The sequence below is a fragment of the Oreochromis aureus genome, linkage group 12, assembly GCF_013358895.1.
Source record: "Oreochromis aureus strain Israel breed Guangdong linkage group 12, ZZ_aureus, whole genome shotgun sequence".
Taxonomy (NCBI): domain Eukaryota; kingdom Metazoa; phylum Chordata; class Actinopteri; order Cichliformes; family Cichlidae; genus Oreochromis; species Oreochromis aureus.
The window spans coordinates 7885570-8449761 of record NC_052953.1 but is presented as its reverse complement, the minus strand read 5'-3'; the positions used below and the strand labels follow the sequence as shown (position 1 = coordinate 8449761).

Below are 564192 nucleotides of genomic sequence, written 5' to 3'. Positions count from 1 at the left end.
GAAGGCATAGCACTTATTATGCACTAGAACCTTTGTAACGACGCAAAGCTGCATACACAATACTGCCAATTTAGCTGCTCAGACTGCGGTCAGTGTGTAAATTGACTCCTGAGAACACAAGAGTAGGAAGTGATTTATAGTTTTTAAAAGAGAAAGGGAGTTTAAAGTCAGTGCAGCTTTTTGTGTCATCTTCTCCAGTTGGATACTCAGCTGCATAACAGTGCAGAGTGACCCTCTGAAATGAACAGCTTTAACTTAGCAGTTCTGTGGTGGTTAAGATGTAGCACAATGCTGATTGCTATTTCATTAATTACAGACTTTTTTTTCTATCGGTAGAATACCTCAGGTAGGTTTCAAATGCGTCTTTCATTCTTTCTTGCACTTCACATTTTTTCAGTGCACTGGAAAATGTTCTTACTTTATCAATATATGTTATTGTATGGTATAGCTTATAATATATAGCATTTATTATTACTTTTATCATTATTATTATTATCAAAGAAAAATTTGCATACAAAGTTCACAGTAGCTGTTTTAACATTAGTTTCCTTTGTCATTTTCTTAACCAGACCCTATAATAATAATCCCTATTATCACTGCAGGGGTGGTTAAGAAAAAAAATTCCCATTTTGACAAAATGCAAAAAATGGTTGAAATAATAGTAGCTGACTACAAACTGATTGCTTTGTATGCTTTAGCAAATAAAAAGATACTTTTTTAGAACGTCGTTTAGGCTTATGTAGCACTTCCACTGTCCAATAAAATGACGCAACACTCTAAATAGACGTGTCTGGCATTCGGCAGGGCAGTGCTGCCTTTAAGGTGCTGTCAACACCAGCAGCAAGCAAAGAGCAAATAAGCACGTACAGTAGTTAACCTAGAGAGGTGGTCTTAGACATTGTAATACTTCCAAGTTACCAATATTTCCAAGTGGCAACTGACAAAGAGACTGAACTCCACTTTATTATGTTGGTTTCTTTGTGTATCTGCTATGTTCATACTTGGACTCAACCTCACTCATCTTATCTTTTTGTGTTAAAGTTATAAATACTGTATGCACCCTAACAGACAATTTAAAAAAATTAAAATGGCGGTAAATGCATGTTGTAGCAGTTGAAGAAGCACCTATTTTGAAGTTGGTGAACAAAGTCGAAAGAGACCTGTTGTTTTTATAGCACCTTCATAAAAGTTGGAACTCCTCCAAACTCAGTCACTCCAAGTGCGCATATAAAAATATCCAAAGCGCTGGCTGGCATTTTCAAATGTTTAACAGGCCATTGGTCAGTCTGACAGAGTCAGCAGTGTCCAGGAACCGCTGGCTGCACACAAAAGGGCACCGCCAACTTTGTATCCTCGGGTGACATGTGGCACCTTTTATTTCTGCAAAAACAGTCCACCTAAAGCTCTCTTGACAGGAGGAAACTTTGAAGGTCAGACTACTTTCAGATCCAATAGCCACAATTTTCTAACTCCAATGCATCACAGGGCTCTTTTGTCAGTGAAAATGTTTAATGATTACCCCCTATAAGCTAAGGTCATTCATACTCTTGTAATACACTTTCTGGCACAAGATGTCAGCTGATCCTACAAATCCAGCACCCTCTCACTTTGGTTCTTAAGTACTGCTGTGGATGCAAATGAAAATACATGTAAGAAAACATAAATATAACAAAACTAAAATGGGTGCTGTGGAAAAGTTTTTTGAACTTTGCTTCTTATCACCCATGCATTACCATAAGTGAGGTTGTTATGGCTCTAGCTGAGCAGGTCTTCAGTGTGCTGTGTGGGTGTGCCCTGTTTCTCCCAGACTCAACTGCCGCCCATTTCTCTTGAGGAGCCAGTGCACAGCTGGCTCCACTCAGTAATTAGCCTCCCTGCAGTATAAAAGCTGGTGAAGAGCCATTCAGTCTCAGTGTGGGCCATCCTTAAGAGTAGTGACTTTTAGTAGTGTGGTTTCAGCTACTAGTGAGTAGCTAGTGCCTTTTTCCAGCAGTCTTTTTCTTTGGTTTGCTCAAACATCTATTTTCTTTTCAGTATATTTTGGTCTGTTGGCATCCTTTGCTTTATTATCTGTGATGGCACAGCTGTCTCTTTCAGTTAACTCCTTTTTAATAAAACCTGCTTATTTCTTTTAATCTGCTGTTTAGCTTTTTTTTTCACCCAGTCTTGTAACTACCTTCACCCTAGCCCTTCTTTGGGGACAGAAGTGTTTGAATATCATAAAATTGAATTCTGTAGCATGACAATGACTCTAAACTCTGTCGGTCAGTGTTCTACATAATAAACTGAAAGAAACTCTAAAGAGTCCTGTTTTTTCATAGGACTGCACAGAGTCCTGCGAATTCAGTAGCTTTCAGAACCACCTTTAGCAGCAATAACTTGAAGTAATCATTTTCTGGCTTTATCAGTCTCTCACATCTTGGTAGATAAATTCTTGCACATTCTTCTTTAAGACATTATTGCAGGCATTAGCTTATGCACAGGTCTCTTAAAGTCTTGGTAGAGCATTTCAGTGAGGTTGGGGACTAGACTTTGACATTGTGATTCTTTTTCTTTCCAGCTATTCTATTCTAGATTTGCTAGCATGCTTGATAATTTTCCTATTGCATGACACAATTTGGGCAAAGCTCTGTCTTTCAGACAGATGGCCCCACATTTGGCTTCTGCAATACTTTAGTAGAAGAGCTCATACTCAACTTTAAACAAGCCCCTAAATCATCACCCCTCTATTACCACAGTTGGCAACTGAAATAGGGTGTTTGGCTTTTGCCAAACATAGTATTGTGAGTTATTACCAAACATCTCTATTTTGGTTTCATTTGTCCAAATGACATTCCAGGTTCTTGATGGGAACCCTTCCATACATGTTCAATCTTTTTGTAATTGTACTGCCATGAACTTTAACATTTAACATGCTGAGTCCTGTAGAGTCTGTGATGTAGCTCTCAGTATGGCATAGTGTCCTGTGAAAAAAATGTTGTATTTTTTTCACAACTGTGTATCATGTTTGTCAACTAGAACTTCTTGTTCAGGTACTAGACCTGTAACAGATGGTATGGTTTCCTCTGAATCCCAATCTCAACACTAATGTCTCAGTCTATGATAACAAGATCAAATCCGAAGAGATCTATGCTTGTTCCATGCTTTGAAAATTTCTTGGACCACAATACTTTCTAATTACCTTGAGAAACAAAAGCAGAGGAGAGCTGGTGCTGCGCTGAGAGCTAGTCTTGAAAGCAAATATCAGTCACCCCACGTAATGATTTTTGTGGTGGTGTTTTTGGCACATTTATACTCTTAACAACCAAAGTCCCAGTTTGAATCAGCTGAACATGTTCTTTCTGAGTTCCAAAAGTGTATAAAATGGCAAACAAATGAACCTAAACAGTTTGGCATAATTATCCAAGTCTTCCGAAGCCAAATGATTGCACTGTGGATTCAAGAGTCCAATATTTTCTTCATTAAACCCCTGAATTCTCTCATTCACCATGCTTTACCCTACAGCAGTCTGCCCCTGCTGCCTTCATCTGCTGATAAGCAAGACTGAGAGTTGCAAAACACAAGCCTAAACCTTAATGTGCATTTAAGCTCATTTGGTTTCTGTAAAAAGATTTTCAGTGTCATTCATTATTGAATGTAAAGTTTATAACTTGCGCTTGAGTTAATCATTTGAAGCAATAAAATTCTGCATCCCATTGCTTAAGTAACGCTATAGGACCAAGAGTGCCCGACAAGAGGATTTCTCATCTTTGATAAAGAGGAAAATGAACAAAAAGAGGAACACAATTAGTCATTGTTTTCACAAATTAACCATATAGAGTAGATTAAAGGTCTTTATCAAAATGGCCTGAAAATGCAGTCAGTAGAATTAACCCTCTCGAGGCAGGCGTTGCCGATTTGCAACAGTTAAAAACCAACAACCTGATTACCCCACATACATATTTTATGAGGTTTTTTTACTCCGAAGTACCACTGCAGGACTTGGTTGTGCATTAGCAACAAAAACTTAATTTGAACCTGAGAGGGTTAAACAGGATTTAATTTTCAGATTAGTAGTAACTGATTCGGTATGGATGTTGGTGACACAGTAAGAAATAGGCTACTAAGATTGCAACTGCCTAAAGTCAGCAAGAATCTGGCGCCTTTACTACATTTATCCATCTGGTCAGAGACACAAAGAGAAATATTTGTTTATTTATTTATTTTTAAAAGAAGAAGAAATAAGTCATTAAAAACAAAACTAGTTAAACCACAAGACAAGAAAATATCTGATTTTAGATGCAAATTACATTTGTCCATGTCCCCTGGTAGCTGTTGGTCATGCTTTTGAAATATACAGTATTAATATGGGATTTCAGTTTTTGCATGCTGCTCTGCCCTATGTTTTTTTCTATAACTACATAATCATCCAGCAGACTTTGGAGCAAATAGATGGGACAGTAGTCATAACAGTACAGAAGGCTAATACAGATTATAGTCATTTGCCTTAATCATGCAAAATCAGAGGTATAAAATCTATTTAAAGCTTTGCTTGATGCACTTCGTCATAAGCCATACCACAAATGTGGCATGGCTTACATTTTACTGTCTGCTACACAAATGGTGTAATGTTACCCTGAGGAAAATCAGGTATATCTTACCTTTACTGTACACCTCTCTGATTTCATTATTCTCATTATTCTCAGCTCACCTGACTGCAATGGGGCCAAATTGAAATCCTCACACTCCTTTTCCACACATCTCGTCCTTAAATGAACAAAAAGAAAGGCATATAACAAGCATAAAGCACAAGGAAGAACCCGGGTGCACACACAAGCTGCCTGATTGAATTGTCACAGATTAAAAGTAAATGAAGAGAAAGACTGCAATTTCATGTCAGGCTACCTGCCACAAGTTATTACGTCCGAGGATTTACGTTATTTAGTAATAAATATCAAATAAATAAATGCCTTAAATCACCTGAGTGACAGGGAAAAAGGACAAATAAACAAACCAAGATGCATGTGTAAAATGTGGGCACCCTCGGGCACCATTTTACTAGAAAAACTCTGGAGTACATAAGTTGAGGGCTTGTTGTGATGCTGCCCCTGTGGTCAGATCCATCTGCTCTCGTGAAAGAAATAAACTTTTCAATTCCGACTACGTCCTTGGCTATTGACCAGCACAGAGAAAATGTATTGGAGTGAATAATGGCCCATATTGCAAGCCATTGAGCTGGTCTAGGATTATATCCATGGAGCCAGAGACGGCTAGAGACTAAAGGGAATAGATGGAGAGAAAAGCTTTTCCTGTCTGTTTGGGAGAAACAGGAAAGACGAATGTGGTCGTTTCTGAAACCCTCTTAACAGGCTTATGTCAATAAAGCTCTGCATTAGAGCCAGTTTATGTAATTAGGTGAGGCATTTTCAAGATGTATGAATGACAAAAAAGTTCTTTTGGTTGCCTTAAATGCTGACAAAAGTCTGACATTAGTGACTAAGCCCTATCATGGATTTCTCCTCCACACTATTCATTTGCACTGCACCACACTGAGATGTGGCATCAGCCTTCTTTGGAGATTATGTGTCTCCCCACGACCAAACGTGGTTGGCCTGGTGTTGCCATTCTTAAAAGTTTCTGTGGGAAGAGGAGTTCCAGTCTGCGAGGGAATTACGGCTCTCTCAGTAGGCGCCTGCACTGAATCCGCCTCTGAATGAAGCTACAGGATCAACATAAGCTGCACTGCAGGCCCAAACATGTATTCCCAAGGTGTTTTGGCTTGTATTTATCGTTACGTCACGCCCTCTTCTCTTTCCTTCCTCCTTCCCTAACTGGACAGCCCCAAGCTGGACCCTGTCAACGGTTTTTTGGATGTTGGTGTCTGTTTGAAGTGCTGCTTTGCTATTTGGGGAGCTTCCGCCGGGAGGAGGTGTAGGAGGGGAAAAAAGATTGGATTTAGAAGAAAAGAAAACCTCTTTATTTGTGGAAGAAAGAAATAGCAACCCCTGGTGGCAAACAGATGCAGGCTGGTTCTTCCCTGAAGTAACAGGCTCTTGATGATCCAACTAAAAATCATGCATTTGAGGTGCTGTCATAAAGGACAGAAAAAAAGTCATTTGAACATGCAGAATGGCAAAATATTTCAAAATATTTTACGTCTTGTACTATGCCTTAAAATTTATGTTTACCTGTCCTGTATTATCTTGTTATTCATAAAGCCTGTGTATGCAAGGAGAAGAGATTTACTGATGAATTGGTTTTATAAACATAACTTTATAAATAAAGGCAAATAAAAGTCAGAGAAGTCAGAGAACATTTGCAAACCTGAAAAGACTGGCAGTAAAAATTTGCAACCTTAAAGTTATTATTATTGTAATCAGATTACATGTTTTTTCTGTAAAGAATTACTGCAAAATAAAATAACTAAACATAGCTCACCCTCCATTCTTGCTCAAAAACTGCCAACTTCAGGCAATCATGTTGTGAAATAGAGATTTCACATGTCACATGTTACAAAGTAATACAGAAGACATCCTCAATACTGTTTTTGTACTGGATGCTTCTATAAGTTTGTTAGGTTAACATCTCGATTTTGTGTTCTCTCATTAGCCTTCAGCTGAAGTTTAGTTCATAATGTGTATAAAACACTCAGTTTTTACGTTTAGTTTAGTTGCCTGCAGTGTCTTGGTCTAAAAGCACAAATTTTGTGTAATATTAGTCAAAGCGTAACCATATTTCTTCTAAACTTGTCATTATCATTCCAGAACCGTAACTACAAAATAGTGTTCATGCACAGATATGTTTTTTTAAATGAACGTACTTGCTTTAGGGTTTGAAGAGTCGATCACTACTCTGTCTAATTTTGTGGAAAAGTAATTTCACCATTCACTTTCTGTTGAATCATTTTTGACTGTAGTCACGTTCCAGTATTTGATCAGTCTTTTTAATCACTGGTTTCTGAACTATGATACCTCAGGGCTTGCAGTATTGACACCAACTGACTCCAAGCTAAGCGCAAGAGCCCAGAGTGACCAGTTTTAAATGCATAACTAATACTCTGCATGCATTTTATTACCCAGGCCACTATTTGTAAAATTCAGGAAACCTGTGCTGGCAGTCATGGAAGGGTTATCCCCCAGGCGTTTTATGAAATTTAATGTTCCATTAAGAGTACATCAATCATATTTTAATGGTTTGGATGCCCATTAGTCCTTATAAAGCCCCAGAACTGAGAGTAATGCAGGTGTTATGATATCGGAGAGATATCATCTTTTAAAAGGGCAGCACATATTTGCCCTCCAGTTTCTCAAAAATGATGTCTCATGTCAGATTGACTGTTACCAGCAGCCAGAGGCAACTAAACAGCAAGAGAATAATCAGAAAAGGACTCAGGACTAAGAGCACAAAAATATGTGATGGACTGCTTTAAGCTCTTAGGTTAAGGAAAATCAGATAAACACGGCACGACGCTCACCCTCCCTCCAGAATGTTAATGCCATCTCCCAAACATCAAAGTTGTGGAAACTAGGGTAATAAAGCCTCGTCATGTTTACCTCCTGAGTGAGCTGCTGAGTGTTTACACACCTTTTCTACAGGAAACGTTTCGACACATCAAAAACGCCCCAGTCTGTTTTCCCTCTCATGACCCAGAAATGAAAGACAACACTGAAGGCGGTGGAAAGAGAAACCACAGGGGAATGTAGCCTTTTGAAAAAAGTTAAGCAAACTCCAAGTTCAGTAAGAGTGAGGTGAAATCTGATTAGATAACCGTGACACCAGTGAAAATGTTCTTTGTTGTCTTTTTTGGGGGTTTATGTTTTTGTTTATTTATTTCTTTTTGCACCAGTTATCCTGAGGGCATAAAATGTTCCAGCAAAAGTCCTTAAACATGACAATATTCTGATTTCTTAAAAATTTCTGGTGCATATCATCTACTTAGTATATTGCAAGCCTTGCTGTAGTACCGTGTTACTTTAAATGTTGACATCTAAGTGAACGCGATAAAATTCCATTCAGATTTCTCACGGAAACTTGATATTATTTCGCAAATTCCTCGGGGGAAAAATCCTAGGCCTACAAAGTGTACTTTCTCAAACTTTGGTGAAGTGTTGCAAGTATCAGTCAACTATTGAATCACCTCCTCGAAACTCTCCTCTATATGGAAATGGGGGTGGGGTGCAAACGTCTCCCTGGTTAAAATCAATTATTCACAGTCATCTCAAGGGATGTGGAGGCCCCGGCAGTCTCCTAAGATGATTCAAAGTGTGTAAGTGTTTGAGTACGTGAAAGGTTCGAACTCGGCTTTATTATAATGTGAGTAACATTTGAGATGAAGAGTGTATTTGGGAAAACCCTCTCTGCCACTACCATCTCCTCCATGACTGAACCCCACTGAGAAAATGGGCCTCTCAGACAGGTCTGCAAGAGCAGATAGGAAAAGGTTACAGTGTCTCTTTAGTGTAGAGTCCTCCCACTGCTGACAAGTTCTGAATCTTTCATAGAGAATGGCGGTGCACTGTTTTTTCTGTGCGCTTTATGACTGGAAGTGTTTCCTCTAAAGCTTCCTCTTTCTCTGTTATACCATATGCCTCCATCTGGAATTATTAGCACACATCTAATGTTATGTCAGCTGACAAGAACAAAATTTTACTATAGTTATTGCTAAATGGTGACAAATTTAAGAGAGAATCTAAACCCTGAGCCTCTACAATAATGGGATCCATTGGCTCTGTTATTTTGTGTGTGTGGGGGGGGCATCGTCCAGAGAAAAAGATACACTTAAATTGTTCTGGTCTCAAATGTTGCCCTTAAAAAAAGACACGTATACTACTAAAATCCTAAATGTGAACTGTTTGCACTGAATATATCTTCAACTCTGTGTGACTAATCCTAAAGTAAATCACAATGCTGTTTATAGTGTACCTGTACCAGCAGAATAAGTAGGATGCAAAGAAGACAAAAAATAGAAGGAAAACACATTAAATAGTGTCGGTTTACAGATACAGGGAAAACTGACCTTGAAAATGCTTCATATCTTCCTCTTTATCCTAAAGAAAAAATTTAGTTTAATTAGCTTCCACATACATTAGGGCTTAAACATGTACTAATATTGATAAAGTGAACAAATCATCAATCAAACATGATTTTACAGAGAATTTTACAGTGTACTTAATAGACACTGATTTACCCAGTGTCTCCAATTCAGCTTTTTGTTAGTAGTATAGTAGTATTTTACATCCATTTATAGGCATCACTTTAAGACATAGAGACAAAAATTGTTTTTATTCGAAGCTGCTCTGTCACTTCTCAGTATGAGTCAGCCAAATACCCTTCTTCCTATATCTTGTTTGTTTTTCTTATCCAAATTTGTTAACCACTTCGATGAGCAGTCTGTCCCAACACAGCCTCTAACCAAAGTCTGAGGTAACTGCCTATTATATAAAGACATCCCACAAATGAGACAAGATGAACTAAGCCAAAAGAATAAACAGAAATTAAATTGTTGGATGACATAGAGATGTAGTAGCAGTGCTGTCTCAGAGCAAGAAGATTCTATATTCAGCCAAGGCCTCTCTGTGAAGAGTTTTAATGCTTTTACTGCATTTCCAGGTTCTCCCTGTGCCTGCACGGGTTTGCTCTGCATGCACTGGCTTCCTCTGCAAGAACGTTGGGTTAATTGGTTAGTCTAAATTTACCACAGGTATAATGTGAGCATGAATGGCTGTCTGTCTTCGTTAGCTGTTGACTGGGTCTCCCGCCTCTCACACAATGTCAGCCATGTTGTTTTGTGCATATCCCACAGAAAAAACTCTGAAGGTGAAGGTCAATAAATGACCATACACATATGGTAAATTGTTGTAAAGTGCCACATAATATGTCTGAGGGTACTTCTGCACTTGCTACTCCATACACAAGTACATTTAACCCTTAAGTCCAGGATATTTAATAAGCATGAAAACCTGGTGGAATCTCGGGCTACTTCAAAATGAAATGGAAGGCATTTGGTGTTTAAATGAAAGCAGATGAGATATTTTCTTTGAGCTGAAATTATTTGACTTTTGTCATTTTCTAATAATTCTTCAATTAAGCTCCCAGGAAACAGTCTTTCATTCATCTCAGTCTGATAACAGTTTAAGATCTTGAAATGCTTTTTGATTTTCATATTAGCTCACCAATCTTTATTTGTCTGAACTAATCAGTGATATTCAAAGTAAAACTTTATTGGCTTATAAATGAGACTCCTCAATATCTAATATTTTTTGCTTAGTGATCAAATTCATGGCTTAATACTTTATCTCCTGTTTTTCCTGTCTTTCACTTGTTATTCTCAAACTGTACAGTATAATTTGTTTTAAATTGATTTATTCATTGCTCACTATTTCTCCTAAGGGAAATTATGGAAAAAACAGGTCAGGAAATCCCCAAAAAAGAGATGATTTATTACCGACTATGAGTGAACAAAAAGACTGTTGTGTGCAGCAATATTTTTCCTCTAGGTGCAGACATCAAATGAGGTTGAGTTTCTCCATAGACTCTAAATAAGATTTATGTTAATTTCTATGCAGCAAACCAACAAATATTAGCTCCTTAGAGTAAGATAAGTTGTGAGTTTCAGTTCCATTCCATATTATGTAAGAGCTTAAAGTTTTTATGGTTTCTACGCATTATGCTAACAAGTATGGGTTTACTAGGTTTAGTCATTTACAAATGCAAATTTCAAAAAAGCTGGAACGCTGTGTGAGATGTAAGTAAAGACACAATGTAACCATTTTAAATCTCATAAGCCTACTGTTTATTTTCTTCACAGTAAAACATAGAAAACTTATCAAAACTTGTTTAAAAGTTGGTACCGGGCATGTTTACCACTGTGTAATCTGCTCACCTCTTTTAACAACAGTTCGTAAACATCTGGAAGATCAATGTTGTCAAGTTCTTGTCCGATACAGGATTCTATCTGCTCAACAGTCCTTGATCATCTTTGTTGTAGTTTTCTTTTCATGACCAGAGGTGGGCAGTAACTGATGAGTAATGAGTAAACTAAGGGAACTATTTTTTTTAAGTAATTAGATTACTGTTACTTTCCTTTAAGCACACTGCGTTACTGAATTTCGTTTGTGAGAGTGTCTCATGACAACGACGTATGAGCATGCTACGTCCGTGATAGCACCAGACGTGTGTAGATCAACAATGGATGGAGTGCAGGAGATAGTGCGACCGTGCAGCTTTTAAAGCTTGGAAGTACTGACATTACTTTGAGTTTTATTCCGGAAGAAAGTGACATAAACATTAGCGTCCTCTGCGTGGGAAGAAAATGTCTTTCTACAGTGAAAAATTAAACTTCAGATCTGAGCAAGCACCTATCACGCCGCCACGGGAATGTGAAATTCACAGAGAAACCCCCGGATCCTCCCACTGACATGACCGCTGCAGCACCGGGCAAACCTCCAGCGGCCTCACTCAAGCTAAACAGGTGAAAACAGATTTAAGAGCAACAGGACTCAGTGCCACTGAATATTTAATTTTATTTATTTATTGCTGTGTTTTACTTGCATCTATTTGAAAGAGTGAGTGTAAACACACAAAAAAAACCTATTTTATTTTGTATGCTGGAAAATGCAGAAAATAGGTTTAAATGTTCAACAGATTTCAAGTCAAAGACTGTTGCATATAATTTAATTTTTGCTTGATGCAATATGCATAAAGTTAAAAGATTAAAACTAATAAAACAAGTTTTACAAAGAGACTTTTTCATTTGATTCCATTTTTTCTGATGGATTATTGCTTTATATTCAGGTTGTGTATCATTTTTTTTAAAAAGTAACAAAGTAATAAAGTAACTAATTACTTTTGAATATAAGTAATCCGTAAAGTAATGGGATTACTTTCTTGGAGAAGTAATCAGTAATTAGTAACTAATTACTATTTTCAAGTAACTTGACCAATACTGTTCATGACACACTAAAAAAATTTAATTAGCGACAGATCTGCACTTTAGGTAACTCTGCTCAGGAAGCCTGCCTTGTGTTTAAGATGTTTACCTTAGTTCTGGGTTCAGTATGCGAGGCCTTCCCTGAAAAAAGACGTCACCTGAATGGGACCATAAAATGTGTATTTACCTTTCAGCATGGATGGTGCCTTTCTAAATGCGCAAGCCACCAATTCCATAGACTCAAACAAACCCCCATGCCATCAGAGATGCTTTTAAAATTTGTGCTGATAAAAAGTGTTGATGGTCTCACTGCTTTTTAGCCCCGAGATGTAGTGTCCATGTCTTCCAGAATTTCTCTCCTTTGCATAAAAAAGCTTTGACCTGCATTTGTGGACGGCACCGTAAACTGTCTTCACAGAGAACGATTAGAGGAACATGCAGTGGCCCATTGCAGAATTCACATCTGCTCATTGTGACGATGCCATCGAATTAAAAATAACCTAATATTTTTTGTGAAAAAGAAAAAATGTTTGAGTTTAAACACTTGCTATGTTTTCTATGTTCCACTGTGAATAAACTATTCTAAGATTTAAAAATCATTGCATTTGTTTACATTTTACAGTGTTTGACTGCTTTTGGAATTGGGGTTGTAAAAGCCATACAAAAAAACTACATAAGCCCCGGGTAACATTAGTAATTGGCTTGCAGCATAACTTTCTCATTAAAACACTGTAGCTATATTCAGAAAAAACTGAAGAAAATCTTGCCATATTAATTTATAGGTCAGGACAATTACCTATAAAAGTCATTTATGGATGTAGTATAATATTCAGTTTTATTTTTGTTGTAGACACTGAAAAATGGAAGGAACTGCTTATTGCTTTTGCTATTGTGGTTATGTAGGAACGCTTTTAACAGAGAAATCGGTCAGTTTCTTGTACTTTGCTCTTAATCGGCTTAGCCTCTCTGTTTTACTCTTATTTAGAAGTAAAGCATGTTTTATTTACAGTGTAACCCTGAGGTTGATCACGGCAGTCAATAAAGCCTGACAGACACATACTTTCACTTGTTTGCTTGCTGTCAGTCCTCTTCACTTCACCGCACAGAATACCAAACCTCCTGAATACCAAACCAGTGATGCTCTTCTGCTTCTTGCGTCAGTATCTTAATGGTACATTATTGCATTGCTGCATGACCAATAAAGCTAAAGAAAAGTGGATCTGAATGCTAACCTGCCATGGAATCTTTTTTTTACGGCCTTTCATAACATTTCCCGACCCCCCTTCCTGCTCTGTGAGGTAGAACCAATAGACCATGACAAAAGAAATGGAAGAGAGAAATGGTAGCTGATGGTTCTGGTTCGTGCCAAACGTAATGGTATGCAGTTCACCTGTCAGTTTCTTTTAATGGACGTGCAGGAAGATAATGGTGTGACTTAATTGCAACATTTATTTTTGAATTCCGTATTTTTTCTTCTTATTAAATATCATTTTCTACTCATTTGTTGGTGAATGATAGTCATCATTAAAATAATAAATTCATATTGTAAGTAATAAGGCTGTCACATTGATCTTGCTCTTATGAATTAATTGTTTTACCTGTGGTTGTAAGGTGATAGTTGGAATAAATTAAGCCCAATGAGGATATTTTTTTATAACTCTCTTTATTTGTCTTATTTTCTGTTAGAGATACAGCCATAATATCTATTTTGCAATTCTGCTACACATAGTGAAATCTCCGGTTAGATTACTCCAGAGTCCTGCATTACTGCATGCATACATTATGAAAATTTAGCTGTAAAATGTAAATGAGCCGCATAACTCATTTAACTCATTTCTTTAATGTCTTTCACATCCAAAAAGGTATGAGTAACATTCCTTGCCTCCGACTGCCATGAGAAGACTTTCACTGCAGTGATTCTATTTTTACCTCCTTGAATTAGCTTTGTTGAATCATACTTGGTGATTTCATGACAGAGAGGTACATAGGTGAAATCACTCCGCACTTTTCCCCATACTGATGAAGGGCATCCTGGTGTCCTTGGCGTGGCTGAATGTGCTGCCAGTAGCCAAACTGGAGGCAATGAAGGCAGGTATGACAGACAGCTGGGAGTGCCACCCTTAATTCCTGCTTGATTTTTCAGATGCCATGGCACTCCATATGCAAGAACACCTCTGATGCAAACACTTCTAAAAGAGCAGTAGTTCAAAGGAGCCATTCAATAGGTCCTGTCTATCAATCTGCCCATCCTTCCGCCCCAAGTCTCCCCTCACAAAGGGCATTTCTTCCAAGTAACAGCTTGTGGTCGATACTTCCCTGCTGTGAAACACTCTATTTGCCTGTGACACTACGAATATATGCCCACACTCGAGTATCGACACAGATGGACCCAGCGTTATCTTTTTTTTCCACTACTTGTAGTTTGTTCAATCTGTGCTGGATAGTAACATGTTGTGTAACTGCGACACATTTGGCCCTGCAATCATTCATTACATCACTGTCATGACTTCATGCTGCCTGTAGTCTCCAAAGAGTGGTGGTGAATTTGTTAATCACATTAGAAGTGAAATGTACAAGTTAAGTACACATTAGAAAAAATGCTTTGTTCTCTCTCTTTTCAAAATGGTTTTAGAATCGTGCCAATCATAAAACAAACCCAAACTGCAGAAACAGTGAAAAGAATCCAAAGTGTTTCTACGGAGTGAAAAGAATACCCGTTAATTTCCCCTGAGAAACTTCCAAAGGATCAAAGGCTGCATTCACACAAAGACAGCAGGGTGTGTCAGAGTCTTGCCCCATTTATAAAATTCCAGGTCAGCGTCGTTGCTTTGTTTTCTAACTTCTTTTTATTCCACCCTAGAGGTCACGGGTACCATTTGTTTCTTGCACTGCTATAGCAGCAGTCAGTTTCTTTACTGACCATAGTTTTTGAAGAGGAGATAAATCTTGACAAATGCTTGCACAAACATGAACACCTGTAAAAAGGCAAATACCTGTTGCGTAGATCCTTTTTCTTGTACGAATGAATTTGTCACAAGGGAGCCAGCAAACTTCAGATAAGAGCTCAAGAGCCTTTCGTTTGTCTTCTATACAGATGAATGACAAAGGAAAAACCTTTTACAAGATGTCTTTACAAGGTGATGGTGAACCACAGATTCTGTGGGCTGCAAATAGAAATTAGCTGGTTGCTAAATCTGGCACAAGGCAGCTTTTGAGTTTTTCTGTGTGGTGCCTGCCAAATAAAAAAGAATAAAACTAAACCTACAGTGTAAGCACTGTAAACTTATTGGATGGATGAATGCAATCTGCAGATCCTGAATGTTGAATGTAAACATATTCTAGTGACACGATGCCCAAATTCTGATGGATGACATAGAGAAAACACCATTTTCTGTGTCTGCTATATCTTTAAGAACAAAACATATCTTTACTCCTGTCACTGTCAGTGATGGCGAAGACAAGTCCAAAGCAAAAACTACAACACACTTAAATACACTGAGCTTCAATTTAATCCTTTGATTGAGCTATTTGTTGTGGACACATCCATACACTTCTACTAAAGACTTTTGACACTAGACAGCTCGGATGTTTCTTGTTTATAAATAACAACAGCAGCAGAAATATAGTATGATATATTACTCTTTGTGACTTCTGTTGGAAAGGTGAGAATATGTTTGCATGTATTGTGAATATACACTACATCATAAGCTTGTCATTTCAAGAGATGGATTAAGGGACTGTAGAGGGATTGAAGGGTCCACATGACCTGAGAACCTTATCTAGAGTGGCTTTACAGCAGTCATGATGAGCGAGGAAGATAAGAGAGCAGGAACAGTGCCAGAGTCACCAAGGTCAACAGCAGACTAACGGTCACATCTTCAAAAGACAAGCTGAACATCAGACAAACATAAACCTGCCTTTGGGAGACATGATAAGCTTGTCCTATGTGTTGGCTGTAGTAGATTTTTTTTTAATTTAGCATTATTGCGCTGAAATAATAATACCGAAACGGAATAATTAACTGGGAAAGAAAAGATTACACATAAATACATACCAGCTCGAATGCACACAGTAAAACAAATTTACAGTGAATGCTTGATGTAATACCCTATTTCTCTTATTACTCTCTCTCTCTCTCTGTCAGGTCCTGTTTGTGGTGCTGCCCTGCTATTATAACCCAGCGTTGATTGTAACCAGTGAACCGCAAACATTACTCAGGCCGCATACAAATATGTTATGCTAGCTGTTGAAAGGTGGCCAGAAAATGAATCATAAATCTTCCCTTATCTACTGCTGTTCAAATAAATCACTGTGTTAGGAGACAAAAAAAGGGTCATTTTTTTCATATTATGCCCCCTTATGGATTTTTAATGCCTGGTGTTTATTACCATGTGATGTACTATTTGCATTACTGAAAGGGGCAACTTCAGATGTCAATGAGAGTTTCACAATAAAGGAAAAGTGTGGGTTTCTCATTCAATCCTGATCCCACTATGCTCCCTCCACGACTCCATGTCTGGCTGTGTTATGCTGTCAAATGGGAAATGGACAGACAGAGGCTAATGTAGTACTGCCCACTGAGAAATATCAAACTGTGTCCACTGCGGGAGGGTAAAGAGCCTTCATTAGACTATTTAAAAAAAACTATCCCTCATCTTTCCCAGCAACACCATCTGAAATCGGCAGTCCTCTCCATGCTTGAGTAGAGATTAGGGATTCCACGGCTGGAGGATTCAGGTATCTGATAATCCTTAATATTTTAGGCAGGCACCTCTAAAGTTAGATATACAGGTTTGTATCAGCAAAAGTTCCTGTTAAAGACGAGCAAGGGATGTGTTTGCATATAAATCCATTAGGGAACTGCCCCAAATATATCATATCTTTGCCTAAGTAGTATATCAAAAAGAAGAGATCAGCAAGAAATATAAAAATGTTTATTAAGTTAGCTACCGATAAAGACTTTGGCAATTAGACCTCATCAGTGTGAGGCATCCTCATAAAGCACATAGACTCATAATGATAAGAGAGAAGACTTGATCCCTCGGAGTCTAGAAATCTGTTGGTGGTCAAGTTAGTAAAGAGGAAGGATAAATTCTTGAAGGTATCCGTCATTAAATACATATTGATGGTTTCACCGACCACAAGTTTTCCATAATTAATGTCAACTTTATCATTCATCATTCATTACCAATGAATGTTAAATTACTGTAGTGCGCTATTATTGTAGTGCCTTTACCTTACTAAACATAAAGCACCTTGGAATAACTGTTGTTGTGATTTGGCACTATATAAATACCTTTTAAAAGTCCTAATAAAGTGCTATATCTTCATCTAAAAATATCATGTGTTTTGGAATTGCTTTTCGACAAACGTAAGACCTCCCTTGCTATTCAAGGCTTCAATAGTCATCTCTGGCCACTGTAACACCTCAACAATAAATCCTGTATTCAACAATTCATACCAAAGAATGGAATAGAAGCAGAATGTTCTTCAGACACTTAAATTGCGTTCTTCAGAAAAATAGTTGTAACACCTGAAAAGTTAAGTTCTTTTGTCAAAATGCTTTGGGTGATGGGTCCTTAAAAAGGGCTGCAAGATAAACCTGCCTCCTGGTTTTGAATCTACTACTTAGCTCTCTTAGATTTTGGGGGGTAGGATTTTGTGAAAAATCTGAGCAATTTTATTGGTTAGTTAACTAAAATAATGAGAGAAACAAATGTCTCTTTTGGGTAAAGGATGAAATGCATTAAAGGGGTTAAGAAAAGACAGTATTTTTCAAAAGCCAAAATGCTACAATCATGCATTAAATTTATGAATCAAATCATGGTGTGAAAATAACCAGCAAAAGTGTAGAAAAGTAGGATAAAGCACAATGTGTCTCTCCCGAATGTAGAGAAGCTTAGGTTAAAATATATATATACACACACATATATTAATAAAACTGGTTGCCTACTTCCCACCATTGGTTTTACCAGCCCCAAGCATCAATTAGCTTGCAGACAGGGCTGAACTGGTAATCTGGTAAACCAGGTATTTACCCGGTGGGCTGATGTACTTTTGGGCAGATGGGCAGACCTTTGCTGTGCGCTCATGCACCATGTAGAGCAGTGTAGTGTGGAAGAAGTGGTGAAAAGATGGAGCTGAAAAGCTAAAAGATTTGAAGAAAAATAAGCTAAAAAGGCTTAAAACTTTTGTGATAAACCTTTTTTGATAAAGCAGATCGTTAGGGTTGGATCAGGTGACCCTGAGTCCTGCCTTAGTGAGTGAAAAAGCTGATTAAAAAAGAAACACTCAAAGCATCACAGAATCCCCCAGTAGCCTGGACTTAAGTATGTGTTTATACACCTCCACATTTAATTATTAGTTGTTATTAATCTCTGCAAACTTTTGGCAAACTCTTGTTATTATAACAAATGTCCTCCCAAGACAATATTAATGCATGCAATCCCTTTCCTTTGTGTCTCTACCGTATATCTTTGCCACAGTACACTGATATTACTGCGGTGGAAACATTCTACAAACCTATCACTGTTTCACAAATAATTGCAGTGTTGCACCCAGATGAACATAGCTAGTTTCTAATCTTCTTATCTCAAACAACACACACTGATCAATTTTAAAAGCAGTACAACTATATATCATGCTACTGGTGTTGTTCATGGTTCCTTCATGTGTGGGAAACGTAGTTCGATTAGAAGTTCTGGTAAATTCTCTAGCTAGTAAGATATTAGCTGCTTTTAATATTATTAGAATGAAGTCATGTCAATAACTTAGCTCTAGTGGGGAAAATGCATTGGATCCCAACAATGTTTACACAGGCCTTTCATCCCGCAGTCAAGTCAATTCTCCATCTGACAAGTCACCTGACAGCCATGGTTATGGAACGATGGCCTGAGCTGGTCATGCCTAAGTGATCTTGATTGATTTGGTTCTACCTACAGTCAATGTTTCAGTTCCGGCGTCAGAGCCCGCATGCGGCAGCACTGTCAATCACAGCTTGAGACAAGGCCTTTGCTAAGTTTGCTGCTGCAAATCAATATAACATCACAGACTGGTATCATGGGATAAATGAAACCCTTGTGAGGAAGTAAGGAAGACAGAGAGGGATGTATTTGACGTAGTAGCTTTAGTCTAGCCATGGGAGTGATTATGTTGACATATGGGAAGATTTAGATCCACTTTCTGATACCAGAGGAAGCTTCTTTTGGTGTTGAAAATGTGGAAAACAAGTCAAGATTTGATTCCAAGAAAGAATAATTTAAAGGAAAGAAGCTGAAATATTGCTAAAGTTTTGACATCCATCTTTTAAGCAGAAGAGGCAAATGCTGTCGTCCTTTCTTCAGAAAGAAAACAATGACTGTGACTTAGTTTCAGAAACAGACATTTCTTTGTATTTCCACTACTAAAGTCTGAAATGTAATGTTCGACATACTGCAGAAGGAGCTTTGTCTATTCAGATATTAACAGATAATCAGATAATCAATGCACAAGTCCAGTTAATTTTTAACTGTTGCCTGTGAAGTTTTTAGTTGAAAGCTAAGTAATTGATGTGTTTTTGATTATGCATATGCTGAAATTCTTGGCTTCAAAACTTAATTATTATATACTTATATTATTATTTTAAAACTTATAACTTATTGTCCAAGATGTCGTCCAAGATAAGGACAATACTGGACAATACCTGCCACCCATCCACAATGTGCTGGCCAGTCACAGTTCAGTGAGAGACTGAGGTTACCCGAATGCACCACTGAACAACATAGGAAATCACTCCCTGTACAACTCCTCCATCTAATGCACCGTGCACGGTGTGATAGTTACACCCTTTTACACATTCTCTACAGTGAAAATAACAAAATAACAAAGTTTTACAGTTTACTTTTTAGAGTAAAATGTCAACCATATATATCTCTGTAATATTCTGGATATTTATATATTTATTTATATCCTATTTGTATATATTAGAGCTTTTTCGTATATTTTGTAACTTTGTAAAATGTTGCATTATTTAATGTAGTTCAGTCTGTTACTGTTCTTATTGTCTTAGAGCAACTTGAACCACATCATTTCCTTAGAATTCTGATTCTGATTTCTTAGTAGATAAATTTCATTCTAACAATGATCACAGTCATCCATTCATGAATTCCGAGCATCTTAAATCTTTTTTCCACAAAGACAAAAGCTTTTGAAAAGCTTGCAGAGTAGAAATTAAACAATACTTTTAAGACAAAACGTAACCATTAGGAGGCCAAACTACACAAAGAAACATTTATGGTTAATTAATTTAATGTAATACATCTTAAAGCACATTATATTATCCTATTATATTTTCATGTATAATATGCTATTATATATCATGTAATGATCCTATATTTGCAGATAAAAAACACAATTTGTGCAAATCACACATTTAATTTCACACAGTGTGTAGCTGATATTACCCTTAGTGTCATAACTGTCATGCTGTGAGGACTGATAGCTAAAGGTTATTTTAGACAGAGTTGAAGATTGAACAGGAGAATGTCGGTGTTCAGCTGTCAGTTGTTCTCGTTCTGGTTTAAATTTGCAAAAGATTACTGGAAATCTCTCCTTTACAACGACTGTTTCTTATGCTATTTAGCCAACTGGAATAAATCGCTACTATATCAGATGACTGAATAGCATAAATCATTATTAGTAAAACCTGCAGTAGCTTTAGCCTTTTAATACCATCTTTAAACCCCAAGAAATTCTGAACTTGAAATTGTATGCTCTTTATTTTCTATTAATTGTGAGTCTAACTGCTTCTGAAGTCGATGTAGCAGTGAAGCTGATTTTTATCTGCTTGAAGAGTACTGGGAAAACCAGAAGTCTAAACAAGATAAGAAAAGAGACACTGATGTGCATCTTTGACTGCGAGGATGTTATCACATCTGATGGTTAGTGTTAGGGTTCAATGTTGAGAGATCCAGGCGTGTAATTTAGAAAATGAACAGTGTGAGTTCAACAAATCAGTGTTGAGAACTTACAATCATGAGACAAGGTTTTATATGGGTACAATAACACCCCCTGATGTGCAATCTTTTACGAATCCAAACCACAAAATGTTCCCTGACCTTTAACATTGCTCTAAAAACATTGTCTTCGGGTCGGTGCTTCCCCTTCGCTGTCGCTCGTCTGGTGCATTCCTCTAAGTACGTCGGCACACTTCTGCATTTCTGATGTGTCTGCAGTGTACCACGTACGTGTCATGACCTCTCACATTTGTCAGCGCATCTGCTTTCTGAACCTTAGTTGACCTCAACTTACTTGACTTATATGTGAAATATATAAACAACTGTTTCAATCTACCACAACTGCTTAAGGCTTAATCCGCAATAAATGCATACTAAACACCCTTGCACTTAAACTTCTGGCTTCAGTTTCACTTCTGCAAAACATGCTCTGCAGACGCGTTTTGTTTCCTGTCTCATTTTGGCACAGAGAGTATTCTCCTGTCTCTGCCCTCTACACAGAGATCATAAAAGCATTAATAACATTTAAATTATAGATTCAACAGAACCATTTAAAATGGTTCTTCTTTGAACCTGTTAAAGGCTATAACCATTTTTGAACATCTGAATGCATCTAACTGCAACCTCACTATTAATACTGAAATGTTAATGATGATTATAAAAATAGCAGCAGACATTAGACATATAACACTTTAGGGGAGCAGTCACAAATTATCTCTGGCATGAGAGTGATACATATTATGTGCTTTCCCAATATTGTCGGATCAAGTTAAAATGTTTTTTCCTGGTGTGTACAGCACCAACCAGCATTCGCCAGCTGGATCACAACAACTTCAGCTAGGCAAATGAAAAAGACACCTCTTCCAAACTCATTATAATGGAACAGCTGTTCCAGTGGGGACTTTCCAAAATCAACAGTCACTTCCTGGACAGCTTGTGACAGCCACTGCTCGGTCTTGTAAGAGAGCTGAAGACACTCTGGCACTGCCTTTTCACATTCTTAACACATCTCAATTTGGCATGCTGCTGTGGTATCCTACTCTCAGACCAGCATGTGTAGAAAGTTGGCAGTTCTTACTAATGTTTTATGGCAGTGACGACGGGAGGAAAAACTCCTTACAGCAAATTTGAACTGATGAGGTTCTCGTTTTGTGGTGCTGGAAACTAGAGCGCAGTCAGTTCCTTTCTCCCTGGGGCCACCTGTGCTGCAATTAATGCACATGACCACCTATCCAGCAAATGGGACATGTATTCTACTGAGAGTCCGCAGCCTCATGTTTATTCAGTCGCCTTGCTGTTGCATGTCATGAATCAAACCATTACTTGACAACTAAATCTCATTAGGGGGATATTTGTTTGTTTGTGTGTATGTGTGTTTGTGTGCATGAGAGAATGACTGACTGAGAAAAAGATAAAAGGATAGAGTAAGGACAGTCTGGCAGCCTGGAGAGGGATAAGTAACAGTGGGATGGAGGAAGTTGCTTCCTGACAGATGTTCACCATCGCAGTTGTCCAGGTCAGCTAGCACAGCTTAATGGGTGATGTCCAGGTGTTGTGATCGGTTCTCAGTGGACACACATGTGGGAAAGTAGGCGCACAGATGTCCAGCTCCAGTTTGTGTTGATTTACACCCCAATTGAATATAAGAAAAGAGGACAGTGTATTATGACAGAGTCATGCTTGTGTGTGCAAATGAGCTCTAGTTTGTTACATACAGTATGTATTTGTCCAGGTTCTGTATACATCTGTAACATGTGTGGCTGGGTAGGAGAAACTATTTAATGATCCAACACTTCAAACAGGTTACTAGAAATCCGTCAATATTCAATAGAGCTTTACAACCAGGGAACCAGTTTTAATTTGTGGCAGCAAGATTGTCATGTATGAATGTAGTCATCAGTCCAGCAGAGATTTACCCACACAATGCATTTAATTAAATGAAGTACTGCTCAGTTTGCTCCAGGTGTGGACAACTTTAATTTCTGAGAGAACAGAACACATACGGAAAAACCACGCTGCAAAAATAATACACAGAGACATTAGCATGCACTGCTTAGGTAGATAGTAAGCTCAGAAACAATTGATTCTTTTTTTTGTATTCATTTTCAATTGCTACCTAATCAGTGCTTGCTGGGTAGTTGCATTAATTCACTAAAACAATGCATTATAAAAGGAATAGAAAATGGAATATTTTTCTGTCCAAACTTTATAACATTTCAGTCACACACTCATTGCACCTGCAGTATGAATAAACTTGCAGCTTATTATTCAGCAAAGATTAAACTTTTTAATTATTTCTATCCTCGGAAAACAGCAGTGCATGTATAAGTGGTATGTATCAGTCATATGATTGGAATTTTCTTTTGCTCAAGAATGAACTCATTCATTCAATTTAAAAAAGGGGGGGAAAAGTGTATCTTTATATTCATATTTCTTCTTTCTCGTTTACTTTAGTTCCCCTTTTGCGTCCAGTCAGTTCCTGTGTTGTCTCTCTGTCCTGTCATCAGCATCCCCTGTTGAAGTATCTTTGGTCACCCCAGTTGTGTCCCCGTCCCTGTTCTCTCTGTGCTCTGTCTCCATGGCTGTCTACGTTCTATGTCTTGTTATGTTCCTTCATCCTTTGTCCAGTCCCAATGTCAAGTCCACGTGTCTTAGTCTGAGTCTCAAGGTGCGCACGCGTGCGTGAGGGTGTGATGGTTAGTTTTAATTCCCATCTCTTGTCAGTCATATTCTATTCAACTGTGATCCCCAGGTGTGTCCACTCTGCCCTAATTCCCTTCTGTGTATATATTGTCCACGTGTCACTCTGTTCTTTGTTATGTCCTCCCTCACTGTGGGTGTAACTTCTGTCCATCAGTCTTCCTGTCAGTCAGTTAGTTAGTTCTTATTGTGCCCTGTTATAGCTTTGCTTGTGTTTTCATCCCCTTTAACTAGCAATAAAGCTGTGATTTTGAGTTTAGTTCCCTCATTCCTCATTTCTCATGACAGTATGCTGATCAGATAATTTTTATTTTAAAAGACATACATTGTATACGGCAGTCCTTCACTAATAAAATAGGAAACAATGTTTTTTGCTTATATTTTTGTTCTACCTAATTAGGAAGTAGAAGCACTTCTAATAAGAAGGACCTCTTCTAGTCTAACTTATATACAGTACTCAAGCGAGCTGGCTAATTACCTTTAATATCATCTCAACAGGTGTCCCTTCATCCCCCCCACACACACACACTCTGTGGTCTTGTCACTAATTGTTGCTTCCTTTTCAATGTAAACAGCCTAATATGTCATTATGCAAATATGGACTTATGAATGTGTTTGCTCTGCAACAGTGTCAGGAGTTTCTGAATTCCAGCAGTCAAGAAGGAAATGCCAGCAAATTTATCAATGTGCAGAAATAGAATTCAGTTTCGGAGAGAGGAAAGCGGTGCTTTCAGTGCTGTCACACTTCTGCCTTATTTACAGGAAACGAAATCTCTCTCTGACTGCAGCTTAATGAGGGGATGGAAATATTTTTTTCAAATACTGAATGAATTTTTGTATTTCTGAATGGATATACTGATAGGTCTGTGCTTCATACTTAATTTCACTTTTTTAGGTTGTATAATTAAGTAAGGCAATCTGTTGTCTGTGATGAAAAAATTGTCATAAAATGAGCTAATTACTTATGAAACATTTTAAATTGATTTTTTTTATTATTATTTGTATATTTTTAGATAAATATACATAACCTCTATTAAAAGTGATTGAGTTCCACTGGCAATATTAATTTAAATACCTTGCAAACTTTAATTACTTTTATAATTAAAGTTTTAAGGGCCTTGATAGTATAAAATTCTTTACCTGAGAACAAAAATGTTATTTTGTATCTGAGGCAGGTATATGTCAGGACAGCTCTTTGAATTATGTATGTAGCCTCCCACAGTTTATTCAGCAACTCCACCTCAGCCATCTAGACAGCTTCACTCCCTGAGTTGTTTTTGCTTGTTATTCAAAGCTGTGTCTGATTGTGGGCACAGTTAAAATTGTCATATAGGGCCCTATTTTAAGTTTGCAATTGCTTAGGTATGTGGTGCACCAAATAGTGCTGTTCATACACTAAAGGTGCAACTTCCCCAGAGTGCTTCTCAAAAACACTCAGGGGACATGTATTCAAAAAATGTTTCTCAAACTTTAAACTAGCCAAGTCACTGTTGTTAGTGAACATATCTTGATATGCAATCTATAAGATTGCTACTGTGAAAATATATTAAGTGCTGATGCTTGTATAGAAATCATAAACCTCCAAGCCTCAACATTTCATCTGCTAAGACCCTTAGCTACCTGCTGCAATGTCTTCTTGTGACAAGTAACTAAAAGTAGCTTTAAAGTAGTTGAACAAATTAATGCAATATTAAATATAAGGATTATCTTTAATTATTGTGTGAAAATCCTTTACAATCAATAACTGCCTGGAGCTATAGACATCACTAAATGTTGTTTCTTCCATCGCTGCTTTTTTGTGGGTCTTTCTATTTTCAATTGGCTTTTACTAACCAAAAAGCATGCTGAGAAACTCCTGGGTTTCTTTTCAGTTTGCTTTAAAGGGTAATTATCCATTTTCATTGTGTGAAGCACCATTCTTTCACTTCTGGAGCATTTGGCTGAACAAGAGTTGAGAGTGTAGCCGTATACAATTCAGAATACGTCCTGTGATTTTCGCCTAGGGTCATATGGGGGGCATGCCATCAAAACAAGCAAATCTAAAAATAAACATAAAATGTACCAAAGTAAAGCAATCTGTCTCCTTTCATCTCAGGCAGCACTGTCAAAAAGTGCCATCTTGTGGCCACAACTGGCTATTGTCACTAAAGGTTTGGCTTGTTTCGTATTCTTAGGAAACTATAGCTCTCTCCATTTTACATCCATTCATCTCCCATTAACAATAGCTTGAGCTGGGCAGGCTGGAAGGCCACCAGCTTCTTTTCTGGTGGTTCGTGCATACACATAAACTTCTAGTCTTTCACAGTAAACTGACAGGAGACCAGCATGTGAGGCAAGCTGCTGCATGCTCTGCTTTCACTGATTTGAGATCAGTTACAATCTGCACTTTGTATGGAAACATAGCTAGCCTTAGCAAGTAACTAAGCTTCATTGATTTATCATCTAGTTTCCTTATGCTAACCACTTTGGCCAACATGTGTGATATACAGAAGACAGTATGTAAAAGCAGTTAATAACTCCTCCAGTACATCAGAAAAGCTCTGATGATGATAGAGAAGAAGAGACAGCAGCTCTATGTCTAATAAAACAGGCAAGTTGACCAGATGCAGACTCATCCGGTACTTTGAGATTAGGATCTATGATAAATTATTTGGTTGACTGAATGTAATAAATGTAACCAGATGTTTTGCTAACATCCCACCTTAATCTGTCATTAATAATTTTTAATATTAATAATTAACATGCTGCTCAAGCCTTTTAATTCAACTAAAGTTTTCTTTGTTATTAATCTTTTTGAACATACTTTTTTATTTTTACTTTTTACTCAAGTAATGCAGTTTTGTGTGTAGTAAATGGTTTCATACTGTTTTATTGTTTCCTTTCCTAAAAGAATAGTTTGAACATCTTGCTGTAAAAGTCACCATACACCCCTAATTCAGATCATCAATAAGCCTTAGTGACCCAGTTCCACGTTGTGGTATGCTTTGGATCACAAACTGTTTCAATTCTTCTCTGTGCTTTTCTTTTTTCATCATTCTAATACAAAACTCGGCTTTGACTGTCCAAAGAACTTTTTTCAGAATTGTGCAGGCCTGTCAGTGTAATGGCTGCCCTCCCTCTTACTTTTCCCTCTTTTTGGGGGTTCTTTTCCCCACAGTGCATTGCAGTAGTTAAGAAATAGGGAAAAACGCCTGTAAATAATTCATACGGAAAATTGCTTCACATGTAAACAGCACATTGTACTGTATTTTTATGGAGTTTTTTGTACAGTATAATTTGTCACGCTTGCATGTTTTTAAACATCGAAGAACCAAAAATAACCAAAATACAAAATGCAGTTTTTAAATAATAATTTCATTTATTAAGGGGGAATAAAAGCTTTCCAAGGTTACCTGGTCCTATGTGGAAATGTAATCAGTATTGTTTAATCAGGAATTAACTGTGATTCAGTTTGACTGGCCAAATTACTGCTAGACATGTTGAATTAATAGTATAGAAAAAAAAATGTTTTATTGTCCCAAATCCCATAGAACAGTTTGAATATAGAATCACCACTTTAAACTTTTAAAAGCACCAAAGTTTTTACATTTCACTGTAAAATGATACGCATGAAGTTCTTTTCTACTGCTTTTTTTAAAAAAAAACATAATTGTAACTGTATGAAAGAAATTACAATATCTATATGTTAGTTAATTTATGTAGCCCACTTAACAGTGCTTATGCTCATTATTTTAGATATAGTTGTATACCTGCTCAACATAAGCTGCTTACAAGTGAATCAGACTACACAGCAGACACTTCAAATGACAACATTTACATAATAAAGTGTAACACAAAAGCAAAGAAGTCTAATTTGCAAAAAATCTCCCCTACTAGCAGTTTAGTTTTTCTCTGGATTATTTCTCTTTAATAGAGTCTGTCAGAAATTGTTAAAAAAAATCTTTATTTGGCTAAACTAAAATTATTTTAGTGAGAAAACACCAAACCCAACTATGACATTTAGAATACAGACTGGGTATACTGTATTTTCTATACTGTTCCAACCTTTGGCTGCTGCAAATATTGGAAAATTGTCTTCGAAAGCAAGTGTTTGAGTTGATGTTGAGATTGTGTTTGCTTACAATTCCCATACTGAGTGACTCCCAACAGTGCATGCTAGTGCATGTTTCACTGTCGACTGATGAGATAAAACCCTATCTCTGCTGGCCAAACAGCAAAAGTAATGCACTATCGGTAGTAGATAATAGGATATTGATTGATTAAATTGCTGTCATCATAATTTCTCTCTCTCCCACTGTCTTGCAAATATAAATACACAATTTGAGAAGCATGTTATCTGCTTCATCTGCTTCAGGGTGCTTTCCCTCCCTGAGTAGCTTAGGAATGTGTAAGTGTTTATGTATGTGTGTATGTGTGTGTAAGTGTCCTTTATGTCTGAGGATTTGGATGGAAAATCCCCATATCTGACAGCAGAGTCCATTAAGATTCTGCACAACACGCCTGTTGAGGTTTCACTCGAGGGTGGAGGGGGTATTCTCTAGCTTTACTCGGCCTCTCTCTCATTCTCTCTATTCTCCACCTTGCTGCTCTCTCTTCTCCCTGCTCCCTTATATTAGGTACACATCCACACACACACACACACACACACACACACACACACTGCTACAGTCTGCTACACCTTCCCTACCCAAATGCCTTCTCTCTCTTTCTCTCTCTCTTTTTTATTCTCTCTCTGCAACACACTTGTTTCCAACCTGTCATTTGAGCTGCAATGGTACTGCAGCACAGTCAACTAAGAAAATGTCTTCACATGTATACCCCCACCCAGCAAAAAGAAGAAAGAGAAAAACCTCTGGCATGGCAGCACTGGCAACAGAGAATAGAAGAGATGACAGCAACATGGAAAAAAGAGGAATGCATTGGAGAGAATGGACACAGAATGGATGCTGGGAATTTATATTTTACCCACATGTGTTGTTATTTATTGTCAAAAATACAAAATCACGTTCCACTTGCATGATTCCCATTGCAGTTCTAGCATGCCTCGATTCTATACCTTGCCACTTTGGCCTAAAAGCTCTGTCATTTTTCACTTTGACCTTGGCTGACAGAGATCTTTGAATGTACAACTAAAAAGATAACAGCTGGCATCAGGATTACTAAGAAGTGACTTGCAATTGACAAAAAACTTTAACCCTGTGTGTCAGAGTTCAAAGAACTGTGAAGCAACATCATTCATAATAATTAACTTGAAAAGGAGATACAGTAGGACATAAAGTTATGTGACTTCCAAAAAAAACTTGTGCACTTGACCTGTTTAGTAACATCAAGGTATTATTTATAGCTCACTTGTATTACCTATATTTGATATTTTAACTTGCACTCTGCATGCTGTCTTTTAAGTGGATTAGGGCTAGGGCACTACAATTGGTGTGCCTGAAAATGTCTTTGTTACTTCATGAGTGCTGTCATCACATAATCACAGAACAACAAAGGCAGCAAAAAGATCAAAAAGACCTCTTTTTATTTGGTTCCTCAGTCACCTTCAGCAACAGATTCTCCTCATCCTTGTGTGCAACGTATGCCTAATGAACAAATCTACATTTCACATAGACTTGCCTATCACAGAGTTGTGCTGGTACAGCATTACACAAAAATGTATTGATGTCCACTATCTCTTGGTATGTCTCTCTGTGTTAGCCCTGCAATGGATTGGTAAGGTTTTATGTCTCGTATGACAGCTGGTATATCCTCCAGCTAAGCTGGACAGGCAGTTAACGGAACTGATGAATGATATCATTTAACTCAATTGAAATTGAATGCCATTCTGATATGGAACAATTATTTATATAATTGTACTGATTTTAACATATCTCTGAGATGTTCAATGTGACCTGGATTCTTGCCTCTATGTTCATAGCACTAGATGTCATGAAAAAGTCCAGTCTAAGCTCTGCTTTTTTTTTGACAACTTCTCACACACATCTCACACATATTTGTGAGAAAAGCAAATTCATGATCGCAAGATGTTACCTCCCAGGGTTCTGGCACGTCACCATTCTCAGAGACACATTCCTTTTATATATTTTCATCTGAGGCCTATCCCCTTGTTGCCTGACGTTTTAGGAAGGAAAATATTTATTGCATTAAAAAGGCAGATAAAACACTCCAGGGTGCCCCTAATTGCTAGTGGATAATTGTTTAAGATAATTTTGTCACCGTATGCTCAGCCTTTGTTGGGCCCAGGAGTCCAAGATTTCCACAGGGATATAAATAAGGTCTGGCAGTTTGGATTAATAAACAGGAAGCAGCTAATGTAGTGCCAGAGAAAAAATACATTTGGGATGAAAAACTAACTATAAAAATGTATGAATTCTTCTTCTGTGGACACTTTGCTAACCAACCTAACCATAAATATAATTGCCTCCAAAATCATTCAAGTACATTTTCTATTTTAATAAGGCCATTATCAAGGCAATATTATAGACAGTGCATTTGAAAACACGACTCATAAGATGTCACAGTCACAGTAGAGGAAACAGTGGTTTGAGACCATGGCATGACCAGAAATTATTGCGACTGTGTGCTATGAATTTGTGATCTTGCTGCTTCCAAAAATAAGAAACAGGTCTGTGACCACTCGCAGTCAGCTGTCATCAAAGTCTTGGTGCAATAAGACGGAGTCAGCCTGCTTATGGAGCCAAGTTGGCAATTACATGCAATCTGTTTGCAACACTACAGTGATTGTCTTTGATAAATCAGTGACAACTGTATATCTTTTGCCATCTAAATACATGTAAAACCACGTTAAACATAAATTCACATTCATTGCTTACATTCAATTAAAGCCACAACCGCATCGATTTTAAATAGAAATTCCTTCACAAATAGTGACAGAATATAACCAGAACACAACCAGTTGTCAACCAGCTAAATCAGCTCCCGTATTGGTAAGAGATCCGAAATACTTTATTAATCTCAAAGGAAATTATAGGTTACAGCAGGCAGCACGCTAATGGCGCATGCGCACTTACAAAGGAACCCTCTGACCAAAACTTTACATGTAGTAAAGGTCGCCCAACCTTTGTGGTCAAACTGCAGTCGGTCAGTGAATACAAAAAAACCAAGGTGGCTGCAGTCATATTTTGTTCTCTAGTGGGACTGAACATTAGGTGCCATTAACCATTAGATATATTTTATTGACTTCACCTGTGTTTTGAATGTTGAGGCTCATTATCTTTAATTGAAAAATTATGCTTTTTTGTTAGAACAACTGTTGAGAGCTAACATTTCCTAGTAAGATCAGCCTGTTTTTACAACATATAAACGAATGCAGCAGTTTAGAACCATTTCCCACGACTGATCCCTCTGTCAGTGGTGCATTAAAGGGCTAATCAGGAGGTAACATTTTAGACAGATGTCATCCCTTTACGTCACCTTGAACACAAAACAAATTACAAAAGAACAAGTTACATTTTTAAATCAGGGACAAGGCTGTAAACAAACATTTTGTTCTAACCGGACACATACAGTACATCATCACACAAATCAAGAAGAGCGCTTGTGCACTCATTCTGGCTCCTGTTAGCAGGCAGTGGAAAGATAAAGATGCCTCAAGGCCATATCTATCTCTCTGATATCTGCACTTCAGGATCTTCTAATGGCATCACTATGCTTTCCGCGCATAACTGTAAGTGCAAAAATATCCTCAATATGTTTGCTTTTTAAGGATCTGAATGTTTTTGGCAGTCTGCACTACAGTGAGTTGAAAGCTTCAAGACACGTTGTGAAACATATTATGCCAGCAGATGGTAACAGAAACAATTCCTGGGACTATTTTGCCATCATAAAGAGTATACCAAAACTGACATGAATCTCAGAGACTACTAAGCTGTTCTGAAAAACTCCTATCAGCTAATTAGGTTTTAAAAATCATAGAAATCAACCATAAATGTCCACATTCACCCAAATATGTTTCACATCACAATGATGATATTTCACAGCAGTCGTCAAGTGAGTGATAGTGTTGCATGAAAACTACGACAACATAACTTCATTATGATTGTGATGAATTAATTAGCTTTACTCCTCAACATGAGCCAACAGCTGGAGTGTGAAATAGACACAAACACATCTTAATCCTTATTTAATTTAAGCAGCGTTTTCTTTTTCTTTTTCTTTCTTTCTTTCTTTCTTTCTTTCTTTCTTTCTTTCTTTCTTTCTTTCTTTCTTTCTTTCTTTCTTTCCTTTTTTTCTCCTGAGTGCTGTGTTTCCACATCTTTCCCCCCAAAACACACACATGGTATCTATTGTTTTTGAAATTAGACACATGGCATTTCACGTGCAATGATTGCTTGGTGTGAAGGGAAGGAAAAAAAGTGTAGAAGGACACAAAAGGACACTTTGGGCCTGGAGTGCTCTCTGGAAAAGTCTTTGAAGTCAGATATCTTTGTTAGAGAGAAGTGAAAGCTGCAAAAAAAAAAAAAAAAAAAAAAAAAAAAAAGGTGGGACTTACAGAACTTATGTAAGTCTCCCAGATGGTACTGACTGCATTTGATCGATGACAGTGAGGCTATTCTGGAAAGAAATTTGTGATAGGAGTTTCATCACAAATATTGCTTTGTTGTCACACTAAAAAGAATATTTATTACTAGCACAAGATTGTGTGTATGTTTTAATATTTTGATATCTGGAAATCTCGTCACAAGGACATCTGCATATGTATTTTCACAAATCCACAAATACATGCAGATGCATACACAGTGTCAACCTGAGGATTTCTGATGCAAGGCCTAACTTAAAAACAAAAAAAGAGAGCGAAAGAAAATAAAAAGAACAGCTTCACACATTTTCTGTTAAAACAATGTTCACCCAACCATAGAGCCGGACAGCAGGAGCTCCTTGTAACACCCCTTCGGCTTTGTCTTTTTCACCCCGCATTCTCATTCATCTCACCTTGTTTATTTTTCCACTAGTTCTGAGGGTAATGGAAACAGGCAGGAGAGCCAATTGTAGACGATCCCAATGAAATTACCCCTGGAGAACAAGGCACGCATCAGTTCCCAAGCCGACTAGGTCTCGGTATTGATAGCCCCAAGATGAAACTGCTTCCCAATTAAACTCACTCATGTGTTAAAAAAAACAAAAAAAAACAAAACGTGAACTAACACCGTCCCTTTTTTGACAGACCTGCACAGGCCAGAGGGAGGTAAATGGCAATGTCACCCAGTGCACTTTTTTTCTTTCTCTTTTCTTTTCTAGTTTTACTCCGAGGCTTGCGGTGAATAATTGACTTTTTGGCATCGGTTAACAAACAGTAAGCCTGACTGCGAGAAGCGAGTTTCACAGGACAGAAACAAAGATGCCCTGAACAAAATGTGTAATGTGTATTAATGATGTAATTAAAGCCGCAATGACTGACGAAAAAATTGCCTCTTTGTAAAAGCAGTTTTCACTGCATTAAATATGTGTAACTCTTCCTCTGCTAAAACGTATTCCAACTTTCTCACACACATTTTTCAACATGTCTCAAAGTGAGTAAAAATGAAAACACATATTTCTTTTTGTTGGAATAATTTGATAGTGACACAGCTTCCAAACATAAGTTATTACAATCAGCTGTCATCTCAGACCCAACCCTCTGTGAGAAATTACTCAAATTAGTTTAACTTTGTTTATACAGCAGTGATGAATTCACAGAGTTCAACGAAATATGAAATAAATACTGTGTCATCCACAAATATTCATGTAAGGAATGATTACATTGATTTTTTTTTTCTGAAGACATTGAAGGACTTGTTACTGAAATCTATGACTATAATGTCATAGAGAGGCCATCCAATACATAACAAAAACACATTTTTTAAATCAATGTAAAGAAGCCTCTGGTAGTAGAAGTTTAAAATAACTTGTATAATAACAGACTGTCAGTACAGTTTTCTTTCTTTTAAATTAAATATACTGTAAACATAATTAACCCATATAACATCTGCAGAAAATGTGTCACTCAGAAATCTGTCCATGTACATAGTCATGTCAAAAAGAAAATCTTCACAGAACTCTATGTAGTCCTGCTAAAAACTATATACACCCATAAGAATTAATAGGGTAGGCAGCATGTGTGACCATCTCTATTAAAGCAGACATTTTAGCACTATGTTAACACAGTATTACAATCTTCTGAGGAATGGAGGTCCCAGCAAATTTATCCAAGTGTCTGACCAAGCAATGTTCAGAGAAACTGCAAAACTCTACAAAACTCTACAGGTCGCAGTTAGCATGTTAACTGTTCACATCATGATGGCATATTAAAAAAAGACTGAGCAATTGCTTGTCTGGAAGGGATGCTAAGAGAATGCCTTTTTTCTCTAACAGCATGACTTAGGTTTGCAAAGTGGCATCTGAAACCATAAAACTTCTGGAACAATGTACTTGGACAGATGAGCGAAACGTGCATATGTCTGCCCATAATGCACAGATCCATGTTTGGCAAAAACTAAACACAGCATATCAGAAATCATACCTCATAACAACGGCCCAGGATGGAAGTGAAGGAGTTATGATTTTGGTGTTATATTGCAGCCAATAATGAGCCAACCATGAACTTCTCTGTAGTCAAAGAGTCAAATATGAAGCCATGTGTCTGACAGCTAAAGCTGAAATTTGGTCATGCAACAGGACGATGATCCCCAGCAATAAATCTACAACAGAATGGCTGAAAGAAAAAAAATCAAGGCAATCAATGGCCAGACCTCAACCTGATTAAAATGCTTTGACAATAACTTAAGAGAATTGTTCATTAAAAAAATTACAAAAATGGCATTAAACCTCAAAGAATGTAAAGGAAAAACTACACAATAATGTGGGAGACTGATAAAGTCATACAGAAAACAACTGTTTCATCTTATTGCTGATAAAAGTGGTTCTGAAAGCCACTTAATCACGGGGTGTATTTAGTTCTCCAACAGGGTTCCAAGACACTCATGACAAACCAATAGGTAAGCAGAAACCTGAAAAGGTGCCCCTGGCATCAAGTGGCTGGACTATTGAGAGCACCTGCTTCAGTGCTCAGTGGGCATGAAATTGAATAGAACAGTAGTGACACAGGGTATCATCATGCATCCGTTTATTTTGCCAGAGTGTTTTCTGCGTGCTTCCATGATTTTGCAACTGTGAACAATGTTCCCCTGTGACAATGTGCCAGGGCACTGGTGTTTTGTTTTTTGTTTCAGTTTGTAACCAAATTCATATGTGAAGGGAAAAATGAAAGAATTGCTTCACAACACTCATTATCTGTGAATTTTCTGCTTTTGAAAATTCACAGTTCTGTGAGTTGTATTGTGAGTAATATTGGGTTGTACTGAGTGACCCACTGCCAGGTTCACAAAGCTCTAGGAGGTTTGATGCAATTAAAAGTTTCACTGTTTTGAGACATAATTCATTTCCCAATAATAGTCTTTCATCATTCTAATGCAAAAATTAGAGAAAATCTATAGTATAGTTAAAAAATATATGAGCTACTGGGTGATACAATTTCAGCAAATCCTTAACTTCATGCTTCGTTTTGCATTTCAAATATCAGTGGCTTATCCAATTTCTGTGGTCTTTTATGTCTATCTAGAATTAATAGCCCAGAGGACCCCTCTATAAATGAGCGACCTCCTTATTAATAAAACAACAGTGCTGCTCCAGTGCTCAGGAACTGAGATGGCACTCAAATCTCACTCTCAAGAAACCTTGGAAGACTGTAAATATGAGCCAAGGGGGGGGGGTTAATCATTTTCCTAACATGCTTTCATCACCTTTATTAAAGCTGCATTTGGCTTTTTTCCCTTTTTTGGAACCTGCACTGGAATATTGCCATGTCAATAATTACAGTATTCCACTGAAATTATAACCCATTTTCTAAAACCCTAATCCCTCAAAGGAATTGTCCAAACCTAGCTCAGTAACTAGCCACTGTAGCAAAGTACAGCAGGTTTCTGGGGTTTTCTTTAATGAATTTGGGGAATTTTTCACTTTCAGAACTCTTCTATTTTACCCAAACTGTAGAAATTTTGACCCTTACTCAAAAAAGCCTTTTTCTTTATTACACTAAAAGCAAAAATATAGTTTTGAATTGAATATATATATAATGACAGCCTTGATGAATAGCCATATTAGTCTTTTTTATTAATCATGTTCTTTAATTTTATATCATTAATTGCACTCCTTTATAACATTATTTAAATTATGTTATGTTATGCTAAAAAAAAAAAAAAATAGGGTGTATGGTTAATAGCTCTGCAATACCTTCATACTGGCAGATCTAGCTGCCAGTACCTAATGTACATTAATTGGCCAATTTATTAGGTCAGCCTAATGACCTTCTTGTTAACACAGATATCTCATCAGCCAGTAACATGACAGGAACTCAATGCAGCCATGTAGAAATGACAAGATGGCCTGCTGAAGTTCAAACTGAGCATCAGAATGGGTGGAAATTGGGATTTAAGTGACTTTGAACATGGTTGCTGGTGCCAGACAAGCTGATCTGACTATTTCAGGGATTCCTGATCTACTGGGATTTTCCCAAACAACCACCTGTACTGTTTATAGAGAATTGTCTAAGAAACAGACGATATACAGTGAGCAGCAGTTCTCTGAATGAAAATGCTTTATTGAAGTCAGAAATAAAAGGAGAATAGGCTGGTTCCTTCAAGCTGACAGTAAGGCAACAGTAACTCAAATTACCACTTGTTTTAACCAAGATATACAGAAGAACATCTCTGAATGCAGAAGTACACATCATATCAGCTAAGAACAGGAAACTGAGGCGACACTTTGCATAGGTTCACACAGAAGACTAGGAAAATGTTGTCTGTTCTGTTGAGTCTGTGTTTTTGTTTTAATATACAGATGGTAGGGTCAGAATATAGTGTAAGTAACATGAAAGCTTGGCTCTATCATGCCTTCTACCAATGGTTCATTCCAGTGGTGGTGGTGTAATGGTGTGAGGGATATCTTCTTGGCATATTTTGGACCCTATACTACCAGTTGAGCATTGTTTTAATGTTACAGCCTATTTATATATCATATCAATTGCTGCTGACCATGGGGGTCTCTTTATGACCAGATCATCTCAGACCCTTGAGTGTGACAGTGGGCTCTCATTGTGCTCAAGTGGTTTATATAACCAGTAGATCTCAGTCCAATAGAAAACCTTTGGGATGTGGTGGAACAAGAGATTTGCATCATGGATGTGCAGCTGACAGATCTCCAACAACTGTGTGATGCTGTCATATCAATATGGAACAAAATCTCTGAGGAATATTTCCAGCACCTTGTTGAAGCGATACCATGAAGAATTACAGGCATTCTGACGGCAAAAAGGTGTCCAACCCAGGACTGGCGAGGTGTATATTCTCTATAACACTTTAGCAGTCTCAACTGCAAAAGTGTTTACCGGTCAGTTCTGGCTATGGTTTTATATAGAAACCACACAGACTGAGTAATGAGGTGTCTTTTATACTAATCCTGTGGCAGCAAATAGACATCTATGCAAATCAGTGACGTCTGTAGAAAGCAAAGAGGTGACAAGCCTGAAAATGTTACACTCTCCGACAAGTAGGTCACGAAACCACAACCTACAACGTGGTGGAGGGGGGGGCATGATTCACATCACAGACAAAGGGAAGAAAAAAGCTGAAAAAAGGGACATACTGACAGTAGCTGCTGAGTCAAGTAATGGCTACGAGGGGACAGTCTAATTATAACACTGTAGACAGGCTCATGCTACTTCACAATGCATGTTTTTGTTGTGGCGAAGTGAGTCATATGACAATTTTTAGTGGCATTTTTTCTTTGAGGTCTTTGTCTAATTTGCTGTTTTGGTGGCCGCAGAGAATTGGGCAGCAATGGGGAAAAAAAGAACAGCAGAAACTAAGAAAACTCACAGAAATATGGAGATGACAAGTCTGAAGGAAGAGAAAGATTCCATGCACAAGTATAGATTTTAGACAGAAAGGAAATGCATAAAGCAGAATTGAAATGTGACATTTGACTGCCAACCTAAAAACAAGGGCTCAGTAGGAGCACTTCCAGAGCTGACAGTGTTTTGAGTTATGTTTCTTTAGTTGTTAAGAAACAGAGAAATATGAACATCAAGAGAGAAGAACCCTGTGCCAAGTGTGTGAATGTCTTACACTCAACGAGGGATATTGGGATGTCTGCCACAAGGGTGTTAGAAGGCTAGCAGCTTGGAGAGACAGAGTGAGGAACATGAATGAGCAATGCAACTGACATAACTCCAGTGCAACACAGCCTTCTGTGCTGCATTCTGCCCCAATCTCTGCTCGTTACATAACACTATATTACATCCAAATTCCTCAGAGTACAAATGAACCAAAATTGGCATACTTGGATTCAGTAACACTTTCTTATTTTTCCATTTTGATTTCATACCAAAATAGAACTCAGTCCTGAAAGGATGGGGCTGGCATTTTTATTTATTTATTTTATTTCAAAGACTCCATCGTAAAAGACAAAATGTTAGCGTGTTTCTCCTCTATGCTGCTTGTACCCCAAAGGCCATGAAATCCATCTAAAGCATATCATTTAAATATGTCAAATAAAAATTAAATAAATACAGTTTACTTTAGACTTTTATAATACCCTCTCTTTGTAAGGCATTGTATATAAATATAACAGGATTCCCATCCATGTTGTCAACCTATTATTAGATGCCCAAATGAACACAGCAGCCCTGACTGTAGGTTTAATCAAATGCAGCTTTTTAATGTGTGACTTCTAAAGTAGAACTTGCCCTACATTCTAACAAACACCCACTACAGCATGTCTGAATGCAACATTTATATTGCTGTCCTTTAAAGACTGGTGGGAAAAATCAAGGTATAGCAACATAACAGCTGGTACAGTTACTTATGCAGAAACTCAGTTCGAAATAAAATGTTAGGACTAAATGTTAGGACTAAATGAACTAAATTATTGCAAATCTCATAAATCAATACTTTATTCAAAGCAAGACATAGAAAACAGAAACTGAGAAAATGTGGTATTTTATGAAAAAATGAGCTTATTTGGAATTTGATGGCAGCAACATGTCTAAAACAAGTTGGGACATGGCCATGTCAGGCATCCTCTCTTCTGTTAAAAAGAGTCCATAAAAATCTGGGAACTGAGTTTCTGGACTTTTGGGAGAGAATAATTGTCCATTGTTCTTGTCTGGTGTAGGATTGTAGCTATTCAGCAATTCAGGGTCATCTTTATTTTATTTTTCATGTCATCATGTGCCAAATGTTTTCAGCTAGTGAAAGATCTGGGCTGCAGGCAGGCCAGTTCAGCTCCTGAACTCCTTACCCTGACAAGTCAAGTTGCTGTAATAGATTCAGTATGCTGTTTATCATTTTCTTCTCCTGAAAAAGAAAAATGTAAACGAGCATATGCTGCTCTAAATCTGTATAGTATGTATCTATTAGCACTGATGGAGTCTTTCCAGATGTGCCAGCTTTCAATTCCATAGAAACTAACAAACCGACATACCATCAGAGGTGAAGACTTTTGAGGTAAATAGTGATAATAAGCCAGATGTTTGCTCCCCTCTTTGTCTGGAGGTTGTACTGTCTATGTTATCCAAATAATTATTTAAATGTTTAAGATTGACTGCAGAACAGTTTTATACATTGCTTCAGTCTATTTTAAATGAGCCTTGGTCCAGAGAAGGCAGCAGTGTTTTTATATCATGTTCAATATGGCTTCTTCTTTGCATGATTGTGGTTTAATGTGCATTCATAGATGGCAAGGTGAACTGTCTTCACAGACAGCGATTTCTGGTGTGTTCCCGAGCCCATGCAGTGATTTCCATCACTGAATCATGCCTGTTTTAATGCAGTTCCGCTTGAGGGCCCAAAATTAATGATCCTGTATTGATTTTAGGTCATATCCCTCCCACACAGAGATTTCTCCAGATTCCCAGTCTTTTGATGGTTTTATGTACTGTGAGTGATGATATATCAAAGTCTTCACAATTTTGCATTTAGGAAAACTATTCTGAAACTGTTACACAATTAGCTGTTTACTATGAACGCTTTAAACTGAGGTATACATCCACAATTTACAGTCTTTTAAGCATATTTAGGTTGTGTTGGAAAAAAAGGAAATTTGTCAAGTCCTCTATTTAGCTGCTGTGCAACCTTTTCAAATGCAGAGCACAACATCAGTTGCCTGTCAGCCAAACAACAAAACACAACAATAGAGCATCCCTCCTGGTCAAATCTAGCACCAACAAAAGAGGCGACAATAAGGTGACTGTGAGTCTGCCTAACCGTAAAAGGTGCCTCGCTGCAACTTAATCATGACACTTTTTTTGGCACAAAAAGTAGCTGCATTCACGCAGGCGTGTGTATGTGCATTGACCTTTTCATTTCAAATATCCTAAACTGCACTTTCATCTGTAAAGTGAGTACAGTGGATACCTGCAAACAAATGCATCTGAAAATCTACCATTTCAGACTCCTAAAATCCACTTGCTGTTACTCCAAGAATTTAGATTTAGGTATTTATTATTATAATTTTGAACAATTCTTAACAGATGTAGGTTATTTTTTATGTGAATAGCCATGCTTCCAGTAACGAACTAATATTATTTTACTAATTCTTAGCTAATTTTATGAAATACCACGTGATTTTTAACATTTTGAAAAACAAGGGGGGGAAAAGTTATGAGAAAGAAATTGAACTAAAAATGTTGTTACTGTAGGAAAGCTCCTGAAATAGCTTACGTCTGAGGGCCAGACTGTTACTGATGAGATACAAGGTGGGGTGGCACGCTTTGAAAAACCAAGCACACAGTGAGGCCAAAAAGAAAGGCCTTAAGCAGGAAAACAAAAAAACCCTCATGCAAATCTGTTCTCCCAGAGCACAACTAATGCATGCTCTACAACACAACAGCAGACAGGTAGAAGTGGGTCAGACAAACAGGTCAAGATAGATGAACAAGTGAAATGTGGGTTCTCTTTTACAACCTAATTAATACCTCCAAGACTTGTCTGGACCCCCACCCCACCTCTTTTGGCTAGTTTGTGGGTTTAAAATCAGACTGACAAACCAAACAAGCCACTAGTGGCTAATCTGAGCAGTAGACGAAAGGCGAAAGAAGAAACAAACTGCGAGATAAAGATGCACTGAACAGCTTCTTGGGGTATGTACACAAATAATTAGTTTTTGGAACTGGTGAAAGAAATAATACAATTTGTGTTCAATTTAGCCTTTAATATTTACAAATTCTTTATTTCTTATAAATAATATGCATCCATAGTTGGTCGACCCTCCCTGAGTCTGGTTCTGCTGGAGGTTTCTTCCAGTTAAAATGGAGTTCTTCCTTCCCACTGTCATCATAGGGGTGTCATCTGATTGTTGGAGTTTTCTCTGTATTATTGTAGGGTCTTGGCCTTACAATATAAAGTGCCTTGAGACTGGTGTTGTTGTGATTTGGTGCAAAAAAATGAACTGAATTGACTTAACTTGTTATAGACTCGATAATAGTCTTGCTGCTTAGATATTCTTTACAGGCAGACACTGTTTTCCTTTATGCTCGAGTGCAGAGGGAAGTGTGAGCATGGACTGATTATGATGTCCATTGACACCCACAGAAGCACTAGTTCTGGACAAGCAGACATAGCAAGAATAAAAACAGATTTATTTTTAAAAAATGAAAACTGATAATGCGAGAAAAGAGAGTGGATACGACTCACTTTGATTTATCTATATCATGATAAGAGAGACAAGCAGATATTCATAGTATAGATTAGAATGGGCAGAGACAATTAAAACAGAGTTTATCATTATCTATCTGTCAGAAGGAAATTTATTCATAGCTTTTCATCAAGTAGTCTAGAAATGTAAAAACAGGTAGACAGCAGCACTTCATGAGTCTAACAAGTTGATATTTTGAAAAGGATATTTGAATTTATTTATTTATTTCTTCAGCCTAAAATACCAAACTCATTTCCATTCCTGCTAACTGCAGGCAACATAATGAACCCAATCATGGCGATTTTCCACAGGTATTTCACTGACATCTGCATCCTGGAATGAAAGAAGATACTAATTTGGCTGGAAGGACCGAGAAGAATTTTTTGATTCTATGGGTGTGTGTGAGTAAGTGTGTGTTTGTCAGAGTGTGGGTGCATGGCTGCGAGAAATACACAAACCCCAGCAAGTGATGAAGCAAGGCGAAGCTTCCAAGTCTTTTATATCCTATACAACCCTCGCTGCTACCATACAGAGCGCCCAGGGACTGGAAAAATTTAATCACGCTAAACATATGTGTAAGGTGAGGTGATGCACTATCAACTGAATACATGCATGAAGAAAATCAGAAAAGAATAATGTCAAGAAGATTCATACTCAACATCTAGTAAATAAAACACGTTCCCACAGGACCAGCCAGGCTGCTGCACCTCACCCCCACATGCTGAGGCACACTGAGGAAGCATTTCATACAGAAAAAATCAATGGAACGTCCTCAATTCGGCAAAAGATGCTGAAAAATATGTTTTACTCAACTATGTCATGCAGATGTACAGTACATGTGTGGATATTTAAATGATGTTTCAAAGTGTGCTTATTCCGTTCATAAATCAAAACTCTAATGCACTGACATGACTTCTAAAACCCACTTAGAAAAAAAAGCCTTATTGAGATTCCTGTGTAGGCAAAGTTTACACCCACATCAGACCGAGATTATTCCATGAAGATTTTTTTTTAAATCTCTACACTATTCACAAAATATTTATTTGTTTCCATTGTAATATAAAGAGTATTTTCTTAACTGTAATGGAGTCACTTACAATTCGTTTATTGACACACCAGAGCCGAAACCAGTACTATCAGGCATTTTCATATGCTTGGAGCACACAAGCATAACATGGCACCAAATTCAGTCATCCAAGCTAAATAACTGAAATCCCCATATGATATTTTTAGACCTACAAAACCCTTCCTTTGGCTTATTACCACACAACCAACTGGTAGGGTTTTGATTTGCAGAGCTTGAACATTAAAATATAGTCATGGAATTCCGCATTTTCTAAATAGTTAGAGATGACTCACCAAAACAAAGTTTCTCAGACATATCTGAGACAGGCATGATAACAGTCAATTTCAGATCTAACTTATATTAAGACAGTTTAGACAAACAGCCAAAGTGGCCCTTTTGCATGGGTCTTGCATGGTCTGCTTGTGTGCGCTCTCTCCAGGAACTTTGGCTTCCTCCCAAAGACATGCATGGGTTAGATTAACTGGCAATTCTAAATTAGCCATACGTATAAATGTGAGCAAGATTGGTTGTTTATTTCTCTGTATTAGCTCTGAGACAGACTGGGCACCAACACCAAGAATGCTTGTTGCTTGTCTTAACATCATAACATTTCTCAGTTTAAACGCCTTCTGTCCTGTTTTCGGTCACTTCTGTGGTGAGAATATGCAGCTAAAAGTATTCGATTAGGTCTGGATCATCTACACAATTAAAACTGGCAGAAACCGGCTCTGATGCCAACTTATGAAGTTGATAAATGAGTGTTTTTATGGCGAGGACTGCCTGAATATAAAATGTATAGGAGACACATGAAGGTCAGGCAAATGAAGCGACCTTAGATGATATTGACACCTGGTTCAATATGAGACTGAAAACCAAAGGGTATGTAGTAGAGTATCCTGCACACTGCCTATATTTCGACTGTATAAGTGTAGGTAGGGCTTATTTAAATCCATGAATGGATTAACAGGTTGTTAGGAGTAAGGTAGGCAGGGATACTGAACAGATATGTAGGGATACTAAACATTGTGGTAAACCAAGTGAGAAGTTAAGAACTAGGGTTCACACAAAGGGGAGTATTTATGGAGTAAACTCCCCAAGAGATAAACTGGCTAGTAATGGAAGAAATACATCAACAGCACAAGGAAGCAAGCTGGGTTGGACTTCCTGAGGCATAACGGTCATTGGATAAAATGAGAATGTGGAGTGAAAATACAACTTGCGGTGTGAGATTTATAATATGGAGAAACTGTTTAATTCATGTCTTTAGCATAGTAAAACTCCTTAAAAACCTACCCTAACCACCAAATCAGTTTATAGATAGGTGAGATATTTTTCTGTCATTTCTGTTTAGTTATATAAGTTGTCTAAGCATGCCAAAACAGCTAACATAAAAGCTCAAGTAAAAAAAAACGCTCAGGGAGAAATAGATTTGTCACCTGATTTGAATATACTGCTGGATTTGTCCATAACAATATAAAGGGAAAAGACTAAAGGATTTCATAGCTGGCATATTTTAGGACAGGTATGGGTGGGAAGAGATTAGCAAATGGGAGTAGATTTGAGGAAGCAGCCGATAAGCCCACAGGATGTAGCAAGCCCCACCATAGCTGGTGCAGATAAAACACACAATGGATGGTTTAGTTTGTGGAGCTCAAAATGTCACGGGAGGACACGGCAGATGACACATGTGAAAGAAAATGCTTGAGGGTGGGATAAGCTGGTCACTGAAAGTTTGCTAAAATGTTGATGGTGGTAATAACCTAACACTGCTGAACTGTTAAATATGAGGAGATTTTTATAAGTATCTTTGGCAATAACATAAACTGAAACTAAAACTGAGGAATCCATAAACACATTTTCTGGACAATGAGCCTCTCCCAAAAAAGAAAATAAAAATCGTTGTTGTTCTCTTGCTTGTTTCCATGATAAAGAGCCACTGATCAGCAGGCTTATTTCACACATCAATATTCTAGAGGTGTTTTCTGCTTTTGTGCACTTCTTATTTTAGTACGGATCCTATGCACAGTTTTATAAATGAGACCATAGTCTCTATTTTTCTGATGCCTATGCATTCGAATTAGGAAGCTACATAACAACAGTACCTATTTGGTTTTCACATAAGCTACATGCAACATCATTTGGTGAAATAAAATAAATGAAAGGCATTTTCGAATACTTCATTTGTACATGCTTGAAAAAAGCGTTGAGCTATATGTATTAAACATCTTAAGAGTTCTTATGAGTTTTCTGCTAAATCATTTGCGTTTGGTACATAAAAATAATCAGTGCATGTACCCGCAAAGAAGTAATTTAACGGTTCAATTCAAAATTTAATTAGGCACTGGCAGTTAAAGATTATTACATGACTATATCCTTACATCTACATAGTAAAGTGTAAAAGTTTAATAAAGATATTTTAATGGTTACAGTAGCAGTCAGTAAAACTGTTACTACATCATTCATTTGATACATGAATTGGTTTCCTAAATGCAGGCTATCCCTGGATTATGTGAGAAGGGTTTTTCCCTTTCTATTGTTTGTGCTTGTGCTAAATTCAAGCACTTGGCACATTCAGTGCAGTGCTCGTCAGCTTCCCCAGCCCTGTGGTAAACTGCAAACCTTTTCCAATATGCTGCAAGTTGTGTATTTGTGTGCTCACATTGCTGTGTGCAGGTGTGACGTTAACTGTGATCCTCTGAGAATGGATAAATGACAAAAGATGTGATTCTCCCCATCCCCTCCCCTTTTCACTCTCCCTCAGAGACATGTTGAGGGGGAGGCGGCAATGAAGAAGAATCTGTGTATCTGTCAGTTTGTCTGATAGCCCTGCACACTCTCCACCCTTGTCCCTCTGCAGGGACTAAGCTCCTGAAGACATTGCTTAAAGTGTCACAACACTTACAAACCAAGGGTAGCCATGCTTCAGTTGCAGACCAGAGGAGGCATGGTTATGGAGAAGCCCCTTGAACTCAGTGCCAGTCATTCTGTCAGAGAGTAGTCAGACTGAGAGACACAAAGCCACAAGCAGAAACATACATTTAAGGGTTAATGCGGTGACACACAACACACGGAGGCATGAAAATGACTGCAGGGGCCATGCATCACACGGCGCTCTCCCACACATCCATAGGCATACAAGTACACATACGCAGGCACCTTGTCACTCAAGGAAGCAGAGTATGTGATCTGACACAGGATGGAGGGCGCTTACATAACACTTGATTTTTTTAAAGGTGTAATTGGATGTCTTTTTGGGTTAAGTGAAAATCATCTGGGTGCACCAGTTATATCAAAGCTGACATTCATCAAAGTCTGCCATAATAAGAAAAAGTCGTTTGATGTGAAAAGAAACTCAAAACACACAAAAATCATACCTGATAGACTTTTATTTCATATACAAAACATACAAATCTTTTATGTTTTTATGAAAATGTATAGATACATAAAATAGATACTGTAACTTCACCCACAGTTTCATCAAATACTGCTTATTATCCTTGCTAAATGCAGTCAGAAGGAAAATATATATATATATATATATATATATATATATATATATATATATATATATATATATATATATATATATATATACATATTTGTCACATTATAATTCTCCAGAATAAATTGCTTTCAGTGGGAAAGATCACATTAATTCAAAAGACACATTAATTCAAAATAGATGCTAATTTATGTTTTAAAAAAAGTGGTTGTGGTCACAAAAAAGTAAAAAAAAAAAACAGAAAATAAAATAAAAAAGCTGAGATGGATCTCAGATCTGACAAAAGCTCACATCTAAGGTATTACACTTCCTTGGTCCAGTTTAAATTCCAAGAACCACCTAGTAAAAATGACCATTTCCTCATTTTCAAGAGTATAACACAGTGCACCCGGCGCATTACGTAAGGAGACAATAACTATATGCTCAAGTGCTGTAGGCAGCTAGACATATGTAGCGTGACATCTCTATGTATACAATACATGTATGTAGGTATTGAGGCCTCATGATTAACACATGGACATGCTTTCTGAGACAAAAACTGCTCACACAACACAGCTAAGGCAAATTCCTAGTTATAAAGATACATTTTAGTGTTGAGAAAAAGAAACCACCAGAGATGGGCAGTAACGCTTTACTTTTTTCAAGTAACGAGTAATGTAAGGGATTACCATTGCAAAAATGGTAATTAGATTACCGTTACTTTCCCGTAGGAACGCTGCGTTACTGCGTTACTAAAACCGTGAGTTTTTGCGAGAATGTCTCATGATAGTGACGTGGCGAGTGCAACGTTCGTGACAACAGCTGTCTGCAGATCAACAATGGATAATATATCAAGTACGGGAGAGAGTATGAGCGTGCAGCGTTTAAAGCGTGGAAGTACTGACCTTACTTTGAGTTTGATTCCATAAAAAGTGACAAAAACATTAGCGTCCGTTGTGCGTGGAAGAAAACTTCTTTTACAGCGAAAAAAACCCCTTAACTTCCAAGCAAGCGCCGAAAAGCGCTCGACTGTAATGGGAAATTCACAGAGAAACTCATGGAGTCTTCAACTGACCGCTGCGGCACACCTGCACCAGGGTAAACCTCCGCCTACCCCAGTCCTGCTTTACAGGTGAAAATAGAGCAACTAGCCTTTGACTTTATTTATTTTCTGCTGTGTTTTACTTGCATCTATTTGAAAGCGTGAGTGTAAACACAAAAAAATATTTTATTTTATGTGCTGGAATGTGCAGAAAATAGGTTTAAATGTTAAACAAATTTCTTCCAGTCAGAGAATGTTGCACATAATTAAATTTTTGCTTGATGCATAAAGTTAAAAGATGAAAACTAATAAAACAAGTTTTAAAAAGAGACTTTTCCATTTGATTACATTTTGTATGATGAATTATGCAGAAAAAGTAGAATTGGGCTGAAAGATCTATCGCTTTATCACCTATTCAGGTTGTAAATCGTGTTTTTAAAAAGTAACTAAGTAACTAAGTAATTAATTACTTTTGAAAATAAGTAATCAATAAAGTAACGGGATTACTTTTGGGGGGAAGTAATCAGTAATTAGTTACTGATTACTTTTATCAAGTAACTTGACCAACACTGGAAACCACAGATCACAAAATAAATGGCTCCTTAAATGACCAGTATTTAATGGTCAAACATTCAATTCCAAAGGTGGAATCCATCAGGATTATCAGTAAAGTTGACTATAACAAATGGTTGAAGCAGCGGGAAGTTTAAGATCAGTTGTTGTTTACAACACTAAATATTAAACATTTGCTTCAAAGTGGGATTGATATATAATGATCACCTCTCTTGCTCAGATCTGTTCACGTTAATTTCTTCTTGAATTATGAAACAGCTCTGCAATCAGATAATACAGAGCTGGACAAGATATAATAACCAATTTAAGCACCACAGTACTGTTTCCCTCCCTTTTTCACTGTCAATGCTTATTCTCTGACAATAACAAATCCCACACACAAGTTCACTTCAAAACATTCCTGGAGCTTGTGCTGTATGAAACACACTCTCACTGTAAACAAGCACTCATTTTAAGAATGAATTTAAGATTTAGTGCAGGAACAGGCATGCATTCTTATTTGTGCACACGCAAGGCACCAAGATTTGGTGCAGATTAAGGCAGTGGGCATGTTTTTGTTTTGTTTTGTTTTTTGTCCACAGTGTTTTTTCAGGAGGAAGAAAACCATAAAGCCTTGCAGGGTGATCTGTCTTTTCAACTGACCAGGAGTGCATATAGAAGAGGTTCTTGGCAGTTGTTCATCCTCATCTCTGCAGCTCTGTTGTTTAAAGTTCCTCAAAGAAGGCAACCCTGGACTTGGTGCTCTGTAGTGTAAGCTGTGTAAGAATCAATAACAAAGGTGTGGTGAGGTTTTATATGAGGGGTAAAAATAAACACAAGAAGAGGAGTATTCTGGCAAGCAATCAAAATAAGTAAAAAGACAGAAATCCTTATTGAAGATTATGATGATGAAAGTCATCACCTGGCCTTTCTCTTAGCCTTTTTGCCTGATCTAATCCTTCCGTCTATTCCCTGTACACACAGTCTGTGCAAGACCCTGACTTTCAACCGAGAGACCATAAAAAGAGTGCAGTGTGCAGATGGTCAGCATGCTTATACATACTGACACAATAAGAAATGTGATTTGACAAAAAATTGGTTAGCAGGTAGCTGTAATTCTGAATGTACACACATGCATGTTTAATCCAATTATTTCTCTGATGAAGCACTTTTAATTAGACACAAAGCCAAACACGTAATCTGACTTGTTTCCCTTGACTAATCAAAAGACTAAATGATCACAAGAAGAGGATAATTGGAGATTCTTTGGTGTGTTTACTGCAAATATACCCCCAAGGTTATTCTGATTGTAATGAATCTCTGATGGTGTAAAGGCATGCAATGTTGTTGATACAACTTACATAGATTATAATATCCAGAAACTGAAAGAAAATCTGCCTCTATTAAGGTTTACAACTCAATCAGGGTACAAAACAACTTTGCAGGTTTTCCAGCTCTATTCTACAGACAATCAAACAGATGAGGAGAGAAGTGGAAGATCAATGCCAGTCAGAGAAAGAACTGTTAATTGTCTTTCTCTCCAGGTTTAAATGAGCTGGTGATGGATTAATTTGGGTCACTGGCTGTGCTTTAACCCTTCAGGCGAATCTAACCGTTGACTTATCTAATACTGCATAAGAGCACACCAAGGCAAATTGGCTGGGCAAACTAGTTTCTCTCTTTAACATCTGTAGGGTAAAGGGAATTAAACCGACTGCCAAAGTCAATATTACACGGGGGATGAAGGAGGACAGTTCGGGAAATCCAGTTTTTTTTCTGGGGAATGTGCTGATTGAGGGACTTAAGCAAATCCAAACAGATAATGTGTGGGAAGGGGATGGATTTGCAGTGTTATGTTTACTGATCACCTTCTAGTGTCCCTGCTGACAGAATGCCTGAACTATATTTGTGAGTGTTAAAGTCTGACCGCATGCTTATCTGTATCTAACTCGCAAGCATTTTTCTCCACACTGGCCACAGACTCCACTTTAGAAAGAGCAAAAACTCTTTACTCAATGTTCCAGGTATTAGTGCTATGAATGACACGGCAGCAAGATACTTCCAGAAAATAAATGCTTTTGTGTGATGTTTTGGTACAATAGCTAACCTCCTTTGTCTGCCACTTCATACGGTCTGAATGGACTGCCACATATAGCATAAAAAAGCACTGCCTCTCTTAAACTTCACACAGAATCTCTAAAGCTCTTGTATTGAGACTTATTTACAGAGAATGAGCTCTCTGTAAGCTCTGGTGCTAACAAAACAGAACCTGTGGCCTGGATGAAGTGCAAAGGCACTGTGCCGTGTTAAAGGAACGTTCATTAATCATCCAAAGGGGGAGAGCGAGTCTGGGAGGAGAAAACTTTGCCCGGGGTTGCAGCTGGTCCTGATGCTTTGGGCTCAGTGATCTGTGCTTCGTTCCACATTCCCTCTGCTCTTCTTTTCCCACTGTCTCCTCCTCACTCCAACCACCCCCTGGTCAATAACTTCACAGTGCATTCTTGGAACTTATCCGTGACTCAGCCTCCCTCAAACTCCTCTTCCTTTGAACATTTTTAGTGCGCCCCCCGCCTTTCCTAAACTTCTCACCTCTTTTAGCAAAGCTGACTTAGCTTCCTCACTCTTGATTTCTTTTCCCTTCTCCCTGCAATGCCACGAGGCCTGGCCCCTTCCCTCACTAACAAGATAAATGCCAACGCCTCTGGTTCAATTAAAGCAACACTTTTAACTCAGCTCCTTTTCCACTTGCATGCCAGAGGTGCCCCCATCAATCCAAATGACTAATCACCAAGCAAAAATCAATTAGTGCTCCCCCTAACAAGCGTATTTTACACTGAGACAAAAAACGAAGGAGGGTGGGCTCTTTTGTTACACAATGTGCTGTGAACAACCCAAATTTTTATTTGATACTTTTATTTAAATTAGAGAGATACTGGAGTGGTAAGATAAAGGAGAACAAGTCTAATCTACCAGTTCATCAGAGGACAGCGGAAATATAATCTTTTTATAACAATGCCGCTGACTTTGACCAATCAATTATGAAATATCCCACAGGCCAAGAGCCTGTCACATCTACTGTTTTTATATCATTACTAAACCAGAGACTGGGCGAGATGAAATCGCTAATACTAATGGAGTTGCTAGAAGATGAATGCAAACACACAGATTTTCACAAAGACTGTACATAAAGGATGGACACAAGTAGCTACTGCGATGTCACCTGTTGTTCCAATGCGAAGCCTTGAGCTGACCTCTTTCTCTGGTGCCATTTTTGTCTTTGGAACCAGATGTGTCACAGCAACAGGTAAATATAATTTGGAAATACATCACACTGCATGCTCATATGGCTGCCTGTCAATCACATACATAACCCCTGTAGCTTACCCTGCTTTAACCTACTTTTTGACTCACATGAGCACCATAATTTACAAAATGGCTCAATAAGACTTGAGTGACTGAGACCATAAATTCATGAATACTTGTTTTTGCACATATAGTCGTTGCCCGCTGCCAGAAACAACGGCTTTGTTTTTTTAGACCTGTTTGCTAAGTCCATCTTTTATATACAGTTGTCGTCGCTACAATAGGAGGGGGCCATCCAAGAAGAAATTTGAAATTGAAAAATTAACCTGTGGCTAAGTGAAGACTATTGCTATTAACTGATGCTGTGTCAATAAACACCCTGCATTTTGGATAATGTGATGGTTTGGTATTATATGAAAGATTACTTTAAATTTGGAATATGACATACGATCAGTATTGAGAGTTTATACTGTAAATGTGGCTCATGTAAGCTCATTGGATAGCAGTTGAATGGCTTAAGTAACTGTAAACGTAGTGATGTGTTTCTCACTTCATTAGATGTTTTAGTGCTCATTTATATTCATTAACCATGAGAAAAATATCAGATGCATTTGCTTCACTTCCAGAACCACTTTATGCTTCAAGAGTTGCTTTTTTTTAATTAAAGTAATGATCACATGTACCTGGCATCAGTAACAGTTTGTCTCCCCCTAAAACTAAAGTCAGAGTAGCTTGAAATAGTAGTAGCTGCTGAGACAGCTTTACATAGCTTTATTGTCTCTTCTTCTCTGAACTGCACTGCTAGTGCCCATGCACCCGCTGACATCTTGAAATTTTATTTTCAAAATTCAGAAAGATGTTTTTTTGTTAGATGTGTGGGTGTTTATTGATGTAGTGTAATATCTGATTATCCGTTTTTCCAATATATAACCTTGAGGTAAACAGCAGAGGTAATCAGATTTCTGTTTTGGAACTGAAGGCCTATTGAAAACTATTTCTGTGTGAACACATATATGGACAGACAAGGCAAGGTTATTGGGAAACATCTTATTTTTTAAGGACTGTGTATGTTTATGTGGCACTGGCATGCATGCAGCTGAGCTGGGAGTTACCTTTTTAAAGTTGCTGTGCTTGCTGGTCCCCTGTTCTGTGTTCTGATTGTGAATGATGTCTAGAGGAGTCTCCCTCTCTTTCAGCTTCAGACTTTCAATCTCCGTCTTCAGCTCATTCAGCTGTTCCTGCAGGTGCTTGCTCTTCTCCATGTACTCAACCCTATGCATGAACAAATTGCCAGTTGAGAAACAGCCATTATTTCCATGCTCATTAAGAATAAACACAGTGACATAAGGTCAAAGATAATAAATGTACATATTTAAGAGATATACATAATCCTTAGTGGGAGTCCTTCATCATACTGTACTATAATCAAGTTAATCAAAAATATTTAAAAGCAATTAAGTCCAGAATTACACCATATGATTTCATATCAAATAGGCCAAAGGATACATTTTGGCTTAAATGTATAAGTTTTGGCTTTAAAAGTGGTATAACACGATAATGTGACACCGCACAAAAAGATAGAATATGTGGATTCAAGTCCACTAAAGATAAAGACAGAATGTCCTTTTCTGTTTGAAAATGTACTGCCAGCAGTCTGTAGGAAGTAGCTAAAGCCTGCCACAGTGACATCTCGCGGTAATTAGCACATCCATCCATATCATTGTGTCAACTGTCCTTCTGTCCCTGCATATAACACCCAAGAAGGCTGTTTTCATCACATAATTTTCAGTTTCTGGCATCAGACAATAGAATGAGCATGAAACAGTGACTGATATGAGGCAAGTTAAGACTAGACTGTTAAGACACTTCCAAGCCATTTCCAAGCTGATGTTTTGATAAAATCCTTATTTTCCCACTGTGATGTAATCTGACAATATCACTACGTAGATAAGCTAAAGGCAATAGCTAACCTTTGATTTCAGCTATATTCGCATTTAAAAATTATTATATCTTCAGAGATCTAGTACATTTGCATTGGCAGCTCATTCTGCTGCCAAGTGATGAGCGAAAAAAAGAGTGTAACTCTTTTTTTTTTAAATTGTTGTTTAGGGCGTTAAAAATTGCTAATGGCACTTTGAAAAAAATCACTAAAAGAAGCTTATGCGCAAGTTCAATAAGGAAGATCTGTATTCCCACATTTGCCTGCATTTTTGGGTGTCTGTGCTGCTAGTCTATCCTGTCCATGACTTCCTCTTTCCCACACTTTCAAACTGAATTTTGTCATCATCGCTCATTTCCATCACCCATTTTCATTCTTCTTTCTTCCTGTCAGCCAATCAGCCTCTGTTGTGTGTGCTTTAAACCTCACTGCTCCTCTGTCATTCTAACTCTCCGACTCTCTTTCCTGCAACCCACGTCCTTCCCATCTCAGCTTCCACCTGCTTCATCTCTGCCACCATAAACATGTAGACTCCGGGGGGTCCTGTCCTACTTCCTACCATTGCCACACTCCGCTCTGCTATGTAGCTTCATTGGAGTCTAATAGTCAAACTCAAACTCTGTTCTTCAATAAATCATGTTCAGTCATTTTAAATGATCTCTTCTTATTGTAATAAAGTTGGCAACAATGTGAAGAAATTTTAATCAAGTGGAGCTGGGTATGCGTGTGAATGCAGAGGGGAAAAATGAGCTGGAAAAATGTAATAAATAATTTTTATCACTTGCTACTTTAGCACACTATAGTAATGGTGAAACTGCTGAAAACACACACATAAGGCACCACAAACCAGACTTACTAACAGTGTGTACCATTGTTAAAAAGCTACTGTCTCTACTTACTAAAGAAGTGTAGTGTCAGTTTTGTGACTGAGATGTGTGGAAAGGAGAATTTTTGTGCATATGTATTTACAAGAGTTTACTTCTCAGAATGCAACATTTGGAGAGCAACTTATTTAAATGAATAATGCATTACATGAATAAGATTTGCAACACATTGTTTCCTAGAAATTGTATATTTCTGTATTTCTGTTCCAATCAATAACACTGGTATTATAATCAAACAGAGCAGAACTGAACTGAACTTAACATGTAGTGTCAGAGGGAGGGGGGAGGATCCCCCGATACAAAAAGTATACATGCATGTGTGTTTACGGGTCGATACATTACCTTCTTCAGTGTTCAGTGTGTTTTAGACACATTTCTACACAGACACTGGTACACACACACAAAAAATCTCTGCATGGGTTTTGAAAAGTAGTTCACACACATCCTGACTTCATGTACGTTCTTATTTGTTCTCTTGTTCCTTCATTTTCTTTCTTTCTTTTTTTTTTTTACTTCTATCTGAGCAATTTAATACCATATTAAAATGTCTATCAAAACTCAGATATTAATGGGACCTGAGTTAGTGTGTAAGATTAAATTACTACGTACCCAGAGACTCACTATTCCTGCAGAAAAAATAAGAGCAGCACATGCATTTCTGCACGAGGGACACTAAAAGTATCTCCATTAATAAATCAATGACCTGTGATTTGACTGTAGCTAATTTTTTGTGCTCTACACATCGTACAGGTCAGCTATTACACATAGATTTCAGGTTTATACAGTGGACGAGTTCATACTAATGCAGTTCTCCTCTGGATAAATCAGCTGCCTCTCACTGACCTGAATTGCTATTTTAGAGAGAAACACATACATAAAAGCCTGAATTTACACTGTAATATTTTTTTTAGTACATTACTCTCACCCTCTCACTCCCTCATCGGATCTGCTCATTTTTGACCCACTAATTTGAGCTGCTCTTGGCAGGATGCTGGTCATTATTGAAATGAACCGATGCCCTTGTTTATAAATTACCGCACTGTTAATAGATCACCCGCAGCACTCTCAGCTCCCATCGGCACATTTCTGCGATTGCAGCATCACGCTAATTTGGTAAAACTGCTCCTTAGGCTGAATCTCCCCCAGAAGCAAAACACATTGACAAATACTTAATGTGTATATTGTTAGATGGGAAAAGGGCTGTGACCAATGGAGAGAGATGTCACAATGATGACGATCTAAAAAAGGGGTTACTTTTAAACTTACAGGTGGACTTAAACAGGAAAACTATGAGAGCTGTTTTTGTCAATATCAAGAACAAGATCAAATCACAATCCTTCTTTTTTTTTTTAGGTAGCTCTAATTTTCTTATTGCATTCTCTTTGTTGTTCAAATATTTCACTTTTACATGTATACAAGTGTTTTTTTAATTATTATTTTGTTGCTGTATTACTTTCCTACATTGATGGGGGTTTTTTAGCTACCAGAAATACTAAAATGAAAAACAACAAAAATCAATCAGCTATTTTACAGCATGTGTCTCTCAACTCCGCTGCAGTTTTCAGGTTTTGTGAAAAATTACCAGCTAGCTGCTGCCCTGCAGTCCTACTCCTTGAATTAAAAACAAAAAACCTAATTACCTAATTAGATGACAACTAAGACCCAGGTAATTTACCCAACTGTACAGTCAGGGTCACACTTGTCAAAATGTACCTTTTCCTGTCTGCAAACAGTGACCTACAAGAACTACTGAAATAAAATGGCCAAATGCGGGCAGCGGAACAACTGCAGTTAATGCTGAGGGTCAAATATTCGCCAGAGCCCTGAATTAAAATGTGCATATTTAAAATTATGGTGCTCCTGGACCAATTTAAATCTTTCTCAAGCATATTCTGAGGTTATTCAAAAGCACTTAAAATATGTATTTCTTTTCAACTGATTAATTCCTTCCAATGACAACTGCAAATAGGTGGAACCACACATTCAGAAAGTGAGAAGGTGCAGTTTAAAGTCAAAATAATAAGTAGGATCAGCACAGGAGAACTGGCTACTCACTTCTCCTTCTCGATCTCCATGGATAGACGTTTCATGTCAGTATCTTTAAAGTCAAAACTGAGGTTCTCTCTACTGAAACTGACATCTTGAGGCATGCTGTCAGGTGCCAGTCCTGGAGACTACGATGGAAAAAAAACCAATGAGGTAGAGGCTTATGAAGTGACAGTAATAAGACTGTAATCTTAAATAACAACTAGGGGGAAAAGGCATTACTTAGGGACATAAAAATGGTAGAAAGAGAAACAAAAGGGAGCAAGACAGAATAAAAATATGTGGTTATTGCAGAGTGTATGAGCAACGATGTGTGAAAATATGACACAGTGATAACAGACAAAGTGAAAAGGGGCACATGAGCTGATAGAAATATGCTTTTAGAGCTTGACCAAATTTTTTGAAATGCATTGGTCACAACCTAATACACTGAAATGTAAATATTATAATGTGTAAGTGCACCAGTATGTCTTTACATATTTCTTTAGCATCCTCATTCATATTATATCAATCACCAGTATCTCAATGTCTGTCTGTGTGTGTGTGTGTGTGTGTGTGTGTGTGTGTGTGTGTGTGTGTGTGTGTGTGTGTGTGTGTGTGTGTGCACAGGCTAATGAATGTGGAATGTGTGGGTTTTTAACATGTTGAAAGCCCTTGTGTAGGCTGCCTGATGTGGTGCCTGGTCTTATGCAAGTATCTCCTGTTCTGTTTGGCTTTGTATGAAAACAATTGCATGTGTCAGTGTGTGAACACGTGTGTTTTAAGGAGACCAGCAACACACAATTTTCCTGATGGGGATACATTATCATTCTGTGAAACTACACTGCATGTGCACCTGTGTGTGTTTCATTATACGGCTGTATGCATGTGTATTTTTTGATGGTGTTCCACAGAACACATTTTCTGTCTGTGTCACTTGTTATTTTGCTATTTTTTATGTATAATTGTTTTGGAAATTATACATAAAGTATATCCAAGAATAAAGTATATTCAGAAATATAAATAACAAAAAAGTATATCACATTTAGAGTGATGTTTATAAACACAGAGATGCAATGAATGGTGTATTAGTTATTTTTCAAGCAAACATTCCTTTTAATTGTCAATAATGTACGATTATGCTGCTTTTTTTGGTTTTGCATGCATGTAGGAAAAGTGTGTTGGAGTTGGTGACATCATTTTGTGCTTTAGGATGTTATGAAGGGCATTTCTTTTATGTTTTCTGATCCTCTGTACACAGATCAAAAGGTAAAATGGTATAACTGAGTCAGTAATATGAGAAAATATATGGTCATTTTACTTGATTATTGGCTTCCTGATGTATTTCTGAAAACAGATTGTGAATAGTTTCAGCCTCCCTGTTTGATCGTGAACACTCATATCTGACCTTTTCAGATGCTATGTACTGCACGAATTACGTTATCTACCTATGCGTTTGAAGAATATGTGAAGATCGAGCCTGTGTGTGTGCCTCGGGTCAGTTACCATATAGACAGCCTTGCTGGTAATCTCCAGCAGCTTGTTTTTTGCTCTGCGCTCAGATTCCCTGGCTTCCAGCAGGTCCTGTTTCAGCTGCTCAGCCTCCTTGGCCCTGAGGTATAAACAGACAGAGAGATTGATACTTTATTCTTTCGTTCACCTCCCAGTCCTTCCAAGGAAACAGAATTATCTAAACCAAATCCAAAAATTATCTTACATAATTGGTACATTGGTACTCAGTGAACCAGGAATGTCACTTTGTTATTACGTAGGTGATTGATGTATGACCCCAGAAGACAATCTTTCCCGACTCCATTATTTCACCATCGAGTATCCGCACAAAGATATAAAAGTGTTACATGCGAGAGATTACATTTCTTTTGATTGTGTTCCTGAACATTCAGCAGTTGTGGGGGAGCTATGTGCCTCGAGGGTTTGAGTGGACAGAGTCATTTACATGTTGAGTACCACAGGTTTAAATTTTCTCTGTTGCAGAAAAGTGCTCATCCAAAAATTCCAGTTACTGAGAAGTGGTTAATGGTATCCATTTGAAATGATTGCCTAATAAACTGTGAAGTAGAGGCTGTAAAGTGATATTCTTAGAATGTATATTGTTTTTGTATGGAAATGAATTGATTGGCATCTATTAAGCTTTACAAAACCACTCACTCAAGTCCCACTCTCTTTATATCCATCTGACTGCTACCGAAATAAGAAAAGTCAAGAGCGCACGGTGTACTTGACTGATTTTATCTACTTCAGGAAGTTTAAAAAAGAAAATGTCAAAATTGCTTTGCAAGGAACAGATAAACCCAGATCAAAAATACACATTTAGTACTGTAGAACTTACAAGTACTACAGTGTTATAAAAGAGACTCTTTGACAGGGACCACCACCATCACTTGGTATTGCTACTATCCGTTAACTAACACAAATACTAGTGCTTCTAGTTCAAATGACGTGCCTCAGACCAAAGGAGTGAAAGGAGTGCATAGTGACTCAAGCTGCAGTACAGAAACAAAGGTTTGAAATTAAAATTTTAAACAAGTTTTAAGTTCTTATTTTTTGACGTGCTCCTGGGCCACTCAGGACTTCACTGCCATTCCAACTAGAAATTAAAAATGACTGTGAATGCAAATTTGTGTACACACACACACAACCACAGATACAAGATTGCAAAGTGACAACTATACAATCCTTGCTGTTTCAGCTGGCAATAAGGAAAAACAACTCTTGGGAAGTTAGTGAGACGTGGGAATAAGTTATTTATATCTGAAAATTATGCATTGTGTGCATGTGAGTGCAAATGTCTGATGTGGATACAAAGAGAGAGGATTTGGGTGAAATGCTGCTTATTGAAATATTGCTTATTGCTCCCCACCTCCTTTCTGACTCCTCGGCCATCTTGAGGGCTACCATCTTTGCCTCCAGCATCTTCTGTTCCATGAGTCGCCGCTCTTCCTGGCCACGGATGGCAGTCACTTTGATACGCTGCATCTCTGTCTCAGCCTCGGCGGCTTTCTGGGCCAGCAGCTTGGCCTCCTCCTCTGCGATCTGGGCCTTTTCAGCCAGCAGGTCCGCCGTCTGCTCCGAACGCAGCTGGAGAGATGAAGGAAGCGCAGGAAGAAAGGGCAAACACATGCAGAAGACGAGGACAACACAAGTTAAAAACAGAGAGAAGATATGTCCAAGAAAAAGCTGTAATGGGAGGTACATGCATGCACACTCAGAGGGAATTTCCTGAAGATATTGTAGATGTTAAAAGAAAATGATTTTGTTTTAAATCTGGCATATACTGCATGTCTCACAGCCATCAACACAATTGGTTAATTCCAGAAGGATCCAATCAGCTCAATCTTACCAGTGCCTCATTGGCCATGTCAGCTTCATCCTGCAGCTGAATTAGTCTCCTCTCCAATTCATCCCTGGCTCTCTCCGCTTCCTCCCGCAGCTGTTTCTCCCTTTGCAGACGTTGTCTTTCTACCTGAATTGTATATACATTACAGTGTGGTAACAGGAAACATGTAAGAAGACAGATTAAAAACAAAGATCTGTTAACATAAAGGTGGAAAGGTAACTGAAGTGGAAAAGATGATGTACTGTTAAAAAGAAAAAGTGACAAAGTTTGACTGAAATACATCAAAGCAGCACAAACTATGTGATGACATCCATAAGCAAGAGAATCAATTCTCTTTAGTGAAATGTTCATGCATTGAAAATAAAGTAACATTTGTAGAAAATAAAAAGATCAGATCTGTGTCAGTTCAACAGGGGACCACACCATTTTTATTAGAGAGAAATCAGGTTCAAATTTGTGTTTGTATTTGAATAAAAATTTGGAAACAAGTTCAAGCCATTCTTCTGTTTCTGTGCTTTTCTATTACCAGTACCTGTTTTCTCGCCCTCTCTTCTCTGGCCTGAGCCTTCATCTGCTGTACTTCAAGTGAGTCCACCCGCCGCCGGCGCATAAACAGGTCGTGGTTCCCAATGCATAGCTGGAGGATCTACATAAGAGAAATGGTTTACAAAACTCTAGTTTCCCACTAACTACTAGTATTTGTCTTTATGTTCACAATGATAAACAAAATCAGTAATGTTTTTCAGACTGCTCAAGTGTATAATGAAAAGCAGTACTTACTAATCATGCTCAAAACAACTTGTATCTCAGCTCAACTCACCAGCTTGTTGACTCTTAGCCGTGAAGAGTTGAACTTGAAAACATTGGCTTTCTTGTCCAGAGGTTTGATTGTAAACTAAACATTGAAGAAACAAGAAGATGTATTATCAAACATCTAATAATAATTATGTATTATCAAATGACAAGATAAAAAGACACACCTGTTCTGTAAGACAGTTTCTTTGGAATCCATAGAAACACAACAGGGAATTTTATTTTTTTCCCATTTTAACTGATGTTTTTTATTGTAATTTAGCTGTAATTTAACTTAGATAACTCAAACTTAACATAATTAATAAAAACATTGAAAACTGACAATGAACAGTGGTAGCTCACACTCCTAAAAGTATCATACTAAATTACCGCATATACTCCTGTGACTTCAATTACCTTCTCCTTTGTCCAAACAATCTATATCAAGATGTTAAACTGCAGATTTTCCCACCTCTTTGTCGCTGTATGAGATATTGCGAATCTCATTCCAAGGAAAGGAGCACTTGGGTGTCAGCTTGTTGTCTGGCTCGTATATGTGCAGCCCCAGGGCATCTACTCCCAGAAGAAGATCTGTTCCCTTTTTATTCTGAAGCATATCAGCAGAATAAACAAAGCTTTTTTATTACCCAGCTGTTCAGGGACACTGGCAAGCAGCTGTGAAACCACCCTTCCGGCCACCATTCATTTGTACCTGCATTAAACAGAAGTGGCTTTGTGATGCTACTGCTTGCCAAAACTATTTGCTAGATTTGTGATAAACATCGCCAGTTGCAAGGTGTATATATGCAGTCTGTGTTTGTTAACCTGAAAAGGAATGCTTGAAAAGTATTTACTTAAGTCGGGTTTGACTTTTTGTTGATACTTCAAAATGTCTTGGCTTTTAGTGAACACACTGATAAAGGCCATAGGCGCCACCAGTGGATTACTTTTTGTTACAGGGTTGTTTTTGTGATGACTCACCTAGAAAATACAGAGCTAAATAGCACTGTATACCTATTTCTTAAAATATAACTAATAGAATCAAAAGGCAATCAGTTAAGTCAGGCTATTCCCACCACTTTAATTAATAGCAACATGGTGAAACTGACACACCTCCAAATCCCTTATATCACCTGCTTTTGCGATGATAGAGCGAAGCAGCATTGACTCACCCTGATTAAAAAGTAATTCACGCCATACATGTCCAGGTCCTGAGCTATTTTTAAATACTCCATCTCAGCTTCATCCCTAGTTCAAAGACAGAAAGAGAGAAAACGATTGAGAGGGATCCAGAGGAAAGAGAAGAGAAAGACAGAGGGTGGGAGGAGAGGAGGTGCAGAAGTAGAGCGAAACAGGAGATCAGACCTTGTTTCTTCTCCTTTTGTGTGTAGCATCTGTCGTGTTTGTGTGATCTATAAAAACTCTGCCACACAGCTCTTGCGAGGGTGAGAACATAAGCACAGTGCTGACACAAAACACAACTATAATTCCCTAACAGGCTTAAGAGGTCATGCTTGATGGCAAACAAGAGTTATTCTGATGCCTCCAAGACTCTAAATACTGCAGGAGAGAAAACAAATGCACAAAACTCTTCTCTTCGCCCTTTCTTTCTACGGTGCTGTTAGCAAGTCAGGGTCAACTCAGCAAAAAAGAAAAAGAAAAAAAGAACATTAGCATACTTTGATGGCTGAGCAAAAATTAGGACAGACGTGGCCCTAAACTTTTAATGGCGGGCTGCATGATATGGGTGGTTGGGAAATTGATGGTTTAAGCTTCATCAAAGTTTTAACAGGAGAGAGAGAATTATGCCAAGTAAACAAATTTTAACTAGGTTGGACACTGAGGATCTGAAAAAATAATATGGGAGAGCTTGATTTATGAAAAAACATGTAGAAGCACATAACATGTCAATTGCTTTGATGTGTTTATGCGCTAACTTCACGGCTGTGCTGCCACTGAGTTGGCAGAGAAACAGAAAGACATGCCAGATCAACCAAAGCAACTGCCTTTGTGGGAGTTCCTGCTATAGCAAGGGTCTCCAGGACGACATCGTGCTGGGTGAGGACCACCAGCTTCCCTCCCACTGATTGGGTTGAGAGGGTTATTGATCAGTACCAGTGACTCAGTTATTACTTTTCCAAGTGCTGAGGTTTATGGCTTTTAGAAATCACTGTCCAGCATTGAACTCACCACCCACAGAGTTGTAAGACACTCCACATCCCTCACACTTGCTCCCTAATCATTTTCAGCTTAGCTCAGTTTAGCAGTGGAGCAAAGTGCAATGGCACAAAAATAGATTTTCATTCTCCTGTCATTTTAGGTTCACTACAGCAATTAGGGCAATACAATATCTACAGTGCAGTATTTACTCTAAAATAGCTACATTAATTTTGGTTCTTATGAATGTAGAGGGTATTTAGTTACACTTAAATGATGTAAATTGATAAGTTAATGGACTTTGTTTTGGGGTCAGCAATACATTTTTTAACAGTTCATCTAGTAATGCTGCTTTTAAAAAAACCTCAGTTCAGAGACAACTGCTATGAAATCCTTTTTGCATTTCAATGTAAGCCGAGTCCAGTTTTACATAAAACATTTCTTGCAGTATCAAGTTTTAGGCACATCCTGTGTGAACTCAAAACTTAAATAGTGCTGATGACTGTGGAACTTCACAGCAGTCCAGTTCAGTGCGGCAGCTTTTACCTAGTCCTACCCCTGTGCTCTGCATAACATGCTGTGATCCTTTCCTCCCACATTTCTGGAGTCATCTGGTACAAGTTAATCACCTGAAATGGAGAGGAACAGCTTTAAATACAGAGGATATAATACATATTGAAATGGCCATGTGACCTGACCTCGGATAACCAGAAAAAGATGGATGGATGGATGGATGGATGGATGGAAAATGCTAATAATGCAATAATATAGCAAATATGTCAATCGAGAGTAAACTATCACACCAGATACTTCAGTTCACTTATCTCTAAATTGGCCTTCATTTTGAGATCAACTACTCACCTGTAAAGCTTTAAATTACTGTAATTCTTGTAATCCTACTGAGTTAACAACATCTATTTATAGAAACATACATTGCTACATCAAGTGTCTCCAGGACCACATTTTGCCATGATCACACACGCACACTGCCTCACGAGGTGAAAACAATATCAGCTATGCTTTTGTGAATGGTTACAATTAGAAATGGACCGATCCGATATTACGTATCGGTATCGGTCCGATACTGACGTAAATTACTGGATCAGATATCGGAGGGAAATAAAAAATGTAATCTGATCCATTAAATATCAAAAAAGCACTTCACAAAACTTGCGACATGGCGTAACTCGGCTCATAACCGTAGCACGTTGCAGCAGTATGCGTCACGTGATAGAGCGGCTGTGTGTATTTGTAGCCTCGCTACCAAACCAGCATTTCATCTCCGAGGAAGTTATCCCAGAGAGAAGTAAAGCAAGTGTGTAAGTTCATCTCTGAATGTTTGTAACGCATTCCCACGTTAAACTTAACAACCGATATATGGAGCGACTGCCTCTCTCTCTCTCCCTCTCCTGCTGCTACTTCAATCATGAAACTGATCAATGATCAGCTGATCGGCTTTTCTGTCGCGAGTCCTTCTCTCTTGTTTGTTTTTGGCCCACTTTGCACCAGAAAGATGAAACCAGCGGCTGAACAACAGCAGCACGTTTAAGGTTGATAAGCTGTTGTTAGAATTTAGTTAATATGACTTTCTACACCAGGATCCTTTTCTACGTAGATGACGGCTGGTAACTGTGCAGGGGCGGGTCTAGCAAAGTTTAGCCAGGGGGCCGATAGGGCATGAACAGGGAAAAGGGGGCACAAAGACATACTTTTCTTTCTTATTCTCATTTAAAATGTCTAGCATTTAATAAATAATTATCCGAATCTTACACCCAAAGTTTTAATCTGATGTAAAATGTATAGAAGTCCATTACTGTATATAGTAACTGTTAAGTCTAATATACCCTAGTAAGCTATAGTACTTTTTCCTTTGGGAAGGTACCATCTGTGCAGTCTGCAATTCTGTTGAAGAAAGATGTTGAATCTATTTAATTATTCTTGAAAAATAATTGATTTCTATCCATTTTTTTTCACACTGCATCAAATTAAAGTTGATTACGTCGATTAAGCATCATGAGGTGGAGGGTGGGGGGTGGTTCCCTATTTTTTTTTTTTTTTTTTTGCTGGGAGTTTTCAACCCTATTAGTTACGTTGCTTACTCTTTAAAATACCAGAATAGGGAGGATGGAGTAGGTTTAAGTTTATTAGATTGATCAGTATTGCTGAACTATGAAATATTTTGGGTGCAGTGTATTTTTGGCATACAAGTATAACAGAATAGCTTTAGTGTTTTGTGTTTTTTTTAACTTGAGTATGAACTTATACAAAAAGCAGCAAGATATTAAAAAACAGTTTTATTGATTAAAAAACACACTATATCGGATTCATATCGGTATCGGCAGATATCCAAATTTGATATCGGTATCGGACATAAAAAAGTGGTATCGTGCCATCTCTAGTTACAATATCAGCCTCTCTGTCACAGCCGGTAAATGGCCATCACTCACCCTCTTTGGCAGCAGTTCCTCCTCAGCCAAGAAGCCAGGCTTGTGAACAGCAGGGTCATAATCTCCGTACTGTAAAATAGAGCAAAAGTGCCCCAATTGTTAAAATCACTATCCACCTTTCATCCAATAACAGCGAAGACAATATCTCTCCTGGGAGCTGTTCATAAGTTAGAACTAGAGCACCTTTAAGAAAATGGTTTCCTGGACAATGAATGTCATTCATATGCACTGCACATATCAGAGCCCAGCTGTTGGAAGACGGTTTAAATGATGTTATTAGAAATATCTCTGGGACAACTGAGATCACTTATCAGCATAGATCTAGGGTGCAAATTATGTTATGCATGTTTAAATAGAGATATAGATGGATTAGGCATCACCAACTGAGGAGTTGTGGGAATTTGCTCTGGGCTACAGTAAAACAGGTAGAAGGATATGAATTATACATGCGGCTATAGTCTGAAAAGTGGAGATTTTTTAGAGTTAATATGAACACAGACTTTCTTTATGCACAGCAGTACATTGCTATATGCACCATGCACTTTGTGGTTGATGTAAGATGAGTTTGGTAATGAGTACAACAATTTTTAATCCTATAGTTTATATTTTTGGGAATTACACCAAGCAACAAACAGTTCTTTACTGTCCCAAAAAGTTGATTCTGTTCATCTGGACGTAGCGTTTTCAATGGGAGAAACATTTCATCACTCCTCCAAGTGACTTCACAAATCAACTTTCTGAGATTTCCTTACCTGGATGATTGAGCATGCATCGAGACAGTTCTTTATTGTGTGACTACCAACTCAATTTTTAATATGAAAATCTAACTCTATTTAAAAGTTGCCCTTCAACAGTTTTCTGAATCTGTAATCCATCATGCTAACTCACTGATGAGCTGCATCTGTTGTGGTAAACCGTTTTGGAAAATTACTTTTAAGGGCATCTTAAAGTGCATAAACTGAAGAGGGAAACCATCAAAGTCACCTATGCAGTTCCTGAACCTTGGTGAACACTACACTGAAGACGTTCTGGGAAACAGAAAACAAAAAAACCCTTAGTTGTAACTCACTGCTCTGCAGAAATCAAAAATTGAATTTGTCCCATTTCTTCTAATTTTCCATAATTGATGTATGTTTACATTTCGACTGTTATCATTGTAAATATAAGTCAGAAAGGTCTGTGTTTTTTATTTATGACACTGTATTGGGGTTTTCCACTTGAGACTGACTGTGAAACTCCAAGCCTTTGAAACCCTGTTTAACCAAATACCCAGTGACAAGTGCACACCCGGTCTAGCTTGATTATAATTGTTTGCTGCATGGCTTTGTCTACTTTGATGCTGATGAAGGCAAAGTGTAAAAACATTTCCATCACACAATTAAAGGTTTTAAATTAATCAGTGTGTTCCAGTCCCCTGTTTTCTTCTCTGGAAGTTTTCCGTTTCTTGAGTTGAATAGTGTCTGATCCAACTGAAAGATGACTGGACAACTCTGTTTTAAGTATTGTGTCTGTATATCTCTTCACATAGATTTCAACCATTACGACTAGTGAACCTTTTGGTTACACCTTGGTGAAAAACAGGTGCTGTACAAAACTAATTTATTTCCTTACTCTGATTCTGAAATCTTATTCTATCTAAAGTTTCAGGCTGCTAAAAACCGTTTACTGCTATTACTGGTACTGTACTGAAAATGTAATTGAGTCACCTTTAGTTGAAAAGTAAAGAAGAAAAATACACACAACAAAGAAAGTGAGAAATGCGGAACCACAAACATGTACTTTGATGTTGCATTCAATAGAAAATACATCCATAAACAATGACATGAGCTTTGAAATGCAATTGGCAACGCAATGATCTTTTGCACTATAAGTGTCTATCTTTAGACCATGTGTCTGCCTATAACAAAGTAAAATTAACAAATACTTTGTTTGGTTGTGATTAAAGCTTTAATATTGGTATTTTTTATATTATTTTTGTGCACAACAGCGTGAAAACCGTATTTAACAGACCTGAATGTAATATGCCTGCAAAGCCTGAACACCACTGCAGTGACTAACAGACTGGTGAAGCCAATGGCCATTTAATTAGATCCCTTTATTTCAGTTTCCCATCCTTCCCACTTCTGCTCCCGAGGTTCAACACCTGCTTGTTTGTAATTGCTTCATAATTGATGATATATAGACTTATTAAGGTTTTGTGGCTCCACTGGGCCTCAGCTCAGTGACAGACACGGTGATATTTTGCCAGTGACAATGCTCTCAGATACGTTTTGATTACTTACCTTCCAGTTATTTCAAAACAACCCCAAACTACCTGTGGTAATCGACTGTCCAAGATAGCTTTTTGTCAATATCTTTAACTGATGACCGGCAACAGCAGCTCCGCAGTCTGCAACGGCTAATTAATGGACATTATATTCAATAAACCCCAAATACAACAGAAGAAGGGAATTTATCACACTATTCCATGTAAAGAAAACCAATAAAAATGAAAAATACAGATCTTCTCACACCAGCACAGCAAATGTTCTGTGGATTCAACAATTCTCAGATGCTTGCACAAAGAGATGGAGAAAATCTTAAACATTGCGTTTACTTTAATTACCATGTCATCAAATTGGAACAGTAAGTAGGCCTCAGTATTTAGCTCAAATTACTCATTTACCTAAGTCCAGGCAGTCATTATGATCATATCTTTTTGTCACCCAGCAATTATCTTGGCAACAAAATAAGATTACATATCGACCACGCAAGTGCAATATTTCATGACATCAACACGCTTGTGTCAGAGAGCTTCAAACTCCTCTTACATTAGTAAATTAGCTTGATGTTTCCTGGTATAACTGTTTACACTCACTGTGTAAAACCCTAACAAACACATGGAGCACAGCCGAGTAGAGAAGAAGAGTGTTACCCAAATTAGAGACAACTTGTTACATTACTACAAGTGCAATAAAAGCTTTACAAAATGGGTTTATCTGGCTAAAACAACAAGGGTTGAATCTCACTCTGTCTGGCAAAAGCAAGAAGCCAACAGGGAAAGGCTTTGTTCATTTAAGTTATCATATTTAAACATGCTTCAGCTTAACCCATGTGCACTACAGTTGGAATAACATAAGTAACAACAATGACAAATAAATAAAAAATACTTTCTGGATTCATAGCTAAGCTTTTCCAGTTACTTGTTGCTACAGTGAACGACTGCGAAAGGGGATTAACCTGATGTGTTTCACCAGCTTGTTGTCTATATCATTTTTTCCACAGTTCCCTGCCTCAGTGTCACAAATGTTAATGCTAGATGACCTAACTGTGGTAGGATTACCCATTATGACACTTTGGACAGGTAGAATTTTAATACTCTCAAGGCAAAGCTGACAACTTCCAATGAATACTGAATAACATGATTGAAACAAAAAAAAGTGACATATTTGAAATCATTCTATCTGTCCCATATAATATGAGGTGAAAAGTACAAAAAAAACAGACTGGGATACAACTACAAAGTAAGTAGATTATGGCTCAGGATTTTCAGAAAATATATATTAGTACATCTTTTGTGAAAGCCACCTGTAAAACAGAGCTATTCCCACCTGTGTCTTTCATGCCTTTTAGCTTGTCACATCCCTCCCCACTCAGCACGACATGTATTACAAATGGCTGAGTGATTCAGCCTCATTCCCTACATACCCTCTGTGCCAAAATGACTGCCTGCACAATTTTCCAGGGTGGCTTCTTGTTGAAATTCCATGTCAACACTTCCTTCTAGCACTGCGCTTGCTTAGAATATAAAAAAGGACACAGTGAAACTTCTACAGACCTACAAAGGCTGGAAAAGTAAGACTATCCTATGGACACTGCTGGCTTTACTGAAAGTTTTGGAAAGGCATCGCATCAGATACAGAACCAAAATATAGAGGCTATTTACATGAACGCAACCACATAGAAAATGAAATTTTCCAGGAATCTCCCAATAAAAGGTTAGGTTACTTTATTTGTACCCATAGGTAGGTCTGGTTTGCAGTTGTAAATCATCGATCCTCACATGCACACTCTCAATACAGACACAACAGACAGCAGATAAGCTTAGTACAAAATACTAAAAACTGAAAACTAATAATAATTTTGAGCATCATGTAATCCACAAAGTAACAAAGCTATAATTTATTAATCTGTGTGATGGCTGCTGAACAAAGCTGTTCTTAAACCTTGTTGTTCAACATTTTGGGACCAAAACCTTCATCCAGAAGGAAGAAACTGAAACTGACTGTGCAAAGGGTGCAAGTCACCATGAAAACTCAAACCAGGCAACCGCTGTTAAATATGAATACTTTTAATATCTGTGGAGAGATTTAATACATAAGCTAGGATTGTTCCCTTCAGCAGGAATCATTTTTAAAGTCGTTTTTGAATAATTGCCCACTGTTTCTGACAACAGCTTTGGATATGTGGTCTCACGTTATCTTTAAGTATGTTCTGATTTGATGCAAAATTCACAGCTGAATCAATGACTGCAAGCTGCCCAGTTCCTGAGGCAGTGACTCAACCCCAAACCACTTTCATCACAAAAGGCTTTTTTCCTGGCATGCCTCCCATGCAGGTCAAATTTCTGCAATCTCTTTCTGGCTGTATACACATGCACTTTCAAACCAGCCAGCAGCTGTGAGAATTACCTGCAGATATTGAGGAAATTTTGGTGATCTTACAGACATTAAACAGTGTACTTTTGGGCTGAATACACTGGGGCAACGAATCCAAGACAAGTCTTTTAGATGACTTTCATTCCAGACTCACAAGATTCCACAATCATAGAGTTCTTTAGATGCTGGCATGAAAACATACCACACTTCAATGGCAAAAAGTTGTCACTGGCATCTAGTCTGAAATCTCTGAGTTTATTTTAATGGATCCAAAAACTGTAGAGGTGTACTTACTTTTTCGTGCAACTTATCTGTTTTCTTTTCCCAAATGAAATTCTGAAAATGACCACAAAATCTCCAGGGCTATTTTTATTTTATCAGTTATTATCTAAAAGATAATTATCATGGTCTTGGTCCATGGTCCATTATCAGATGGTCAAAAAATGCCCACCAAGGTCATGTCTTCAATAGTTAAAGACTTCTGATATTTCCCACAATCGTAGACTTGCATCTTTAACTTAGATGTAAAATATGTGGAATATATTTTTTTTTTAGAATTTTTCCCTTTCAGCTCATCATGCCATTACTCAGGCCTGTGTTCCCTTATAAGAAGTTTAGAAAATGGATACAAGAAAGAACATATAGAACAGACAAAGTCCAATGTGTACAACTGTGTACAGTTGGAACCAACAGTAGATATCCCCAAAGTTCAAAGAGGAATGTTGTCTTTATCATTAAAAAAAAGTTTATTAGAGACTAATTTATGCTTATTTTCTTATGGAATTTCAAGAACATAGTTTTGTTAGCTAAAGCTAAAGGTTTATATATTTATAAGATTTAACATTTACTCTCAGTTAACAAAGTGAGCTTTCCTTTGATATCAAGTTCACCGTTTAATGACGATACTCCACCAACAAATTATATTATGAATCAACCTCTTGAATGCATATTGCATTTCTCTATTTCTCTACTTCTGTGATATTTCAGAACTAATTTTTTGAAATGTTATATTATTTCTTTTGAAATATCATTCACTGAGTTGAAAACATCAGACAATGACATAAAAGACTGAAAACCTTGACAGGTTAATATGTGCAACTTAAGAGATGATCAAAGTTTAACTTCTATAAAAAAGAACAATTTCCATGGAGTGTACTGAATCACACTGTAAAACCCACACACACATAAGCACAGGGCAGCAGGTATAGATCTCAAATCCAGTAACTAATAATTATTTTATACATGTTCACATTTTTCTGATCTGTATGCGAGTGTAAGGTGGAAACTTCTAGAAACCATTATATGTATTCTACATCTAAGTGCAAGTCATGACTGTGAAACAATCTGAAGTCTCTGACATAAGACTTCACCTTGGCCTTGAGAAAATTGCAGTGGGCATTTTATTGACCATCGGCAAGACCATGATGAATGTTACTGTCAGATTAATCACTGATGAAAATAGTACTGGTTATGCCTTTGAGTATTTTATTATTTTATATTCTTTGAATTCACTGTATGAATATTACTCTGTGACAATGCACAGGTGAAACAGTTGCAAAAGAATCAGGAGTCTCTGTCTACACACAAATTTCTCCACCCTCTATTTTCTGCTCTATTTGCGCATTCTTTACAACTCATGCATGGTAATGTTAGCTTTTCTAGCTTCCCACTGCGTTCACTGTGAGTTATACAGCACTTTCTACTAACCTTTAAAACTGATTACACAGACGAATTCTGTGTGACCTGAACAGAGCTATGATCCACATTATAAAGAAATTCTCTTTTAAACATTAAAGCGGTCTTGAATAAGCCTTTACTCTCCTCCTATTGCTGTCTTCAGAGTGGCATAATCATGATTAAAGATGAGCCAGAGCACCAAAGTAGATCCCACTGTGTGATATACTCTACTCCACTGTCTGCACAGTGGTTATGGACAAAAACAGCTCATGATGAGAGAAGGAGAAGGGAAACGTCTGCCAAAACCCTCTCAGCAGCTGCACTACTAAACAAGTACCTGCCTCCCTTCTACAATGCCATTTTATTCAAACTGACACTAATCAAAGTGGACTGCTGATTAAATAAAAAACAGATTGTGGACCAGTATGTTGTGTTGTTGCTGATACCGGAGAGCACAGGGATTGTGCTGATTTGCTGACTTTTCTTGATCCACACAGTCTCTTTTAACCTAGCCATGTTAAATTGGCATGGAAAGGCAAGTCTCTGAGGCCTCTTGGGCAAATGTTTGAGGTAGCAAGCAAAAGCTGCACCTCAGTTTCCCCCATCAGAGACGGGATCCTTCAACCAAAACGACTAAGATCGCTTGACATTTATTAAGTGCGCTCTTTTCTATGGAATGATTTCCATAGACTACAGGTAACATGTGTGATTCTTGACCAATAGATCAAAGACATATAAAAACAGAGCACATTTCATACAGGGCAATGCACTTTATAGTGATAATATGCCTAATTTCATGTAAAGTACTGAAAAAATAAACAGTGAAAAGATATTGACTAGCATACACATATCACCAGCTAACAGAAATCAAAGTAATTTTAATAATATTAAGTTAAAAAAAACAAAATTAAACCCTAAACCCAACCCTTGGCAAAAGCCACTCTGAAAAGGTCAGTTTGAGCTGGAATGAACAATCCACCAGTTCAATTAGTTGCATTTTCTTCCATTTTGGGAATCTTCAATGATTCACATTGATTACATTCTAATTTCTCAGGCTTTAATTTGTTCAAATCAACATTTATGCAAGCCTAACAATCTGAATGACTTTTCAGCCAATTCCATAACCGGCTCCTAGACAAATGGCTCTACTACAAGCTTCTTCCATATTAGTTAACAACATTTGTATTTTTATGTATATTATTAGTATATTGGTCTAAATATGTATATTTAGACCAAAAAGGCTAGGCAGCGCCTGTATTACCTCTGAGGAAGTTCAGGGTCTCACCAGAGATCCTCAGCACTTTCTATGCAGGTGCTGTCAAGAGCATCCTCACACAGAACATCACATCCTGGTTTGGGAACAGCCGTGTTAAGGACCAAAAAGCTCTTCAGAGAGTGATCCGTACAGAAGAACGCTGCTGCAGGATTGCTCTCCCCCCGCTTCAGGACACCTACACCAGGAGATGCCGGACTAGAGCAGCGCAGATACTGAAGGACCTGTCCCATCCTGGCAACAAACTGTTCTAACTTCTGAAATCTGGCAGAAGGTTCCGCATCATCCGGGCAAGGACAGAGAGACTCAAGAGGAGCTTCTATCCCCAAGCCAGCCAGGCCCTAAACCACCCACACACGCCCTCTCACAGCATCCATAAGAGACTGAGACAGGAATCTCTTCTAGACACTCTAAACTCACCGGCACAATGTACATTTCAATTTCTTTTTTTTTTAAATTTTAAATATGTTCATATTTTCTATTTTGTAAAAATGTTCATATTATCTATTCTTATTTAATTCACTTAATGTACAGAATTCACCTGCTTGCTGCAATGCTACTACTGCACATTTACCTAATGTATATAATATATAATGTTCTTCTTCTCTCCCCCTTTTGCACAAGTCAAGGACTGTGTCAGGTTACATTTCACTGTGTGTTATACTTGTATAACTATGCATGTGACGAATAAAGAATCTTGAATCTTGAATCATGAATCTAGTTAGAACTAGAGTGTATAATAATTATTATCTATTCTATTCTATTCTATTCTATTCTAATTATAGGATCGGAAACTTATCTGGCCTATAAATTTGCTATTTGCCAATATATATCAATTTCTGCATTTATAATGACCAATAAATAAACAATTGAATTTGAGTAAGAGACAGAAGAAACACCCTTCAACCATGTTATGTATATGGTGTTACATAGTTTGTCCACCAGAGGTCAGTCTGCAAATTCCTTGTTGGCAAGTTGTTTGGAATGTCATAAACACAACTACCAACCAATACAAGCAGAATCAGTCAGAGAATAACCGCGTAATCCATCAATCACCCTATCGATCTCATGCATCATCATACTCTTGCCTTTGAAGAAGACATCAATATACCCAACCTCCTTCACTTTTGTAACTTAGACAGCAGCAAAATGGATCAATTAAGGGTGATTTATGACTTCTCTGTCGGGAAACCATTTGCTGCCAACTGCAGGATTTTTCCACAACAGTATTGCATTCTTCAAGGTGATAACCCCTATTACTACAAAGTTCCTTGTTCTTGTTACAGCTTGTACACCTTACTTAAAAGAGCAAAATGCTAAAGCCATGAAACTGAACACTGGACTATTCTTTCACACCTGTTTAGTAACGAATGTCATGCTACTGTTTAATGAAAATGGATTGCGCCATTTTATTTAGCTGAGATTTCCTGCTGCCTCCACACCTGCTGGGTGGCTGCGACACCCAGCTGGTGCTTTAGGAGTGTGGCTAATTCTATATTTTAGAACACTTATTTAAAAAAAATAAGCTTGTAGCTAGGTTCTTGGTTTGTATATTTCATCTGAGGTTGTGTAGCACCTCATGAAAAAGGCAGAGTTCTAATATCCTACCACTATCCTAAAGATAGTGATCTCTCAAGGAGACTTTTTTTTTACCAATTTTCTTCCTATTCATAAAATTTCACCTCTTAGTTTTGTAAAAACAGCCAAAAAACACTGGAACTATCAAGGGAAAATGAAATATGCTCTTCTGGTCCTTATCAAGAACTGAACAGCAGCAATCTGGATCCACATTGGATGATTTATGGCTTCTCTAGGCGAAGCCAAATATGAAAAGATTATAGAAGTCAAACCCACAGTTCATAAGAGTAAACGGTACATGCAGTACTAAATTCAGGTACTGAACAGAGAAAATGTCATTTCTTCTGAAAACCCATAAAATAAATCCATGCTGTTTACAAGTTCATTCAGATCTTTAGAAAGTTTTTATTAAGCTGCATCCACATAAACTTAATTCTGTAAGGTAGAGTCCCTTTATTGATTCAAAAATATATAATGTGTTAAATATAAAACTTCTTTCAGTGTAACCCTGACCCAAGCATCCAGAACTGTAGTGTTTACACTGAGAACATGCATCGCCTGATGAGTCTAATTGTTTTAATTTAATTCAGTGTTGTTTATATAGTGCCAAATCACAACAACAGTTGTCTCAAGGCACATTATATAGTATAGTTAACCACTACCATAATGCAGAGAAAACTTCAACAATCACACAACCTACTATGAGACAGCACTTGCAACAGTGAGAAGTAAAAACTCCCTTTTAACAGGAAGAAACGTCCAGCAGAACCAGACACAGGGAGGGGCACGACCGGATGGGCATGAGGGGAGGAAGACAAGTTGGATGAACAAACATCAAAGCATAGACAAGATTATTAGATGCAATGTGTTTGAGAATTACAAAATAAAATTTAGAGTCCCAAAATGAGTACCTACCTCAGCGTGGACAGCATAGGAGGCCAACAGCACAGACGCCTCAGGGGGACAATGAATCTCTTCCTCAAGGATCTTCTTTTTCACCTGAGGAGTACCGAAATATAACCAGCTTTACTTTTTCCTCTGAAGGCCAAAGAAAGCTCTTGAGATCTTGGTACATACAAAAGAGGGCCTGACCCTGGCTATGTCAGGGTTTTTAATCAGACAGTTTCCATTTTTAACTTCAGAAAAAAATTTCCATTCATTGGTACTAAACCTGGAACCACAGATTCTAACTTTATAAATATGAAGCTGTCATAAATGAAGGTGTGAGCTTGTAAGACATTTTCTGTTTAGAGCAGATTTTTCCATTTGATAAGGTCTCAGTGACCCAGCAGCTCAAAGCCTCAGAGAACAGTCTCTATTCATCTCTTCCTGAGAGCCATCTTTCTTACCTAATTTTGTGGAGAGAGGCATGGACCTTGCTTAAATAACACTTGAAATGTGTAGAACAAATGAGTATAAATATACCCTGACAGAAATAGCTTTCACAATTGGGTAGCAGTACATCATGCCAACACATGCGACCATCTTTGCTCTCCTTGTTCTTCTGAGTCTCTTCCTGCATGATTCAACCTGATTTCACGAGATTCCCACAATCATACTTAGCAAATTCTTGTGACTCATCTGTTTTATTTCAATTATGACAAAATGTCAATTTTATGTGTCTTTGAGCATATTACCATTATAAAGGCAGTGCTTCAAAGCAGATTAAGTGTTTGCTTGATCAAAGATGGTTAAAAACAACAGTGCCAAGGGATGTGTTTATTTCCTTACATAAATGTGTAGTCTTCAAACCAGGTAACTTAACTTTAAACTTTCACTGCTACAGAGTTTGGTATTTGATCACTTTCGAGAGATGTCTGGAAGCAGGATGAAGTGTGCCAAATAAATATCGTAAGACTTAAACATCATAGTCACATAGGGACCTATTAGACAGAGCCAGGAACTATGTACATAAAACAACACCATTTCATAACATCATTAAGATGCCCTAGGAATACCAGCTTTCTAGTCAGAAGAGCCTAATGACAAGTCCTAAAAAAGCACCAAATGATAACTAAAGGAGAACCACCCGTTTTTACAATATGTGTTATTTCTGCATCTCCAGGATTCTGTCTATGAATTCACTCTTGTCAGTGTCAAGAGTGGTAAAGAGTTTGTAGCTTACAGGAAGACCGGTGCATGTTTAGTGTTGACTTAACTGTCAAGGATCACAATATTAATATGATTTTTTTTAATGGGCATGAATCCCCTATAACAAGGTCCCTCCTGATATAAGTTCTGCTTCTCACTAGGTGTCACTACCTGAATAGCATCACCGATCAAACTAACTGAGTTTCATGCTTGCATAACTGCATACTGAGTACAAAGTCTAATGGTAAGGTTAGATGGTGCAAACATACTTCAGCTGTACTTATATAAGACAATTTTATGCTTTTAACCTTATCAATTTGCAAAGCCAGTCATGCTGTCTTCTCTTGTTTTTGAACTAACAAAGGTGTGGAGCCAGAGGTGACAGCCCCTAATCATGGCATGCACTCAGAGGTTGACGCTGGAATCTGGTTTACAAATGAGACTAAGTTGTTGCTAAGATTACAGGCTGAGGTGACAAAGATGTGCGTGTGTCTGTTTGTGCGAGTGGTCTAAGGTATGCGTGTGTGTGTGTGTGTGTGTGTGTGTGTGTTTCTATACGGGTGGGTGACCATTTCTGATAAGGACTAATCCACCTGACATGCCTGTGACACTAAACAGAGAGCACCTCTTGACATTATAGGAATTAATGAGAGTAAAGTAATAGGAAGACAAGCGACGCAATTCACTACACATTTGTATTTATTTCCCCTTGTAGCTCTGCACTTCTTGTGCACTGCTGTTTTTTCTTTGCTCTATCGTTTTTTTAAGCAAGGTCTTCCCTTTGGAATAAATAAATTACTCCAACTACCTTTATACGGATTAAGGACACAGAGAGACACTTTATATGCCTTAAGTAGATAAGTGCTCTACCCAAACGCTGGAATGCACTGCATTTTAAAGTCACGTTAAACTAGCACATTTGGCTAGATATGATGGGAGTGTTAAGGGAGATAAACATTGCATAGAGGATATGTTATTAATTGGGCCAATAACTGAGCCTTTAAAATCTAACTATTAATTGATAAATGTGGCCGGTGGCACTGGACGATAAGAGCACAGTTACAAATCCTATCTCGTGCGAGGGGAATGGTGTGTCAGGCTCTGCGGGAAATCCTAGAAGAGTATTAAAGGGATAGAAAGGATAGCGGTAATATGTTGTGCATTGATTCCAAGTGGCTGCATACAATCAGACCTAGAGAACAGAAAAAGTATATTACAGAGCCTTCTGCTCAAGAACCTAGGGGAAAAAGTATAGATTCAGAGCCCCTGTTGGCACTGGATTAAAAGAGTAAGAAAGTCACAGATAAAGCACATTAGCCAAATGCATGGTGTGCAAGGGTGCAATGGATAATCTCTGTGTTGCAAAGTATTTCCAAAGCTTTAGGTGCTTCCATTAAATTGTTGTGCTATCACACACTTAAATGTTGAGGCATCCACACACCTGCACTGAAAAAATGTAGAAAAAAAACCCACTCATCCCTATTACCCAAGTAATAATCCAAAATCTAAGGTTCTTTCAAGACAAGCATGTTGTGTAGCTAATATCCTGCAGTAATTTTGACTTATAAAGCAGCTGGGATAACATAATGTCAGAGACAAGCAAAGTCTCCATGGTAAACCCAGAGGCCAAAGAAAAATCTGTTCAAATCAAATATTTCAGTGTGCACTACATATGTCCTGACTTACACTGAAAATGAGAGAACAAATGTCTAAATGTACAAAATGATGTATTTTACATAAACAGCGTATAGTTACTTGTAGAAAGAAGAGATGTTGTGTGATATCCTGCACTAGCTCCTCCTCTGCATTTTCAGGGTAAAACTTGGCCAGGAAGTGAAAGGTGATGGGTTCTTCTTTTGGCACTTCCTGATCTAGAACCTGCAACAACAAATAAACAACTTTTTTTTATTGTCATGACTCCTATATCTATATTAACAGCATTTACATAGCACATCGTTTTTTTTAACAATTTAAGTGCAGCAGTCACCTTTTTGTCCATTTTAAGCCACGCAACTGTGTCCTTGATGTTATACCGGAGGCCAAAGAACCATGTCTCTCTCAGTCCAAGAGTTCGGCACACCAAGTCAAAAAGGTCTTTTCCTTTCCACTTGACCTGTAACACAGAAAAAAGATAGGAGGAAATTTTGCATTCATAATATCCTGCATCTTCGTTATCTAGTCATACTGGCATTTCTATTACAACACTGGGTTCCAAGCAGAGAATCATACATGTTCTCCTCATCCTGCTGAGAGCTAAGAGGGAGGCATATCAGGCACACATATCCAATTTAGATTGGCTTTCATCTCTAGCCTCTGAGTTAACTTGGGTTGCAAGCTACTGTCAAGTGCTTCCAAGGCTGGCATGAAAAAAATGCTCTAAGACCCGCAAAAGAACAGGATAAAAAACTCTCCATGCACAAGGAATGGCAACCTTGACCATGCAATACTTCTGTTCAATGCTGAAAGAACACTGTCTATTTGACCAATACTTATTATGTGCTCTCTCTTCAACCCATAATTGATACAATCATCATCCTAGCACAGAAAATAGAAACCTGCAACTCGGATGACGCTGTTATGTGTAATTACTATCTCTAAACTTTAGTGGGGTTCCTCCCTTGTAAAAAAAAAAAAACGCATGGTGTTTGCAAGTTATTTTGATGCCTTTCAATTCTCACATATCCCCAGTCATTTGATAAACCCAAAACACCACATAAAGGCCAAAATTACATTTTAAAAAGCAGCATAAATCTCTGTTGTATACTCCAAACTGCTAGCAGATAAACTTCAGCAAACCTTATAATGCACTGACTTTTGCCACCAACTATTTCCCTGATCACATTGGTGCAGACGTACATATAACATATAACAGATGATTATCTTCTGTAGAACATCACCATAATATCAGCTACAGCTGTTCAGTTCATGGGTCACAGTTGACTGCTGCCATCTAGTGTCGAAAAGTGCTAATTGTTTATCTTAAAAAGGAATGGACACCTGTACCCATTCAGTTGCTGTATCCATTAGATTGTTATCAAGCATTAAGTGCAGTTGCAGAAGCATTACAATGCATAGTAATTGCTAACTAGTCGTTATTAGCTGTACCTGGTGTTGTGGCCACAGTCACTACAATTGTCGAAAAGTCTTGGCTCAAGCTGAATGGATTTAAGATTAGTCTCACCTCGCAGCTGAACTCCAGGTCTGACTCCATTGTTGAGATCCTGACGTTGAAGGTCTTCGCTTGTTTTCTCATCAGCGAGTTAAATCCCATTTTTGCTGCTAAGGCACTTGCCATGGCGAACAGTTCAAAAAACTAACAATTCTATTGTTCAGAGTCGCTCCTACACTTACCTACAAACTGAGTGCACGGTCAAGCCATTTTGTTTAACTTCTTTAACTCTCTGGTGGAAATAGAAGACGAGTCATCCGGCATAGTTGAAAGATAAGCACAGCTGTGCATGTGACTTTCCAGACTTAGTATTAATTGTTCATCTATCGCTGGATGCTCAAACGAGAGTTACATGAGTTTTTAAGACTTTAACTGGCATGTTATTGCTCTATTGTTGTCCCGCAATTACGTATTTATGTTATTTTTTCCCTTTAACTCCTAAAAAGAAAATCATCAATACATTCATCCCAAGCAGATAAATACAGCGTAGTGTCTTAGGCTTGCTACTAGTTAGCTAACTAAGGTTACATATAATATGAACCCTTAAGTGGCAACAACTTTACATAGATCCGTAAGAAATACGATAATATTCAGATTTATGCTTCTCATCCAAATCATTCCGCCTGGAGACGTCAAAACACTTAACTTGTTACACATGAACTACGCTAAAAAGGAAGCGAAACACCAGCTAACCGCTGCTAACCACTTGTTAGCCATCTCATCCAATGATGCATTCGGGTACCGCCCAAAATGTTGTAATGACAACGTAGTACATAATAATGGCATTGACATAAAATGCCATTTTATTTAATGGTAGCATCCTATTTATGGCTTAGCCATTATAAAATAATGCTTGAATGCACTTCGCTTTCTTACTCTAAGACAAGCTCAAGGGGTTCACTTTGTGGTGATTAAATCCACAACTATTTTGGCGATCAATAAAAAGTTTGTTGTATCTTTTTCATACAAAAATGGCAGACCTAATTGTGTAGTGTCTCAGTTATAAGAAGTAGCTGCTTTGGTCTGTGAAATGGAATCATAATCTGAATATATTTAATTTTAAAGTGCTGGGCAGTAAAATTAATTTACATTTAAATTAAAGAAAAGTAATATGAGCTAATCTTGGGCATTTGAGCAGTGGATTGTTGAAGAACAAATGCAGCTGTTCTAAATACTGGGCAGGGTCTCTGTCCTGTGTGCCCTCTGAAATCAAAACCAGTGACCTTTGGCCTTATGTATCCTAAATAAGATGGGACTTTTACACTTTCTGACACAAACAAAAGTAAGAAAAAATAAACAAACAATTTTTTTTTTTTAAAAATCAGTACAATTTCTGTCATTTTTTACTAGACAGGAATAGTCAACTTTCTCCAACAGATGGATTTAGCTCTACTGACATGTGGACAGACACAGGAAATCCTTTATACCTCATTCGATAACTATCTACCATTTAACTCATTGAATATTATTAGTAGTAGTAGTTGTAGTAGTAGTAGTAGTAGTAGTAGAAGTAGTAGTGGAAGAGAGCATGGAGATGTGGGGAGATGGTACTACAAGATGACCTGTTATGATGGATGGGTTGGAGACAGTGGACCAACAAATAGCCAGGAGGCTGAGTTAGAGGTGACAGAGTTCACAATAGTAAGATTTGCAATAGGAATGACCAAAATGGCCTGCATTAGAAATGACTACACCAAATGGCTACGCTAAAGGTGAACAGTTTCGAGAATTTAGAGATGCTTGGTTTGGAGTGGTTTGGACTTGTGCTGAGGAGGGACAATGGATGTTATTATTATTATTATTATTATTGTTATTATTTACATTTGTAACAAAATAATTTCTCAAAGGGTAAAATGCTGTAGAATAAATAAGTGAGGCCTGTTAATTACATCTGAGATTACTTGCCTATTAAACAAGAGTTGTACTTTCAAAAAAAGAAAGAAAGTTTCCTTTTCGTATTTTTGACTTGCCTGTAGTTTGTTTTGCAAAAAATAAAAATAAAACATAAATAAATAATATAAAATATGTGCAGAATTTCCGATGGTCATGAAGGCAGCACCGGTTTTTGTTTCCTCTTGAGTGAACGTGGCTCCGCCCTCGGCCCGGCCCCCTGCGCCATAAAGGGGCGGCGAAAAGGCAATGAGGTAATCGGGGTAAACAGTAAAGATGGCGACGCCTGTGGATGGAGAGGGACAGCCAAGTCTAAATGGGACTATTCCCGACCCCCAAACAAAAAAACTGACAGACCTGCCGACCGAGTTGCTCGAACACATCCTGTGCTTCCCTGTCCTCAAACATGTCGACATTTGTAACGTCTCCTGTTGCTGCAAGCGGCTACACGACGTTTGTCATGGAAGGGGGAAGGTCTGGGGACACCAGTATAAACTCAGGTGCTGTTTTTTGTGGTATTCTATACTGGCTTTTGGTGGCTTTTATGCTGTCTATAGAAAGGAATCTGACTCTTTTGTTATTTATGCGTAGTTTAGAGCCATTAATCTCTAAATGTCTGCTTTAAGGTGGGTTCGTTTACTGCGAACTCACAGGCAGCTGTCAGCCGTTGACATTCTGCTGATGCACCAAATTCATCATCACGCCATGCCGGTGGCTTCCCCCCTGCAACAACAATGAGGCTTATAAATGTTTACAGCTTTTGCAAGTAGCAATTTATTCTCCATTACACCAAATGAATTCATCCACAATGAATTTGTATGACCTTGAATGTTTGCCTCTGATCTGTAGAAGAGTGAAGCTCTTGGCAAAAGCTAGTTACTGTAAGCCCTCCTCCTGAGTGCCTTGGCTGACAGCTTTGCTCTTCTTTTTTTTAAGCAGAGCAAAAGACACCTCTTCAGCAAGATGATAAACAGTTCTAGAGACTAACATCTAACGCTTGAGGCTGTTAAATCATTCAGAATTTTTATTTGTTTTCCTGTAATAAAAAAATTACACTGCCTTCATTAACAGATGGCCAAGACTGCAGAGGTTTTATCGTCAGAATGAGTCCTGTGACTGGCTCAGAGAATACAAAACACGCCATAGAGTTGGGATACAAATACGAAGGACCGTGGAATCGATCTCAAAGAGATTCTTCACAGAAGTTGTGAGTAATCAGTTTCATCAGTGTTGTTTTTTTTCGTTATCTGTTTTACAGTGTTACATTTGACTTTAATAACTTGTGATAGACTGGTAACACGTGGATCGGTAGCAGTTATACATATTTCACTTAAGATACAACAATTAGGGTGATCAACTTAAGTGCATGTTTGTGAGAGATTACGTGGGACATGTCTGAAATTTTTTATATTTCTAAACACATGCAAACTTTACAGGTTACAAGTCTATTATTTAGCATGGAAAACACAGATATAATGGTGTTTGTTTGGTTTTTCATGCGCACATATTTATGCAAGAAAATCTGGGCTTTCAATGTTCCAAACTAATCTTGAGGTCTGTAACGCAGCCTTGCGTTGGTCAGGTGCTGGGAGACAGCTTTGCAGAAATTGAGTCACTTGGAATGCCTGAGCACTTCTGTGAAGACGAGCTGCTCTTCATACTCAACTCTGACAAGAGGTGAGAGCAGCACTGTGTTTATACTAAAATCTCAGTACTTGAAATTCTTGCTCTGTAGCTCTACACCCACTGACCTCTGTATTAGGTACACATGTTTAGTTGCGCATTAATGCAAGTGTCTAACAAGCCAGTTACAGAAAATCGATGTATTTAGGCATGTAGACATGGTAATGATGACCTAATGAAGTTCATTAGCATCACAACGGGGAAGAACAGTAATTTAAGTGATTTTGAATGGTGCTGGTGTTAGTTAGCAGTTCAGAAAATGCTGAACACCCAGCATCTCAACATGAAACTGGGATCCATCCTGCCTTGTATCAGCAGGTAAGGCTGATGGTTGTCGTGTATTAGTGTGGCTGATATTTTCTTGCACACTTTTAGCCCTTTGAACATGACTGTGAGTTCACAGCACTCAAACGGCTTTCACAGTCACCAGATTTCAGTCTGATAGAGCACCTTTGGGATGTAGTGGAACAGGAGATTCGCATCATGGACGTTCAGCCAATAAATCTGTGTGACGTTACCCTTTCCGAATGGTCCAAAATCAGAGGAATATGTTCAGCACCTTCTTGAATCTATGCCAGGAATCATAAAGGGAGGTCTGAAGGCAATCGGGCGTCCAACCTGTACTAGCAAGGTGTACCTAACAAAGTGGCTGGTGAGTGTACAGTTTGCAGTCACAAATGGGTTTGGGTGTTGATCATGTTAATCCTCTCTAAGACCTCTGTGATTATGATAGCTTTTGTTTTGTTGCATGTGCTCTCCTTTGATCTACCATCTCTCCATTCTTGACTCATTAGGAAAAGCCTGACCCTGAAGTACTATGCAAAGAAAATCCTTTACTTCCTGAGACAGCAAAACATCCTGAAGAGTCTGAAGAATTTCCTGGAGAAGCCCACAGAGCAGCAGTCAGCTCTAGGAGGTGAGGCATCTGTCCCGATAATACAAAGTTATTATACATTTACGTAGACTTATAAATCTCTATTATTACAATGTGTTAATACTTTATAGCTGCTAATTTTGCTACTAATTATTACAGTATACTGTGCTTAACAAATTATTAGTCATAAAAACAACAACAACAACAAAAAACAGAAATATTTTAGAAATCTTTCAAAAACCTTTTTTAAAACGAAAAATTTCTACCCAAATTTCAGCCGGCAAACTTCTGAGTTCTGAGAAGTCAGACATTGATCAAGGATAACATTCAACTAGTGCTGGGCGATATGACGATATATATCGTGTGGACGATAGAAAAGTGTCTATCGTGCCATTTGTCTTCTATCGTTTCTATCATTTCTAACCCTAATTTTATAAATTATTACATAAAATATATCATTAACCCTTTACAACCGGTCGGAGCAGGCACACTCCGTTTTGCCTAACTATTTTTAAATCCCTGTAGAACTGGAACCACGTAAGGTAGCGCAATAATTTTGTTTGCATATGAAACCGTAGGAGTTGTACTTACATCTTATTCCATTAGCTTGCCCTAGGTCATGGTTTCCTTCCACATATAGCTTTGCAAAAATTGCATAAAAAGCACTTCCAGCAACAAAAACATAATATTCCAGAAACACGCTTTGCCGATCCGATCAGCTGTTCATAACACTTCCTACGTTGGAATATAAGACTTCCTACGTTGGAATATAAGTCAGCGTGATCTATCGCATGTCCACCATTACCTGTCTGAAACCGGAAGTTACGTCATTTTTGCGGAAAATGTAGGGGGGGGTTTTTTACCTTCAAAGCCTATGTTGGTGTTTTTAAAAGTCATGTTTGACTTTATGCTTTTCTGTATCGTTTCTGGGATGCTTAGAAGTCAAATTACACTGTTGGAAATAGTTTATTTTGATGCGCATGCTGTTTTTTGGCAAATTTGCATTATAATATTTATTTTCATTTTTCCTGTAGTATATAAAAATTTGTGTATCTCAAATATAAAACTATGAAGACACTCAAAATAAATTTCTCGTGGTTGGAAACTATTTTGTGCAACTTTTTTCTATTTACAGTTTTGAGGGATAAGCCTCTTAAATTTCTCTAACTAGAAATATATGTAAAAAACAAAACAAAAACGATTTTCAATTTTTTTTCTAGTTTATTGCACTTTTTTGCAATTTATGTAGTTACTATGGACTTAATGCATACATATTATTCAAATTTGGGCTATAACGGTTATATTGATGTATAGCAACTTGTAATGCTCCCACAAATGGCACTACAGCATGTAAAATGTAAAGATAAACTCTGGCTGACTTGGTTCTATGGTAGGTTTTAAAGGGTTAAATAGCCTGTGGCAAATATATTAGTGTTGTCTTCTGACTATACATACTGTATTTTCTCTTGCATAAAGTTAAAAGTATAAAAAAATGATATTTTTTGCAAAGAAACTCCGTCTTGTGGTTTTGCGACATGGTGCTGCTTTACGTGCACCCGGATTTGCAACATGCTTTACGGTAACTCAAAACAAAGACTGCACCCTCTCCACTCGCTGTTTACAGACTGCATACTTTCCAGATGACCACAAGTCAGGTGGTATATCGTGATATATATCGTTATCGTGATATAAAATAATTCATATCGTGATAAATATTTATATCGCCCAGCACTACATTCAACCATTAAAATGTATTTTTCTGTTCAGAAATGCAAGTAAATGCCTGTAATTTGGCATCTTGATTAAAAAAATAATGTGAGTTACTCTTTTTCTCCCACCTTTTTTTTTTTTTTTTTTTTTTTTTTTTTTTTTTTTTTAATAATAGTAACTTTAAAAATTCATAGATAGCAATCATTTTATTTGGCATAAAAAGATACAATTTCGATTGACGAGCTTGTGCAAACTGGTGAATTACCCATTACAGAAACCTAGAAAAAACGAGTTTAGGCCACTGTGGCCTAAACCTTACATTGGGTGGTGGTCTAATAAATTTGTTATGCACAATATGTTGAAACAAAAACAGTGCATTTAAACTTTCCGCCTTTTCCTTATATAATTCCTGCGGTTCCTTTTTTTTCCTCCTTAGGTGCTGTACTTGTTGATCAGTATTGTAACCCACTGGCGGATGTTACACTGGACAGCATATCAGCCCAGCTGGATGAAATCACAGAGAAAGTCAAGAAGATGCTGAGAATCAAGAACCCATCTCACCCCAGCCTGCGTATTGCCCAAGGTCAGCTTTCCCCTTTATTATGTTTCTCCAAAGATTTATCATTAGTTGATGCCTAAAGCCTGAAGGCTTGGGCTTCCATTTCTAGTGCATTCTGAAAAAGTCAATATGAGTAAATCTGTTTGGCAAAGGTGGCACAGCTGCACAAAATCCATAACCTTCACTTAAATGCAAAGTTTGGTTGATGTTTTATTTCTTGTGTGTATTGCAGGTAACTGTTCTGTTGTAGAGGACTTTGAGCTCCAGAGACAGGTCATTTGTGCCCTTAACTCTGTCCTGTATGAGCAGCTTCAATACAAAGGCAATGAGTGTGACTACTACAACCCCCTCAACTCTTATATCCACCAGGTAGACTTTCCAGAAAATCCTGTGTCTTCACGGTCTCAAGCTTTTGAATATTTTCAAATTATTCTTCTTTGTGGAATAGTTTCACTTATCTTCTTGGTAATTGTGCAGGTGCTACTACGCCGTACAGGCATTCCCATAAGCCTCTCCGTTCTCTACATGACATTGGCCCAGAGGCTGGGTATTCAGCTGGAACCCGTCAACTTTCCCAATCACTTCCTGCTGCGCTGGTGCCAGAAACCGAGAGGGTACAGCTTTCATTTAAAATAATTCTGATCCAATTACTGATTGCAATTTAAGCTGTCATTCATGTAGTTTATGGAAGGGAAAGCATGGAGGAGAGGAATAAGTAATCAAGATCAAAGCTTTTTACTTTGTTTCCCTTGAGTCGCATCCATTTTCAGGATTTATGCACACATAAATCAGTAAATCAACCATCATCAGCGTTCATCAGCATCCACTTTAGGAAGTGGGAGTTTACAGTTTTGTTTTTGTTTTGTTTTTTGGGGGTTGTGTGTGTGTGTGTGTGTGTGTGTGTGTGTGTGTGTGTGTGGTGTGGTGGGGGGGCGGGGGTCTTATTAATGCGTAAAAATTCCAGTCCTTCTCAGATTACTGCAATTTGTTCTGTTCATTTCTGCAAGATAAGGACAAAGATAAGGACAAGCCAAATTTTATTTTGTATTTTAACTTTTTTAAAAGTCCTAAACTAATTATCATTTATGTTTTCTAAAGTATACAAAGCTAAACCTGGTGGCAAAGTGTGTTTAATGTGTATTTCTATGAGATTAATGGAACTTCTTTTTCCTGCAGGAGCGAGGATATCTATGACTTTGTCTACATTGATGCCTTTGGAAAAGGCAAGCAGCTGACAGCAAAGGAGTGTGAGTACCTCATCGGCCACCAGGTTACAGCAGATTACTACAGTGCCATAAGCACCACAGAGGTGCTGCTTAGGATGGTGGGAAACCTGCTTAACATCGGCAAGAGAGGGTAAGGGAAATTGAACACCTGACTCTACAATCACCACAATCAGTTTCTCTTGGCGACGTAGGATCAGTGGATGGTAAACAATGGTAAACAAAGGGGCTAATCAAGAATGCTGCTCTAAATTCCTGCTTAATTTTATCTTTTTGTCTTATGATCTGACAAAATAATTATGGCATTAAACAGTCTCAAAGCAAAATAAAAGATTAAAATGGATTTGATGGCTGTCAGAAATAATGAATAAATTAATAGCATCTTCTCTTTACTATTTTATTTCTGTTTTTTTTCTTCTTTTTTTCCCCCATTGTCAGTGAGGGCAATGAAAAGTCCTACCAGCTCCTCCGAGACTCTCTGGACCTCTACCTCACAATCAACCCAGATAATGTGCAGTATTTGCTGCTGCAGGCACGCCTCTACTTCCACCTGGGAATCTGGCCAGAAAAGGTCAGAATAGCCAACTGTCTGTTTTTAAAAAAAGTCTGATTTGTAGCCTACTGGACGTAGTTTTTGTAGTGTTACTATACTGGTACTGTTTTCCTCATTCTCTACCTGAATGAAGTGTTAAATATTATAAAATATAAAACAATTAATATTGTACTGCTCTTGCACAATAGTTTAATATGTAACATAATGTGCAGCTGCATAGGACAGCTATTCTCAGAGGTCATATAACTGACATAAACACATTGTACAGTGACGTTCATCCTTGTTCTTAGGTGCTTGACATCCTACAGCACATTCAGGCACTGGATCCCTCCCAGCACGGAGCGGTGGGTTACTTGGTGCAACATACGCTGGAGCACATCCAGCACAAGAAACACCCTGTGACACCTGAGGTGAAGAGGCGTAGTGCTCCAGAACACCTGGAAGTCCAGTATTCAGTCGGCCTTATTATGAAACACAAGCGGTAGGTCACACTGTAATGTGATTCGCCGTGCATCATACATGACAAAACCTAAAATCCTTTCTGATCTTTCTCTCTGATCATACCCTGTATATTTGATCACCTGAGCATTTTGGCTCTTTTCCACCTGTTTTATCAGGTCTGGGTATAACTGTGTGATCTATGGGTGGGACCCTAAATGTACAATGAGTCCAGAGTGGATCTCCACCATGAGGGTCCATCAGCTGTCCAATGGGGCTAATCAGCCTTTCTACAATGTACTCGTGCAGGATGGGACTTGCCGCTATGCTGCACAAGGTATGAATCCTATACAATAGTGTGGTGATGGTAACCATTAACATCCCCTTTGTACAGGTTGTGTGATTGAAAACAAAAATGTGTAAATAATGTATATAGTTGGTAAATTCCTTTACCTTCAAGGGGGCATATAGCTGTTTGTTTGGTTTTGTTGGCACTTATAATACACATTAATGGACAGAGTCTGATCAGTGCTCCGCGTATGGCTTATTTACTGAGTGAAAAACACACAACAGTGGCAGTACAGATTGAAAGTTTGTAGTTTTACTAACTTAGGGTATGTGGGTCTGCTCTGACTTTGAGTGGGAATTCCAAGTTAAAGGGGCATTCCACAAAAACAATTAGACTGGGAACTCTGAATTTCCAACTTTAGACTTGTTTAGGAAAGCAGCATTAGCCAGTCTCTGTGTACTGCTCTGGTGCTTATTCCACTTTCCAGAAATGAACAGGACTTTAAGCTGTGATGTGAAAATAAATTAAATTTGAAATTATTTTGATGAACTTAATTTTTCATTACACAATTTTGACATATTATTTTGTAATTGTCCTCTGTGCAGCGCCACAGTGGATTTTAAAATCAATCAATCAGATGTGATTCATGTCACCCTTTCAGCTTCAATCTAAGAGGTTTAATAAAAGTATTGCATTATGAAATACCCATTTTTTTTTTTGTACATAGCTGCCCATTTTCAGAGGCTCAAAAGTTATTACTCCGTTTACTAAGATTCGGTTTCATGGCCAGATAAGGTCAGTTCCCCCATGATTGCATAAGAAATTCAGCAGATAAAGGATTTGGAGCTAATTTTAAGTGTTAACCTTGCATTTGTTAGCTGTTCACTGGCACTCTTAAGAGGCCAGTAAGGATGTAGAGGCCATCATTGGGCTAAAAGAACAGATTACACCGTAACAGAGAACCTCTAAAGCAGCCTGCAAAGTTCGGGGAAAAAATGGATACAATGTTGATGACATTCTTTGGACAGATGAAACCAAGATGAATTTATACCAGAATGATGGGAAGGGAAAAGCATGGAGAGGGGAAAGGAACAGCTCATGATCCAAAGCATACCACATCAGTTGTCAAACATGTATGGCTGCCAGTAAAAATGGGTCACTAGTATTTATTGAATACTGACAGCTGTGGTTTAGAGGTAAAATTACAAAAACATAAGTCCTTGTGCAAATACTTATGGACATGTCACATATACTCAGTCCCACCTGAAGTATGTTTTTCCTTTGTTTCCCAGAGAACCTGGAGCCTCACTCAGCCCCCCTGGAGATTGGCCACCCAGAGGTGGGTCGCTACTTCTCCGAGTTTGCTGACACCTACTATGTTGCCAATGAAGAACTGCAGACACGATACCCAGAGGACATGGATGAAACCCTGTGTACAGTCCGGGAGTTCTATCACAGACTGACACCCAGTGCTGGGAACCAAGAAGAAGCTCCTACCACAGACCAAAACAACCAACAAGCCATGTCTATGTAGCAAGTAGCGCTGTCTAGCACTCTGCCAACCCAGGCTAACCGCTTACAGGTCACAATTAACTTAGCTGGTGCTTTGTTGTCAAAACCAGAGGGGTATACTACGAAGGAAATTCAAGAAAGCCAGACTTTTGTTGCCTTAGCTGGCATAACAGACCCTAAAATCCCAGTTAGAGATGATCGATACCATGACGGTAGTTGTCAGCGTTCTCTGTTAAGCTTTCTGCTTCAACCTCTGTGTGTGCTCGCATAAAAGAGGGGAGTTTCACATGACATGCAACTCTTCTTTCATATAAAATGATCCATATGAGTGCTACCCTATGAGTGATGATTATAAAAGGTGATTAAAATCTATAAGGAAATTTGAAAAATGCAACAGTAAAATGCAATACTGTTTACTCACCAGATCAAAGTGAAATCAATTTGACTGAATAGGTATTCTTGGTGTGTCGTCTTGTATCTGCCCTTGCAGCAGTAAAAGAAACTTTGCAACAGAAACTTTGCAAAGTATAAAAGAAATTATACATTTTCAGTATCACCAAATTAATACATTCACCTTCCTGTGACAATGCAAAAAACCTTTATTCAGTCACTTTAGCAATGTGTGAAAACCTGGCACTTCCAGTTGATTTTCAAACTAAAAACCAGAATATAACCAGCTCCTGACCAGGTTACGAGAACACTACAAGTGGTGATTTAGCCAGTTAAGACGACCACATTCATGACACAGAATACTTTATACTGGAAGTAGCTTGCTAAGCCATTGAAATTACTTCGTAGTAGACCCCTCTAGCCATGTGGAACAGAGAGTTTTTGCTTTGATACATCTGTCCTAATACCCGTGTATTTGTTGTAAAATCAAGGTTCAAATTGTCAGACGATGATGTATGATACTCATTTAGCAGGGATGTATTTTTCACAACCCAAATACCTTCAGAGCCAAGTTGGAAAATTAATCAAAATCAGAATAATTTAACTTTAGAAACCACTAGATTCTAAGTAAACAGTTAAGCGGACAAGTAAATATCAGAATGAGTGTCCACGTGCTGCAAATCCCCATTGTCTAAAACCAAGGAATGCTCTTTTACCCACACCTCCATGCATCCAGCACCAGTCTTCAAACCATTTACCCTAAATCCCCAGTACATTGACACGCAGAAGACTAACTTTGTAAATTGACTTTTGCTTTTATTTCTCCGTATTTTAATGGTGACACTCACTTATAAAAGTCTAACTTTCACATTTCTAGTATTTTTTTCTGTATATTTACAAGTGAAATAAGTAGGATGCCATGGCTCATCAGTCTTTAATGAAAAAAACAAAAACAAGTGGAACCAATAAGGACACCAACTACTTGAAGCAGAAATGACTGAGTTATGAGGAGACAAAAAGAATAAAGCGTTCCAGGTTGTAATACTTCCTTTCTGACTTATTTCTCTCGCTAAGTGTATTCATTGTTTTCTTGTTCACAACACATCACTAACTACATCTGCGCTAATGAGAAACATGAAGCAGCAGGTGGTTTATCCGCACACTGTGTGGATTTAGGACCTTGAGGACGCCAAACGTTCCCAGGACGCCAGAAGCAAACTACACTTCGCGTCTTGCAGAGGGAAGCGGGTTAATATTGCAACACCACAGAAAAGTTCAAACAAAGTATGCGCTCTGACGGAGCGGTGAAGCGGCAAGGATGGGAGCTTCGCAGACGCGCCTCGAGCACAACTACGACGATCTGACTGAAAAAAGTGGATGTAAGTAGGAAGATTCTCGTTTGATGCCGTGCACCGTGTTGTTTGAGTTAAGTGGTTCACTTGCATCGTGGAATAACTGGTAGCTGTGATACGCGTCGTCGAGGAAACGAAGGGAGACTAGTGATTAACATTTAGTTGATAGCCGTACCGACCTGTTTTTCTAGTGTGTTGGCTGACATTAAGACCGCTTAATGGTGATGAGGTCAATAAAAAGGAAATGCAACTGTGTGAAAACTACTGGAATTAAATGGAACCATGTTGCGCTGCTTATTACGCACGTAATCGGGGCTACAAGTTGCCCAAAGTAATTTCCCCTACTGATTAATTCTGAGTTAATATCTTAAAGAGGTCTAAATGGTACATGGCAAAAGTAGGTCAAATTCGGTTTAAGGGGGAAAGAGGAATAACCGCGTTTTGTTCCAATTTTTTTCAAAAGGCTGTTTTTAGATTAAAAACCTAATTTCAACAGGAAGACAAGAGTGGTTGATTGCTTACACCGAGTAGCTGTCAAAGAAATGAGACTGTCCCATAACTTTGTGTAAATGGGCTCGACATGTGACACATGTGTGACAGGAATAATATTTACGTACTTAATATGCATAAGAGGATCTTTTAAAACGATCTAATAGCGATAGTTATGACTAACAGACGCAAGTTTAAAATCAGGTCTACTGTTCAGTGCGATTGTATACACTGTTGATACATTGAGGCACTCAACACTATACCGTCTGTATGTGGAAGAGTGAAATAAACAAGTTAAAAGAAGACACTACGGAAGTAAGTAGAGTGTTTTGTTTTTTCGTCTTCTTTTTAAAGGGCGAGTCTACATGTAGCGGCAGGCCAGTCTGATAAATGGGGATTAGATTTGAATCACCTTTATGGATCTTGTATGTTTGAGACTTTGAACTATTTTATTGCCTTCATTTCTTCAACGTGCGTCTCTCTCTGGGCTAAGCTGGAGAGCTTTGTGGACTTGAGTTCTGCGCGGTTTAATGAATTGATATGTTTCGTTGCACCCACAAGTGTGTGCTTGTTGTTGAGCACAATACCATAGATTCTTCTGTTGTTGTTGTTGCCCCCCCGCCCCCTTTGGCTTTGGCTAATTGGTCCATGAAGTTGAGTGTTGGTTGCACCACCTATAATGACTAACAAACTGATTTCTGTAAGAGGCTTCTTGTTGTTTCTAAAAGCATTAATTTACATGCTCTTGGGAAACCGGGGAAAGGTCACAATGAACAGGGGTGTTGTCCACAATGATTAGAAATTCCAAACCAGTATGATAAGGTACCAGGTAGAACCAGATAATCATGCTTAAGGCTTCTGGTATGTGTTTGTAGACCTAGAAAATGAGTACTGATTTAAGTAACCATGTGAAATTGCATAAAGGTGTTCAGTTTGTTTGCACTGCCATTAGACTGATAGCAGAGTTGCACCTGTACAATTTGATTTAAAAAAAAAAAAAAAAAAAGTTAAGTGAACGTATAATTATAGGTGAGTATTACTGTAAAAATCTTCAAAAATACATTCACATTGTTGATGTGTGCTTCTTTACAGTTTCACATGAGCAGATCAAAAACCTTTACCAGAGATTCCAGCAGCTGAGTGGAAATAATGAAAAAATAAGGTAACATGTCTTGTTACATGGGGGTCAGCTCGCATGTGGTTTTAATGGAAACACCTGGGCTTTCTTTGCCTGATATAGTAGTATGGCAGTTGCAGACTGGCAGTTCAGACTCACAATGGAGACTCTGCAGTTGCTGCTAAAAGATGAAATGCTGTATGGTCAGGCTGATGAACTGTGAGGATTTCTGGCTTTTCCAGCACAGACAAAAACAAGTAATGTAATGGTGACACAGACTCGCACCAAAAGAGAGACATTAGGCAAATATAACATGCAGATAATGATGCATTAGTAATACAGAGCAAACACTTACTGTGCAAACACACCACTTCATATATAGAAATGCAACATGATCACAGTGGCAGGGTTTTGGTTCCTTATTTTGAAAAAGAAAGGGGGAACAAATGTTTGTCCTGGTAGGTTGGACAGATAACACTATTCACACTCATTACCACCCTCTAATGTTATTTAAATTTGTCCAAAAAAAATAAAATAATAATCTGACAGTGTAGTAGAATGGAGTATAGTGAACAACAGGTGCCTTGAGGCGAAAGGTTGCAATTTGGCACTACATGAATAAAACTGAATTAAACCATATCCTGTCCCACTGCAGCCGAGATGACCTGGAGCGCATACCGGCCCTGAACAACAACCCAATCAGAAAGCAAATTATTACTGCATTCTTCGATAAAAGGTGAGTACAATCAAATTACATCATATTCTCTCTGTTACCCGTATGGTTAATGTCAAGGTCACTGAAGGCTTTAATCAGAATCTGTTGTTTACTGTCGACTTCTGTGTGTTTTGGGTGATGAAAACAATAGGCTGAAGAGAACCTAATGTGTGGAAGTAACTGTTATTGTTGGGTTCAGCCTTCAGCTAAAAGGACATCCATATACTTTGTGAACACACATTATCCACCTGTTCACATGAAGCAGCAGCTTAATAATTGAGGGTTTTGTTGCTATTACAAGACAGTTGTTGGCATTTTTAATCACTGTGTCATGCTTTGGAGGGTGGAAAGCAGCAGAACAAACCACAATGAACTGCATAATAAACAAGCTGTCTGTGAATGCATGTGGCTTCTGCTCACAAGCAGACAACTCTTGTGACAAACTAAATTAAAAATGCTGTATTTTCCTACAATATGGAGATATTTTGATACAATGGCTGAAAATAAATATTTTAGGATTATTATTATTTTATTTTTAACCAGCAAAGGCAAGAAAATGCAGAAATTGCATTGGTTAAAACAGGCATAAGCACAATTGTATGTTCCAGACTTTTAAAAAGTAACATTGGCTAAGGTTAACTTGATGATACCTATACATTGGTTTGTTTTGATTGTGATACAGGAACCAGCATCAGAATGATGTTGGCTCCCTTGACGAGATTGGCTTTGAGCAGTTCCTCATGGTCATGTCCCACTTCCGCCCTGTGAATTCAAAAGCGACAGAGGAAGAGAAGGCGACTGTAAGAAAACAAAAGCTTCGCTGTAAGTATCAGGTTTTTTTCTACTGCTGTCTTCACTCCTCTTTGTGTGTATCTCAAGTTTAAATTTAAAAAAAAAAAAAAAGTGTGCCATGCTTCTGGATAAGACTGTGTGGTGATGCTTAGCTACATAAATGACAACTGAATTCTTCACTGCTTGTCCAGTACTATATTGAGAGCCACAAAGGTATTTATGACCAGACTGGGAATGTGGCCCAGGAAAGCCATACAATGTCAAATGTCACATGTCACAAATAGAAAGGTATGATTTGTCCTATTATAGAAGAGTGAGACACATGACATTCAAATAAATGTTGAACTGAAATCTGCGGGAGAGCCTTGGACCCAAAACATGGTTGAAGTACAGTTTAAAGGGAAAGAAGGCTTTTTAAAATCTGTTTGTTTTTTTGGTTTTTGAATCTTTTTAAGCAGTTGTTGTCAGATTTGACTAATGAGTCTACACATGTAGTCATGCCCCTGTAACTGCTCAAATTAATTGTAAAATATATATATATATGTAAAGAATTTCAAATAAGTATTGAAATAAATGTGACTTCTGGAAGGAATTTGTAGCTGCAAAGTTGAGACTCATAAATTTTTACAACCTTTGGGATAAATATAGCATCTTATCTCTATAGGTATAGATAATAATTAGTCAGAGTGTTCCAGTAGGCACTACAGTACTATAGTCTACATTTGTGATTTGTCTTTATTGTGGACTCACTTTCTTTTAAGCTACTTGTTGTATAGTGGGACAAATGCATATAACACAATGTTAGATGGTAAGGAATATTTAACATTTGCAGGTGACAGCAAATTGTGGGTTAGCTGAGTAATTTGTGAGCACAAGTGTGTCTGTAAGTAAATTGAGTCATTCCTCAACCTGCAAAACTATCTTTAGCAGTACCGGATTCTAGTGCTTGGTTCTTGGTTTTGCATGGGGGCAAGGAAGCATGACACAGTATGATACCAGAAGAGCTCAGAATGACAGATGCATGATAGGATCCAGTTAGTTAGCCTTCTTGTTTGTTTCCATGGGTCAAAACCTGAAGCTACAGTAGCAGATGTGACTCATAGTTCATACAGGCAATTATTAATTTCTTTTAACTGCCCTAATTTGGTGTGGTCCTGGCATATTCTTCCTGTGTTTACTCAACTGACGAATGAATGTTTACAGTGTATATTGTGTAAGACTTCTTTGAAGTCTTACAAAAATATGCCCATAAAACTTGACCTTAAAGCTAATTTGTCTCTTTGCTAAATGTCTAATTTAATAAAACATGAACAAATGTAATTTGAAAGGTTTTTTCCTATACTTGGCAGTTTGAGTCCTCTTTAAATTCTAAAGCGAAAAAATGGCATACCACAAACATTTTTAATGTTAACACAACCATGACGAGCAGGAAGGGAGGGATGAATAGAAAGGTAATAGAAGTTTCAGACTCTTAACCTTAAACCTTAAACTATGGAGGCGTGCAAGTGAGCAAGTGACTAATGTGACCTCTTGTGTACTCTTGGAACTCCTTTTAAGAATAAATGACATTTAGAATAACAAGAAGAAGGAAAAACAGTTTGCTCTCCAAGGTATTCAACAGTCAGTTACTTAACGTAAAAAGAAAGGAACGCTTTCTGTGTTGTCACCTGTTGTATCAGAATATTTACTTCCCATGTTTTATTTATTTAAACTTTGGGCAACTGTAAGTTAGCATAGCCTTCCTACTGTCACAGTGATACATTTGTAAAACGGAGACAATGCGACATTAAATCTCAGATCAGCAAAATAGTCAAAATGTCTGGTTATTAGCAGAGAATAGTTTATGGCTGTTACTAGTAAATTTGTTATGGGGCTACAGTAAATAGTTATAGTACTGTTATTTCAGTATCTTCTTAAGCATACGTCTAATTGCTTCTTCCTCAACTTTATCTGTGAAATCCTGTGACTTGATGATAATCTGATAAACCTTTTTGCTTTGTTTGTTTGTTTTATAGTCCTGTTCAACATGCACGACACAGACAATGATGGCATTATTACTCTGGATGAGTACAGGACGGTAAGAGAAATTAACCATGCCCACAATAGCATACACAATAGAAATGCTGATAAGAAGCCTTAAGTAAAAATCCCAACACAGGAACATTTAAACTGAGGACATAACATAACAAACTGAATTATTGTAAACCTTAAAGTCACTTTAATTACTTTATAAATAATTTGAGCTATATTAGAGCATTTTAAAAAATGACATTAATCACAGGAGAAAACAATGTTACACAGACCTTTTTTTTTTTTTTTTACAGTGGTGTAATGTTCAAAGTTCACCTGTGGGTTCAAAATATGGCAGGTTAAGAATAATACTCTATTTAATCAACAATTACATTATCTGTCCTGTCAGTTATGTTGACTGATTTTGTGAACAGTCGACTATTGTGTCACTTTGAATTGTGGGACGGTGTTATCTATTTTCCTATTATAAAGGACGGAGTAATCAAGGGAGATCGTAAATGAAGCACTGAAGCAGCTTTCTTAATAGTTAATTAATTTAACTAGTGCTTACTATGTAAGAAAATCTGAAGGTCTGGCTTTCACCAGAACTTACAAATGCATTTTTCCTCAGCAGTCCTGATATAGTACGTAAGTACACTTGAGCCAGGAACTTTTGTTAATTACTTGTGTTGACTTTTTTTTTTCAGGGATTAAGATAACCAGACCTAGGTCATATACTTTACTGAAACCCAGCTGGCCCTTGTTTTAAACACTAGGCAGGATTATAAAACAATGTCACATGCACATAACATTTATGTACTTTAAGTATTTTGTATTAAAAGGCTGGACTGTGGAAATGTGATGACTAAATGTACATCTCAGGTTTAAAAGCAGAAATCTCCTTGAAATTATATTTAAGACGACTCATCAGCTAATGTTGCGAAATATTTAAAATGCCTTGCACTGAAAGACTGACTGAACCAGTCTGTACACACCCACACGGTCCTCAAGCAGCATTATCAGCCAAAACACATGAACACATATAACATACAGTACTCTTCAGCGTTAATTTTTGTGTGAAAATAACATGGTAGGCACATGCTGTGACACATATGCGATTAACTGTAAACCAACTGCAGAACAAGTTAGTTTAATAGCTCAAAAGCCTGTTCATAATTGCAAAGAATTAACCCAGATGTTAAGTTGGGTTAAAACAAGATTTACAGATAACGTTTTATCACAAAGACTGTTAATATAAATCCATGTGCATTTTTGGGGTCTTCATCGAAATGAGCTGATTGCCTGAGTTTCTTACCTCTCACTGTATTTGGAAGTCATCGTGTGGAGTCAACTTTTAATGTTCTGTTCGCATCCAAGGTGGTAGAGGAGCTGCTGTCTCAAAGCGGAGCCATTGAGACCGAGGTTGCCAGGGCGATAGCAGATGCTGCCATGCTGGAGGTGGCAAGCACAAATGTGCCCCACATGGTAAGAGAACTCACTAAAGCTGAACTGTTACAAGAAATTTGCACATGTGCAGCAAAGTAACACAGTCACTGGTCTCATTCCAGGCCCCGGATGATTTCTATGAAGGAATCACATTTGAGCATTTTGAACAGGTTTGCACTTACCTTATATATGCATATATGTAGATATGCATGATCTGATATCGTCGTGTTGGTGTTGTTCCCAGATCATCATGAAAATGTTGTTCCAGGATCAACATTGCAAGTGACCAATCAGAATGCTGTGACGTCATAGTTTTGCGACTTCGGGAAAAACCGCCGTAAAACAAAAAACTGTACTTAAGCTGCGAGAAACCGCCTCTGTCCGCCGATCAACGGACCCTGACCCTAATCCTAACCCTAACCCTTTAATAAATGGTAAGCAGAATTGATATTGTCCTTGCAACATTTGAATTTCATAAATGCACGAATGGCTTGGCGCGCAAAAGAGTAACGTCACAACATTCTGATTGGTCACTTGCAATGTTGATCCTGGAACAACATTTTCATGATGATCCAACACGACGATATCAGATCATCCATGTAGATATATCTATATATTAGATATAGATGGATAAATATATTTTCAATGTTTTCTGCCCACAGATTTTAAAAGGCATTGAAATGGAGTCCAGGATGCACATTCGCTTTTTGGACAAGAACGCCGCAACAATGCGTTGTGGGAAATTAAGCTCTTGATTGGGTTGTTGTTGTAAGGAAATGTTTATGTTGCTGCTGTTTTAGCACAGTGTCACCAGTCCTAAAACGCAATGAAGCCAGCCACTTCTGATATAAATAAATATATAAAGACAAACAAATATATTTTTGAACAGGACAAAATGCTAAATAAATGTAACACTGCTGTAAGTTCATTTTCATGCCAGTTTTAAAGATTGCATGTCACTTGTGCCTTTCTAGAGTTCTTTAATTAAGCTTTAAGAATTCAGTTTTTATGTTTTATTATCTGAAAAATAGCTAGTATGAGCGAATGCAGTGAGGTTTATATTTAGTCTTTGGTCGCAAGACACAGCAGTCTCTTAGCACTACCAACTATTCTACAAGCTCCACTGCAGTCAGCAGGTAATGTGAGGGCTTCTTTATACTAGAGAGAATCTTCACATTAGCTTAAGTCAGTCAACTGTTATGGCATCCAAAGTGAGACGCTGCAGGCACACACCATTTCCTCTGTAGCTCCAGAATAGCTCTTTTTGCTGTGTTCCTCTGAGGCTCTGTGTAACCAACCACTACTGATGTACTGTAGAAAAATGCACTATTTTTGATTACTGGTCTAAGGTGAAATCTCACCGCCCTCTCAATTAATTCTATTAATAAACAAAATAAATGTGAAGGAAAAATGCTTGTGTCTAATTTTTTTAATAGGAAAAAGTATTAAAATGATTTGCATATAGTAAATGAGGTAAAAACGACTTTATTCCTGTGATGTTGCACAGTTGGACTACATCAACCCCAGTGTTTCATCGGGGAGCTAGATTCAACAATAACATAGAAATACCTATGCAACAGTTATATACAATACACGACACTGAACTACTACATTTTAATAGCCTTGATTTGATCAGGATGATGAAAGAGGACCTGTTAAATAAAAGGACAGAGTTTAAAGGTTCAAACTGATAAATGTTACTGTCTTTTCAATTACAGTCAATTAAGTCCATTTGCAGTCTGGAAAACTGCGTGTCATTGGGACGGATGGGAACCAGACAGCCTGTCGTAAGGCACTGCTAGGTTGATGTTGTAGTTGTAGCCATAAGACTCTATGTAGTCAGACCTGCAGATGGGCAGGATGTGATCCTGTGACAGGGCGTCCTCAGAGAAGTCATAGTGGCAGATGACTCCTCTGTGTCTGAAGTTTAAAAAACAAAACAAAACACTGACATCAGTAACAGAAACTGTGTCTTCTAGACTTTGCTTTAGAAGACTGCGAGAAAACTGCAGTCATGCAGTTTAGCTCATTTATCCCCTAAATGCATCAACTCCAGGAAATCATAAATTACTGTTTTTAAATGAGGATATGGAATAACAATCACTTAATGATTGTTTGTGTGTGTTCAGGGCAGACTGTAGCTTTCTGAAGAAATGCTTATCCAAGCAAAATGAATGAGTGACTGAAGGAAGCCAAAGACGTTACAAAAACATGTCTAGCATCTCTTTGATTGTGATTAAACATTATAAAACTGATTGTCCAGTTGTCATTTTTTTCCATACCCATTCAAAAGGCCCGTACAAATTAGATTTATGTTAGAGTTTGGGACTACATTAACGCAAATCTCCTCACAAAAATAGCCCAATAAATGTGCTTGTCTGAGCGACGCAGCCACACAGCAGTCACCTTTGGGGAGATGTTGGTAACGCGTTTTAGCTCAGATGTGAAAAATGCTCATCCAAACAAAGATACAGGGTGTTTTTGTGTGTGTGTGTGTGTGTTCCTGTCTAGCTATCTTTGTGAGGACCGAAATCTGCATTCTACTATACTTGGTGAGAACCAACAGTCACTTGTGAGGACACACTCACCGGTCCTCACAAGTTTGAAGGCCTTTTTGAGACTCAAAATGTGGTTTTAGTGTCAGGGTTACAATTAGGTTATGGTTAGGTTTAGGGTAAGGGTTAGGCATTCATTTTTAATGGTTAGGGTAAGGGGCTAGGGAAACCATTATGTCAATGAAGGTCCTCACTAAGATAGTTGAACAGGTGTGTGTGTGTGTGTGTGTGTGTGTGTGTCCACCAATAGACCTACCAAGAACAGACAGAAGGATGGGCAGACAGATTTCTCAAATTACTGGTAAGGTGATGAGTAAGGTCTTACTACAAGAAGGTACTGTTCTGTACAAAAACATGATCTCACCTGAGGATTTTTGCTACCTGTGGTTAGAGTGAGACTACCTTCTTGCTAATGTTTTTCAACAGAGTTGCTGAGGACTCAGAAATGACAGCTGCATCGCTTTTCTCACAAGAAATCAACCATCACTCCATCCATTCTTTTCTGCTTGTCCTTATCAGGGTTGTCCCCACCCCCCCCCCCGGACAGGTCGCCAAGTTGATGCAGGTTTCAAATCAAGCTCAGGGAGGACAGACAGAAACCTCCCATAGAGCAAAGTGTCAATAGCTTTTTAACAAACAAAAAAAAGAACAAGTATTTCAGTGTTTCTTTTGTACAAGACAAAAGAAACACTGAAGAAGAATAGAAGAGGTAGAAGAATAGAAGAGATCCAGGCAAAAAAAAAAAAAGTGTAGGAGGGAGATCACGACCTGCGATGAGCTGTTAGGTCATCATCTGTGATGCAGGCCCCCCGCGGCGACTTGTCATCAGGGATGTTGGCTGTTACCAGAGTGCTGGTGTTGAAGCGTACATGCCTTACAGGATGCCTGCAGCAAAGATGGATAACACCTTGAATATTAAATATATAAATCGGATTCTTGCCAGCATGTGTTTCGCTGATGGACGTATCCACTACTGTAGCATCTACAAAAGATGCCAGTTAAGATGCTGAATGTTTTCTACGCAGTGAACGCTCCACAAAAATGAAAGTTACTGTTTGGAGATGTGAGTGTGGTACTAAACTGACTCCACAACATAGTCTTAAGCAATTTAATTTACATGAAATAAAAACATTTATGTGAGACGATTATGTTAACTGTGGCACAAGAAACTGAAATGAGAAGACACAGAGTAATCACAATCACTGGTTAAATGTGTTCGACTGAGTAACTACATTTACTACAATGTTAAAGGGAAATACCACACTGATAATGTGATACAGCAGAAATAACATGTTTAAAAAACAATTATATCTTCTTGACGACTGACAGTTTGTACTGAAAATTCTCTTGCTTGCTAGGAGAGAAAAAGTCCTACCTGTTGTGCATCTCCCATAGCTTCGCTCCCATCCTCATCTCCCAGACACACACCAATCCCTCGCCTCCACCGCTCACAATCTTCCAGTCATCCGCTTGCACAGAGGTGACGCCCAAGTGGTGGGCGTACAGAGATGCGACAGAAGAGCCGGCTCTTAGGTCGAACACCCTCACCCTGAGACACAGTAAGGAAAAAAAACAAACAAAACTAATATTAAGTTATTGAGAGAGAGGTGCTTACTTCTGTCATAAAACTACAGTTAGTTAAGTCAGACATCCTTCACAGGCCACTTTATTGTTGGTACCTTTGATAAAACTCCACTGACGATCCAGCGTAAGAGCCATAGAAAAATAAGTGAGTACAATAGCACTCTAGTAAAGCTAATTTTGGATTTCTTTTAACAGAAGTGGACGTCTAATACCAAGGGAGAGCCACAGTTTATCAAAGAGTGCATTCATTTGCAGACAAAAGGACTCTATTCTCACTTCTTGAAGGAAACCTTTCAACACAGATGGCCCACTCCAAACTTTAGTCCCAGCTTTATTTGTTCTCGCATCTGGACAACTATTTCATAATTTGATTCAACAAACCAAGATTATAGTAGTAAACATGACTACCAACTAATACATAACTGGAATACTGACAGAAATCCAAAACCAACTAAACAAAGATCTAAACAATATTCAAGAACAAAGCAGAAAAGAAAAAAACAAAGGGTGAGCAAAACACCCACATACACAAATCTGGAATGAAAAGATTGCTGTTGTGCAGATACTGTAGAAATAAGAAGGAATTCAAAGTGTAAAAATATATTTGATTGCACATATAGGGAGTGTATATTGCACACTGTAAATAAACAGTTCATATGTCGAACGTGACAGAATGAACATGACAAAGGATACTTTCTCTGATCCATTTTCAAACACTTATCTTTGCCACTATGACCTCATCTTTTTAATAAAGTGTAGCAAGTTTTACTTCATTTGTTGTATTTTTGTTCACTTTTGTATTTAACGTTACCATCTTCCTCTTTTCCTTTTAAAGTTTGACAAGGATTTTCTTTTAATCTTTTCTATGTTTCTCTGATCATTTCTGTGTTAAAATAAGCTTTTATGATGATATGATAATTATTATTAATTTACTGGTATATCTGAGGGATATAAAAGCAATAAGAGCAGGCTTTTTACTTTCCAGGTTTTATCAGCAACATGAGCCCAGGGGACCCTCAGCTCCATCTGTTGTCATTGTGGGTTTATTGCAGCTGAAAGCATCCAGGACATGACTCTATCCAGGCCCAACCTTCTTCCAAAACCTCATTACCATAATCAAATTCACTTTGGGGACTCAGACAGATTTCATTTTCCCTTCCAAACTTTTTAAAAGAATCAGCCTTAAATAGCTAAATGGGCACTGAGGACTTGTTGTCTGCAGTTAGTTCTGCCTGTTTAGTGGCATTACGTGATGGAAGCACACGTTTAAACAATGAGGACTGACCATTACTGCCAGACCTCGGGGAACCATAAATCTAAAGCAGAAGGCGGCTCTGTCTTCAGTTAACTGTCACTGGCTAGGCTCTTCTTCATTAATCAAGAGGAGCTCTCCCTAATACGAGATGTGTGGGAGAAGTGCAGTTAACCCCTGAAAAGCTATTTACCTAACGCTGGAAGAAGACATCAATCATTGTGTCCTGAGAGAGACAACCAATTCAATGGTGTGATTGGATAATTGCACCGGTCTTGTAGTTTTAGCTAAGCTTGATATTCCATAAAAATGGATGTCTCAAAAACTGGGAATAACTAATTTTGGCTCCTAAAGTTGAGTAACAGTGTTTAAATAATTTGTTAAGTGTATTTGGTTTTTTTTTCATTCAAAATTATGGGTTAAGTATTAAATGATCAACAATAAGACAGAGATTTAAGTGGAATAAACCAAATTCCACCACAGGTGAAAAAGAAATTGATCGATTTTGGAGTAATGCAATGTGCACAACTGTGGATGCTCCCCTTAACGTAGAATAAACTGCTAGTTTGTGTTAGTGTGTGCCAGATATAACCGTGCCATGCATAGCCTTTGCACCGAAAATGTTGTAGCAAAAATATTCATTTGCATATGCAGTGGGCAACATGGTCTCCAACTAAACCCATAGTTTTCTTGTGCGCTTCTCGAGCAATTTTTTATCCAACTGAAAGGCTGCTATTTTTGGATTGAAATATGCATCTGTGGATTGTGAAAAAAGCATGCCAGAAAGCAAAAATCACTTAGGTTTTCATATCTGATGTAAAGTGCTGTTGTTGATGTCCATTAGTCTTTGATTATGGAAAACACAGGGACATTCATTTTTTCAGAAAGATTGATGGAAAAAAGGCAAAATAAGTGATTGCATTCTGTTACAGAGGCGAGCCCAGACATGACGTAAGGACATCAAATTTCTTTCTTTTGTTTCGAGACTAAGCATGCTAGCATTTTCTAATTAGCACAAAGTATAGCTGAGAGTGATGGTAATCCTATTAGGATTTATTTATTTATTTATTCTTGTGGAAAACAAATGGCTGTTTGAAATTTAATGCCAAATGAAAAATATTTAATTGAAAACCACAAATATCAACCGCATTATTTCTCTAGAAGAAAAGTTCAAGTTTACAAGCACTCATCATGGTCATGAATATTGTGGTAATTTGGAGCTTTTAGTGTATTGTGCATAGTGTTGGATGCACAAGTTTAAATTTATTTTAGATTTTCTGTAATCCACATAGTGTCTAAAGTATACTTGCTCAAGTAAATGTCCTGTAGCAAGTTGCATCTTGACCAGGTGATTTTGGTAGCGATCAACAAGCTCCTTCATTCATAATTCAGGCTGGATCTTTCACCACTCTTGGTAGAATTGGAAGAAGTTATTTAAATTGGTTGGTTTCCTAGCATATACTCGGCTTTTAAGCACAGTCCAGAAATATCAGTAGGGTTGAGGTCAGAGCTTTGGGAGGGTCATTCCATTAGCCTGTTTAGTCTATTCCAAAACCTTCCTAACTTGTATATCTACAGTTCTCCTTCTTAGACATTCCTTGGACTTTACCTTTGTCCTCAGTATTTATCAATCCAGTGACTGCAAATAATTTTTAGGTTAGGAAGGAGAAACTATTAGTTGTAGTCAAGGGTCAAGACTCTTTTATTTGTATTATACAATATACAACGTATTTTCTTTCAATATTACTTTAAAAAAAATGCTTCTCCCCAGAAATAAAAAATATACAGATGTTAGTGGTCAATCATGATCACTAAGACGAGGTTAAAAGGACTTGGCCATGTCAAGTTAAAAGACACTGTGGAACCTTCAGAGTCATTTAAAAGATTTAAGTGAATATATGTATTTAAGTTCATGGATAATTTTGACCCTGTGTGGAAAAGAGAAAATCCAAAATATTCAAAATTCAAGCTTATACACCCAATTCTTAATTTTTTTTAAAGATTAGTAAATCATTCTACCCTGGAAAATCAACAGTTTAATGAAATCATTACAAGCGAATGTAAACTTCTGGTCACAACAGTGTCTGTGAAATATTTTGGTCCAAACCATTCAATAAAACTTTAACTGTTTCACTGTATGTCAGAGATGTTCCTGGTTAGAATGGACCTCTGTAGGTAAGCATGATAAGCCCATGTAGAAATCTATCAAACTTCAAACTGGCATAGCTGTTCATGAAGTCGTGCCACAAAACATTTGATTGAAGGATAGGTTTGCCATTAAAACAGTCTCAAAGCTGAACACAATATGTGCAGTCCTTCTTAATGGTAACAGTACTCATTATTTCTTCAATTTCTAAATATATGTAATATTTCCCTTTGTTACATTGTTCCTGTTTACACAAATATGGCAAGGTTTTTCCAGACAGCCATCATTTGGACTCCTCGTTTGCTCCTTGGATCTCGCAAAAAACAAAGGGACAAAACTCATTTGGACAAAAAGAAGGGATGCATTAGGCTCTGGCCTTAAGCCACCCTGTTGAAGGGCCAACATTTCAGACTGTCCCTCAGTTTCCCCAATTTCCATTTGTCCTCGGCTGTGCGCTGCATCAGCTGGGGCCAAAGTGGAAGAGCCAACCTGGTGTGTGTACCTCTCTGGACAAAATCTGATCAGAAAGTCCAAGAGTAAATCACTGAATTATTCATTCAAAGGGTGCTGTTGAATATTACTATGACAATCATAATTCTGTGACACTTGACAAAACATCTTTAGTGGAGCATTTCCTGCTTTTGTATGGATGTCAGGAGTCATAACTAGTAAGACGAGGGGAAAAAAATAGAACCTAAAGAATACGATGTGGTCTGTCTTTCGCTGTCAGCCAACTACTTAACAGCCAGATGGATTTGGTGCTGAATAGAAACAGCGGGGGCAGCTTTGGACAAAGACACGCCAGGGATTTTTTTCTTTCCTGCCAGCTCATGCACCGCAGCACCACTAACAAGTAGAGAATGGCTCTTTTATGTGTCTTTTTCTCAACTGGAGAGCCAGGTTAGCAATGTGGCAAGTGTGTCTACATGAATGAAGAGAATCAAGATGGCCAAATTTTTCTCTTCTATAGCATCCCAGGTACTGGAGGAGAAAGACAATGAAAAGCGAGATATTTGTCTATTTAAGACAAAGAACAGAACATCACTCTTCTAAAAAATTTTAATGAATTAATTTTCAGCTCAAAAAGCTTTTCAAAACCTTGTTTTTGAGCATAAAAGGTTGTACTCTAAAAATTCACAAATTTAATCAAGCCTCGTCTTTTCACACATTTTCAAAACATCTGTTCTCTACTTCAAATAACCTTAGCTTTCCAGGCTTCATCATCAGGTGTCGCTTTGAGAAAACAATTTCACAGGCACACTCCTTTGAGCTTGCATTCTTGGCTCAGGTTTCTGATATTATGCACGATTTTTGTATATTTACACCTGTATGTGTGTTTTTGTCTCCTACCTCCTGTCTTTGTTCCCACACACCAGCAGATGAGGAGAGCTGTCTCTCAGGTTGATGCAAGTGAAATCTCCCGGTGAGTTGCCGACAGAAACTGTCGGTTTGCGCGTCTCCAGGGTGTAGATGTGGATCTGAAATTTGAGAACGCACATTATTCTTTTCATATATGACAGTTAGTCAACTTCCACGACTGTAACCACATGAATAAACCGTGCAGCTCTCAATATAAGACACTACAGTGGAAATGTGAAACCAAATCAACCGAAATAACAGCATCCTACTGAAAAAATAGAAATACAACAAAAATCTCCTAAAACCAGCAAGCATGCCCAGCTGAGTGTCACCAGGGAATATATAAAAACTGCATAAGGGTGCATTGTCAGTGGGTTGTACCCTTACAGAGACAGTTAAAAAGAATCTATTGTATATAACAACTTTAACTGTTTTTATCAGTGTTAATCATCATCATCTAGTTACATATGCTAATAAAATTTTGTGTGAAATTCATAGATAAAATACAATTCATAGATTATCTGATGTGCACACGCACAGTCAAAGCTAAAAACATTTTCCTGTTACCTAACAATGGCTGCTTCATTTTGCATCTAATTTGAGTGCAGCAATGAAAGCACAGGTGAATAATTATTGTAATAGTTTAAGTCCTGGGATTTTCAAGAAATATTCAAACACACATTACTATGTTTATCTCCATTAAAATATTGTTTTTAAACTTTAATCACAAATCTCCTACAAGGTGAAATGTACCAGGAGATTGACCAAAAATCAGCAAGTTCAAATAGCTAAAGCCTAAATCACAATGAATGATGCTTAGATCATTCTGATCCACTTTGTTTTCCTCAAATAAATTATACACACACACATACATATGTAACCACACCTCAAAGTAAAACTTATGATACTGGATAGACCGTAATGCTGCACTAACTTACTGTACAATTGACAATTACAGGTAACTGCAAACACCCTTGGCCAATTATGTGAATGCATGAAGATGAACTGAGGGGGGAAAAAAAGACCTGAAGGAAAACTTCAATTACAGCCTTTCCTGCTTTTGGCTTGATGACGGCAATAAACTTTCCTCATACAAGTTACAATGATGTCATCTGGAGCTGGCCTAATTGGTCAATTAGCGGCTGGTGTTTTCTCATCCAAACGAGACAGAACAAACAGGATAACCGCCAGGCAAAATTGTCTTTGAATAATTAAAACGACAAAGAAAGCAAGAAGGGAGGGAGAGAACGAAAGAGGGCCAAGAGGAAAGGAGGGATAGAAAAGGACAGACAGAGAGGAGAGAGAGAGAAGGAGAGAGGGGAGGTGGAGAGACAGCAGGAAACATAAAAGAAGTTTCAAAAAAGGAAAAAGATGATGTAAGCCTTGAGGAGGTGCCAGCAGTTTTTGTGTGTCCCTTATTTGGGCCAAGCAGAGCTTTAATTGTGCACCACCCCGGGGCAAAACCCAAATCACACCGGACTTTGAAATGACAGCTTGATAGGATTTGGACAGCAGAAAAGAGGGGGTACCATGAATTGAGAAAGGAGGGGGGGGCACAAAGCATGCTGTTCACAATGAATCACTGCAGATTCTGGAAGATACTTCTATTAAATATCTGCCTACCTCGCCCACTAAAATAATCGCTGAGGGAGGCAAAGGAGCTGTTTAGTGATAATATTACAGGCAGTTAAAAGAAAGCAGCAGAGAAAGGATAATCGCATGGCGACAGAGAAGCTGTTAGGTTAATGCATTAGATGAATCTCCAGTGAGGCTTCCACACAAAAGCAGCTCTAATAGTTGCTTGTATTGGGATGTTTATGTAATTACTCTGTATGCTTTTAAAAAGATGAAAAGCTTAGTAATTACTACTACACCTCAAAGAAAATCTTTTATGCTTTGATAATCTGTACAAAAGTACAGAAACTGGCTTGGTGTGTCATATCATAGACCAGCAATGGGAAATCAACCTGTGACATGGAAGCTCAACCTTCTGTTGGTTTTCGTTCCAACAAAAGAATCCATCAAAAAAAACCTACAGACTGCTGCCTTTTTTACTGGACCACACCCTTTTGTTTGGATTCAGCTCTATATTTGCTTTAAACACCATGCGGACAGACACATGTGAGCGCATTGGATCAAACACATATTGTTAGGTTTGTTCCAACCAACACTTTCTAAGACTTGTACTTCACATTTCACTTTGTGAACACTTACAGTGTCGTACAGAGGGTTGGGATTGAGGCTGAATTTTCTATGGACAAACAAAAACCAGCAAAGCAACAAGAAAAATGAACCTCAAATCACAAAAAAAGCAGTTTAGTTATTCTTCTTGGCTCATTAGTGGTTTATGGTTAAGAGACTGCTGGCCAACTTAAAAAGGCACGTTTCATCTACTGAGATAATGCAGATATTTTCCCATTGTTTAAGACTGCAATGGGGTACAGAGCAGGAAGAGTCACACAGTAACAGAAGAGTTGCACAGTGTTTGGTTCCCAACTCTAGTCTCAAGTCTCAGTTGAGGATGGGCAGTTGAGTTTTTATTGTCATTCCTCAATCTCCGCTGTGTAGGGCTTTGTGTATGCATGTAGTGTGTGACCATGTCAGAGCCTGGACACTACAATAAACTTCTGTAGACACTCACATTACAGACTTTGCTCAGAGCTGAAATGCTTTTTTTTCTCTCTAATAAAAGCTGTGAAATCTACTTTGCAGGAAATGCCGGCATTTTCCTTGTCCAGACATTGCAGTCCAAAAACAGTTTACTGTAAATCACTGTAATTAAAACCCAGCAAATCTTCAATGATCTGACTGATCTTCCACTCAACATCCCCTAGGCTTGGAATTTACATTTATACGTCAGATGTCACGCCATGCTGCTCTTTTTAGATTTGCATACTTACAGAATATTTACTTAATCGTGCACAGGTGGCTGAAAATTGCTATTGGGCTCTTTTAAAGACTTTATCATCATCATTATTATTATTATTATTATTATTATTTTTTACCTGGGAAGGAACCCATTTCAGGTTTTATTGAGCAAATGATCCTTAATGATCCAATTTCTGTCCTGACCGATTAGTAGTTCTCTATATAAATATAGAAAACCCACATTTGTACATGCTGTACAAACACAGCCCATCTAACCAGCCCTCTGAACTTTGGGCAACAAGCAGATGACAGGTTTTCAGACAGCACTTGAGCTCAGCGGTAGATCCACTGCAGAGGATTGATAGTTTGCCAGTGAAGAAGCCAGCCTGTGCTGAATGCAGTGCCACAAGCCGGGCAGATGCCAGGGTGCCCCTAGTCCAATGGCAAGGGGAAGACGAGTAGTAATGAGGACCTGGAGAGTAGCTTCAACCACACACGCAGAGACACACACACACAAACGGGGGAGGGGAGATTTACAAAAAAAGAGAGAAAGAAAAAGGTGCAAGCTAAAAGCTGTTGCAAGCCAACGTGTGAGAGATAATCTCTGATGTGATCAACACAAAACAAACTTTGATTTTCCAACAAAACTTCAATAAAGTCACACAACGTGTTTTAGTCAGCTCAACAGAAACGTGTCAGCACGGTTAGTTTTATATGGGTAAATGCTGTAAATTGAAATACTTCACTCTTCTGTCTAGAAAAAAAAGGTGTTACATGACTTCCTCGGTTGCCACCTCCATGTATCTTAACAGATTTTAATGAACCATATGTTTTCTTACTAAAGGCATAACTAATGGTTGCAGCCAAATTGTGCTTTGTCTTTTTCACAGTATGAAAATTGCTGATAGAAGCGTGACAGGAGTGACAGACAAGTTAATTACATTTGTAAGATATTTTAATTAGTCAACGAGGTATGCCAATCATGAAATGACATAATTGAGATCGGATACCAAAGACCACATGTATCTGATCTGCGAGTGAAATTAATCAGATCTAAAAGGAAGTGCATACTGGGAGAGGAACCTTTGATTTTCATTTTTAACCAGCTTTAAAATTTTTAACCAATTTTAAAGCTGAAGATAAAAAATATGATCTCAGTTGGACTGTCTGAGACTAGCTGTGTTTACTGAATAATGTTAAAGCTGGTTAAAACTGATAGTAATCAATTAAAAATGAAGCAAAAAGAGACAAAAACAGATAATTTTCACTCTGGAAAAGCAAGAAGCAAAGAGTGCTTTCAGTTATAAAACCAATTTCCTCTTTTATCAAGCTACAAATATTTTTTCTACAAATCATTTCAGCTTAAAATTAAATACAGAAACATCAAAACCAGCACGTTTGAGACTGCATCCATGGATCCATCCGTATTAGCTTGTGATATTTTCTTGAGAACATCAAGAGCATGTTTCCCAGTTTTTCTTGTTTCAGTTAAAGAGTTTTGTGAAGATACGAAAGGAAATTTCTAATTTTGCCTCAGCTTCAATGCTTCCAAAATTCCAATTAAAAAAAAAAAAAAAAGTTAACCACTTTCCAGTTGGATTGAGCTCTACCCCAGGAAAGATTTTTCACCCAACTCTGGCTATAATTTTTGAAAGATTCTGTTAACAATCAGACAAACAAACAGAAATATATTAATTGAATCAATCAGATAACCTTCTTGGTTGGTGGATTTAATTAAGTGATACAAAAGTGACACCCTTAAAATAACAAATGCTTAACTAAATGTCAGTCTCTATACTATTTGAGAGCATCATCATATACTAAGGTTTCGCTGCTAGTCTCTCTTTGGTCCACTATGTGGTGCTTTAGTGCTGTCGCTGAAAAAGTGCTACAGCATTCCAGCTGTGACTTCTAACAGGAATGATGTCAGTGTAGCATCTTTGCCAAAAAGCAATAAGTCACCAACAAACTGGTGTGTGCACTCACACACACAGTGGGTATTTACAGCTCTACAGCTACCGCTCCACCACCACATTTAATTGAGACTGGCTTCTTTGGATAGTACTGTGTTGATAAGCAGTTTACTTGAATCTTTATCATGATTTAGATGAAGTGAAACTAAACACATAATAACTGCTCACTAGTTGTCCCCAGATCCCAAAAGATGAGTTTGTCTCATGGCTATTTGTAGTCTCTAAGTAATGGCTTAAGAGTCAATTAGGTACACGGAGTCCTTAGAAACACAGTATTATTAGAAGCAAACAGATACAGATCAAAGAACAACACTCCACAAAAGGTGCTCCTAAAGCTCTAGTAATTAAGAGCAGAGGTCCAGAGAGGGTTTGCATTATTTAGGCTAGCTATTTATGCTATAAACTAATCCCCTACAGGCACATGACATTATTTCTAAAGGGACCCAGGGGGTCTAAAGGGACATCAAGTAATAGTGATCACACGCACAAGAAAGTTTACACACAGAGCAGAGCACCTAAAAACCAGAAGCAGTTCCAAGTATAGACCAGATTTAAAAAGGGAAAATGAATCTATTCCCCAAAATGTTGTTCTTTTTTTTTTCTAAGAGAAGATTGGTATTCCAGCTACAAGCCAGTGATTAAAACTGACACTGGCTTAAAGCCAAAACTTTTGTCCTCACTGCTTTTCACTCAGTAAATTATATTTGTGCAACAAAACATGCATCATTCCATTTAAACAAACCAAATTATTTACCCCGTACAACTTCCCATTTTTTCATTATGCACCTGCTGTGAGCACAGCTGACCTTGTTAACTCTGATGGAAACCTTCCATTTCAATTAGCGAGGTCAAGGTAGCTTTTTATACATTTAAAATCCAGCTGCAGAGTCCAGAGGCCTTCCATCTAGTTGGTCGACATTCAAGGTTTTGTTTAGGTTTATTTGTGTTTCGCAGTATTTTCAATTCCACCCACCACAAAACCTTGATACAGCTCCATCAATTCCATTAACATACAAACACTAGATTACAATACCACATACATACATACATACTAGAGTGCCCTTCATAATGGCTTAAATAATCATCAACACAGCATGTAAATTAATGGCCAAAAAAAAAAAAAAAAACTGTGGATAATCACTTTATTCTCTCCAAAAAAAAAAAAATTGCATATGTCAAGTGAAGAGTTGCAGATGTATCATTATAACAATGTGCTTTATGTTGACTTTTATAGCTTTTACTGAGAGCTGAAATAAAATCACTACATGATTATTTATTTATGATCAATAGAATATAAAATTTGAATAGCAATAAAAGTAATTATTCCATAAAAATTTGGTTTTTGGGCACATGAAATAAAACTTATAACAAAAGTGTGTGTGTGTGTGTTTTTACTGTCTTGGTGGGGACCAAAATCTGAAATTTACTATAATGACTATAAAGGTGGGGACCACCAGCCCTCGTGGGGACCAAAATCCAGGTGTCTATGGGGTTGAAGGCATTTTTCACACTCAAAATGTGGTTTTAGTGTCAGGGTTACAATTGGGTTATGGTTAGGTTTAGGGTTAGGCATTCATTTTTGATGGTTAGGGTTAGGATAAGCAGCTAGGGAAAGCATTATGTCTATGAGATGTCCCCACTAACTAGCAACACCTGATATGTGTGCATGTGTGTGAGCATGCATAAAGCTTTACAAAACCAAAATGTTACATGTGTTTTTATTTTTAAATGTCATAATCATTGTTAATGCTGGTATATCGCAAAACCCCTAGTTTTAATAAAATAATTCACTCTCCCAGTAAAAAAATCTATTTATTATTGAGTAAATGGATTTTACACTGGACTAGAAAATGGTTCATTTGCCACTATTAGCAGAATAATAATTCCCTGTTCACACTACATCAGCATAGTCAGAAACTGGACAATCATGGGCAGCTGTACTGTTTACTGTACTGTTTATTACTGACTTCATCCAAGAGCAGACTGGCAGCATACGACCTTCTGAAGCTTTGCAATGCTTTATAAACATTAAGGCCTACTCAACTTTGATTTTTCATGTGCCACATACATCACATAGCAAAAAAGCACCAGGGTTCAGTTTGTGGTTTTCTGAAGAAACGGTGTAATTAGACTGATTAAAATTAAGGTACATTTAAAAGATATGTGTTAATTTTCTATGGGAACTGTACAGAGAAGTTGAACCCACCTTGTTCCCTCCGTCATGCATGGCCCAGCCTGTGCGCTTCACCCCAAATGCAACATGGGATTCTGAGGCATCCAAGCAGGTAACAGGATGACCATAGACTGAGTGGAGCATCAATGGCTCCTCCTCCCGTGGGTCCAACAGGTACATGGACTCCCCTGCTGCCAGAGCTGCCAACGGGCTTTGCTGGTCCCTACCTGGGACTAAAGTCATGCTCTCTACCTGTGAGATTAGACAGGATGGATGCACAATTTGTTTTACATATACATCAGTATAGAGAGCGACTTTATTAAGTATATAACTGCATTTTAGTACATTACTTGTACACTTACGTACAAGAAGTCATTTAACCACTGCACTTTTTAATTCTTTGATCATGTCACCTTGGTCTTTTTTGTCCTTCCCTACCTGCCACATAAATGCCACAGCCCTACTACTATGCCTGTGAACTCAAACTACCAGGATACTAAATAAATAACCAGTACTTTAAGTGATTTCCTCCACAGTCCAAACCCCAACGAAAGCCAATTTCCAACTTGATATTCAGAGAAAAGCTAAAAGCAACAGTCTATTAATTAACATAATTACACATTAAAATGTGTCATCTGATAAAAATGAAGAACCCTGACTCACAGTCTTGGGTAGCTGAGTCTGGCATACTGTCCTCCAGTAGCCACAGTCTTTTGCGCAGTCAAGCCGAACATCTGATCCAGTGGCGGAGATCAGGACAGGACTGTCAGGGCTTAAGGCCAGAACCTGGATCCTCCCTGGAGTCTGGTAGTGGTAGATGGGTTCCCCACCTGTCTCTGTGCTCCACAGGTCTACACAGCCTATCCCAAAAACAGTCCCCAAGTCTTTTACTAACTGTATTCATTTATCACATAAGGAAAAATGATAAACAAAGGGCATCATGTACAGAAATTACAAGTGCATCTATCCGTAGGTTTCTAGGCTTGATAAAGAAAAGTTTATTGAAAAGACTAATGATTGCCTAGCTTTTGATTTGAAGTTATACATAGTGTGTATTTTGCAATGCTTTGCCCAAGAGGTACCACTGCACTACACACACAAACACTGACCATCTTCATACGCAGCAGCAGCCAGCGTGCCGTTGACCTGGACGTGACTAACATGTGGTCTCGGCTCAGTGTTAGCAGACAGACTATTGGCCTTCAGGTACGAAGCTGTTGAGTCCCAGTGGAGGGTATCCCACAGCCTCACATCACCAGACGTGTACCTTAAATCCAAACACGCAGAAAGTTCGTCAGTGTAAGGAAAGTTTTGTTGACCATTTCTTTCACAGCATGTTGAAAAGTTTCCACCTTCGAGAACACCTGACGTCACCCTCTCGCGCCTGAATCATTTCCCCTTTCACACCCTCCTCCTTTGCTCACTCTGACTTATTTTGTTTTCATCCTTTGTTACATGATCTTTCAAGAATTACGATGGTGTTGTTTGGGCGACACAATAACAAACGTTCCGCCCCATTTTTCCAGGACAGCTTGCGCACCACCAGTTTTCAGTTCCTTTTTTAGTGTTTTATACATCATAGCTCTAAAACTTCTGTCTTACTACAAATGAAGTAATATTTGATCATTTATTTAAAAGTATACTTTCACTGAGACTGGGATCGCTCTATCTAAACAGACCTGCATACAAAAAAACAATACGGTTCAAGGAAATGCACACATACACAGTGATACACACACTGGACCTTGTTTTTACTTTGGGTTTAAATATTGATTTTATTTGTTCTGGTGACATTTTTATTTCTAATCATCACTGTATTCGCCAGACGATTATTTCTCGAATCATAAATTCCTTGACAGCGGGGACTTTCTCAGATGCTTTTAATTTAAATCTATCCCCTCAAAACGATTTCTTAACAGATCTATTAAATAAGCATTGTCTTTCCATTCAGTATGAAATCTGTCCGGTTAAAATGAGACCAGCTTCTGTTTCTAAGTCCTCACCTTGGCTAAATGACAATATTCGCTGCTTAAAACGTGATGGTCGCAAAGCTGAGCGCTTGTGGAAGAAAACTCATTTAAATGTTCATGTCCTTTACTTAAAGGATCTGTTAGTTTCTTTTAACAATGCAATTAGAGATGCGAGGGCTGCAAATTTCTCTTATCTGGTTGCAAAGGGCAGAGGTAATCCTAAGGTGTTATTTGACACGATTACTGACATTATTACTCCTGCTCCACCTGCTGCCCCCATTTATTCAAATGAAGACTGTGAAATTTTCCTTTCTTTCTTTCTAGAAACAATTAGTAATATAAGAAATCATTTTTCCCCATCAGCTTATGCACTGTCAGCTCCTACTCGCCAGCTCGGCCTGTTATTTTAGAACATTTTCTACCCATTTCACAACCTGAGCTGGTAAAAATAGTTAACTCACTGAAAGCATCATCCTGTTCACTCGACTGTTTCCCTGCATCGTTATTCAAAAGTGTTTTCCATTCTATTGGTTCCTGTGTGCTCACCATAATTAACACCTCTCTGACATCTGGTAAAGTCCCTGTTTATTTTAGAAATGCTGGTATACACCCCCCTTTAAAAAAAACCTAAGTTAAACCCTTCTCTTACCAGCAGTTACAGGCCAATTTCAAAACTACTGCTAACTGCTAAGATTTTAAAAAAAGGTTGTGGCTAAGCAGCTTACAGCAGTTTTAGACAAACATAATATTCTTAACAAATTTCAGTCTGGCTTTCGTAGAACCCATTCTACTGAAACAGCCCCTCTTAGGGTCTCCAGCGACATTTTGATCCAAAACGATGCAGGAAAATGTTCTGTTCTGGTGATGTTGGATCTCACGTGGGCGTTTGACACTGTTGACCATCACATCCTACTTGAAAGGCTGAAATACTGGGTCGGTGTATCTGGATCTGCCTGGATCTGTATGAACGTTACTTTTTGTGGCAGTTTCTAAATACAGGTCATCTTCCACGTCCCTGTCCTATGGTGTGCCACAAGGCTCTGTGCTGGGGCCTTTATTGTTCTTAATATATCCACTTCCCCTCCAGCATGTTTTGAGCCCCTCTGAGGACATCTGCTACCACTGCTACGCAGACGATATCCAGTTATACACTTCTTTTAAGCCCTAAGATGTTTCTAAGCTACAGATTTTGAATGAGTGCAAACAGTGCTTGATAATTGATTGGTATGCAATTTACAAATTTACAAAAATTAGAGAAATTCTCACATTTAAAAACTTTTAATTTGGTAAATTGTCTGACAAATTACTTTACCAGTTTTTCTTCAAAAGTTTTAATGAAATACATTTTTATCTATCAACAAACTAATTAATAACCCAAGACCAGATGCTAAAATTAAGCTTAAATTAGATTTCGGTGATTTTTTTTTTCCACTTTTAGTCTTTCAAGGAAAAAATAAAGCAAATGAAGTTTTTCTTTCATTTTCTTTTATACATTTGATGCTGTCTGCCTAACTCAGGGCCAAACCAATCTAACTTATTGGGAATCCAATCAATGGGTCACACCAATGTAGACCTCAGGGATTAAGTTAACATTAGTTACACAAAAGTAAATTTATTTGTAAGAATGATTAATTGATCATAAAATACCTCATGCAGCTCACTCAAAAATAACATTTCTAGTAGCACAATTTCTTCAACAGACTGGAACATGACCTTTTGTTCATGTCATTTCACCAAACTCCAAGTTAGTGGAAAAGCCCTGACTATATCCCATCACACCTAAAACTCTCAAACCCTCCTCTTTCCTGTTTTTTTTTCTTTTTTCGCCAAAGCCAATGAGCTCTCTCTACAGCAGACAGCACACTGCCAAAGTTACCACCTCTGCGGATACAATCATGTCTGAACAAGTGTGCAGTCGCAGTGTGTCACGCAGTCACAGCAAGTTTGACACAGGGTGTTCATGCGAGCACCCGTGATGTGCATGGATGACTGTCTTAGCGGGATTTGGCAGGAAGTAAGCAACTGGGACACACACTTTGACTTAATTGGTACATCAGCACAATGCCAGCTATCAACAGGAGGAAGATGATGTTGAATCACATCCAAGGAACTCATCAAAAACTTTGTACAGGAAAAGTTGTGCACTGATTACTGCAATCTTCACGCAAGCCTCAGGAGATCCGGCCTCTATGTTACTGTGTGACTTTAAGAGCTGTTGGGTTAACGAGACAGCGTCTTATGTTGCTTTTTAAGTGCCAAATCTCATTTCACTGGTTTTCTAATAAGATTTAGTGGAGACAATTGAATCACTTTTGATTACTCTTAACGGCCATTGATTCCTTTCTAGATAAACAAATTCAAGTAGTTGAATTACCTTAGTTGAATTAACTTTTAATATAATGGGAAAAGTATTGATGTTGTTAATTTGTTAATAGCACTAGTAAAGAAAGAATGATTTAAAAGCATGTTAACATTGTGCAAGGTGCCTTATTTCATAAATGCAATTTTTTTTGTCTTATGTGTCTTACATGTGCTTTTTTTCCCCAGTGGGACACAGCAGGACTGAGGGGACTCTAATCGCATCACTCTAAAGAGATGCTCCAAATTTCTGAGGCCTTATCGGGTCCCTTTGGCCACTCACAATCAATCACTGTCTCAGCCAACTAGTTCAAGGCAGTTTTAGTTTATTTAAACTGCAATTTATTTAACCCTTCCCTCACCATAAAGACACTCGTTTTGATTGAATCACACCAGTGACTAAATTCCCCGAGTCCTCAGTACATTATCATGGCTCTTTTAACTTGGCCTTTATTTTTATCTTAACCACATTCATGTGTAGTTTGGTGACTGTATCTTGATGTGATGGTTTCCTAACAGCAAAATCTGTTAACAGACAAAGTACATAAAACCACCTGCACCTGTGGGTTTCTCTAGAAAGACATTCAACAGTGTCAAAATGTGACAACAGACATGAGTCACTTTGCAAGTTTTCAAAGGAAAAGCGTGTTTCTTTTCTTTAACTATAACATTCAATTGTTTCATTAATGAAATCAATAAATTATTTTACAATAATTAATGTAATATTCACATAGGTTAACAGACTAAAAACCTGTTAACCTATGCTTAACTGGAATTGGGAGATGGCACATAGAACGTCCACTAACAGTTTAGCCCCCCTGGCAACTAAACCTATGGGAGGCTTTAAGGCTTTTTTGTAAATGTCAGTGCTGTGAGCTATACGAATGGTAATCGTGGACATCACACTCATGTGGGCCAATGGCATGCGACTGAATGTGGCAATACATATGGATACTTAAGGCATCCGTCTGTGCACATTCTTTAGTCTCAAAATCTTTTGCACCACTTCAACTCCACCCTCTTCCTCTGAAGCTTCTCAAAATTTGGGGTGGTGGTGGTGGTGAAAATAATAATAATAATACTAATAAATAATAAGTGAAAAACTGATCTCAACTGTAAAAATGAAACAATAAACATCAGATAAGTACTGACTTACGTGTTAATTTTTGGTAACAATGTTAGAAAATAATTTATTTACACTGTTAACTATCACATGTTCCAAATCTTTGACCAGAAAATTATTACCAGCTTATAGTCTTAAAATCATCGCCTGTCTCATCCCATGAAATTGACGTCACTTAAGTGTTAATGCAAGCACATTTCTACCTGCTTCACTTGATTCTTCAGTTGACTTTAAATGAATTATCCCTCTAAGAAGGGAAAACCAAATGTGTTGGACTGTCAGTAACTACTGCAATAAGACATATAGTCATACATGTTTAATTAAACACCTAGTAAAGAATCAGAAAGGTTATGATCAAGATTAATTTACACCAAGACATGTGACAAGATAAAGAGACAGAAGCACAAGGCAGAAGAATTGAGTATATGAGGAGTCAACGTTACAGTTAACATCGTTATTAATCGGCTGTCAGAAGCGTCCTACATGCATCCTTGATACTTACCCAGCTAAGACGAAGTTGTCATAGGAGCTGACGTCACACAGCACCTTCCCCAACTCGAACTGCAGCTGGCTGATGGATCCCACTCGATTCTAGGTGAAAATTATAGGCTGGCTGAAAACTGATATATTTTATTAGATGAGAGACGCGCAGCTCGTCTACTGTCAGTTCTGCACTATTATCAGTCTGAGAAATACAGTAACAATTAGTATTTCCCAATGAAGTGAAGCAGTGATGCTTTACAAAAGAAAGCTTGTAAAGGCCTTGCTGTATAGTGTCCATGTTCTTCTGCTTGTGCAGGTTTTTCTCTGGCTACCTCACACAGTCCAAAGACAGGCATGGTGATCATATTTTGAATGTAGGTGCAAGTGTGAGTGCATGTCTGTCTGTTAGTTTTAACGATACAAGTAGGGTAAGTCGATGTCCCAGTTTATGTATGACAGCAAAGGATTTTCATCCTCTGTCCCAGTATCACATATTGACATAATGTCCCACATTTTAATGGGCCCCAGTTTTCAACAGTAAGTGCTTCAGGAGACACTTTCCCAAAGTCTGCCTTTTTTCTGAGAAAGCAGGAAAGGCAGTTATCTAGGTCACCTTGTCACCGGCTTTTCCAGTTGTGCAAAGTCCGCTGATGAAATGCAGTAAAAATGAAATCTTTGTGAATCTGTAGGTCATTCAAAGACTGTCTTTTGACTTATTCTTCAATTTTGCACAGTGAAGAATATGTCCTTAAGAAATACAGTGCTTTATAAGTAATCTGTGACCCAAAAAGAGATGTTAACGATAAATGAAAAAAAAGTTAATAAAAGGTTTTAAGGAAAAAAAAGAAAAGGAAAACTCAAACCTTGATAGCTACCTCAACTTCCTTTCATGCTTTTTGCACATAGTGAAGGAGTTGGAGGTTTGTGAACATCCTCTTTCACAAACTGAGAACCTGTCCAGAGTCTATGCCAGCTACAGTTGGCGCTCTCCCTCCCATAAGTGGGACCCTCTACTTCTACGAGATAAAGTGGATGTAGCTGCTGGATGGAAGCATCTGTTTCGCCACAGTAAAGTAGTTCAAGCTCACCTTCCAGTTGAAGCGCACCGTTTTAGAAGAGTTCCTGCAGTCTCGCAGCATACTCTTCCAGCAGGGCGAGTCAGACATGCTGGCATTCTGATGGTAACCCTCCCTCACGCACAACTTGAACCACAGAACAGAGTCCTCTGCAAGGACTCTCCATGCCCTGCTCACCTGAGAGAAGATTAAACTGTGTTACTGTGGATTGAGTCAGCATACATTAAGAGCTTGCATCACTTATTTCTATTTAACAAGCTCGGCTGACTGCCAAATGGACTCGTCACATGCTGCGGGTCTGGCACACAAAATGTAATTTATTAATCTGTACCAAATTAAGTCGTGAAAGGCAAATAAAGCTGCCCTAAGCAATTCAGTATCTGTTGCTACAAATGAAGAACTTAACTTTTTAAATCACAACACATCACTATTGTATAGCTAGGGTGCGGTTTTGGCCATTTGAAGATTTCTGGTCCCTGTGCAACAAAATAATTTGTTTTAGCCTCAGAGTTGTTTTAATCTGAATCCCTGCCAGATTGTAACGCTTGTCAGTGTGCAACTGTTCATCTGAAGTAGAGGTTCAAAAACCCTTTTTAGAATGTGAAACATAGATACTTGCAATAACCCCTTGATATCATCCACTCGTTTTATTTATTTATTTCACACTTATTTGAACTTGTTTGAACTGTTGTACCAAGTGTGAAATAAATAAATAAATGAAATAAATAAATGAAATGAAATGAAATGAAATATCATCCACTCGTTCACTTAAGCAAGACTTAAGTCAGCGAGCAGTTCAATAAAATAATGATTTATTTCTCTGTGGCTCATTTAAACACATTTTAGAGCTCTATTTTCACAGGAAAATAGCAAAGAACACTCAAAAGTAACCAGATAAGCATATGTCCATTCCTGTCCCATTAATTGGACAATTTACTTTATTTTGAAGTGTGTGAATGTCCTATTTATGCAAACACTTTTTTAATCAAATGAATCCCTTCTGTTGGCTGAAAACTACAGTACCAGGGTTTTCCAGTGAATACAAGGCCTTACAACGTCGTCTTGTGAAAAACCTGATTAACCTCTAAGATTCATTCTGGAGCTGGTGAATGAAAACACTGACCTGCACCCCTGAGGTGACTTTTGTCCAGTCTCTTACTTAGACTGCTTACCTGGGCACATCGGCCTAGTTCTGCACAGTTGAGATATTGGAATATCTTCAAAGCTATCTCATACGGCAACTCAATATCAAAGAAGGGAATGTCATTGACTTCATTCTGCAAAACAGATCATTAAACACACATTATATACCCAGCTGACTGTGGTCAAGTACCATCTGACGATGTGCATTATCGCTCTCATACCAGATCCTGAATGAGTTGGTCTACCAGCTCTTCTTCTTTCTTGACCTTTCCCTGAGGCTGCTGCTGCAAGGATGCGCTGCAGACATTAGTCATGTTATGATATTGCCTCTTTCTCCTGCTCCTCTCCTCCTGAATTCTGTCCAACAGAGGGCTGGTCCTTCCATCCAGCAAACTTCTTGCAATGGACACATACTGAGGCTGATCCTCTGTCTCTGCGGCAGCAGCAACACCAGCAGGTTTACCCCCTACACGAACACCTCTTTCATGCTCAGCGCAACCACCTTCTTCTGGCTTTGAATGACTATCGGCTTTGTTAAGATTTTTTAAGTCTCTCTGGCCTAACTGATCATCAATATCCCGGGAAGAGGAAGGCGCACAAACCAGTCGTTGCTCCCCCTTTTTACTCGATAACTCTCGTTTCCAACGCTCCCTGAACGCAGCAAGATCGTTCTCTGCCATATTCTTCTGTCATCGCTGAAAATCTAACTTTTTTTCAACATTATAAAGTAATATTTTGTAGTTTTACAGACGAGTTAGGAAAAAAAACAGAACGACACCGACACAAAACAAGCACGTCCTTCTGTATAAACAGTCCGAAGAGGGAAAGCGAGCAAATGTGCAATAGTTCCGCCAACTTTTAATTCCGCATTTTTATTATAGACGCGTCGATTGCAGGGGGAGATATATTGTATTTGTGGGCAACGTTTTGGCAATTTGTTTTTATACAAAATTTATTATTTCGTATTACATAGTTATATGTACAGGATGATCACATTTTAGAAAAATTTTGCAATTTTTATTAGAACTTTAAAAGAATTTAATTGTGCTAATGCAGAAAACTCCCCAAGATAAAACCAAACAGGAGAGATCCAAGAGTTAATCATTGCATCGCTCTTTTGGGAAAAGATGATGTAAACCCCACACCATGTGACACTGTAATGAATAATACAGTAGTGAGAGAGGTGGGGGAGACGGGGGGACGCAAACACTGTAAAGGTTTGCTGAGAAAAAGAGAAGGAGGGTCCTGTATCCTCAAGACTTAAACTGAGTAGACCGTGCGTTTTGCCGCGAAGACGAGATGTGCTGGCTGCCGATAGACCATCCTCTGCTGCTTCCAGGTGACTCAACCTGCAGCTCCCGTCGACCCTCGCCGTGCTCCGTGGCTCAATTGCTCGCGTCGCGCCTGCGGAGGATCGGGGACCAGCTGGAGAAAAGCTGGGCGGCCGAGCGGGCGGACGTCGGCTACAGCTGCGGGGACAGAGGGACTGTGGTGGTAAGCGGACGGGGTCACCTGAAGGAGGGCTTCCTGTGCGTTGCGCTGCACTTCACCGTGCTCGTGCTGTTCGTCGCGAGGCGACACCTGTAGGGCGCGAGGCTGCCTCACCAGCAACAGGTGAGTAAACAGAGTCACGTCACCTGTTCGAGCGCGAAACCGCTAAGCCCATCTCAGATTTGGATGCAAATTAATTTAGGCATATCTGTCAAATCGAAACACACACACCCACACACAACCACTAAATAAATACATAAATGATAATAATTGTGTAGCTGAAAATAACCCTATTGAATTAAGAGTACCCCAAAAATGCTCTTTTTGGCGCAGATTAGAAGAGCATTTTCTCTACTGCTTCCATCAACTTTTCTTGGCCTTTCCGAAATTAAATAATTAATTTTAAGACATAAAAATACATTTAGCCTCTCCATATTTGCACAACAACTTTCATTGTTCGCGATAAATATATTTAGCGATAAAAGTGTTTTTTAAGTATTAGGTAATTATTAAGACACGCACTTCTACAGAAAATGAGATGCACTAAATATTTGGATAGAACTGATGCCTTTCTTTACATTTCATTTTCAGACGGTGCTAAATAGAAATGATAGATCTGCTGTAGGCTTCACGTTTCTTATAATGCGTCTCAATAAAGTGCGTGTATCTCTATCTCATCATAGACGGTGCCTTTAGGATTATGCATGAGGGAAAGCAACGGGCTCTCATCATTTGCACTTAAAGCAAAGGATGGAGGAGAGTCGGAGGATGCGGTGCAGGAAGAAGTGTGCACAGCGGGTGGAAAAGCGACAAACGAGGAAGCGGGTTAAATTTGTGTTTCAGGAACGGAACTGCGTTTCTGACTATTCTGCATGTGGCATGAAGACTAACTCAGGTCGGATATGGATGCACTATACCAAGCTGAGACGACACCAGCAGCCCTGCAGTCAGTCAGCGGCTATATCTACCCCTACGTAACTCTCCGATTCTGTCATCCCATCTACAAGCCGGTGATGTAATCCTCCCCTGGTAGAGTGGAGGGAAAAGCTTACTAATAGTACGCCTTTAAAATTTTCACCTCCCACAATGCGAGTGCATCAGTGAAAACTGGGGTTAAACTCATTAGACCTTCTGTATCTAGGCTACAATTAGTGCAGCAATCCTTAATAATGCACTGAAATGTTTCCAAGCTTCATAATGCACTGTACTTTTTCTTTTTTAAACATAAGCTAAGCTATAAGTGTAAGCATGTAAATAATGAGAGTGGTTTTTACAGGTGTTTTCTACAGTGTTTAGATGACGTTTACACATCACTCTGTTTTTTGTTTTTTTAATCTGTTGGGGGGAGTGTTACGTGGCTTTTTATTATAAAGAAAATGCATAGGAAGCTATGCTGTTATGCTGTCTGTGATTTCTGCAAAAAAGAAAAAAAGCTTTTTTTCCCCCTAGTATATTTAATGTAATGTGGGTAAAATTCCTGAAACTGTCTTTTATAAAGTGTATGGTCTTTATACTTTTAAAACATTTCATATGAATTTTTAGCAATCCTGATAATAAAAACATGTTTACTGAGATATATTCTTTGTGTCATTGCATTCAGACAAGAAATACACCTGATATTTGAGCTAAAGTGCTTTATTTCAAAACCAATGATCTCAGTGCTGCACTGCACATTTTCCATAAAGTCCTAGAGTCTATTAAGCAACCCGAGGGAAATTATTCTAAATAAAATACACAGTAACAACATAAATGAGGAATACAAATGGAAGACAATTTACAGTGTGGACGATTATCAGATATGTGCCTCTGATGTCCATGACAATGTATGATTATGGTGCCTGCCTGTACTACATATCAACACTTTTACAATGTACCGTTTATGGTCAGGCTACTTAAACGGCACACACCACCTTGTTCCTTATTCAGTATCTAAACATGCTTATGTTTTACCGACCACAACGTCTTCTACCTAAAGAGTACAAACTGATTTTCCATTAAGAATCATTCTGAGACATTTCATTTTCAAATAAAGTCCATTTGTAGAACTAAATCAATACATGTGATGAAATTGTAAAGACAACTCGGAGTGTATATTCTGTCACGTTTTACATTATAACCGCACTTAAAACAAACTCTTATATTAAAAAAAGTCAAATAAAAAGTTACCCATAGATTACAACAGTAGCAAACCATTGAAATTGAGCTCAAGTTTATGTTCCTTTACCACACTGATAATTTCTTTAAACATGTGGCCTCAATCACAGGCTGTATAGGAAATGATTGTTTTTAAATATATTCGATTATGGCCTTCTCAAATGCCTATAAATTTAACGTCCCCAATATATCATGTATTACCCCAATTATTCCTGGTCTGATTAGACATTTACAGAAACATCACTGTTTACCTTGCTTCAAAGTACAATTACATATCTCTGGATGCTCATGATATATTGTTAGAACTTAGTAAATTTGGAAGTGAGCTGAGGTGGTGCCATCCTTCCAGCATCTCAGGGTCTCAATGACAGTAGACCGACACAGTGGACACGTTCTCTCACGATCGAACCACAAACACAGGCATTCCTCGCAGAACACGTGCTGCAGAAAAACAAAATCTTCATTTATGTGATGGCACAAGTGTGACACATACACAGCTATGATATCTTGCTAAAAATACCAGTAAATAAGTAAATTTGTCACTTAAGCTACTCTTGTGAAAACTGCATCTAAAAAAAATGGACATAGTCACCATGAAGTCATCACGGGCCTTGTTGAGAAACATTGAGCATATTTGACAATCTATATAAGCACTTCCGAAACCAGATGTCACAACTGCAGGGAACATCTGACTGTGAAACCATGTGACATAACCACGGAAACAACAACAGCAATAATCACATGGTAGGCTTGTCCTGCATTATTGTTCTTTTGGATAAAGGGGACTGTAATTTCAAAAATTAACATCAGTCACTGAACCTAGTGACTGAGCCCTTAAGTATTTATTAGAGGATCAAGGAATCTAAAAGCTGTTTGTGACCACAGAGTCACCCTCTGCTGGCCAATAGAAAGAATGCAGGTTTGGTTTCAGACCCAGAAACTATGTCCATCTTTTATAAAAATCTATGACATAATTGTTATTTACAGATGATAACAGAGCAATAAAAGTAGGTCATATTAACTTTTAACCACACCCAAATAACAGTCACTGTATAGTGACATTCAATGACAACAATTTTGACTTTAAATGAGCCAAATAATTTGCAAAATTTACCAAATTTTTACCATTTTGTTACCAGTTAATGAACCCTTACCTGACAGAGAAGTGCAATGGGGTCTCTAAAATCAGCCTGACAAATAGCACAGACATCACCTGCCTCGCTGCACTGTTGACTGCCAGCTCTCACTCCATAACTCTGGATGACATATGCACAATCACACAAAGGAGTGAAATCTTCTGGATACTCATTTAAAATTTTTAGAAATTCTTTAAAGAAAAAAAAAAGACTGACCTGGGAGCTGCAGAGCATGACCAAGGCCTTGCGTATTGCAGATATACGTCCGCAGATGTCAAAGGACTGCAAATCAATCAAGATCAAGACAAAGCACGATTGTTTAAAAAATAAAATAAAAATGGAATTACAGCATCCCACAAGATTCCCCATTTCATCCAAAATGAAAAGGACTTAGTTTACAGACATGCGAACAGATTTACAAGTCCATATTTGGGCACACTGCTGCTTTGAAATGACAACAAAGAAACAAAAATCTATTTTATATAACTGTTCATTTCAACTCTAAAACAACAAAAATGGATTTCTTTTAGGGGCGCACCTTACTAACGTATTTCTTATCTCATTGTCTTTATATGAAATAAAGCCATTACAAATTGATCAAAAGTCCATGCTGCAAATTGTTTCAGTTACACACAAACTAGACCTTTGATAACTTCCTCCACCTACAGCCTTCTGGTTTAAGCTTGTTTCTTTGAAGTTCATTCAACTGTTGCCCAGTCATTCAACACCGTTATGACGACAATGACTCAAAGAAGCATTCATATCAGCATGCTGTTATACTAAAGTTTTGCCTGATTCTGGAAAACACCAGTGTGCTGCAACTTGTACATGGAGTACGCACATCCAGGAGATTACCTACTCAGTTGTACACCCCCATATTTAAGAAGTACAACATTTGAATCACTGTTATATTTAAAGAAAGCAAGTCAATAATTGTACCCACACATTGTAGAATGTAATGGTCTCAGAGTGTAAATCTTTGCATCATCCATAGACTCGCTCATTCAAGTTCCATATTTTCACTATTTCTGTTCTGTCACAGAATGTCGTGTCCAACTTTAAGTGAGTCACTGCTCAAGAAGTCTATTTTCAGTCTTTTTAAAGGCTGACCTTCCTGTGACCATTGACTGAGTTTTCTGCCTTCTTTCTTCCCCTGTCATGGGTCCATGAGCTGAGGTGCATTCTTACTCTGAAACTAGTGTTGCTTAAAAACACGTCAAAAGTGACAATGCTGGGGTTTTTTTGTCTTCCACCAGTTTTACACAAATTTGCAGAGGCATTACCTTTCCATACTGAGAACAGCAGACTAAATGGGCAACTACTTGTACTAATGACTTACAATTATTGGGGAGAAAAGAATGGTTGAGGAAAAGTCTGATAATTTTTAATGACCCCTCATCTGGATTCCCCCTCAAGCCAAAATTTCCATAATACCAATACATGACTGAAAATAATGACTGCATTTTGATGATTCTTTGCATAGGAGCACCACTAAAATTCTACAAGAAGTCTAAAAGTAAGTCTTTAGTGGAAACTTTCCATGCAAAACTTAAAAATAAAGGACAAAAACAATTTTGCCCTCAGGTGCTGAAACCTTGCAGAGGCTGTAGATGATGATGAGTGTGGCTCCCAGGAAGTAACTGTTTGAGGGGTCTTCTCCCATGATGTACTTGTACCACAACTGGATGGGAACAAGAGCTCGAAACAGCTGGCTCAGCTCCTCGATCAGCAGGTAGAACTTACCCTGCACAAACACACATGATATTAAAAACTACAGCAACAGCTGAGACTTCAATTATTCAGTGTCAGTGACTAAATGTGGCCATGTAAACTGAATGGCAGCACATCTGAAAAAGACACAAAAAAGACACATAACCCAAGTTTCAAATATAAGGAAAAAATATATATACCCAGTGGAGACAATATGTATTCTTTGTCTGATCCACTCACTAACTGTCCAAAAAAGCAAAGAGGACTCAGTAGCTCCAGGGCACTCTTCTATCTAGTCGAGAGCAGTGTGGTATTAAAAGCTTAAAACAGCATGCCTCCAGCCCAAACGTGGCCGCTGTCCAGATCTCAGCAGTTTCACAGCAGTACAAGCAATTTCCTCACACTGCAAGGGAAACTGGCAGCGGCTCTTTCCACCTGCTACCCAGTGCCCACATTAAGCTCAGCCCTATGGGGGCTCGCTAGCTATCTTTAAAGGGCCTCCCTTCCGTAATCACAGAGTAGAAATGTACTTCTGTCCCCACTGCCACAAAGTGTGTTAAGTGAATTGGGGACGGTTAAAAGCGGAGGCGAACAAAACGAAGGCAAACTTGATTCCCCGATTGCCCCGGCTTGCATAATGACTTCCTGGATGATAGCTGACAAAGATTGATGACGGTGGGTAAAGAGGCACAAGCAGCTGGGTAGGTAGGGGAAGAAGACCTCTACTAGCTACTAATTCATCTTCCTTATTGTCCCCTCAGTCTGGCATCCCACAGTGCCCATCACGCCCACGCAAAAACTGTCAAATTTAAAGTTTGGAGATGAGCCAGCCAGTGTGAGTAGCAGACACTGCTTGAGTAGTCCTTAGCTTAGCCATTACTGTACATTTTTATCTACAAGAGTGGAATTTACATTACTCAGAAAGGATTCGGCAAACAAAACGTGTAGTTGGTACTGTCATAGCTTATTCTTACTTCCTCTGACTGGCACACTGTGGGTCATTCTTTTAGGGCTGTCGCAATATCCAATGTTATTTTGGACCTCAAAACAAAAAAGGATGCACTAATATTATCACAATATGAATAAAATAACAGCAATAATAGCGTCACTCAAATTTAGCTATATATAAAATACGAGTGTATGGAGTCGGTAAGAAAGTTACACAAGAAGAACAATTACAGTGACAGTTACACAGAAACTGCAAGCTGGACAAATCTTATCACTAAAATGTAAAAATTGTGTGCTTCATCTTTTAGCCACACAGTTATTCAATTCACCCAAAACATGAATTTACTTTGTTTTACACTGCTTTACATGTAATACAATTTGACTTTGTATGACTCTTCAAACTAAAGAAGAACTTTAACAATGAGATTTAGTTACTGGAACTTGCTGGACGCTCCTGTTTGAGTCATTTTTTCCACAGCTACCGAAAGTCTAAAACGGAAATCTTTCTGGCGTAGGCAGAACAAACATTTAAAATAATTTTTGTGCATTCTTTACCTTCTTTAGTTTAATATTTTTATCTTATTTGTCCTGCCATATAGTATTTTATTTTACAGAGCTGCATTTCTGTGCAAAGGTCTTGCGCAAATGCTCACTTCTTTATATTGTTCTTCCAAGGAACCAGCCTTTCTTGTCATTTTTAAAAAAAAAAAGTGGTCTTCAGCAAAAGTTTTCCAGGTTTTCTGAAGGTCTTTTAAAGGTTTTCTTTGGGCATTGGCAGCTTTGTCATGCAGTCCAGTCTTTGTACTCGACCATTTTCAGTTGAACGCTTGTCTTGTTTTTTTTAAACACTAAACACTGACCTATCGATCCTCCACGCATTTAAAAAAGAGACACCTAATTCAATGGATGAACCAGTGTTGGGATCAAGGAATCAATTGTAAATTGTATCTTCAGGCACTTTGTCACTAGCAGAGTATTAAAAAAAATCTAGAGTTGAATAAATGGGAAATTCACCAACAAGGTGATTCCCAAAGACCTTAGCCAAATAGCTATTGCCATATCTCAGCATGGTCTGCAGTGTGTGTCCTTAAAAGAAAAAAAATGAGGAAACTAGACAAGAGAAGGACTAAAGAAGAAGTCAAGGCCCTAAAAATGATCTACAGTAGATTACAGTACCTGAAAGTCATGTTCTTAAGAAATAGAGGAAAAAAAAAAAAATCCAAAGACTCTGTGTCAGGTCTTTGATATGCATACCTGCGATATGCATTTATTTTATAGTAATTTCTCTACTTTTGGGATATATTAGGTATATCTTATGTATTTAAAATATATGCATTTAAAACTCCATATTAGCACGACTGAAATTAGGGACAACTTGATAACACTGAAAATACATGTTTAGTAATTACCCATTAAATAAGATTCAAGCAAAAGCAGTTTTATGAGTATATGCCTTTAAAACATAACCGTCATGGAACTTGTGATTGCATGCCCGCTATTGCTTGTGCAAACTCGTGCTGACTGCAGTGATTATGTGGAATCATTAGTGTATCCACAGCTGGACACAGTAATGAATCCAAAAGGCAGATTATATGACTTCATGGGGTTCAGAACAGACAGCACTGTCTGGCTTCAATGAGAAAAAAAGCTGAGAATTGATGATACAATTGGGGATTACCAAAAACTTAACGCGTCCCATCAGAACTGTGAAGCTTCAATCCGTGTGTGTATATTTGTGCGTTTGTGAGCGGAGGATACAGGTAATGGTCCAGCTCCAGGGAGGGATGACCTCACCTCTGCAATCCCCTCGAGGGCAAATGAGCTCAGTTGCTGGCTGGTGTGGTTCTGATAGGCCTCTAGGTTTGTTTATCAGTGGAAAATTTAATCCTAACACTCTGTAACTCCCCCCTCCTCTACCTCCCATTTAACGCACAAGCACACAACGGGAATACGAGCTGCACCTGTATGGAAATCAAAGAGTGTGTGTGTGTGTGTGTGTGTGTGTGTGTGTGTGTGTGTGTGTGTGTGTGTGTGTGTGTGTGTGTGTGTGTGTGTGTGTGTGTGTGTGTGTGTGTGTGTGTGTGTGTGTGTGTGTGTGCGCGCATTTGCAGTCATACTTTGTCGCCTCAGGCCAGAAAAAAAACCACACAAGCAGACACCCGAACTCACAAGGCTCACCTAAGGAGTACCGTTTAAAACCTAATGAATACAAAACAGTTTCACACTGTGACCCTTTAGCACTTTGTTCACTCAGTGGAGTATTTCATCATAGTTTAGCAAATTTTCTTTTTTCACCTCATGAACCGAGCTTAACAACTTTACGAGTGAGCACTCTGTAACCTGACATGTTGTGAACAAGCATGAATACTGCCTTTTGACAGAAACTTGGCTTAGATGTCTTTCAAGTTTGCTATACAATCTTACAACATATACAACCTGGTCTTTCATTAATGAGTTAAAGAGAAAGAAAGGTTTTTGATCAAGTTGTTCTAAATTTTATAATTTGCAGTGTGATAATCAAAGAAGAAAAGAATGACATGATCTGGAAAGTAAAGATGCTCAGTTTTGGCAAAAGCCTAATCACAATTAATCAGTTGTATGGCCAATAATTCTAATCTCAATTATTTGATATTTTATGATTTTTCATGAACTTAAACATTTGCATTTGATTCACTTCTTTTTCAAATAAAGGATTTGCTTGGTTTTAATTAGAAATCGCATGAAAAGCAAACGTGAACGTGGCCAAAGACATAGGTCATCTGGTTGTGAGTATATGACCCTTCCTGCAAAGTCACCTGGCAGTCGCTCCTTGCCTGCAGCCTCCACTGCAGGAGGCCTACAGATGAAGGCAACAAGATGACCGGGCTGAATGTGCTTGCAAGACCAGCATGGTAGCCATGGGGAGAGAGACTGAGAACATAAAGCCAACAAACAACTGATCGCCAAAAGGGCACACTGTGAGAAATCCCCCGAGACCTTGCAACCATTAAATTGCCTTCCACAAGTTTACCTACCGAAATCTTTTATGTCTATTACTGCTTGTTAACGAAAGACTCTTTTTCCATCATCTTGGTCTTAAATGAGCTAAATAATGAGTAAAATTGAACTTTTAGGGAGGAGCAAAAGAGGACTGCTGTCAAGGAAAGGAGTGCGCTTGATTTTCAACACAGACAAAATGATTGCTTTATGGTGAAAGTCAGTGCAAAGAAGAATTCATTTTATCCCAACTACCTTGTTTTGATAAGCACTGAAAACCAGTTAGTTACAATTCACATCTGATTCACTACACAGTACTAATAATAGAAGAAAACTGCAAGAGTTTCAGCAAATTCAACTACAGATTCACCATAAGCAGCAGACAGACCGTAAGAAACACCACAACTTGATATTCATTCTTGTTGTGTTCTATGAAATTCACATAGCAACCACAAAAATACAGCTGGCATGCAGATATCGGTTCACTGCATCACTATCTGATGAAGAAATCTATATGACTCTTACATCACTCTGACCAGACCTGATGACAGAGTAATGACCACAGTGTTTCAGATTAAAACCGCTGCCCAGTCACAGCGGAAGGACCTGGTTGAGATGATTCAGCTATCTGACTATTATACCTTCTGGACACATTCTAAATGAAGTTTTTCCAAACATGTGCAAAATCTGAACATTTCTACTGGACATCGGTCTAAGTGGAAGAAAATTACTGCAGTGGTCCCCAAACCCCGGCCCACAGACCGGTACCGGTCCATGAGTCGTTTGGTACCGGGCCGTGAGAGTGGAGGCTCGGGTGTGAAATTTATGGTTTTCAGGGCTTTAATCGTTAACTCGGTTTCCCTGGGTCTTTTCCCGTGTTGTAATTGTGTGTCTTATTTTGAAAGAAATGTTTACACGTTACCATAGCGGCCAAAGAGCATTAAGGGGCAGAGAGGAGGATGTTACTCTCAATGTCGTTGGCGCATTTCAGGAGGACGCTGCTAATAAAGTTACACAATTACACAGTGAATTTGCATTTATTATTATTTTTACAAAATACCACAGTTTTCGTCTTGGTCGTATCATTTTATTTTGTTGTATTTATCCACGACACCTTAAAGGCTGGTCCGAGAAAATATTGTCTAACATTAAACCAGTCTGTGGCACAAAAAAGGTTGGGGGCCGCTGAATTAATGGATACTTATTTCTTAATTTACACTTTCACTGAAATCAAAATGTTGTCTTGGTCTCTGTATCTTTTTTAACATGAAAAAAACCCTGCATTTTCAGTAAAAAGCTCTAGAAAATGAATGAATCTGGATTTCTTACCCTGGATTTGAATGCCAGGAGAATCTTAGGCAGAAAGAGGACAAAGCATTTCAGGATGATGGTGACGTACTTAAGTACAAAATCTGTGATGCCCACTGCCCAGATCAGATCAAAGAAATCAAAGCTGTTGAGGATGGGCTTGGCAAATATGAGGCTAGAAGAGAAAAGAAAATTACTCAGTGACTCACTGTCAAGAATGGTGTTGCTTACACTTAGGATCGTCTAATGACAAACAACAGCAAGAAAAGATGTCAGAACATAATGTCAGAAACTGTGGAAACAAAACAACAAAATAAACAAAAATACTCACAGGACAAGATCAGACAAGAACGGGAACACTGCCTGAAGGAAATGGAAGTAAAAATAAAATGCACAACACAAAAATGAATGGGGAAAAACATAAATGTATATGTAGAAAAAATAAAAATAAAATGGCAGGCAAAGAAACACAGAACTACTATAAAAATATGTGCTTGTACACTACCTGTTGTGCAGCTCTTCATGACTAAATGTGTAGTAGATATACACGATGTTCCCTCCAAGGAACATGATGATCCATAGAGCAACAAATACAGAACGTTCCTCCTGGTAACAGAGACATAGAGGGATTTCAAGCAACATGCACCATACATTTCTTCTAAATGTGCTGTAATGTGCTAGTATTTCAAATAATGCTGCAAACTAACAGAATGCTTGGTGTGTTATGAGTTTGTTTGAATGTGAAAGACCATGTACACATAGACCTTTCTCACATAAAAAGTCTATTTTTAAAGGTATTTCAATGATTATACACCAAATTGATTTATGATGTTTAGAATAAGGCTTATTCAGTGCATATATTTCTCTATGCTCATCAAGACCAACAACGATGATGAATTAATCCACCTACAAAATCTTCTGTTTACCAAAAAATGATTACACTTAATATTTTTTTTACAATACAGCTCTGTTGTAGTCCAATTGTTATTGAAACTGCACTACATTACATTTAACACACAATATCATCAAAAAATGCATCAGTGCATTCTGTTTTAACATCACTAAAAATATTATTTAATACTAATTTCTAATTTAATATCATTTAATATTTTTATTAAGTATAATAATGAGAAATAAGGAACATAATTACATCTTTCAGTAATAATTACTGTGCTAAAATACTGTGCTAAAAACCTTAGCGTGAATCTCATCTAAGAATAAAATAGCTATACTTCTTGGATTTTGTTCCCCCCTTTACCCGTAATGATACTTGGTGCCTTAAAGTGGAATTGGCATAGGCAAACGTGCTGGCCATCCCCACACAGACAGCAATTCCTGCGAGAGAGGTGCAACATCATCAGTGCATGAGAGGTACCGTTAAACAATCTTAGCCACATTAGTCCTCCACAAGCTGAAATACCTAGTTTATGCTGAAAGCAGACTTTAGCCAACAAAATAAGGATGAAGGGGAAGCCTCTCTGTAGCCAGGTGACCACTGCTTTCAACTCAGACAAAGCTGGGGCCGGGGTGGACTGGTCTTCCTGGGCCTCCTCCCTGGAGCTGTGCCTTTCTGAGCCAGCTGCTGTGGTAGCCTGCTGGAGCAGGGACGAGGTCCTGTGCTGCAGGGGCTGGTGGTGGAAGTGGTGATGGTGATGATGGTGCTGAGGAGGCCGAGGGAGAAAAGGTCCACCCTCTGTCCGATGGGGACCCCCTTCTTCTCTGGATGATGCTGTCATCTGGATAAAAACTTCAGGGGGAGAGCCCAAGACTAAGCCGGCTGCCTGGAATTGGGCAGAGGAGACAGAGCTGGAGGGGACACCGACAAGGCCTGAGAAGATCTGCTGGGGAGAAGCGGGCGAGTCAGGCTTCAGGCAGTCAAACACACCACCCTCATCCAGGCTGCTTTCTGATCCCAGAGTTTGGCTTCGGCTCCTAAATGGAGAAAAATTGCACGTGGTATAGTATGCAGTCTTTAAATAATCATGAGGATCTTAGTCTGTGTAGTGTGTTCTCCAATTATCAGAAAACAGACAAAACTTCTAGGGACAAAAATGCTTTTTTCTTTTACTCCAAGTCACAGATATTACATTGAGACTGATGATAAAACTTGACTAGTTTGGCTTTTGGTTGGAGTTTTTCTTAAAAAGGGGTTAAATGTGTTTTGGGTTTGTTTGTTTTTTCCCTCCATACATTCATTTTCTGTCACTTAGGCCAGTTTGGGTTGCAGAGAAGCCTAAAGCTCCCTCTTCAGAGCCACGTCCTCTAGCTCTTTTGCTGGGGACACTGAGACATTCCCAAGCCACCTCAGAGACATAATCTCTTGAGCGTACCTTGGGTCTTCCCCAAGGCCTCCTCACGGTAGGGCATGCCCCAAACACCTCACCCAGGAGGCATTCAGGTGGTCCAGATGTCAGATGCCCAAACAACTTCAACTGGTTCATTCATTGCAGAGGAGTAAAAGCTTTATTCTGAGTTCCTCCTGTATGACCGAGGTCCTCAGCGTGTCTCTAAGGGCCAGCCTGAGCGCCATTCATTTCCGCTGCCAGTCTATGTGATGTTGTTCACTGAATTCATTTAACTAAATGCATTTTTAGCTCCAATTTTTTATTCTGGCAAAATGAATTGATGCCGGTCTAAAACACCTTGCAGTCAAAAAGGGGTTAACTCCTTTTGTTTTGTGCTGAGAGTACTTAAGAGGGATAAGGCAACAAATGGAGCGAGGCCAAACTCAAAGTGTTGCAACAATGTTGGAAAGCACATATGACCTACAATTGCAAATATGTGGCCTTGCCAAAACTACCAAGGAAGCATACAGGCCGTGCAGGCAGAAGGGGTGACAAAAGCATCTGTGCATTTGTGCAGCAGCTCCTTTCCCCACCTTTCAGAGGGCATGCCATCCGTGTTGCTGCTGTGTCTCCTCTGCATGGCATAGCGATCATCACCACATGGTCCAGTCCTGTAAACGCACAAATCCACAGTATCATCACCAGTATGTGACTCACAGAAGCTGCTCTTTTTGCATGCATCCGACAATAAAGTGACCAAACATATAAACCACTTTACCTGAATTAATGCGGTGTACTGGGCTACAGCTCTTGTCATGGTTATTGTAAATGGTTAGCTACACAGTTACTGCTGTCCAGACGATCCGCTCGGGAAACTTCCGGTGTGGCGTCACTAAGACCGCCATCTACCAATCAGCATCTTCTTTCCGACCACACCACATCCGTGCTGGGGATTTGTTTTGCTGATGCTGGATGTCAGATTTTGCTGACAAAAAAATCCCACCGTTTCTTCTTACTAGACGTAATTTTGGACATTATCGAATTATTATCTACAGAGGAGACGAAGAAGCGTTATTAAATAGCGTCATAGCTTGTTGGTTATCGCGCCTCATTATTTATCTAGCAACACCGAAAGCAGACGGCAGCTAGCTAGCAGGCTAACAAAGCTGGCATTTACAGTGAAACACTATTAGCTTGCATGTCCAGCGCGTAATTCAGTAGTTTCAAAGCAGACATTACATTTAAAGGTTGCTATTGTGAGTTTAAGAATTAAAGCATGGGTTAGCTACAGTTAGCTATTTTCCGTCTATGTCCTATATTTGCATTCTTATAACACCAGCTGAGCTAGCTTTACATTATTTGCAGTTAGCCCTTTCATATTCCTGAAAATTGAAGACAGCCAGAGAACTGCTATCCGTGGAGGTTTGATGTGTTGGGCTGTCACTTGCATTTCCCCAAAGCAAGCCATGCTATGATGGTGCTACGGCGGCTACTGAGAAAACGCTGGGTGCTGGGAGTCGTCTTTGGACTCTCCCTCATCTACTTTCTGACCAGCACACTCAAACAGGTACAGAAACTCACACTGAGATAAGTCGGTTACAGAAAAAACATGCAAAGGGAAAAAAAGATCTAGTCACTTTCTTTTTTTCTTTTCTTTGTAAAAGCAAAAAACACACTACATACCAATTCTAAATAGGAAACTAAACACTCACGCATTAGTAGGAAGCTGTATCAATAACTTATATCCAAGCTACTACCTTGTCCAAATAATTATTCTTCTGAATAATCACAATTTGTGGCATTATTTTTTGAAAGTTTAGATGGGTCTAATATTACAGACTTTTACCAGCATCTAAACAATAATTTCCGCCCACTTTTTTGACAGATTTCTAAATTAAAATGTTTGTGCTTTCTGTTTTGTGTGTGTATGTGTTCCTCAAGCTTGGGTCCTCTACCAGCAGCCTGAGAATGTGAGGGCTCTGATCTTAGCTGTTCCTATGACTGCACTCTTCTGGACAGGCCTCTGATGGTCAGCCTGCAGTCTGCTGGAGCCACTCTTCAATTTTGGGGCTTACAGCTCGTATCACTGGGGCCACTTGACTTTTCCTTCCACATCTGCGTCAGTTGTTCCTTCAGCTTCTCAGTTTTCTCATGCTTTCTTTCTGAAGTTGTTGTCCTATGCGATAGAGACACTTGCAGTCTCCTGCTTTTTGTCAGCCACCACTTTGTCTGTGTGGCTGGCCATCAGCTTCTTCTCTGTCTTGAAAATCCCACAGGGTCTTAGCCCTGCAGTTCTCAGCCAGCAGGAATTAGTAGACTTCTAAAACACATACGCATAGATATTCCTGTACACTATCCCAGCCACTTGATTGGTCCTCTCAATGTATGTTGTCCCTTCTTGCATCTTACATTCTGCCGCTGTGTGCTGGATAGTTCTAGGACGCCTTTGCACAGTCTGCAGCTTGGCTTCTGTCAGCTGTGGTAGACTCCTGCCTCTATGGATCTGGTGCTTACGGCCTATTCTTGTGATGCCATGAGCAGCCTCTGTGCTGTCCTTTAAGTCTCTAGCCACTGGTAGGATTTCTTGATGTCAGCCACTTCCTCCATCTGTTGATGGTACACCCCATGTAGGGGCTTGGTCTTGTATGATAGCTCCTCCTGTTCCTCATCACCAGCTGCCTTCAGTCAGCTGAGGACCTCATAGAGCAGCTTAACTTGGAGGCTCTCTGTCCGATGCATTAATGGAGGCTCCATGTTTCCTCCTGGATTGTGGCTCTGACACTCATTAATCCTCTTTATTCCTCTCGCTGTTGCTCACAAAGCCTCAGGGTGATGGCCTTTGGGTGAATAACTCTGTGCATTGTGAGGTATTTTGACATCAGTGGCACCTGTGGCCCTCTCAGTTTTATTATTATTATTATCATTATTATTATTGTTATTGTTATTATTATTATCTTATCTGATGAATACCATTGAGCTGACCACTCTGCCTTCTGGCAGCTCCACCTCTTCAGTCCAGATCATCTTTGCTCTCTTTCTAACCATTCAGCCACACACTCACTCAGTCTGAATGACACCTCAATGCTCATGTGCGGACTCATGTGCCTATTCAGTTTGGTTACGGTGATGCTGTGCAGGACTTTGCTTTTCCTTGAACTGTACTTTTCTGGACAAAGATGTCGGTTTTCATTCCTGGAATCTGCTTTTTCACTGCCCAGAGTGTTCCGATCATCACAGTGGCCACTGTTCCCCTCTCCTTGCACATCTTCTCTGGCTCTTCTCTCAGCCCTTGGTATTTCTCAAGCTTCATGTGTTTCTTCATCCTGGTGTTGCTACTGCTTGGTATTGCTACATTGATCACTGTGGCCTTCTTCCTCTACTTGTCTTCTTCATTGTTGAAACAGTGGCTATAGTTTCTCGAAACATTACTGTTATTGACGGATATTATTATCTGTCAGAATAATAATATAGTGAATTTAGAATAGGGTTATATGCTCAACCATATTCTGAAATTTATGTTGCTCTTCATTAGCTTTCTATGACCCGTTTCTTGTATGTGTGCATTTTTCAGGAGGAGCGGACCATACGAGACCGCACACTCTTAGAAGTTAGAGATTCAGATCATCGCATCCCCTGGAAAGTCCGCTTTAACCTGGGGAACAGCAGCCGACAGATCACTCAGTGTAGAAATTCCATCCAGGGCAAGACACTGCTTACAGACGAACTTGGTGAGTAATAAATCTATTACTCACCACCATACAGTGATAACACATCTGATGTTGCCTGTAACCAGTGCCTATCCTAATCTGCATTAATGTTTTACAGGATATGTCTGCGAGAGAAAAGACTTGCTCGTTAATGGCTGCTGTAACGTCAATGCTCCCAGCACCAGACAATACATTTGTAAAAGTTGCCTGGCCAATGGATGCTGTAGCATCTATGAGTATTGCGTGTCATGCTGTCTCCAGCCCGATAAGGTAATCTGTCACATCAAGGGCCTTCAGGATCATCGCGTTTAACTTTCATCAGAAAAGGCTTATCTGCCCACATGCTGCATTTCACAAAACCTTTGCATGCACACATTTGAAACCAAAGATATCATTTAAAATTGCATATTGCGTTTGCATTTTATGCAAAGCAGTGCATGCAATGGGAAGAGATAATAAATCTAAGTGATTATAAATCTATACATGTTTTTTGTACATGTTCAATTTCTTATCTTTCTATTTTTGTTCAGCAACTTCTTCTTGAGCGCTTCCTGAATCGTGCAGCTGAAGGTTTCCAGAATCTTTTCACTGCTGTCGAGGATCATTTTGAGTTGTGTCTGGCCAAGTGTAGGACATCTTCACAAGTAAGTTCAACAGAAGAAACAAACATGAATTGTTAGATTTTCCAAACCAGTTTTAAAGTGCTGACCCATACAGATCATAATAACAATAACTGTAATCATTTGGAAACAAAGGAATAGTGAAAGTAGTAGTCTGGCGGATATGCAACAACACTTATCCTTATCTCTTGACATTCAAAGTCGATATTTCGCTCATACGTTTATCTGTATTTTATAGACAGTTGTTGACAAAAGATAAGCTTTTTATTTGAACTTGATGTATCACTATGACACATACTGATAGAATTTTCTCGTGAATTTCCTGAGACAGTTGGTTCATTTAGAAATTTTAAAAACTCCCAAAAATTAAAAAAAAAAAAACGGAAACTGAATCTTGGCTAATCTCAGTGTAAATCACTGAATCTGCACAGGCTTTGAATATTTTCAATACTGTGAAAGTATTGAGAAGAGCAATATATGCTTTGTGAAAAAACTTTTTTCTTTTCTCATTTCTGTTTTTCCCCTTCTCCAGAGCGTTCAACATGAAAACACATACCGAAACCCTCAAGCAAAGTACTGCTATGGTGAGAGTCCTCCAGAACTTCTGCCTGTATGAGCCTATTTGACTTGTTTCTGATGTTTAGTAATCGAAGAGCAATGGAATAGCAACTGACAAGTAAGGGTATTTGTTGAAGAGATGGTGCATATGAAATGCTTGGACAATTTTGCAGTATTGTGGCAAAGAGATGAAGGAATCCAAGACCAACCTCAAAAAGGACAAAACGCTGTATGCTTTTTTTTTTTCTTCTTTTTTTTAATTATTTACACTTCATAAGTGCATAATACGCTTTATCCGTTCATCCGTGATGATCATCAGGTCTACTTAACAGGCAGCTCATCCATCAACATTTGCTTCAAACAAGTCATAAAGTCATGTCATAAAATCCAATGAACCTTTCTGTTTTGTTCTGAACATTTTAAAATGGCAAAGAATGTGTCCTAACCTCTGTGTATAGTGCATGCAGATGAAATGCTTATTTAATAAAAGGGACTGTGAAACTGAATGAGTTTCTATTTCTGCGTTTTTTTTCTCTAAATGGTGACATGTAGATTTTGTAGTAGTGTGGCTTAAATGGCAGTTTAACTCTCTAGCACAGCGGTCCCCAACCTTTTTTTTGTGCTCAACAATATTTTCAACCGGCCTTTAAGGTGATAAATACAACAAAATAAAACTAGATGTAGAAAAAAAGAAGATTTATTCATAACACACGTTAACGATAAAAAGCGATAACAAAATAACGCTGAAAACCGATAAAAACCTGAAAACCATACATTTCACACCTGAGTCAACTCTAACTCTCCGGTCAGAGGCCGAGGGGTGGGGACCGCTGCTCTAGCAGGTTTTATTTAACTAAAATAACAGTGGTAGATAATGTCATGCATTCAAATTTTGTTAAGCTTGTGGCTCTAAAGCACCGGGAAGAAAATCAAACAAGACAGATCATTTGAAATAACAGCTGTTTTGTTTTTATTTTAAAAAAATCAATAGTTATGGTGAATAAATATATGGTCCACAGAAAAGAAAGATAATGCAAGGAATTTCAGTATAAATTACAGTATAAAAATCAAAATTTGATTAAGATTTGAAAATATACAAACATTTAATACAACCTCATTGTTTCTTTATGTTATTTGGAGTCCAAACTAATGGCTCTCTGTAAGTTATTGCTATCTGTTTCTTTCTACCTCAGGCAATGTAGCCCCCACACAAGGGATAGTTGGTCAGAGCAAAACAATTAATCACTGTGAAGGCTGAGGAAAACAAACTGTCATAATTAGGAAATGTATTAGAGGCATTTCTCATTTTCCTGGTTGGCAAGTTGATTAATTACTGCCACAGGGGAACATGTTGATTGCTTTGAGCTATCAGGTTTGGAACAAAGACATTTCTGATAACACTTTTATGGTAGCAACATGACGTTTTGGTAAACGGAGATATTTTCTTTATTAGAATTTGTTGAGATGGTTGTTATCATTCACACCTGTGATATCAAATGTGAAGCGTCAAATAGCAGCCAGTTAGAAAAAGATAAAGATTGGTAAAGCAATAAAAGATCCAGCTGTTAGCGCAGCAGTACTCCGGTTTACATTTGTGAAGAGGTGCCGATTGGTGGATTTGGGTGATAGCAGACAAAAGCAGCGATTTCCACATTTTCACATATTTTTTTTTTTCTGTCAGGTTTAAGCTTGGATAATTGCCTCCCCAGTTGTGGCTTACTTAATATATGTTCTGTAGATTAGACATTTGCATGTACTTTCTCATTTAACATAATAAAAACAGCTCAATTTCCCAAAATGTCAAAGTACACCCTTCAGAGATTTTATTTAAAAAAAACCCTCTTTGGCTATTTTAACCATGTCGATTGTTATGTTTGTACTGAAATATCAGATATATTAAAGAGAGACACTGTAAAGATCCTTAATGCTTAACAGCATACTGAATGCATGAAAAAATAGTATTTAAAAGTCTAGGATGGGGGTCTAAAGAAAAGCTGCCACAAACTATAACCACATTTTCACCACAAACTCAGCTAAACTTGTTAATAATCAGAGCAGGTATCCACTCCCCTCCAGGTACTTATGAGGCTGGGTCTTTGTTACTTTACTTTTCCCATTTTTTCTTCCTCTAACATATGAAACAAACTTTTTCTCCAGCCATACCAGGTAATCCCTGGCTGCCTTTAGCAGGGTATGACTCCACTGTTTCCTCTCAAATACATGTTTAGGCATTTTAGGTGGTGATGGCTTTGAGGAACATGTACTATTAAAGATGTTGTTTATACAATTTGCAAGCATTTTAATCCTTTCAATGGTTTCCTGGAGCTTCTTGTGAAGTGAAATATTTTGGGGATTCACGTTGTTTTTCTGGTCCTCCAAGATGTCATTGAGGCCTTCATACATGAAGAGGAAGCTGCAATGAACTTTTGTCCAATTAGGAGGAGAGCTCTTCTGGACGTGGAGCTCAGGGAAGCCAGGGGACCAAATACCAAGGTGTTTTCCATTGGCTTCATCCTAAAAGAAGACAGAAGAGTGAGGTGAGGAGATGAAGACGTGTGTTGCTCATCACATGAATATGCAGCTAATCTCTTAAACTGTCTTTGAAAGGTCATGCAAGGCATCTCAGCATGAATCTATACCACAGCAAAAGAAGAAACTTAACACTAGATTTTATCCTCATAAAAATGTTCCTCCAATCCCCTACAAGGACATGTCTTGTTTATTTTGTAAAAACCAGAAAAAATACCCAGTTAGTTTAGTTAGTTAGTTTTCTGGCTGATGCGCTTTCATAGATAAAACTTGTTCAATCTAAACCCGAGATGTAATTCTCTTTAAAAAAGCAGACATCTTAATAGCAACAAAGTCCAATTTAACTGAAACTGCTTCAAAGAATGACTACCGAATTGCTATGGTACTGGCACTAAAAGTGTTTTAATCTGGAGTAACACACTCTAGGAATGAAGGCTGTGACACACCACTACTCAGCAGAGCTTTGGGAGCTGCACTGTTTTTGCGAAGTGTAAGTGATAGAAAACTTCAGACAACCTCCCCACAGCTATTGCGTCATCCAACCACACTGGCAGATTGCAAATAGCTTCACAAAGCCACTTCTCTGGGTTGCACTGGTGAGAAAATGAATAGTTTTAACGTTACTTACAAAGCATCTCAAGCTTTCATTGACCAGGCTTTCGGTCAGGGCTGTCAGGTGTTTGGGACTGCACGATGCACCTCCAGCATGTTTCTTTGTTGCATCCAAGCCGTACATCAGAATTGCCATCCAGATACAAGCCAGTTTCAGAAAACCTGTAAACCAAGTGTACAATCACAACATTTTAAATTTGGTGTGCTTTCTCATACAAACTACTTCACGTTGTTGCATGGTATACTGTACCTGCTCTATATTCTGCCATTCTAATTCTCCTCATAGTTTACTATGACAAGGGCAGTAGGCGTGTGAAATATAATTTTGCCCTATCGCTTACTTAACCATATCCTCTGATGAAGAAAGTCAACCACTGAACCAATCAATTCAGTTTCTTCTGGCAGGTCACCACCCTGCGGTATTTTTTTTTCACCTCTTGCACTAAAGGAAATTACTGATAATGATGATTAGTATTCTGTAGACTCTAGAACAGTTAGATTATAGATTTGAAAACTGAAAAAAAAAAAGAAAAACTGATATTGAGACATAAATGGGTTAGTTTCTCTGCAAAAATTTTAAAAAAGGACACTGACGAACTAGGTTGCAGATAGCAAGGGTATATGATTTTTTTAAAAACTGGCTGCTATTTATCTTATATGAGCTACATAACATAAGTGAAATTGTAGTTTGTGTAAGTGTGAAATGCATGATTATTTTTAGTTTTTAAATGAGCTTTCTTTAGTTTACGTTAGTAGTTTAGCAAGAATTCTGTGATGACATATGTACTCTATGAAATACTCTATAAATGAGTCATGCAGTACTGCGTAGATGCAACTAACCACAGCCCAACAGTTTTGACTAGTTTCATGTCCTGACTAAAATTTTAACTCAACCCTGTTGTTTGATCTCACAAGCAAATCAGAGGGAGAAGAAGTTGGATTAAAGTTTAAATTTTGTACTTACAAAATACAAACAACTCTTTTTCAGCGTAAGTTAAAACAAAACAAAACAACAAGCTGATAATACTGAATTTAATGTAGGTTGTAGTTAAAGACTTTACAGAGATGAGGTCATGGTTGCACTTCACATAAACCGTAGATACCTGCCTCTTGTATACAAAGAAGCTGCCATTTTCAAGAGATAAATATATAATAAAAACAATAAATAAGTTAAAAAGAACTGGCTGGAAAATAAATAAATAGGTTACAGAAAATTAAGCTTCAAACAGAAAAACAAAACAAAAACTGAAACTTGCAAGTTATGTAATACTCTCCACATATAGTATGTGTTTCAGAAACATATAGACTGTTCTTGTCATCATATTTCAGTTTAAGGCATCAATTCACATAACAAACAATTTTCTGTTGGTATTACATAATCTCTGGGTACACATACACAACCCAAAATTGCAGTAGAAGGCTAATTATTGCAGAAAAACTTTACACAATTTGACAAGTTCCTCAGTTTCAAGAGCACAAAGGTTTTACTCATCACTGATCAGAAGATTACCTTAAACAGGATGTGATAATAAATACACACACACCAGCACAACACATATCCACACTCGAGTAATATTAAGTCATAAATAAATGACAAATTAATGAATGAAACTTTCTGAAACACTGGAACAATTAAATAATAAAACCTATTAAGATATTGTTAACACTGGGAACAGTGGCTGGTATAATAATAATAATAATAACAATGATAGTTTTCATTAACCTTAACAAAATAAATAAATATTCTCAAATATAAATAATTTTGCAAATTTAACATACATCAGACTCACATTCAAAGAAATAGATACATATAAACAAGGTACCAGTAAATAATTCATATATAGTCAAAGGGACCATTCTGAAACATACAACTTTGAATTCCCTGTCAAAACATCATCAAGGGTTAAAAAGGAAACCTTAACCATGACAGGAATAGGAAAGAGGTGGTGGATCCAAGATAACAGAGATAGTTTCTCAATCTTATCTGTTTTTAGTGACAGTGTGTCTGATTAACTACCGTCAGCACTTGTTCGGACCATTCCGTCAGTCTGACCGCAACACTCCATACATAAATTTTTTGGTTGTGGTGATCCTGTAACTCTCGGGGTGGGGTTGGGGGAGTGAAATTGAATGGTTTGAGCATAGTCTTTATCATAATGTTTAAATTTTCTAGTGTTTGTTTAACACGCTCTGTTTTACTAACAATGTCACCTGGGTGCCTCAAAAGTATTCGGTGATATTTTTTGGCTTGTAAAATGTGTAACTTAAAAAGCTCATTCTTGATATAGATGTTCTGCAGCTTCTCACAAGTGCTTTTACCAGATATCTGGGTGTCAGGAACTTCAGGTCGTATTGTCTCATTCCTTTTTCCATAATTTTTTATCTGTAGGTAAAAAAAAACAGGTAGAATTCACCATAAAACTGTAAAACTTGTAAAATTCTTATTCTCTATTCAAATAAGAACAGAGCCACTTGATGCTTCGGCCTTGCTCCGAGTTTTTTGACACGTTCATACAGGTAATAAGAACAGTCATGAGTGAATAAATGTAACTAAATACACTTTGGAAAAAATATTGTGCCTTGTACGTCGTCAATTTGTCTATTTTTGTGCTCACAAACAGTAGATTCACAGAGACATGATGGATTCATGTCATTCAGCATTACTAATTTAAGATTTATATTTATATACTTCCATAAGTTGCAACCCCAGCAGGTTCTTGCACTAGTAGTTTAGATTAAAAGCACACAACTAAGACACTAGGCATTTACACTGAGGGGCCTTTGAGAGTAGCGTTATGTATTGGTTACTTAAGCTCTTACTGACTACATCTGTTCATGCAAACATCCACTATACATCAGTGAGCATTTTAAACATTTTCGACAGATGCGTTTTAAATATTACATGAAGTAAACTTTGGAGTTTAAAACCATTTTAAACAGGCTTTCTCTGAGGATAGACATGAGGTGAAATGTCATAAAATCAAGACTAAACTCTGGAAGATGATTGAAATTAAATATGACATATAAGATTTGGATCAATTTTGCAGCAGTTAGGTAAAGTCTACAGAATGTCCTGTGTATAGTTACAGCAACCATGCAAGGAGTATATGACAGCAGATTGACTAGATGGTACTTACAGATAAATTCAGTAGCTCAGTTGCTTCCAATTCGAATACCTTGGCAAGGTCACTGGTTCTCTTCAAATGATCACAGGAGATATTAGATAGACAAATCGGAGCAGAAAACACAGGACTCAACTGAGCTTCCAGGAGGATCAAGAGGATTGCTGAAGGAAAAAACAAACAAATGGAATTTGACAATGTTCTCTTAAACAAGAAACTGTAAAACTATCAAAATAATGCAACAAGATTAAATGAGTAGTATATGAGGCTTCCTGATGTAATAATGAACCTATGTAGCATCAGTTGTATTCGTTGATCAAATGGCCTAACCATGTCAAATTTGTGTTTGTTAAATAATAATAAATAAATATATTTACCATAGTGCAGTAGAGACCTATTGAGTTTACAACCCATAGTTGCAGTAGTAACTGGCATCTCTTATCCTCAGTGGTCCGTGATAAACCATACAAAAGAAAAACAGCAACATGCAACTTTGCTTTGGTAGGCCGGCTTAAATTTGTATTTTAGGTACACCCACATAACGCCCACATTCACCTCATACAAAGGAATTCCATGACAAACGTTTTTTAACATCACTCACATTATGACATATTATTGGATCATATGATTTCATAAGAGGTGTGACCATGGTCAAATAGACCACAGATAACTAAAATCCTCAAAATATATCAGAGCATAAAAAACATTCCATCTGCATGCGAAGTGGCTTGCATTATATAGGCAGAAGTTGGATAACATGGATAATGCTCAACATTAAATTATTTGAAAGTTAACACAGGAAAAAGAAAATCCCATGTAATTAAAACGATATGTTATGTTATGTTTCCTTTGACAAAGACTCATTAGTGGACACTTTTGTTTGAAGGGGACACAAGTCAGAAAGGTAGGGAAATATTGTGGTGCAGTAAATAGGTTTGATAAAAAAAAAAAAAAGTTTGAATTTATGTCTTATTAAGGACATTAACTGCATCCAGTTTGTGTCAAGAAAAAAGAAAATCTTATTTCTGTCTGTTATGTTTTTCCGATATTACCTGCCCTTTATGGTTTTACTTAACTTCCAACCACAAATTTCCCTTTATGACTGAAGCTTTAAGACGTCACGCAGACGCCAACTTGTCACACAAGAGTAGGCTTAACCTGCTTTAGCAGAAAAAGCATGGTGCTGTGTTTGCGGCAATGTTGCTGCTGGTGCGGTTTCTTAATCAAATCTCTTACGTAGAAAAAGAAAAAAAAAATCACCTTAAAGAAAGAGGTGGATAAACAGCTCAAAAGTTGTCTTATACATAATGCGATAAAAGAAACATAACAATTTTCTTCAACTTTTCTTATAAAAAAGTAAAGCAGGTGTATAGTTCAGTCAGTGATTAATAAAAATGATCAGAGCAAACCTGCAACAGACTCTTTTTTTACATTTTGCTAGGAGATCTACAGATCAGCCTTCTTTCATTTCTTAACGATCCATTCTGGGACCTCCACTTTTTGCCTTTTAAATCTCACCTTTGGACAACAATCAGTTTAATAAATCTTATTGTTTATTCAAATACACACAAGCCATGCTTCGGTTTCATCTTTGGAATTTAAACTCAGTGATGACCATTTAAATTTCCACTTTTTTAATAGCTGAAATTCCTTCAGTGTTTGAAGTATATACACCAAATTCCTGCAGGTAAACAAAGTCGGGATTTTTGCCCAATAGCCTGTTCAGTGTTGATTTGGGTCTAACTTAAGGAAATCTTCAACAAATGTGCTTAATAAGTAAGTGTCCCTGTTACAGCCACACCAGGAATATCACTGATCTGAGCCCTACTGCACCTCCAGCTGGGAAGAACTTTTTAGTGTGGTGGTTTTTTAATCCTCCCAAAATTGAAACCAAAAGAACACCACATTTCGCCTCTCAGCTGTCTCAACTGGTTCTTTTTAAAAAACCCAAAAATAACTATTATCAAAACTACTCAATACAGGCCCAGTTGCATCATGTAGGACAAATGACAGCAACATTTGTTGTCAGTAGTTGTAAGAATGTGTGGATGTATGACTTACACCAAAGCCAACATGGAACTTATTTTGAAGAACTTTTATTAACTGAAGCAGCACAAAAAGAATTTTACTTCAAATTGTATAAAATGTATTTGTACCACCAAAAAAACGACCTAAGTGATATTAGCTAGATACAAAGTTTATTGTGCAAATAACAACAACAAAAAAAAAAAGACATAGTGTTATTGACCTCAGGTTAAGAAATGCTGACCTATTATTTTTTTAAAAAAGGAAAAATGGCCACCCCCTACAGAAATTGTGGTAGTTTTGACACAAGAATCTACATATTTCTTCTCAAACCAGAACAAGTGAGCTCTGTAGTCAAAACCAAAACTTCTCAGTTGTATTTTTGCGTGACAATTACGAACGATTGTTTGTCATCGCGTTGCGGTTCAAGCTACACACTTCCAGTTGAACACAAATGAAAACAGCAATACTTGCAAATGGTCTTTAAATGAAAAAAGAAGAAAAAAAAAATCCCTCACAAACAAAACAACCTTTGCTTTGACATGATATTATAATATAACACACTGGAAGACTAAGTTGTGTGTATTCTGGTTTATGCTGCAATTTTTTTTTTTTTAATAACAATTCATCTTCAGACCATACATGTCTATTATACACGCTCAAGTGTGGTTGTGTCCGTTTAGAAGGGTTTGTGCACTGTGATGTGCATTTGTCGGCTTGAGGACCCCCTAGGACTCATCCTGTGTATCCTGCCTCGACAGGTATAACAGGAGGCCTCGCATACAAACTGTGTGCACGCACCACAGAAAAGCGCTTGTGGTGTTCATGGCAAATTTGTAGTAGTTAATACTGCTGGCAATGCAGTCCTAATCTAGGCACAGAGTTAGTCTCCTTCTCTGCTGGCCTGCCACCTCTAGCTCTTAGAACTGGAGCAAGAGGACATAAAGAGCCAGGATCATCAAGTACTATCAGTCCTTCAGAAATCAGCTGGTGGCTGGTTCGTTCCTCTGGTGCTGAAGCATGTCTGTCACACTGACTATGTCCTCTTCAGGGACCTAGAAAAAAAAAAAAAGTTGAAATAAGTATTATTACATTTTATCGCTTGGCAACTTAAAGAACAGCTTTATTGTGTTATAATCTTATAAACCTGACATGATGGAAATACTGTGGTTGCTTCTGTTAACTCATTTTAAAAAAATCTGGACTCACTTTGTACAGTGTTTTCTGCTGGGCAGGTAGTGTAACAACTGTTTTATCACAGTTAAATCAGCCTAATACGGATGCAGACAAGGTTGATCACAGTGCTAGGAGTCAACCAAAACAGTAAAGTTACAGTTCCTAATACCAAAACATTGAGCTTACACAATGATTAACTTCCATGAAATCAATTGACGTTTACTGGAATTCCCCATCCACTTTAGTTAAAGATAAAATTATTGCGATAAATACACTGAAAGGTGCTGACCTACCACCATCTCATATGCACATGTTCTTTCACACGGTCTACTGACGTACGGTGTTTTGAAAACGCCCCTTTCTGATTTATTTTTTTTGGATATTTGTCACACTTGTTTCAGATTCAGTCACATTTCAACATTATGCAAAAATAACCCAAGTTAATACAAAGTGCAGTTTTAACTCATTAACGCATTTATTAGGGGACAATGTTAATAATACATAATGATAATTATGCAGGAGGACAACGATCTGAAAGGAACCAGACCTCTGAATGGCTCGAAAATAAATATAAAAAAATCAAGGCTTTGGAGTGGCCTAGTAAAGTCTTAAATATGACCAGATGCTTTGGCTTGACGTTAAACGGGTCACTCGTTCGAAAACCCTCCAGTGTGGTTGAATTAAAATGAGTTTGCTCTACAGCAATGTGAAAGAGTCATTGCAGCTCTTGCTGCCAAGGGCTGCACAAGAAGTCCTTTAGATTGTGGCATTACTTTTTCCACACAGGGAAATAAATAAATATTAAATAAATATAATATAAAATAAATAATTAAAGTACGCATGCACGCCCACACGCACAAACAAAACCAAAAAAAAAAAACAGGAACCAGGCAAATAGTTTCCTCTCCTGCTCTCCTGTTTCCTTCTAAGAAAACTCCAACACCCTTTGTGTTACTGGGACCACTGTGTTGTTCAAAATGACTTTCAATCCTTTTCATCAGTGTAAAAAAAAAAAAAAATAAATAAATAAATAAATAAATGTAACGATGGCATTCACCCACTCCCCATCAAAACACCCTTTGTTTGCTTCAAATAAAGGGTACCCATTGGCAAGAAATACATCTCAACTACTCCAACTGAATGACACAGCAGAAAAATATTCCAGGATTGCGATTATCTACTAATGCAAAGAATTTCTCAGAAGTGCACACGTCATTGTGATGTCACAGCTAGTGTTTTTTGTTGCTTTTTAAAACCTTTTTTTCTCTTAAAGTTGCACGACTTTGCTATTAACAGAACAGTGTGGTTATGGTTCACGAGTAAAGATAGAACTTGATTACAGTGACAGAACGGAAAGCAATAGTGTTCCATGAGTAAGACTTTGGTTATTCCTCCCGTCATCCATACACCCTTCCATGTTATATTGAAACATTGTACAAATATTTAAAATTTATAATGCTGTTTCATAAAGAGGTGGGACACTGTATAAATCATACGATAAATAAGAACAGAATAAAGGGATTATAAAGTGATTCAAAGCCCATATCCTTTGTGTCTTCTTCAAAACCCAAGAAGTTGAATCCTTCACTGCTCATATCAACGCTGTGGATAAAAACATAAAGTTCACAGGGAAGACAAAGGATAACCGTTTGCCATTCCTGGACTGTGCGGTGGGCATTGAAGGGAATGGAAACATCAGCACTGAAGTTTACCGGAAGCCCCCCACACACAGACCACACACTAGGTTTCACAATGAGTTCACCCGAAACCTTGGCTGATTGTGACCTACACCCGCTTTCACACCTTGGCTCGTGTGACTAGGTAGAGGATCATTAGGACGTCCATTGTGCCTCTTGGGGGTGGGGGTGGGGGGGACACTCCCATAGGGCTTAAATCTGGGATTCTCCACCATTTCACCTTAGAACTGAAGAAGCTTCTCGGATGAGAGGTGAAACTTCAAGCAACTTAAAGAAGTCCAGACACTTTTCTTTCCAAGCTCCTTAGACAACGTGTCTAAATTAAAATTAGCTCAACGTCACTGCATTTTCTTTGCCATTCTTTAAATTTGATCCTGTGTTTGTGGGAGCTATGAGATTTTCCAGTTTTTTTAATCCATGTATTGCAGGGGTGGGCAACTCCAGGTCCCAAAGTCCGGCAGGTTTTAGATCTCACCCTGGGTCATCACACCTGAATCAAATGATTAGTTCATTAACAGGCCTCTGGAGAACTTCAAGACATGTTGAGGAGGTAATTTAGCCATTTAAAATCAGCTGTGTTGGATCAAGGACACATCTAAACCTGCAGGACACCCTGCAGCCCCTCGAGGCCTGGAGTTGCCCATCCCTGATGTCCTGGTTTCCAGAATCAGATCTTGTCTGTTTTAATTGCTGTGCTGTCTAAGCGCCCGAAGATTGCACCTCTTCAATACCTTTATTTTTAAGGATTTTAACTAAAATAAATAGTTATTTCATTGGTGAATTATTCACCCATGCAGTCTTCTACAGAGTGGGGAACCTCTCCACATCTTTAGTCTGGAAAGACTGAATCCGTTTCTGTATTTATTTTTTAAATACCCAGTCATGTTACTAACCAATTTAACTAGTAGTTTGATATTTGGCCTTTCACCATATTTCATTAAATTAAAAACAACACTTTGTACTGTTCTCAAATAAAGATTCTTAAGGTTTTCAAATCATTTCATTTACATTTTATACAAGACAGCTATTTTTTCATTTGGATTATAGCTGCAGATAAGAAGAACAGAGACATACAGTCTAATATTGCAGTAGAGAAATGCAATATCATACGTGGTTTACCTCAGATCTCTCTACTCACTTTACTTGTCTTTACAGACACCATGAGAAAAAGCATTTCTTGCCTAAATGTAGAGGGGAAACTTGGTTTTGTTGATTCACAGGCAGGTTTCTAGGAAATGGCAACAAATGAGCCAGATAAACCTTTCTTAGTAATTTTCAAGATAATGCAGATAATTTGCTTACCAAGCTGGCACATACACAATTTCAATGCAACCAATTTTTGACAGGTACGACAATGTGCATATCAAAATGAACCTTTGAAGACACGTCAAATTTTGATGTGCTATCAAGCCACATGGAAAGTACAGAGTTTCAGCATCATATTTGGAGTTCATTTAGCTACCATCACCTTCACCTTGGTAAGGTTCAGGGGTATGGAGGCTAACACGGCAGACTCTGAGTGAGGGACAGGTAACCTTACATGTACATCGAATTTAAAATAAACTGTGGAGGAAAGATAAACAAACTTGCTTGGAGAGTGTAACATAGGACTTACCTCTATAAATTTCCCTTAAATGTTAAATTTCCAAAAATATACTGCACAAAATATCCTTTAAGTGAGTCAGCCATTTTAAGCATGATGAGTAATGCTTGCAGGAATGACATTTAATGTGAGCAACACTTGGTTTTTATCTGTGCATAAAGACACAGATCCAAACCTGAAGTCTTTAGACAATAAAAATGATACAGAGATATAAAACTGAGTTAAGTTTCACTTTTTTTTAAGCCTCCAAAGCAAAAAGTGTAGCAGCCTAGCCTATAGGGTTTGGGATCTGACCCTCCAATAGTCTTTTAGGGTGGAATCGTGGTCCATAGCCTGAATAATAATTCACACTATAGACTTAGTTGAATCCACATGATCGCATTATTAGTAGCATATATCACTGACTGAACACAACGTTTGTGACTTCAACTCGAAATGCAAACATCTGCATCCTGTTTTTATGCTTAATCTTAACTCTGACAAGAAGTAATTTGCATCTCCACTGATTTGCTGATTTGATTTCTCTTCAGGATGTTACCAAATCACATTAATCTTTTGACCACCATGCGGTCTTCTAATAACAGAATAAGTTAAACCTCCAGTATACACATTACATTTGCCTAGTTGCGTCATAACACGTCAAATGTGATCTGTATGATTCATTTGCATAACCCATGACATGTCAGATTGAGACTGTTCATAATTTAAGTTGATCAAAATGCTGGACTCACCAGAGCATGGTCAAAGCTGAAGGTGCTTATATAATAGGCAGAGATGTCACTGTCGGCGAGAGGCTGCGATATCTGGGCAACTATACCACATTCATCTATAAAACATAACGAGAGAAGAAGAATAAGTAGCACAATCATAATCAAGCGAAATAAAAAAAATAATAATGAGGGTTCAGTTGTTTGTAAATTTAATGAGCATTTTAATTTAACAGTTTCCTGTTTCCACATCAACTGGCAAGATTGGATATTATTTAGTATGAAACAGAAAAAACACAGTGTTGCCTGCCCATTTCATTCTCCTGTTGACAAAACAAGTTTTTGGTGACAAAGATGATGGTAAATTAAATCAATCATAAGTCTGTTAAGCATTTAAACACCTGATAATTAAAGTGGCTACAACCATCAGCTATGCTAATTTGGTCAGCACAGTAAAACATCTGTTTGGGGAGAATGTAAGGCAGAGTTTTTTTTTCCCATAGGTATAATTTATATTTGTCCAACTGCCTGACAGGCAGACTACAAGTTGCTGTGAAAGTGTGATAGCATAGTAGTCATTACTTCCACCAATCACCAAGTTCCTAATTACTTACCTGCCAAATCGGAAGTGGACTAGATCTGCGGTTGTCGAGATAAGTGAAGACGGATACAGCCAAATGCATAGAGTTACCTCTTGATAACCCATATGGCTGATTTTGAAACATTTGAGGAATAAAATATCTTACCGAAACCCAGCGGTTGTCCTCCTATGCGAACCATTCTCCACAGCTCCCCGGAAGAGCTGGTAAAGAGAAGATCGGCCGGAAACCTGGAGCACACAAATCAAATGCTGATTTGTTACGTCAGAAATGTAGCGGGGAAAAACATCTTGTAGCAATCCAAGATAAAATACTGCAAAAGCAGCAATGCAGTGAGCTGAGAAAACATCAAAACAACTGCTGTTCAGTTTGATATTCATTATTTTTCGGACTCAATGCGGTTAAACTGTGCACACTTGGCTTAAAAACGCCTGGATTAAAATGATCAAATAGAGCAGTGTCAAACAACATGAGCTGTGTTGTGCCTGAGACACTAAGAAGACAGAAAACCTGCTATGAACTCAAAGCAGCCTTCAGTGCACTCAGTCAAGCAAGCAAACTTTTTATGTGGCACCTATTCATGTGCAGCTCAAAGCACTTCACACATGAAGCAACTTGAGCAACTTATAAGCCAGAATAAGACTCAGTTCGAAATGTTTGGATTACTTATTTAATCAAATTCATGAATTCAGGTGGGGGAATTGAACCATGAACTAAGCTTTTTCTCTTGCCAGAGAACACTCTGGCTGCCACCCGAAGATTAAACAACAAAAATATACTAAAATAAGGATTTTTTTTTTTTTTTTTTTTAAAAGGGCTCTAAAATATATTTTGCCTTCATGATCTGTAATGAAATTATCTAGACAATTTGTAAAATGAAACCTAAAACCTCTGAACTTAATCCTAAAGACTTTGGAAAATCATAATAGATTTAACAGTTCAAACTTTATACTTTATAAAGGCAGGTGACTTAAGAGTCATGAAGACATCAGCAAATACTAATAAATGTTCACAAAGGCTCCTCAGGCAGGCCATGTTGGCAGATTTATCCAGACTGACAGTAACTAAAACTAAGGTCAATTCCTGTCTATTTTTATTTTATTCTGTCTTGCAAGTTAATAAAAGCATTTTAGTTAGTTGTAACATTTTCTTAAGTGTATTTTTATTTTAGCTAGCTAAAATGGTTTTGATTTTACTTTAGTTTTAGTCAACTTTAATAACCTCGGCTCTCGAGTCCTCTGACTGTTCAGTGGCAAAAACACATGACTTAAGGATTTAATCCAGAACTTTGGAATAATCAACAGGACTCCTGCCAGAGGACCTGTTCATACATCGTAAGGAAGAAAGTCATAGATGCCAGCGCAGAACCATCAAGTAAATTAAAATCAAGTGTGGGAAATTTAGATTGCTTACCGTCTCTGAGCCTCAGTGTCCATCACCAGTGAGATGTATCCATCGATGAGGGAGAAGGAGAAGAATTTAACACAATCCTGACTTGGACTTGACTGGGGGTCCTCTTTAGGACTAAAAAGGAGGAAACACATTAAACGTGACACTAGAGACAGAAAGACAGTAGCATTTTTTTAATTTTTAATAAGGACACCATAATAACAAACAGCGTCAGTCACACATTTATTACAGTTGTCAAGCACTGAGCAAAAAAGCAAGTCATAGATAAAAATGTTGGTCTTACTTTAAGAGAATTAGACATGAAAACATGTTAAATAAAAATATGCATGCAGAATAAAAGCAGTCTTTATCAGCTTAGATTTAGTATAAAATATGCTATAAGTGTTTTTTCTTTTCAAGCGTGTCCTAAAATTAATAAGAATACTTTATAAATTTTCACTTTAATGGTAATCTAAACACAATCAAAGCAATGCTGCAAAGAAAAAAATGAAATAAATTCATGCTACCATCAATAAAGGGACGATTTAAGAAAAAAACAAAAAAAAGCCTGAACTGATTGAACTGAACTCTACTTTGAGTCTTGTGCTGCCATCTTGTGCTTTAAAACAGGTATTGCAGTGAAGTGATTAAAAACAAAACAAAACGTCACCTGCTGGAATAAAAGAGAACATCGATGAGTGTAGTGGCAATGGACGGCAGTGTATCGGGATCCAGGGACATGACACAAAACTGGTTCTTTGGGATCAGAACCGGGTGAACTGTAGGCTGAATGGCTGCAAGAACAAGCACAGTGTTAGCTGGTTTATAAGGACTGTAAGGACTGAAATGGAAGTACTACAAATGGGCATTGCACAGAAGTTTTTCTAACTTTTCTAAACAATAAATTGTCTTTTAAGACAAAAATCCTTTCATCAGTGGATCTCTGTTGATCTATGGATCAACTCTGTTACGGTTTTCTATTATTAAAAAGAAAAGTTAAAAAAAACTGTGGTAGCTTTTCAGCTTCTATGTGTATATTGACTTTCAAGCTCATTCGTATTGTACAATCTCTGTTTTTGCATAAAATACTGTGCATGTTTTAATAAATCACTGCACATACATTTTCCTAGCAAAATATAAGGAAATGAGGGTTAGTCAAGGCTTTTGCACAGCGCTGTACGTCCCAGTTGGTTGCTGTCTTGTGGAGCATGACATCGCTTCTCTCTGTAGCATTTTCTCTTTCTTCAGTACTGCAACGTGGCAGCACTGCTGAGTTGTAAAATATCAGCGCTGACACAGATGCATCAATAATGACTTTGCATGGGCTCACATGGCTGCCTTACATTCAAATTGAGTTGTGTAAGGTTGCACAAATGTTAGTCTGACCTTAGTCGAGAGAATGCAAGACCGCTTACAGCAGAAGCTGCTACAATATTTGCAGTGTACTCACTACTGCATGTGTTAAATTTTTCTAAAATAAGATGCTTTTGGAATTTACAAAAAAATGCTTCTAATTCTTCTGTTGTCATTTAATGATTTGTGACCTGGAGTGTAAAACAGTCACCTGATGACACCGGCCTTAGTGAAGCTGGTGGTCTGGCATTTTAATGTCCGTACTTCCTCTGAGACACACTGGATCAATGAATAAATCCATACTAAACAGCCCTGTGACCTGTACCTTCTCTGCCGTTCTTGTGGAGGCCGTTGGAAACATCCTGACAATGCACAGGGACAGACTCTCCTCCCTCCTCCTTATAGATATTGAACTCCTCCTCTAGTGTGCTGACGACCACAGACAGGTCTTTCTCTTTCACCTACACAAGAAAGACGTTTAAAATAAATATCACTAGTAAGACAGCTTATCGAGTAAATATATGCAACACCTCCTCCATAAGCATTTCATACATGTCTATAATCTCATGCTGTTTCAGGATACTACACTCGCTCACTTTAAGGAAATACCTGAGCTCAAGCAGCATGTGAGACATTAATATACTTGCTGACACAAACGTCTGTCAAGGTGTTATGCATTTGTGCCCACTTCACACTTTTCACATGTAATATGTAACTTTTTAGTGTCCTAAGCACTGTTGAGGATTAATTCCTTAACTGCCGAATTGGTGAATGGACAAAATGCAAATATAGGCTTCTTTTATCTGGCAAAACTCAGTAGTAAAAGGTTTCAGTGCATAATTAAAGGATGAAGTGTTTTTTTTGTTGTTGTTGTTTTAAATGCATTTAAAATTGCACTTAGAATTTAAAAAATTGATCCAAATTATACAACCATGAATAGTTTAGAGTGGCTAATTTAACAAGATGTGGAAGCTAATAAGACTGGAGTGTAATCAAGCAGAATAAAAATGGATAAAAAAATGTTTGTAGATTGAAATAGATGGTGCTTACCAGGATAAAGTCAGTCTGATAAGTGGAGAGCATGAAAACAGAGACATGCTGCTGGGCAAGGGGTGCAATGACCGACTTGGCAATCTTAGTCACGCCAACAGCCTGAGAGCTGCTGGAGGCATTGCCATTAGAGACCACGTTGAGTGGCAGCCAGATGGAGCTCTCTACCTGGAGGTGCTCAGAGGGCCGCAGCTCTGAGGGGTACAAATAAGAGAAAAGATGATTGGTAAGCAAAAAACAAAAAACAAAAAGATGCATAGATTAAAAAAAAGAATACAAAAAAGGCTAATATTAATTGAATACCCTTGGCTAGTGTTTATTTCAATGTCCAGCAGGACCCAACTACATATTAATATTGTTAAAATGCTGTTGATGTGCTACTCAGGCTGTGAAAATGTTGCATGTTTCAGTATTCCCTTTATGGCGAGTCTAGAGGGGGTTTCTGTAGATTGAGAAATTTGGGGTTGGGAATGAACTGATAGGATGCAGTGTTGGAACTTTTAAGCAGAGACTTCAAAACTCAGGACAGCCTTGGTGCCATAGATTTTAATAATTCACTTTTTAAGAAAATCTGTCCTACTTTTGTGGAAGTCCTTTGACTTAAGAGGCCTAGATGCTGTTTAGCCTTAAAAATTGCCAACATGGTGGCTTCCATTTACATTTGTTGCCATGTTTTTGTATTACCAAAAAAAAAAAAAAAAAAAAAAAAAAAGAACTTATCTATAAGAAAATAATGATGATGCCACTGTCACACTAATAGGAAACCAAGCAAATTTTCTCATAAAGCTCAATTTGCAAAAAAGTGCAAAACTGTCAGAAGTTGTGGCTGGCAGCATAACCATTGAAAACACACTGAGCGTACATGTTGTGTAAATATTTTACATTTGATAAATATTCAAAATTCAAAGCAACTGCACAGCTTCTCAGAGGATTAGTCACGAGTTCCACAAACAGTAGCAGTTTAATCTACTTTAGGATCAAGTGCAGCAAAGGGTTATTAAAATGTTGCTACTGTTGATGTATCTGTATCTTTGTGAGGCTGCAAACGAGGCGGTGTTAAAAAATTACTTCCTGTTGCTTTTGCTGCTCTGTATACCGAACCCACACTTTCTCTCTCCCACCTGCTCTCTCTTCCTTTGCCACAGAGACCAGAGACCTAACATGTCCCCGCTATTTACACCGCAAACGGCCAGCAGTGAAATAAGATGTGAGCAGTGCTACAGCAAGTGCTTGATCATAGGGTGGGACTTGCTACCAGTGCTTTTATGGGGCAAAGCTAAAATAGATGATCCCTCGCAACGCATATCTGTAACTTAACTCTCTGGATCAAAATGGAAAGGTGGTATATATTGTCCTGAAATAAGACCCAAGTGGACGCTGACTGATAGTGGCAACCTCTGGGGCTAATGTGGAAGTGCCGAAAACTGTAGTAGCCACTTGAGGCAGGGCCCACACAACTTTTACAGCACAAAAAAGTTTTAGTCTCTAAAGCTACTTTTGCAATTATATCACAATTAATATGGCTTGCCGTATAATCAGCTGTCTAACAGACAGTCTAAGAAGTGTTTGCTCCAGTGGAAAACTGTATTTCCTTTCATTTGTATGTTACTTAACGCTAAAAAGCAGGCATCTGTTTGCGCAATGCACCCATCCAGGCTATGGACCTCACCAACCAGGCTTACTAGAGATAGCTCATAAGCACTTCATCCTGTTGTTCAAATATGATTACAACCCCCCGCAAAAAACAAAAAGAAGGTGGAGGCGATTATGCATAGGGCTTCAAAAGTGGGAATAAAAACAAACAAACAAAAAAAAAAACACCCCACCTTCATGGTGGCTACAACCATCTTTTATTTACAGTCTAGGTTTTTCACAAATTCACGCTACCCCTGAAATTTTCTCAATATTATCACGTTGCAAGATCACATATATCCAACGCAGTTAGATCATATGCTAAGTAGTCTTTACTTTCAGTCCATGCAACGTTCTGCCCACGTAATAGCAACATTAAATGTCAGAAGAATTCACAGCAACTCTGTGGGCACGCCTTACCCAGGCAGCACTCTTACATAAACCTGCTTTGTGACAAAAAGCAACTGAATACAATGTCTTGACTGCCTAGAGTTCATGTGCAAAAACAGCTTAGGCAGAAATACTCAGGTTACAAGTTTGGGAATTGCATGTTGTAACTTTTCATCTTTTATGCCAAACCCTTCATAAACTATTTATAAACATTTAAAAAACAAAAACACATCCATGAATACTTTTTGAAATGCATGTTGATTTGAACTTCAGGAAACCTTCACAACGTAAAACCTTACTAAATGTTGTCAACCTCCTGCAGTGAATATTCCCCTTTCTGTTTCTTTATACCCTTCAAAAGAAGCAATGTTCTGGTCGCCATAATTTGTCACAGGAAGCCCCTTGCGGCTTCACTACACCAGCTTTAACCTCTTAAAATAGGTTTTCCGTCAGAAGGAGAGCAAGAGAGGAGAGTAATGGAGAACCCCGAGGCGGTACATGTCTTTAACATCCACATTTGTGTTAAAGGACGAGACAAAAATGGCAGCAAAAGCACTGGATGGGATCAGAAAGTTGTTTTCCCAAATGAACTTCAACAATGTTGCGGTAATCGGGTCCAGGCATTGTCTAAAGTTGGATTTTCTCACAAGTAGAACACAATGGGAGATTTTGTTTTCACTGCTTGAAACACTTCACATGGTTTAGCTGAGAGGTGGTGCCTAGGTAGAGCATGTAAGAGGCAGGACACATGACGTCCATTCGCTTGCACTGAACTCTCTGGACAACTGGTCTATTCACAGATTCACACGGGCTCTTTCTGACATTACAAAGACTTTGTATTAGGGAGATGGCAGGGGAAAGACCAGACTGATTGAGTTGGGCAGGTGCTGTCACGCACACCTTCTCTGCGTGGTGTCTGGAAAAGTTCAGTGCTGTGCATGTGTGACAGCTCAACATGTAACCGGAGGCGTCAAATATGGAAGGGAAAATAAATATTTTAAGAATTGGTGAATACACCCATTTCCTTTTTTAATTGCTCTAATAATTTCTTTTACTTTTTACACAAGGTTCTACTTCCTACAGCAAAATAAACTGAACTTTGTTTGTTTTTCTTCAGAAAGTCGCATTAGGCCACTGTAGGTTATGTGGTGCTGTGTATTTCATCATCAGATGGTATGTGTGAGGCTCTGTGCAGGCATCTAGGTAAACCAAACAACGACTCGTCCATGGACTAGCTGTCCGTGTATGCAACAGATTATACTCCTCGATAAGATGAACTGCACAAAGACAACAGCCTTATGTGGTGGGGTGGTTAGCACTGTCGCCTCACATCAAGAAAGTTTCTGGTTTGAACTCTGGCTGGGTTCCTTTGTGGGTTTTCCCTCTGGGTACTCCTGCTTCCTTCCACATCCCAAAGACATGCATGTAAGGTTCACTGGTAAATCTAAATTGGCCGTGGCTGTCGGGTCGATAAAGTGCTTAAAGTGAGTAGAATAAAATGCTATATGAATGTATTGTTAAGATGTGGCTGGCAGTTTAAAGCACTTTAGTGATGCTTTATACTGTCAGTCCTTCTTTCATTCACTGATATCAGAGATAAATTAGATTATCTCCCATGAAACTGGAAGTAGGGCAAAGTTGCATAAGCTCTGTGGGAGGGCACGAAAAACACTTTTTCTGCTCGATTGACATCATTTAAGTTTCCAAGACTTGTTTTCTTGTCATTGTATCTCCACAGTCTTAAGTCTACACCCATTCTACCACGTGATATCTGTGAGGCTGAACAAGAAAGGAAGGAAGCAACCGTGTCTGTGCGTTTTGCCTCTTTTTCTGCTAAATTGTTACATTATTGGCAGATTATTTTTCTTCTGATAAGGCTGGCTGACAAACAGATATGCTACAAAGATTAGACATAGCATTTATTGATATCTGCACACAGTGTTCAGGTGGTACTAAAATGTGGAAACATAACCCCCTGCCGAATAGAAATGCAAATGAACAAGGGTATTATACCTTTGAATCCTTCCTCGTCAAGGACAACTGTGTAGTTCTCTGGAGTCTCAGTCAGACTAAAGAACTTGCATCTGAAACAAGACAGGCACAAAATGAGAAAAAATGAAAAGTAGGAGATGAGAAGAGGGGAAAAAAGGCCATGTCATTCATTTGCAACCAACAATAGGAGGTTCAATATATTCCTTTTAACAAGTAAATGTAGTTTTTCACAATATGTACATAGGGTTTCAGGACTGGATGTCCTTTAATTAGCACAAGCCTAAAGCTCTATATTATGCTTCCATCACTCCATTGTCTATAGCAAATGGAGGGGAAACATACCAAACTGGGGCACTGCTTTGGCGACCAGTCGCTCCTTTCAAATAATGTCTGGGCAGCACAGTTTAAAAGGAGATATGCGAGCTTATAAAAGTCACTAGATTGTTTATACACATCTACAATTAAATCCTTTTTTCAAAACTGGATGAACCATAGACAACAGTTTACATCTTTTATGGTCTTCTTGAAGCTTGTTTTAATAAAAGTGTCAGTTTCATTAAATGTTTGAAAACAGTGTAGTTTTGCCTGCTGATACAGCCCAACAGGGTTAACAGTTTTTGAAGAAAAAGAGCAGCTGGTATGAAACAAGACAGAACATTGATTACAATTCATTGTAATCTCTTCACCAAGCTTTGGGCTATTTGTTGTAAAAAGGCAGACTCAGTGGCTCATGTTCAGTCCTACTGAATGGTGTCTCTGTGAAAAAACAAAAACAAAAAACTGGGCCAATAGGATTTTGTGTGGTTTGACAGAGGAAAAAAAACAACTCAACAATCTGGTACGTTCTCAAAGAACATACCATAACAAGTAAAGAATTCAAAGGGAAGCTGATAGAACTGATCTGTGTATAACCCTAAGTCTAATGTCTACTTAAACATTAATATGAACTTTGACAAAACAAAGCAGGGTTTAGTTTTTCCACTGACCAGGCTAGACTTAAGATTTGCACTTCTTTAAAAAACAGCCACAGTTCACACTTCTGATGCGTTGAGTTTAAACTGTTGTCATTTAGTTTCATATCTGGTGCTATTCTGGACTGGAGTGAAACATTTCTGAACTCAAGCTTGACTTGGGGGTGGAAACACAGGTACAGCCAGTAAATCTGCTGCAACTGTATGATGTTATCATGTCAAAATATGGAGTCAATATTTGATCCTTGTTTAATGTCCTGTGTTGAAAAAAAACAAAAAACCAACAAATCCCAAGACCAAAAGCAAAAGGCAGACCAAAGCAATTGATCAATGACCTAAAAAAATAAATAAAAACAAATTCAGGTGTGCAAAACTCCCACTGCCACTGGTCAGATGTCATTATTTTGTGCTCCTCTGCATGTGTCAGAAAAGCATGACAGCACTGATGAAAGGATTTGATAAGCTTGAAAGCATATGATTTAGATGGACTGGCAATTATGGAACCGGATTTTAGCTAGAACTAGTTAATAGTTATACCCTTGAGAGGAGATATCCGCTAATAACTGGTGGATTAACAATGGGGGATAATAAATGTTTTGCCGGAAAGAAGTCAGGCTATAGCAGAGGCCTCATTAGCGAGTGTTTTTATTTTTAGTGATGGAGAACCTAAAAGCAGTTTCTAAATCGAAGATCTCTTTGTTTCATTTGAAACCCTCACAAGGAAGTGCGATATTCCTGTATTCTTACAATGACGCTGAAGTTACATTCCTCTGCCTCTGCTTATCAGTCAGCTTAGACTACTACAGCCAAAACCTGAGAGAGAGTCTAACTCCTGAGTCAGCAAAAAGTAATCCCTGCCATGAAATGGGACAATCACGCCACACAGACAAAGAGAGAGGCAGAGAGAATGCTGTTAACAGTAACTACCAGCTGTGCTAGCAAGCTCAGCCAGCCCATTGTGTTATAATACATCTCTCATTTCCTGTTGACCCCTCACCTTCCCTAGCAAGCAGTTTCCTGCAGGTAGTGTATGTCAAGCAGCTTTCCTGCAAGTAAAAATGGCAACGTTTAGAGCACAAATGAATGTGCTGTGTCGTTTGGAGCAGAGGGTGAAGACTGACTTTGTACATGCAAGTAAGCCACAGCTCAGCAACATTCTGACAGTTTGAGGGAACTATCTGTGAAACAAGTGTGCATATTTGGTTTCCTGTTTGCAAAGTACATGCAAGACAGATGTTTCACCTATACATCTATGCATTATAATGCACTAAGAAGAAAGCTGGAAAACCATTTGCACTGCATTGTTTTTGCAGTCACATGAAGACTGCAGACCTGCAGTCAGTACAGGCATGGACTTCTTATGAAGTCAAAAGGAAGATCCAATTTGACGTCTACTGTTGCAGAAAAAGTAAAAAGTATATTTTCTTTCAGCTTCCTTCAAAGAATGAATCTGCCCAACAAAAACAAGCTATTGCTGGACATAACTTGGTTTTGCATTTACAGGCTTGCCACTGTAGGTTCAGGCACCAACCAAATATATCTCAGTAGCATATCTAAGGCCAGATTATGCTTGAGCACATTTGGTTTTTAATATGCTGTCTGTTGTGGGAGATCCAGTATATGTGGGTAGACTTAAAGCACTAGCCACACTGAGATTGCATACCTGATATTCGACTAGAAAACTTAGTTGCTATTTGGTTAGGCACAAAAGCTGCTTGAATTACATTAATAAACACACATCAGAAAGCTCGATTTTCTAAGTTACCAAGGTGCTGTGTTCTGCCCCAGTGACAACACCAGCATACCTTTCACATAGATTCTCAAGAGGCTGCTTAACTTTAAAATTTCTAGAGGTTGTAAAAAAAATAGCTGGAGAAAACAACCTATACTCAGTTCTGGTGTGAGAACACTGAATAAGATTAAAATATTATAATAGCTGGACATATTTTTAAAAAATAATTAGCAAAGTCAGTGCCCCAAACATGTTTTGTCCAGCATCCAGTAACATGGGTCGGAAAAATAAGCTTCTGTTGAAGTAGAAGGAACACTGAGAGAAGGAGATGAAAATAACTACAAGAGATGAGGAAGCAACAGGTAGCGAGGGAGCGGCCAAGTGGGGAAGATGAAAACCAAGCACACAAGAGGTTGGACTTTGATCCAGCTGCACAAAACAACGGGGGGTAGCAGCACCTAGGGAGTGAGGGCTGGTGATGGCACTGGGCCTGCAACTGATGCTCCAGCTGAGAAAACATGATAAGCACACAGAAAACTGACGCTGAAGGGCGAGGAATGAGCCTCAAGCGACTCAAGTCCTATGATCAGAGCACGACAAGTTGTCTACTACGTTAGCAACTTATGAAAACAACACTCTTAGTTTTCTATCAGGCTTCCTTCTTTCCCCCCCCCATTTTCAAAAAGGCGGGTGGGTACGGGGTGTGGGAAGTCCTCTGTAAACAGGAGGAGTGGGAGCCCCAACCTTGACGGATCACTGAAGCAGACAAGTGGAAAACTCCCAACCGGGTTTCTGGCTCGGCTGAAGCATTGTTCCAACCCATGCTCTTGTTAGCTAGCCGCCAAAGAGAAGAAAGGAGGACTGTGTGGAGCCTGCGGGGCTACATCCACAATTCAGGAAGAACAATATATTGAGCTGATGCTGAGCTTCGTTTATTACTCTACCTAAAAAGTGTAAACAACTACTAAAGACAAAGCCAGAATACTAGTAAGACTAGAATGGCTTGGAAGCCCAAGGTGCACATTTTTTCAGCCATTCTGGGAGGATTCACTGACATCCTCAGATATTTTATATTCTGCAAAACAGGGTATTTGACATTTATGTTTAAGTTGGTAATGACACTGACATTTACAGAGCAATATTGTAGCTAATAGTGCACACTTTATTCCATCATATGAATATTTCTTTGTAGACAAGTCAAAAGTGTTCCTTTCACTACTTTTAGCCTCTGCACTATAGACGTAGTAAGCTCCAGTGCTAAAGGACACTGAAGAAAAATCCACTATGTCACATGTGAATATCTCCTTAAAATTCTGCTCAGAGCTGCGTTCAAATCACTTTCCACAGGGAGTTGTTCACAAATGAATAGCAGAGGCCTGAAAAAGGGAGATGGCTAAAAAGTGTCCCGGAGCTTGTTTTTGCTCCCTGACTGAAATCAAGCAACTAAAAACAAATGTCTCCACCACTCCCCATTCCGCATCACCTAGCATTTGATCAAAAGGTGGAAAAAAAAAAATATCCCTCTTGCTTAAGGAAAAAGAAACTGGAAAAACAATGGTGACATAACTCCAAAGCATGAACAAAATGCCCTTTTCTGGTTTATTCAGTGCTTCGCCTACTTTTTATCCATATACTGAATGCTTCACTAAACCGGTTCAAAAAAATGCTTATGCCTTTCAAGTGAGTTTTTAAAAATAACTATATACTTATATGGGTTTTCTTGTTAACCGGTTGCCCAATGCCTTCCTCACACAAATCCCACACATCTATGATTATTCGCAGAGACATGTTATTTACTTTCTACAGTACTGTAGTGTAAGTCATCATGACACAGTGTGTCTAGTGTGAACATGTCAAAACTTATTCCATTATCCAATACACAACAGAGTACTGATGAAAACAATCGAGCACGTACAGGGATGCATTTGAAAAGGAAACACAGACACAACGGGATTCATGGTCTTGTAAGAATGCACTTTTACTGCCCATCAGCCCCGAATAATGAAAAAGTTGCTCTCTTTTTAAGAGGAAGCCAAAATAAGGTACATCATAAGAAACTTTCAGAGTATGGTGTGATATACAGACTTCAGAATCCAGAAAGGCGATGACATAAGGAAGCGCTTTCTAGACAGTTGTTTACAGGTTCTTTGTTACTCAACACGAGAGCTGCAGCTGAACCCCGCACGGCCTATATCATGGTGGTCTGAAGACAGATGTCGAGCTCTTCTTTTGGCCATGTATATGTGGGCCAGCCGCAAGAATAAACAATTGCATAACAATGGAGGGATATCCAGGGATTAGCTGAAAACTGGTACTAATGCCCGGGTGAGATCAGAAAAATTTGCAGACTGAATGTTGGTTTCGAGCGCAGGATGTCATGTATTAAGTTTGTTTCGGAGAGACGGGGTCCAACCGAAATACACAACGGTACTGCACGCTTCTGAAGTAGTTTGATTAAAGTTGATTTTGTGCCCACTGGAAGAATCGCGTATTAAAGGTATGCAGGGCACAAAAATTCAGTTTGTTTGTTTAAATGCTGCAGATTTTGTGCAAATGCAACAATAAAACAGAATGTCTAAAAACAAAAGCTATTGCAATTCTTTACATCTACATGCACTGTTGTGAATCATTCATGGAGGCAAAGCATGTGCAGACAAATCGCCCAGTAGCTCGGCCACCCAGTGAATGAAGAGGCGCTGTAGGTTATCTCATATATCCGTACTGGATTACCAAAGCTGATTCGTAAAGCGAAGCGACATGACCATCTGGCCCGATCAATGAATCTCCTTACCGTGTCCTGTTCCGGAGAAATATCAGCTTTATCAGTGGGTGCGTGAAATTCACCAGGCCATTCTTGGATATACTGGTGACCCTCAGCCTGTGGTCCAATATGTGCAAGTCCATATTCCTGGTTGCGAACAGTTCCTCTCCACTGCTCTGTTCCTGCATGCGGCGGAGAAAACGCCTTCCTAGCTGGATGATATCATTCAAATGTTAAAGAGACATAAGTCATGAGTATTTCCGCCGACTAAAAAGCCCACGTCACGGTGGTGCTTCTCTCAGAATAGAGAAAAACATGCGACGCAACCAGACGCCAGCCCCGCTTAACTACTGTATATTCAAATAAAGGGACAGCCCTAGAAAAGACACGCCCCCTCCTCTTAAAGCTACAGGTTTATGCCGCTGTTTGGCACATGCACGCAGGGGGTGTGTGAAACGAGCTGTGACAACTTCCGGTTTTGTTTTAAAAAATAAAAGCCATCAAATATCCTCATAACAGTTTCTGTTCATTTAGCGGATTTGACTGCACAACTAAAACAAAAGATTACAATAATTATAACTATTACTATTATTACAATTATTTACATTTTTTTCATAAGAGAGTGTAAACAAAACAATATCAGTATCATTTTAAATATGATTACTTGCTGCTTTCCCCCTCCATCAACTACCCATGCTGAAATCTACCAAAGTTGTCTAATGACTATGCCATAGCAGGCCTCATCAAAGTTGAGGATGACCCAGAGTACAGATAGTGGCCTGGTGCCAGCAGAATCATCTCCTGATCAATGCAGGGAAAACCAAGGAGCTGGTGATGGATTTCAGATCCACCACACCAACACTAGTGAACATCCAGGGAACTAGCATTGAGATAATCTGGACTGGCGTCACAACGCTGATACTCTTTACTAGAAAAATCAGAGCAGACTACCTGCTGAGAAAACAGATCTTTTGGAGTGCAGGGTGTGCTCCTGAAGAGCTTTTTCGACTCTATGGTGGCGTCAGCCATCTTCTGCGGTGTTGTCTGCTGGAACAGCAGCTTATCTACAGCTAAGAGGAAGTGGTTGGATAAGCTCATCAGGAAGGCCAGCTCTGTTCTAGGATGCCCCCTCGACCCAGTGCAGGTGGTAGGAGGCAGAAGAACTCTGGTCAAAATAAATCAATCTTGGACAACGTCTCCCACCCCATGTATGAATCTGTTGCAGACCTGGAGAGCTCCTTCAGTGACAGACTGCTGCATCCTAGCTGCACAAAGGAGCGCTATCACAGATCCTTCCTCCCAGCAGCTGTTAGACTTTGTATCTATCACTGATCCCAATGAACACAATAAGTTGTTTGCGCCACTGCTGTTATTTGCACAGTTTTTCAATGTTCTGTAAATACTCTCTTGTTGTTTTTAAGCACTTTTCACAGCACTTTTTGTACTTCTGTAAAAAAAAAACCAAAAAACCAAAAACATCCTACTCAGCTGCACATTTCTTTGAGTCTGAGTATATTTTTAATAACTATACAGTATTGTTTTTGTTACGTTGTAAATTTGCCATGTGCTGTCCATTTCTTGTTTTATTTTATATTCTTTACTTTTGTGAGAATCTGTATCTGCCTGTCACTTTGGTGCTGGAACATGTGAATTCCCCAATTAGGGACAATAAAGGATATTTCTATTTCAGTAATGTTGCCCAAAGGTCAATAAAGAAATGCTTGTTGAACTTGACCTCTGAGTAAAATTCTTGCGACCTTAATGGCCATAGACTACAGGTGAACTCACTGACTAGTTGCTTGATAGTTACTTCATATTTTATTGATCTGATCTTATATGATAATGTTTTCATTTATCAGATGATCGCAGGTGTTACTTTCATAAACAGAAAAGTGTCAGTCATAAACTCGCATTTCAGGATTAATCCAGTAGAGAAGAATTACTCAAGATAAAGAGATGCAACTCTAATTAATGATGTTGCTCAGGGTGACATGGTTTTTATGACACTTACATAGCTAGTCTATGAAAAAAAGACTACAGTATGGTTTTCCATACTTTTGTTTTCCATCAGTCTAATGTTGATTCTAAATATTACAATAATCATATTTTGTGTAGGTCACCTATTATTTAAAAAAACATCCCAGATTAATGTATTAATTTATGTAACATCTTTACACATTGACTTTAAATTATAATTGAATCTGCAAAATTGAAATGTACTTAATTTTTTAAGTACAATCAGTGAGGTGGGCTTTTGTTTTTATTTTTTTTATCAAACAGTTGTTTTACATTCACCGTTGCAAAATTTAGCATGATCTCATTCATTAAGTCATCCATGTACATTTAATAGTACTATCATAAAAATCTTTATTGTGGAAAAGAAAACAAACAAACAAAAACCCCAATATGTGTTCCGTTACATCAATTAATGATCAAAATAGAGCAAACACACTTCACTCCACTAAATCAGAACGTAAAAATTCCTCAATAACACCGTAACGCACAAACACTTTTTCTCTTGTGTTTCCCCCCCCTTCACGTGTTTTATCTAAACCCTTGTAAATCTTGTTTTTTCAGGTTCTTTATACTGAATGTGCTTGGAAATTGTACAACTACTTTTGACTTTGGCAATATCACAAACATGGAATCAGAAGTTTTACTTCAATGCTTTTAGTAACAACACAGATCATACAGAAGAAATGGAAACTACAATTCGTAAGACCAAAAAGTTAAGTAAAATTTGGTCATTGAATTATTTGCAGTCTCAGTCGCTTTCTCATTGTAAAGGTGAACTCTTAGTTGGAATCATTATTCTTGACTCCATACTTCGCAACAAAGGCACTGAGGACAGACAGAAAGACACATGTTAGAAAATGATGTACTGAAAATTACAATTGTAATAATAAACAAACAGGAAAGCAAACAACAAACATACAGCTCTTAAAATTCTTCAAGCTGGGCAGTATCATTTTATAATTTGATGCTCACACTGCTTAAGTCTCATATTACCATGGATGGCCAATAAATTAAGATTTTTTTAAAATTATTATTATTACCGCAACCCTTTCATCTCCATCACTAACAACAATGGGGGAGGGGAGGCAGCATTATATAATTTTCTGATTTTGTGGCAAACATTTAAAGAAAACATTGAAGGTCTACTTTAGCCCTACTTCAAAGAAATACAGATTTCAGATCCAGTACACCGACCACATTAAACATTTCAGCAGAAAATTGTTGGTAGGCAACTATGATTAAAAGAGTTTTGTGATCTACGAGTCTCAACTTTGCTCAATATAATTGCAGGTAAAAATAATCAATGAGGTATAAAGTAGCCCTGACAAAATCATTTTTCTTTTTTAAGGCATCTGGGCGAAGCATTTCTTTCTTACCTGTATAATACACGTTTACATCCCATCCTTCTTTCCGCCAGGCAGAGTTTCTTGTCTCCTCTCGGGACTGGAGGCTCTCATAAGCTATGAAAAGATGGCAAAGAAAAAAGAAATTCCAACGAAAAAAGCAAAGCAAAAAAAACCCACCACACATATTATATTGCATTATGTGTGGATAAAATTTACAGTCACTGGCACCTTCATTAGTTAAACCTTGCTAACATCAGGCCAAATCTCTTTTGCCATCAGAACTCAATTCTTAACCACACAGATTCAACCAAGTGCTGGAAACATTCCTTCGAGATTTTGATCCATTTTCACATAATAGGATCGCACTGTTACTGCAAATTCATCGGCTGCACATGTGGTACATGATGTGAATCTCCTGTTCTACCACATTTCAGGTAAGAACATGTAGTTCGTGGGTCACATATGGGTCAATTTGATCATAAATGTCAGACCACAATTAAATAATAACGTAAAAAAGCCATCCAAACATTTCTTCCCATATGTTTTGAGTTTCAAGTATTAGTACATTCTGTCTATCAGTGAATAAAATAGCCCAACATGTCTTATGGAAAATATTTGCAATTACAACAATATGTCTCAGTATTTCCTCATGCTCTTGTCATTTTAAAGAAGCACACTGACATAGCTCTTTGGCTGAATGCCCTTACTTCACTGAGATAATACAGGCTTCAAAAATGTGTGAAATTTATGATTCAAGCCCAGAGGCTTGATATTTTTAATATCATCTGAACCAGAGTTCAGATGATATCAAAAATATGGACAACCACTCATAAAACACTTTTAATACTTTGATTGACTCGCAATATAATGCTTCCTGTTCCAAGATGCAATCAAAAGTCCAAATGTTATGTCGAGTGTAAAATCATCCTTTGTTGATGTTTGACACACCTGGCTTATGTTGGAACCGTAACACTGAGCTTTAGTAATTCATTAGAATACAGAATGTATACAGGAGCATTCAGCTATCTGAAATTCAGCCAGACCAAACTTGTCAGACATTTTAACATACAGCAGTCAATCACCTCATCTTACTGGCATGTTTTAAGTGTAGAGTGCTTAATTACTCACCCCACAAGTGATGAACAACATAGAGTTGGCCAATCTGTGTGAAGAAACCGCCTACTGCCTCATTGTTTTCTTGTCTATGTTTGATTGCCCTCGCCCTGTTACAAAACATTATCTTATTTAGTATAAAGATCACTGAAACACTTCTGATATTTTCACTTCCACTGGAAGAGATTCAGACAAATGACATATGTTTAAATAAATTCAACGTGTCTCACCAGCGATTGCCCCATTCAATCATGGTTCCTGGCTGAAGCACAAGTAAAATATTAATTAGAATCATACCACCATCATATTTCCATAGAACTGAAAGACTGAAAGCACTATTTATCTATTATTCATAGCTACGTGTTTTTTTTTAACTGATCAGAGAACTCTGGGTGTCACAAGCCTGCATGCAAGAAGAACCGGAGCATTGAGTAAACAGATTTTTATCATAGCTGTTTTTGAACTTCTCTCCACTTGTGACACTCTTCAATTCAGTGAGTCAGGTCTGAATAAGTGAGCTGAAATTACGCAGGAAACCTTGGAACGGGGAAAATTGTAGAATAGGCCAGAGGTGAAAAAAATATGACTACTTCAAACAGATGAGAATTGCATTACTTGTTCAAGACAACAAGCAGCTGAAAATGCTAGTTATGTAATGATTTTATAAAAACTGTACAGACAGTTATACAGGATTACCAAAGTTATATTATTACTGTTTACTGAATGAACAGTACATACACTAATACATCTAGATTTTGTTAAATGTAGATCCAGAACTAGCAGGATGAATTCTGAAGCGCATAGAGCTGTACTCTGTTCAGATTCAAATAAATGCAACAGAACAGGCCTGACAGCACTTCACTGTGCAAATGGATTATGATCAACCAAATAATTTCTCAAGTTAATGTGATGGGATATTGTTAAAGGGCTGAGTCAGCCACCTAATCTCTAAACAATATTGCAAGCTTTTTAGTTACTGAAGATAAAAGTGAAGCTAGGGAAAAGAAACAGACGGCTGTGTCAGTTTTTCTACAAATCAAATAGAATTTATGGTGTATCGCTCACATACATTCAAGTTATGCATTTTTAGAATGTTTAGCATAAATAGATACCTTAAGGTAATAGGTGCGCATTTCATAGAGGTTTGGTCCTTGTCTGGGAAGGGGTTCATTCCAGAAACTGAACTCCAGAAGAAGTTCATTTCGTCTTGAAAGCAGCATTTTGGCCCTCTCCTTCCGAAACTCTAAGTACTCCTAAAAAGGGATGAAATGTTTGTTTTTAACCCTAAGTGAATATTAATATTATTTTTGATTAATTTTGTATCTTAAAAACCAAACAAACAAAAAACCCAGCACCTCTGAAATGCCTTTCCTCCACAGAAACGGCACATTAACATTTAAAGAAAATCCTTACAGAAAAAAACAAATCAAAACAAAAACAAAATAAGCAATTTTCCCCTGGAGAATCTAAGGCCTTGTATGTATTATATGCAATGTAGACTGAATAAGAGATGATTAAAAAGGTCACAGCTTGCCTTGTTGGTTCTCAACTTCTGCAGACAATCAGTCAAAGCTGGGTAGCCTCCTCTGTATCGCCACAGATGCACTGCAGAAAAACAACAGCAGATGTCACTGTAGCACTGCATAAGGTCTGACGCCACCCACACAACTAAGAGATATAGAACCTCCATCACCATGCAATCACTTTTTTTTAGTTACAGACTGCCTTTATGTATACGATACCCTTAAATGATCACGTTAATATATTATATATGCAGAAGGTGAAGTGCTGGTTGTGAGTCATCAGGTAGCATTTGTGTGTCTGCAAAGCTCTGCAAAAAGTCAGCCACTGAAATAATGTGTTTTATGGGAACTTGACACAGAAAAAAAAAATATGTCCAACCAACTTGTGGGGATAGGTTAATTGGATAATGCAAATTGCCACTAGGTGTAAATGTGCGAGTGAATGTGAGTGTGAATGGTTGTCTGTCCCTGTATGTTAGCCCTGCGACAGACTGGCGACCTGTCCAGGGCGTACCCCGCCTCTCGCCCTATGACAGCTGGGATAGGCTCCAGCGCCCCCCGCGACCCTGAAAAAGGATAAGCGGAAGCGAATGGATGGATGGATGGATGTCCAACCATCTACACGCAGCAGCAGTGATCAGTCAAAGGTTTTTGCATTTACTGCTTACCAGCCTGATCCTGTTCTCCATACCAGGTATTCCAGCTTCCAACTACCTCGCACGGGTAGTCCTGGTCCTCGTGAAGCCTTTTCTGCACTTCAGCCCTAAAGCCAGCAAAAAATGAATAAAATAAAATACAAGTTAATGAAGGTGTATGCTGTTTGGACATGCTCTCACTTTATCTTAAAAACCAACTAGAGGGCAGTCGGGAAGAATAAAAATCCATACAAGATATAAACTCAGCTGTATTTTCACTTCATTTTTTCACAATTAAATACATTTATATCATTAGTTAATACTTTGTTCAAACCATATCTTGATTTATTGACCCAGCACACTTTCTATTGCACTACTGAAAGAAACCCAAAGAAAGTAAAGCACTGAAAAACGTAACTTGACTGAAAAACGTAACTTGACTGAAAAACGTAACTTGACTGACAGAGATGCAGGAAATGTTTCAAATGTATCAGTAAAAAACACTTACTCCAGACTGTTGTATGCTTCTAGGCATTCTGGTTTGACGTTATGAACTGAAAAAGAAAAAAGGCAGAGAGAAACCCATCAGAAATGGATGCATTTAAAAAAAATAAAAAAATAAAAGCAACATTCAAATTCTTCAACAAAGTAATTTCACACTCCGATTCAGCAAAGACTTGATATACAAAACTGATTCACTTGCAATAGGTTATAGGCAACGGCTGATAGAGTGTTCAAATTGAAATCCCTGTGCGGTGTGATGTACGCAACACAAAAGATCAAAGCCCCGAGAGAATGATAGATTTCTGTTCGAGAGACAGAAATGGTTACCTCGGCAGACTAAAAGAAAACCAGACAAATTGTTCAGATGTCACTAAAGTTTACAGGCATGAGACATCATCTTATCTTAGAATTACTTGTTGCTGTCAGTGTTTTGTGTATGCATAAGCTGTTGCAGTGGAGCCCCATTTTAATCTCTCATGTTGTTTTCAGTTTTCTCTGAGGTCATAAGGCCTTTCATTTAAATGATTTATTTCACTTTTGAGACACATATACAGGTTCCATGTCACAATAATGTGATGTAAGTGTATCGCAGGCACTTGTCTTTGGCCTTCTGTAACCCAACACTTACAGAAACTAAACCCTTGCTTTTATGTAAGTAAAAAGGTGTAGGCCTACATTGAATCTTATACAAGTTGCTGGTCTCCTTCTTTGAAAGCAGGTTGGAGTGAGCATCTTTCCTGGCATCGACTTTGTGCACAAATAAGGATCGGAACCAGCCTTTGTCGCTGCTCTCTGAAAACCTCCTACACAGAAACAAGATGAAAGAAAGTTTCACAAAAGCTCGGAGCAAAAACATAAAAACCCAGAAGTTGTCAATATAAAAAAGAAAAACTTAAAAAGGAACATGGAGATGTGCATGACATATGGGCTAAAAGATAGTCATGCTAATATTCTTTGATATGAAAAATATGCATACTATATGAGTGAGTGGGCTGAATGCCACAGCTTGTGTCTTCAACCATAAAACTTTTTTATTTCACCCACTCTGGAGTGGATAAAGGGGTAATATTTTTCACTTCAGAACTATTGTAACTATCCAAGAGGCTCCAAATGGTATTTGAATATTAACTTAGCCGTTTCTTGCCCCACATAGCAGAGAAGTAAAACTTCAATCTGTCATGTGTTAAAGCTGTACTTTTAGAAGGTGTTCCAATGAAAAGAAGAGAATAAGTACAGGTGATATGAATTATTCCAAACAGTAAAACAGCAATTCTATTAAGAAAAGTGACCGTAAAATTGACAAACATACTTAAACTCAGCTGTATTTGAAATTCATTCTTCATAATTCTTTATAAAACTTACAATTTTAATACAATGTCACATTAACCTCAAATCCTGGATTTGTCTCATACTGTATGGCTGGTGTATCCCCACTAATGGATTAGGGAGCCATATTATGTTTCAAGTTAGTACTTGCAAAGTCATCTGCTGAGTCTTTTGCTTTGTTTCGTCATTCTAAAGTCCTAAAACTTTCAAGGTCAGTGGGACGTTTCTTTTAATAACCCCATGGGCCAATGGCTTTAATTGGGAGCTATAATTAAAAATGCATTTCCCATGGCACCCTATCAACAATAACAAAGCATATAATAAGCCAAAGACTTGTTTTCTGAATAACATTTCAGTCAGTGACAGAACAAATGCGTACTGGATGGAGGCACAAAAAATATGGTAACCTGTTGACCCACTTTGTGTGGAACTGCACAACATTTTCATCCCTTGTTCCCCATCCCATATAGTGAGACAACATTTTCATTGGCTCTAAAATTCTAAAATCAATACCGCAGGACAGATAATTTCTAAAATCTGGCTGTTATTGAATGGTTCTGATAAAGGCTGTCATCGTGGGTCTTGTGGAGTTGTGTGACCAAAGGTAGAAACTTGCAAGTAGCCACAAAGTTTGGGTGGATAAGGCTAAAATGACCAAGAATAAAAGGAAATGCAATTATAATGTTACAGAAATTTCTGAATTTCCCCCCTAGACAATACAGAAACATATCTAATATTTAAAAACTGTTTTAAAGGCTATACACAAAAGTACAAAGATAACGTAAGGTTAAACTTTAGTTGCACTGACATGAAATATTTAAATCATATGCTAAATAAAAGTTGACCAGATCCCACAGAACTAAATGTGGTAAAACATTGTGTTTGTGTGGGACAATGTGGGACATGTCAGCAATGTTGGGAAAATAGTTGGAATTTTCCATATCCAACTTAAGCATGCAATCAACTGTGTAGGTATCCCGCTTTGCTTTTAGCATGTAAAAGCTGAACAAATTATATTTAAATGCGAACTTTCCTACTTCTTTCTAAGTAAATACAATAGGGGATTAAAGCTGAAGTTTGTTCTTATGCCTCATGCTTTATACTCTTGTGTTCTCTTTGAATTTAATAGCTATTTCCGCGGCTGCTCTATCTGGTAATGATCATTGGATTTCAGTAAGTTTTTGAGCAATATCTGATAATTTTAGCCAATTATGACACACACATGCTCTGTCACAACACGCCATATTTTCTCTTGTTTAAGACAAACAAACAAACAAAAAAATCGCATCCAGACAAACACTGTATTTGCCAGAATAAACTGTCACTTCATTTTCTTTGTGGTACTTTCCACCATATTTACCAAAATCAGCAAAGCTTAGGATTTCTCAGTGGGGCACTGGCTCAATATGTGGGACAATGGATTAAAAAGAAAAAAAGAAAAGGGGAGAGCTGTGCTGTCCAACATAAACAGAGACATCTGATCATCCTACTCTCAGACGAGTACGTGTCATACACAACATGCTATCGGCCCCATGTTCAGTTTGTTGGGACCCAGTTATCCTAGTGGTGGTTACGTAACCCTATAGAGGCAAAAAAGTTCAGACAGGGCAAAGTTCAGAGGTCCTCAAGTGATCAAAACATGTTTGAAAAACAGTGTGTTTTCTTATATAAAAGTATCATAGGAACATAATGTAGAGATACAATATATCCATATGCAATATGCCTGAAAACATTTACACATGAGCAAAACATAAAAAAGATATCGAATAGCGAAAAAAATGTTTAAACCGTATGCCATTTGCTGCTTTAACAATTCATTTATTTAAATGGGTCTACATGTTTTCCTTTATCTGCAAAAACTGGTTTACCTACTGGTTCCGTGCAGATTGACAGAAATAGCTTACCTGTATAGCAAATATCCTTTAGCCTGAACAGACCTAGTTGTCGCCATGTTCTTCTTTCCAGCAAAAAGTTTCTTTGACACGCAAACAACTTGTGCTGGTTAATGTTTACCTCTGTGTGTGTGTGATGTGACCGCTAGTCACGTTAACCTAGTCAGCTAGCCACAGATTGAAAAACGCACGTGAAAGAGCGAGCCAGCGCACATGCACAATCGATCAGACCCAATTAGTTGATCCTACGTCACACGTTACGTTTTTAATCCAAAAGTTCAGTGTTTTATCTAATATCCAGTAGATCAGCGTATGTTGTGCTTTAAATATATGCGTTTAAATGAAGAACTAAACGCGTACAATAAAACTATAGTCACAAGACAGCCTGAAGTTTATAATTATTGAGGTACGTATCTTCCCTGTATTTCAGGATTATTAAAAATGAAATATAAATTACACCAGTCACTTTGTTTGGTACACCCTGATGGTAGAAATGGTCCTTAATGTCATGACGGTATCACACAATTGCTGCAGATTTATCGGCTGCACATGGGTAATGTGGACCTGCTGATTCCCCAAGTCTCAAAGATGCTCTGGATTGAGATGTGGTGATTGGAGAAGCCTTTTGAGTACAGTGAAGTCACTGTCATGTTCAAGAAACCAGTTTGAGATATAAAGTTTGTAATATTTTGCATTATTCTGCTGGAAGCAGCCATCAGAAGATGGCTACACTGTGGTCATAAATTAGAGTGACCAACCGTCCTCTTGTTTTTGCACTTGTTGACTTGTAAAAGCCTATATTACATTTTTTATTTCACCATTCATTAACCACACACAGAAGGCATCGTTTAAACATGTTAAAGTTTTCTTTAAGCAAACAGTATTCTTAAAGTTCTTCATGACTGGGCCAATTGTCCTCGTTTTTGGAAATCAAAATATGGTCACCCTACATAAATTCAATTCAATTCAATTCAATTCAATTTTATTTATATAGCGCCAAATCACAACAAAAGTCGCCTCAAGGCGCTTTATATTGTACAGTAGATAGCACAATAATAAATACAGAGAAAAACCCAACAATCATATGACCCCCTATGAGCAAGCACTTTGGCGACAGTGGGAAGGAAAAACTCCCTTTTAACAGGAAGAAACCTCCGGCAGAACCAGGCTCAGGGAGGGGCGGCCATCTGCTGCGACCGGTTGGGGTGAAAGAAGGAAAACAGGATGAAAGACATGCTGTGGAAGAGAGATAGAGATTAATAACAGATATGATTCGATGCAGAGAGGTCTATTAGCACATAGTGAGTGAGAAAGGTGACTGGAAGGAAAAACTCAATGCATCATGGGAATCCCCGCAGCCTACATCTATTGCAGCATAACTAAGGGAGGATTCAGGGTCACCTGGTCCAGCCCTAACTATATGCTTTAGCAAAAAGGAAAGTTTTAAGCCTAATCTTGAAAGTAGAGATAGTGTCTGTCTCCCGAATCCAAACTGGAAGTTGGTTCCACAGAAGAGGGGCCTGAAAACTGAAGGCTCTGCCTCCCATTCTACTTTTAAATACTCTAGGAACAACAAGTAGGCCTGCAGTGCGAGAGCGAAGTGCTCTAATAGGGTGATATGGTACTACAAGGTCATTAAGATAAGATGGGGCCTGATTATTTAAGACCTTGTATGTGAGGAGCAGGATTTTGAAATCAATTCTGGATTTAACAGGAAGCCAATGAAGGAAGCCAAAACAGGAGAAATATGCTCTCTTTTCTAGTCCCTGTCAGTACTCTTGCTGCAGCATTTTGGATTAGCTGAAGGCTTCTCAGCGAGTTTTAGGACTTCCTGATAATAGTGAATTACAGTAGTCCAGCCTGGAAGTAATAAATGCATGAACTAGTTTTCAGCATCACTCTGAGACAGGATATTTCTAATTTTAGAGATGTTGCGCAAATGGAAGAAAGCAGTCTTACATATTTGTTTAATATGTGCATTGAAGGACATGTCCTGGTCAAAAATGACTCAAGGTTTCTCACAGTGTTACTGGAGGCCAAGGTAATGCCATCCAGAGTAAGAATCTGCTTAGATACCATATTTCTAAGATTTTCAGGGCCGAGTACAATAACCTCAGTTTTATCTGAATTAAGAAGCAGAAAGTTAGCGGCCATCCAGGTCTTTATGTCTTTAAGACATTCCTGCAGTTTAACTAATTGGTGTGTGTTACCTGGCTTCATGGATAGATAGAGCTGCGTGTCATCTGCATAGCAGTGAAAATTTATGCTATGTCTTCTAATGATGTTGCCTAGGGAAGCATGTATAATGTAAATAGAATTGGTCCTAGCACTGAACCCTGTGGAACACCATAATTGACCTTAGTGTCTGAAGAGGACTCTCCATTTACATGTACAAACTGGAGTCTATTAGATAGATATGATACAAACCACTGCAGTGCAGTACCTGTAATACCTACAGCATGTTCTAATCGCTCTAATAGGATATTATGGTCAACAGTATCGAACGCAGCACTGAGGTCTAGCAGGACAAGCACAGAGATGAGTCCACTGTCAGAGGCCATAAGAAGATCATTTGTAACCTTCACTAAAGCTGTTTCTGTGCTGTGATGAGCTCTGAAACCTGACTGAAACTCTTCAAATAAGCCATTCCTCTGCAGATGATCTGTTAGCTGTTTGACAACTACTCTTTCAAGGATTTTTGATATGAAAGGAAGGTTGGAGATTGGCCTATAATTAGCTAAGACAGCTGGGTCTAGAGATGGCTTTTTAAGTAAAGGTTTAACTACAGCCAGCTTGAAGGCCTGTGGTACATAGCCGATTATTAGAGAGATAGGTTGATCATATTTAAGATCGAAGAATTAATTAATGGCAGGACTTCTTTGAGCAGTTTTGTAGGAATGGGGTCTAAAAGACACGTTGATGGTTTGGAGGAATTAATTATTGAAGTTAACTCAGAAAGATCAATTGGAGAAAAAGAGTCTAACTTAACATCGATGGTACTAAGAGTAGCTGTAGATAATATTACATCTGTGGGATGATTATTGGTAATTTTTTCTCTAATGATAAAAATTTTATTTGTGAAGAAGTTCATGAAGTCATTACTAGTTAACGTTAAAGGGATGGTTGGCTCAGTAGAGCTCTGACTTTTTGTCAGCCTGGCTACAGTGCTGAAGAGAAACCTGGGGTTGTTCTTATTTTCTTCAATCAGTGACGAATAGTAAGATGTTCTGGCTTTGCGGAGGGCTTTCTTATAAAGCAGCAAACTATTTCTCCAGGCTAAATGATGATCCTCTAAATTTGTGACACGCCATTTCCTCTCCAGCTTACGAGTTATCTGCTTTAGGCTACGTGTTTGAGAATTATACCACGGAGTCAGGGACTTTGGATTTGAGGCCTTAGTTTTCACAGGAGCTACAGTATCCAGAGTCGTGCGTAGTGAGGAGGTAAAATTATTAACAAGATAATCGACCTCTGTTGGAGTAGCGTTCAGATAGCTGCTCTGCTCTATGTTGGTACAGGGCATTGAAGATGATAACAGTGGGTGGATTATATTCTTAAACTTAGTTACAGCACTTTCAGAAAGACATCTACTTTGATAAAGTCTACTCTCCACTGCTGTGTAATCAATTATTGTAAATGTAAATGTTATCAGGAAATGATCAGACAGCAGAGGGTTTTCAGGAAACACTGTTAAATATTCAGTTTCTATGCCATACGTTAAAACAAGATCTAGAGTGTGATTAAAGTGGTGGGTGGGTTCTTTTACATTTTGAGAGAAGCCAATTGAGTCTAGTAACAGATTAAATGCGATGTTGAGGCTGTCATTTTAGCATCTACATGGATGTTAAAATCACCCACAATAATTATTTTATCTGAGCTGAGCACTAAATCAGATAAAAAGTCTGAGAAATCAGAGAGAAACTCTGTGTAAGGCCCAGGTGGACGATAGATGATAACAAGTAAGACTGGTTTCTGAGTTTTACAGCTGGGGTGGACGAGGCTAAGCATCAGGCTTTCAAATGAATTAAAAGTCTGTCTTGGTCTTTCGTTAATTAATAGGCTGGTGTGAAAATTGCTGCCACACCGCCCCCTCGGCCTGTGCTTGGGATTTCTGGTAGTTAGAATGACTCGGGGTGTTGATTCATTTAAACTAACATACTCATCCTGCTGCAACCAGGTTTCTGTAAGGCAGAGTAAATCGATTTGTTGATCAGTTATTAAGTCATGTACTAACAGAGACTTGGAGGAGAGAGACCTAATATTTAATAATCCACATTTCACTGTTTTACTCTTTGGTTCAGATGTGGATACTGTATTGTTCTTTCTTTGTGATTTTTTATGTTTAAGTTGTTTATTGCCGGTTTTTAGTTTGTTTTTTGTCTTTTTGGGAGCTGACACAGTCTCAATGGAGATGGGTTTTTGGGGGGGTAGCAGGAGGAGAGAAGCTGCAGAGAGGCGTGTAAGACTGCAACTCTGCTTCCTGGTCCCAACTCTGGATAGTCATATTTTGGGGGGTTTAATGAATTTGTCCATATTTCTAGAAATGAGAGCTGCTCCATCCAAAGTGGGATGGATGCCGTCTCTCCTAACAAGACCAGGTTTCCTCCAGAAGGTTTGCCAATTATCTATGAAGCCCACATACATGAACATGGTCAGCAACAATAGCATGTGTGGTGTTTGGGAGCCCTTACCACCAGCTGGTGGTCATTTGGCGATAAGGGGTCCAAATATATCTCCCACACCACTGCCACCAGCCTGAACCATTGATATAAGGCAGGATTGCTTTCATGTTGCATATGTCACACTCCCAGACCAGACAATGATTTTCTGATCTTTAGTTCAATTTTGGTGTTTAGTTTTGTGTTTTCAGGAGTGGCACCTGGTGAGGTCATCTGCTGCTGTAGTCCATCTGCTCTAAGGTTTAACTTGTTATGTAATTCTTAGATGCTCTTCTGCATAGCTCAGTTTTATGTTTTTTTTTTTCCAAGAGAACTGATGCTCATGAGATGTTTTCTCTTTTTCCTGACCATTCTCTCTGAAATCCCTAGATTATACAGGAAAATTCCAGTGCAGTTTCTAAAGAAAAAATCAGACCAGTCTGTCTGGCACCAACAACCATACCACGTTCAAAATCACTTAAATCCCCACTCTTTTTCATTCTGTAGGTTGACCCTCACCAGGTCATCTTGACCATGTCTACATAGCTAAATGTACTCGAAGCGCTGCCATGTAGTTGGTGTATGCATTAAGAGCAACTGAACAGGTGCACCTAACAAACTGTAAAGAGGTTGAAACTCCTGTGACAATACTGGTTGTATGAAGAACAACTTTATTGTTTATGGGTTTCTGTCTGTGACCCCCAACGAAAGCTTCAATCTCTAGACTATTACTCCTCTCCATGTACTTTGGAAGGAGGTGAAGTTTTGCCAGTAAGTGTATATCACATATGCAATAGTTTGACTGATTTCAAAATCATTTTATGTTGTATGGAGGAGAATTTAATGGTTCTATGATACAGTACATATGTAACTGAAGTAGTAATAGTTATAAGTATTGATTATTTGTTAAGGAAAATATATGCAAATCTAGTCATAAGATGACCCAAATCCCTGCAAGCTATTAAAAAGCCCCAAAATAAACCAATTAGTTGTCAAATGTATTCAAATGCATATACATTACATATTACATACAGTGTTCTGGAATAAAATAACTTGGCTTAAGATCATTTAGTGGTGTGTGGGAGAGATACATGCATCCAGATGACAGCTCACTGTATGTATCTAACACAGCTTGAGTTGTCCTGCCTCAGTAAACAGGTCTCTTATCTAATAGTGGACTGTTCTTTCAAAGCTGGTTTTTCTATTAGACTAGTCATGCAGTACTTAAATCCTTTTTGTGCAACCCACTTTCACTTCTTTTCATACACAATACAGTGCTCTCTGATCCTCTCCATCATTCTACCCACTGACATTATATAACATCAAATCAGATCATATCTAAAAAGAATCATACTCAATACCTGTATTTTATGCCTATTTTCTGTGACTTCATCAAAAAATGAGTTTTAAACACTACACACATGGTGTTTCTACTGGAAAATGAGCATCTGAATTGCCTTTATTTTCAATTGATTGGGTATTTAAGAAGTTTTATTTATTCACAGTGCATTTTATTCAGAAGGATATGCTCTCATGGCTCTTTAACAAAAAAAAAAAGACATCTCTTTAAAAGTTATATTTTTGCAGGCATGCATCCTTTGGTTTATCTGTTGATGAAAACGTCCATAGGGCTTTGACAAGATTTCTTCCATCTTTGCTGGCATAAAAGTACAGCAATTACAGTAACACTTTTCAAGCTTTTGCTTTGCTGAATGTGCCAAAGCGGCCCCCATGATTTACTCTAAGCGCTGGGAATATTTCTTTCACTGCTGTATACAAGTCTTCAAAATCCCGGCTTACTGTGATGTCCTAGAGAAAGTGATACACAGAGGAACTAGTGAATAAGATAACACTTGCAAAAAATGTCAAGGACCTAAGACGTGTGACTTACTGAAAAGTCTAAAGTCTCCAAGGCTGAATCTGGGTTGTCCTGTGCAGATTTAAGGATCCCATAGCATCCAGCATTCAGGATGGGGTTCCTACCAATCTAGTCACACACAGTACACAAGAAAAAACAGCAAAAATTGTTATGTTCTGGTTAGGCAAGTGATGAAGAACTGTCCTATTATTGACTTAAAAAAAAAATATTTCTACCCTTCATATCATCATATCTCCTCAGTGAAGCTATGTACAAAAAATGGTTTATCATGTTGGGAGGCAAATTTACTCGTTCTGGTGGAGATTTAAAGGACAAAATCAATACACTTCTCACATCTGTTCAGCCCCCGTGAAGTTAGTCAATTAACTTAGCGTGGTTCTGCTCAGTAGCATCAAAGTCCAGCGAAGAGCACTTATGAAATTCAATAATTAACTAGTTGAATGCATTTTTTTTTTTTGTAAAAATGATAATTAGCTGTTTATGTGGGTTCTGGGAAGGAACCAATAACTTCCTGGAGTCTTTGCTGCTATACCGCTTAATGCCAAGAAAGCTGTACTTGTAAGTCCCAAAAAACTGGAAACTGTTTTTCTTACGCTTTAGTTTTTCCACAGATTAGACAAACTACAACATGTCAGACAGTCGTAGGCAGACTGTGTAATCACAGAGCCACTATTTTTCAGTGTTTATGCTCCACTAAACTAACCAGCTGGTAAAGGTAGACATTCATTTATATCTATGGTATGTCCCCAAATGCCAGCTTATTCCTTTATTCCTGGGATGGTTTTGGTCTATTATTATTTTAATTCAAAATTTGCATTATGTAATTCTCCAGAGTCCATCTAAACAATATACAAGGAAAAATACAGCTGAAATAATAGAAGCAGATGCAAATTCACCTTCTTAACACCACCACCACCATCACACACACACACACACACACACACACACACACACACACACACAGTGTTGGGGAGTAACGGAATACATGTACCGCCGTTACGTATTCAGAATACAAAATATGAGTAACTGTATTCCGTTACAGTTACCGTTTAAAAAGGTGGTATTCAGAATACAGTTACTTTGTTGAAATAAATGGAATACACAGCGGTACTTCCCTGTTTCATATTGTCGCGGGTCAGGATTGTTTGGGTTTGTTTGACAGCTACGTTCTGTTGTTCCAGGCGGCAGCGTTACGGTTGCCATGGTTACAGGGTGACGCGCTCTCTCTCTGCGTGTTTCCTGGGTGAGAGAGCGCTTTTTGTTGTTGTTGTGCTGTGCTAAAAGGCAGAATGCTACAGGCATAGCTCTAAAGCATGTAGCCTGATGGGCAGTGTAGTCCGTGCTGCAGGAGAATGGACTACCATACCCGTTATGTGTCTGTGAGCGAGGGAGGGAGAGAAAGGAAAAGTCCGAGCTGTCACGGAGCAAAAACGAGAGCTGGAAGCATGTAAATATAATAATAACCACAGCAGCCAAGAAGAGTGCCTGAGGAGCCCATTTGTAAGTAAGCTATTAAGACTCAACTGTACACTGTGTTCGTGTTTTCCTCCGGAAAAAATAAGTTCCGTTGTAGCAGCCTTTCAACGCCTCTCTCTGTCTCCCGCAAGCAAAGTTGACCCAGACAACAAAGTAAAGCTAGTTTTCGGCTACCAGCCCAACACGAACCCGACGTATTAGCCAGAGGTCCCTTTACTACGTTTCGGAGCCGCGGACCTTCAGTAACAGTAATAAATCACAGCAATAGGACATTCATGTAGTTGTAAACAGCATGATAATATATTAAGTATTCCAAAGTATTCAGAATACGTTACTCTCATTGAGTAACGTAACGGAATACGTTACAGAATACATTTTGGGGCATGTATTCAGTATTCTGTAGTGGAATACATTTTAAAAGTAACCTTCCCAACACTGCACACACACACACACACACACACACACACACACACACACCTCTTTTTAAATGATGACTAAAAGTTTGGAGGCAGTTTGCTCATGAGAAAGCAGCATTTCAAATAATGAAGTCAGTATACGTGCAACCACAGTTCCAAAATAAAAATATTAACGGAAACAAAATAAAACAGAAAGCAAAAAATGTAATGATTTCCAAATGTCATAAACTCATATTTTATTCGCAGTAGAAGATAGAAAACAATTCAAATGCTTAAACCAAGACATTCTACTATTTCATGAAGAATATTATGTCATTTTTAATTTAGCAACATGTCCCCAAAAAGGAGTAACAAAAGGCTATATAAAGCTAACTAAAAAGAAACATCCGGAAAAACTGAGTACAGGTCAGGAATATGATTGATATGAAAAGAGTATCTCAGAGCAGCACTGCATTTAAAAACAGGCAGGGTGTCTATCATGGAAATCAATGCATGAACTAAGGAACACCTCCAGAATTCTGTGACCTCAGTTCGCTGTGTCATCCACAAATGCAGGTTAAAGCTCTGTGATGCAAAGATATGTGAACATTATCCAGAAATGCCACCATCCTCTGTCAGCCAAAGCTAATTTAAAATGAACTGAGGCAAAGTGGAAAACTGTTCTGTGGTTAGACAAATCAAAATTTGAAACTCTTTGTGGAAACCATGGGCCCCGCATCCTCCAGATTAAAGAAGAGAGGGACTGTCTGACTTATTATCAAAACTCAGTTTAAAATCCTGCATCTCTGATGGCATGGGGGTGTATCAATGCCTATGGAAATGGCAGCTTGTGCCTCTGGAAGGAATCATCAAGACTGAAAGGTAGATACAGATTTTACATCATATTATGATTAAGGAACTGACCTCCCAGCCCATTGTTCCTTCAGTGGGCTGGTTTCAGTCATTATGCAAATGTACTGTTTATAAGATTGGGGAAACCTGCAGTCAGCTGAGACTGAAGAAGTCACTTGGATGAGTGACGAAACGTTTCTCCCACAAAATGCTACGTCCAGATGAACAGAATCAACTTTTGGATAAAACAATATACTGCAGCTATCAAAACAATTGCTTCTTAGAAAGAGAGTACAAGTGCTTAAATGTCCTGCCTGCAGCACAGACTTTTCACCACCTGAAAGCATTATAAGCTGAAAAAAACAAAAAATAAAAAACAATGACAAAGACCACCCAGGACTACTGAGCAGCTAGAATCCTATACCAGACAAGAATGGGATAACATTCCTCTGTCCAACAGCTGGACTGTTTACGGACTATTGTTAGAAGAAGAAGGGCCACACAGTGACAAGTACGGCTCTGTTGCTGCCATCAAATTCAATGTGAGCTAATATTTTTCTTAAAACGGTATATTTTTCAGCTTTATGAGATTTGGAAATCATTGCATTCTATTTCATTTACATGTTAAAATAATATTTCAGCTATATTCAGAATTGGGTTAGTGTGCTATCGTAAAAGAAGCAACTGCTGCTATTGTTGCTTAGTCTGAGTTTCTCAAAACGATTTGATTTTTTTATTGTGAAGCTTTATGCTTTCAAACAAAGTATAATTTGTTTCAGGAATATTTGGATGCTTCTCATATCAGAGAATTTTCAATTGATTAATATTCAAGGATTGTTCATTAGTTTGTGACTGTTTTAAAACTTGCATATGCTATGAAAAATTTCCAACACAGGAGTGCACAAGCAATCCAACTGGGAGAATTTAACTCAATTTAGCATGTTCTCTATAACTTTTTCAGTCACCTGAGCTGAGCACCTGACAATTCAGCTTGAGCATTTACATTAAAATGAAGTACACTGATCCATTTATTTATCCTATTTTATCCACTGATGCCCCCCATTGCTCGTGAAGCTAGAACCAATCTCTTTTCAGCAGCTTACATTCAGGGATTTGATTGTCTTGTTTACTTTGAGGCCCATGGCGAGGTGGATCGCTCCTTCAGGGGGTATTCGGTTGTTACTGTGGCGAGAAACAAAAGCAGAAAACAAGAGTGTGTGTTGGAGTGTGAGGGAAGCAATCATAAAGTGTTACTTTTTTAAATGGCATTATTCATCCAAGTGAATTTGTAAAGCAAGCTTTGTTTTACTAAAAAAGTTAAGCAGAAGGCAGAGGAAACTGGATTATTTGATTTCTTTCTTTAAGAAAAAGGGTAATCACCATTTAAGATCTATTAGAAACAGTCTGGAAGAGTAGTTTGAACTCGCCAGGAAGTTTATAAACAATGTGAAAGATAAGATTGTGAATTCTAATTTGTGAAAATGATCTAGGCTTGAGCCCTCAATTTCTACTCACTAATCTGATCATTCAATAGTAACACAACAAAGACACATACCTGATATTTAACTCTTCTAAAACATTGTTCTCTTTAAGAGCCTGTCCTAAAGCACTGGCTCCTTCTTTCCCAAAGCCATTAAATGACAGATCAAGTATTCTAAGAAAAACATTTTCCTGAAACACAGAAAAGAATGTATCAATACTAAAAGGGGACAACTTGAACAAGTTCTCTAACAAGATTAAATCTCAACAAAAGAAATATCTTACTTTAAAATGACAGTGAAGTATAGATTCTGAATTAATAACCCTCCCAGGGTGTGAATCAATCACACCTGCCAGTGATCAGGGTCCACTTGGCCATGGTGGTCAATAAGATAGGGAAAGGAAAACTACTGTATAGCTTCTCTTGCAGTGAGATGCTTGATGAATACCTGCCTGGGGGGCTGCTTCACAAAGCAGGATAAGGGAGTCAGCCAAGATATGAGATGTCGTCTGCAATTAGCAATTACCATATTATTAATCTTAACAGGTTTTGATGTCAGTGTAGCATCATTATGATGTTGTTATAATTGTTTTACCAGCTAACTATCCCTGGTTTGGGAGTTTCCACTCAGCTTAGCCAAAATTTCAATCATTATAAATTCAGATATAAATAGATTGCTTTATGTATAATATATTGTCAAAGGAGCGTGGCCAAAGGTACGGTTCACAAATGTGTTTTTGTACTTTCCTTTTATTGGATTCCCTATTTTTTAGTCCAAGGCCATTTTTAAGAGGGACTTACATTTCAGGATTTTTTTTACTGGTTTTATTGGTTACAAATGCAAATATGAGGAAGTTATATAAAGCCTTTTATAGCTTTAGGGAAGGTTGTGCAAAATCTGAAAAAAAATTGTAAATTGATGTAATGGGGATGTGGAGTTACTTTAGTCTTATTTTTCACTGTACCATTAGATCTTATTTGTCTTGCATAAGTTCAGAAAGCTAATCTAGGGTTCACACATTCATGTCCAAGTGTATTACCCCAAGACCATTGGCCAGCATTACTGCTCCTTTTTGTCGAATGCCGTTCCATGCCAGGTTTAGCGATCTCAGCCCGGTGTTCTCAGACAGAGCATCTCCCAGGTGTTCTCCTTGTGAAAATAGAAAATGAACGCAAGAATAATTCAGGGCAATCTGATAAAATAAATAGTTGCATTATTGCTTTTTTAAAACAATGAAATGTACTCATCCTAATATAAAAGCTTGTTTAGAAATAGTGACTCTGTTTATTAATTATTCATAAGTAATTATTTAATCATGTGTTAAAAAAAAGGTAACAAGATAGTTTAGACATGTTTATGAATTATTATACATCAGGCATCAAGTCAGAAAAAACTTTTTAAAAAACAACTCTGTTCTTCAAAACACTGTATCATCTCCAGTATATTCCCTTAACGCTTTACTGAGTGACGACTATAGAGGTAACTATCCTGGACAAAAATATATACCCCTCATCATGTCACTGACATTTTCCATAAATGTAAAAAACTGCATGACACTCGGTGGTTCATAATCACTCAAGATAATGTGCTCAGCTGGAAAAGCCATAATGCCATAGCATGAATGTCAGTGTGTTTGACTGGTACACTTTTGGTACATGCTAGAGTGCGCTCAAAACACATGAAAATGTACTTTGACATATCAGCAGCAGCATTGAGGAATACAGAATAGAGCATGCGGGGATGAATCATAGCGATAAGATATGGTGGTGTCCCCTTTCCCTCGTGTAGATTTATTTTCAATTACCTATATCAGATGCTCAGTGCTCTGGTCTGCCATTCTTCCACAAGGTGCCTGTCACAAAGCTCATCCGCATGATAATTGAAAGAGGTTTTAATGAAGGCGAAATGTGCTTGACCTTTGAATGCCACAATCTGCTGCTGCATGCTGTCTTATGACTGCTTGGAGATAAGGCTGCACCATTATGGCAAAATCTTTTATGACAGCAGAACCCCTCTCCCACCCCCCTCCTGCTTACATGCTTACATACAATACAGTCCTATTGTTAAATAAATCTGCACTCTTAACAGTAATAGTCAGTTCACAGGCCTTTTTTTGTACATTTAATTATAAATGGAAAAGAGAGCAAAAATAGCATATACGATGACTTCAAGAGCTATTGACATATTGAAAATATTCATTCATAGTATCCAACCAATTTATGGGTGGGCTGATACAAAGGCCGATATCACTACTTGCTGATCTACAGATATCAGTATTTATAACGTGTGATTAAAAAAGAGGTAAGTAAGTAGTGGGAGAAACATTCTTTAGCCATGTTACGAGTTTTGGCATTACATAGTTTGTCCAACAGAGGGCACTCTAGACAAATGACTATAGATAACAAATGCTAGGAAATCTGTTTATGTTTTGTGTAACTGAAAGAAAAACGAATACTGGCTGATATGTATATACAATTTTCTGTATTGTTATCTCTTGGCCTTAAAAATCCTACATCAATTTTGTTCTACTCATTTATGTACAGATAAAAAAGAAAAGTAAACACAGAATAACGTTGATTTTAAGCAATAAAATCCTTAAATTAATTATTTTGCTAGTCTTTAAACAAATATCTTAGAAAGATGGAAAGGGAAACTATGCACTAATGAATGTATTTAAATAGTTTTGTGCCTTATATTTTCAATGGTTTTATCTATACTGTAAGTGAAATTGAAGGACAATTATATAGGAAATTATAGTAGTATACACTAATATTATGGACACTGTGCCCTCCAGTTTGCCCAGTCAACCCTTTAATCCTATCTGGCTAACCAGAATTAAAACTAGCAGCTACACCTTAGGCCAACATTAGTAATGGATCTTGTCTGTGCCTCTTAATCTCTGCTGCTGGTTCCTCGTGGAAATCAGGAAACCAGAAGCAGGAACTTAATTACAAAAGTTTTGCAATCTGATGTTTAACAGCCACATGGTTGAATGTCCACAAACTTGTTGCTATGTTGTGCAGAAATCAGAGGGCAGATGTTTTTTAAAGGCCCACATTAAGATGAAAAGCAAAGAAAAGGAATTTACATCCTATTCCCCACACTGCCTTAATGTCTTTTGCGATTTATTGATGCAACATATAATTTCTGGGTCCTGAAGTTCAGTTATCTGGTGCTGTTAATGGAAAATATGTGAAAAACTGTATCTCTGGCACAAATCTTTAATATCATCTTAATAAAAACTGGAGTCATGGGTACTGTTTCACTCTTTGAAAGGCTACAGGCTTATAGAAACTATGAGACCTTTACAAAACTAATTACTTTGCTACCTGCACGCTCCCCCAGAGCATTGTAGCTGAGGTCGAGGTGCTGTAGTTTGGTGTTGGTGATCAGCGCTGGGCAGAGGTGTTCAGTGGACCGGTCTGTGAAATGGTTTCCTGACAGAATGAGGCTCACCAGGGTGCTGTTCTCTTTAAGCATACCAGCTATGGCTTTGGCTCCATAAACCTCTAGATTGTTATTGGACAGGTCCACCTCTGGGATTGACACACAAATTGAAACATCATGCAAGGTGAAAAGAGACCAATAAAAAGTGGCAAGTAAACTAAACACAAGAAAGTTCCAAAAAGACCAAATAGCATTCTCAAAATGTTTTTGAGCATTTGGTAATTGTCATTATTGCAGTACAGTATTTCACAAAAAAGATGAATCATTTCTTCTGCTTTATTTTTTCTGAATTTCACATATTTCTCACATACTGTCTCTATTTTTGGAGTAAATTTCCTTTGGGAGGAGGTAGAGGAAAATTCAGTTTAAATGTGAGAGGTTTAGCTGGGGAGTACATTTGATGAGGTTTTTGAATCTGAAAAATAAATCACTGCTTTTAGATACTGTCTTGTCACTACTACAGCAATGTGTCTGAAATGACCTTTCTAGCTATTGCATGCTATTTAAGTTAATCAACTATTTTTTAAATTAAAAATTAATTAAACAAAGTTTGATAGGTTTGTAGCATAAACCTATTCGCTGGAACGTTCAAGACAATTCTGCTACACAGCAAAGCAAGACACAAGCAGGCAAAGTTCTTTATGTTTCTCGTAAATGAGGAAGACCAACTGGACGCTTGACCCCAGTTGCTCGTGTCCGCTCCCTCGTAACACTGCTCTTTTATTGAGGTTACATGAATATGCATAGGTTCATTAACATATGACGTATTACATAGGTATACATACAAACAAAAAGTACCTTGTCTGTGCGTTGTGTAAGTATGTGTGTGTGTATGTGTGTGTGTGTGTCAAGATGTGAGCCTGTGAAGACTCCCCAAAGCTGGTGCCAGGAGTCTATCTAAACAAAAGGCTCTTATACTTAACCAGATACAGAGTTAGTGTCCTCCTATGCCATAAATCAGTAAGAGAAGATATAACCTCTCTCATGACCTTAAGGTGCGTGTGTGCATGCCAGAACACTCTGGAAAGCACACAAAGTCTTTACAGACTACTAAGGATCAAACCTCTATCAATATGACATTGATTATAAACTCTAAGCATATATGAGTAAATATTTCTAAGCATAAATGACAATCAACAATATAAACCTGACAAAGTTGGAATTTTATGGTGGCTTATCACCATCTGAAAATGCATTTGGAAAGACAAATACTACTTAATGTTATTTACACAAAAGTAACTGGGAAATAGTGCGTTCAGTATATAGTCACAATGTGTATTTCAACTGCAGCAAATCAACTGGACCAGCAATTTGGTTCAAGAATACAGGCATTCCTATCCCCCCCGAGACTGAATGATAACTACTTCTCTTGATCCCTAAAATTTCATCTAGCACCAGCAGCAGCTGCAACATGTTTTGGCTTTTACTGAAACAGACTGGATAGACTGCTCTAATGATGAATCCCAATAAGCTCGAGTTTTCTTCAAGCACCACCCTTAGGTCAACATTTGTGTCTCTCAGTAAAACATTTTGTAAGTGTGCACATTTACAGACATTCACACTGACCTCCACCGTTATGTTGTATTCAGTGATCCCTTCACTTTCTATAAGTCATCAGGCCAAATGTTCTGTTTAAACCAGTTTTACACTTACAACAATTCTGTCAGCCTCAACAGAAAAAGATTATCTTTATCATTCACATAAACATAATAGAGTGGTCAATGGAGCTTGATAGCCTGCTGATGATAGCAGCTAAAGATAAATTGGGCTGTAAAATTAGGTTTATGACAAAAGTTTAGCTTCTTAGGGTCATACAATGACATTCTTACTGCTAGACACAGGATTATTATCCATATCCACATCTCATAGTGAAAACTGTGAGTCATACAGTCTTGTATGAGCAGAAATGATTTTAATCAATTCAGATCAATTTAATTCAATTTGACTTGTATTGCGCCAAATCACAACAACAGTTGCCTCAAGGCACTTTGTAGTGTAAGGTAAAAAAAACCCTACAATAATACATAGAAAACAGAGAAAACCCAAACAATCATATGAGATGATAAGTGCTTTGGTGACAGTGGGAAGGAAAAACTCCCTTTTAACAGGAAGAAACCTCCAGCAGAACCAGGCTCAGGGAGGTGAGGCCATCTGCTGTTAGGGTTTGTTTTAAGCCTAATCTTAAAAGCAGAGAGGGTGTCTGTCTCCCGAATCCAAAGTGGTAGCTGGTTCCAAAGTGAGGGGCCTGGAAGCTGAAGGCTCTGCCTCCAATTCTGCATCTAAATACCCTAGGAATTACAAGCAATGTTGTAGACCAACTGAAGGATTTTCAGAGAGTTACAAATTACAGTAGTCCAGCCTAGGAGTAATAAATGCTTGAACTAGTATTTCAGCATCACTCTGAGACAAGCAGTCCTACATGTTTTTTCAATATGTGCACTGAAGGACATACCCTGGACAAGAACGACTCCAAGATTCCTCCCAGTGTTACTGGAGGCCAGGGTAATGCCATCCGGAGTAAGCATCTGGTTTGATACAATATTTCTAAGATTTTTAGGGCCAATAACTTCAGTTTTATCTGAATTTAGAAGCAGAAAATTAGAGGTCATCTAGTAGTTTACTTAACTACTGCACGTTATCTGGCTTCATGGATACGTAAAGTTGGGTATCATCTGCATAGTAGTGAAAATGTATTGTACTGGCTAAGGGAAGCATGTATAATGTAAACAGAATTGGTCCTAACAAAGAACTAGCTCCATAACTAGTGTGTGACGAGGACTCTCCATTTACATGATCAAATTGGAGTATATTAGATAGATATGATTCAAACCACTCCAGCACAGTACCTGTAATACAATATATAATAAAAATAAAATATTATGGCCAACAGTAGTGAATGCTGCACTAAGCACAGAGATGAGTCCACTGTCAGAGGCCATAAGAAGATTATTTGTAACTTTCACTAAAGCTGTTTCTATAATGTGATGAGCTCTGAAACCTGACTAAAACTCTTCAAATTAACCATTCCTCTATCAATGATCAGTTAGCTTTTTTACAACTACTCTTTCAAGAATTTCTGAGATAATATGAAGGTTGGAGATTGGCCTATAATTAGCTAAGACAGCTGGGCCAAGTGATGTCTTTTTAAATAGCGGTTTAACTACTGCCATCTTAAAGGCCTGTGGTATGTAGCTGATTAATAGATTCAGGCAGATCATATTTAAGATTGAAGCATTAATGGTTAATTGTAGGACTTCTTTGAGCACTCTTGTAGGAATGGGATCTAAAAAACGCATCGATGGTTTGGAGGAAGTACTGAAGCCAAGTCAGATGTTCTTATTTTTTCAGTCAATGATGAAGTAAGATGTTCTAGCTTTGTGGATTAAAAAAAAATAAAAATTTCATAGAGCAACAAAGTATTTGCTAAATGATGATCTATTTCCACTCCAGCTTACATGCTCCTTGTAAGCTGGTATGTTTGAGAGTTATACCAGGGAATCAAGTACTTCTGATTTGATGCTTTCTTTTTCGCTTTCTACTGTATCTGGAATCATATACAGTAAAGATGTAAATGTATTAACAAGATAATCAACCTTTGTGGGGGTAAAGTTCAGGTATCTGGTCTGCAGTATGTTGACACATAGCATTGAAGAAGATAACAGTGGAGGAATTATATTCTCAAACTAGTTACAGCACTTTCAGAAAGACATCTACTGTGGTGAAATGTATTCCCCACTGATGTGTGATCCATTATTGTAAATTTAAATGTTGTTAGGAACTGATCAGACAAAATTAGGAAATTATCAGACAAATATATAATGTAAATAATAAATATAATTTTATTACATTCCTAAATTAAAACTTGATTAACTTAGTTGTCTCTAATATGTGACTGTGTGCATCTGAAGTTGTTTGCATAAGTTCTTATCATAAATTGCAACAAAGTAACATGTTCCCACAGGAAATTTACATTTCTTGCACAGGATAACAATTTGTTCTTACAGTTATCTTGTGTACAGGATAAATTTCACCTTATGGGACTTTAAGGAGAAGGACACCTATATAGTTCGTCTACATATCATTATACCGAAGCCTTAGAGTGTTCTCATGTTCCAAATTGCACATACAACTAGTGCAATATGAGAAAGAACAGATATAAAAGGGGGACTTGAGATGGTAAGTGTTTTATATTTATTGGAGGAAAATGTTGAATATGTTGATGTTGGGGTCCCACCTTTGCTATTAAGAACTATAAAGAAAAAAAGAACACAAAGTGTTGAGTCCACAGTAAATCACAGTAAAACCACCTGTAATGTAGCAATTTTCTTTTAACATCTCAGCTATAGCAGCTCCACCCATGCCTTCCATCCAATTATCTCGCAGGTTCAGCCGCAGTATTGAAGTGTTGGTTACCAGGGGAACCGCCAGCGCTTTGGTGCCCTGAAAATACACAACCATACCCCCCCAACCCATCCTCAAAGTGAATTTCTTCTGTTTGTTCACAGCAGTATATATTCTTATCTGCATTCCTGTTAAAAGATGTACTCACACAGGTGGGCAGAGAGAGAGAGAGGGGAATATTAAACCTGTACAAGACAAATGAAGCAGAAGGGAGCGATGTGGAGGCGTGGGTCAGAAATGAAACTCACAGCACATGAAAATTATTGTTTCTAGCATCGCTAATGAGAAAGTTGAGTGCATGAAGCCTTAACTGTGTTGACTTGATGATAAATAGGAGGACAGAATGTGCCTCATCGGGGTATAGCATGTTTAAATGCAAGCAAAGTACATTTCTGTAAGATTTAAAAAGCATATCAATTTCCAAGACATGAAACAGATAACCTTTGGAAGTCACACTTTGTGATTTTACCATTTGTGATTGACAGATAAAGACATATTTAAAATCCAATATAATCTGTCTGAATGATGTTCCTGGTGCTGGAACCTACAGAATGAGCTGGTTAAGGAATGAATTTATCTTTTATAACTTTCATTTGCACCATTATAGAGCAGTGCAAGCCTGTAAAAATGTCAAACTGTGCAGCAGCTGAAAGCCGCTGCCTGACCATTTTCAGTTTTGGAAAGAATGCACTGGCCCCTCAGTCGGATATGTAAAACCAAAGAGGTATTTTACACTGATTACTATAAAAAACAGAAGACATGTACTTATTATTGATTACTAGGGATAGATAGAGATCAGGATTGACAAAAATACAATTTTAAATTTTGTTTTCTTTTATGTTTTGTGCTTTTTTAAAAAAAAACAAAAAAACCCGAGTATATTGTAAGAATAATAAAGAAACCCTAATGATGTGTATATGTATGGAAATGTTAATGTTTAATACTAAATGTAGTGCAAATCTGTTTATTTCAGGTTGTGACACTATAATAATCTTGTCTCTAACATTTAGCAGGACCGTGTAATTAGATTAGATTAGATAGGTTTTCTCTATTAGCACAGCTCAATAGAAGGAAAATAGAAGAACAGAAGCTTGTTTTCCTAAGAGGTGAAATACTGGAGTAAGTATTGGTGAGGCCTATATAACAGACTAGAGCATCAAAGCTATGTATAATCTGATAATCCACAAAATGAAAACAACTGACAGGTAAGTCATAACATTGATTATCTTGTTACAAAAGGACCTGTCAAATGTTGTCAACAACAAGTACTGTAGACGGGATGCAGGAAAAGCGTAGTGGGGCTTTAGGATAAAATGTGATAGTTAACAATACCACTTGCTGCATAAATCAAATGTATGGAGATCTTGTAGAAAAGCAATATTAGTGTTAATGTGTTTTGAGTAGATTTGGTACATGTTTTAAGGTAAAAATCCCGATAGCATATTTTATTATCTCATCTAAAAATCCATTACTGCAACTTTAATGGTCATTACCACTAGCTAAGACAAGAAAAACATCACAGTGAAATGCAAATCGTGCTTGTTTGATAAGTATCTGTTAGCTGCAAAGAGCTTTACCACAAATTTGACCAAGGACGCTTGCAAACTTTGCACATTAGGTTCACAAAATAGTGGAGAGAAGAAAAAACAACAATACCTAGCTTTAAGGCTGGCTAAAGCTCTTGCTCTTCAAATTAGTAAGCTCATCGCTTGCATTTGTTAGATGAGATGCCACCAACATCTACATCATCTACAGCTACATCATCCTGTTCAAAAAAATCAAAGCTGCAGTCAGTGCATCTAAATGAAAATGATCTAAACAATGCAATGGTGTTTATTTGTTTATTTGTGTTTTTCTCACCAATAAACAATAGCTTTCTTTATTAATAAAACTTACAAAGTAGCACCACTACTACTGCTACCACAGTGAACTTTTGAAGTCTTGATTGCCTCGACTGGTTCAAATATGTGCACTTTTGTTGGGAGGAGGATCAGCACAATATGAGACAGATGATTAAGTGTCGGGGATGATCCATTTATGTTCCGTGTCCTTGGAAAAGAACTGAAATCTTTGAATCTCGGATGCGTTGGACTTGGACACAGAACTGACTACTAGTGATCTCATGATCACCTATCCTGAAGGAGCCATGTGAATTAGCATATCATTCACTAAGTAAAAGCCTGGATTAATCTAAAGTACTGTTACAATCTAATCGTTTTGAACATGCCTAGCTGTTACTCAGTTTCACACGCATGTGAGGACCTTTGCACAGTTGGTTCAGTTCAAATATCCTCCATCAGGTGAAACTGATCTGATGAGTGAGCCAGGAAGAGAAAAGGGAGATATTCTTCCATTCTGCACAAAAAGAGAAGGGTAGTGGGGGTTGCCCTGAACCTTCTGTGTCAGTTTTTAATACAGCATGACCGCGGTGTTATAATTGTGTCATCATTTTCTTTGGTACCTAACACTCAATAGCTTGAAAACCATCTCTTTAAAGTCTGTTTAAAGCCAGAAAGAAATATGTTGAATGATGTGTTGACTTTTAAACACCAGAGAAAAATGTTTTCAGTGACCCTGATAAGGTTAAAAACTGCGAAAAAAATTAGCTGTATTGTCTGCTTTGAAATGTTCCAGGCATATCTGCTGAGGGTGTAGATTGACAGGTCTAATAGATGAAATGCACTAAGGGAGAAATCATAAAGTGCTGCACAGACTATTTTAAACACAGTGTGACTTTTTCTCTGGTGCGGTCAGTTTGGAACAAAACTAAAACTACTTGAATTTATTAAATTAAATTTGAAATTTCTAACTTCTAACTACTTAGATTACTCAATTATTGAAATAAAACCCTTCTTTTTTAATAAGGTTTGGCTTCAGTCTCCAGTTTAATTTGTGGTTTCTTAGCTGGGGTAATAACACTCCACAGCTATTGTGAGAACCACTGATATTAATATAGTTTGATTACTATAAATCCCAAATTGCACAGAATATCATGAATACAAAACTGATGGAAAGCAGTTAAAATTTTTACCTTCAATATCCTATTTCTTTTATGCAGACTTAAATACCTTAAAATTGCAATATCTGATTTTACTGTTTGGGTAGAACTAAATTGCGGCACGAAGTAGGGCAGAATGTTGGTAGGTCAGAGTACATCTTTGTATTCCTGGCCACTTGGCAAATGTAAATTCAACTTTTTCCTCTCTTGGTACTGCTTTTGGGTTTGAGGGAAATACTGGGCCCCAGATGTGTCTAGTGGCTAGTTGACTACTTTCTATCACTGAAAATAACAGCCAGCTGCAGCCAAACTACCAGTTAGTTGTATACTAACACTTTTTTTGACTCCTACCTGATTTATTTTCTCTCTCTCTGTTTTTTTGGCATATTCGTCACACTTATCTCCGTAGATACAAAATGCAGTTTTTATATGATGGTTATCCAAAACTACCTGGCTCCATGTGAAAAAGCAATTGCCCCCATTTATAACTCATGAATAAACTGCGATTAACCACATTTTTTTGAAAAGCGAAGTCTAATTTCTTTAGCCATACAAAGTCACTGACATTTATTTGTCCAAAAAGAGTTACAAAGCCTTAGAGTGAGAGTCAACATCAACAAATGGAGAAAACTCATTCCATTACCATTTAAGTTCATGTGTCTGTCTTGCTCTCAGTGTTTGTGTAACTTCCTGTCTTATTTTGATAGTCTCCTGTGCCGTGTATGCGGTGCTCTGTTTTCCTTCCCTTGTCTCGTTAGCCAGATTCCATTCAGCTGTGTTCCCTGGTGTTTCCAGTAATCCTAATTACCTGACATGTATGATAGATAGATAGATAGATAGATAGATAGATAGATAGATAGATAGATAGATAGATAGATAGATAGATAGATAGATAGATAGATAAAATTTAAAATGGGTTCATTGATTCATTGGGTTTTGCCCTTTTTGTGCCTGAGTGATTCATAGCTCAGTGCTAAGTGGCTTCACAAACACAGAAAAAACATTCTTCTGAAAATGGTCAGGTGAAAGGACTGGACTGAAAATGAAAAAGCAGCCAATGTCCAAAGAAAGCCTTTGAAAGACGTTCAGAAAACCTGGAGAAGTGCTGTTCAAGACCACTTTAAAAATGCTCCATATCATCATGGCATTTTAAAGGTGTGAGAAGTGGCCCTCTCATTTTTTCAGAATACTGTAGATGCTCTTATTACTAATATGTATTATGTTTTTGTTGGTAACATTATTATTATCATTATTGCATTATTATTACTTATAATACTAACAATAAACATATTATGTCTTAAAACAATAATAAAATATGTACATTTAGGGACAAAAAGAGCTACACAAATAAAGAAATTAATCATCTTCCCCTGCACTATTGAAAATCTTTTCTTTTGTCACCAGAAACTCAAACTCCCAAGCCTTCCATCAAAGCATCACCCCTTTTGTCTTTCTAATAATTTTAATAATTTTGCCTTATTTTTTACTATACCTGAGGCCCCAGACCGCGATGCACCATAACCAGCGAGCTATTTTGCATATGCTGCAGGAAATAAGAGGCAGGGACCACCTGGAACTTTTTACACGCTGTCATGTAGCATGTCTGCCCCGTCAGATCGTATGCCGCCTCCTTACCTGCAACATAAAGACAGCACTCTGTCTCAGTCGTTCATGCTCTGTACCTTTTGTGTAAAAAAGAGTGATATTGCACGTTTCCCCATTGAAGGACCTTTTGAGTGGGACATTGAAATATCCCTTGTTGCTGATTTTGCCCTGTCAGGAAAGCTCATTCATACCAGATGGTTTTCATTTCTGGTGAAAAGGAAGCCTGACACAAAGACTGAGATGAAATCATTAACATGCAGAATAGGACTCCACATATGTGGGTGGGTGCATGTAGGAGTGTCTTTTTTTTTAAAGTCATTTGGTGTTTGAAAAAATGGAAAGGCAGATAGGAAAAAAACAGATGGGTGACAAGAGGGCTTTGCCTTATCTTACATGGTGTGAACAAGAGCAAATTAAGACTGGCTATCAAAACATGATAAAATATTGTAACATTCCCACCCAATTGATCTCCTTTTGGTTGCCAAAGTTAAATTATACCTTCGAGCTCCAAATCTGTATCATAGTCATCATCAGAGCTCAGGCACTCCTGTACTTCAGGCTCCTTTTCTTCGTCTTCCTCGTGTCTTGTGCCGCCGTCTAGCACGTTCCTGTCAGGGCTTGAGTGTTGGTCTTTTGGCCCACGCATATCAACCTCTGTCTGGCTCATTCTTGGCTAGATGGAAAATGAGAAAGTAAGACATCGTGACTCGTCAAACCTGTCTGTTGTTAGCAGCCCGTGTGAGCAGAGTTGATTGATTTTACTGCCAGGAGAATAAAACCAATACCTACAGTGTTTAGTTCATCAGTGTGGGCTTGTGTCTTTAAGATTGTATCCTTCTGTCTTTATAATCTTTGAAAGTACTTCCCTATCCTCCCACTCCATTCTTCCCACCTCTCTTTAACCTCTTGAACCAGAAGCTATTTTTGCTGTCTTTCACTCCTTTTATTTCTAAGCTTATGGTACATTTACATGTGTCTCAGTCAGTGATGTTTTATATTGTTATTTCCAGAATACAGAAGTAGAATTAGTTAGCATAGCAGAACAGGTCCTGCACATGTTCGGGGACAGCTCTGATAATGAATTTCTCATACAGTGGGACCCAAAAGTGTAATTAAAACACACTTTAAGGAAATGACTTTGAGGCCCTCCTTTTAAATACATTCATGTGAGTACACAGGTCAAAAGAGCAGTCTATAAAAGGAAGCAGCAGGTCTTTAGTCTGTACGTTTGAGGCTGTGTTTCCTTGCCCAGGGCAAGGAAAGTGCTTAGACGTGCCTAGAGATTTGGTTAAGATCTCAATTTCTAAAACCTATTATGCTCTTTTATGCTCTTACAGGTCTATAACATGCTTTCAGTTCTCACCCTGAGTCCCTCTCCTATATCTTATTTAATCTCGAGCTTTTTGAAATTCTGCCTTTGAACAGTCTTAAGAATCTAATCTTACCTACCTGGTCATTCACACTTCCCTTGCTCAAGAGTTTGCAAACTTGGCTGCATAGTCGGTTTCCTACCTCCCCCAGCTGCAGCTTCCCACTTTCTGTTCCTGCGTCATCGTCTTCCAGCACAGAAGGCAGCAGCACCTGCTTGGCCAACTTCTTCCCATGAAGCATGACACTGATAATAGCTGTAATATTGATACTAAGACAACTATTTTGCTACCTTTATGCAGAAATTCCTTAGTAATTTCTTTCTTTTTTCCTTCTGTCCTTTTTTGTGCTTTTAGATCCAGACGGCAAGTAAAATATTTGCGTTGTAAGCTCAATCACTGCACTGAATTTCAGCAGGATTTGGTGCACTATGTCTTCATGCAAGCGAGCTTACTTAAAGGTCTTGCCAAACTCTGCTGTGGTAATTAAAAAGGCTAGGGCTTCACTACCTGACTGTAAGTCACCAATCAGAGTTCTTTTGTCATGTTTGGATGGCTTGATTTGTTGACAGGTTGTCATGGCACTCTCAGTACTCTGAGTGCCAACTCTTTGAACCATGACAACCAGCACTTACAGGAGGAGGAAAAGGAGGAGGGGGAAGTAAATGGATTGTTTGCTTCAGCCCTTTTTTCTTCATAAACTGTGCACCTCACCCCCGAACTAAAATGCCTCAACCTTAAACACGTTCTACTGGCTGAATAAACCTTTCCACTCTGGTTTCTTTCTTATATAAACAAGAAAAACAAACCAAGCAAATGTGTTTACAGATTCTGTAAATGTTTCTCTTTATTTGTAAGTAAATGCAAAGTCCTTGCAGCTGATGCATTAAATGGAATACCCTCAATTAAGTACACAACAAAGGTCATTATAGCAGAGGCTGATTGGATCAGAGTTGTTCATAGCAGCAGCGATACGCAAACACCGAAAAATAAGAACCTCTCAACAAAGTTGTTACAGTCCAGGGCCCCGTGAGACAGGCCAGACGAGCTCAAAACAGTCTCACTAACTGACACAGTGCTGGTAAAGAGACAGAGCTTTTTAAATATGAACAGGAGACAAAGTATCATGCATTTGTTTAATGCTGCTGTTTTACCCTCATACCTAAAGGATATGAGAGACACGACAAAGAATAGGCCTTTTTTTGTTCCTTTTAAATCAAGCAGAATCAAAGTGCTCATTTACATAATCAAAATACATTCTTAGAAAAGATTGTAGTGGTAGTTTTTATAGTTTATACTTTGTCTTTTGATATTTATATATATATGTATAGAAGCTATATATAGAAGCTATATATTATATTCTTTTCTGTTTGCACATTTTACATAACAGACATTTTCTTGACAGCTTTCATTCCAGTTCAACTAAATGTGTTTAAATAAATCAGAGCAGACATTCATCCAAAGTGAACAACAGCAGGGAAAATAGGAACCACCCATTATCTCCCAACTATAACACAGCAAAATCAAAAAACAAAAAATTACTCTCAGCAACTGGAAGGGACATTTAAAAATCACAATGAAATCAATTAGTCATGCTGACAGCTATCTTTAATTTGAATTAAAGACAAAGAAAGGGAATAAACAAGACACATAAGCTGACAAGAAAAAGCCACAGGTTAATGCAAAGTGGGTGATCAAAAAAACAATGTGGCCCCTGCACATACATTTTCAAATTACAACCCTGACTCGTTGGAAAGCAGCAAATGACCACAGTGGCAGTGTGATTGCCTCTTGTCTCTGGATGAAACTTCGCTGGAACTTAAAACAATAGAACCGAACTGCTGCGATCAAAACTAAAAGCCATGTGGGCAGCTTTCTGTTACCAAAACACCATCTGTAACATTAAATCTGCAGGCTTGTGTGACTCAGAGCAGGGTACTCATGCTTATTTTAAAAATCGGAGCAGTTTGACAAGGTAACAGACAAGTAGAATAATCATGTAAAAACACACACCTGAGATCATGCATGTTTTACACCCACTCGTATATAGAGATGCGCACACTTATGATAATTTCAAGGGCACACATATGCATGCATACACACATGCGTGCTGATGCCATTGAGCAGGTGTCAGGTCACAGTGAAGGGGTGGCGCGTGAGCCACAAGGTAGCACAAACATGCAGAGAAAAAAACTGAAAGGATGAATGCATAAATGTAGGCAAAGTGTTAATGTAAGGCAAGAGGCAGAGGAGATATGATGCTGTTAAATAGATATGTTAAAGGCTCAATAGGTGATAAGTGGAGCAAGTTGACAGCTGTCGGATACGAACTGGGCAGCATCTTTTTCCCTTCAGTAACAACGTTTTGTTACGGATTACTTGAGTTTTAAGGAAAAGACTCTTTCTATTTTACTGAGAATAAAATGAACAGATCAATACCAATATTGTGTTTTTACAGCAAATACAAAGCTACAGCCAAGAACCATTTAGTGTAGCTTAGCATACAGACTGGAAACAGGCTCTCTACAAAGGTCGCAAATACGGCACGATTAAAGCTCACTGAGTAACATGTTATATTTAATTAGTTTATTCTGTACAAAAACCAAAGTGTAAAAATAGTAAACTTGATTTATGGGCGATTAGGGGTAAGAAGACCTGGAAATGGGGAAAACAGCCTTGATAGACCAATCTGTTGATATCAGCAGCGTTTTAATTCTGGACATCAGGTAACCATAAATACGTTTCTTCTTCAGACTTCAAGGTGTTTTAGTCGGACAACCTTTGCTGCAATGCAACACAACAAAATCTAGGACACATCTTGACAAAGTTTTAAACAGCTGCCACTGAGATAGCCTATTGGAGTTGTGTGAATAAATGTATTTTCCATGATATCGAACAATTCCTCTAAGTTGTTACTTATCGTGGCTCAAGAGTTGGGGAGTTCGCCTTGTAATCGGAAGATTGCCGGTTCGAGCCCCGGCTTGGACAGTCTCGGTCATTGTGTCCTTGGGCAAGACACTTCACCCGTTGCCTACTGGTGGTGGTCAGAGGGCCCGGTGGCGCCAGTGTCCGGCAGCCTCGCCTCTGTCAGTGCGCCCCAGGGTGGCTGTGGCTACAACGTAGCTTGCCATCACCAGTGTGTGAATGTGTGCGTGAATGGGTGAATGACTGGATGTGTAAAGCGCTTTGGGGTCCTTAGGGACTAGTAAGGCGCTATGCAAATACAGGCCATTTACCATTTATTCATTTACTCACCGATTAATCATTTACTCTATAGCTTATTCCAAACAGCTGATAAAATAAAAAAATCCTCCACGACATTTATAATTTAACACATTATAACACGTTATACCAGACTGAACATAGTATGATTTAGATATTAAATTAAAAAGCCCTCAAGACCTATATTTTTGTTAATAGTTTATCATAGTTTATTTTTCAGATATATAGACTCACGTTTGGTCTTTAGCGGCTGCACTGCACATTACTGCTGCAGTTTCAGCAAACACCACCTGGGACCCAAAAGATTATGATGTTATGGCAGAATGAGCACACTAAGAAAAATGGCACTCACACAGAGGCCGATGCATTTTGAAGAATTGCCAATGAAGAGCAAGGTAATCTGTTTATGGAGGCAGTGGCAGAATTTATGTTTTCATTATTCAGGGATACCTGTCAATACGTTAAATTTGTCCGCAGCACGTGTCCTTCAGTTTCTCTGTCTGCATGCCTATACATCTTTTCTTTTTCTTAGTCAAGGAGATTGATATTGATAATGAAAAACAGTCCAAATATATCTGAGCAGTCCTTATACTTTCCCAACAAGTAAAGTTGACTTAATCCACACAGAAATGAAAGTTTACTATCTATGCCACACATTTCCTTGCAAATATAAAACCTCAATAAAAGCCTTTTAACAGTAACAATAACACAGAGTATATTATATTTCTTGAATATATTCTTGTCTTGGTCATGCATTCACAATGAGGCAGGTCATTACACTAGATCGTTTTTGGAAGTATCATCAACAAGCAAAACAGATTCTCAAAGAACAGAACATTTCCAACTTGCTACAGACAAGATCGCAGAGCCCAACAGAAACATTAAAATGGTATATAAAAAAAAAAGAACAGAAACAAACCCATTTTTTACAGTACAAAAATTGGCACAGTATTAGTAAACCAGCGGTGCTGTGTCTTGTTGTTTTCAGAAAGCCTGTCGATTCATCGACCTACGAGCAGAAAACCCTGAAGAGAAAAAAAGTCAGACGGACAGACAGACAGGCAGGCAGACAGACAGACAGACAGACAGAAAGAGCAACAGGGAAATGGAAATAGAGATGTTACAGTCATTACTCATCCAGCAAGCAGGGGCTTTGATGGCCGAATGTGAAATTCAAGTGACAATCCACACAGGAACTATCATCTGTGATGCATTTTGTTGGTGGTTAATGAGCCATAGTGGCTATGTAGGGCCCTTGTTTTGCTCTTATGGCAAGGGTATATGAAGTGTCTAATCTTGAATATGCACAAATAACGCTGGAAACAAAAACAGAAATGGAGCAGAGCCACTCGCTTTCACTCTAATCCTGTTAGTTTAAATGCTCTTCTTCACAGGTTTCTATGGTTACCTGCTCTGTTTTCATCTGAAGCTAGTGATGACAACACAATGTTGTTGCCAGCAACTACAGGTTGCAGATTGAAGTTGACTTACAAATGTTTCTGAGATAAAGCTGCTCTTGTAGTTGCAATATTGAAATAAATATGAATGGGCTTTTCCACAGTGGTAATTGGTCCTGATTTTACTGTACGGATGTGAATGAGTGAATGATCAATAAAGAAATAACTGATATGAATCCTTTTCTGTTTTTTTATTTGTTTGTTTTTTTGATGATGGAATACATTTTTCTATATTTTATTAATATTAAATAAAGAACTGATTTTCACAAAGCCTTTCCTCATGATTAATTAGAAGTTACCATGAATTCACAGTGAATCATCAGTCATTTATTTTACCCATGAAAAATATTTTACCAAAGAAAAGATTCTTCTGACTTTTACTGACATTTCAGAACAGTTTTGTAACATACTAAATATGAAAAGAAAAACAAAATACTGGAAATGTAGAACACTTACTCATCTGAGTCCTTTTTGCTCTCCTCAATGTAGGCTATGGACTCTGAACGAATTCGGTTGGTGACCTCGTAGGTGCGCAGGGTGACACCAAAGATGTCTTCATGATAGCGATTCTCATCCTAACGACAACAGATTGGTAGCGAGACAAAGCTGAGTAACTGTTTACCAGGTGTGTGTGTGTTTGGTAGCATAACAATACTTTTTCTTTAGCAGGCTGTAGATATACCTTTTAAAATGGGATTCTATGGGAAAGGACCATGACAAGCAAGCTAGCCAAAGATGCTGGCTACCATGATGTCATCCATCGATTTCTGAAGTCATGTTTTGAAACGTAAAGACGAGTAATTTGAAGCCAGGTGTGACGAGAGATGGGCGGGTCTGAATGTGAAACTGCATACGCACTGGCTAATCACTTGTCAATCACAGGTCATTAGCCAATGAGCAAACATCAGATAACCCTTCTTTCTGGTCATAGTATGACCAATATTGACAAAATGGACCTGCAGTGGCAAAAACACCAATGTGAGCCAATACAACATGGTAACATATGGCTACACTTTAAAGCCAAAATGCTAAAAAAACAAGAGGTAAGGTTTCAAAACAGGACCTCACATACCAGTGGGTAATTGGGCTTATGTCCATCTCCATATACAGTCCTTAAACAACATTACCTTTGCAATGATGGATAGCATCTTACATTTAGTATTTTCACAGCTGATCGGGTATTTTAACTAACTCTAGAATCTCCCTTACATTAAGTTTACTACACGGTTCAGTAGGGTATAATGGAGCATGAACATGAACATAACAGGGATGATATTCCAGAGAGAACTTCGCCACTCTTACCCGAAGCTTACTGATGAAGAAGCCAGCATCCTCCAGGCTCATGTTGCCCTGCTGCTTGATGATTTGCTGGACAGTCTTGAGAACATCTCCTGCCATTGTCACATCCCCACACACATAGATGTGTCCGCCCTCCTGCCTCAGGCACTGGTACACCATCTCTGACAGATGCTCGCGCAGTACATCCTGTACATATTTCTGACAGAGGCAGTGAAGAAATGATGAGTGTGCATGGAGAAGTGAAGCGTGAAAAAAGCAGAAAAGGAAACAATGTGAAAAACTGAGTCAGGACACTACACACAGAATAAAGTAAAATTTGCAAACTGCCACCTAAAGACTGAAATCTGCAGGAACAAAGCAACCTCAGAGTAAGAAAAATTATGCTCTGTGGATTTTGTTCTTCTTTTCAAATCCATGTATTGACTGTCACTGGTGAAAGTAACAGAACTGTAAACAAAACAAGAATCAATCACAACAACAAAGGAAGCATAGAGCATAAAGAGAACAAAGACAAATATATATATGAAAATGCGTCAACACAATGGCAGTGGTAAGTGAAAATACACTATATCTACAGAAGTATTTATCCAGCCATCTCAAATTCGTGAATTTATTTCTAACTAAACAAGCCAGAGACAGATGTTACAAGCGACTTCCTTCCTGTTTAGTGCTTGTACCTTTGGTTTGCCAGGCTCTCTGGAATAGGCTGTGTAGAGCTCCTTAAACACCCCTTTATTCTTGGCCTGTATGGTCTCCTCCTTGTAGATGTGGTCCATCTCAGACTGCCGACAACCAAACACCAGTATCATTGGGCAGGATTTCATCCCTTGAAGATAAGAGGTAAGACTTACTTTGTTGCTCTGGATGGAAATGCAGAAATGATATCCAGAGTACAAGTGTCAAAATTACATTATCACTTTAATTTGAAGAATAAAGCTATAAGCATGCAGCACTGAAAATGCATTACAAAGTCTTTTTATAAGTTGGTGAAAAGTAACTCTCTAAGGATTGAGGGAGAAGAAAATTCCAACCGTTTTGTTCAAGGTCATATAGTCTTTGTTGCCAGAAGCTTCTGAATGGGGCAATCCCTGTTCCTGGACCCACAAGGATGCAAGGTGCTTGGTTGTCCTTGGGAAGCTGGAATGATGGTGCACTAAAATGCCACACACACAAACAACATCCAACAAATTACCACGGAGCCTATAAAATGTAATAAAGGAATAACAGAGTTTTTTTGGGAAGCATAGTTTGATGTCAAGATTCCCCTGATCCTTTCATTGCCTCTAAAACTCCCTAATTGGCACATTTATTTTGTTTATTCACTGTAAACTTATAAATTACACAAAGAGCACTCCTGGTAAGATAAAAATGAGTCGTTTTACACAAAAAGATAAAAGGTACTAATTAGAGAACTTTAACAGCAAATATTTCTGTTATGTCTTTTCAGTTTTAGTCTTAGGGAATGAATAGATGGTCATATTAGCTCTATATCATGCCTGCAGACAAGAGAGTGGGACCAATCTTGGCAAATTAGCTTTTTTTTTTTCAAACTTTGTCAAACATCACCTTTCACATGTTATGAAATGATATGTCTGGAGTCCCCACATTTCCTTACATTTTGTTTCCAAGGAGCCAGACTTTCTTGTATTTTTTTAATCTGGTCTTGAACAATAGTTCTCCAGGATTTCTAAAGGTCTTTCAAAGCTTTTCTTTGAACATTGGCTGCATAAAATAGTATCTTTGTACCAACAAGATGATTCTCAAAGGGCTATTAGACAAAAAATTGACATATCTCTGCACGAAATAGTGTGTGTCCATAAACATTTAGAGGAAGTAGAGGACAAAAGAAGATCAAAATCTCATCAACAGTATTTATAAGAAATAAGAAATGTAATAAGAAATGCATTTCAGCCAGTGTTGTTGGGGATCTTGTCAAAATGAATGGAATTATACATGTAGAAATGTACTGTGAGGTTTACCATCTGGAAAGTTTCTGGGTCTATTGTCATGCTGAAAAATGAAGCTGTTACAAATCAAGCGAACTGTCAATGCAGTAAAAACACACCTGGATGCAAAACACACTCAAAAAACACCACCAGTCATGGACTGGCCTCCCCAGAGAACGGACCTCAAAATTCTTGACGCAGTGTGGGATCATCTTGACAGACATCATCACAAAAAGTGGGTAACATCCAAAGAAGAGCTTTGAATGTCCTATAAGAAGCCCGTGGAACTATTCCAGAAGAATATTCAACGAAATGACAAAAGGCTTATTTAAAAAAGATTCCTACCAAATACTGACTTTTAAGCTTTTTAGACTTCTACCTGATATACCAACTTATATACCGTTTAGTTTGTATGTTTGCATGCTTCAGTAAATTGTTGCGCCTACTTTCCATTCTCTTAGCAAAATATAACAAAATAAAGGGTTGGCTCAAGACTTTTACAAATTACTATAGATTAGATTGCATTGCCTTAAAATTTCTTGTAAAAACACTTTGATATTTACCCCCGGACAAAGCACGGCACCATCTCCCCCTTCTCTATCCTGTTGAGCCACGATGAACACACTCCATGATGGATTGGTCCCTCTCCATCTGAAAGAGATGATTACCGAGCAAGCACTTTACCTTTTTCTCTCCCCTCTGCCTCCCACTCTTTTTAAGCGTACAAACTAACAGGAACAGAGTGGTCCTAACATGTGTTCAAGGCTATAGCCATCTTCCCCTCTCCCTCATGCTCTTTCTCTAAAGGGAAATTACAGTAATTCAGCTGTTGCTTATACAATCATAGTAATATGTTCACATAAGTGCACATTACAGGTGGGAGAAGATAGCAGTAATGTTTACTGACTACTTTACAGGCTGAGATTATATACTGCCACAGTGGTGCTAAAAACAACACTTAAATCGTGCCCTAAATAATGCCTCGTGCCTAAATAATGCAGTGAAGTAGACTGAAGTATACTGTTTGTGCTTGTGGCCATATTTATAAACAGAATATGTAAAATCTTTCTCCCAATGCGTGTTTCTGGTTTTTACAGCTTTGTTTTGGCTGCCTTGTAAAGCAGACTTACATTCTAAGATAACTTCCAATCAATTTTCTTGTAGCTTCGGAGGGTTTTCAGAGAGTCTGAGTCATTTTTCTTTTTTAATCCTTGCAGTAGCGTTGAAGGAGCTATGGCACAGTGCCTTTTATCCATGGCACAGACTTAACTTAACCAAAATATATACTGGGCCTGCACTGGTTTGAGAAATGTCTAGTATGTCTAGTATTTTAAAATACATGATCACTGAAAAAGATGTTTAAATATTAACTATACTTTCTAGTTAAATGAAGAAAAAATCAACCAATGACTGCAATATATTTATTACCCTGATATCTGTATAATTTACATTTTTGACATGTTGATAAAACCCACATGCATAATAGTTACCTCAGACTATCAAAAGTCTTCTGAGTAGACTAAAATTAACCTCTCCAGGCAGCTGAGAAGACCTAAGCATCTGAAGCTACGCCTACACAGCTTTTAAATCCTTGGACAGGAATTAGAGCAGTTCTTCAACTGGAAAAAACTCCAAATTAGTACAAGGGCCTTACCTCTGGTGCGATAGGAGACCACAGCCACTGTGAGATGGATCTCCCCTGGGTGCAGGTCTGGAGAGGAGCTGATAGAATAGTAGCGAGGCTGCAGAAGAGGCAGCTGGGTCAGCAGCAAAGTGGAGGGCATCTGGATAGAAGGAAACTCTTCTAGCACCTCCACCAGTGTGGGATTGTTGTACCACTTCCACTCCTCATACTCCTGCAAGCCCTGGAGTGTCACAGAGAAAGGCAATGTGGTACAAAGGTATCGGCTGACATTTCTTTTATATAGTTTTAGTCATGGTAAGTTATTGAATTATTGTCGTTCAGACTAAGAAATCAATCCAACTCCCACAGCAACTGAAAAAAAGAGGATAGTTTCCTCTTTTGGATCTGTAAACATTTCTGACTCAGGAGCAGGAGGCAGCCACAAGCAGAGCTATTCGCCATTCACTGCCCAACTGTTTCTGTGTGTCATCGCTGACATTTGGATGTGAGGAAAGTAGAGCACTGCCATCAGGCTAAAAAACCTTTGATATGTTACCAACTTTTGCTTTGTTCTCAAGCTGCTAATGAGCGACAAAATGCCCATTGAGAACCCACTGGTGTGGTCCACAATATGAGCTTAAAAGACAGTTTGAAGCACCTAATGCATAATTAGCAAAACTCTAACACCATAAGCACTTCGGGGCCTGGGCTTTTCAACCTTGATAAACAGAAGGGGGCGTGGGACTGTACAGATATGAGAAGCTGATAGATTTGTCTAATTAACTTAAGAGAATAAGCCAGACGTGGCAACATGTCTGCTTTGTATTGCTTGGACATGACAAACAAGAAGAGAAATGCTTAAAAAAAATCCAAAAACCAAAATTATTCCTGTAAGGAATGAACTTGAGATTTAACTCATTAAAACATGTTCTGCAGTGCTGTTTCTACTGTACAATTTCTTCTTTCTGAATTCAGAAGCCTACCATCTTTCCCTCTTGCTTTGGTGACAATAATTCTGTGTATGAGCATATGAGTCACTGCTTGGCCTCATCCAGCCTTTTCCACACATTGACAAAAATGGAGAGTGAATAGTGGGAGGCACTGCAAGGGGGAATGGCTCTGGGTTAGAACTATCAACGGCTTTAATTTGGCGCCAGCTAACTCCTACTGTACGTACTCTTGGTGCAAAGAGCACCAAATCAGCTATGAGACACATAAAACTATCTGCCATATTCTCATATTTTGAAATACAGGGAATGTGTTGGTTACTGTTGAAGCTTAAGCACATGGTGACTTTTTATAGAACAGTTCTTGGAAAAGTGATCTAAAAATATGCATACATTTTCATCTCAGATTGGAAATGGGTACAGCCTACATGCACACATCGGAAATCCCTTATGTGTTTGGTCACAAAACAAGTTCAAGCACTCAGCACTGCTGCAGCTCAGCCATTTGAAAGGTCAGTGTAAATGGTAACATTGAAAACTAAGTGAATTTACCTTACTGAGGATCTCTAGTTTCTTTTTTTGTTTGTCATTGGTTGCTAGAGCAGCAAACTGCTGGAGCAGCACAGGGCTCGGTGGAGTGGTGATATCCAGGAAGTACTGGAAAGCCTGGTAGATGGTGCAGGGAGGGATACGGGTCTCATTTGTCCAGTTACTGATTACACCTGCAGAAAATTATGTGGTTAAAGTTGAGTTAATTCATATGATGTACTAGTTTTTTGTATGTGTAACATGAAAGAAAAAACTGAGGTAACAAACTATAAGAGCACTGTGTGTGTGTGTGTGTGTGTGTGTGTGTGTGTGTGTGTGTGTGTGTGTGTGTGTGTGTGTGTGTGTGTGTGTGTGTGTGTGCAGTTTTTTTGCTGGCTTGTATTTTGGGAGGTTTTTGCTGCAAAAGTTCTTAGCAATGCTGTTTTCCTGCTACTTGATCTAATGCTAGACAATTTTGTGGAATTTGTTGACTGGGAATGAACTAGCTTGAGAATCAGTATCAAACCAGTCAGAAGATCAGAAGCATTTCTCTGTGTGATAAGCATTTGCTAACACATACACAACTCCCTTGGATATGTTGTCTAGTTGGCTGTAATTAGCAAAGTACAACCAAAATGCAAGCAGCAGTATGGAACATGTGATCCTCGTATTGAAAGAAAATTAGATACAGTGAGAGTTGTTAACAACAAGGGCTTGAATTGTGGAGATGAATTCTGAATAAGCACTAATCTTGTGTTTAACAAATGTCTTGCATCACAGTCACAGAGAAAATCACAGTTAAGTCACCCGGTGTCACCACAACTGTTTGCCAATATGCAGTTCACTGAAAAATTTCTGGGCATGGATATCCATGAAGTGTGACTTCATGATGTCTGCTGTGGCTTCTTATTTACATTTGGATTTTGACAACCTGCCCAGATTTTAAAATGCCATTCTCGTGATTGCATGCCTACTGTATTCGCAAAGTAGCATGACTTTGCTAATACCCACCTAGGGCAGTGTTTCTCTCCTCCAAGAACTCCACTTTGACAATTTGATTGACAGGTGGAGCATCCTCCAGTTTTTCTATGAGAGCTGTTACCAGGTCCTCATGGTTGCCAGGGAAGATGCCCAGATGGTCGCCAGGCTTGTAGCGCAGGCTGTCGTGGTTGTTTGTGTGTAACCGCACAAATATGGTGGAGCGACTATGAAAGGGATCAGAGATTTAGGAAATAACATTGCACCATTTTCAGTCTGTTCCATTTAGTTAAAATGTCACTGTAAACAATGAATGAGTTGGACACCAGAAGAATCCATTAGACGTTAGTTTACGATTTTGATAAAATGTACAAATATGCGACAAAGTGTTTTAGTCTGAAAAGTGTTTCACGTGTAAATGCATACTTACTTTGATTTTGGACTTTGTAAATTTTGAGATTCAAGCATCTTTGCTCCATAAACTTTCTTCTTGTGAATGCTGTATAATGCTGTTGGCAGACATAAATAATACATTATTTATGGATTGATCAACAGACCTGTTCTTCTTGGAAAAAAATATTTCTTTGATTTCTTTCTGGGAGAGATCGATAAGAAGCTTTATGTACAGACACTCCCATGTCTGTACATAAAGGGTAAAGGTAAGGGTACATAAAGGGTTTTAGCCCAGCCCTATATAGTTCAGAGAGTCAGGATCTAAACTTAACATAATGGCATAATGTAAACAACTCTCTACTTTGGCAAAGACAATGCAGTGAATTTCTAGCAAAGTTGCTGCACAGACATGTTGAATACTATGTATTCATGGATAAATACATGGATTCTTTTTCAAATACTATTATATTCCACAGCACTAATAAACCAAATCAAACTCAATAAAAAATTCTCATTGAAGAACTTCAAAAGAATCACATCATTAACAAACATTAACATCATTAATAACATCAAAGACACAGCTTGCCAAATTGCGTAAAATTGTTGCAATATCAAAAAAAGAATCAGAACAAATTTATGGATATTTCTCACTTTATACTGAAATATTTGCCATTTTCCTTCAGATCCCAACCTTTTAATCTCTCTCAACAAGGAAGGGAATATCCTCTGATATCCTCTGACCAAGTCATAAGTCCTGGAATTCTACCCTTTGGTCCCAGGGCTAAATGAGCAGACTTGTCAATGGGTCCCAGTCTGCCCACCCCCAAGCTTACGTCACAATCTGTGTCAGTTTGAAGGTGCCGAAGTACCAAATGAATTTATGGAAATTAAGTAACAGAACCACTTCAAATCCGGTCCAGTGCTTTGAACTTGAGACCTCTAGGGAAAAGTTCTCAAAATCCCATTATAATCTCATTATGATTTTCTCACACCAGGGCCACAAATCTCAGCTTCAGGTCACGTAAAGGCTGAGTGACTCATCTTTATCAATAACCACACTACCACACTGCTGATCAATTACAGGTATTTTGTACAGATGAACTTGCCCCTTTAATAATAGGTTGCCACAAGCATTTTATAACTAAGTACCAAGAGGAACTTTCACCTTCTGTGAGGGCTGGGGCCTCGGCCGTGTATGTCAAGCGGAACTTGCTCTTCTTCCAGCTGCGATCATTGCTGATTAAGGAGTCATTGGCTTTCTCAATGTTCACGTCGTCACCAACACAGAATACATCGCAGGCAGCCTTCACGAGCAGCCACAGAGAAGATAAACAAAAGAGTTGGGAACCCTCCAAGACTATAAGTATCATCGCAATGTCAAGGTTATATATAAGCACAATATTTTAAATGCTAGCTTGACTGTTGCAGTGGTTTTAAAGGAGTGGGAAGACATTTCGATCTGATCTGTTGCACTGTTTGCAGAAATAAAAAAAATTAAAAAAACAGAAAGAGGATTGTACTGGGATGAACAGCTACTTGACAAGTAACTAACATACCGGTCTTGAGATACAGCTTAACAATAGGTCCATAATGTACACTTTCCAAGTACACCACCTTTAACCACGCCCAAAGGGTCTCAGCCCAGGAAACCAACCTTAAAAACTTTCTTGGCCCATGTTCTGAATGACTCCTCCTGGCCACACAGCTCATCTCCCTCTCCCATGCGTAGGATGCGCTCACCCCCCAGCTCTTCAAACAGTGTGTCCACAGCGTGGGCAAAGGCGCAGAAGTGTGGGTAGGCCCTGGAGCCAAGGCCAAACACTGAGAACCTAAACAGAGACACACATATATGAAGAAAACACAGCGACTGAGAGACAGGTAGTGTAAAAAAAACAAGAACTAAAACACAAACATACACAACTGCAAACCACCACCACTGTGTCCATGTTAGAAACTTGCCCTTTCCTTCCTCTCAGAATATGTCAAACAGTTGAAAACAGCTGATGTATTTATAAATACGTGTCCTGTCTGAGTTTAGATGGACATAAACATGAAACAGATCACTTTGTTTTTTGAAGGCAGACAACATCTCTTTCCACTTCTTTGCTGTGAGGAAGTCAGCTCACATCTGATCCAAGTTTGAGCAAAATCTCTGTTGTCTTTTCTTCCTTAGCTGATCAGCAAACTGTCAGCTGCAATAAGATTTTTATCCCAAAGGAGTTTTATAGCCATCCTCATGTGGAGTATGCACTGAGGAAACGCTACAAGGAAAACCCTCCATTTAGACATACTGGAACTCAATTTAATTCAGTTCAATTTTGTTTTATTTATATAGTGTCAAATCAAAACAACAGTTGCCTCAAGGCGCTTTATATTGTAAGACAATAATACAAAGAAAACAGACCCCAACAGTCATATGACCCCCTATGAGCAAGCACTTTGCTGACAGTGGGAAGGAAAAGCTCCCTTTTAACAGGAAGAAATCTCCTGCAGAACCTGGCTCAACCGGTTGGGGGGTGAGGGGAGGAAGACGGGACAAAGACACGCAGTGAAACTGAGCAAGAGATTAATAATAACTAATAATTTACAGCAGAGAGGCAGTGAAATGTTTTTCAATGCCAAAATTTAGTGGTGACTTTCAGAGAAGGACAAGCACAGATGATGACCACCATTTACCACCACCACCATTACCACCACCAATCCCTCCAGGAAAAAAAGCAAAGAAAAAAAAACGTCCTTCACCGTCTAAAACACCAACTACTTAAACTGGACCAGACCTGATTTTTCGCTGCCTGTCTTTTATTTTTTGATATAAGCTCACAGGGTCGTACTTCTTGCTGCACCCTTCCAGGGCATCTTCATCTTTCTGTACTCCTTCTGGGCTGAAGAATTTTAAGATATTATTACTTTTATATTTATAAAATATTTACCATCAGATGACCATGATGAGTGGTGGATGAATTTTTTAGAACCATTCTTAATGGAAAAGTAGAAACGCCACACTATGAAAACACTTCACAACACTTATTGGCAGATTTTACTTTAAGTCTCAAAAGTAAAAGTGCAGAGAAATGTTCCCCATTAGTGTTATATGGATCAATATTACTGCTGCACATGTTTACATCTGAGCTCATTCTAAATAATTTATATTATACTTACCTAAAGTTAGACATCATATTCCATAAAATGAGGTGTTGTGTAGGTGTCTTGAGAGGACAACGTAGCTCTAAAACACAGCTTTTCATAAGCTCCATATAACAGACCTGCACCTTTATTTTTTTAATAAAAAGTATTTTACAGTGTATTACACAGTTAACTGTGAATATCTACTTATCAAAACAGCTCACTAAACTTTGTGCATTCAGACATCCAAATGATTTCTTATACATGATAATCTGATATTGCTGGTGGAGCCTCCACCCATTCAGCTTGCTTATTTTATTAAACCAGGCGTGGTGACGGTTGACATCATTTATCTCCATTAAAGGGTTCCCTTGCTAACTTGCTAAAGGAGCTATTCATTTCTTCACACTGCAGTCTAATTCCCTACCACCAGTGCTGGGTGGACCAAGTTCAAAAGTAATACATTACTGTAATCATTTTATTTAATGTGTTACATTACATTGTTTTAGTAGCGCAATAATGTTACACATTACTTTTCTAAATTCAGTAATCACATTACAGTTACAATTATGCTGCTACCTGCATTACAAAGGCTCTACTGTTATCTGCACAAGAGGTGAACAGAAAGAACTAAAAGTAATCAAACATTCAAAGATTTTTTATTGATTAGATGATAATTCCATATTTATGTATTATGTATCCTATTTGATGTTTCAACGTGAATGTGCCTGGATATTAAGCCAACATTTAACCATTCTTTTTGCAGCATTTCATTGACTATGAGTACAGATGACGCATAGTATGTGCCTATCCTATTTAGCATAAGCATTTTTTTTGTAGTTTTCCTTCCAGATTTCCTTGCTTTCCTGCTTGATAATTTAGGATAGATTCGCATATAAAAATCTATTTTGTTTGTTTAGTTTGCTTTGTTTACCTGACATTAGCAAGCGGTCCGGTGCTCTCAAAGTTAATTTTGGTTTCTGGTTCATCGCTGGATGACTTCCGAGTGTCAGAGTAAGAGGAAACACTGTTAAAACGGACCTTGTAGCTCCTAGAAAATAAGAAAAAAGCAGAGGCACGCACAGACTTTTAACTCAAGGGACAAAAAATAATTACTTAAGTAAACATTAAAAACTGGATTGAGAGGTCAAACTCACTTCCTATCTTCTGTGTTTGTTGTTGGGTGGCACATTTCCATTAAGGCAGCTCCAAATTTCTACAGCAAAAAAAAAGCAAACACATAAAATTAGAGGTCTCTGCTGAGCTCTTAATAACTGAAAAGTATTAAGTATTCATAAATACCTCTCCATTCTCAGGTGGGTCACCATTCCCAAATGTGCTGGTCACCACTAAAACCAGTGTTTCATGCTCCAGGTCCACAACATCATAATCATCCATAGACATAACCTGCAGGGAAAAAAAGCGTTGTACTGATAGAAGCTTAGCGACTTACATGGTGTACTGTTTATCTCACTCTCGTTTCCTAGACACACACTCCAAATGACAGATGACTTGAGCGTGTAAATTAAGGCTGAACACATAGCCGCTGGCAGAGGAGGAGGTTGTAATGACCACTCTGTCCTCGCCTCTAACGAGATGATAATATGCTGCTGCCACACATTGAGCATCCATGATGCATACCACTCAGCATGATGGTGTTTGTCTGCCACGGGCCGCACTTGCATTTCACATGCATATACGCTCAAAGACACACAACCAAAGGCGTGAAGAGAAAGAAGCCTTTAGCCCCACAACAACCAAGATTCCCCCTAAGCGTTTGCATCTGCCCTGCGATCCATCAGCACACGCCCACTCACAGTGACACACACATGCACAAATCTTCATGCATGAATCTCCTTGTGTGATTGATCACACTGGGAAAACAGGAAGAGCAAATAAAGATAGGACCGGGAGGAAAAATCCCATAGTGTGTGTTTGAGAGAAGCTTCTTTCTCTTGTTTCTGTTTGGTTTTTGTATACAGATTTGCACACCCAGCGGCACTGAAGGATTTTGTCTTAAAACTACTACCCTGTTCTATGCTTTAGTGGATAAATCTTGCCTCCAACCTGCGGCACTTTACTGCATGAGACAAGAGGAAAATGTAACAAAAGATTGGCTTTTCTTTCTTCAAACATTTTGTCATCTATACTCAGCTGGCATCTGCTCAGCTTCATCAACCAGGGAGTGGGGTTCGGGGGAGGGGTGTCTTTCAGTTCCTCCTTTTTCAATTAGATATTAGAGCAGCGATACATAAGCTAGTTCTCAACCTCTGGAAATGATGATGCAAGGTGGGAGCAAGGGGTACCTTTGCGTCAAAGGCGTGCTTGAAGATTTCACAGAGCGTTTTGGCATAATCTTGCGACTTGCCCGTCTCTGTAGCAAACAGTATAGTGGCTTTAACCCTCTTGGCCATAGCTTGGCCCATGAGTTTCGCTGAAAACTTCACAGCCCTGCAGAGGTGAAGAGAAAGACAATGCAAATGAGATGCAGCAAAGATAAAGACCAACTGAATTATAGAAAGAAAAAAAAAGTTTCTTATTGAGCCTCTGAAATTAGTAATAGGCTGGTTCACTGTAGCAGGCAGCTACGGATGGGTGACAGTTGTGATTACCTAGCTTGTCATCTCCTCAAGGCAATTATAATAATAGCAGAACACGCGCACAAGTGCATGTATACACAAACAAAACACTGACAAAATTCTGATTACTCCTTAAGGGGTTGATTGGATGAATTTCACTGCTGAGTACTCCAGCGTCTTTGTCATGTGTCTAACTTTTGTTTGCAAAGTAAATACCTGCTTAGCCTTAAATTAACAAATACAAATCATTTGTGATCTTTCACATTTAGAGTTGCAATTTAGCTTTGACTCTCACAGTGCAAAGACAATAAAAGGGAAAACAAATGAATGATTAAGTAAAACCAAGCACACTTACTTGGCAAGCTTCTTAAATCCAATGGCTCTTTTCTTTGTGGGTGTCCCATTGACCCCTTTCCACACGTGGGTATTCCATGGATCGGGCTTTTGCATAGGAGGAAAAAAATCAGGTAATCTTAAATTAAAGATATCTCATGCACTGAGGTGTTTGGTATGTGGAATTATTTACTCACCTGGTACTCAAAAGAAGGGCTGAGGCGGTAGTTAAGCATTTCTTGATGGAAAACTGGCGTGATGCTTCCTGACATTGGAGGCACAATCCACACCCAGTCCCCAGGACAGCCGCCTCGCACCCGAAACTCATTCTCCATGTGCTTCATGAAGGACTCTGTGGCTGAATGATGGTCTACTATGGTCACTTTGCATGTCTAAGAATAGGTAGCATAGATGGATGGATATGAATTATGTCACAATCAAATAAGTGTTTTATTATTATTCATGAGTGCATTAAAATGGCTACACTGAATGCTTACAATGGTCAAGTGCTATTAACAAACAAACAGCTGCACATCTTGTAATAAACCAGTGTGTGGAGTGTCAAGCTATAATTTGATCACAAATAACTAGTAATTTTGATGCCAACAAATTGTTATAAACATGGCTTAACACACTTCACCATAGAATTTGCTCAGCAGTAGCCACTTTGAGTTAAACATCTACTTACTTCAAATCACAGATTTCAATACCTGGTAGCTGTGAAGGACAGCAATATTGATCTCCACGAGTGCCTGATCTTTCCAAAGGGAGGATGTCTTTCTGGTGTCTAAGGCCATTTTGTTTGCCACCTCCTATATAATACAGAAAAAAAAAATGCCTGACATACCTGAGACTGAAATTTTTGGTGACATAAACTTTAGTATTTCATTTCTTTGTAGAGTTGCTGTGTTGTGGTCATGCTGTACTGAAGCAAATGGCCCTCGTCATCACTGCAAGCACAGACAAATCCAAAGCTGGCACCCATGTGCCCTGAAGTGCTCTTCATAATTGGACGACTCTGACTGAAATTTTCTTCACTTGTCAGAAAATTGTGATACATGCAAAAATAGCAAACATTCTGGTCTCCCTAATTATATGCTATGTCACATATATATTTATACTGCATGCCCTAAAATAATTTCAAGATCTGATTGTTAAATATTACAAAGTAGGTTACAATTCAAATTGCTCATCTATAGGCAAATATATTGGTAAACATATTTTGCACAATATCAAAATTACCAATGTTTTTTTTTTTTTATATTAAAGGATTTGCAACAAAACATGGAGGAAGAAGAACTGCATTCTGACTGGCTCATTTAGTGACACAATACATGCTTTCTTCTCTGCACATGGCTTCAGTCAATCTGTGCCTGAAATTCTTTTCTCTTTTTCCAATGGAACATGACTGTATTTTGGCACAACACTGTACCTCCAGAATGTTGTAGCGTGAGCTGTCACAGAAGTCTCTCACACCAATCTCTGTGCCCATGTACCAGCCACTGAAGGGGCAGCCAGTGAACTCCAGACCGCCAATTTCCAGCAGCATGTTGGAAACCGCCGGGAGGCCGTACCACTTCAGACCCAGATCTTTAAACCACTCATACCTGAGCAAACAGGGACATGATAGCTAAGGGCTGCTATTTCACATAATTCTATTCATTATAATCTCTACTGAGGTCAGGATATTGTCCATTGCTTCATTAGTGATGTGAATGGTCTCTAAAATCCTCAAGAGCGTGAGTAATTACTCCTGAGACACATAATTTAAAAAGGGACGACAGCCAAAACAAGCATTAACAGAAAGAAATCTACTTCTGTCAGTGCTGGACAGAGCAAGCTGGACCTCAATCTACCTCCCACCACTCACTCCCTGCAATCTCTAAGGGGATTGATAACACTGCTCTCAGTGCATTATTTCCAGAGCTGGGTCTAATCTTGTGTAATGATGAGACACCGTTGGTGGTCCTGGCCTGTGCCAAGCTGCTGCCAGGCTCAAGGCCAGCTGATGCAGGGTATGGAGCAAGAGATGCCAATTTTAGGGGAGTCTAACAGTGAGAATTGTGCATCAAGGGATTCTGAAATACTCTCGGTAGCATGCAGCGATGCACTGATAACCTGTTGTATAGCTTTTTGAAGGTGTGAAAACTTCTGTAGCTGTAATATCTAATTCTTCACTGTGATTGCACGTATTATAGCACTGCAGCAGCTTAACACTTTAAATATCAATGGCTTTTATGGCATGTGTACAGTGGCTATTGTTGAAAAAGTTTTCTTAAAAGTAATAGAACACATAAGAATAAAAAACAGGAGGAAAGTTAAAATTTCACTAACAAGCCCCATGGTTACCACAAAAGCTGGCATAGCAACAGATAAAGCACAGGCAGCAGTGTTTTCTTAGAATAATCAGCACAGTTGGAAACTGACGATAACCCAATCATAGTTCTTGGCTTAAAAGCCCCCTATTGTTTTAGAAGTATTGTTAAAAGATGTTGAGTGGGTGGATCTTTTAATGCAGCCCCCTCTCTTCTTATTTTTGCTAGATTCTGTATGTTTTTTCTTTCTTTTTCTTTGCATTTTCAAGAAGAAAGACATAACTCACTTTGGATGTGTGATTGGCACCTCAAGAATGAGGTCTTCAGGGATCTCAAACAGCTCAGGGTCATTTCCATTGGCTTGCAGCAGAAGGGGCAGAACATCAAAACGACCCTTTGGAGCTTTCCATCCAAGCTGCATGCAAATCTAATGACCAAACACTACATGTAAGTTTAGAACAAATAGGATAATAAAAGAAAAAAAACATTATAGAACTGCTTTACTCATTTAATAGCACAACTCCTCATGTGTACCTCTGTGAATTCAACATTAGCAGGATCTCCCAGGATCCGTCCATCAGGCTGTTTGTAGCCAGCATAGCGAATCAGCTGACTGTTCCACACTCGAAAATCATGTTTGCCATCTGTCCTCTGAGGAAATATGGTGATAGCTGACCTGCAAAAAACAAACAGAAAAGGATAATAAAAAACATGTTATTAATATGCAATATAGGCACAACATTTTTGTATTCTATGCTTCTGTCCATACTGAAGTCAAGGGGAAAAAAGTGGTAGATGGAAATTTGGAAATTTCTCAACATTCCTAACAGATGGTTAGAACTGTGTCAGTTATCTACTTGAAGGAAATGTATTTCAATATGTCAAAAGACTCAGAGAAGTGCCAAAGCTTAGCTACCATTGGTCTGCTCCACATGATACTGTTACCGTTTAATACTGTGACTGGGTGAAAGTGTTAATACTACTAAGCTGGTTGTAAGTCGTGTGGGGGGAGAATACTAAGCAGCTGGTGTCAATCTGTGGCAGTTGTGTTAATAATCATCATCTGTAGAACATTAAGCCTTGTACAGCCTTGTAAGGTGTCAGCTGTATTGTTAAAGTAACATATGGAGACAAAATATTATTATCTCCTGCTGACCCCCAATTTTTAACTTGTTCATTTTTCAAGTTTAGCTGCCCACCTGACTTCTTTTAACAGGAGTTGCTTTATTGTTGGAAAAGAGGTGATATAAATTTAATAATCAGGAGTAAATTCTGCATTCTTGAGAACTTGCTTCCATTGCTTTTTGTCAGACAATTGGGGGCTTGTCCAGGACAGAAACCTGATTTATTTTTTGATTTTAGCATCTGTACATCTTTGTTCCCGTCTTGGTCTCATTAAAGGATGCAGTGGTTGAATAATAAATAACAATAATAAAAAGTCTGCATTTTAAATTTCTAATTACTTTAATTCTATAAAGTGTAGAACTAAATAAAGCCAAGGGTGGTATATGAAAAGTTAACATCTTTAAGCTACATTTTACTGTACATGGCAATGGTTTTTTCTGTTACCTAATTTTGGCACAGATCCATTTGACACTTGCACCTCATAAGTAATGATACATTTTAAAATGGTCTCTTTCTTTATAAAGTTACCAATATTATGTAAAGGAGTTATTACAGTTATTTATTATTTCTAAATAAAATACAATACAACTTTATTTGTATAGCACATTTAACACCAGCGGGACACCAAAGTGCTTTACAGTAATGCAAATAGCTGATAAAGTCCTTACTAATGGATAATCTGCAGTTTATAGGCCAGTAATTAAAATGTGTGAGCTCTCTTCCTCTTCTAATATTAAAAGGATTAATAAATAGTTTATGACTATATAGAGTTTATAGAAAAATGGTAGTGCGATATTCAGAAACATGGCATGTTTCAATTATTTGCAACCCTTTTTAATGGGCTATTTTTGCATCTTGTACAGTGCTACTTTTTATATAATATTATCAGTATTTTGACAAAGGGACAAGAGCACAGTATTTTTTACAAAAATATGATACTATTATATGATAGTTTATTTAGAATTATTTCGAATCAATTTTTTTGTTCATATCATCATGTGCATCCCTCCAGCTGATTTTATGTGTCTCCTGTCTTTATTATCTTCATATTTCTGAGTATGTGGTCATTTATATTAAAGCCAGGCATCCAGAGAGCTGTGAACTGGATATTATATTGGCTCTTTTCAGCATGTATATCTGAATTGACTTCCTTTGGCCAGGCTAAGTGTAGTAATGAGTCAGAAGCTATCCATCATCCAAGAAGTAAATATGAGGTGTCACATGTGATTAGGACTTGGCAGAAAGTGAGGGAGGCTTTGCAGGTCTGACAAATGACTGCTTGTTAGTAAGGTCTGGCACTTTACCAACAGGGCAATGATTGGTGCTGAGATGCTGACAAATAGATAGACAGGCTGCAGATAGTGTCAGATACAGCGTTAAGAGAGAATGCTGACAGATGGGACAGTGGGTCAAGTCAGGCTAGTCAGAGAAAGAGTGGCGTGATGGGGGCAACACATGGAGAGAGGAACAAGTGCAGTAGAAAGAATACATGGCGAGCTGAACCAAATCAAAGAAAAGCCAATAAAGGAAAACAAGACTTGAGAAAAGAGCACTTTGCACTATATGTATGTGTTTACCTCAGATTCCCTTTGTTGGTGGCGTACTTAATGTGGTTACAAATGTAGTTGTACATTCCATGGGCTGTTGTGCAGTCTCTGGCATCAAAAACCTGAAAAGCAAATATAAAAACAAGAAGTCTGAAGTATTATGAGTGCGTGAAAACATAAAAACATCTAAATGTTGGCAGAGATGTATCCATCTATATAACTGTCTACATTAATTGACAAGCTGTCAGAAAAAAAAACCATTAACAGCACAAATCTTAGACAACAGCATTCATGGATTTCAGGCATTCTGAAATTACCTGTAGTTTGGACCACTGAATCCTTCCCACACATCTGGCAGCATTTCTCCAGGCATGCTTGGCTCCATAAATCAGTTCAGTATCTTTCAGTTGATAAGTTCCTGAAGCTTCTATCTCCTTTGTCACCTCTTCCAGCCTGTCCACATGGGCTTTAGATCCATACCTGTTGACAGGGCAGGGCATAATAAAATAAAAGATCAGGTACATACCTTCTTTTGGCCTCACCCCTTGGGGGTCACCACAACAGATGATGAGTCTCTGTCTAGGTTTCAGTCAGTCCTGTATGGAATTACTCTGTTCTGCATATTGTTTTGACTAGAATAAAGAATACACTGTATAGCACAATAAGAATAAAAAGACACAAATAACCTAAACAGCACAACATCATAAGAAATTGCTATTATTTGTCCTGTTTCACAGAATTTTGTTTGTGTTGGTACATGCTCTGAGACTTAATCTCTCTCTAGGTACCACACAGTTTGCTTGCCTTTTGATAGAGGTATAGTACTGGTCTATGAAGTCGGTGGCCAGTGGAAGAAGCTCTTCTTTAGTTCTGACTTCATCTGGTTTGCGGATGTGCTGGTTGGGCACCACCACAGAGCCCATGCACACATTTTCGGAACAGATTGGCATCTGAAAAGAAAAATAACATGCACAGATTAGAGAGGGATTTGGATGAATGTATTATTTACTTTTATTTTAACCTCCTTTAATTTGCTAACATACAAAGCATGTGTGTGGAGAGAATAACAACTGGCTTCATTTTCTAGTTTTGTATCAATAAAACTTACTTTCCAAAAACTGATAAACAAGAACCTAGCAAGAGCTAGTCTTGTTTTTATTGTCTTAAATCATCTTGATTGTGTCTGTAACAAAGTGATTATTTTCTTTTACTATGAAAAATATTTCACTCGAAAAATTCCGCTCGCTCACAAAACATGTTCAGCATCGATCTTTGTTTTGTGTTTGTATGCAAAATAAGAACATCATTAAAAGGCAGAACTCGGTGTTGCTTGATATGAAACAGAACTAAAGAACTGTAATTTTGCATGCACATTTAAAATTCTTTTCTTGGTCTTTTAACTTTGGTTTTGTGTAAAACAGTCGTGATTTCAGTCATAATTACTCAAGACAGTAACACTGTAAAACATGCTAATTCTGTTAACAGGCACGTTTATCTCAAAACTTTCTTACCAAAAATCTCCATTAGATTATAGTTATTATTGTTATTATTATTAAGACCTACTCCTAACCTTTTAATTTACAAAGCAACATGGCTTTGGTAAATTACATCCACTCACCGGGTATTTGTTATATCATGATTATGATCATATTCTACTTGATTCAAATAAAGATCATTTCTTCACAATTCCTGGACTCTTAATGCATAGAAAGATTGTAACTGTTACATTTCTTTCACAATATCACTCACACATGGCTGGCACGCATGTTAATGAATGAGTAAGTCGGTGAGTCATAGATTGGTATCGTTCCACTAAGCTGAGACAGGAAGACAGAATAAGGAGGAAAGATTTTAAAAAAAAAAGAACGAAAGACAGCGAAACAGGCAGATGCAAGGAGAAAATTGCTCATAGCAACCTTGTTTGGTAACTTTAATGTGATTAAAGTTGAAGTCAGCTGTCACTTTGGTTTGCCGTCACCAGCTCAGAGAGAAAACGAATGAGTGAGCAAAAGCTCACGACAGAAATGATAGCACAGGCGTGCAGTTGAAGAGGAAATTTGACAGTGACCCTTGCAGTGCTAAAATTGGCTTGTTACACTGAGCCACCCACTTACACTGTCCAAACACTCAGACATGCACTGACAGTGTGCCCCCAAAAAACTTTGACCCTTCCAACTAACCTAAGACGTCACTCAGCAAGAGCAGAAAAAAGGAAGAAAAAAAAATCTGTTGAACTGAACAAACAACATCACAGTAAATCAAGAAAAGGGAAAATGTGAAAAGGAGTTGAGAGAGAAACTCAGAAAGAGATATAAAAAAAACAAAGTATGTATAATTATAAGGAGGTTGAAGAAAAGATAATTAACAAAACAAAAGACAACAGAAATAATACTAAAAAACAAAAAAGGCGGTGGTTAAAGTACGGTGATGGATGTAGAAGGTAAGAGGAGAATGAGAAAATTGATGATTAAAGCACAGAATGTTAAAAATAAAACAAAGGAATCACTTGTGCTCCAGCACGTCCGCTCCTCATACTGCTTTGGGCATTCATGCCAGCCAGCTGTCCTTTTCGAAAAAGACGGATCATCCACGAATACAGCAGAGTCTGTGATATACAATAAATCTGAAAACACTATTACAGACCATTCATTGGGATGCATGTGACAGCCTGTTCGATAAGTCACCAAAGTAATTAGGCTGCCGGTTGCTGTTTACAAATGGCTGCAGTGTTTTGAAGGGTGAATGCTTAAACAGCACAGCTCACCTTGTGTTTGGTAGACTGGCTTACTAACTAGAGGAGGAAACTTTGGCTGCATGACAAAATAGAAAACAAAATAGGTGGACCAAGCAGTTTAGGAAAATGCATAGCATTTTTGCATCTTTGCATAGCTGAGGCTTTCTGAGGTGTTATCCTCAAACTATTTAGAGGTTATCTTATTTACCAATTAGAGCCACCCTACCACCTCAATGTTTTAGGCCCTTAAGTCCAAGAACACCAGTAAAGATAATGTGTTGCATTAGGTTTGGAGCACAGTTTGCCATTAATAACAATATCAGCTTGGTGACACATTGAATCACTGAAAGATACACATGAATCTCAAGTTTTATGGCATTAAGTATGTCTATTGTTTACATCCCCCTTTTACCTCTATATTTATTGTCTTGGACTATAGCACGGTGGCTTTGCATGATTCAGAATTCAAGATACTCTTTATTTAACATATACAGGACCTTGTTATACTATTCCCTAGTATTGTTTGATTATGACAAGAACCAAAGTAAATATTACTTCAATAAATGTTGAAATTTCAATTTTAACCAAAAAAACCCAAGAAAAGTTTGGGGTTTTTTGGGTTTTTTTTTTGTTATTTAAAGAAATTCTTGGCTTCACTGAGGGATGTCTGTAGTGGCAGATGGACAACAAAAGGCCCAGGAAGGAGTGAACTTGAGAATTTGAAAGAACTGGTATGGATGGTATTCATAGAGACAGAGCTGGAGAGTCAACAACAAACCAACACATCAGTTGAGCACTATCTAAAGCTGCAATTAATGAGCTTTCTGGAGATTCACCTAAAATGTTTACTTCTTCAAGACAGATTTTGGTGATCAAATTTTTATGTCTCATGGCTAGATCTAAGGTTTGCGATTAGTCTGAGTTTTTTTTTTTAAGACAGACAAAATCACACAGTTGAAAAGGAAATATTATGGTTCATTTACATTGCATAAAACCTGAGAACTTTGTTGGAAAAATGAAAAAAGTAATACCTTTATCCATGCTGTTTTGTTTTTTGGAAACCAAAACTTCAAAAATTATAATTCAATTGATATCCTGTCCTGACCCATAGTTTATTCCCATGAAGCAACATTTTTCCAAGTGCCTGCTGTTTGCAATTAGATAGTTTGACCAACAGCATGACATTTGAATGAAATCATGGAGATGTCATACAGAGGGGATAAGAAAGTGATTTTTTGCAAATACACTGACATTGTTATTTGAAACTGTATAAAGCTATACTTAGCAGTAAGTACACTGGCAGAAAACAAGGGAAACCATCATAGGACCTCAGTAAAGACATGATACACTGAATCTGGTACTGGCTTTCTCTCAGTCTTTAAAAACCTCTATAAATGATAAAGTACATGATAGTCAGCACTTCCAGGTCTTCATTGTCCTACACATACAAATAGTTCTAACAAAGCACTCTAACAAAGCTTTTTATGTGTGTTTGGGCTTATTATCCTGCTGCTGTATGAATCATTCTCCACAAAGATGCAAAATGGGGGGAGCATGTCTCTCAAGAATGGAGTGCTTCTTCTTCGTCAGGGTGCATTTATTTTGGTGGTGCTATCCAACTGTGTTTGATACACCGTGAGCGTTTCAAATTCTGCATCTGGAATGAAGCATGTATTGAAATGCTGATACTGTGGTCAGTTTGGTCTGCATGCTTTATATACATCTGGTGCAGCTTCCACTGTGTTTTTGAGTTCACGGCTCCCTAGAAACATGACAGTCACAGTTAGGAAATCATTAGGCATTAGGAAAGCCCAACATGAATTTGAGCTCTTGTGCTTAGATGTTTTATTGTGATGCAATATTCAGCATGATTCGCTACTTAGTAAACAATGTTCTGATGGAAATGTAAGGCAAAGCAATAGTTATAAAAGATGCACAATGGCTTCAGACTGACTTGAATAAACCTCCGTGGAGGCTCAAATCCATTATATTGACAAATGAAAACATGATTCACTGGAAGCAAACACACCAGTAAAATAGCAGCCAGTTTAATCATGTTGTTCCTGTTTTAATTAAAAGCATTTTTGTTTCAGTTTTACAATTATGATTTGAATTTCATTTTTTACTTTTGCAGAATCATCCTAAATAGTATTTCCGACTGACTGTAATATTGTCTTACCAGCTGTACTTGTCCAGCTGGTAAGAGAATATTTCATCTGACAGAAAAACCATAACACTGGTGTACACCTTTGAACCCTTCGTACTTAAATCACTCCTAATATGTTTAAAACGGACTCCATTCACATTTTTGAAAACTTGTGCTTTAAATCTAAGCAATGAATCTGTTATAATACCTAGTTTTAAAATATTGTTCTCCCTCCTACAGTTAGATTGAATCTGTCTGATAAACTGATAAACTGAAACTGATAAACTGTCTCCGAGAAAATAACCACACATTTTTACTTACTTCCTGTAGTCACAAAATTCTACCTATGTGCATTATTTTAGAAAGTGTTTGCCTGGTTTCTGATTTCAGGATTTTGTGACACCGAAAAATGAAGAAATCATTTGAAAACTGTACTTTGCAATGTAAAAACAACAACAACAACAAAAAAAAAAAACCCCTACAAAACTGAAAACAAAAGGAAGATAAAATGTCGAAAGGGGCACATTTTAATGACATCAGCACACGTGTCAGAAGTAGATGGACAAATTTCAGTTCATCATCATTAACATAAAAACTAAACAACAGAGAACCCTAACTTGAACCTTGAGGAACTCCAAATTTATCATTAACTATTTGTGAAGTTTTGTTATTATTTTCTTTCTATTTGTAAGAAAATATTTTAGCCATTCATTTACATGAGATAGAAAGTTAATCTTTGAAAACTTGATGATTAATTGTATTTAAAGCTTTCATTAAATCAACATGCCTCACTTGCCCAATTCGACGTTAATATTTTCGAATGCAAACCAAAGCCACCCAAATTGCAACTAGTGAGAAGTAAGAAAGGATGGTCTGTTCAAAGATCAATTGCAGTTGATCTGCAGGTCTGCCTAAGTCTTTGTTAGACTTGAGGGGGATAAGCAGCAAAACAAAATAAAGAAGAATAAAACAACAACAAAAAAAAAGAAAACTGGATTTCCATCCAAAGTCGGCAGTTTATTGATAAAATCTGCTACAGGAAAGATAATTACTGATCTGAAATTACTAGTAGTCATGTGATCACTAAAATTAAACACGGGTGTGATTGCTGCAGCTTTCCAAACACTCCATTATTGATGGACCCAATTAACATTTTTATAATGGGAGAATTAGTGTCTCATTATGAGTTTTGATAAATATTATATTGAATATGTGCACAGCTTTTGTCCTTGAACAATTAAGAGAATTTCTGAATTAATTACTTCTCAAAAATGATTAATTATTTCTTATTTGGGAGATGAAAAGAAGAGTATAATATTATCCCAGAGCCCCAGAGTCTACGTAGAGAGGGAATCAGAGCAGATTGATGGAGCAACAAAAGATTAACCATTAATAGTGCAGCCTTCTTTTCTTGATAACAAATTCTCAAAAATGATTTACAGTTTTGAAACCACAGTATAGCATTATTATAGCATTCACTGAGTAGCTTTTTAAATATAATACACTATTATTTGTAGTGTTAGCAAATTAATATAACTATCCATACTGAGAAAGCTAAAGAAATATGGGTTGTAGATCTTGTTTATGTATATAAACTGAAGATGTGTAACTTCTAAGTAGGAAAAGTTTTGTCAGTTGTTGTGGTTCCCCTGTGATGCTCAAGCTCTGTTCTACCATATAAATGTTATGAAGTCCAGTGGTGGGTTTTTGCTGGGCAAAGCGATGATGTCATAATATATCATGTTTAATTCAAGTTTTGTGGCTCTGAATGTGATGCTATTGTTGTGAAATAGAAAAAAATGTTTTTCTGAGATGTTACAGGTGAATAGAAATGGTTAATCTTAGCCCATCGCTACAGGGTTTCTAGGCAACATTACAACATCAGAATATATGATATAGATAAGAACCTTATCTAAGAGGCCTAAGATCTACCTGTTTGCCAAGTTTCTTTTCTTTTTTATTTTATTTCTTGCATTTGTTAAACTTGCTATGGCTGAGGGTGAACTTTCTGTTGCACTACTGGGTTTGCTGCATTTTTACCTTCAAGTTGGCTTACTGATCACATCACACCTGTGAAAATATTATGTGAAATGACCTTTTGTAGTATCACACCTGGAAAACTACTGACACACTTAGCTGTACTTTGTGATCATGCCATTTAATCAGTGCTGTATGATACATTGCATTAAACTCGTTTCAACAATGGCTTTCCGAGTCAGTTATCATGCTGAGGTTAGGCATTAGCTCAAAGCAGAAATCATAATTTTCTGTTCAATATTGACATCTCATGACGAGTATTAAAGGTACATCTTCTGGGATACATCTTCTGATTTTATGAATCCTAATGTATCACTTAATGCCATTCATTAGTAATGTTTATTAAAGCAGCTGCAGATGGTTGCTAAAGGGATGAATGAAATGGTTTTCTTGAGCCACTCATGTTACTGATTCATGAATGTATCAGCATTTTGGACAAAAATATCCACTAAACATTACGTATTTAATTTCCCAGCACTCTCTTCTGAAAATGCTGAGTCATCGAGTCATGACTACGTGAGTCACTATCTGACCATGTGAGCTGTCCCAATACGGTAGGCTGTGCCACTGATATGTTGTTTTTCAGTCTGAAGAATTAATTGTTTCATAAGCTTCACCTAGATTTACCTACCCCCCCTGATTTCTGTCTTAATTCTAATAAGTTGAATCATCAACAGTTCACACAGGATTCTACTAATGTATGAATAGTTAGCAAGAAGCAGTGAAAAGGCACACGCCATGCTGTGCTATTATTTTCCAATCTACTTGACTTGCAGATTATGTGTTGGTAAGTCTGCAGGCTAAATGCATGTTCAGTCAACCAAGACACCATATTTTATGTTCATCAGTGCCTTCAAGATAACCATTTAAGTCACAGACATCTGTCAACTTTGCTAGACAGCTTACAGTATAAAAGCTGTGCTCATACCTTAATGCAAAAACTGACACAAAGGGTTTCAGCATGTAAAACCAATCTGTTTCCCCCCTTTGTGATATGTCAACAAATACAAAATCACATATTTCTTGTTATAGCTGATAAAATTATTAAATCTTGTATTAACCTTTGTGTTTACAGAATCTTGACACACACTCTCTTTTTAAACTTGTTATCAGTATTCACCATATTTTGTGACAATGAGAACAGCCAGTACATTGTGATTCAATTCAATAATGAATACACTCTTTATTAAACTCTGTGGTTGTTTCGGGAGAATTAAGCAGTTTGTTCTGTGAGACAGAACTCCATTTGATTGCATAGAACAGGGGTGGGCAATCTCAGTCCACGAGGGCCGGTGTCCCTGCAGGTTTTAGATGTGTCCTCGAACCAACACAGCTGATTTAAATGGCTAAATTAGCTCCTCAACATGTGCTGAAGTTCTCCAGAGGCCTGGTAACGAACTAATCATGTGATTCAGGTGTGTTGACCCAAGGTGAGATCTAAAACCTGCAGGGACACCGGCCTTCGTGGACTGAGATTGCCCACCCCTGGCATAGAGTCTCAAAACATTTTTCAAGCATAAAAGCCAAACACTTTTTCATGTTTCAGCTTTTAGGAGTTTGCTTTTGTTCTTTTGCTTAAGAGATGTCAGGCGTAAAGCGAATATAGTTTATTTGTCTAAAAGTACAACAGGCTGAAGATTATGGGAAGGTGTGATTTAGAAAAATTGTACTATATGCATCATTACTTGCAGGTTTCAACACTAAAAAAAAAGAAGAAAAAAAAAGAATGTTGTTAGAGTGAATTGTTAAATCTTTGTCATTTTTATGCTTGTCATCCATTTCTACATTGTTTAACTGTGGGATGAAAGCAATTCCACAGTCCCCCTCCCCAGATTCTTGAGTTTCTGGGTAGGGGGCTGTAATGTTTTATTGCAGATACATCCTATCTGGAGGATCCACTTCTTTTGATGTAAGCTTCCTGCGGTTACGACCCTTTGGTCAGCAGGAGGTCTTTACACACACACACACACACACACACACACAGTGCCTCGTCTTTGTAACCAAGGGGGGTTAAGAGGGGAGGTACGTTTTGTAAACTATTGTTTGAAGTTTGTCAATAAAAGCCAGCGAGAGGAGGCCCTCATCGGGGTCACTTCCATGCTGGACATAGACGAGGCCTCCCTTGCGCAAGTAATCGATCGATCGCTGACTGTCTTGTTTTCATTCATGATGAATAAGTCTCTAGAATTAGCGGGGTTTGTGGGAACAGACCCAACAAATGTAAACACAATGTTGCATTGCATTAAGATTGCATCATACAGGTGTTTCTTTTTGCCAGTAGTTCTAATCTTTCTTATTCAGTAAAGGGATTTAAAACGTAAAGAAACAGTAGCACCCCACAGCATATTATATCATTGAATCATCCAAATCTTTCTCACCCTTGCTAGGATGGTTTTCTGTGACAAACACAGATGCTATAGCAGGCTCCTTGATCTCCGTGATCCCAAGGATCTTTTCTTCAGGTGAGTTTTAATTGTCTTACCTTGCTGGAGCTGTGGTGGAGTGTGTCACTGTAGATGGTGCCAGTCTCCCAGTTCTTAATCTTTATAAAGCGGGGGCATTTGGAAGGGCTGCCATTCTGCAGTGACTTAATGGGTGAGGTCCTGCCCTCAGCTGGAGGCTGTAAAAAACACAGAGACATTCACACATGACTCATTTCTTCAGACCCTTGTACTTTAACTGTCTAATATGTTCTGACCTTGGTAATACTTTTGGTGGAAACTGGACAGATTGTTTATAACTGGGAGTCATACCGAAGTAAGTTGAAAAGTGACGCAGACCTCCCACTGCCAGGAAATGGATTTGAGTGCATAAATTTGGACATGAGAGTTTGACGTAAGAATACTATGTGAAATATCTGAAAGCATTTCAACTGGCTGCCTCGCTGAACCTCAGCCCTTTGTTCTCAAGGAAAATTGATTTGTGATTGTGCTTATGTCTCTCTCACTCAGGCCTATGCACAGAAACCATCTGCATTCTTTCCTTTCTCCATTTCTCTCCAGGATAAAGGCAATCAGCATTTAACAGCAGGTTGATGGCAAGCTAACTCTAGGCTCACACGGTTTTCCAGTACTGTAGCTATTGACTGATGAATGGCTGCAATTTAACCCCAAAGCCAACTGTAAGAGCTCCTAGAGAAGGCAGCAAATGATTGCCAAAGATCAGAGTAATCAATTGCACACCTTGGAAGCTCTTTCATCATCTTCCACAGCATTGTTAGTCAAACAGTGGTGCAGCTTTTGAAATATCTGCTTCCATGCTTGCTAGAGCAATGAATACCGACAGTGTCACACTTGTGGGGTCTTACTGTCATTTGATGTCCTCTCAAACTGTAGGAAGGAGAGGGCAATTTGAATTGAATCTGATTTTACACGCACAAGTAGTGTGTTTAATGCTCGAACAACAATAACCCCCGCCGAGCACCTCAGATATGACGTGCTTATCACAGAGGTTGTGGATAAGATGAAAGATCATTGTACCATAAGGAGAATGCACATCAAACAGGCAAAGTATATCAGATGTGGAAAAATTAAGGCTTTCTGACTTAAAAAAGAAATAAAAGTTGTGTATCATTTGAATGTAAGGCTTGTTGCTCACTGGCTGGAAGATAGCTTTGGCATTTACATTTATTTCATTTTATTTTTATTTTTTATCGCCATCTGCAAGTTTCAGAGAACCGCATTTCTGTGAACAATCGCTAAATGTCACTTTTTTGTTTTTTTAATTCATTTATATATCTGTGCTGTTGCAGATTTTAAACATTTAACTGACAAAAAAATGAATTTCTTTCATTATCTGAAAAATTAAACTTTGTGGTGGATCAGTTGTTGCCTCACAGCAGACAGGTCCTGCTAGAGTCCTCCCAATATGGGTTTTTTCTGCCATCAAGAACCTTTTAGATTAATTCTCCCCACATGTTTAACTTCCAGGTAAAATGAATTATTTTATGCGTTTGTTTATTTGATTGTATCAGCTCAAGATAGGTAAGGGGGGAAAGTGAGTGCCTAAGACTAGCCCGTTGTCACCCTTGTTATGACCCAATGTACTGTACAAAGATGGTCACTGTTTACAAATGCAAAGATAATACAACCTATAACATAATCACACCATAGCCAGTGGTCTTAAGACACTTAAGGAATGGTGTTTCCTTCTGCTCTTCCCATAATCTGGTTGCAAGTTTTGCTATCTGTTAATTTAAACATAGTTTGGAGCGAGAATCTCAAACCACATCATGAAAGTGCATTTTTACCCAGTTTGGTCTGGGGACATGTGAAACGGGCCACTTTCATGAATAAATCATCACTCTAAGTCTGAAAAGACATAAACATTTCTCATTGGAGGGAAGGTTTAATCTTTTTGTTTGTTTGTTTTAATCCAGTGAAGGTCTGCCTAAGTCTTTGTTAGACTTGAGGGGGATAAGCAGCAAAACAAAATAAAGAAGAATGAAACAACAACAACAAAAAAGAAAACTGGATTTCCATCCAAAGTCGGCAGTTTATTGATAAAATCTGCCAGCAACAGCTGATATTACAGTCTTCAACTGATAATATTGTTGGCACCACAAGTATTTTGAATGGCAAAACTACATAAATAATATGTTCCAGTGCCTAATGTCAAAAGAGCATTTGCTGGTGCATGTATCATGCTTTATCTGTTTAAATGACCCAGTCCTCCCCATCAATAATATGTTATGCATATTGTTGAAAAGATATTACACACAGACTTATCTGTTATTTTAAATTCCATTATCCATTATGAGACCTCAATATCTAGAATAAGGTGTGGTTATGTCAGAAGGGAGGATCCATGGTGCTAGGAATTAAGATAATTGAAGCTAATTAGATGAAAATGATTTCATAATGGGGCATAATAATTTTCTGGTAAACGTGGTTATGCAGTAAAGTTCCCCACCCACCCAAACATTATTTAAAACCCTCTGATGGGAAATCAAGATGAAGCGCACAGGACAGATGTAGATATGAATAGAGAAATGAAAGAAATTGAGAGCTTGAGAGATGAGATATTTTCTACAGTTTGGATTTTGAAGACAAATACATTTCTGATTTGACAATTGATGCCTTCTTAAGTGATGATTAAGCCATAATGTGCAAAAAGGGAAAAAAAGGAAGCACAGAGGCATATTTTCTGTTTTCAGTGGAGTATCAAAGTTGGTGACTCCATAAATCACTAGATGGTTGAATATGAGAGAACGTCCCACCACCTTGCCTTTGCAGTCAGCTTATTACACATTAAATTATGCAGAAGCTTAAGTGAGAGACACATGGAAAATCCTTCACCAAAGTGAGAAAACTAATTTGCAGGGCATCAATGTGTCACTTAAAATCTTTGTAGTCAAAAAAGGAAAAAAATCATTCCCATTTTCTGAAACTATTTAACTTTTGTGTTTTTAATGAACTTAGTGTTGGACTTGAGTCTGTCACATTAAGTACTTAGCAGGGAGCCATCAAAGTTAGTATCAGTGTCTAGCAAAACGCCTGCAGGGGAGGTTCCTGCTGCATGAGTCAGTACACAGATACTGGACACACATTGATTCCAGTTCCCAAACACACATTCTCACAGGCAGATAGGCTTCCTCAACTTTAGCAACTACACACTACAATGAAAGACATATGGCTTCTTACTCCATTATACATTTCCACTCTGTTATCAAGCACCATCCATATCTCCCCTCCCTCCCACTTTCTAACCCTCTCGTACATATATTCTCTCAAGCATCCACATTAACACTCTCTCCTGTGGAGGTCTGAGAGGATGGATCAATTTAAGAGGGGTCACATTTGATGGTGCGAGACAGATCAGCAGCTGCACGCATTCATTAGGCCATCCTGTCTCATTGATGGGGCCTTGAAGTGGGATAACCATGTGCAGATTACTATCCATATCGCTGACATTTAGACCTGTGGCCAGATCCTTCTGTGTAGAAGGCATAAGCTGGATTTAATGCTGCACAATCTTGCTGATGGTTGGATCTAATGTCTAGGTGATAGGATCTTAAGCAAAGGCTTTGCACAATATACGAAGAACACGAATGTGCGTGCTCAGTTTGTGAATGCATGGGACCATAGAACACTGTGGATGATCGTTTTAAGGGCATAGAACCATAAAGGCAGTCACAGATTCACATGCATCACACAGCTGAACTAACCAAGCCTGCACAGGAAGACTCACACACACGTACACACAGAACAAAAAAGGTTTATTTTCCAAATTCTTGATCTATCAAAGTATAGATGAAAAACTTATGCTTACACCTGCTTTCTTTCACTCTAAATCATTTCAAGGGCTGGGAATTTGTTTCACTTTACCTTGTCAGTGTCAGCATTGTTAAGCACCACCGGCATGTTTTCCAGCATTCTGTCATTATCTGGCACCAGCTGTGGGGATGTGCCATTTCCCACGCCAAGGTCCCTAGAAGTCAGATACAATTTTCTGTCAGGTGTATAAACTCGCATCTGGTGCAAACTAATCTTTCATTTTAATTTAAAACCTCATCCAAGACATGCATACACATACACAGTAAACAAGCATTCCTTTTTGCAAAGAACAAACAAAAAAAAGATCTGTAGACACTCTAAAATGCTGTTAAATAAGGAAACCCTGTACAATTTTTAAAAGCTCTGCACACCCACGAAGGAATTTCTCTGTTCAGAACATAGTGGGTGCACAAAGACAGGCATACCTCAACGTTTCAGTCAGACACATTTATGCGACTACACTTTTACACAGATTTTAAGTTCATTTCAAAAGTGTTTCTGCTACTTTTAATTTGTTAATTTGATCTGAAAATACTTTGGAAGTTTATGCAAATAAGTGGTAGTGAAAAAACATCAGTTTAGGATCTCTTGCCTATGTGATCTTTGTTTAGAAATTCAGGTGTTTATTACTAGTTCCATTTTACAGCCTAAACTGTTTATGTGTGTAATAGGAAGAAAATACAGATTTAAGTGTTTTCCTGAATCGAAAATCAGACACAGAGATACATAAACAGATGGTGAATCAAGGTGACTGACCGCGGATCTGTTTTTCTTTCAGTAAATAGCCCTACAGTATGAACGGCTGTTATTCATCAGAGATAAAAGAAAAACATATGAACAGTGAGAGCTCTCTCTGAGCTGTAACTATCTAATCCTAAGAGATTGAATGAGAAAGGGGGGAAGGGATATCCCTGAGCTGCTGCTCTCGCAAACCATATGAGACCAAAGTCGTCTTTGTGTGATTTCAAGTTTGCGTTCCTCCAATCGAAAGCGCCCACGCACATTGTGCCTCCTACTTTCTTGCACACTCCCCCTCCCCACCCCCATAAGCATGCGTGCATGCTAATTGTAAATTCTCACAGGCATCCTTTCTCCCTTTCACACCCCCTGTCACACTGTATCTCTTTATTGCCGCAATTTGCGAGATCATATTCATCCCCACAAATCGGAGGTGGAGTTCAAACATGCAGAAACAATGAGTGAAGTTGCATGTGTCATTTGTCATTAAGTCTGACTCAACCTCATGCTTAATTGTGAAACTGTAATTGCTTCTCCTCTGAAAACAAGCAACACGGGCGATAATGTGAGTTTATTCTCTGTGCAAATAGGTATCATTTGCAAAGAAAAAAAAGGACCAGACATTAAAAAATATATTAATATTATTCATCACTCTAACCTTTCTCTCCTCAGCATCTCTTTAGAAATAATTTTCCAACAGCAAAATAGAATTAAGTTAACTGACTCTTACCAGTGCTGAACAAATCTCAGCATGCACAATCAAATGTATTTAAATCCCTATTTGTGGGAGCACAGGTGGCAGCATTAGGTACGGCTGTTTAACCATACACTTTGCTGTTCTTGCGTTGAGGTTTTTCCTTTTGTTGTGTTTTGTTTTTTCAGAGCACATGTTTCTTAAGAAGGCAATGGATCAGTCAAAGGGTATTTATGAAAGAGAGGAGGATGCGCATGGATTGGTCAAGAATGAGATATTGATTCAAGGAGACTGCAGCCTCAATTTGATTTCAATTGGTCGTGGGAGTACAATGGTAGATAACTGAGACACCGATAACAGTACACTGTGCAGAGCATTTAGTCAGAATCGAGGATGTTATATTACCCCTGACTTAGAAGCCTTGCGAAAAACTCATCTAGAGGGAAAACTTAAACAAACTACAAGAAATCCAAGTCTTCCTCAATAAATCACAAAATAAAAGTGAAATGTGTAAAATAAACAGAATTGCTACCAGTTTTGCACTTTTTCAAAACTACTGTTATGCATAAATACAGCAGGACCTGAAGTCTATATCCAAGAGGGGCTGTTCATAAAAAGCTCAGCTCTCTTACAAACTGATAGACAACGACAATTTTTTTTTCTGTAAAGCTTTATGTTACAGAAAACTAATTAATTATCCATGATTAATGTAGGAAGTTGTATCCATTACTGATAAAGCACTTGTCTACTGGGAAATGCTCACATGCTGTGTATTTTAATCCTGGTTAAACAGCCTCAATGCATACAGAGTGCAATAAGCAAAAAGAAAAAAAGTAAAAATAAAAGTAGCTTTACATCTTTAAAACTACTTTTAAAAAGCAAAAGTTAACTGTTTAAAAGATGTATTTGTAAGCCTACATAAAGCAGCTGGTTCAGCAGTCGAAGAATATCGACTGAATTGGTCCTGAGAAATGTTGTGAGCAATTTTATTTTAAGTGAGGCTTGCTAGAGACCAGCAGGCAGACGATAATTACTTGGCACTGTAAGCTGAGTCATATTAGTTGAATGAGAGACTGTCTATTACAGCTAATTAACACAGATGCGTCAGGTAGTTCAGAATCTGCGGGGTGGCAGAGTGAACAGGGATACTTTCAATCACAAGACCAGGTGCAAGTTCTTGTGTCAGCCAATAGCCACCATCTTTAAGAGTCCTTGAACTGCATCCTGAGTCTAATTCTATCTGGGCTCTGACTGCAACCCTCACTGTGAAGAGGATGGTGGACAAAGACACTTTAGCTAAGGGATCAATAAGGTTGTATCACATCACAAATTACCAGGCCACTTGAATCTCGGCATCTCTTCTCCCAGCATTCCTCTGGCCTTCTCCATTGATCTCCTTTTTGCTGTTTTTGATGAGGCGCAGCACTGGTTCAATCTCCTTCAGCAGTTCATTGTTTTCCTCCAGCCCATTGCACAGGAGAGCTCCACGGCCCCCATCCCTCATCAGCAGGGGGTCCTGGCCTTGCATGCCTCCCCTCTGTAGGAGGGACTGGGTGATGGATGGAGAGGAGAGGTTCTCAATGGCTCTTAGCTGGTTATCCTTGTTGACCTGTTGCTGTTGCCCAGGGCTCAATGCGTTGAGAGGGGACCACTGCTCGTAGGACTTTGATGATGGTAACACAGGGCGTGTGACCCTCACTGTACGCTGGCGCCCATCTCCAGACAGCGTGGTCTCCAGGTGTGTGGTGAATCCCTCAGGCCCACGGAGAATCAGCACGGCATGGCTCTCAGGCATCACATTCTTCAGTGTCTCCAGGGCCCGTTCGTATGACAGATCCACCAGGGGCTTGTTGTTGACTGCCAGCACAATGTCGCCCACTTGCACCAGGCCACACTCCTCAGCTGCTCCACCACGGATGAGGTCTGACACAATGACAGGTGGCTTGGAAACTCTTTGCTTCACCAGGAAGCCCAGACCGCCAACCTTCCTCTTAAAAAGGCGCACTGAGATGATGTTGGGCTGGAGCTGGCACACTGTAGGCTCCGACTCCTGCATGGTGCCTGTGTATTATTGTGTGTAATTGTGTGTGCTTGTCTGTGTGTGTGTAAGTGTGTCCTCAGGAAGATTTCTGGAAAGCAACAGAAGGAGAAAGAGGAGGAGGGAAATAAAAGTTCTATTAGTTTTGGATGAAATTACATTGACAGCATGATTTGTTTACAGTGTGTTAATTTAACATCAGTCAGAAGGGGTATATGAGTCATTAAAGCAGAGTGCTTTCACAAGGTAATGTTACACAGATCATTAAGTCCTGCTGAGCTACAAATGTAAAATACTGTCATAAACATGAAAAGCATATTATCCAACTTATCACACGACCATGTTCTGTAATGTTTAAAAAGCAAATATTGAGTATATAAAAACTGAAAGATTAATTGCACTTTGGAAAGTCAATATTTGATTTCTCTAGTGGAAAAATGTCCTGCTGCATTTGAACAAGAACCTGGTACAATTCGGTCTTATTTCTTTTTCTTAATACATCATGCTCTGGAATCGAGTTGATGCACCAGTGACAGTGATCTAATAATATTTTCTCTGATCTCTATGATTTCCTGGGGGTACTCGATATAATGAATAATTTACATATACTTTGCATGCACAGGATTGGTGTACTTATATATGGTAGAATTGCTGCTTTTACCATTAGAAACACAGGTAAGGTAATAGCTAAGGTTTTACTTCTGTTTGAGGTTTCAGCAATCAAAACACACACACACACACACACACACACACACACACACACACACACACACACACACACACACACACACACACACACACACCAGCCCTGTTTTTCGCGTCTGTAGTGCATTGTCTCATACATGCTTAATTGCCTCTGTACTTCCAATGAACTTTACAGACGATTAAAAAAAACCGTGCCAGTCTTCACGACGCTACAATAATGCGTTTACCTCTTTGATGCAACGCCACTACACTTGTTCTTTGAAATCGTTACATCTGGTCGCGTGGGTGATCGCGCCTGCAAATGTACAGTAGGAACTCAAGTAAAGCTGCTCAGTGCGCCCGCTACGCGGACAGTAAAGAAAGGCAGGCATGCTGCTGCATAGCAGAAATAATTCAGCACCAAGGTCAGCGCCCCATCTGAAAGCTGACGGTCTTCACATTCCAGTTTTGGTTTAAAAAAAAATCTAGAGAGGGTTTGGTTTTGAACTCTTGCCTACTTGTCAGAAATGCACTTGACTGAAAATCAACTTCTCCAAAGCTCTCATGACAATATGCACGTTTCCTAATATTTGCTAAAGGCATGTAAACCTTTTAGTTGAATCAGTTCATCAAACAACCACTGCCGTATAAGTGAAATCACACATTCCGGGGGGCGGGGTCATGGCTTCAGTTCATAGCTTTGGGAAAAACTGCCGCTAATCCATAAATATTAGCTTAGCGCTCCTGAGGTGCTGGTGTAACTTTTATAGGCTGGGCGGCCCTTTAATCCACCTTTGTAGCTGCACCCCACTAAGATAGGAAATTGCCAATAACAGACGTGGAAAGTGATGGAAATGTGCTCTGAATATGAGGATTAAAATCTTTTTTGAGATTGCCGCTCTGTCTGGTTTGGGCAGTATGATTATCTGTTAGGCAACATAGTGGTCATAGTCGTCTAAATGTTAACTAGGTTACAATGCTATTATCTAGAGTGGCAACTGTTTACTAAGCTGTATGCAATGTGGCATATAGCTTGCCCGTATTGGTTGACACATGTGTACGTACATATATCTGACTCAAATCACGATCTACTGTAATAATCCAGAGTTATTTAAGTAATTGTTAGGTATTCTTTAATTCTTAATGTTCTTGGTAACTCCTGGTTGAGTTTGTTTCTGTAAAGTTTACATGTATGTTTTCATTTTTAATAACTTATTTCTAATAATTTACAGTTTGAAGGGATAAACTGCCCACTTATAACTGATTTTTACACCAAAGTTTTCAATATGGCGTGAACCTTTTCCACTGAGAGAAAAGGGGGATCGGAGGTCGTCTCCTCTCAAGGAGCCAGTGACAGTATTAAAAACTTTACTAATGCTGTTTATGTTGTGCTCACATGTTGTTCATAAAAGTTGCCACGAAGAAAATGAATGAACTGGGTACCAGGCAGTATTATTTTAACAGGTCGACCCCTTATACCTCAGTGCCATGTTGTTAAAGGGAACATCGAGGCTGCACATAATAAATAATGTTAGGGTGATAATTTGGACAGAACAGCATTGTTTTAGCGGATTAAGAGATTATCCGTCAAAGCATCAACCAAACACACAGGTGAGATTTATTTCGGGAACTGTCCCCGCTCTGCTTGCAGAAGCAACAAAACGAACAAATGAGAAGTTTATATAAAAAAAATACCTATACTAAGGTAAAAGATTAATAAATAAATAAAATTAACAAATACAATCAAAAAACCGAGAACAAAATTACACATTTTTTCAATACCCCCTAGCTGTGAAAGCAAAAATGTCTGATTTCTGTTGTCAAGTCCAAAAGCGAAACTGCGTGTTGCTAAGAAAAACACTTGCCAATGCTCGGGAAACACAGATTAACTGAGAAAGAAGACCAAATGACATCGATTAAATGTCGAGCAACATCTAGCTTAAAAATGCCCTTTATTACTTTTTGAAAAATCTAAGGGCAAATGCATTCAAAACTGTAGAATAATTTTATTTTCCACTGCTCCTTTCACTGAATGCATTCGACAGAAATGCGTAAGATGTTTACCTAGACCGCGGATATAGTGTTTATTTTTCTCAGCAACAAGTTCTGGTGACACTTTTGCTACCAGAAATAAAAATAAAATAAAATAAAAAACAGCAGCAAAGGGCTGCCAAATCTACTGCTGTGCATGACAAATAATTTTGAAATAAAACTGATTTTCACATTAGTTTAAGAGCGCTCCATTTATTCTTAAGCTCTTCGTCACCGTCCACCAGCGGAATGCACAGCCCCATTTTCCACGGAGACAGAAGAAAAAATAAAGGGAGCACAGTGAAGTAAAACAAGAACTCACCCCTGAGTTAAGGTCGCCGGCACAACGACCTGCTGCGGTGAACTTGGGATAAAACTCCTGTGCTCCTGCTTCTCGGCTTCAGCAGCGGCTACACAGCTCTTTCATCCAAAGACGTCTCCAAGTCGCTGAAACGCGCTCTGCCTCTCTAGAGACGAGGCACGCTTGTGCCTTTCTGCTCACCGGGGCTCTTTATAAATACAGAGCAACGGGAGACACTGTGACGAGCTCGGAGAGAACCGTGCGCGGGCATTTAAATGAACTGTAGGTGGGTTTAGTTATCTCGGATATCGTCATCACTCAGCATGCAAGTGGTCATGTGCCAAAAAGTGATTCCCAGGGTTTCGTGCTTTTTTTCTTTCCTTTTTTCAGTATCTAATATCCTCTTTTTTGATAAATACACAGTGGTTAACAGGGATTTATATATATAAAATAAAGAAATGATCTGTTTTGCAAATATACTTATAACTCTGCATTATTGTACATGTGTGTCCTACTTGAAATGCCTTTATAGAGCTGTCCTGTTACATTTGTTGCAATTTCTGCTGCCATCTTGGTCAGGTCTCTCTTGAAAAAGATTTAATCTCGATGAGACACATACATATAAAAATCAGTTTGCCATAAAATGATTGCAGCTTCTACCTTGTGATGGAAATTTTCTTACTGGCTTTAAATGGCTTTATATTATTCACAAGAGATATGTTTGGAAGATAGATCAACAAACTATTGTCAACAGTTTAAAGCAATCCACTCCTCAAAAAGCCGAGAAGAACAGTGGGCACTAAAAGAGAACAACAAGGTAAAACATGCAAATGTCCATACACTCAAAAGCCTGATTGATGCTTTGGGTTACAATATGGGTTGAGTATCTTGCCCAAAGATACTTTGGCATGTGGACTGTGGGAGTCAGAGATCAGTCTTCCAAAGTTCCAGTTGGTAGACCACTCACTTTACCACCTGAGCCACAGTCACCCTAAACTTAAAATGACATTAAAAACTCATGGCATATATTTGGCATTGCCTCAAGTATCATGACTCATCATGATCCTGCAGAAACTCCTCACAGTCCATACTTCTCCAGGAACTACAGTGGACACTAAAACAGAAAAACAAAACATAGTTATCACTGAGCTCTTGAACACAGCAATTTCAAAAGTGTTAAATGTTTTGGTGTTAGACTTCTTTCAAAAGTAGAGTTAATTTTACTCTAAGTAGAGTCACATTCTTTTAATGTAACTCTGAGGTGTAAAATGATAGTTGTTAAAATCGAGTGTTAAAAATGAGTGTTTCTATGTCAAATCTGGAGGTGTTACAATGGAAACTTTAACTCTTGACCTCTTAACTCCAAACTCCTAGAGGGGCTATGACACAAATAGAGTAAATTCACAGACTCCGCCCCCAGCACCACAGGTTCCAATCGAAGTTGAAGTGAAGCCGTTTCAGAACATTTTGCTCTACATATTTCTGAGTTGTTTGCCATGCTTGGTAAGTCATTTTTTTCTGAGATTGTTTCAATTATTATTATTAGGTTTTACTTCTGTGGCTTTTTGGAGTTGAGACAAAGCTGTGTGAAAGGCATTAGCCATGTTGTCTGTGAAGGTTCTCAGTCATCCAGGTCATCGTAGTCAAAGGAGTTTGCGAAGAAAAGCGTCTGGACTTCTTTAAGTTGCTTGAAGACGTTTCACCTCTCATCCGAGAAGCTTCTTCAGTTCTAAGGTCAAATGGCCGAGAGTCCCAGATTTAAACCCAGTGGGAGTATCCCCCCAAAGAGGGACAAAGGACCCCCTGGTGATCCTCTAATCACATGAGCCAAGGTGTGAAAGCGGGTGTGGGACCTAATCAGCCAGGGTTTTGGGTGAGCTCATTGTGAAACCTGGCCCCACCTTGTCATGTGAATTCCTGAGGTCAGACGGCCCAGGGTGTGAGTGGGCGTTAAGGCGTCTGGGGAGGGAACTCAAAACTGGATTATAGATGGCAGACAGTTGGTGTCGTAAACCACCGCCTCTGTTCAAAGATGGTCGCTCACAGTGGACATAGATGGCTTCTTTCACTCCTCTTTCAAACCATCTGTCCTCTCTGTCCCTCCCCAGACGCCTTAACGCCCACTCACATCCTGGGCCATCTGACCTCAGGAATTCACATAACAAGGTGGGGCCAGGTTTCACAATGAGCTCACCCGAAACCCTGGCTGATTAGGTCCCACACCCGCTTTCACACCTTGGCTCATGTGATTAGAGGATCACCAGGGGGTCCTTTGTCCCTCTTTGGGGGGATACTCCCACTGGGTTTAAATCTGGGACTCTCGGCCATTTGACCTTAGAACTGAAGAAGCTTCTCGGATGAGAGGTGAAACGTCTTCAAGCAACTTAAAGAAGTCCAGACGCTTTTCTTCGCAAACTCCTTTGATTAGCCATGTTGCTTGATGATAGCATAATAATCTGTTTTAGCTAGCTGAAATGTGTTGTTTGTACTACAGCCTTGAAAAAAAGCTTGCATATGAATTTTCAGTCAATTTTTAGGTTAACTTAAATACACTTAAAACAATGTCTAGATTGTGAAATGTTGGTATAATGGTGCCTGAAAAGTGAGTGAAAAGATTAAAATCTAATGACAGATAACTGACATTAGGTGTAAACTTCCGGGTGAACATATGCTGGTGTGTTTATCTGCCACTGCCTCCCTTATGTTGGGGGGGGGGCGTCAGTTCAGTTTTATTTTAATTAATTAATTGTTGTCTGCGTTCTTCAGTTGTTTGAGAGAGCACCATTTTAACAAACATGTTCGGGTAGAATATTGCCTTTAAATATGGGCATTGGATTCTTATCTGGAATTTTCTTTTGGGAAAATACTTTACACAAGTTATGGCTCAAAAATGATTCTTCTTTTTTGCTGTGCTGCAATTGATTACCAGATTATTTGTGTAATTAATTAGTGCACAACTAATTTTTATTAAATCTCCACACAGGATATGCTTGTGAAGGTGGAATATGGGGGAGAGTAGAAGTGCGTTGAAGTTCCATAAAGTGATGAATGGAGGACATGCATATTGAATTGAAGAAAAGAGTAATGAGCATGCTTATATTTGTGTTTACCAGCTCATCATGTCAGACTTTTTGATAAACAATATTCTAATGAAAGTAAGAACATGTACATTGTTCCATATTGTTACATGTTTCAGAGAATGTTGCGAAATTGTGGTGCACAGTTCAAAATAAATGTTTTTCAAAAACCATTGCCTCTTTTTAATGAATGTTTATTTCCAAAGGAATTTCTAGAAGTTCAGAACAGTAAAATTCACACTTTTTAGAATTAATTAGAAGATAATCTCTTATGTAGTTAAACTAAAATACTCTGTGAGAGTTAATATATAAACTCTTAACACCTAGTTACCATTAATAATTGTTAAATTATCAACTCCAGACAGATTTGGTATTTAACACTAAATCAGAGTTATCGTACCACACTCCAAAAAGAGTTAAATCAACTCTCTCTGGTGTGGACCCATATAGACACTTTAATCAAATCTGACAGTGGTAATTTGGACATGCTGGATTTGCTGTGAGGTTTTAGCATCATGCAAATAAATGTGTCATACATTGTCTTTATGAGAAAAATCTAACTGGTTATAATTTACAAAAATGGTTTTATACCAAAATGAGCAATGATGGGGACTGAAACTGAAAAAAGCAAATTGCAACACCAACACATGGCAGGCTTATCATTGAGACCTTTTTGAGGCACTAATTTAAGCAGAGATTCCCAGATGTCACTCTTCCCAGCCACGTCTTCCAGCACTTTCAGGTAGATGCGTTATGAAGCCAGATGAGAGACTTAAACTCTTCACCTCACCTGAAGTTTCGTACCAAAAGAACTTGCCTGCACATTATCATGTTATCTTGTACTTTATTTCTGCACTTAAATCCATGTTTAAAGCAACAAACTGGAAATATAATATATATAACATTATCTGCTTCCAGTTTATTTCATTGCTTTGAATTCTCATTCATAATTGTATGTAAAAATTCATTTTGTTATATTGTTATAAACTCCTAAATTCCCTGCCAAATTCTAAAATAAATTCTCCAATCGGAGAATTCAGCTAATTTTGGTCGGTGACTTTAACTTACACATTGGCAATACATTTGTATTAATTGTAGTAATTCTATTACCACGGTTTTCCTTAATATTGCAAAATCAGTTAATTTAATACATTTTAATGCTCCCACTGTCAAACTTTCTAATTATTTAAATTTTTTTGTGGATTCAAGGAAATGAATTGGATTCAAAGGAAAGAATTAGATGTTTTTGTGACAACCTGCAAGTAACAAAGTGTCCATAGATGCATTTTAAAACTTGCTATGGTGTTTGTTTTGTGAAGACACAAAACTGGTTCATCCCTTGGATGGCTTAATAGACAAACAAACTTAAATGGCTCAACAAATGCAGAAATCAAAAGAAAATTCCTGTGAAAATGGTCAGGAACCAATGCTTGAAAGAAAAATAGAGCTGAGGAATTAATCAAATACTAATCAAAAGTGACATTCACAACTTGTAAATGGTATAAACCTGCTCATCTTGGTTATTTCTTGAATTTTTTTTATCTCTTTAAATTCTGTCAATATTTTCCCCAGTTTACAGTACAGGCCTTGTCAATCACGTATAATCAGAATCAGAATCAGAATCAGCTTTATTTGTCACAAGCAGGTTGCCCTGCAGTGAGATGGCCGATCCAGGTGGCCTTGGGATGGGAAGAATAGTCATCACAGTCGTTATCAGGGATTAAGTGTTCGGCTCCAGCCTTGGGCCTGCAGCTGGCGCCGTGGTGATGTCCGCATTTCGATATTGGTTTTGTTGATTTTTCATGCGAGCAGGCCGGGAGAATGTCAAGCTGCTCTTTAACACTCCGACGCTGGTCCCTCAATCTCCCGTTGGAGAGCCGCGAGCCTCCCCATGATGGTATCAAACTTCTTTTCCGTGTTGTTGTCATTCTTTTGATTCTGAGACCTCACAGCTGCAGTGATCCGTTCCGCGATGTGATCCAACTGTCGCTCAAGGGTCTCATTTTGAGCAGGCCTCTCTCTGATGTATCCCCCCATACGCTCAATGGTGTTGTTTTGAGCCTTCACAGCAGCTGTAAGCGTCTCCAAGGTGTTAACCATGCTCCGTTCGTTGTGAGAGGTCGCGCCTCGTCCCATCGCTTCGATTCCAGCGGGCAGCCTTGGGGCGGTTTGAACAGCTGGTTCCGCTTTCTTATTTCTCCGAAAAACCAGGGCCAGGCCAGCTCCGATCAGCAAGAACCCTGTTATCATGGTTCCGAATAGGTAGATATTTCAGCGTCCTCGATCGACAGTCCCGCCAGGCACACGACCCTCCAGGTCTGCCACCCGTCCATCGTGTATCCGGCAGGGAAAGTCCCTCCAGGGCACTCAGGCTCTCCCGAGCCCAGACTTCTCGTTGAGAAAAGGGTGTCAATAGCATTCAGGGCAAGAGCCAAATGATGATAACAATAATAATAATAATTGTTCATTAATTGTAATCATGTTAAATTTTAAGTTAATCATGATTTTGATTTGAGGGCATACTGTCCAACCCTAACTGAAAATGAGTGAAAAAGCAGTCAATGTCCACGGAAAAAATGACTTTCAGAAGGTCTGAAAAAGAATTGCTCAAGACTGCTTAAGTCTAGCTCTCTGGAAACAAAATCTAAAAGAAGTGAGGAAGGAGACTCTTGCACAGCAGTGTGGGGCGACCGTGGTTCAAGGGGTTGGGAAGCTCATCTTGTAACCGGAAGGACAGCCCTGTCTGTCTTGGTTGTTGTGTCCTTGGGCAAGACACTTCACCTACGGGCTACCGCCAGAGGGGCCGATGGCGTTATATGGCAGCCTCGCTTCTATCAGTCTCCCCCAGGGCAGCTGTGGCTACAACTGTAGCCTCCACCAGTGTATGAATGTGTGAGTGAATTAATAGTGGAATTGTAAAGCGCTTTGAGGGTCTCGAAAAGTGCTATATAAATGCAATCCATTATTATTATAGTGGGATTCATTATATTTAAAGGAAAGAGGAACTCTTGTGAAATTCCCTTTACAATCGGCCTGCTGAAAGAGCTCATTCAAGGACTGAAGATGTTTGTATTGTAACAGGAACTAAACTGAGCGAAAAGATTAAAATCTAATGACAGATAACTGGCATTAGCTGGGTCATCACTGTCTCTCATCATGTGTAGGTAGGCGTTCCCATCTTGTAGAGTCCTCAAAAAATGCAAGAATAACAGTGGATGTTAAAACAGAAAGACAAAGTAATAAAGGTTTGTCGTTGAGATGCTTTGTTCTTGGAATCAACAACTATAACTGCACCCTATAAGGAAACTGTTTGGATGCAATGCCATAAATCATGTAACTGACAGGAATTAGTTACAAGTACTAAACTGCTCCATCAGCAGACCACATCTACGTAGACTGCATTCCATGCAGATAGCCTCAGTTTTTGTCTTGCAATTCAATCTGTTGTCAATGTGGATACCCAGGAGCCTCCACCACATGCTGTCCCATGATAGACACAGGTCGTGTCACTGTTGTCTTCCTTTAAAACCCAATCACTTTGGTCTTATTCACATTCAGAAGCATTTGATTTCTCCTAGACCACTTCACAAAACCATCCACTTGTGTCCTTCTCCCTCTGTCCATCATTAATGCATGCAACCAGGATGCCAACAACAGCAGAGTACAGCAGCAGCAAACCTAGCCACCAGGCCAGGCCCAGCCTGAACCAGCAGCCACCAGTCCAGGCCCAGGCTCCATCACCAGCCAGCAGGCCAGGACCAGGCTCCACCATCAGCCACCAGGCACCAACCAACAGACTTAGCCACCAGACCAGGACCAGGCTCCAATAACCCAGGACCAGGCTTCCTCATTACCCACATAGCAAGCAGGTCTGGCCCGAAATATGTGGGCCATGTGTGAGCCACATCTGGCAAACCAGATCTGGGCCACCAAAGCGCTGTCATTCTTTGCGGTATCTGGGCCATGTGTAAGCACACTGTGTGGGCCAGATCTGGGCCATACCTGTTTTCCTATGTGAGTTAGTCTCCAGGCGGAACAACACACTGAAACGTCAGTAGTATATATTATACTGCGCACACCATCTTGGCCCATACCATGATGTGAGGTGTAAACTTCAGGGTGGGCATACGCTGGCGTGTTTATCTGCCACTGCCCTCCGTATGTGTTTTTTTTTTTCAGTTTTATTTTATTTTCACTCTTGAGCACTGTAAGCAAGCAAGCAATTTATATAGTCCTTTCAGAACAACTCCCAGCTGAACACAAAGTGCTGTACACTTGACATGCCAAAACTGATACATAGAATAAGTTAAAAAATAAAGATGAAAAAAAAAGGTGATATTTAAAATGACAGTTAAAATAATAAAATTAGCACAAATAGCAAAAAGTAAAATAGTATAAAATGATCATTAGAATTAAATTTAAAACAATAAAATGAGCACAATAGATTAAAACAATAAAATTAGGGTCATAATGTACCATATGCCAAGGAGTAAAAATGGGTTTTAAGACGTGTTTTAAAAGTGGACAATGAAGGGGCCTCTCCAATATGCTGGGGCAGAACATTAGAACTTTAAAATGAAATCTAAGATATACAGGCAGCCAATGGAGTGAAGCGAGGTTGGGAGTTATGTGTTCTCTTTTACGAGTTCTGGTTAAAAGTCCTGCAGCAGCATTTTGGACCAGCTGCAGACGAGAGAGAAGACACTGACTAACTCCAAAATACAGTGCATTACAGTAATCCAAGTGAGATGAAATAAAAGCATGGATTACTGTTTCAAAATGCAGCCTGGATAAAATAGGTCTTACTTTTGCCAAGTGCCTTAAATGATAAAAAGTAGACTTGACAGTAGCCCTAATTTGAGTGTCCAATTTAAAATCACTGTCCATCTTAAAACCCAGGTTAGTAATAACAGGTTTAAAATACTGTGCCGGGGTCCCAAATCAAAAGCGGAGGGGTCGCAAGGTCACCTCTGTTTTGCTTAAATTACATCTTAAAAAGTTTAGGGACATCCAAGATTGAATGTCTTCTAGCCATGCTAGGAATGGGTTAATAGAGAAGGCATCTTTCTGCTTCAGAGGCAGATAAATCTGACAGTCATCAGCATAACAGTGGAAGTAAGTGCCTTCTGAGGATGGTTCCCAGGGGCTGTTACTATAATGAAAAAAGCAGAGGCCCTAAAATTGAGCCCTGCGGGACTCCAAACTGAAAAGCGGCAGAAAAGGACTCATACCCTAAAAAGTTCACACTAAAAGTTCTGTCAGAAAGATAAGACCTAAACCAATTGAAAGCAGTACAAAGAATGCCTGCAAGATGGTGTAAGTGAGACAGTAAAATGTTGTGGTCTACATGTCTGTGAAGGTTCTCAGTCATCCAGGTCATCGTAGTCTAAGGAACTTGAAAGAAAAGCGTCTGGACTTCTTTAAGTTGCTTGAAGACGTTTCACCTCTCATCCGAGAAGCTTCTTCAGTTCTAGGGTCAAATGGTGGAGAGTCCCAGATTTAAACCCAGTGGGAGTATCCCCCCACTGTGGTCTACAGTGTCAAAAGCAGCTGTTAGGTCAAGAAGGACAAGAACAACATGATTACCAGAATCTCAGGTAAGGAAGAAATCATTAAAAACCTTTAAGAGTGCTGACTGCTATGAAGGTTTTTAAAACCTGATTGGAAGACCTCTAAGATACCATTCTCATTTTAAAAATCTATCAATTGGCAATATACAATTTTCTCTAAGATTTTAGACATAAAAGACAGCTTGGAGATAGGCCTGTAGTTAGCCAATAGAGTGTGGTCCAGGGCAGGTTTCTTAAGCAGGGGTTGTACTATTGCATGCTTAAAATTAGCAGGGACTACACCAGATATTAAACTGCTGTTTATAACAATAAGAACGGCCTGTGCTATGCTAGGAAACATCTCTTTAAAAAATTGTGGTGGGACAGGATTAGTTGGAAAACCAGAGGGCCTCAGGTGGCTAAGCACATCCTCTAAATAAGAAAGAGTCACAGGCTCAAACTGGTCAAAAACAGCAGAGCAAGGGATCGAGACAGAGGGGTCAGGCTCAGGGGAAGAAATGAGAGCCTGAGTAGTTGCAACCTTGTCAATGAAAAAACACATAAAATCATTAGACAGTTTATGAGAGGCCTCCAAACAGCCACTTTGTGGAGTATTTAAGACTAAGTCAATAGAGTTAAATAACACACGTGGATTGTGACTGTTGGAGGAAATTATCTTAGAGAAGTATTTTCTTTTAGGCTCCTTGACCGTATCCTGATAGAGGCGCAAACAGTCCTTTAAGATTTGAAGAGACACCTGCGGGTTGTCCCTCTTCCATCTGCGTTCAGCTCTACGACACTCCCTCGTCACAGCCTGAGTGGTGTCATTAAACCAAGGCTCGGTTTTAGCCTTGGGCTGCCTGGTTTTTAATGGTACCACAGAATCCAGAATAGTTAGGCAAGAAGATTGAAACCAGGAGCTGTCTTTGATTTGACTATGGAAAACCTGGGCTTAATTTTTTTTCCTCTGATCGACTCCTCCGGGAATCTAACTCACCATCCTAACATGAGCCCTTACTGCCCTTCTCCACGTATTACTGTTTGGCTAGTTAACTTACTAAAACAAAAGGCAGATGTTCAAGGTGTATCTGCCTTTTCAAGTTGCTGGCAGTATACACAGTGCCAGGCAGGTAACCACTGGTGCTTTTCTGGCACTGGGTTGTGCATAGTCACCCTGTGGCTTGCTGGCTAATGTGGTTTAACCTGCATGTGTGAACAAATGGAGAAAACTACAAATACCAATAACAAGGACTGCAACAGGACTGGTTAAATCATTCCTATTAATAAAACTTCTGTGTTCAATAATTCGTTCTTTTAGGGCAATGTATCATGTAGACGAGTTTTTAGTTTTGCAGGTGATAAAGCCTTTTATGTCAGTGATGTTACCACTAGTAGGGTCTTTATATGATTTTACATTTTTAGTGTATTGGTAACTGATGCAAAACCCACATGAATATCATTATTTAATTTCAATAATTTATCTTCTAAAGGTAAAAGTAAACTCTGCCGCTTTAACATCGCTGTAGTGCAGGTGCACGTCATTTCTCGCCAGTTTGCTGCATAGTCGTATTCTAAAGCGGAAGATGTTGTACTCGGCTGAAGCGAGTGGCTGTTTTATGAAATGAACATATTCCCGTCTCTTCACTTTTCTGAAACAAGCAGACAAGAATATTACAGTAATATGTAAGCTATGTCCTGGGGAGAAAAAACTATCGGCTGCTGTTAATAGCACGAGTAATCTACTGAAGCACCTGACACGAGAGCATAGACGAACACTTCTGAGTGATTCTTGTTCATCATCCATGGATAACACTGCGGCAACTCCTGCTAAGCAGGCAAAACTTGATTTTACTTCAGCAGCACAGAAAGTGTCTGACGGTGAGCTTTAAAAAATGATTGCAGGCTACATTGTGGAAGAGATGCTACCGCTGCGTACTGTAGAGTCTTCGTCTTTAAAAAAAAAAAAAATTATTTAAAGAGTTTAATTTCTATTGTTTGTCCATTCAAGGTTTATAGGGATTTTACGAAGTATTTAGTTAAATTACTTATTGAGTAATTAAGTTACTTTTCAGACACAGTAATTAGATAAGTATTTTAAATACAATATTGATTAAGTAATTAGTAATTAATTACTTTTTTAAAGTAACTTATCCAAAACTGAATATCGTCATTAATCTTCTCTTACTTTTGCTGTTTTGCTCCCACCACGATACAATCACACTTCATGCACAGCTCTCTCTCCCTCTCTCAGCGTACTTCAAGAACAGTTTCCCATCTCAAACCTACATTTTTGCATTATTCATTCGCTTATTACCCACCAGTCTACCGTTGTTTACAGCGCTGTCTTTTTTTCTTTCTTTTTTTTACTTAAATGACCTTGGACAAGAATATACTGAAGAAATTTAAACTTTTTTAAAATTATGAAATATTGTAGAATATTTTTAAGGTTATCTGCTATAAAAAGCCAGGTCAGGAAAATCTCCTTCATGTTTTTCTCTGTTTTATTCACAGTTACCTTGACACAAAGGCATCTGCTGTGATGCTTACACCTCTGTCTCACATGTATCAGTACTGATAAAGGATCAGAATTATAATATTTCTGACTGTGTTTGGCAAAATTGAATCGAATCGGAATCAAATGGATTATAGAAATCAGTGATGATACCCACCCCTAGTGAGCAGCCTAGCCCGACAGAAGTGGATGTAGCTGTGGGCAATAAGAAAAAATGAAAAGAACTATTGATAAATTTTTGTTAAGTCCTTATCCATCTGAAATTCATAGCCAGTGCTCTGACAAAGCACAGTGTATCCAGAAAACACATTATATGCTGTGATAAATGCACTGCCCAAGTGTCCCCTCTCCCCACTGCCTTTCAGCGGCAGGCAGCAGCAAACAGGTCGTCAGAGGAGGCCGAGATGATGATTAAGTTTAACATTGCCTACAATATTGCCAAAGAGGGCCGACGCACTTTAAGCACAAGCAGTTTTTCAGTAACTTATCTTTCTGGTAGAAATGTGCTCCAAATATAGAACTTTGTGTTGACAAGATTGTTAGTTAATTACTTACAAATCAATGTTGTCTTCATGGACAGCAATTTTGCCCCCCAAAAAGTGCACATATAAAACTGCGGTGTTAAGCGATGCTGTGAAAAATTTGGGTGCGCCTAACTTTTGTGCTGGTGCGCCTAAGAAAAACAGTTAGGCCCACCAGTGCAACCGTGGCAAAAAGTTAGTCTAGAGCCCTGCAACCCTAACTGAAAATGAGTGAAAAAGCAGTCAATGTCCAGAGAAAAAATGACTTTCAAAAAGCCTGAAGAAGAATTGCTCAAGACTGCTTAAGACTAGCTCTTTGGAAACAAAATCTAAAAGAAGTGAGGGAGGAGACTTTTGCACAGCACTGTATAGTGGGATTCATTATATTTAAAGATAAGAGGTGCTCTTGTGAAATTCCCTTTACAATCGACCTGCTCAAAGAACTCATTCAAGGACTGAAGATGTTTGTATTGTATCATCCACCTAACAGGAACTAAAATGAGTGAAAAGATTAAAATCTAATGACAGATAACTGACATTAGGTGTAAACTTCCGGGTGAGCATATGCTGGTGTGTTTATCTGGCACTGCCTTCCTTATGTTGGCTAATGTGGTTTAACCTGAATGTGTGAACAAATGGTGAAAACTACGATTACCAATAACAAGGACTGCAACAGGACTGGTTAAATCATTCCTATTAATAAAACCTGTGTTCAATAATTCGTTCTTTTAGAGGATGGGATGTTTCTTCTATGTATATTTTACTGCATGGGCAATGTATCATGTAGACGAGTTTTTAGTTTTGCAGGTGATAAAGCCTTTTATGTCAGTGATGTTACCACTAGTAGGGTCTTTATATGATTTTACATTTTTAGTGTATTGGTAACTGATGCAAAACCCACATGAAAAATTACCTTGTAGTTTAAGAGTTATCAAGGTTTTTTCTGGAGTTTTAGGGTCCCGGACAGCTCTAACAAGCCTATCTCTAATGTTTTTATTTCTCTTATAAGTTATCACTGGGGGTTAGAAATTCCCTTGTAAATTTGGATCTCTTTGAAGGATATGCCAATGTTTTACAAGTATTTGTAAAACAACTTCGTGATGGATTGGTTCCCTTGCCAGCTCCCTCTCTGACACTGTTAGCAATTTCGGCGTGTTGCTGGATAGCTCTTTTAAATTTGATAAACAAGTGTCTGCTGTAGTTAGATCTAGTTTCTACCAACTGCGTCTCATTTCTAAGGCTAGGCATTATGTTCCGCATAAGGACCTGGAAAAGCTTGTTCACGCCTTTGTGACCTCTACGCTGGACTACTGCAACTCCCTTTATTTCGGTCTTCATTCTGCCCTTCTTCATAGACTGCAAACTGTTCAAAATGTGGTGGCTCGCCTTTTGACTGGAACTGGGAGGTTTACCATACCATACCATACCATACCATACCATACCATACCATACCATACCATACCATACCATCTTTATTTATAAAGCACTTTAACATAAAACCAGAGTTCACAAAGTGCTGTACATATGCAAATAGCATAAGCAAAGTGAAAATAAAATAAAAATAAGATAAAATAACTAAATAACTAAAATAAAATAAAACATGTTAAAACAAATTGAGTCAACCCCCTTAAACAAAGGCTTCAGTGAATAAATATGTTTTAAGAAAAGTTTTAAACTCAGAACAAGAAGAGGCCTGTCTAACGTGCAAGGGCGGATCACTCCACAACTTTGGAGCAGCTCCAGCAAAGTCATGATCACCTCTAAGTGTATACTTAGTTTTCAGTACCTTAAGGAGCTGCTGATTGGCAGACCTAAGGGAACGGGCAAGTGTATATGGTTGTAGTAGCTCTGAGAGGTTGGGAGGGCAGGCCATTAAGAGATTTAAAAACAAATGAGAAAATTTTAAAAACAATCCTAAAATGTACAGGTAGCCATCGGAGTGAAATTAAAATGGGGGTAATGTGCTCAGAATTTTTTGTTCCAGTTAAAAGACGTGCTGCAGCATTTTGCACAACCTGCAGACGCCTAATGGATGCATCACTAACCCCACAATAAAGTGCGTTACAATATGTAACAAAGGCATGGATTACTGTCTCAAAAAGCTGTTTTGATAAGATGGGCTTTATTTTGGCTAATTGCCTCAAATGAACAAAGCTAGATCTTACAACAGCTCCGACCTGACTTTCAAGTTTAAGATCTGCCTCCATTTTAACTCCCAGATTAGTGATGACTTTTTTAACATACTGTGCCAGCGAACCAAGATCTATAGTAGTGGTCTCAGAAGCGCCACCAAAAACCATCACTTCTGTTTTCTGCTCATTAAAATGTACAAAGTTCAAAGCCATCCAGGTCCTTATTTCATCAAGGCATCTGAGCAGAGGGTCTACTGAGAAGCCATTTATCTTTTTAAGTGGGAAATAAATCTGGGAGTCATCAGCATAACAGTTTGCCTCTGTTACCCCTGGTCTAGCTGACCTGCACTGGCTACCCATTAAATACCGTATCCAATTTAAAATACTGCTGCTTACTTTTAAAATTATCAACAACACAGCCCCAAGCTACCTTATCCAACTTCTTAGATCGTACTTTCCAAGCCAAGATCTCGGCTGAAGTCTAGAGGTGACCGTGCGTTTGCCTTGGCTACACCAGATTTATGGAATAACCTTCCTATTGCTATCCACGCGACTGATTCTATCCAATCATTTAAATCACAGTTAAAAACCTATTTATTTAACCTTGCCTTTCTTGCTGTTAATGCCTGTATCTGATCCCTAGACTTACTCTATTTTATCTTTTATACATATCTTTTATGGTTTTGTGCTTTTAACATATTTTACTTGATGTGCATTTTATGCTATTCCTGTGTATTAGTGACACTGACCTGTTAGCATACTTGGTACTTTGTTATGGTCCTACAATATTTATAATATGTCTTATTTTCTGTCTTTTATGTGAAGCACTTTGGTATACCGTTGGTTTTTAAATGTGTTCTATAAATAAAGTTGTATTGTAATATTTTATACCGAAATGAGCAAAAGTGGGTGCTGAAACAGCAAGAAAAAGCAAGTTGTGACACATATAAATGCCGGCAATCAAACTTTACTTATAGAAAGGGCAGTAAATATTATTGAGTGTGCAACAGAAGTAGGTTAAAAAAAATGGCTTGGTTTTAGTAATGAATTCTTGTTGCATTTTAAACACAAATGAAAAACAAAAAATGCAGAAAAACTGTTTGAGCAACCAAAGGAAAGACCACCAATCTATTTCAGCATTTGGAAGTCATATTAGTCGAAGAATATCCCAGCCTTAATTGCTGAGCATATTTACAGTATAACCATTATCAGTGAATTATGAGTGAAAATCCAAATAATAATAATAGCAACAAGAAGTACTCCAAGAGTGCAACTTTCTGCCAAGGCAGCTCACTGTCTGGGCAGTATTTACTTTTAAACAAATAGTATTGTGTTTTGGATATTTTAATTTAGTTTTCTTTGTTCTTTTTAAACATACGTTAAGAAGTCTGTAGTGCAGCAAAAATTATAAAAGGGTAGCATAACAGACATGTACTTTAATTATGCAAACAACATGCATGTGTAGGTATTGATTGTACTGAACATGTTCATATTGCATCAGTTACCTGATATACATTTCACTGAAAAAGAAAAGGATGCAAAATGATAGAAAGGAAAACTAAAAACTTATGACATATAGCTAACATTACTTGGGTTATCATCATCAGTCATCATGCACTGACAGACATTCCCCACCATGTTGAGTCCTCCAAACTCCAAAGTGTCAAGAAGAACACTGAGCGCTGAAAGAGAAAGACGAGGTAACCAGTCCAAATACGCACACACAAATGCCGATGGATGGCAGACATTCCCCATCTACGCCATTATTGACAAGCTGTGACAGGCTAATGAGGCTGAGTAGCTTTCTGACATTGTGGTTATAATGCCAGCCTTTGATGCATCCTGTTGTGATTATGAACGATTGCGGGGAGTACTGTTTCCTATCTAGATGCAAGTGCCTAACCAATAACTTTAATGTCAGTATTAATTAATGGTGGAGGCAAGTAGCTCTGTTATTAATGGAAGAGTAGGATCTTAATCTGGTTTTAGAAATAATTTTATTGCATCCGTGCTCATATAGGAAGGAACTAGACCATTGTTTTTGATCTCTGTCACAGTTCTGAAGAATAGCGGTACCAACATGGAGAGAAGTGTTTAGGAAATTCAACAAGGAATCCATCACCGCCTGTTGCCTTGCCATTAAGCTTTTGGTTTAAGGCATAGTGTAACTCGTTAGTAGATAAAGATGAGACTATCTTCTATAGACGAATGAGATAAATGAAGTTTAAGTTATTTAAGTTGAATATCATCTGTATTGCATTTTTCAGTACTAGCTATAAATGGTATGATTAATTTGTATCATTGTGATTGTGTGTGTGTTGCCCAGCCAAATCTCTTATTATTATGAGTCATGTATGTATGTGGTAATTTGTGTTATGATCACTGCACAATCATTATGCAAGCCTTTGCTTTGCATCACCTGTTAGTAGATAAGACACGCATACGACATGCAAAACAAAAAGTGCCTGGATGTTGCATGCATCTGCACAAGCACACACAAGAACAGCAGGGTTTGATGAAAGAAAAAGAGAATTCATTTTAAGGGTGTATCTTTAGAAACACACAGGCACGCATACACTTATTTAGTGCACACATACACCCACATTCCATGGTCGGCCATGTCATTATGTCAATCACTTCCTGCTTGAGTGGTACCATCTGCCGTCTTATAAAGCCACACACCATGTGGATCACTGTACAAAGCCCCTGCTTAGCCCAGTTACATAGCACATTGCCCAGAGTTAAGACTCCCTGGTTAAAATTACATTTGTTGCTTTTTATATATCCCCCTCTGCTTATCCTTAGATGCTTAGCCTTTTACTTCACAAAGAAAGAATTCTATTCTTTGCATGTGTGTGTAAGATTTTGTAGCTTTTTCAACATTTTTATGCTCAGATAAACATGTGTAACAATGTCCTTAGCATGCATAGTCCTAAAGAACTGTAATTCACATCTCTTAGATTTTAATTCTGTGTTTTCCATGGGATGTTCTCCTTTCTTTAGGACTGTTGAAACAACAACCAGCCTTTTACTCGATTGAGAAATTATACAGCGGTGGATTCATCCCCTGAGCTGAGGATTTGAATCTATTTACTATCTATTTAGAGGAAGTTGGAGTATTATCATGGAAGAGTGCAGCCACATTTGTCAATGCATAGTGAGCATACAGTATGATGACTCAGTTAGAAACACATGCACACAAAAAGCCTGCGGCAGTTTATGAAATAGTCACATAATTGAATCCGTTGGTTTATGAACACAAATATTCCATAAGTTTAACCCCATTAATTAAGGAAGTTGGAATCATTTAATTTTAACACTTTTGTTTTAAATATGTGCTTTAATTAGGCTTTAAACAATCAAAATACTCAATTGGCCTTAGGCATCAAAACTACTTGGTGACATTTCTGAAATATGGTGTATCATGGGTTGCATCTAAAGCACATTGAATGGCCAATAAGTCAAGAAAAACACTAGATGAATGCCAGCCATTAAACTACTTAGATAGGGTTAGAAAAAGATCATGGATAGTGGTTCAAATAAAATCTTACACAGCGTTTGTCACACAGAAAGCTATTAGAATGCCCGAGCGACATTTCCAACCTAGTTGTTCTGAGTTTTGTGAAAAGAAAGAAATTGCCATGAGACTGGGCACAATTATGTGGGAATCTTGTAGGTTTTCCATAGTTCCTCCCAATCCTTTCAACATTTTGAATCTAGTTTAAAACAAGAACTCTGTCTTTTGCTTATATAGCAATTTTTAAATATTTTAGTAGTGTCTACTTCTTGCCAAGAAACACATTTTTAGAAGCTGCTTGGTCAATAAATCCTACATTAATTAAAATATTTGTGTTTTCCGTCAAGATATTCACAGTTCAATAGCAAAGAATCACTATGTATAGTTCGTTATATTGATCAGTGGCCTGTATATACTGATCAGCCAGAGCAAAACTGGTCATGTGAATAATATGGATCATCTTATAACAAGCAGTGTTCAGCCTGGGATTAATGTGTAAGGTATTTTGACATATCATGCCCCTCCTACTGTTAGCTGTAGAGGCCTATGTCAAAACACATGGAAACATCGCAGAGTTCAGTTCAATTCAATTTTATTTATACAGCACCAAATCACAACAACAGTAGCTTCAATGCACTTTATATTGTAAGGTAGATCCTACAATAATACATACAGAGAAAAACCCAACAATCATATGACCCCCTATGAGCAAGCACTTTGGCGACAGTGGGAAGAAAAACTCCTTTTCAACAGGAAGAAACATCCAGCAAAACCAGGCTCAGGGAGGGGCAGGCATCTGCCGTGACCAGTTGGCGTAAGAGATGGAAGACAGGACAAAAGACATGCTGTGGAAGAGAGCCAGAGATTAATAACAAGTATGATTTAATGCAGAGAGGCCTATCAACACATAGTGAGTGAGAAAGGTGACTGAAGAAGAAATACTCAATGCATCAGCAGCAGCCTACGCAGCATAACTAAGGGGGATTCAGGGTCACCTGATCCAGCCCTAACTATATGCTTCAGCAAAAAGGAACGTTTTAAGCCTCATCTTAAAAGTAGAGATAGTGTCCATCTCCTGAATCAAAACTGGAAGAGGAACTAAGTAATTTAGTTTAGTTTAAGTATTAAGTAAGTATTTTGTACTTTTTGTTATCTTGTTACTACAGTAAATCTGTTTTTGCGATGTATTCATGGAATCTCCACACGAACCAGTTGTCATTATGTTCCTTCTTGATACACCTCGTGCTTTCTTGTAGCTTCTCATCTTGTTTCTTTCCATTTTTCCTTTTTTTCAATTTTCATGTTTAGATTTACACATAACTTTTTTGTGAAACACTACTAAAAGAACTGACAGAATATTTAATAATAACAGTTTCCAGGCTTCAGATTTAAAGAGGAGACTTCTAAAGACAGTACGCATTTTGAAATATACATCTCTGCTTGTTAATGTAATGAAAATCATGACTTTATTATACCCCCCTCCCCCCGAATTACAATTTTTTGCTTGAGGCACATGTACTCCACTCTTTCTACATTTTGGCTCTGACTGCTTGTCAGTGTTAAATTTCATTACAAACTGAAGAGACTGACAGGACAGATGGCATATTTAATGTATATGTCTTTTCCAACCAGTTCACGATTTAGCCTCAAGCAGCTTCCTCAGGAAGCACACTGGAGGTGTCTAGGTGTGGTCAAGGAAAAAGTGGACATGACTCTTAATGCTGTCCACCAATCTGGCATAAAAGAATGCTGCTTCACAAAATGAGAATCAATAAGAGGATATTTGACCATTCTAAATGCAGTTTTATGAAATTACAGGGGAAATTAATAAAATGATGATCTTGTGTTATAAGAAGTGACAGACCTTAGAGCTGGTTTAAAAGCACTACACTGCAAAATCTGATATTTAAATGAATTTTAACCCTAAATTACAACAAAAATTACTAAACTAAACCTAAACCATGTAATGTAAAGTGATGCCCACTGAGAAGTCAAAATATCATTTATTTCTTTTACAAGATTCATTAAAAAAAGACAAAAAACATTGTGGAAGCATATCACACTTCCTATCATAACAGACTTAATGGTTTATCTCTGAAAGCTAATTAATCAAAGCTGACACCTTGTTCCTTGAAGCTTAGCTTGCACTGTAATACAAGCATGAAAAAAACTCTTTCTTGCATGATTTGCTTGACGGCATTTTGTGTTGTTCTCTGAGGGTTATTGGAAACATAACCTCTTCAGCAAATATCAACTAGACTATATGAATAATGACAGGCGACAGGTGAAAAAAATGATCATTATAATTAGACAGACAATCTGAGATAGTAATCTATAACTTTTGCTTGCTCAAAGCTTGAGATGTTATTACTTCAAATGTGCAAAATCCACGGTTCAAAAGAAAGAGAATATAGTCAAAAGGGGTGGGAAATTATTTTTTGGCACTACATAATGGAAAACAATAAAATAAAGGGTCAGCAACATCAGGATCTAAGAGCTGATTAGGTTAAACCATGATATATTTCATATGTGACCATAAAAAGGTCTTCAATACTGTGTCTCATTTTTGTTTGATCAGTTTTTTGTTTATTAGTGTGCTTTGTTTTTCCTGTTTTTTATAGGTTACTGAAAGGAAGGGGGTCAAATAAAACTGAGGGGGCAAAACAAGATCTGACTTAAGTTGAATATTAGTAGTTCAGACGGTACCACTTTTGTGGCTTGTGCAGTGATGATGGAGAATTTAAAATGAAGTGGGCAGGGCAGACAAAATGGTGATCAAAATAAGAAGGCCTGAATATATGTAAGGTAAGTCCAGGGTTTTCCTACTGCTATGATGTGGAGAGTGCCTTCTTTTTGATGTGATCTCCAACATAAAATTAAGGTTGATTCCTCATAGCTCCTGGGTGAAAGTGAAAATTTGTAAAGAGCAGTAGGCCAGTGTGAGGCAAAACCTCAGCTGGGACATTTCATGCAAAATGTCTCACTTGAAAAGAAAACACCCACTCTTTTTTGGCATCGAGATCGCCTTGTAACCAACAAATTGAGCACAGCTAAAAGGGTCAACACTATAGAGCCAAAGACAGAGGATTGAAAAGAGCCCAGGGCAACGTTGCACATGGAAATGGGCTGTTTGCAGTTTGTCAAGGTCATTGGGCAAAATCATTATCAACACAGATGAGCTCCACTTTGTTTCTTCTTTTTCAGCTTCATATCAGAGTGTTGAGGATGTTAACAGTAGCCTCACTTCTGAAAATGCTTGTAGGTGTTATGCAAAAGCTTACAGTGTTTTATATGTGGGAAGTCTTTTATCCGAACCATATCATATTTTGCTGCTTTCCTCTTGACATTTAGAAATATTTTATTATATGAAGCATGGGTTTAATTCTGAAGCACTATTTCATGACTTTGATTTTTTTTCTGTATTTTACTCCCATTTCAGATGAATGTCGATCCTGAAGCACTACATTCCAAAAACTTTGTTGGAAATGTATTCCTTATAACTTTTTCATGTATTTTTTAATCTCTTCTTTAGCCAAAAGTAGAGAATAAAGATATTAAATATGATACCACGTGATAAATTTACAATTTTTTACCATGAAAACAGAAGCATTCTACATGACCTTTCAAAGAAATGTGTTAAAAGAGTAAAGGAGCATTCATTAATCACACTGGCCTCTTGAACCCTTTAGAGTGCTTCTTTACAAATTCAAATGTAACACTTTGAGCAAAGACTGTGAAATGTTCTTATCTTTGAAATGGCTGGACATGGCGAAAATATAGAAAGGAACCTTTTAGCTGTGGAAACTGTTGAGGTCAAGGTATTGCTCCGGTTTTAAACATTTGGTTTTTTTAGACTGCCACAGTGAAAACAATATGGCCAGATACATTGTTGTCCACGTGAGGGTGCTTTCACCCATTACAAATTTGGAACTTCATTCAATTATGGGTTGAAATTTTTTTCCAAAATTCCACTAAGGCATAATAATGGGCTCTATAGGGGTGGCAATAATTTTAAATTCATAATCTATAAGTCAGACCATGAGCCCACTGGCGCTACTGATCTTTGAAACTTTTAATTCCAGAAACATGTTCCAAATGAGCATGAGTGTGAATTCTGTTCTGTAGTGCAAAGATGTTAAACAATTGATGTAGTTGTGGCAAACAAACATAACGGGTTCTGAATTTCTGTAGGAAAACGACAATACACGTTAAATTAGATCCAGCTAATGCCATTGCTTAGTTAATTTTTAACAATATCGTCATGTTTTAAAACCTCTGAAAACCACTTCCATTTTTATTTTTACAAAACTGTTATGAGGAAGATAGATAAATATTATTAGATAAAAGTTTATTTTAAAGTGGCTGATAAAATTTAAAAGTTGGTTTTATGTATGGTTTGTGTATTTTAGTGTGTTGCATCTGCTGCAAAACCCTGCACCTGAGGCTCTTTGTTGCTTTACCATTACTATTTATACACTGTCTGCAAAATAATTGCTGCAGTTATTAAACCCAGGCTAATCAGTAGTGAGCTACTGTCAATCAGAAAGTTTAGAAAACTTAACTTTGAAAATGCCGGTTTTTTGTTGCTGTATTTTGTTTTGGTTGTTTGCTAGTTTTTACATTAGACATCACCACATTTAAAAGAGAAACTAACACACAACAGTTATCACCTAAGGTTAGCAGTGGATTGCTAGTTTGTTTGCAAGGTGTATCAATAATTCAGTATGATTTTAGTTGGGATGTTAAGCGAAAAAAATATCTCCCTCTCACTCCTGTTCCTCAGGCTTGGGTCCTCTACCAGAGGTCTGGGAGTTTAAGGGCTTATAGGAGTATCTTAGCTGTTCCTAGGACTGTGGTCATCTGAATGAAGACTTCTGTTATGTCTGGAATTTACTGGAGCCACTTCAGGGTTACAGCGCCTAATCCTACTATACCACTGGGGCCACTTTACCCTTCACATCTGCTCCAGTTATTCCTTCAGCTCTTAGTACTTTTGCATTTTCTCTGTCCTTCTTCCTGATGTCACTCTCTACTGCCACATATATCAAAACTGTGGTCTTCTGCTCCTTGGCTCAGCCACCACTATGTCTGGTTGAAACCAGACATAAAGGACCTTAGCCTTGTTTTTCTCAACTACTTTTGGTGGTGTCTCTTATCAGTTTTGGGAGACTTCTAGTCCATATGCAGCACAGATGTTCCTGTTCACTATCCCAGCCACTTGGTTGGGCTTGTCAGTGTAGACAGTTCCAGTTTTCATCTTACATCTACAGAGACCAAAAGACTATAGACGCATAGACGTGTTTCTGCTGTAAAGTCTTCATTTTGTACCGAGATCTCGCAAAAGTTTTAAGTTTTGGGAGATCTCACAAAAGTAACTCGGGATCTTGCAAAAGTTGTGTGAGATCTCGCAAAAGTTCATCCTTTTTTTTCCTCCAATGTCCCTTGTGGGGGACATTTTGACATGGGTGACTGTGGGGACTAACCTCTTGGAGAAAACTCAATGGGGTCACTGTTCACTGTCCACTAACACATGACCCTACACTGTGTTCACTACATCATTCCATTTTTGCACTGATCACCACCTGCATTCATGTATATATCTATTTACTTAGCACTTTTCATTTTTATTTTTATGTTTATTTAAGCATTGTCTGTCAGTATGTTTTGCACTAAGTACCGCAGCAATTTCCTAATGTTGTAAACCTGCTCAACATTTGGCAATAAAACTCTTTCTGATTCTGATTCTGATTCTGAGAAACTCTTTGACTTAGATAGCTCAAAGCCAGGTCAGTATTCTCTTTCCAGTTCATCATTTGTCATCAAATATTATTCATTAATTGAACGGATAAATAACATACCTACTTTAAATCCCCATCATTATATGGCTCAACAATGTTTTTCATGTTTGAAATCATCAGATTCTGCTGCACACTGTATATTTCATCTTTTTTCCATCTTTTTTTCAGTATCAGATTTCAACTCTGTGGTTGCTGAGTTGCTTGTACAACTTTAGAGACTTGCTACTTTCCCATCCTGCAATCAAGCCATCAGGGACTAATGTACAAAAGGTGAATGCAAGGTGAACTCCAATAACTGCATTTAAATGTAATTAACCATGCTTATGTGGCATTAATCAGCGATCAGATTAGAAGCATGTTGTTCAACTCACAAACCCTAACAAAACATTTTGCACCGCAAAGGTAAACAGAACAGGTATTGACTCTTTGTAGCACCAGCTTCTTCTCTGTAACATTAGAGAAAAAAAGCACAAGACAGAGAGTTAAACTCTGTAGAACCTGATTCAAAAGAGCTCTTTTCAGAGTGAAAAGAGATGGGCAAAGAAGAAAAACGCTCACTAAATCATGAGAAGCTGCCACAACAGCATAAGCCTTTTGCAGCATAACAAAGGGATGGTTAAATGTTACCTGATGCAGAGAGCTTTATCAAGAAGGAAAGCTTTAAGCCAAATCTTAAAATGAGAGAGAGTGTTTGTCTCCAAAATCCAAACTTGGAGCTGGTTTCATAGTAAAGGGGCCTGAAAGCTCTGCTTCCCATTCAGACAACTGCAAAGAGGCATGTCGGACCAGATTCCCTATATTGTTTCCCAATAGTGTACAGTCCATTACTTACCCAGCCAAACGCAGTATAGACACTTCAGCTCTAGTTCTCACAGAAGGTAAACTTTGGGATAAATAATGTCAACTTGTTTTATCTATGAATTCCACATCCCTGTCCCACAATGTTATGATAGATCAACCATTAGCATTACAAACAGAAAGGTAAGCAGGAAACGTCTACGATGACCTGGATGACTGAGAACCTTCACAGGTTCTCAGTCATCCAGGTCATCGTAGTTTAAGGAGCTTGGAAAGAAAAGCGTCTGGACTTCTTTAAGTTGCTTGAAGACGTTTCACCTCTCATCCGAGAAGCTTCTTCAGTTCTAAGGGTCAAAGGTGGAGAGTCCCAGATTTAAACCCAGTGGGAGTTTCCCCCCAAAGAGGGACAAAGGACCCCCTGATGATCCTCTACCTAATCACATGAGCCAAGGTGTGAAAGTGGGTGTGGGTCCCAATCAGCCAGGGTTTCGGGTGAGCTCATTGTGAAACCTGGCCCCACCCTATCATGTGATTTCCTGAGGTCAGATGGCCCAGGATGTGAGTGGGCATTAAGGCGTCTGGGAAGGGATCTCAAAACTGGATTATAGATGGCAGACAGTTGGTGTCGTAAACCACCGCCTCTGTTCAAAGATGGTCGCTCACAGTGGACGTAAATGGCTTCTTTCACTCTTCTTTCAAACCATCTGTCCTCTCTGTCCAAAATGTGAACGTTGGCATCCTCAAAAGAGTGACCTTTGTCCTTTAGATGCAGATGAAGCAGGAAACAGGAAACATTTATTAATAATAAAGGTAATTCTGATAAATAGCTGATGCATGTTCTCATGCTTCTACAACACAGCAAAAACATACTGATGAGCATCTTATCTCATGCCTTCATGTTGCTTCATGCTGTCATATTTAAATTAAACTAAGACATACAGAAAATCCAGAACACAATTTTATTTTATTTTTTTTATACAGCGCCAAATCACAACAACAGTCGCCTTGAGGCGCTTTACGTTGTAAGGTAGACCCTACAATAATACATACAGAAAAAAATCACATGATCCCCCATGAGCAAGCACTCTGGTGACAGTGGGAAGGAAAAACTCCCTTTTAACAGGAAGAAACCTCCAGCAGAACCAGGCTCAGGGAGGGGCGGGGCCATCTGCCACAACTGGTTGGGGTGAAAGAAGAACACACTGCACGCAGCCAATCTCCATTTTCAAAGTTTAGTGCCATTTGAACTAGGCTTCAGTTTTGGCTGCCATGACTGCCCTTCACCATCAGGTCTATTTACTCTGATGTCGGCAACATGTGCACTGGAACCAGGTATGCTGTTTGTACCAGAGTAACCAAGACAACCACTTTGGCTTACTTGCAACAAATACTGGTTAAAGAATGAAATGCCCTCCCACAGCAATGTGTGACCAAGTTGGAGACTAGCATGAAGAGGAGGTGCCAGGCTGTTTTGGCTGTGTATGATTCTTCCACATGCTACTGAGGCCCCTATTTGTTATGAATACATTTTTAAGTTGCCAATATGTCTTCTTTCGTCAGATTTCATTCATTCAGCAGGATTAGTTCATTAGTTTATTTACTGTCAGAGAACATTCGGCAAGTTTTTCATGGGTGCAACCCAGATAGCCTACTGTGCTGCTTATACTACAAATGCATTTTATATGTAAATGAGAGAGAATTTAAGACTTATTGCCATGAAGCATTGTTACAACAAAGAAATAAACCACCAAACACACATTTCTTTACTTTCTGTGTTTAGTTTAGTTTTTTGGAGTTTTGTTGTTTGCTGTATTTTCATGCTTTCTGTGTGCAGCATCTTTTGTTTAACTGAGTCAGGAGTAAAGTCTATTTTTACCATCTGGCCATCAGTTTTGTGTCAGCCGTTGGGTCAGGACTAAGAACTTTGCCCTTAATGTGACATAATTAGGTCATTCAGATGACAATTCGAATTTTAAGGGAGGTGAACAGCAGTGTAATATTCATGCAGCTCTTCTCAACAAGGGACTTCAATTTTCTGTTACTCTGTGTTTAAACATCCACTTTCTTACAGCAATCACTGACATGTGAAAGTGCACCTTAGACTATTATGCACAACTCTTTGTCCCTTTATTTCTATTTTGCAATAAAGAACAGATGAAAGGTTACAATGATAAAAGCATCATAATGTATAATTTTTTATATCAAATCAACTAAACCATCAGTTTTTGGTGGTCTGAGAGAGAACGGATGTTGACCTATGGTAATATTAGGCTAGACATGCATAAAGGCATGGAGGTAGTTTCAGCTTTTTCTTTTATGTCCAATGACTTTCTTTTCCTCTTTGAAGTCTGAAATTACTGATCATATCCAATGTAGAGGCTCCTGAGTAAAAGCTCACCTCAAGCTGACAAACAATTTGTGGCATTCCCTTAAGTGTGATCACTGCATTCAATTCAGGGTCCAGTTTTTTAAACTGAGGGGAAACATGACCCATATACCAGAGCTGTGATCCAACAGAAATCTGTAAAAAACTAAAACTGAAAAACAAACAAACTGGAACAGAACAAAAGCTGTGCCTGTTCTGGATTCATTTATGCAGTACATATATTTTCATGGCCATTTTGCATATTTCTTCTTTTTTTGTTCATATTTCGCACACTTTCTGTCATTAACTCTGTGAGTGGTAGTGGCTGTGTGTATACCAGTTTGCTCACATTATCATAATGAATATTAAGCAGATGCAGTGTTTACCATATTCACCATTGCAAAATCAAGAAGTACCTTTTATTCAAAAGAAAAGCTAGCATTTCTATCTTTAAATAGCTTATTTAAAGCACATTTCATAGATTAGAAAAAAACATGAACTTAATAATGTATACTTTATTGATCCCTGTGGGGAAATTACTCTCTCTGCATTTGACCCATTCACTCAGTGAAGGAGTGGGCAGCCACACCGGGGAGCAGTGTGTAGGGACGGTACCTTGCTCTGGGTTAACTCAGGGTAGCCATTCAGTGTATTTGAACCCCCGACCTTCCAATCATGTGACAACCACTCTACCTACTGAGCTATCCCTGCCCCAACAGTTCATCCATTCGTCAATCTCCAAAATAATACAGTTAATGAAAAGGTTTATTGGGAACCTTAATAAATCTGTTAACCCAAAATAACCTACATGATGATGATTTCTGTTCACATCCATCTATATTCTCATTTCCTATCCATGTACACTCAGACTTCTAATCCACTATTTAGTCATAAACAAACATATGTACAGTTGCTATCCATTTAAAAAAAAATGGGCTTTAATTTTTTTCTTTTAGCTCTTTGAACACTAACCAACACAAGTAAAATTACCCAACTTGCCCCCAAAGACTGAAACCTAGTGCAAATGGCACTAAAGTAATTAGTATGGCTGTATTGAGTTCTGAGGTTTTAACAAGCTAACGGATTTTATCATTACTGTTGCCTCACAGCAACAAAGTTATAAAGTAAATACTTTGTAGATAAACCCTTTGCATCCCTACGATAAATGAAAGGGTATCCTGTAGGTGATGGAAGAACAAATAGACTGTCAGGAGTTCTGAACGTGGACAACAGCTTTTTAAAAGGCAGCCTCGTAGCTGTAAAAATCCAACAGATGATTAACGAATTCAACAAGACCTAATATTAATAACTCAGCTTGTAAATCGCCCTGTGTGTGTGTGTGTGTGTGTGTGTGCGTGCGTGTGTGTGTGAGTGTAATCCTTCAAATTACTGCCACGAGCTATAATAAAATAACATCAAATAAGTTCAGTTGGCCTTCCTTGGTCGATATCAAGAGAATAATAAATGAGCTTTCTAACTCTAATGTCAGTGCAACATAAGCTGCATTAATAGCAACATTAATGATGTCTTGGGGCCTAATGCGAGTCATACTGTTTGCTTTTTTCCTCTTTTCCATCAATCTATTCTTGCAGAGCAAACAAGACAAAAACTTGAATAAATAAAGTCAGTGGACTTCAGTGGTTTTCTTAAGGGCAGGTGCTCTGTTACATTTCACACTTTTAGATGTCAGATGCAAACTTCACACAAACAGCATAACCTTATCACTTAAATTTTTTATTGACTTTTTTTTTTCCTCTTATGAACAGTAGAACAAACCCAAATGCTGCACAAAAAACACAAACTTTATATCAAGGCCTGCAAATGTTTTTTTTTTCTTTGACATTCAGTTGAACAGCAGAAACTAAATCATTTTTGAAAGGGTAGAAAACTTTTATAAACTTTACTGTACAAATTATACAAATGAAGTTCCATTACAAGCTTGAATGAGAGATAGGCTCTTTTGAATGAGGACAACATTATGTGTTTTTGCTGATGTTGTTATGAGGATGATAACGCTGAGGACCACAAATGACGGTGACTTTGATGATGAAGAAATATATGATTTCCTGTTTTTTTCATAATCAAAATCAGAAATCTGGAGGCAGGGGGCATCAAAGTGTTGCATTATGACAGTTGCAGCAAAGCATTTTAAGGTAATAATGGCAACAAAAGAGGCAAAAAAGGATATGCTTTACAGTGAGATGAGGCCTGGACCAAAATAATACTCATATACAACAAACAGTATCCACTTAAATGCTAAAAACAGATTCAGAGTACATTTGAATCAGCAGTATGAGCAGTTGTCATCAGAAAGGAGGTTGCTGTGTAAATTTAGGATAATATGTTCTCTCCTTTTGGAAAAGCTGCTTGTATTTGACATCATCCTGTACATTCTCAAGTTTGACTCATTTGATGACAGAGATAGTTGAATTTAAATCTTTCCAAACAAAACTCTGGGAAAAAAGTGACAGAAGTTTTGTAAGAAGCCCTTTCAATGCACTCCCTGTTATAACAGTCAGATTGAAACACTTTCATGGTGTGTCTCAGCATTCCTCATCACACTACAAGGCTGCATCATCCTCACATGTTTAGCCTACGCATCAGCCTTATATGCATCCAGAGTTCCACTTCTCTGAGCCTGCCTTGTTTGTCTGTCCTCGATGCTCTCGACAGTGAACCATGAACAGTTCTCAGCAGGAAAATAATCACCTTCGCATTCTCTCAATTGCATGTACTCATCTGTATTTGTCATGGAAAGTTGGTTTACATGGATCACTGTGTTTTGGGTCACCTGAAAATATTTCATTGATCAATTAGGCATGCAGAGGAGCTGAGAACACCTCATTTTGCAGTCTGGTGCTGCCTTTCTTCTTCTGTGAATCATTTTTTGAAGCCCTGCCACAGTGTTTGATCTCCACGGGGCCCTATTAGCCAAGTGCATGTAGGAAGATTAAGAGGAACTGCTGAGAAATAGGTCTAATGGTGGTTGTCCTCTGACCACATTGTGTACACTCACACAGGATGCAGAATACTTCATTGTCTGAAAAGCACTGTGCTAAATCAGCTTCCCCCAGCTAGGACTTTCAGACTTCTCCCTAGTGTGGCTGATGTTCGCTTCACGATTTAAATTAATACCAAAGACATGGTGGAGATTTTTACATGAAAAATGTAAAGTATATAAATTGGTCTTTTTTAAAATCTTGGATTATTAAATAAAACTATTACCACAAGATAGGGAAGTGAGACTTGAACTAACAAGTTTTTTATTTCTTGGAATTTGTTGATCGTTAGAAAAATAGACTCACCATATACATCCTTTAATGCCAGAACACACGTGGAACAGAAAAGTTGTCATTTCTTTAAGAGATCCTATTCCAGGTGTAAAACTAAGGCAGTACAGCTCCAGGCAGGATGCACATAACATAAGATCTTGTCTATGTCTCTTGGTTGCCACTGCCTCAAGCTTTTTAGTGGAGCATACTGAAAAGAAAAAAAAACAAACCAACAAAAAAAACTTTCCCCTTTTATATTCAGCCATCATTTCACTTTGACACAAATGCACACACACCACACACAAACATAATACATCAATCACAAAAAAGATTTCATTAATTGGGGAGGAGTGGGGGTGCTGTCACAGTATGAAACCACGTCAAAGGCTTAATCAGGCTCATGCTTTGCTCACATTATTGGTAATAATGGCATTATTGTGTGCATATAAAAGTAGCCATTCAAACAAACAACTGCAAAGCAATTCAGGCAGAACAATTCTAATTCATTTTGTCCAAGGACGGACATGTTTACATTTGAATTCTTTGCAAAGGGAACATAGAGTACTATGCCATATTTAGCTATGTTGTGGCCATGAATTGAGCAGTACAGCGCCAATCCTTAAAAGTATTCTGCAGGCAGCCTCTGTAGACACTTATATGTTTCTAGTAGTGAAGCTTATGGTGGATGTGGCTTTAAGTGTTCTCACTAAAGAGTGCACGGGGAGGTCACTGAAAGCTCCATCTTAATTAGCAAAACATCATCCTTTGAAGATATGTCTCCAATTTTCTGCACTATGAAAAAAGAGACACTATCCATCAGTTCTATGTAAATGTTACAGGTGTACTCAAAGACAAAAGATGACTCTGACTGCTGAATAAATACAAAACACAAAACTGTCACCGATGATTATTTATGTCCATTGCTTTCATTGCATAGCTGTGAGGTCATTAGACACCTGCATGTGTGGGGAAAGAGTTTCAAATATTGTCTTGTCTTTCATAAACACAAATATAAATATTCTGTCCAAATAGCACATTTTTTGTCTCTGTAATTTGCTCACATAGCATGTACACAGCTTCAAAAAAACATTTCTCATCACTCACAGATTCTAATATTGTAGAACAAAAACTCACATTCATTTCACTGGATGTGAATATCAGCAGAGGTATTTTAACATTCGTCTCGTGGGTATGGAATTTTTGGAATTCATTCCATTCTTCTTCACTCACTTGGAAGAGATTAATTTGTCACTCCAGACAAATGGGTGTGTCGATTTCTAAGTTAGTAGACCATGTAATGGAATCAATTAAACTGAGATGCTCTCATTGGAAGGTTTGATTCCCTCCACCAGCACTGCACCTCTCCATTTTTTTTTTTTTCAAAAGCAGTGACTTGTTCAAACTTGCCTGGTAAAGTTGAAAATCTTGGATTAGATTTTGAAATGCAAAGGTTTCTTTCAATCTGTAATTTCTCTGTGCAAGAAGAGAAACTGTCTGATGTGATGATTTCTGGTTTGTACAGCCAGTAAAGTTCTCACATTTGGATTCAGATAAAAATGCTGAAAATCAACTGGGACAATATGAGTGACAAAACAGAGTCACCTTTTTGCTTTCCTGACCCCTGCTGCTGAGATGTCCTTGAAAAAGGCACTTGACCTCCGAACTGCACAGATACAGCTGCTTAGTGGCCACGAGTTGTAGTTTGTGGGTAAATGCAGTTGTGTGCAGAATGTTCAGATGTTTGATGTTAAGAATCACATCAACCCAGCCTCTGAGAAATTTTATATATGGGAACTTATGAAACTTGATCGCTGCCTTTCTTGAAGCCTGTGTACAGGCAATGTCAAGTGTATAAGACACTACATTTTGTAGTAGTGCTACATGTATGTACTGGCATAATCTGCAAGTGCTGTAGGTGGCTGGGGTTGATGGTGGGTTTTGTTCTATAATTTATATTGCAATTGTGATGCCAAAGGCAGGCATTTACGTCTGTATTTTAGCAGCGACAGCATGTTTGGTTAAATAAGATCAGACCTTACGTTGGTGTTTTAAGACATTTTGCCCTTAAATTAAAACAAAACGGCGATCTTTTTCTTTAAACACTGACTGAAGCTTTGTGTCATACTACATCTGAGCTATTCATTCGCTGCACTATATTTAAGACGTTCTATTTCATCGTTCTCAGTATGTTTTATAGAAATACATTTTTTGTGGCAAATTTGAAACATGTTATTGGTATTTCTAGAGGCCAAGTTTGTTAGTTTAAGTGTGCGACTGGTTACAAGCACAGAAATTCAGAAAAAAATGAAGTGGTGCAGTGGAAATTATAGATAAGTTGGGTAGGGTTAGGTTATTAAATAGATACTTTTAAGCACAGTTTTTTAAAGCCCCACTGATGGAGACGAACTATAAAAACAATGGGGGATTTAAGGTTTATGATTCTTTTGGAGTTGAACAAAACACTCATACAGCTTTTTCCAGTTAAACCCCTAAGAAGCATTAGATTTTGGATTTTTTAAATATTCCAAATACATAGTGACAAATTTTCATTAGCAAGTACCATTAGTAAATATTATGGAGATGTAGGGTCTTCAAAAATGATTTACAAATCAGTTTAAAGTGTCAGAAATATCAAAACAAAACAAACAACAACAACAAAAAACAACTTGCAAAATGAAATGTTGCAGTTAACAATTTTGTAGCGAGCTGCTGTGAAAATGTCCCCCAAGAGCAAAGCTTAAAAAGCTAAGAAAGATATGTTGCACAGTCATGATACTGGAGAACATACTTGCAGCTGAAAATGAGTTGCAACGTAGCATGAATGGTGGTGCATGGATTGTTGAAAGTGTTCAACAGAAAGACACAGGGTGTTTTAGGGAAGGGCTTCAGGCATAGAGCGGAGAAAGGCCTCTCTGTTTGAAAGTCTGCGGTGTGTTTTGTCACCCACTCTGGCAAAGTGGGCCAATACTGACCGCTAAAGGGTCCATTCAGGCATGAGGGGGAACGTGTAAGAGCTGGAGCAAGAAGAAGGAGCAGGAAAGGTGGGGGTTGTGGAAGCAAGGTGGGACAAGAGAGGGTGGGAAGGTGGGTGGCAGGGCAGGCAGGCGGTGGAGCAGATGTGAGCAGAGCTGAGGACGAGCTTCACACAAAGACACTGTCCCATCGATGCCTCCATTACAGCCTGGAGCAGGAAGGGGAAGGAAAACAAAAACAAGATTAAATTCTCCGTCTTAACACACAGCACCGCAGGAATCCACACTGTTAGATGTCTAACTGCTGTCATCTAACAATGCAGAACACATGGAAATCAAATTAAACACATCCTAGAACTGTATTCCAAACAGTCTCTTTCAAATTGTCACATACTGACACTTTTCAGAATTGGTTTAAGACTTCAGATCTTGATGCACTGTCAAGATGCGAAGGTTTGTGCCTTCAGATTTATAGCAGATTTATAGCAGTTATTTCTATATGTTGTGCAGATAAGACATCCAAACTTTGCGTCCATGAAAGTGACAATGGATCTTAGTGAGAGTGAGTGGCACTGTTGTTCCACATTATCAGCCAGATGGGCCAGCATAGGGCCTGCTGGAGGGGAAGACAGGGTCACATCCTCCATCCTCTTGGATTATGTAAGATTTATTTTTGGGATCTACAGTTCAACTAGTGTGGGTTTGCCAAGTGGATGTCAGGCAGTGAACCACTCTCAGGCTCTTGAGCATGATGTGAAATTACCACAGTTTGACCACCAAAAACTTCTTCCCCAAACATGTCACACAGACTACCCTGCTGGTTGTAATTATTTAGACATTTTCACCTCATTTGACGGGAATATTTATGATAGAAGTTTTAAGTGTATTTAGCTACTGAATGAGTCCTACTTTTGAATGGGATTTAGTGCTTACACACAGGTGTTGCCAGCACGTTTTGTTTTGTTTTTTTAGCTTCAAGGCTTAATGAGTATTTTCTAACTGGCACGACGTTTGGCTCAGGCAAGCTAAACCTTTAGGACATCCCCATTATATGGCACACTTTGTAGCTCTTCTGCTCTCTTTCTCTCTCACTCTTGCTCTCTCTTTCTGTTTGACTTCCAAACCCCTGATCTAATGAAATACATCTCCAGCATAATAAACCATGTGGGTGTCTTTAAATGAATAAAGAGAGCCCCGCAGTCCTTGGAGGCTATGTGACAGAGCTAATCTAAATTTGCTATTTTCAAAATATTTATGCTGTGTGTTTTTGTAGACCTATATTATATTTGCAAAGGTGAGCACAGAGTTGGCATAATTAGCATCATTAAGCCGATGAAGTGCCAAGAAGAACATTACATGACAAATAAGCTTTGACGCAGCTATGTTTGCACGTTTAGGTGCAACAGAACTGGTGGCTGGATCAATTTCAGTGGCAACACCCCCCCCCCCCCCCACCCACCCATTTTTAATGACTGAATAGGAAGAGTTTGGGGTGGATACCATATGTGACTATAGAATGGCATGTTGGTTGAGGTTATGGAGAAATTGTTCTTGGGGCTAAATATAAATAAACACATTTTGCAAATAACTTTGTGGTATGGGTTAATACAGAAGAAATCCAGTTTTCTGTATCCTTCTATGATAGCCAATCATTTGGGGAGAAAAATTGTTTTAGCTTGTACACCAAAAGAGCAACTACCTTTGCAATGATTTTTGTGTCATTTTGAAACACATTCAATTCTCATAATACATCTTTGGTTACACCCTCTAAATCACTCTGCAATTAAACTTCATTGAAATTCTGCTGAGAATATAGTGTATAATTTTCCATTCCCTTTATTATAGTGCACGGTTCCTGTTTTGTGCTGCCATGAATCAATCAATATTCAGTTATTTTATTATAAGAACAGTATACGGAAAGTTTATTTTAGTTTTATTACCTGCAGCCGTGTTGCTCTTACAGTATATTTTCCTCATGATTAGCTCTGAAATTACAACGATCTCAAAATGGAATAAATAAAAAATGAAGATGATGGACAAAATATTACAAAGACATGAACAAAGGTATCAACCCAATGCAAACGCCAGAAAAACATTTTTTGTAAATGAAATAACTTTACATTTATAACAGGAATGTGATTTTTTCATTAATAATGAATAATTTCCTAATTTAATTAAATTCTTGCATCAATTATTTTAATATAAAAACGTCCACTTGCTTTTATACAGTCTTGACAATAACTTTTTTAAACCAAATTTTTTTAATCTTAGTTATGAAATGTTGAGCGCAGAAAGAATTACAACCTAGTATTTACAAGAACTTGGGTATCACTTTAGAAAGCTGTTAAACCTGCAAATCCATTGTTCCTTTGGGTTTTGTTAAGGAGCTATATTATTATTTATTTATTTGTTTGTTTGTTTTAATTAGGATTTTATCATGATAGCATCAAGTGGATTATCCACAATAATAACAGCAAAGTAATATATGTAATTTAATGACCTTGTGAATCCCTGATGTTTTTATTTTTGCTTCTTACGTCAGTATATACTATAACAAGAAATGCACTGAACCTTATCAGGTTTTAACACATTTAAGAATGTCGACAGAAACCAAACATTCACGCTCTGGTGGGCTTCAGGCCTTCCCGAGATTGGGTGATGTGGATTTTTTACACTTCGGTGACTGAGGCTGGACTTTAATGTTGGAGGTAGAAGAGGAGGGCTGGTTGTCCACCTATCTATCATTTCATTTTTCTGCTCCATGCCCTCACTAACTCATTCTGTCTATTCAACCAGTGAGTCACAGGTCTGACACTGTATGACACAGATACTTGCACACACATGCACACACTATCATCAGTATGCCAGTTTGTGCACGAAAGACTGGAAATAAATGAAAGAATTTTTGTACTATTGGAACAGCTTCACTGACGTGAATGCCACGATACATGTTCAAAGTAATTCTGACGTATTTAAAGTTGATATATTCAATATCCTTGGTTTCCTTATGTTTGTCTAAAATGTGCTATGAATAAGGTTCCAGCTAAGGTACACAAAAAAGTATCACAGATACTTATGTATATAAGTATAGAGTTGTGAAAAGTTAAGATAAATGTTCATTGATATCAATGACCCCATTTTTGCACCTTGCGCATTGTTATATGATTATTATCTTGATATCTTCATCAAGAATTGTTGAAGTCAGATGTTAGTGCCCATGGGGTCTTTCATCATTGCCTTCCTACAGCCTTTGAAATAAAACGTTTCTTTTCATTTTAGGAGACAAAAGACTTAAAGACAAGGACAAACTGATACAGTCTACAGTCCTTTCCCAAAAAACCCTAATATTTCATTCACAGTAGATTATGAGAAAACATCAAATATTTCAGCTGAGAAAATGCACCATTTTAAGAAAAATATTAGCTAATTTTAAATTTCATGTCAACCCCACATCTCAAAAAAGTCAGGATAGGAGAACAAAGCACTGGAAAGGTAAGTGGTACTAAAAAAGAAACAGCTGTAGCAAAATTTTACAACTAATAAGGTTAATTGGCAACAGCGATGGATGTGCCATCTTCGAGAGGAAAAGTTTCTCAGATGTAAAAACAGGCAGAAGTTCAACAATCTGCAACAAATGCAAAACAAAACTGCATCCACAAATTCTGGAACAATTTCAGAAAACTGTTCCTCAACACAAACTTGCAAAGACTGTGAATCATCATCTACATTACATAATGTCATTGAAAGATTCTGAGAATCGGGATAAATCTATGTGTGCATTGGACAATGGACAAATTAATACCGGATGCTCTTTCGTTTTGGTTCCTCACTGCATTAAAAACAGGCATGAGCCTGTCATGAAAATCATTGCATGGGCTCAGGAACACTTCTAGAACACATTGTTTGTGAACACAGTTCGACATGGCACCCATAAATGTTAAGCTTCATCATGCACAGAAGAATCCATATGTGCACATCATCCAGCAACACTGGTATCTTGTCTGGGCCATTTAAGCTTGTTTAAAATGGATTGCAGCTAAGAGAAAAATTGTTCTGTGGCCAGACAAATCAAAATTTGAAATTAATTTTGGTAAACATAGACACTGCATCGTCTGGACTGCAGAGAAGAGGGGTCATCTGACTTATTATCAGCACTCATTTCAAAAGTCTGCATCTCTGATGGTATTGGTGTGTGTTAGTGCCTGCCTGCTGTACACACCTTTCACTAACTGAAAACATTTGGTGCATTATGAAACACAAATACAAAAAAAGACCTCGGACTGCTGAATAACTTGAATCCTATGTCAGACAAGAATAGGACAGCGTTCCTCACCCAAAATTCCAATAATTAGTCTCCTCAGTTCCCAGATGTTTATGGCTGTTAGGCGATCGTAAACATGGCCAAATCCCAGCTTTTTTGAGATGTGCTGCTGCAATTACATTTAAAATGAGCCCATGTTTTCCTTTAAAACATACACGTCCCCAATTCAAACATTTGATATAAATTTCTATGTTCTATCGTGAAAAAATAGGAGTTTATGAAATTTGCAAATCACTGCAGTTTCTTTTTATTTATATTTTACTCAGCATATGAGCTCATTTAGAGTTGGGGTTGTACATTATTTAAAGGGTCTTTTAATGAATTACCCATTTATTTTTGATTTTCTGAATAAGGCAAAGGATTGTGTTGTTATCTTACTGCATGCAGGCTGAGGCGTTTCACATGATAGACCCAGCTAAGCTTAGTTTATGGGTGTCATGGAAACAGTTCACTGGTAGAAAAAGTAGAAATAAATCTGTAGATTTCAACTGATGTCTTTAACCTCTTAAAATAATGGTTCATTTAACAAATCTTGTTGTGGATGTGAAGTTGGTTTTAGCCTATTCTTACAAGATTTTCTTGAAAGAATATCACTTTAAATTGGTTTTCACTCCAATTGTGTGCTGCTGATTGATTCAGTTAATTTTTTTTTCAAAGGATGGACAGCTGGGAATATTCAACAAACAGAGAATACATTTAGCTTGTGAGCACCTGCAGAGTTGCTGCGTGCTTTGGCATTATCTCACTGCACAGCATCTTATAATAAAAAACAGGATGTTAAGAGTTGCGATGGTTCATTGTTATTCTATCTTCATCTCTTTATTATTTTTCCTACCACAGAAACAGCACATTGACTAAAGATACTGTTCTATGTGCCTAACAGCCATCTTATAAGCCTGCAAATTATATAAAATAGATATTTCAATTTTATTATGACAGCTTATTAGAAATTGAGAGCAGATCATTGAAATCTACATTTTACTTTTACTATATATGACTGATTTTTAGGAAGTACATTTGTTTGTGAAGATGTGTTAAAAAATTGAACCAACGTAAAATATGGATAAGGGTCGACTAAGATAAAAGATGTCATAAAAGAAAGAGAAAACGTCCAAAATGAAAACATCTTTTTATTGTCATACACTTTTTAAAGGATGAGTGCAAATAAAAGAGCTTGTGATCAAAATCTACTCATCACTAAGCCATGGACCATAAGGCATCATTAAATACAAGCTTTTTGGAGCTATCATCTACAATACAAGGACGGAATCAAGGAAAAGAAACAACACAGCATCAATGCTTATGCAATTAGAAGGAAAATGAAGGAAATAAATTAAAATGAACAGATAACAAAGGCAACAAAAAAACACAACACAATTTATACATTCAAAAGAAAAAGTTCAAAAAATTCACAAGGAATATTATTATTACGGCAAGTGACGATAAAACATTGTCTACAATCTGTTATGTACACTTGGCACTAATGTTATATCTTTGATTGTTGTCCAGTTGGTTTGTTGTCAACTTTAGCATGTGCACAGGTTGTAACTTTTTAAATTTTAATTCTAGTATAATCATTTATATAATCTATAAATATACTGCAACAATCATTCTCTCGAACAAAGCTGTTGAAAAGTTTTGCAAAGCCTGATGTAAAATTTGAGATCAAACTGCTCAATGGACAACAGGTCATCAGAAAAATGCTCACATATTTTTTATATATAGTATTGAAGGATTTTTTTTTTTCTTAACAAGAATCAATCTTTGATAGTCCATCTCATGCACTTTAAAGTTGTAAACAGTACAAATATAAATGATCCACTTACAATATTTGAATCCCAGCAATTCCAAAATAGACAGACAGACTCCCAAAAACAGCAGCAGATTGTTTGTATGCATTTTCCAACACTGGCAGATGTGTATATAATGAGGTGAAAATGGCTATTTAACATGACTGGATTGTCTCCATCTATTCAACGTGGCTAGACAGAATCAAGCAGTGTACAGCTCAAATTATGCCACAGCTTCCAATTTCATGGTGATATGACTTAGCTAGTTCTCTATAACATACATTTAAAATATATTTTGATATACAGCATGAAGTAGAAAAATGGCCAGGGGTGGTCTTCAGCATCCTGATATGTTTTATTTATTTTTTTCCTGATATGTTAAAGGGAAAGTTCAGCCAGATTTAAGTTACTCACATGATTGCAAGTTTCAGATTATTTTTAAATGTGCTCCACAGTCAGCTTTATAGCAGTGTTGTTGTCAAAAATAACCCATTCAAATCCATCATTGTAGACGCAGATGGAAAAGCTGTTATGTCTAATTAAACAATAAACCTGACAAAGAAGTCAACACTATCAAATCTTGCCAATTATCACAGCAAATAAAGACATATATTCATGTTCTGCTGCTCCAGTTTTTCTTATCCTTTAGAACTTTTATAGCATCTGGTGGCAGGTATATTTTTTTTAAGTCACCATCAGAGAGGAAGTTGTACGCCACCTGCTGCATAAATTATGTAGCATTACATTTTATCTGCTTGCATTCACAAGGAATGCCACATTCAGTTATATTCATAAGGAGCAGGTAGCTAAAAAAAATCACACTGACTCTGTATACCAGCTGAGAATTAGCTAAAATCTTACAAATTAGAAATTTTTTTGCGATGCAAAGAGTGGTGCAACCATAACTTACGGTGGCTGACATTAGCAAAAAGCACATTTACCAATTTATGCAATACTGGAAGAAGTAGCTTTAGCATTATCTCATAACTCCTCAACAACAGTTGCAAAGTCCGGCTTTAATTACCTACACCTTACAAGAATGTATCATTTGTATGCATCTCTACTCAGATATGAAAGCAGTCAAGCTGCCTGTAAAATTCATTTTGAACACACAGCTGATTACAAGATTATTTATTCAGCTTGGAAGAGCAGATCTTAAAACCTGCCATCCAAGAACAGTGCAGAGTGAGTGGTATCGATAAATATTCAAGATTAGGAAGAATTTCTTTGAAGCGTTCAGTGTCAAACTGACTGCAACACTGCTTTTAAGAAACTTTCTAACCTTTTTTTAACTTTATTTTGCTATTCCGAAGCCACATCTTCTCAATCCATGTCCAACAGTCACTTCAGTGCAGAGATGGGGATTTTAAGCTTTTTAAACCTTTTCCATTGGATACACATATTGTGAAAACTAATGTGTAACTTGTAAAACTTTGTGATTAGGGTCTACAACGTTTAAAATAACTTAAAATTACTGTATCGACTACACTGTAACAAGCTTTAGATCTATATTATACTGTTATCTGCCATTATCTATTTAAAGAAAAATAATATACAATGATTTATGGGAACTGGGGAATGGTTTGGGGGGGGCTCAGTGATAGCACTACCGAAAGGTAATTAGTTCAGCTGACGAACACTACATTTCAAGTGTCAGCAATTTCACAGAACATCGTCAAGTAGGGGATTCCTGGTCTGACCGGTGGCTTTTTTTTTTTTCTTTTTCTTTTTTTACCCAAAGGCTGTTATTGTTCAAACATCTAGCTTATGTTCACAGGCAATATTCAAAGCACAGGCTGATCAGAGAACAGTCTCCCATCAAAGAACAGGGCCAATACATCCCCACACAAACAGGGATGCTGGCTTCTTCACATTCAAATGGTACGGTGTAAATAAAAGGGCATTTTCAGTTAGACAAAACATTTGAGACAAAGATGAATCCTGGACATCCACACATGAGACAATGAGGTAACACTGACAAAATGGTCTACACACTTGACAGACATAAGGAATGGCAAGACAATGTCATGAATATATACAATATGTGATGTACAACATATACACTGATTCAAAACAAACGCGAATAAAACATGGAAAAAAAACACAAAAAACTACATTTGTTCAAAACTTTTTTTTTAAAGTCCAGGATGACGTGATCTGTTTGAAATTACAAGCAAGATACAGCCAAGAAATAAATATAATGACGGGAACAAGTCAATAGTAAAAGACAAAAAATATAAAGGAAATATATCCAGTATGGTGTGAATCAAACCAAAGAAAATATGAGTCCCGACTGCTTTGAGAAACTGGACAGTCAACGTATCTGTACACACACATGCCAACATTCCATGAAAATACACACAGCACGGGCAGTTTTCATCACTGGGCTGGCTTTTGGATTCAGTGCATTCTTTAAGGAGGTGGGTTATTTATGTGGAGTTATGGCGGCTGCTTTTTTATACTTGCTGATTGTTTGCTGTTTTATGTCCCTAACTTATTTGACATACTCAGCTGACTTCCAGAAGTGCCCTGGGTGGGAAAGGCGGCGGTTCCTTTTTGGCAACTTTTCCAGTAAATCTACCAGCTTGGAGAAGCTGGGTCGCTCCTCTGGCTTGTACGCCCAGCAGAGGAGCAGAATATCCTGAAAAGCAAAGACACAGAAAAAAAAAGAATTATTTGATCTTTTTCAGATGCTTATGTGATAAAAGAAACAGGTGTGTCCAGGTTGTCTAAAAACTTTAGGAAGCCAGTTAGTGTAATTTGGCCTGATTATCTGATAGTGAACTGTAACACAAGCAGACCGAGCAATGGTTGTGACTTACATCTGATACATGCAAGCAAGGCTGGCTGGCATATGAGCTAAACCAAGAAGATTGAAATTTGTTCCTTAAGCTCGGCTACACAACCTCAGTGTGCAATCTGTAAAGAAATCTTATCATTCAAATGGCATTTGACAAACTTTACAACCACATAAAGGACTAGCAAGACGAATGCAAAGGCAAAGCCAAATAAAATCTTCAAACAAAGACTGACAGTGTTTCCAACCTGACTGTGAAATCTGACTTGACACCCTTAAAATATTAGCACACTGTCATCTTTACAGAGATTTTTCAATATCAATTAAAAGCATTCTTCAAATACCTTTTGTTGGTGTCATGTGAAAATCTACTTCTGGTGAATCCAACCTGCGATTGCTTGAGCAGTTTCTACACATAAACTCATTACAATGTGAGGAGAATCAGGACACTGTCTCCTTTCGCCTTTCTCAAATTACTGTAAACCCAAATAAGATGACTGAACTCAGACAAATTAAAGCAAATGATTGCCTTTAATTTTTCAAGTTGATGAACTTGAAAGTCAAGTGTTTATGCTACATGCATTACCGTTTAATTTAAGTATTTACAAAGTGATAAGCTCTTTTCGAGCCCAACATATAACGTCCTCACACTTGGTCAGGACACAGAGTGACTGAGTAATTTTTGCAGATGGAAGAAATGTGGCTTTTAACATATGCTTTATATATGCTGGGAAAGACTGCATTTTAACCCAAGTCATAATATATTGACTAAAACCTAACAAAATAGCAGCAGAAAAAGCAAAAGTAAAATAAAATGCAAAGAAAGAGGGGAAAAAAAGAATAAGTCATCCCAGTTGGGACTCAAACTCTGATTTAAAGTCCATGTGATTAAACTATCTGCCACGTCACCTCACCTGCCTCCTGAGGCAATGTTATGACAAATTTAGATTTCCCTCACATCGGAATGCTAAATGGATATCCCTATTCATGGAAAGGGGCTAGCAGCTGCATTAACATTTCTAACAAAGTGTCCATACATGCTAAGCTGGGAGTTAGAATGGGATGGAAGTCAACATTAATATACTCAAGTCAATAAAAATGTATCAATTTAATCTTATGGCGGAAATAATTTAAAACTTACATAAAGAAATACAGCAACGCATACACACATGTGTGTGTCTTTATTTTCTTTCTTTTTCTTTTTTATCTATTTAGTTTTTTACACTAAAACAACGTAATATTGCAATTTCACTGCTTTAGGTAGACAAAAGTAATGTTAACTAATTAACTTCCTAATTTAATATTTAAAAAGATGTATTAGTCATTTGACTGGCATGAAACTTTAATGTTAAGTGATGACTCATGCTTGACAAGCATCAGCACAGGAGCTTAAGGTTCACTTCACAGGTCGTCATTTTAGCACTGAGCAGAGTATCACTCTGTACATTACTGACTGTGCTAACATGGGGACCGTAATTAACCCAACAGCCCACTTCATTCACGCTATCACAGCATCGCTATTCTATTAAGAGGAAGAACTAAATAACACAACTTACGCAAGTGAACTGTAAACATACTTTACTCCATTATAACAGAACATCTACTCAGGAAAATCTATTATTAAGAGACAAGTGTGGACTAGCAGACAGATAACAGAAATGGTACAGTAAAATGAGGTTATACTTGGAGTTTACTTAATCTGCAAAATCACAAGTTCATTTACTTAACAACAAGAAAAAAAAGTGACAAAACCGTAATATTTAAATTCAAAGAATGTTTTGAAAAATTTCACACTACTTAATCTTTTTACTACTTTAAACATTTTGGTTTACAATAGCACACAGCAGGAGAAATTTCACATCAAATGCATTCTCTGAAAATAGTCAATTTGGTTAAGGCAGGGGTGCTTCATGGGGAGACAATTACACTGACTAGACAACTACTTGCTCTCATGGGATCAATCACGCATTACATAAAATTTGCAACTGGGAGCCAGAGGAGTAAAGACATTTGGACGTCTACACTTTTACATAAAGCTCTGACAGACCGCATGTGTGAAAATGACTTTCCTGTCTTTATCAGGCAAGGTAATCTTTCAATGAGTGCTTAAACACGAAAATTATAAAGCAGCTGATTTTGAAGGAAAGGGTGATTCATAAATAGTGAAAAGTTAAAAAGAAAAAAAAGAAGCTCTTACTAATATCTCCTTCCCCATGCCAGTTTGTGCAAGATTGGGTTTCATCCCACTGCCGATCTGCCATATGATCACCTCTGCTGGTTGACTCTTGTAAGGCCATTCACGTGCGTGTAACTCGTACCAGATGGTGCTGAGAAGACAAAGAAGCAAAGTGGATCAGTGTTTTAAACTATGTGGTCATAAGAATAACAGCTTTGTCTTCAAAAAACACCTATGGAGGATTCTCATCCAGGCAAGAGCAAGCACAACTATAAACTGACAAACTTTATTTTTACAGTTGAATAAGCAGCTGTAGATGATGCATAATTGGATCGTGATACGTGCAAAAGCATGATTTTGTGGATGACTTTTTGTCAATTTAAATTTTTGAAAAACAATTAAGCTAAAAAACAGCACATTTTTAATTACTACTCACGAAAAATTAGCATTCACTACCTTCCCTGTGCAAATAAGGTGTTTTCATTCTGCTCCTGCGTGTCGAGTTTGAGTAGAATAAAAATAGCTCTTTGCCAGGAGTAAGGGGAAAAAGATGATGGCTGATTGGTGATGAATATGCAAAAAAGCCATGAGGGTCACCTCTAGGTAACACAAATGCTAACAGAGCAGCTGGACATGGTGCACCAGTGTTGCACTCTTCTTCCCTTTAGAATAATATAGTGATGAGACCTCCATATGGGGAACCATCTGAAAAAGCAATTGTGTTAGGAGTCAACAGAGCAGGGTCCACCCCCTCAAATGAAGCAGTAATGTCACTGGAGAAAGAACAGGAGCCAGGGGGGCTTTTTTAATCAAGTTAGGATGAATTTAAAATTGGGCTTCAGAGGAGGAGCTGGAGGACACCTTGGTTTGAGAAACCTGAGTGACACTCAGACAGGCAGGTATGTAATAACGGAAAGAATGAGTGAGATGTTTTCGACCAAAAGGAGCGCATGGAAAAATGCATCATGCGTCTGAGCACACCTTCAGTCACAAAACTTGTTTCGTTTCTCTTCTATTCAGTCCTGCTGCTTAGTTGACTGCTTTAGTTTCTCACCATCACTATTGCAATTATTCAACCTGCAATTATTCAATCACTTTTGCACATTTGCAAAGGCAACCCCCTCTTGGTTCGCATTATTTGCTCAAATAAGATTTTAACACACACGGGTACACCAGTCGCTAATCAGTGTGCATTTTTATACTCCAATTAGGTTTCCCAGTGTTCTGCTGTCTTTCAGCTGCTATTGCTTATTTGTGCATTACCCTATCCCATCTCTATCATAAATATAGGTCCAATCACTCAGTATTTCAGTCAAATAACATAGATTAAGTGTTTATTAGTCAGGTGAACAATGCCAAGTGGAGTCTATGCCAAAATCATAATTTTACATAATTACGTTTTAACACTGTTAATCCCATTTTCAGTAAATGCTTATGAAATGGATGTATAAAGGCTGGAAATAACATAAAAAACTTAATTTATTATATCAGATCACTATATTATACATGTCTTTGTACACTTGTCTTTGTACAGCAGTGAAAATCTTTATCTATAATGAGATCTTAAAAGTGTTAATGAGTGTTGCCTCATGTGGTGCAGAGTATTTATTAAGTTCACACACATATTTGGAGTTTGTAAACCCTCTTTGTCAACAGTCTGCTATAATCCTCCAGGCTCGGATACCGTCTGGACAAACAAACTAGGGGGCATCTGGTAAGAGGACTCACCCAAAAGCAAAGACATCTGACTGTTTGGAGAAAGGAAGCTTGTCCTCTTCTGTTTCTGGAGAGAGCTGCTGGATGATTTCAGGGGCTAGGTGGCACAACCAGCCGTTGGGGATCCTCAGTTTATCTTCTCTGCGGCTGTAGAGAGAGAAAATGTGCAGATGGAGACTTGTCAGGGCTTATTGATCTACTGTATCATGTTGCCAAGCTATTACACTGATTCATTTTCATTATAGTACACTGTAGATACAAAAACCACCAATAAGATGAATCTGTAATGCTTTTCGATTACTGTTTCATATAGCTATGAGCGTTATTGTTGCTGTTGCATTACTGGTAAGTTGGTGTAATTGCCATTCTATTTTATAAACATCATCTTTTACTTTTCTGTTTAACTGTTACAGTGGGTTTTATCTTTAAAATAAATTGGTGATGTGTAAACGACAGTTTTCAAAGTTTTTGCAAGTCACACTGCAGGAAATTAAGTCTTGATCACAATCTGTGTTAAACTTGGAAACAAAAGTTTTGAAGCGCATCAGATTGTGGATTTTAAATCCACTGAATTGTAATGCTACAGTATAAAGACAAGAAAAGGAGATAAACAAAGACTTGTCATTGTCTTACTCTCAATGTACAGTTCTTATGTTTTAACAACACAACCAAAATATGCACAGCTCTTACCTTACTGGTGTCACTTGAATTCGTGAAACTTGTTATGACTAGTGTGTGCGTTACCCAAATTCCAACCCATGCTAAGATGGCACACTTATGTTATGCTGATAATGGCAACATATCCAAATGTCAGCAGATGTTGTTAGAATGCTAGTGGGTGAAATTTGATCATTATTCATAGTCACAGTGGTCACAACTACATAAAGTGCTCTGGCTAGTACTCATCATAATTGTCCAAACAGATCAGTCAGCTGTGAGGGTGACAATTTAATAAAATCAATACTTCAAAACAAATGACAGGGAAATAATCTTACTTCTTTTCACCAGTGTGCATTGTAGATATGAAGAATTTCAGCATATCCAAAGCTGAGAAATTAACTGAATCTGGTCTCCTTAGTCTGCACACAAACAGTGTAAAATTACTTTGCATTTAGATGGGATGTTATGTATTGTAGCTAGTGACTGGCTGCAGTGTCCATGAAGATCTTTCATCACAAAAAAGCTCTAATTACCTTCTATAAAACAAGATTAGAGGTATTTGGGGTTTTTTGTTAACTTTGGGAATGAGCAGCTTTCTCCAGTTTATGCCAAACTAAGCAGCTACAGATCGTAGCTTCATATTTATAATGTCGATGTCATAATGACATCATTTTGCTTTAAATGAGATGCCAAATAAGCTTATTTTTCAAACTGAAAATGTTGATGTTGTTGCTGTTAATGTATTGGCATTTGGTCTGCTTTTAAAAACACTAAATGTAACCACAGATTAAAAATGACTTATCCCTTTCAACTAATGCAATTACTACAAGCGCAAGTACAGCGTCGTAGTTTTGAACACCATATCTTTTTTAATGATAATCATCTCACAGTAGGCTTCCAGTGTTTATGCTATACAAAACTCATTAACACTTCGTTCTAGTGTCATAATGAATTGCAGATTTGAGAGAGATGAACATGCAAAAATCAATATGGATAAAATGCTTTCGTACACTCAGGTGTACGAGGTGGACTGTGAAGTTTTGCATAAACTTTGTACCTCTGCTGTGATCAAATATACTCTACACAGAAGTTGTGTTAGAACAGAATAATTTTTCACGAATTTAAAACTACCCTTGAAACTTGGGTTCTCTTTCAGAGGCCTGGGAACGTGAGGGTCCTTTGCAGCATTGCTGTTCCTAGGACTGTGCTCTTCTGGACAGACATCTCAGATGTCATTCCTGATATCTGTGTGAGCCACTTGCCCAGTTTGGGCAAGACCACTGAGACCACTGTTGATTTTACCCTTCTCATTTTCTCTAGCTCCTCTCTAGTATTTCTCAAGCTTCTTGTGGATTTTATGTTCCTTCTTCCTGGTATTGTAATCATTTGGTATAGATATATCTATCACTACGGCCTTCTTTCTCTGCTTGTCCACTACTACTATGTCCGGTTGGTTAGCATCACCAGTTTGTCCGTCTGTATCTGGAAGTCCCACAAGATTTTAGCTCAGACATTCTTAACTACCCTAGGGGGCATATCCCATTTTGACCTAGGGACTTTACTCATAGATCTTTGTTGTTTCATCATGGGTAGTGGCTCTAGGACTTTCTCTAGTCCTTGGCCTTCTTCTTTCTGCTTAGCCTTAGTTTCAGAGTTGAGTGGTGACAACTTCCTCTGAGTTTTCTTGTCTTGATGTCAGCCGCTTCTATCTCCTGCTTTGGCTAGCAGGGTATCTGATCACTAGCAGGGAGTAAGTGTAGATTGCCCAAATCTTGTTCTTCCCATTCAGCTAACTCCTCAGGACTTGCCTTACTCACGGGAGATATTTGGTAATTGTGGCTTTCCTAGCAGGCTCTTCATGACTTCCATTTGTTTGTGGGATTCCCGGGTACTTGTAGCTGTCTTCAGTGTCTGCAATGTTGACTTCTGGTAGTGCAATCGCCTCCATTCTGATTGCCTTTCCTCTTTTTGTTACCATCCAACTAAAACTTCTCCAGTTCAATTGGAGATTAAGTATCGGAATTTCAATAGCGGGACCACGCCTCCAAACATGCTCCTACCAGTTCTCATCTATATAGGTTCCCCCAGTTCTACAAGCTGTTCATTCTCATTTACATGAGAGCTAACAGATCAACTGAAGATGCCATTGCTACAACGCTCCACACCACCATCTCTCACCTGGAAGTGCAGGGCCGTTACGCCAGGCTGCTCTTTGTTGACTTTAGCTCTGCTTTCAATACGATACTCCCGGACAGACTAATAGTTAAACTGCTGGAAATCGGACTTCCTTCTACCACCTGCCGCTGGATCAGAGACTTCCTGTCAGACCGTGTACAGAGAGTTAGAGTGGGGCCTCATCTTTCCTCAGCCCTCAGCCTCAACACCGGCTCTCCACAAGGCTGTGTACTGAGTCCCCTACTGTACACTCTGTACACACATGACTGTGTTAGTACCCACCCAGACAACGCAGTCATCAAGTTTGCAGATGATACCACCGTGGTGGGGCTCATCTCAGGGGGGAGATGAGACGGCGTACAGAGCTGAAGTTCAGAGGCTGTCAGATTGGTGTGTAGATAACAACCTGGACCTCAATACCACCAAGACAAAAGAACTGGTAGTTGACTTCAGAAGGAGGAAGTCTGAGCTGCAGCCTGTCAGCATCAACGGGAGTGCGTGGAAAGGGTCTCCAGTTTCAAGTTTCTGGGTGTGCACATAGACACAGACCTCCAATGGAGCTCTAACACCTCTGCGGTCTTAAAGAAGGCCCAACAGCGTCTCCACTTTCTGAGAATCCTCAGAAAAATGGACCTGAAGAAGGAGCTGCTGACCGTCTTCTACCGCTGCTCCATTGAAAGTGTGCTGACATATTGCATCGGTGTATGGTTCTCCAGCTGCACCACAGCACACAGAAAGGCACTCAGAGGGTCATCAATATGGCCCAAAAATCATTGGACATCCTCTTCCCTCCCTGAAGGACCTGTACAGCACTCGCTGTCTCAAGAGGGCACGCAGCATCCTACGAGACTGTACACACCCAGGACATCGGGTGTTTAAGCTGCTGCCGTCTGGCAGGAGGTTCAGGCTGCTGAGGTCCCGAACAAACAGACTCAAGGACAGCTTTTACAACAGGGCAATAGCCCTAATCAATGCAAATAGCTGACCTGATTGGCTACCTGCCTGGACTTTTTTAGGGGAGGTAACAATGTTTAAAACAATAACAATAATAATATTTATATTTATAACAAGGTGCAATAATAATTAATGTGCAATAATAACAGTGTGCAATACACATAACACTTATTCTTCTTTTTTATTTCTAAGTTAATATACTGTGTTGTGTTGTTTGTGTTGCGTTGTGATGTGTCATATCGTGTCATGTTGTGTTATATGTAGTGCCGACGTAGGACAGTTTTTCCAATTTCATTGTACTACTGTACTATGTATGACTGTGCAATGACAATAAAGAATTATCTTATCTTATGTCCCAGCCTCCCTCCCCTTTTCAATTCAAACCTAAAATGAGGACATGGGCCCAGCTAGTGAAATGGCAGCCTGAATTCTGTAGATCCTAGTGGTGTGAATCGGTGGTATAGAGCTTGATGTCATCAATATAGAGGAGAAGGCTGACATTTGCTCTATGCTGTAGTCAGTATCCTAGTTAATGATTTATCTGAGGTTATTTAAACCTATGCAGAACAACAATGGGGACAAAACATATACACACTTGTGCAACTAGCTTAAGGTTTACCTCCAGTGTTTTTCGCCACATCCCCCATTGAATTCCTGTTGAAGGGTCTTAGGGTCCTGTTGATCAGTTCTAGGCATTCCAGGATCCATGTGTGAGACACTGAGTCATAGGCTTTCTTGTAGTCAATCCAGGCAGTGCACAGGTTGGTCAGTCTGGTCTTACAGTCTCAAATGACTGCACTGCCTACCAGTAGTTGGTGCTATGCTGATTCCTTTCCAGGCCAAACTGATGAACTGAGCCATGTGCTTGTTTATCTCAGCCACTATGATGCCTGACAAGGCACTGATGCAGATTATCGGCTAGTAGTTGGATGGGACTATGCCCTTCTGGAGATCCTTGACTATCAGGACTGTATAGTTTTCAGTTAGCCATTCCAGGTGGGTCTCATCCATTAGCAGCGGCCAGATGTTCATGGACCACAGTTAGTTTCTTTAGTCAGTAGGTGTGAATCATATCAGGTCCCGGTGCTATCCAACTTCACACTTGAAATTGTTTCTTTTATATCTGCCACTCTCATGGTTACTGGATCCTGTTCAAGGAAGTTGCTGTGGCCTTCTCTTAGATTTGCAAGCCACTGAGCATTGTTGTAACGTGTTGCAATATTCTCCCATATGCTCTTCCAGTATTGCTCTGTGTTCAGCTTTGGTGGGGTTGCTCTCCTATTGTCCTCTACCACTGAGAGTACACCTTGGATGGTTCAATGGAGAACAGCTAGTTTATTCTTCTGGCTTCTATCACTCTGGTATAACTGAAGAGGTGCAGAGGTCAGTCTTTGGTTGGGAGTTTCTAAGGCCTCAGGTATGAGCAGGTTGTTGCACTTCTTAGGTAACACTTTCTTCATCACACTTTTGCTTTGATAATTGTGCTAACTTCCCCTTACTACCTTGACCTTATAGCAAAGCATCTAAAGGACCACTGTTGCTGTGGGATATATCAACTAGTTGGGTTTAGTGATGGTCGCAGTAGGGATTGTCTATAATGCTGCATGCACATCTCTTAGTAGACTTTCAGAGGGTACTTCATGTAGTCATGTAGTTAGACTCTAGGTTTCCAGCTTAGCCATGATCTGCTCTTTTAGGTCAGCTCCATTAACACCTCCAACCCACCAGTTCTTCTTGGGACTTTGTACCTAATTTTGGAGGATGGTAATGATAATATCCCCCCCCCCCCGGATCTGATGTCCTGGCTCACCATTGCTGCAATTTTTTCTTACAGATGTTGAAACACTGAGCTACTAGCTGTTTCGATGTTAGTCTAGATGTTGGGTGTCATATATATATACTTTTTCATTGGCATGGGAAATAATTTTGAGCATTTTAACCATTGCTGATGACTCACAGAACAAATAGTTCTGCTGTACTGTTTGTATGGGCAAATTTATCCAACCATTATTGAATTTATCTGCTCCTCCTTGACCTGGTTACTCATGTTTTTTTTATATCTTGGACATTTCTGTTTAACACTGTTTGAGTTCTTGAGGGGACAAGTGTGAAGCTTTTATGGGAACTGTAATTACTTACAGAAAAAAGAAAACGTTTTCAATTATTTGCGCATGAATGTAATCTTAATGACAACCGTTATGTAAATTAGACATGTTGCAACAGAGGTTTTCAAAAACAGAAAAGGAAGCAAGGCCATTCATTATAATTGAACAGTGTTAAAAAATTAATGCAGTAATAATAAAAAAGTAGGGTTTAAATACATAACAAGATGACATTTTCATCACACAAATGTGCAGTGTATCCACTACATGGACCGAAGGTTTTGTTGTCTCTGCACTATACGTGTCAGAACTTTCAGTTTCTCTCCAAGACTAATTCATGTATTGCAAATGCTGACGAAAGCGTTCCCGTCTCTGATGTGTATTGAACATAATTACCTGCCAGCCTGCAGAACCCCAGATATGGTGAAGAGCCCAAAGTCAGTGATGACGACTTTGCCATTGTCATAAAACACATTCTTGGACTTCATGTCTTTGTGTAAGATCCCCTTTGCGTGGAGGTAGCCCATCCCCTGAGGACAGAGAGAGGGAGGGAGGGTGTGACGCCTTGTAATACGTGGCGTTCTGCTGAAGTGTTTTGGGGAAATCAGTGCAGAGTTATTTTACCTTGACCATCTCTTGCGCAATCTGTCGTGTCTTGTTAACATCCAGGACAACTTTGGCGTCTCGCACTACAGAATAAAGTGTCCTGCCTTTACAAAAGCTGGAAAAGACAGTAAAATTCAGGGTTTACTACTCAACAGTGCCAATAGGTAATACAAATGTGATAAAATCTCTACATTATTTAGATGTTACAAGTCAATCTAAATGAATTGCTTTCGAAACTTTTAAATGAGTATTTTCAGCCTTAGTTTGTTCACTGGTTTCCTGTCATTTCAATATGTTTCAGTCATGCTTTGCACATCAAAGTTGCAAAGAGAAGTTGTGATTCATGAAGCTTGCAGAAAGCAATTGATAAGTGCAGGGCCAAAACCTCTTATAAAAAGAAGATTAAAATAAAGGACTCCTGTACTGCTCTCCTAAGAATAAAAGAAAAAAAGGAAAGAAAAGAAATAAAAAGAAATGGGGCATCAAGTCCACTTTAACCAAAATGCAAGAAAAAGCATAATTGTTGTCACTTTGAGATGTGGTAGCATAACCCCTGTTCGAAGCACCAAATTCATACAAGATAAGTGAATATGGTAAATGAACTGATACTTATATATTGCTTCTAACAGAGAACTCAAAATTGTTTTAAAACTATATTTTCGATGAAATGGAGCAAAGAAGCAGAAGAAGCAGGAAACTCAAGCTGCACTGTTTTACACACATATCGTGCCTTTCTGTCCTCATTTCATATACCAAACCTTCCCCCCCATTTGGTGGTCTAGTTAAGCTACAAAAATCTCCAATGTGTCCCTCTTACATGTCAATGTCCACTACACAGCATTGCAGCCTACTATTTAAACCCCTCCACTGCCCCAGTATCCACCTGTAAACCCTGGGGAATATTTACTTATGACCCCCCAATTTTACTTATATATTGATGAGTGGTGAGCTTGGTGCCTAGACTGTGAACACACACTATACTGTGCTGCTGTAATTAATCATCAAAGTATCAACAAGCGCCTGACATGTTTATAGTCTGTACAATGTGATGTCAACTTAACTGCATGCTTGTATGAGTCTCTTTGTCATCCCTAATAAAAACAAATATATAAGAAATGAGACCAATACTGACACAGTCCACAAAATGGTTAACTGTTAGAGTGCTCAATTTTCACCTCTCTCCACTTCATCTAACCCTCATCTTTTAAATGTTCAGTGTTACATAAAAAGAAAAAATACTTGTCCAGAAGTTCATGAGTGTGAATGCATTACTGCAGTTTGAGACGCTGTTAGAGGATAAAATGCCATCCTATGAACTGAAAGGGAAGTTCACTGTAAGCCAGAATGGAGCTAGACTGTATTTCAGCTAGACAGTGTGATATTTCTGGAGGGGTGCCATCAAAATGGCATTTTAATAGGCAGCTCAACAAACACCCCCTGCCTCACACTTGAAGCCCTCAACCCCGACTGCGCCATGCAGGTGACCAACAAAGGACCCGAAGCTAACAGCTCATACATATTCATTCCTGAAACAATCTCATGACAGCCTCATTTTTTATATTTAAAACCTCTCTTTACATGTCTTTTATTAAACACAGAAATCTAACTAACAAACGCTGGCTGGTTAAATCTGATGCCAGTCGAAATTTTTATGCAGACATTATGTCTTATGACAGTTACTTTTATACCTATGGCAAATATGATATGGATAATCTAGTCTAAGAAGAAAGGGTGTATTTAATGGAAGACAAGACGATGGAAAACTAATGAGTCCACCTTAACATTCTGAAAATCACCTTTGTGCTTCAAAATGAATTATGCAATTTACATGAATAAAATCCAGCAGTAATATCACTGTATCCTCTATGCCCAACAAAATAAGTAATATAAGTAAAATGAAGACTATTTTGTAGTAACTTTTTTTATCCTTGTGCTGTGAGAAAGCAGAGTATTAGTGGATAACAAAGCCACCTGTTGCACTGACATTCGCTATTATTTTCAGCAATCACCAGCAAGGATTTCTGAGAAGCAGCCAGCTCACCTGTCGGCGCCCCCTGTGCATACAGCAATTTCAGCTGGCATCAGATGCAATATCTCAGAAATCATACAACTGGTCATTTAAAACAGTAAATATGATGGAAGGGATTTGTGCATTTGTGCATGTAGCTTTGCTTCCTAAAGCATATTTAAAGTTGTAAATTTAGTAAGAGATGAACAGTCCCTTCAAAACAAATATATAAAAAAGAAACAATATATAAAAATTGCGAGACTTCCTTTTTGTTCACAGCCTATGTAGATAACAGTAGGACGGGCAATAATTTCCTTCTGAACATCATTAGCTCTGCTAATTAATTAAATGAGAGTACTCCTTGTGATGTTCTTTAACAAGAAAACAACCTTTCTCTTAATTGTTATAAGTGGCAAAATACTTACAGTACTTAAATCTGCCTAAATGTAAACACTAATACATGAAATAATTAGAGAGAGAGAAATCTTCAAGTCCACTCTAACCTCATATTATCTGCTGCTGCACTGTAGTGAAGACAAATGCACTATTGCTATGGTGAGAGGTTGGTTCATCTATTCAGCAACAGCAGCAGCCCGCTCTAATCATAACCTCTCCACATCCCATTGTCAGACACTCTAAACTCATATTTCTAAAGGAGGGAAGGTCTGCGGCTGATCTAGAATGAATGCTAGGTGACTAGGACTAACTGTCAAAGCCATGAAATGGTCATTCTCTCAAGTTCAGAAGCAGACCAAACTACAGATTTTAGAGCTGTGGAAATGACGAACTCATGACCAATATAACCATACAATGCATAATGATTTTTTTTACTGGAAAGTAGTAACTCAACAAGCTATTTTCAACAGTTTTGACACTGTTTCAGGCCCAATCTACATTTGTTATTATACCACAGTAAAGTCCTCAGTCTTCCTACATTGTTTTTTAATTTTAATTTTACTGTTTTTATTTGTGTTTCAGTATCTTATTATATATATAATTAAACAAGTTTTACTTGTGACGCTCTGAACTAAACACATATCAGATAGATAGGATGGATGGATGGATGGATGGACGGACAGACAGACAGTTACCGTGTTAGAGTTATATTTTTTTTTTCCCTACAGATAACCCATATGAATATATTCTGCATTCTATCTGCGATGATCCATTTATGGAGTCTCATTATATTGCTTTTTATAATTGCACTGTACTTTCATTTGTTTTATGGTCAACATTCTTTTCATTGCCATCTGTATATTATTTTTGCAGCCTGCTCAAACATGAAAGCTCAAATGACCCATTATGTACTATAATATATTCTAATATAGGGCTATTGATGGACACCATTATGACTGCAATTATAAAGAACAATAGAGGTAGTTTTAAAAAGTTCTTCAAATTCAACTTGTATTATTTTGAAGTGGCACTTTAACTGACCTTTTAGGGCATGCAAATATGGTAGTTTCCTTATGTATTATTGTTTAATGGTTTGATTATTTCCTTGCCAGAGGAGTACAATGGAGTAAGGAGTAAGAGGAGTAATATCCAGGAGTTTCTGGAAATTAAACTATAAGACATGACGGGTTTACAAGTTAATTCTTTAAGGTACTCAGATTACTTTCTCCTTAGTTCTGAAATTCAAGTCATTTTTTATTTAGTTTCTTAAATAAGTAACCTGTTGCAGGTAAAATGTTTGCTTGTATCCCTTTTTCTTTGCTGCCACGTAACAAAACAAAATATATAATCCTCAGTGCATTTGTTCATGTTTCTCTCCTAGTCCTTGACAGGTAGCTACATTCAAGTGTTCATTAGTTGCTTTTTGTGGTGTAGCTCAGCTTGTGAGCCGGTAGAGAGGACAATCACACAATATAGCAAACAGTACTTAAGTGTGGTCAATATCTGTCAGAGGTGTAGAGCTTTATCAAGGACACCTTAATTCAAACTTAGATCTTTATCCTTACCTGGTAATGATGGCCAGGTGTGGTGGGCTCATGCAGGCCCCCATAAAGAGCACCACATTTTCATGGCGAGTGTTTCGGTAGGCCATCACCTCACGTTTGAAGGCCTTCAGCTGGTCTTCGTTATCACGCTCAATGTCAATTAAGCGAATGGCGACCTCGCCATGCCATCGTCCATGGAAAACCTTTCCAAAGCGACCCTTACCAATCATCTCCCCAATCTCTAGTTGCTCAAAGGGGATGTCCCATTCCTGCAGGAAGATACTGGTCTGACTGGCCTTACGTGGGAAGTTTCGAGCCGACAGGAGCGACAAGTTCATCTCCTCAAACTCATCACCAGAGTCCTCATCATTGCCTTCCTCATTCTGTGATAAAGCAAAATTGAACTGTGGGTAGCTTGAATTTCTTACACATGTATGGAATTAAAATGCCATTATACACAAAAAAGATAGTGTTAAATCATTCCAGCAAGATAGCAGATGGATGTTTTATTATTTTTTTTTATACAAATGCCACTTAAGAGAAGCATAATTATCGGCAAAAAGCTTCTCCAACCCACCAAGCTTTAGATGTAGCAAAAGCTCTTAATGTATTCCCAGGACGAACAGTTTTTATCAGATGGTAATGTCAATTACCATCGAAAAGTTTCCATTTTATACATACATAAATACATAAATAAATCATCATTCCTTGTAACAATATATATTTTACAAAAATATAGCATATGATGTGATATATTTTAGGTTATAAGTAAATGTATTCAGTACTATTTTACTTATAAACAGGATTGTATATGAAAAAAACAAACGCATACTGTATGTCTGTGTTGCCTCTATATATAATGATTTTTCTCTGGCTGTTTGCACTTGAAACACTGACTGTTTAGACTGTTACCAATAAAAAATAGACTGATAAAAAAAAGGGAAAACAACCACAGGGAAAAGTGGTTGATTTACTCTGATTTGATTTTAAATATAATGCACCGCAAGAGAGAAAATGACCTACTCCAAGGCGCCTGCTGGAATATCATTCAACGCAATCTGCATCACATTTTCTCAAATGATATCATTGTTATAGAAATAGCAATGACGAGCAGCGAAGATGTCTTTTCCTTCTTGTTGCTTTTGACGCATAACTTACCTAAAGGCTCCTCACAGAGCTGAGACAAATTATGCTAAATGAGAGAACAACGCAAATGACTGTGACAAGTGTTGGTGAGAGTGGTATTTAGTCTTCATTCGCATTCACCAGCAATTACACACTGATATTACTGACATAATTGTCAATACTATCAGCAATGCAAGGACTGAACAAAACTAGATCTGCATATGCTGAAAGCACAACAAAGGTCATACTCACGTCTGATGTAGGTTCAACTTCGATTTGAAGCAAAGGGTTGCCCTCATTGCTAAAATCAAAAGGAGGAAGAGAAGAAATAAATTCATGAGGAAAAAAATCTTTGCAGGTTTTAAATTCTTTATTGAGTGTATACGTTGATTGTGTAGTATTAGTATTAGTATAAGCATGTTCTAAAGCCATCTATATGTATGTGCATCTGAAACCAAAGTATTTCCATCTAAAGCACTTTGAGATTTGGTGCTATATAAATAAAACTGAACTGAACTGATTTAGTATTGCTGTAATATTTGTATGTTTCAAATAGTGATTATATTAAATAGTTTTCATGCCTGCTGGGAGCAGAGATTGTTTTACGGTAGATATGGGTAATGTAGCCTCTACACAGAGATGTGGTACTCACACGTATGATCAGATAGGCTGATTTTTATCTGGACGACTATTGTGTGTGCATAAACTGATGTGTGTCATTCCATATGACGTGTCACCAGTATAACCTCTAAATCATTTCACAAACAGATAATGAATATGTCTGAATACCAGCTGTGGATGGCAATATACTAACGCCTGTGTCATATTAAGTCAAGACAAATGTTTAGGTTCTCACAATAGTTTCCAACTATTGAGGAAGCAGAAAAGTAAACGCATAAAAAGACTCAAAGATTACTATAACAACTACAACAAGAACTGCTGTTGCAGTTTTTTGTCTCTATACCCAGTTGAACTGATTGCACCTGCACCTGATATATTCTAATTGGCAATAGATAACTTCTCTTGACACCCTTTCCCCTGTGTGTCTGTCACAAAGACTGAATTGCGCTCTGTTTTACAACACCTGGTTGTGTCTGACTAAAGAGTAGGCAGGTTTTTTTGTTTTGTTTTTTGCTTTTTGTTTTTAAAGTTGCTATTAAAGTAGAAATGACTGAATGTCATTTGTGATGCCTTTCGGGTGCTTGAGCCCTCTCCATCGATTAAAATGCCTGTCCAGGGTTCACTGCTGTTTTGTTTTTGGTTTGTACCGCTCTACTTCTTTGTACGACTTTCACAACTTTTTTTTTTCTTTTACAAAATTTGTTACTTTGTGTCAGTCGATTCAACTACCTACAAAATAACAGCAATAGATCAGTCTCGTGTTCCTGAGAGATTTTGTACAGGCAAATGTGCATATCAGAACCAGTGATTTTGGCCAGTGTTCAACCGATCTCAGTACTTAGTATGAGAATGGCACTTGAATATTTTTAAAAAGGTCTGAACCCAGAATCATTAAGCACAAATGAAGCTCTGAAGGTCTGAAATATTTGGTTTTACTGATACTTTTTGTGCACTTTTAAACAATGCAATAAATATCTGCAGGCAGCTGTGAGACCTGCAATTTAAAAGCTGCATGCGACTTTATTTTCTGAGCCGCTAACCTTTCTATTGTGCTTTTACCTAGACACCAAAGAAGAGACATGCTGTTGATTCAGAATCCCATTATAACACATAAGGTCTTTTACAGGGGCCATTTCAATGACTATGAGATGAGCTGGTCTTTGTGAATAGCTATTTTGTTATTAGTTTTGTCTTATTTTAAACATTAAAAACCAATATTTCTTTTCTGCTATTTCCAAATGATGACTGACATTACAAAATTGGAGATACAGATTTTTTTTTATACTTCTCGCAGCTAGTCTATCTCCAGTGTTTACTTAATTATTAATCATGTTTCCTTTTGTCAGTGTGTTTTTCAGGAGTCGCATTTTATTATTTTTTTTTCATTCTTTAGCACAATTTTTCTTGGCAATGTGTCTTTTTTCACCGGAAAAAGCTATTATTTTTGCACGCATTACAATAAAAAGAATTACTGAACCACAGGCTTTTATGCTGTGAATCATCTGCAATGTCTCAGGTGGCAAAAACACAATGATACTGAGACCATTTAATAGATAAATAACTACAATGTGAACAGGAGGAAATGTAAGAGAGAGGTCTTCTCATTAGTGGCAGCCTTTTCTGACCCTAATTTTTATTTTCACATTCATTTTATGAGTTTTTAAGTGCATTTGCACCCTGTGCCCTTATTAATTTCTGACCCAGGCGTGTACATTGTCACCTATAGCCACTCACATGACATAAATGAACCTGCTTCCCTTATTCCACTCAACCCCCACTGTCCACATAATCGTCTGTGTAACATCAGTGGATAACTCCCCACATTCTGTGGTATATTAACACTTGTTCGCAGAGCAACCCTTGACTGAAAAGACCATAGGTGAGGCAGCATATAAAATAATGTGATTCCTGTGGCGCCAAGGGCTGCTACCACCGGTTCGATCTCTGCTCTAATGAGGGAATCCTGCAGGGCGTTCGGGTCTAAAACAGGCCCTCATTAACCCTGAGATGAAGCTATTAAGGCTAGAGAAATCTGCCAGCTGCCACTGTAAGAGCATACAAAGATGTGGACAAGGAGGGGCGATAGCATTAATTAAATCAGAAGAATGTGGGTTTTATAACCACGCTTATGCATTCCCATTTGTCAAAAAGGCAGGGAACGACGAACGGGAGTGAGAAAGTGGAAAATAGAGAAAAGGTGCCAAAGATATGGGTTTTTTTTAATGAGTTTTCTCTTGCTCTTTTCTCAAGAGATTGTGTCATGATTCCTAAATATTTAGCTGTATGTGAATGCCCAAATCAAGAATAAATACAGATATACTATATGTTCATATATCCAAGGTAAATTATGATGCATTTATTGACTGAAACTAATGGAGAAATTCTGTTTTGGCATTCAGGTCAGAGGGTGCAGCCTTGTGAGTCAGCTAGCATTTCTCAGTAGTAGTTGTACATTTTGTTTACTTAATTTACTGTAGTTCATGCCTTTTCATAACTTGCTACAAGCTGGCTCTGGTAGAATTTGTTCCCAAGTTATGAACATATTTCTATGAAAAGCAAAAATAAAATACAATGTTTCAAAACTTGAATGGTTAATATTGGGGGAACAGGTAATGACTCTTATCTACTTCCCCAAGAGAGAGTACAAGGGGCTTTTCTTTGTCATTTAATTAGTGTTTTATATACAGTCTCCTGCTGCTCTGATTTCAATAAATGTTAAAACCCCATTTTTCTTATTGACAAACAAACTAATATCCAAAGTGTTTTAGGTCTTAGCTGTCACAGTCACATGGGTGTTGTTAATTGTTAAAAGCCTAATAACAAAATAGTTGGCTTTTCATTGTGGGCTGCACACATTTTCCTTCCCTGCATACCCTTTTGGCTGTGAATAAATTCAGTCTATTAGTCTCAATAAAAACGAATATTTTGTCCTCAGTGAGATGACAAAATTTGCCAGCTGCAACTCATTCACAATCAGACCCGGAGTGTACACAGAGACCAGTATAACAACAAAACAAAACAAAACTCATATGCATGCATTTGGAGCACCTTGTAAAAAACGGCTGAATGTGGTTTCAAGATACAGAAAACAATATTTCGCGTCACATTATAATGATTATGGTAATGAATGTAATGCTAAACGCTAAACTATCCCACACATGGAGACTTTTGTTATGTATGCATGTCATTATTTTTGTATGATTCCTATTATTTCCAGACTTTGCCTTCCTTTTTTTAATCTCAAAGCTGGCAGCTGCTATATAAATGAGGCATGAAGACATCAAAGACAGCGTGTACATGTACAGCCCCGTACCTCAGTGTACCTTAGATTTTTTCCCTGTCTTACTACCATGTTGAGTTTTCAAAAATAAAATCATTTGCTCTTGATTAATCTATTCCAGTCTTTCAGCATGACCTGTATTTCATCACAACTGATCATCTTCCTATAGATTCTTGCCCTGTTTCATGCGATATATTGAGATCTGATTTAATTAACATCTGGGTCGAGAGGCATCTCATCACTAAGCCTTCTCTTCCGGTTGTCTTCCTATGACCACTGGCTTCCTCAAAGAGCTAGTGAAAATCCACTTGGCATCCCAAGTGTAGCGTGAACTAAAGGCCATGCTAACATTAGTCTCTGAGTAATCATCATGTCGTCCTTCGCATTGAAATTGCCACCCAAATATCTGTGCTCCAATAAGTTTGACTTGGCCTCTGACCAACTGCCACAGAGAGAAAGGGGGAGGAGGAGGAGGAGGAGAGAAAGCATGCAGATGAGGAAAAGGCAGACTGATAGAGAGAAAAGATGATTGGTAGTACTTTCTTTCTTTAAATGTATTCATGTGGTTTTACTGAACTATTTCTGTCACTGATTTTACTTACCCTGGTTCAGAAAGAACGGGATGCAGAATGACCTGCGGAGCTCGGCTGGGAGGAGCCTCGGGAGCAACATCTGGAAGCATTCGAGTTACAACATATCAAATTAATGAATTGAAACAAAACTGCATTCATTAAAAGTCATTTTTAACATTGGTGGTGCTGCTTATCATGTAATAGAAAAGCTAGGGAACACCAGCAACAACAGAGCCACAGTGGTGACCGAAATACCAGCTGTGTCAAAACTGTGGTACTATTACACAAGGCAAAAGAGATTTTCTTTCCCAGTAAAATGCATGTAGTAGCAATGCTATCGTCATTGTAAGCCCTCTGTTTTCAGCTATCATTGCCTACTATCATAATGGAAGAAGGGATTTTATTATAGTGTAATATCCTATTTAATAACTCTTCCTCCTGTACTTTGGAAAAAATAATTAAAGCATGATGTCATGCACCATAGGCCTGGCTAATCCTGTGGCATTGCTATGAATAGGTGAAATCTGATGCCGAATTATAAATTAAACTCCCATTAACCCCTCCCATTAAACAGGATTTGAAGACTTTCAGGGTGCCTGTGAGTACATGGAAATTTTGAAACACACTTGGTGTCTACAATACTTATTTACACAATGAAATTATGACCTTCATTATGTCAACAAAGAGACTGACTGCCATTCAGTTTAAAGAGCACCTTAAAAAACTGATTATGACTTTATAGATTCTAAACATCTACACAGAATTTTGTGTGTGTGTGTAAAAGCTGTCTTGACAGAAGCAAAATATATTATAGAACTTTTTTTTGTCACTTGTTAAATCAAGTATATAATCATATACAGTGAATTGTGACACAAATTGTGAAGAGCAACACACATTCTGAAACATAAATGCATTCTCCTTTCACATACTTGTACTGTCATTTTTATATCGATTTCTTTTAATTCTCACATTCACCCCTTTTACTTATATATTTCAATGCACATATTCATACATTTTTTTCTGACATTTTTATATTTTTTCTCATATTTAGTTCTCATGCACATTAATGTAATATGTATTTAATTCTATAAAGGATATGTGGACATAAGAAGAAAATGTGTCATTTATATGTGTGTAACAAAAGAATACAGTAGATGCTTAAAAGCACTGGACCACCTATTTATTGCACCTACAGGAATTGCCTAGCCATGCAAACGCTATTTAGTTCGCAGAGCTTTGGGAGCTTGGGGTGTAACCTTATGTGATCTATCACTTCTTGGCTAGGTTCCTATAGATCCTAAATGCTTTGCAATAATACCACTTATAGTTCCAAAGGGAAGAAATTTCACGAACTGACTTCTTGCTCAAATTCAACACAATCTTTAGAATCTTTATTAGACCCATTCTTCTGTTTGTAAAGGCAGACTGTATGACTAGGTGCTCGATTTTATACACCTGTGGTAACTGGGGACTCCAAACACAAGAAACAAGTAATACAGGGGAAATGGAAGGTCATCCAATTAGAATTTACATATTAAAAGATGAGCTGAGTGTAGATCAGTGATCACGCTGAGTTATTTTTTTACTCTAGGTAATCGTTGCTACATTGGCTTAAGCAAAGCTGACTTATTTTGTTTTAGGTCCTTCATATATAAGATCTATATTTTACAGGCATTTGTTTGTCATCCTACAATAAGGAAAAAACTATGTGATCAGCTAATGAAAATTGCATGTTGTCTAACTATAGCTAAATAAACAATACTGTGACACTACAGCTCCGTGTGGGATGTTACTTTAACCACTGACAGTAAAAAACAGCAGTAAAGAAATTAATTTTTTTTAACATTTATACTTACATTTTATTATATCGAGGCTATAGCAGTGAGCACGACTATAAGGACAACACAGTTTCAGTGGGGCAGGGGTAGAAGATCGACACTCATATCCATCTTCAGACAGTTTCACCAGTTCAACAGCTGCCTTCCTACCAGACTGTACTCCAGATTGTGGTTACTCCTCATCACTTGACTGTGAGACTTATTCACTCAAACTCCTGCCTTGAACCATCAAAGCTGTATCTCACCCAAATGCAGCAGCGCTTACAAAGCAGGTTCCTTTAGCCAGCAGCTAGTATGCTCATTGGAAATCTGCCCTTCTAGTTTCCAGCCTTCGATGTCATCATTTGGATGTACAACTTCAGTTTTAACTCTGGCACTCACATCTCAAACTAGCTCAAGTTCACACTGCCAGACTCCATTAAATAAAATTGCTTTGACAGTTTGATTTTTAAAATCACGGATAATTTTTTAAGATGCATTATTAAACTTCTTTGCAGTATTTTTCATCATAAAAATGCTTCCTACCATAAATTTGTAGGAGATTTGCATGCATTTATTGTTAACATGGGCCCGTCAGTCGTCATTTAGGACTACAGGAATAAAATTATTTTTTCCCCACATTAATGGTGTTGATTTAATTGCAATTTTTGATTTGTCATCATTATGCTGTAATGTTTAGCAGTCAAATATGACTTTTTTACTGCTGCAAAAGCCTTTAGGCAGATACTTCATGATACTGAAAACCATAATCAAAGGCATTAGAATATTTTTGGAGGAAGCAGTATACTTATGATAAACACAAATAGAGCAACAAAAAAAAAAAAAAATACATTTGTGTATAAAATATAATGAAGTCATAAATGGCTCCACTTCATCAGTTTTAGTTGCAATAACAGCTTGGTTGTTTGAGGGTTAAAGTGCTTCACCGTAATTGCATCTGCAAATTTTTTTCTAGATATGTACATTTTTCTTGCTTCTTTTCTCTCGTGTGCTGCTTTTACGTTGCTTCTTATGCACCCCGTGAAATCTACCAGATCACAGATTCCCCTTTATTCAATTTGATTTTAGTTTTAGTCATCCTGTTCCAAAACTATCACCTGTTGAAATAACTGGTAGTTTAGTCAGTTTACTAAATTCATAATAACCAAAAAAAAACAAACTAAAGTGTTACATGAATTTCAATGTTTTTTGGTTGCAAATTCCATTCCATCCATCCATTCTCTTCCACTTATCCTTTCGATGGTCATTAGGGGGCTAGGACCTATCCCAGCAACCACAGAGCAAGAGACAGGATACACCCTGAACAGATCGCCAGTCTGTCGCAGGGCTAACACAGAGATACAGACAACCACTCACACTCTTGTTCCTATAGGCAATTTAGAATAGCTAAACCTAACTAACTGCTTATCTTTGCACTGTGGGAGGAAGTCAGAGTACCTGGAGAGAACCCACATAAAAATGAGGAGAACATGCAAGCCTCTCCCCAGAACATGGCTGTAAAACAAGGTTCGGGCTTACAGAATTAAAAAGATAAATCCCCAAACATATATTCCTATGACAACTTTAAAGTACCATAAAACTGATGACAATCTTTGGATAATGAAAAATCAAGCTGCATCTAAGATCTGGATCTTTGTCTGGTTTTCAGAAGTCACTAGAAAATGAATTCATCTAAGCATAGGACCCTAATGTATTGATAGTGTCTGTATTTCTCGAACCATGAGATTCTCTGGGAATATGTACCACCTATCTGCTCAATACATTTTAAAACATGATTTTAAAAAATGTCATTTCAGTTGCAACTTAATTCCTGTCAGAAACCTGTATGTGTTAAATTGTATGTATGTGAGAAGAAAGAATGTATAAGCATGGGAGTCCAAATACACATACGTAAGATGTATGTATTGAAAAGGTAATATGCAGAATCTACACATACAATATGTAAAAGGAGAATGTGTGTATGTAAGTGTGACAATTTATAAATATGAAATGGAAATGGAAATATGTGTGAGTGAAGATTTATGCATGTGAAAAGAGAATATCTTGATGTGAGAGCGTCAGAATGGCTTTTATGGGCTCTTGTATCAAATGCTGTATATAAAGTTATATCCAGCATTTATTTTTCAACTCATCTGCTGTCTTCATTTAAATGCTTCGAAGATAGCTCTACAATCAAAATTCCTGACATTCTAATAGTGGTGATAACACCATATTCTGCTGTATGAAGCACATAGAAAATAGTTTGCATAGTGTGTTTTATTGGTGGAGATGCGAGCAGGTTGGATTCTCCCAACTATTTTTTGCAAGCATTGATCTTCAACATGCAAGACAGAGTAAGGTCAGCTGTGCTGTTGTATCCACCTCTGAAAGACATCAGAGGATTCACTGCTAGACTTGTTGTCTGTATTGGCACACTTTGACAATTTTTTTGATACAAAAACACAAAGAGTGAGCCACAGAAAGCGTTCTCTTTGTAGCATGGTGCATTATAAGCTGGCACCATCTCCTCACAGCGAGGGACATGTTTTTATTTTCTGTGTGGAGTCTGCACTGATGTTGTTATGGATTTGCTCCAAAGACCTGCAAGCCAACAGGGCTGAAAGCTCTAAACTGTCCAGTGTTGGGAATCGGAGGCCCTCATATAATGATGTCGGTGATTCATTTGATAGAATGTCAAATTTTGTGTATCCCATGCCAGCAGAATCTCTGCAGATATATACTCAACCCCACCAAAGTGAACACTTGTATGAAGACCACATATTCCTACATTCTTGTAGTCTTTTCAGAATAAGAGAGAGCAGTAAATATGATAAATGGGATGACTAAGACATTACATCCATGTATAGATTTTTTGATTGATGGTGAACAGTAAGAAGTTGATGTGTTGTTACGTAGTTTATAAAGGTAGCTGAAGTAAAGAGTATGTGTGGCAACAATAATCAGAACATGCTGCAGCTTGCTGAGCACTATAATTATGCATTTCCAAAAATCTGTCTCTTCAGATTTCAGTTACACCTCACTCTTTACCTAACACCACTCCAGCTTGTCTCAGCTATAATAACCTGCCAAATGAGCAAAGACTGTTTGGTACCAGTGTGGGCAAGAGCAAAGAGTCTGGATATTGACAAATCATTAGGAAGCCCAAATGAGACAAGCATGAGTGGGTGTAGAGATTTTTCAAGCAGGCCAAGGTGCGGGGATGAAAACCACCAACAACATCAAAAGGGCCCTCCTTACTCATCCTTGGCTGGATGCGATGCATTAAAGGAAGGGGGAAATAATCAATTTTGAGGTACTTACCGGGGAATATGAACTGTTGCTTGTATTTGAAATAACTGGAGGCTGTGGAAGGCAACAAGAAGAGCTGGAGTTTGATAAAAGTTGGGTAGACTGTCCAAGTTCACATGGCAATTTGTTAGTTGAGTATTCAAAGTCAAATTAGTTTGAACAAATCTATATCGCAATATTATTTGAATTCATAATTTCAACTCAAGGTTTGGTTCTCAATCCCTTCTTTGGCATTTTATTTACTTTTAGCAAAGAAAAATGCTTATTTGAGAAAAAGAAATTAGCTCACAGTTGCAATTACTTAGTTTTGCTTCAGCTCTGACATTCATTTCAGTCATTAGCATAATTCTTGCATTGCAAAATGCTAAGCTAAAAGAGCTAACATACCTTCTTTTAGCATTGTTATTGTCGGCATGTTCCTATGCACCAAACTTTTATAGGGGAATAGGAATTATATGTGTATTAAATAAAATACCTGTCAAGTTGAACTGTTTCTGTTGCCTTGCTGACTGTGGGGAGGGGTGCAGAGGGGAGGGTGGCGTGGCACTGCTGGGCAAAGGAGGAGCCGGGGAGGAAGGGGTGGAGGAGGTGGTGGATGAGGGGTTACTGCTGGAGTCTGGTTGGTATGGGACTGGGATGTGATCCTGAGAAGAGACAGAACAGATAAAGATAAGCATAGGCTTTATTCAGACTTAAGTATTTGTGATTTTAAGGTGAATTTATAGAGTCAACTTTACTAAGTGGGGGCAAATTAGCGTGAGGCTGCAATCGCTAAAAATTCCCCCATGAGAGAGGATAGCTCTGTGGTTGCTCTACGAACAATGAGCTCATTTAAACCACAGTTGAGGTAATGACCAATGTAATCTACCAAGAGCAGCAAATTAATGGAACAAAAATGAGCAGAGCCGATGAGGGAAAGAGTAATGTACTAACCAAAATAATATAGTGTGAGTGCAGGTTGCACACACGTGTTTCTCTCTGGAAACAGCATGGCAATTAAGATAAACAAGAGGCAGCTGAAGGAGAATCAATATGTTTTTGGCAAACTCTGTGGTTAGAAATTCCCGGGGACAGTATGAGTGTATATATGTGTGTCATCGCTGGGTAAATCTGACAACTCAGGTGAAGCACACGATTTATCAAGTGCATCGCTGCCTTACCGCAAACTCTTCTACTTAAAAAATTTGTAATGTGTGTGTTTGTGTGTGCGTGGCTTGGGTGCATATTAAAGAAGTTGCTGTTTCATGCATCGTTTTTTTTTCTCTACACAGCCAGTTTTACATTTTGTAAGATTAGACATTCACGTAACACACTTAAGACCTTTTCAGCCCCATTAATTGTTGTTTGGCATTAATTGTAGATCTAATACAACACGTGGCTATAAGTGTGTGCAATGCAGAGAAATACAACACACAGAAACTGTTTTTATTGTGAATTTCTCTCCAGAAGTGTGACTTAAACCCCAAACACTATAATGTGCAATCTGCAATGAGGCCAGAAATAACTGTCCACACCTTTCAGTTGCACAATTGACACTGCACATATTTAATAAACACCAACTGTAGCTTTTTTTTAATCACTAAAAGAGTTGTATACTGACACAGCTACTAAATCTGGCCCTCAGTTTGTTAATTGTAAAAGGCTCTCGCTCTGCTTTATTGTTCAGCTCTCTCTCCATCTAACTTGGAGTCTCTAGACTGATTTTCTACCTTCAAGGCAGAACTTTTTATTCATTTCAGTACAAAGTGAACATCAGAGACTTGGAACTTGCCTGACAGATGTAATCCATCACAATGAGCAATGTAGTCAACTTTACTTTTCTGTAAAATGTTTCTCATCTTCTCATCTCATCTCATCTCATTTTCATCACATCAGATCAGTTCTTCAGCCGAAGATTTTGCAAAAATCATTTCAGACCTAGATGACAGCCCCTGAGTAGACTCCATCTAGTTTAAATTCAAATAGTTACTTAATATAATCATTTCATACTGAAGTCTAGTCATCCAAAGACTTGGGTGCAGCATTTTATCACAAATAATTCAACTCATTTCATTTTCAGTGAAGTTCCTCCTGACTTTACAGACATAAAATCAATTTATAAATTAAACAATTTGGAAATTTAATCCAGAAAACAAGCAAAAAAAAAAGAAGTACCTGATATTGATGAAAAATAGACAATATTTTTTTGCTCAGCAGCCAAATGTTAAATCTTAGGTGCCCTTGAAATGCAACAACACGTAGAGATTTCAAACTGTTATCCAAAAAGAATACACCAGAGAAAAATTAGACTTTTCAATATGATGGATTATCTTCCTCAAGCAAATTTATATAGTTTCTGCTACTTGATTTTGAAAGCGCACTAGATAGAGGGAAATCAATGGCTGCCTGGAAGGTGATAAAGCAACCTGAAGAGTTAGGGAATACTTTGTAAAAACAAAAATGAAAAAGAAATCAGAGCATCTGTAGTTTGTAATAAACTATCAAAGTCTTTTGTACAAGCAATATAACATTCAATCAAATGTAGGTTAGACTTTAGCAAGACATCATCATCTGCCACAAAAAAGATCAACTCTGACAAATTATATTAAAAAGTAAAGATTGTATCAGTGTGGTATGTGCAGCTCGACTGGTGCACAGCAGATTGTGCTGTGCATATATTTTGATACCCAACGTCAGTAATTTAAACTATGATATAACCACAGTTTGAATTTGCAATTTGAAAAAAACATACAAACAAAAGAAAACTAAATTAATTTAGTTTCTAATTCTTTAAGTAATTATGATATGAATATGAAATCAAATCCAGGGGTTAAATGGTTATTTTTTAATTATAATCACTCCACAAGATAATTGTGCCTAATTATACCTTTAAACTTTAACTTACATTAATCACATCTGAGGAAATAAATTCCAACAGAATTTAGTGATACTACCATTTTACTTTACTGAATAATATTTCAAAGTTTATAACCAAGATTTGAGTTTTGGAAAAGTGAATCTATGAGCAACACAAAACATATGTGCGTTGACAAACCAGTTTCTGAAACTTCTAGACAAAGGTATACATAAAAGCTGTGGCGTTTTGAAGCTCTTACTCACATGTTCACACCTGCCCATTATTTCCTAACAAGCGCGTTTGTTTCACAGTATTTCCAGCATGGTGTTACCACCATGGGAATTTAGTGATAAACTTTTTTCTCTGGAACTGAGCTGAATTTGATAGATGTGCTGGCTGTAAAATATCCAGTGTAGGAAAACAAATCCATCTGTGTAAACATCAATATTGCTGAAGATATTTTCGTACGGTTTCCTGATTCCAAATACACAATGACTCACAAAGCTCCCAAAAATAAATGAAAGCGATATGTAGGACAAGAAATACGCAGATTGTAATACACGGTTTATTTTTTACCCTTACCTTGTTGATTTTGTTGGTTTTGGGGAGCGTCTGACTGATGTGCAGGTCTGTGTACCTGAGCGGGTTGTTGATGTCACATGGCACTGATTCAGTCCGTACCAGACGAGCTACTGCAGAAAAAAAAAAGCATAAAGGAACAATGAAGCACTACGGGAGATTGACATTAAACAGTAATTGCCTGACAGCTTTAGGAAAATTAGACAAATTCTTTATCAGACACTGCTTTTAATATGAAAAAAATGAACAAACTGCCTCTCCTTTAACACCATCCATCTTTTATCACACACACACACACACACACACACACACACACACACACACACACACACACACACACACACACACACTGTTAAAACAAATTTCCTTAAGCAAACTATGTCATTAAAAAACTGTCATTTTCTCTTACGAAGGCAGAGAAGACATCTAATTAGTGCTCTTTACCTTGAGTTATTCCTTGATGATCTTATTTTGAGAAGAAGGAAAGGGGGAAGGCAGAGAGAGGACAAAAGAAAAAAAGAATCTTAATTCTCATAGCAGATAATAGGAATTTCTTCAGTGCTGTCTGTGTCAGTATAAACAGCTCGTGATGCACATTTGTCAAACCTATATGGCTTAATTAATCAGGAGATAGCCTATACCTGCAGAAGCAGTTTCACTTTTACAAATGAAGGCTGAAAAAAATATAACTTCATTTGCTCAGTGGAATCAGATATGTTCAAATATAGTTAATCACGAGAGCTGTAGAGCCATGTCTTTGGGTTGCCTAAAACAAGCGAGAGCTGGATAGCTTCACAAGGCTTGACAAAGGCATTAATCCTGGCTGAGCTGGCTAATAGTCAGGCCTCCCGTACTCTCACACAAGGACTTTAGAAATCTTGTTAACCATTTATTTATTACTTAATTATCTGTTAAACATAACAAAATAAAAACTACTAGTCAACAAGTGTAAAATAACATCTTGATGCATGCTCAATCATCCAGGTAAGTAAATCCCAAAAGGTTGATTCTGTTCATCTGGACGTAGCGTTTACAGAGGGACAAACGTTTCGTCACTCATCCAAGTGACTCATCCAACCTGCTGACTGCAGGTTTCCCCAACCTTATAATAGTACATTGCACAATGACTGAAACCAGCCCACTGAATGAACAATGGGCTGTAAAGTCAGTTCCTTGATCATTAAAATGCAAATTCTCATGGCCATTGATCAACAACTACCGATCAAAGCCCATTGATCATTGAAGTCAATCACAGCATTGTAAGATGGCAAAAGATGTACCCCTAGGCCCCCTCCTTGATTCAGAGATGGTCTTTCCCTTTTCACGTAAATGGCCTCCTTGACTCTGCGCTCAAAACAGCGTTCCTCCCTGGAACGCTTTCGCCATCTTACAATGCTGTGATTGCAGCCATTCCCCAACTCTCTTTGAATGGAATCAGTGGTTTTTGATCAATGATCAACAAAATGTGAAAGTTAGTCAATTTTGTATACACATAATATCAACATTGGAAATGACATCAAAAAATACCTTTGAGGGATTCCCGTCCGCCTCGCTGAATGATCAGTAAATGGCAAGGTGGGGCTTCTTTGGTGCATTTGTTGTGGCACTTCAGCCTGAGTATGCACGAAACAGAGAAACTTGATTAGTGTGTGTCTCATTGTTATGTGGTGTTTATTACACAGCAATAACACCTATGCAAAGTGGGTGGAAAAAGAGACAGTAAATTGGAAATTTATTCAAGTGAGCTGAAAACAAAAGGGGTCACTGACGTGTGTCATGTCGAAAAACAATCAAAAGAGACAAAGGGATATAATTGAAAAACAAGCGGGATGGCACACTAATTAAAGTAATGACAGGAATATAAGCAAATGTGTGGGATTAGATATTAATTACTAATGTGGACACTGACAACAGTGGGTACTGAGCACTGACCAGTACTGATACCTACTTGCAGTTTTTACATTTCAGTCCAAACAACATTCCCTTTCCACATACTATGCATGTCTGGGACATCCAGTATTTTGTGGAAAACCTACAAGCAAAAGAAGAGAAAGTGAGATTCAGAAAAAGGGCATCGATTTTTCACTTGTTGCACATCTATATGACATGAAAGAGCTGAGGATTACAATGAGAGGAACACGGGTTCTGACCTTTTGCCTTTCATAACGTTCTCTCATTCTGACAGAAGGCTTTTGGGAAACATATCTCATTCCCTGCATAACCTTTCTGCAAGGATAATAGATGCCTGAAGAAGCTACTCCTCTGAAAGTGTTTACCTTCCTAATCTCCCTCACCTCCTGATTTAATTTGTGGCCATTTCATTTTCATCTTTCAGTAACACTGTGTGAACGAATAGGCTATATGGTTTTTACATCAATATAACAATCAGTTTGAGTAACGGGAGTTCACAGGCCTGTGTCGCTGCTGAGGATTCCAACACAGTCTCTTCTACAATAAACAAATCCACAATGTACTTTGGTACCAACAACCAATTCCCTTCACACACTGACTAAGTGGTCTGAGCGCATATGTGACTATTGGCTGATGCAATGCCAGCAGTGTGGCTGGCTAATGGCAGGTGACTAATGTAGTCTGACAGAATCAAAATCTCTTTATTGTGCCAATCTTTTTCATCAACTGAGAGGCACAACTTACCCCAACCAACTCCACCTGACTGATTTCTTTAGCAGGCTGTCAGCTATGAGTGATAATATGAAATTAGGAGCCGATTCTGCTTAAAAAAATAATCTTTCAGCACAGGAGAGGCCCTAAAGTGGTGGGTTATTCACTACTTTCCTAAATACATTTATCATAACATGCCAACAATATGATCAAGGGCACACTTCTGAAAACTGCAAACTGACATCAAGGAGGCTGCTGGATGGAATAATGGTATTTCTTAAAACCATTAATCACCTTAATCTTCAAATAACAGCTACATACATTACATTTGTGCTCAGTTTGGCTCCGTATGAAGATGCTTAGAGCTTCTCTTTCCACCTCACAGACTTTCAACAGGAAAAACACCCACGTTCTTGAGGTTGCTAAAATCCTCCAACTAATACTGTAGCTATTGTTTTACTTTTTAGATCATAAGCATCCTGCTTGGAGTCAAGCAGGGTGAGAGAGAGAAAGAGAGACAAAGAGAGAAAGAAAACTGAGTGAGTTACACAAGAAGCCCTTTTTAATTGGACTGCCATTCTATCACAGATGTGAGCATATGCACAGAGGGAACCTCATCCACACTCACCCACATATTTTCTTTTAGGCCTACCTGTGTTTTATTGAATTTCCCAGATCTCTTCGGGGAATCTGTGGGGACCAGCGAGGCACTGAGAGAGTGTCTAGAGATAGAGTGGAAAGAACAGGGCAGAGGCATGGTTTTTACTTTTGTAGGCTGTCAGTATGTCTTTCAGAATTGACTAAATGTCTGGTATTATGTATTACATTTAGCATGTATGGCATTTCAAGGAATAGACTGTTTTTGTAGCAACAAACTGATATTTTGGTGTCAGCTTTAATTAGTTGTAGAGAGTCAGGTTTAATGAGATGCTGTCCTTGTTATCAAGATAGAGTAGGTAGGTAGGTAGATAGTAGAGGCAGAGGGGAAAAAATCAATAGAGCATAGCGTCATGATATTTTGCATGGCAATATCTTATCGATATACTGACACAAAAAAATCCATATCTTATTATATAAATTGCAAATACAATTTGTTAGTACAAATGCTGCAGAATGCTACTGTTGGCTGCTCCCTTATTCACAAGGGGTTTATCACAGCAGGTTGTGATGCATGTTTGATTTAACAGAGTTTTACAATGGATGCTCTTAATGACACAGCTTTTGCCTGTTAGGTAAATAAATATTGTATTTAAACCACTACACCATAGATTAATAAAATCAATTAAAGTCCACCGGATGGCACTGTTAACTTTTTTCTATTGAGGTTAGCAAAGGTGACAATGTGCCGGATGAAGTTGGTAAAACAATATTATGGATTGGAGAAAGCCAAGAAAGCACCATCCGTACTTTAACAGGGACGAGACAAATCGCATTTACAAAGTCAAATCTCCCACACCACCATCATATTATAACAATAGCCAAGGACACCAAAGCCAACTTTAAATCAGCTCAAGCAATATGCAGTGAGTATCAAATGAAACATAGTTTCTACAAAACCTCCTTTGTCTAGTAAGGATCTCACTCTTTCCATAAAAAGGGTAAAACCTTATTGTATCAGTGGGATGATTAGCTGAAAAACCTGGATTCAAAGCAGAAGAACAGCTGTGTAAATAAGTGATAATCTGATGTTCAACCAGTTTTTCAGACACTTTAAAAACATGCAGAATGTTGATGGGGCACCATCTTTGTATATGGGTCTAACAACTGATTTCCAAATACCTGTGTCTCTCAGATCCTTCATCATTATTGTGCCTATACCAAAAACATCGCCAACTCTGGAACGTAAATGCCCAAATTTAAAGTCTGGCTCCACTGTTTGATCGGAGCACATACTGATGTCACTGACTGAAAATCCCTGAACAATCGTGGCTACTGAATTAACAAAATAGAGGTTAATAAATTCCATTACTTTTACCAAACTATGTATTAAGTTTCCATTTATTTGAATTTTGAAGGTTTTTTTTTTTTTTAATTAAAGAAATCAGACTTTGCCTTGCTACTCCTCTCTCTCTGCTGTAGCTGTTGTACCCAGGCACATTTATTGCAGCACTGGGGCTATTTTCATTAATCCAGGTCTCATATAAACATAGGAAGTCCAAATAGGGGCTGGGGATGATAAATTCGCTCACTTTTATACTTTATGCTAGTTATATTCAGATTCCTCCTAAAAGATAATTCAGCTTAGCTTTAGAGCCACACAGAACTTTGGAAAAAAATTCTACTAGCTGTATTAACAGTCCAGGGTTTACTGACGCCTGGAGCTAGGTTTGAATCTTGACTTCTGAAACCGGAAAAATTTGGACAATGGCGTTTTATCATCATCTTCAAATTCACTGGAGTTTGCAATTGGCATTTGAACACTGTTTGACACCGTGCCGACCTCCTTATTTCTGAGTGGCTGCTTTTCACTGGAAATTCTTCATCCTCAAAGGCCACCTCCAGTCCTGCCACAGAGTTAATCAAGTCATCACCACACAGGTGAGCCAGGTTATATGCCGGCCACTCCATTTGTGCTCCCTCTTCTCCAATAACTTATTCTTAAGCGGTCCAGGAGATGGATAGATATCCCCAGGCAATAGTAAGCAGATTGCGTTACTTTTTCCTGTTGTTTATGGAAGAACAAAGGTTTGTGGCCAAGGCATGCTCTCCATATCCAACACTCTTAGCTCCTTTTAATTGATGGCCAACTGTACTAACTAACAGCTGTAACCACATGAAACAGTATTATCGCAAACTTGAACGTCTATAGAAAGACATTTGCAAGTCGGATTGAGAAAAGTTTTAATAGACTAAAAAATACTGATGATTAAAAATAAACCAGTAGAGTCACAACCAGATCTGATCACCCTGTAGCAATCTTAACATCTGTACTGCACTGTGCTGAGATTTTTAACTGTCTTGAATGTTTTCCATGTGTGAATAATCTCTTGTAGAGGGGTGGACTTCAGATTGCTTGGTTTTATAATCCTTCTCAGACTGATAAGCAGCAATAATTGCTTCATTGATCACAAACCATTGCTGATACAGTTCCTCCTTAGCTTCACAGGCATCTGAATGCTCCTCGAAGACATACTCCAGCAGTGCCTTCACATGTTTGAATTCAGTGAAATTGGACTAGACTAAGTTAGACTAGACTAGACAAGTTTTATTAACAGTGTTATTCAGTTGGTCTGTTTGACAGACTGATAAAACAGGTACTGACAAAGTCTGCCTTTGGAGATACAATTTCCAATTGAAAAAGCGATAAGTTGCAATATATGTTATTGCAAAACTTATTATTGCAGTCTTAAACATTTTGCAATATACTATTTTATTGTGCATGAAGAATAATGATAAAATCATATTGTGGAGTCTCTGGTGATTCCCACTTTAAGCTAGGTAGGTATGTATGTAGGCAGGTACAGGAAATAGACAGATGAGTACATGAATAGGTATAAATAATAAGTATTGTATGAAACGAGCAAGACTGCACTATGTAATATAAAATAAAAACTTTTCTCTCTAATGCTCGTTGCAACCTTTTGGGATGAAAACAGAATAAGCTGAATCGGTACCACCTGTTTGAATTGTTTGCTGTAGATATCCCTTGATAACCAGGCTACTTTAGTGCTATCTGTAATCTATTATAAAGAACTCTGGCTTAAAAAGATTTTTACCACAAAAACCTTTCACATGGTCCATTAGTGCTTTCAATAACTGAGCAGCCTGATTCATTCATAAGCCACCTCTTAATACCAGGTGAAAACAGCATCCAACACTGAATTACCTGTGAAGGCGGCTGGATGTGATAGATATGCATTGAGATGATATCACACTCTAAAGACGTGCTGGCTGCAATGATTCAGTAAGAAAAGAGCAATGCTGAAAAATGCTGACATAGTCAAGGGTCATGGTGGAAAAACCTATAATAAAAGCTCATTTTTGGTGTGTTATTTCAATTTCTGCAGAAACTGCACTACTACAAGTCCAAAGGTAATTTTCAGTCACACTTTTACCACAAAATTAAAGAGGAAAAAATATCAAAAAACCTTTACATATTCCTCAGAAGAGTCTATTTTTTTTTGTTATAGATGTTTTATGTTATGATAGGAATGCTAGCTAGAGCGGTCTAAAGCAGACAATAAGGAGCAGGCTGCAGATAGAAAGTTGCATTCCTAATAATTATTTCTAATTTTCAATACCATTTTCACACTTGGCTCTAATAATTCAGCAATTATTAACAGAAATCTGTCATAATGTGTCACAAATGTACCACACTGGGAGAATAAATTTGTTTCATGAAAACAGCACAACTGTATATATGCAGTATTTTGAGATTGTCAGCATACACCAAGACACACTCCCATCTTTCATAACTATTAAATAATATTTTACACAAATGTAAAATACATATAGTTTTCAAAGAGTCTTTATGCACGTATTCATGATTACTCTCTTTCCTGTGCAATACTGAAGACGGTCACTTCAAATAGGCTGAATGGAAGGAAATAAGCTGGGTTGGTTGCAGTATAATTTTCAACTCATATGTATACTACTAAAAATAATCCTGTTTTCATATTTTACACCCCAAAATGAAATATTTTGTAACAACATGATGGGAAGAGAGTAATTGTCTCAATCTGACAAGTGCACACCAAATCCCAAAAATAAATGTCATTTAGGAGTATTTTTTTTACATAAGCCACTGATTTTCTTTTCTAAAATCTTAGGTTGTCTATAAAATATATATTTAGATACAATGTTTCCTAATAGTATCATGATATTTCCCATTAGTTAGGAAAGTCCTGTTATGAAGCCTCCAGCTGAGCATTGTTGTTGTTTCCATCTTGGTGTTGTAAAACCAAAGCAATATATTGCTTTGACTGTGGAACTGAGGATAACACACACTCAGTGCTTAGTCAATGAGAATGGATAATCCACCTTTTTGACTCTAAAAACAACCACATTTCACAAAAGTTTTATTAAATATGACTCCCAGAAACTTTTGTACAACTGCAAATGCTTGTGCCACCACAGCCTTTAAAAAGCATGCAGGTTTCAAATCACGTACAAAACACTTTTATACTATTTATAGTTACAATGCTCAACTTTACACCAGAATACACATAGTATTTATAGTTTGATGAAGATTTGGGTATCTACTATATAGCTAAATTCATCCAGTCTTGCTAATAACGCTTGCTAGCATTAGCGGATAACATAGCCCTACACCATCTAAGTCAAATATGGTCACTTTGGCTTAAGTAAAACTAACAAGGTGGTAATCAAATTTCTATCAATAAGGCATCTGCATGGAGTTTCACAAAACTCTGTCCTTATCCATTGAAATCTAGTGAGGGTTTAAACTTATTGGCATAAGCCTGATACCCAAGTCATTGGCACTGAAGCAAATTTAAGTAAAAAGAAGAAGAAAGTTTTATTACGTTATTTTTATAATGATTTATATTTACTAAATTACTAGGTTTTATGTAAATACATTAACAGTTTTCTTCGATTTTTGTTACTCGAACCAAGCGTTTATCACACAAGTTTCTAAATGGCCTAATGTACTTTTAGTAACACTTTTTCAAAGCGACTGGTGTTTGAAGTTTTAATAACTGCAAGTAAAAAAGATAAGGAAACTTATTTTTTTCATCTGTTGAAAGGAACAGTCAGTTCTATTAATTCATTACAAGGCAGTAAATAATCAGCAGCTGTCGACAGTGCTAATGTCATGGCCCTGGTGCCATGAGCATTTCCTGGTTCCTGAAACACCCTTCCTCCACTCCTCCTCCACTGTCTCCAGGGGCTTGGTGTCTTCTCTCCACACTCCGATGCATTGCTCAATTACACTCAATCAACCTGATAACTCAATATAAAGGGAACTGACATCATCTGCTTTTGTCCCCTTTGTTGGCAACTGGCAGATGATTGGACTTGTCAGTGGTGGAGCCAGAGAGGTTTGTGTGTGGCTTTAACAGCGATGATTTTCTTTAACAAAAATCTTCTATGATCCTGGGACTCCTACAAGAGCAGGTAATGAGCATTTATGTCATGAGAACACAATGAAGGCAATCAAATAAAAGCATAAGCTTAAGACATGACAGAATATTCTGTTTCGAATATGCTTTGCCCTCTACGAGCTGGTGCAGTTGGCTTATGTCTATTAATGTTACAATTTTTCAGTTTCACATATGATTGTGCTAAAATTAAGTATATATTAGATACAGATTAACTACATTAGCATGAAATCCACGGGAACTGTCTCATGATAACAGCCTCCCTGTTTACTGTTCAGATGCTCTGATCATTTTAAAGGCAGATGCCCTGTTGCTGTTGCTTCAAATTCAAAAAAATCTTTAATTATACAAAAATCTATGGTAAAGCTTGACTCTTATATTCATTGTTGTTTTTTTATGTAAAGAAATACATGGAATAAACATGACATGAGCCTCAGCAATGAACTACAGGTGGTTGGGTACACACCTTCATCTCTTTAACAAGGTAAACAGCTTTACTGACCCCTGCTGCTGGGTGGAATCGACAGGTGGCATGTGCAGCATGAGGTCGGCGTGTGGCTGCTATCACTTGTCTGGCTTCTTTCATAGGACAATATGAGGTTGCTTGACTGTACTGTTATATATCAAATATATCAGCTGCTCTTGTAATGCTCCATAAGGACTTGCTATACCATTAAGTGTACTAACTTCCACCGTGCCTGAGAACCATTATCCCCTATCTCTACTCCCCTGCTGCAGTTACAATGTCCTAATGATCCAGCCCTTAATAACCTAAAGTTTGTCTCAGCATTACAGTTTTTGTCCTGGTCTAATGTCACAACTAAACACGCATTTGTTACACTTAGAAGTAGTCGTGCTATCTCGTGAGGAATGAAGGTGAAATATATGCAGAGGAGTTTTAAAGACTCACACACAAACAGAACACTTGATCAGTAAACAGAAAATTAAACTAATTAAAACCTGAAATTGAGCATCTGCGGCGGTGCCAACATGTCGGTTTAACAGTCCGCGGAGGAAAAACAAAGTTGAAGCAATTTGACAGGAGTAAAAGAGCACATATCTGCATACATGGTCACACACGGGTGGCATCTAATCACCTGACGAAACTATCAAAACTTTAAAAAATCCAAAACCATCATAGAAATATAAACTAGGGTGCATACTTTCTAAGTGTTTGCTTGTGTGTGCTTGTGTGTGTGACAGATGAGCCTCCAGGAGCTGACAAACCCAAAGGCGCCAGACAACAGTGTCCTCCTCCATCTTCTCTTATTGGCCTCAGCCTAATTAAGCTGAGGCCTTCCGTCCCCCTCCTCCACTTGCTTGTCATATGACACGCGTCAGGCCATGGGGTTGAGCATGTGTGTGTGTGTGTGTGTGTGTGTGTGTGTGTGTGTGAGAGAGAGAGAGTGGATGTGCATGTGTGTGTATATTTTTATGAAAGTTAAAAAGAAAAATCTAACTACACCGAGAGTCGCAGGGATACGCGTTTCTCTCTGTCCGTGGGTTAAACAGATGGGGCGGGTGTGTGCATGTGTGCAGAGATAAAGAGACTACTCAAGTCTAGGAGCCTACTTACAGCCAAATATAGTTTATTTGACGTTAGACTGAGATGCCTCTCTACCTGATTGACTGAACGCTAAACACTGCTATTCCCCATGGAGAAGAAATTTTTACTGCGGGTAGAGGAGAGAAAAGTGAAGCGAGCGACAATTGAAAAACACAGAACACAAACAACATGAAAAAAAAATCAGACACAAATTCTAATCATTCTCATTGTCAATGCTATTACCAAATCATCTCACCCACACCTACTCTCATCATTTTCAGAATTATCAAGGTCGTAGAGCTCAATGGACAGATTGCAGCACTTTGGCAGTTTGGATAAAAGCTTCAATCAAATGGTTGAATGCAATCAACGGCACACATAACTGGCACAGTACAATCAAGAGATAATCAATAGCTTACGTCTGGAATACCAAACAAATACAGCAGAACACACCATTAGAACAGACGGTTTCTATGAGAATGTGAAGCATGTTTAACAAGATAAGGGTCTGACATGAGGGTATACATACAACGGACTGGGCAGAGCAGCAGAAAAAGTCAACGGGACTGTAAAAATGTGTGGGCGTTTGCTGCATAATGTGCTGCAATATTGTACATGAGTGTTATAGGACTGACATGTTGCACACTCCATCTTATTATTCTTATTATTCCCCAAAAATTACACAGTTGAACAAAGTATTGTATTTGTTTGTGGAATAGCACAAGACATAAATGAAGGAAGGGGTGGTATTTTTTTTTTTCTTTTCTATTCCCATGTGACGAAAAAAAAAAAGAGGAACAGGAGAAAAGCAAGGTTGCACAGTTGCTATGACAACAGCAACACGCCGATCTGGCTTTTTTTTCTCTTTGCAAAAAAACCATATACATATATATATATATGAGTGTGTGTGTTAACATCTTTGATAAACAAGAACACACAGATACATAATTGCAAATAGCATATATGCACATGCACAAAAGCTGTGATACACTGACAATAGCAATCACAGCGCTGGAAAAACAGCAATTATCTTGAATGAAACAAGTATCTCAACACTGCCTTATAGATGGTGGGAGTCTTTTAAGATTGCCGGTTTAAACATGCCAGTGAGGCAGAGGGAGGAGGGATGGGAGAACAGATGATGCCTGGAGGTCTTATGGCTCGGTAAAGACTTCCTCAGTTGGAGAACTCGAGCTTCTTGGAGCACGCAGACAAGTAACCCAACCAACAGGCACAGCATGTTTTAGTAGTGAGGCAAATCTTAGCCAACAAAAGGCTTTCAGGTTCCACCCTCTGTCCCTATGCACCCATGTCAAGGCCCATTGCTTTTGGAAAACACTGACAGCAACAGCTATTTGTTTCAGTAAATACAAAAATTTGCTGAGCAAACTGAGCCCTTATGCCTCCCACGTGCCACTCCATCTTATATCAAATTGAATAAACCAATTAAATTAGGGGAATGCTTCTGTGGTGCACATATCAGTCTTTTCTCAATTTCTCAAAACCTGTTGTTTTTGTTACATTATCCTGCTGGCTAGTTGTCTATTAAACCATTTTGTTTAGATTAACTGAGCTGTCAGTGGGATCTTTTGTACCCACAGTGTTAAGAAAGACTCCTCTGACTTGTGGCATTTCTTTCTAACACCTTAGAGCTAATATAAAGCACGGATCAGTCTGACACTAACTGACCAGTGTTTATGAACCCATCTTCAGAGTTTCAGGGTAAGACCTCGATGAGAAAGTTTCAAGCCAGATTGAAAGTAAATTAGATCCTGCTAACAAGCTTTTACAGTCTGGAAAGCAGTTTTTACTTAGTAGTCAGATGGTACAGGACAAGACAATTAAATGAAAAGTTAGTACATAGTTTTAAACAACAAACAAACAACAAACAGTAGGGGAGCATTGGCTGAGAGGCCAAAAACAGATACACATCCACACTTACAGCAAATTTTAGAATCACCAATTAACATTGCATGTCTGCAGACTGTCAAAGAGAACATACACATGCAAAGGGGAATAAATTGCAGTCAGGGAAACAAATATGTATTAGGGCAAAGGGCACTGCACTACTCTACCTTCTTTCAATGCAGTATTTATTTTTTTAAATTAAAATTTATAGATTTTCTGGTTTTGATCAAGAACAAGAACAATTGTTAAAAAAAAACGTAGTTTGGTAAGTTTTACTAGCCACAAAGCAACAAAGTGATGACTCTCCAAGCCTGAGTCATCATGTCAACATCTGTCTTTTCAATCTCATGTACTAATGGCTGTGTATCTTTCCTAGAATACTAAACTGAGACCGACTAAACTGTTCTTCTTAGATAGCCAGTTTTCCTCACGCTGTTTTAATTTCAGTGGTTATTTAGAGCCCTTATCTATTTGCCAATTCTCAAAGGGACCTCCATTGTGGTACCACATTTGGTTGCTAGGAGATCTGTGACGCAACACGCAACTGCAAAGCATCTATGCAAGGTTAGGCAGAGTGGGTGACGTCACTGGCAAACATGTAGAATTAAAAAGAGTGAGTTGTGTACAAAGCACATGAACATTTAAGCCATTTATATCCACAAGCACACACTCTCAGACTCCCACACTCTCTATCCCTCCCTCTCTCGTTCCATCTTACTCACGCACAAATACACACATCAGTTTTGCAGCAGGCGTGTGTTTTGGTCCATTGCCAGCGCTTGTACTGGATCTCCAAGTGGACACAAGGCATCATCACAAGCCAGGGAGTCTATCTAAGCCAACTGTGTGAACTCAAAACAGCCTGAGGCACTAGAGGTGAGCTGCCCATACAAAAATGTCCCTCTGTGGCTATCATAACTTTTCAGATTGGACAAACAATGACTTATCATACCACCTGGAGCAAGAACAAGAGCTCCAGAAAATTAAGTCTCACTAGCATAGCCATTCTAATGTTTATTGCGTGTAGGTGTTTGGTTATATGTAGTGTACGTGTCAAAACGTCAGTAAATAATTTCACTTTTTAGAAGCAAGAATCTTCCCCTTTTTTTCTTGTTTCTCTGTTTTCTTGAACAGGCATCGGTGGATAATGAAGTTGCAGAACCCTGGGCACAAATGTTTGCCTGGCAAGAGCCACTTGTTTTTCAGTAATTAGACATAATTTAGAACAGGATAAAATAGTTCATCATCAAATCATTATAGAGAGCAATTTACCTCACCGGATAATGAAAAGAACCCATCACAATACAACTTCAAATGAAAAATAAAGCAGACTTTTATCTTTTTTTTCCATCAGGAAAACTTTCTGCGACAAGATTAAAAAAAAAAATAGTCCTTTAAACCTGCAATCACACTTACGCTGTGTTCTCCGGGTCCAAAGAAGCAACATTACACTTTCACAGCTCTTTGTTATGTTGGCAGTTCAGCTATCCTGGCGATAATGTGAGGTTACAGGAGTTTATGCGCTAATAGAGCTTTTTCACAGCAGACATTTTGGCATACCATAGCATGAAAAGCACAGCTGTGATTAATACTATAAATGATGAGTGCCTTCCATTTAGGTGAGCCAATTCCAGAGTCCTAATAATGACCATGTTGGCATTGCTTTCTGACTCAGTTACTAAAACCCGACTGCATTAAAAAAAACATTATTTCACCTGCCATATTCATGCTCTGATGAGTCAAAATAGCTCCTCTTAGAGTACTGTGCAATATCAAGCCATCCCTCATTTCTTTATGTTTTACATAAATGTAAATACAGTCTATAAGGCAAAACCAGTTTGCACAATTATAAAAAGCTTGAAAGTAATTATTTAATTCTTCAACAAAGCCTGAACTCTCTTAGGCAAGCCTGTTTGTAATTTCTTTAAGTCGTCTTCAGGACTAGTTCTCCAGGCTTCTGCAAAGCTCTTCTTTGCATGTTGGCTGCCTTTTGTTCTGTTCTCTGTCAACATGATCCCACATTGCTTCAGTGTTGATGTCTAGGCTCTGAGGAGGCCAATCCATGACTGATAGTGTTCCATTGTGTGTTTGTCTGACTAGGTATGCTATTACTGTATTGGCAATCTGTTTGGGATCCTTGTCATGCTAAAAAAATAAAGCCGCTGCCAATCAGATGCTTTCCAGATGTTATTGTATTGCAGGAGAAAATATGATGGTACTTTTCTGTGTTTATAATCCCATAAACTTTGATGAGATCTCAACACCACTGGCTGAAATTCAGCGACAAACCATTACAGAGCCTCAACCATGTTTTACAGATGGTGGTAGACTCACACTATTATACTCCCTTACTTACTGATAGCAATTTTTTATTATGTGACTTTTAGATACTATATATTTGCTCTATATCGTTTTTTTAGGCTTCTTACTTCTTCTTTATCCTCCACCTAGCCAGTTTCCAAAATTGTTTTAAGGACATACCACATGCTATACCGAGATGCCACGTTTTCTGCTAATTCTTTGGGAATCAACTTTTTTGTGCAAAAATACTGTTTTATTCCTGTCACACTGTGTTATCGTTGACATTTTTCCTTGATTCAACTGAAGAAATTGGAGCAAATTATGTGCTTATTATGTGCTTTTGTGACAGGCTGCTAGGAAACAAAAACAAAATCCTAAAATTAACCCCAAACACATTTCTCTAAAAATGCTCACGTTCAAGGACCACACTAAAAATAAACGAAAAAGCTGCCAATGTCTGAAGAAAAAGTCCTTCAGAAGAACTATTGCTCAAGGCCTCTTAAAAAAATGAGAAGGAAAGTCCAGCTCCTAGGAAGCAAAATATAAAGAAATGAGGTCTGACTGAAGATTTTTGCACAGTTCTGTATGTGATACACCAACGTGTACATGTAAGATAAATCAATTTTATCGCATTTAGGACACAGTCATTTAATTTCCCAGCCAAGTGTGGATTTACCATGTGCAGTGCATTTGAAGTGCATAGCATGATGGTATTATTTTTACTGGGGCTTTTTAACTCAAATAGCTCCATTAAAAACTCAGCTTACAAATTTCCTCCCTTAGATGTGATCCATCGATTGGAATCATCCAGTAGGAATGGTAGAAATGTCAAATGCAAGCGACAGATGATTAATAGATATAATGTGATAGAATAATAGTCTTATTATTTTAAATTGAATAAAGACCAACACACACAATAATCAGTAGCTGCAGATTAAATGCGAAGCTATCTGCAGCTTGTCTCCAGAACCTAACAAAGTGCCAAGGAGTCCCTGAGCCGAAATACACCACTGTAATGGAATTATATTTGTAATCATAACCAGTTTCTCAAGGTAGAAAGCCAAACAAACTGCTGACGTCTCAGCTTCAACTGGGCACTGACTCATCCCTGGCAGACAGCGTTTGGTCCTGGTTACCTCAGCCAGTCTCGTAGCTCCTCCGCATGTTTTGATTCAAACGACTTGCAAGATAAGTAATAACACTGCTGGCTGGAGGGCCCTGACGTATGAGATGGCTGTGATACCATAAACCCAAACATAGACACGGGATGGATGTTTAGCCTGGCTGACCTGGCAGTCGCATTCTTGCCCAAATGCTCACACAAGCGTTCACACACACACACAAACAGATTCCTGAACTACTATTCCTCTGGGCAACTTTGTAAATATTTTTTTTCTCTGCTCTGTTATTTATAATGAAACACAATGAGCAAATAGTGATCTGATGATTCATGCTGTCTTTTTTCGTTAAGCACAATTTTGCCATGCCGGTCTTTGTGTCAGCTATTGTGTAAAATTTTGTTTGTTATTTTACCAAACAAGTACATTTTTCCACCTGGTTATCAATATGATAAAATATATAAAGTAGATTTTGTAAAAGCTTACAGTTAATTTAACAAAGATAGACGTAATCCCTTTTTTTTTCTTTTGCAGTCAGTGCTCGAGTTGTAAATAAATAAATAAAGTTCCACATAAAAACAGAACTTGGATGTTGCCCTTCAGCATTTAGTGTAATTGACACCGGCACAAACAGTCTTTCTAACAGTCAGCTGTACTGGGGAAAACTGCAAAGCATGCCTCAAGGAAATAGCTCACATTAAAGTGAGAAATCACAGGTGATATTTCAGAGCAAGCAAGCTCAATGACTCCTCCCAAAGAGCCTTAAGGGTGTATGAAGCTGTACGACTCCTTCAAACTTGTCCACAGTAGAGCGCTTATTTTGGATTGCGGGTATAAAGGCAGGTTTCCAAACCAAGCTGTGATACCCACCGTGTCTAATAATGCTTTCTAGTACAACAGGATAAAAAAAGGCAATGTGTACTTCCTCCAACTCCAAAACTCTTTATCTACGTAAGAAGTATATTTGTGCTATAGCCTAGAGCAGACCGTGTTAACTTGGACGATGCAGTTTGGTGGTTTTTCAGTTCGCACTCCCACGACACATACAGGAGGGGACATATAGAAGTATTCTCAATGAGAATAAAACAGTAAATCCATTCTCTGATCGATTTATGTCTTGTTTTTACAAACCGTGCTCACCTCACAGAAGCCACCACTTCTTATTTGGTCAAGCTTAAAGCTCACGTTGCAAGTTCTGATTTGCACAGTGTGAAAAAAGACACTTTTCTTGGGGCTATTCACAGTTTTATTTACAACATGCTCACTTTAATGTTCTCCAGCTGCATAAAAGGATGTGCTGTGAGAGCAGATCTATTGCTCAGGTAGCATGATGAGTTGACTAGAATCATCATATCAGGACAAACCTACTCTTCAACATGATGAGATAATTACTTATTTACTTAGAAAGAAACAACGCATCCCCCCTTAACAGGAGCTCATAAACTGTAGCTAATACCTGTGTAATAACTGTGGTTAATAAATCATTATCTAATCCTTTAAATGTCACTTCTATACATAGGCCTTCTATTAAAGCTAGACATGGTGTCCAAGTTTGAAAATTAAACCGATGCACAAGTGCCTTTAACCTGCTTTTTTTTTTTTTTTTTTTTTTTTTTTGTAATTATAATGTGGTAACTCTTCTGGTTGAAAAAGAACATAGGTCCATTTGAAAATAGCCCACTGCTCACTCAATCTATGACCTCAGGAAACACTTTTCTTTTTTCTGAAGTTCATAGTCTCTTTGCCTATTTTCAACATTTACTTCTTACATCCAGTTTCAAAACACCTAGACCATGACTTTTAAAAACATCCCTTCACAAACCAAAAGATACCACAGAGACCATATCCATCTTTTATATATTATCTGTGGGTATAAGCCAGCATCTCTGGCTGCAAATATCTGTAAATGGAGGTAGCAGTTTTTCAATCTCTTATTAAGCTAATGGAAAAAGAAATCTGAATTAGAAATAATAATTCATATATCACTGTTTTTCATCACAGTTTTTCTGTATTTGATTGTAAAACATACTTTTTAATATTTTAGTAATAATTTTCTATCAGAAATCAAGTATCGTCACAGATGAACCTCCCTAACCCAGACATTTTTACAAGCTTTGTCCTTTTTGTGTTATTAAGTAACTTATAGTTTTGGTCCAAACTTTGCACATCTGTACCTGTTTTGTCATACTAAACGTATTAGCATTTGAGAATATGCCATTAATTTCACATATATCAATTTCCCCTTTCACCTCCTTTCTTTCTTTTCCTAAATGTGTGATTATTCCATGTCATGCCTCTACCAACAAGTATGCACGGCTGTGTCCCTTATACCAGTTAGTGAAGTTTTGCATGGATTCCGAACACTGAGTGTTATCCATTCATCACCCGTTTCATTGACAAGACTTCCATTACTTTGTTTCCCTGCATTTCCCCCATCTCCTCCTCAATCTAATGGCTTCCGCAGAATGTCTTAATGTATCAGCCAATAAGGCTGCTAGTGTGCAGCAACACACAACCTCCGGTCATTATTGTCACGACCTGATTGTCCATTTGTTGCATTTACCAGCAGAGCTGTACTTAAGCATTTTTAACAAAAATAATTACTTTCAGCAGTTAAATAAGAGCAGTTAAAGTGAGTGGTTTCTGCAGGTGGCAAGGCATAGTGACAAAAACTGATGAACCAACTGAGAGTTGACCCAACTAAAAGCAGAGCAACATCCCAGGAATGAAACATTGCCAGAGAACTAATCAGAGTAGTAGTAGAGTATATTATGAAAAGGATACGTTTAAAGTATTAAGAAAAATGTCATTTCATAAAAAATGAGTGTGCGATATTTAAAAAAGATGTTCACTTACTTGCAGAGGGTGTTTCGGCATGAACAGGTGGTGTAGAAGGGATGAAAGAGGGGAAGAAGAAGGATCGCAGAGATCGTTCAGTGTGGAGGGGTGAGCGCTGTGTGGGCAGGTTCTCACAGCTGCCCACACTGCTGTGGATCTTAAGGTTCAAGGGCTTGGTCTTCTTCTTGGCTCTGGTGGACAACAGACAAGAGAAAAATATAAAATCGAGACATCAGAGGTGAGTACAGCAAAACTAAACAAGAAACCAACATGTTAAAATGATATTTACTATAATTAAACAGTCTGGACATATTTTTTCTGCAAAAACAACCAAAACTCAAAGCTGGACAGGAAGGCTGCACAGATTTTGGGGTATAGCTATTCCTGTGGTCACAACCAAGGTACAAAAACTGCAGTCACCATCATATAGAAGAGAAAACAGAATTCTACACCAGAATAGTTCACATATGGAGAACATAATACAGTTTAGTGGCAAGAAATGTTGCATGTTAAGTAAGTGAAATGAAAATGTACCTATCAGTCACCATCATTATTATTCTCACACATATAAATATATATATAGATAATGTATACCGTACAGCTGAATGTAACAAGAATACAGGTGGACAAGTACAAATAAGGCATATATATTACTATTACGTTGCATATTGTGTATTATGCATTAGAGTAATATCAATAATGTACTTATAACACTGAACAACAAACACTTAGAACTTCACTGTATGTTCATTATACTCCAAAAGTTGGAGAATATTTTTTCTCCCCATCATAAATCTGCTAACTTAGCAGTACCAAATATATGTATTTTCTGCATAATCACATAAACAAACAAAGAGGTGTGATGGCATCTTGAGCTATAGCAAGTATGGTGTACCGAAATACCAAAGCAGCATCATTAAGGGATCAAGTATTAATGATAAAGTCAGGAAAGCTGGGAGTCATGTTCATAGCATGACAACACAGCCATCGTTGTCATGCTAGAAAGAAAACACACTGCTGTCGGGGTTAGAAAAGCAAGTAGGATCGAGGAACAGAAGATTAAACAAGACACTAATAAGAAAAAGAAAAACAGCCTTTTTTACTGCGATTTTATTCCAAAATTTGGCTCTGACTCAACCATTTGTGGATGTTGGAAAACACTGTGGTACTGCTTTTTAAAATTGCACACCTCCATATGGACACTTGCCACATAAGTACTTAAGTGTGTTCAAACTGATGTCAAGTATCTTCATGCAATGCAATAAAGGTTACCATCTTGGCTATAGCAGAAGGGGTGGGATGAACTGATAAATATATGTTACAGACAGAAACCTGTAAGGTGCTTGAAAGACATCTTCTTTTAAATGACTAGTGTGTATTGAGTCAAAGTGAAAATCACCAAAATTTTCCCATGATCGCTTCTGTTTGCCAGCCTGCTTCCACTGTGGAGGCTCGTCATTCAGAGCTGAGGTCTGAATAATTAAGCTTGTAAGCAATTTGTCTTTGTCAGCTGTCATTATGATTTTTTTCTAACAAAACTTTTGTGTATTTCAATAAGGTATTCCTTGTAAGTACACAATTCCCTGAAATATGAAAGACAGACAGCTGTGAACTGAGTAAACTAAGAGACAAGCTACACAGTTTGGGCTAATTACAAGAAAAGTGTGTAATTTAACTAACAATATCTCAAGTGACTTGCAGAACAGAGTGTTCTAGCTACTGGTATATCTGGGTTCTAAAGAGGAGCCACTGGAAAGTCTGGAGCCAATGCTCATATTAAAGCATGGTCCACGGTTAACCTGCTCTAGAACTTCAAACGATCACATTAGCCTCTTATCTAATGTACTCAGTCTGGCTGATAAAATGAACCATTATTCCTACAGGATCCTAAATACACTAACTTATGTTATTATTGCAGCTCAGGAGAACACGAGGTGACTTTGTGGGGATAATTGGAAATAAAAGTCGTCCTTCATTAGAAAAATAATCCACAGACTGTTAATTACTTCCCTGTAAATTATAAATGCAAACATTCACTGTGATAGACGTTATCGGCCATATTTTCTCATTTTAATTTGTCTACTTTTTTTGATGTGAGGCTAAATTTACTCTGGCTATGGAAAAGATTTTGCCCGTTTTGCAAGAATATACTGTACTGTGCAAATGTCTTTACATTTTTGTTCCACTGAGCCAGGAATTCTTGTACTTTCTCCAAATGGTAATGAGCAATAGTTGTCCAGGCTTTGTGAAGGTCTTTCATAGTTTTTCTTTGGGCACTTGCTACTTTTTCCACCCAACCTCTTAGACAAGTCCGTTTACCTGACCATTTTTAGAGAAACGTGTTTGGAGTTTATTTACTTTGCTTGTTTGTTAATGCTGACCTATGAATTGTTCATGTGTCATAACAGAACAGACAACTTAACAAAAAAACAATTTTATATTGCATATTTGTCACAGGAATAGCAGAAATTTGACGGAAGAACTCCAAAACGGGCAGATAAACTCAAAATACACATTTTAATGATGGTAGAAACGTGTTTCTAAAAGTACAAAGTGCATGAAGCAAAACAACAAAGAAACTCCAACTCCAAATGGCAGGCAGTCACAAGGGAAGCATTCAGACAAAGACCAAAAGACTAGAGTAAGTCTATAAACACACACTTGCACAGACTGAGGGCTAATCAGAGGAATGAGACACAGCAGGGGAAATGAAGCACAGGTGAAACTAATTAAGCCAATGACAGGAAATAAAATTAAATGCAAGACCCAGAAGATACATGATTACCAAAATAATACAGGAAATTCATAACTAGAAGACTGGACACAGGAGAACTTGACACAGTAGGATAAATCTGAACATCTAAACTCTAATGCAACCAGAAAGTGGAAGTAATAACTAAGACTCAAAATACTAACGAAAGGCATGAAAAAGAAAATATCATCCATAACCAAACTAACTAACATGACAATCTGCCTGTCACAGAAACTCATAAACTGTTCCAATTTCTTTAACTAAATCTAAAAATACCCACATTTGGCAGTGATTCCCAAACATTCATTAACCAGAACCTTGAAATACCAAAGCTTTTTGTGTTTTTGAAGAATTTAGGAAGCTGGACAAGTGGAGGACAAAAGAAGCTGCAGGTCTAAAAGACCGTCTACAACAGATAAACAGCATCTGAAAGTCGTGTCACTAAGAAATGGGGGAAAAAAATCCAAAAAAACCTGACAAAAGAACCGAGAGATAAATCAGGCGCTTTAAGCTGATCCAGCGTCTGATCTTTCTGAGTTAGCTTTGATACTTTGATACTTCCCAACCATCAACATGTCTGTTAGAACTCATTCCTACCAATAATAATGCTTTGATCTTAAATATGATCAAACTATCTCTACCAACGGGTTACGTATCATATGCCTTTGAGCTGGTGGTAATTAAACCATTACTTAGAAACCATCACTTGACTCAACTGTCTTAGCCAATTATTGACTAATCGTCACCCTTCTTTGATTTGTGAAAGAGTATTTGTAAAACAGCTAACAAGTCATCTTCATACGAATGTTTTATTTGAAGAGTTTCCATCATCAAATCATAGAAAGAGTAAATATAAAGCAAAATTAAAACATATAACAGGTGCCGCAAGAACTTTGCACAGCAATGTAAGGGACTTTTAATATTTGGTATTACTCTACAGCAGCTTTAGAATTTCTTGGTCTACTCAGTTTGTTTAGTCATATTACATTAAAAACTCATTGTAGTAAATGTGTCATTATTGTAGGGTCTTTACCTTTCAATATGAAGCACCTTAAGGCAATTGTTGTTGTGATTCCATGCTACATATTACTGAATTTGATTTAAAAGAACTGAAATTCAAATGTTTGTTACTGAATTAGTCACATTTCTTCATAGGTCATCTCATATTATAAAAGAATGAGAACTTTTCACTTTCATATGAACAACCTCATCGGCGTATAGTAAAGTAAGCCATATGTTAATGCCAGGTAACTGCTACCATAAGAAGGCAGAGTAACACCCCCACCCCTCCCCTGGTACCCCACTGTGTCCCCTCCAAAAGGAGTGCACAATGTCCCCTCTTTGCTAATTTTGGAGTAATAATTACTGCTCCAGTTTCAATTATTCTCTTTCCTGTTTTTTCCCCCAGTCTGTCATTTAAATATTGTCTGGTAGACATTCTTATATTTGTAGGTGGATCAAAAAAAAATTAGCAGAAAATTAGAAAAAGACAAAAATGATTCTGAAAAATGCCAACACTGGCATGTAGGTGTGTTTGGGAAACCACTGCTATTATAATTAAAGCCAGCGGAAGCAGAGACATCTTTGGTGCTACAATTCTTTTAAGTACTGGATCTGACTAGTGAGATTTTTCATATTTTTAATAAGCACCATTAAAAGAATGCCATGTTAGCTATTAGCAGTTCCTGACTGCAAAGTACCCACTGCTGTACAAACAACAATCCCTGGATTACTTTAACAATGTGACAAGTGCCAGGCAGGTTCAACAAAGACTTTTTTCCCCTAAGATTTTTAAGCCGATTTATGGGCCGTTTTTTCACAATGAAGTTTGGAGATAATGATATCCAAAGGAAGAGTAAATAACACCAAATGGCATGAATATGAGATTTATGTTTGTGTGTCAGGGCTTAAGGACTGCATCAGCAGTGGGTTAAAGACTGCACCAGTCCTTCTCTATGTAGATGTAATTTACTTTAATTTGCTGCCAATACTCTTAAGCCCCTTGATGCTGTGTATCACAGTTCTCTTCAATTTATCACTGAGGACAGTTTCAGCACCCTTCATTGTAGTCTCCATGCAACGACAACTCTGTCTTTTTTTATTTACTAGGCTATTTTAAATAAACTGTCATGTTATTCATCATCCGCCTTGTATAGGTTACAAAATATACAAAAATGCATTATCTTTAATGGCCAATTTATTTAAAAAAAACAAGGGAAACTGCAGTCTGCTGTTATGCATCTCATAGGATGAAGTGTTAGTTTAAACACGTATATTACTCCAGGGCAATTTGAGCTTCTGTTGGTTGATGTTTTATATAATAAATGTTCCTGCTTTTTGTAACTGTTTTTACTCTAGTATCCATCCATCCATTCATCCAAAGAACAAGGGAAATATGTGATTCTTTATATCCTCAAGTAATGTTAATCCTGTTTTAGAACTGCAGAACTTGAGCTGAACTAAATGAAACAATCATGTAAAAATAAACAACTAATCTCCATCCATATAAATCCCTGCAGAAACATAAATAAACGCAGTGTAACCGGACATATCCTCAGGAATTTTACTTTTGCAACATTGGATTCATTATTCTAAAAATCTAATGTAAGACTGAAATTTAGGATTTGAAGTGAGACAGAGACTGATGTTGCAGACTCATGAGCAAACGTAACCAACAAAAACAAAACAAAAAAGTTGCACTTGCAAATAGAAGATAATGAATTTTAAGTGTCCAAACAAACAGACCACAAGGAAACAGGTGAGAAAAGGAGACATGAGGAGAGTTTATCTGTGAAAAACTGACTTGTAAAAGTAGTAAAATGAATGCTGAGTTCTGACTTATCATGGAAAGTGTTAAATCCCACAGGAATATTTCCTCCCATGTCAGTCTCCCACTCCCTACACTGAGTCATGCAATTAGACCTGTAAACCAGCCCGGCACTTCACTCCCATCTCCTGCAATAAGGAAGCAGCCTGCAGGTTATCACTTCTTCGTCACAGAGCTTTTGTCAGCTATTCCGATTAGCCCACTTTATGCAATTTGAATCTAAATTAAACCATTCATCTCCCTGCATGCATGCCTTTATCCTCTCCCCGAAGATGTAGATGTTCAGTGAGGGAAAAGTGAAAATGAATGTGAAGAGTAGGGAGAGGATTCCCAATTTTCATTTTGAAAACGTTTGTCAGTGAAGGCAGGCGGGCGAGAAGGAGGGGGAGGACTTTAACTCTACGGTGGTTAATGCATCTATTCAAACGCCTCACACATGAAAAGTTCAAGAAAGGAGAAACTTAAAGAAAGAATACACAAAACAGAGAAGAAGAAGGAGGTGGGTTACTTGTCAACTGTCAAGAGAAATCAGCCACAGTGTGAATAGTTGAGATGTCTTTTGATCTTCTCGACAATTGTACATAGTGACGCATAACTCACAGATGGAAATCACTGCGTGTTTGTGTCACATTTCAGGTAGCATTTCTGAGTCTCTTAATCCTCCTAGATGCTCCGTACTGACAAAACAGGAACACCAAAGCTTTTTTTTCCAAGTACCATTCAGTCAATTCCGCCTGAAATATTGTAGTGATTAAATTATCGTTTGTGTCATGTTTATTACCTGCTAATTTCTTATTCACACACTTTTTTTCCAGTTACATCCTGTTATCATCCAGTTTTCCCTGGGATCATTAAAAGGTCATTTGCATGTGTTTTGAAGTGAGGGAAAGCGCAATCGTAAGCTTCCCTAACATATTAATAAAGAGATTGCAAATTATGATTCTGAAATTGTACGCAATGTTTTTTTTGCTTACAATTTGCAAGGAATGGAATTTGTCATCATATCTGTAAAGGAAGTCAAAGTAATCAAGCAAAATTTGGAGTACACAGAGTAAAAAAGAAAGTAAATTCATCAGTACAACATGTCCAACATTTACTTTGGCCATACTTTAACTTTTTGTTTTGATGAAGCTTCACCTTAAATTTCCCTGATTGCTTACACGTTTTAGAGATGTGATTTGCTCTTCATAATATGAAAGCTATGAAAAAAATAATCTGACATTCATGCACACGCATTCATCCTCCCACACCCTCCACAGTCCCTTTCCCCACACTTGCAGAGACGCTAATTACAGTGACACCTTCAAGCAAAATTTCCATTTGATCAAGGACAGAGGTGAGAGCAGGAGAGCAGTGATCCATCAAATGGCACGTTTCCTTTATATTCTGACATATCAAGAGGGCTTTAAAAATGCAGAATATTGCAGAGCTATCTGCCTAACTAGCTAGCAGTTGTTCACTATACAAATTATATATCTAAGTGATGCTGTGATCCTGCAATTCATTTGAGCTCTATCTAATTAACACTTGTGTCCATCTAGAGGGGTAATTTACTTGCAGGGTTCCATCTGCATACCTACACTTTATTCATCAGAAATATGCAAGGGAGCTCTGCCGAGACTCATACGACACCCTGTTGCTTTTTATGCAAATGGAGCTGTGGAATAATATCTCTGGCAACCACTGCTCTTTGCTGCTTTAATAAAGTTGGTGGAAAATGAAATAAAGGTGGCTAGAATAATGATTGCAACAGAGAATTACTGTGAGCCCTTGGAGCAGTCATCCTAAGAAGGCTGTCTTGTTTTCAGATGTCTGCAGCGTCAAGCTTGTGTGGAATAAAAGCAGGCAGTCTGGCACGATATTTTTTTAAAGAAATGTTGCAAAGCCAATGTCAAACTTAGCAGAACAAAGATTTATACTTATTATACAACAAAGTGCAAAAAAGGAAACATTCTATTATAATAATGCATTTTGAAAACAGTAAAGTCTTACATTTGTGTGATTAAACATCACGTACACAAAGGATTTAAATGATCTCAACACCAAAAGACACTGAAATCAACTTTAAGGACATAAAATGATGCACAAATGTCAGCTACACTTTAAAGTGTGCATGTTACTTATATTGTATATTAGGGATTTATTTGATTTTAGAGTATAAGTATAGGGAAACAAAACAGCCTTCGTGATATTCAACACAGACTTTGTTTTGCTTTTTCGAAAGGGAGGAGGTGGCATTTCACATCAACAAGAGTTCACAAAGTTTAAGCTGTGCGAATGTAACAAACAGCTAAAAATAACTCAGATAATGAAAAAAAAATCAAGCGGTGAAATGATCAGATGGGTGGTAAATAATATCCCCAGGTTAGCTAAACTTATGTGGAAGAGAAAACAAAAGTGAACTGCATTACTACATTATTATCCAAACTCTTGCACTGTTATTGAACATACCCTGTGTGCATACCCAAAAAGTTCCAGGAGAACCGTGTTCAATTTTAATAACCCGAAATCAATGCTAGTGAGAACAAGTGGACATGTTGTTAATATACAATTAGAGAAGAACAACACTAAATGATAATTGTGTTCCAAATTCACAATATTGGTTGGTTATTAAAGCAGAAGCTGGACATAAGATTCTAATGTGTTTATGTAATAAAGTGTTTACAGTAGTTTAAAGAAAACTCTCCTTAAGAACAATCTCAGCATCAAATGTGAGGTGGCAAAACCTTCTCTCAAAGATGATCAACAACTGTGCTACTACTATTGAAGGAACCACTAGACACACATGTGGTCTCGTTCCAGACATCATTATTAAACTTAACAAATGTTAAGACATGTCTTTCAAGGACAAAAAGAAGCTACAAGTGTGTTTGTGTGTGTGCACGGATGCGTGTAGTTGTGCATGACCACAAATTATGTTCTAGTTACCTGATGATATCTGTTGAAATGGTTGGATGATGATAGCGCACAAGAGTTTGAAATCCCTCTCTTGTTATCTCATCTTTAACTGCCAGCATCTCCTGCTAAGAAATGGGAGGGGGTGTCATTTCACTGTCAAAGGCCAGGGAAAGCACAGTGCTCTCAGGAGAGAAAAGTCATGCGTGTGGTCTGGATTGGAACGTGAACATGAAGCCGAAGAGACAGCAAGACACCCAAGGCGAAAAAGGCGGAAAGAAACAAGGGGTCGTAAAAAGAGCAAGCCCGTGTGAAGGGCAGAAAATGAGCAGGAGGAAGAGAGAATTCAGGAGCCAGTGGCCAGATGACAAGAGAGAAAAGCTGACAGGAAGGTGGACCGTGAGATTGTCTTCTCAGCAGCTCATCAGGAATGCATTTTGGTACACAATGACAGAGCACATATTTTCTGGTTAAAATGTGCTATTTCTGCATGTGGTAGTATCACGAAAGCATGATAATAAACATTGCTTATTTTTTCCTTATACAAGCTTATCTGCTGCCATACCAGTAAAACAAAAGTTTGTTTGCATTAATAATCTAACATCTCTGTAAGCATAACAGGTGCTCATAGTATGATGCCTCTTTCTTCTTTCTGCAGGTTCTTTTAGAGGTCACCACAGTGAATCATTTGTCTCCATCTCACCCTATCCATGCATCTTCCTCAGTCACACCAACCCTCCTTCACTACATCCATAAATCTTCTCTGTGGTCCACCTCATTTCCTCCAGCGTGGTAGCTTCATATACAGCATCCATTGATGAATATATGAACTATCCCTCCTCTACACATGTCCAGACTATATCAGCCTTGGCTCTCGAAGTTTGCCTCCAGACTGTTGTCCATATAGTTGTTTCGAAGTGGCTTGCTGTTCCTTTTTCTAAGCTAGGGCACGATTTTTTTCATAAATCTGGCATCTTTGATGTTTCCCATTTCCATTTAATTTCTGGAATCTTCAAGTGGTTTCTATCTCTTTCTTTTAACATTCCCAGTACTCTATAACATCCATTTTTTCTTGCGATTCAAGGCCAAGTCTTAGCAGTGTCATTCTGTCTCTATAACAACAGAAAAAAGCCTCTCGATCTTACTGTAACACTCATTTTTGCTCTTTGTAGGATGCACTAAAATACAGTTCCAACTAATGGAACAGAAGACCAAGTAAAAAAATACAGGAAGGAAAAGAGGAGACAAAGAACATAGGAGATCACAGTGGACAAAGTTTTTCAATAAGATGAAACTGAGAGACTTTCAGTTTTCTAGTTGTGAAGTTATTTTTTTTTCTCAAAACAACTACGTGGCAATACTACATGATGTACAAATTATTTAAATTTTCAATTTAGCAATACTTTTTCAACCACCGCTTGTCTGACACCTGGAAATAATTTGCTGCTTCAAGAGACATTTTGTGGTTCTACAAAAGAGCCTATATTGAACTGATAGATCAGCTCAGAATTACAAAAACCAAATAGCAATTCTCATGTGCTGAAAGTTTCAAGATTCAATTCTGATTAAATATTCCTGGCGCTCAACTTTTGGATGTTTTCCACTAATGGACTGGATTCAAAAACTGTCCTCCTGTCTATTGTACATCCAAATTCTCTCTAAGTGTGTCTCATTTGCCACCAAATTATTTGGGATAAATAGGAATTAAATACAACTTTATTCTCTGGGGCTGTAGGATGTAAACAGGTGTACAAGCTGTCCTCAAAAAGTAATCACAGTTTTATATTGCTGGAATATTTCCTGGATGATTTACAAGCACATCTTTGATTTGCACACAACAGAAATTACAACACTTTCTATGCATTTTCACAACTCAAAGAAACTGCACTCTCAGGTAATTAGAATTGTTCATGTAATAAAAATTCCTCTACACAGGGTTCCACATGCCACTGTTGTAGTATGTCATATTTCCCTGAGGTAATATATTTGAAAAGGACTGCATACATGTCTATTAGCCATTATGCAGATGACAATCAGCTATAATTATCTATGCAGCCAGATGAAACAAATTAGTTGTTTGAACTTAAAGCCTTAAAACCCTTAAGTTGGATTTGGCTATGAAAACCTCAGAAGCAAATTGACCATTTACTTGACATATAGGAATCTTGGAGTAATTTTAGTGTACACTAATATCATTAAAATCACACATTCTCCTCATGCAGGTGAAAGCCTGCCTTCTTTCACCTAGAGTCTAGTTTTAAAATCCCTAAGGTGACGGTAATAAGGACTAGGAAGAGTTCTTATTTTTGTCTTCATTGTCTCCCTATTAAATCCCTAATCCTTCACATGTAAAGCCTTAAACAATCATGCCTATCATATCTTAAAGACCTCATAGTGCCTTTTATCATATGTTAGAAGTACAATAGGAGGCAGAGCCTTCAGCATAGACACCTTTAAACTTTAGCTTAAAATATGCATTTCTTTTTATAGCTAGGTCTGGCTCTAAAATATAATTTTGATGCTATGGACTTGTGATGCACTGATCACCTCTCTTTCAATCTTCTCTCTTTCCCCCTCACTTATATCTGTTCTCACTTTGTCCTTTCTTAAAAGGGAGGGCTTTTTCCTATTGTCCATGTACTACTTGCTCAAAGGAAGCAAATTTTGGGTTTCTTTTTAAAATATAGTAAAGACCTTTTCTGTGAATTGGCACGTAAAAAAGTTGATCTGAACAAATTTTTAGAATCCAAATGCACAGAATGGCTGATTGAAAAATAACATCAGTAAATAATTTTATGATTAATAACATTTTTCATTAATGCAATGCAATTAGATCACTTTGTTAAGTTAGCAGTTTATGAAACCTTTTAAAGTGTACTCATTTGCATGTCAGTGGTGGCAGAGCAGCCAGGCAGTATCTCTCATTGCACTGTGCTTCCTGAGATGTAATGGAAGAAATATAGACATAATTTCCTCGCAGAACTTCAGAGTTTAATTCTGTTAATGATTACTGTAACAGTTTCACCTCATTTTTCATCTTGGTGTTCACTTCTTGGGAGAACTGTCTTGACATATTTTTCATTGCTCACGCATTCAGATAACTTACAGTCAACTGCTTAATTTGGTCTAACTTGGGTCTGAACTTTAAATAACTTTAATAAAGTGTAAATGTTTTGTTTTTTTAATATAGTGAAAACTACTGCATGACACCTACAAAAAGGCAACAACTTTTCCGTGAGAAGTCAGCACAGTGTTCCATTCTCCTTCTCTTATCCTTTACCTGCTCGCCAACAGGGCTGTGTGTGTGTGTGTAAGTATACTGTGTATATTTTTTTCAGCTTTAAATTTAATCTGAATTTATTTTCTTAATTCAGACGAAATGAAACCATAGCTCAAACTCTAAACTTTGTAATACAGGTATGAAAGAAACAGTGCAAGATGCACAACAGCTGGACAACAGCTGTGCAGGTTACGTGGTATTTCTGAAAAAGAGCAGAGCTGTAAATGGCAGCAACCCTAAAAAGTAAGAGGGGGTCAAGGGCAATGTGGGACCTGCAGCAGATATTATCTGTTTCGTCTTTAACATCAGAGAGCAAAACTGATATGAAAGCCTTCACTTGATGGTTAGAATGATAAATGATGGTAATAACTTCCTTTATGGTTGTTGGGCACTAAAGCAGTCATACTCTGCTATTTAATAAATCAGAAAGCAGCTGTCAATTCACCCTGCACGAGTTGCTTTGTCTCTGTCAGAATGATGTTTGACATAATTTCCGCACAACAAACTTAGTATTAGATCTTCCCATATAACAGATTGAAATGAGACTTTAATGATCATGTCAGGAAACTTCATGTAATGAAAGGAAAAGCGAAACAAGATTCCCACAAAATTAACTAAATGCCTTGAGCACAGCGCAACTGCAATAAATCTTTCCTTTGTACAATGAGGTAATTTCTCACATATGATTTTTTCCTCTTCTTAGAAAAGAATTACTTTTAAGGATAACTTCTAATCGCCTACTTCAATCCTGTTATCCGCCCCAACAAGATCCCACACGTTCACAAATCGCCACAGAAAAACTATCAGCCTAAATAAATCCATTTTCCACAAGCAACGGTGGCATTTAGGCTCACCTCCACTCCTAAACACTCATATAAATTCATAATCATGACTCCAATTTCTGGCTGCTGGGCGAGGCTGGGGTGAGCACTCATTATGGCCAATAGACGTGCGAATGGATGGAAGGGATGGGTGGGAGCGTCTAGCATTTAACAGCTTGGTGGTGACATCCCCTCTCACCTGAATTATCATTAATGGCCAAGGGGCCAAAACCTGATTAACATGGATGAGGTTTTGTCCACAGAGAAAAGTGTCTTCACCCTTATTCCACACACATACATATTTTATTTCACAGCAGTGACATATATAGCCTTGTGGAGTACACTTGACACCACAGTGAACGTCACTCGCCGGAGAAAATGCATGGCCAATAATCCTCCGGGGTCAGAGGTTATTGGTTATTGCTGTGCTCTGGATTTCTTATTGGATCACCTGGAGAGCAGCTGCATTGATTAGATCCAAGCTTAAGTTTCAGGGACACTCAAAAATGTATTCTTAAAGTAAAAGCAATAAACTTGTCTTCATCGTAACAGATCGACCCATGAAACAAAGCAGTAACAGGGGGTAATTTCACCTCAATTACCAAACCAGTAAGGTTTCTGCCTTAACTGTGAGGTGTTGTACTTTTTGTACCACTGGAGTTGCTGCTGCAGTAAGAGTGTTGTGGTTTAACATGTGAACAGACAAATCCAAAATTCCTAACAGACCATATAATTACATCATAGCTACATACCATACACTTTTACTCCTGATTGGTTGTCTAATCCCATATTGGACAGTTCAAGCACAGTTCTAGTCAGTGGTATAACCCCCATTTCAGATCAGTGCACAAGATGTATTAAACTACAGGTAACCATAAAAAGTGGCATTTCTGCCTCAATCTGTATTACCAGATTAGCCTGGTTCCAGACCTCTGAACCATCACCCACATTTACGGTTCGTGTAGCAGCTCTGATGTTGTGCCCAATGACGGCTCTTTCATTCGGAGAATCAGCTGACCAGTCACAGCTTAGCAGGCAAAGATTGCCAATGGAAGTGTCACTTTGCTGGGTAGCAAGCAAGAGATTAACAAAGCAATATAAATTGGCTTAGTTAATCCAACTTTCAGGTATACCAACTCTGGAAACTTAGTTGATTTAGTTTTTTAATGACTGAACTCGTGGATTGTTCCCATATAATTGACAATGGTTTATATGAACTCTCAGCACGAAAGCAGATCTGAGATTCTAGATTTGTTGTCACTGTATTTCAGAGAATTCAGCTGAGCAAAACTTAAATTTGGGGATGGATGCTATAAAAAAGATGAAAGAAATCACTATATTAGCATCAAAGTTGCACTGGCATGCACTGGCACGTTCCAGCTGTTTTAATGGTAAACGACAAAGGCAGGGTGCAATTTATGGGGAGAAAAAAGCATCAGAGAGGGGAATATTTTTAAAACTTTCCCCCATCAAAACAATTCAGGAACCATAGTGGTCCTACAGATTATGATGCCTGCAAGTGTGATGAATAATGTTGCTGCTGTCATTTAAAGAATTTAGAGAATAACTGTGAATTTTTTTTTTTTTTTTTTCATCAGCAAGAAAAGATTTTTAGAATATCAGCAAATTAAATCCATAGTAAAAAAGAGATTTAAACCAGGTCAAGATGAACTACAAACACCACCAAGTGTGGTTCAATTTCTGACTCTTAAAACCCCCAAATTACTGTCCAAAATATACAGAATGCTTTCTAAAATAGATGAATCAATATCACTTCCTATTGCAAAATGGGAAGCGGATTTATCAGTTAACTTAGACCAAAACTTCTGGTCTCAGATTTGCTCAAAAACCTTTCATCTAATTAGAAATCCCAGTCTTCAATTAATTCAATACAAAATACTACATAGAGTGCACTATACAGGTCATCGGATGTTCAAGATGGGCTTTACGTCTACCAACAACTGCTCACACTGCCAAACCAATTCACGGACAATTATATCCACGCTCTTTGGTTCTGTCCACCAGTTCAGAAGTTTTGGCGCGAGATATGTGAAGACTTACCAAAGTGTCTGAAATGTAACATTCCAACTTCCCCTTTAGTGTGTTTGTTGGGCAGCTTAGATAATGTCACTACGGAAAAGAATATAGCCCATATGGTTTCACTGCACTATGCATAGCCAAGAAAACAGTCCTCATGAACTGGAAAAATAAAAATAATCTTAATTTTAACCAATATAGAAATTATCTATTAGATCACATTAGTCTTGATACAGCCTCTGCCACCACATCAGATCAATTTCTCTGGGCTCCTTTGATCAGCTCCATCACCTAGTGGGGTGGGGGTCATAGTTTGGTCCCACCTTCACTGTTGTGATAGGTGTGGGGGTAGGGACAGGCTTAGGGCATCGGGGGTTCCCGGGAGCATCTTCCTTGGGGGCTCAACCCGGGGTAGCGGTCATGGCCAATTAAGGGCTCTGTTGGCTCTTGGGTGACGGTTTCCTCGTGGCTGCGTGCAGCAGGGCTAGGGAGGTCTGTGCTGACGGACGTGGGTTACTGACCTGGTAGCCTGGCTGGCCCTGGGTGGGTCCGGGATGGGCGTGAGGTTCTGGGGCGTTCCGTCTCTGGGCTGGGGCCCTGGCCGGGCCTCAGGGCCTGGGTCCTGGTTGGTGTGTTGCGGGGTTGTGGGCGGGTGGGTGTATGGGGCCCGGTCCTGGCGCAGGGTGCCGCCGGTCTGCTTCTCCCACCGCAGGGAAAAGGGTAACACCACCTGGGTCTGGGTGCAGTTTCCCCCTCCAGGGGCAAGGGTACCCAGACCCGGTTCTTAGAGTGCAGCTTGGGAGAGTGATTGTGTGTACAGCGTCTCTTTATGTCTGTCTCCGCGTTGGTTGAGTGTGGAATAATTGCCTATGAGAGCATGAGGGTGGGAATAGATGTTTGTATCTGTGTGTGCCTGTATGTCTGTGTCTATATGTCAGGTTGGGTATCAGGCGCCACCTCTCTGGGGACATCTCAGGCCCTCAAGGTTTGGAGGCCTATCTCCCCCACCACTTCCCCTGCCGGTGGTGGGCGCCCTCAGACATCGGTGCGTTGGTGGTTCTCTGTGTCCGGGGGTGGGCGCCCAGGTACACACCGGCTCACTCCTTGGCGGCTGCTTATCGGGGCCTGGAGCCTGGGGCTCGCTCGGGCCACTTCGGAGGCGGGGTGCCCTCGGCCTCTCGGCCTGGGGCTCGGTCACTCTGGCACAGCTGGCTGCCGGCGGAGCTCACGGGCACGTCACTGCAACCCCCCCTGGCTTCTGCTCCACGGCTGCTGAGTGACCCCTCATCTGGGACTCTCCTCAGCTCTTTCTGGGATAGTGACGCAGCTGCCCCTCTGTTGGTCTTCCTTGGTCTCTTGTGTTCTGGGGGCCTCTGGATGTCTAGAGTTTTGATCTCCTCCATACCTGCGTCATGCCCTGGAGGACGGGGCAGTGGCCCCCCACACCCTCTACCAGATCATTACATGAAGGAACCTTTAAAAAAAACAAACAAACAAACAAACAAACAAACAAACAAACAAACAAACAAAAACAAGCGCGTCCATGCTCACAGGTGTACACACAGGTGATCACACACAAACTACACCCCTTTTGGCTCTTACCTCAAAGCACACTGTGCGCTGTCGATCTTACGTGCTGCACAATAATGTTTAATATTTAGTATTTACTGTCATATTCCCATAGATCATTGTGATGTTGTTTATTACTCTCGTTTTCCTCTGCTTGCTTTCTCTTTCTTTCTCAACAGGTGATCCAGGTGATCGATATATATGTATTTTTTTGTCTGCTTATTCTGTTGGTTTTTGGTTTTTTGCCCTTTTTCCCCGTCCCTCTTCCCCGCTGTTTTTCTTTCCCTCTTTCTTTCTCCCTTTCTTTCCCCAGTTAAGTCTGTCCCGTATTCAGCAAGTGAAAATAAAATAAACAATAAAAGGTGAATCAAATGGACCATTACGGCAAGGCTGGGATGGTCAATTTGGTAAAGTAAATCCGTTGGGCATCTTTCTTCGCCTTTAGACAATAATTCTGATGGCAAAAGAACCAAACGGGACAGGTTAAAAAAATAAATAAATAACTGTGAATTTCTGATATAAAAGTCATAGCACTATTACTGGAAAAGAGGTGAAGCAAACAAAAAGCAAGTAAAATAGCTAAGCTTGGTTAGAACAGACTGACAGAACAGGCTGATGGAGGCTACAAGCACCATGTGGGAGCACACAACAAAGAACAGAGAGGGAGATACGGCAGAATGGACACACCTGGGGAACACAGCACAACACACAAAACACACATTCTGAGGAACAGAATTTGACTGACGAGACAGGGGAAACAAAACTGAACATCACACACATGAAACAGACCATCAAAATAAAACGGGAAGAAACGCATTCACTGAGGCCCACACTAAGACATGCAAACCTGACTTAGACAAAAAGGCAAACAAACATGGAGACATGACAGATATAAAGGGAACACAAAAGGATATATGTATCAATAACAAAACTACATGGCTCTAGGAAATACTAAACTCAAGCAACTACAGAACATAAACACTTCTTAAATCCAAAAGAACGAAACATTACCAAAAACAAAATTCAAAATACAGGATCAAAGAGCTTGGAGCATGACAATTTCTGTAAAAGTATTTTAAATGTAATAATTTCATTTGTAAGAATATTTGACCTCTTTGAAATGTAGTTAATTACTTTGTGCAGTATTCTCAGTCCAGCTGTCATTTCGTCTTGATGGGGGTACAAGGAAACACATCAATTTAAAAGTTTTAATGCCATTTCAACCCCTGGTTTTCCACAGCACCTTTCCACAATGTAAGCCACTTAACTTCAATATTATAAAATAATCTCAAAATGCAATAGCACATGATGTTGGCCTGACTTCATAAATAATAAATGAATTAATAAAGAGTGTAGGTTTTCTGTAAATGAAGTTCCATTCCATGAATATCATTCTGACTTTAAATCCATTAAATTGCAACCACACCAGAGGAGATCATAATGTTTTGGCTCAGGTAATACAATTGAGGTTCACTCAATTGTATAACCTGAGCCTGACCTGAATATCAGTTTGAAAGGAAGATTATATTTGAGCCCTCTGCAGGGGTTATTTGTTCACAGAGCTGGTGGTGCCGCAAATAAGAGCTTAAATGTCCAACTCAGCTGTTGTGGACATTAAAAAGTCCTACCAGTTTACCAGAATAGAGTCTGTGAAATGCCCAGTAGAAGCCAGGGTAGAAGATAACAGTTACCTGAGTGAGTGAGTGAGTGAGTGAGTGAGTGAGTGAGTGAGTGAGTGAGTGAGTGAGTGAGTGAGTGAGTGAGTGAGTGAGTGGGCAGTACATGTCCTTTCTCCTGCATGCCTTACCTAGGTTACCTAGTCTTTCTAATAGTGAGAACATCTCACTATTACCCAAGGTAGTGTGCAACAAGTGAGAAAGGACAACTTTGGACACATCCCCTCCTAATTCTCCCAAAATCTTCAGGAGTTCATGAATGAAAAAAGCTTTTAATGTTCAACACTTGATCATCACAACTAAACTGCAGTTTCCTTTGAACTACAGACAGAACTAAACCCAATAAAACATTATTTTGTGACAGGATTGGTACATGTTATGGATGGCTGAAAAATAACACATTGACAGCGTTTCAAAAGGGAACCATAATGAAAGGGGTGAAGAGAGAAAGAAAAGGAAACAGAGAACGAAAGGGGAAAGGAAAGGGGAGCGAAATATATGGTGTGTACACCAGTTCAGTGAAAGCAAACAGCTAAATTAGTCATGGAAAGGATGCAAATTTGCTTCCCCTGAGTGTTGCATGGTAGAATTACCCTGAGAGAAGCAGAGGGTGAATCATGCCAACCCCCGGCACCATGTGATTTATTAGCAAACATCCAATTCAATAAGAAAGTGCTTAACATTCAAAAAGCTGTGAAAGTCTCATAAGGTGGCATTAACTATAGGATATTACCATTTCTACTGGCAGTGGGAAGGCAAGACAAGAGACACTGGAAAAAACAAACACACCCACTTTCCAGAATGATCTTAGTATGACGCGCCAAGTGGGACTGTGACAGACGAACAACTCACTTGGCCTTTTCCACGCACGCATGTTACTACTCATTAACATAGACAACGAGGTTCATTAATTGACACTCCAGCCCAAAGAGCCTCTCTGCTTTGAAAGGGCATGGAGAGGGAGGGAGCGAGAGATGGGGGGAACGCTGTAAAATAAATGTGAGGAGAGGAAGAGAGATAGACAGGGTGCTACATAAGCAAAATGAAATTGCTGTTGCACTCCTGCATAGAAATTAAAGTTTAAGTGGTCCTGGATATCCGGCACACTTGTGTTTTCTAAGTAAAACTATTAACAAGTCTCAAAGAACTCTCAAAAAAGTATTCCACCAGCACGTACATTTACGCGGTGAGATATAAACAATTTGTGGTTTCTAATGCCTTTCGGGAGGTATTTTGTGAGAAACTGTATTTTCCTCTCAACTGGTATTTTCCTTGTTTACCAAAGGATTTGCAGACATGGATAATTAGAACCCTAGACAAAAAAACACAACATAATTTGGCAAAAAACAGATTTCAGAAACTACTTTTTAAAGTGTTTTGCAATCTCTCAAAACAATATCTTTTCGAAAAACACTTTCAGAGCAAGAACCCAATAACTCTTACAGAATCTCAGAAACTTCATGTGTATTTTATATGTATTTTCACAAACAGTAAGGGAGAAAAATAAGAATAAACAAGAAAAAATGATTTGCTCTTGGACCCAAAAGAATTCCTGCTCTGGGCTTATTTCCTGATTGAAACAACTATTAAAGTGGTCAAACATTGGCATCAAGGCCGTTGAAAACTTCATAGGGTAGAAGCAAAATACTTTAGTCGAGTGTCTAACAGTAATATTGCCACTGTATTGATACAGCGGTGCTCTTTAACCCTCTCTGTGGAAAATTCTGTTTTGAAAAATGGGTTTCCAAGCTGCATGTGTTGACATCAAGTACACATTATTTGACAGACAGGCAGCATATTATGGTTTCTACAACCTCAAAGCTAAAGAAAAGTTGGGGCATGAAGAACAATGTCAATAAAAACAGAATGTAATGATTTACAAATCTCATAAACTCATATTTTATACATAACAGAACACAGAAAATATATTAAATGTTTAAACTGAGATATTTTACTATTTCATTCAAAATATTAGCTCATTTTGAATTTGAAGAGAGCAATACGTCTCAAACACACTGGGGCCCTCAGGCTGCACTGCATTAAAAATGGGCACGATTCTGTTATGGAAATCACTGGACAGGCTCAGGAGCTCTTCCAAAAATCACCACTGCTGAAAGTTATATACAAGTTTTACAGCAGCATATGCTTTAAGGCCGTTGAAACCTTCATACCGTACAAGCAAAATACTTTAGTCAACTTACTCAATAGTTGAAAAAGACTTTAAAAAAAGCTCAAGCAAAACTGTAATGATATTCACATCACATTTTAGCAGAAATTTTGGCCGGGCTCTACTAACAGCTCGTGGTCATACACTCGACAACAAACTTTGTTAGGTACATCAACCTCCTGAAGTTCAAATCAAGCATCAGAATGGGTAAGAGGTTTATTTAAGTTACTTTGAATGTGGCATGCTTGACGTGCTGCTCTGAGTAGTTTCAGAAGCCGCTGATGTTGTGGGATTTGTCCACACAACTGTCATACTGGTCACTGAACCTAAAGAACAAAAACAGACTTCAAGGTATAGTTACAATGTATCGTAAAATCGCACGTGTGAACCTGAATGATCTTCGTCACCTGTACAAGGTTGACATCTTGAAGAAGACCCTTTTTTTCTGGCTGATCCTAGCTACCCCTTATCAAAAAAGACTTTTCCTTCCACCTTGTTGCAGATACTTGTATGCCACTGCACAGGACAAATAGACTCAAAAACTAATTTGTCCCAACTTCCAATGGTATTTGAATAACTCATTATGTTCTCAATATTAAGGTTGTTTTTTGTCTATATTTACTACTTTTTTATTGCATTTTGCTTGATGTGTGTGTGATCTGGCTGTATAAATAATTCCTCCTTGACAGATATCCTTGAACCATCTCTAGGGTTTACAGAGAATGGTCTGAAAAAGAGAAAGCATCCAGGGAGCAGCAGTACTCTGGGCAAAAATGTGTCTGTTGATGCCAGACACTAGGAAGAAATGGCCAAACTGCTTCTAGCTGATAGGTAGGCGACAGCAAATCAAATAGCCACTTAATGTAAAACCAAGGTTTGCAGAAGAGGATCTCTGAATGCACAACACATGGAAGCAGATGGGCTACAGCAGTAGAATATCACATCAGTTCAGCTGACAGCAGGAAACCGGGCTACAATTCACAAAAATGAAAACTGGACAATACACAACTGGGAAAAAGTTCATGAGTCTCAATTTCTGCTGCTAAATTCATATGGTAGTATCAGTATTTGTGTGTGCATCTATCCTGCCTTGCTCAAGTTGCTGATGGTGGAGTATTGTTGTGGGAGATGTTTTCTTGGCACACTTTGGGACCCTTAATGCCAACAGAACACTGGTTAAATGCCAGAGTCTTCAGGAATATTGTTAGAGACCAGTTCCATCCTTTTATGACCACAGTGGACCCAACCAATGTCCCACATCACAAAGCTTAAATCATCTCTGAGTACTTTCTTGAATAGTGACAATTTAGAGTTTACTGTAGTCAAATGGCCTCTACAGTCACTAGATGTCAATCCAGAAATGCAGCTTCCCCCAACCTTTTTTGCGCCACGGACCGGTTTATGTCTGACAATATTTTCATGGACCAGCCTTTAAGGTGTCGTGGATTAATGCAACAAAGTAAAACTACCAAATAAAAAGAAGATTTATTCATAACACACGGGAAAAGACCCAGGGAAACCGAGTTAATGATAAAAACGATAACAAAATAACGATAAAATAACGATAAAAACCCTGAAAACCATAAATTTCACACCGGAGCCTCAACTTTCGTGACCCGGTACCAAACGATTCACGGACGGGTACCAGTCCATGGCCCAGGGGTTGGGGACTGCTGCAGCAACGCACCTTTGGAAACAGGAGACTGGCATCATGGATGCACAGCCAAAAACATAGCAATCAACTCTGTGATGTTAACATGCCAGTATGGATGAAAATCTCTGAGCACTGTTTACTGTGACTTGTTGAATCTCTGTCACAAAGAACTGAGCAGTTCTGAAGGCAAAAAAGGGTCTTTCCCCACATTCCCCATTTTATCCAGTATCTCTTTGTAATAAATGCAAAGATACTATAAAATATAATCTATATTATCTTTAAATCATTATTATTCAATAGCTGTAACAACGTAGGTGTCTCAATTTAACAGTGACAACAGGAAAATCCAGGTAAAAGACATCAAATAATGATTAGAACACTTGAGATGTGTGTGTAAGGGTCACCTACAATGTTTGTGGAAGTCTGTGTTTTCAGTCAGGTTAGTGGAAACTGATTGCAAAAACCAGCTCTCACATTTCAAAGTCAGATTTGTATATGAAGGGGCAAACGATGGAGTCATTAAGAAATGATTACCTAGCTGATGAGATGTTAAGTATGCTAACATGAAAAATGTAATTATCTATGTCTGTCTCTCTAGGATATATGAACACGACGAGGCCGATTGAAAAAGAAAACCCAGAAACCTCTGGTGAGCCACTCTTTTTGATATGTAATTTAAAATTGATTTTGATGCTGCACATATTCAATCATGTCACGTAAGGTTAACAGTGGTTTGATGGCAATTTACCAGCAACACTAGGAGACGTTTCAGTCATCACAGCAAAACAAACAGTAATATTACCACTGTATTGATACAGCGGTGCTCTTTAACCCTCTCCGTGGAAAATTCTGTTTTGAAAAATGGGTTTCCAAGCTGCATGTGTTGACATCAAGTACACATTATTTGACAGACAGGGAGCATATTATGGTTTCTACAACCTCAAAGCTAAAATAAAGTTGGGGCATGAAAACAATGTCAATAAAAACAGAATGTAATGATTTACAAATCTCATAAACTCATATTTTATACATAAGGGAACACAGAAAACATATTAAATGTTTAAACTGAGACATTTTACTATTTCATTCAAAATATTAGCTCATTTTGAATTTGAAGAGAGCAATACGTCTCAAACACACTGGGGCCCTCAGGCTGCACTGCATTAAAAATGGGCACGATTCTGTTATGGAAATCACTGGACAGGCTCAGGAGCTCTTCCAAAAATCACCACTGCTGAAAGTTATACACAAGTTTTACAGCAACATATGCTTTAATCCAGATAGTAGGGGGAAGGCCTTGCATAACATATACTGTATGTCTTGCATGTTTCAGCAAGACAATGCTAAACCACATACTACATCTATTACAACAGAATGCCTTAATGGTCTGCTTGCAGTCCAAACCTTTTACCAAATTAAAACTGCACATCACAAAACAAAAAATACAGCAAAGAAGACCCAGGACTGAGCAGTGAAAATTCTCTATCAGTAAAGAATGGGATAATATTCCTTTCGCAAGAGTTCACTGGTCCCTTCATATCCCAGATGTTCACATAATCTGAAACAACAGGGGATGCTACACAGTTGTAAATATGGCCCTGCCCCAACTTTTTGGAGATGTGTTACTACCGTCGATTTCAAAATGTCTTGCCGGACTGTCTCACTGACATAAAATTGTGGATACTGTTACATTTTTTAAATGTGAATCAATGAAAACAGAAGGGGTACTTTATTCAGACCTCCTGAACTTCACTTCTTGTTCAAAGATCTTGGCCCTCTGGAAAATTCCCAAACATCCTTGTGAGGGTGTGAGGGTGCTTTTTCACAGCAGTTTCACATTTGATAAAATAATAAATGCTGTTTAATATAAATTGTGAAGGATAAGAAGTTTCTATCCTCTGCTTACTTCACTTCATCCACGCTTGCTTATTGGAATAGCCTCTTGTCCACAGTTTGTTCAAAATGTGTCAGCTCGACTCCTGACAGCCACAGGCAAACAATACAATATTTTGGCCCTTTTACACTGGCTCCAAGTTTGTTTTTAAATAAATAAATTTTAACATTTTTTTTTGTAAGTGACTCAATGGGTTAGCATCTCCTTATCATTCTGATCTTTTAACTAAGTGTGCTCCTTTAGATTAGGACCTTACTGAAACTTCACATCTTCAAAACTATTTTTTTAACATAGAACATGGATTTATGAAATATGCAAGTCACTGCATTGTTCCGTTTTTATTTACATTTTACACATGTCCCAAAGTTTTTAAACTGGTAATGTATTTAGCTGGGAGGTTAATTCATTTTGTATTTTGATCATTATTTATGTCATGTCTAAAGCAAGAAACTTCCAAGGAAACATCTGCTCGTGACGATAAAAAGCAGCATAACAAATGAAAATGAATATTAACACCGTATTCTTCTACTCTACATGCATATTTATTGTACACTATTGTACATAGTGTACACTGAATGACTCAGACAAATTTCAAACTAATTACTTCCCTAATTCCCCTAAACTTGGCACCATCCCTGGACTCAGCATATTTTTTTATGCTAAGAATAAACTCATTAATTATTCGAGAGGGAATACGTTTTGCTACTTTGTAGTCATCACAAATTAATATAGAAGAGAAAAAAAGCTGTAAACAGGAGAGATTACTGTAAAACTAATATATCTGCTTGAACTCTTCTTGCTTCAGGTGATTGTTTTCAGCTTGAACAACTGTTTTGGTTTGCTCACTAAAATGATCTGTTTTCAAAAAGTGAAACAAATGTCAAAAATGTTTTAGGGCTAAATACAGACCTATGATGTCAATGTAGATCTGAACTTTTTCACAGTAAGAGAAAGGTCACTTCTTTTTAAGCATCATGCTAATCATGCATTAACTGTCATGATTATTCTACGTGTTAAATTCATGCCTGGAGATCTATTTGTACAATAAAATGATAAAACAGAGCCGCAGCCCTAGATACAAAAGAAGAAAAGGAATCTGCTCAACATCTATCTCCAAAGATGTGAAGAAACATTACAAGATTTTCATTATGTCTTCATTTTCCATCAAAGCAGTGTTTCTCAAATGGGAGTAACATACAGTCTATTTGCACTGTTAGTACCACTCAGTACCCTAAATACTGAAAAAAAATCAATCATACATAGTCCTAAAATATTCAAACTTTAATTTGTTCAATGTTTTTTAAAGTCCTCGGTTTCAATTCAACTCTTAGGTCTCATAATCTGTCATTTACTAAAAAACCTCAAAGAGGAAAAACATGAGCAAGTCACTTTTCAGTATTTAATCACCACAGTAATTGATTTTTCATTCAAACGTAGCAGCAATACAGGTGAAAATACAAAGAAGCAATCCACATTTTTGTGTCCTTTTCTCTATTTACCCTGTGCCTGGAAAAGAGTTTGATCGGCTCAGTTACCTCCCTGCCGTAGACTGTGACAAAATTAGTTAGAAACATGGGCTTTTGCTTCACTGCAGATCTGATACAAAATCTTTGGGCACCTGACTGAAGGTCAGACAGACCGAAACGTAATTTAATTAATACTCTAGCAGCAAACGAGACAGTGTGTGGGAGTTCCATTTGATTGCTTTTATGAAGTGCAACTTATCAGAAAGACTCATTTAAATGCAACTACAATGTCATCTTAGTGTCACTGCATAATGCCAAAAGATTGGTTTCAACTGAATTTAGTGATGTATTTTAAACATTTTCAATGCAGCATTTAGTTGCGGGGGTTTTTGTGCTTGTTTTTTTTTTTAAATAAATAATATAAAGGCTTTTTTTTTCTCAAAAATGCTTTAGTAGTTGGAGGAAGTTCTTTGTATTCACAGAACAATTATTAAATGTCTGTGAGCAGTGCTTCCCTGTTCTTTTATTTGCACAATGAAATGATTACCTTAATTAAGACGTGTTTTTATTTAGCTTGATATCATTTACCCGTTAACACATCTGCCTGTTTTTGATACACACTTTTTCATTTTGTGGCTTCCTTTTGCAAAACAAACGTCTCTTCTTGGAGACAACAGCTGCAGCCGTATTTAAAGATACAACATTGTTGTTTGTCCATGAACGGCACACATTTTTTGATCTAATGGCCTATTAGGTGAAAAACTGTCTGCGGAATGCAAAAGTGTTAAATCTGCTAGAATGCAAAACACTTATTTTCCCTCCTTAATTCTTCTTGGTAGGTAATGTTTATATCACTGTTGTGCCATACTTCTTAGCAAAACGATTCCCTGTAATGTTAATGAGTTGGTTTTCTAATAATTCTGCTTTGAATTGACACCTCATTAGCATCCTTAGAGCTTTCTTTTTTTTTAAGCTGCCAAAAATGACCTTATTACCAGTTGAAAACGGCTACAAGTAAAGGCAGTGAGCAGCTAGCAAGCTATCTGCATCAAGAGACACAGGACAAAATCACTTCTACACAAGACTGAATATATTTGGACTAGCACTTGACAGGTGGTGAGAAAGAAGACTCCAATTTCCCCAAAAGGAGAAAGTTTCCCTCTCTTATGCATTATGACTTGCAAAATTGGCAGTGGTTTCATTTCAGGGTGAGAGTTTCTTGAATTCATAGATACACATCGGTAAGGAGGCAATTTGCTCATTATTTCTATGGAGGGATAGAAACGATCCTGTGGTTCACTGCAAGCTGAAAGGAAAACACATTATCACACAGACAAACACATTAAACCAAGAAGGACAAAGCTTTCAAGCAGAAGAGGAGCGTCCACACCAGCAGACCACAGTATTTGCTGAGCTTTTCGATGAAAAAAAGCAGTCAGAATCAATTTTCAAACCATGATTGCAAAAATGTCAGTATCTGAAACCTATCGTGTGAAAAAATTAAAAACATGGAAATGGAGGCTAATATACATTAGAAAGGATATCAAGATGCTTCGAAAGCCAACTTTAGAGAACGTGTACAATGCAAAAACATTTCTAAACGATTTTAGATGATATATAAGCCAAAAAGGAATAACGCTGAACATATTTTGAAATCCAAAGCACTCAGATATTAGTTTTTCTCAAATGCTAAAACACATTTCACAAACGTTTCCACCATGTTCCCCAATGTCTAAACACAACACCCTTTTCTAAAGCTACATAAACACAACCACACCTTCCCACTGCAAAACTCAAACTTTCACACCAAAAGAGCAGCTCGAAGCTTTCAAAAATGTAAACACTATACACATCATTACACACTACAGCAAAATTGAAAACACAATGCTCAATTTGTGAGAAGGTTCTTTGTTTCATAACTGCCAATGCATATTTTTCGAAACTATACAGTAACGGATCGTCGTAGATCTCTGCAGAGGCATTTAGATTTGTGAGTTTCATATGAAGAGTATAAATCTATAGAAAATCCTGCATGTACGTACACTACTGTAACACAACTCAATGCAAAAACAGAATCTATTGCACACAACAGTACTCTTGAAAACATGATCAGGGTGTGAAGTTTTTTTATTTACTTTATTCACACCACACACACATCACAATCACTGTGCGGCATCATGTCGCTGAGCTGCATCGGGCCACATCACCTCATCCACATCACAGGCTATATTGTATCTCGCCAGGCACCGCTGGAAAAACGCCCTGGAATGGCGTATCCATCCTTGGAAGGCCTCCGCTGGGATGTCAACACAGGCCAGCTCCATTGCCCTTAGGAGGTTCTCTCTTGTGTATGGTTGTCTGTCATAAACCTTCCATCTCCACGATGAAAAGAACTCCTCTATAGGGTTCAGGAAAGGGGAGTAGGGTGGCAGACAGACGTTTAAAAAGTGGTCACTGTTGGTGGTGAACCACTCTCTGATCTGGTTTGTTCTGTGGAAGCGGACATTGTCCCAAATGATCACATAAATGTGATGTGTGGGCCCAGGATGGTGTTGTTGGCGGTCCAGGAGGATGTCTTTTAGCTCCTCTAGGAAGGTGAGGAGACGTTGGGTGTTGTAAGACCCAAGGACAGCATGCCAGTGGACAAGCCCCCCGTTGGCCAGGGACCTCAGTGATGGCTCTTTGGCCAATGATGTTACAGCCTCTTTGCCTTCGTTTCTGCAGGTTTAAGCCTCATCCAGGAAGAGGTACTCATGAGGTCTGGCCATCGCGTCTAACTGTAATATCCTCTGTGAAAATGTGAAAGTGCACAGGTGTTCAGAACAACAGTCAATCAGGCAGCACAGTATTGTCCAGAAGTAATGTAGGCCACTGAGCAACACAGTATGTCCACTAACTGTACTGTGAACATGGATGTATACTTACTTGCACATACTCGTAACGTAGGTCTTTGTGTCGCGCAGAGTTGCTTTGTCTGTGATCTCCCGGAGTCTGATGAGGTTGTTCCCACGAACCATATCCACAATGAGGGTTTCTTGTGCCGCTGTAAATATGGCAACCCTCCCACCTCTATGTGGCATTCTTTCAACTCTAAAGAAAGAAACGTGTTGTCAATTGACATGTGTTACAATACAGTCACAACTGATTTGAAACCAATAGACTACTTTCACAGGTTTGTAAAACTGTATTGTGACAAAGAAAACAATAGAGTACAATACCTGTAGTGTTGTCTGAATGTCCTGATAATGGTGGCCACGGTGAACCTACTCAGGTTTGGACAGACTCTTAGTCCTGCTTCAGCCATTGTCATGCCATGGACAATGACATGGTCAATGACTGTTGCTCGCATCTCGTCCGTAATGATGGTGCGAGGTTGTCATGCTCTCCCTCCTGGACCTTCTCTTCTCCCATGTTAGCCTCCTCCTCTTCCTCGTTGACCTGCTCCTCTTCCACCATCCAATTTTGAGTTGTTGTGTGTAATGAATGACGCCAGGTGTGTTCATTGTGTTCAAATATTGCTGACTGTGGCAAGCATGTTGCATCACATGAGCTTTCATTTGAGAATATGAGCAGAGTTCTTTTGCAACTTGTGTTTTAGCAAGGCAAAATGTGGTTAGATTTATGACAACGGAGGATTGTGTTCTGTGAATTGTGTCTTCATGTGACATGTGTTTATGATATTGGTAAATGATGGCTAGATTTAGTAAATGTGTTTAGACAACTGGTCATTTGGTTTAGAGGTTTGGCGTTTTTGTTTTAGCATTTGAGAAAAACTGTAATATAACTTTGCTTTCACACTGTGATGACGACAACACAAGATGAACATGAGAGGAAAAATGCTGAAAGCCGAATATGATTACTTTCCATTCATATCCATGTTTTATCTCCTTTTTAAAATCTTTTTAATCTCTGTCTTTATCTCTGAGTTAATGGTTATAGTTGATTGCATCCAAGATAAAAAGATAGCAAGAGGAACTCTTCACATTTTCACACATCCCCCTTATCTATCATATCATATCTGTCAAAACCAAACTCCAGTTTTCCTTCAACAAAGTATGGGTGGGGGCAGTCTTGCACATTCAGCTGCACAGTCTTTGTGCAGTGATAATGAGAAATTAGCCCATATCTCATTAAGATGAAGGGAGAATAATGTCTCTTTGGGTCAGAGGGTAATCCCTGCCTATTGCGTCCTGGCCACATTGCCAGGCAATTAAGCACAAGAAAATGAGAACCCAAGGAGCACTATGCGCTTATTAAAATCCTAGTAACAGGGGGCAATGTGGGAAGTATGGAAAGAACATAGCAAAAAGATTTTTTTAAAAGCTTTTAAAGCTTTTTATTTAGCTTTTAAAAAACTTGTGTGATATTTTACGTATTTTTATCAAGGTTTTTCTCTCTGGTGGAATATTTGTAAGATTCTCATCCTCCCAAATCTTTAAGTGAAAAACCACATGATGAATTGTGATGCAGCATTTAAGAAATAATCAAACTGTACGATTCAGTCTTCAGTCTCCTTTGCATCAAGGAAGAGAAAAACAAACTGATACCTACTACTTCCTTGCACATACAGACATAAAAGAAACAAGTGCCAGAGACGAAAAACCAACCTGATGCTTGCCAGCACCATCCTGCATCCAATTATGATGTATTAGGAGAGGTACTAAGCTATCAGAGAAGCCAGCAAATCTGCCCTGTCTCAATGAGTTGCAACATTTCCAGGCATACATTTTCCATTGATTAGAGTAGCTCAATTCACAGTCTGCAGTTTATCACTGCTTTGGGACCGGTAATCAATTCTCTAATGCCGTTTGAGCCTATTCACTGGAGCTATGATCCAGTCGTCACCAAGCAGATACACACATACACACAGCCATGCCCACTGATATTGTGGATGTAGCCCTGTCTACATCCAGGCCCACACCACATATAACCCAGATGGCCATCATAAAAGCAGAGGACAGCTCTAAAATATTAACTTACCAAGTGTAGCAGCGATGGGGCACTGTCATCTAATGGTATTATCAAAATGAGTGCAGCTCTCCTGAGGCAGACTCTGGTTCCTGATTACCAAGCAGTGGTGGACCCTGTTTGTGACCAAATCTGATCAGCATAGCACCAGACATAGGGAAGGCCAGTCAGGAACTCAGCCCGAAGGCTCCTTATCTCTACCGACAGGCCGCTGGTCCTTTATAGGCAATGATGTCCTCCCAGGAATTAATCTGATTGGGGTCTGGTGGAAGATTAAGTTCTAGTAAAACTGCTAAAGGAAAGGTACGGTCCTAACCTCCCTTCTAAGCCATTCCTTTCTTGGATCAGATGGAATTACATTTTGAGACTTTGTACAGAGCAGAGGGAGGACAGGACTGCATCTCTGAATGTGTGCTTCAGGCAGGGCTTCAACTGAAATTAACTGACCACTGCTACCTTAGACTATTATCACTGAGATCATTTTACACTGAAAAAATTTGGTGAAATAGGACCCATGAAGCTTCAAACCTAAATTAAAACAAAGCCTTACCTAATTCTGCATTTGATTCATCGTCATCTGCCTTGCAAACAAAATGTAATATTAACATTCCTCTACTGGTACTGATTAAATCCCTAAAACCCTATCACAAGTTTTTCACATTTGTGAAAATAATACTTTTAAATGGCTTAGATGTAACACTGCCCCTCTGCCTTTATCAGTTTAAGCAGATGTGTGAATATGCAACATTATCAATTCTTTTATCTCCTATGGCATCATACAGTTTCAAAATTGCTGTTTGCATTTTGACTGTCTGTAAAACAGCAGAATATAGTTTTGAAACCCATATCATTTGTATCTGTAAACTATATCTAACAATCAAGAAATCACTGAAATAGGACCAAGTGGAGTAGACTCAAAGATACTCAAAAGGCAGACATTATGGCGAGGTCAAAGGAAATTCAGGAACAAATGAGAGATACAATAATTTCCAGCAATTCTGCAAAGATGAGTGGGCCAAAATTCCTCAACAGCGCTGTAAAAGACTCATTGTCAGTTCTTGCAAACAAAGGGCCATGGATTATTTTCCCCTTTCTAAATAATGTCTTAATTTTGTGTTTACTTCTGTTATCTTTGTATAATATTTACATTTGTTTGATGATCTGAAACATTTAAGTGTGACAAACATACAAAAAAAATACTGAAAACACTTCAGGTGCCATATAATGACACATGTAGGATCTTGATCAGGCTTTCAAGATAGACAGCTGCAATCCATATGTATAGTATATGGGTTTGGATGCGCCAACTGTGATTTCACCACAGCCTCATAAGCATTTAAACTGGCGCACAGGGCACACTGGACTCTTCCCCCGAATGATAGGTGTTGCCACTCGGAAACACAAACTCAGTGGTGGAATAGCAGTAGAAGAAGTCAACACAAAGCAAAGCAATCACAAAGTGGCTCTTTGCATCTTCTTTGCAATCAGTATCTCGGAGTCCTTATACTGATATATATTTGAAATGGCCATAAAACACAACACAATCATAGATTCATATTGCTTCATGAAGGTAACAAAAATCAAGAAGTGCATGAGAAACCAAAATAACACCAAAATGCAGTGTGCACTAGCTGTATACTAGGTCTAAAGTCCCTTCTTTTCATGCTGTGCTGAAAATTGTTGTGTAAAAGTTTCAATTACCATATTTTCCGCACTATAAGGCGCACTTAAAATCCATTAATTTCTCAAAAAATTCTACAGTGCGCCTCATAATCTGGTGCGCCTTATGTATGAATTCTGTGCTTACCTACCTCAAACCGATTTTATGTGGTACACGGCGCTCAAAATTCTGTCAAAAAATGATTTAGTATGACTTTGGTAAGCTACGAAGCTGCACCGCTTGATGGATTGTCGGAGCATTATGGCTCCATAGTTAGGAGCCTCGCAGAATAATCTGGGTCCAAAACTCCGTCCGCTTCAGGTCCCAAAGTCAAACGAGCACTGCGGCATCACTGAGAGTTCAAAACTGTCTAAATTCTTTCATCTTTAATAAAATGATCAGCGTTGCTGCTTTACCAGGTGTAACAATTAAGTTTAACATCCAGGCATCCATGAAAACAGAATTTATTAAATTTAATGGAGTTAGAAGTTAGCAGGAAGTTAGCTCGCTAGTTTCCACCTAAACATGATATAGCATGTTCTGACTGAGAGATTTCTGAAAAAATTAAAACGTACAGCTCTGCTATAATTTCCAACATAAATAAGGACAGAAAACTAAACAGCAGTGACTTTTATAGGGTTACTGAAGTTGGGCTAGCTGGTATATAATGATGTGCTACGATCGCTAGCAACATAGCTATGTTTACATAACACAAACAGTGAAGCTGGAGGATGAACGCTAACTTTTTTCCACTCAAAAAAGTTAACGTGAGGGTTCCCAATGGTCAGGGACAAATGCAATCGCATGGAGGGATGCTGTAAACGGACCAAACTTCAGTCAAGAGAACAACTGAGATAATCCAATACGAGGTTAGTCATTAATATACTGCAACAACATGGGAATAGAGCAGCTGCGAGAGAATTCAACATTAATGAATCAATGGTACGGAAGTGGAGGAAGCAAGAAGAATGAATTGAGTAAAATTTGACTTATCGGACTGTTTGTTTCGCTTAATGCACCTTATAATGCGGTGCGCCTTATGTATGAACACAGTGCGCCTTATAATCCAGTGCGCCTTATGGTCCGAAAAATACGGTAATTCATTCCATAAATGTGGTAATAATAGCTCATAAAGGAATTGCCTATTTGTGTTTTAATTACAGATGGTTACATTTTGTTATTGTCTTGATGTTGTTTCTGCTACTTTCTTATTTTTTATTGGGGTAAACTATAGTGTCTGAAGTAAAGTTACAGGCAAAAATTATATATTTAATAATACTTTCATTCAGTGGGTTAACTTGACATAAATCAGCCCTTGATTGTTTATTGCTTAGTCACAGAATTCTTTAAATGATATTTAATCCTTGGTTCTGATGCCCAAAACTTCCATATAGAGGCTCATTTGCAAACATTCCAAAAAACACTTTGGAATACGTTAATAAAATTTAATTTGTTTTCTCTCATGGTTTGGGAATGATGAACTTAAATACCAACTTCTGAAGTCTTGAAGAAAATAACCTCTGTATTCACTCAAAAACACACACAGCGCTCCAAAATGGCTGCCACTATTTGCCATTAAAAATCCAGAGAAGCACAAAACTTACTTTGGTGTCTGTGTGTCATCCAAGCGGTTCCCCAGCTGGAACTCATGGGATTTGCTGCGGTGCAGAGCGGTGAAGCCTGGCAAAAGATGGATAAGTTTGCGGCTTGGCGGAGGTGGTGTTCCTGGGGCCTTCACCTTATTCCTTCGCCGCATGGGAGGAGTGCCAGGTGGGGTCATGGTGTTGACCACCAAATGAGTCCGAGGAGGGGTGTGACCAAAATGCCTCTGGCGGGGTGATGGGGGCAGGGAGCGATGACCAGAGTCCAAGGGAGGGAAGAGCCCTGAAGAGGGGCTGTCGACAGTGAGTCGATCGGCATACAATGGGGGGGCCAGGGCCTGTGGGCTGTGGCACATGTGCTGGTTGTACTTGGACTGGACTTTGGGGCTTTGAGAGAGCTGGAACCGAATCCACTGACTGGCCTCTGGCTGGCACACCGGAGTGTTTTCTTTGCCAGATTCTGATGTGGGCCACTGAATGGACCAGTCCTGTTTGGTCTGGCTCCCTGTTGAAAGTCCACAAAGACAGAGACAAACGTCTGGTTGTGACATGTTGCTAAAATATGTTTTTCACAATTTTACAAAAATAACAAAATAACATATTTTAGTTGCACGTAGTGGTTTCAACTCATGCAAATAGTTTTGGTTTAGTTTGTCCAGGTTTGGAGATATCCATCTACAATTCAATATCCACCTACAGTACTGTACGGAAGTCTTGAGCCATCCCTCAATTCTTTATATTTTGCTGGGAAAAGGGGGAATAGGTGCAGTGATTCATTGAATCATCCAACAACAAACATCGAAATATAAGATATAAGGCAAAAACAGAGTTTGTACAAATAAAACAAGCTTCATGTTCATTCTTCAACCCAGCCTGAACTCTCTTAAGCAGTTAGTCTTCAGGAATAGTTCTCCAGGCTTCTTGAAGGACATTCAAAGGTCTTCTGTGGATGTTGACTGCTTTTTGTTCCGCTCTCACACTTCTTCAGTAATGTTGAGCTCTGGGCTCTGGAGAGGCCAATCCATGTCTTGTAGTGTTCCCTTGTGTGTATTTCTATCCAGGTATGCTTTTACTGCTTTGGCAGTATGTTTGGGATCACTGTTATCATGAAAAATAAAGCTGATATATAACAGCCCTAAGGCCATGTTCAGAAGGTACTGCATGTTGGCTCAAAATCTGAATGTACTTTCCGCATTCATAATTCCAAAAAAGATTACCAACACCACTGGCTGAAACGCAGCCTCAAAGCATGACAGTCTCAAACATGTTTATAGACGTTTATAGACACTCACTCTTGTACCTCTCTCGACTCCCTCTGTACCTCTGACAATTTGAATTAACACGTTCAAATTTTGACTCATCACTGTATAAGACCTGAACTGATGACTCTGTCAGTTCTTGTGCTTTACTGGATTTTTCCCTATTTCCTTACATGACTTTATGTACTTTTGTGTACTTAAGTACAAGAACTTCACTGAAAATGAGTGAAAAAAACAAACAGCCAATTTAAATATCTTCAAAAAGAGCCCTGAATAACTATTGCTTAAGACCATTCTTCAAAATCACTATGTTTTTGCCAAGAAGTTTTTAAAGGTTTGAGAGGTGGCTCATGACTTTTGCATAGTACTGTGTGCCATGTATTTTACATGGAATAATAAATGGAATTCTGTTCATGTTTCTCACAGCTTTGTAAAAGACTACCCATGAAAAGCTAAACTGCAACACTGCAAAACAAAAAATATATTATTATTTTTTAAATGTACCCAAAACTAAAACTTTCTGTATATCAAGATACAACTTAGATTAAAGGAAGAATTAATTTTTTTTGTAATTTGAGCATTTTGCAATAAAATGGTGCAGTTAAACTAAGCAGGTTCTTCCCGTTCATTTAATACTAAAATATCCATAAGCATTTTTTTTTGTCTTAATTGAAGCATTTGATGAAGTCCTAGTGGAAAGAATATATTTACAACAAGTTAACTGCATTAATCTGAGCAATGAAAAATACATTTTTTCCATTATCTGATGTGAGCACACGAGCAGCAGTGGTGTTCAAATATGCTGGCGTGGAGCAGATTAAGCATCACTTGATGGAGGAAGCGAATGAGAAATGGAAAAGTGCTCAAAAACAGAACAGGGCAAAGCTGCATGAGTCAAAACACAAGCTGACTTTTACTAAAACTAAACTTTCAGCTGAATGACAGAGAAGGATCAACAGAGAGAGAAAAAACTTGAAAGTGAGCAGCCAAAATGAGTGTTTTTGAGTTCAGATGACAATACTTTACCTCCATTATTGTGCAATTTATCCTCCTCAAGTTGTTCTTCAGAAAGAAACAAAAAAGGAATGTGTTTATTGATCTGGAAGAGAAACGACTGAAATAGTGTGCAGTATTCTATCCGTCTATCTACACAACCAAATGCACAACCAAAAGGCTATTCAGAAAAACAAAACATAATGTAAGTACAATTGATCCTGGGTACATCGCAGCAGATGCAGCATCTCATGCATGACTGAGTGTGCACAAACTTGACCTCACAGTTTTAAAAAAAATTGCTTTTGACCGTCAAGCCACAATTAATGCAAATTTTCTGTCAACAACCCCATACTTTCTTCTTTTTTGTGTGCCATTATTTTTTTTCTTCCATCTGACATTGTCTCTAAGGAACTATAAGCAATGCAAATGCACAAACTTTCACACTGGCAACATCAAATGAACCACGAAAATATCAGCAATAAAAAGTCCCAGAAGAATTGCAAAAGTTAGAGGGGGGTGGGGGCGATGGGGGTAGTGAGCAGCTTTTCTATAATGCTATGAAGAAGATGCTGGAAGAAATGATGAGTTATGGGAAGAGACAACTGAAGACACAAGAGACATAATATATGGCAAGTTTCAAGGGTGTCATTTTTTTTCTTTAAATATTTTCATTTCTTCTGCATCTGAGAACTTTTAATAGTTGCTAACACATCACCAAGAAGTTGCAGTTCTTTGTGTCCTCTGTGTAACACATAATGTTTTTTTGTTTAATGAGCTCCATGTTGTTCAGTTTAATTTCAATTCAGTTGTATTTATATAGCGCAAGGCACTTCACATTGTGAGGTAAAGACCCTACAGAGTACCCTACAAGTAAACCAGCAGCAATCCAGAGTAAGAATCTGGTTAGATAAGATTTTTAGGGCTGAGTACAATAACCTCAGTTTTATCTGAATTTAGAAGCAGAAAATTAGAGGTCATCCAGGTCTTCATGCCTTTAAGACATTCCTGCAGTTTAATAAATTGGTGTTTGTTATCTGGCTTCATAGATAGATAAAGTTGGGTGTCATCTGCATGGCAGTGAAAATGTATGCTATGGCTCTTAATGACGGTACCAAAGGAAAGCATGTATGATGTAAACAGAATAGGTCCCAGTACAGAACCCTATGGAGCTCTATAGTTAACCTTTGTGTGTGAAGAGTCTGTTAGATAGATATGATTCAAACCACAGCATCACTGTACCTTTAATACCTATGCCGTTAATGCCGTTTCCCTGTTGTAATGAGCTGTGAACCCTGATTTCCCCCCCCAAAAATCCCCTGCTAATGATTAGTTAGATGCTTTAATCATTACGAGTAGTTTTTTAATGGTTAAAACCTTATTTGCGAAAAAATTCATGAGGTCATTACTAGTTAACGTTAAAGGAATGGTTGGCTCAACTGTGCTCTGACCTTTTGTCAGCCTGGCTAAAGAGAAACCTGGAGTTGTTCTTTTGTCTTTAATCAGTGATGAATAGTGAGCTGTTCTAGCTTTACACAGGGCTTTTTTTTATAGAGCAACAAACTATTTTACCAGGCTTAATGAAGATCTTCTAAAATAGTGAGACAACATTTCCTCTCCAGATTATGAGTTATCTGCTTTAAGGTGCGTGTTTGAGAATTATATGTTTGAGGGAAATTATATCCTTAAACTTAGTTACACACTTTAAGAAACATCTACTGTGGTGAAATTTATTTCCCACTGCTGAGTAATCCATTATTGTAAATTTACATGTTATTAAGAAATGATCAGACAAAAGAGGATTTTCTGGGAATACTGTTAAATTTTCAGTTTCTATGCCATATCTCAGAACAAGATCTAGAGTGGGATTAAAGTGGTGGGTGGCTTCTTTTAAATTTTGAAAGATGACTATCTACATGGATGTTAAAATCACAGACAATAATGTTTTTATCTGAGCTGATCACTAAATCAGATAAAAACTCTGAGTAAGCACCAGGTCAACAATACATAACAACAAATAAAACTGTTTTTTAAGTTTTCCAGTTATGATGGACAAGGCTCAAAGTCAGGCTATCAAATGAATTAAAACACTGTCTGGGTCTTTCGTTGATAGAGTGGATGATTGCTGAAAACACTTAAAGCCCTCACACATTCTTGCAGCACTTTTAACAGTAAACTGCTGCACACATTCATGCCACTGCTTTGTCTGCAGGAGCTGTGTTGCTTTCAGTCTATATTATTTGTGTTATCTTTTCATATTTCTCATACAATATAGTTTTATCTATTTCTGCAAAATCAGCTGATTTGCTGAAAATATAGATCCATATTTGTATGGACTGGTCAGATGCTACCAGTGCCACTACTTTCATTTTACCACGCACTGAGGTACCTTTTTAGAAATATAACTACATGTCATGGAGAGGCAGACGGAAATAACAGTTATTGGTTGTATCTTGCTTGTTCACAATACAAGGTTCAACGTTCTTTATTTGCCATTTGTGCATAAAACCAGCAGTCAAGGCACATTGGAATTCTTGTGCCGAGTGCTCTCAGTCTGTATACTAACACAATAGCCAGTGTACACATATATAGTTTTCTCTTTCACAGTTTCATAGTTCTGACAATCCTTGCATAGACTGAATCAGTTCTAATGATCTCTCGTTTCCTTTTTATTCTTTCAGTGAAAGGAACAGTTGGTCAATATTTTTTAGCTGTTGCGTGCTTTACTACTACTGCTATGTAGACACTCAGCATAGTGCTTTAAATCAAAAGGACTAAAATTCTGCAAAGAAAAAATAACCTGGATTGTTACTGTTCTGGTTCATTCATAATTATTTTAACCAATTAAACTGGAGATAACAGAAGGTAAAGGCTAAACAACCAGTAATATGAAAATATATATAATAAATAATAATTTTATATTATACAAAAACAACCAGTGTCCTTGATTAGTTCCTGCTCTCTGGCTGACAATTATAATCAGGGAACCTGGTATTGTCTTGGTTGTCATAGAAACCAATTGGTTGTCTGCACTGCCTGGCACGTGGTCATGCATCTCCTGCACAGAATATGTTTCCGAGAACAATGGCAAATCCAAAACTATGATCAGAATATTTATCATGCTGTAGCTGCCTTTCTGCCCTCAGTGAGGCTGCCTGAAGATCACACTTATATATATATCTAAAGCCACAATTCATACCTGCAAAATCCTTTAGAAAGACAGGCTGTAAAGGAGTGCTCATCCACAGATGTTCCTCAATCATCCCTTCTTTATTAGCAGAAATAAAACCATGACAAGCCACTCAGAAGTGTAAAAATTCTGCTTGACCCAACATGAATAATCAAAGACCACCGATAGGTTTTATAGCTTATGGGTGAGAGAAATTAGATCGCAGACTGGGGCTGGTTGAAGGGTGTTTAATACCTTTGGACTGTCCAATTACCAAATAGGTAGCTTTTGGATACGCCAACATCGATGATTTAAATTACAATATTCCTTTTGGCAGTTATACTCTTGTATAAGCCTGCCTCACTTAAAAAATACTTTTGACAGTGCTTATCAAGCTGATACCCAAGTGAAATTTCTCTGCATGAGAAGCAATGAACTTGAATCACACTAATAAAACTGTTGCTTCAAGTCCTGAGTCAGTCCATGAAGCACACTAGTATCTTAGCAACAGCTTTAGCAAAGTAGTAACAGGAGCTGACTGATGAATTTCTTGTTTCAGATCATCTCACCTAAGCAAAAGCCTGAGGCAAATCAAAAACAGCTCGCTGCTAAATTAGATGAAGAACACATACTGAGCGTAACCCCTTTGAGATCTGTGATTTAAGTTAATTTGTGTGTCTTGTGCTCGTTAGACAGTACATTTTTGAAGTTGCATTTCATGGAGAGTTTTGATATTAAAAATGCTCTTTATATAATAGGTAATTAATAATTTAAATAACCCTAACTTCATGGGGCAAAAGGCATTTCAACAAGACAATAACCTGCTGACGTCAATGCTTTGCTATTCAATCTTTTTTCTGCTGAGGCTTTCTTCCAGTGCCCTTGCATTTGCATTATTCTATGGCTTTTTTTTTATTATTTTGTTACTACACAAAATTATATTAACTGTGTGAAACTGTAAAATGTTCAAAATATACTTTGAGCCACTTTTGATTCTCAGTTTATGAAAATGAAGTGATGATGATGCTCTGACCAATAAATCAGTGTCCTATTCTTATGCCATCATATAATATGAGAGACAGTCCTGCTTGATTTCTGCTTTAATTAGCTCTGAATGTCATAATGAGATAAGATATTCTCTTTCATTTCAGGCAAAAAAGAGGGTAAGCTTTAAATGTGATTTGATTGGAAACTCTAAAGCTAATTAATAATTCTCTTCTTGGTTCTTTTGTTTTTGCATGGTGCACATTCTCACACTGTAATAATACTAAGGAGAGTATAGACTTATAAGTGTAGGTTGTCAGCGGCACTAGATGACATGAAGATAAGATTATACAGTGTGAGCAAAAATTTTTTACCATGGAATAAAATGGGTTTTTTATTATTATTTTAAGAGTTATAGCAATTTCTAGTACATATGGCCCCATTTTCATGTGCTCAAAATTAACTGGACAAGCTTACTAGACAAATTTAAATACAAGAATTGTTTTTGATACACGGATGAAAATCCCTAGCAATCCATGGGCGCTACTAAATGCTATGTTTCGTTTCTTGAGATGCTGCTTTCTTCCCCTCATTCTGGTAGAAGTCAATCTTGGTCCTTCGAATTATTTTTTCAAAACTGTGCAGCTCTTTTTCTATGCTTTCTGACAAAATCTGACCTTTTTCTTGCATGGCTTTCCTGTTCTTTGCACCTTGCTGCAAACTAGTTGTATTTGCATTCATGAAGACATCTCTTGATCGTAGATTGTGACAGTGACAAGCCAGCCTCTTCAAGCGTGTGCTTTACTTGGTTAGACGTTGTGAATAATTCTGTCATTATGCACTTTAGCTATCTTCAATGGTCTTTCAGGCCTTTCAGTGTTGTAGAGTTGGCCAGTTCAATTATTATTTTTTAAGACTGCCTTATACTGTTGATTTGCCCACTGCTATCTGACAGGTTAATTTTGCTTTATCAGCCTCGGACTCTTTATATCTTATATTTAAAATTCCAGTGAAAAGCTACAGATTAAAGCCTTTGAATCAAGTTCAGATTTTGTTAATTGAACACTGCCGATCGACCAGTGCTCATCAGACCCAGTACCTGTCATGATACTGGATCTGTAACCCAGTGGTTCAGTATTTGGACAGTTTGAATCTGGTTGAAGTTATATTCTGAGTTTAGTTATACTCTCTGAGTGACTTCCGTTTAGTTTTCTTGTGCTTACAAGCTCTGATTAGATCGTTTAGCTCCTTTTGCATTTCCCCTTTTGATGTCTCTCTGTCTCCTTCCTGCGTTCTTTGTATTTGGTCTGTCATGTCTATCATGTATGATAAGTTCTGTCTGAATGTTTATTCATCCGTGTTCCAGTCGTGTCTCTTGCTCCCTCTGTTCCTTGTATTCAGTCAGTTTATGTCTCAGTGTGTGTCTCATGGTTCCTGTTTTATTTTGATAGTCCCTTGTCTCATGTTCAGTGTATTCAGTTTTGCTTCCTCCCTGTCTCATTATGTCTGATTATTTCCAGCTGTGTTTCCCTCCCATTGCCCATTCCCTCATTAACCTCTGTATATTTATATTGCCTCAGAACTGCTATTTATAGATAAAAGACAAATTCCCAAAAGGTGTATGTAAATGCATAAAAAGACAAAAGGCTCTTCCATAAGATTCCATAACCTTTTTGTGTTTCTCCCCTTTTATTAGCAAATGTTGGCCATGTTTATGCATAACTTCAGATGTAATTCTGGAGCCACATCATCATCAATCTTCCATTCTCTGCTCTCACCTGAATAACCCTGCATCTCCACATCAACTGTCGAGAAACTGCAGTGATTAATGCAAATAGCACGCCCCAACACCATTAATGGTGCGAGCTTAACACGTGGCGAGGCTTTGAGAAATGCAGATAACAGCCTCATAATTGGACTAATTACCTCTAAATGTGTTGCTTCTTTAGGCTAAATGGCAGTGAAATGCCACTGGGACAGTAGCTGGTCTATCTCTCCACCACTGTAAACAGGATTTGGTGAAAAGGGCAATGGCTGTGTTCAATATATGCAGTCTCCCTTTTTAATCTCGACTCTTTTGAATTGGGGGTTTGTGAATGTTCTTGCAGTGTAATCAGTGGGACTCAAAGTTAGAGTCTGCTAATTAGTTAACAGCCAATAGGGACCACCTATGGGTGTCCAGGAAGACAGGTGTTGGGGGGTGCATCTTCTGGTCGCTTTCCTTCCCCGATGCGTCTGCTTTTTTTCTTCGCAACATGAAGACGCTTATTCTTCACCTCCCGTTGTCATCACCTATGTCTCGCCCTAATTTACTCTCCTGATATTGCCCCCCCCCCACATACATACCCTCTTCACTTTCCTGTCCTCCTCCGATTCCTTATCTCACATCTTCTGTGCCTCCCTATCGACTGCTTTTACTCATCTCTTTTTCTTGCTGATGGCATTTGAAGCCAATTAGGTGTTTTTATGCATGTAAAGCTGTCTGAAGACAGGGCATGAGGACATTCCTTTCGGATGTCAAAGATTACAGAGGAAAAAGCACAGAGGAGACCTGTCGTGCTGAGCAAAGATCAGCAGTATAGCTGATCAACACAAGGACACAAATTCAAAAAAAATCCTTCACGTGTAAGAGAGTTTCTGTGTGTGTGGACTTGTCTGGAGGGGCGGGCTGGATAATGTGTGTATATTGCAGCACAAAGGACTGACCGGCTGCCTTCAAATTGTATGACTCATCCTCATTGCAGCTCGTGGACTGCAATCCCAAGAGCCAGTAGTGAAAAATTCTATTAACTTGCATTAGTTTCCTTCCTCCAACACTACATTGCAGAGGAACATACATTCACTTGGTATGTTTTCTACTTGTCTGGTTATGTGATATATAAGCTGGCAAGACTGTAAAGTATATTAATGTCCGTGCCTGCCAATTTTAACATAATTCCTGATGACTCACAAACTGGAGCAACATATCTTATTTAAAAAAAAACCCACATTCATAAATGTTTAAATCCTCGTTTCTGCTTTCATTCATGGCAGTTGAATAAATATATATATCTATATATTTATATGGATTTTTGCAACAGCCTACAGATTTTTAGAAGAAATATATAACTCTATTAAAAACACGTAAGAGCATCCTCCACTTCTTGCCTCGTGTGCTAAATGTTCTCATGGGGCTCATTAACCCTTAAAAAGCTTTTGCATGTGCTCTACTTATACAGATGTTCTGACAAACAGGTACTTGCACAATACCGTTAAAATACAGACACACATACAGATGCGCAAATGTGGCAGTGTTCCGAAGCTATGACACATCTCCCTCTCTCAGCTCTTATTCTCAGCAAGAATATGAAGAACGCTTGTGTAAAACCACGAATTTCTCTCAGCCCAAAGTGCCTCTCACCACTTTGTGTGGTAGTGGTGGTGGAGTTGCTGTTGCGCATTCACACATCTTTAGCTTGCCCCCCTGTTAGAGAGTCCATTAGTGGCTCTGTGTGGCCAGAGCTTGTCTTTGGAGAGCCAGGGAGAGGCAGTGGGGGAAGTGGGGGGAGGTGGAAGCAATGGACAAAAAAGAGAGGCAAAGAAAAGAATGAGGAAAAAAAATATGGAACACAAAGGAAAAGAGATTGACGATATAAACAAAGATAATCTAAATCGTCATAATAAACTTTGGTCATGTGACATCTGGTGGGGAAATGTCTACCAGTGCTCAAAGATTTGCTTGGGTTTTCAGGTTTTCAAAATGCTACGTCCAGATGAACAGAATCAACTTTTTGGGGTGCTTTTTTATCATTTAGTGGAACTCCCAGTTTTAGGTTTGTTTGGGTAAAACAAATAAAAAAGTTTGAGACAGGTGATCCTGTGAAAGAGTTCCAAAACACAAAAAGAAAGGCCAGAACAGATACTGATAAATCAGTGGGGAACACCATAATTATCCCAGCGACACCAGGGTGTTTTAGTCAAACTTCGTACAAACCATTTAAGACATTAAGGGGACTACTGGTACAAAACAACATCCTCAGTAGAGAGGAGCAGCAGCTGTACTGAATACTTCATGTGGGACCAGACAAAGAAAACAGCTGACCTTCAATTAAAGATGTTTCCTGTTATGGCTTTGGTTTGATTTTTATCAAAAGCAGGTTTTCATTCAAAGATTTCTCAAAGAAAGATATCAAGTTGTAAATGTGTAAAAAACACTGCTGAACTATGTTTGTGTGTTTTGTCCCTTTGCTTGCTTTTTTGTTTTTCATTTGTTTTAATAATCAATATAATTGTTTATTTTTTAGGACAGAAGATATTTACAGCCAGAGAAACATCTCCCAGCTGGCAATAGTCATCTTGTAATGGATGACACTAAACAAAGGTCAGGAATGGCTTTTCACACAGTGGACTAACACTTGGATCTATGCCATCTCTTTCAAACGTATGTGTACTTTGTAGCCTTTATATGTACTTTTACACAGCTATTGTTAGGTTTCACTGTTCCCCAGTTATAACATTTTATGTGGAAGTCTTCATTAAATTGTGTTATCATCAATGTTTCAGATGTATCCTGGCTATGAATGCAGCCCAGCTTCCGCAACTTTTGCATTTATTCAAAATAAGATTGAAGGAACTGTCATAGACAGTTATGACAAAGGTGAGCTGGTCTCCAGTGATGTTTAAAGCCTTGTCAGTGTGAACCGTGAAGGACTGAGGCATCGCTGAGTGGAACCCCCTGATGGATTCTGCCATCAGGTGGTTCCACTGCTCTGAAACTGGAGTTGACAGTCTTCAAGTAAAATATGTAATGGTCTACAGCACAAACTCTAGTTTTGGTGCCTAAACCTAAATGAAGAAAGAGTTAAAATCAAAGTCGGCATAAACATACCTAAAAGAATTGACATAGCTAATAAAAACTCATTTAAACACCTAAAAATGAAGCAAAGTCTAGTAATGGGACTTTAAATGTAACACTCGGGAATCATGTGACACTGCAACCAGCTAATAGAAAACAACAGGCCAGAAAACACAAGCAAGTTACAATTTATCAGCCTTTATGGAAAATTCATGTGTTTTGCACTGTGGTACAACATAGCCATTACTGCTTGCTATGAGACGGGGTTGGCCTGTTTGCCTTTCTGGATATTATCTTCACCGGTACCCAGTCGAACTGATGAGGGAAACAAGAAGTTTGTGAAGCACACAGGAAGGTGGGCAAGAGCAGCAGACTGACTGAAAAACAAGCACCGGGACCAAAGGAGAGCATGAATATTTCGAGAGGACAGCCGAGCACCAGCAGCCTCACAAAGAGCCTGATTTTCAGACTGTGCTGTAAAAGACCTGTTCGTCTGAATGTCAACAGCAACTGAATGTTACACCTCCTCTAATAAAACGCTCTTTTAATGAAGTACAGTTTTGCTTAGGGCACACTGAAGTAAAACTACTCATCAAGTTAATTTGCTTAATTATTCAGCAGAGTCTTCTGTCTGAAAGGACATCTGTTACAAAACAGTGTGCGTGTGTGCGTGCGTGTGTGTGCGCGTGTGTGCGCGTATGTTCTTACTGGTACGTGGGTGTATGTGTGGGTGTGTGTGGCTCTGTGTGCCGTGCGTGTGAGTGGGAGTCGAAGAGAAACAGATATGCTATGTTAACGGGTGTACTAAAGGTTGTTACTAAAACGACCACCCTAATTTTAGTGATACTCTACTGCCCCCTTCTGGTTCAGCTGAATCATTGCAAAAGTCGTAGTTATGACTGAAAACAAAATGTGGTCTGTTTATGCCATCTGGGGGCCAACCATGTAACAAACCAAACACACTTGTTGCATCACAGCACATACCTATGCATGTAATTCTGTTACCAACAGCCACATTTAATAAAAAATAATTGGAAAAAAAATATGGAACCTCAGTTTATTTTACTGAGACAAATACAATTTTTTACAAAATGTCTCTCCAAAATTGGAGATAAAAAATATTCTTTTAAAAATCTCTTTATAATTTTAACCATAATTGCATATATTTAGCTATATGCTCACTCAGGAATAATTTATCATTGTTAAAGGTATGTGAGACCCCAGTAATAATGTAATGCACAAAATGACATTTAATACAAGGGTTTCACTTTGAGATTTCCTTTTTCTATTGCTCAGCTGGAGGCTAGTGGCTTCACAATATGCTCTGCTAAGAAACATGTACTTCCATTTCTAATAACAAATTGGAACAAGTGGATGAACCATTACATGGGAACCAGTTCTTAAAAACAGCTATTTTAAACAAATGCATCAGTGCAGTAATCTCGCATATTTACCGACAGTGTATGATATGTTAGTACGACAAAGCAACGATACACATCTGACTTCCTGTTTCATTTTTGACAGTCTGGCCCGCTGAGAACAGAAAATAAAGCTAAACTTTTACATGCAACATAGTTTTTTTTTCTGCTTTACATAAGCCTTTTACCAAATTAATGTTACACATGACTGACTGACGAGAACTAACGTACCACACATTTACACACTGCTCTCTGTATTAATAATTTACAGGAATATCATATTGTTTATACATTTCAGAAAAAGTGTTATTCTAAATATTTTGAGTCAGAATGTCTTATCATATTATCTATCATATCTGTCATGTCTTTCTGAAAACAGCTGTAGCACAGAAGCAGGGACGGCGTAGTATTGTATATGTAGTGTTTTAATTTATTGTGCTATGAATAAATTAAGAAGAGGCTGAGAGGAAAGGCTGAGCTGCTGGTAGTGAACAAAAGAAAACAGCACCACCTATAGAAACAACAGCAGTTTAACTGAAAATATACCGAGGCTTGAATGTCACTTCATAAGTGAGTTTACTTATCAATATGTTTCCCTTTCAAAAAAACAGCTTTTTATCATCACTCTATGAAACACCTCACTACCCAGGATATTAAGTTAAATACAATACATTTGACCCAATAACACCTGAGAATATGGAATGACAGATTGGAAAAAAATTAAAACTAACTGAACTGTGAAAATCTATTTTGGAAAAAAATCAAAATGACAAAAAATATATAAAAACAAATCTTTAAAAAACCCCAAAAAACTGTAACTGTTTTTTTTTTTATTCAGTGAATAAATGATTACAAAATACTATATTGTCTTATCTTTAGCTCACGTAATTTGTAATCATTTAATTAATTCATTAAAACCTCTTAATATTTAACCCCATAAATCCTTAAGGCCAGTAAAAGCATCAGAATTTCATGGTCAGCGTGAACATTTGCATTCTTTGGATAAATGTCCTCATCATTACCCGTCCAAAGTGAGATTTGAAAAAAATAAGTCCTAATCTACACTGCAAATAAAAGTGTAAATTGCAGCCATGAGACATTTAGTCAGCAAAGGCTGATTTTAATAACATTGCTCTTAATATTGTGCACAAAAGCTCTGGTTTGCCACTTCAGGCATTGCCCCTATCCTTGATAACCTAACAACAATGGGACCTCCAGGGTGGAAAAGATTGACCTAATAACACCTGTATAAGTTTATAGATCAATATCAAAAATGGTAGAAGTCAGCAATTCAGTATTGTAAGTGATATTTAAGTGATATGTCATAATTTTTGTAGTGAGAACACATTAAAAGCAGTTTTTATTGATCTGTTATGTGTCTGAGAAAAGTCATGACTTTACTGACAAATCAACAGTCTATTGTGAATGTGGACAAGTATTATTATGCATGTCACCCCCTCTCTATCTGTCTAACGCCCTCTATAATGCACGAGTTCCCAACAATCCAATCAACAAGCTATTAAACATAACTAAAGGTGAATATTTGCTCCCTAAGATGTATCATCCAATTCAAGCAAATCACAAATCAATCACTGTAAACAGAAATACATGCTTGGAGAGTATATAAAAAGAATATATTTAATCTGGGTGTAGTGAGCTATAAAAAATTGACTGTACCTAAATTTTAACCCATTTCTAGTTTGCCTTCTTTTTTATGTATACAATATATATCATAAATACCATATATACAGTATGCACCCATACAGTCTCAACGTACTGTAAGTGAGCTTTGTTAGTGTGCACAGAAAATAATTCATAGTTTATTTCATCGGTTAGACACAAATACCCTAATTTCTAGTGAACACAAACAGTGATAACGTTATATAAAGATTAGTATTTTCCATGTGTGTGAGCGTATGAGCTCATCTGTGAGTGTTTTGAGTGGACTCTCACCGAGCTGGTGGGCCTTTCTGAGGCAGGAGAGGGAAGCGTTGAGACGGGCACACTCCTCTTCACTGGCACCAAACTTTTGCAGCAGCTCACACACCTGCTCCTCGCTCATCTCCAGCAAGCCCTCCAGGGTCACCTCACCTGGACTCATTTCCTATCAAATATACACATGCAACATGCATGCAGCTTAAAGACCACCACAAATACACATCTAGCTCAAAAACCTAGACTGATCATATTTAGATATACATTTAATGGAATAAGTTACAGTGATAGATACTTTTCTTTATTATACAGTGTAACAACATTAAGGATGATCAGAATTTCATATAATGAGGCCATGAAACTTACAAGTAATCCGTGTAAACCAAATGCTCATGAAACAACTGATCTATATCAGCTCAATATCAGTTGTTTCCACTCCTGACTCTCCATGATGTCAATCAGAGGGCATATGTTTATATGGACATCTCAGACACAGCACATACTGCTAAAACCTCCTGCTTAAAGCAACAAAGAAAGGGGCTAAAATAGCTCCTTTCTGTCAGTGGATGAACTGAGGTGATACACAAAGGCCCAGTATGAGATGCATACAGACTCCACTAGTACACGAAAACTTCAAAACTCAGTGCTATGGCACTTCTATGGCATTTACAGCATTTTAGTAAGCTTTTAACCAGAGGGTGATATGAGCTGTCAGATTTTGCTCTCAGTCACAAGTATGGAAAACTTAACTGCTAAAAGCTACAATCGGATAGTGACAGTGAAATGTTTAAATGCGAAGTATCAAAACTTTATTCAAATCTGTACTAAACATACAAAAAAAGAGAAAGCAGAAAAAAGGCAATGTGTGAAAAAGTTCTTGGAACAGTTTGTCAAATACACAAATCAGAAAAATATATTTTGAAATTTTGACTTTGAAACAAGGATCATGAGATGTATTTTCAGTGTAAAAAATGGTTACTACGTGGTATCATGGCTTACCTGTGTGACCTCTTTCCTCAAGTTGACAATGCGGAACCAGTGGCCGAGGCGAGGAAAGTCCTCCAGCTCGGCACTGCGTTCCTCTAAGGCCACTTTGCACTTACAGGACAGCTGGCGGCTGAAGTACTTTACCAACTTCCCCTGGGTGGAAGAAAGACAAAAACAGTGAGACGATGCTTCTCCTGACCAAACTCCTTTCACATTTTTAACTTATCTACATACTTTTTCAGCACAGAGAATTACTTTTGTAAGTTTCATCTCTCGGTTTTTCTTTCCTTTGTTTTCTATAAAATTCCTTTAAAACTGAAGCACAAATAAAACAATGTAGATTGTTTTAACGTTACTCCGAAACCACTGGAAGAGTGGAACCTACCTCAGCTGTAATGGGGTAAAAGGCAAGGTATATCCTGAACAGGTCAACAGTTTTTGTGTCAGTTTATATGCAAAATCCTGCCAGGTGTAGTGCTTTATAAAACAAAAGCAAACTTTACATTTTAAAAACACAAATCATATGTTTTTAATGCTATTAAAGAATCCTAATATGTTTAAATGTGCAGGAAAAAAGATTTCAATGATATTTTTAGCCTGTTGTTGAAAAATCCCACAAATCAAAGCAGTCACATAAGGTCATGCCAGTACCATGGTCATGGTAATATCCTGTCAGTCAGTTTATGATGAACGAGGAAGAGCCTCTGGTGTCACAGAAATTCCAGGACAGCCTGGTTAATCAGCTCAGGCAAAGCAAATGAAACACTGTGTTTCATCATTTAACCCCTTTTCAACTCGCTGCTGAGTGATTATTGGTTGAAAGCTGTGATTATATCAGAAACCTCCTCTAGACTGAAAAATGGTGCTGATACAAAAAGACACACATACAAGTGGGCAGATGCATGAAAGCTTTTCCTTTGTTAGAAGTCATTCTTCCTGCCACAGACACGTGGCTTGTTAGTGAAGGAGGATCTCATTTGCAAAAATAGAATAAATCAGCAATTGGAGATTGCAAGACAATATACACATACTGCAAAAAAATAATAAAGTCCGGTTATTATTGTATAATTTAAATTGACTGTTTATCAAAATAGAAGTTTGCATTTTCGCCCCGTGTTTGTGTGGGTCCTCTCCGGGTACTCCGGCTTCCTTCCACAGACCAAAGATATGTAATTGGTGGGGTTAGGTTAACTGGAGAATCTAAATTGCCCATAGGTGTGAATGTGAGTGTGAGTGGTTGTCTGCCTCTCTGTGTCAGGCTGGCGACCTGTCCAGGGTGTGCCCCACCTCTTGCCTTATGGTATCTGGGACGGGCTCCAGCCCCCCGCAACCCCAGCAAGGATAAGTGGAAGAGAATGGATGGAAGAATATTTATCAAATTTATTTACACTGTGAGTCCAAGAGAATTCTGTAGCTCACTCTCACATCATGAATTTATATTAATACCTACAAATTTCTAAATATAAAATAGCTATGAATAAATAAATAAATACTATACTGGTTGATTTTTAATTTTTACATTTTTAACTGTGTAGTTTTTAGCCATTTTAACAGGTGGGGCCCTGTTCAACATATCAAATGCACCTGATGACAAACAGGTAGCTCTATTCACACCTTGCTCCTGATTTCATATTATTCCATTGATCAAAACCAGTGGTCAACACCAAACAGCCAACAAAGAAGTTGTGGCAATGTAAAGAACAGCAATGCCAGTGTTATATTTGCCATGTCTGCCAGTATACCACAATCCACTTGGGTCCGAGTGACCATAATTTGTCATCAAACGGTGAGCCAAAAGGCTCTGTGCAAACATTCATACACATAAAACACTATAACACCCTAATCACGCATAACCACAAAGTAAATAATGCTAAGAAGCAAATTTAGACTGAACTACTCCACTTTTCTAAAAATGGTTTACAAATGCTCATTGGAGAAGCAGTTTTATATTTTAGGAGAGCCTATGTATTTGCAAGTAAGCATAACATTTATTCAATACATTTGTGACAGTATTCACTTTAAAACATCTTTATTTACATACTTACTATTAACTAAACTGCACTGCTAATTTGAGTGCTTTTCCAAATTAAAGCAGTTTACAGTCATGTATAGAGAGTGCACTATCCCTACAGTGAACCCTACACTGAAAATATTATTAAAGACGCTGTATATATCACAAGTTCACTCATGGGTCAGATGCAAGCATGTTATTTAGCAACAGCAAGAAATTTGCATCCATAGTAAGTTCCGTCTGTCATTTTGGAAGTTTTGTGATTTATCACAGTTAGATCACAATACTTTTATTTTAGCTGTGCACGCAAATCTCTCAGATATACAGGCAACTATTCAAAAAGCTAAAAAGCTGGCTCTATAGTTTTGTGGTTTACTCATTTTTTTTCTTTCTTTCTGTTTTTTTTTTACCAGCATAAAAAAATAAATACATTTTTTCAAATGTAACAGCATAAAAGAGCAGCCGAAGTAAGCGTCACATAATTCTTGTAAAAAAATCTGAATACATATTTGATAAACTATTTATATTTGTAAATACATACATTTTCTTCATATATGAGATATATATGTTCAAATGCTCTAATGTTATTTCTGGTTTTTACATTAAAAAAATGAACAAAATGACATTCATTTAGATCCTTACTTAAAACTAATGTATAACATACTGGGATCATCTTATCACTAAGATGTAGCTGTGCTAGTGACTCCATAATACTACATAGCAGCAAGTTACAGTGAAGTCATGATGTTGGGTATATGTCCATCCTTTGCTACTTCCATGTTTCTGTTTAAAACAAAACCTAAACAAACATCTTATTTTTAGATGTGTGATATTTAAAATAGTCAAAACACCTTGGCAGATTAATGAAAAATCTGAAAATGGTTACTGTCTGAATGTTTACATTTGGACTAATCAACAAATTACAATAAAAGTAATACATCTAAAAAATCTAAATATATTTCCAGTGTGATATACACTCACCAGCCACCTTATTAAGTACACCCATTCAGGTGATCATTAACACAAATATTTATTCAGCCAATCACATGACAGCAATGCATGTAGCCAAGCAAACATGGTCATGATGACTTGAAATTCAAACAGACCATCAGAATGGGGAAGAAAGCCAATTTAAATGATCTTGAATGTGGCATGGATGTTGATGCCAGATGGGCTGGTACGAGTATTTCAGAAAATGCTATTCGACTGAGATTTTCCCACACAATCATCTCTAGGGCTTACAGAGATAGGTGTGAAGAAGAAGAAATATCATGTGAGTGTCAGTTTTCTAGGTGAAAATGCTTGATGTCAGAGGTCAGAGGAGAATGGTCAGACTGCTTCACGTTGACAGCAAAGCAGTAGAAACTCTAATAACCACCCAAATTAGGCAGAAGAGCATCTGTGAATGCACAGGAACATTGAAGCAGATGAGCTACAACAACAGAAGACCACACTGGGTACCACTCCTATCAGCTAACAACAGGAAAAAGAAATTAGCTAGATGTTAGACTATCATGTCAATTTGGACCAAAACCTCTGAGGAATATTTCCAGCACCTTGTTGTATCTGTGCCTGAAGAGTTAGTGCAGTTCTGAGGGCAAAAGAGTGTCCAACCTGGTGGTGTAACAAATGAAGTGGCTAGTGACTGTTTGACCCCCACATGATTTTCCCATTACCCTTGCCACACCAAGAGGCTAAAAGTTGCAGAAGAAGTAGATCAATACATTCATTATATTCAACATTTTTATGATTAAAAAAATATGACAGTGTCACATATAGAAACATAAGACTCGTGGATATAAATCACCCTACTTGGTCACTTGAAGGTTAAAGGAAAGTGCAAAATTGCGAGAAAAGGATAATCATTTAGATGCAAACATCTCTGGAATGAGATATTTTCCCTCCTTCCAGACTCTGCTGTGAGACACTTTGTTCTGACTCTATCGGGCTGCATAAAGCCTCACACAACTGAAAGCGGGACATACAAGCATCTTTGTTACTACGCAGTTTTGAGCTGAAACAGTGGGTGACGTGATGCTTGAAGACTTAAGGATGATGCATGTAGATGGCCCCATTCCAAAAGTACACCTACAAAATGACTGCTAGAAATTAGACAGTTCTGTCCTACATCAGTGCATACCAAAGTAGAAACCAGTGGAGGAGGGACCAGCAAGTCACCTCTGAATGCAGAAAACCCTACAGCGGCTGCCCACGGCTGCTAACACTCTGCCTGATAAGGAAACTGAACAGTCCACACTTACAGAGAAACACACATGTACCCTGGCTAAATCGGTTAATAGTTTACTATATGTCATAATATATCAATAAGTTGGTAAGCTTATTTTTGAACAGCATACAGCAGCATACAGCAGCATTAAGTAACCAATGAACCAGCACAATTTTAAAAAGGACAAACAGGCCTAGGTGTGCCAGAGAATCACATAGGACAGACATAAGAGTCAATAAAACTGAGATCAAAGTGCATATCATTGAAAACGTTAACCCATTATGTGTTGGAATCTTGAATGCGAGGTTGTTGAGCTGTCATTCATTTCCACTTTGGCCTAGGCTGAGAAATTTCTGTGAATAATAGATGTATTATTTATTTGTTATTGTTCCCTTTGGGATGCTGTATAGGCTATACTCTGTTGTGATCAATATTTTGGTTGTAAACACATGCAAGTCTAATAACATCCTATCAGCTTTACCCGAACTTTGCTTTTTAGGATTAAAGAATCTCTTTAAACAGATATGTTTATATGACTAACACTGAACACTGATATATGCTGTTATTATTCTAAAATTAAGGTTTGACTTGACCTATCTTCTTCTTTTGACTGCTCCCTTTAGGGCAACCACACCCGATCATCTGCCTCTATCTTTCCCTGTCTCTAGCATCCTCCTCTGTCACGCCAACCTGTGCGTGTTCGACTTCACATAATCCACGAATCTTTTCTGTGGTCTTCCTCTTTTCCTCCTGCCTGGGAGCGTCATCTTCAACATCCTTTGTCCAACATATCAGCTGTCTCTCCTCTGCACATGTCAAAATCATCTCAGCCTTGCCTCTAACTTTGTCTTCAAAACATTCAAGCTGGGCTGTCTCTGATATATTTATCCCTAATTATGTCCATTCTGAGATTAGAAACAAGTATATCAGATGGACTGGAAGTATAATGTAATGTGACTTCTTTTAGGTAATGTACACAACCTCTAGGCAATGTCAGGACAATCAAGTCAGAGCATTGCATGAAATTACCCTTTCTCACATGTGTAGCAGGATGATTTAAGCCTGCTCTCGATGATTATTTCTGTCCGTTTTGAATCTGCTGACCTATTGCCAGCAGTGCCGCTGTATATAAGGAGGCTCTGTCACCTGCTTCTTTATGGTCCACCGATGGTCACATTTTCTGGCCGCCCGCTGCCTGATCGGCTGCATGTGTACAGGTCTACTGATGCAGTATGTACTTTCTGCCTGTTCCACAGAAGCTGTGGACTTAAAGGTCTCGTGCTTGTGGTGTCTCCTGTTTGTGGTGTGAAGTTTACCACTCCTCCCCAGGCAAGCATAATACAACACAAGAGACCAAAACTATTCTCTGACTTGAGCCGTTTGCACGATAGAAATTACTGGCATGTTGTGTCATCTGTTGCTGTTGGGTCAGGAAGTGCTCCTCTCCAGTCCAGGTACAGTAGTTCAGCAGGTGTGGTATGTATAAGCTGCCCTTTCCTCTGCATTAGGCTTTAAATTTAAATTGCCGCTCTATTAAATGCAATTTGTCATTTTTCAGATATTAAAGCTGGTGCCGCTCTGCGGGATGCCCTGCTATTTTGTTTCTCTGTTTTGTGCTTCTCTTTTATTCTTGTTTGTGCTGCTTTAGTTTTTTTTTCTGTTTTGTTCATTGGTATTGTTTGGGTCAGCTGTATTCAGTGTTGCTTTGCACACCGCTTTGCAATTCCTTAATTGGGGCCTTAATAATTTCAATGCGTGTGAGTGTGTGTACATGACTTGACTATTCTCCCCTGCTGGTGAGCCTCATTCCTGAACACTTTTAACCCCGATTACCTGTATGGTTGAATGTGTAGAATTTTAAAAATGTCTTCTTTTTTTCCTTCTTTTTTTTTTTAAGAAAAAATACATGGAAATTTTTGAATTGTGGAACCACGTCTCCTGCCTCATCTTTAGTGGAATGAATCCGTGTACCTCACTGGTGTTTTGACTCATTTCCTTGGGTGAAATTCCCGAGGTGGCGTTGGTGACAACTTTTGGCTGCCCTAACTATAGTGGGAATAGTGAGTTTAAGGGGCAAAGCACTAATTAAACTATATCATAACCTCATGCTGTCACACAAATCCTGTCAAATGCATTATCACCACTAGAAAATACTCAGTTTGATTTTGGTGAGGGGTACTGGTGGTTAAAGTTCCAGACCTGCATGAATGGGCTTATCAGACATCAAAGACTTTGCAAGAAACTGGCAAATTATAAGCCAGTTAATATCCAATATATATGTTGTGGTCATTAGTGAATCCACATACAGCTAGGTAACAAAACAGTAAGAGAAAATATAACTATTCAACTCTACAGTGAAAGATTTATTGTTCAAAACGAAGAGTTTTGTTTAGTTTTTGCATTCAAGCAGGACCCTCAATACACCTTGTTACATCTCTTTAATGTTTCTGGTTTATTATTTAAAATATTACAAAGACGCATCACCATCATAAAGCCGCAGTCTGAGCACATTTGGCAAACTAAAGTAATAACAAGAATGGACAGCATACTGTACCGCAGGTGCAGAAGCATAAGCTGCTTGGTCTAGCGAACTAACAATATCACGCCACAAACTGAAAAGTTTCTTAGATTTTAACACTTTTCTTTTTTTCCTTCTGTCTGCTTTCTGCACATATTGTTAAACAAGTTTAACCCTTCTGTTAGTGCTGCTTATATTTTGCCTGGACATTGGTGCATCTCTAAGGCTCAGATTGGAAAGGTCATAAGGTTTACAATAGCTACCATCAGCTTTACTGAATTAGTTTCTAAAGTGAAGCACGCTGCTCGCATTAGCATAAACTAACATTCTTTAAGCTTCATAAAGCTGGGTTTTTTTACTAGCTGACATATGATAGCACCAGATAGCTGCTCAGCAGAGGCCTCTAAACTATAACGATCAGCTGTGGTATAGCACAGAATTTTTCGAAAGCAATATAATTTTGGCTGAAATGACTAAACCAATATAGCTGCTAAAATGAAGTGCTCTTTAATCAGATGATCCTATATCATGCTATTCCCATTAGAGACATGAGCTGCACTGATCTCTTCACAACTGCTATACCGTTAATCCAGATGAACTAGAACACTTGATGAAGTTACAGCAGAGTGTAACTTCCACACCAGCTTTATCTAATCTCCTTAACTAGAGTCCAGTACTTTCCAGCATTATAAATGTCCAGCACTATAATCTAAGCATATTCAACTGCATAAGAAAGAGTGGTGCAATTTCAGACTTTGATTTCTAATTGTCTTTTTTTTTTTTTTTAAATGCACAATTGTTCAACTTGTAATGCTGAATTTAGCCCACTGGCAAACTGTAGTACATTTTCAACCATTCTATGTCTAAGGAAAAAATATATACATAAAAAAATAAATTATATAAATATAGCCATTCGTGTTGTATTTACATACACAGTGAAAAAACAGGAACACAAATGAAGGATATTAAAACAGACTATAGTGCTTTTGGGGTGGTGGTGCACACCAAAAAGTGAGTGTTACATCCCTAAAAAGAGGCTAGGGGATGAGTTGAGTAACAATAAATGTCCAGGTAAACGAACCCCCCCCCCCAAAAAAAATAAATAAATAAATAAAATAATTTTCAAACATAATGGGTTTTTTTTTTTTTTTTTAAAGAAAAGAAAGAAACCTATTGAAAGATGACACTAGCTACTTACCAGTAGCTCAAGCATACCACTAAACTGACAGTCAAATACTGTCAAAGCACACAATACTCTGCCATCCAAGAAACACAGCTATTCACTAGCAGATCAGGCCTGTCTGCACCACAACACTGAAACTGGCCTAGACTGAGACTGAGCAGTGCTACACCTGCTTTTATACCGTGGTGAGACTAATTCCTGAGTAGAGACAGCTGTGCACTGGCACCTCAAGAGAAATGGGTGGCAGTTGAATGTGTGGGGCAAACAGGACACACCCACACAACATGCGGGCTGTAACAGTGAGCTTAAACTGTGGAAGAATTTGAAGTATATGTGGTAGATGTAGGTGGAAAGAAAGATTTCTCCAAATGGAAAAAATGTATACAAGCATCTTTTTGCAACTGTGGGTTATACAAGTTTGAATTATCACCTTAAAAGATAATAACATCTCTGACAGACTGTCCTCCTTTTCCCTTTGTTTGGCAGCATTAAGTTGGAATACAGTTTGACACAGTAAAAAGGGTCTTCTGTGGTCATTTGGAACAGGTATAAATACTCATTCTATTACCCCTGGTCAACACTTGGTGTGACAAAGTTTGCTTCAAGCATAATAACGTCTTTATCCTTCTAAGCTACAGTGCTTGAACTGTTCTTCATATTATTTAATCATCTGACTCTATAAAAACACCAAAGTTCCACTTCTGAAGGAAAAAAAATAAACAGCTGACGCTACATTTCATGTTCAGACAAACAAGTTAAAATGTTTTTTTCATCTGGTACATTTGAACATTAATGGATAACACTTGTGACCTAATTTCTACTAGTTGAAATGCAAAATGTAATTGTGTGACATGCTAATAGGCGTGCATCTCTATAGATCCTTCATTTTAAAAAGTAGAAAATAGAGGATTGCTAACAAATTACTTGGCTGATATTATTAGTCAATATAGTCATATGTTGGGTTATGTATTAGTATTGGTATATAAAATGACCATGTCCCAGGATATAAAAAAAGAATATTTTTGAGAATATGAAGCAAGAGCATATGATCAGTGTAGTTGAGAAATGGCGTCATCACATAGTTTGCACTACAGTAAGTGAGTCTCAACAGGTGATGGTATACAGGGGAAAAGCTTAATGTTTCTAACGATGTGATGGAAAATCAAAACGTTGTTGAAGATTCTCGCCTATGTACAGACCAAACTTAGTTTCATATGACTGAAATAGATTTATTCTCAGAATATCTCAGGAAGCTCACACAGTTCTCAGGAGTAGCTTCATTAACTTTCTGAAATAACACAATGTTTAAAGTGTGTTCCCCTTTATTCGCAATAATTTCTTACGGATGATAATGTCTTTCTTTCTAATTCATTCAATTTCTGTTAAAAAAACAACAATATTTAACCAAAATATCTACACAGACTTACAACTCGTGGCTGTCAAATTGCTGAACTTGTACTATACTACTTACTTTAACTGATTCATTTAAAGCTTCCAGACATCACCACTATTGAGTTCTATGACTTACAAATGGAAAAAGAGAAAACAAGCCTAAACTTAGACCAGGTTGAAACTGGCATCAGAGCTCTTACTTAAAAATCACTTATGTAATACAGGTCACAGTATATTGTTAAACTGTTGAAAACACAGCCAAATAACAACCCAAATTTTTGTCCTAATAAAGAGGACATACACATTATCTCTATTTTATAGGCATATCTTGCCCTTTGTACAACACATTTGACGTAAAATGCCCATTCGCACGAATCTTTGCCTATCAAAAGCCACAGATCACGTTGACATTTTTCTTCTATCTCCCACATACAACAAGGCTGTTGTACAAGAACTTATGAAAAAATACTTTTGGTTACTTTTTATTATCCACTTATCCTGATTAAAGTCAGTGACATAATTGTTTTTTAACTATATCAAAATAGGTGAATTTAGTAACAGTAATGACTATCATGTGATTGCAGAAAAGCATTAGTTTGTAATGTGTTACCTCCATCAGTAATTGATGAACCATCTACAAGACTAACTTTTTATTGCTGGACAACAGGAAAACTTGACAAAATGTAAAGATCCATAATCATACTGTATATTAACCAAAGATGTATGTGTGATATTCTGGCTGTAGCAAACAAGGGAGTGACAACAACCACTGATAGTTGAGTGTAATGAGCTAAAGAAGTAGAAATTCTTTCTCTGAAGTTGATGTATATAGACAGAGCTTTAATGTACTGAAAAGGCTATCAACGTTACTTTAGTTAATAATATTTTCCCTATAACTCTGCTGAGCAATTTAAATATGACTCAGGTTTAAAAACTTTATAAAGTCAGCAACCATGATGTCCTATCTTCTAATGTTCATCCTAGTTTTGATTGATAAAAAACTGATAGTGACTTCCTTTTATTCAAAGCTTTTATTGAAAAATATTAGGTGTTCAGTAAAATTGTGAAGAAATGTTTCCACAGACCAATGTTTGCTTCAAAGTTCAAACAGAATAATAAGTCATGAATGTTTTGAACCTGCATTGTAACCACCTTCTTGTCTTTTTTTTAGCCTAAATGTACCTTGGATTACAACGCTATGCAGAAATGGCTTATACCACCCCTGTTGCTTGTTGCATTCCTGTTGAGTAGAACAAGTGATACAAACCACACTAACAAAGCAACAGCATAAAAACAGTGTGTAGCACCAGTAACATTTAAAATTTTGCAAGATCTCTTTAAGGTGGGAATATAAGTTTGTGCAAGCTGCACTTTGAAAACTCTTGTTTTAAAGGATAATGTCTCTCTCAAATTCAGTGTCAATATGAAAAATCTCTGTCTTTGTAATGTAACAACCTGTCTAACAGCCTGTGGAAGACTGAAGTTAAGCATAATTTTAAAATGACAGAGAAAGTGGTGCTTCTTGCACTCCAAATACAATCCTTTAACTCAGCTACTGAGAGAAGATTATTTTTCCTTCAACTAACGTGTCCTTTTCATACAGGTATTAGCCATGCAGCACAGTTGCTACAAACATGCTAATAATGGATGCCAAAATTTTCTGAAAAGAACTGAACACATAGCTTGGGTATATCCTAACTTTTGGTTTAGGCAAATTAAAAAGGACATCCCTACCCTTCTTAAGTTTGGAGAAATAGGTCAAACCATGACACAATCAATAAAATCTTTCTGATAAATCCATTCACAAAAATTTGTCAGGCTAATTTTACTGGTGAAATAAAAATAATACCCCATAATGCTTATAACTAGTAATCCAGTACCGAAAGCGCTTTGCAAAGCATGCAGGGAACATAGTGAACACTTATCTTCACAGTGTAGCCTGCTCATTGCTGGCAGAGCATTTGCACTTTATATATTTAGTTATTTCTTCACTTGGATTACATTCCTGTCCCCTGTCCAGCACTTGCAAACTCCATTTAATAGCTCAGACATGAATACTTTGCAATATGTTTATGTGTTATGCACAGTCTCATATTCCTGTGGGGATGAGATTAAGTGTGTGCCACTCACAAGTGATTTCTTGGTATTTTGTTAACGTAGTATCTTAATTATTTTCCCACTAGGACTTAAAGTCTGTTGATGGCGCACACAAAGACTTAGTGGTGAGTTTATGGAGACCTTATCACTTAATGGTATTTGTTTCAATCTCATGAGACATCACAATAACATTCTTATAGGCCCTAAATGCCGTGCTGTGTCTGCAGTGCTCAATAGGCTATAGTGAGTTTGCAGTGAGCTTATCGCACTTTATGGCATCTTTATGTCCTGTAACAGCCTGTCAGTGGTAAGGGGTTTATTCGACTGGTCTAAGTAGTCTCAAAAAGGGCAGCCTGATATCTCAACACACAACATGACCATTACGTAACGCAATTTACGGAATACCCCACGGGCCAATTAACGGATAACGATATTTTGTAACAATTTCAGTAATCTGCCAGCCTTGCATAACGGCAGGGCCTGGCTGCGAGAACAGATGCGCAGGCTGGCATATTGCTAATGGATTGTAAACACGGGCTGCCTATAGGCCTCGGCTGCCTCAGATATTATTCTGGTGGAGAAGAGCCACCTTCTCTCCCCGCCACCTGCAGAATGCGCAAGTCTATAACAGCTCACTGCAGCCCCTTGGCCTCTTGATTTATTGCACTGCACAAAACAGATAGCAGTGGGCTTTAGCTGAAATCGTTGCATATTTATGCAGTGGCAGCAGAAAAGCAGTCTGCCGTAGAAAAGACACATAAAAATTATGCATAGTGGCCTTGAAATAAATAACAAACGGCGGCAGCCCGCCACCCCCCCATATTGATTTGGATGTAGATGCACAGCAGAAATCCGATGATTCCGCTCAAAGGGTGCTTACCTCCAGCGTTCGTATCTCTTTTTGTGTCAAGTCGTTGGATGTGGCACATTTGGTCCGTAAACCCTCCAAACTAGAAATGCTTATGTCTATCATATTTTGCACCAACTCGCACTGCTGCAAGGCTTTCTGCAAACTAAGATGCTGCTCCTCGCTTTTTGTCATCTCCTCGTTCATAGTTTTGTGAACAGTGGACGTTTTTTTCCGCTGTACTTAACAAAAAAGGAATGAATTAATTCAAAAACAAGGGGAAAAAAATATTGATGATTATTCAAGAAAGGAGCGTGGTGAAACCCACGAAACGGAGCAACCTGCAAAACGCCATGAAACGAGATGTTGAAGGTTTAGAGACGGGCTTTGAGCCGTGAGAGAGTCGACTCCATTGCAACAACAGTCCTCGTAGTTCCTGCTGTTTCATCAAGGTGTCTCTGGTTGTGGGCTAAATCAAACACAGTATGAAGATACCAAGCGGGACTACGCGGTCTGCATCCATTGGGTTCCACTTCTTTCAAATGTATGTTTGAAAAAAAAAAAGAAAAAGAAGAAGAAGAAGCTGTTCAGCGCACCATAAGTAGACGCGTCGGGGAAAAGCCTGCTGGTTTTAAAGGTGCTGATGTGCGGACTGGATGCAGGTACTCCCTGTCTCCCTAGGCAGCAGCTGCATCCCGGTTCTCTCCCACCACACCGACATGTTTCCTGTCAATCAAACCCACAGCAACAGCATCGCATCGCCCAGGCACCACCGTGAGGGGCCGTTCTCGCGAGATTACAGAGCAGGGCAGAGAGCTTAATATGCTTGAAACGCCAGGCTAGGGTTAGGGACAAAACTATCCCTCTTTACATGTTTGAAACAAAGATGTCCTTTTACTGAATATGTATGATTCTATTAGTTTACTACAGGCTCATGCTGTGTGCACTCACATCCAAGACGCTTATATAGCCTGCAGTCAACAGCCACAAACACTTCAAAATATTTCTAGAAAATGATTTAAATATGCTTTAAAGTTAAATGGAAGAACAAATATTCTTTTCCATTGATTCGTGTGTGACATTTAATTTTTGGCCTAGTTAGACAACTCTGTACTATGCCTGATGATGTTTGCATGTGAGTGGAATCTTCTGTTTTTTATTGTGTGCCTTATCTCATTTCTTCTTCCTCTGTGCTCAGTTTTAATTTGCAGAAGAGATCTTGATCACAGTGAGGCTCCTCAGTTAGAATATAGGTTATAACGCAGACATTACAAATAGAAACTGGATTGTTCAAAAACAGCAATTGCAAAAAAATATATATAAACCAAACATTAAGGATTGAATGCTGTCAAAATGCAGGCTGTGATATTAAATCATTATCCTTGACTGATGCAGTATAATGCAGCCTGGGAATCAGGATGCTTTGGAGGTTTCCAGCAACAAATCTGAGAAGTCAAGACGATTAAAGAGATAGGAGATGGTACACAAAATCTTGTGTACTTTACTGTTCACAGCTTTTTTTCACTAACCCATGATGATCAAGAAAATGTTTCAGAGAAACCTGTTGTGTAAAGTATAAGGTTAGGTAATATTTCAAATTCAGGCTCTAGATAAATATATGGGCACACTGCACTTTTTGAGATATGGACAGATATGTGTATTTTACTGTCAGCACCATTACCAGAAGAAAATATTCCACATGTAACAGAAAATAAATGTAAAAAAATGTAGAAAACATTTCTGACACTCTTTGTCATGTTTTAAGATGGTTAAATATTAAAAGACTCTATTTTGCAAGAACAATTTTCAGACCATGAAGCTTACAAAGATAAACTATAATGAGATTAAGATGTCAGTGTCGTATAAAAGTGAACAAACTACATCTAAGAAGGAAAGGAGTAGACTTTATTTTTTTTTTTAATTTAACAAGACGTTTAGTGCAAGTGACTTTTATTTTAAAAATCAAGATAGCCAGAATACTTTTTTTCTTTTGTTTAAATTGGTGATTCAGACCTCAGTACCATATGCCATCTTTAAAGACTTCTAGTTCTTGCTGTTGGATAAAAAAACAAAAAATCTACTGCTGAGTTTGATTTTCATTTTCACTGATTAAGGAAAGGAATTGTTCAAAATGGGAGAGACAATATTTAAAAATGAAAGAGGAGACATATACCTTCGTTTTTATGATGTTTGATATTGTGTATCTTTTATTGTTACAATTTCTAAATCCCGTTATTACTTTTTACAGAAGAGAACGAGTCACCGATACTCCGCCCATGAAAATGACAATGTGATTCCATTGGTTGTACGTGGTGACGTGTGACGTACGTTTTGTTTGCGGAGCGCGCCAAACAGGGCCATCAACAGTAGTAATCGCAGTGGCTTAAACTCTGGAACCCTTTAGCTCAGCTTGGCGTAAAATTCACGCTTGGTAGGACACATGGCTTCTACAAGTAAAGCGCCGCTACAGACCAGAAATTTACCATGGTGAGCTGAAAGTCGCTGTTTATCACAGAATGGTTCAAAAAGTTATTGCTAGCTAGCTAACATGCCTACTGTCAAGCTAGCTGCTCACTGCACTGAGTAGACTGATGCATTCTGTGAACTGATAGCTTTATATACATTTAGAAATGACGTTAGTTATTACTCATATTTGTAAAATGGAAGGAAATGAGCTTATCTTCAGTTCGGCTTACATAAATCTTATCAGTCCATCAAGCATTAACATGGTGCCACTTCAGCAACAGGTTAACCGAAAACCTGCAGCTTCTGACTGCGGTGAAAGTGCTGTAAGGTTGACGTTTTGTTTATAATAAAGGGTGATATTACGAAAAAAAATAAGGATGCCGAACTAAAAAGTGGGTATCTGTAATGGGATATGTCAACGTTTGTCAGCGCTTATCATATGTATCCGTAGACGTTTCAATAATTTGCTTTAAAATTCATTCGAGGTTGCTTATTTGCCATGCTGTAAACTCAGTAGTTATCGCAAGTATGAATGCGTGTGTGTGTTTTCCTGTTTCAGGGTTGAAAAATACAGACCACAGACACTTGATGATCTGATTTCACACAAAGATATTCTGAGCACTAGTAAGTATGTGGACTGCCAGAATAACAATACTATAAAACTGTATAACATGACACTTATGGATAAGCAAACTACTTTTAAACCTTAATAAACTGATAAACTCAATGCTATCTGTCAGTGTTTTTGACTCCTGAGCTTGTTTACTGTGGTTATACCGTCACTGTCATTAATGAGTCATGGTACTGAGTCAACTTGCTTAAAACTTTTGTTTCAAATTTATAGAACTATTCAATGGGGGTGCATATGTGGATTGTTAAAGAAACGTCGGTCACTTATATTTAAACTGATTTTCATTTGTTCTTTTTATTTCCAGTCCAAAGGTTTATCAGTGAGGACAAGCTTCCGCACCTTTTGTTCTACGGCCCACCTGGAACAGGAAAAACCTCAACCATACTCGCTTGTGCCAGGCAGCTGTACAAAGAGAAGGAGTTCAACTCTATGGTGTTGGAGGTATGTTACAACTCCTCATTAGAAGATTTGGATTTGCTGAATTGTAAAGGTTTTTTAACTTGTAACTCTGCCATTTTACATTAAAATATAATTAATTTTGCTTTATAGCTCAATGCATCTGATGACAGAGGTATTGATGTAGTACGAGGTCCCATTCTGAGTTTTGCCAGCACCAGGACCATCTTCAAGTAAGACTAAAACACTTATAGAGATTTTGATCAGAAATAAGTGTTCTCAGTACTTTTACATGCAGTTAAGAAGTGCAGTGGAAATGTAAACTGCTGCCTTTTTTTATTTATCTTGTCCTTCAGGAAGGGCTTCAAGTTGGTGATACTAGACGAGGCCGATGCCATGACCCAGGATGCCCAGAATGCATTGCGTCGAGGTAAGCCATCTGTTCGTTCAGGCACTACCCACTGTGAGGCACACGGCTCAGTGAGCAGGCAATTTGGCTGCTGCTGACTTACAGTGTATCTACTTTTAAACCTGGATATTTATTTAAAAAGCTTTGCTTTCCAGAAGAGTGGAAATAATTATTGAATTTAACTGTAAAATATTTTGTAAATTTAGTCCAACCTGTGTTTTTCTAATAATGTTTCCATATTTCATTTATAAAGCATCTATTGCTGTGCAGTGCTGTTTTATAGTTCTAAATAGATGCATGGTGAAGGAACAGTGGATGGTATTATTAGTATATTACTGTCAATTCTAAATTCTCAATGAGGTGGTTTACGAGTGTCCTGCACAATCTTAGCAACATTTAGCAAGTACTTAGGATAGATTATTCAAAAAAGTGGATTTTTTTTTTTTTATTGACTAAGATGTTGCCAGAATTTACATTTTAAACTTGTTTCCCTGCTTTCATCCCACCCTTGCTCTCTGTCTCAGTCATTGAGAAGTTCACAGAAAACACTCGATTCTGTCTCATTTGCAACTACCTGTCCAAGATCATCCCCGCCCTGCAGTCTCGCTGCACCAGGTTCCGCTTTGGTCCGCTTTCGCCAGACCAGATGATCCCTCGGTTGGAGCACGTTATCCAGCAGGAGAAGTGAGTTAATGTGTGAATGCTTTCTCTCCACTTACTGTTGTTTTTTTCGTTTTTGTTTTTACATCTCATTGAATTATTCCCAGAATTGCTAATGAACTTGACAAATGTATTTGTACCTGTTGGCCTCCACTGGGCTCCGCTAGTCTGCCTATAGTGAGAGAAATAATTATTTGATCCTAGAGCTGGGCGATATAAGATTTTTTCATATCACGATATGCTTTTTTCATTTCAGGCGATAACGATATATATTACGATATAAGCCAAATAACTATATATGTAAGATTTAAATGTGATGTTGCTCACAAATAAAATGTGAAATAATCAGCAGCTTGTTTTGATTTAAATATTCATTTTCCATAATAAGTTCAACAGGGCAGATGTACTTAAAATGAGGCTTCAGTTTTATGGTAAAAATGGTAAATGGCCTGCATTTGTATAGCGCTTTACTCAGTCCCTAAGGACCCCAAAGCGCTTTACACTACATTCAGTCATTCACCCATTCACGCACACATTCACACACTGGCAATGGCAAGCTACGTTGTAGCCACAGCTGCCCTGGGCGCACTGACAGAGGCGAGGCTGCGGACACTGGCGCCACCGGGCCCTCTGACCACCACCAGTTTTATGCAAAATAAAGGCAAATATTACAATCTACACAAAAAGGCAGCCGCTAAAGCGTTTAAGTTTCAAAATAGAACAAACAAAACAGACTACTGAATTGTCAGTTCCACTTAGAAACAAAATATTAATTCTAAAATAAATCTTAGTTTATTTTACAGAAAAAGAGACAAAATTGACCAACTTACATAATATTGCTTTGGAAGCGCTGTCTGAGAGAAATGTTTATGTCCAGGGAGTTGGTAACGAGGATCCATTACCTTAATTAGCTGGTTGAATCCTTCATTTTTCGACCGTGTTTATTGGTAGCATGTCTTTAGCAAGACAGTAAGCTATGGCATTCGTTATGTTGCTATGGCTCTTACCTTTTTGTCATATGGTAAGACGCTGGCGCGGCCGACTCAATTGACTGTTGCTGCTTCACAGGGATTCCCTGGTTGTTTTCGATGACGAATTAGCGCTTTCAGTCAGAGACTGAGCGTGCTCCAGTGGGTGGCACTGCTTCAGGTGATAAAAAAGGTTTGTTGTATTTCCAGACTTTGTGGGAACTTGCTTTCAGCACAATTTACAGTGCGCGTTACGCTGTTTTTTGTCAGACTTGAAATAGCCGAAATACCTCCACACTACGGAACTTCTCTGGCCTTTCCTTTCGACAATCTCTCCGACATTGGAACCGTCATCTGTGTTCCCTTCGGTATTCTGGTCACCAAAAACCCGGCACGGCGGCTGGCTGCTTCTCAAACAAATACACACGTGCGCCTTGGCACTTGAGCTGTACGTAACAAGTTACGTGACGTGACGCTGCGGCTGTGATTGGTTCGGCTCTGCGCTACTTAATTTTTATTGGCTATTGTTTTTTTTTTTATAAGACAGGAAGAGAGAGAGATGAGGTCTATCGCAATAGTTTCATTTTTCTATCGAGAAAAAGTTATTTCGCAATACATATCGTTATCGTTTTATCGCCCAGCTCTATTTGATCCCCTGCTGAATTTATAAGTTTGTTCATTTCCTTCTAAATGAACATTCTCTATTTTTATGGTACATAATACCAACCACATTAAAGGTTGTTTAAAATCCAGAGTCTTTGTTCTTATGTTACGTTTCTGTTGGGTAATTTTTAGAAGTTTAGGGCTTCTGTGTGTGTTTGAAGACAGTTTAAATCAGGGGGCAACATCAACCCTGTCCTCTCAACTGTACCAAGCCCTGAAAAACCAACAAATACCACAATAGGAAATGAATTTTCTCATTGTTTCACATTTATTGGTACATGTAACTTGAGATGGAAGAAATTAATGAACGGACTTGGAACTATTTTTGATTGCTCTATTTATTAAATGTCATCAGTTATGTGTTCATGTCGCAAGTTTTAATTTAACTTTGATATGATTTAAAAATAGCTGATTATGTCATTACTTTTTGTGACAGTATTGACATCACGCCAGATGGAATGAAGGGTATCGTGACCTTATCAACAGGTGACATGAGAAGATCGCTCAACATACTGCAGGTATGGCCAGAAGTTCATCATCGGCTCTGTTTAAGATGTGGATGTCATATTCAGTGTGACCGTTTTAAAACAGGCAAAATATAGCCACTGGCCACTTCATTAGTTACACCGTCTGGTGCTGGGGTGGACCCCCCTTTTGCCTTCAGAGCTGCCTTATTTCTTTGTGCCATTCCTGAGAGATGTTGGTCCACACAGTTGCTTCAGATTTTTCTGCTTCACATTCAGGATGTAAATCTCAAGTACAGTTCGCGTCCAATATATATCCCAAAGGTGCTCTATTGGATTGTGATTTGGTGAGTGTGGAGGCCATTTACATACAATAAATTTATTGTCATGTTCAAGAAACCAGTCTGAGATGATTTGAGCTTTGTGACACAGAGTGTATCAAGAAAATATCTTCCACACATTACACCATCGTCAGCCTGAACTGTTCTCACAAAGCAGAATAAATACATGCTTTGAATTTGTTCAAGCCAGATTCTGACCCTGCCATCACAGTGTTACAGCACAAATTGCCTTCCTTTAAGCCAACAGCAGTCTGGACGTTCCTTCTAACATCCAACAACGCATTTTCTCCCAGAGAATAACCACACACTGGATATTTCCTCTCTTTTTTTTTTTTTTTTGCACCATTCACTGCAAACCCTAGAGACAATTGTGTGGGAAAGTCCCAGTAGATCAGCAGTTTCTAAAAACTTTACCTTTCTTCCACATTCTGATTCTCCGTTTGAACTTCCTCAGGTTTTCTCAACCATGTCTACATGCCGTAATGCATTGAGTTGCCGGCATGTGATTATATTTGCATTAACAAGAAGTCAAACGGGCATATCTAATGAAGTGGCCGATGAGTAGTATATGTTATATATCCAAACTGCCGATGGATGACATGCAGTACAGTTTACCCATCTCTGTGATTTCAGAGCACAAGTATGGCCTACGGGAAGGTCACAGAAGACACAGTGTACACCTGCACAGGGCACCCCCTCCGCTCAGACATAGCCAACATCCTCGACTGGTGCCTCAACAAAGATTTTACTTCAGCATACAACCGTATCCTATATTTAAGTTCTATGAAACCTGCACATTTTCTGTTTTTGACTATCCCTTTTTATGCTCTGTAGATTTCTTATGAAGTTTAGCATATTCCATATTCCAAGAAAGAACATTTCTTTCTTGCAAATGATAAAACTTCAGGTTAATAGAAGCTAGCTGTACCTAAATGCTTTGCAAATGTTTTTCAGGATTCAGTGACGTTTTTTTTAATGGTGGGTTAACAAAAAAAACTCATATTAGTAGTACAGTTTATGATCTTGCATTTCTTTAACACATTGATGACAGAAATCCTCGAGCTGAAGACTTTGAAAGGTTTGGCTTTGCATGATATTCTCACTGAGGTTCATCTGCTTGTACACAGAGGTAAGAAAAAAAAAAATCCCACTTTTTTATTTCTTTCTTTAATTCAAGCACCCCAGCACAAAAGCCATCCTCCTTTTATGCCAACTTTTGATTGGCTGCCTCTCGCAAACATAAGGTTTGAACAGGTGGATGGGGTTGCTGTGCTCACAGACCTGCCCTAACCATAAAGTATTTGGCGCAGTCTTTGGCCATGTGTAACATGAGTGTCAACCATAGTAACAGCACATGTTACAGAAAACATGTAATGGGGCCACTTTAAAATCCACTGAAAGGATTAGCGGTTAGTGACGTGTTCAGTGTTGGCAAAGTTTTAAGCTCACAAGTTTGTGCATTAATGAAAGGTTTTCTATTTTTACCATCAAAAGCCAAGTATGTAATTTTTTTAATTTTTTTTCTTTAAAGTGGATTTTCCTCCCGCTATTCGGATTAGTCTGCTCATCAAGTTGGCGGACGTAGAGTAAGTGTGATGCTTTTTAAAAAATATTTACAATGTAACAAGTCATGTTAATATAATAAAGACGCCAACATGTTGATTTCCACACGTCGTGGCAAATTTTTTATTTCCATTATTGCTCACAATGTTCCATCTCTTCAGACATCGGCTTGCATCAGGAACCAGCGAGAAGATCCAGCTGAGCTCCATGGTTGCAGCTTTCCAGGCAGTGAGAGAGCTCGTGGTCAGCGAAGCACCTTAGATACAGTAATGCAGCGATGGCCTTTTTCCACAGAGTGGGCATCAGAGTAAAAAGGATAACCAGTTATTTGTTTATTTGGGAGGAAAACTGTGTCCAGTGCATAATTGCCCACCACAATGAACCTACTGTACAGTGTAAAAGATGTCTGGAACAATGCTAGCAGCTATCTGACTCACTCACATCTGCATACAGAACCAAGATGGAAGGTGGTCAGCACAGTGGGGAAAAAAACAAAAAAAGATCCTTTTGGCACTTTTGGTTAAAAGGCGGACTTGGAAAATCCTATTTTCAGTTTAGTATCTGTTCACTGCAACCAGGTAATCAGTTCATTCTTGTGTCCAAAATAAAAAGTCGCTGAACATGTGTATGTTTTAATCAGTTTAATAAAACCCTTTCTTATAAGTCCAGTTGATGTAATATTAATGTGCCAGTACATTAGCAGTGCATATAATGGTAAACACAGGAATTAGAAATTATATATATCTGATATTTACACAATAAATTAATAGTATAAAACTGTTATTCAAGTCAACAATGTGAACACTGAATGTATGCTTTTTAGTACCGCAGTAGTGCAATAAATGAAATCTTAGTGCAGGAATGTTGCATCTAAAGTATCTTAAAATATGCTTAATCTGCTTCAACCTTTCAAAAGCATTTGTTATCAGAAAATACAAGGCAATACATCGCTGAAAATGTCAGTTATTTGTTTTTAAAGTTCCTATTTAACTTTCCCACTCCTCTTCATCTGAGGAGCAGCAGGACTTGAGGCGTTCTGGGATGTTTTTGTAGGTGAGGTACTCGAGGATCCTCTTGGGGAGGGGCAGCGCCTCAATCTGGTGCGTGGAGATAGAGTGGCGCAGGATAGATCGACACAGGTGGCACAAGCTGGGCACCGCACTGGGTGCCCTCCAGAACCTCACGTGGCCATCTCTGGTTCTGCCAGAAGAGACACACTTGCATGTTTATTTAGAGGCCATTTTTCACAAAGATACTTTAGACTGGTGTGTTCAGGGATGGTCCTAATTTTGCTTATAGATTTAATCAGTCTAATGCAAATCAGATGGTGTCAATACTGTAAAGACAGGTCTCATTTTCAGCTTTAAATGAATCAAACTTCCGTACTAACTCAAGCCTAAGATTGATGCTACCATGGTACCGACAGGTAGTTTTGACTATTAGTACTCAAAAAGACAAATCGTTGCTTGTAATTTACCAGCATTATGTATTAGAACAGAGTTTTTAGACACTGCATTGCTTTCAGCCGCTTTTGTATTTTCAAAGGAGCCACTGCACTAGTTGGATCTGCATATCTGATCCCCCCCGCCAATATATTATATTTAACAGCTTAATAACTGGTGTGGGGTTTTTTTCTTGACTAAAATGAATGATATGAGAACCTAATTTCAGGGATAAGTTTAGCTGTATAAATATGCTTTATAAAAAAATAAATAAAGCTAGGAAGGAGGGTAAACTATGAATTTTGGCATATAATGTCTATCAACCACCCTCTGTAATATTGTGAATCTATGCTGAAATGAGAGCATCCTTACCCCGTAGCAACAACTCCCCCTTGTGGATGGTACTTGCAGCACAGTCCGTTAGAGTCTCTGTCTCTTTTCGTCTCCATCACCATCCCTTTCTCCCCCAGCTCCCAAATCCTAAGAGCTCTGCAAACGCAACACATCTGTCTGAAAGCATCTGTCCAGTGTGTAAAACGTTTAAGTTATATAATATACCATTTTCAGATGACTGACCTGTCGTCTGTCACAAGTGTCAAGTGCAGACCGTTTGGAGAGAACTGTATTGCTGATATTTGGTTTTGCCCATAATCTTCAAAGTAGTCACTGTGCAGAAGAGAAAGAGTGATGACTTTGAACTGCACAAGTCAAAGTCAGACGTTTCACATAGTATACATACAAAACAGATTGCAAAAGACAAGGACACTAGGACATACTTTCACACGCCGTGTCATACGCAAACAGAGATAATGACAGTGTGGGCTGTGTTTGGTTCGCAGATTTAAGCTTCTGTACTTAAACTCAGTGGTAACAACCCGTTTATTTGAGTAATTTGCGGTCTTCTTATGTAACCCATAAAATGGAGTCTTTGTGCACAATTTTAACCCTCAAAGTTGTACAAACTTACGCCAGAGTGGCCAGCTTCTCTGCTGTGTATGGGTCCCAGAGGTCGATCCACCAACTGGAGCCGCTGAAGGCTGCAGTGGCGAGAATTGCCCCGTCAGGAGAGAAGTCACAAGAAGACAGGAGGTACACGGTCTTGTGGGCCCCTCCTGTCAGGTTCCTGATGAATGTATATGAACGTAGACTCCACAGACACACCATCTGATCAAAGTATAATCATGCAGGGTTAATGAGACTTTATACTTTGCTGGAAGGGCTGTTTCTAATTTGGAAAATTAATGTAGGTTTAGTCGACACTCAAAGTAGTTTGTCCCTGGGGTAATTAATTGCTGCAGAATTTGAAATGCCTTAAAAAAAATGTTTTTACAAAAGCTAGTAATTTGTCAGTGATGTACTTGCTTGGTGTCAGCAGGACACCCTGAACCACGCAGCAGTGAGTGACTATGCTCTTAAAGTCTACTATTACGCAACGTTATGCTGTCTGCTTTCCTTTGAAAATGAGAATATGTGAAATTGGCAGAATGTTAAGACTTCCCTGGTGCTCCAGAAGTTTCTAGAAGATGCTAAATGGCCTAAAAAATTTAATAGCAGGAGCAGGTAAAACACTCACACACTACACTAGATATTCAGAAGCACCCACTTGAAAATAAACTTCACTGAAAATGAATTATCTCCTATAGGTGTTTAACTGGGTTGGTGTCAGCTGACTAAAGACATAAAATATAAGTCTTAGTATTTTCATACTCAAACCAACCAGTGTCTTTAGATACAACTGTTTCATCACCAGATAAAGATTATTACTGAAAACAACATGTCCTAAAATACCCCACAGCATAACAGAGCCACCCTCAATGGAGAGATCAAGCATTCAGGTTTTCCCTATAATTTGTCTATGACATATGCAACTCGTATTCATCAATACTGGTAGCTGTCAAAAGAAAACACCACTAAAATAACTGAAGATTGTAGAAGATTAAATACTTTACATAAGCTAATATCAACAAACTTGTTAGGAGCAAGAATTCAAATAGGAAAATACTTGAATATACCTGCAAACTAATTTCATTGTCCTAGAAAAATTTACGTGATGCAGAATTGCATTTAAAGCTGCCCTTTTAGACAGTTTGTATCACACACTTTGAGCCATTCTCCTGATTAGACTTGTGGACAAACATTAAATTTGACACAGAGCTAAATGAACGGGGTCGCCCAAATCCATGTAGATAATGTTCATTAAAAACTGATAAAAAGAAGGACAAAAGGACACATTCAGCAAGCTTAGAGACATTAAGCATTTACAAGTGTTTGAGTTTTACCTACACAAACATAAAAAGTACAGAAATGCACAAACAAATTACTAAAGTTATCTTTTACAATGCTGAGTACTTGATGAATATGACCTAATATACTTTCGCAACGAAACACCTCACCCTGTCAAATCTCCCGACAGACGCAATCATGCTGCAGTCAGATGATACGCAGCAGGAACTGATCCAGTCTTTATGGCCATAAAGCACCTGCACCTTTTTCCCTAAAACGGACAGGAAAAACATGGATGTAAATGTAGACGAGAGACTACAAAGTCTCATTATTTTTGTTTTATTTTTTAAAATGACAGCACATCTCAGCTCCTGGAGTGGTGGAGACTGATTCCTGAATGTGTAAGCACAGCCATCTGCTGGCTTTAACCTCTTACATTAGAACAGAAGGTTTATTTCAGCCGAGTTTCACAAGATTAAACAGGGGTGAAGTAATGAATAGACAGAGCTTCAGTCATTAAGACCCTGTCTGCAAAGCCTCCAGAGTTGTTTGGTGACACGTGACAGTTAATATTTAACGGTTTTCTAAATGCGTGATCAGGCAAGCTCGAGGTGTACTTTGACATTTGAAAATTCAGCTGAAAAGCTTTGCAGTTCTAAGGTTATCTGCAAGAAAACAATTTGAGCCCAAGTAAAACGGATGTACCAAATATATAGATTATATGTTGTCAAAAACATTTTTTTAAAAATGAGGCAGTTTGTGACTGCCACTCACAGATATTTTTCATAAATATCTGAAAAATACCTTTATGAGCCAGGTCCCATATCCTCAAAGTTTTGTCCCGAGAGGATGATATGAGTGTGAGCGTCCCATTCTGAGGAAACACCAGGTCCCTTACAACCCCTTCGTGGCCGTGGAGATCAAAAACAGCACTGCCTAAAGGAAAGGAAAAGAAAAAACAAACGATTTAAAAATCAATTTAATGTAGCCAAGCACAACTAACAGTTACAGAAAAAGAAAAATCTCACCTGTTAAAACATTCCAGATTTTGATCACCCCGTTCTCCAAGCCCGTGGCCAGAAGCAGGCTGTTTTTCCCTTTTGATCGTGTTTTAGTCGGACACGCTGTTGCATTTGATTTCGGAGGTCTGGGCCCGAAGGCGAGCCCCCACACTGGGTGACCACAACTGAAGCTTTTGTCTCCTCTGTCAGTCTCTCCATTTTGACTTTCTCTGTGGGTGAGAGGAGCACCAAGAGTGCAGATGCCATAAAAAACTCCAGTGTAGGCGGTGTGAAGCTAGAGTTGGTGATTAAATGATGCAGCTTTCAAGTGTTGCTGGTCACAGCAGATCTAAACAACTAAACGGCAAACTGAGAGCTGAAATTTGAGTCTTCAGGTTTTGCTTTTTTTCTTTCACGTTAACCTAAAAAAAAAAAATAGCTGGAATGAATACATGCACTTGCATTCTTCTGCCTCCTTCCATATGTTTTATCATATGTACCAACAAAATCTACTGAGTATTTAAAGTTGTAAGTCACATTTTTTGCCTTATTTAATTATTTAGGCAAATTCAAACATTGGTCATGGAGCAACAACTCTTTACTGCAACAAAAATATAAAGAAAAAAAGTACTGTTTTGTTATTTTCTGTGGTATTGGCAGCAGTGCTGAGCATTTTTCAAACAAATTGGCACTAATGAACACTGCTAAGCCGAAGGGAAATTCTTTGTGGGCACTAGACAGAAAAATACTATAATTTCAGGGGCCTAATTTAGAGGTAGGGGGTTGGGGGTGGGGGTGTAGGGCATAACAGCAAGACCCAAAAGTTTAATATTAAACATGGAAAAATTTGAGTTTTTAATAAATAAATAAATGAAAAAAGGAATAAATGGCATTACTTAAAGTTATTTTTAAAATCTATATCTGATCTTACTTTAAACAATAGCTGCTTTTAATGCTTATTTTCTGGAGTTTTTATCGCATTCATGCCTTATTTCCAAAATACTACTCAGCTGCATGAGGATATTTTCACATACTAGGATTAACTTTCATAAGCACACATAACACTAAACACTGGATCTTTATAATACAAAAGCCAGTGCAGAAATGGACTGATAATTATTGTGGAGTTGTGCAAGAGAGAGGCGGGTTATAGAAGCCAAAGGATATTATCATAAGGTTACATTTTAATTGTTTACTCGATCTAGCCGAACATGAAGTAATACTTTTTCCCAGGTGGCTCGATTTCTTACATAAATACAGGCGTGTATTAAAAGAGAAAACAAGGAGTTAAATCTGATTGTCCACCACCATCCCCACCCCACCCCGTCCCGCCCATGCCACTGTTAATCTTACAAAGCCCAGCGTCATTGGATAAGAGCATTTTGGACATTTACTCGAGTACACTTTTAATATACCTATGTTTCTCGTCTTTTTGATGCGAGTATAGTACTTATTTTAACGCTTCCGTTATTTATTTTGCAGATTTTGTAGAGTAACTGACACATATTGTTCGGCATTACTACAGATAAAACTACACACATTTTACTTTAGGTAAAAATAAAATATATTTTTTAATACTATTAGACTTACCGATATATTTTAGATTAAGTAAAGATTCCGTCCTTTGCATAACAGTTACTGTAAATAAAAAGATGTTTACACTTTTTGTGTAGTAGCCTCTGTAGAAGGAACAGGGCTGCACTTGAGCTCGAGTGTCCCCAGTGTTTTCGTCACTGTATTCATTTCGAAACAAGTGTTCTTGTTGCCTGAGGGCGCCTCTGTGCCCAATTAATCAAATAAAAAAATCAATCAATCATTCGAAAAGCCCGTGCAGGACCTGCCACCACCACCTTCCACCTGACGCGGAAACCAGAATCTTCGAGGGCGACCTGAATGCATCACGTGCGGATTAAATATACAGTAAAACCTACTCGGAGTCGAGAGGCCAGGCGACGACCCAGACGATCCCGTGTCCCATGGACCAGGCGAACCAAGCTCCATCCGGAGAGAAGTCAACACTCCAGGTCTCACATCCAGCTCTCTCCACCAAGGACGGAGGTCGCCTGGTCTTCAGCTCCAGGAGGAGAGCCGGGTCGGACGCTGAAGGAGGATAGGAAGACACCACATAATCAACGTTTGGCACATTCATCCTCTGACAGCGCTTGCAACTCTTAACCCACCAGCGTCCCCTGCTCGGTTGTATACGGTGCCTCTGGAGGTTTAAGGCCATCTCCAAGTAACCGCTGCCTAGTTTCTGATCGTTGCGATGACAACGTACTCACCGAGCTCGGACGACAGTCGCAAATATTCACTTACATGTCGGCTGCAGCTCTGGGTTGTTTTCCGTGGAGCACATCCTTTCGCTTTTCACATTCTTCGCTTTGTGACCGACTTCCTGAACGTGTCCTCCCCGGTTGACCGCAGCATTTAAACTAAAGGAGCTCACACTTTGTACGTCCGCAGAGAGCAGAGGCTCGGCGACAGAGTGCTGTCTGTCAGAGATAACGTGAGAAGAAGAAACGAAATGTTCAGTGAGTTCCTGTTATCTGACTCATTTGTACCATTGCCCAACGTGGTCACGTCTCCTTTCATTACGTAACCTCATTATAACCCTTAAACCACACCCCCATGAGATTAAACAACAATCCAGCTTGTTCCTTACACCGTATCCACTCGTTATAACGAAAGTTTGCTTTATTAAACCCAAAGTCAGTGATTCAGGGACGTGGAAGGACTTTTTTTTGTCAGTGGGGTCTCTCTCTTACACACACATACACACACACACACACTGACACGCCCCTATTATGATAGTGGAAAATACCCTGGTACCTTTGGTCAACTGTTTGGGTTGAAGTTCACATTTAATATGAAATTTTGTCACTAAAATATTCATAAACAATATTTAGCTTTTTATTTGAATCAGCACAACAGAAAATGTGCAAAACTACAAAGTGAAAATCCTGTGAAAACTAAGCCTTCAGGTGAAGTTTATTTACAAGCTTTGCTCTCTTGCATCATGCATGATTACTTTTGGCCTACTGTACTTTGGCCTACTGTACTTTACTCGCTTGTTTTTTCTTCTTCTTCTAGCTATATTGGAGAATGTTATCATTATTAGTTGAGATTACACTGAATAATTTCGACTTTTTAAAGACAAAATTGTTCAAACTGAATTACAGGGAATGAGTATTGATCTATTAACAACAGAGACTTCTATATTTGTGAATTCATTTGTGTCATTGAGAAATACAACTTGGGGGTTATTTCTTGTTCATGTAGGTTGTGTTTTATATATCAATATTTATTATAATATGAAACAAATGGGAGGGTGTAAATAACCATTCTTTTTGAAAATGAGTCTCTTTAGTATACAGTGATCGCCTTTGGGTGTTTAAGTGCAAAAATCTTTAAAGTAAGATTTTTGCACCCAAATTTTATATTGGAGTAAAATGTTTCTTGCTGATATAGAGGAGTACAGTAATGTAACATTTCTGTAAACGTACACAAATATTCACAAAATATTTGCTTTGCTATTTTTGTCCTTTATTTCCCCTTTTGGTTCTGTCCTGCAAATCAAGTATCAAATATCTTTACAAGAACAAACAAACAAAAAAAAAAAAAAAACCTTTCAGAACAACTTTCTATACAAAGTGCATGAAAACAGTTTAAATACCTGATGATCCGTAACTTTCAATAATGTTAATCTTTTTTTTTTTTTTTTTTTTTTTTTTTTTTTTTATACATGTTCATTTCATGTCGCGTTGTCTCCTATTGTTTTTCGAACCGGTAAATTCTTCTTTATTTGGTGTCCAAATAATGTGTGTGACTATTAAGGTTTGTTTTAATGTAAAAGAACAATATACAATCTTGGTGTGATCATAGCCATAGAATTACATTACATTACAGCTGCCTCAAAAGCAGTGAAAAAGTCTCTGTACTGTGTACACATCATCTTAAATATGTACCATGAATTATTAATATATCAGAGCACCCATTTCCAGACAGTTACGTGTGAGGCTGGATCTCCTTTTAACAACCTAATGCATTATTAAAGCCTGCAGACCGTTTGGATTTAAAGTGCCATTCAAATGATCCATCTGTCTCCTTTAAAAGAAACAACAGCATTACATTTTTTATAGGGAATATTTACATTTGATACAGTGGCAGAGCCATAAAACTGATTGATTTTGATGGTTTTACACAGTGAATTATTTTTACTATTAATTATCCAGTAAAATCTTCTTTATAAAAACTGAGAAGGTGGATGAGAGACTCAATTGTACTTTTGCATTAAAAGGACACCAATAATCATTTCTAATAATATTGAATAATTTTGTGTAAATCAACAAATTTTTTGTCAAACCCTTTAGAGTTTTTAATTTTAGTTTTCCCTCTCACATAGATCTCATGTAAATATTTTTGAGTGAGTCAAGTTTGTTTCACACGTAGCATAAATCCCAGATGAGTGACGAACTGACTCTGCTGCATTTTTAAAAAAAATAGTTCTGCAGCAGAGTTGAATTCTAGACCGAGATAGTCAAAGGTCACATATATTGGTCTGCATACTGTACATAGTGAAGACCTTTAAAAATACAAAACTCATAAAAACATGCAAAGAATATTTGTTCAAACACATTCACTGTATTACATTTATTTATTTTTACATACTGTATAAACAAAAATCAATCATAAAATAAATTTACAAAAATTTAGAATCTTAAAAAGAAAAAAAAAAAAATAGAAAGGAAGGACAAAAAGGTTTCTGCCACCGATTCTGTTCACATTCTCTTCAGGAGTAAATTTACCTAAAACTAAACATTGCTCTAAAAAAAATCCCCAATACCTAAAATTCTACAAGTTCCACTGGCTCTTCCGTCTGTACGGTATCCTCCTGCTGCTGTGGACTTGTGTCAGCAGTTTCTGCATCCTCGTGATCACCTGAATGAAAGAGGGACGTTTTTATATTACAAAATATTTTTACACTGAAATGAGAAAACGTATAAATTGCCGTGATTAAGTCCTACTCGATGGGATTCGATGTATCTGCACAAGTGTTGTGTGATGTCCGTTGGTTATTGGAGGCAGCCGGGGAACTGCATCTTGGAAGACTTGTTCGTCATCCGACTCCACCAGACTCAGCACGTCTCCGCCGTCGTCATCCACTTGCCTGCAGAGGTGAGAATAGTATGACACAGGGGCGCACGTGCAGCCTAAATCTTTAAAACTGATCTTCGCTGAGTATTAGTTAGACAGTTTTGTTCAGTCCACATTCCAGAGATGACTTTGACCAAAACCAAAGACACCATTTTGGAGTTTTTGGCCACTAAAAGTGCTTTGGAGAAATGTGTTTAATGTGAATGACCATCATAAAGACCACAAGCTAAAATTCTTCAGTTCAGCAAATTAAGTTTTATATGTGCTAGTGCTCCAACTAAACAACTATGATAATTTAGCTGAAGAACTTGTTTTACGCAGTTCTGCCATGTAAGGTGAAGAGTTTTAAAGAAGCGTTTTCTTTTTAAATAAGGTGGCGCCAGAAGCAGAGCACACTTTCAATCACAAAACTGGAGTTTGACCCCCTCTGTGCAAGCTAAAATGTGTGGGCAGACATCAGTGACAGCAAAAATCAGTTAGAAGCTGTATGAAATGGAGCAGCTGCAGTAGAGGTGAGTTGCAAAGCAGCTTGTAAAAGCAGCAGCAAGTGTGTGCAGGCTGAGCATGGTATCAAGATATCGTCTACCGCTCAGAGGTGGAATTACTCTTAAGGGTGCTGAAGATGTATAGATGGTAGGATTTACTTTTTGTGCTTTCTCTGAGATTCTTCCATATTTGTAAAAGCACAAATGCTCATAATTTTAGGTTTCTTGTATTCTAACTTAAAAAGAAAATAATGGCAAGATTTTTAATAGATACATCTATGGTATCAACTTCAAAATCCTACATCACCTCGTGCTCGAGTTATTACAATCACAAGATTGACCTCTGACCCTGACCTGAGAATGAGGTCACTGAGATTGGAACTTGTCTGAAATTTTTAGTAGATACACCTATGGTATGAACTTGACGCTCCTATTTCGCGTCGTTCTCGAGTTATCACATCCATAAACTTGGGAGTTCAAATCACCTGCCCACCTTCCCATCGGGCGGTGTGACCACAACACCCCATCTGCCTTTTACAGCCGAGGGGTAAAAAGAACTACTAGAAAATAATGGTACTACTTGATAAATTAGCATACAGTATGAAAAAAGTTTCAAAGGGCTATGAAAGTGCGTGACTTGCTTTTAAACGGAAAAACCCCCCCAATGCATTTCAAATGCAACACAGATGTGCATAAAGTACTTTAACTCAATCTATATGGACTGAGCAACTAAAGTAAGCATTTAGTATCTATGACATAAGCAAATATGAAATACTCACCCAAAGCCACCTATTGACACAAAAACACAAACACAAAGAATGGCATCAGTATTAGTGGATTTTCATGTTTTATACAGTTCCTGTGAATTTAAAATGCAGATACAGCATGTGGAGTGTTATGTGATCAGAGGCTGACGCTATTATTGATGCAATTTTATTTATGAAAAGAGAAAAAAAAATTACCCAGGCAAATCCGGTCTCTGCTGTTGTAGACAACTTTGGCTATGATGACAGCTGACCCTACAATCAGTGCTGCTATAAATATGCCGATGACCACTCCTGTGTACGCGGAAGAGGCTGCTGAAACCAAAAAAGGCAACAGAAGTTATGAAGTACAAAAAAGGGTGGAGCAGCAGGTTTATCTGGATTCCAGAGGTGGAGTCAACACCTGTGGTGACTAGCATGCTGTTTACGCCTCTGCTTAATGTCTAGTTGTTATCTCACGCAGACATTGAAAAAAATGCAAAGACATGCAAATGATCTATTCTGTAAAGTCACTCATGCCAGGATATTCCTCTTATTCAAAACTCAACTCTTCACAGTGAGCTCCACTTCCAGCTCGCGTAGTCCGAGTGGGTTCTCACTGTGGCAGAAATAGAAGCCTTCGTCCTCCTTAGTGACGTTTACTATGGTCAGCTTGAAGACCGGGCCTTCCAGAGACAGGATGTATTTTGATCCAGATTCAATGTAGTCCTGCTGTACACCCTTTCTCCATGTGGTGATTGCAGGGGGCTTGGACGTGGTCTCAGTGCATGTAAGTGTTACGTTGCTCGCCTCCAGAGTAGAGACCAATGGTTCGCCTTCGGGGAAGGGAAGCTCTGACAGAGTGAGAGAGGAGGGAAAAATAAATAAATCAGGTACTTTATCATTTCAGTCAGATATTTTAAAAAAAAGTCAAATGTATCTACATTTAAAAAACTTGATTTATGTGGGATATAAAGCATTTGAGGAATCTTACTTGAAAAGTATTTGCCCTACTCCCAAGTTCCTATTTTTTGCACATTTGTCACACTTAAATGTTTCAGATCATCAAACAAGTTTTGATATTAGACAAAGATAACCCAAACAAACAAACAAAAAGTGCAGTTGTTAAATAATTATTTCATTTATTAAGAGGAAGAAAAAATATCCAAGCCGACTTGGCCTATGTGAAATAGTAATCGCTCCCCAAACCTAACTGTTTGTACTACCCTTGGATGCAAGAACTGTAACTGATTGCATTGCGGCATTGCTGTGGAGGAATTTTGGCCCACTCTCCTTTCCAGAATAGTTTTAATTGAGCCACATCGAGCATGAACGGCCTTTTTAAGGTCTTGCCAAAGCATCTCAATTTGATTTAAGTCCAAAAACCTTCATTTTGCCTTTACTGAACCATTCAGAGATGGACTTGCTGGTGTGTTTCACATCATTTTCCTGCTGCATAATCAGAGTACGCTTGAACTTCAGTGTACGACCCAAGGCTGGACATTCTTCACGATTTTCTGGTAGCAGAATTCATGCTTCCATTAATTACAGCAAGTTGTCTACCCACTGAAGCAGCATTGCACTACCATCACTACGTTTGACTGCAGGTACGACGTCCTTTATATGAATGCAAGATGTAACGGGACACAAGCCTTGCAGAAAGTTAACCTTTTGTCTCATCAGTCCACAGAATATTTCTTTCTCTTTCTTATTGTTGAATCATGAACACCTCTGCTGAACCCAAGTGAGGCGAGTGAGGCTTGTAGTTCTTTAGATGTTGTTCTGTGTTATTTTGTAACTTCCCGTTGAGTCATCAGTGTGTTCTTTGAGTAATTTTGGTATACCAGCCACTCCTGGGAAAGGTTCACCACTCTTCCAAGTTTTCTCCATTTGCGCTTAATAGCTCTAACTGTGGTTCACCGGACTCCCAAAGCCTTAGAAATAGCTCTGTAACCCTTTCCAGACTTTCAATAACTTTGTTTTTCATCTGTTCTTGAGTTTCTTTGGATCATGACATGATGTGTTGCTCTTTGAGATCTTTTAGTCTACTTTACTATGTCAGACAGGCTCTGTTTTGGTGATTTAGGTCTGGCAGTAATGAGGAATGGTTGTGTAATGAAATTGAACTCAGCTTCCCCCCCCCCCCAAAAAAAATGTGGTTAAGTTAATTTGTGATTTAACAACTTCTTCACAATAGCCAGGTACTTTGGATAGCTTTTTAGCTTCATCCTTGAGTTATCACATTCACAAACTTGGGTGTCCAAATTACCCAAGTTTTACAGCCGAGCAGTGAAAGCGACACTTTGTATTTATCTGGGTTTCTGATCTGAAACATGTAAGTGTGACAAGTATGCAAAAAAAGAAGAAGAAAAATCAAGAGGGGACAAATATTTCTTAGCAGAAAACGCAAAGCTGTGGCCAGGAAACACTTCAGCACAACATTAAGACTGTAAATGAAAATGAAGACCAAAAACCAGGCCTGACCACACTTAAAAACAAAATGCAGATTTCAGCTCTCTAATTAACCCCTTACTTTCAAAACTAACATTTTGTGGTTTACTGAGGTTTGAGCCAATATCGATAAATAAACACTGGAAATAAGCTGTCTTCTTGTAGAAACCTTACATATACTGTACAGACATGAGTGCTGTTGACCTTCTGGTCTTCTTATCTAACTCTTAGCAAGAGAGCAAAAGAGCAGAAGATCATACTGATCATATGTTTTCAGTGAAAAAAAAAAAATGCTGCTTAAAAAAACAAACAAAAAAACAAAAAAACAAAAAAAAAAACCCCTGATAAATTAACCCAATATGTTTGGGGGGTTTTGGTCTGTTATGAAGACCAAACAATCCCTTTCTATGAGTCATGCTGGCTGATGAGGACAAAACTACACCAAAATACCTTGCTACATGGCTTAGCTCAGAAGTGGAATTTTATAGCTTCTTCTTCCCCTCTGGTGACAGTTTTGGTACTGCAATAATATCACTGTGTTGTTTTCATGCAAAAGCCCAAGGTTTGTTTTTATTTTGGATGAATTCCAACTTCAAAATAAATGTCTTTTCAGTATTTTGACACTTTTCCACACCTTTTTTGTTTTTAAATTTTAGTTTTTTTTTATTTTAAAAACGCTGATATCTGCTATTTGATATATCAACCAATCACTCCGGCTCTAAACCTGACACTGTTCATACTTTTTCATGACGTCCAAACTGGTTGGACTATTGCTTTGTTTCTCCAGTAAATATCAATTGCAATTTGTAAATAAATAAGAATATTTTGGAATTTTACTCAATTTGTTTGACAAAATGTCATTTTTGTTCAGTGTTTCTGATTCACAGAAGAAGGCTGATAAGAGAACAGCAACTCACATCCTGCTGCATCAACTCATTGTTTGAATAAGGCATTCATGTGATGATAACCTTTACACAACTGGGTGACTCACTAACTGCCCACATGCCCTGCGTTGTGTTCTCATGAGCACACTGCTAAGTGTTACTCTTGTCAGGGCTGGAAAGCTAAATCGAATAAATATTATGGTACTTCATATGAATGTTAAAAACAATACTCAATAATTAGGATTAGTCCTAATGAAGTTACTTTTACATTTATGACGAATATGGCAATGTTAGCCATATTTCTGGAGTAATGCTAAACATAATCAGTTTTCCTGGGTTGTGACTCAAAATTGGTTCCCCTTTTTACACATTGTGACCAGAAATCTTTGACCTGTTGGCTTCAAGGGAGGGTGCCATCATTCTCTAAGTAAAATATGCATTGCTCACATAGTTCCTACTCCTGCAGCACATATTTTTCTCACATACGTCACATAATATCTGGTCATGCGGATGGTTTCAGTTTACTGTGACGTTTTTACAGAAACTCTGTCCCTGAAGGAAAAACTGTATGTTAGACAAAAGTGACATTGTGTGCGTTATCTTCTAAGACTTTTTTCACACACTCTTATTTGGAAAATATTAAATTATAGGTAATGTTCCTGTTAAGAACCATGTAATTTTATAGGGCTGTACCATAGAGCTGTTTCATCAGATTTAATTGGATTTTTAAACAGAAAGATCATCTGACAAAATACCCACAATGCAATTTGCATTTTGCAATTTTTAAAAACCGAAAACTTGAGACAAAATAATCTGGGTGTAGATCTGCACTAATTTGTTTTTTGTTTTTAATTTGAGGAGTCTGTGGTGGCCAGTGCCATCCACTGGTGTGCTGGGGCAGCAGAGGGTGGTGTACACCAACAGGCTCACACTGATCTGGAAGGCTGGTGACGTTGTGGGTGTGGAGCTTCACTCTGTGAAGTCAGTGTGAGGATGGTGTTCAAGTTATGGACGAATCCTATGAGTAATCAGTGATTACAGACCGATGCCTGAATTATTTTCACATGTCATCATCTAGTAAATGTTGCACGTGATATTGTTTAACTTTTATTTTGCTTTGAGTGTATATTTTTGAATATTACAGTGTTTATTTATTTAGTTTTATTTGCACTTTTCTGTTTCATAGTTTTCGTTCTTCCTCCAAAGGGAGAGAGAGTATGTAATTGATTCTATTTGTTTGTCTGTCTGTTTATTAGCATTATAGTGTCCACAGTTTTCAAGCTACCATGTTGAAATTTTGTGTGATGGTAGACACCAGTAACACCTTGAGCTGATTTGATTTTGGCGTAAATTGGGTCAAGCTCAAGGTCAAGGTCACACCCTTTGTGCTCTCCAAGTGGCCTTTTTTTATTGTCACAAAGTAACTTCCTCCCTGGGAATAATAAACTATTGTGATTCTGAGTAATCAAATATACTACCTGCACAGAAGCTCAACCCTTGACATAAATGTAATGTCAGCACTATAAACAGTGATTGACAGCAGCGAGTGTCAGTGTGGCTCTGTGGCTTCTTAAGTCAAAAGTAAAAGTACATTAAAGATTCAGCGGTTGCACATCTCAGGATCATTAAGAGGCTCATTTCCCTACAACAAGCTTACTGAGGGTAAACGAACACGACTTCTCTTTTTCTGGGCCGAGGTGCTGGTCCTGGGCTGTGCAGTTCACGGTCTGCCCGTCTGACAGCGTGGAGCGGCTCATCGTAACATTGAGGCTGTCCGCCACCTGGAATGGTCCCATATCCCAACGTAGCTTTGGGGTGGGATAAACTTCCAACCAAGTGCAGGTGAACTGGACTAGAGAGGTGTTCTGTGTCAGAGTCCATTTACACTCAGGGTGTCTGTCTGAGACATCTAATTAGGAGAAAAATAAATAAAAGCATCAGTAATGAGCTTAAACAAAAAAAAGAAAAAAGCAAGAAATCAACTGTGCAGTATGAATGCTGTCATTTAAATATTTCGCCTTCACTCCTGTATGGTCAGGAAAGGATATTCAGATCATTTCAGTTCCATTTTATTTATATAGAGCCAAATCACAATAACAGCCACCTCAAGCTGCTTAAAGCAAAACTCATTAAGAGCAAATTTTAACAAAGATTTTTCTGTTAAACCTTTACCTAAGTGTTTTTGTTTTAAGGTTTTGTTTACTAAAAATATTTTTGTTACACATGACAATAATACATACATCTCTTAAGAATTCCCTCACATTAGGTTTGCCTTGTTTTCCTTAACAAAAGCTGCACTTGAGCTTCACGAGCACGTTATCAAAGTCCAAAGATGTCGGGAATGTTATGCCAGGAATGCTTGGCTTAATCAGGCTTCAAGATCCCCCATAAAGGGTTAATCATAGGTCACTGCGTGGTACGTCTATGCCAGTTAGCGTTCTTTGATGTTCAAATCGTTTTTGAAAAGCTTTGAGGTGTTAGCACAAAGTGTTAGCTTGTTTCTGCTCTGAAAAGCTGCTTTAGAGACTACAAGCTATCAAGTTCTGCACTTGTGATGCTCTTCTATCATTCAGTTAACACGTTTTTGCACATTGATCGTTTGATCATGTGCTCACTTTTGGTCTGTCTGATCCTGTTACAGATTCTGTAAAGTGTTTAGAGTGCCATTGCACATTCAATCTATCCATGATTTTGTACTAAAAGAGCTTATCTTTACTTAGAATAACAATTTAACTTTTGATACTTCACTCTTATGTCTGGGGTTGATCTAGGGTCAACCAAAACAACGGACAGTGCACGAGATAGGGAATAGAGAGACTGGCACGGTGGAGTGGGTAAAAACGAGGGTTGGGGGGGGATGTGATAGAAGGAGTGACAGGGAAGATTTACAAGATAATAGTAAGACTCGATGTGATGTATGGTTTGGAGATAGTGGCTCTAACAAAAAGACTGGACATCGAGCTGGAGGTGGCAGAGTTGTTGAGAGTGACCAGGAGGAACAGGATTAGAAAGGAGTACATCAGACATCCCAGGTTGAGCAGTTTGGACACAGCGTTAGAGAGGCAAGGCTGAGACAGTTTGGATATCTGCCCAAGAATGAGAACAGATATACTGGATAAAGGATGTTTAAGATGGAGCTGCCAGACAGGAGGATAATAGGAAGAAAACAGAGGAGATTCATGCAAGTAGTGAAAGAGGACATGCAGAGAGTTGGTGTGACAGAGGAGAATGCTAGAGATGGGATAAGATGGAAGTAGACCCCTAAAGGGAGCAGCTGAATAAAGAAGAAACCAATTTCTGATGCCAAATTTTCCACTAATTACTAAATGTTCTGGTGAAATTTAAAGCACCTGAGTGGCCGTTCCTCCCTGAGCCTGCTTCTGCTGGAGGTTTCTTCCTGTCACCAGGGAGTTTTTCCTTCCCACTGTGACCAAAGTTCTTGCTCATAGGTGGTCACATGATTGTTGGGGTTTTCTCTGTATTTTTGTAGGGACATTACTTTACAATATAAAGCACCTTGAGGCATCTTTTGTTGTGATTTGACACTATATAATGAATTGAACTGAAGTGAATTGAAACTTCAGTTGTTTCATTCAGTATTAATTCCAAGTAGGAAGAAGAGAGAAGGCTGTTTGAGTTTAGTTATCCTTTGTAACCTTCATATAAAGCAGAGTAAATAATCATTTATTATGATTTCATTAAAGAAAATTTCTTCTTTCAAACACAGCATAAAAACCTGTAAACATTTGCATACTGTCGAGCAAAGACTGAAATAATTTGCTTAAATGGACGTATATTAGTTAACCTCTGTCTCTGCTGTCCAAACATTTACATAACAATTGTGCTCAAACAAATTTTAAGAAAATACTGGAACTGTAAAACAAAGTGTTACCTGATATATAAAACAAGCCTATTATTTCCAAACATTCAGTAAAAGTGGATTTGATTTTTCCGTGGTGAAAAGCAAGCTACAGGAAGTCAGCGAAAACAGAGAACAAGCTGCGTGCAAACATTTCAGGAAGTAGATTCAATGTATTGTTATCGCAGTGACTCAATAAACCGCCACAGCCTCCTTACCCTGCACATATGGTATTTTTTTTCCTCGTAACGTAAGCGACAAAGATAAAATCATTCCACAGTTACGCCACGGTTAAACATTACAGTTACAGTGTTTGAGTGTAATATTTTCAGTGAGGCCTGGATAGCATGTTTTGACCTTTCCTGGCATTCATTTTCCCTCATCTCAGCTGCTGGTGGGTACTGACTCAGCTTTTTTTCAGCCCATCAAAACATCTCTCAGTATGCATTTTTTGTTCCCTCCACAGACTTGCTTGCCCTCTATCATATTCTCTCTTGTAGCACAGCAAGAGGTTACATGTTTATTTAATGTAGTCACATCATTTAAGAGGGGAAAAGTAGTCTCCACGCCACTCCGAACTGGACTGGATTATCTTTTAATGCTCAGCTAGCAGTTTTACCGATAAAACTGTGAATAACTAAATATTTTATTCAGCTTTTCTGTCCAGGAATGTCTGTGCAAACATTTCCACATGCCTACAGTTTTGTAGCTTACTGACTAACATTCATTATAAACCTAAAACACTCAGTTTCTTTTTGTGGGTTCGACCTCAAGTTGTACTTGAAGAGCCATTTAGTTTTAGTAGGCATGCTAAAGTGAAGGATGTGTTTTTTAAATGAAAAGGGGAGAGTGCATAAACAGTAGGTGTGTTTATATGAAAATGATCACATTAATATCAGCACTAAAACTCAGGCCCGCATGTCAACAAACTTAAAGCTATACAGTACTCAGCCCTGCTGCTTTTCTTTGCCATTAAACCAAAGCTCAGTCTTTGATTCAAACATACATAAACATACATAAAATCCCACTTTACACTGTCAAGCTTACAGTCACAGCAGAGCATCCTGTCCATGATACTTACAGTACACTAGCAGCTCCGTGCTACTGTTGACTGTCACATTTGAAACAGGGTTGTGGGCCCTGCAGCTGTAAAATCCTTGAGCGCTGGGCTGAATGTCCTGTATCGTGAATTCCAGGGACGATCCAGAGCCAGAAACCAGCGAGTCGTTGCTTGACGAATCACCTCTGAAGGCCCAGGTCAGGTGCTGAGACGAGTAGGAGGAGCTGGAGCACCTTAAAGTAACGGATGAACCCCGATAGGTGAAAAGGGTCCTATTGGACAGTGCAGTGGCAGGACTGATGGATGTAGACACATTTTCTGGTCCACCTGAGAGAAATGCATACAGTGCGTTAAAACTTCGTGTAACCTCACTCAGAGTAACTTCTGAATTTATGAGATAACTTTAAGAACTTATTACTGATCAGTAAATACTGTAAGCAACTTTAAAGTTATGTTTGTTGAGGAAAATATAAAATATAAAGTGTCATAATGAACCAATAAAAGCAAGAAAAACACATTCAGTGGATGTGATCTGATAGTCACCAAAATATAGGCCATAGGTTGTCTTTGGCATATAAAACAAAAATACTCTTAAGCTAATTTCAGGTTTATTTTGATCTGAGTCATTCTGTAGCACATTTACTTTGATGTTTCAGGCTAACGTCCCGCTGTAGATGCAGACACCTTGAAATTATCCTGCAAGATTCCTTGATAAACAAATTTTGCCCACCAAAACTATTCAGGAGAGAAGCAGCAAAAACCAAACACAATGCTCTTTCAATCACACTTCACCTTTTGGATGATGCCCACTCTTGGGCACCAGCATGAAAGTGGTTGTTCTTTCTGAATAATTGAGCTTCACTTTGTTCACAAAACATTTTCCCGGCAGAAGAGTGGAGTGTCAAGGTTCTCTTTACCAAACTTGTCCCACAGTGGTTTCATTTGGTATTAGAAAGAAAACCTTCTACTCTTAGCCTAGAGCAGTACAGTTTAAATGTGGATTTTAGGTTTGCAATCAATTATGAAAACCAGAAAGTCAAGATAAAACAATGACTGTTACGGTCTGTTTCACACAGAATCTCTTGTACTTTGTGTTACAACTCCACCACACCCCTTGTCTTTAACATTTGTACACACCCATTCCTAAAAGTCCAAACTTACTCCTCATAAGGCTGTGGAAGGAGTGCTTTGTCAGAAAGATATGGAAAAGCAAACAACTCAACAGGTAATCATATTAAATAAACTACATTTGCCAAACTCAGCATGATGACGATTCTCTACCATAATCATGTAGCCTGATGTCCAACCATGATTCTATCTAGGAAACTTCAGAGCACAGATGTTATCTCATTACTAATTAACACTTCAGCTGTTAGTCTCTTTTCTGAATGATGTCGCACTCTTGAAATTTCTAATATATTGACGTGTGATCACAGAACCATCAAATGTTTTGTTGCCAATAGCCAACAGTCTCAAAAGAAACCTGCTGAGAAAAAAAATTGCAAATTAACTGCGAATCAAACGCTGACCTGCCAGAAACCAATCATCCACCACTGTTGTCCATAACTGCAACCTACATAAAGTACCCAGAAGTACAAGGTATTCAGTGTATTCAGGACCAAGAAATATCTCAAGAGAGATTTTTAGAAGTTTTTATGGACCAATGAGATGATGTGTGGCTCTTGATGGACTAGATGAGCAGGCCGCAGCTGGACCAGTAACAGGCGCAAAGCTCCACTTCGAATCAGGCACCAGGAACCTGCAGGTAGGGTACTGGTGTGGGCTGATGTTTTAAAGTTGAGCCAGTTGGATTTTTTTTGTTTGTTTGTTTTGGATGAAAATGGACTCGAAATGAGCACCCAAGCCTACTGCCAGTTTTTAGAAGAAGCTTTCTTCAAGCAGCGATAGAGGAAAAAGTCTGCATTTTTCAAGAAGACTGTGATCAGGTATTGAAGTACTCCACTGAGTGGTTAGCAGATAAAGAGCTTAAAGATCACAGAATGATGACCATTGCCACCTTCTCACCTGATCTACTCCCTATTGCAAACTTGCGACCCTTTCTTAAATGAGTGATTTATGATGAAGGAAAATAGTAGACCTCACTGAACAGTGTCTGGAGGCTGTGGCACAAAAGCTGATCGTCAACCGATCAAGAAACTGACAGACTCCCTGACCGGAAGTCTTATGACTGTTGTTAAAAAGATGGATATATTGGCAAATGATTTTTTTAAATATAAGAAATGTTTTACTTCAGTTCTTTGTTTATCATTCTGATGTTAACAGATGAAAATAAACAAGAGAATTAGGAAAATATATTTAGGTTTGACTTTAACAGATATGATTGATAAAGAGCACTGTAGCTATTCAATAATAAAATTCATCCTGAAAACTACACCTTCCCTAATAAATGTGCACACGGTGTAGCTATACGCTCTTTACAAATAGACCCATCCATCTTCTTAACCTCAAATTCAGGGTCACAGGGGCGCGGGAGCCAGTCTCATTTGTCACTGACCATAAGGCCAGGTACACCCCGGACACATCAGCAGTCAGTGACAGGGCAAACACATGGAGACACACAACCATTCATGTTCACTTACATTCACACCTATGGCTAATTTAGACACACTAAGTAAACAGTATGCATGCCTTAGGACTGTGGAAGGAAGCTAGAGTACTCTGTGAGAAGCATACAGCAAAGTGAAAGCCTGGGAAACTGCACACAGCACATTTAGACCCAGCTATAAAAGTCAGCCGCTGTCGAGAACTGGCCCACATGTTATGTAGATGAACCAGTTCGCATTTGCTAGAATTGTACCAAAGAATTCAGGCAAGCAACACTTACATGACCTCACCACGAAGAGCTCATTATTCAAAATGTGCGCATACACTTACTTGTTACTTGAAGCAGCACACGTGCCAGGAAGGAGCTGTTGTCAGGTAGTGTGGAGTTGCACAGGTAATTCCCCACATCTCCAGGCATCGTCCCGTTGATCTTCAAACTCCCATTAGGGCTCACGATGAAGCGCCGAGTGGGATCTCCGCCTGTAACGATTTCCCGTCCACTTTTGGTCCATCTCGTTACTAACGGTGTTACTTTACCTGCTGTGTAACACGGAAGTACAACGATGTCACCCGGTGAAGCTGACAGGGCCGTTTCGATTGGGACATTACCCGAAACTTCCGCTGTAACGAGATCAGCTGAAAGGAAAAGAAAAAAAAAAAGATTGAAGCGGGGTTTTTACGCTCACCTGTGTTTTCCGAGTCGATTCAAACTCACCTGTTGCAGATATATACAGCTGCAGAAGCGCTAAAGTTGCTACTGCCTTCATGATAACTTTCCTACATTGCCTTCAGAAATGAGTGAACAGTTGCGACTTCTAGGTCAAACCTGTCTGACTAGTCCACCTGCGGGAGCACCTCGGTGACACACAGCAACACACCGGGCACCGGTCTGCCCATTATACACCACAGCACACGGAACCCAGTGTCGGCAGATGACAGCGGTCTGACATGATCCGACTTCTGTCCTTCTCTTAGCCTTCACCAAGATTTGGTAGAGGTGCTCTGTTTACATGAGCATGCCAAGCCGGAAACTTTGCCAGGACAGAAACCACACCCTGAGCTCACCTTCTTAAAGGTACAGTAACACCACAGCCATTTGTTTTACTTTTCTTATCACAGGTAATAAATTAGTTCTTTTTCGTGCCTTTTTTAAAGGTAGAAAAAGAGATTGTAGTCAGAAAGGATGGATGTCAGGCTGTTATTGTAACAAACTGACATTATAAATAGGGCTAAGATAATACTAAAAACATAGATATCACTGATAGATATCATAGATATCAGTTGTCAACCGTTTGTTTGGTTAAAATTCTGTATTTTTAGGAAACAACAATGTATCGATTTCTATTTCTTTCTCTTAAAAATTCAGTTTTCAGTTGTTTTTATCATCTTATTAGGTAATTACTATTTTAAAAATACATCTGTTTTCATGAAATGTTTTTCATAAGCCAAGCCTTTGCATTTATGATGGCCTTTGATTTCATTTTCATTCAATTCCCCGAGTAACTCCACGAGCAACCAAAATGATGCCTCAAACTCCACAAATACACAACAAAGTATGCTTCTCTCTGCATGAATCATCTGAAGGGGGCGAGCTGCCCATGTTGTGTCTTTTCCCAATATTAATAATATTAATAATATGGGGCAGAGTTCATTCTCCTCATGACTATATGGATAAACAAAATTTGTTGGATTTGTGAAAACACTACACAGCCTTAAATACTGGTTTACGGTGGAGATCTTCTTAGTGGTCAAAGGCAAATTTTTATAAATGAAAGCACATCTGTATTAAAACAATCAAACTTTAATGAAAGTGTATTTTGAATAAATCTCTGCAAAATGTTCCTTTTTTCTATCCAACACGAGGAAGTAACTTTCATTATTTCTTTTTGGTTTTGCTTTTGCCTTTAAATTATCTTGACAGACTGCTCCAGCTGGTGGTTCACAGTGGCTATTATATGAAAGTACAGCCATAGTTGGATTTCAGTTGATATACACAAACATCTGTGTACAATACACAGATGTTTGGGCACAAGGCAAAAGGACGTCCCCCTCCCCTTTCATTTACTTTTGATAAATTTAGAAGGTTTTATTTATTTATCTATCTTAAAAAGCTTTAGCTAACATCAAATGTTACAGTATGGCTGCAATTCTCAGTCCTGGGCTCACTGTAACTACTTTATGTGATTACAGTCCCAGATTTTTTATTCTAGGCAGATTGTGGTTCTCAGTAGGACTACTATCTGGTGCAGCTGTAAAGTCACACAGACTAAAATAACAACCTAATTACAATCATGAGCTTGCATAAGGATACTAAAAAAAGTATGGCCTGTAGGAATAGGAGTATTGCCTGTGAAGAAAGGGAGAAAGAGCTTTCACGGGAGTCTTACACATCACAAATCAACACAGTCTAAGCTACAACCATACTCTAACCTAATTTAAAATTGTCTGGAGTCAGAAGGCTAAGCATTTAACATATACTTACTCATTGTTTCAGTGTGTTTAATTTTCATTTTTTTTCTTTTTTCTTTTCATTTATTAAACTCAGTTGATCTGAAATGCACTTTCCTACCCTTTACAACTACTAGGACTGGACTGTCAGACTGTGGTTAAAGTCAAAGCATGCCCTGTTTTTTGTCATTTTCTGCAGGCTGCTAAAATTTTAAGGAGGGCTGACTGTAGGATGTGCTTATTCCTGAAAAGACAAAACAACAACAACAACAAAACAAACAAAAACAAAACATACCCTCCTACCACTACCCATAACTTTAATAATAAGAATCATTTCTTCCTTTTGCTCAGTTGCTCAAGTGTCTTGAGAAAACGTTAACGCCCATTGCTTAAAACAGTGTATAATGTCAACGTTTTAAAGATGGAAAAGTCTGGAAACATTAAGTGTGTTAATGGAGCATGTAAGGTGGAGAAGGGAGGAGCTCAGGACGGGTGATGTGACTGACAGAAACCTTAGCAAATCACAATCCACAAAAGAGTAACGGAGACTGCGCCCTCTGGCGGGGTTTCCTGTAGGTTTTTGTTTGTGCCCTTCAAAGTGGAATCAGATTACTGGGAAAACCATGATTCACCATAAAGAGCCAAATATATATATATATATAAAAAAAAAAAAGTTAATTCACGCCTCAAATAAGGGCCATGTGCTGGGGAAATGCCCGCATTGAGCATCATGTATTTATCGATAGTATGTGCAAATGGGCAACATTTTTCATAATATTAAAGTAGCAATGCCAGGAGCTAATAGAAAAGGATGATTGACAAAAGAGTACAGTGATTATAGTTTTTGAAAATTTTGTTTGTTAAGGGTTATTTCAAAATTTCAAAAAGAAAAACATTCAGTTTTTAAAGTGTTTAAGTGTTTTTTCTAACTCTTAAACACGCGCAGTCATTCCATGTTGCACATTTTCTGCTGGTCTTTGAATGCAGCACCGTTGGCAGTTGTCGTGCATCTGCAAGTAGCGTTTCAGTTTGAATCGTCTGCAAAGCGAACGCCTCAAAATGCCTGTAGATTTGAGCCAGTGGACCGGGCCTCTTGCCCTGCAGGAGGTCGAGGAAAAGCCTGCAAAGCCCCTGACAGTAAAATACGGATCTGTGGAAATAGATGAGCTGGGAAAAGTGCTTTCTCCAACACAGGTTTGTCAGCTAACCACTGTCTGTTAGCAAGTGTAGCTACTAGCGTCGCTTCTTGGTGTTGCGTTTAAATGCTGTTTAAAGTACTGTGTTAACACGCATTTCTCTAAACTAACACTGCATTAAAAATGATTATGTGGGATTGGTAAGATTAGTATTGTAACCGTCTACCACAAATGAATTGGGTTACATAATGCTCCCTGGAAGTACGCGTTTAGTCGATGGCATTTAGCGCCCCCAAACGGCTCAAAGTCCGGCACAAAAGTGAAAGTTGACGCACTTTTGTCCGCGTGTTGCTGCAGGTGCAGAATCGACCCACCTGCATCGAATGGGAAGGATGTGACTCCAGTAAACTGTACACTTTGGCCTTGACCGACCCCGACGCTCCCAGCAGGAAGGACCCCAAATTCAGGTGAGAGGGGCATGTTAACGGAGCACAGACAGGACCTACTGGGAGGCCACTGCAGTGGGCCAAGGCTTTTGTGCCACTTATATTTGAGTCTTGATCATGTTCAAAAACAGAGTTTCATAGCTACATTTTTATGCACCAGGATAGTGAGAGCTCGTACAGTTTCCGTACAGTTCAGATTTTGAATTTTAAACGGATTATCTTTTCTTTCACTAAAGGGAGTGGCACCACTTTCTGGTAGTCAACATGAAAGGAAACGATGTGTCCTCTGGCTGCGTCAAGTCGGACTATGTGGGCTCTGGCCCTCCTAAGGGCACAGGTAAGAATGAATGAATGAACCTTTGGACAGTGTTGGGAGAATCCAAGTTTCCCAGGTGGCAACTAGAGATGGCACGATACCACTTTATGATGTCCGATACCGATATCATAAATTTGGATATCTGCCGATACCGATATGAATCCGATATAGTGTTTTTTTTAATCAATAAAACTGTTTTTTTAATATCTTGCTGCATTTTGTATAAGTTCATACTCAAGTTTAAATAAACAACAACACTAAAGCTATTCTGTTATACCTGTATGTAAAAAATACACTTCATAGTTCAGCAACACTGATCAATCTAATAAACTTAAACCTACTCCATCCTCCCTATTCTGGTATTTTAAAGAGTACTTAGCAGAAATATTAAGCAACCTAACTAATAGGGTTGCAAATTCCCAGCAAAAAAAAAAAAAAAAATAGGGAACCACCCCCCACCCTCCATCTCATGATGCTTAATCGATGTAATCAACTTTAATTTGATGCAGGGCGAAAAAAAATGCACAGAAATAAATTATTTTTCAAGAATAATTAAATAGATTCAACATCTTTCTTCAACAGAATTGCAGACTGCACAGATGGTATGTTCCCAAAGGAAAAAGTACTATAGCTTACTAGGGTATATTAGACTTAACAGTTACTATATACAGTAATGGACTTCTATACATTTTACATCAGATTAAAACTTTGGGTGTAAGATTCAGATAATTATTTATTAAAAGCTAGACATTTTAAATGAGAATAAGAAAGAAAAGTATGTCTTTGTGCCCCTTTTCCTGTTCATGCCCTATCGGCCCCCTGGCTAAACTTTGCTAGATCCGCCCCTGCACAGTTACCAGCCGTCAGCTACATAGAAAAGGATCCTGGTGTAGAAAGTAATATTAAATAAATTCTAACAACAGCTTATCAAGGTTAAACGTGCTGCTGTTGTTCAGCCGCTGGTTTCCTCTTTCTGGTGCAAAGTGGGCCAAAAACAAAGAAGAGAGAAGGACTCGCGACAAAAAAGCCGATCAGCTGATCGTTAAGCAGTTTCATGATTGAAGTAGGGGCAGGAGAGGGAGAGAGAGAGAGAGAGAGAGGCAGTTGCTCCATATATTGGTTGTTAAGCTTAAGGCGGGAATGCTTTACAAACATTCAGAGATGAACTTGCACACTTGCTTTACTTCTCTCTGGGATAACTTCCTCGGAGATTAAATGCTGGTTTGGTAGCGAGGCTACAAATACACACAGCCGCTCTATCACATGAGGCATACTGCTGCAACGTGCTACGGTTATGAGCCGAGTTACGCCGTGTCGCAAGTTTTGTGAGCTGCTTTTTTGATATTTAATGGATCAGATTACATTTTTTATTTCTCACCGATATCCGATCCAGTAATTTACGTCAGTATCGGACCGATACGTAATATCGGATCGGTCCATCTCTAGTGGCAACTGCCACAAAAATGTCCATTAAAATTCAATCTGACTCGCTCTTAAATTTTAGCAGGGCTGTGGTGCATGTGTGAAATTAGATTTCAAAAGACCAATGATGCCCTGATGCACATGCACCGTGATAACAGAAATGACACAAATGGAAATTACTAAATAACCAAGTAAAAGTAACACATGAACAAGTGGAGTCTATAGATAATTTGTAGAGCTCGTCTTGTATATGCAAAATGTGTTTGGTACAATTTTGCATTCAGATCACAGTTCTTATTAAAAAAGTTGCCAGACAGGAGAGGGCTTAAGGGGGGAAAAACAAAAAACAAAGTTAATGTTCTGTAGTGTGAAATGTGGGGAAAAGATTTAGACATGCAATTTTCTTTTCATGGCATCTGCTGTTCATTCTCTTTGGAGTTTAAAATAAACTCTAACTAATATTTTTTTTCTTAGTGTGTAGTTCAACAATTAAAACCCTCTGTGCTTGTCCGACTCAGGTCTCCACAGGTATGTGTGGCTGGTGTATGAGCAGTCAGGCACCCTGTCCTGCAGCGAGCCTGACCTCACCAACCGCTGCGGAGACAACCGTGGCAAATTCAAGATCCAGAGTTTCAGGGAGAAATACAGCCTGGGAGCCCCAGTGGCGGGAACTTGCTACCAGGCTGAGTGGGATGACTATGTTCCTAAACTGTACGAGCAGCTGTCTGGAAAATAAAAAAACAAAAAGGACTCAACAGAATGACCCCAACAGCATTAATAAAAACTATTATTTTCCCACTGTTGCCTACTCATGCTGTCACAAAAATAAACAACTCCTTGGCATAAACCTGACCTGTACTCAGCTGCAATAAATCTGATGGACAATGAAATGGTTGTTCTTTGGAGAAATGTTTTCTATGAGATCTAGAACATCTTGCTGTGCCTGTCAGTCAGCAAGATTATGCGTAAACTACCGGGACGATTTTCAGAGGAAGCTCTCAAATCTTTACAGCTGATTTAAGGGAGCCATCTTTTAGCTGGAGGGGCAGCAGAGGGCACCACCAAGAAAAGGAAGGAACTGATAAATTCATTCCTGCTTCTAAACAAAAATAAAAAAAGACCTCTTTAGATTTTGAAGATACAATATTGATATTTCCAAGCTGAAATAAAATATTTTGATCATGCCCACCAAATGCCTCTACTAATGAGTTCTGATTGGTCAGTTAAGGATTTACAAAAAGGACATCCTCCTCTGTTGCCACCCATTTTTAAAAAAGCAGATACAAGCAAAACAAACTTCTGTGTGAAAAAGACGGTTGAAGGTGACTGCTGCTAGCTATTCTGTTACTTCCTGTTTTAATCGTCTGTACAGTAGCTCATGGTGCTGTGACATCCTTAAGATTCACAGGAATGTGTTTGACTATGATCACAACCTGTATAAAAAAATAAATAAATACATATATGAAACAGGAAGTCCAGAAAGAGAGTACATAGGGCATCTTTGGTGCAATTCTGGGTTGTGCCAGGAATGCAAGGCTTGGATAAAGGATGCATTTCTGTTCTAATATTTTTTAAAATGTAAATGTAAAAAAATCATTTTAGGAATTTGTCCTTTGAGACCAAAGTGTTCTATAAAAGTTTAATTTTGGGAGGTAGGCTATATTTAGTAACTTATTTACAGTGAGGAGAAATTGATTACCATGAACACCAGTCTTTCAGTGACCTTTGTCCATGTAAACAACTACAGTAGTAGTTCCCGTTGGATCATGCAGATGAAGCTTAAGGTAGAATATTAAAGTTGTAGACATGGTTGGTTTAATTCAGCCCAACTTGGTTTTTTAAGGACAGGGAGTCAGTGCACTTCTCAGGTAAAATGCTAAACGTCCAGATGGTTGCAAAATTAAACAATATGATTAAACTGAGTTTTTTTTCCCCATCTAATCTTTTTTCCACTGTTTTTCACAGTAAATACCCAGACTTTACCTTAGACATGTAAAACACCTTTTCAGTTTGTGTGATGAGCACTTTATTTACAAATATAATTAAAAGCTCTGACAGATTCATGCCTTCTTTTTAACCTGGAAAAAAAATTAAAGTGCATGCAATAATAAAGCATCATACTGGTCTGGTTTATAAGAAACTACACAGCTCTAGAGTTGTGTAAAGCAAGAAGTGGGGGGAAAAATGAACTGAAAAATCCATTGATAGATGATTGGATTTGAAATACTATCTGAAGAGAGGGGGAGGGGAAAAAGCGCTTTTAAAAATTCTTTTTCTGATTTAAGTGACAGTTAAAATACAATACGAAAATAAGTAAAAGCTCTCCATAAATCCTTCTATACACAAAGTACAAGTCCCCCTGCCCTCCCCATGAAGCCCTTTGTGCTAGCTGGGAGTTCACATCTCACGTGTATTATATTTCACATTGGCTGCCAGTGCAGAGAAATCAGTACAATACACATGTTGAGTACCATGATTCACCCACCCTGCAGTAATCACATGAAGGAATCACATATACTATAAGTGTACCTGTATGTACATTGTGAGTTTTCCGTCAAAGTATCAAATTATTTAAATTGGTCCTAAAAATGTCTGCGTGAATAAATACCAAAGAAGCAGCCCAGACGAACAGCTGCGGAAGGATCTGTTTGATTTTTCACTTTGAGAGATTATTTTTTGCGCTGCTCGACACCAAAAACAAAGTAACAAATATACTTATCGCCTCTGAAAAAGCATGGTTTTGGAGCGATTTTTGCTCATCCTACAACCTTCAATTTTGTCTCCCTCCTTTTTCTCAATTTCCACTTTTAGTCACACCAAAAGTGTCATCATTGCACAAGAAACAAGAAACACTGTGACTATGTTATTCTTACAAAAACATGACAACCACAGGAAGTTATCCAGCATATTTTTTTGTCATCTTGTGACACCACAGAGGCAAGGAGGGGGAGGAAGTATAGGTTGGTTTGTCAGGGAGGGGTGGGGGACACTCAAACCTGCCATCAACCCTGCCTGACCGGCCCAGAAAACACACCAGAGCTGATCCCGAAGCCGTTTCTTTTGTTTTTTTTTATTCTTTTCATTTTTTAAAGTGTGTTTGAGGGAGGGCATCAGCAGCTGTGAACACCTGCACTGTCAGGTCAGGTCAAAGGAGAGGTGGGGTGTTCTGAGGCAGACGGTTGCCCCAGGGGGACTACATGAAGACGGCGGCGGCAGAAACAACGGCCCCTCATCTGTAGTCGTCCTTGGGAAAGTCCAAGGTGCCCAGGTTGTTGAAGCCCAGACGCATGCTTTCCATGTCAAAAGTGTCGATCTCCCGCTCCTGGCGATCCAGCAGGTGTTTGATGCGGTCGGTTCGCTCCTTCTGAAGGGAAACCAGCTCCTCTTCAATCTGCAGGTGACATGGGAACAAGAAATACTCAAAGTTAAATGTAGTTTACTCATTTCTAAGATACATTTGTCTGTTTTTGATGATCATTAGGTTTTGATTTTCCCTCCAGTTTAAATATTAAAAACTTTTTTGTAGGCCTGAAACAGATATAAAGCATCCTCAACACTGCACTTTACAAAAAAACCAAATACAATTTTGAATGTTCAGTGCTTTAGAAAATAATAATAGAGGGCAATGTGGGATGGCCATGGCTCAGGAGGTCGATGGGGTCAACTACTAATCAGAAGGGTGATGGGTTCAATCCAACTCACATATCAGCAAGTGTCCTTGGGCAAAATGCTCGACTGATACTCCAAACAGCGCCCGATGCATCCATCAGTGTGAGAGCTAAAGCGATATATGACGCATTGCATGGATGTGTGTGACTGAGGGGGTTATGCTTGTAGTAAAAATCTCTTTGAGTGCTTAATTTACCAACATATACAATTAAAATATAAATATAATAAACATACTCCGGTGATTATTTTCCAGGTAAGCAAAAACCTAAACTGGGTGACACTTTAAAACGTGACCTATGCACCTTAGTTATTCATTAAAAAATACGTTTTTCTTTAAGCATAGTGTATTTGAGTTTTGTCATAGCTCGACTTGTAAAAGCAGAGATGGCATGGAAGCATTAATGACATCAATAATGGCTCTTCGTAGAGCTGAGAATAGTTTTCTGGTGATGTAATGCAGGACCTCTGAGTAACTGGTGAAACCAGTTAATTTATGCAAGAACAGCAGATATTTGCAACAATATTTTTCAACATTATTCTTGGGTTATTTTTTATTGTTAGATTGTTCACTACTCGGTCACTGGGACAGACTTTTTTGTTTTCAGTTGATATTTTTAATATGCATACCCAAGATTCTTTTTTTGTTTAAGTCTAGACAGTGAGCATGAGGTATTTTGCTTCCTTGATCAAATGTGTGTTAAGTGAGAATGACAACTGCAGAGCTGTTCATGCTGGGCATTTTTTAAAAATATCCTCACAACATTACGATGAGTTTAACTGCAGGCACACTTCATGGACTGTTTTTGTTACCTCGAAGGTGCAAGTCTGTCAAGTTGTATTCACCACAAACACAACTCAGCACACACGTCCACAGGTGAGGACAAAGCAGTGTGTGGCGCAATACGGCAATCTTGCCAACTACTGAGCATGCACAGAAAACTCCAGACTCTGACCATGAACCGAACCGGAGGACAATAGTGCTTCTAAAACCATGACATCATCCGTCTCGGTGTGCAGATCTGGATGCTGCCAGGAGATGGCAACAGACCACCACAGCCTGCACCGGCTACACTGGACGGCGGGCGGCATTTCGAAGGTCCCTTCCTTTGTTGTCGGAGTGCTGTCTACTAGACTGTATCGATGACGTAGGCCACTTTCGAAGGAGGCATACTCTCATCTTATTACATGTCATTGCTATACCATACAGGTTGTATAAAGACTCACGTTAAAGACGGCAGATGTCTATCAGGAGTGTCTTGCATCACATTACGGGACAAAGACTGATAAAACTATCAAATGTTTGGAACATTATAACAAAGGTGATAAAGCCCCACGACAGCTGCTGATATCACAGCTATGAGCAGGTTGCACACATTTTAGACACTTTAGACTGAACGCATACAGCAACCTATTATGAACAAGCTTAATAATAAGCTACACCACATAAACTGTTAAAAATAGAGGATGATGCTGTAATAAGGGCTCAATACTGTTGTCTAGAGATTTCACCATCATTACGAGTGTGTGGGAAAGAAATGGTTGTCTGCGCCCCGCAGGAAGCCATGCCACTGTCATCACCACCTATGGTGAGGGAAATCTGTGTCTCTGTGAACTTGTGTATGTCTGTCGGGGTCACCTTTAATGCCCACGCTGCTTGCTGATGTGGATGCAAATGAATACCCCGATCTGTTTGCTTAAGCTTCAGGTGAACTAGTTGCTTTTCAGCAGATTATCACCTCTAGACAGAGCTTTAAAAAGTCTCCTTCCTTCATGGATTAATAGGAGTGATGTCAAGGAAGGATGCAGAAAAAATGTATTCAAAACTTAAAAGCAATGCAGTATCAGTTAAAGAGATAGACTTCTGTTTGCTTTATATTTTATTTTTTCATATTTTGTTCCTTCTAATAAAAGAAGGCATGCTACGCTGCATATCAGGTTAGGCTGTATATAAAAGATGGACACAGAGTTTCTTGATTTGCAAAGTCAGATTTTTGAAGTCTGAAACTTTTTGTTGCTTTCTCATGTTTGAAACTAAGTGTGATGCATGAGAAAAACTGCTAATGCCAACTTGGATCATAATTAGAAAAATGAACCTTATATTTTATTAAACAACAATTAAAACTATTGATTGAGATACTAAGCCCACCAGCAAAGTGTTTAGTGAAGTTACAGATCAAGTTAGAGCTAGTGTCATTTTTTCAGACTTTCAGACTGATCTTTTGCCAGTATGAGTAGTGGCCTCCTATTGGCAATGAGAAAGAATAACGATTTAAAGCGCTTCTGCACTGGCTTCAATTTTCAGACCTGGAATGGTTTATATAAAGTTTAGGGTAAAGTTAGTGATGATTGTCCACACATCATCTATTTAGAAGGTCTTTAAAGGATCTTACAGGAGAAATAGCAACAAGAGCAAAAACGTTTTTTTCCCTCAAAGGTATTTAATATGGTGCAAAACATTTGAACTATGGCAGGCACCAACTAACTTGCAACATCATACTTTTATTCTGCCTTAACCCAACTTTATGTGTAATTTTAATTCTTTTCTTCTGAAGCCTTATGTTGCTCTGGAGCAGTTGTTGTCTTACAGGCTGTCAGTAATACAACTTTTCTTTTGTTCTATTCTTGCTTATGTTCCAGCTCTGTACTGAAAAAGCACATTAGGTAAGCTGTATTTTCTTTGATGATGAAAGTCACAGATTTAATTAAATGGATGCAAATATTCTCTATTTGTTAAATCAGTGGGGATACTTTAAGTTGATCAATAGACTGAGGCCAAAAGATAATTTGTTTTATATCTGAGGGGAAATAGCGCATCCCTATTGCCATGTCAGTAATGGTGTTTTATTTATTAGAGTTTGTCTTGAAGTGTTTGAAAAATTCATTCTCTGTTTTAAAGACAGTAAAAAAGATGTTCTCCTTGTGCGTTTCATTTATGGCAACTAAACTGACCAATTATGAATGAACAGGATTAAAACGTATGCTCTATAAAGGCTTGAAAAACCCCAAATGTATAGCTCTCATTTAAAATAAAGTGTTTATTTCACAGCACCTTTTGTTCCAGGTGTGCTCGGCGCAGCGACACCTTCTGCTCCAGCTTCTGCTGCTCACGCTCATGCTGTGCCTCGGTCTGCATCTTGATCTTGCTCTGGTAGGCATTGAGCAGCTCCATCTCCTGCTGCAGCTGCTGCCTCAGGGCCTGGCACTCCGCTTCCTGGGCCTCATCCAGACGCAGCTGACACAGCCGACCATGGGCGGCAACACGGGAGAGAGAGGTACAAAGACACAGAGAGAGAGAAGTTGGGGGCGGGGGTTACATGGACAAGGAACACACAAGGAGAGAGAGGGAGATAGAGGGGAAAGAAGACACAGAGATGAAATGGAGGCGGGGAGGCAGTGACGGAGGGATGGAAGAAAGTAGAAGGGCAATGGGGACAGACAGGGCAAGGAAAGCCAGTGGAAAGGGCGGGAGGAGGGAAGGTTGGAGTAAGACATGAAGGGAGATAATGAACGAGTAAAAAAAAGGGTGTGATACGATGGAGAAAGACAAAACACGAGACCAACAAACAGGAGAAAAATACAAGAACATAAGCAACAGGTGGAAAGAAAGGCTTGATATACTTCATTCATTTAACGTGACCGCCTGCGTTTTAGTAAAGATAAATTCTTGTTTAGCAAATATGACGAAATATGAAATGAACTTCTGTCTGCTCACCGCCTGCGAAGCCATCATTTCGTTGATGCTCTGCTCATACTGCTCAGCCAGAATGGCCAGCTTGCGTGTCTGCTCATCCTTCAGGGCCTTGAGCACAGTCTTGTGCTCGGCCTTGGGCGTAACTTCCATCTGGTGGTGGCGTAGGGCCTTGTACTGTTTGGTCTGCACCTTACATGTGTCCTGAAACTGCTTCTTGATCTGCAGCTCCAAAACCTGAAGGATGGGCCAGAAAAACAGTGACAGTGAGAATGAAATCAAGAGTTAAATAGAGCAAATTTTTGAAAGGTTAGAGGTCTAATGTTGTCCCGATCAAAAGGCACAGTTCGAGGCTTTGATACCTTAAAGGCAAATAAAATGAAATTCATAGGTGACATATTTTGGATATTCTTACACCACTTTTCCCAAATTAATTAATTTGTTACATTCATATTGCATCACAGTTTTATCAAAAACTAGATGTTGCTCATCACTTGCGCCATTGTAGAAGTGGATCCCAAAGGCAAGGGATTTTTTTTTTCCTTTTAAGGATGATGGGGAAAAAAAGGATTTGAAATATTTCAAGCACTTGTATATCAATCCATCAAACAATATATTTAAAATATGAGATCGATTGGTCTCTGCGCTGACTCACTTTGAGGTTCTTGGGTTGCTGCCGGAGCTCCAACACATGCTTGCGATGAAGTTCACGCTCACGTCTGTTGTTGTACTCAATCTGGTTCTCCAGCTCCGTCTGGTGCTGCAGGCGGATGAGGTCCATACGAAGCTTCTGCAGGGTCTTCAGCTGCCTCTGCTCCAGTTCCTGCGTGGACTCATCGTGGCGGATCAGCATGGCATGCTCCATCTCTTTCTGGGTCTTCTTCTTGTTCAGCTCCTAGGCGGGCCACGAGGAGACATGGAGGTTACAGCAAGGGAATAGAAGGATGAATCTCAGCGAGTACTGTTGATAAGCATCAATTTGACATCAACATATTCACTTGCAGAAATCAATTTTACTGTTTTGTTTTGTGCTTACAGCATTGATTGCAACTAGTAACAGCTGAGAGGAAAAAGGAAGAAAAAAAATCAATAGACATCACATATTTACTTTTTCCCCCCATCTTGCTTCTAGTTTCAGCACATTGATTTTGGAGCATTTTCCCACAGAAAGCTTTTGGATTTCCTTAAACTCACTCAAGATTTATACAACAGCTTTTCAGATTATGGCATTGTTGGCTTGTTTTGCTGTGGATTAATCCTGCTTACAGTTAATATAAAACACCTGACAGATCTAAATAACACACTACTGTTTGCTGTGAAAACATTTGAGGGACTTTTGTACACCAAGATCATAAATGAGGGTTTAGGATTCAAACTCACGAAGTGGGCATATATGGTTTGATCAATTCAGTCAGAAATTTACAGTAGTAAAATTGTCCAAAAGCAAAACAGTTATAGATTTACAACTTGCACACGAGTTTTAGAAACTTGTATGTCCTCCACACCTCTCTGATCTGTTCCTGCTCCAAATCGTGCCTCTTGATCATGACTTTGCGCTTGAAGGCGCGGCAGTTCCTGTCGTAAAAGACCCTCTGCTGGGACAGCAGATGGGCCTCCTCCTCGGCCTGGGAATGTTGCATGTTCTCCTTGTGCTTGGACAGACGCTCCTGTTTCTCCTTCTTGGGTGTGCTGTGGTCCTCGTTCATCTCCTGATGAGAGGTGGAAATTCCAAGTAGAAGAAGGAATGGAGAAAGGAGATTGTGTTAACATATACAAGACAGAAGATAGAAGTATTACTAGTAAAGCCTTCATTGTAAGCAGTCGGTGGTGAACTGTGTAGTTTGGGATGTTAGTGTATATGTGAAAACCAAATGTTGCCTAAACAAGCTATTTGTAAGCCATTTTTTGCTGGGAAATAAAATAAAACTTCCATTCAAATCAACTTTATCAAATATTTTTAGTAAGACCATTTGGTCAACTCAAGGTGACCTTTTATTTTGAACAACAGTTTACTTTTAAAGCCAAAGGAAGAAAAAGAAAATCTTTTTCTTCTCCATCCATCCATCCATCCATCCTCATCCGCTTTATCCGAAGTCGGGTCGCGGGGGCAGCAGCCTAAGCAGAGAAGCCCAGACCTCCCTCTCCCCAGCCACCTCCTCCAGCTCATCCGGGGGAACACCAAGGCGTTCCCAGGCCAGCCGAGAGATATAATCTCTCCAGCGCGTCCTGGGTCTGCCCCGGGGCCTCCTCCCGGAGGGACATGCCCGGAACACCTCACCCAGGAGGCGCCCAGGGGGCATCCTTGTCAGATGCCCGAACCACCTCAACTGGCTCCTTTCGATGTGGAGGAGCAGCGGCTCTACTCTGAGCCCCTCCCGGATGGCCGAACTTCTCACCCTATCTCTAAGGGAGAGGCCAGCCACCCTTCGGAGGAAGCTCATTTCTGCCGCTTGTATCCGCGATCTCGTTCTTTCGGTCACTACCCACAGCTCGTGGCTGTGGATTAATCCTTTTTCTTCTCAATAAAGGAATTTTCTTTCTCTTTCATGGGCAATCTACAACTCGCGCTAATGCACTTAACACATGAGCCTGATCCCTGCTCTCTGTGGTGTCTAATTCCGTTACAGCCCTCAGTTGGTGGGAAATATCTCTCTCTGCCAGTGATGCTTTCTCCTAACTGTGCTGACCTAATTTTGGTCACTTATCATGTAACTGAAAACACAGTGTATCACACTGCCAGCCCACATGAGTATTCTCTGGATTCTTTTACAAGGTTGTGGTGGTTCACAAGTGCTCCGGTGAGCGTATGGATTACTGACTTTTCTTGTTTGTGTGTACATACATGTGTAGGTACACAGTTGGCAGGCTGAGTGACTCAACGCAACTTCCAAAAGACCATGCTGAAGTGGAAGTGTATGTTTGTGTGTGGGAGCCTGATTCTTCAGCACAGAGCGCAGAAGGTCACATGTCACCCATGAGAAGGCGTGCGAAGGAGCGCACCTGAAGGAAAGAGGAAACCAACGAGCCCAACATACCTCCTTAATCTTCTCCTTGCAGAGTTTGTACTGCTTTTTCTGATTATCCAGAAACGTGGTTAGCTCCTTCTTCTGCTGGGCCATGATCTGCTGCTGGAACTTCTTCTCGTCTGCCTGCGCCGTCTTCATCTGGACAGAATAGACAGGGACAAGAGCATGGTTAGATGCCCCTGACCAGCAACAGACAACACGCCACCAAACTGTGGACAAATACATTCATGCACAAACCTATATAAAAACATTTAAGTATATAAACTAAAGTATATTTGAAGATAATAAGTTGGTTGATTAAAATTCTAACACAAACAATGTCCTGCTTAATTATAATATGAAAGTTAAAAATTCTAGTCTGCACATTTCTAAATCAGATGTTATACTTCAGATAAAATTACCATAACATTTGTTCTTCTAGATGATAAAACAACCTTCTTTTTTTTTTTAAAGATAAGAGACATTGCAGTTGAGTTATAGAATTCTATGTAAATATCTAGTAACATGTTGGTTTGTGACAGCCACATGTCCCTTATTCATGACACTGTTTAGATGTACAGACTCGTCTCCAAAAACAGATAAACTATCTCCTTGACTGTTGCAGCACACACGCTGGGTGCTAATCACAAAGATATACAACGTGTTTTTCAGAGCGTGACACTCTGTGACCCAGTTCTGCCCCTGTGTTTCATCACATGTATCATTGGGTGGCAGCAGTGGGTTAAATTCTAACAAAAACTTCCTCATTACTCATTGCAACACTGAACAGCTTTAAAATAGTAACACTTCAGAAAAGAATAGAACTTTTTGACGAGTTTTTCTTCAGCAGCATTAGAAACATCACAGCTTCAATATCATTCCCATTTTTTCAAAGCAGACCATGTCCACCAGCCAACTGTTGCATCGTACATGTAAGTCAGTGTCATCATTTGTGAAGTAACCTAACGGTTACTGCACTTATTCATAATGTCCTGTAACACCATCAAAAGTCCCACCTCTTTCTCAGAATGCACAGCATGCCGTTTTGCCAGCTTCTCCAGTTCGATGTAGGCGTTGTTGGCCTGCGTCTCCACCTCTTTCTGCAGCTTGAGCCGATGCTCGTCCATCTCGGCCTTTAGCTTGTTCTCCAGGGCGATCAGCTGCTTCTGGTGCTGCCGCCGCATGCGCTTGTAGCCGGACATCTGTTCCCGCAGCTCACTTTCCTGCTCATGCTCATGAATCTGTTTGGTCACCTGTGGTGAGAGAAAAGTTAGAGGATGCAAATCAAATTATTTCACCAGAAAAAAAAAATAAAAAAATGTATGGGGTGAACCCAAACAGTAATGCCTAATTGAGTAATTCGATATGATCAAAGTATCTCGGTTCATTTACGAGAAGAATCTCAAACAAAAAATGTTACAAAACAAAACAGTTCACCTGTTGTAATGAGACTACATTACTTGCTAGTTTTACATGTACAAGAAAGAATCTAAAATAATGACATTAAGAAGCAAATATTTGAAATCCACCACTTCAGCTGAACAAAAGCTCTTTCATCTGACAATCTCAGATTCGCAGACACTGCACAGAATAGCCGACTTCAAAGTTCCTCAAATTTATTTAAGTCAGAGCGTGGGAAAGGAAAAAAAATGCTATAAAGACAATAGTAAACATCTGCTGTATGACTAAATTTAACCTGAGGCAATGACCTTACTGGTATTTCTTAACACTTTCACTTATTCTTGCTTTTAACCCAAACCTTGACCTGACCCACCAACCTGAGGACAGAAAGGGTTCTCCACATCTAGGTAGTACTCGCTCCGCATCTTCTCATAACTTCCACCTGAACTCCTCAGGCCAAACATGATGGCAACTTTAGCCAAGTGCACCAGCATCCAGGAACCTTGTGCAGCATCCTATGCCCGGCAGAACCCTGCCTGAGCTCCGATGCCACCCTGAGACCCCCCCCCCCCCGCCCGACACACTTTACTGGACGTTAAGCCCCCTCCCTCTCCTTGGTTCGCGCCCTGGGCACGCAGCGGCCAAGGCAGACGTGTGAACTGTGAATGAGGCAGTTGGACACCGCGGGCCAACAAGAGCACAGAGCAGCTCTTTAGTCAGGCTAACGCTAAGCGGCGGACAGCAGGTGGGTCACATGAATACCTCATTGAGAAAGACTGAGAGAAGTTGGAGGGGGGTGTTAGAGAGGAGCAGGCCGAGAGATGAGGGGAGGGAGGGTGATTGCAAAAGAGAAACAGCAGATGGAGAGTGGCTGGGAGAGAGTTAAACAGGAAAAATAGAAATAATCAGCAGTAAAATAAGAGCATCTACATGGAGGAACAAAAAACAGGGTGGAGGGGAAACGGGGTGGAAATATGTGGAGGCTGAGCTCCCCTTTCCTTAATCTGCTCTGAATCAATACCTCTACTGTAATAGAACCTCCCAATCCTAGTCACTTGCTTCGCTGCCACCATGCATACAGCCACAAAGGGCCAAGTCAAGTCATGTGACGGCTTCTTTCACACAAGGCTTTGGGACTGGAAAGGAGATCATATTCAGGGAGAGGAGGGAGGGAAGGCATGCAGGCTAAAGGTGAATGTTTGAGTGAGTGGGAATTAAGCTGCCAAACTTTAATTTTTGCTTATTTTGCAGTCCAAGATGATCCGTCTTCACAGAGTTTAACTTGTGTGAACGTGCAAGCCTACTTAAATAGAAGAATTCTTGCTGGTGGTGACTGATGCATTTTTGTTTGCAATAAATGAACTACAACAGTCCACTTAGTTTGATCTCTGTGTTCGCAAGGCATTTAGTGTCAGTGAATATGCAATATCACAGTTGTGACTTTATGATAACACAACATCGAGGGCAAGAGCCAGACCTGCGTCGATATCAAGAGCCTCAAAACGCCGAAATCCAAGTAAATATTTATGCTCCTGGTAGGAAGCAGAGGAAGACTATCCCCTTGTCAAACCTCCATGATTCTTCTTTATTGCTTCCTCATTACATTAAGGAAAACACATTTCAATCCTGGTAGGTACCACATAGAAAAAGCATGGCTGTAGTTTGAATGTTACTGCAGATGTATAGTAAGATGTAGCAAAGACATCTGGTTTGCAGGAGGAAGCAAAAGGCCTCAGACCTTTGCATAGCATGCCTTTTTCCTGTCAAATGTGAGATCTCCCTTCTCATATCTGATCGCAAAAATAGGACTCAAATGCAGAAGATGTCCATCTAGCTTACTAAATTCTGACACTGACCTGTAAAGAACAAACATTTTTAATATATATAACTGCATAACATGACAGTTAACAAGTACAACCTTAATTCTGCAAGTAGTATGTTTAAGCGCTGCAAGAAAACTGATGGGGGAGGAGCACATTTTGATGTGCCTTAAACTACACTTTATTCTCCCGTCAGTGTTTATGCTGTCAGGATACAAACTGCAACCAGCAGCTAAAGAATAGATGAAGTGAAATACTTTACAACAATGTTGTCTCTCACACCAGCTTACACTTCAGTCAGTGGCTTCATCTAACCTATAATAACCCCTGCCCTCGCTCTCACTCACTGTCTCACATTCGTTCACCTTCTCACTTTGCATCCATGTCTTTCCACAGTTTTCCTGTCTCCTCATCCTTTTTCCTTTTCCACACATGTCCCTGGATAATTTTACATCCTGCTCTCCTTCACCTTCTTTTCATGCCTTTTCCACAATACCTCTCATGTCTTCGGTTTTACCCCTTTTTTCTCTCGTTTCCCCACTGCTACATTTGTTCAGACTCCACTCTTCATTTCACCAGTAAATGTGATGTTCTTTGGGTTTTTTTGTCAGTTAAGATTTCAATCAGCACTGCTCTTAAGTTTCACCTTTGTTTATCTATCCTTTTCTTTGCCCTTCTTATCTCCCCAATATCTGCCATCAGTGTCCTCTAAGAGGTCTTTACTTTCTCTTTCAGTTCACTAAATCTTTAATCTCTTGCCTTTTCCCTCAAATCACCATGATTTTTCTTTTCAAAATAAGTATAATTATTTTTATTTTAGCTAATAATTCCCCCCTATTTAAGCCATTCTTAATTGTTTATGTTTTCTCACTTGTGTTGCTCTCCATCTTCCTCTCTGGCTATCAATCACCCCTCGCCATCTGGACCCCCCACACTTTCCTACCTCTCCCTCTTTGTCTACCTGCTTCCAGTCTCAGTGAGTTGAGGCCAATGTGAGGATGTCTGCGCTTGGAAGAAAAAGATGATGTAATCTCTTCCAGTGCCGGTGGGCAGGACCGGTGCTGTTACACTACAGAGGTGCTGCCTTTTTTCAATTATACAATGTGTAACCTCAGCTGCCATTATCTAGTTTAATTCACTGCAATATACAATGGAACAAAAGTATTTTCAAGTATGATTAGTAGTGTTTCTTTAAAGGATAAATGGGAGAAAAACAATTAACAAAGAGTTAAGGTGAGGAAAGAATACTTTTTTCCCCTTTTATGGTAAATTTAAGTGAGAAAATGATCCAGGATACAATTTCCCATCTTTTGTGGCTAAGAACAAATATCTATAAACTCTACAATCCCTGTTTTCTGATGAAAAAGGCATCTCACCATCTTGTGAGGAGGTAAAAAAGGCAGGCTTATTGCCACTGTAATCTGTCATGTCAGTGAGAGAACATGTGAGGTTGTTTATGTATACATCAACTTCTTTCCCTAAGCGCTATAAAGGGAGGACTGTAAAAAGTGTTTTTTATTGGGGGTTTTTAAAAATTATATGTGATTAAGTGATATTAAGTGAGTCATGATCAGTTTTTATTGTAAATCACATTGTTATATTTCCTTCTAATGCAGTACTGTACAGTTTCCTAAATTCAGAAATCACATTAATTACAAATCAAAATATTACTTGCTCCTTAATTTTCTCCATAATGTGTGTACTAAAAAAACAAAACAAAAAACCCAAACAAGAATAGACTGACCTCCGGTTTTGCAAGAAACTACTTTCCAATGCTGTGAAAATGACAATAAGTCTTTCCAAGCAACTCTCTTTGGTTTTAAAACGGTAAAAACAGCAGAGCTAAACATTTGATGATGCATTTTTCCTAGGCTGAAACCTCACCCACATACTGCGATCCATGCTCAGCAGCAGTCGGAAGACTACATCAGTTCACAGTTATACTGTTCCCAACTCCAGTCTTACATATACCATTTATCATTATTATCTGTTAAATGGTAAATGGCCTGTATTTGTATAGCGCTCTACTAGTCCCTGTTAATCATCTGCAAATCAACAGAGCCCATAAACATATGACAGAAAAAAAATCAAAACAAAAATCATGTAACCTGCAGTACTGTGGAACTACGGTTGCGGTCAACAGAAAACACACACAGCATCGGACAGTCACTGGTTCGTGCTCTCTTCAAGGACAATATGAGGACACACAGTTGCTTGCGCACACAAACACAAACACACACACTTCTTTGCTTACATTCTCTTGTATGTGACAGATTTCTGGTTTAAGACCTGGCAGCAGAGGGGAACTCACAATTAAAACCAGTGGGTCATGGTTGGGTAAACACACACAAACACACACACCACCACAACTACTTTCTAGTTACTAGAGCCGGTTTCCATGACAACAGACAGGGAGGGAGAGAGAAAGAGAGTCATAGAAAGAAAGAACGCGCGAGAGGGAGAGAGAGAGTATTCCACCCCCTTCAACTCAGAATATTGAGTCAGATCTGAGAATGATGTATTATCAAATGGAGGCGAGGAAGAAATAAAGGAGAGGGTGGGAGGAAGGGAGTGGTAATGCGAGGCGTAGTACAAGAGGAGAAAACAAAAGGAGTGAGGTGAATGAATGGAAAAAACAGCACAGAAATAATATAGTAGACAATGACCCAAACAAAGTGAAGACCAAAAGATGGGAAATAAATATTTCAAAAACATCTAAACATGGAGACATACCATAACATTACACCCACTGAGACTGAGGTCATTCACCCACCACATTCACAGTAAGCTTTTTAATAAAGACAAATAAAAAATGCCCTTTAATGCCCTCATACTCCTGCGGTGTGAACACAAAACTGAGAGATTTTGGCTTCTTCGAGAAGTAATTTTTAAAATTTGTTTGGCCTTCCAAACCAGTGCAACTTTTAAGTAGAATAGTTGGAACACATTAATGACACTGAAACATTTACAGCATGCAGAAAAGATGCTTTAGGACCTTGAAAAGAAAACACCAACAGAAAGAAGAAAGTTTTAGGTTCAGTCTTACCAGTGAGGCAGACTTTATGGTGGCAAAGCGGCCCTGGTTTTTGTAGTTTTGAGCCTGGCTGCTCTTATCAAAGGAAGCTGGCGTCGGCTCTGGCCGATGGTCCCGGTGGATCCCGTCATCCCAGTTGTATTGATGGTCCTGTTTGAAAACAAAGGAGAGAAATTTAGGACTGGTAAATACTAAAAGAAAACAGAAAAAATAACAATCAAGTTAAAAAAAAATGATAGTGTAAACTATGCTGCACTGCAGGGCACTCAACTCTTTTTTTTTCTTCTTTTTTTTACTTATTAAAACTGGGCCAGTATTGAAATTCATCACCATAATTCTCTGACTTACAAAAGAAATACTCCCCACTGATTTAACCCATACAACTTCTACATTTCACAAAGATTCTTCATCATTTGATAAAACTGTGTGAACTGTAAGCTTGCATGTCGTGATGAAACATCAACACCCAGCATCCCCAATAAAATCTGACTGACAAACATTCAGGGCGGCCTAGGGACCAACAAGTGCTTTTATGCGTGGAGGGAAATTCACCGCCATCAGAAAACAATGTGTGTCATTTTTAATTGTTCTCATCACAGCCCCTGAACTTGAAACAGCACACTGGTTGTCTGTTCATAAAGTGACAACCTTATTCAAGCTCTGTCAAAATACAAAGAGCAAATGAAGAAAGAGAATGACAGAAGTGACAGCCCTCTCTTCACAGAGTTTAACTCTAATAAGATTTTCAATGAGAACGTAAAGCACTGTATTGACCTGTGTGTGTGTGTGTGTGTGTGTGTGTGTGTGTGTGTGTGTGTGTGCGTGCGCACACACAGGATGCCACATGTGCAAGGGGAATTTGTGCTGCTGCTAGCTGACATGTATACACAGCCTTTGTTCTCAAAGTGTGAACGGTGTCAGTGATGAACTTGAAGCAATCTGCAAACAGTGAGGACTGTGTCAATGGTTTCCATGGTTTTGGGGGGAGGGGTTTATGCATACTTTTGAACGGTGCGAGACACCAAAGGATGTTTGCACAGAGCCATGTTTCCTTTTCATTTGTCAAGTGAGACAGTTATCAACCCAGAAAAGAAGTGAGTCAACCAGTAACACGGCATTTGTTGATTACGATTGCTGTCTTTGTTTCTTCTTCCATGCACTGAACTCTGGGAAAAGTGTTTAAGACTGTTTACTAATACTATTTCATAAGACAGGAAAAATGGTGGGTACAAAGTTAATTCCACAAAATGGCTTGACTTTTTTGTCTCTCTTTCAGTGGTGCATCTCAGAAAACAAACTACAAATCTGATTTGACCTTTGTTGTGTCTTGGATTTCTGAGACTTTATAATCTTCTTTATTTTGTAACAGTAAAACCATAACTCTGAAGTACTGTACAGGTATCAATGACTTATGCAAGAGATATTGTAGAAGGAGGAGGCATGTCTCTAAACCTAAATATTGCAGCTTTGTTACCCTTGCCCCCCAAATTCCTTAAATAAAAAAACATACTCATCAAGTTAAAGCTGTGTATTGGTAGGAATAGTTCTCTAATCAATACCCATAGCAAAAGTGTGGCTATGTGTACTTTATAATCTTGGCTTGCTGAGTTCATATTTGTTCGTTCCTCCCATTGGAAGAGTGCACTAGGATGATGTTTACATCAGCACTCTGGATTGAGCAATTAATGGTGCTGTAATGTGGTGACATATGTGCATACACAGCTGGAGTAACGTGTGGTTTAAAGAAAACTTTAGCTAAAATAAGCTGAAATGATGGCAAGTTTTCAAAAGTTTTAAGGATTTTTTGGGGTTTTTATTTTTAAATTGATGGTGATGCTATAGATTTTCTTTTTTATGTCTCGGTGACCACTGAAATGAAAGCCATGGCTCTCTTTCCATTCATTCAAATAGGGGCTTCAAGATAACCCCCCCCCAATCAATTCCAAGATGGCTGTCAAGTTGTAACACTTATTTCTAGAAGGAATTTATTTCTCCATCTTGATTTAAAGTGATGAACACTTTGTAGCCAACAACTGGTTGCCATGGCACTTTTCAGGGTCTGGTTGTACACGGCACCAACTTGCACTACATATTTCCCACTTGGTTATATATGAATTGGGTATTCTTCACACCCTCTGGTAGTCCCTGCAGTAGCTGGCCTTAGACGAACACAGTATTTCAGTGGTTGTTTGGACGGCTGTTGCTAGCAGTTGTTGAAATTATTCTTTAATTATTTCATAGTCTCTGGCTGTCACAAAACTGTCTCCAGTTCTATATATTTTTTAATTAATTAATATTTTAAATTGTATTTAGTTTGAAAAAAAATCAGATTAACACTGTTTGAGTATGATGGCTGATGCTCAGTTAAAAGGTTTTGGGAACAATAAGAACTCCCAATACTGGTTTCAAACTTTCAGCCTTAATCACCATCCCGTCTTCACCCTTAATTTTTACCTTCTTGGTGTGTGGGGCGGAGTCCAGGGTGCTGCTGTAGTCTTGGGGATGCATCATGGTCATATCAGAGCAACTGTCATCCAACACCTCCTGCATGCTGTTCACGCTGCTGCTCTGGCTACCCGTGCTGACCGAGGTGCTGGGAATAGAGTGGTTGCTGCCCAGGCTGTTCATCTTACAGCTGGCTGCCTCGCTGTCCTGCAAGTGCGCACAACATACACACGTGTTCAGAAACACACTCAAGGAATATACAAAAGTCACCCGTGACCTTCGCCCAATTGTACCCAGGCTTTCTTCAAACTGTACCATTAAATGGAGTTGCCTCAATACAAGGGGGGGAAAAAAAAAAAAAGAAAAAAAAAAAATCACTAATGCCCTCTAGATTGCATTAGAGTCGAAGTCATGCTAAATTGCCTATTAACCTCTAATTGTTAAGATGTGTGTGTCTGAGTCATTCAGTAGTGTCTGAGCTTATGTTAATGGACAGTGGTCAGACAGAGGTCTTCAGATTAGAAGTCAACTTGAAGGTGTACAAGACCGATACGGGATGAAACTGTGTAGCTTTTAGAAGCAAAAGTCAATTCACTTAGGTCTAAAGCAACAGGACAGGATATTTACTCAGTCTTTCCACATAAAACAAGGATTGGTACAGCAGGTTTTTCAGGGTAAGGCTTTCAGCAGTGTCTTGTTGCACTAAGGTCTGGTGGCTGCTGTGAATTGCGTCACATGGTGTAGGATGACATTACTGTGGCTACGAGCTGTCCATAACTGTTCACTTTACTTCAGGCCAGGTCAGCTAAGGGACATTTCATCTCAATGTCAGGCTACCAAGACTGCATGAGAAAGACTCCCATTTGTTGTGATTTCAAAGTGCTGAAGCAGTACTGACTAGTATGGAGTCACCATCTCTGAGACTTAAGTGCCATCCTGAGGATGCAGATAAACTATCCTGTCCCTCAGCCTTTTTGTCTGAAATCATCTGTTGGCCTACAGATGTGTGAAATAATGTGCTTAAACTCTGTCACTGGTGTCAAGTACAAGCACTTATTTTATGTAGTGGTGATGGAAATTTTAAATATAATAATTCTTTCAATGACTTTGTGAAAATACTCTGCAGATTAACAGAATCCAAACCTTATTTTAGTGCAACTCTGCTACTTGAAGTCTGTGGCTACATATATGCAATTTTTCACCTCCATATTAACTATTGTTACGAATTGAAGAACTGTTTCTGGTGCCACTCTCTGTGATCATGCACTCTGCAGAGTTTTTTTTAAACATTAATTTGTCTGTTTAACATTTAATTTTGATTCATAACCTGTTTCCCCATTAACCTCCCTTCTCCCTTTTTTTTTCTTCCTCCCACCTCCTCCTCCTCCTGGCTCTCTCCCATGGGCCCGTTGTGTTTCTCCTGGTATAGGATCTTTTTCATCTTGCGGTACTGCAGATTGTCGAGCTCACGCACTGCATCCTTGGTCCTCTGGATGAGGTCAATGAGAATGCGTGGCGAGCGTTCCCGACGTACAAAATCATGCTGAAGAGAAAAAGACAGACAGTCAGTTACTTCGTTCAAGGATTTAGTCAGACTTTATTACCATACAAGGAGGAAAATACTGGGTTTAGAAACTAAAGCTAATCTTTCTATTAGGGTTATCTTTTTTATTTGCATTTCAATTGCTGTCTTCATGTCATGCAGTTTAATTTAAACTTAACATTATGGATGTTTTTTTTTAGGTAATATTAAAACATTTTTTAGTAAAACAGTTTTTCAATAGAAATTCAGAAAGCATTGTTTCACACTACTTACAATATTGACATTTATGAGGGAAATAAAAAAAAGCTGAACCGGAATGAAGATAAAATTTTATATATTAACTACTTTCTTTTGCATTATTTTAAATATTGGCACAATTTACAGACCTTTTAAATTGGTCGTAAATATTTGGAAGTCATTTAAACACATCTAAAATTTTATTTCAATGAGCACCACAACTCTAGCAATCACTAGAGGGCGCCTGTAGGTTGTTCAACCCATTCTGGTCCCAGCACTCAATACGCTCTACTACAGTCTCTGAGAAGGTCCATATAATCGATTTTTATAAATACTCCTAATCTTTCTCATTTCAATAAATACTGTTTGGAATGCATTTGGCCTTGCACCAAGTTAATGAGAACTTTAATTAAATCATGTCATATAACAAAAAAATCCCACTGAGCATTGATAATTGAGAGATTTTAGTCATTTAATGTGTATCCTTTGCTTTTGTGCTTTTTTTTTTTTTTTAGAATGAGCTACACACATTAACCTCTGTGGAGGAAAAAAAAACATACTTAGGTGTTTCTTCCATCAGGGGAAAGCAAAGCAAATTGGACCTTGTTATTTACTAAAAGAAAGCAAAATCCTTCCAGAAGGAAAAAAAAAAAAAAAAAAAAAATATATGTGAAAGGTCAGACTTCCTTTTAAAAAGACAATCAGTGAATGATATAATGGTTTCACACTTTTATGGAGATCATTTAGGTGATTATCATTGCTGAGTCTGTCCAGTGCTAGTGAGATGAACCTCTGTAATCTAATGTAGGTGCAATTTGGTGGAGGTTGGGACATTGTGCATTTATGTAATTATTCAATGAATAACCAACGGGTCAGAGTGGGATTGGTGGGTTGTGGGTGAGAAGGTGGGGGTCGAGTGATAGTGGATGGCTATTTTTAATTTGTGTTTTTTTTACAAACAATTTAGGGATGTAAAAAAAAAAAAAGAATAAAAAAAAAGCAAAACAAATAAAAACAGAACAGATATTTCTGCCCAGCACTTCCTCCCACTACAACACAAAAACATGTTCACACCTCCTCTTAGTCACTCTCATTCATAAAATATTGGCTGCATAAAAGGCTAAAATATATTCAACCTAAAGGTACTTGACTAAAATATTATATTCTGCATGAAAAAATATATATATTTAAGTCTATTTTTAGCCATCACTCTCTGCACACCTTCCTCTCCATGTGACAGATGCCGGTGTAATGGGTTAGTCAGGACACAGAGGAATGACATCACACACTGAAAATAGAGATGAGAGTGATTTGTCCCATTTTCTGATTGACCTACACCAGAATGTGGGTGGTTGGCCACCCCCATCCCATCATCCAGTGAAGTTATCTCCAGGATTCCTCCTCATTATGAGGTTAGTGTAAAGAAGAAGTGACAGCAAATCTACAGCACCTGGAGTCTTGTCTGGTATATGTATTGTGGCATCACTAGTGCCAGAAGTACTCATCCATACTCAGTTTTAGCCTGTTCTTTCAGGATAAATTTGTTTTTAACACATACTATTACTAAGTTTTCAGGCTACCGTTACTGCTTTAGTCCAGTCCACATCTACTGCACTGATAGCAATAACAGCCACAAAAGGAAAAGGCTATTATGTTTGATGTGTTAAAATAATAGTTCAACATTTTTGGGGAGATTAGATTTTTTTGGCTTTCTTGAAAATAATTAGATGAGCACACAAGTACAAATTTCATATTTGCAGGAAAGTATACGGATGAAGCAAGCAGTCATTTAATTAAACTTTTAGCATTATAACAGGAAACAAAGGGAATTTTGAAAATATTAAACACTTCATGAATATGTCATATTGCATGTTGTTTCACATACAAACAGGTTGAGGTTTGTGGAATTTTGCAAATTGGGCAAAGTGAGAATTAGTAGTAGTAAGTAGTCTAACCAGCTACTCACAACACATCATCTTTGCAAACCTTATCATTTGCTGCTTAGTCTAAGCTACATATTGCATGGAAAACAATCACAAAATACTCATTAATTAATCGGTTATTGAAATCATAGATTTAAAAAAGCAAAGATTCCATCCGTTCAAATATAAGGAACTGATTTTTCTTGTAAACTAGGCCGAATTGAATTATGCTATTAGTTTTAGATGATTAGTCAAATACAAAATTAAATTTGAACACTTCCTTTCATGCTCTGGGAAGCTGCTGTTGTGCTGTAAATATCTGTGGTTAGCAAGTAAATTTATACAGCTGAGAAACTCAGAGTTAGTTTTAACTATTAAAGTGAGTATGTTCATTTAAACGAAGTGTACTTACGGGGGGGGGTTGAGGTCACTGAATGGTTACTCTTTTATTTTTCATAATTACCATTATTCTGAATGAGGTTTGCAAGGACAGAGAGTGAATTTAACCTGAAGCCAGTACACTGGTAGCTCAAGGCCCACAGATTAGTGACCTGATTTTCCCTTTAAAGCGCTTGGAGGGGCGTGTGCCTGTGTGTGTGCCTGTGTGTGTGCCTGTGTGTGTGCCTGTGTGTGTGTGCCTGCACTAAAATGACGAGTAAATTTGTGTGCGTCTCAGAAGAGAAAGTGGGGTATTAATCATAAACTAACACCCCAACCCCCAAGCCCTTCACTATAAAGCAGGCCCTTGGACACTGATCCAAAGTCTGTTTGGTACTTATCCCTCTTTAATGGTTTTTTCAGTAAGGATTTGGGTCAGGGGTGCTAGGAAGAGTGCATTCCAGTCAAAAGCCCCATCCTACCAGACAACAGTCCAGATCCCTTTATTTAACCACTCCCTAACCTCACACCTTCCTCCATAAAGTGAGACAGGTGTGAAAAGTCCTGCTTGGGCTTCAACACCACTGAGCGTGATCACCAAGAACTTAAAACTCTTAGTGCACCAATAGGATTACCTGTTGGTCACACAAACAAAAAGATCATCTCCTCAATCACAGGGAAACACAATGGACATGCATGGATTATCAGCGTGTATGCTCACTGTGGTTCTGGAGATACATATGGGCTGTCACTGGCAGGATGGCTTTAAAAAAAAAAAAAAACCCAAAAAAACAACAACTTGCAGCTTTAAGCGTTTAGTTTTACGAGATTATTTTATCTATGTTTGACAACAGTAACATTTTCCGTTTCAAGGGATTAGATGAGTTATATTATATAAGAATTTTAAGGTAAAATTACCGTTGCGGTTCCACATTCATACCTCCATACAAGAACATGGAGGATTGTGCCAACACGACTGGCACATCAGTGTTCGTCAACATCAGTACTCAAATGCAATTTTTTATGTCCAGCACAAGAAATTTCTTTCTTTTGTCTTTCTACTCATTTTATCACACTGTGTAAAATGCCGCAACAATAAATATAATGAGATGCGGCTCTGTGGAGCTCAATTGTCTTCCTGTGTCTTATCCCTTGGCTGTAAGGCATGGGGTGGTGGTGGGGGGAATCTCAGTAGGATGCTTGATTCCTGTGCTTGAAGAAGACAGTGTATATATGCTTGCGTATTAGGGAGCCGTGGGTGGATGGGAGTGACTCATCCTCATGACTGACTGAGACAGGAAGTGAGGTCACAGCTGGAAAGATTACTGAGGAAACCCACTCACTCGTAGCAGCTCCCCCGACGAGGGTCTGTCCTGAGGAATTTTCAGCAGGCAATAGTCAACAAAGCTGCGAAAGAGGTCAGACCTAGGTAAAGAGGACAGTGAGAAAGAAGTCAGTCATAGTCCTTCTTGGACAAATATTTTTAAAATCAGAAAAATCTTAAGTAGAAATGACAGTGACAAGCTAAAAAGCCATACCATCTGTCCTTTTTGGCAATTAATGACTAATGTACAAGGAGGAGCAATCGCACAGCTCTTTGGTGTTTAATATATCAGTGACTTAAGTAGAACAATCTTGCGTAATCTCTTAGTGTAGTCCTGAATGGGAACTATATATGGATTATGTAAATATGTGGAGCAATAAAAATATAGGCCAGTGGAGCTGTGATCTAAATATCTAATCATGGTAATCTAGTACGGTAGATATACCACCATATGTTTTGTTTGCTGTTATGAGTTGTTAAGATAAAATAGCCTGGAATGCTCTTTAGATTTATTAAAATACACACTGAGGGTATACGACTGAGATCTCCCTCAACCTCTACTTCTCTCTCAGTTGCTAGCATAGATCCATGCCTAGTCTTGTAGGCCGTGCGAATGTGTTCACAGTCTGGCCTTGTGTTTGTCTATGAAGTCAATGTCTCTACTTGTCTCATCTGGATGTTGCTAATGCCTCGGGCCCCTGGAGCTCCTCCAAAAATACCACAACCCTGTGCTGCCCCACACAATCGCTCACCTAAAGCACGATACTAGAAATCAACACTAATTTTACAACAGATGTCATAGGCAGCAAGTTTTAACTTTAAAGAACTGCCTTGCCTCACGTTCCTGATGACCTGCTCACAATACTCATGCCTACTTAAAGGTTTAAAAAGAAACATTGTTATTTAATGAACGCTTGTGTGGAACTGATGCACATGTTCTCCTACTGTATGAGGCAGGTAAATGGTAGCATTCAGCTACTCCTGAGGAGCTGTGTGACAGAGACAAATTCTTACAACATATTACAAGAACTCCTGCATGACACTGCATACCCTAGGACATCACATACATACCATGGCAGTCACAGCATGGCAGAAGTACACAGGAGTAAATTACAGGGAGAACATCAAGCACAGGGTTAATATTTGATGAGTGCCGTTTCCCCAATGACAATCATACCACACATGCTGTGGTTACAGCAACTCAGAGGAGCAGTGGCATATTTGTTCCTTTGCTAAATTCCTGTCAGTGTCTTGCATTTTTTGCTAATTGAGATCACCTAGTTCTCAGTTCATACATACTGCTGAATATGTATCCCCTTTTCTTCTGTTCCCAAATTATTCCTTTACTACCAAGTTTGTGCTAGCTAATACTAAGCCCATTGTTCATTCAATAAATATAAAGATATAAAAATATTATATAGCTTATATGGCATTTACTCATTATCTGAGAAAAAAAACAAAAAAAGCTAAGCTATGGTGGCTTATGTAGAGTGCTTGGATTATTCTACTAACTAAGCCAACTGTATATTGAATAAATTATTTTACTTCTTATAGTCCTCCAGATAAAAAATGTATACCTTTTATGGTGAAATTTGTTTTTAAACAGTAATTCATTTAAGCTTTTTTCTTGAATTTACAAAAAGGCATATCAGTTTTAAACACTGCTTCTCAGTTTTTTAGATGACATAAACATTTCATGACAACATCCAGCAGCTCCGCTGGTCTTGTCTGACAATGTGGGATATATTGGTGATGCAAAGAGACAGCAAAGAGCTGTTTAAAACCTGCTGGCCTAAATTAAATTGCTAAATTTTTTTGATGTCTGGAAGGACAGTCCCTAGAGAATCTATTAGCTTCCGCAGTCATGAGCTGTGAGGCTGAAAGCTGCATAAAATAATGCATAAAGCAAGCTGTTTTCCCATATTTAGAACACCTCATATGTGCATGGAGGAATATATTTGTATGTTAGTATGGCAAGCTTTAAGTGTGATTTAAATTACTTGGAATAACAGGAGAATAATCATGCTGTTTTGTTTAGACGCTGCCTTACAGCTCAGCAGAAATGGTGTGGGTAGCTGCACAGTGTTTCTTTGGTAGCTGTTTCCCAGGTAATTACATAAGAGACTTAGAGTGCGCCCTTGCACATGGCCTGTCGCAGGGATCAGAGGTCAAGCAGCTTAACACAGGGATGTCTTACCCTGGCTGAACCCTGACTGGACTGGACTTTAATGTCCACGGTTGCATTATATCAGTGGTTATACTGGAATTTTTTTTTAGTTCACCTAAAGCACTAACATATTATTATAAATTTTTTGTCACACTGGGCAACACTTTTGCAAAAGCTGTGTTTGATTATTTTTTTAAAGGATTTCTAAAAGACCAAAAATCCAACAACAACAAGGATTTATGGTAATATTGTAACATCAAGGGATAAAATGTGTGCTAAAACTTACCACTCATTGGACTGCAGTGTGGGAGAGTCGTTCTGGGCTATGTGATATAAGGCACTCATGGCATTCATGTTGAACAAGGGTGGTTTACGTTCCGCTAAAATGAGAAAGGATGTGAGAATAACAGTGTGCATATTTCGCATCAGCTTCTCCTTGAATGAGGGAGAAGCTGAAGTCTAAAAAATAAGTAGTACAAACAAATAACTTTTAATCAGCTTAAGTCTGCTGAATTTCAGTCTGAGCCAATAAATGTATTATTTGACCAGTGGGTAGGTGTTTGCTCACCCAGTTCAATACAAGTGATTCCCAGTGACCAGATGTCCACTTTTCCTTCATACTGGCCCTCGTCCATGGCTAGGATCACTTCTGGGGCCATCCTGAATACAAAGGCAGACACACGCACACGCGCATGCACACACTTTATCAAGTATGGAAAAAAATCCATGAAAATGTTATAATCTTCTAAGCTTCTCAGAGTTTTTAAAGACTCTGGTATGCTGTGATAGCAGCTTAGTTTTTGGAATATATGTTTCTATACTTGTGTGACAATTTTTCATATGCATGACTACCAGTCCACCAGTATATGGGATGCCTTTGTTTACCATTAAAGTTGCTGTGAATATGTGAGTGAATATTTTGGTACATAAGCAATTGAAAGCCAATTGCGGAAAACTATCAATATGAATTAAAAAAATCTTGTCAGTTCTTTCTCGCACTGAATTAATAATGACTAACATGTTGCACATGCAGCATGTTAGTCATGTTAGTCACTGCTTCCAATGTAATGAATAAACTTTCTCATGGATTTTATGAGAACTGCTATTTGCTTGTTTAGGCATATAACCCTTTCACATTGCTTTCACATTTATGTGTCTATCTAGGTGCATGACTCTAGAACAGCAAACATCTGCCAACAACAATGTCTAAATAAAATTGGTTAAAAAACAGAAAAAAGAGACATAAAATAGCTCATTTGTACTGAACATGCGCAAGATAACTTAAGAAACTTAATTTTCTATTCTCTGAAGATGAACTTCCATGTTTGTCTTGTGTGTACTGACCAGTAAGGTGTGCCCACAAAGGAGTTGGCAGGTGAGGCAATGGAGGCGGAGCCAAAGTCAGCCAGTTTGACTTGACCCAGCTCAGTCAGCAGGATATTACCAGCTTTCACATCTCTGGATAGGGGAAAAGAGCATGAAGACAGCACAGACAGAAAAGAGAAAAAGTCACATTAGCTCCACTTATACATAATGCAAACTCAGGTGACTGATATAAAAATCAGGAAGTGGGATTAAAATGCTAAATATGACACAAGTTAGTCCTACCTCCAATGAGGCAGTCCAGTTTTTATTCAGTTTTGACCAACACAACACAGTTGAAATTTTAAATCTATGCCCTTTGAAACTTAAAATGATACAGAGCAGTAAAAAGGATTTATTGTGGTTTTATGATGTGGTTGCTGGATGCCAATCATATTTTCCCACCATAAAAGATACAACTGTGTACAGCGAGAAGCTGGGAAGGTGATGTCCAAGCGGGAGTAAGTATAGACATTTTACAGCTTAATTAGTAAACACTGCAATAAATGAAGAACATAACTGTCTGATGTTATCATGTTCCATGTTTTCACTCTATGTTGCCTGAAAGCAAGGAAAGAAATAGACTCACCTGTGAATCATATTATGGGAATGTAGGTAAGCCAGTCCTAGCAAGGCACCGTGGGTAATGGCAGCAATTTCCATTTCTTGGAGTGGTTTTTTATGAACTATGGAAGAAATAAGTACAACAAATGGCTTGAGTGGAAATAACATGAATGATTCAAATAGTTATTTCTATCCAAGATTGTGGAAGTGCAGACTTCATGTGCTCAGCTCTGGAAAGCACAGTATCATGGCTTTAATAATTAAGACCAACTGTACTGATCTGTCCACACGCTGCAGTAATAAAGTAATCCCAGCAAACAGTTGTGTTTCCTAAGCTGGCACCATGAGTCCTGCTGTTCTAAAAACTGTGCCAAGGCAAAAGGTCACTGCAGAACTACGACTGAGAATTTTTATATAAAGGCTAAACTCCCCAAAACAGTCTGGGACCGACTGTCAAAACTGTGTACTCTGTCAGTAGTGACTGAGTACACGCATGGGTGTTTAAGGTAAGTCAGTAGCTTCAGGAGTGGTTAGAGGGTAGAGAGTTCAGGGAATTCAAGCTCTTAAAAGTGATATAGATATTTTTTGCCAGGCGTTGAAATCTAAGAAACAAATACGTTTTCCATCTGCTATAAACAGTGGTTTAAAATGTAGTATTATTAAAGCAGATTACACATTTACATTACATTATCTTGCTCCAGTATCCAAGGACGCAAATGGGGAGAGTGCCCCTAAGCATACAATCACAGCAAATATTTAGTAAGGCTCACAAAATGAACTAAATAATCACAGAAAATTGGAGAACATGAGGTTTTACAAGTTTTTAAAGATAATTGCAGTTATCTGATAGCAGGCAGTTCCTTATTTGTGGTAGTCCAAAAAAATCCTCATTAAGGTCAAACAGTAATAGTCTACTTCTGCTCCTAAAACAGCTTAAATTAGCTAAAGGGCATACTTTACAGTGCACAACCAAGCTAAAAGACGAAAGTTACTTTTCATGAGTTTTGTTTTGACAAGTTTGGGATTTACAAAAGTTTCAGGAGTGACTTCCTGGAAAAAAAAAATGTTAACACTCCCACCTTGTTACTGACAAAAAAAGCCATTATAAAATTATGAAATAGTTGAATGTATTGGCATATCAAACACTGATAAACATACCCTCCAGTAAATCTGATGCAGAGCCCAGGCAGTACTCCATCACCAGCTGAAAGAGAAAATAGTTCAACCTCAAATAAACTGGACGCTAATCACTCACATGGAATGAGCTCCATCATAAATTTTAATTAAAGCTTTAAGTCAAGTTTGTGAAAAGTCCTAGTCTAAAGAATGTAGAGGAAGTGGGCATACAACAGTTAGCCACAACATTAAAATCAAACAGAAAAGTGAAGTGACTAACACTTATTATCTTGATGGCATAGGTCTCTCGTAACAGGACAGTGTGTTGTGACACACTGCCAAACCTAGAAATAGCTCAAGCCCTGGCCTCTAAACTCCCCAGATTCAAAACTGGTCAAACATCAGTGGGATCTACCAGAGCAGGCACAATCCACAGAAGCACCACCCAGCAATCTGCAGCCAATGTTCTTATGACAGACACCAGAAGCCCCAATGGGACAGAGTTGATTTGGCAGTGCACTGTAGGCGGTTTTAATGTTGTGGCTGATCAGTGTACACAAAGAAACATAAGTACACACTAGGAAAACATACCGAGCAGGACATGAAAACAAAAGAATGTCAGTAAAGAATGAGAGAGAGCAGAAGAGAGAAAGATAAATCAAGTATCCTGCCAGACTGAAAAAAATGAGGAACTTTGACATAAAAAAGAGGATGTAGAAAAGGATCTACAAACCCAGGCAGTGTTGTCTTTCAAGTAGCAGCCTTTGTACTCAATTGTGTTTGGGTGTCGCAGCTGTCCCAAAAACTTGACTTCCTTAATGATGTCCTGCCACTTCTGCAAAGGGAAAGAATGATTCCAGCCTTTAGGTACTATTAAACTATCACTTGACTAAGACTTTAAATACAATGCATTAACCACTGACAGACATTTTACATCTGTATCTCCCTCGCTATTGTCTATTGACAGAAAGGTTTTCTTTAAAGGCACTGCACCAATATAAATAATAAACAAACTGAAAGCTGGCTCCACTTCAACTAGTATGGAAAAGTTTGACAATAGCTTGTAAGTGCCCTCACACAAAACCATCACTCACTGTTTTATAAAAAGATACAAGTTGACTAAACCACTGAGATGTGGGCTTGAGTTCAGCCGAAGTACAAGCTGTGATCCCATAGGATGCCTTCTGAAATATGCTTCTGCCTAAACATTTCCAGCAGTTTTCTTGAGGTAGATGCATGTTTATTCCAAGCTTTGCATCTGGTGTGGGCAATTATCTTCCATTATTTTCACATTATTTCTGTTCCTTCAGAGTAACTAACCACCACATGAGACATCTCACAACTTCACAAGCATAGCATCAAGCTGTGTGAAGTAGCAGAAAATGATGTAATGCTGCTTTTTGCATTCTGAGCTATACCTCCCACATCATAGGAAAAAAAAAGTTATCTGACCAAACCTAACTAAATGCTCACTTGAGGTTTTTCTTTTTTTGGTCCTTCTGATATGGTTCCACAGACAAAATCATCTAAAACTGGTGCATTCACATTGTATGTGCCATGTCTACATTTTCCAGCATGTATATTTTCTTACTTCAGTAGTCTGCTTGCCATTATAGGACATCTTTTTGATGGCCACCACCTCGTTGGAGTAGGAGTTCCGAGCCTGAGAGAGAAAATAGAAAAGATCACACTCTATTAAGGTCTTTAAACACGAGGTCTAAACGCTTAGGAAAAGACCGCTCACACGAAGACAAATACGGTAAACCTCCCACAAAATATAACAAGGCCTCATGTTTGTTTTTGACATTTTTTTGTTTGTTTTCGGTACCTTTAGGGTACCTTTTTGGTCCCCTAGCCACAAAGTTATATTGGCATTCCACAACATAAACATACATACAGATTAAAAAGTGATCTTAATGCCCACAGGGTAACTTTTGGTCTTCTATTAAAATGTGAAAGTTAACATCAAAAGGTCACTACATAAATATTATAATTACAGAAAAAAATAAAACATAACATGTAATGTATGGAAAAAGCATGAGCTATAGCAGCCTGTTATTGGACAGTGGTACATATTAGTTCAGGGACCAATCTGATGTAAAACATCCAAGTGCAAGTAAAACTAAATACTTACTTTAATCTAAAAAAAATATCCACCTGAACAACGTAAATCAGGTGAGGTTTATCTGCAGCCACTTTAAATGTTTGAGTTATCTGTCCACATTTACATGTGCATGTTAAACCCATGGCGTTAACCTCTGAGGCACTTTGCCTCAGGGACAGCTAGGCTGTGGCTCAGCCTAAGCCCTTATCTGAGCTTCATCACACTTACAATTGAATGGGAAATTCATGTTGAGATTCAAATGGAATTACAGTAACAGGAGGCAAGAGAGTATTCTCATTTGACTTTTTTTCAGATTAATTTGATCCCAATGACTGCCTGTCAGTTTATGCATAAGAGCATGCATTCCCCTTATGATAGGATACAGCTAGATGGTATTAGATATGAGGAAACAAAAATCAATCAAAACTAAGAAATTTAAATAGGCTAATTGTATTGCTATTTGCATTAGAAAGGAACGTATTACTAATTACAATTATTTACTTCAAAAAGAAAACAAACAAACAAACAAAAGGTGTCCTTTGAGTATCCACCTTCTAAAATTCAGGTGAGAGAAGCTCGGATTAGCCACTAGTAATAGATAACAACAAGTGATGTGTAGTGATTCATCTCTCAGGCGAAAAATTCATACTAACCTGTCTTCAGGTTGGAGTGTATCAGAATGGGTTAAAAAAAACAAACAAAAACAAACCTTACCTGCTTTGAACAGAAAATATTATGATGTTTAAAGCTAATAAATGAGCATAAATGAAACATAAGGGAGTAAGTAGTAGTAGTTCTTGTAAAGCTGAAAACATGAGTTGCTATTGACAATGATTTTAGAGTATCATATGTATCGATTTTGTATAACACAATAAAAAACTTTTTTTTTTTTTAAATCATAGTGTATCCTCAGTTCAATCACTGAAAAAAATAAAGCGATTGACAACATTTACAAAAACTGCCCTTGCTGACAGCAAGTACTGTTGTAATAGGGATAATGCAAGTGTGTCAGTGAGCACAGGACTGACATCAGGGAAGGATTTAGACACACACTGGAGATTTTTAGCCAGACGGACATGGGTACTAGGACTACTACTGATGTACTGGTTGTGTGTATGTGTATATGACATGGGATACTAAAGCCCTGGCAGTCAAGAAAATCCTCCCTCTCCATTGACTACTTTGTATTTATATATCAACAGAACAGCTGTCTTGCAAGGCAGGGAGGAGGCTTATCGCCCCTAGTCCTGCATCTGGAGGAAAAGGGAGAAAGGAGGAGAAAAAGGAGAATACAGGATGCTTTTCATTCCCTCCTCCATGCAGCTTTAATATCAAAGCTTGATGAGTAATTAGTGATGATGAGATTAATAAGAAACAGAAAAAGTGCTGAGAGAGGATCTGTCTCCACTTAACTGCTTTCAAAGAGCCATAATATGGTGCACTACATTTGCAGGATACATATTCCTTTATTCAGCAGGGTGTATACGTATGTGTATATGTAACTGGCTAATAACAATGATAAACTGCAATATATAATATTAGAAGTGTTTATGCAACTTCTTAAATGATCCAACCACTTTTGCTGTTCTTTCAGATCTGTATGGCTAAAGCTGCAAAACTCAAATTAAGTGCTTTAAATCTATCTTAAAAAGAACAATTTCTAATTTACTTCAAGGCCTTTGAAAGCCACAGTTACCATAATTGCGAACTGATACTTACAAAGTAGACGGCCCCAAAGCTGCCATGGCCGATCTCATGCAGGTCACAGAAAACGTCCTCTGGGTCATCTTTGAAGAAGAGGTCAGCCAACTCGGGGTCTTTCGGTACTCCTTTCCGTGTGGACGACGGCATTATGTGCTGGACATGGGCTAGGCGCCAGGGACCGCACTCACATACACGCTACTTCTGCTACTACCACCACCAAATATCCACGACGGGTCCGGCATTGGCCAGCTAGACCTGGGAAAAAGAAAGGTCAAGAGAATAGACTATTAGGCTGATATTTATTGCAGTGCACTGGATAATAACACATTTGTTTCCTAGCATATATGCTAAAATTAGATGCATTTACACCCAAGGATGGCTGTTGATACTTGTGAACATCAAGACACTGTTTGATTTAATGTCACTTCACAGAATGTCCTTAATTCATGTGCATACTAGAGTGTGCAGGGCTTCTTTGAGTATTTCCATTAGTGCTTCTCATTGACAGCTGATAGGTGATAAGACAGGAAAAAAATAAATAAAAAAAATTCGCTAATAATGACGATGATAGGCGTCTAGTCCTGCTGCTCATCACACACAGTCACACTTACATACACAGTCACACGCACATGTTTGACAGCAGAAGTTGAGTCACTGATGCATCATTTCTGATGCATCATTTCCACACACACACACACACACACACACACACACACACACACACACACACACACACACACACACACACACACACACACACACACACACACACACACACACACACACACACACACACACACACACACACACACACACACACACACACACACACACACACACTAATGCTGACTGTTTTGTATCACAAGGCTGCAGCCAGGCCATCAAGCGTGTATGCATCCTGGACACCCTGCTCCAGTTCGCTTCGCTGAACATGCAACACACATTCACATGCATGCACGCAGTCGCACACCATCTCTCTGATACCAGTGTCTCTCATTCTCTCCCTCTCTCTTCTTCTTTCTACCATGAAATCTGTGTGCACATCAGCCAGATGCAGCAAGCAAATCTGGCTCCAAAGGCCAGCCCCACACAGAGAAAGCTGACATACAGGCAGAGGCAGCAAGACACACAGGCACCCAGGCCAAGACACTAAGCATCAGCATCATCCTAATCCCCTGCTCTTAAAGGGATCTAAGCCATTGCACCCACTCCAAAAATATCAGTCTTAAAGGCAAAGTCCTGAGCCCTCTGTTCCATAGCACCAGACGCATAATGATTCCAGCCTTGGGGTTTTGAGTATGGACAGAAATATGTGTCACTAGGCTTCGTGTATGTTTTGGTTATTGGAATTTCTTTTGAGAAACATGGATTTTTTCCAACACGTGGCCCCAAAAAGCTAAATAACAGCTTTTATTGTACTTTAAACAGTCCACTTGATGTGACCAGGAAGCTACTGTCAGCTTCTTGTGCTACTCTTGATAAGTTTTTCCACAGATATACTGGGCTGATGATACTACCCAATTCAATGTAAAGGATATGAGCTTGGGCATATATAAGTTTTAAAGACTTTTAAAATATCAAAGTAAGTAAACTGTGGTTTGCAGCAAAAAGACTTGTTGCTGTGCTTCATTTTCCAAAATCTAAATATAAATCAAAATATACAGTGACACTGCCCACAGTCTATTTCAGTGAACGTTAGAAATAATGATGAAGAAAACCACAATGACACACATGCTGCTTCTTATGAACTTCTGCATATAGAAAGGTCTCCTGTAGCACTGTGACAGCCTGCTGCCATTTAAAAAGCTGCTGTAACATCTCAGCTTTGGGTAAATTAGTTGTGCTGTAGCCTGACTAAAATCAATTTCATGGCATTTAACCCTGGCTTCTCTCAAAGAATGCTCCACAACATGCTTGTAAGTAGCCACAGATTTACACATAAACAACTGCCATGGTTCCAGTTTATCAGCCTGCATGAGGTGAGAGATCATACATGCAGGTTTACAAATTAGTTTAAGGCATCTATTGGTCATAGAGGGGTTTTTTTTCTCAGAAACATAAAACCCTAATATGGCTTCATCATGACTATAATAAAAATCTTACAGTTGATGAAGTGTGTACAATATAGCAGCGTAGCTGTTTGTACACAAACCTATACTGTGCACAGTTACTGGTGCATAATGGTTCAGTAAAAACTCGGTTAAACAGCTTGAAGCTCTTTGTGATTTCATCAAATATCCAATCAATGAGCTTTTTCAATAATGTGGGTTGTAAATTAAACATTAGTACTATTTTATTAATGTGCATGTTATATTTATTCCAACATGAAAGTGCAATAAAAGAATATAAATCAGTTTAAGAAACTTGCATACATCGCCTTATATCTGGATGCATGTGTGTGCATTGTTTATTCTTACATAAACATACATATACAGCAGTAAGTATTTAATTTGTTTTTTCCCAAGTGCACCTACAATATGAACCTGTGTGTGTCCATGTCTGTGTTAGTGACTCTGAAACATTTGTCTGTGTGTCTCCTGGTTGCATCAGCCCCGTCTTTCTCTCATCTCTCCTGCTTAAGCTCTCTAACATAACTACTAAAAAATAAAGCCTGACACAACCTCCATCTCACCTCTCTCCCCACACCCACAGCATATAGTGCACATAAGCACAGATATATATGTACATACCATCACTATGATGCATTCATTACTCCCCGGGGGAGAAAAAAAAAAGTCCAGAGTAAGTGGGCTTTACCCAAACTCTGAAAGCTGATCTAAGCCACAAAGATGGAAACAGTCAGGAGATGGTTCTAAGAGATAAAAATGAAGCAAATGAACACAGAATTAATCTGATCATTTCAGAGACTGAACACCTCCTTCTCTCATTCTTTTCCATTCTTCCTCCTCCAGTCTCCTGAAATGTGTGAAGTGATGCAATGTGGCAACAACAGGTTGTAACTCAGGGGGCTTCGTAAAGCTGTTACTAGCCCAGAAAAGCCCAGTGTTTGGACAGTTTGCTCTGTGTGTGTGTGTGTGTGTGTGTGTGTGTGTGTGTGTGTGTGTGTGTGTGTGTGTGTGTGTGTGTGTGTGTGTGTGTGTGTGTGTGTGTGTGTGTGTGTGTGTGTAGTAAGGATCTATGAATGGCATTGTTCTGAGAGAGCTGATTAGGCAAGTGGCTTAGACAGATTAAATGCTTGTGTGTGTAAATTTTTTACAATATACTCATTGCCACATTTTCAAAGAATGACACTATACATGTGCGTAGGTGTGAATCTGTATGCATGTGCAGAAATAACCTACACCTAGTGTGTAAATGGGATGTGTGTGAGGCGCGGGTGGGTAATTAGGCTATGGGATTTGCTATATACAATAAGCTATACATCATAAATACAAATTATGTGCAAAAGAGATTATGTGATTTATGCTAATCTCACTAGTACTTACACAAACACAGCTTCACTGTAGAATTTAATATGTTTTGAAGAGCAATTAAAAGGATTTTCCACTAAAATTCTTGATAGTGAGTTCATACAAGAATTGGCAGTGTTTGGTCCCAAAAAATTCAAAACATACAGTTTCCAGGTGGGGGTTAACATTGACAAGCTTTTATCAGATATTACCAGTAAGAAATCCAGTCATGATATTTAAAAATGTAATGTAAATGTTATCTTTCTAGTGCACATATTTGTGAAAAAAAAAAGTTTAAAACAACAACAGTACTTGGATCTTGATACAATACACCAACAACACATTTATTCTAATGTCAGTAAACACAATCAAAAAATATTTATGGGAGTTTAACATTAGGCACATACAAGAAACATATGCAAAAAGAAAGCACATCCATAATACCCTTAGGCCCCCTCTTAGCATTGCTATCACTAATTGATGTGCCAACGTGTTCTTAAGGGCCACTCAAGCTGACAGATATGGCTCTATACCATGTGCGGCACTGCAAATATTTAAATGGGACATCACAATGTAAATTCTTGGCCAGTTATATGAAAATAAGCTACATACCATAAAATGGTCCAGAAAGCGAATCATACCAATATCGTTCAAATTGAGCATTTAGAAATGTTTTCAATACAGGATTTGTATTCATGATTTTTTTTAATGATTATATTCTTTTAAACAATACCTGAATAATAGACTTTGCAAGTGCAAGGGCACAAGAATTAACTGGGCTACCACATAGATAGATAAGAGAGAGAAGAGGAAACAGAATTGTTTTGTATAATTGATATTATGGATAAATGAAAACATCCATTCACATAGATGTACCAGAGAGACGACAGCTTCACAGAAATATTGAGTTTTTTTCTGTGCAAAAGGTAAGTAAACTAATTCTCAAACCCACTGTATTATACAGGAGTTATTAAAAAAGACAGTTTCTAAGACTGTATCAATAATAATCAATAAATAACAGTATCAATAATTGCCTGAAAAAGACAAGCTTGGAGAAAGAAGAAAATTTTCTTTGCATACACTCATTTACACTAGGTTCACGTCTATCTAAAGTCATGTGTGCACAAATGAAGTACATGCTTCTGAGGTTGTATGTGTACATTTACATCACAAATGCAGGTATGCACTAATGTATGTATGTTTATGTTTACACATGAATGAACAGGGTACTGTACACAAACATGTATCTGCACCAATACATCAATGAGAGCACAATTGCCCATATGTGTGTGTGTGTATATAGCCAGGGGGGTTTAGCAGCTTACTGGCCCTCCTCCCAGCTTTAGACAGGAACAGGAATTAGACAGACTGTGGGAATTCTTACTGGGATTCAAATCACCAGCTCTAATCAGAAATGGAAAAAAAGAAGCGGAAAATCCACCAAACTGTACGCTGAGGCTAGTCCTATGGCGGGTGTGTGTGAGAGAGTGAAAGAATAAGAATTACGTAATAATCCAGTTCTCTCAACTCCTATCATGACATTATAGAAAGTGGGCTTAGAGCCTTAGTAGTGTGTATTAGTGTAGTAGTGTGCGCAGATAGAGCCTCACATCTCACCGGAGTAAGAGAAGGTCCTTGGAGGATATGGCATTTGTGTGTGTGACATGTGCATGCATGTGTGTGTTTATGCCTCTACATGACATAAAATGGGTCAACCTTGTTATTGTATGAATAATATAAAAGCCTACTTAAATGCACAATCCAAGGTTGTATAGTGATGACAAGCCAAATTAAACACACAGATGTGATAAGACTGTTTCTTATTGTGGAAAGTCTGTGAAGTGTATGCTCTGAATCTGTCTGTGAAGGTTCTCAGTCATCCAGGTCATCGTAGTCAAAGGAGTTTGCAAAGAAAAGCGTCTGGACTTCTTTAAGTTGCTTGAAGACGTTTCACCTCTCATCCGAGAAGCTTCTTCAGTTCTAAGGTCAAATGGCCGAGAGTCCCAGATTTAAACCCAGGATGGTTTGAGAGGACAGATGGTTTGAAAGAGGAGTGAAAGAAGCCATCTATGTCCACTGTGAGCGACCATCTTTGAACAGAGGCGGTGGTTTACGACACCAACTGTCTGCCATCTATAATCCAGTTTTGAGTTCCCTCCCCAGACGCCTTAACGCCCACTCACACCCTGGGCCGTCTGACCTCAGGAATTCACATGACAAGGTGGGGCCAGGTTTCACAATGAGCTCACCCAAAACCCTGGCTGATTAGGTCCCACACCCGCTTTCACACCTTGGCTCATGTGATTAGAGGATCACCAGGGGGTCCTTTGTCCCTCTTTGGGGGGATACTCCCACTGGGTTTAAATCTGGGACTCTCGGCCATTTGACCTTAGAACTGAAGAAGCTTCTCGGATGAGAGGTGAAACGTCTTCAAGCAACTTAAAGAAGTCCAGACGCTTTTCTTTGCAAACTCCTTTGACTATGCTCTGAATCAATACAAATGGCCATTTAAGGATAGACTACATATATTTGGCACAACCTCAATAGCACTATAGCTTAATTTGAATGGTAATTCTCCAGACTGCTGGCTGGCCACTGAGTTCAGGCAGATGTAGTGAACTGATGACTCTAAAGCACTCACAGGCAGTGGTGGAGTTCCCACTGAAGCACAAGCCTGAGGGTCATTTTGACCTGTCCTGAGGCTGAGCAATGATATTAAAATCAGGAACAAGTAGATAAAACTCCAAATGCAAGCATCAAGCAAACTGCCACCATCAACTATTAAGTGCATTATCTTTCTGCAATTTCTATGGTGCACACCTATACTCCACAAAGATGCACATAGATGCACACATGCAACCTGCACCCTTCTCTCATCAAAGGAAGCAACATTTACCTGATTCTATATGCATAATATTAGACAGATCACCAATCATAATCATTTATCAAACGATTGGTGGAGAGAGCGATAATAAAAAGAATAAATAAAGTATATGAAGAAATAGGTGCCAGGGCTGTCAAAAACAGGTATATCAGTATTATTGGAGCTTTCAGTTTAAGCTCAAGGGGTTTTTTGTGCTTGTTTTTTTAACGCCAGCTTTTGCAGTTTGTAGCTCTTATCTGTGTACTACAAATAACCCATCAAATTAAATTTATTATGGGCATGATATTCAGTCAAACAGAATCTAATATTCTGACACATGGGGTTATCATACAAGATTAGCAGTCTGTTGGTTTGGTGAACAGAGTGGCCTGGGATGGAGTGAAATTCGATGCCTAAATTATTGTTTCAGTCTGTCTCTGTTCACAGTTAATTCATCTTCTTCCAAATGGTAGCCACACTCATGAGGACGTATGCAGGAAGCATGAAGAGTTAGGCATATTATATAAAATAAACACAAAAAACCCTTTCATTTCTTTGAACAGATAGATTTCAATTCTCATATGAAGCCCTGACACAAAGCTGCTAAGGGCATTAACATTTAATCAGCTGGCAGAATCACTTCAGGCCATGTAAGCGCCTGTTTTCCTATGAAGAAAGTGAAGACATGAAACATTTGCAGCTAAAGTCAAAAGTTCACTCAGTGAACCTCGACACCTTGCCAGTTACATTTTTAAGCAGTATTTGTGACCCGTCTTATGGACCTGATTGTGAAGCAGCTCTCTAAAGTGTGAACTTAACAGATTCTTTGCCCTCGAGCTCACAAGACTGACAGTGAGGGGAAGTCGAGACATTTCAAATAAGTCTTTATCCTTGCCTAGAGAGGCGTTCTGTAACCAAAATCATTCCTCTCTACCACACCCAATCCCCACAAGCTTTTTTTCCTCCCCAATCAGGGTGTGACTCAGCAGCAAGCTTTGCCTACGGCACAGAATGTACACTCACTCACACACACACGCGCGCTTTCCTTTTCACTGATTCCAATGATGGCTGTGGGCTCTCTGTGTGATGATGACAAGTTGACAGAAGGATTTACATTTTTGCCTAATTCATAAAAGACTGCAAACCACAGACAAACCTCAAGTTCTTCAATCGCTACAGCTTAGTGGTGCCTGAGCAAAATGACTTTCTATGAAAAACTGAAAACAACTATGGTATAACAAAGTAAACCAAATAAAAATGTTCCTTTAAATGCAACTCTTGTCCACCAAATTCAACTGCAGTACTTAATCCGAGTCACTTCAAAAACACAATCACAATGACTATAGAAAAAAAGAACAGTGATGTAGCTGTGACATAACATGAACTTTGATTTTAATTTAAACTAAATGCTGTTAACTTCAAAACTGGTCCAGGCTAGAAAGTTTTTTGCATGTCACAACCTGAGGAAAAATTCCTGCAAATCAGTGTGAAAGAGAGGTGATTGGCTGTTAAGTACATCAGAGAGCCAGCAGGGCAGAAGCTTTCAATATTGACCCAGTTTGCATTTGGCTGATCCCTGTGTCGTCTGTCTTTACTGTAACATGAAGGGGATTTCTGACACACAAATGAATTCATTGCATTAAAAATAAAATAAAACAAAAGATAAAAAACTGCTCATAGACAAATCGTCATAATATGCAAAAACAATACATCAAACAGCCTCAGAGAGTCAAATACATAACCTACCTGTAGAAATGTGTTGAGGGGTGTGTAGGACTAGCCTGTCTTCCCTCTCTCTTCTCGGTTTAAATCCAGTGTTGCATTTTTTCAGATGCCCTCATGACTGGAAGAATACTGCTCCTGAGGTTTAAAAAAAAAAAAAAAAGCAAAAATAAACAAATAAAATTTTGGGGGGATATTTTAGACACTATGATTATTAATTTGATCTCATATCATTAGCTGAATTCTGAAAGTGACAACTTTGTCAACCATTTATTTGCTATTTCAGTGTCTCTTGCATCTAGTTGCAGTCTGCAGTGGAATGCACTGCAAAAAAAAAAAAGAAAAAAAAGTTTTTTTTCCCCATTTCACAACATTTTACAGTCTCAACAAGCATCTGTACTACATTTTATATCATCTTCCTTGCCTACAGAACCAAAGGGTTGTTCATTGGCTCATAAAACACGAAAGGAGGAAGTTATATTTACCAGTAAGAACCATAAGGAATTCTTTACAGCCATAGGTGTAGTGCTCACAGAGTGTAGGGTAACAAAGGTCACTAAATCATCACTGAGCATAAATAATCAAAAGTGTCATGTCAAAATTTAAGTTCCATTGATTGATTCATCAGGCCAACAGCATATATATGAGATACACCAAATTATAACCATAACCGTGTCATAGGTGCACTCTGGAACTGAAACAAATAGCATGACACATCTGATAACAGCAGATGGTGAAATGACTCAACAGCCAATGAAAATCTTTTTAGTGATAGATACTTATTATGTTCTCAGTTTCGGGAAAGATGGCAATGTAATTTCCATAACAAAAACAGAAAATTTAGCGGAAATGTAATCTGTGTACATTTTCTCTAAAAGGCGGGTGTAAGATGTTTTCTGCCTGAAAATGCTCATTGGTAGAACTTTATTCAGTGCAGCAGTAAAATACAGACACCATCTTCATGTATCCACAGTCTACTTTTATGCAGAATGACAGTACGATACAAAAACCATGTTCATGTTGACTGATTTTCTACACCCACTTGGCCATTTTCACAGGGAGCTCGAGGTCTATGCCAGACTAAACTCATCTGACAACATCTCAGGCTAGATGTCCGAGCATCTTATATGAAGCAGTGCTTCCTATTTTGCAAGCAAATGAGTCTTCTTTCAAATACATGAGTTCAAGGACACTACATACAGTGCTTATGGACACAAGCTTTTGCAAGCACACCCACAAGCAAGCATAATATTTTGTTTTCATCCACGTACACACACGGTATTACACATATAGTGGATTCACACATACACATCAAATCTGAGAGAGTTGTTCTGACAGCAGAGTGCTGTCAGCTACTGGCCTTTATTTCGTTCTGACAAGCAGGTGGAACAGCATCCACTACCAGTGAATACAACCTCACCCACAACTACATAGTCGTTTTGAGACGGGCACACAATAAAAATCAATTATTGTCTCGGACACTCAAGATTTACAGTAGATCTGTTATTTAGGATACAAATGACACTGTGACCTTTTTGTTTGAGCAACTGAATTCCTGTATCTAATCAAACTGGAATGAGTCCTTTCCTCATCTCCTCCGCCTCCCACATTACAGCCATTTTTACCCTTCTCTCTCTCTCTCTCTCTCTCTCTGTCTTATTGGTTAACCCCCACTACTTCCTCCTCTCTCTTTTTGATGGTGCCGAGTGGCAGATTGGACGCTCAAAGGAACCACATTCAATAATAAAACAGGGAGAGGGGATTCAGAGATGAGAGAAGAGAGATAAAAATGTATTGTGCCCCTTCTGAGTGTCCCTGAATGATTTATAACACAACTGACGCTTGCATGAGCCTCTGGGAAAGTTGTGGCTGCACTTCTCCTCCTCCTCGCTTACTCCACCCTGCCTGGCATTTATGACCAAGCAACAATGAAAAGAAAAAGATGTACAGTCTATGGAGTGGGAATAAGTATAACAGTACAGGTTTATTTGCATCTTTTATTTGAGTCTTCGAGTTCTTGACGAGGTCAATTTTATTTGATGGACTGATAAGAACATAAAGGCAGCATTGTGAGTGTTTTAAAGATATTTCGATTGTCTTCACTTTGAAATAAAGTAATGCATTTTACACCGATGTACTGTACTGTGTGAGCTATATAAGGGCTTTTAAAATACACTAATTTGAAATGAGTCAAAATCTTGTTCAGTTAATTATGTGACATGGCTGTACAAATTGTCATAATTTCATTGAAACAATCTTTTATCAAATTGGATAACTGATTAATTATCTGTTAACTGAGCAATTAGTTAATGGATTAAGGGTTAGAGGTATAAACACAGAAAATGCATGCAGACTGTAAAGATACTTCATTTGAATAAAAAACATGAATATTTTATGTACAGTACAAAAATGAAGAATAAATCAGCAGAATGAGTTACAATAGATAAACTATGTTGTCACAAGGGAACATAATCAAGTCTTAATTACTGTGTCTTTCCTTATATTTTGCTTCATAAGGCAATTTTGTAAATACCGGTCCTTTACACATTTTATGTGAATGAAACAAGAGAAAAGAGGTCATATTAAATTAAAAAAATGAAAGTTAAACTGGAATGTCTTCTGGCCTGGTGGCTTAGAGGCATACCGCTGCAATGCCAACCAAATGTTTCAGAGTATTCAGTGGGTGTGCATGCATGTGAGTCGTGGTGTTGGAGGAAAAGAGAAGGTTATAAAGGTTAGGGGGCCAGCTGCAGCATGACATGATGAAATGTGCTTTAACAAAGAAAAAAAACCCACAGGAAAATTGCTGAAACTAAGGCACAGAGCATGTGGTCATGCCTTAAACAGTACAGTTAACAAAAAAAAAAAAAAAAAAAAAAAAGGGTTAGGGATATTGTGGGTTTGTAGAAGATAAGTTAAAGATTGTGACAGCCCATGTGAAAAGTTTCTGATTTTAAGGCTCTTAACTAGTCCATGCTCACCATGTACAAACATAATTGAGTGAAATACTAATCAAATTACTTCTTATTCCAAGGTCAGAAGAATTAAGGTAATGTATCCTCCAAGAAACATGCATAACACCATCTCTGGCATTCTATGTTAACATTCTTTCATAAACTTCATTAGTGTGTTGCCTAGAAATCAAAATCCTGAAATCCATCTCTTACTTTCTGTTCCTCCTGTTATGACACAGTGTGATATGAATCAGAAATCCTGAGTCACATGTTGTAAATTTCCAAGACACAACTTGGCCAACAAAACTGCTTCAACCGCCTAATATTGCATTTCTTGTTTTTGGTAAAAAAAATAAAAAAATAAAAAAATAAATAAATTCAGAAACGGCTTTCAAGGGGATTGGCCAAACAATTCATCAGGTGAGATGTCAGGGTGTTAAACATGGACTTTGTCCAACTTTAATCCCGTTTTGGTTTCAGCTTTTACATGTAAAAACAAAATGTCACAAAACTGATTGTAGACGTTATAAACAATGACATCACTTCCTTCATGGAAACCTGGGGAATTTTGTGCAATCTAAGAACTGAAAGCACGAGAAATGGTCTCAGTAGCCAACTTTTGAATTATGTGCATAATTGGAGCACTAAAAACCAGTTAGGCTAGTTTTAATAGTTCATCCTTCTTTTTTGACTGTTGATTTTCCTAAATTTAAATGAATGATACTAAGACTCAAAGGTTACAAATGTAATCAATGACTCCCAGTGTGGCTGAGGATGACTGAGGTGGGTTTTTGATGAGTCATTTTGGAGTTGTGCTTAAAATCATGTCCCGTAGTGACACACCGCTTTAAATAAAGCCGAGGCAACCAAAATACGAGGCTATTTCAACAACACGAAAAATTCTTCGCGGATGAAAATAAACTAATCCAGCGAGATAGAAAGAAACTAAACATTATGTTCTGATTATTCTGCCAAGGCGGCATGGTGTGGATTTTTATAGCAGTGACTCATTTTCACACAGTGAAGAATACACACATACACATACATAGTTTATGCTGTAAAGCAGGATTTGGAGACTTCAGGGCAGCTCTCATCTCAAGAGCTTAGTGGTACTACTGAGACATGCATGCATACAAACGCACACGCGCACACAAGACTGTTACCTTCTCAGATTAGTTTTAAGCCTAATGCCAACATAAATGTAGGCGTTGGTGGATTGAGGGACAAATACTAGACAAATAAGTGGCCCATCCACCGACCTAAACCCTGGGCCAATTCTTACTCATTAGTTTATTTGAAGTGATTCCCTCTTGTTGCCTTAAAGCAACAACAGCTCAGAACCTCACAGTGGGTACTTTATTTGTGCTGTAGAGGACTTATGATGAACTCTGCACAGATTACTTTGATGGACCTCTACATTTCTATCTCGCTTAAGCACCGTGGGGATGAAGTACAGATTAGAGATGAGCTAGTGTGCCTACGATCGTGACTTAAACTAATGCAGAGACAACAAATGTAATCGGTAGCTTTATCAGCAGAATGGGGTTTTTTTTGTTTTTTGGGGGTTTCCATTGTGTCAATGGAAAAATGGGGAAAAAATGTCCCCACTCTATAAAAAAAAGCATGCAAAGACCCAAAGTCTGTCCTTCTCAAGAAAAAAATAAAAATTAAAAAAAAAAAAATCAGCATGAACTATGTCTGGATTGCCACAACTTTCACAGGAAGCATTTTAAAAATCATGCATAGAGCTAGAAAATGCTCCGTGGCATTTCTAAAGTTTTGAGTGTTTGTCAGCTCTCGGTAAGAGTGTCTGTTTACTACTGTGTGAGGGGGAGAAAAAAAAAGGAGAGAAGTGTTGTTACACTTCCTACCACTGATTATCCTGAAATTTCACATAATGTAAAATAAGGATGCAAGGATAGGGGAAAACATCTGCAGAAGTCTTGATTTGACTTGCCAAAAACAAAAAAAAACTCTCACAAAAAAACCCAACAAAAACAAACAAAGGATTCATCTTCCCTGTAAAACAAACACCAAGTAAGAATGGTGTTAATGGAAGCACAAGATGAAAACATTTTTAATGTATACTCCAAATAATATCAGCTGGATGTTCCACAACACTTGTGGATGATATTCTGCAGTCAGATGATTTTAACTATTTAAAGGGGGGGGAAAGGCACCGCTCAACAACAAAACTGTATTCCAGCTGTGAAACATAGAGGAGCCAATATCCTGGCTTGCTACCTCAGGGCCTGGATGCTTTGCAATAAGACAGAAAAACTTTGAATAAATCTCTGATTGTAAAATAATGCCACCCAAATGTTCCGGGTCACTACTGTCATTAGCACATGTTGATAATCTTAAATTCTTTCAGCCTTTAAAAATATTCACTGTTAAAATGCATTTTCAAAACAGCCGTGAAAGTCCCTGAAAGACAACGCTTCAAAGCGTCAGACTCTGTGCTGTACTCTTAGTGAAGTGAAAATGAAGGCTGATACCCGTATCTTCCAAAAGGTAAAAGCGTAACTATGTGTAAATTGTCTGTGACGTGGGTCCAGTGTTTTGAGTGAGTGCATAAGAGATAACGTTACCAGCACATTGCTGCAGCTACTGTGAAGTACATGCCGACAGGGGTGATTAAGTTACTGTAATCAACCATAAAGTGCCAAGACATGCCAATTCACTGTAACCAAAATAAGGTCCTGGTTCATGCAATATTACCATAGTGTCACTCAGTGCCTCTGTTTAAGCAGAATTGGTCAGAACAGAACCTAAGACTTGAGTTATTTATTAGCAACGAATGCTATGAAATTTATTCCATTGCTTCATTTATGTTTATGCTCTTACACAATACCGAAGTTGAAATCTGGCCTCTGAAAGAGGCTTATTGTACTTTATATAAGCCTGCAATTATGGCAATTTCAATAATTTTAAAAATTCTGATCCAGGGGCACCTCTAGCAACACTGACCCTAATGTTACTCACAATGTCTATTACAGTAGAACGCCTCTCAATAGTCCCAAGTTACACAATTCACACTTGTGACAAAGCAGAGGAGGACGGCCCTTTTGTGTCTTACAGCTTTTAGGTCAATGGCAATTTTAATCTCCACATTGATGTAGAAAAGCCATTTTCAATTATGTAGACCTACAGAGTGTTATGTAATGAGAATGGAACAAGCACAACCAAGACACATAAAAGCCTTCACACATGAGAATGATTTGGAGGCCTATTATATCTTTGGCTTCAGGCCTCTTAGACTTGAGAGGCCTAAAAACTTAATCTAATCTAAGACGTGGAGAGAGTAGTGATGAAAATGTGTGGAAAATTTCAATAAACAAACAATTAATTCATTTATAAAGTAACTGAATGAAAAATAGAAAAGATTTTCAGATAGAAACATTTTGCATTTAATGCCATGTAAATTTAAATCTTAAATTTAAAAAAAGTTTAACTTCTGTTTGACTTCTGTTGGAAGAAAAAAGTAAATGCAAGACAAAAAGATTTCTGTGCAGATAGAAATGTTGGTTTGCTAAAAATAAAGTCATTACTTCTGATTGTTTGCACTGGAAAAACTGCTTCTATCCATCTCAGCACAGTGAAAGATAATGCCAGCAAAATCAAATCACACAGATAATCTAACATAAGTCTCAGCATATACAAGGATCATCTTTGAAATGTTTTTTCCAAGACCTAAAAGTTCAGAGGAGATTATTCTGAGTTGCCTTGAAACATTTTTCCATCCAAGAAGCTACAAAAGCATTTTATCCTAATTTGGAGTCTTGTAAAGCAAACGCACAGTACCTAAGCCTCTCTATACGAGTGGTTTTCATTTGTACTGGGGTAATGAAGTAGCTAACCTGTGCGGTATCTAAAACATCCCTCAATTAATGGATCGCCAGCATACCTTGTGCGTTGGACACATGTGCACTTGTCTGAAAATGGTAATGAAAGCTAGGCATACTCACACATATGCAGGCACACAAACATACGCACAGCACTGGTCACACTCATTCTGCTGCACAAAGACCATCCTTCATTCACTGTGAAAGCTTTTTCAGAGAAATCCCATGAATACAGAGGGGTCGGTCTGTGTGTCTGTCCCTCTAGAGCAAAGCCTGGAGTTTTCTCATTAAAGCCATTCATCCTCTCTGGCAACTATCTGTGCTAGTGCCTTTTCAGCTGAACATTTTCTTCCAACCCTGTCAATAGTGTGTGTGGTCTACTGTCTTGTTTTTTTCCCAAACTCACAGTCTCTCTCACACACTGTCTTTTTCCAAACCCCTCCTCCCTAAATAAATACAAACACACACACAGAGAATGAAACAAGCAAACACACTAAGGGCAGTGTCACAGAGCCCCATCACCAGGCTGCTAAATTATTCAACAGTCCCTCACAGCCAATTTTGCACATAAGAGAAAGTAAAAGGTGAAGAGCAGGAGGTTTGTCTGTGGGCACGTCTGGCCGGGAGCTGTAGGATCAACAGGTTACAACCACACACACAACAAAGAAAGGAGTAGAGATGACGAGCAGGAGAAGAAAGCATTTAACTACAAAAGCTCCAAATTATTCAAAACAGGGAATGAGATGCTGTTCCACTTGTGAGGAGAGTAGGCCATGTCTCCCTTTACTTTGAGTCTTCTGCAGTCCACTATACACTTACTACAACAACTGTCAACAACGCATATCAGCTTTAAGTAGTAGAGTCTCTGAAGCAAATTCTTTAAATGTTTTGTGGTCGTTTTTGTTACAGTGCATACATTTGGTCTGGTTAGTTTTGATTTGTCACCACAAACATTCAAGCACAACGAAGAATTTCACATGATGTGCAGTTCCCTGTAACCTATAGCAGTGGTCAGAAGTTAACATAGGTAGTCATGGTCATTTTGGTTTGTAATTATTTTAGTGAACTGCTCCTTTTTCCATGATGGAATGATTGTTCAGCATACATCTTTAATACCTTTAAATACAAGAATTTAATAAACAACTTTAAATATATACAGCCTCAAATACATACCTCGCACTAATATTTGGTTAAATATCCCTTGGTACATTGCAAAAAGAACAAGAAACAAAAATCACTAAATGGCCAACTCTACATGTGCACATCCCTAGAAAGTGGGAATCCTACGTGCCGGTTTGGTGGATTAATGAAAAAAGAACAGCAATTTAATGAATTTAATTGCCCATTTACAATTTTGCTTCTCTCTCAGAAATATATGGAAGGTGGTGAGACCACTGTTTTCATTGGAATAGGTTTTGTTCTGAACAGTTTTCTGGTTTTAAACTTATTCAATCCTAACTGAACAATTCTAAAGTTTGCACCAAAAAAGTAAAAGAACCATCACAGCTGCTTTGAAAAATCCAAGGAAGAGTCAGAAGTTATTCTTTATTTCTAATTCTCAATAGAATAAAACATATTTCTAAATGTAAATTGCAGCACAGAATATTTAGTTGCTTTTTTATCTGACAGCTGCAGTCACCACTGTTATCCTGGTAGTTTTAAACGATAACTGTGAAATATCTACATAGATAAAATTAACTATTGAACTCCAGATTAAGTATCAGAAACTATATGTGAGAGCTCAGGTAGTATATGCACATTTCTACAAGTGGATAACATGACATTCAGAGGAATGAAAAATTAGGACCAAAATTTGCGACTGCTATGAGGGTAGCCTGACCGCTCCTATAATGTAATGGCCTTGTAAATATTTTACACCTAGACAGACATTCATTTCATAGTTGTGGTGCTTTTTGGCCAGTGTAGGCACACAGCAAATCAGTGTACTTGACTGCTTTATGGCACTTTTGTGTTTGTCAGACATTCAGTTTGTCTGAGGATCCCAAATCAAATATTTCCATGTAAATATTTTATCTACAAAGTCTAAATCAGAACATCTGACAACTACTCACCTCACATTGGCTTTAAAAAACTGAACAGGCAGGAAGCTATAGCACTTTTTGTTTTTGCAAGAACAAATTGCATCTTCCTTTGCAACAGTTTAAGTAAAGGTTTCTATTTACTCTACAGTTCAAATAAACAAAACTGATATGAAAAAAGCAAAGGGATTAAAGAGGTTAAAGATAGGCTATTAAAAGAACTGAGAACAAAAAAGAAGGACAGGGAAGCATGCAGTCAACAAGGCCAACAAAGCACAAGACAATAGTTATTGAACTTTGACATCAAACACAGACACACCTTTGTTCCACATTAAGGTGGATGAAAACATAACAGGATTTTTATGACTCTATTCTACACATACAGACAGTGCCAGAGAATGAAGACTGTGTTTTGATATTTACGTTTTGTGAAGTAAAAATCTTCAGCACTTTCAACTTTGTGTACTTTAATATTGATTTTGGTGTTTAATAAAGCATAGGCTCTAAAATTTTAACTAAAGAGAATAAATCTGTTTCTTTAACTGTTAAGATTCAGTATTAACACAGACATATGTCAAAATATAACCATTTAGGAACTGGTATTACCATAACCAGTATAAAAATATTTTGAATCTTACCTAATATCAGAAACAGTTAAGCTCCAGTGTGCTATTTTATGACCCTTACAGCTGCGTCATGGCAGCTTTCTGTTGTATAGTTTGTCTTCTATGACGTGCCTGCAATTAAAACATGTCTAAATGTGGGAGTTCCATGTTTATGTAATTCCTTTTCTCCTGGGCAATCATTTTGGTCAAACTCTATTTTTTGAAAACCCTCGTAGGCCCTGCACAGGACCAGTTCATTATTTTAAAAGCACGACTCCACCAGCGCCACCTCCTCTAAGCTGACTCACTGAACAAACACCAACATGCACATGTTGGATTTATGCAAATTATATCCAAAAACCATTCAATTAATCTGAAGCGGTTTGCAGGGTTTGCGCGCACCTTAGCAACAATGACTTACTCATGGTCCCCAGGAGAACGTGATGTTAATAAATAAATATAAATACAACCATAAAATAACACTTGAATTAGCCCCAGGGCTCACACTAACCTAGATATTCTCTTTTTAGCTTGGACAAAATTTGTACGCTGGCTTTGGGCTGTGTGTCAGTATGAGTATGTACAGTATGAGTCAGTAAAAGTACACTTTTCTGTGAGTGTATACAGACAGAGGTAATAATGTGCTAATAATGGGTCTTTTGATTAAAATGAGAGAAAGATTCATGGCAGATATTAAGAGAGGATAAAAGAGGTCTCTGTCTCTAGAGCTCATAATAATGTTTAGTCTTAGTGAAGTAACTGGTGAAATGAAAGTAATTGCATCCTTCTTCAGAAATGAAGAAGCCTCTTGGATGAGAGGTGAAACATTTTTGCAAACCTAAAGTCCATTTGGCTTCTTTTGTAAAGCTCTTAAGACTAATTGCATCTTTATTTGATGGACTGTATTCATCTATGTTTTTACACAGCATTTTGGCTTGAGATCCCTTCAAACAAAACACTGATCATTTTAAAAATGTCTCCAAAGTATGATTAATTCAAGAACTCTGTGACTTGATAACTGTACCTTTGTGGTCTGAAGTCACAAAGAAAATAGAAATTAGAAAAATGTACCTCTCAAAAGTATTTGTTTTCCTTTTTTAATTGGCACTTTCCAGACACTTAACAACACAGATCAAATTCCTTTAAAACACCATTGCCTTTTAGGGAAGTTTCAAAAACATCACAAGAGTGAAAGCACAAATGGTATTAAAATGACTGCATCACTTTAAAACTGAAATAAACAACTTGTCACTGATGGGATTAGTTACACCTGTGCTTTTCTTGCTGTGAAGAGTTAGGATGTCCAGGAACAGATAATAAACACACAACAGCTGTAGTCCAAAACAGTTTCTCCACAAAATTACCATTAGTAGATTGTTGATGAAGCCCTTTATCATTTGGAAATCCTTTCATTTTATCTTTTACTTAGACACTTTTATCTCTTTTAATATGTTTTGTCAGTTGTCTTATATAATTAACTTTACAATTATGTGAACTGAAAAGAGTATTTGGTTTGCCTCAGAAGCATTTATATTTCTGTATGAAACTCCTGAGGGTGGAGAGCTGCATCGATGAACTGGCAAAGTCCTCCAGCTGCTCTTGTAATTATAATGGGAGCAAAGGATAAAGTAAGGTGACATCATTACAAAGTGACAAAGTGTGGAGTGGGAGTGGTGCTTAAGGTGAACCAATGGCTCGGGGAAAACATTTGACTTTAACATGAGTCTTTTTTCAATCCTGGCCATAATTGTTCAAGTTCAAAGCATGTTCAAGTTCCATAACAGCAACCACATGTCACCATGACCATAAAGGTCAAGGCACAGGCAGATGATCGCATCCTGCTGGGGGCATCAGATCAGAAAACAGTTCACTATGTAGCCCAAAAGGGCATGGACTAACAATGGCTTGGTAAGAAGAAAGGGATGGGAATTCATACAAAAGAAAAAAAAAAACCCAAAAAACAAATAACACTTATGTCAGCCTACTTGCTGTTGCAAGAGATGTGGATTCCTGCTTAATAAGATTCATGATTTAAGTTCTTTTTCTTCACTGAGCCATATTTGATTCGTGTTGTTAGATAGTTTACAAACAGCAGCAGTCAAAACTCTGCCAAAGGTCTTAAATCCAGAATGCTATCCTTTCATTGTTTTGTTTTCTTTAATGTTTAATGATAAAGATGCCAGCATTTTGCAAAACATTTTGCTTCATCTTCAAAGCTGTTATGACCTGCTCAGGTGGTAGTCCAGCTAGCTAATGGGCCTGCACTATAGAGATTAATGACAGGGTTGGGTGACTGAGGCCAGTCAATCAGAGCAACAAGGTGTAACCTGTAATCATCATCCCACAGACAAGCCTAATTTAATCCATAAAACTCAATTGTGTGTCACCAAGTTTAGAGTATTTGTGAGACTGTCTACATACTGTCAGGTGATGAGACCTACTTTCAATAAACAAGCACAATCATAGCTCCCTAACCCCGGCAAATTACTTTTTAAAATTATTATGGTATTAGTGTCTTTGCATCTTTTACAGTTTTAGAAAAAAACCCATCTACAGCTATATTAATAGCTATAATTACATGGTTGGAATATTCTAAATCTGAATATTGCAAACATTAAATTTTCTACAGTAAAACAGAAGCTACAACATTTTTAGCAGCTTCTAAATAAGCCATCAAAACTTTTACAACATTTGTTTTGAAATTTAAACACTGAATTGATTTATAGATTTTCACAGGCAAAATACATGTTTAATGTGGTAAGTGAGGGCAAGCATAATTTAAGAAAAATAAAATCCTTCCCCATGTATAACCTGTAATTTTTATGGTTTTGATTAACCTAAGACAAGTCCAAGAAAAAGCCCAAAGACAACCATGAAAAAAAACAGGTATGGAATGATTGCATGCTATGCCAAGGATGATGGCATTTGTTTTTGAACTACACTGAATCAAAATTTTAACTGGTTCTTCTTTTGTACATGCTCCATTCCTCTCCCTAGTTTCAAAAGATTTGTTTTTATTGTAATCTTTTAATATATTCTTGCTCATACAAATAGATTGACAAACACATAACTGCATACATATATCTGCCCTGTATCTCACCTTGAAACAAAGAAGGCATGTATTTCAGACAACTTACACTTCACTAGGTCGCTACTGCTTTTGAATGCTTAAACAAAAGTGGCATAACAGAGCAGAGCAGAGTAGAGCAGAGTAAATTATTCTCTCAGAGTATAGTATGAAGAACATTTATTGTAATGATGTCAAAATCCCTTTTTTGATTCACAAAAAAAGGAAAACAATTAGGCGTAAATGTCTTTTGGTCAAAGAGGTCTCAGCATTCAGGTACTGAGCTGTTACTGACACTCTGTGACACACTGGACTGCTTTTGGTTGTAAACTGATATAAACGTGTGTAACATCCACTGCCATTGGCCATATCTATGCAGGCTCAGCTGGGGCTGGATGACTAGATAGGCCATATCGACTAGGCAATAACCATGGGACTGTTTATGACACTATCAATTCTCAACTGTATTGATTTTCATTGTGGGTGAAAAAATATTCTTCAGTTCCACACATAAAAGCACACGAGCTGTGGATAGTTGCTCAGGTGGTAGAGTGGATTGTCCACTAATTATTTGATACCCAGCTTCTTTACATGCCAATGGGCAAGATACTGAACTCAAGATTACTCCAAATAGCAAACCAGAACCTTTCTCTGTTGTCGGTGATGTGTTTCAGTGTTTCAATGAGCAGTCAATAAAGCACTTTGTAGCACGACTAAGACTAAATTGAAATACATAATTTGCCTTCTGTTGAACAAAACAGCCCCCATCAAAATCAAGTTTTTCAGATGGGCTGTATTGTTGCATAATTCCAATAAAAAAAAAAACTAAGAAAAAAAACCACATCCACAGCACAAATGCAAAGGAGATATCCAGTTCACTTAGGCGATAAGGCCTTACAGACACCAATAATATTTAAAGGAATATGATTAGAATTCTTTACTTAAAACATGACATGGCAAGTACTGATAGCTGAGGAATTTTACACACTACTGTACTCATCAATTTTAAGTTCTTCAGAGACTTGAGCACTCTTTGCTCTTTGAGTCTTTTAGCAATAGCCTTCACTAGGCATGTCCTTGAGAACACAGTAACAAGTGGTAGTGGTCAGATGCCCACACCAGACAGTGAATCATCCAACTGCTGTAGCCCCATTCGGCTTTCCCAAAAGGCCATGCAAAATGCATGAGCTTGAACGTATGAGAAAATGCTCACACACAAACACTATGTACATGAACACAGTCACAGAGGAATACACATAGTGACTACATGAAAGTATAGTCACTGAGGAAGGTGCACGAAAACACACAGACAGGGATTTTAACTTGTGGAAGTACACATCAGCTGATCTAGTTTCAAATGTGCACGCATGCACATGTATAGTGGAGGGCTGAGTTGAGTGAAGTGCTACTCTAAAGCCCAACAGGATTTTCCAATCAAGCAGCAGAAAGATTAATAGAGGCCTACTGCATGCTTTATGGTGAAAGCCGTGCAAAAGAGAAGTCATTACACTGAGTAGGACACGTAGCCGCTACTTGCTGAGTTTTGTTCATAATGAAATTTTAATAAGAGCAAAATTTAATAGGCAGGTTGAGCTGCCATTAGCTGGGAATGACTGGAGCTCCAGTGCCATCACTGGAACTCAAACTACTATGGTCTTTGCATATGAGCATTTGCCTCCAACAGGGTGAGTGAATCAGATTTCCCTAAATTTTGTAATCTGGTGCAAGAGACTTAGAACAAAGATTCAGATTCCTTGCCTGGAGAAGTATCTTAATCTTTTCAGTGGCCTTCTTTTCTTAATCTGCCAAGCAAGGTTTGTCGAATTCAGAGCAATACTGCCTGCTCTTCAGACAAAGTCAAAGCAATGAACATGAGTCTACACTAAATCTCACAGCTCAGTGAATGGATTCCATTTAAGACTCCTATGTGGGACAGATGAGACACCCTTTCTGACTTTCTTGAAGACCGTGTTCTTGGAGGGATAGCGATGATGTCATGCAGTCTTTTGCTGAGGCCTCATGGGATGTTGCGATTCACAGTTATACAGTTATGGGTAGGCCTCCCAAAGCTGTCAGCTTTATAATAGACTGAATAAAGCTATCCTGCAAGCGCTAGCGTACCACTGCCATTTTTCTGAAGGAGCCTGTGTCTTTCAGTTAACCGTGAAAAGACAATAATAATAAATTTAAAAACAAATTATAAGGAATAGGGCCATAAGAGGTGTGTGTCAAAAGCTGCATGTTGTTCTTGACAAACACAATAAACTTTGCTTGCTCATGGCACAGTGCCTCAACTGATTTAGTTTTATGTTAATGAGAATCAAAGGGAACATGTATTTTTCTTGATTGATAATCTGTCAAAAGTATATCTCAGTGCATACAACACATCAGAAGAAACACAACCTATAACCCTTTTTTTTTTCTTTACTCAGCCTTTTAAAAAGAAAAGACAGCATGCTAAAGTAAAATGAAAGAGAAAGATGGAGGGAGGAAATTAAGCAGAGGAAACCCCAAAAAGGAAACATGCATCTAGGCCACTGAGTCATTTCCCGTGTGTTTTGCTTTTTCCTCTTCTTTTTTCAAATATACACTGACAGTATAAATTATGTACATCATCATTGGAGTTTACACAGAGTGGGAGAGGGCCCATGGGCTTTAAGCTTTAGGATTTCAGCTTTTATCCCCTGTAAAGTCTGCCCGCAATTAGTCTGGGAATTAATTCAGGCTCAGAACTTAGCCTCCCCCCTTTCCTCTTTTAGATCTTTACTGATTCATCCAAGCCTCTTTTACTCACACTCCAAAAAAAAAACAAAAAACAACAACATGGGGAATAAATGTGATTTCTTCCCCATGGAGGCCAGATTTTACCCATACAAATAACTTAAAGGTAGCATCAATGTTATAGAAAATTTTATTTAAAAAGTTAGTGATTTGTATGTTTATGCCATGTCGTGATGACGATACTTGTGCATATATGTGCATCTGTTAAAGAGATGTGGTTGGTCTAGTCAATAATGAAGAGTAATAAAAAAAAAAATTAAAAAAAATTCCGTAACAGTTCCTGCTGCACTTAAATGGAGCATGGTTCAGTGATCCAGCTGCAACAAGTGCTACCAGTAAATATTCTAAGTTGAGATTTTATGAAGCGCCTCGCAGTATTCAAGACTCAACAAGGTAGATGAAATCAGGAGTACAACCAGAACCATGCTCGACAGTTTCATCAACATTCACACGGTTCTGCACTTTGATTCTGTTCCCCAGGGTCAGAATGACAGTGCTAAGTTTAACTATAATGTCCTAAGTCATCCGAGGGAGGAGGTTCATTGCAAAAGTCCTAATCTGTGGTATGTATTATTGTGCCAGTGCACGCCCACTCCAACCTATTTCTATGTGGATATTTTTTTGGCCACACTAGCAAAATTATGACTCCTAATTTGCCCTACATGCCAGAATTGACTCCAAGTATATTTGTTCTGATATTCACATAAATTATGTCCACTCATTTCTTTTCAGCTGTCTCTCAGAGATGAAACGACTGCCATTTTGCCGTTCTCAGTTTCAGTTTGTAGCTCCTCTTCTTGGAGGTGCAGGCACACACAAACACACATAGTGTAACAGAGTGCAGGGGAGAGCAACAAAAAAGCAGTCAGATTCTCATCACAATAGGGGGCATCAGGTGACTCATAGCCTGTAAAAGCTACCCAGTGTTTTTTTTTTTAAAGGCTAGTGAGTGCTGAGGGCTAAAAGTGTTAACTATCTCTTCACGCTTGTGTTTCATGTTCAAACAGTAAGGTTGGAAATGAAATGTGAAAGGGGGAAAGGTGTGGCTATATATTCTGGGCTGAGATGGTCATGCTCCAGAGCAGTATTCAGTGGTCCTGAATTTTGTATATAGCACTTCTAAACTTCTATTTTCCGAAGTGAGATCTAGAAAAAAAAGGAAATTATTCTTTGCTTGATGAATTATTTTAACAACTAATGTATTATTAAAATGTTTTTATCATTTAATTTTATGCCCACAGATTTAGTTTTAATTAGCTGTTAACTGACAATCAGGTAGTTCTCGCAGCAAGATCTGTAATACTAACAATCTCAATTTCATTGTACTTTTTATGTGATCCATTAATAGAACCAGATGAAAAATGCTAAAAACCATTGTGTGCAGCCAAGCTGTATGCAACTTTCTTTCCTATCACAATTTTGAAGGTATTCAGCCTCATTTCCTGCTCCAGGACACATGTAGAGAAATAGCAGTGCTAGACAGATTTTAAGAACAGTGTCATTAATCAGTAAATCACCCTGAGCTTTTTTTTGTAATTATCCTGGTGTTTTCCCATCATTTCTAGCTTTGACTGGTAGTCCAGGCTTGCTGCTCCTGGTGGGACCTATTAAGTTCTTCAACGCCTCTGGCACCATGTCACTTTGGAATTGGTAAAGTCTTACTATCCCCGCATCTCTGCTTTAATTGTGCACTGTGATATCACTGGTACACACTGATAGGAGGTCATGAACCATGTGGTCAACAAAACTCTACAGTTCTTTGTGTGTTGCAAAATCAATAATAATCATGTGCATTTTTGTATTGCAAATATTTTTTGATACAGGGAAGTGGCATAAATAAATAACAGGAACATTTTGTAACAAATAGCCAAATATATCACAGTCAGAGAAAGGATGTTTTCATGTTTGAGGAGGAATAAAAAGTAGTGGCAGACCAACAGAAGCTTTTAGACTTGATGAATATCAAGTACTGACCAATGCAGTGCCTGCAGCTGGTCCTCTGTTTCATTTATTATCAGAGCAGTCATGTGTAATGGAGTACCAATGCTCAGCACAGCTCATTTAATTTCTCTATACAATGAACAGTTTGAAAGCTACTCAATGAATAACTTCTTAATTATACTGTGTATTATAATAATCACAACTTAAACAAGCAACTTGAAGCTTGGGATCTAATCCAGCAGTAATATTGGCTTGATACTTCATTGTAAATTGTTTATGAAAGCACAATAGGCTTTCCTATCTGACATGGCTCCTGTATCATACCAGGAAACAATAGCTGGACGTGGGTCAGGCTGGCTACCGTCTATGACAACCCAGTGAGGGTGTGTGCATGTTGGCTTCTTTGATACCCTCTTGGCCTAACAATGCAAGTACTTCCTATCTAGCCTTCTGGGACGATATCATCCTTGCAATTATGCTAAGGTTTGCAGCCTTCTGGGTCTCCAGACATGCACATCTGGTTTATTTGTGCTTGTGCATGATGAGAGCCTGTGTGTGAGAGAGTGAGTGAGTAAACTATAATGACCGAGGGAAGCAGTGGGGCTGGGTGTTGACTGGTAAGTCGCAGTGTAATTGGACAATTGTTCAGTTTAACCCCAGGCTCTCAGGGTTCATAAAGGCATGAAAAGCTCTCCTGGTAAACACTATTAAGCAAGAAAGGGATGGCCGAAGTACTTACTTTGGCTGGCCTTACTTTTTTTTCCATGAGAAACTCCTATGTTCCTCATTCATTATTACACACAACAGTCCGCTTGATGAATACACAGATAACAAAAAAAGCTTGCCTGGAAAGTAGCAACTATGGGAGGAGACGGAAGTGCAAGAGAAATTCTGTGTTGCTTCTTAGTCCAACCTCTATACCTTGTTTGTCCTAATGTTTTCTTGCCTTTTAAACCACAAGTGGGGTCTTCGAAGGAAACCAGGCTGAAATACAGAGTTAGCTAAAAATGAAAAATAAAACTCACATTTATCTTGATACACTGCTGGCTGGTGACAGCACAGCACAATCTCCCTCAGCTTCATCAGAAACAAATCTCCACTTGACCCAATGGAGGCTGTCCAGTCACAGCATTAGAGCTGCACAGAGCTTGGGTAGAGGCCTAGATTCCCTTGGGACTAGGGCGTTTTTGGCATGCACTTTGGTAGCTCACATGATGAGAAGTTATCAAACATTCACATCATGTTAGGTAGCACTACTGATGCCAGATGCCCTAAAGATCTTTCAGAAGTGCTATGGAATAAAAGCTATTATAATGGTCACTGCTGGTCACCGTTGACCACAGCATCCACAATTTTACCAACATGAAGGTTCTGAACCTTCACACCAATGAAAAGTGCTCTGAAATAAATGAATGAAGTTTGGAGACATGTTAGCAAAAGTGCTGAGTGAAAAATTATGGTGAATAACTGTGCGACACAAAAGCGTTTTGAGCAGCCAAATGAAGCTCCCAAAATAGATGTGGTGCGGTGTATTACCTCACCCCCACTCACATCAGTAAATGTGTCCATCACATTCATGCATCCTAAGCCCTGCTGACATGCCCTGCTCTATGAAGCTCACAGTACATACTAGAGTTTTCCCAGTTGGCTTGCATGCAGGGGAGAGTCAGCAGAACAGATGCAAATAGTAGGCCTATGACATGACACTTTCAATTTTTTAAAGACCCATATTACAGTGAACCATGTAGTTCTAAAAATAGTCCAGTCTGAGTCTTTTCCGCCATTCTGCCAGGCTAAATTAAGCCTTAGGCCCAGGAGGGGTAGTGGTGGGCAGAGATAAGACAAGTCAGCCATCAGCACTGGTAATGTCTCTTTGGGTGATGGTGATGGCTCCTCATAATTCCTCAGCATTTCAACTTGGCCTGGTCATAGAAGAGCAGGGATAGGCTTGCACATTCCACAAAAAAAAGAAGAAAAAAAAAAAAGGAGACAGATGTAGTTGGACATAATAGGGGTTGAAAAGAGGGTGGGTGGAGGGGCCAACTCATGGTCACAGCTGCAACCTCGCCAGGGGATTGGATGTGCACTTCTAATAAAGCTCTGTAATCAAGTCACTCGTGCTAACCTCCCACACCCACAGAGGCTAACTTGCCAAAATGCCTATCTTGTGACACAATTTGAAAAAAAAAACAAAAAAAAAAAAAAAAAAAAAAAAAAAAAACAATGAAGGAAACAATGGACATGTAGTACATTAGGAAGAATGACGTATTTAACAACCAATATGTGGTGCATAATAGTATGCAGCACATACATTATTGTGCTCAGTAAAGAAATTAAGCCAGATGCTACACTAGTGAAAAGCCTATAAAATGCAATTGGAATTTCCAGATGAATAAGCACACACATACTTAGATCAGAACTGCTGCAATAAATACCTTTTTAGGTGTGCAATATTTTCATTGTGAAAACTTCAGTGGGCAACAGCAGAATACTTCTGCTCAAGATCTAAAGTGGTTGGTCCGACTAATACAGTTTTCAGCTGTGCAAGGTGGCAAGTAAACAGCAGAAGTGGCACACTCACTGGGGAGGCATTTGTTGATGAGACATCTGCTGGGCCGTGGCTTCCCCCCTCTGAGACAGCTTTCAGTAGACCAAGGCCATGACTCAGGTCTGCACCAGCTGCTGGGCCTTGACTAGATATATTTCACATTTTTCCCCATGATGGTCAGTGGTGCAAATACACCATTGCCATAAAAATCCAGAAGTTATGCCGATAAAAGAAACTATGAACTGAACATGAATCAACAGATGGTTTATAAAAGGGCATTTGCGTTGAGGAACTAACCATCTTCACATTTAATTAAATAGACACTCTTAGTTGGACACAAACACTGCTTTAATGCACACCAAAAGAAGATTTAGGAACGCACCCACTGTGAACATGCACATGTGTATGTAGTTCTGACTGGCTAATCAAACAAAGTGCTTCTATAGACTAATCCTGCTAACACATATCTGTGCTGGTACTCTCTCTTGCTGGCTTCACAAGACCATGATCTTGCAGCAGTGCAGAGTTTTGCTGTCGACTGAAATCATCATTAAAAACAGTACGCATGAACACATCAGTGGTGGGGGTAGAAACAGCATAATTCTCCTTACCATCTGAGACAACATTCCTGTATCAGGCATCCTAAACCAGATCACTGCACAACATTAAGCCTGACAGAAGCCCTTTAATATTGATGTGCCCTGCCACTGTAGCATAAACCACCAAACTGCTGTGGCACTGGATAACTGACAGTTCTGTAATATATGTTTCAAAAGTCAGCCTTTCATCTTGTGAAAGGAAAAAAGCTTTTCACTTCAACAGGTTTCCCCAAGAGGCAAATTCAGCCATTTCTCATTGAGGGGTTAAATTGTTGTAAAATATCACAATTGCTGTTTCAAATATGTGGATATGACAATGCCAATAATCTTATTACATAACTGTTTCCAAACTGTAAGAGGCCTACTAGTAGGCTTGTCAAGGTTTTTCAAAAGAACAGGTTAACTTGATAACTTCACATAGGGGGACTGGGAGCTTAATTTCTCGATTATAGCTGATACAGTTAAACTCACCCCAGTGATAAGTTTTAAAAAATCCAAGCTTTGTAAAGCTAGTACAGGACTTCAGTGGCTTCTAGTTTCTCTGAAATAAAACAAATCAGGATTTCACTGGGACTGACAGAGATTGCATTAGACGCTGCAGCATATTACAAGACCTATAAAGGGCACATAGAGGTCAAGACAACTATTATAACTAATGTAGCCTGTTTTATAAAATGGCAGTATTTGTTGTACAGATAATCTGCTGCAGCCCATTGTACATCCCAATGACATGTGGACAGACCCAGAAGAAGCAAGCTACGGCTGTCATAAAAGACTGGGAACTGTGGTTTCCATTCTGCTGAGTCCATTTCCTCTTTGTGACATTAATGCAATAATTTGAAGATCCCAACAGAATAAATTCTCTCATTAGGATAAGGGATTTGGCTATGGAGTAAAACAACAGAGTTAGAGCACACTAAGCCATCATGTCTCTCACTCTCTCTCCAGCATGTTGAATCCTTGCAGGTTTGAATTAGATTACTAATTTTGAGGCTGCCCTTCCCCACTGTTCTATTTCATGATGCCTTGCCTTCTTGAAAGCACTTTAACTGATTTCCTGAATTTATGAGAATACACACACACACACACACACACACACACACACACACACACACACACACACACACACACACACACACACACACACACACACACACACACACACACACACACACACACACACACACACACACACACACACACACACACACACACACACCTCTGTCTCCTCTACACCTGTGCACTGAGTATTTGTTTGAATAGTTTATTGTTGATAAAAAAAAATCTAAAGATAAAAACAAGATAAAAAAAAATAAACATGCAAACAAAAAACAAAACAAAACAGGAAAACACTCCTTTTGTTAATACACAAGGTAATTAATACCCAAACAACTTTTTTTTTTTTTTATTAAAGACAAAACATTCTGCGAACATTGTAAAAATGGGTATAGGATGGCTGTTGCTCACGTCACACTGATTTCCTATTAGATCCAAATCATCTACAAAAATCAAAAATGTTCCCCAAACCGTTTCAATTATACTTTGTGTCTTTTAATATATGTGTTATTCTATTTAGTGGAAGAATTGACATTATTTATCTTATTCTGTGGGTAATATTTGGCTTCTGAGTGTTTCCCCCACACAACAAACACATCACAATTAGTTCTGTGGCATTCAAACAACTGAGGTTCATTAATTGTTCTTCATTTTCATTGTAGTCGTGTCCTCCGGCTACAAACAGAAAAGAAATAGCTTCAGGTTTAGTGGAATTTTTTTTTTTATCACTCTGACCCATTCCCAAAATGTTTTAATCTTTCTACACTGTCACAGTAAAAGCACTTCTTGAGCCTCTTTTAGTGCATACATCCCTTTTCACTTTGTGGTTTGATCTGAAATATGAACTAAAATACTATGTCCATCATTATCTGTGCACCATTAAGCTACATGTACCTTTAGCATCTAGTCTATGTTGGGACTGGGGTTGAAACATTTAGAGAAAATGGCACAATCAAAATCATAAAAGGAGATACCAATAAGGAAGTGTGACACTTTCTGTTCCCTATCTCAGTGGAACTGCGATTGGGTGGTCAATGAACCTATTAGATATGAATGATGTGAAAAACGGACACAACACACTTGCACAACAGTGACGTATTTGCCCTTTGAACAAAACCGAAGTAGGGCACAGAAACTCGGACATAGCACAGAAAGACAAACTTGACAGATGTTATAAAGGGGGGTGACATCAGTTTTACAATACTCACTTAACATTATCTCAAGATGAGTAAGCCACTCTGTAAAACTATAGTGTGCAAAATTCATTCACACAGGGTTTTCATCTACAGTGCAACATTTCTAAGCTAAATAACATAAAAGAAAAAAAGGGGAAAAAAATACTACAAATCGATGTGAATGGCATGCAGGTGCAATGTCATAATACGGGATTAAATTCCCGCGATCCATGTCTGAAATTGAGTGGGCAGGCTTCTTAAAATAAATCTTTACAAATGACACAGTTTAGCAGTCAAACACGGGTCTGCTTCCTCTCACTCATGCGCTCTACACACAAGAGATGACATCATATTGGGTCAGCTTGGGTTTTAGTGCTCAGCTTGCTATCTACATCTGCCATTTCGAGCGCGTCGTATTAGCCTACATTTACTTTTAACTACTGCCCATTTAATCGAGCACCGTCTCGTGTGCAGGTGATGAAGTCCGGTACAATTCAAGCCATGAATGACTTATAAAATAAAACAATGAATGACGTACCGTTGTTGTCTTTGCATTAAATTAGTGCAGTCTAATCCTACAATCTAAATCCTAAAAAAACCCCACAAAAACAAAACAAATCAGGGTGTGCAGATCATGACTGCCTGTGTAAAAAGGCTTCAGACAGACGTAGTAAAAGTATGCGTAGTGTCATGCATAGTGGACGTTACACGGTCTCAACCGAGAGCCATTGTGACCGTGCGTTGATAGTAAAAGCTCACTCACAACAATGTGCAATGGAAGGTACCACAGTCATTTTGGACGTGACAGATTCAAACGGACTGACACTCACACTGCGTGACACTGCTAAAATAACACCCGGGACAAGTTTATACACCACCCAGCCACCTTGTCTGTTACAAAAACCCCCTCCAAACGTTCACTTCACTACAAGCTGTCATTCGTTTGCTCAGCATACTCACCCCCCGAGGAACAAACCAAACAGCAAAGCTTCTTCTTCGTCAGTTCACAACGTAAAAAAAAATACCCACAATTCAGCCTAGGCTTAAAGAAGGTGCAATAACGAGCAAACGTGCACACTTCGTTAAAGCCGTTAAAAAGCAAACCTACGCACTTAACCCCAGCGAGCTGATGCTTGTCTCCGTACTCACCACCTCTGAGTTGCGTTCAAACAACAAGCCGAACAACGTCGAAAACAGGCGATGGTAGTCATTACCAACTTCAGGTGCAACCTAATCGGCACTACTACTCCTTTGTATCTACTTTTACCGCTTTGACATTTAGCTACAGTAGCTCAGCCGTTGAGCCAAGAGGAAGTGTCATTTTCAGTTCTCAGCGCGCGAGGCTTTTAGCACGAGCTGTTAACCGTTACAGTGGATGGGGACAAACGTTGACAGCAGCGCAACAGCAGAGTGAAAAAAACTACTCACCTTTTGTAAAATTCGTCCTTGGTGAAAAGCGTACGCACTTCGGGGTTATTTTGTCCGACTCTAGAGATTTCGCTGTGACTTCTCGAAGTGCTGTCAGTTGGTCTAGACTTCCTGAATGACGGAGCAGCAGGAGCACAACCCCTAGCCCGTGTTTGACAGCCACTCTGACAGACAGGCGGAAATAAAGTTGTCTCGTGTTGGGAACCGACCGCTGGAGGATGTGCGCTCTGCGCGCTTGGTATTTTCCATAGAATATATATCTGACTGATTGTTTTGCGTGTACTTTATGCTCAATTGTTTTGTCCGAATTCAATACAAATTTTTAAAGTATGACTCATTCTTACAGTGGCACAGCATTAAAAAAATAAAGCTATTAATAAAGCTATTATTAAAAGTGAACGACCAACAATCCTTTACCCAATTTCCTTTGCAAATCATTAAAGATGCATGGACTGAGTCATCCCGATTCTGTTGCAACTTCAGAGATGGCAAGCCAGCTAGTCTGCTAAATATGCTCAGTATGATGATGCCACCTGCTGTTGTACTTTGGAAGTTTAACTGTAAAATTATTGGGATTATTCTGCATCAGGGCCGTTTCCAGGAGTTTTTGCAATAGGGTGGCCGGGGGAGCGGGGAGAGCAATGAAAACCAGTGGGGGAGGATGGTACACAGGAAACCACAATATTTGATCTGAAACGAATACCGTGTATTCACTAGCAAGGACCTCAACCTCAGATGCAAATGAAGAATATTTGCTGATAATGATTACTGGCTCCTGGCCTAACAGATTCCACTGATACCTTTTGGATGACAAACAGAGGAAAAATGGGGAGGGAGGGTGCGGCATGGAAGTAAGAACATGTGTAGGCATAGATGTAAGGTGAGGAGAATGTGTGGATTGTAGTCCCACTGCTTAATATAAATGAACTCAAGTATTATAATTTTCAGGCTTATCCAGACCTGCTTCCTAATACAGACATTGTGCCAGAAGTGGCACTTAAGAGTATAAAAATCTAGATGTGTTTAAATTAATTCAGTTCTATTGAATAGTTGTTTTGTAATGTGGAGAAACAAGTATTCAGACCATCAATAAAAAAGTTGTATTCTTACTTATTTCCCCCAATAAATCAAAAGTTTTACTTTTGATTGCTTAAATGGAACAGTGCATGTTAATGGTCATCATATAAACATATAAAATGTAGACATGCCAGATTTTTTACCCAAAACTACTAATTTACATCCTTACTACTTGGTCAAGTAACATGAAACTATTAAAAATATAGTAAAAATACAAACAGACCCGAAAACACAGACTGACAAACAATACATCATGTTAAGTTAAAAGCAATCACAGACGTAGCTTGAGTTATGCCCTAAACATAGGATCTTTACAGTGTTTTTTTATTGTAACTGGTAAACTATTTAAATATTTATTTCTCTTTTCTCTTCTATAAATGTAAAGTGCCTTTCTCTTCTAGAGGTGGGCCTAGTAACACTCCCAACATCAATTCTTTGTTAATAAATTCATTTTAAGGCAGAATTAATTTAATTAATGTAAATGTATTTAGCATTAGTGCCTATTAGTGCAAGCAAAAGTGCTTGCAGAATCATATGCTTTGTAACGCTCATTCACAATTAATGATTTATTATTGTGTCACTTTGGTGTTGATTAATTAATCATATTCTGCTGGGTAACTTTATCTACAGTAGATTTATGTTTAGAAATCTGCAAAATAATAACTAACTCAAGCTTTAAAATACATTTTATGGAGTAAAAAATACACTATATGTATAAAAGTATTCGGGCACACCTCTTAATTGTTCTTAAGTCAGATGTTTTCAGTCCCATAGCCACAGGTGCACAAAACTCAAGCTGCCACACTGTGTACACATAATGGCACAGCCTGCCTTTACAAATATTTGTGAAAGAATGGGTCATTCAGTAAATTTGAGCATGCCTTTGAGGGAAGTCCATTTGTGAATTTTCTTCCATTCATTTTTACCACTAAATGGTATTGCTGCAAAGCCACACTAGCCACAGTATCTCAGCCATACAGTGGCACACCATGTAAAGGTTACAAAGCAGGGTCACAAAGTGCTGAGGCACAGAGTTGCAACTCTCCCTTAGTATTAAAATCAAAACTGAAACTGTGCATCAGGTGCATCAGCACCTGCAGGTGGCCCGGTATTTTTGTCCATATAATGTATAATATTTGAATTCAAAATATACTGGAGTAGAATGTCTCATGCTTTGATAAAGTTAAGTACCAGTGCATTACTGAAGTGCAAGCTCTCTTCAAGTAGAACTGGGCATTATATGATTAACAGTATTCTCGTCCACTGGCATCACTGGGGTCAAACTATCACTTTTTATGTCTGTCCAAGTACAACACTGAAGACACCACCTGATAAATTTGCTGTTAAAATGATAACATTTCACCAATTAAATGTCAACGTTAACCAAAATAAAAATAAAACAAAAAAACATACCAAATTTCCATAGACTCTCAATGAGAGATGTTACTGAGCATATTCTGCTGATATAAAGTAAACTGCATTTTCCTAAAGTTTAGGTTTTAAACATAATACACTAAATACACCAAAAAAAGGTTCAAACTAAACCATATGTTTTTGTTTCTTTGAATACTTTTGTGATTTGTTTTTTTTTTTTTTTTTTTTTTGGGGTTGTCTTTTTTTTTTTAATAAAGCATACTAAATAGCTTAAATAGTTGTAAAAATTCGACATTGTTTTGTTTTTTCTTCAGCTGTCCGTAGATTTTCTGTAAAATTACTATAGAAACACAAACACATTTTGTAGTTCTTTTGGTCACTACTGTTTGAAAAATGTTTCTGGGTTAATGTGTGAACACTGGGGCGGGGAAGAGGCAGCTGGCAGGGATCAGCAGTGGCATCAATGAAAAAAACTGGCGTTCACCAACCACCTTCCGATGCTAATCCTTAGGAGTAGTGAAAAAAAGAAACTTATTAACTATCCAAATATGATAGGAAATGTGCCTGTTTAGATGTTTTACCATATATTTCAAATCGCTCATAGAAAACTTGGCCGCTATTAATTAGCGGTGACTGTTTCAAATTTTGTGTGCTAATTCTATTAAAAATTGCGATTAAATGTTTTATATGATTCGTTTATTATCGAAATTCTACCCAGGCATATTCTTGGACAGCTTGACACCCGGGGGTCCTACCAGTTGTAGGCGCTCTTCCAAGCAAGCTGCAAAACACAAATCGATTGTTTATTTTGTGTTTGTTTACATTTTTCGAAGCGCATAAATGGCTTCAACTTTGCTGTCGCCCATGGTGGATTATTACAATGATGAAGAAGAACTCGATAGCGTGGATGACGACGACGATCGGAGTTTCAGGGGGAGAGACTCGGAAGAAGGTAACGTTTTCAACAATATCTTCGGGCTCTGTCTAGTTGTTGGAAAAAACGGAAATGCGCGCTTTATTGTATGAATTTGGATGTGTTTTCTTAAAATGCAGCATTTAAGTCGTTTTCCCCCTTCCAGTGGAAACCGTTTGTCCATGTTGCGTGGTATGCGCAACTGCAAACCAAGTTAAAATGTATTTCTCGCTCCCAAAACTGGAAAGCTACTTCAATGCAGCCACACGTTACTTAGTTAGCTTTCTAGCTACGTTTAGGTACACAGTACCACGAGCAAAGAGTCTGCCTGGTGTGGAACTGTCTCAGGAGTGTGTGATTTGAGCTCAGTAAGCAAAGCAAACCGTTCGGTTTTTTCAGAGTTGGCAGCAAGTCGAGCGAAAGAAATAATCACTGATAAACACGCTAAGATTGCTAGCATTAATATTTTGCGTTATACACAAGAGCATGAAAACCGCGACGAAAAACACCACTGACCACAGTGGCTTGACGTACATGTGCGCTTAAAACAGTGCTCCCGAAGCACAGCTATAAATTTCAACCAGTCGTTTTTTGTTCTAAAAAAAAAAAAAAAAAAAGTATGACAGTCCAAACGTTAATTAGCCAACTTGCTACGTAATGTTAGCTCCGAGCATTGACAGGTCGGCAGGAAGGCAAGCGAAATCCTGCGTGCTGTGTCCACTGCTCTGCCCTTTTCACACACTTCACTGAGACAGAACGGATTGCAGGGAAAGGGAAAGAAAGACCGGATCAGAGGAAGGCGATGACAACACTGCAAGGTTAGCCAATTCCCTGACATTGACCTCCAAAGCGAACAGCTGGACTTATTTTTCTTCTCCTCTCCGGATATGTTCTTCTAAGCCTAACTACGTAAGCTAGAGTCGGGTTACACTCTTTATCAGCAGACGCGGCTAACTTATGCTAGCACATTAATGCTAGCCGAAAATGAAAGGTGCTGTGTCAGCTTGAATACAGAGAGGGGCCTTAGTCTTTGCTCGTCTTGACGTTTCAACGTAAAGCCGGTGAATTTTTTTCGTCAGACATATGTGGTTATAACTTGGTTCCCGAGCTTCTGATATCAAACCAGGTTTGGTGAAACATGCTGGCGTTGTTTCGAGAGAGTTGCTGTTGGATTTACAGCACTGCCAAGTTAGCCGGGATCTGTACTGGTAATTACACCTTGCGAAAAGTGCTTAAAAATATAGATCGTCACTCTTTTTTATAAATGTCATTGAGAAAAAAAGCCCAAGGGCAGTTAAGCAGATGTACCCACTTTAGTTTGGTTTAGCTGAACGTTTTCTGCGGTCGATTCAAGAATACGTAGAGGTATCAGCTGTTATCTTGGCATACGTGGATTTCCCACTGTCTACATTTTCAACCCCAGGGCATTCCCAAGCAGGGTGTAGACCATTACTTCATCTGTGCCACGCACGTACTTTCATCTGCAGATATCTCTGCCACCTGTGCATCAAGGTTGTTTTTGAAAACTTATGCCTGTAAACCTTCCTGACATGATCACATGTGAAGTATTTGGGGAAAAAATGTTTTCGAAATTTAGCTGAGAAAATCCTTTTTTTCTTCTTGATTTTCCAGACACTGAGGATGCCAGTGAAACTGATCTTGCCAAACATGACGAAGATGACTATGTGGAAATTAAGGAGCAGTAAGTTTCTTGCCAACTGTGGATCAGCAGCTCTAACCTTTCACTGAAAATCATTTTTGTTGATGAAAGTTTTAAGTTACAGTGCTATTGTAAGGGGATTGGGACTAGCTTTTCTTTCATTGCAGAATGTATCAAGACAAACTGGCCTCTCTGAAAAGGCAGCTGCAGCAGTTACAAGAAGGTAATCACTTTGACTTATTTTCACATGAATGGAGGTGTCAGGAATTATCCATATTTGAAGGACTGCTGCCTTTTATTGTGTGGTACTGTGTGTGAGCATGAGGATTAATTTTGACTAAATATTTGTCAAGGGCACAGCCAAAACCTTACTTATTAGTTATGGTGATTAGGAATTACATCATCAGGCAGAAGAGCAGTTTAAAAGTGCTCGCTTGTCATTGGCTAAAAAGATAAAACAGTGATGACAAACGGCCCTCTGCCATGATCAGCTCATTTTTATTGTTAAGACTGTCTGTTGTTTACTGATGCAAACTGCTTCTAAACTGCTGAGTGAGCTGTTTGAAAGTACTGTCAGCTATCCCAAAAGGCTTTTACTGATCATGCTGATGATTGTAGAAACTGCAGAGTGATAAGTTGTGTTTTGCAAATCCAACAGTAATTACAGTGTCAGTGTATTCTAGTCTACCCTGTGGTTCAGTGTAAAAGGTGTGGCAAAAAAAAAAAAAAAATAGTAGTGGGTAGTCTACAATACTGGATGGTGTATTTTTATGAGTGAAAAATGCCCAACATTAACATCTAAAACACATTTGTGTCTTTTCAGGCACACTGCAGGAGTATCAGAAGAGGATGAAGAAGTTGGACCAACAGTACAAAGAGAGACTTCGGAATGCAGGCAAGAACATGAAGTGCTTTGCTTCTGATGCATCCATGCCAACCAATGTTGGGCACGTTGTTTAGATTTAAGGAAGCTTTCTGTGTAGTTTGGCTTGTTTATTCAGGGAAAAGCACAGGGCTGCAGACAACCGTGTGTAGCTGAAAATAAAAATAGCCACTACCATGGATTTAAGAAGAGAAGTATGGGTAATGAAAGAATCAAGCCAATGTCCTGATTGGAGTTTTTAAACAGCAATTTTTCCCACACACTTAAATTGACCTTCCCATATAAAGCCTTCTTTTGAGGTGGTCTTCAGTATCATTAAGCTGCTTCGTAAGAATAGTAGTAGTCCTTGTTCTGCTCTGGAGATCTGCTGTAAGCTGGATAATATAAACCTGCATCTACTGAAAACTGATCCTACGCTAGGCTTAAAAAGATGACAAGATATAGTTCCAGGTGGTGGAGTTGGGAGTTTTAGCCACATTATCAGAGACTCACTCAAGAGACAGCTGACGATATTGCTCAGTTACTTGTTATAAAAGCGATATATGCATATATTTTAAGTTATTTGGTGGTTGACTTCACACAACATGTGTGCCTTCCTTCAAGGGCTCCTGCTCACACCCACATGTCCCAAACACATAAATCCATGCGATGCACTTAACTGTATTGGGTGGAATGAAAGTACACACTGTCTACTCATTTAAACTTACAGGATGCTGTTTTGTAGAAGACTGAGCTTCTTCTCTCTGTTTCCAACCTGTCCTCTAACCATTTGGCTGCTTTAATTATATTGGATACTCTGCTTTTGTTGACTCAGTAGCTTGTCTTGTTTGTGATCAGCTTTCTCCTTTGCTTGCTGTGTGCCAGAATTGAATGTACTCAGTTTTTTGCTGATCAAAATGACTGTTTATTTAGTTAGGAATGTAGTGCCAAAAGGCTCTGGTAGTACACTCATAATCACTGCAGTGGAGAGTAGTAAGTATGTAATTACCAATGATCAGTTACTTTCTAACGCTAAAAATGACTAAAAGATAAACAGTCAGTGCCTTATTGTTCTCAGAGTTTTACTTGAACTTGAGTATTTTGCTATAAGCTTCTGGTACTTTGTGCTCCTGTGCTATAAGCATTCTCTTTTATGATTTTTGAGGGTAAATAAATTGAATTTAATGACACCGAACAATAGTTTGCTTATTGTGACCAGTTATGCTTTATTTTTCCCATTGACAGATCTATTTCTCCAGCTTGAGGTAAGTACAACAGCATCTCAGACTGACTGACGCTAATGTAAAATCAAAATCAGCCATTATTTCTTTTGTACTTTTTGGACATACAAGCATACAGTTTTTCTTGCTTTCTGGCTTTGTACCTTCTGCAGACAGAGCAGGTGGAGAGGAACTACATCAAGGAGAAAAAGGCAGCAGTGAAGGAGTTCGATGATAAAAAGGTTGAGCTAAAGGAAAACCTAATTGCAGAGCTGGAGGAGAAAAAGAAGATGATTGAAAACGAGAAATTAACAATGGAGCTGACAGGCGGTAAGGGAGCCAGAGCAGGATTATTAATCAGGGACTTGCTCAGCAAAAGAGAGATGGGGTAAAAAAAAAAAAAAGTGTGTGGGTGGCTGTATTTTTCTTCTTTCTACATATTTTAATATTAAGTTATCAAATGAAGTCTGAATTTCCAGATACAGTTAAGATGCTGACCTCTATTCATCTATGCATGTGGATCTCACACTCATTTCTTCTATTCATAGACTCCATGGAGGTAAAGCCAATCATGACCCGGAAGCTGAGGAGACGGCCCAACGATCCAGTCCCAATACCAGACAAGCGGCGAAAGCCTGCACCAGATATCCTTTGCATAAACTTGTGACTGTAAAATATTCCAGATTATTTATACTTGTAGAATTTGTTCTTGAGATACTTTAACATAAATAATGAATTGATTTTGTGTCTTTAAAAAACCCCCCAAAAAACCTTCTTTAACTCTTCAAACCTCAGCTAAATTATTTGCTAACAGATGAGCAGATAATGGAAGATTTAAGAACACTTAATAAGGTGAGTGCTTCTAAATTTCTAGATGTCATGTGTCTTTGGAAAGCAGTGTAACTCAGCAATTCCTATAATAAATCTTGTCAACCCTGCTTTTTACAGCTGAAATCACCAAAGCGACCAGGTATGATTGCACGTGCCTTCTACTACGGATTTTTATAATGAACATCTATGGGTATACTGAGTTACAGTACAAAATTAATACCTCTTAGATGAAGAGAGTAGCACTGGTCTTCTGCTAGGAGAAAGGGCCAATAAAATGCATCACAGTAATATTTTGTTTCTTACATGTATATTAGCATGGGGATATTAATCAGGTGTTTCTCCCTCCCTAGTGTCTCCCTCATCTCCAGAACATGTCCCCTCTGCTCCCATGGAGAGCCCCACCCAGCGTTATGAGGCCCGCATCGAGGACGGGAAACTTTACTATGATAAAAGATGGTGAATTTCAAGTTTTAATCTGCATCTGACACGATAGCAATTCATACAAAGCGCCACCACTAGATGGCCACATTGTCATGCGTTGGATGTTAGCTTGAGCCTGTAAAGATATTTTACAACCACTGGGATAGCAGCCTTTTTTTTTTTTTTTTTTTTTTTTGTTGTGCTACAGAAAGAGAGATTGCTTAGGAGCTACTGAATACTATGCTTAAAGGCACTGTTAAAAATGCATATTTGTAGAATATGTCTGCACAAGAACCAGCAACGCACTCCCTGCTGTTATGCCAAAATAAGAGTGAAAATCCCTGAATAGACACAGCCCTCCCTTGCCCTTCTATTTCAGAGCTGAGTTGTGAATCAGACATGTCAGAGCATAAGGTCATTTGAAGATGGGTAAAAATAATAGAATTCTGTCTTATTAGCCGTTCATATAGACAAAGTAATTTGAGAAGACAGAGCTATGTGCACTTTTCTTTCAAGGCAAAGTCTCATTTATTGATGGCTAAAGAAGATGCCGCCACTGGAAAGCCTTCTCAAAAAGCCACAGGGAGGCACATGCGTCATTATTCTTCAGTGGGCCCTTAATAATGAAGTACCTTCTGTCAGTCTCTTCCTCTAGGTTTGTTCTGTCCTCTATAAGGTTGGAGCCATTAAAAAATAACAGACTTTTTGTTTTGATTTTTCATTCCAATTATCTACTTAGTGCCTTCTCAGGAGTAATGTGGTTTATTCAGCTGGGTAAAATTATTTATAATGAACTCCCCTCCAGTCTGCACTTGTTTGTTTGATGTTTAGTCTGTGTGTGTTTATGCTGACAGGTACCACAAGAGTCAGGCCATCTACCTGGAGTCAAAAGACAACACAAAGATCAGCTGTGTCATCAGCACAGTAGGAACCAATGAGGTGGGTTTTAGTTCTCATTCCAAGCATCAGCATCTCATCCAATTGCATACAGAACTGTATAATTAATTAAGATTGAAGTATTCAGTGTATATAGTCTTTAAAAAAAATTGTCATTCCTAAAAGAAGACCAGACAAGAAGACCATAAGCATTGTCCTATCCAATAGGAATTGTCTCTCTAGTCAAAGCTCAATGTCTTATGTTTCTCCGTGGCATAGCGCTCAATTGTTTTCCAAAAAAACATTAAAAAGACATCAGCAAGACACACTGTTGCGCGGGGCAACATATTCCATCATTACCAGACTCTATGCCACATGTACTATCCTGCTGCTGTGAATAGTCACCAGAGCACTAAATGTTTATTGATAAACAGCTGAAAATAGTCTCTGAGTATACAATTCTATTTGAGGAACATCTGCTAAAAAGTATGGTGCCCAGCTGTTTTAGGATATTACAAAACAATTTGGGAGGGAAAAAAACAAAGGAAAAATCAAAATGACATTTGAGACCAATTGTGCAGCAATTGTACTTCTGGGTTTCCACAAGCACATTACAAGCTTGAAAATGCCTTGCTAGGTATCAAGAGAATTTTTAGTTTTTTTGTTTTTTTTTTTAAGTTAATTTATTGTATTGATATCTGATAAGACTTCTGATAGCTTTTAAAATGTATTAAAACTATAACACATCCTCACATAAGAAAAATGGTATACCCTCTATTAATTCTAAGCTTTTTAAATACAGAGACATTACAAAACTTATGACTCCCTTTCCAGGTTTTAAAAATTAGGTGAACAAAACAGGAATATTGAATCATTTCATTATTTATTTAACAAAAATAAAAACGCACACACCATGATTTACCGTCTTTTAGCAGCAGTGACTTTAAAGGTCCAGTAAGTAACTTTTTGCGATTATTTAAGAAAAAAAAGAATGTAATAATAAATGTCCATTGATGAGTGTGTAATTGCACTTTTCAAGAAATTAATAATCTCACAAAATGCATAGGGGCAGGCTGGGGTTTGTGAAAGTCACCATGGAAGTTACTGCCCAGTTCCATTTTTATGTATGTGGGTTGAGACCGGCTACATACATAGTATTTCTTATAAATTCCTTATAAATTAAAGATCACAAACAACTCTTCTAAACTGTACATGGCCATTAAAATTTCTACATGCATTCTTTCGTCATCTCTTTCTCATTATGCCTTTCTCCTCCCTCATTTCCACCTAATCTTCTTCTTCCACAACTCAGCTCTCATCTCCTGAACAGAAGGCAGAGGACTAACACACTAAAATGTGCATAAATTAGCTTATTGTCGTAGTTTCTTATCGTCAGCAGATTACATATGTGACCCTCTGGACAGCTCACTATGAGCTGGCTAAACAACAACAGCTGGTTATAACCTAACATTTTGACAGCTAATGTCAGGCTTGAGTGTACTTTAAAAAAAAAAAAAAAAAATTCGCACTTTCACTCTGGTAAAAAGTTTGATTATCTTCTCACATTGACATTTGGCAAATAAACCTTCATACAGAGTCCAAAAATATTAGATTCAGGGAAATTTTTACTAATGCCGGGTAACAGCAGCTAACATCAGTAATGACAACAGCACTTACCGATAGAAATGTGCCAGATATGCTCAACAACTCACCTCAGAAACGCTGTGATCAGACACAAGTGAGATTCACTGACTAATCAATTTGTATCAGACTTTAAAAAATTTTATAGCCTCTTTCAGAGTAAATAGACATGGACACATTATTGAGGGCTAAGATAAACAGCAAGCTGACTGCCTATACTTTCGTACACATGAAGGGTGACCAGAGTTGTTTGTCCTACTGCGACCACCGTAGCTTGGATTGTGCACCCGAATTAGGAGAGGTAATGCCTGTATTATTCTTCAATGGGAAATATACATTGTAACTTAGAACGAAACAGGAAACCCCTTTTAACTCTACACTCCACCCCTCCACGCCATCAACTCAATGTGTAGTTTCTTTTCTCGACAGGTGCGTGGATGGTCACGCCATAGATTTCCAGCAGAAGTATAAATCAGGCTTCAAAACCAGAATTCAGTTGAATGAAATCTACTGACATCAAATGGTTCGACAGCTCTCTTAAGGTCCTGCCACAGCATTTTAATCAACTTGACGTCTGGAGTTTTAAAAAGAATTTAGGCATTGCAATTGCCATTCAGTCGTGCTGTTGTACATGTACTGGTTTGCTTGGGATCATTGTCCTGTTGCATGAGCCAATTTGGGCTTTAGTTGTCAGACAAATGGCCTCCCATTTGACGCTAAAATACTTAGAGGAGTTCATGGTTGACACAGTGCCTGCAAGGTGTCCAAGTCCTGTAGGTTCAAAATAAACCCAAATCGAGCCTGTCTGTAGTTCTTGGGGGTTTTGCAGTTTATCTGAGCACTGTATGGTAGCCTTTGCTGGAACATCTACATTGGAAAAACTGTTAACTGCTTTGTACTTGTAAATAATCTTTCTCATTGTAGAATAATGGACTTCACTTTGTTTGGAACTACGGTTTTACCTTTTCAGCTAACCTTTCCCTTATGTTCATTAATAATATTAGACAAAGTTATTCATTACTGATTTTTGAATGAGGTTAACTTCTCCCTCTGGTATAGCCTACATTATTTGTTGTCATGCTTGATGTCTTTGTGCAGCTCCTTTTCTGTTTGTGCCATACATTATGCATTATGATGGGTGAATACCATTACATTAATGAAGTGCAACATTAAAGTTTTGCTTGAGTAGTTGAATGGAAACGGAGATCATCAACTGTTTCATTGCACAGATTTGACTCATTTTTTGATTTGCGAAACAAAATTTATTAAAATGGAAGGAAAACTGTTCATTTTTTATGTTTAATGTGAATTTATTTATGAGGAACTTTTCCAGCTTCCTTTTAAGGTTCACATGTAGAAGAAAGCAGGTTGGCTGTATTGAGGGTTTCTTCTGTGTGTGATTTCCAGATTTGGGTGAGAAAAACAAGCGACAGCACAAAGATGAGGATCTACCTGGGGCAGCTGCAGAGGGGAGCATTTGTCATTCGTCGGCGGTCGGCTGCGTGAAACATTACCACACCCAATCCCATCTGTGCGTTTACCCATCCATCCAGCCAGTGGCTCATTCATCCAGTTTTGGAGTTTAACATGTGGCCTCACATTCATATTTCATTATCTTATATACACTACCCCCTAAAACACAAATATACACAGACAAGGTCTTCTGTGGCTATGAATATCTCATCCAGTTTTTTTTCCCTCTCATTAACCAAATGCTACTGCAGTGAACATGGCCAGATATCCAACTGTTTTCCAGCCTTATATTTGTCACTATGTGGCATGCATGTAAAACTGGTTTGTGGTCACAAAGATGACTTGTTTTGATTAAAAATCTTTCCAAAGCAATCTTATTTACATTTATCATTAAGTTATTAAGTAGTTCTCAAACAGCCTGATTTGAATAACAGAAAAACTAGCGATGTGTTACCGATCAAGTACTGGGGGCAAAGAAAAAAAAAAAATTTACACAACCGAGGAACTGCTTCAGGTTGAACTGAATATAGAAATCCCTCAACTAAAATTACAGTTACTTTATACAGGAAGCAATGCCATTTTCAAGAATATGCCTTTTTTCAGTATCATTATGAAGTAAAAGTTTCTTCCTATGCTGATCTGATGATTTTCTTTTTCTTTTTTTGTAATTTGTTATTTGAGAAATGTTTTTTGTGATGTGACCTTCTCCATATGTGAAACTCCTGGATTAGTTTACCAGTATTTGCATGTGGAGTATTATGTTGTGATTTGTACTGTATTCCATTCTATTAAAAATGTTTTCTGCTTAATTTCAAGCTTCAGTTTTATTTTATTTGTTTTTATCCTTGAATATGAAAAGCACCAAACCACAGTTGATAATCTAGAAAAAACAATTCACAACACAAAAACCATTGTTTATGGGTATTTAAGACACTTGAATAACACACAGGTCTGTATTTACTGCCCGCATATAAATTAATAACTTGTTAGTTTGGTGTCGCTTCAAACAACTGAAAGTAGTGGTTCTTGGTATGATTTGAGTTATCATGAACTGGGAGCCTCTGGCTTTAGAGCTATATTTATTTTGAGAGAAATGTTCAGGTGATTATTTTGTACAGGGATCTCATTGCTGTTATTTATGCATAGACTAGTTCTTATATAGTACTTTTCTAATGCAGCATGTCTCATTCACACATACATTCAGAGAAGCAATTTTTCCTGTCTTAAGTGCTTTCTAAAATTCACAAGCATTCACATTCTAAAGAAGCGTCAGTATCTTCCCCAGGGATACTCTGAGAGACCTAGTAGACTTCCAGCCTGACTAGTAGATGACCTGCTTTACCGCCACAGGCATAGTATCACATGTCTTATACTGGTCCTTTATAGGGCCTTTATGGAATCCTTAAATTTATTTTGTCTGAAAAATGTCTCCAGTCCCCAAAAGTCCCCTTACTTCTGATTGGCTGCCCCTCAAAGAACTCTGGACTTCCACTTTCAAAGGGGAATAGTGCAATGAAATGCACAATGAATTTCTGTCCTTTCATAATGGAAGCCCCAATTCATCCTAACTTGAGTGGGATGGTGGGAAGGAGGTTCCTTTACATGCCTAAAAAACCAAACAATAACAACAAAATAAAACCCAATGTGAATATCTTGATGTATTGATGAAATATATTTCATCAAACTAGGCACAAAAAGTAAAAGATTTGGGTTTGATTGATTATTTTTTTGTTACAATAATTTTTCTGGGCAAAAAATAATCTTGCACTGTTGTAAAGCCTGTTTATTTCCCCTTAAATGGTGTTACAGTAGCGAGGAGTTGAGTATGTGGGTTGTCCATCCATTCATCCATCCATTTGCTTCCGCTTATCCTTTTCGGGGTCACGGGGGGTGCTGGAGCATATCCCAGCTGTCATAGGGTGAGAGGCAGGGTACACCCTGGACAGGTCGTCAGTCTGTCGCAGGGCTAACACATAGACAGACAACCATTCGCACTCACATTCACTCATAAAAACTTGCCAAATCTTCACTCCAACGTCAAAAAGCTTGTTCGCCTTTTGACTCTTGGTTGGTGTCTTTTTTTGTCTGTCTGTGAAGTCTAAGAAACATGACGTATTGGTAATTTAACAATCAATTAATTTAACAAACAAGGGCCTCATTAGCATGTGAAAGAATCATACACAGTCACAGAACCCTGGCATCTCCTCGTTGGCACACTGGATGCCATCCTGCAGCACTTGACACAAATTTTTTTATCAAATTTTAATTTACAGCACAAAAAAAGATCCAGTCCAAAAAGTTCTGTTGACCTTTCATTTTGTTTTAAAAAAATCGGTCAGTAACATATTTCTATACAAGGATCCATTTCATAAATGAGATCAATATAAAAAGCTTAGTCTTTCTAACTCCAGTAGGGGTGTCTTGAAATTTTGGGAGCCTTTCTATTGCACTGAACACATGAGGCTGTCTAGATTGAATGAAGTCCTATATCTGCAATAAGATTCCTTCCTTAGTGCTTATGGACGTCACAGCACCACGAGCCACTTAACAGAATCCACCATTTTGATTTCACGCATGAAATAAGCAGCACCAGCAGAGAGTTTCTAGTAACAGACACCTAATAGCTGTCACTGTCAAGAAACACCACCAGATGCTTCCTTTACACAGGTACATTTCTGTTCTGATTTTACTTCACTTTCAACCTCTCCTGTAGTTATCATTTTCAGCTTTAAATACTCAACTATCCAGTTAGCATGCCTTAATACGGTGCAAGGAAAAATGAAAGGACATTAGTGTCATTTTATTTCAGTTCTGACATACTGATTCTGTTTGCTGACTTTTTGGTTGTCTAAATAACTTAAATGCAAAGGACTTTCTTGAGTGTGGAAAAGAGAAGCTGTCAAGAGCTGCAGAGGCATATGCTATTTTTCTGATGGTTATTAGGAGTGGCCTCTGTCACATGTAAGTAGTTTTTTTGATCTGTTGATCATAGCTCCTTTAAACGCTCTACTGACTGCAGACAAGACCCCCAGGGAATCCTGGACCATTTAATGTTTTAACATGTTTAATAATACGTTATTCATTAAGCAACATTGTATAGTAAAGACAAGCATTTCAATTGCTGTTTATTTTTCCAAGTCAGCCAAGTCAGTGTTCTGTGTCCAAATCATCTATTTTTTCACATCAACTTGCCGATGTATCCAAATAATCAACGTGACCGTGTCACCTCCCAGTTCCAGGCCTCTCACAGAGCGACTCTCAGGCATCCTTACACTTTGTAAACAGCTGAATTATTTGGCATTCAGCACAGATCTCTGCTAGCCGACCAGTCTGCCTCTTCCCTCTTGTGTGTCCTATCACTTTAACCGGATGGCATGTTTCACTTTGCCTGACTTAATGACACTGCCTGACAAGGAGGGCAATTACAGTTTTGCCATGCTGCACAAAATGCAAGGCTCATCTGAAAGGGCTTGTTGTCCACAAGCCCGTCAGGTGTGATTGCTCAGTCTCTTGCGGGGACATGAAATGAGCTGATAGTGAATGTGATGCCTGTCTGCTCCCTTTATTGCACTGCATGTCTGACTTTTGGTTAAAGCCACAATAACATACACTCAGGCACTTAATGTAAGATTTACAGGGCTTGGGTTTATTTTAAGCATTGCATCACATACAGCTCATTTAAAGTGATCAGCAATCAGGGGCAGGGGCAGAGTACATAGCCTTCTTGGTGTATTTAACATTTCCTGTAGTTCTTTTTCAAATATTCATTCTGGTGTCTCACTGTGGGTATATGCAGACTCCCGTATTGCCAAATAACCTCATCTGAACAACCGTCTGTTACACTACGAAGTCCCATGTGGCCCCACACTCAGGAAAAGGTCAGCCAGAAATGGTGCAGGGTCAACCAAATTATAAAACCTTGCAAAGGTCAAAAGTGAAGTCCTGCTGCACATATTTCTTCTATAGAGACGCCCCTAAAGAGAGTCATTACTGTAGTGCGGGGGTGTTAAATACAGGCCCGGGGGCAAAAATCGGCCCAGTAGACTACCATCCAGCTCACTGGAAAATGCGAAGGAGGGCACAAGTTTTAGACTAAGTTTTATAAGTGTTTTTTAAAGTTCTCCTACCGATAAAGACCTTCCCCATGGGCATTTATACTACATCAAAGTAATTAAGGAATAGGTGCACGATTAAATAACAGAAGTGTTCCTATTTTTTCATCTACTATCGAAATTTCAGGGTTTTTTTTTTCAGTTTGGTCACAGTAAAAAAAAGGTCATAGCTACTATGAAGAATTATTCCATAACTATTCCACAAGTTTACTGTATGAAAATAAGTGCAGGGTATTTGAGGAGTGGTGTGAGAAATCTGTGTACTCTGATCACAAAGTGTAATTCTAGGGTCATAATCAGGTCAAATCCAGCATTTGTAGCCCAAAACCCTTCTCTCTGATTGACTACTTTAGAGTTAGGGGCATGAGTGCGTGGATGCTGGTTGTCTAGTGAGGAATTTATATCCATTTATACTGAAATGAAAAAGACCTTCAAGAGGTCCACAAATGCAAGCTATGTTGAAGTCCCAGTGGAAATTGGGACATCTGGGATTCCACTGCATTACAGTGTTTTTTCAAATAAAGTGGACGTTTCTTTCTTCTAAATAAATAGACTGCACTTCAATCTTGTGGCAAGGTTAAAGTAACTTAAATACCGTGCCTCACCGGGGCACACATTAGTTAGCATATACTTACTTCAGAGGATGTACAGTACAGCCATGGTAAGCTACGCACTGACTGACCTTTCAAAGCAGAACAACATACAGCTTGTAGCAGCAGCTTATTTAAACAATTTATTAACCTTAATAGGCTACTGTGTAGTGTTTGTAATTGGTAAATCTATGTTTTTTTGTGAAGGGGTGACAAAATGATCAAATTTTTGAAGTTGAACTTAAAATGTTCAAGTGCATAAATGACTGCTATTTATTCAGGTTTGGATGAACACATTTGTAAAATAGTTTTACATGTGATCAAATTGCTTTGTATTTGTGTGTGGACTAGAGTATGCATTTGTAAGCCCTCAAAGGGTCCACATAAAATCAATGTTACATTTTATTGTACACTTGTAGATCACATCATAGATATTTTGTAACCATTTTAACTAAAATTTCTAAAACAGCAACACACTGAAGAAAAACCATAAGAAGATAAAACAGAACAAAATAAGTGTAATGTAATGAAATCACCACATAAACAATTATGACCTAAAATGACAGTTTCCAATTTATCGTATTTAAAATGTGATCATTACTCTGTGTCTGCCTGAACTGCTTTTCTTAACTGATCAGAGTAGTTTACTCCAGTGTTTTGTTTTTCTTTTTTTGCACATATTCCATGTTAAATAGATTTCACACTTAAGTGAGGAGTTGATGATCCATTCATCTACCTTATAATCTTCATATTTAACCAAGGAGCAGCTCTTACCCCTTCTTGTCCACATTTATGGCTTTCAAATTGCTCATCTCTTGCTTTCTGGGAATGTATCAGTCGCAAGCTTTCACTGCAGGTGGCTGTTTATTCTGTTTTAAATCAATATGCTGAGTAAGCAATGGAACGAGTGGGTGCACTTAAGCACGTAGACAGTTCTGCGGTGATGGGGTACATGAGGAAAATTGATCCATCTATTCACCAGAGTGTGTAAAACACCTGCTCACACTCACCATGCACAAAACAAAAGGAATATCTCCAGCTTTCCATGTCCAGAAGCCATTACAACACTAACTGTGGTTAGGGTTTGTTGGTAAGTCTCACTGGAGCTGTAATACTCCTTGGTTGTTATTGCTTGTACCTATGCATGAAAATTCACCTAGGGCATCAATACAAAATCCTCCTCGCAATCTCCCACCAGCCCAGCTCCAGCGCCGAATTCCCACTTTTATCCTCTTCCTCCTAATTTGAGCATTTGCTCCACTGCATGTTAGCATTGAGATACATGACTACAGGGAGGAGAGCTTCATCTCGCTCTGCACTATCTGGTGGGAACTGAGTAGGATCCAGGCAGACTTAGATTTGCCTCCGGTGTTCAGAGTAGAGGACGGTTGGTCCTCAACAACCCTGTATGTGTGTGTATATGTGAGTGTGCGTCTATGTCTGTTCCCCCAGTTTATCACTCTCCTGCAGGTCTGCAGTGGGAGCAAAATTCATTTACAGTACAAGCTTCTCATTTGACTGTTGATATTTGACTCCAGGTTATGGGATAGAGTTGGAGCCTCACTGAAGCCTCACTGCATTTTGCAACATTATTCATTTTAAACACTAAGCAGCTATTGCTCATTTGAAAATCAGGTGATCGGCTGTTTTTACACACAGTTGTGTTTAGCTGCTCTTTTGATATTAGACAAAAAACAAAGTATGTAAAGAAGTGTTGAAAAACAACTTTCTCCAAGGTTAGTGTGTAAGCTTTGGACAGGGTATTCTCCATGTTAGATAAGAAGTTTATGTATTGAGAGGTTCATTAATCTTTTGCCGGTACTACTGTTGGATGTTGCCTGTTTCTTCTACTTATCAGAGTTAGGAAAATTTAAGCTTATATAAGATTAAACTTTTCTCTATATTCTTTTCCCTCACGGCCTTCTATTTGCAATGATAGTTTCATATGCCTATCACTTGTGTCTTGCAGCCTTTTCTTTAATTTTGATAGTGGATTTACTGTTAGAGGTTGAGATAAGATATTTGCTAACACTGCAAGGGAAATTACCAAACTGAAAAGTTCAGTGTAGCAACTAATGTATTTAATAGTACAATTTCACCAGTTTAGTACAACTTTATGAAACTCACATTTGAGTGATTATGATTTAAGCACATTGAACTATTGATATCCATGAGGAATTTTTCTTTTTATGTCAAAATTTGAATGCAAGACTTTTACTTTTAATGGATTATTTATCACTGACATGTTGCTAATTGGAGGAGTGGAGTGGAGGAGTTTAAGTATCTCTGGGTCTTGTTCACGAGTGACGGGAGAAGGGAGCCGGAGATGAACAGACGGATTGGTGCTGCACCTGCAGTGATGCAGGCGCTGTACAGGTCCGTCATGGTGAAGAGAGCCGAGTGTAAAAGCAAAGCTCTCAATTTACCGGTTAATCCAAGTCCCTACCCTCACCTATGGTCACGAGCTGTGGGTAGTGACCGAAAGAACATATCGTGGATACAAGCTGTAGCAATGAGCTTCCTCTAAAGGGTTGCTGGCCTCTACCTTAGAGATAGGGCTCAGAGTCGCTGCTCCTCCACATCGAATGTAGCCAGTTGAGGTGGTTTGGGCATCTGCCAAGGATGGGAGGAGACCCCAGGGCAGATCCAGGACATGCTGGAGAGATCATATCTCTCTGCTGGCCTGAGAACGCCGTGGTGTTCCCCAGGACAAACTGGATGAGGTGGCTGGGGAGAGGGAGGTCTGGGCTTCTCTGCTTAGGCTGCTGCCCCTGCAACTATTTTTTTTATTTAATCTAACATTTTTCTGAATGTTTTCTTCTGACATTAAAGCGGCTAGTTCAAAAGATTTTTTCACATTGCTGTTACAGCACACGTGCTATATGGCTCTCAATATGTCTATACATTACCTTACAAAGGTGGATGTGCAAATAAATTTTTCTGATGCACTGACAATAATTGATTATAGCACAGAGAATATCACAGGTTGTTGGGTTAATAGGTGTCATGATTTTGCATGCATGCATTGCCCCAGCTTAAATAAAAGGGATTATTTTTCTAGTACTAGCAACATGTCTGAATTAAATTATCTCCCGCTGTGTGCTAGATGTGCGAAAACTCCCAAGCCGATTCTGACGACACTGTCAGGAGTTCATGTGTGAAAATGTCTTTTATAAGGAGAGGTGGAAACCTCCTGACCTGCTCAGGTTATTGTCACACTCAAAGCAGATATATAGACATAGACAATCAAAGCAGGATGAGTGCAGAAAATAAGTAAAGCCAAGGCCAGAACAGATAGTTTGTACAAAAAAGGCGAAAGAATGACAGGCAATCCCCATAAGGGAGTTTTTTTTCACTCTTACAGGAACTACCAGTAACAAAATGCAGACAAGCGCTGGAGTGGTCATAATCACTTTAAAGAAATCCCTCCTGGGTTCTTTTTTTTCCCACCAATTCAGCTATGCCCCGTGGGAAAAATAAAAATAAAACAAATCAGCAAAGATTTTAAAAAAGCAGCTCCCATCATAGCTATATTATTTGTTTATCCACATACTCACTGTTCCTGATCTTCATCTTGGTTTCCTAACATGTTATTGATAAAAAAAAAAAAAGCTTGATATGATCTTCATAATATGATAGACTTGACAAATATCAAATTAGTCATCAAGGCAGTTTTGCCCAATTTAAAATGATTTCTAAGATCAAATCACTTCTATTAGAGACCTACAAGTGGCCATGCATGCTTTTATATCATCTAGACAACTGCAAGTCATTTTAGTGCAGTATGTCTTCCACTTCCAAAATCTGTGTGCTGCCTTTTACTAGGAGCCGAAAGCAAGACCCCGTTGCTGCTCATTTAACGACTACATCTTAAAAAATATATATTTTAAGGCTTTGTTTGATTTTCTATCCTTCATAGCTTAACACTTCCACATCTCAGCCATATCATTAAACCAGATGTATCTGGTGATCTTCAAATTCTAGTTACAAATGAAAATAATTGTGCCTTATCAATTCCAACTTTGGAACTAATTACCATTTCCTATTAGGTCTGCTCTTCATTTGTTCCTTTTAAATTATTTCTTAAGAGACATTTAATCTTTTATCATAATAATTAGGAAGAAATGACTCAATAACTATTTTATGCTTACTGTTCAGATTGTCTACTTTACATTTGGCTGCTGAGTGTCTTTCAATAACAGTAAAGCGCTAAGACTCTGTATTTTGAAATATGCTGTATAAATAAACTTGATTAGATCAGCTTAGCAACTGATTCTAGCCTTTATAGTCCTGCTTTGTAGGTATTTTCAGCACATCTACAACCAATCAGCTTCCCTTTTACTACCAAAATAAATCACTGAAGATTGTGTGAGGCACAGAGACACTATCATTTTGACTTGAATAATTTAACAGGTGAGAGACTAATAAAAACTTTAGGAATCAAATGGAAAGAGCATAATATACCCTGTGACAGGAAAATGGAAGAGTGATGTAATATGTATTTGTTGGAAAGGTGTCATGTGTCATGCCTTTAAAACTGATATTCTGAGGTAGACGCTGCTGGAGATAACAAAAAGCTTGTGTGTAAGGACTGTCTAAGGTCGCCTTGACTTTCACTTCATGTATGGAGACGTCTGTCAATGATTGGTGTTACTGTATAGATCTGAAATCATTCCTGAAACTATTGATAGCAATTCTTTTTTTCTATTCTACACTGTCCTCACAGCAACCTTGTGAACGGATGTTATTAAAATGTTGCCGTTTCAACAGCATGTCTAATAATGGCTTCTTGGCTCTAAGCAATACCCTTCACACCGACTTTGACATTGAAGTTGGAAAAGTGGGATCACTCTTGCACTGATGATATTTTTTTGAAAAGAGTAAGCCATCTATACACAAGGTCCCTAAAGGAGTCAAAACCTTGCTCCCGCTGTAACCTCTTTAGAAGCATTTCAGCTTTCTTTACATTTTATTCAGAAGCATTCAGATGTAAAGGAAAGCATGGAGGCTGTTATGGACCTCACTGTCATCTGTAAGTATATAACCGTTTTCATGCAATTTTTGCATTCATAGGCTTCCTCAAGGTGCTCCATCACATCAAGTGAGGCCCTTACCTTGAAAAGATAGATCACGTCTTGCCTTGTGGGAGGCAGGTAGGCATATGGAAGATGCTGGCGATGTACAATATATCTCCCTTTTGAATGGTGTTTTATTTTTTGCTACAGCAACTCTGAAAGGACTGAAAACAAACAGGGCTCATCCTTTTCCTGAGGTTTGTTAGGTGTGGATATAAGTGTCTTCACACCCTTGAAATAAACTTGTTTTTTTGTTCCTGTTCCTTTTCTTTTTTGCAAAGATGAGAACACTGATGCAACTCTCAGTTTGATTATTATAAGGCAGATACTAGAAAAATTGAGAAACAGCTAGCAGGACTCTGCCCAAAGCAAATACAATTCATCAGCTACCAGCCAGCACTTCTGAAGCTCAATAACTAACTAGCTGTGTCACATTTGTCGACTCCATACAAAAAAAAAAGGATAAAATGAAGTGACTTATCTTTTCTGTTTCTTGACTAGGTGATTCTGCCTGCAAGAATTTTTTGTTGCTCTTTCTGAGACAAGAAAAATGGCTGCTGGGTGTAGCATCTTGTTTAAGTAATGTTGGCCTTCTCATCCGAGTCTGCCTTTGGTACATTTAGTACCATTTTGGTACATTTAGTCAAGCATAGTGAGTATTAGCTAAATTTATTTACATTAATAATAGTTAAGGAGGCACTGTAACAAATTTAACTGTTAAAGTACTAGGAACTAAAGTTACCAGATCTGAGATATTACATTATAGTTTCAAAGTGCTGTCTTCAGTAAATCTTACTGTATAGTGTAGTGTGCATAATATAGGCTTTATAGTATAGAACCAGCTCTTTTGTTGGCACTGTACTACTGTTTCTATAAACTGTTTTTTAAAGTGTAAAACTATTTCTTTGAAAGGCGCATTAGTCCTCCTCGCTCATGCACCGACAGCTTCACCAGTTATCATCTTTGAGGAAGATGATAATTGGTCAGAAAGAATATCTTAAATGATTGTGGTCAGGGCTCACCAAATTGTAAACAATCAACACAGATGATTGTGGCTTTTTTAACAGTGAAAGTAAAGTTTTGACAACCTAAAGAGAACTCAGGCTTTAAGAAAACCACTTAACAGTGAAGCTAATCTGAAAAACAGGGCTTCGGTTTGTAAAGGAGGATAAAGATGGGACTCTGGAAGAATGGAAACAGATCTGATGAGTCCAGATTTACCCTCTTCCAGAGTGATAGGTGTTTTAATGTCTAGTTAGGTTTTCTGTATTTTGTAGTTTTCTTTTTTCTCTCTCCCTACACTGAAGCATGGTTTAAAATGGCACAGGAAGGAGGAACTCATGATTGATGCACTCATGTGTCTGTTGTACAAGCCTATGGAGCCAGTGTTACAATCTGGGGTTGCTTCAGTTGGTCAGGTTTAGTTTTGGCAACATCATGTGTGCAAAAAAAATCAGGTCAGCTGACTGCCTGAATGTGCTGAATGACCAGGTTTTTCCATCAGTAGATCTTTTTTCTATCGTGATGGCACAGGCATATTCCAAAATGACAGAGCCAAGATTCATCAGGCTCAAATTGTGCAAGAGTGGTTCAGAGAGAATGAGACATCATTTTCACACATGGTTTGGCCACAACAGAGTCCAGACATTAACCCCATTGAGAATCTTTGGGACATGCTGGAGAAAAGTCCAACTCTCTCATTGTGAATGCAAGATGTTGGCGAAAATTTATTGCGGCTCTGGAGAGAAATTTTTTGGTTAGATAGTGTAACCAATGCAGGGACACCTAGTATGGCAGGATTTTGACTTAACTGAAAAGAGAACAATATAACAAGGCATGGTATCTGGCTATTTACATTGCTCTTAAAAGGAACAGCACTTTAATATCAAAATATCCAGTATTTCTAACAGTGTGTGGCTGTTTTTCTTCAAGGCCTCCGTGTTAAAAATAGCTGATTTTTGTTGTTGTTATTGTGGAGTTTTCTATGTCATGTTGTGCGTTTCTGCTACCTTGGTCAAGTGTCTTTTGTAATTAGGCTTCCTGGTAAAATGGGGTAAAAAATAAAACAAGTAATACAATGGCACACAGCTGCACAGAACACGTTTGCTTGGCAATAGCAAAATTGAGATGTTGTTCTCACCGAATTAAAGGTGTATATGCATGAGAGTTCAAACAAACTGATCCAATCGCTAAAAAAGAAGTGAGTGGTGCAGCGGCCCTGAGAAGATAATGCTGCTGAAGAAAACACAGGCAGACATGGCACAAACAAAGAAAACATCCTCACCTCTGCCAACACAGAGCCTTTAAAAAATGCTTCAGTGTAGTTGAAAAACCCCCTACAAAATACATAAAACCGAATCACACAGTAAAACAGTGTGGTTAGTAGAAACTGTTTGTAATAATAGGATTAAAATATTTAAATCAACACCTTTTCAGATAGTTGACTTCATATGTCACTTCAGTCTGAGGTGTTTCTGTATTTGCTTGCATTTTCTCACTTTGTGGCATTTTTCCTAATTGCTGTCTCTGCACTGTCAGATTAATGACTTGCTTCTATGGCTTTGTGTATTTGCAGTGTGTTAGCCAGTCAAAATAACACTGAAGATACTAACTAATTGTGTGCGATGCAACAAGCCAGGGATATTGGGGCAAACACATGTTCAATTGGAATTCATAAGTGAGCACTAATCAAATGCAACCCCAGTAACTGAGGAGCACAGATTAAAAATGAATGCGTTTGATTAAGACCATCATGCAGCTTTGTCTCAGCTGTGTGCCATTTTAAAAATGAGCACGATGCTGTGGGGCTGATATTTTAAGCCTTGGGTTGTCATAGTTCTTAGAATTGAAAATGCAGGTGAAGTGGGCTACATAACCAAAAACAAACCTTTAATTAGACAGTACACAATAGTCCCAAAAACAACAGTGAAAGAGAAATACACAAACTGTTATAAGGAGCATAAGCGGGTAAGTTACATGGATGCTAAGATGAAGAGTGAGGGGAAGGTCAGGACTATTTACAGGAAAAAACCAAAACAGAAATTCAGACTTTGATATATGAAATAAAGATACCAAACTCAAAACATGGTCAAACGCAGGGACTGTGACATGGGCACAGAGTTATTTTAATCTGGAATTTTGTCACTTGCTTTCTTTCTGTCTCTTTTGCTTTCGTTGCCATGGCAAATAGTGGTAATACTCGGGTCCTTCAGATGCCCAAATTAAGTGGATCCCACATGCTGATACTGAGAGGTTTTAATAAAAATGAAGACAATGCTCAGAACATTTGACAATATAAAAAATAGAAATAAATAAATAAATAATTAGCAAAACTAATATTAAGCAAACCTTAATTTAACCTATTCAGCTCAGCTGCCAGAAGAACAATATTAAAAATCCTTCTTATCTCATATCAGTCTTGGTCACTACTGTATCATATTTAGATTTATTGAGGTCAAGAGCTTTTTTTCCCCTTTTAGTGAGCTTTTTTGTGTTTTGGCTGCTTTAACAGTAATTTTTCATTTTCCGGATAAATAAGTATATGTTATGTATATGATAAGAAATGTTCACTTGGAATAACAAAGAAACTGTCACAATCTGCAGTGGCAGACCGTGTGGAGAGTGAGTGGAAGACTCAGGTGTGAACACAGACGAGGAGACGGAATTAACTCTAACAAAAGGCGAGCCTTTATTTCAGCTGATATACATGAAACATAAATCAAAGCGAGAAAGCAAACTAGACTGTGAAACTATGACTGAACTAAGACACTATAACAACTATGAACTGAACTATGATTTCTATGACAAGGGGAAGATACACAGACGATGCGACGCTGAACACAGGAAGACGGAGGACTTAAATACGCACATGAGGTGATCGGGGAAATGGAGACACAGCTGACTCGAATTAAACATAATTACACAGGGGAGAGTAAAACTAACCACATGAACACCGAACACAAGAGTCTTTTCAAAATAAAACAGGAAACATGGAGACTTAGACACGACAACACCAGCTTAACAGACCTAAAACGCATGACAGACTAGAAAAGGAATGAAACACAGAAACCAAGGAGACAGATGATAAATAATCGTTAACCTTAACCTCCACTAAACCCTAAATAAGAATAACACACAAACTTATAATCACCAAACTAACATGAGAACTTTAAAATGACAGAATAAGACTCAGAATGCTGGGTCAGAGACCAAGCCTGTGACAGAAACGTCTGTTCAGCTCTGTGGAGCTATGTAACACCTTTTTTATTTTAATAAGTCGTCAGTACATATTTGCTTGTTTAGTTGAGCTGTTCAAGAAACCTCTCCAGATGTTAGCGGTCTAAACAAAAAGTGGACAGTGCAACTGGCCTATAACATATCATCCTGTCTGATGGTATCTGGCAGCTAAAGTGAGATAAGCAAACTAGTTAAGAGACTAGTGAACAACTAGCAATCAAACCAAAAATCTAGTAGTTAAATATTTACTCAATAAGTCAAAATTGAACTAAAACAAAAGTGAACTTTCCTTCATCCAATGACAACAAACGAATGCTATGTGGCTTTGGTTCTAATGAGAACATTGTAGATTATTGCATCATGGTGAACTTATGACCCTTTACTTCCCTAAATGCTGTCTGTCCACCCACATGGACACGGTGCTCCTTTCAGTGTTATTAGCTTTGATTGAGCTTGAGGCATTTTCTCCTTTTTATTAAGGGAGGGAAAAAAAGAAGGAAAATGGATGTGATTAAAGCCCATTGACTGAGATGTCTTCACAAGGCACTAAGGAGAGCTCTGAGTGCTTGCCGAGGCCTCATTTGGAGTGGAGAGGAGGGGATAATGGATTCTGTCTTGCCATTTCTGCCTTCTTTATGGTTCGTGACAGAGCTGGGATGTCATCAGTTTGATTGCCCTGTCGTCGGTCAGTTGTAACACTCTCCTCCATTCTGACTTCTTGTTGCAGCTATAGGAGCCTTTTGGTGCTACATATTTGCTGTAAGCATGAGCCAGTAAATTGGTAACAAAGATGCACGCTGCTTTCAGAGATATAAGCTAAAAGAGAAATTTGCCAAATCATGACATGATACCTTGGTTTCCATAAGCTTTATTACGACTGAGTGCAAAATGACTTCCGATTAGAAAATCCTCAACAACATACTGTCTATGCATAATAATATTCTTTGTCTCGCACCCCCACTTTTGCACCCACTGTTTTTGCACTTGACAGGAAATTGTTTAGCCTCTCTGTTGGCCTTTCGATAATTTTGTGTGCAGCTATGTCAGGGCTATTGAAAAAAGCAATTTGCTTCTTTCTGTGTTCTTCCACGTGCAGAGTAGATAAACACATTAAAAAAATGCATGAAAATTACCACATGAACACAGCTTTGTGCATGCATTTGGGATCCTTTCTTCTTTGCACTTTGCCTCGGTTAGTGAGTGAGGTTGTTATTTACAACTGTTCCCGAAAGATTATTTCTGGTGTGTAGGAAGTGTGAAGATGAAAAGCAGCACGATATCTCTCATGAACCAAGTGCCTGGCAGCCAGCACGCTGTGCTAGAGATGCCATGTCCCATGGAACACAACATCTGTTTCCATTAGGTCTGATTATAGCAACATCCCGCCTCAGAATACATCAACCAGGCTCTGGCATTAGAGGCGTCGCAAGCTGATGACTTCACTTCCCATCTGCCACAGTTTGAATAATGGCAAAGGAATATGTCTAATTCATTGGAGAGTGAAATGCAATTGCATAATCTCTCACAGTGGAAGCACATCAAGCTGCGGTGCTTAATCTAAGATTTTTTGAGGATTGTGACACAGCAATACAAGCAAATTTGAGTTTTTTGTTTGAGGAGGATACAGTCTTACACAACATAACAGCGAATTTAGGAGCTCAGGGATGAGATCTTCCCCCAAAATATAATATTTCTACAAGCTACGTCATGTGTCATGAGTAGAAGAAATGTTGTATTTATTCACTGAATCCCTCACATAAAATAACTCTGCAACCCAGCTGGGCACAGCGTGAATGTCAAGCCCTGGATTTCATTGTGCTCATGACATTTTAAAAATAAGCATTTAAAAGGCTAAATTATGGCATTTTTTGTTAGCCTTGGGACCATAAATTTTAAGTCTGACGAAAAACACAAACACTGCTATTTTCACTAACAACAGCTAGATTCCACACACCTTAGATATTTAGCTTATTACCTACTTCTAGCATTATTTTCAAACCCAGCATTATTTGACAACCATATGCATGGTCCATCCATGGTGTGTTTATTACCCGACTGTGTGGAAACAGGGTAACATTAACAGCTTTGCCATGCTCCTTACTGCATTTACAGATGTTTGCACCCTAGCAACTCCAGACAGCGTTTCCCAAGATAGCATTACACTCTCAGAGTCATTATCGTGCTCATTCTAAAAACATTTTCAATTAATGGGTTAAAGAGAATGCCACTTTATTTCAGCCTGCTGTTTTCTCCTTAACGTGGCCACTGTGGCTCTGTTGATAATGTCATTGTCATTCTCCACTATTGTTGTATAGATGCAGGAACCATTATAAATGTCTGGCTTAGTCTGCACTAGGGATCTCCATCAAGGACACCTAGGGTGCTGAAATAAACCAGAATTAAAACATGTTGTGTGAAAATAGAAATGTGTGTCTGAGTAAAGAGTCAAACATGATTCACTCTAACATCAATAAAGAGAACCATGGTTTAGTAGAAGGTCAGTATGTCATTCCAAAATGCTTATACAAAATCTATATATATTTTTGTACGACAAAACAAACACTGTCCATGAAACAACAACTTCAATGCAAGGGCACAAATTTCCACCACCAGACCCGAGACAGCTGCAGGCTTGAGAGTATGACCAGTATGGCATTACAAACCTTGGCTTGAGGTTGTCTCTGGAGGTCTGTTTGACTGAGGCAGTGTTTAATGATGCTGCCATGTAATGATGGTTGGCATGAAATTATGCTATTTATATGCAGCGGAAGCATCTACCTTGTGTTTATGGCATAAAATATCAGAGATGCTATTTACGTCTAGAATGCAAACTGTCCTCCATTAAAAAACAGGTCCATAAATCTATTATTGTGCCAGCAGTTCATTACATTGCATTGTGACCGCGCCCTCTAGTGGCCTTAGTATTTATAACATTAACGTGATAAGCAAAGGAGGCTGTTCGGACAATTTGTTTTAAAGCCTCGCCGTTTATAAAAGGAGGAGGTTGGGATTGATGGATGGGTGTCACAACTGTGGATTCAACACTTGAGACCACTGTTTGCATTACTCTTTCTGAACAGCATATACCATGAATTACCTTACCTATGATGCCCTCTATGTCACGGTCCGGGGTCGGTTCGACCCAGCATTTTGAGTTCCTTATGTTTTGGTTTTGAATGATTGTTCTTTATGTTTTCTCTGGTGCTTTGTTGATGTTTATTATGGATCGGTGTTTCAGTTATTCTGGTATGTTTCTGCATTATGACTTAGGTTCGGGTTGTATTTTGTTATTATTGCCGGTGTGGTGCAGCGTCAAGTCTGCCTCTGTCTAGTCCATGTCTTAAGTGTGTTCTGTTTCCTGTTTTACTTTGAAGGTTCATGTCCCTGTCTGATGTCAGTGTTCCAGCTTTGCTCTCCCTGTCTCGTTAGGTCTTATTCCTCCCAGCTGTGTTCTCCTTCTGTCTCTAATTCCTTGATGACTCCCTCTGTGTATTTAGCCCTGTGTTTTCCTGTGCTCACTGTCGCGTCGTCCCTCAAGCTGTGTGTTTCCTTGTGTGCCTCCCCGTCAAATGTAAGTTTATATTTCCCAGTTTAGTTTTGTATGCTTTCCCCCTGCCAGCAATAAAGCTGAGTTTTGAGTTCATCCTTCGAGTCTGAGTGTCTGCACCTTGGGTCCTACTCCTGCCTGCCACACAGCGTTTCATGACAGAACGACGCGACCACAACATGGACCCAGCAGACTTACCGGGAGAGCGACCTGATACGAGTCCAACGCCTAGTCGAATGGATAACCCACACATCTAATACAAGGGCAAAGATTGTGGGGATAAATGCTATTGAAACAATCCTCGAAGGAAATTCCTATCTCCGCCAGGTCAGAGGATGTTTGGATTTATTGGCCAGTTTGCATAAAGCCCGGGAAGTGGCACAAGCTCGGGAAATAACGGACCTTGCCCACCAACAACTGACAATAGCCACCCCGAGCAGCCGCATCAGCCTCCCCGCTGGAGGTTTTGCCGGCCGGTCTGTGGGGAAGAATCGACGGTCGCACCGCCGGCGCGTTACCCCACAGCCGCATGGTGGGACTTCAGAACTGCCAGCTGTGCTGTCCTTACCTCACTCAGCTGCCCAGCCTCCTGTAGCTCTCTTAGCTGCCCAGCCTCCTGTAGCTCTCTTAGCTGCCCAGCCTCCAGAAGCTCTCTTAGCTGCCCAGCCTCCAGAAGCTCTCTTAGCTGCCCAGCCTCCAGAAGCTCTCTTAGCTGCCCAGCCTCCAGAAGCTCTCTTAGCTGCCCAGCCTCCAGAAGCTCTCTTAGCTGCCCAGCCTCCAGAAGCTCTCTTAGCTGCCCAGCCTCCAGAAGCTCTCTTAGCTGCGTCTCCTGTGTCTCCGCTAGCACAGTCATTTACTCCGCCACTAGCTCCATTTTCACCTCAGCTATCACTCCAGCCACTAACTCAGTTGCCCTTAGCCCCATCATCCACACTACCACCTGCTTCTCTTCCACCACAATCCTCACTACACTCAGCCGTCCAGGCTACCACTCAGTCAGTCATTCACTCTATAGCCCTGCCATTTATGCACTCTGTAGCTGAGCCATTAGTCGCCTGGCCCGCAGCCAATTCAGCCACCCTTCCACCCGTTACACCTCAATCACAACCGTCACTGCAGTCCCCAGTGCAGTCTCCAGCAGTTCAGCCTTCCCAGTGCAGTCTCCAGCAGTTCAGCCTTCCCCAGTGCAGTCTCCAGCAGTTCAGCCTTCCCCAGTGCAGTCTCCAGCAGTTCAGCCTTCCCCAGTGCAGTCTCCAGCAGTTCAGCCTTCCCCAGTGCAGTCTCCAGTTCAGCCTTCCCAGTGCAGTCTCCAGCAGTTCAGCCTTCCCAGTGCAGTCTCCAGCAGTTCAGCCTTCCCCAGTGCAGTCTTCCACTCAACCACCAGCTCCACTTTCTCCTCAACCGTCACTACTACCTTTAGCTCAGTCTCCTGTACAGTCGCCTCTAGTTCATTCCCCTGTGAAGCCATCAACTCCACCACCCACTCCTCTTTCACCACCACCAGTAGCTCAGCTTGCACCTGACCCATTGGCCCAGTTCTCCGTAGCAGTTCGGTTTTCTGGCCAGCGTAACATTGAGCCAGGGGTCCCAATTCCCTCTGGCTCTACATCAGCTCCTGCTGGAAGCTCTGATGAGCCCATCCAGCACTCCGCTCTCCCATGCCGCCACCTGCCTTCTCCGCTGGAGGGTCCGAGGGGCCCGTTCAGCCTCCGTCTCATGTCTCCGCTGGAGGGTCCGAGGGGCCCGTTCAGCCTCCGTCTCATGTCTCCGCTGGAGGGTCCGAGGGGCCCGTTCAGCCTCCTGTCTCCGCTGGGGGGTCCGAGGGGCCCGTTCAGCAGCCTGTCTCCGCTGGGGGGTCCGAGGGGCCCGTTCAGCAGCCTGTCTCCGCTGGGGGGTCCGAGGGGCCCGTTCAGCAGCCTGTCTCCGCTGGGGGGTCCGAGGGGCCCGTTCAGCAGCCTGTCTCCGCTGGGGGTCCGAGGGGCCCGTTCAGCAGCCTGTCTCCGCTGGGGGTCCGAGGCCCGTTCAGCAGCCTGTCTCCGCTGGGGGGTCCGAGGGGCCCGTTCAGCCATCACCGCCTGCAGCGCCGCCACCTTTGGCGCCTCCGTCTCCGGCTTCCACGCCGCCGCCTTTGGCGCCTCCGTCTCCGGCTTCCACGCCGCCGCCTTTGGCGCCTCCGTCTCCGGCTTCCACGCCGCCGCCTTTGGCACCTCCGTCTCCGGCTTCCACGCCGCCGCCAGCTGCAGCCTCAGGGCCTTCATCGCCGCCGCCAGCTGCAGCCTCAGGGCCTTCATCGCCGCCGCCAGCTGCAGCCTCAGGGCCTTCATCGCCGCCGCCAGCTGCAGCCTCAGGGCCTTCATCGCCGCCGCCAGCTGCAGCCTCAGCCTTCATCGCAGCCCAGCTGCAGCCTCAGAGCCTTCATCGCCGCCGCCAGCTGCAGCCTCAGAGCCTTCATCGCCCGCCGCCAGCTGCAGCCTCAGAGCCTTCATCGCCGCCGCCAGCTGCAGCCTCAGAGCCTTCATCGCCGCCGCCAGCTGCAGCCTCAGAGCCTTCATCGCCGCCGCCAGCTGCAGCCTCAGAGCCTTCATCGCCGCCGCCAGCTGCAGCCTCAGAGCCTTCATCGCCGCCGCCAGCTGCAGCCTCAGAGCCTTCATCGCCGCCGCCAGCTGCAGCCTCAGAGCCTTCATCGCCGCCGCCAGCTGCAGCCTCAGAGCCTTCATCGCCGCCGCCAGCTGCAGCCTCAGAGCCTTCATCGCCGCCGCCAGCTGCAGCCTCAGAGCCTTCATCGCCGCCGCCAGCTGCAGCCTCCATCGCTTCATCAGCTCCGTCTGGTCCAGCCTCCATCGCTTCATCAGCTCCGTCTGGTCCAGCCTCAACCTCGGCTTCAGCCTCGCCTGCAGCACCACTGCCATCGGGTCCGGCCTCTGTGTCTTCATCCACGCCCGGTCCGGCCTCTGTGTCTTCATCCACGCCCGGTCCGGCCTCTGTGTCTTCATCCACGCCCGGTCCGGCCTCTGTGTCTTCATCCACGCCCGGTCCGGCCTTCGAGCCTTCAGCCTCGCCGCCCGGTCCAGCCTCTGCTTCGGCTTCAACGTCGCTCGGTCCAGCCTCTGCTTCGGCTTCAACGTCGCCTGGTCCTGTGGCTGCCACGCCCCCGTCTGTTCCTGCCTCGTCAGCTGGAGGGCCTGAGGAGCCCGTCCAGCCACCTGCTGCAGCCTCACCTGCATCGGCTTCGGCTTCGCCTGGCGCAGCCTCTATCTTGCCTGGAGCTGCGGGGGCCTCGCCGTTCTCAGGTCACCAACTGCCGCCTCGGCGTCGCCGGCCGCTTTCCAGGCCTCTGAGTCGGCATCATGGCCGTCGAGGGCGGCCCCCCGAACTGCTTCCACGTCGCCGCCGTTGCTGTCCGCACGGTCGGCCCCCTGAGCTGCTTCCACGTCGCCGCCGTTGCTGTCCGCACGGTCGGCCCCCTGAGCTGCTTCTACGTCATCGCGGCCGTTGGTTTCTGCACGGCCGGCCTCCTGACCGGCTCTGTCGCCTGTGCCACCCACCTGGTCGGCCCCCCGACCGTTTGACTTATGAACTTTTGTGCCGGCGACCTCCGGGTCGGCCCCCTGGACTGTTTTTCTGTTGCCGCCGTTGCCGTCCGCACGGTTGGGCCCCTGACTTCCTGCTGAGCTGCTCTTTGTGCGCCAGTGTTTTTGTCTGCTGTGTCGCTTTTGGGCTCCTGGTGCTCCTGTTTTGTTTCGCTTCGGGCCCTCCTTCCTGGACCCCCACCGCCCGCCCTGGTCGGGTCGTTTTCTGTTTTTTTGGGGGGGGCGTGTTTGTGTTTCTGTTGGGCTGTCTGGGGCCAGCCCTTGCGGGGGGGGTACTGTCACGGTCCGGGGTCGGTTCGACCCAGCATTTTGAGTTCCTTATGTTTTGGTTTTGAATGATTGTTCTTTATGTTTTCTCTGGTGCTTTGTTGATGTTTATTATGGATCGGTGTTTCAGTTATTCTGGTATGTTTCTGCATTATGACTTAGGTTCGGGTTGTATTTTGTTATTATTGCCGGTGTGGTGCAGCGTCAAGTCTGCCTCTGTCTAGTCCATGTCTTAAGTGTGTTCTGTTTCCTGTTTTACTTTGAAGGTTCATGTCCCTGTCTGATGTCAGTGTTCCAGCTTTGCTCTCCCTGTCTCGTTAGGTCTTATTCCTCCCAGCTGTGTTCTCCTTCTGTCTCTAATTCCTTGATGACTCCCTCTGTGTATTTAGCCCTGTGTTTTCCTGTGCTCACTGTCGCGTCGTCCCTCAAGCTGTGTGTTTCCTTGTGTGCCTCCCCGTCAAATGTAAGTTTATATTTCCCAGTTTAGTTTTGTATGCTTTCCCCCTGCCAGCAATAAAGCTGAGTTGAGTTCATCCTTCGAGTCTGAGTGTCTGCACCTTGGGTCCTACTCCTGCCTGCCACACAGCGTTTCATGACACTCTATTTGAACCAAAACCCTGATATATTTAATTTCTTTTCGTTTTACTCTTTGTTCAAGTAAAATAATACAACGCTATAAGTGTCTGATATGGTTCAAAGGTTAGAAGCAATCATAATTTGTTACAAAGAGTATACAAGCTGACTTAATAGATAAAACCTGAGCCAGGCAGCTTGTCTCAGCTCCCTGTGAACCTAATGGCAGACACCTTGTTGTAAAGGTTTTCTACAACCATTTGTCCACCAGTGTCTGGAACTAGTAGCTTCCTTAATGTGCTCTTCCCACTGTATTAGGAGTGCCAACATTGTGATCCTCTTGATGGATCTGGACCTGATAAGCAGATCTGGTCTCAGTGTGGTGCTAATGATGTCCTGTGGGTAGATGGTTTCCTGCCCGGTGTTTGCTCTTATGACCCTCTGTAGCCATGTACAAGCTGCACCTGGTTATTAGATGCCTAATCTTTCCTTTAGGTGAGTGAGAATAATTTGTAGCCTGAAGCAACAGCAAAAAAAACTAGAAAGCGAAAATTTCGGAAGAAATTTTAAGTGTGCCTATGCCGCTGCTAATCAGTGTAGTTTGCCATTCATACGGCTACAGAGAGCAAAACTCAGCAGAGCAGCCATTCTCCACCATGAACTATGGTAAAAACAAACACCGCTCACGCCTCACAGATGACAGCTTACGGTTTTGTGTAAAGATGAGGTGACTTCGTACAGCCCCGATTTGCAGACGCTGTACACAGAGGTTCATGAGCAGAAGTCCCATTGTACCACGGCAGACCCAACAATGTTTGCATGAACACGCTTTGAAGCATTACGTTATGGACCACTTTTCACACATGGTTGGTGTACCCACACAGCCGGCTGTAGCTTTTCAACTCACAGCCCGACACACACCCAAAAAACAGCCGAGAGAGCACAGACTTTACGCACGAGAGGCGTGATTGCAGATGCCGCTCAGGTGGGTCTGCCTCCCCTGCAGCGGCACTGCAGACCACGCCCCGCCACACACATCAAACACGTAAAATAAATATTTATGCACGTTTGCATTCACTTTTTGTTATTTTTACACAGTGTTCTGAATGAATAACAATGGTCCACAGCCAATCTTGTGTATTATTATACAAACTTTGGTTGTAAGATTCAGATAACTATTTAATAAAAGCTAAATATTTTTATATGAGAGTAAGAAAGAAAAGTATATCTTTGTGCCCCCCTTTCCCTGTTAATGCCTACCTGGCCCCCTGGCAAAAGCTTTGCTAGATCCGCCCCTGCACAGTTACCAGCTGTCAGCTACACAGAAAAGGATCTTGGTGTCATTTGTCTCCAGTAGCGGTTTTTGACACGGGCGGTTGCCCGGGGCGGCATCGTGGTGGGGGGCGGCATCACGGGCATCGGCAAAATGCCCTGACATCATGCCAGCGCATATTGGGAATGGCATAGGCACCGATCGGTTTTCTAACGCCCATTTGCTGGGAGTAAGGGCGCCCTCCGTTTGCGAGGTGCGCCTGCTGCTTGCGGCACAGGGAGGAGAGGGCGGGGCGGCGGGGGATTCTCTGGCTGGCTGGAGCAGCATCTAATAACCAACTCGCAAAATAAAACAAAATAAAAACAAACCAACAAACACGAAAACACCAGACATTATGATACAGACTTATAATTTGCACTGATGTATTTTCGAAATTCTATACGCGAAAAGTGAGCGCAAGAGCCCTCGGTGCGCCTGCTTGCTGCTGTGCTGAAGTCAAAGTAAACTTTATTGTCATCTCCGCTACATACAGTAGTGTATACAGAGAGACGAGACGACGAGGCTCCAGTTACAGCAGTGCAAGTAAACAAACAATAAATATAAGAAGAGTAAGAAAATAAATATACACTTTAGGACTCGGTAAAGGGATCAATAACATCAATAACAATTTAACATTTATAATTTAGAGTTTGATGATTTAAAGTCTCACAGACAACCCGTCGAAAGGGGAGGAGAGCCCTGCTGCTGGTGCAACATCCTGGGTTGTGTGAAATCCCAGAAATAAACCCTAGACAGAGTGAATCTGTGAACTAAGGTGTAGGTCTGTTAGGTTATGTTGTGGTGATCCTCGGGTTGGGGGATGGGTGTTCATACTGGAGTGCAAAATTATAACCAATGGAAGATGGACAAGAAAAGCTCAAAGCCATCAGGAGCTCAGTTTAGAAAAAGAGAAAAGACGAGGAGGAGAAACAAGCAAAAGATACCGGAGAGCAGATGTGTCATTGGATAATGGCAGGTCATTCTGAAACAATTAGAATCAGAATACTTTATTAACCCCTAAGGAAATTATGTGGGTTACAGTTGCTCCAAGAAGAAATGGTAAAAATAGTAACAGTAACAGACTAAATTCCAAACAATACATTATGTTACAGATTTTAATATTAATTAGTCATTGTCAATTGTTGATTTGTCCTGTTCTCAGAGGGAGTGTTCGCCCAGGGCGCCAAACAGGCTAGGACCGCCACTGTTTGTCTCTCAGAAACAGTTCATAACTTCCCTTCAACTCATTCATGTCACCTAAAAGGTAAACCTGTTTCTCCATCACCAGTTCAGCTCTGATGATTCAGTAAGGACATCTCCTGGTTTGGACCAGCCGTTTTTACAGCTGTGGCTCCAGCAAACATCAGCTGATACTAGAAATTAAAATCAAATGAATTCTAACAACAGCTGATCAAGCTTAAACTTGCTGCTGTTGTTTAGCGCATAAACAAACAAGAGAGAAAAGCCGATCATTGATCAGTTTCATGATTGAAGTTGCAACAGGCGAGAGAATGACAGGGGTAGAGTCCGCTGTGCAGCCTAAAGACAGAATAAATCCAGCTTTGGTCTATATATCTGACCCAGATAGACTGCAGGTCATAACTCCTTACCTGCAATTCACTTCACCTGACGCAAGGACCGGCGGCTGCCTCGGGTCTCTGGTCCTCATGCCTCCGGTTTCCCTCATCCACCGGCTGCCCGTTGTTGTAGCTCCACGTTAGCCACCACCACTCACACCAACTGAGTTATTTTTTCACATCGACCAGCATCTGGACAGTCCACCACCTTCCAGTGTAACACGGTTACTAAAATGAATAAAGAAAGCATCGGTCCATATAAATGAAAAATAAGTCCAGCTTCGACCACGACTCTTTGCGAAAGAGGGGGGTGGGGGGGGGGGGGGTTGAAACGACGGTAAGCCGCCCTCACTGTCATCCAGGCCGGCTGTCGCTTGTCAGCAAAGCCCTGCTAGCTAGCTAGCTAGCCGGCTAGTTGTCAGGCAGCACTGACATCATCAGAGCACTGTTGCTAATATGGGATGTCTTGATGAAACAAGCAGATATTTGAAGTTCACACAGCTACATTCTCGCCAAAAAATATCTTAAAAGTTTATTTTGTGACCTAGAAACACTATCCATCCATCCATCCATCCATCTTCATCCGCTTTATCCGAGGCTGGGTCGCGGGGGCAGCAGCCTAAGCAGAGAAGCCCAGACCTCCCTCTCCCCAGCCACCTCCTCCAGCTTATCCGGGGGAACACCAAGGCGTTCCCAGGCCAGCCAAGAGATATAATCTCTCCAGCGTGTCCTGGGTCTGCCCCGGGGCCTCCTCCCGGTGGGACATGCCCGGAACACCTCACCCAGGAGGCGCCCAGGAGGCATCCTTGTCAGATGCCCGAACCACCTCAACTGGCTCCTTTCGATGTGGAGGAGCAGCGGCTCTATTCTGAGCCCCTCCCGGATGGCCGAACTTCTCACCCTATCTCTAAGGGAGAGGCCAGCCACCCTTCGGAGGAAGCTCATTTCTGCCGCTTGTATCCGCGATCTTGTTCTTTCGGTCACTAACCACAGCTCGTGGCCATAGGTGAGGTAGGGACGTGATCGACCGGTAAATTGAGAGCTTCGCTTTTACACTCAGCTTCCTCTTCACCACGACGGACCGGTGCAGCGTCCGCATCACTGCAGCCGCAGCACCAATCCGTCCTGTCGATCTCCAGCTCCCTTCTCCCATCACTCGCGAACAAGACCCGAGATACTTGAACTCCTCCACTTGGGGCAGGAACTCATCCCGACCCGGAGTGGGCACTCCACCCTTTTCCGGCTGAGAACCATGGCCTCAGATTTGGAGGTGCTGATCCTCATTCCCGCTGCTTCACACTCGGCTGCGAACTGTTCCAGTGCGAGCTGGAGGCCTTCACCTGATGAAGCCAACAGAACCACATCATCCGCAAAAAGCAGAGATGAGATTCTGAGGCCACCGGCGAAAAGCCCTCCACCACTTGGCTGCACCTAGAAATCCTGTCCATAAAAATTATGAACAGAACCGGTGACAAAGGGCAGCCCTGGCGGAGCCCATCACCCACCGAACGAGTCCGACTTATTGCCGGCAATGCGAACCAAACTCTTGCAACGGTTGTATAGGGATCAAATGGCCCGTAGCAATGGGCCAGACACCCCATACTCCCGCAACACCTCCCACAGGACACCCGAGGGACACGGTCGAATGCCTTCTCCAAGTCCACAAAACACATGTAGACTGGTTGGGCAAACTCCCATGCACCCTCGAGTATCCTTGAGAGGATAAAGAGCTGGTCCAGTGTTCCGCGACCAGGACGAAAACCGCATTGTTCCTCCTGTATCCGAGGTTCGACTAGCGGACGAACTCTCCTTTCCAGCACCCTGGCATAGACTTTCCCAGGGAGGCTGAGGAGTGTGATCCCCTGTAGTTGGAACACACCCTCGGTCTCCCTTCTTAAAGATGGGGACCACCACCCGGTCTGCCAGTCCAGGGTACTGCCCTGATCTCCACTCAACATTGTAGAGGCGTGTCAACCAGGACAGCCCTACAACGTCCAGAGCCTTCAGGAACTCGGGGCGGACCTCATCAACACCAGGGGCTCTGCCACCAAGGAGTTGTTTAACTGCCTCAGTGACCTCGCCCCCGGAAATTGGCGGGTCATTCCCCTCATCCCCAGACTCTGCTTCCTCCTCGGAAGATGTGTCAGTGGGATTAAGGAGGTCCTCGAAGTATTCCTTCCACCGCCTGACAATTTTCTCAGTCGACGTCAGCAGCGCTCCGCCAGCACTATACACAGTGCAGGTAGAGCACCGCTTTCCCCTCCTGAGACGCCTGACGGTTTGCCAGAATCTCTTCGAGGCAGTCCGAAAGTCTTTTTCCATGGCCTCTCCGAACTCAGAAACACTAATAAAAGCAATATAAAAACGAAGTGGTGGCCGCCATTGTTTGACTCGGCAGAAGCGTGCTATGAATTGTGGGATATGGAGTTTTCCACCAAGCATACACCCTTTCGCTTGCCGTAAGTATTCATTGGTTCGCGCAACCTTAAAACTTCCAATGGTTCCTGAAAGCAGCGACGCTGTGCATGCCGTTGATATTGTTGTCATTATGGTAATCCAAATAAGGGTAGACAGGCCGTACCACTGCCGGCATACCACTAGAGAGAGCCAACACACCACAAATGAAGTTTGAAATTCGTTTCAATGGGACCAAAAGATGGAGCCAACACACCACAAATGAAACCTTCCAAAACCTTCCCATTCATTTCAATGGGCAAAAACTTGTATTAAAATATTAATATTTAAAAAACCTATAGAAGTAGTAAACACCAAAAGTCATAGCACACCATTCTTTATCCAGCCACACAAAATGATATAACATATATGAAGCTTGTCTCAAAACTGCAGGGTGAGTTATGCTGCAAAACTGAGGAATAATAATAAGTAGGATAAATCTGACGAATAGTAATAAGTGTGCCTCTTGGCATAGGCACACTTAAAAAAAATCAAGAACAAAAGCTAGATAGATAGTGAGGTAGATAAATGGATAAATAGAGTACTTCAAGCTATCTTGTAGGGCATTGTATCGTATGAAACAACGACTGAATAGAGCAGTTGCACTGTCAGTATTCATCAACACCATAAAGCAAGAGTAGTCAGTCTGCCAGTGAAAACTTCAAGTACAGAATTAAAAAGTTACTTTGAAAAGTGGTTAATAGTGTGGGAGGAATGGGTCAAGGTCTGCCTGTCTTCAAAAGAAGAGAAAACACTTCCATGACACACAGACAGTATTTGTGGAGCCGTTAATTACAAAGAGTGAAAAGCATTACTTTCTGGCGAAATTAGAGCACAATGACGTCAAGTCAGCTGGCGTTGATTCTTCAAGTTAAAGTTCTTATAAGAGAGGCGAAAAACTGCTGTTGAGCAGTAAAGCTTCATCTTGTCACTTATGAAAAATAAAGCCTCCTCATAAAAACACATTCACAAACATTTAGGGGGTTGAAATAGAAATCTGTAAATGTGGTTAAAGAAAACAAAAAATTCTTTGCATTTGCAGCCTTCTGCTGTATTCTTTTTTTTAGTATATACTACAGAGTAATAGCACACATGAGGAAACAGCTTCTAGTACATTATTATTATAATGTTATTTCTTTATGGTTGTTGCTTTCTCAACTAAAGATTTATTTTTGCCTACACAAGGATACAAGTGATGTGACCGTCTTCTTGTTGCTGATTGTTTTGTGTGAAATATCTTGATTTGGGGATCAAGGATCAACGATATCCTTCTTATTCAGTTTTTGACTGTTTGTCCTACATGTTGGCATAGAGTTTCTCTGGACAGGTGGAAGCCACTTAAATGCCGTTAATAAGGGCTAGCTAGGATCAGCCAAGACAGGCTGAGTCTTCTTCAAAGTCTTAATCTTGTATAGGTGAGGAAGGTCAGTCAGGGTCATACCTGCAATTTGGCCGCAAGCTGTAATTACACCTTGAACCTTGAAGTCTCTTCTTGTTTCTTTTTTCAGCGTCAGTGACCTGTACCAGCTGACAAAACTAAATGTAACAACAGATTCATAAAAGAAATAAAAGATTCGCATAAAAGTGCTGCTGACATGAAACATGCAAAGTTTGCATCAAAAGTATATTCTTTGCTGGGCTTTTCTACAGAAAATATCCACCTGAAGCTCAATTACAGTACAGTGGTAAGTATACCGTGCACAGACTCAGCAGCCATATCCTTTATTATCTCTCATTTGGTGTACACATTCATGTTGCCCTCAGGGTGAATTGTAATAACTCTGGTTGTTTTAAAATGCTCAGTTTTGTAAACAGTAATATGAAAAAATGGAACAAAAAATAATTTCCACTAACAGCTCCATTTAAATTGTACTAATCTAAAGTTATACATTGCTGTTATAGCCACTTTATGTGACAGATGGGTGATGACTAGGCACTTAAGTGTTTTACAGTTGACTCCCTTGACAGGACCGCTGGACCAACTTTGTTGTGTTTGTGCCTTGTTATTTATTTGTGCTGTTATTTACAGTAACAGCTAAAGTCTGGGCTCAGGCTTTTATGAGGAAATAATAAATATTTAATTTTTTATTTAGTAATAATTAGAAGTTATCTGTGTGCAGCGTACCCATATTGCTAGCATATGCTAGTGGTGATAATTTAGCAATTCACTCTGCCTTTTCGAAACTGGTCATATGATAAAGTAATATGGTTAGTTTTGGCTGAATAATAAGAAAGAGATGGTGAAAGCGACAAACTAGTGTCTTCAGAACAGGACTAATTGTTTAACTACGTCACTGACTTCTACCGCTGAGACGGGCAAGCCATCACCCTCCTCCACAGAATAACAGAACACCACCAATTTAGATTAGGCAGTGACAAAGTGTTGAAGTCCCTAAGAAGGATAATTGAGTCCAAAGAAGTCTAGGTGCTCTGAACGGTCACAGAAGTGGTATTCTGTGTCCTGTGAACTGGACATTGGTGTCCAGGCTCCCTTGACTGGCAAGAAAAGAAAAACAAGAAGAGACTTCAAGGTGCACAACCCATATGGTGCTTCTTGCAGATAGTAGACCTACAGGAGGGAGATGATTTAGTAATTTAAGTAAAACCCACTTTTCTAAAAACTCTTGTGTCAGTCTCCATTTTATGTTGTGGTTTATGATCCGGGGTATGACAGCGGATTAACCTGTAGCTATATGAACAGCTGTCAGAATGAGTATGTTAGCATGCTAATGTTAGAATTTCACACAATGTGTGTGCTTGTCATGGAAATATTCCAGGAACTGCATCCCAGACTCAAAGATAATGTGTGCTCACTTCAGAGAAAATTGCTCTCTTGGCATGTAGGTGAAAATGTTTTCTAGCTTCTGAGTCTCTTTCCATGTTGTTTGACTCGCTGCACATGCCCATTAGTACCCTATTTCCCGTGTTGGCCCTCGCTGTGAGTCTGCTTTTTTCTGTCTTTTTCATATGAAAGAAACTATACTGTGGTGGGGCTTGCTTATTTCTTGTTTTTGATTTATTTACGTTTTATTTTGTTTTGCTTTTTTTTTAAACTTTTGTTTCATATGTTGATTGTTTAATTTAAGACTAAAAGAAAATTAAATGAATGAGAGGTAAAACTTGAGGGGGTAGGGACAAATAAGTAAATACTTCTGCCTACTCCTTTTCAAACAAATAATGAAATGATATTTTATAATGATTGCGAAGACACATGTTTGAAATGTTTGAAATAAAAATGAACTGAACTGAACTGAACTGAATACTGCAATACTGCAAATGTTCACAGGAACAAACTAGCAGCAGTCAAGAGTGTTATGTCCTGCTCTTTTATCGCATATACATGTTGTTCAAAGGCAACCTACAGCCACAAGGCCAATAGCATCACCCTAGTCTTTATCTTATTTGAAATATGCCCAATAATTGCTCCTGTCGAGACAGTAAATAGTTATTAAAGAACTAAAAGAAAATCATACAAAAGTTCTCACTGGCAGAGTAATGATTATGCTGAGACAGATTGGCAGACTGCACAAGCACTACCTCTGAGTCTGATGATCTGAACCTGCTGAGAAGAGGCACTGCAGAGGGTGCATTAATTCAAAGGTTGAAAAGCTGCCTTAGAGGGAGGATTTCATCAGTAATGGAAGAAAGGATGCAAATCAAGACCAAGTCCAGTTGTGATGCATTGAGTGTAGCTCGACTGAAATTATCATACTGTAAAAAAAGGAGGTTATTTTTCAATATGACAGCAGCAAATTAAAATTTTGCCTTCATCTTCATGAATACTACATAAAAAGGATGGCAAACACTAAAGATATGTGAAAATGTCTAGAGGAGAGCTCCTTTCCGGAACAGACACGAAATTTTGTGAAATTCACTGAAATTCAGCCTTCTAATAAGTCTCGCACACTAGACTGTAAACTCATCATAGGCAATAAAAATAAAATGGATGCAACAGTAAACATGCCATGCTGGTATAAATGATGTCTGCAGCAGTAAAGGCCAGTCAGAAACATGCATTATCTGTCTTATTGGGCCAGTAGTGATTAGGCCTATAAAGGTTTCAAATGTCACCCTTTCATTATACTGCCTCCATGGGGGCCCATCACAGCTGCTAAACCAAAGGAACTGCTCTTATCACCTGCACATCACTTGAAGCAAGCCTTGAAGGTCACGCCTTCTTTGGCTCCTTTTAAAAAGCAAAACTGTGGAAACTTGATGCACAAATGCCAAGGAAGTCATAACGAGCACATATCAGGCTAAAAAAGGTGAATATCAGAGACTTGGATGTTATTGCAGAGCAAGGTATAATTCTACACTGTATAAATAAAGGTTCAGGACAAACACAACCCTGCTCTTGTATGCTTTCATGCAAACTGTAAGCACAAGCACACACACACACATACAGTAAACACCATCTCCTACCTTATAAAGCCTCACAGTGTGTGTTTTCTTTTTCCTGAGATCCCATGCGAGTACAATATTGGATCTTTGTCTCCACTTTAGCAGGACTGATAGCATCTCTGAGACACTACAAAGGTCTTCCTAATCAAAGCTGCTGCATTATTGGAACATTTCTCACCTATCTGTGAAAAAAAAAAAATCCTTTGTCAGCATCATTCTCTTTGTTCCTTTTGTCCAGGCTTACAGACTGAGATGGTTCCAAGAATTAAGATCTTTTTTTCTTGCTTACTATATCTGCTTTTGTTGGAGGAGAAAAACAAAGGTTACTCTGACTGTGCCTTCCCTCTGTACACACAATCAGCAATAACTGTGCTGGTGCTATCTGTATTAACAGCTCAGCTTTGTGGAGGCAGGTTTACGGGCATTAATCCATCCAGCCATCCATCCATGAATCCATGCACTCCAGATAAAATTCATATTTCTTGTTTTAACAGATACTTTAAAGTGAAGTTTATGTTACAACAGTGGAGCTGATTATGGTTTAGATGTAATGATTAGCGGAACCAAGCTAAGATGATGTTCACATGCAACACAGACTTTGTGTCACGGTGAAAAAAAATAGTTGGAGTTGGCTCCTTTTACACTGCTCACTCATTTTCACTTCACTCAGGTGTTACAGTCTACACTTCCCCCCTATAGGATCTTACCCAAACTCTGCACCCTTTACCCTTTTTCTTTGCCTTCTTAGTATAAATGTATGTGCATATAATTGGTAGTAGCTGATAGGGTGGTTGATGTTGCCTCACAGCAAGAGGGTTCTTTGATTTGGACATAACAGCACAGCATGCCAGTCAGAACTCTAGTCAGTACAGACGAAATGTTCAGTGCTTTGTTTTATAAATTGCACTGACTATACAGTGCAGTGTATTTTATATATACACAGTCATAAAATTCAAACCTTCTTCTTGACAATCAAATCTAAACACAGGCAGAAAAATCTGGCTTGCAGACTTTATCTACGTTTTAGATTTGTTTAAAGATTGAGAAACATGTATGTCCACATACAGTGGGAATGCAAGAAATGTATTTTACTTTTTATATTTATTTTGCTAAATTGGCTAAATTGTGGATCAACAGCTAAATAATTCAAATAGCTGAAAAAAATGGATACAAAAGTGAATTGATGAAATCAGCCTAAAACTAAAAGTTAAAAATATATTTTAAAAGACAATTACAAACAAGAACTACTAATACTACAAAGGTTGTTATTAGACAATTAAATAGTTTTAATACATAATAACCATTATGTGTTCCATAATTAGGGAATACATTTTTTCTGCCCAGCGAGGACAATCAGTTATATGAAGCCCACCTACGTTGTAGCTCAGAGTGAATTAAGACTTTAGGAATACTTTATGTGATAAATGAGATTAGTCAGTTCTTGTCACTGACAGAGCTGAGACTGATCTCTGAAATCTGCTGCTTGACATTTTCTGGAAGGAATACGATCCAATCTTTTCTCATGCCTCTTATAAATTGAGTAATGCAATGTCTTACATATTGAAACCCGGTTTGGTTTGAATTTAATAATGAATCAGAATGAATAGAATCTGTGACCATTTACCTCATACTCTGCAGTAAGTATGGATAATTCATCCTGTCTGAATAAGACTGCTTTTTCATCTATAGAGCCAAAGATCTGCCAGTCATAACTGCTCTGTACAAATCATCTGCTTCTGGCTTAGCTTTGATGTGCTGCATCCTTCTTCATACACTCTGGTCAGGCTCAGTTTTAAATTTTTTTTTTTTTTTTTTTAAAGTACATTTTGAAGAAATGACTTTTTTCTACTTACGCTGTAATGTTATAATGCTCTTGTACAATAGCTCTTGCTGAATAAAATACTGTAAAATCTTGGGTCAGGCTGCATTTGGGTCCGTCTTACATCTCAAATTTGGAATGAGTCATACTCACGGAGGAATGAGTCACAAAGATAAGGCTACGTGCTTGATTCTGAACTCATTTCTATGCTATTGCAAACCTCTACTCTGCAGCTTTCATTTGTCCTTGCACCCCTAAAGGGCCCCTTAATGCTCATTTTCACCTCCATATTTTTATTCTTGGACTCTTCTGGAGTATCTTTGCATGATTCATAATTGTAAAATAATCCGTAGCCATTTTTTCTGGCCTTGGAGGAGATCCTCAGTTATTTTTCTATCTGAAAGGAGCTGTTTTAGCTCCCTTCCATTTAGCTCAGATTTTTATTGATTGGCTGCCGCTCACAAACAAAAGGATAGGAGGAAGGAGAGACTTCTGCTCACAGTATTCGTATGTCCACAAACTAAGAATGTCTGCTTTCACTGACATTTTACAGAAGGTAAAATAGGTAAAACTGAGTGTTAGGAGCAGTGTGATGCCTGAGAGCACACTACCAGTCAAAAGTTTGGACACACCTTCTCATTTAATGGTTTGTCTTTATTTCATGACTATTTACATTGTAGATTCTCACTGAAGGCAAAACTATGAATGAACAAATATGGAATTATGTAGTAAACAGAAAAGTGTGAAATAACTGAAAACATGTTTTATATTTTAGATTCTTCAAAATAGTTACCCTTTGCTTTGCACACTCTTGGCACTCTCTTGATGGGCTTCATGAGATAGTCACCTGAATGGTTTTCCAACAGTCTTGAAGGAGTTCCCAGAGAACTGGGACCGACAAGACCACTTGCGGGTCCTTTTACCTTTACTCTACGGTCCATCTCATCCCAAACCATCTCGATTGGGTTTAGGTCAGGTGACTGTGGAGGCCAGGCCATCTGGCGCAGCACTCCATCACTCTCCTTCTTGGTCAAATAGTCCTTATAAAGCCTAAAATATAAAATATAAGACATATTCAGAGTTAATTATCAATTTTTTCTTTCCTATATAATTCCATATATCTTAGTTGATATATTCGATGTCTTCAACATGTACCTACCATGTATAAAGTAGTAAAAATAAAGAAAAAACATTAAATGAGAAGGTGTGTCCAAACTTTGACTGGTAGTATATATATAAACACCTCATGTCGATATTAACTTGGAACATCAGCAACATTAACAGTGAACCTGACACATTGGTCTGTTTTGAGCTGCCATGTGTTATCACGCATTTGTTTAAGTGATAAAACATGTGCACTGTTTTTTGTTGGCTTTAGAAAGAGGTTAAAGAGGTGGCAGTGATCGAGGGCTGCGTCGGTGGTTCTACAGAAAAAAGAATAGCTTAGAGCAGCTCACTTAAAAAGTGTAAGAAATTAATATGAACTAGTTCATTTTAGGAACTGTGAACTCAGTTGGGAACTGTGAATGTGAACAAATTAATTTCCATCTAATTCTTTTGAACTGAACTTTGATCTGGCTCCCGCAAAGCGTGAACTTGCACAACACCGACAGCATTCACACAGAAAGTTTCCCCAAAATAAGTAGAAGGTTCGACTCTTCATGTTGAGTTATGTTCATATTATGAAATACACTTCTTGTATTTGACATTTTACTCAAATTTATATATATTTTGAGGCCAATTTTGTGTTCCTGTGAGGGGCTAGAATGAAAACACTCAGAGGTGGAGGAAAAGAAATAATGAAAGTAATACCAGTAATGATGATATGAGTGAAAGTTTTGAAGCTTCCTGGTGAGAAATCCTTGAAAGCTTTGCTGCTTTTAGATACGATGAAGTAAATTTCCTTATACAGACCAATTCTTCTTTCATATTTGTTTTTGGCATGAAAAACTAAGAATCCCTTGAAAACTCAAGAAAAGAATTTATTTGTGAAAATATTTATTTTAAAAAACTGGCTGATGCATTGGAATGAAACTGATCTGAGCAAATTAATCATTGCAAACACGAAACTGGTGGTTTAAAAGTCACTCATGCTTCCACTCCACTGAAGAGATAAAAATAAAGCTGATCTCTGTGGAGAAATGACAGCATTGTAATTATACTTTGCATTTGATTGTTTTTCCATTGTTTCAGGTTTGACTGGTGTGCTTTTTAATCAGGTCATCTCATCACACCATTTTCCTCTACAATGGTTTTAATGGCACTTGACTGGTGAATTAGTCCCAGCACTGCCAGCTTGGGAGTAGATGTAAATGCAAATTATTTTTACTTATTTGTTTATTTTTTCTGGTTACAGTTTGTGTTGCATTTCTCAGATTTTAATGTAAGAAAAGACATATTTTAAACCTTTTTGAAGGCACATATCCACGTTGAACAAGAGTTTTGTGGGAAAGGAAGTTGCCATCCACCATTTTTAAAAAATTATTTTTGGAGCGTTAGAAAGTTCTCGCTTGCTTTCCCATCCTGCAACAATATGAACATTACATTGAGCATTTGGGCTGGAAGAGGAGGAAAGCTTCTCTCTCAGATGGAAGCTCTCAAAGTAATTGCAGCACCACGGACAGTGACAGGAGTCTTCTGTCCGACGCAGAAGACTCTGCTTTGTGTTTTCATCCTGCTTTCATAAGTGCCTGGCTTTCATTTCTCCAACCCTTCTACAGAACAGTGGATCAACGACACATCACCAGATGTTGTGTCAAAGCCTTGAAAACGTGTTTGAGGTGCAAATCAGACCTCATCAGTAGCTACAATGCCTTATTTCCCTACAAAAAAGCGCAGAAAAAAATTCTGCCTTTCGTGATTCTCTGTCATCTTATCATCTACTGTAGTCATTTCTTTTTTATATCTTCATAAATTTGTAGCAGTGCTCAAAGATGTTTTGTCTCCTTCCAACATGATGTAAAGGTTTAAAAACATTTTTTTTTTCAATTTTATTGCCTAAGTTGATTAACTGATCTGACTTTTATACATAAATGCAACAGCTGGCTTATGAATAAACATGAGTAAACAGTGGCTCACCCACTATCTTTCCACACACACAGACACAATGCACATGAACCCACATGTTATACAGTTATGTTGAACATACTGCAACAATGACGACACAGTGCACTGCTGTAAACAGATTGGCCCTCCGTAACAGTTTCATCATCAGCTATTGCTTTGGGCTAATTCCTCTGCCCAAACCAATAATCATCATTTTCCTAGGGTTATTCACTGGATAATTTGCATTCATAAGAAGTTGGAGTAACATAAGATTGGACTTATTGCTGCATATTGACTTAATGAGCATAGAAGCAATCATAAAATGCAAATAGCTGTTGTCCTTTTCACCTGGATAAAGTATACCATAGTAATAAAAAAGCTGAATATATTACCAAAGGACCACTGTTGCCTTCACCCTCCTCATCTTCTTTAGCTCCTCCGTCAGCCCGTGGGATTTCACAAGCTTCTTCCTGATGATGTTATCACTTGGTATAGCTACATCTAACACTACAGACTTCTTCCTTTACTCGCCTACCACTACTAAGGTTGCTTAACCAGTTTGTCCTTCTGTATCTGGAAGACCAATGCGATCTTAGGTTGGTCATTCTCAACCACAAAATAGGCACATCCTATTTTGACTTTGGGACTTCCAGTCGATACTTGCCACAGATGCTCCTGTGTACTATGCCAGCCATTTTGCCCTACCTGTTAGCATGTGCTGTTATGCACTGGACCATCTCAGGGGCATTCTCAATATCAATTTCTTTTGTCTGCCAGCAGTAAATACTGTGCAGGGGGCTATTCTTCCATGACGGTTCATCTTCTGGCTGCTCTTCTTTCTCAGGTTTCTTCTGCCTGAGGTATTCACTATATTCACTATATTCACAGGACATTTCATCCTGGATAGTGGTTCTCATTCTCACTCACTACTGAGGTAGTTCTCAGCCTCTCTCCTTTCACTTCCTTTCTTTCCTGTCCTTTCGGATAACAATTAAGTCTGAGCGGGAAATAAAACCAATAATATAAAGACTAAAATTCATCACTTAAATAACAAAGAGTTCCACATGGGAACCATAGCTCAATAATATCACAACAACCAGAATGCACAATGTACAGGAATGATAAAATCAAAACAGGAATCAGAGAATTCCCATAAAGCAACACAAGGATCTCTCAGGAACATGAGAAAAGCGTAATGTCACACTGTGTGACAGGTTGGAAGCACAATACTTTATTTTTAGTTAATGTAATTTTATATTAGTTACAGTATGACATTTATTAGATATAAACCCATAAAAAGTTATCATATTACGTGGATTTTATGACTGCGAGTGGCACCCCAGAGATATGCAAAAAGGTGGTCCTGTGTTATTCTTGTAAGATGACAGCATTTCTGCTGACTCCAAAGGCTACCAATGCAAATGCGTCATGGTTGCAGGCTAATGCAAAGAAGAAAGGGAAAAACTGCATGAAGTCTTAGATGAACTAGGAAAACATATTGAATGGATAAAGCAAAGAAGCTTATGTTTGCTAAAGAAAGAGGAGAAAAAAGCATTAAACCTCCCTGGTACACTGAATAAAGAAAAACACGTCATAACAAAAATAAATAAAAAATCAAAATAACAAACCTTAAAAGTTGACTTTTTGCATATTGAATGCTGGATGAGGTAAAGTCTACCACCTAAAGCAGGTGAGAGCAACTGTGCGACTTCACTTTGTTTTACACAATTTCAGATATCAGCTTTTAGGAGCAGTTTTAATATTAGTGAAAGAGGAGGGGGAGAAGAAGACAACATTGCAAACTTTACACACTTCAAAATATTCAAAAGAGGCTTTGCAAATGTTTTGAGGTTGGAAATGTGTTTGTTAGATCACAAAATGTGTTTTTCTTGCACATTACAATTCACAGGTAATTCACAGCCAAGTGTTGGCTGGCCTAATGCTTTCTTTCATCACCCAACAACACAAACTCAAAAACTAATCTTCCAAAAAATGCATTAAGTTAAAGAGGAAACTGTTGCATAAAAGTCATTACACGTGTTTTAGTGGTTTGGGGGTTATGTTACTGAGTTTGAGCTGAGGTGCTAGGAAAGCTCGGCTCACCAGAACTAATCCCACGTTGGATGATTCACAGTTAATACATACTTACAGTTTTTTTTAAACTGAGGAACTTTGACACAGTTTATTCAGTGAGATGGAATCTTAAAGAATCATTGATTTGTTCATGCTGCAGGCTGACACTGACCTTAAACCTCTGATCACTGACTGGGATCAACAGTGCTCATCATTTATGCCATGGCATACTGCTTGTGCTGCACTGTGCTGCATTTTTTCCCCTGCCATTTTACTTTGGGCACATTACTGCTTCTTCTCGGCTGTTCAACTATATAGAATCAAAATAAAGGTTTTCGTGTTCCTCAAAAATTGGAGCCTCTTTTTCATGACATCCAGTAACTGTTAAAAGACAAAACTGGTCATCGTCATACTCTGTACAGTCATTAACACCCATGAAAACCACCAACAGAATGATCTTAAACTTCCACTGCTTGCTATACTACATCACAGACCTCTGTGTCATGGAGCTTCATTTGCAATAATGTGTAGTTACTTTCCTCGTGCTTTTATCCCCTAAAAGGAATCACCCTAAGCAGCTGTCACCAGGCTCTTATACCAAGGCTGCTGGCCTTCCAGGAACCTGAAACTGTCAACTGATAAAGTCTTAAAAACTGACATCATGAAACCACAAAACCTAAATCCCATTACAGAGGCTGAGTGGTCTGGTTTTAAGTTACTTTTGGAGCTTGTTGCTTCCAGACAGGTAAAAAGATTTAGATTGGGATAAGCCTCTTTAAAAAATAAAAAAAAAAATAGTTTCCTTTATCTCTTGTTTCTTGGGAATTTGGAAGGCAACTTCCAAGCATAGTCACACTTTCTTTCGCTTTGATGGGAAAACACATCATTCTAAAGATTGTGACTGCCAGTTCTCCAAACCTGATCAGCAGCTGTATGCATTTGCACACTGGCACATTTCCTGACAGGACTTTAATCAGGCAGTGATAAAGGAAACGCTTGATGAAGTGTCACTTGGCTGTGATTTGATTTGTTTTCTCTTGAAACATGAGGGAGGGGGAAGCCTCTTACTGCATTTAATTTGTTTTTCCACCACGTCTATGGCAGCCATGACAAGAGGCATTATTATTTCACTTTGTATGTCCTTCTTTATAGAAGCTAAACATACCTGTCTCATTGTCTATGAACTTGAGATGTCTTGAACTGCTTAAGAAATATTCATCAGCACTTTTGATAAAAACTCAAGAATTCATACAGCTGACATTTTGTGCAAACAATAAATGGAGAAATAGAGAATAAGAAGAATTTTACTTGTTTACACTGTACCACACCTTCCACTTAAGATTCAAACATCATCCTGTTGCTGACATAAATAAATTGGTATATAACATTGATGGTTCACAAAGAGAGACACGTGCAAGACTGAAATTACCTTTTTTTTTTTTTTTAATTTTTTTTAAAGAGGTTCATAATCTTACTGACTTACATTTAAAAAAATCAATAAAAAACAACATGCTTTAAAATAATAGTGAGAAATAGCCCTGTTTTAAAACACTGGGGATATGTTCTAACAATCTAATGCATTAACATGATGTGACATGTGCCTAAAGCAGTTTTTTTAGTTATATAGAAATCAACATTATCTATGATTTTATTTTGCTTTTTAAAAATTTGTCTCTGTTTTTGGCTGTTAAGATCCCTTTGTCTTATTTACATGACCAGACAACAACACATAATCAAGTGCCCCTGCTGGGCATTAAATGGTGCCCCTACTGGGGACTCCATTGTCCTCCAGGGGGACTTCAGTACACATGTGGGTAATGACAGTGTGGCCTGGAGGTGTGTGATTAGGAGGAATGGCCTGCCAGATCTCAACTAGAGTGGTGTTTAGTTATTGCCTAACAATGATTTGTCCATAACAAACACTATGTTCAAACATAAGAATATCCACAAGTGCACGTGGCATCAGAATGCCCTACATCACAGGTTGATCGGTTTTGTAATCTTTTCAGACTTGTGGCCATATGTCTTAGGTGAAGAGAGGAGGAGAACTTTTCAAATGACCACCACCTGGTGGTGAACTGAATCAGCTGACAAGGGAGGATTCTAGGCAGACCTGGCACACCCAGCTGTACATTGAGGGTGTGTTGGGAGGGTCTAGCAGAGGCCCTGTGTAACACAAGCGAGTTAGTGCACCCTAGCACAGCAAACACAATGCTTGTGTTATAGGGTAGTGATGTTTATTTACAGTGAAAAACAGTACCATTCTCATGCTCTACGCTCTTGACAGTTTTCCAGTTGACGAGTCTCCAGCTCAGCTCTCCAGGTCCGGATGTGGTACTGAAATGGGGAGAGCATGACTGGAGAATTGGCCACATCTACCCTGTTAGCCTGCTTGGCACTTCCCCGTTAAACTACTGCACCACCCTTCCTCTGCAGCGGCACTGCAGACCACATCTTGCCACACCCTGGTTGGCTAGATCATCAACTCCCATCTCCGGCAGCGCTTTAATTACATTCCAAGGGAGACTGGAGACACTGAGTGTGAGTGGACCATGTTTTCCTGCACCTCTGGATGTTGTAGGGCTGTCAATTCTCTGCAACACTGTGTGGAAGTTGGGGACAGTGCCTCTAGACTGGAACATTGGAGTGGTGGCACAGTAGCGCTTTTAAAGGACGGGGACTAGTAGGGATCACAATTCTCAGTCTATGTGAGCATGTTGGCGAAGAGAGTCTGTCTGTTAGTTGAACCTCAGATTCAGGAGGACCAACGTGGGGTTCTTTTCTGGTTGTGGAACTCTGGATGAGCTCTTTATCATCTCATACATGTTTCCCTCTGTACACCCTGTGGGCAGTGGTCCATGAGTAGGGGCTGACTGGTCCATTGCTACGGACCACTGAGCCCCTTACAACTGTAGTAAGAGCTTGGATTGCATTGCTGGCAAAGGGTCAGACTCATTTCCAATGAAAGCTGGACTCTGTAAAGGCTTCTACTTGTCACCAATTCTATTCAAAACTTTATGAACAGAATTTCTAGGCACAGCCAAGTTGTGGAGGGTTTCTGTTTTTGTGGGCTTTTTAGAGGTCTGGGCATCTCTGCTTAGACTACTGCCCCTGCGACCCACACCCAGATAGCAATAGCAGCATCTGTCAAATCTGTCATTATTTTAGTGGTGCAGTCAAAATAAGGAATTGCACTCAGTCTTAGTGGCTCTAGAGAAAACATATGACTGGGTGCCAAGACAGGAACTGTGGTACTGTAGGATGAAGTCAGGAGTGACAGAGAAGTATGTGTGGGTGGTGACACATGTATGTATGAGGACAGTGAGACAATAGTGAGGTATATAGTTGGAGTGACAGGTGGGTTCAAGGTAGGAGTGAGGTTATATCAAGGTTCTGCTATGAGCCCCTTCTTGTTTGCAGTGGTGATGGACAGGTTGACAGATGAGGTGAGGCAGGAGTCTCTGTGGACTATCATCTTTGCAGACTGCTTTGTGATTGCTAGTGAGAACAGGGACGTAGGAGTATGCTATGTAGAAAATCAGAAGCAAGACAGAACACATGTGTGACTGAAAAGGAGGCGGGCATGGAGATGCAAGGAGTAAAGGGAATGAAGGTGGATGGATTTAACCCTCTCGAGGCAGGCGTTGCCGATTTGCAACAGTTAAAAACTAACAACCTGATTACCCCACATACATATTTTATGAGTTTTTTTTACTCAGAAGTTCCACTGCAGGACTTGGTTGTGCATTAGCAACAAAAACTTAATTTGAGCCTGAGAGGGTTAAATACCTGTGGTCAACCATCCAAACAAACAGACAGTGCACAAGTAGAGTGTATAACTAAGTGCAGGCAGAGTGGAAATAAATGCCAGAAGTGCTTTATGATAGAAAGATAGCAGCAAGAGTTAGAAGGGAAGATTTTTAAAATGGCCTGCTATGAGACCTGCTGTGATGTATGATTTGGAGATGGTGGCACTGACACCAAAAGACAGGAGACAGAGCTGGAGGTAGTAAAGCTGAAAACGCTAAGATCTTCAGTGGGACTGACCAGAATGGGGTCAGGATTAGAAATGAAGAGGGACAGCTCAGGTTGAGCAGTTCGGAGACAAAGTTAGAGAGGCAAGGCTGTGATGGTTTGGAGACGTGCAGAGGAGGGATAATGGATGTATTGGACAAAGGATGTTAATGATGGAGCTCCCAAGCAGGAGGAAAGGAGGACGACCACAGAGGAGATTAGTGAATTTAGTGAGGGAGGACATGCCTCTGCACTGTTTGTGTGTGGTTTGTATTAAGCCGAATGAATACATCTGTATGGTATCTGGATATAATATTATTCTTGCCATGTATGTAATGTAGACCATCAGTACTGTCTTGGTCATTATCTGTAATTTTGTGTTTATAAATTGTACCACAGCTGTATGTTTAGCATATTTAAAACAACATAATATCTAAAGTAATGTGAGTGAGGTCACTTATACAATTGTCATTTATTGGCTCTGCCTTGGCTTTACTATTCGATGTAGTCTCACTAGTCTCTTCAGCTTTTTCAGCAAAGAGCTCTGTTAACCTGGTTTCACACTACCTGTGCGGCACTAAACTCCAGAACGACAAGGTTAACGTTTTGCTGATGACCATAATGGAGCATTAAGCACCAGAAGAACCAGAGGAGCTTTAAGAGTTGATGAAGACTGAAACAGACCTAAAGACCGTGTTTGTTCTGCATTAATATGAAGAAAAACAAGAAAAAACTGATAATAGTCATCAGAGAGATTTCCATTTGTCCACCTGGTGGGAATTTGTGTATCATGCAACTTACTGAGCCCATGTGGGCGACAGTAAATTCAATTAAAAATTTAAAAATCTTAAATTTAAAAAAATTCAAATATATCTATATATCTCTATAATGTATCTCCATACAGGACAATTGTCTCTTCTGCAACCAGTTTTGCATTCAAATCTGCCTACAGTGCAACTTTTCGTCAAACCAGACCATGAGCAGTTGTGACAGGTGATAAGTGTATCAGCTCTCCCCTTCTCTCTCTTAGCATTTGATGGAGCGAAGTTCAGCGCACTAGCGGGTAATATACAACACAATGACCATGTTTCTGAAATGTTTGTGTCAGACAATTTCCTCACCTAGCTCTCTCTCACATCAGTAATGGCCGCGTCACGTCACAGAGTGGTTTGGGGAGGCTGGGAGCAGGTGAGGAGCAGCAGAGGGTGTAAATGGAGCTCTAATGTGGTAAAGTGAGTGAGTTGCTGTGTTAGAGTCAAACAGACCACTTACTTTGTGTGAAAAGCTATTGACGACTACAAGGAACGGGAGAGGTGTTTCTCCTCTGAATCATTGCACAGCTCCCCCCCCCCCCCATTTTGTTACTTTGCTGTTATTATTTTAAAGTTTGTGGATCATGCTAGACTGTCTGCACTGCTGGTGTCAGCAAGCTATGGAGCAGAATGGAAATGTCCTACTTAATCCATTATGTGCAGTGGCCTTGTTATTGCTGTTTTCTCTTTTCTGTTGCTGTGACTGCTTTGTTTGCAGGAGTTATGTTGTTTATTTCTTAAAAAAAAAGAAAAAAAACACGTATGTCAATACCAACTCAAACCCATAAACTGTATATAAAAGATGGTAAGATTTGGTCAAGGTAGTTTTGGCCAACTATAGATCTTTTGTACAGGGCTGTAAATATGCGTGTCCTCCTTATTTCTGCTGTAAATTTGGGCATTTTATGCAAAGACTGTGTAAAAGATGCATTTGCTCTGAGAAGTAAAGATGACATTCAGTTTCACCAAAATTGCAATGGCGAAAACTCTCGGCTTGAGTCTTCAAGATGGGTCATCACAGAGTCTACATCAAATTATAAACATGAAATTATACTACAAAAAATGCGATTAAATTAGCTATGATTGCTTCCATCATTTGGAACAGTCACTCAAAGCTAGACTGAGCACACAGAGTTTTTCATATGCTTTTAATGGTAGAGATGGGTGTCACAGCAATGCCATATGTGACACAGATAATAAGCAGAGGCAGAAGATGACCCAAAATGACTGAGGGCATATAAAATCATTACCCTCAGAAGTTGTTTTTGTGTCAAAACTGCAAGAATTTGAAAAGCAATGAGTGGAAAATATTAGCTGCATATTAGTGCATAACTGGCTATTAGTGCCATCATGCTGGTCAGTGCCATAGCCTTTATGAAGGTGTTGGATGCTTTTGCACTGAACTTGCAGTAATAAATGTTTGTGGTAAGGTGACACCCCTTCGAGTCACAGTGTGTTCATGACTTTTTAATGAATATTCCAAATGTTTGTCAGGCACTGCAGTTGGCATGTGTTCAGAGTTTTAGTTTGGGAAGCAGTGACAGCTGATAGCAGAGGAGACAGATGACTTCAGATAGAAAATGCATCACATTATATCTCTTGTGATCCTTTATGGCCAATCAATAATACTGATTAAATTCTGTATTCTGTAACCATTTTTTTAAAGCAAGTCTCCGGCTGATTAAATGGCAGGTCACTGCTCATATGAATTCTTGCATTATTGCAGCATCTGGCTTATTTTCTACTATATCCTCAGCATAACAGTGCTCTTAACTTGCTAATGTAATTCTTTTTACGCTAATGTTAAATGTGTGTAGCTTAAGATCAAAGTTTATGTTGTTTGTGTTTAAACTGTCATTGCTTCTTGCAGTTTCTCACTGAAGTATGCTTTGTGTTCCCAAAGACATCCATCAATGATGATGTGTGTACTTTTTTTCAGAGTAGATCTGTTAGAGAAAAGATAAACAATAAGAATAAAAGTTACGATGCTACTATGGAGGAGAGGAACCGCATGCATGAAACTCAAAAGAGGAATTTAAACAAAAAAAAAACCTTTAATGTTTGCTTTTGAAAACCAGAAATACTAAAATTCCAAGCCTGAAACAAAAATGTGGTCAATTGATGAGTAACGGGTGAGGAAGAAGGCACAATCAGGAGGTAAAACAAGACACGAGAAAAGCAAAGTAAGACAGACAAAAAAACAAAAATTACAAAATTAATACCAAGAAAAGACGAGACACAGCACATAGACGAGACAAAGGGGTCACAGACAAGAAAACAGTGGGGAGGCAGGATATTAAAACATCACCACCCTTTGGACTATTACACATACGTGTATATCTGTACAGCTATAGTGCAGGTTACAGTACTAGCAAACAAAGATGTCGTTCTAATCCAAAACTCTTTTTTCCAGTTAGACACCAGTGAGAAACATTTTAGGTTGTTAATCTTTTATCCTACTTTTCCAGAGTGACAGAACAGCGATCGGGGCTGATTGCTTGTTGGGAAGATAGATCATTGGATTAAATCACCCATCCTTTTTTATCTGCTTATCCATCTTTAATACCCTATATGGTGGCCCTATATGGAGCAGAATGCTGGCCAGCCACCAAGAAACACAAGCAGATCCTCAATGCTATGGAGATGAAGATGCTCAGGTGGATGGTGGGCTTAACCTGCTTGGATCGTGTGATGAATGAAGGTGTCTGAAAACGACTCTGAGTTGCCCCAGTCGAAAAGAAGATGAGGGAAGCGCGCCTACGGTGGTATGGACACATCATGTGCAGTGAGGAGAAATCGGTGTCAAGAACAGCCCTCCAACTCGACCCTGGAGGCTGCCCACCACGAGGAAGGCCGAACAAGCAGTGGATGGACGCAATCACGGGAGACATGCGCACATTGGATCTAACCCCAGAGGACACCCAAGACCGATCCAAATGGAGAAGGCAGAGCCATGCTGCGGACCCCGTGCTGGGAAGACGCCAGGAAAGAGAGAGATCCATCTTTGGGTAACAGGGACCAGTTACATCCAATAAGAATCATTATTTAAACTTACATGCATGTCTGGACTGTGGGAGCAACTTCGAGTAACCCAGAACAGAACGTCCAGACCACCACATCAAAACCAGGAAATTCAAACCAACCGTTTTTATAGGCAAGTTGACAGTATTTTCCACATATCAGGCTGGACAGGAAAATTTATGTTAAAATTTAAATTGTGGTGGGAAAATGGAAAGCAGCAAAAATTTTGAATTAATGACCAGAAACTGTGAGATTTCATTGAAATGAAGTTGGAAATATCAAAAATCCTCATTGCATTGAAAAAAAAAAAAGGCTCATTGAATGGTGAATAGTTTACTGGACCCAAGGAGTGAAGAAAAACCCAGAAAAGTACTAAATATATCTCAGAACAACAGCAAGCAGGTTAGCAATAAGGCTGGATTTCTTCTAGCTTTATCTCCTTGTCAACAAGTCTCATGAAAACACAATGAATTTCACCCTACTGAGGAATATTTCCTGTGAAGCCAAAGCCTGGGTGTCTATAAACTACAAAAACACACCAGGATTCGTGAGTTGAGAAGAAAAAAAAGAATGCCAAGCTCTTTTATCGTTAAGAGGAATATGCAATCACATAGTATTATCGCATTAAAAAGCAATCACAACAGAAGAAAACAGGAAGATGAAAAGAGCTTAATTACTTGGAATAATCCACTGAGGAAGACAAGCAATCAGACTTCAATGGGAATATTGAAAAGAAAATGAAAAAAAAAGAAAAGAAATAAAAAGAAATGTAAAATATCCAAAAAGAGCTGCTAAAAACACTGGAACTGTCATGGCCCCTCTATGCTCCCAGTGCTGCTAGCTTATATTTTACCTGCTCCTTTTCTCCTTCTCTCTGTATGTGTGATGCTTTTCATTGTGCTACATCCTCTCTTCTCCGGTGATCTGGAAATCGTTCCTTCTCCACCAGCATGAAGGAACCTCTAATGCTTCTGTTACACCTTGAGGAGTAGTGAGGAGAAAGGAGGCTTCTTCAGGATACGATGAAGCGCAGGAGTATTCTGTGCAACTCTTTTTATTTAGTGACATAAATGCTGCACCTCTACACAAGAAACAAATGCATCTACATGGAAATGTATTCTCACAGCACATAATTTGTAGTGTTGTGCCTAGGGATCAACAGATTTATAGCATGTCAAAGCTACATCTGGAGATGCAACATCACATACTCAAGCTCCGTTTAAAAAAATGTATAAGCATGAAACATGCATCCTGGGTTGTGTTGTGTAATACTGTACAGGTAATATAGTGTACTACTATGAATTCATTTTTAATCAATTTAGAATCTTAAATGAATAAATACCTCTTGTATTTCATAAGTGTATAAGATAAAACTGTAGATATTTGTGTCATACCAGCTGAGGTAACTGACTTCCTTTAAAACCGATACTGTGAAACCAAGGATATTTCATCTGGAAGCTTTGGGTCCTATTTCTTCCATCTACAGATGCAAGGAAAAGATGCAAGTAAAGGAAGCGAGGAGGCACACTAGCTTTCTTTGTGATGATCTCTGGAGGCACAGACACTCTGGTTCCCTCCAGATACTTTGCTGGCACACACTTTCAGCTCTCTGCAGCTCCAACACAGCTTGTTGTGTCAGCTGTTGAGTTAGATAAATGTGTTCAGACTCTCCTCTTGTGTTTTTTTTGCACTTGTTTTGATTCTCAGTGTGCCAGCTAGCTTTCTCTGTGCTTTAGACTCCTCGTGTGTGCCGGCCAGCTCCCTGTTACCTCTACTCACCTGCAGACTGAACTTCTAGCTTTCTAGCTAAATCCCTTCCTGCCACTCTCCTCTGTCATTTCAACCATCAGTCACCTCTCACATCTCTGCTTGTCAAAGATACTCGAGTGCACATTCAATCCTTGTGTAAGAATAAATCCTTTAAACTTAGTCTCTGTGTTTGTTATATTGTGTTTAAGTTTGCAAGTTCTTGGTCAAACATGAACAAGATTCAGTTTGAAAAAAAAGGTATCACTGCTAATATGTTGAAAAACTGTGACTACGTGTAACAGTTACCTGTTATGTGTGACAGTTACAGGTGTTACTATAATACAGGGCTATTTCAATGCAAGGTATAATATGAAAATAATTTCTGATTAAATAAAAGAAAGTTTTAAAAAAACTCAACCTACAAACGTGACTCTGATACTAAAAACAATTCTTCACTTTAAAGATGAAACTGAATTTCTTTTTCAACACACACGCACCAACATACTCACGAGCCAGTGACATGGTTTAATAAACCAGCCTGTCACCTGCAAAACTGATTACTGAGACCTTCTTCCTTTGTTTTGCTTGGTATTAAAGAGTAGGACAGCTGTCCCCTGGGTGTTTGGTATTCAGTCAAGCTGTAGGAATTGAAATGGCAATTTCACCTCTAAATGAAGCCCACATTGTCCCAAAAAATTGAGCTGTTTGTCACTACAAAACAATAAAGCTGCCAAAGAAGACAAGCAGGTTCCCACCTCTTCTTCCCCTCTATAATTATATATTTTTTTTTAACTCCCCGAGAACAGAAAAACATTACTTATGTGTTTAATTTTCATAGAGATCAATTTCTTGCCCATCGCTCTGCAATTTGAAACCTCCTCTATGGGATACTTTATGCACCAAAGACAAAAAAAGACAAGAAAATTCTGACTTTTATTTTATGAAATTTATGGCAATGGCAGGTCTCGTAACAGTTTCTTAAATAGGCTCATTAAAAACACAGTGTCTGCTAAGCGTTTCATTTTTTAAATCAAATTCTTTCAACAAAAGCAGCACAGACAACACAGGCCATTACTAAATCTTTTCCCTAGAAGAGTCCTTATGAAAGCCGAGTAATCACACTTCCTTTTAAGATTTTCTCTCTTTTTTTTTTAACCATTTATACATATCTTAAGGACAAAATCATTAAATACAGCTAAGCAGTTGATTTCCCTGGCTGCACAGTTTAAATACCCCATGGTACCTTTATGTAGGCGGTTGTGTTGATTGAGCCCATTGAGCCCTTGCCTGTAGTTCACCCTTAAGAAAGAGAGAAAAATCTCTTTTTACACTCTTGTCTCATTTGCACACTAAAGCACTCTTAATTTCCACAGATGAAAAGGAGGTAGCATCTGAAAAGGTGAAAATGGTTTTCGAGGAAGTTTTTGAGGATTTTCTCGACTGGTCTCACATTGTGCATCTGAACGTGGGTGAAGATCTTTTAATACCAGGCAGACGGGAATTTTCAGATCACAAGACTCTTAAAGTGAGATAACTGATTGAGCAGAAGGGAATCATTTCCCCTCCTGTGAAAAAACAATTCACACAGACTTTGCCATCTTGCTTGTTGTCAATATAATCCTTTTTGTTATAGAGAAAAGGGACCTGCTATTATTCTACTCTTGCTTTTTGTTTTTTTGAGACAAGAAAGAATATGTGTGCAAGTTTGGTGGCAATCATAACTAGCGGGCAGCAGTGCACAGCATGCTCTGTATCAAGATAGAACAATAACAAAGGCCAAAAAACAAAACGCCACACCATGAAATTCTAATGAAAGAACAAGTGAGGGAAGAAAATGGTTTCAGATGTGTGTCGAATACAATAAGGTCACATTATGTTTATAGCTACTTGAATCATCATACAGAAATAGGTGCAACAACCCGATCAAATTATCTATAACAGAAAATGACAAGATGGTACAATGCAAAAGGGAAGAGATGAACACCGTCTCACTTAGAAAGCAACAGAAAACTTTTTTCTTTTTTCTTATTCTTCCTTTGTATGATTCATCAATGTGATGAATCGAGAAGTGCCATGTTAAGAATATCCTTACATAACATCTGTGACAAAAGACTTTGCAAGGAGAATTGTGGTGAAAAGTTTTGACTTCAGGATGTGTAATAACATAATTTGCAGACCATAGCAGTAAGAGATTATTTGAAGATAACACGGCCCGTACAAATAGCTCAAATCTAAATATCCAGAATATTAGAGATTAATTAATTGATTAATTAATTGATTTAAACTGCAAACTGTAAAACTTTGTTATTTTCACTGTAGAAGATGTGCAAAAGGGTGAAACTATTGCACTGTGTACTGTGCATTAGATGGAGGAGTTGTACAGGGAGATAGCAACAGGCAGGAATCATTTCCTGCGTCATTCAGTGGTGCATTTGGGTAATCTCAGTCACTCACTGAACAGTGACTGGCCTGCACGTCACGGAGTGAGTGGGAGGTATTGTCCAGCATTGTTCTTTCCTTGGACAAGGGAGTCCAGCTCCATCCCCATAACATTACTTGCCTTGCAGATCATTTTATTGAGTCTGTTGGCATCTGCCTGCTGCCCCGGCATGCAACAGCACAGGGATGGCACTGGCCACAACAAACTCATAGAAAATCCTGAGCGTTGTCTGACAGATGTTAAAAGACCTCAGCCACCACACAAAATACAAATGACTCTGGCACTTCCTATAGAGTGCAGTGGTCTTATTTAATCCAGGCAAGTTTATTGTCTATGTGTACTCTGAGGCATTTATAGTCCTTCAGAATGTCCACATCGATCCCCTGGATTGAAACAGGGGTCATTGGTTTTCTGGTCCTCTTAAAGTCCACAATCCATTCTTTGGTCTTTGTCACATTGAGCCGCAGATGATTCTGCTCACACCACATGACAAAGGAGTCCACCACAGCCCAGCGCTCTGTCTCATCACCCTCACTGATGCATCCAACCACTGCAGAGCCATCAGAAAACTTCTGAAGATGGAAGGTCTTTGTGCAGCAGCTGAAGACTGTGGAGCAGTGGGTGAAGAGAAGAGGGGAGAGGACAGTCCCTTGTGGGGCTCCTGTGTTGCTGATCATCTTGTCAGGCACAGTGTGTTTAAGATGCACATATTGTGGATTTCCTGTCAGGTAATCAACAATCCAGCACACAAGAGAGGTAACCGCCTGTATTGCTGTCAGCTTATAACCCAGGAGGTTTGGCCTGATGATATTCAATGCACTAGGACTGTCTTCAGACATAGACTCATCATGAATAGTTTATGAAAGACTCCTCAAAGCTGGGTGGCACAGGTCTTGAGGGCACAGGGACACACCCCATCTGGTCCAGCAGACTTGCCTGAGTGGAGTCCTCTCATTTCTCCAGATTTCAGCTGGTATGTCCATGGGTCTGGCTGACAAGTCGGTTGGCAACCTAGAGTAAGCAATGCATGCGGTGTGTAGCTGCTGCACCGTGATCCCATTCTACAATCAAAGTCACAGATCTTCGACAACAATGAAGAAAAACTCTCATGTTTGAGACAGAGCTATTAAAACAAACTAACACTAACATTTTTACTAAAGTGTGACTCAGCCAGTACATAGTAGCCTGTCAGAAGAAAATTGTGTATATGTGATCAGCTACATGAAATGTATTCTTTTACTTATCATTAAGCAAATGTCTACGTGACTTTTCACCTAATAACTTTTGTGATGATAAACTGGTTTACCAACTAGCAGCTTCCTCTGTTCTAGAACATACAGATTTAGAAAAGGGGAACCTCAGCTCTGAGTTCTGAGAATAACTCTGTTATCATACACACACACACACACACACACACACACACACACACAGACACAGAAAAGTATAAATAAAGAACGCAGGCAGAAATGAGACGCAGGTCGTGCGTCCATGACTGCCCTCGCGAGTGAAAGAAATCTGCAGTGTTTGTGTTTTCTAACTCAGATGTCTCAGCTGAAGAATGGCAGGGTGATTTAAAGAAATCCCCTGTCATAGCCTGAAGGCGCATGAGAACGCCTTCAGAAAATGAGAATGAAAAAGTTCTGTGACTGTGCCCAAAGACTAGGCAGTAAAGACTAGCCCTAAATGTATCTGGCTATCTCCTTTTAAGTATTCTTGCGTGAACTACCTGAATGCAATTGGTGCAACCTCCACGCTTTTGCAATTTGCAACTAATTTTCCACAACTCTAAAATTGTACTGCATAACAATATAAACCGTTACCAAGATTTTAGAGTCATGGACCCATTGTTTATACTAGACCTTGGGTAGCTTACTTTTACTATGCCAACCACTCTTTATAATACATTGCTCTTTGACATGTGAACACCCTATCCAACACTGTTCCTCCTCCTCCTCAAGCTGTCATATAGTTTCAAAACTATTTTACAAGGACAGAAATGTGTTCAGCATGTTTTGGGGCTCAAGGATAGACACAATGTGATGGGGTGAGAAATACTGTTATCGTTTTGTTTCTTTGGAAAAACAAACAAACTCTGAAGGGTACCTTTAGGGTGATTTGAGAGTGAGCTGTATGTGTCACACAGCCATCTCAGTATCTGGTGGAGAATATTCACTACTGAATAATTTAAAAAAATATATCAGGCTGTCCTTTGATTATGTGTGCCATTAAGTGCCTGATTATACATGAACCCCATGAAGAAACATGATTGTTTGCATAAATAATATTTATACAAACCTTCCACTGAGATACAATTTTTTTTGTTATGCTTCACCAGCACCCCTGAATGACTTCTTGTGGATGCTGTGCACAAAGCACTATTCTTTCTCCCTGCTTGATTACATGTTAATATATTCCAGAAGTTAAAAGTTCTGAGTGCAAAATGATAGATTTTCTTTTATCCTGCAACCCCACCACAGTGACTGAGGCAGCACTTTGCTACACCCCCAGAGTAAACGTATTCCTTTGGTCACACTTGGAGTCTCGGAAGCAAAGCAGAGGTTTAAAAGTAGAGCGCAAAAAGGATTCCCAAACATCTCTGACAAACAAACCTATCCCCTCCAGACGTGAACCTCCACCATGCTGTGAACCTTGTTAGAATAAAGACATTGCCAATCCAGCTGCGAACCTGTGATAGATGCTTAGGTAATTCCTAATTTCAGCTGACACTGTGTGACCAACAACTATGGAAAGAAAACAAGCATTCCACGAAACATTCCTATTTTACTTTGTTGGTTTAGTTTTAGCATCATTCGTCTTCTACAGTTCATGACCTGTGAATGTTTGGCATTAGTGGTTCCGCATGTTTAGTTCTAAAAGCTATGACAGGATTCAGAAAATCCTGCTTTCAGAAAAAAAAATCTAACTCTTGATGCATTTTGTTTGACAGTCATTTGGGAAAAGAATAATCTAAACTGCTATATAGTCTTCAATAACAGAAATGGTTTAAGAAGTAAACAATTGTTAGATATTTAGTTATGATAATTTAAGCCCTCTGATACAAGATGCAACTGAGGCTAACAGCTCTGTGATTTAATTACAGCTACTATTAGCATACCAACACGCTTACAATTGCTTTGCAAACATAAGAAAGCCTATGTTGGTGAAAACACACCAACCTGCCTGTCTTTTTTCTCTCTACCCCCCCCATGTTTTTGCACATGTCGAGGATCGTGTCAGGATACATTTCACTGTGTGTTATACTTGTATAACTATGCATGTGACAAATAAAGAACCTTGAACCTTTTTTGACCACCAATGACCAAAAAAGAATAAAAATGGAATGGCAAAAAAATTGGAAGACCACCAAGAACCCCTCACAGAACAGACAAGACATAAATGACATGAAAAATGGCAGGAATATCATGACAGAGAGTCAAAGGAGAAGGTGGGAGAGTCGAGAGGAAGCAGCAACTGTGAGCTGATTATCCACCACAAGCTCAGAAGTATATCAGCAGAACCAACCATCTGATGTGGACTGCCATTTGGATCAGCTGATCTGCTGGTAGCTGGCTGAGCTCAACACAGTATGCTGCCAGAAGTAGCAATATGTTCAGCTGTTGAAAGCCAGATGTTTTTTTCTTCCTTTCTGATACTGTATTTCAGCTGTGCAACCTTTTGAGACCTGAATGCAGATAGGCCAAGCAATGTGAGAACCCGAAGTCAACCTGCAAATCCATACTGTTGTAATGTGTAAAAAAGTAGTTTATATATTGTTCCAAACACATCACTTTAGAGGGATCTTTAGAAAAACTGGATTCATTTGCAATAAAAGATGGTGTAAACAGGT

At 38.6% G+C, this 564192-nt stretch overlaps 18 protein-coding genes across 25 annotated transcripts; 6 read left to right on the top strand and 12 right to left on the bottom strand.

Annotated features, from left to right (window-relative positions):
- Window positions 1–47396: 47396 nt before the first annotated feature.
- On the bottom strand, window positions 47397–79533 carry nf2a (neurofibromin 2a (merlin)). Its single transcript, XM_031747121.2, has 16 exons — window positions 78836–79533; window positions 77642–77767; window positions 77410–77532; window positions 74479–74562; window positions 64399–64467; window positions 62498–62580; window positions 60967–61042; window positions 60267–60401; window positions 59823–59897; window positions 59535–59648; window positions 59006–59128; window positions 58526–58743; window positions 57151–57256; window positions 55675–55793; window positions 51909–52068; window positions 47397–48269 (listed from the first exon to the last, which is right to left on the bottom strand). The coding sequence occupies exons 1-16, from the start codon at window positions 78947–78949 to the stop codon at window positions 48219–48221; spliced, it is 1776 nt and encodes a 591-aa protein (XP_031602981.1). The 5' UTR covers window positions 78950–79533; the 3' UTR covers window positions 47397–48218.
- Window positions 79534–80943: 1410 nt separating this feature from the next.
- Window positions 80944–90988, top strand: fbxo21 (F-box protein 21). Of its 2 annotated transcripts, none has more exons than XM_039620742.1 (12): window positions 80944–81213; window positions 81785–81920; window positions 82296–82390; window positions 83191–83312; window positions 85417–85563; window positions 85772–85908; window positions 86017–86153; window positions 86716–86895; window positions 87201–87333; window positions 87606–87796; window positions 87933–88090; window positions 89335–90988. In XM_039620742.1, exons 1-12 carry the CDS (start codon window positions 80990–80992, stop codon window positions 89574–89576), a joined length of 1902 nt encoding a protein of 633 aa, XP_039476676.1. In that variant the 5' UTR covers window positions 80944–80989; the 3' UTR covers window positions 89577–90988. The 2 variants fall into 2 exon arrangements, with proteins under 2 accessions (XP_039476676.1, XP_031602959.1); XM_031747099.2 differs by having other exon boundaries at window positions 80945–81213; window positions 82281–82390.
- A 142-nt stretch (window positions 90989–91130) lies between these two features.
- On the top strand, window positions 91131–99276 carry tesca (tescalcin a). Its single transcript, XM_031747113.2, has 8 exons — window positions 91131–91323; window positions 92878–92947; window positions 93558–93638; window positions 94300–94439; window positions 96425–96486; window positions 97797–97904; window positions 97988–98035; window positions 98528–99276. The coding sequence occupies exons 1-8, from the start codon at window positions 91263–91265 to the stop codon at window positions 98618–98620; spliced, it is 663 nt and encodes a 220-aa protein (XP_031602973.1). The 5' UTR covers window positions 91131–91262; the 3' UTR covers window positions 98621–99276.
- A 3-nt stretch (window positions 99277–99279) lies between these two features.
- Window positions 99280–122732, bottom strand: fbxw8 (F-box and WD repeat domain containing 8). The gene is made up of 11 exons (XM_031747088.2): window positions 122150–122732; window positions 121958–122062; window positions 120798–120962; window positions 119729–119817; window positions 114885–115042; window positions 114439–114635; window positions 113809–114027; window positions 106753–106880; window positions 101796–101969; window positions 101189–101305; window positions 99280–99785 (listed from the first exon to the last, which is right to left on the bottom strand). Exons 1-11 carry the CDS (start codon window positions 122606–122608, stop codon window positions 99620–99622), a joined length of 1977 nt encoding a protein of 658 aa, XP_031602948.1. The 5' UTR covers window positions 122609–122732; the 3' UTR covers window positions 99280–99619.
- A 2312-nt stretch (window positions 122733–125044) lies between these two features.
- Window positions 125045–136833, bottom strand: rnft2 (ring finger protein, transmembrane 2). Its single transcript, XM_031747077.2, has 10 exons — window positions 136715–136833; window positions 136530–136607; window positions 135072–135583; window positions 134910–134986; window positions 134157–134257; window positions 133673–133826; window positions 128304–128453; window positions 126926–126991; window positions 126728–126829; window positions 125045–126014 (listed from the first exon to the last, which is right to left on the bottom strand). Exons 2-10 carry the CDS (start codon window positions 136574–136576, stop codon window positions 125880–125882), a joined length of 1344 nt encoding a protein of 447 aa, XP_031602937.1. The 5' UTR covers window positions 136577–136607; window positions 136715–136833; the 3' UTR covers window positions 125045–125879.
- A 538-nt stretch (window positions 136834–137371) lies between these two features.
- Window positions 137372–141327, top strand: spring1 (SREBF pathway regulator in golgi 1). Its single transcript, XM_031747051.2, has 5 exons — window positions 137372–137503; window positions 139508–139664; window positions 139762–139913; window positions 140174–140287; window positions 140796–141327. The coding sequence occupies exons 1-5, from the start codon at window positions 137408–137410 to the stop codon at window positions 140877–140879; spliced, it is 603 nt and encodes a 200-aa protein (XP_031602911.1). The 5' UTR covers window positions 137372–137407; the 3' UTR covers window positions 140880–141327.
- A 440-nt stretch (window positions 141328–141767) lies between these two features.
- LOC116325585 lies at window positions 141768–144348 on the bottom strand. The gene is made up of 3 exons (XM_031746534.2): window positions 144213–144348; window positions 143979–144124; window positions 141768–143335 (listed from the first exon to the last, which is right to left on the bottom strand). Exons 1-3 carry the CDS (start codon window positions 144244–144246, stop codon window positions 142871–142873), a joined length of 645 nt encoding a protein of 214 aa, XP_031602394.1. The 5' UTR covers window positions 144247–144348; the 3' UTR covers window positions 141768–142870.
- Window positions 144349–149164: 4816 nt separating this feature from the next.
- castor1 (cytosolic arginine sensor for mTORC1 subunit 1) lies at window positions 149165–168542 on the bottom strand. Its single transcript, XM_031747041.2, has 9 exons — window positions 168192–168542; window positions 162719–162789; window positions 158684–158877; window positions 157959–158094; window positions 156951–157074; window positions 156305–156415; window positions 155039–155121; window positions 154317–154411; window positions 149165–150164 (listed from the first exon to the last, which is right to left on the bottom strand). Exons 1-9 carry the CDS (start codon window positions 168347–168349, stop codon window positions 150093–150095), a joined length of 1044 nt encoding a protein of 347 aa, XP_031602901.1. The 5' UTR covers window positions 168350–168542; the 3' UTR covers window positions 149165–150092.
- A 1930-nt stretch (window positions 168543–170472) lies between these two features.
- Window positions 170473–178771, bottom strand: nipsnap1 (nipsnap homolog 1 (C. elegans)). The gene is made up of 10 exons (XM_031747028.2): window positions 178529–178771; window positions 175974–176101; window positions 175303–175348; window positions 174828–174922; window positions 174171–174241; window positions 173749–173889; window positions 172867–172898; window positions 172652–172746; window positions 171554–171637; window positions 170473–171002 (listed from the first exon to the last, which is right to left on the bottom strand). Exons 1-10 carry the CDS (start codon window positions 178573–178575, stop codon window positions 170938–170940), a joined length of 804 nt encoding a protein of 267 aa, XP_031602888.1. The 5' UTR covers window positions 178576–178771; the 3' UTR covers window positions 170473–170937.
- Window positions 178772–183363: 4592 nt separating this feature from the next.
- On the bottom strand, window positions 183364–203625 carry lrrc74b (leucine rich repeat containing 74B). The gene is made up of 10 exons (XM_039620305.1): window positions 203221–203625; window positions 202207–202381; window positions 201596–201738; window positions 197012–197144; window positions 192587–192793; window positions 190297–190406; window positions 189332–189447; window positions 188880–188958; window positions 185066–185161; window positions 183364–184983 (listed from the first exon to the last, which is right to left on the bottom strand). Exons 1-10 carry the CDS (start codon window positions 203317–203319, stop codon window positions 184867–184869), a joined length of 1275 nt encoding a protein of 424 aa, XP_039476239.1. The 5' UTR covers window positions 203320–203625; the 3' UTR covers window positions 183364–184866.
- Window positions 203626–206236: 2611 nt separating this feature from the next.
- On the bottom strand, window positions 206237–243216 carry nos1 (nitric oxide synthase 1 (neuronal)). The gene is made up of 28 exons (XM_039620392.1): window positions 242450–243216; window positions 239735–239837; window positions 235891–236028; window positions 227296–227441; window positions 226809–226971; window positions 226522–226613; window positions 224354–224495; window positions 224107–224246; window positions 222937–223111; window positions 222215–222316; window positions 221702–221896; window positions 221527–221612; window positions 220899–221043; window positions 219895–219999; window positions 219750–219808; window positions 219527–219643; window positions 217124–217298; window positions 216635–216773; window positions 215507–215585; window positions 215110–215303; window positions 214123–214292; window positions 212654–212864; window positions 211563–211650; window positions 210085–210206; window positions 209731–209879; window positions 209057–209251; window positions 208211–208329; window positions 206237–207322 (listed from the first exon to the last, which is right to left on the bottom strand). The coding sequence occupies exons 1-28, from the start codon at window positions 243169–243171 to the stop codon at window positions 207307–207309; spliced, it is 4287 nt and encodes a 1428-aa protein (XP_039476326.1). The 5' UTR covers window positions 243172–243216; the 3' UTR covers window positions 206237–207306.
- A 40974-nt stretch (window positions 243217–284190) lies between these two features.
- On the bottom strand, window positions 284191–396295 carry ksr2 (kinase suppressor of ras 2). Of its 2 annotated transcripts, XM_039620449.1 has the most exons (22): window positions 395921–396295; window positions 395613–395816; window positions 383317–383457; window positions 382336–382486; window positions 370011–370046; window positions 367729–368230; window positions 334477–334649; window positions 319341–319410; window positions 318015–318098; window positions 317594–317679; window positions 316511–316531; window positions 316070–316179; window positions 313127–313295; window positions 312664–312705; window positions 307556–307625; window positions 303305–303353; window positions 301949–302310; window positions 297998–298094; window positions 297770–297903; window positions 291495–291629; window positions 289788–289917; window positions 284191–287434 (listed from the first exon to the last, which is right to left on the bottom strand). In XM_039620449.1, exons 2-22 carry the CDS (start codon window positions 395784–395786, stop codon window positions 287288–287290), a joined length of 2883 nt encoding a protein of 960 aa, XP_039476383.1. In that variant the 5' UTR covers window positions 395787–395816; window positions 395921–396295; the 3' UTR covers window positions 284191–287287. The 2 variants fall into 2 exon arrangements, with proteins under 2 accessions (XP_039476383.1, XP_039476384.1); XM_039620450.1 differs by lacking the exons at window positions 395613–395816; window positions 395921–396295 and adding an exon at window positions 391259–391381.
- A 1604-nt stretch (window positions 396296–397899) lies between these two features.
- On the top strand, window positions 397900–404803 carry rfc5 (replication factor C (activator 1) 5). Its single transcript, XM_031747006.2, has 11 exons — window positions 397900–398066; window positions 398605–398669; window positions 398981–399117; window positions 399226–399305; window positions 399429–399502; window positions 400006–400165; window positions 402209–402290; window positions 403211–403340; window positions 403629–403706; window positions 404109–404163; window positions 404302–404803. Exons 1-11 carry the CDS (start codon window positions 398020–398022, stop codon window positions 404399–404401), a joined length of 1008 nt encoding a protein of 335 aa, XP_031602866.1. The 5' UTR covers window positions 397900–398019; the 3' UTR covers window positions 404402–404803.
- On the bottom strand, window positions 404767–411476 carry wsb2 (WD repeat and SOCS box containing 2). Its single transcript, XM_031746990.2, has 9 exons — window positions 411123–411476; window positions 410738–410906; window positions 408834–409036; window positions 408610–408741; window positions 407976–408076; window positions 406550–406746; window positions 406159–406248; window positions 405955–406071; window positions 404767–405340 (listed from the first exon to the last, which is right to left on the bottom strand). The coding sequence occupies exons 1-9, from the start codon at window positions 411160–411162 to the stop codon at window positions 405127–405129; spliced, it is 1263 nt and encodes a 420-aa protein (XP_031602850.1). The 5' UTR covers window positions 411163–411476; the 3' UTR covers window positions 404767–405126.
- A 226-nt stretch (window positions 411477–411702) lies between these two features.
- Window positions 411703–427103, bottom strand: vsig10 (V-set and immunoglobulin domain containing 10). Of its 2 annotated transcripts, none has more exons than XM_031746972.2 (9): window positions 426723–427103; window positions 426338–426643; window positions 423464–423769; window positions 420181–420432; window positions 415758–416042; window positions 415408–415524; window positions 415225–415234; window positions 413831–413973; window positions 411703–413744 (listed from the first exon to the last, which is right to left on the bottom strand). In XM_031746972.2, the coding sequence occupies exons 1-9, from the start codon at window positions 426772–426774 to the stop codon at window positions 413650–413652; spliced, it is 1566 nt and encodes a 521-aa protein (XP_031602832.1). In that variant the 5' UTR covers window positions 426775–427103; the 3' UTR covers window positions 411703–413649. The 2 variants fall into 2 exon arrangements, with proteins under 2 accessions (XP_031602832.1, XP_031602839.1); XM_031746979.2 differs by having other exon boundaries at window positions 415408–415521.
- Window positions 427104–429430: 2327 nt separating this feature from the next.
- On the top strand, window positions 429431–432665 carry pebp1 (phosphatidylethanolamine binding protein 1). The gene is made up of 4 exons (XM_031746965.2): window positions 429431–429649; window positions 429949–430058; window positions 430274–430374; window positions 432294–432665. The coding sequence occupies exons 1-4, from the start codon at window positions 429515–429517 to the stop codon at window positions 432509–432511; spliced, it is 564 nt and encodes a 187-aa protein (XP_031602825.1). The 5' UTR covers window positions 429431–429514; the 3' UTR covers window positions 432512–432665.
- A 1119-nt stretch (window positions 432666–433784) lies between these two features.
- On the bottom strand, window positions 433785–497569 carry taok3a (TAO kinase 3a). Of its 3 annotated transcripts, none has more exons than XM_031746945.2 (21): window positions 497292–497569; window positions 473278–473391; window positions 465274–465513; window positions 463042–463113; window positions 462184–462285; window positions 461493–461538; window positions 460360–460456; window positions 459753–459866; window positions 458977–459068; window positions 458695–458788; window positions 456261–456342; window positions 452213–452380; window positions 450847–451044; window positions 448405–448542; window positions 443154–443390; window positions 442168–442296; window positions 440638–440841; window positions 439788–440027; window positions 439157–439369; window positions 438494–438676; window positions 433785–435166 (listed from the first exon to the last, which is right to left on the bottom strand). In XM_031746945.2, exons 3-21 carry the CDS (start codon window positions 465403–465405, stop codon window positions 435005–435007), a joined length of 2703 nt encoding a protein of 900 aa, XP_031602805.1. In that variant the 5' UTR covers window positions 465406–465513; window positions 473278–473391; window positions 497292–497569; the 3' UTR covers window positions 433785–435004. The 3 variants fall into 3 exon arrangements, with proteins under 3 accessions (XP_031602805.1, XP_031602813.1, XP_039476609.1); XM_031746953.2 differs by lacking the exon at window positions 497292–497569 and adding an exon at window positions 497013–497180; XM_039620675.1 differs by lacking the exon at window positions 497292–497569 and adding an exon at window positions 496824–496847.
- A 2910-nt stretch (window positions 497570–500479) lies between these two features.
- Window positions 500480–510447, top strand: suds3 (SDS3 homolog, SIN3A corepressor complex component). Of its 3 annotated transcripts, none has more exons than XM_031746900.2 (12): window positions 500480–500694; window positions 502288–502357; window positions 502483–502538; window positions 503139–503210; window positions 504423–504442; window positions 504571–504727; window positions 504946–505041; window positions 505188–505249; window positions 505346–505367; window positions 505579–505684; window positions 506503–506587; window positions 509573–510447. In XM_031746900.2, exons 1-12 carry the CDS (start codon window positions 500583–500585, stop codon window positions 509669–509671), a joined length of 957 nt encoding a protein of 318 aa, XP_031602760.1. In that variant the 5' UTR covers window positions 500480–500582; the 3' UTR covers window positions 509672–510447. The 3 variants fall into 3 exon arrangements, with proteins under 3 accessions (XP_031602760.1, XP_031602768.1, XP_031602786.1); XM_031746908.2 differs by lacking the exon at window positions 500480–500694 and adding an exon at window positions 501293–501473; XM_031746926.2 differs by lacking the exon at window positions 500480–500694 and adding an exon at window positions 502035–502167.
- The last annotated feature ends 53745 nt before the right edge of the window (window positions 510448–564192 follow it).

Excerpts from the sequence above, each read along its gene's own strand:
- nf2a (XM_031747121.2), bottom strand. The coding sequence starts at position 78,949 with ATGGCAAGTGCCTTAGCAGCAAAAATGGGATTTAACTCGCTGATGAGA. Across the intron at positions 52,069-55,674 it reads ATGGAGATCGAGAAGGAGAA|GGTTGAGTACATGGAGAAGA; the intron begins GTGAGTAGCCAG and ends GTTCATGCATAG. Across the intron at positions 48,270-51,908 it reads AGCACAGCAACTTTAAAAAG|CTTACACTACAGAGCACCAA; the intron begins GTAACTCCCAGC and ends ATTCTTACACAG.
- castor1 (XM_031747041.2), bottom strand. The coding sequence starts at position 168,349 with ATGCAGGAACAGAGCAGTGGAGAGGAACTGTTCGCAACCAGGAATATG. Across the intron at positions 158,095-158,683 it reads ATCAGACTGACTTTATCCTG|GTGAAAGAGAAAGACCTGTC; the intron begins GTAAGCACCATC and ends TTTCTTGTGTAG. Across the intron at positions 157,075-157,958 it reads CCACAAGAACGGCAGAGAAG|CCATTCAGCCTACAGTTCAC; the intron begins GTACAGGTCACA and ends TTGTTCTTGCAG.
- rnft2 (XM_031747077.2), bottom strand. The coding sequence starts at position 136,576 with ATGCAGAGGAGACACAGCAGCAACACGGATGGCATGCCCTCTGAAAG. Across the intron at positions 135,584-136,529 it reads GATGGCATGCCCTCTGAAAG|GAGCCGAAGCCAAACTCTGG; the intron begins GTGGGGAAAGGA and ends TTCTCCATTTAG. Across the intron at positions 126,830-126,925 it reads TCATGCTCTGCAGCTCCCAG|AGTTATGGAGTGAGAGCTGG; the intron begins GTCAGTCTTTTT and ends TATGTCATCCAG.
- nipsnap1 (XM_031747028.2), bottom strand. The coding sequence starts at position 178,575 with ATGGCGACAACTAGGTCTGTTCAGGCTAAAGGATATTTGCTATACAG. Across the intron at positions 172,747-172,866 it reads ATTGAATGGGGCAATCGCTG|GGCGAGGGCAATCAAACATA; the intron begins GTGAGACACGTT and ends GTTTTGTAACAG. Across the intron at positions 171,003-171,553 it reads TGTAAACGTGTATTATACAG|TGCCTTTGTTGCGAAGTATG; the intron begins GTAAGAAAGAAA and ends GTCTGTCCTCAG.
- LOC116325585 (XM_031746534.2), bottom strand. The coding sequence starts at position 144,246 with ATGAGGAGAATTAGAATGGCAGAATATAGAGCAG. Across the intron at positions 144,125-144,212 it reads AATGGCAGAATATAGAGCAG|GTTTTCTGAAACTGGCTTGT; the intron begins GTACAGTATACC and ends CTTGGTTTACAG. Across the intron at positions 143,336-143,978 it reads ATGAAAGCTTGAGATGCTTT|GATGAAGCCAATGGAAAACA; the intron begins GTAAGTAACGTT and ends GTCTTCTTTTAG.
- lrrc74b (XM_039620305.1), bottom strand. The coding sequence starts at position 203,319 with ATGCTTCATGGGAAGAAGTTGGCCAAGCAGGTGCTGCTGCCTTCTGTG. Across the intron at positions 201,739-202,206 it reads TACAGATTTGGAGCTCGAAG|GTAAGGAGGCGGCATACGAT; the intron begins GTATAATTTAAC and ends TTTATGTTGCAG. Across the intron at positions 188,959-189,331 it reads TTAGAAGAGTTAAATATCAG|TAACAACCGAATACCCCCTG; the intron begins GTATGTGTCTTT and ends TTCTCGCCACAG.
- spring1 (XM_031747051.2), top strand. The coding sequence starts at position 137,408 with ATGATGGTGCTACGGCGGCTACTGAGAAAACGCTGGGTGCTGGGAGTC. Across the intron at positions 139,665-139,761 it reads ACTGCTTACAGACGAACTTG|GATATGTCTGCGAGAGAAAA; the intron begins GTGAGTAATAAA and ends AATGTTTTACAG. Across the intron at positions 140,288-140,795 it reads AGTGTAGGACATCTTCACAA|AGCGTTCAACATGAAAACAC; the intron begins GTAAGTTCAACA and ends CCCCTTCTCCAG.
- nos1 (XM_039620392.1), bottom strand. The coding sequence starts at position 243,171 with ATGCAGGAGTCGGAGCCTACAGTGTGCCAGCTCCAGCCCAACATCATC. Across the intron at positions 227,442-235,890 it reads TCCACCACAGCTCCAGCAAG|ATGCCAATCTGTTCCGAAAA; the intron begins GTAAGACAATTA and ends TTTTCTTTTCAG. Across the intron at positions 216,774-217,123 it reads GGGCCAAGAAAGTTTTTAAG|GCTGCCTGCGATGTATTCTG; the intron begins GTTGGTTTCCTG and ends CTGCTCGTGAAG.
- taok3a (XM_031746945.2), bottom strand. The coding sequence starts at position 465,405 with ATGCCGTCGTCCACACGGAAAGGAGTACCGAAAGACCCCGAGTTGGCT. Across the intron at positions 463,114-465,273 it reads GCTTTGGGGCCGTCTACTTT|GCTCGGAACTCCTACTCCAA; the intron begins GTAAGTATCAGT and ends TTTCTCTCTCAG. Across the intron at positions 458,789-458,976 it reads AATCACTTGTATTGAACTGG|CGGAACGTAAACCACCCTTG; the intron begins GTGAGCAAACAC and ends TTCTCATTTTAG.
- tesca (XM_031747113.2), top strand. The coding sequence starts at position 91,263 with ATGGGAGCTTCGCAGACGCGCCTCGAGCACAACTACGACGATCTGACT. Across the intron at positions 93,639-94,299 it reads ACTGCATTCTTCGATAAAAG|GAACCAGCATCAGAATGATG; the intron begins GTGAGTACAATC and ends ATTGTGATACAG. Across the intron at positions 96,487-97,796 it reads CTCTGGATGAGTACAGGACG|GTGGTAGAGGAGCTGCTGTC; the intron begins GTAAGAGAAATT and ends TTCGCATCCAAG.
- vsig10 (XM_031746972.2), bottom strand. The coding sequence starts at position 426,774 with ATGAAGGCAGTAGCAACTTTAGCGCTTCTGCAGCTGTATATATCTGCA. Across the intron at positions 423,770-426,337 it reads TGTGCTGCTTCAAGTAACAA|GTGGACCAGAAAATGTGTCT; the intron begins GTAAGTGTATGC and ends CATTTCTCTCAG. Across the intron at positions 413,745-413,830 it reads GATACATCGAATCCCATCGA|GTGATCACGAGGATGCAGAA; the intron begins GTAGGACTTAAT and ends TCTTTCATTCAG.
- rfc5 (XM_031747006.2), top strand. The coding sequence starts at position 398,020 with ATGGCTTCTACAAGTAAAGCGCCGCTACAGACCAGAAATTTACCATG. Across the intron at positions 398,670-398,980 it reads CAAAGATATTCTGAGCACTA|TCCAAAGGTTTATCAGTGAG; the intron begins GTAAGTATGTGG and ends TTTTATTTCCAG. Across the intron at positions 400,166-402,208 it reads CACGTTATCCAGCAGGAGAA|TATTGACATCACGCCAGATG; the intron begins GTGAGTTAATGT and ends TTTTTGTGACAG.
- suds3 (XM_031746900.2), top strand. The coding sequence starts at position 500,583 with ATGGCTTCAACTTTGCTGTCGCCCATGGTGGATTATTACAATGATGAA. Across the intron at positions 504,443-504,570 it reads ATCTATTTCTCCAGCTTGAG|ACAGAGCAGGTGGAGAGGAA; the intron begins GTAAGTACAACA and ends TACCTTCTGCAG. Across the intron at positions 505,042-505,187 it reads GCGGCGAAAGCCTGCACCAG|CTCAGCTAAATTATTTGCTA; the intron begins ATATCCTTTGCA and ends AACTCTTCAAAC.
- pebp1 (XM_031746965.2), top strand. The coding sequence starts at position 429,515 with ATGCCTGTAGATTTGAGCCAGTGGACCGGGCCTCTTGCCCTGCAGGAG. Across the intron at positions 430,059-430,273 it reads AGGAAGGACCCCAAATTCAG|GGAGTGGCACCACTTTCTGG; the intron begins GTGAGAGGGGCA and ends CTTTCACTAAAG. Across the intron at positions 430,375-432,293 it reads TGGCCCTCCTAAGGGCACAG|GTCTCCACAGGTATGTGTGG; the intron begins GTAAGAATGAAT and ends TGTCCGACTCAG.
- ksr2 (XM_039620449.1), bottom strand. The coding sequence starts at position 395,786 with ATGAACGAGGAGATGACAAAAAGCGAGGAGCAGCATCTTAGTTTGCAG. Across the intron at positions 382,487-383,316 it reads TGAGGAAAGAGGTCACACAG|GAAATGAGTCCAGGTGAGGT; the intron begins GTAAGCCATGAT and ends TATATTTGATAG. Across the intron at positions 287,435-289,787 it reads GCATGGGGAAGGAGATATTA|GATATTCTGCTCCTCTGCTG; the intron begins GTAAGAGCTTCT and ends TTTGCTTTTCAG.
- fbxo21 (XM_031747099.2), top strand. The coding sequence starts at position 80,990 with ATGGCGACGCCTGTGGATGGAGAGGGACAGCCAAGTCTAAATGGGACT. Across the intron at positions 81,214-81,784 it reads GGACACCAGTATAAACTCAG|ATGGCCAAGACTGCAGAGGT; the intron begins GTGCTGTTTTTT and ends CTTCATTAACAG. Across the intron at positions 87,797-87,932 it reads CTTATTATGAAACACAAGCG|GTCTGGGTATAACTGTGTGA; the intron begins GTAGGTCACACT and ends CTGTTTTATCAG.
- fbxw8 (XM_031747088.2), bottom strand. The coding sequence starts at position 122,608 with ATGGCAGAGAACGATCTTGCTGCGTTCAGGGAGCGTTGGAAACGAGAG. Across the intron at positions 106,881-113,808 it reads TGCATGACGGAGGGAACAAG|ATCCACATCTACACCCTGGA; the intron begins GTGGGTTCAACT and ends CTCAAATTTCAG. Across the intron at positions 101,970-106,752 it reads TGTGGGAACAAAGACAGGAG|GGTGAGGGTGTTCGACCTAA; the intron begins GTAGGAGACAAA and ends ACTGTGTCTCAG.
- wsb2 (XM_031746990.2), bottom strand. The coding sequence starts at position 411,162 with ATGTGCTCCACGGAAAACAACCCAGAGCTGCAGCCGACAT. Across the intron at positions 410,907-411,122 it reads CCCAGAGCTGCAGCCGACAT|CGTCCGACCCGGCTCTCCTC; the intron begins GTAAGTGAATAT and ends ATCCTCCTTCAG. Across the intron at positions 405,341-405,954 it reads GGGGGAGTTGTTGCTACGGG|AACCAGAGATGGCCACGTGA; the intron begins GTAAGGATGCTC and ends CTCTTCTGGCAG.